Source organism: Scyliorhinus canicula, chromosome 19 (genome assembly GCF_902713615.1).
Source record: "Scyliorhinus canicula chromosome 19, sScyCan1.1, whole genome shotgun sequence".
NCBI lineage: Eukaryota > Metazoa > Chordata > Chondrichthyes > Carcharhiniformes > Scyliorhinidae > Scyliorhinus > Scyliorhinus canicula.
The window spans coordinates 15739665-16316380 of NC_052164.1; the positions used below are offsets into that span (position 1 = coordinate 15739665).

The 576716-nt window shown below is 46.6% G+C and overlaps 1 protein-coding gene across 7 annotated transcripts; it reads right to left on the minus strand.

Moving 5' to 3' along the window:
• Positions 1 to 15510: 15510 nt before the first annotated feature.
• znf385c (zinc finger protein 385C) lies at positions 15511 to 484002 on the minus strand. 7 transcript variants are annotated; one of them, XM_038778605.1, is made up of 9 exons: positions 483900 to 484002; positions 320407 to 320670; positions 134191 to 134333; positions 84838 to 84948; positions 50343 to 50502; positions 35351 to 35674; positions 25164 to 25351; positions 20159 to 20257; positions 15511 to 18028 (listed from the first exon to the last, which is right to left on the minus strand). In XM_038778605.1, the coding sequence occupies exons 1-9, from the start codon at positions 483943 to 483945 to the stop codon at positions 17816 to 17818; spliced, it is 1548 nt and encodes a 515-aa protein (XP_038634533.1). In that variant the 5' UTR covers positions 483946 to 484002; the 3' UTR covers positions 15511 to 17815. The 7 variants fall into 7 exon arrangements, with proteins under 7 accessions (XP_038634533.1, XP_038634534.1, XP_038634535.1 ...); XM_038778606.1 differs by lacking the exon at positions 20159 to 20257; XM_038778607.1 differs by lacking the exon at positions 320407 to 320670 and having other exon boundaries at positions 483900 to 483995.
• Positions 484003 to 576716: the final 92714 nt, after the last annotated feature.

Genomic DNA, 576716 nt, shown 5'->3' on the forward strand with positions numbered 1-576716 from the left:
ACTGCGGCAGCAATTTGGCCTGTACAAAATGTCGGACAAGGCTCCCATCTGCAACAATCATAGGTTCACACCAGCACTGACTGACGCCACCTTCAAAAGGTGGAGGCAGGACGGGGGGACACTGACAGTCAAGGACCTATACACGGACGACAGGATCGCAACACTGGACGAACTGACAGAGAAATTTCAGCTAGCTGGGGGGAACGAGCTACGGTACCTGCAGCTCAAAAACTTCCTACGAAAGGAGACAAGGACATACCCACAACCGCCACGACAGACACTACTGGAAGACCTACTGGACGCAAGTATCCTAAAGAAAGGGAACTGTAGTGACATGTATGACCGACTGGTAGATAGGGACGACACCGTACTGGACGCAACAAGAAGGAAATGGGAGGACGACCTGGGGATGGAGATAGGGTGGGGACTCTGGAGCGAAGCACTGCATAGGGTCAACTCCACCTCCACGTGCGCAAGGCTCAGCCTGACGCAACTAAAAGTGGTACATAGAGCCCACTTAACGAGAAACCGTATGAGTAGGTTCTTCCCGGAGGTGGAGGACAAATGTGAGCGGTGCCAGAGAGGCCCGGCCAACCACGCCCACATGTTCTGGTCTTGCCCCAGACTTGTGGAGTACTGGACAGCCTTCTTCGAGGCTATGTCCAAAGTGGTGGGGGTGAGGGTGGAGCCATGCCCGATAGTGGTGGTCTTCGGGGTTTCAGACCAGCCAGATCTATTCCTGGGGAGGAGGGCGGACGCCCTTGCCTTTGCCTCCCTGATTGCCCGCCGTAGAATCCTGTTTGGCTGGCGGTCAGCAGCACCACCCAGAGCTGCAGACTGGCTGTCCGACCTCTCGGAATCTCTCCAAATGGAGAAAATCAAATTCGCCATCCGAGGGTCGGACGACGTCTTCCACAGAACGTGGGAGCCATTCATGCAACTGTTCCGGGACCTGTTTGTGGCCAACGTACAGGAGGAAGAATAGTCGGGTGGCCAAGAACCAGGGGAAAATGGACGGGAATCGGGGGAAGGTAGCCGGGGGGAGGGAGGGGGGGGGGGGGGGGCTACGGGCTCGGTATGGGGGTTTGATGGCAAGCCAAGGCCCAAAACCAAACTATAAATAAATGCCTATAAACATGTGCCTCGGCCATATTGGGGAATGTAAAATATGTATGCTGGCTAAAGGGGGCGGCCACAATTATTGTTATAAAGATGCTTACCTGTAAATATTCATGTTAAATTTTTGTGTTTTCCTTTTTTTTTTCTCTCCCTCTAATAACTTGTAATTTGTCATATATAAAATATGAAAACTCAATAAAAAAAACATTTAAAAAAAAATAAAATAATGGAGGCTTTCGACATATCGCGCCATTGCTCGGGTTAGAGTCGAATGGTTCTGGTTTGCCAAAATGGGGCATTTGTCACTCACAGACTGCTGAACGCGTTTGCTGAGAAGGAAAAGCTTTCACACGAGGGCTGCTCCCCTGATTTCTGTACCAGTGGGAAGGCCGTCCTGTTGATCCTCATCGTCAATGTAGTGTCCTGACAGATGGGTGACCACCAGATAGATTATCGAATGAACGGTTTATTAAAGTAATAGCGATATACAGAGAGTAAGATAAAAGCTCCAAACTAACTGGGAGACGTGCTCCCCACCCCTAGGGTGCGTGCACTCCAGCCTCATTGGGCGACCAGGTCACATGACCCTCTGGGAACCGGCCCCCTCAAAGAGGCACACTACCACATGATGATTGAGGAATAAATTGGCAGCAAGGGGCATGAAGTAGGGACCCCTGACTGAACTGCATTCTCAGCATTCTTACGTCAATGGAAGATGCAAAGTATCTGAGATGAGGAAGAATTTCTTCACTCAGAGGGTGGAATTCCCTGTGGAATTCTCTATCCCAGAGGGCTGTGCAAGCTCAATCATTGAGCATGCTCAAAGCAGAAATTGATTGACTTCTGGAGACTAATGACATCCCAGGGATATGGAGATAGTTTGGGAAAGTGGTGCTGAGGTTAGCGATCAGCTAGGATCAAGCTAACTGTGGTATGGGCGGCACGGTGGCACAGTGGTTAGCACTGCTGCCTCACGGCGCCGAGGTCCCAGGTTCGATCCCGGCCCTGAGTCACTGTCTGTGTGGAGTTTGCACATTCTCCCCGTGTTTGCGTGGGTCTCACCCCCACAACCCAAAAGATGTGCAGGCTACGTGGATTGGACACACTAAATTGTCCTTTAATTGGAAAAAAGAATTGGATACTCTAAATGTTTTTTTACGTCGAACTGATTGGCGGAACAGGCTCAATGGGCTGAGTGGCCTACCTCTGTTCCTATGTTTCCAGTTAAAAATAGAATTTTGCACAACTGATTGTTACAAAGATACATTCTTCCACTGAAAAATAGGGGAGGCTTTATGGCACAATGGCAGCATCCCTACCGTTGGACCAGAAGCTTCAGGTTTGGGTCTGATGCCAGGACATGTTGGCCATGTAAAGAGTGTTCAACATGGTTCAACAGGCTGATAATCAGCTCGGAAATCCTTCCACCACATCCCCCCCGATATTCCCCAAAGGGGGATAAACAGTGCGGGTGTGAAGGCAGCCAAATAAAAAAGACAAATTAAGTAAAATAGGAGCAAAATAACAAAGTCTTGCTGCAATTGTACAGGATTTTTGTGAGACCACACCTATGGTACTGTGCACAGTTAGGGGGGGGGGGGGGGGGGCGATTCTCCAAAATGGAGCCCAAGTGTTCGCGCCGTTGTGAACTCCGTCGCATTTCACGACGGCGCGAAACGGGCATGGAGATGACCGATTCTGGCCCCCACAGGTTCACGCTGCTCTAACCTCCCTTCCCGGTGCCAAATGGGCGCCACGCGAACCCGCGCATGCGCAGTTGGGCCCCGCCAACCTGCACATGCGCGGGGGACGTCTTCAGCGCGCTGGGCCCGACTCAACATGGCGTGTTCAGGGGTCGGCCGCGTAAGAACGTAGGCCCGGGGGGGAAGAGGCAGGCCTGCCGATTGGTGGGTCCCGATCGCGGGCCAGACCCCATCGGAGGCCCCTCCTGGTGAAGGATCGCTTTTCCCCGCCCCTCAGGCCGCCCCCCGACCCTTCGCGCAGAGTCCCCGCCGGCAGCGATCAGAGGTGCATGGCGCCGACGGGACTGTCATATCTGCGCGGCCGCTTGGCCCATCCGGGCCTGAAATTCGGTGGCCCGCCTATTCCAGCGGCCTGCGACCGACGGCATGTCAAACGCGTCGGCGCAAATGGCACCGATTCTCCGCACCTCGGAGAATCGCACGCCGGCGTCAGGGCGTCGTGGCGCGGTTGCGGTGATTCTCTGGCCTGGCGCGGGGCTCGGAGTATCACACTCTTGGTCTCCATATTGAAGGAAGGATATATTTGCATGGAGGTGGTACAGTGAAGGTTCCTGGGTGATTGATTCCTGGGTGAGGGGGTTATCCTTTGATGTGAAGCTGAGCAAATTGGACCAATGCTCTTTTGAGTTTGGAAGAACTAGAGATGCTATCATTGAAACATGAAGGAAGGGGCTTGATACAGTAGGCAGTGAGAAGTTGTTTCCCCTCACTGTGAATCTCAGGAAAAGGGACCAATCATTTAGAACATAAAACATAGAACATAATGCAGAAGGAGGCCATTCGGCCCATCGAGTCTGCACCAACCCACTTAAGCCCTCACTTCCACCCTATCACCGTAACCCAATAACCCCATCTAACCTTTTTGGTCACTAAGGGCAATTTATCATGGCCAATCCTCCTAGCCTGCACGTCTTTGGACTATGGGAGGAAACCGGCGCACCCGGAGGAAACCCATGTACACACGGGGAGAATGGGTAGATCCGCACAGACAGTGACCCAGCGGGGAATCGCACCTGGGACCCTGGCGCTGTGAAGCCACAGTGCTATCACTTGTGCTGCCGTGCTGCCCTTTTAGGACCGAGCTGAGGCAAGATTTCTTCACTTAAAGTCTTGTGGAACCTTTGGAATTCTCTACCCTAGTAGGCTGTGAGCTCGCCTAAGGATTCAAGGAATCATGGGATATGGAGAGTGGGAGGGAAAGTGAAGTTCAGGCGGGGGAGCAGCCATGATTGTGCTGACTAACAAGGCAGGCTCGAGGGGCCCAACGGTCTACACCTGGTCCTATTTCTTCTGTTCATTCACTTTGTATTAAATAACATGTTAATTCCACAAATTATTCCTTGCCGGAGGTCTTACCTGGACCAGGATATTGCAGAATATCATCCTTCAAAAAAAGCAGAATAATTTTGTGAAGGGTCTGGGTTCGAGTGCTGTGCTTCACCAAGGTTAAAACTGGGCTGACAAGGAAGATCAAAATGCAATAGATTCGGTGTCACTGATCTGAAATTTTGAACTGTGTAAATCAGAGGTCTTATATTTTAATCAAAAAAAGTTTGATTAGGGTATGACTGTAAATTTTACAATCAGTTTACCTTTTCAGTTGGAACTGCAACTGAGATGAGAAGGCATTGGCAGGCTAAGGAATGTGCAAGGCACATGGCAAACTAAACCTAATGCACTGAGGTGTGAACTGGTACATTTTGTAATGAAAGAGGAGAGACGAAAGAAATAAAGGGTACAATTCAGAAGAGGCTGTAGGAGCAGAGAGACTTGGGATAAATGGGAAAAATCGGTGAAGGTTACCAGGCAAGATGAGAAAGTAGATAAAAGAATAATAATTATTAGGGTATGTGGGAAGACATCATGGTGGCGCAGTGGTTAGCACTGCTGCTTCACCACGGCACTGAGGTCCCAGGTTCGATCTCGGCTCCAAGTCACTGTCCGTGTGGAGTTTGCACGTTCTCCCCGTGTCTGCATGGGTTTCGCCCCCACAACCCAAAGATGTGCAGGGTAGGTGGATTGGCCACTCTAAATTGCCCCTTAATTGGTGCCTAACAGAGTGAGGAGAATGTTCCGGGGATGAGGGATTACTTCAGTTACGTAGATATGTTGGAGAAGCTGAGGTTGTTCTTCTTAGCGAAAAGATTGACAGGAAATTTAATAGAGGTGATCAATATCATGGATAGGGAAGGAGGAGGTAGATAGAGAGAAACTGTTCCCATTGGTGCAAAAGTTGAGAACCAGAGGACACCGATTTAAGGTGTTTGGCAAAAGAAACAACAGCAACACGAAGATGGGTTTTTACACAGCAAGTAGTTTGGATCAGGAATGCACTATCTGGTAGTATGCTGCAGGCAGGTTCAATTGGGGCTTTCAAAAGTGGGTTAGATAAGTACCTGAAAAGTAAAACCTGGGATTGGGACTAGCGGAATTGCATGAGCATGGCAGGTCGAATGGCCTTCTGCCCTGTAACCATTTGGTGACTCGGGGATTGTCACAATAACCTCATTGCATTGCTGATGTAAGCCTACCTGTGACACTAATAAAGATTATTCTTATTACCGTGATCCGACTGGGCCTTCTAATAGAAAAATGCCCTGCGGAATCTGCGTACACACTCTGCATAGCCTGGACTCAAACTTGTCTATGTGGGAGACGCCCTGAATATATTAAAATGCTGCAGCTTTAATGTGAAAAGAGAATGTCACCTATCTGAAGATAAACAATGCCACCATTACAGAAAGCCAATGAGTGGAGAAACGAACATAAATTTGACTATGGGCAGACAGAATAATGATGACCTTGATGATCCTCAGTTTGAAAACCTAGGAGCGAGGCTGAAAGATGCTGCTACTGATCTATGAACCCGTTGAACAACCCCTGCCTCTCAAAGTTGCAAAATCTCTTCTTCAAAGACTTGGCCTTTGACAGGCTGATCATGACAGGCATTTAAAAAGGGGAAACTAATTGGCAGTGTCCCCTGTGTCAACATTTTAAAAATGGTTCCTGCGCCATCATTTTTTCCTTTTCAATTTGGAATATTTACATTTTATGGCACTCATCATTCTCTCTCCTTGCGCCTTGGACAACGCAGTGATCAACGGCTGCCACATTTTGAATTCATGGAAATGACCCGATGTGAGATGGTTAGACAAGGCAGGCTGAAGCTTCAGTTTTGAGGAATTATTTTGTGCTGCGGAAATTTGTCAGCTCTTTATGAGACAAGAATATGATTGATTTTATTCAGCACTGTGTTACTCGATGCTAATGTATTTAGTTGGATGGTATATGCTACAGATGTATAACCCAGTTGGTGTTTGAATGTGGACAGACCCTTTTACTCATTTGGATGCCTTTCCGGGGTCTCCCTGATAATCTAAATTGAAGTGAAGAAATAAGTATTGGACATCTGACAGGCAACAAAATTTTATGAATAGTAAACCCATCGTTCCTAGGCGGTGTCTGTGGTCCCTCAAGGGCGTAGGTTAATCTCTCAAAAAAAAGTGCATCAAACTCAATCTTTTCATGAGCTATTATGCTGTCAGATTTTGTGAGAGCCATATAATTAAAAAAAAAAGAGCTTAAGGAAACTTGAAGGTCATTTTTCAGTTTGGCCCAAATCGGACGTGACATCGAGATGATAGTGCATATGTGGCATTTGTTTAAAGCCACTGTCATGAGGCCCAAAGGACCTTCAGGCTTATGCCTCAGTTGATTTTAACCAACAAGCCAGGGGCACTTAATATTGTGCTCTGCCAGGGCAGCACGGTGGCGCAGTGGGTTAGCGCTGCTGCCCCACGGCGCCGAGGTCCCAGGTTCGATCCCGGCTCTGGGTCACTGTCTGTGTGGAGTTTGCACATTCTCCCCGCGTCTGCGTGGGTTTCGCCCCCACAACCCAAAGATGCGCAGGGTAGGTGGATTGGCCACGCTAAATTGCCCCATAATTGGAAAAAATGAACTGGGTACTCTGAATTAAAAAAGAATATTGCGCTCTGCTCCAACTCAACAGGCTTTGCAATGTTGGCGTATGGCAGCCAGGTTGGCATTGTGGAGTTAATTGGGGAGGGGAGGTGGGGTGGGAGAGAGTCAAGAACAGGCTATAAGCGTGTTAGCACACTCTAGTTTTTATTCGGCCTGGTATTTCTCCTTCTAAAAATTGCTTTTGAAGTGAGCACCAGTTAGGCTGCTCGAAGTCTGGTGGAACCAGCCTGAGCTTTCTCTGCCTGTTATAACCCGCAGAGACCTATGGGGCTGGATCAATTAGTCTCCCCATGAGTTCCGTTGTGTTTGAGCTTCCCTGTTGAGGCCATTAGCAGAGCCACGGACACTCTGTGTAACAGGTCGTCCTGAGTGGGAGCCGAGGAGAGGAGTCCCGAATGGTACCTGTGTAAAATGTGTAAATAGTGACTTATACAATAAATAGCCAGTTTCTTTAAGCCTCCCGTGTGGGCCGTTCTGTGGACACAATACTGATCATTTAGAAACATAGAAACAAAGAGCAGGAGTAGGCCATTCAGCCCTTCGAACCTACTCCGCCATTTAATATAATCATGGCTGACCCTCTACCTCAATGCCATATTCCTGCTTTCTCGCCATACTCCTTGATGTCATTAAAATATAAAAAATATCTACCTCTTTCTTGAATACATTCAGTGACTTGGCCACCACAGCCTTCTGTGGTAGAGAATTCCACAGGTTCACTACCCTTTGAGTGAAGAAAGTTTCCCTCCTCTCAGTCCTAAATGGACTACCCTTATCCTGAGATGGTGTCCCCTAGTTCTAGACTCCCCAACCAGGGGAAACATCCTCCCTGCATCCAGTCCAACCAGCCCTGTTAGAATTTTATACATTTCAATCAGGTCTCCCCTCGTCCTTCTAAACTCTAGCAAATACAGGCCCAGTCAAACCTACCTCTCCTCACAGGACAGTCCAGCCAACCCAGGTATCAGCCTCGGACACCTATGGCAATTATGTCCGTTTTTAGGTAGGGAGACCAAACCTGCACGCAATACTCCAGGTGTTGTCTCATCGAGGCCCAGTAAAACTTCAGTAAAACTTCCCAACTTCTGAACTCAAATCCTCTTGCTATAATGGGCAGCGTAACATTTTCTTCCTAATTGCTTGCTGCACCTGCCTCTCCACTTTCACTGACTGGTGTACAAGGACACTCTGTACAACCACACTTCACAATATCACCATTTATGTAATTCTCTTCCTTTCTATTTTTCACACTGAAGTGTATAACTTCACATTTAGCCACAATGTGGCATCCGCCATGTGTTTGCCCATCCACTCAATAGGGGCAATTTTCAGCCCATGTTAGCCGTCAGCGGGAGTGGCGGCGCAGCCGCAAAATATGGCGAGGATCGGGAAACGCAATTCTTGTTGATTAGGTCGCATCTTTCAATCTTCCAAAGCCTCTTGCCGGTGATGTAACGAGGATCTTGCCACGGAAGGTCGGGAACCGTAGCATTTTATCAGCGAACTTTTCCGCTGCGACTCTCCCCCCCCCCCCACCCTCACCCCCACTCCCCCCCCCCCCCCCCCCCCCCCTCCCCCCGAATATTCATCAGGTGCAGCACGGCAGCACAAGTGGCTAGCACTGTGGCTTCACAGTGCCAGGGTCCCAGGTTCGATTCCCGGCTTGGGTCACTGTCTATGTGGAGTCTGCACGTTCTCCCCGTGTCTGCGTGGGTTTCCTCCGGGTGCTCCAGTTTCCTCCCACAGTTGAAAGATGTGCAGGTTAGGTGGATTGGCCGTGATAAATTGCCCTTAGTGTCCAAAAAGTTTGGGTGGGGTTATTGGGTTACGGGGACAGGGTGGAGTGGGTTGGTGCAGACTCAATGGACCGAATGGCTTCCTTTTGCACTGTATGTTCTATGACATCATGTTGGCGCGATTTACAACAGCTGCATTAAAAAATGAGAACCTGCCGACCTCACCTCAGAAGGGGATATCGGAAGTGAGCGCTCAGGTCACCATCACCCTCCAGGGAACAGGGCCCAGGTGACGGAGTCTCAGAGGAGACACTACCAGCCAAGGATATGGTGCTGCAGAACTTCCTAGCTCCAGATGTCCGAAGTCCAGTGCTGGAGAAGTGTGACTGTCCTGGGTGACAGGGGACCATCTATGCCAGGTGATGCTGGGGTTCACACTACATGAACCTGGAAGTGGCTACTGCTCTGAACCCCTATGCCAGCAGCTTGTTTCAGGGATGCATGGGTAACTTCTGTGGCATCGCCCAGTCCGTCATGCATTAGTGCCATAGGGAGGTCACATATGCACTATTTGCAAGGGCTACTTGTGTAACCACTTGGACCGAGATCAGGTGAACCTAAACGGCAAGTTCATGGGCTTCGCCCACATATCAAGCAAGCCCCAGGTGGAGGGCATCATCGACTGCACACATGTGGCTCTGTGCTCCCTATGGCAGCAGTGGTTCCACTGGTGAACCACAAGGGATTCACTCGCTCAACGTCCAGGTCATCGGTGACCATGCGATGCACGTTATGCAGGTCTGCGCGCTGTTTTTTGTTTCTGGCGATTTGTCAGCCTTTAACCCCATTAATTTCCCCAGCACCATTTTCTTACTAATTCTGGCTTGGATTCTTCGTTGTGGAGAAGTGCTCCCACCAGTGAAGAATCGGACTGACCTCCATTGGTGCTGGGAGCGGGGTCTAGGTGTGAGTCTCTCTCCTTAACCATGCAAATACATGCATGGTGGAGAGCTTGCTGGATTCCAGCGGAATCCCGGTATTGGGCTGCCATTTTGAGCTGGCGGTTCGATCCCGAGGCCCAGGGACGGGCCCCTCTCACTCACAGTGCAAATCCTGCCTCTCCACCACGGGAATACGGGTCACCCCCCCACAGAATGCATGCATGAGGGTGACCCGGCCCCTCCCCACTGATCACCCCGGGCCCCCCATCAGTTACCCCCATCTGATCCCCCATCAGACAGCCACATCAGAGACCCCATTAGATCCCTTATCAGACACCCCCTTCTCTTATTGATGTGGTGAGGATCTGAAATTCATGGCAGGAGTGTTTATAAACATTGTGGTGAGCATCAAAGCTGTGGGCGGCACGGTGGCACAGTGGTTAGCACTATTGCCTCACAGAGTCAGGAACTTGGGTTCGATTCTGGCCTTGGGTAACTGTCTGGAGTTGGAGCTGCCAGCCCATTAATTATATTATACTTTATGGGTGCGGGGCGGGTAGTGAGCATCGGCTACTGGCGGGAAATCGGAGCATTGCAATGGCTTTAGATCCTGTCGCTGAACCTGTTTGTCGAGCGACCAGCCGCTCTCTGTCCGATCGGGAATCCTGATTCCAATGTAGGGCTACGGAGAATCCACCACTCTGATTTCCTTCAATTCCACCCTCTCACTAGATCCCTGCTTCCCTGACATTCCTGGGAGATCATTTGTGCCCATTTTTGTGAAGGCAGAACCAAATATGTGCTCAATTCTTCTGCCACTTCTTTGTTCCCCATTATAATTTCTCCAGCTTCTGACTGTAAGGGACCTACATTTTTGACTTTTTTCTCTTCCCATATTTATTAATGTTTTTCTGGTCAGTTTCTATGTTCCCTGCAATTTTACTCTTAGACTCTATTTTCACACTCCTGATCCAATTTCTAGCACTCTTTTGCTGAATTATAAAATGCTCCCAATCTTCGGGGTTGCTGCTTTTTCTGGTAATTTTATATGTCTCCACTTTGGGTTTAATATCCCTCATTTCATTTGTAAGCCATGGTTATTTTTGCGCCAGAGAGGAATGTGTAATTGTTGTATTCAAGTTTTTGAAAACGTTTTCCAATGAAGGGGCAATTGAGCGCGGCCAATTCACCTACCCTGCACATCTTTGGGTTGCAGGGTTGAGACCCACGCTGGCATAGGGAAAACGTGGAAAATCCACATGGACAGTGACCCAGCGCCGGGATCGAATCCAGGTCCTCAGTGCCGTAGGCAGCAGTGCTAACCACTGCGCCACCGTGCTGCCGGAATAATTGTTGTACTTCATGTGCACAAGTTCAAATATTAATGATTGCCTATCCACAGTCAACCCCTTTAGTTAGGCTCCTTAATGTATTCCTGCCAATTTGCACCTCCTACCCTTGTAGTTCCTTTTATTTAGGTTCAGGACGCTAATTTCAGATTCGACTACTTTAATCTCAATCTTAATGAACAATTCTAACATATTATGGTTGCTCGGGGCAGCACGGTGGCGCAGTGGGTTAGCCCTGTAGTCTCATGGCGCCGAGGTCCCAGGTTCGATCCTGGCTCTGGGTCACTGTCCGTGTGGAGTTTGCACATTCTCCTCGTGTTTGCGTGGATTTCGCCCCCATAACCCAAAGATGTGCTGGTTAGGTGGATTGGCCACGCTAAATTGTCCCTTAATTGGAAAAAATGAATTGGGTAGACTAAATTTATTTAAAAAAAATATATATATATTATGGTTGCTCTTCCCCAAGGGACCAGCACAACAAGACAGTTAATCAATCCTGTCTCATTGCACAGTGCCCAGTCTACAATAGTCTGTTCTCTGTTTGGCTCCTCACTGTATTGCTTTAAAAAACCATCACGTACACATTCCAGGACGTCCTCTTCCACCACATCACTGCTAATTTTAGTTTGTCCAGTCTATGTGTAAATTAAAGTTACCCATGGTTCGTTTAATCTATGTGTAAATTGAAGCCACCCATGATTACAGTTGTACCCTTCTTGCATGCATCTCGAGTTTCTTGTTTAATACCTTCCATTATATTTCCACTACTGTTCGGGGGCCCAGAGACCACTCCCAACAATATTTTCTACCCTTTGGTGCTTCTTAACTCCACCCATACAGGTTCCACATCATGATTTCCTGAGGCAATATCCTTCCTTGCTATTGCATTGATTTCCTCCTTTAATAACAATGCCATCCCATTCCTTTCCCTTTTTGTCTGCCCTTCCTAAATAATGAATACTTCTGGATGTGCAGTCCCCAATCTTGATAAGCCTACAGCCATGACTCTGTAATTGCTACTATATCATAACTGTATATATCTGTTTGAGCTGTTTTTTTTCAACTACCCTATTGCAACTGCTCGCTCATCAAGGCACAAAGCCTTTAGACTGGTCTTTTTAATCTTGTTCTTTATCTTAGCTTTATTTTGAATTTCAGCCCCATATGTTTCTTGCCCTTGTTTTTTTCTGCTTTCCATTTTTGCTTCTTACATTTCCGTTTTTCGTTTCTATCCTTATTTCTCCCTCCTGTTTTCCTGATCAGGTTCCCATTCCCCCTGCCATTCTGGTTTAAACCCTCCCTGACACGACTAGCAAACATCACACTCCCCCCCCCCCCCCCCCCCCCCCCGCCCCCTTCCCCACCTTTCCCCGAGCCATGGAGGGATTTGAAAACAAAGATAAATGTGTTGGCGGACTGGAATATATGTCGCTCAGCAGGGGTGATGGTTGAACAGAAATTAGTGCAAGTTTTGACGCCAGCAGCAGAATCTTGGATGTAGTGTGAATGATGGGAGGCCAGCCAGAATATCTTCGGAACAGTTACATTCACAAGGAGCAAAAATATGGATAAGGGTTTCACCAATAGGTAGGTTGAGGCAGGATGGAGTGGAGTGATGTGCAGATGGAAGTCGGTGATCTAAAGACCATAACCATAAAACCATAAGTCATAGGAGCAGAAGTAGCCCATTTGATCTGCTCCACCATTCAATGGAATCATGACTGATCAGATCTGATAATCCTCAACTCCTCTTTCCCACCTTATCCCCATAACCCTCGATTCCCTTACTGATTAAAAATCTATCTATCTCAGCCTGGAACATACTTAAGAACCCAGCCTCTCCAACCCTCTGTGGTAAAGAATTCCACAGATTCACTACCCTGTGAGAGAAGAAATCCCTCCTCATCGCAGTCTTAAATGGGCAAACCCTAACTCTGCCCTCTGGTCAAAGACTCTTCTTCAAGGGGAAATAACCCATAGGAGACATGTGGTCAGAAGCTCCTTTTAGGTCAGGTAAGACACCAAGGCTACTAATGGTCTGGTTTAGGCACCGACAGAGTGGGATGGAGTTGCTGACAAATTTGTGGGTGGGCACTGAATACAATGGCTTCAGTCTATTTCAGTTATAGTTGCAGGAAATTTCTGCTCATCCAAGGACTGGATGTCAGAGAAGCACAATTCAGAGGTCATGGGGCTGTTGAAGGAAGTGGTGGAAAGGTGGCGCTGCGTGTTGTTTGTGTGCATGTGGAACCTGACGTTTTGGAGGGATTATGTCAACAAGGGGCAGCATGTAGATGAGAATTAGGAGGGGGTAAAGATTTGATCCTGCTGGGATACCAGAGGGAATGGTGCAAGAGTGGGAAAATAAACTGTTGCCGGTGATTCCCTGGCTAGGAATGGATTTAAGATTGGAAGCAGTGCAGTCCTTGCCAGCTGGATGATGGAAGAAATTGGAGGAGGGAGGGTATGGTTAATTGTGCCAGCGACTACAGATTACAAATGAGGAGGGATCATTTCCCTTATTCACAGTCACGCGGGATGTCACTGGAGACTTTGACGAGAGCCATTTCAATACTGCGGTGAGAGTGGAAATACGATTTGAGGGATTTACACATGGCGTTGTGGACTGGGTGGGAACATATTTGGGGGGGGTGACAAAATGTTCAAGGACTTTGGAGAGGAATGGGAGGTTGGCTGTGGGATGGTGGCTGACAAGGATAGAGGGTTAAGGGTGTGTTCTCTGAGGAAGGGGTGATGGCAGCAGATTTGAAAAGGAGGAGTGTCATACCTGAGGAGATAGGAGTCATTCTAGTAAACACAAGGGCTGAGAAAGGAGTTGGGTGGTCAACGCTTTGATAGTGCTGCGGGAACTGGAGTTGGACTCATGGACAAGCTGATCTTGGAGAAAGCATGAATGTAGTGAAAGATAAGAGCTTGGAAATAGGACAGGAGAATCTTTAGGAGATGTTTGGCCTGGTGGGCTACAGGAAGGCTGGGGGCTATTAGCAAAGGCAGTTGGATGGTCTTTATCTTAGTGACAAAAGCCATATGGGGTTCATTGCATTTATTCTTGGAGATTCTGGGCGGCCCGTTAGTACAGTGGGTACCATTGTTGCTTCACAGCGCCAGGGTCCTAAGTTTGATTTCCGTCTTGGGCCACTGTCCGTGCAGAGTCTGCATGTTTTCCCTGTGGCTGTGTGGGTTTCCTCCGGGTGCTCTGATTTCCTCCCACAAGTCCTGAAAGACTTGCTGTTAGGTAATTTGGGCATTCTGAATTCTCCCTTCGTGTACCCGAACGGGCGTCAGAAGGTGGCGACTAGGGGCTTTTCACAGTAACTTTATTGCAGTGTTAATGTAAGCCTACTTTATCATAGAATTTACAGTGCAGAAGGAGGCCACTCGGCCCATCGAGTCTGCACCGGCTCTTGGAAAGAGCACCCTACCCGAGGTCAACACCTCCACCCTATCCCCATAACCCAGTAACCTCACCCAACACTAAGGGCAATTTTGGACACTAAAGGCAATTTATCATGGCCAATCCACCTAACCTGCACATCTTTGGACTGTGGGAGGAAACCGGAGCACCCGGAGGAAACCCACGCAGACACGGGGAGGATGTGCAGACTCCGCACAGGCAGTGACCCAAGCCGGAATCGAACCTGGGACCCTGGAGCTGTGAAGCAATTATGCTATCCACAATGCTACCATACTTGTGACAATAAAAATTATTTTTTTTAAAATTAAAAATTATGAAATTAAATTAAATTAAATTAATTGAGGTGAGCATGGAAAAAGCAGGTGTAGGGTTTCAGTGAGATGGAGAAGAGAGCGCAGGGGTAGTTTGCATTCCAGGATGATCCTGGAATTGGTGCACATTTGAGAACTGAGCGTCTCTCATAAAAATATATTCATCACATTAGAAATAAAATCTAGGATCTAAAACCGGAATTAAAAATCAATATTTCCATTCATAGCGTTGACTCACCTCTATTTGTTCCAGCCGAGATGCTTCAACAGTTTGTTCTCTTTGCATGCCACAACTTGACAGCTCCTGTTACAGCTGACCAACCCAGGCACTGCCTTTCGACTGGGCAGGGAGATTAGCTAGAAGGTCATGTTTGTTACAATGTCAAAACCAAGGCTTTTTTTGTGAGATACTAAATACTGTTTAACCAAGGAAGGTAGTGTAGTCATCTAAGATGCCACCTGCAAAGGACCATGGGAATTACGGCCAATCCCAGGACTCAGACAGATACACAGCCTATGTGTACCTAAAACACAGGTAACCAGACCTGACCAAAACCCCCGCTCGTTTACATTTCAATGGCCCATTTTCCCAGAACATTAGAACTCCAATCAAGCAACCGGTACCGCCACAGGCTGATCGGCGCCACTCCCTTGCTCAGAAAGTGCCAACCCAATTGCAGCAGGAACAGCCAGCCAAGTTCCAGACCAACGGCTGTGCTCGTTCCTGAGGAAATTCGGGACATTTATGCCCCCCTGCCCCCATTTTTGCCACAGGCTCAGGGTTAAGGTGCAAAACTAGCAGGAACAGAAAGCATGAAAATTTCCAGGTTCCACCGCGATTTTATTCTGCAGATAAAAATGAAGGTGACTTGTGTGGAAGACCAGCCTTTGATTTATTAAACTTGAAATTTTACATTTTCATCCAGGTTCCGGGGGTTTGACGGACTGGTGGCAGCCGGCATTGACAGAAAAATAGCTATTATCAAAATACTTTTCAACAGTTACTTCTATATTTCAAATTTCACAGAAGTGACAGCCCAAAGAGAACATTTGTCTTCAATCCTCGCTTGTTCTCTAACCAAATGGAGGTACGCGCTCACATGACTCCAAGTAGTTAACAACAGACAGACACAAGAACTACGGCCCATTGACCGATGACGTTTGGACGTTTTTGGTACAATGATATTCACAGTGGGAAGTCTGAGATTATGAGGATGATATTCACAGTGTTTGTTTCAATCTCACATTAAGAAAGATGCAGGTGGATCTGGAGCTGTGGGAGGGTGTTTTCCTAACACAACTGAAGAAAAAGCATAAGAACTGAGGGGATAGCGCAAAGACCACTTATTAAACAAACAGTTCCTTTTAGTAAGTTTTGCCCCCAAAACCAACGCTATAACATTGAGTACTATGAATGCAATTAGCTTCGATATGAAACTAATAGTCAATTCAGTTTTTATAACATATTTGTATAGGGGCAACAAAATGATCATTGCAGAATATCAACAGTGGGGGCCACCAGAAACCGTAGAACAAACCGTAGCAAGGTCAATATCCCACCCATATAAACTACATAGCAAAACAGTACAATAATTCCTGTGGAAGCTAGTTCCTATGCTGAACTTCTATCCTAAGCCACGCAAAATGGAGGAGGCAAGTAGGATGGAGGGAGTTCCAGAACCTCCGAGGACTATGGAATTCTGCGACATTCTCCTCTCTGAAAGCAGACAGAATGGCAGCTGCTCCTCCTGAGTCAACCCCTCTCCTCAGAGAGGTACTCGTATGGTTGGAAGACCAAGTTAGACAAATAAACAGTTACTTCCTTTGGCAAAATGCCTATGCTGCATCCTCGGTAGCCTTACTGCTGACGTGGAATGTCCAAACCGAATTCTAAACCTCAAATAAATAAAACTATTTGAGGTAAAATAGCGAACACCAAATGACTTTTCGTCTAACTGAAAAGAATTTTGTCCCAGTTTTAATTTGGGTTTGCTGACACAGCAACTGCAACTGTGCTGTAAATACAATTCATTATCCAAAGCGTTTTGCTTAGTCTCAAAGCTCCTCAAAACGCTGGCACTTGTAATTAGAAAATGTGCCTCTATGAGGCAAGTTTGTGAAAACACTGAACATTAAAACATAAACTCTGAACTTTGCCAGAAAACAAAATGGCTTGTGTGACATAAACCATAAATTCAAGTCTTAAGCAAATAATTCGCTTTGAATGTTATCAAGATGTTTTAAATAGAATTTATTAAAAATGGCGGTAACCTATCAATCTGAATTGTTGGAACATATATAGTTATCTGATATTGCCTTATTTTCTTGTTAGATTTTCAAAAGCAGTTAGCAATAAACTCAATACACATAGACAGTGTGCTCATTATTCCAATTATCATCAAATTGGCTAGTGCCCTGAAACCTTTCAGATTAAATTTCTGATCCATCCATTCCCAGCCGTTAAACATGGGCTTGACATTTGTGGAGCTCCCTTCATGATGGGCGATGATAACTGATGGATGATGGTTGAGTACAGGAAAGTCAGTTGTAACACTGAGCCTCTTGGCATCATTGCCTTCAAGTTTTCTCCTGAACTTCTATATTGAAAAATGTACTCTTAGCTGAAAGGGGGGGGGGGGGGGGGGGGACGGACATTTCATTTCCTCCATGTTATCAACCCAACTGAGACAACTGAACTGGGGCCACACGTGTGCTTAAGTTCAGGCTTCTTTGCGTGAACAGCAGCATGTCCGGTGATGTGCTATTGATTTTTCATCAACCATTTTGGTTTCAAAACCATTTTTCTTCAAAGTGTTCTTTTTTTGGATTTTTGTCTCTTTTTCTATATAAAAAAAAACGCCCTCGCACAGAATATCTTTACTAATGACACACATGTTTAAAGAACTCACAAAAATATTGTGCAAAATAGACTGGTAACCCATGGTTCTACCAGAAATCTACGCACATCTACATCAGTTTTGAAACTGTCTTTGTAACTGAAACCATATTTTCTTAATATGAAGTTCATCTAAATATATTTGCAGTATAAAACTGCTGATTATAGATGTTAAAGCAAGGAGGCAGAGTCCTGCCATGCATATAACTTATAACGTTCACATTTATGACTGCATAGTTCCCTTTCATTTTTCAAAATGTCTGTAATGATTTGAACCCTGAAGTCAATATGGTGCAAAAAGAAATGGTGTATGTGTTGCCCTCAGAGGGCCTGGCATGGCTCTGAAGAAAGCTGGTCCAAGAAATGGTGTCTGGAAGAGTGTGGCGGGCCGGAGGGCGAGGTTCGGCAGAGCACAGACTGCAGCTGCTGTTAGAGGATTTGGTAAGAAACCAGTTGCCAATGGTTTTGTGAGATGCTTCTGAAAGGCCATCTTTGTCTGATGAAAGAAAATAAATAAAAATGATTAAGTTGTCCCAACCACTCCTGCTAATACTGGACCAAAATAACTTCACTTATGCTTCTTCTCAGCTGAGTCCTCATCAAGACTCTCAACATGCTACCGTCATTCATATATTCACTTAATCTTGCCTTAGGCATTTCACCGTTATCAATCCAACTTTTTCTGGACACCATGGGAGTCAAGAGATACAGGAAAGTGGAGTTAAGGCAGAAAATCAGCCCTGATCGGACTGAATTACTGGGCAAGCTCGAGTTTATGATCCCTGTTCCTGTTTTGCATATTCTTTACAGCACAGAAGGAGGCCATTTGGCCCATTGTATCCATACTGCCTGTTTACAATGACATCCGGAACACTGTCCAGCTCTCTTTCTGGCTACATCTTTTTCCATTTAAAATTATTTAACCACTTTGCCTTCAGAAGCTGCTATGGCCTCTGCCTCAACTACTCCCTGTGGAAAAGTACTTTATATCCCAGCATCCCTTAATAAAGCAGTTTTTCGCAATCTCTGTTCACTCTCCCAATGACAATTTTTAGTTGACAAACCTTTGTCACTAACATGCCAACCCGAGGCGATAGCTTCCACTGACAAAAATAAAGCAAAATCTTCATAATTTTTAAAACCTCCAATTTTACTATTTGCCTTCTCTGCTTCTATGGAAATAGTTGCAAGTTTCCGCTCAAAGGGTATTGCGTCATTTTACTGGTCTCACCCTGACTTCAGTTTGTTGCTGTTGCGATAATACTGCATATAAGTGATGCTGACTTTTTTACCCTTTACATGTATTTTTCCTCATACTTTATAACCATTACAGTGGAACTCTAAAAAAACAATATTTAAAAAATCTGCTACAGGGTCCTCCGCATAGCTGGCAGCGCACCCATGCCCCCGGATTTCCCAATGGCATGGGGGTGGCCATAATGGAAATGGAGAATCCCGCTGCCGGTGGGGGAATGCTGTGCTGGAAAACGGGGCTGGCAGGATGGAGAATCCCACCCCTGAGCTTATCTTTCTCGAGGGAAGTTGGTAAATATTGTGCTAAGGCACGGGATATTAGCCTTGGAAGTTCGATTTCCAGGCTGGGCACAATATATATTGTCCAATATTGTACTTTGTATTTAACTGTTCTAAGCATACTGTTCAAGGGATAGTTATCATTGTTCTATATCCAATGGCCTTACATTGAATTTTTGAAGGGTAACTTTAGCAAGTTTGTGTGTAAATATTAACATGAAAGACATTTTCTCGAGTAGACTTGCGCTGAAGTTTAGCTCATCCTCAAACCTAAAACTGTGCCAGGAGGGGAAACTTTGTAAAGTGAAGGTAGATATAAGTGCATCATGAGCACCTTGGTGAAAGAAAATGAAGGCAGGCAATAGTTGCCTATTCAGAGCTTAATTTTTAATTGACATTTTGCAAAAGTTACTTTCTAAATAAAGTAATTTAGCAACATGTGGCTCATTACACTTATGTTAGTTTGTTGCATTATTTTAATATTACCAAATTTATTTTGGTTTCTTTTCCCATGTATTCCTAATTTTAAATTGCAATAAAACAAATTGTTGTTAGTTTGGCCTGCAGGATCGCAAAGTGTGAGTTTATTAATACAACACATTGACATAAACAGATCGCCGCAACTGAGGTCATTGTTAACCTAAGTTCATAGACGTCTTCATGGGACAGATTATCATTCTGGATCATAGTCTTGACAGAATTACTTAAGTGTTGAGCGAAATGGTGCTTAAGAGTACAGGAATGTCAAGTGACAATTGAATCAAGTGTTGCTTAATTCTTTTTGCATAGCACAGTTCTATTTAAATCATTTTTGTTGACCTCTCAGGACGATCGTGTTTCCTTGAGAAACCAATATACATATGATCATGTTTTTGTTCAATGCATATTGTGGTATAGCAAACTTTCATAGACTGGCTTGCTCATTGTATGTGCCAGCATTCAGTCGTTGGAGAAGCCAGCCAAGTTGGAGTAATATGTTCAGAATGCGTTGGTGCCTCTATGAAAGAAGTAGTCAACAAGGTTAACAAAACTGTGCAGTCATTACCCAATCCTCCAAATATGTCAATAAACAAACTGGGACTAGAGTGCTCACCGCCAACACCGCAGTCTGTTGAAGCTTGGTAAATGGACTGTACTTGGGCTTAGATGGTTTTCCTGTAAGCCTCTCCTTATGTCTTCTACTAGTCATGTGCTGCATTGGAAATCAAGCAGACTTAAAAATAAACAGAGTGCTTGAAAGAAAGACTTTGTTCAGTCATTTTGGTGAAAGCACAATATTAACATTGTATAACAACAGTATATTAAGTTAATATTGCTTGCCCTTTGTCTTCATGCAACTTTTACATAACATTTGACGTTAACTTTTAAATCGGTTTAAGAGATCTGCTGTAAAAGGGCAAGCCTCAAAATGACTTGATCCATCAGACTCCACATTAAATGGAACAGCCTGGATTCTGCGAAAGTAATGGCGGCACAAGTGTCACTGTCATTACTCCTCTGAAACTGACAGCAATTTCTGGAGTCCGCACATGCACAGTTAAACAGGGATACCCACAAGTTGCTGTCATTGATTCCACGCTTCTCCAGAGGGTACACAGGTTGAGGTCCCCCAGACTGCAATCAATGGGAAATCTGGGGAACGATGAGAACTTGCACTCTAATGCCGTCAAACCTACTGCAAAAACCCTTGAAAAAGTTACACTTCGTTGAAGAGGATGTAACTGGGTTTTTAATGATGTAATGAATTACAAATTATTGCCAGACAATCTCCCTGGCCATAAAACAGTAGTTTTGTCGATGTTGAATGACGAATTTCTCCACTTTGATAAGAAATTACACACGTTTTTAATTTTAGAAAATATTTAGCTTCTACCTAAATCCCATGTGGGTGTCCCAAACATAGACATAGACATAGACATAGAACAGTACAGCACAGAACAGGCCCTTCGGCCCTCGATGTTGTGCCGAGCAATGATCACCCTACTCAAATCCACGTATCCACCCTTTACCCGTAACCCAACAACTGCCCCCCCTTAACCTTGCTATTAGGACACTACGGGCAATTTAGCATGGCCAATCCACCTAACCCGCACATCTTTGGACTGTGGGAGGAAACCGGAGCACCCGGAGGAAACCCACGCACACACGGGGAGGACGTGCAGACTCCACACAGACAGTGACCCAGCCGGGAATCGAACCTGGGACCCTGGAGCTGTGAAGCATTGATGCTAACCACCATGCTACCATGCTGCCCAATTCATTGTGTTCTCTGCAAAATTTTAAATGAAAGGTGAAAGAACCATAAGTGCTTTTGATTTCCTGATTTATTGTCTGTGAGAATACTTCAATGTGATTTGCTGCTTACCTTGCTTGCAGCAAATTTAAACTGCCGTGGGAGATGGGAAATTGAAAAAAAATGATTTAATGGTATTTGCGGATTGTTGGTTAGGTCAGCATTTATTGCCCATCCTTAATTGCCTTTCAGAAGGTGGTGGTGAGCTGCCTTCTTGAACCCCTGCTGTCCGTGCATAGTGACACCCACAGTGCTGTTTGGGAGAGAGTTCTGCCGCATAGAGATCGCTAGATCTTTGTGGATAGGTTTCTTCAAAGTTAGTGAAAAGCTAATGATCAGAACCAATTGTGGTGAATGTGATTCACACTATATATAGTTGCCAATATCACTCCATGTATATATGTTCGTTATCTACCCATTGTAAGTGCAGTTGCACTGTCCGACCACCAGGGGAAGTCACTCTGGGAGTACGCGAGAGTTGTACTGGGCTCCTCCCTTGGCTCCGCCCAGGACTCCTCCCCCTGGGACCGATGTATAAAGATCAGTGCCTTAGAGCCAGCCTGCCATTTCACCTGAAGTTCAACGGCAAATAGGCTGGCTCTATTGTAAGTGTATTAAAGCCTCTGTTCAGATCCAACTACACGTGTTCGCTAAATTGATGGTTCCATCACCAATATCATTGTTGACAGAAGTACATAGGAGAAGCTGCAATTTCATAAAATAAGATATTGCTTATTAGCCGCCATGTGCAGCCATGCTTTGTTCTGTAGTTTCATTCAGGAGTTGTAACCAATGAAAAGAACGTGGCACCATCTATGATTTGGTCGTGTCCAATTAGAATCTGCCAGTTTAGATTGTGACAGAGGATCCTCTGAATCCTTCAGCTTTTGCAGTTTGCTCCCACCTCTCCATCTCACTCCTCACAACAGCTCTCTCACAGAACTCACGACAAGTTTTAAGCTGGTTCATCAAGGAGGACGCTACAATACTCTCTCTGTCTGCCTTTGTGGGAATGAGAAGCGTGCCAGGATATTCAAGTGCTATTTTGCGATGGGATTTCCCATTGAAGCCTCCCCACGTCGCCGGGAAACCTGGGATCGGGAGGCCGCTGCCGTCGGGAACAGAGAATCCCAAAGGCCGGAGAATTCCGGCCTGTGTCTTGCTAAAAACTGGCATTCCGAATCGGCTTTCAGAATGATGATGAATTGCACTGGCTCTCAGCTAACTATGGAAACTGTAGGAAATACATCCCACCTTTCTCTACTATAGAGAGATACGTTTCATTGCCTGGGCGAGGCTGATATGGTTTCAACTATGAAAGTAGAATTAGGCTTAGGGTGAATGGAAGCACAGCCTAGAGATTGAGCCTTGTGCGTGGTATAGTTTACTCAGGTTGTCCGAGGTATTGTGGCAACATGCACTTTCCACATGCTGGAGCTATGGGTGGTGGTGGTAGTGGCCCCAATGTTCTTTCCATCACATTATCAGGAATCTCTCTTGCTCAATGGCGTGCGTTGGAAGGAGTTGTAGACCAATGTCAACCAGTCTGGCAACATTATGAACGCCACCAAGTCCTGGTGGGTTGGGCTTTAACCCAGAGTGTCTAGCTGAGAGGCAGGGATGCCACCCACTGTGTCCCTTTGAGCCTCATACACTGCACATATAAATCCTCAAGCTGCCATTTTAGCCCAATTTATTAAACACAGCTAATGTGTACAAATTACCTCAACTCAGAAATGAACATGCATATTTCTAACAATCCATAGCTTCATAGTGAATATTTCCTGTTGCCAGATGTGTTTATTCCTTACCATTGAATGGCCAAACTTCCCTGTGTTTGTCAAAGACAGAAACAAAACTGAGGGGTGTAGATGTCGAGTTAAAATAACATGTATATTTTTGTTGAAAGTTTCAGGTACGCACTGAAACCACCCACTATAAATAATCTTGTTTGAACAGTGGCCTGCACGTGCATACTGTTAGATACTGAGTTGAGCTATTGAAATTGTGTGCACTTAGGGATTTGTACATTCTGAAATGAAATGAAAAAAATTGCTTATTGTCACGAGTAGGCTTCAATTAAGTTACTGTGAAAAGCCCCTAGTCACCACATTCCGGCGCCTGTTCGAGAAGGCTGTTACCGTGCTGCTGGCCTGCTTGGTCTGCTTTTCAAAGCCAGCGATTTAGCCCAGTGTGCTAAACAGCCTCACCCCTTACAGGTTGCAACAAGTCAGTGTTAGAAGTTAGTAGTCAGGGGAATTAAGGAATAAGATCAAAGAGTTACAATTGGTTGTCATCTCTAAATAACTGATGACATGCAATGGCCCAATATTTTAAATGATTTGCACCAGAATGAAACTTGGTAGCCTCTTTCCTGTGATAAAACGTCCTGAGAAACATTGCAGAGCAGTTGGAGAATCTGAGCTGGAAGAGGAAGAGAAATGATGGGCCATTTCCATAGGCAAGGTCAGAAAGTTAGGCTTTGGAATAGGCTGTCATGGGGGTAACAAGAGTGAGAAGTTGAAGAGAATTCCAGATTTGAGGGATATGGCTGGATGTATTCCTGGAGGTTCCATCACCATACCTTCTGCCTCCAGCGACCCTATAGCGTCAAATAGCCTTTTCTCGTAGTTCCAATATTTTTTAGATAATTTCATAAAATTTGAACAGTCAGAAGGTTTTCCTCCTGAGTTGTTTGGGAGATTAACCTTGCCAGGATAGACACTGAGGGGTTCTTTCCCCTTGTGGGAGAGTCTAGGACCAGAGGGCATAATCGCAGAATAAGGGGTCGCCCATTTAAGACAGGGAATGAGGAGGATGGCACAGTGGTTAGCACTGCTGCTCACAGCGCCAGGAACTCAGGTTCTATTCTGACCTCGGACGACAGGTTTGTGTGGAGTTTGCACTTTCTCCCCATGTCAGCGAGTGCTCAGGTTTCCTCCCACAGTCCAAAGATGTGCCGGTTAGGTGGATCGGCAATGCTAAATTGCCCCTTAGTGTCCAAAAGGTTAGGTGGGGATACTGGGTTACGGGAATAGGGTGGGATATTGTGCCTAGTTAGGCTGCTCTTTCAAAGCGTCGGTGCAGACTCAATGGGCCGAATGATCTCCTTCTGCACTGTAGGGATTCTATGAATTTCTTCTCTCAGGGGGTATTGAATATGTAGAATTCTTTCCCGCAGAAAGCTGTAAGTATATTCAAGGCTGAGATAGACAGATGTTTAATCAGTAAGGTAATCAAGGGTTATGGGGATAAGGTGGAATAGTGTTGAGGATTATCACATCAGATTAGTCATGATTCCATTGAATGGCGGAACAGACTCGATGGGCTGAATGGTTTACTTCCGCTCCGATGTTTTATCGTCTCATGGCTTAAATCTTTTAGGGCTGGGAAGCCCACTCATATCAGTAGTGGAGTTGTTAGGGGAGGGGTGGCATAAGCAGACATTCAGAGGAATGTATGTTCCATGTGGTGAGTAAAATGGCTACTGCCCAAAAGTCTGTATTTACACAAACAGCGCATGCTGAGGTGTTGGATTAAAATAGATTGCAATTGGATAAAGGAACACTCACTCCACTAAAGCTGCTTGCTTGGAACTCAGTAAAGCAGGTTGCATCTGACTTCACAAAAGCGCCGAAAAGAGCTTTACTATCGGGGCTGCTTCAGAAACAACATTTACCCAATCAACTTCAGATCCATATCAATCAGTCTTTAAGTAATGCGATTCTTTTGATGAACGCACAAAGTAAGATTTGAGACCTCAACTTCCTGGGTTCCAGGAGAATTATTTCTAACTTTAACCCACCTGTTTGAGTTGTGTTTCAGAGTTGACATATATTTCGCAGATATTGCAGTGAAAAGCCTTGCTCTGTAGGCCAATGCTCCCTTTGTTCCCGATGCGTTTGGTTTTGTACAAAGTCCGCGGGAAGAGTCTCAGTCGGCTTCTTCTGTTGTGACTGTTCTGCCCCTGCAGCATTGACTTATGCTTGGACCCTTAACAGAAAGAACCAGAAAATTATTTTGCAACACATCAGACTTAACAATGCATTTTTTAATTACAGCACGACTGGCCAGCAAGGTTTTATAAATATACACGATCAGACAAAACCATTCGACAGTCAACCTCTTCAAATTCAGTTGACTGAAATAGAAGTTCAGATAACTAGAGATTGTTCATGATTAGAATGCAGATTTTTTAAAATCAGAACCTATGGAAGAAATTGATATCTTGCTCTGATGTGACGTGCATTGATGCCTTATAGTTCTCACATTTGTAGAACTAGTGAAGTCCCTCGTTTTATAGGTTAATGATTGTTTTAAGTTGGATATTTCCACAACACAAGTTTTTGTAATTCGTTCATGGGATGTGGGCATCGCAGACGAGACCGGTATTTATTGACCCTCCCTCATTGCCCTTGAGAAGGTGGTGGTGAGCTGCCTTCTTGAAGTACTGCAGTTCATGTGTTGTAGGTAGACTCATAATGCTGTTAGGATTTTTACACAGTGAGTGAAGGTACTGTGTTTCAAATCAGGATGGTGTGTGGCTTGGAGGGGATCGTCAAGGTGGTGATGTTCCCATGCACCTGCCTCCCTTGTCTTTCTAGGTGGTAGAGGTCACGGGTTTGGAAGCAATGTTGGTGAGTTGCTGCAGTGCATCCTGTAGCTGGTACACACTGCTGCCACTGTGCATCGGTGGAGGAGGGATTGAATGGTTAATGTGGTGGATGGGGTGCCAGTCAAGCGGGCTTCTTTGTCCTGCATGATGTCAAGCTTCGTGAGTGTTCTTGGAGCCGCACTCATTCAGCCAAGCGGATAGTCTTCTGTCACACTCCTGAATTGTGCTTTGCAGATAATGAACCTGGAGGTGAGTTACTCAACACACGATTCGCAGCCTCTGACCTGCTCTTGTAGCCACAGGGTTTATATGGCTCGTCCACTTCAGTTTCTGGTTAATGGCAATCCCCAGGATATTGATAGTGAGGGGTTCAGCAACAGTAATGCCATTGACTGTCAAAGGGAGATGGTTGATTCCAATTTTTTTTGGAAATGATCGTTGCTTGGCACCTGTGTGGTGCAAATGTTACTTGTCACTTGTCAGCCAAGTCTGGTTATTGTTCAGGACTTGCTACATATTGTGCAGGGACTGCTTCACTACATGAGGAGTAGCAAATGGTGCTGAACATTGTGCAATCATCAGCGAACATCCCCACTTCTGACCTTATGATGGCAGGAAGGTCATTGATAAAACAGCTGAAGATGGTTGGGTCTTGGTCACTACCATGAGTATCTCCAAAGATGATGCCCCGGTGTTGAAGTGAAAATCACAACCACCTTCCTTTGTGTTAGGTGCAACTTCAACAAGTGGAGGGTTTCCCCCCGATTCTCACAGACTTTAGCTTTGCTGGGGCCCCTTGATGCCATACTCGGTCAAATTCTGCTTTGATGTCTGGCACAGCGACTCTCACCTCACCTCTGAAGTTCTGCTCTTCTGCCCATGCATGTGAAAAGGCTACAATGAACAAAGAACAAAGAAACGCACAGCACAGGAACAGGCCCTTCGGCCCTCCAAGCCTGCGCCGACCATGCTGCCTGTCTAAACTAAAATCTGCCTGTCTAAACTAAAATCTTCTACACTTCCTGGGTCCATATTCCTCTATTCCCATCCTATTCATGTATTTGTCAAGGTGCCCCTTAAACGTCCCTGTCATCCCTGCTTCCACCACCTCCTCCAGCAGCGAGTTCCAGGCATCCACTACCCTCTGTGTAAAAAAAAATTGCCTCGTACATCTCATCTAAACCTTGCCACTCGCACCTTTAACCTATGCCCCCCAGTAATTCACCCCTCTACCCTGGGAAAAAGTCTCTGACTATCCACTCTGCCTATGCCCCTCATAATTTTGTAGACCACTATCAGGTCGTCCCTCAACCTCCGTCGTTCCAGTGAGAACAAACCAAGTTTATCCAACCTCTCCTCATATATAATGTCCTCCATACCAGGCAACATCCTGGTAAATCTCTTCTGCACCCTCTCTAAAGCCTCCACATCCTTCTGGTAGTGTGGCGACCAGAATTGAACACTATACTCCAAGTGTGGCCTAACTAAGGTTCTATACAGCTGAAACATGACTTGCCAATTCTTATACTCAGTGCCCCGGCCTATGAAGGCAAGCATGCCGTATGCCTTCTTGACTACCTTCTCCACCTGTGTTGCCCCTTTCAGTGACCTGTGGACCTGTACACCAAGGTCTCTCTGACTGTCAATACTCTTGAAGGTTCTACCATTCACTGTATATTCCCTACCTGTATTAGACCTTCCAAAATGCATTACCTCGCCTTTGTCCGGATTAAACTCCATCTGCCATCTTGCCGCCCAAGTCTCCAAACAATCTAACTCCTGCTGTATCCTCTGACATTTTCCTCCAAATCATTGATATATACTACGAACAGCAAAGGTCCCAGCACTGATCCCTGTGGAACACCACTAGTCATAGCCCTCCAATCAGAAAAGCTCCTGAAGTCAGGAGCTGAGTAGCCCTGATGGAACTCAATCCAAACATCAGTGAGGAGGTTATTGTTGAGTAAGTGCCGCTTGATAACACTGTTGACAATCCATTGCGTCACTTTTCTAATGATTGGGAGTAGGCTGATGGGGCGGTAATTGGTTGGGTTGGATTTGTTCTGTTTTTAGTGCACAGGATTTATCTGGGAAATTTCCCACATTTCTGGGCAGATGCCAGTATTGTAACTTTACTGAAACATGACCATGGCTAGTTTTGGAACACAAGTCTTCGGTACTATTGCCGATACGTTGTCAGGGCCTTGGTGGTAGGATGGCTGTTAATGCTATGTTTTTTTTTAATAAACAATTTTATTGAGGTAGTTTTTGGCTTTATAAACAGTTACAGACATCATCAGAAAGGAAGCAAAAAAGGCAAAAATGTGCAAACATCCACGTACTTTCAATACTTCCACCGTAACATATTGCATAAGCCCGCTCCCCTCCCACCGGTACTACCCGCCATATTTTCCCTCCTACTCTACTCTAACCCCCCCCCCCCCCCCCCCTGCTGACGCTCACTCTCCCGCAAAGAAGTCAATAAATGGTTGCCACCTCCGGGTGAACCCCTGCACAGAACCCCTCAAGGCGAACTTGATTTTTTCCATCCCCAGGAAACTCGACATGTCCGCAAGCCACCACTCAGTCTTCGGGGGCTTTGAGTCCCTCCACGCCAATAATATTCGTCGCCGGGCTATCAGGGAAGCAAAGGCCAGCACATCGGCCTCTTTCTCCCCCTGGACGCCCGGGTCTTCCGAAACCCCAAAAATTGCCACCCCTGGGCTCATCACCACCCTTGTTTTTAGCACCTGGGACATGACCCCCGCAAATCCCTCCCAGTACCCCCTCAGCTCAGGGCATGCCCAGAACATGTGAACATGGTTCGCTGGTCTTCCCGCGCACCTAGCGCATTTGTCCTCTATCCCGAAAAATTTGCTCATCCGAGCCACCGTCATATGGGCCCGGTGAACGACCTTAAATTGGATCAGCCCGAGCCTAGCACATGTCGCGGTCGAGTTTACCCTACTCAGGGCCTCTGCCCACAGCCCATCCTCCATTTCCCCGCCTAGCTCCTCCTCCCATTTAAGTTTCAGTTCCTCTGTCTGGGACCCTTCCTCCCTCATGAGCACCTTATAAATACCCGAGACTCTACCCTCCCCTTCATCCCTCCCAGAGACTATTCTGTCTAGGATCCCCATTGGCAGGAGGCGCGGGAAAGATGAGCTGTTAATGCTATGTTAATTGTATTGTTAAGATTAAGGAGAAACCGGTGGAGGGAATTGATTTATTAAGGAGCTTGAACACAAAAAGAGGGCCTGTTTGCAGCTGGGTGGCGCTGGCGAGAGAAACATGTGGTGCCCCCTTCAGGCCCCCTGCAACTGGTGGGCACTACAGGGGCTGGGTGCCAAAGTGTCAAGTTGACAGTGCCAAGGTGCCCACATGCATTTCATTTCATGCCATGATTGCCAGGGTACCTGACCAATGCCCGACCACCCGGGGGTCTCCAATGGCCTGGGAGACACTCCTCAGGTAATGTTAGGATTGGCCCAGATTTGTGTGGATCAGTCCCTCATTGCCCTCGAGACTGGCAGCACCTGCTTAAGGTCTCACAGACGCTGCAGGTGAATCCCAGACGCCGGGAGAATCTGGCGAGCGCATATTTAAATGAATCGAATGGATCATTGAAATATTCTGATCTGGATCTCGCCCAGCGACAGCAAGATCCAGATCGCAACGTTTCACAAGCTCCTGTTGAAACTCGCAAGACATTTGTAACATCGCGAATCTTGCGAGAGGCTTCTCGCGAGATTCAACAGCCTCATCCCAAAGTCGGAAGCGACAAGGGCGTTGAATCATACCCATGATGTTTTAAGTGCTCATCTAAATGCTTCTTAAATATTGTGAGGGTTCCCACCTCTACTTCCCTTTTGGGAGTGAGTTCCAGATTTCCACTACCCCCTGGGTGAAAAAGTGTTTCCTCAGATCCTTTCTAAATCTCCTGCCCCTTACCTTAAATTTATGCCCCCTGGTTATTTACCCTATACTAAGGGGAAAAATTTCTTCCTATCTATGTCCTTGATAATTTTGTGCATCTCAATCAGGTCCCCTCCCTCCACCTTCTCTGCTCTCAGGAAAACAACCCCAGCCTAACCAGCCTCGCCTCACAGCTGGAACGCCGCAGCCCAGGCAACATCCTGGTGAATCTCCTCTGCACCCTCTATATTACTTCCACATTCCTCCTATAGTGTAGTGACTAGAACTGCACACTCTAGCTGTGGCCTAAGGAGCATGTTATACAACTCCATCATATCCTCCCTGTTCTTATGCCTTGGCTAATAAAGGGAAGTATCCCATATGGCTCGCTGTTCGATTATTGTATTGGTTTTTATTTTATTTTTAAGAGGGGTTGGAATGCATTTGTCAGCGGTGGTGGGGTGTCGGGGGTTGGTGGGAGGATTGGGTCTGAGAGGGGGATCTTCACTGTGGAAACTGTAGCCATCTAAGATGGACACTGGGCTACAAAATGGAGAACTGCTAAGGCTGCAGGGAAAAACAGTCTTAGTGAGGACAAACAGCTTGCAGAAGACTGTTTTGCATTCTGCACGTACAGAAACCAGTTTCTGGCCAGGTGCAGAGTTTCAGCCAAAGGTGCAAATGGGAAACAGATCTGCATAGTAATGAGGTGATCCAGATCCAGACTCCGGACAATAGAAACATTTAAGTATCAATGGATACTTTTCCATAGACGCCCAGACAGAATGGCGCCAAAGCAACCAACACAAAGAGCCGTAGGGACCGCCCCACCCATCGAGGAACGACCCTCAGATTGGGGAGTTTGAAAGATATCGATTGGGAGAAACCCAAGCGATACCTGGCAGGTGAAAGAACTCGCCCCAAGGGGCACGGACTTCTAGGACCTAAAAGAGTAGGTCCCGCACATGGTTCGGTCTGTTTTAGCTCCGGCCCAGACCTGTCACATCGCATCCTGACTCCAGTTTCATCACCGGCCGTTGAGCATCAGCCATCGAACTGTAAGTGCCAACACAACGATCGCTACGTGATCCAGACCTTGCTAGATCTTGACAACTTTGCGAATCAGAAAGTTGCAGACCAAGAACGGGACGAAGGCCTTGTTCCCTGACCTTGCCTGTTCCTGTCTAGATAAGTATTTAGTTGTTTAGTATTAGAAGTAAGTTAGTCTCTTTAGCGTATGCATGTGTATTTATTATATTTGTTATAATAAACACCAATCGTTTGGACTTACTAATCGGTGTACGGATTTATTACTTTGAACCTGACCTTGATATACTTGTGACGGTGTCTCAATACGGCACCTGGCGACTCCGAGCATAATTACACATACAGAGCCATAGTAGTGTTAAGCACACGGCCTTTAAATGGAGGCGTGTTAATCACACTCCAGTAAAACGAGCAACAAAACCTTGGGTAAATGTATGAACAGGGTGTCAGCTGTTCATCCACCCAGATGCTACATCAGCCAATTGGACGCATTAGGAAAATCTTAGCGGATTGGTCAATAGTTGCAAAGGTGACTCCAAGGGTAAATGGTTTCATTTTTCCAGAATAGAGGTTACAGAGACCAGAATAAATCGGAGACTGCATTTCTCTACATAACAACAATGATTGATTGGCTGTAACGTACACTGGGACATCCGGAGATGTTCTATTTGTTTTCTTTTCCACACTAGACAAGTTGAAAGTAGTTTTTTTCCAAAAATAGTAGTCAAATGCATTTACTTGACATCTGCCCACATGCTACTTTAATGGAGGTGTTAAACTGGGTAATTAAAAGCCTCTGTTAAAACAGTTGATATGGGAATGACAATGAACATTAACTCTTTGGCTGCAGCTGTTAGCAGCAAACATTTTTGGACTTCTTTCTTTTGTAGTACTGTACAGTACTCAGTTTCTTAAAACACATCCAACAATATCCATCATAGAATCCCTACAGTGTAGAAGGAGGCCGTTCAGCCTGTTGAGGCTGCACTGTCCCCCCGAAAGAGCACCCTAGCGAGGGTCCCCCCCCAAATCCCTATAACCCTACCTAATCTTTGGACACTTTGGGGCAATTTAGCATGGCCAAACCCGCACTTCTTTGGAATGTGGGATGAAACCGGAGTACCTGGAGGAAACCTACCCAAACATGGGGAGGAAGTCTAAACTCCGCACAGTCACCCCAGGTCAGATTCAAACTGAACTGAGGCAGCAGTGCTAACCACTGTGCCACCGTGCTGCCCACTATCCAATCCAACAATTTTATATGATCAATGATACTTTTGAATGCAACATCTGGTGGCGCCAAAACTGTAGGCTAACATTCCAGTGCAGCACAGAGGGAGTGCTGCATTGTCACAGGTTCTATATTCCAGAGTGGTGTTAACTGGAGGCCCTACATGTCTGCTTTCTCAGGCGGACTGAAAATATCGAGCTATTTCGAAGAAGAGCTGGGGAATTGTTCCCAGTGTCCTGGCAAATATTTATGCTTCAACCGACATCACTAATGGAAACAGGTTATCTAGTCACCATTACATAGTTGTTTGCAAGGGCTTGTTGTGCATAAATTGTTTCCTTGTGACATGATTTCCACATTGCAATAGTGGATACATTTCAAAAATACTTAATTGCCTGTAAAATGCTTTGAGAGCTCGTCACTTTGTGAAGGTGATGTGTAGGCCAGGATTCACCATTGCAAGCCCCGCCTACCACGGCCAGCGAGAAGGGAGAATCTGGCACTCAGCCAGAACTCCATTCACTGCGGCGGGAATGGTGAATCCCACCCGGAACGGGCAAGTCATTCTTTCCTTTACTTCTGTGGAATTGCCCAGTCCCCAGCTTTGGCTCCACCGTGTGACCACCCATTTATGCTTCAGTTTCTAAATAGAAATACTTGCATAAGGGCAACATGTCTTTTTACTTAACTCAGCGGAACTAACAATCTGATTGATCTCTACATACTACACGCGATTGCTCCAGTCCGCCCTCGCACTCGTCACTAACCACAGCAAGGAAAAGGGACAGAGGGTAGAATTTTATGTTCCCCCATTGCCAGTGGGGGAAAGCTCATGATGCCAAACAAACCTGTTGGACTTTAACCTGGTGTTGTAAGGCCTCTTACTGTGCTCACCCCAGTCCAACGTCAGCATCTCCACATCAATGTAAAAATGACAGAATCAAGCGACTGCAGACCTGGTTCTGAATCAAAGGGGATTTTGGGAATCAAGGAACGTTCTTTCTTTGGTGGGTAAGATGTCAATTCAACATCAGCTTACTCTGCGGACCTGGTTTTTCTTGTTGCAGCCCTCTTACCCCTCTCCAAAAGTTGGATATTTCTGGTGGTATTTACATATGCCGCCTGGCATCCACTCAGGGAAATTGTGAATCCTACCCATTTCCCGCAGGTGATCTGGAAAGCTGGTCAAGGACAGAATTTAAATTCACAATCCTATAGCTGAGGCTTGTGATTCGACAAACTGCCTTTCATGTAATTTTACAGTTTTTGAACCATGCCCCTTTAAAGTGACGATTCGCTTTCCACCAGATAAATGTTAAATCTGTTTCTCTCTCAACAGATGTTGGCGGACCCGTTGAGTGTTACCAGCATTTTCTGTTTGAACTTATTCAGTCCCCTGTATGCTTCTCTGGGCAATGGCAGTATCTTGCCCGAGTAACTTACCCATGGTCTGATTCCAGAACCTAGAATTTTACAGTCTTCCGGGATGAGTAAAACAACGGTTGGCATGATTTTTAATGTACTTTGTAGATGATTGAAGGTATTTGAAAACTGTGGGCTGGATTCTCCGTCAGCGGGATCCTCCATTATGCCAGCGGTGCACTGATACCCGCGGATTTCTCCACAGCGTGGGGGGTGCCCCCAATGGAAAACTCCATAGTTTGTTGGGTCGGAGGCTGTTGGGTCGAAGAATCCCCTGGGGGGGGGGGGGGGGGGGGGGGGGGGGGGGGCACACCTGAAAACGGGTGCGGCGGGATGGAGAACCCTGCCCCCTGTTTTCTTGATTCAGTAATTTCTTGAAATTCATAATCTGCTCCCAAGCTCACTTTTGGTGTCTCCCTCCGCTGATAGAACATAGAACATAGAACAGTACAGCACAGAACAGGCCCTTCGGCCCTCAATGTTGTGCCGAGCCATGATCACCCTACTCAAACCCACGTATCCACCCTATACCCGTAACCCAACAACCCCCCCTTAACCTTACTTTATTTTAGGACACTACGGGCAATTTAGCATGGCCAATCCACCTGACCCGCACATCTTTAGACTGTGGGAGGAAACCAGAGCACCCGGAGGAAACCCACGCACACAGGGGGAGGACGTGCAGACTCCACACAGGCAGTGACCCAGCCGGGAATCGAACCTGGGACCCTGGAGCTGTGAAGCATTTATGCTAACCACCATGCTACCCTGCTACCCTGATGACTCCTAAAGACTAACAAGAGGATATACCGGCCGCGATTTACCAGCTGCGTCCTGCCGGAATCGGGAGGGGACGATTCCGTGGCAGGGCCTCTTCCAGGATAACTGATGGTTGTTATGTCTCCCGGGATTTAACAAGATCTCGCGAGATATCACGATCTGACTCGCATACTTAAGTGAGATTAACTGCTCACTTACCTATGCCAACACCTGCTCTAACCAGGGTGCCAGGCTTGCAGTGCCAAGGTGCTCAGGTGACATTTTGCCCTCGCCAGGGTTCGAGCTTGGGAGTGCCCTGCCATATGAGATGGGGTGGGTGGGGGCTTAAGGGCCCCCAACAGGTGAGTTGGGGTAGGGCTGAGGGTGTCACATCACGGGGAGGTTGAGAGATTGAGACACGATTCAAAAATGCTGCCCCGAGGAGCTCCTCAGTGCAGGAAATGGGTCGAAATGCGACCTTGGTGGGGCATGCCACCTAAGGCCCGAAAAGGTTCGATAGCTCGGCTAGATCCCGGCACTACTCTGTTTCCTTTTTCGTTAGATCACGCCCAGCCTCGCTTCAAATGTCTGTAATGTGTGGAAGACCTTGTGTAATTATTAGTTTGCTGAGAACTCTAACGAGATTAGTTGTCCAAGATCTTGGGTTGAAGATGCCCGACATAATTCTACCACTGATCTGACATTTTTCGACCCAGAACTAATTGTGACTGTGCAAGAAGCAGGACTAGAATCAGAACTTTGATGCTTTTTCGAGAAGTTGGATTGGTACACGAGGGAGAAGGTGCGACTGGCATGGCGAGTCAGAGACAGGTGTGAAATAAGAACATTAGCACAGGTCAGTTGGAGCTGAGTGGCCTGTTTCAAAGCTATCATCTCAATTTAACATACACCTGAATAAAACCCGCGCAGGTAAGTATTGCCTACTTTTATTGACGCCTACTGCGCCTTGTTTCCCGGACGTCATGCAGCAAGGGCCACTCACCATTGTTGTGCGCCTCGAGCTGTGATACCGAGTTCACGGTCACTTTGCAAACCGCACAGTAGAGCTGTTGTTTCGACTTCTCTCCCTCTTTCTCACTCTCGGGGGCTGAGCTAACACTGTCGGTGCCCTCACTTCGAATGATCTCCGTGGTGTGTACAACCGAGGTCGCAATGTCGTCTTCCGACCTGCCATTCGTAGCTTCTGAACAGGAAAACACGGCGGATGTCTTGGCGCCTGCCGATTCCATCATGAACACTTTCGATATGTGAACCAATGAGGGAGTATTACCTTTCTTCTCACCTGTTGCCGTGGTAGAAAAATCCTCTGCAAAGCAAAGAAAGGGCACAATAGGTTGAGAATGTACATCCCTTTAAATCTACCTACATTTTGATAGGGAAGAAGAAGCGTTCAAATTTAAATTGGATTATTTTCAGACATTCAATGGATTAATGCAAGATGGCTTGATGTAAATCGCCGCAGATTTATAACCTGCCTCCCCTCTTATCTATAGGTATCCCAAAACATGGTAATGCTATTCCCTTGTTCTTATATAGAATATTGTCTTCAACATTACGATTCTGAGCACTGTTAATGTAGAAAAGTAATTTAACTGGAATAGATTGGTTCTTCAGAAAGTAAATGTCATCCAGACTTCAAAATACTACGAATTCAATACTGCGCTTCAGAATCGCAAAGTCAGCACCTTCCATTGAAAGCAAATCTCCCAAGCTAAATTACAAGTAGCAACTTGAACACTGATAAACCATGGAACACACACTCAAATTCCCCAAGTTTAAAAGCTTAAATGTAATACCTCAGTTTTTTATTGGCTATGCTGTTCGAACAAGTTCTATGTAAACTGTGGACTGGCAGGGTGTCGAGGGATAGACGTTATCCATATTCTTCACATATCCCATTCAAGTCAGAACATCACTGAATAACAAATAATTCCCCAGGAAATCTGGTAAGGATAAATGTCCCTGGACCTGGGACGTGGTCACCAGGGTCCTGGAAAATAAGATGCCAACGAGCTGGCAGGCCTGATGTGTGGGTTTCTGATCTTCCTATGGGACAACTTTATAAAAACTGGTGCGCTGGAGCTGAAACCGGGGAGGCCAGCATTTTATTTGCTCTGTGCTGGGATGTGGGCGTTGCTGATAAGGCCGACATTTGTTGTCCGTCCCTGATGGCCCCACTCTTGAACAGAGTGGCTTGCGAGGCCATTTCAGAATTAACCACATTGCTATGGACTTGGAGTCACAGGTAGGCCAGGCCAGGAAGGGATGGCAGATTTCCTTCCCTAAAGGACATTAGTGAACCGGATGGTTTTTTTGGTTTCACAACAATCGGCGATAGTTTCATGGTTCCAATGACTGAGGTTGGCTTTCAATTCCAGGTTTTTAAAAATCAATTGAATTTAAATTCTACCAGCTGCAGTTGAAATTTGAACTTGTGAGTGCTCCAGAACATTTGTTGAGGTCTCGGAATTGCTAGTCCAGCGGCATTATCACTGGGCCACCTCTGCTGGCCAACTCTGTCGGCCTCCTTAAGGTAAGCATCAACAAATTTTTAAAAACAATTATTTGGATGTTTGCTACCATCGACCCAGCCTCCAACCACATTTACGTTGTTTTACTCGGAGTCAGGGGCAGAATTCTCTAACCTCCCGCTGGGCCGGAGAACCGGCGTGAATCGCGCCATGCCGGGACGCAATTCTCCGTAGAGCGGAATTGCCGCCATTGGCGCCAGTGGGGTCGACGTGGCACTGGCCGGGGTACACGGTGACTCGCCGGCAGGGCTGGAACGGGCCAGCGCGCCGATTCTCCAGCCCGGACGGGCTGAGCGGCTGTCACAAAAAATCCGAGTCCCGCCGACTCCGTTCTAACATCCTCTGAGCCGGCGGGACCTCGGCGTTGAAGGGTCTGGGGGCGGTCTGTGGGTGGAGAGGCGGGGTCCGACCCTGGGGGGGGGGGCCTCCATAGTGGCCTGGCCCGCAATTGGGGCTCACCGATTAACAGGCCGGCCTCTCTGCCCCCTGGCCTCCTTTCCTCCGCGCTGCCTCCTGTAGCCCCGCGCTATTTGGTGGCAGAGCCGGCGCGGGGAAGAAGGCCACTGCGCATGCGCTAATTGGCGCCGGCCCAACTGCACATGCGCGGACTCCGCGGCGCCGGGTTCACGCCGGGATCGGCAGCTGGAGCGGTGTGGGCTGCTCCAACACCAAGCTAGCCCCCTGTGGGCCGGAGAATGGAGTCCCGGAACGGGTGCTGACGCCGGAGTAAAACACTGGCGTCGGCACTTAGCCGCCCGATGGGAGAATCCCGCCCCAGATTTTCACATTTACGGCTTTTGCTCCCACCGATATTTTCGATACCTTCTGGTATCTACAGACTCCCCGGAGCTTCGGATCCTGATGTATAATTGAAATGTGGAAGAGGAGTTTGTGAGGAGCCAATATGTGCTGATGCAAACAAACCTGGAGATATTTTGACCACATCTATCAAAGCCCCATTTATGTGTAACTTAAAGTTATGAAACTTGTCACCTTCCCGGAAGGAGGTCTTGTGGTGCAGTGGGTACTGTCCCTCGCTCTGAGCTGGAAGCTCTGGGCTCAAGTCCCACCCCATGACTTGAAGGCCATGGAAGATATGATCGTAACATGACCAAACAGATTGATTATCAACCTGTAAATCCTCTCAATACACGGGCAGCAAGAGGAGGTCTTGTGGCGCAGTGGGTAGCGACCTTACCTCTGGACCAGAAGCTCCAGCTTCCAGGATGTGTTGGAGCGCTCATAACATGGTTGAACAGATTGATAATCAGCTCAGGAATCCTTTCACCACTTCCCCAAAAGAGAAAACAACAGTGTGTGTGTGTGTGTGTGTGTGTGAAGATATACTAAGAAAGAAAATGGGCAGCAAGAATTGGAGAGATTTCTGATCAACCATGCTTGAGATAATAAAGTCGTGCCTCTCAAGCCATATGGATCCAGAAAATGTGAGGCGTGGATACAGATATAAGCATGTTCTTCATGTGGAAAGCCTATGGTGTCTTCCTGGTAAAGTGGCTGATAGAACCAATCTGAACATTGCTTTTTTTGAGGAAGAATTGAAGAACCAGATTATTAAGCAAAGTCTACACAAATAGTTTGTATTGTACGGGCGTGATTAATGGCCATCATGCCGGATTGGTGATGCGGTGCGGCCGTAGAATCTTGCGAGAGGCCTCCTGCGAGATCTGCGACGCTCGAAACGCCTTGCGAGATTTAACGAGATCTTGTGAGACGTCGCGGTCCGGATCTCACCCTCACTGGGCTAGGTCTGTGGAAAGAGGCAGAGCATGCGTGCCCTGTCCTTTTATATGGGTTGTGAAGTGCCCCCTTGTGGTAGTGCCACCTCTGGGTGTCCTGATTACCCATTGGTTGTGTCCTGTTGCAATGACCCATTGGCTGTATGTTTGCATGTCATGACAGCTCTGGTGCTCCCTCTAATGGTTACTTAGTTGTAGTGTATTTACATTAACCCCCTGTATATACAGTGATGCATATCACCACAGTCAGTGCAGGAAATGAGGTAAGTGTGGCCTCTGCGGGACATTCCTTGCCGAGCCCAAAACATGGCCAAGTCCCGTTAAACAGCGCAACGTTTCTCACCGCTGCAGGTGCTAAGAAACACCTTGCTCAACACACACACAATGGAATTATGGGCTGGATTCTTCCGCCCCGCCCACCGCAAGATCGTGGAAAATGGAGACGTCCATTGACCTCAGGTGGGATTATCCAGTCGCCGGGCAGGCGCGGTTGGAGAATCCCGCCCTCTGTCTGTCCCGTTGAATTGCGCCCATGACTTCTAATATAGTCTTTAGGTGAACGAGGGAATCTCCACCCTGTCATTATAGCTGTTAATTTGAAGACCTGTTTCAAATCATTTCTGAAAATTCTCAGAAATAAACGTCAATATTCTGATTTTAAGCGGGTTTATTCCAGACCTGTTTCAGCTGGGTAACGACAGCTGCAGACAGGTGGAACAGTAAAATCTCAGCAGGGCCAGGGGAGGGTGGGGGCAAAAAAATAATCTATCATTGCGAAAACCTTAAAACAGTTTCATATTTTTTTTTATGGTGCCATTCTTTCCGGCAGCATGTGAGCAAAGGTTCAGGAAGTAGCAGAATGTTTATGTGGTGTAATAAGAGACAATTTACTATTTGTTACCTCTGGAGCAAAAATGTAAATTTCATTTTCAATTTAGTTGCACATTGCAAGTCCAATTTCATACCAGGTGCAATGTTGTATATCACTCCATGCAGATAAAGGCTCGCCGCAATTATGTGCAAATGATCTTGTGTATTTTGATGTGCAATAAAAATATTAAGTGTCTGAAATCCATGGGAGTGATTGTCATGTTTCCTCTCAAGGGGGGCCAGCTTACAGCTGGCTGCTGGGAGTACAGGAGCAATTAGAGCATTAAGCAATCGCATTCCACACCCCCACCCCCCACCTGCCATTCTGAGAACCACCATGAGGTTAAAACCGGCAATCCTTCAAGCTATTGAGAAGCCACGTATTTGTGCATTTGTATCTGTGCCGTTTGATGTCTTTTTAAATGACTAAACTCAACATTAACATTGATTACTTAGGACTTCAGGATTTTCAGTTAGACTTGGCACACTACGTGCAACAGAAGTTTCCAGGCAAATGAAAAGGGCTTTTAAATATTTACCCCATTATGGCCCTGGAATGAGCTCTGAGCAACATTGCAACCATTCTGTTATTTTTGGAACGAGCTGTGCCTCTTGTCCACCACAATTTTAGCCTTTCTGTATTACGTTGATGTAGAAAGTAACTGCAGACTGTGGTGAACTCAGCCCAATGCATCACACAAACATGCCACCCCCACATTGATTCTGTCTACATCTCTCGCTGCCTCAGGAAGGCAGACAGCATTATCAGGGACCCCTCCCACCCAGGCATTGCCTTCTTCCAGACCCTTCCATCAGGCAGAAGGTACAGAGGTCTGAAGACTCGCACATCCAGACATAGGAACAGCTTCTTCTCCACAGCTACAAGACTCCTCAATGACTCCCCCTTGGACTGATCTGTTCCCTGTAAGAACACTATTCATGACGCCCTTCGCTGTTCTTGCTCATGTATTTGCTTTGTTTGCTGTTTGGCTCCTTGTTCCGCACTGTAACCAATCACTGTTTTGTCGATATACCATTTGTCAATGCTCTCTGTTGATTATTCTTGTGTCTACTATGTACATATTGTGTACGTTCATTGGCCGCAGAAAAATACTTTTCACTGTACTTCGGTACATGTGACAACAAATCAAATCAAATATGCAGCATAACCAAGTTGTATTGATATCATGCACTATAGCATGTTACCTAGGATACTTCAATAGCTGCTCCCTCCCAATTGCAACATCTAGCATGGAAAGGGACAAGAGCAATTTTTTTTAAAAGTAATTTTTATTGGAATTTTTTGAAAAATATATATCAACAAAACAATAATAACAATAACAATAATAGTAATAAACACCTCCCGGCACCTGTAACAACGCATATAACAACCCCCCCACCACCCCAACCCCAATAAACAACAGAATAAATGAACAATAAGCAAATTAACTTAAACACTATCCCCCTAAATCCCCCCCCCCTCCCCCCCCCCCCCCGGGTTGCTGCTGCTGCTGACCTAGTACTCATCGTTGAGCCAGAAAGTCGAGGAAAGGCTGCCACCTCCTAAAGAACCCTTGTACCGACCCCCTCAGGGCGAATTTGACCCTCTCCAGCTGAATGAATCCCGCCATGTCGTTAATCCAGGTCTCCACGCTCGGAGGTCTTGCATCTTTCCACTGCAGCAAGATCCTCCGCCGGGCTACTAGGGACGCAAAGGCCAAGACATCGGCCTCTTTCGCCTCCTGCACTCCCGGCTCCACCCCAACCTCAAATATCGTGAGTCCCCAGCCTGGTTTGACCCTGGATCCCACCACCCTCGACACCGTCCTTGCCACCCCCTTCCAGAACCGGGCATGCCCAGAACATATGGGCATGGTTCGCTGGACTCCCCGAACACCTGACACACCTGTCCTCGCCCCCAAAGAACCTACTCATCCTAGATCCGGACATGTGGGCCCGGTGCAGCACCTTGAACTGGATGAGACTAAGCCTCGCACATGGAGAGGAGGAGTTCACCCTCTCCAGGGCATCCGCCCATGTCCCCTCCTCAATCTGCTCCCCCAGTTCCACCTCCCACTTAGCCTTCAGCTCCTCTACTGACGCCTCCCCCACCTCCTGCATTACCTGGTAGATGTCAGACACCTTCCCATTCCCGACCCACACCCCCGAAAGCACCGTATCCCTTACCCCCCGTGGGGGCAACAAAGGGAACCCCTCCACCTTCCGCCTAGCAAACGCCTTGACCTGAAGGTACCTGAACATATTCCCCAGGGGGAGCTCAAACTTCTCCAGTTCACCAAGGCTCGCGAATCTCCCGTCGATAAACAGGTCTCCCAACTTCCTAAAGCCCGCCCTGTGCCACCCCACGAACCCGCCATCCATGTTCCCTGGGACAAACCGGTGGTTCCCCCGCAGCGGGGCCTCCACCGAGCCCCCCACTTCCCCCCTGTGTCGCCTCCACTGCCTCCAAATTTTGAGGGTAGCCGCCACCACCGGGCTCGTAGTGTACCTCGTTGGAGGGAGCGGCAGCGGCGCCGTTACCAGTGCCTTCAGGCTTGTGCCTCCACAGGACGCCATCTCCATCCGTTTCCATGCTGCCCCCTCCCCATCCATTACCCACTTACGTACCATCGAGACGTTAGCCGCCCAATAGTACCCAGAGAGGTTGGGCAGCGCCAGCCCCCCTCTATCCCTGCCCCACTCCAAAAAGGCCCTCCTTACCCGCGGAGTCCCGTGCGCCCAAACAAATCCCAGAATGCTGCTGTTCACCCTCCTAAAAAAGGCACTCGGAACAAAAATGGGGAGGCATTGAAACAAAAACAAAAACCTCGGGAACACCGTCATTTTAACGGACTGTACTCTACCCACCAACGACAACGGCAGCATGTCCCACCTTTTAAACTCCTCCTCCATCTGCTCCACCAACCTAGTAAAATTGAGCTTGTGCAGAGTCCCCCAGCTCCTAGCCACCTGAACCCCCAGGTACCTAAAACTCCTCACTGCCCTCTTTAGCGGGTGCCGAGGGACAAGAGCAATTGTGGGAACATCATCGTTTCCAAATTCCCCTCAAGCAATACACTGCCTTGATATGGTCAGATGGCCCCACTTCTTGCTTGTCACTTGTTCAATACTCTCAGGTGGCCTGCCTCTAAGCCTGTACAATCCGCCATCAGCTGTATTATGTTGATTCAATATCAACAAAGCCAATCATGTTATAACTCGTACAATTTTCTTCTGTGTTTGATGTTCACCATCCCTTGGCCTGTTGCCTGGTAGAATTGAGAAGCATAATAACTAGCAAAAAGAAGCATAGCAGAGGCTTCTTTAAGAAATCTGTTGTAGTTGTAAGGCACGCTAGAACAATAACTGACGTTGCTCTATATACACACGTCTATTTAAATACATTATTGACATAGTGGCATGACTCTAGCTATTTCCTGGTACTCGGGATATCTTTATATTTTTCCAGCTCATTGTTTTGTCACACTCTGTTCCACACAATTATTCAGATACATTACACTATTCCTACCAACACTTTCCTGGTCTGTTCAGTACATATAGAGACAGGCATAGCTGCATTGCTATTCAACAGGCCAAAACTTCAAAAAGTATTGTTCTTTGATGAAAGTACTTTGTTCTTTTAGGAGACTTACACAATGTTGCCTCAGCTTCATTCCAAACATAGAGCAGGATTCTTCATCGGCCGGCGCTGAAATTGGAAAACGCAATTGGGCGGAGAATCGGTTTCGACACCGAAATCGCAGCGGGGGTCGACTTGATTCAAAATCGCAATTCGCCTTCGCCTCGACACCAGCGCCAATGCGTTCTGAAACGCATGGAGAGTAAACACCGATTGCATATCATTAGCGGGTCTGACCCAGTATTCTCCCAGGCCTCCACGATTCTCCACCTCCGAAGCGATGAATTCCCGATGGCGCGGTTCACTTGCGTTTTTAAAAATCTTGAAATTGGCGTCGTGGCTGCTGAGGGAGAGAGAGGCGGTATGGAAAGTGTCCAACATCGCCATAGTTTGCTGATAGTTGTGCCGCTAGCTGGGGGGGCTACTGCCAGGGCCAGGGGAAGTAGGGAGGGGAGGCCGGGAGGTGGGCTTTAGGGTCAGTGTTGACGGGCATGGAACACCATTGCCACAGCCTGCAAGGCTGCTATGCAGCTTGCATGCTGCTGACTGCCCACTGTGAACTTAGGGTCACAGGTCGTATGGATGTCCCCACATGGCACCCCGTCTACGTGTCCTCTGGCCCCAGCCAGAGCGCGCTCCAGCATAACCAGTGCCATCTTGTTGGCTGAGATGGTGTGTGTGTGGGGAGTGAAGTGTGTATATGCAACTGCAGCTTGTCCACCTCGTGTGTGTCAATCGTGAATCCTGCACTGTTTCCCATTGGAATCGATTGCGTTCCACTTGGCGCCGGTGCTAGCCCCTCAACGGTCGCTGAATCGGTCTAGGTGGGCGACAGTTTTGCTGCCGTGGAACTTTATGAATCCTGCTCCGGCATCAACACTTAGTCTCAGGAACGGAAATCCAGCCCCAAGTAATGAATCCAAGTTCTTGGTTAATAAGTGTTGCCATCTCCAGACTTATAGAGCTACCTTTCTTAAACTATTAAAGAGCACATTAAGTCTATCTTCTGTTTTGCATTCTAAGTGTAATTGAAATTCAATCTGGGCTCCAATGCTAAATGGGTGGCAGTATACGTTCGTCAATTCTATGTCTTGCCCAACATTCAATTCCAAAGATGTGCCTTTTTTCTGACTTCTCCCATGTCTAATTTCACCCCAATTCTCTTTTATTGTTCTGTCCAATTAATGAAATCAGCTCTCAGCAGTGTTCACACAGCACTCGCCTGAGGTCTGCGAGGCAAAGGTGTTAGATTCCAGGGCCTCGGTAAATCAGGGGAACACATATTCGAGTCAGACTAGCTGTCTCACTCTGATTTGAAGATTTGCCAAATACTGATCCGGCCCACAATGTCGCCCCATGTATCAGGACTTTACTGGATTCTGCTATTTTTAAAATGGACTTTCTGCTGAACCAAAAAGGTATCTGGTACAAGTCGCATGACCACAGGATTGGCCCTTTGTTCTGTGAGTTACCAATACGAGTTACAAAAACAAAATTATTCTCCTCTCATCATTGTGGAATCTCATATCCAAATGTAAGAACATTATAATCATAAAGCCAGGGGACTTGTAGATCGAAACCCATTATGCCTGCGGAGCCACTAACAGACTCATCTCATACCTGGGACTGTTACCATGGCCGGATCAGGATCCATTTCAAAAGGGGAACATTGAGGGGACAATGGACATCATTTTCAGCTTGATAAGCTTACCCTTCTAGCGGAGTCAGAGGGTCTGCCCAGACAAAAGCTTCCCGACACAAAAAAAACTCAATATGGATGGTAACTCTTTTAAAAGCTAATGGCTGGCACCTTATCAGTCCTGAAACCAAGAGCCAGTTGCAGACAATAAAACATTCCTTTTGACATCACTGTGGCGAAAGAATGTTACATGACTTGAGTGAACATTTTGAAATCTCTATATTCTTTTGAACACTGACAAACCTTCAGAATGATGTTTTAACACTAACTGGGAAGAATTCCAGCAACTCCTGGCTGGGTAAACAGTCGACAACCATCCCACAATTCCTTCAACCCTGTCTGATTTTTTTTTAAAAATCATTGATTATTGTCTACTAAGCAGTTTAAGGACAGAAGCTCCATAATGCCACATCGTCATTTGTTTCAATGACTCTTGTGTTGTTCTCACCAACCAGAAACTCATTTGGACAGAACTCTGCCATGAAGGAAACACCCTCTGAACTTTAACCCCCCGGACCTTGGAGATCACGTGAACTAATGTTCATTTCTGTGGTTCTTTTACTGTTGTTGCCCATAGAACATAGAACATAGAACAGTACAGCACAGAACAGGCCCTTCGGCCCTCGATGTTGTGCCGAGCAATGATCACCCTACTCAAACCCACGTATCCACCCTATACCCGTAACCCAACAACCCCCCCCCCCCCCCCCCCCCCCCCCCCCCCCCCCCCCCCCCAACCTTACTTTTAAGGACACTACGGGCAATTTAGCATGGCCAATCCACCTAACCCGCACATCTTTGGACTGTGGGAGGAAACCGGAGCACCCGGAGGAAACCCACGCACACACGGGGAGGACGTACAGACTCCGCACAGACAGTGACCCAGCCGGGAACCGAACCTAGGACCCCTAGTTGTAAATGTTCCTCTATCTACCTACATATTGTGGTTATGTATGTGTGTGTATGCATGTGTGGTTGCAAACATCGAACTGCACTCCACCCCACCCCCCCAGATTTGAATATGAATAACTTAATCTTCTGAATTAATCCTATCGTGGGTTTCCTAAGAGTGATTGTTTAATTGGATCACACAAACTGACGGATTTGGGGAAACATGCCACAATCTACTAAAAAAAGTACAAAATACCTCTGTTTATGGACAGACCAAAGATGTGCAGGTTAGGTGGATTGTCCGTGTTAAATTGTCGCTCAGAAGATGTGTAGGCTAGGTCACGGGATAGTGGGGATGGGGCGGGGGTGTACTCTTTCGGAGGGTCAGTGCAGACTCGATGAGCCAAATAGCCTCCTTCTGCACGGTAGGGATTCAATGATTGAGATGGAGGAGAGGGTAAAGAAGTTCAATTTCTCTCTCTGCTGTCCGTAACAGTCTCAAAGGTGTCACTCATCTCTCTGCCCTTGCTGCCACCTACCTGGAGGTGAGTACCTGGGTTAGTGGCGGGTAAATTAAGAAAAGCAAATAGAACTTAATGAAAGTGATAAAAATACTCACAACGTGTGTGACTGCTGATGCTAAATCATAACAGATTACCTGTTAAACTAGATTTTCCTTGGAGTTGCATCCACTCTACTACTTTAACCTCACCAGAGGCAAAGCATTTTAAATTGTGCAATGTAAAAATAGATAATTCGTTCTTAATGAAACTAATAGGGAGGTTGGTTCACACAGTTGGTTGGATGGGTGGTGTTATGGGCCAGGGTTAGAGAACCCCAAAGTGTATCATGGAGTTCACCTGACCCACAACTTTTAATAGATTGTGGCATGGGGAGCACACGGCCCACTCTACAGGTGTGGTACAGCAGAAATGGAACAGTATTTTTAAAGCAAAACAATGTTTATTCTATGAACTCAAGTTAACCTTTTTAAAACATACAGTGAACATCTTAGCAACCATCAATTCAAATACAACCCCCAAAGAATACAACACTAAGTAATCCTTAATAACTTCCCAAACAACATCCAGAAGACAGAAGAAACACCTTTTAACAGAAGCACATTAGGTTTACATTCACTACCGAGAACCTTTATAATTCTGAATTCACCAAATGATCAAGAGATAGTCTTTTGATGGCAGAGAGAACAGCAGTACACCTGCTCTGTCTGGCTTCACTCCAACACTGAAAACAAAACTAAAACACACCCTGCAGCAAACAGCCTACAACGAAATTAAAAAGCTGACAAACAGCCCAGCTCCACCCACTCTCTGACATCACTGAAACAGTAAACACCCATTTCTTAAAGGTACTCTCACATGGCAGGTGGTTAGCCTCCAGAGTGATAACAGCAGCACGGGCTTAATTCCTTTTTAAAATAAATTTAGAATACCCATTATTTCTTTTCCAATTAAGGGCCAATCCAACTAACCTGCACATCTTTGTTGTGGGGGTGAAACCCACACAGACACTCTGGTTGGCCTGACACCCCAACGCCAGCAACTAACCGACAGGGCTCTAAGCCAATATTCAGCATTGCCGATATAGTGCGGAAAAAGGACCCCCCAAAAACCCACCAGCTTGGGACAGGACTAGAACATGTGTGTTGGTGAGCAGGCCCTCTTAAGCTCAATCCCCTCAAAATAGCGACTCATCCTGGCCCTGGTGAGGTGTGTCCTAAACACCAGCTTTAGCTGCGTCAGGCTCAGCATCGCACAGGATGACGCAGCATTCACCCTACGAAGGGACTCACTCCACACCTCTTCCTCCAAAGTGGGTCCCAGCACCTCCTCCTGCCTGGCCTTCACCTCTTTCACCAAAACCTGCTCTTCCCCCATGATCCGCCCATATATCCCAGACGTGCCGCCCTCCTCCGACCCCGCACACGAGAGTATCCTCTCCAGCAAGGTAGACGGCGGTGCCTCTGGGAAAGTCGAAAATACCCACTGAACAAAATCGTACACCTGGAAATATCTGAACCTATCCGGTCCCCCCAAGCTCCATTTTTTCCTTCAACTCCTCCCAACTCGCCAACGGCCCCTCTAGAAACAAATCCGTCACCCTCTCCAGTGTTTGTCTTTCCACCTCCTGAATGTAACATCCAATTGGGGCCGATCACCGTCCTCGGATTAAAGTGCTGATGGAGTTGCCGCCATATTATCCATATTATTCAGCATGTCAGCTACGTCCCTCACCAACATTTACAGATGCACCATAGAAAGCATTCTTTCTGGTTGTATCACAGCTTGGTATGGATACTGCTCTGCCCAAGACCTCAAGAAACTACAAAAGATCGTGAATGTAGCCCAATCCATCACGCAAGCCAGTCTCCCGTCCATTGAACCTGTCTACAATTCCCGCTGCCTCGGAAAGGCAGCCAACATAATTAAGGACCCCACGCACCCCAGACATACTCTCCTCCACCTGCTTCCGTCAAGAAAAAGATACAACAGTTTGAGGTCACGTATCAACCGACTCAAGAACAGCTTCTTCCCTGCTGCCATCAGACTTTTGAATGGACCTACCTCGTATTAAGTTGACCTTTTCTCTACACCTTGTTATAACTGTAACATTATATTCTGCAGTCTCTCCTTCCTTCCCTATGTACGGTATACATTGTCTGTATAGCATGGAAGAAACAATACTTTTCACTGTATACTAATACATGTGACAATAATAAACAAATCAAATCAAATATTATCAACGTAGAGACTAACACTGAATTCCTAGAATATTTCACTGGTGAAAATGGCAATGGTGCCTCCAGACCCATCCCTCTACAAGACCCTAACTCCGTCCAACTAACCTCCTGATCCCCAAGCCAACCCCAACACCTTCTCTGTATTGGCCGCCCAGTAATAATTGCTGGGCGGCCAATGCCTACCAGCGCCTGCCCCCTATCTGCCTTTCCCTCTGTAGGACCCCTCTCCGAATTCGAGGCGTTTTCCCCACCCATATCAAGCCCGTCATGAGCTGCTCCGTATCCCGAAAAAATGACTTTGGAAGAAAAACAGGGTGGTATTGAACTAAGAACACAAATCGCAGCAAGATGTTCATCTTAATAGATTGAACTCTGCCTGCCTGCAACAGTGGAAGACTGTACAACTTCTGCAAGTTCGCTCTAACCTTGCTTGCCTAGCTTCTAAAATTCAATTTATGAAGTTCCGCCCAATCTCGGCCAGCTGAACCCCCAAATAATGAAAACCCGTCCCTGCCAGACGGAATGGCAACCCCCCCCACAACCCAGCATCTCCTCTCAGAGGGCTAACCACTAAATATTCACTCGTCCCAACATTTTGCTTATATCCAGAAAAGCAGCCTAACCTCGGCAATATCCCCATTATCTCCCCCATAACTGGCACTGGATTCCTTACATGCAGTGAAAAGTCGTCCATGTATAGAAGCACCCTGTGCTCTACTCCACCACCCTCAATACCCCTCACCTTTTCTGAGGCCCTCAAAGCAATTGTCAATGGTTCGATCGCCAACGCGAACAACAGCAGGGACATAGCGGGCGGTATTCTCCCCCCACGCCGGTTTGGAGAATCGGCGGGGCATTGCGCGAGTCGTGCCACGCCACCCTGACATCCGCAGGCGATTCTCCCACCCCGCCTAAGCCAGCGCCGCGATAATCGCGCCGGGCCGCTCAGAGAATCGGCACAAATGGTGAGCCGCGATTCTCCAGCCCGGATTGGCCATGTGGCTGCTCCGACACGACAGGGTCCCGCCGGCACCTTCCACACCTGGTCGCTGCCGGCGGGAACTCTGCTGGAACACTGGGGGGGGGGGGGGGGGGAGGGGCTCCTTCACCGGGGGGGGGGGGGGGGGCCCTCCGATGGAGTCTGGCCCGCGATCGGGGCCCACCGATCGGCGGGCCAGCCTCTCCCCACCCCCGGGCTTACCTCCTTCCCCGGCCGGCCCCAGAACCCAGGCGCCATGTTGGTGAGGGGTCGGCGCGCGTAAGAAGTTCCCCATGCATGTGCAGGATGGCGCGGCCCAACTGCGCATGCGCAGGAATGCGCTGTGCCAACTGCGCATGCGCGGGCGCCATGTAAGGAGGCTGGAGCAGCATGAACCGCTCCAGCGCCATGCTGGCCCCCTGTGGGGGCCAGAATAGGTCATGCCCGGGCCCCGTTTGCGCCGTCGTTTAGTCCTGGGAGCGGAGAATCCCGCCCAGGGCATCTCTGCCTCGTCTCTCTGTGCAGCCTGAACGACCCCGAATTCATGTTGTTCATTCAAACACTAGCAGCCAGTGCTTCATATGACAGCCGGACCCCTGGTGCAAACCAGGACCAATCCCAAACTTCCCCAGAACCGAAAACAAGTAGCTCCATTCGACCCTATTGAATGCCTTTTCGGCCTCCAGAGGCACAATAATCTCCGGTTCTGGTCCCACCAATGGTGTTACAACCATTTTGCTGGTTTTAACATGAAATGGTTGTTCTATTAAACAATTTGTTGAAATTCAATTTTGCGGTAAAAGATGCATGAAGTGTGACATTGCTAACAGAAATCTGGCAGTTAACCTGTTTTCTCTGGGTCACTCATGGTGTCATCAGGGTTGTGAATGGATTGTGCCATAACGTCGTCCTTGGATGCTGCAACTTTCTGCTTATTTTTCAGGGCTTCCAGTGCTTTGAGCTTTCGGGCGTGTTTGTGACCCTTGTAGTGTGCCTCAGCCTGGTTCTACAAAGTAAACAAAAAATGAACCCTTCAGTCAAGAGCAAAATAACTTGATCAGAATTCTATCATCTGGTCATTTAATCTTTGTTCAAAGATAAGTACAAATAGCGTCATTATTGAAAAGCATTCAAGATGTTATTTTAACATATTAGTATCAACACGCTATGGAAAAGGGAAAACAATTCACACCTTTTAATCTGATCATTTGCACCTGCAGTATAAGAATCTGGTACATCTTGGGTTAATGTGGAACTGAGTACAGTATGGCCCACACAGCGATGCGAGGGAACACATGACCCACACCTAGGGGTAAGTCGAGTGTTGGACAGAGCCCTGCATACAAGCAAGCATGGAGACAGCTCCTTGAACCCTTCACTGTATAGATGTACAGAGTTCTTGGCATCAATAAATACACACAGTTAACCCACTTAAGACTACAAAGACTTCATTAAGACAGTATCAAACACCATGCAACATGGTGGCAACTCTTGGAAAAACTCAGATCCTCAGAGAAACAGGAGCAGGAATTCAAAAATGTGGAAAAGTGGGGGAGCGGCATTCTGATCTAACTGAAAGCAACTGAAGCAAAGGCACAGAGGGAGGTACCTGGAGAGAAACTCCATTGCAGAATTGGAAGCAGAGGGCAGAAGAAAAAAATCCACTGTTCAGCAGAGATCGCATGGTGGTCCAGTTTGAATATCCACGGATCGCAGACCCAGCAGGGGCGAGCTAAAAGATTAAATTCTTGGCCGGAATTAGTCTTTTAAAAGTCAGGGCAGCCCGTTTGAGGCAGTAAGGTGGCACATAGGTCAGCAGTGCTCCCTCACAGCGCCAGTGTCCCAGGTTCAATTCCCCACTGGGACACAGTCTGTGCGGAGTCTGCACTTTCTCCACGTGTCTGCGTGGGTTTCCTCTGGGTGCTCCGGTTTCCTCCCACATTCCAAAGGTGTGGAGGTTAAGTGGATTGGCCATGTTAAATTGCTCCTTAGTGTCCAAAGATGTGCAGGTTACTGGGATAGAGCGGGGGAGTGGGCCGAGGTAGGGTGCTCTAACAGAGGGCCGGTGCAGGCTCAATGGACCGAATAGCTTCTTTCTACACTATAGGAATTCTATGGTTTTGAAAGCGCTGGGTCGGCACCTGAACATGTGGCATCCGAGCTTTCTCTGAGGGGGGGGGGGAGGAAATAATTAATTAATTCAAAGGAATTGCGACTAAAGAATCAGCTTTAAAGAGCAGCAAAGACCATTTTTGACACTTTCACAACCCTAAAGCATGGCGTTGAAAGGGAGAAGTCTGCAGCCAATTGAATCAAGCAGCCTTTGTTTAAAACTCTTTCAGGGCTGAGCATGTGCACCATTTTGCAGGAGCCCACCAGGGCCGGCAGGCACAGGTGAATCTGTAAAGTCTCAGGCATGCGACCACTCGCAAGCGATGACTGTAGAAAGGTTTAAATTTATTCTCCTTAAAATTCACAGCTCCTACTCCCCGAAGGGTCTCCGCGCCCAGCCCACACCTGGGCCGAGGTATTTATGTCCCAGCAGTCCTAGTGCCCTCCCCCTCCCCCTCATCTGGGTAAATCTTACTCAGGTGAGGCCACAGGGACTCTGAGGGTGCAGAACCCTGGTCCTCCTGTAGGGTTATAACAGAATCCTTTGTCTTCAAATGAATTGCGGCGCCATCTTGGATTTCAGTAACTTCTTAAAGCTGAAACTACATTTTAAAACGTTTTAACCATGGATCAGCAATTCACTACTACAGAACTATTTGGATTTATCCAAGGTCCAGGACAATCGCATAATTGGAGAAATAGATTCCTGAGATACACGATTGCTTCAGGTCTGGATAAAAGGGCAGAAGCTGAAGAGGTTCACTCACTGCTTTATTCGCTAGTTGTAGTAGTGAACAACTCTCAGACATGCTGCAAGCGAAGGAGGATCTAACGCTCGGGACAGCTATCCAGATTGTTCACTAGTCTGTACGCTGTGTGCGGCACAGCTGCACTTTAAGAGGAGAAAGTAAAGCCCGGTATAAAGGAAACCCCACAGTCCAGTTAGTGAAACAGCACAGTAACAAGGACACTCCATGCCACAGGAAGCAATACCCTAACCGACCAGTACAGCGGCCATGCCAACATATGGTGCAAAGCGCCCCGTCAGGTGAGATCAGTGAACTGCAATTTCAGCCCTGGTCCCCACAAACAGGGACATGACGCACACACTTGGGTGTCAGTCTAGTGTTGGACAGAGCTGTGTGTTCAAGCAAGCCTGGAGACAGCTCCCAGCTTGAACCCTTCACTGTGTCTATGTACAGAGGGTTGTAGTTAACCAATACACACAGGTAACCGACTAAAGAGAGCAAAAACTCTATCAAGACATACTAAACGGTATCCAAAATCTTGCAACACCACCCACTGATATTATTGTAAGTGATAGGACCCATGGCCATCAGTAATTCACTCTCCCATTCTGCTTAAAAGGCTCTCCTCAGACCAAGGGTTGGATTCTGCGTCACAATGGGATCTCCACCACCGGTGGTGAGGAATCCAGTGTGGGCAGAAAACGGGATCTGAGCCCGGGGTTCCCGATGCAGCAGAGAATCCCCTGCCCCAAATCTATTGTTTAAAAGGTTAAGCGACTCACCAAGGCTCCTTCAAGAGCTCCTTCCAAACCTGCAACCTCTACAGCCCAGGAGATGAAACACAGCACACACAAGGGAACACCACCACCTGTCGGTTCCCTTCCGGGTCACTCACCATCCTGGCTTGGAACAATATCCCTGTTCCCTCACTGTCACTGGGTCAGAATCTTGGAACTGCCTCCTTGACACGACTGTAGGTGTACCCACGTCACATGGACTGCAGTGGTTCAAAATGGTGGCTCACCACCACCTTTTCAAGGACGATTGGGGTTGTGGCAAAAAGAGCTGGCCATGTCAATGATGCTCCCATCCCAGGAATGAATATAAAATTAGGACGTACTCAGTGTTTTACAAAGTTTCAGTATCAAAAATCTCCCGCACCACCAATAGATTTTAATGGCGTTCGTGGAATAACAGTGAAAGGAAATATAACAATAAATATTTTTCTCCACATGGTAATGGATTCCTCTGGAACTCAACATTCTCTGAGTTAATTTTGGCTTTCTCTTATTTAATGGATAAGTAATTAAGTCGATTTAATTGAATTCAATTTCACTTCATTGTCCATTAGGAAATTCATTTTGGGTATATCGCTCGTTCATTCAAAAATTACATATAAATGAATAATAACAATAAAAAGAAAGAAAAAGTGCCATATCACAGTGGTATAACTTTAATTAAAATATATTAAACCTATTCCAATGCAGTAACTAATCAGACAGTGGATCTCATCCTGAGTACATATCCTCATCTGTACATTAAACACCTGTTAAAAGCTCTTACAGAGAAGGGTATAAATGAGTTCAAGAACCGATTTATTCTGCATGTGAGGGATTGCAATCTTTTCCACCATTAATACTGAGAACGCGGGGTGATTCTCATTGTTCATGACAATCTTTACTTTTGTCAATGTTCTTCAAACCCAGGTTTCGTCAAGAAAGATCTGCTCATCAAATACTCTTTCTGCCTGTTTCAATAATCTCTGTACCCTTAAAGAGTCTGCTTCTAAGGCCACTATTCTGCAAGAGACATGAAGAAAGGATTACATTCTCAATTGCAGCCGTTTAGAAGAGTTTCTCGTTCTGGGATCTACTCAAAAGAACTTTAATTTCCTGAAGTAGTACAATCCTGGACATCACTTGGTCACCACAACTGTACACCGTTCCTTCCAATTCAATTTATCATTTACTTTAACACTTAGATACTTGTGGCTAGTAACTACTTTAAAGTCCACATCATGAACCGTCACAGGAACAATAACATTAACTGGCTTTTTCCTAACCCTAACTAATTATTTCTTCTTGCTTTCATCCAGTTCAAGAGAATTTTACATCGCACCATTTTACAAACCTCGCCACTCATTTATGCAGTGCAATTTAAAGTCCTCGCAACCTGTGCCTTGGAAATCAGGAACAGTAAGGTGCCCATTGTATTTTAAGAAAAACCCCCAATTGACTTATAGTTTACTTCATTATAGTTTATGAGACATACAAGTACTGTATCGTCAGCATATCATCGTGTTCTGATTGTGTGGAGGATGAAAAGCAGAGGTCAAAGTACACAGCCCTGAGGGGATCCAATATTAATTCTCGTGGGCTCTGCAGTAAATCCCTGTTGTGAAGGAAATCACTGACCCGAAGTAGGAAAGTGGGATTGGCATCAAGATTTTTCATTTTCTCAATGAGCTTGAATGGTTGCATGGTATTAATATCTGAAGTGAAAAGCATAAAGGAAGCACAAGCATAGTTGTCTATTCTATCCATATGCTGTTGCATCAAATGGACCAAGGTGAGAACAAGTGCGATCTTGCTTAAAGGTAATTTTATCAGAGAACTTTTTTTAAAGAAGTACTTCATTGAATATTATTATTAACCCATTTCGACATAACAGGTTGAGGCAAAGGACAAATGTATTGTGATAGATCAGTACAGGAAGCTAAATGCAAGTTTAGAGTTCTCAAGTCCTGTTGAGGGATATCTATTTCACTGGTACCTCTGCAGAATACAATTTAACTCCTTGGTTCTTTGCGCTCCATAAATAAGCTATTCCTATTTGTTGACACACAATATCTTGCTCAATCCCTAAAGCTGGAAAATTAAATACGGTGCTATCAGCAAACTAGCTTTGATCCCGACTCAAATTAGATGGATACCCTCAGGATACACAGCACATCCTCAAAGAATCCTTTCAGAAACTCAAGCACCTTCTTGCTAAAAATGTACCCGATGTGGGACATTCCACAAGGACAATGCCCTCTTTCTCCATTACTGCCCTTTTTAAAATCTGTAACAAAGGATTCAGATTCAATTGAACATCTTGTTTGTTTTCTTCCATTGCCGTGCTTTGCAGAGCTCTGCAGAATAATTTCGAGTTTAGAAGGGGGCGAGTTCTTAAGATATAGAGTTGCCAATCCACTGCTGCTGACTGGAGACTCAATCCCCTTCGGGCAATGACTGACTTCAGTTCCGGCCTCACTTGTCCAAATAACCTCGATTACTTGCTTTGTTACGAGCTTTGGCATTTTTGGTTCTGTTTTAACTTATTACAGACGGCAGCGATAGATAAAATCAGCCAAATGTTTTAGGCAACTGATCGCGTTTTTCTTTGTGTCGAGTTTGTGTGTGTTCAAATGGGCAGCACGGTAGCATAATGGTTAGCACAATTGCTTCATAGCTCCAGGGTCCCAGGTTCAATTCCCGGCTTGGGCCACTGTCTGAGCGGAGTCTGCATGTTCTTCCTGTGTGTGCGTGGGTTTCCTCTGGGGGCTCCGGTTTCCTCCCACAGTCCAAAGATGTACAGGTTAGGTGGATTGGCCATGCTAAATTGCCCTTAGTGTCACATTGCCCTTAGTATTGAGTAGGATTATTGGGATAGGGTGGAGGTGTGGGCCTGGCTAGGGTGCTCTTTCCAAGAGCCGGTGCAGACTCGATGGGCCGAATGGCCTCCTTCTGCACCGTAAATTCTATGATATCAGTATCAAATGGGAAGGGGAAAACCACCCTTGTCTTCTTCTGACCTAAGAAGAAAAGGAACATTAGTGTTGGACACAGCTGTCATTTAATATTTATAACAAACTCTTCACATTGAAAACAAGTCTTTTTAAAAATGAGGTATTGAGGTTGGGTTGGGGGAGGGTGGTTGGTGGGTGGATAAAGGAGGTGAAACTGGTCCCATTATCGGGGTGAAACCGGTTTGTATTGAATTGGCAGCTGATTTTGCACCTCTCCTGGATTTATTATCCTTTGACTTGGAAATATTGCTAAGATTTTTAATTTCAAACCAGCAATAGAGAAAGAGGGCATTGTCCTTGTGGAATGTCCCACATCGGGTACATTTTTTGCAAAAAGGTGCTTGAGTTTCTGAAAGAATCCTTTGAGGATGTGCTGTGTCTGCTGACAGTATCCGTCTGGACGAATTTGAGTCTAGTGAGACCAGGAATTGAGTCTCCAATAACAAGTTTGAAGTAAAAACAGAAAATGTTGGACAAACTCAGCAGGTCTGGGAGCATCTGTGGAGAGAGGAACAGTTACCATTTCGAGCCCTTAAGACCCGTCCAGAGAATTTGCACCTGCAGTATTTTTCTTTTAAATATGTTTGAACTATCGTCCAATTTAGTGGGGACAGAGATTGAGCATGGTGAATCCTCAGCTGATGAGTCACGATCCAGTCCATTTTGCACTTCTGGTGGATTCCAGTGTCAGTCACAAAGACTTTGACCACAGATTTTTACTTCAGGAAGCATTTGAAAGCAGGGGCGTGGTGGCCAGGAGGAAAGAATTTCAGAAAGCAGAGATTTAGAGAATCAAAAATTGGCCACTGGGTGTGGATTAAAGGGTGAAGATTACAAATGAGTCGGAAGAGCGCAGCACCTGGGCTCATTCTATTACGAGGCTGAGAACAAACAAAACAATATGGAGAATAGGAATATTTGACCTAACCAGCATAAATACTCTCAGTACAGGCATATTACCACCAGTGACTGAATAAAGCTCCACCTTACTCTGTTCGAGCAGCCTCTGAAGAACAATCCCTATTGGAACTGGGTGATGATCTTGGAAACAATTATCCAGCTCGCGTGAGTCAGACATTGGGCTGAATTTTCCTGGCCATGGAGTGGCAGGTTTAGGGGTGAGCGGATCGGGGCGAATAACAGAACCCACGCAGGGTCAGCTCTCTGATGTATTCCTGCTGCCAGGGACCTTTCCCAGGGGCAAACTGGGAAGTGGATCAGCTTCTCAACCTATGGAGGGGGGCCAACCAACTTGCACCAAATTGGGGTCCATTTTGAAACCTCTCCACCATTTTGCTGATGTTGCAGTGGTGCCCAGTCATGCGTAGAGGCCGCCAGCTAAATGCAGACAGCCTCCTTGGGTCAGCCGAGAGGTGGGGCCATCAGAGCCAGAAACGCCATGCTGCAATGAGTCCTCTGGATTAAAGAAAGGCTATAATGGTGACTGAGACTGTTCAGGTGAAGGGTTTCCCCACCACCCTAATTCACCGACCAGTTTATATACCGGCTACTTAATCACTGATGTGCAAGCGTCCATGTGGAGATGCCCTCAAGGTCTTTTACCTCAGCCTGAACAGTGCCCACCTCTCCCAATGGGGCGGCCTGAGACTCCAGAGCTGCCAGCCCTCTGATTGAGCTGGTAGCATTGAGAATCCACCTGCCATTCTTAATAGGACAATGAGTATGGAGGAGGGCAATTAGGACACCTCCTCCCGAAAGATAGTGACACTGGTTTTGTGGCCGGCAATGCCACTCTCAGAGCCCTATCCATGAAATCTGCAGGATAAACTTACCCATTGATTGAGCTAGTATGGATGAAACTAAACCTATCTGAAGTGGGCAAGACAATTATGCAGCTAGTGTCAGTGGCACAATCATGTAGCTATAGTGAGTGAGAATTTATCTGGCAAGAATGAACAAGAATTTACCTGGATAGAGTGAGTGAGAATTTACCTGGATAGAGTGAGTGAGAATTTACCTGGATAGAGCGAGCGAGAATCGACCTGGATAGAGTGAGTGAGAATCTACCTAGATACAGTAGAATGAGTGAGAATTTACCTGGATAGAGTGAGAGAGAATTTACCTGGATAGAGTGAGTGAGAATCGACCTGGATAGAGTGAGTGAGAATTTACCTGGATAGAGTGAGTGAGAATCGACCTGGATAGAGTGAGTGAGAATCGACCTGGATAGAGTGAGTGAGAATTTACCTGGATAGAGCGAGCGAGAATCGACCTGGATAGAGTGAGTGAGAATCGACCTGGATAGAGTGAGTGAGAATTTACCTGGATAGAGTGAGTGAGAATCGACCTGGATAGAGTGAGTGAGAATCGACCTGGATAGAGTGAGTGAGAATCTACCTAGATACAGTAGAATGAGTGAGAATTTACCTGGATAGAGTGAGAGAGAATTTACCTGGATAGAGTGAGTGAGAATCGACCTGGATAGAGTGAGTGAGAATTTACCTGGATAGAGTGAGTGAGAATCGACCTGGATAGAGTGAGTGAGAATCGACCTGGATAGAGTGAGTGAGAATTTACCTGGATAGAGCGAGCGAGAATCGACCTGGATAGAGTGAGTGAGAATCTACCTAGATAGAATGAGTGAGAATTTACCTGGATAGAGCGAGCGAGAATCGACCTGGATAGAGTGAGTGAGAATCTACCTAGATAGAATGAGTGAGAATTTACCTGGATAGAGTGAGTGAGAATTTACCTGGATAGAGTGAGTGAGAATTTACCTGGATAGAGTGTGTGAGAATTTACCTGGATAGAGTGTGTGAGAATTTACCTGGATAGAGTGAGTGAGAATCGACCTGGATAGAGTGAGTGAGAATTTACCTGGATAGAGTGTGTGAGAATTTACCTGGATAGAGTGAGTGAGAATCGACCTGGATAGAGCGAGTGAGAATCGACCTGGATAGAGCGAGTGAGAATCGACCTGGACAGAGCGAGTGAGAATCGACCTGGATAGAGTGTGTGAGAATTTACCTGGATAGAGTGAGTGAGAATTTACCTGGATAGAGTGAGTGAGAATTTACCTGGATAGAGTGAGTGAGAATTTACCTGGATAGAGCGAGCGAGAATCGACCTGGATAGAGTGAGTCAGAATCTACCTGGATAGAATGAGTGAGAATTTACCTGGATAGAGTGAGTGAGAATTTACCTGGATAGAGTGTGTGAGAATTTACCTGGATAGAGTGTGTGAGAATTTACCTGGATAGAGTGAGTGAGAGTCGACCTGGAGAGAGTGAGTGAGAATCGACCTGGATAGAGCGAGTGAGAATCGACCTGGATAGAGCGAGTGAGAATCGACCTGGATAGAGCGAGTGAGGAATATCAGAGAATCTTTCACTCACTCCGACCCGTTACAATTCCTACAAATGGAAGCATGTCAGTTTCCTCCATAACTTGTGAAATTAATTGGGTTTCCCTGTCCTCTGGCCACCAGCCTCAAAGATGCTATGAATCATGAATAAGAACAAGTTGAATTAATATGTTATCTTATTTTGTTGACTGCACTGTTATTCACTATTTATATGAATTTTGTTTTGATTTCAGTTCTGCTTATTTCGTTTTGCCCAGGCCTGTTGCATCTCCAATCTGACTGCACCCAAGTTTCAAAGCATGTTTGGAATGAGATTTAATGGAAAATCAGCTAGCACGGAGAACTTGCCCATCTGGATAGAGTTGATAATAACTCATATAAATTCTACCCAACATCATATTTTACATATCGTGGATGTGCTGCAGTATTGATTTGTGTTCTGGTAATGCATATTAAAAATGGATGGTCATTCAGAGAATCTCAGTTTCATCTTCTCAATAAATCTTACTGAGGCAATGTGTTGTTTAAAAATTCAGCGTGCACAAAACATGACTGATACCGTCATTATAAACACACTGCACTGCAAATAGCGATAAGGACGTCTGGTACCAAACTGACCACCACTGCTCTTGAAAAATGTTTTCACAGTCAGCGCTGAATACTAACCAAAATGCAGACAATGGACTACTGGTGCATAAGTAATATCTGAAATGACATATTTTATCACATTGATGCTCACTCTTTATGCGATTTATATGCATAACTGTGCTTCACATGGGAGCAAGCATAAAATGTGAAGATACAAAATTGATTGTACAGTCCAAGGATAACATGCTAAACACAGAAGTATTACTTGAATTTGACAGAGTGTCTGCAAAAGTTTGAAAATACAGGTCAGACAATTTGGGTCATGCTGAAATACTGGCTGGACCTCTTTAGTCCAAATAAGCATTTTAAAAAAGTACTTATTCTCTTTCACTAATGTATTTTTGCAAAATGAAGTGAGGCTTATCACATACAATCAAATAAAAGACAAAAGGAAAAATTAACTTCATGCAAAAGGTGGTGTCTGGAGCGACAAGCGCAGTTATACTAGGTTAACAGGAGATTTATTACCATGCCCCATCTCTGCTAGACTTGCTACGGGTCAGTGGCATCATCATCACTAGTGATGCAGTCCGTCTAAGACATTATTGAGTACTTTTTGACTGCTGCGTTTCGTTTTTCTGCAAACGAGAGAGGCATTTGGGCAGAATGTGGCCTTGAGTCTAAACTAGATCAGCGAACACCTTCGGGAGCCAAATCATTCCCTTTAGGAACCATTGCATTGCAGACTCAGTGCCAGCACACAGAATAAGTGCAGCTACATCATGAAGGTTAACACTGTCAACTCATGTGACCATGAAATGTGGTATATACCGTCTCACTGCATCACTGGTGTCTTCCATCACAACAACAGGGAGTTGGATTTAAAACCGGGATGCAAATGAGATCAAAAGTGAAATTTCAACATATTACACAGAATGAATTACTGGCTTGTGATCCGTCCCATCACGACCCATTAGTCTGTACAATATATAAACAAGGTACATCTCCTTCTTGTTTTCATGATGATGAACTAGCAGAATGCAAGTCTGCGCAGGTAAGAAGCCCATTGATAACAAAGATATATAGGGAGGGAATGTCGCAGGCGCTCCCTTGGAAATACAGCAGGGTTGTAAATTCACAGAACAGTAATTTATCCTGTCTGAGATACGGATGTAAGTTTATAGGGCTGCTGTGATTGTTTCTTTTCTCTCCAAGACCCAGGTTAAGGCTTCCCAAACAGTGGGTCGCGACCCCAAGTAGGGCTGCGGGACAGGATTTTAGGACTACTGCTCCGTGGGGCTGGTCTGAGTTTTGACAGCTGCGAGACCCCTTTAAACATCGTGCTTTTCATTTTGCTGGTGGATGTGACTTAATCGTTTGTTCGCTGAGGCCTGATTGTTGACACAACCACAGCCTGGGAAAAGAAGGCGCTTCAATTTTCTTTGTCGCTTTAAAACCCCTACCACTGGCCCAGAAACATTCATCTCCCTCCCCACGCTGAACATCTCTCAATCGCCATCCCCCACTGAACAACTCTCTAACCTCCCCTGCTGCCAACCACTCCCCCAAACCAGCTCAGCAACTCTCTATCCCCAATCTTCACCTGGGGTCACACGAAGATTGAGGTATTAAAATTAGGGTCATATAGGGAGGAGGTTTGAGAAGAACTGTTCTGGATGTTACGTTGAGCATCAAGGTGGAGATCAAGAATGCTGGGCCTCCACCCTCCCCCCCCCCTCGCCCTACACACATTTTTTGCCCTTTTTCCTGGCCATTCCTTGCAGGGTTGAAAATCTCTTGTTTAAATTGGATACAACTGACCCAGGGGTGACACCATATTGGTCCTTGCACCACTGTATGAAAATTCTATTCAGCCATCCTTATAAAGTTAACAATTCTGGCCTCTTGCGCATTGCCAATGATTATCGCTCCACAACTGATGGTGTGCCTTCAGTTGCCAAGACTCCGAACCACTGGAATACCCTCCCTCCACCTCTTCTGCTTCCATTGTGTCGGCATCAGAGACTAACAGCATGTTTTGTTTTATTATGAATGTGGTGGAAAATGTGATGATGCGTTTCTGTGATGGCGGTAGAAACACTCTACACATCACTCCTTCACGTTCCTCATTTAAAAACATCTTTGATTTAAGCTTCTGGTCACCTGACCTAATATCTTCTGATGTGACTCGGTGGCTTGTTTTGCTTTATAATGCACCTTGGGATGTTTCATTATGTTAAAGGTTCTATTTCTATATAAGTTGTTGTTTTAGTGACAAGTCAGACGTTGCTGCATAAGGCAGACTGCAATATGTGGATAATGTCCCATAAGGAACGGATGTGAAATGGAGTAAAGTGCTGTTGATGTCGGCTGCATGGATTCAACAACCACCCCCCCTTCTGATCGAGAGTTCCCCAGCCACATCCAGCCAACTGACTCTTGGTCAATGGACCTTTGGGCCTGGTAAGGTCTCTCACAAGCCTAACCCGTGACCCCACCAAATCACCTATTGTTCGCTAAATAGATCCACGCGATGTTCATCCTGGATGTCCAGGTTTACAGCTGCGGCTTCTCTTCCTCCCACTGTCCCGCCATACAAAGCAATGGCACCCATGGTAAGCTGAGAGCGCTTCATTAGGACAGGGCTGAATAAGGTGGAAACAAGTACTCTCTGAGCTGATATCTCTCGGATATCGAGTAAGTGCATGCATATCCCTGCGGTCGGAGTGGTTCCAGCTCAGTGGGCACTTCCCTTTGGGCAGCACGGTAGCATGGTGGTTAGCATAAATGCTTCACAGCTCCAGAGTCCCAGGTTCAAGTCCCGGCTGGGTCACTGTCTGTGCGGAGTCTGCACGTCCTCCCCGTGTGTGCGTGGGTTTCCTCCGGGTGCTCCGGTTTCCTCCCACTGTCCAAAGATGTGCGGGTTAGGTGGATTGGCCATGCTAAATTGCCCTTAATGTCAAAGTAAGGTTAATGGGGGGGCGTTACTGGTATAGGGTGGATACGTTAGGCTTGAGTAGGGTGATCATTGCTCGGCACAACATCGAGGGCCGAAGGGCCTGTTCTGTGCTGTACTGTTCTATGTTCCGATGTAGTCAGTGGTGGCGGTGCTGAGTGAGGAAGAACAAAGAACAAAGAAAAGTACAGCACAGGAACAGGCCCTTCGGCCCTCCAAGCCTGAGCCGACCATGCTGCCCGACTAAACTAAAATCTTCTACACTTCCTGGGTCCGTATCCCTCTATTCCCATCCTATTCATGTATTTGTCAAGATGCCCCTTAAATGTCACTATCGTCCCTGGAATGGAGCGATAAGCTTTCAGATATCATTCACACTGCCCTTTCCCCCAAACACCACCTCAGTCCTGCTGTGGGTGAGAATCAACTGAATTCTTTCTTTTGAGGTAACTGAGCCGTGCGCCGAATAGATTAAAAATAATTGCCATTACCACTACGGTCATCATCGCCACTTGTTAGCCTGTTGGAACAATTAAATGGACTGGACTTGTTACAGCATTATTGTATTTTTTTGTACATATGGTATGTGTGTGCGCGGAATGAATGGTAAATGGATACAGCACCTTGAACAATTACACTTTCCAGGTGGTGGCCAGACAATCCAATAAAATAATGAGGATTTTTGTTAGTTTGAATGTATTGTACTGACCAATTAGGGATAGATTGAATCAGGGTAATGGACTTTAAATGGTTGACCTACTTAAGATCTTAGCCACAGCAAATTGCCATTTCCTACAGTGATTAACTATTCAGGTCAATACATGGGGCGGTCGGACTTTAATCCTCCCTGACTTGTTGCTGATGTGAGCAGCCAAAAAGAGCAATTTACTTAATTATTCAGATCCTGATCGTTTTTGACTGCTTACAATGCTAACCTGCAGGTGCTCGTGCTGACCACCGAGTACAGGGCGGAGCCTCGGGTATCAATCGGGATCCTATTCCGTCAATAAGACTACGATGCAATGTTAATCAGAGCTGGATCTGAGAGGTCACAGCAGCCTCCTCCCATGGCAGAAAATGGCCTGGAAGGGGCAGGGGCCCTTTCTCGTGGATCTAAGGGCAGCACGGTAGCATTGTGGATAGCACAATGGCTTCACAGCTCCAGGGTCCCAGGTTCGATTCCGGCTTGGGTCACTGTCTGTGCGGAGTCTGCACATCCTCCCCATGTGTGCATGGGTTTCCTCCAGGTGCTCCGGTTTCCTCCCACAGTCCAAAGATGTGCAGGTTTGGTGGATTGGCCATGATAAATTGCCCTTAGTGTCCAAAATTGCCCTTAGTGTTGGGTGGGGTTACTGGGTTATTGGGATGGGGGAGGTGTTGACCTTGGGTAGGGTGCTCTTTCCAAGAGCTGGTGCAGACTCGATGGGCCGAATGGCCTCCTTCTGCACTGTAAATTCTATGATAAACCTTCACTCTGGGCGGCACAGGGAAAGGTTGATTCATTAAAGTTCTATATTTCCTCAGCTCTGAAGAAGAGCCATGAGTACTCAGTACGTTAACACTATCTCTCACTCCACAGATGCCGCCAGACCTTCTGAGCTTATCCAGCATTTTCTGATTTTATTAAATGACGACCTCGCCTGCTCTGGGTTGGCCCACTTTCCTCCCACTTGACGTCTCCATCAGTTAACCTGGAAGCCGATAAGACTGTCAGGCTGCCATGTTAAAATTCAGCCTCATGGTATCACTGACACAGAAATGAAAAGCAAAGCTGTACATTTTCCAACAATAAGTTATTATAGGTTATTAATAATTTTACATGTACACATGCAGCAATAGCACTTTCTGTTGGTATTGGACGATGGACTGGCAGGATGGGCATTATTCCCCATTTTTCCTCTTTTCAGCAGCATAACGAAGGGATCCATGCCAAGCCGAATTGGAAGGAAGCAGACTACACACTTAGATGCCGGAGAAGTTCTCCAGAGTCTCTATGGTGGTGGCCTGAGCCACAATTTGAGGTGAAATGATGAACATCACTGGACTATTAATCCTAAAGCTCAGTCTAATGCTCTGGCGACATGGGTTCAAATCCCACCATAGCTACTGATGGAATTTTTTAAAATTCAATTAATAAATCTGGAATATAAAGCTACTCTATGCAATGGTGACCATGACAACAGTCATCAATTGTTAAAAAAAAAAAGATCTGGTTCACTCATGCCCTTTAGGGGAGGGAATCTGTCGTCCTCACTGGATCTGGTGTACATGTGACTCCAGACCCACAGCAATGTGCTTGACTCTTAACTGCCCTCTGAAATGGCCTTGCAGGCCTCTCAGTTCAAGGGTAATTAAGGCTGGGCAATAAATACTGGCCTTGTTAGAGATGCCCACATGCAAACATCGAAATCGGAGCAGAAGCTGGCCATTCGGCCCATCAACCTGCTCCACAGTTAAGATCATGGTTGATCTGTTTGTGGCACGGTGGCACAAGCGGCGGCATGGTGGCAGAGTGGTTAGCACTGCTGCCTCACCGCTCCAGGGTCCCGGGTTCAATTCCGGCCTCGGGTAACTGGCTATGTGGAGTTTGCACTTTCTCCCCATGTCTGTGTGGGTTTCCTCCGGGTGCTCCAGTTTCCTCCCACAGTCCAAAGATGTGCAGGATAGATGGATTGGCCATGATAAATTGCCCCTTAGTTTCCCAAAAGGTTAGATGGGGCTAGTGGGTTACGGGAATAGGGTGGAGGTGTGGGCTTAGCAGGGTGCTCTTTCCAAGGGCCGGTGCGGGCTCGATGGACCGAATGGCCTCCCTCTGCAATGTAAATTCTATGATTCTATATTGAGCTCCAGATTACCATCCATCCCTTATAACCTTTGATTCACTTGCCTATTAAAGATCTATCTACCTCTGCCTTAAAATTATTCAGTGACCCATGAAAGAATTTTAAAAATGCCTCTGAAGGGTTTTGGTTACTTTCCCCTTCTATGCAGCTTATCACATCGGTCTTCAGCACTGAGATGATAGTTTTGATTTCTGCTGGAATCCTTGGATTTCCCAGAGGTGCTGGGTAATTCCACAAAGTCAGGATAGGACACTGAGTAGTCATCACACAGACACACAAGGTTTGAAAGTGCATTAAATGTTATTAATCTGGTAATTTGCATCCTGTAATGTGTTCCTATGATATTATTGAAACTCGTCCTAAGTTGTCAAATCTTGCAGACTACAGAAGAATCCTTCCATGGGGAGTGATAAAGCTTAATAGATAACGAGCATCATTAATTAAAAAAGGTCCCAATGGTATTTGGATTCAAAAGTCTGATTATGATTTGCAATGATTAAACTGAAGTAAACTGCACTATTAGTCGGAGCATTTGAGAATAATCTTGATTTGATTTGAGGCTAAATTTGATTTCATTGCTGAAATCGACATTTTGCGGTCAGCTAGCATTTTCCCAAATGTTGTAAGATTGTAAAAACCAGGTTATGGAACAGAATAATCGTCATGACAAGATATATGAACGCAATGACCTACATTGACTCCCAGTTGGCGGCATGTGGCACAGTGGTTAGCACTGGGACTGCGGCACTGAAGACCCGGGTTCGAATCTCGGCTCTGGGTCACTGTCTGTGTGGAGTTTGCACATTCTCCCCATGTCTGTGTGGATTTCACCCCCACAACCCAAAGATGTGCTGGTTAGGTGGATTGGCCATACTAAATTGCCCCTTAATTGGAAAAAGAAAAATAATTGGCTACATTGACTCCCAGTTTGGCAATGCCTTGCTTTTAAAATTTTCATCTTTGTTTTCAACTTTCTCTACGGCCTCACATCACGCTATTTCCGAAACGTCCTCCAGCCTACAACCCTCAGAGATTTCAATTCTAGCCTCTTGTGCATTTCGGAGTTACATCACTCCACTATTTTTGGCCCGTACCTTCAGTTTTCAGGGCCCTAAACTTTGAAATTCACTCCCTAAATCTCTCTCACTCGCTCTCCTTCTTTAGGATGCTCCTTAAGACCTAAAGCAATAAGCCTTCAAGGATTGCAGCATGACATCATTTGAAGGGAAGTGTATCATGCAATCCAGTTTTAGTTTCACTTTTGAGCAGAGCACATCACACACAGTTCGGCTGCTGTTGTCTTCAAGCCTGATGCCGCTGTACTGTTATGGACCAGGGTTTAGAGAACCCCAAAGTGTATCATGACGTTCACCTGACCCACAACTTTTAATAGATTGTGGTTATGGGGAGTACACGGGCTTGCAGGTGTGATGCAACAGAGATCCACAGCACTTTTAAATTAAAACAATGTTTATTTATGAAACCAGTTAACACTTTATAAACCCACAGTAAACAGCTTAACAACTATCAACACCAATCCTCCCCACAGATACAATATTCTATAAGTAAACCTTAATCTTTCCTTATTAACATCCATAAGACAAAAGACCCTTTTAACACAGAAATCAGGTTTACATTCACTACTGAGAGCAGTCAGCACTTTGAGATCACCCAATTGAGCTGGAGACTGTATTTAGTTCGCAGAGAGAGAACCTTATACAGCTCCATGTTTTGCCTGCAGCTATCCAGCTCTCCAAAACGAAACTAAAACACACCCTGTAGCAAACAGCCTAAAACGAAAGTAAAGCAGACAGACAGCCCAGCTCCACCCACTCTCTGACATCACTGATAAACACCCATTTCTTAAAGGTACATCCACTACAGATATTTTTATAAACACCCATTTCTTAAACACCCATTTCTTAAAAGTACTCTCACATAACAGTATGAATGTTTCCACGTGCCTTATCTCAATAAATGAACCCGCAACGTGTTTATTCAATCCCTTCTGAGTATTGGTGCCTTTATATCATTATAGCAACACGACAACCACTTTGACCAAGCTTTTTGGTCACCTGTCCTAAAACACCTTTATGTGGCTTGAATCATTGAATTCACAATGCAGAAGGAAGCCAGTTGGCCCATCAAGTCTGCAGCGGCTCGTGGCAAGAGCACCTTACTTAAGCTCACGTCTCCACCCCATTCCCATAACCCAGTAGGTCTACAAAACTATGAGGGGCATAGACAGAGTGGATAGTCAGAGGCTTTTCCCCAGGGAGAGGGGTCAATTACGAGGGGGTTTAAGGTGCGAGGGGCAAGTTTAGAGAAGATGTATGAGGCAAGTTTTTTACACAGAGGGTAGTGGGTGCCTGGAACTCGCTGCCGGAGAAGGTGGTGGAAGCAGGGACGATAGTGAGATTTAAGGGGCATCTTGACAAATACATGAATAGGATGGGAATAGAGGGATATGGACCCAGGAAATGTGGAAGATTTTAGTTTAGATGGGCAGCATGGTTGGCACGGGCTTGGAGGGCCAAAGGCCTGTTCCTGTGCTGTACTTTTCTTTGTTCTTTCTTTGTTCTTTGTTCAGTAACCCCACCTAGCCTTTTTTGGAACTAAGAGCAATTTATTATGGACAATCCACCTAACCTGCACATCTTTGGACTGTGGGAGGAAACCGGAGCACCCGGAGGAAACCCACGCAGACACGGGGAGAACGTACAGAGTCCACACAGACTGTGACCCCCAAGCCGGGAATCGAACCTGGGACCCTGGAGCTGTGAAGAAACTGTGCTAACCATTGTGCTACCGTGCTGCCCAATTGGTGTCAAATTTTGTTCGATAATTCTCCTGTAAGATACTTTGCGATGGTTTACTATGTTAAAGGCGCGATATAGAACATACATACAGTGCAGTAGGAGGCCATTTCACCCATCGAGTCTGCACCGACCCACTTCAGCTCTCACTTCCATCCCATCCCCGTAACCCAATGACCCCTCCTAACCTTTTGGACACAAAGGGCAATTTATCACGGCCAATCCACCTAACCTGCACGTCTTTGGACTATGGGAGGAAACCGGAGCACCCGACGGAAACCCATGCAGATATGGGGAGAAGGTGCAGACTCCGCACAGACAGTGACCCAGCGGGGAATCGAATCTGGGACCTTAGCGCTGTGCAGCCACAGTGCTAGTCACTTGTGCTGCCGTGCTGTCCATATAAATCCAAGTTAAGTTTTTTAATATACGATTGATTCCTCCACTATTTTTCTGTGATATCTTTGAAACTTACCCTACAAATAAATCAGTAGACACCTCAATGTCCTAAGAATGCAGGTGTAGAATTTGCCTTTTTTTGCACTTGGTTTTAATGATCCATGAATTAAAATTTGCTCTTTAGGTTCCTTCTCTTGAAATGAAAAATGAAACAAAAATCGCTTATTGTCACAAGTAGACTTCAATGAAGTTACTGTGAAAAGCCCCTAGTCGCCACATTCCGGCGCCTGTTCGGGGAGGCTGTTACAGGGAATCGAACCGTGCTGCTGGCCTGCTTGGTTTGCTTTCAAAGCCAGCGATTTAGCCCAGTGTGCTAAACAGCCTCACCTGTCTACAAAAATCTCAAACCTTCGCAACCCTGAAATGTCTGCGTCCACTGTCCAGCCATAATACTCACCCCTGCTGAATGCAGTGTTGCCTATTGGAATTTCATTCATGTGAGATAGAGGGTGGGATTCTCCATTCATTCACGGTAGTGTGATTTGCCAGCCACATTCGCCAGCACACTGAAGTGATTGGGAGATCTGGCTGAGTGTCAAATTCTCCGTCCCTGCTAGGAGCGATAGCGGGGCGGTCTCGCAACGGAGGACCCCAACCAGGGTATTTACCATCCTGAAGATGACCCATTTCCTGTTGCAGTCCCTGCAAAACTGACTTACTGGGGTGATGGACTAAAACACTGCCAAAACCAAATGCATTCCAGATGATAGGATTTGAAAGGACAGGTTAAGAGGATTATTTGAAAGGTTAAAAAGTCAGGCATATGTCGTTAAGTGGTCACTGTTGGGGGGAAAGCTCCTCAAAAGCCAATAAAAAAGAAACAAGGCTTGCAGAACGGTAGAACCGTGGTTAGCACGGTTGTTTCACAGCTCTAGGGTCCCAGGTTCGATTCCCGGCTTGGGTCACTGTCTGTGTGGTGTCTGCACATTCTCCGGGTGCTCTGTTTCCTCCCACAGTCCAAAGATGTGCAGGTTAGGTGCATTGGCCATGATAAATTGCCTTTAGTGTCCAAAAAAAAAGGTTAGGTGGGGTTACTGGGTTATGGGGATAAGGTGGCGGTGTGGGCTTAAGTGGGGTGCTCTTTCCAAGGGCCGGTGCAGACTCGATGGGCCGAGTGGTCTCCTTCTGCACTGTAAATTCTATGAATTTATGCAGCGACATCGCAACTAACCAACGTTCCAAAATGTTTTACAGCCAATGTAGTGCACTGTTGCAATATGGGATTGGGTAATAGAAAATGAAGAAGTTGAAGCAAACGAGGCACAAAGCTGAATAAACCGAGGAACAGATTACCTGTAAAACGAAAGGAACTTTGTAAGCAGAAGAAATTAAATATCTACATCCTACGAAAAAATGTTAATCAAAAAATGAAATAAGAAGCGGCGAAAAGATGGACGTAGATGTTCAGGAACTGCTGCTATTCTGAGTGAGGTGATTGCAGGTCCTACTATAGCTGCCGGTCCTCACTTTGTTACCTACTGCTCCACTGCAATGAGAATCCTCGTCAATGTTACTTTGCCGGGGGTTGCCCTGCACTTGGTGTGAACTCAAACCCATGTGAGGTGGCCTCACACTTCGGTGCATCCTCTAGTCTCCTGCGGTACAGGGCTAATTGTTCTCTTGCACTGCTCCTCAGTGTGTTCCAGGAGAGTGTGCTGGCCTGCTGCCTATCACAGTCGGAAAACTGCAAGCAGGGAGACTGCATATTTTGCAGGATGTGCACGTCAGAAGTGATGCAAACTGTTTTCGCCCCGTACTGCCATTTTTCTGGTGTTGGCATCAGCTTGTAAAAGCACAAAAACTACTTTTTCAGGGAGGAATGCAACCCTTCCCTCCTCCAGGAGTGGCAGAGGAGTCAAATTAGGCCCCATTGAATATTTAAAGTTACCTAGCGGATCTTGATTTAAAACTAAGTGTGATTGTGCTTTGATTTTAATGATAAGTGTAGGCATGTTTCCCGGCCATTCCCACCAGTGGGATCTTTCCGTCTCCTAATGGTGACCCACCGCTGCCCTGCGGGTTACCCGCTGGCGGAGGGTGTGACTGACAGGAAAACATGTTGACAGAAGTGGGATTGGAAGGTTCCGCTGCCGGCCAATGGCAGGCCACCTCCATCGCTGCAAAACACGCAGCCAGGGAAGGAGGGAGGGAGGAAAAACCCTACCCCAGGTTTTTCATACTGCCCATCCACAGTTGGTATTTGGCTGCACCTTTGCTTTCCCTTTTAAGTTAGACTAAAACTAAAGGCTCCTTTTGTTCCTCAAAGTCCTTTTTCTTACTGCATTCAATGAAATTTGAACGACGAGCCTTGCATGTGGAGTGGTCAACTATGCTGTGAACCCAGGAGGTGGATGTTTGATTGATGAATATGCAACCAGATTGATAGCAGATGAGAGACACCAACAAAAGATGCGTAAACAAATTAAACATTGAGAAGTCAATGAAGTCTTGCAGTGTCTGTGAGGAGAATTGATATGAACTCATGTTTTCCAGACTTTTCATAGAATAGAATCCCTATAGTGAAGAAGAAGGCCATTTGGTCTATCGAGTCTGCACCAACCCTCCGAAAGAGCACCCTACCTACTCCCAAGCCCCTGCCTTATCCCCATAACCCCGTAACCCTACCTAAGCTTTGGACACTAAGGGGCAATTTAGCACGGCCAATCCACCTAACCTGCACATCTTGGGACCTTGGGAGGAAACTGGAGCACCCGAAGGAAACCCACACAGACACAGGGAGAATGTGCAAACTCCACTCAGATAGTCACCCAAGTAATTGGACCTGTGGCCCTATGCTGTGAAGCAACAGTACTAACTACATGACCGATGACAAAATTGAGAACTTTGATGAAAATGTTTTTTTAAGATACATGATAACTTCAGGGTTAGATAAAATGACAGAACCTGAACAAGTGTAATACTCTACTGTATTCAGTAGGTCTCATAGTCAATGATATTATTGTGAGGTGAGGAATAAACAGATATATTTGCTGAAGTTCCAAAATCATTCGCTACATATTTTGGTCTAAGAAGCAACAAACCTTAGAGAGTGTATATTCAACAAACGTGTCCAATAGCTGGCTGACTCTCTTACAAATTAATTGTGCAGTGTGGTTGAAGGCTGTGACTATGGTAAGCGTAAGTCAAAGCCCTTGGGACAAAATTGTTGTGGGGGCCACTGATGATGCCGTTTCAGGAACACTACAGACCAAGAAAGAGCTGAGTCTAGAAAAGGCCATCCACATAGTCAGACTGTCAGAAATTCATTCACAGCACTGATCGCTTTTATGTAATAAAAGCAAGCCATGGTGCAGAACAACCTCAACTGCCCAGGTATTAAAGCAACAAAGGGACAGAGAGACTTCAGGCCAAGGAAAGCAGTATCTAAGATGACCACATGAGGATGGGCAAACATGTCAATGCCAGGGAACCAAAGAACCTTGCAGGTGAGAGCAATATCCAGCAATTCCAGTGCAGTGTTTGAAATGCAACGTTATGGGTCAATTCGGAAATCTCCGCAAAGCTAAGATACCCTCATGGGCGGAGGATCCCAAGACCAGCGTTTTTCAAACATTTTTACCTGGGACCCATTTTTACCAACTCACACGCCATCCTTTAGGACCCACACCGGCTGAACTTCATGACCCACGGTGGCCAACCTTCATGACCCACGCCGGCCGACTTTTGTGACCCACCATTTTTGCTTACCTTTAATGCGATAGGTGAGCCTGCCTGGTCCTCACGATCTCACTTGCTTTGTTATTCAATTTTACATTTCAAATAAAGACTTCAGCTGATGATTTAATTTCGCACTGTCCTCGAACTCGCCATGCTTAATGTTCAAATGCCTTTGAAGTTTTGATAGTTTTAAACTTTCATTTGCCAGTACCTCCCTGCGTATAACACACATGGGGCTGGATTCTTCTGCTCCGCCTACCGCAAGATCACCATGGGCGAGACGCAGACATTGGGAAAGTCCATTACCCTCGGGAGGGATTCTCGGGTCGCCGTGTGGGCATGGCGGGAGAATCCCGCCCAATGGCTTCGCATCCTGGTTTGCCTTGGCACAATTAATAAAGCCATACCCTAAAAAACCATCTTTATACTGCTTTGTTCCTGATTTCTGCTTCTTCTTAATGGACAGTTCTCCCAAATCCAGCAGATTTTGTTGTGAGATCCTGGTCTGTTTGTGTCTCTGGCCCTTTCTTCCTTATTACGAAACAATCCATTTAAAATTGTCCAGTCCTGCTGCTTGCTTGCTGCTGACAAAATGGAGGAATCTCTCTTCTGCCTAGGCCACGTGAGGTCAGTGTACGCGGCGTGACCGGCTCTCTGCGGCCGCTGCAGGCAGGAAGACTGCATCGATTAAAAAGAAAATCTGCTTTGGGGTCAGCTTGCTGATGTCATTTATAAAAGCCGGTCACTTCCCGTGATTGGGAATGCCATGACGCATGGCACCACACCCCACCCAACACCCACCCATGACCCACTCCCGGGTCGTAACCCTGGGTTTGAAAATGACTGCCTTGGACAATTTATGAGATTGAGGTACCGCATCTGGTAGTCCTTCTTGGGGGAGGCCAAGAATCCTGGAATATCTTTTTCGGAATGTAGACTTCTCAGAAAACAGGGGTTCAAACTGGATATGTCACAGTCCTCATGGATAAGGAACTGTGGCTGCAAGACCACCGGCTACGAATAAGAGGTACACGAGTCTATGGGCTGGCGGAATCTGACTTCTAGTTACAGGCATGATCCTAGACCACTAAAGTATGCCAACAAGCAGATATATGAAATCAATTGCATCACCCGAGACCAGCTACTTGTCTCCTGAGCAGAGATGGAGGTCTTGTCCTTAACCAACTTAAAATGGAAGAAGACAAGACAATTTTCTCTGGTCAACTAATGGAACTGCAAATTCCTGAGGGGTCCACCTATAAATAGACTCTTGACTGTGACTTCAGCTCTGAATTATCTTCACTCTTTATGGAATCGCTTTGTCCAATTTTGTTGTTGGCGGCAGAAGTTCCTCTTTGGTCAGACCAGCCAAACTTTCAGATAATTGCCAATGCACCTTGATGGAAGGTGCACAGGAAAGTGACCAGAAACAACAGAATAAGCCCTGACCCCAGCTCCAATAGTTGGCGCCAGACTACCTGCGAACAGCATAGTACAGAAAATGCAACTTGCAGCCAACGAGCAAAGCTGAAAATAAATCCTGGAACAAGGAACTTCCGACCATCAACCTGTCAGAGCACACCTCAGTGAGGCACGGAGAGATGCAGAAAAACACAGCGCTGCGATAAAAGTCAAACTGCAAGGTGAGGCCACTGATGAGGAGCATCCAAGCGACAGGGCCGAGACACCTTCAACCCCCACAAAGATCATGTCGCCAACATGGAAAAAGAAAAACTGGCTTCGTACCACAAATGAATAGAGTGAACGGTCACTCCTGAAAGAATGGGACAAGCCGGTAGTCCCCGAGCTGAGCAGGTGGGTCACTGACAATGAGAAGTTCAACTCCTGATGCAGAAAGAATGTATAAGGAGAAGAAGATCAACACAGCCTGCAACTACAACTCTGAATCATCTTAGGTTGCTCAAATCAGAGCCGACCACTCCTCCAAATGTAATCAGAACAAAATCTGGAAGAATTGTCAAGTTTCTAAACTGTCTGAATTTTATAATGTCAGATATTTGAAGGGGGGGGGAGGTGTAATGTAATGATTGTAATGTAAATATGTTTGGTAAAGACTCGCGGTGGAGAATGTAGTATAAGGGTATCTCGCAAAGAACTATTTTTCTGGCCCCCTGAGTGTATATTTAATTTTCTCTAATTTCAAGAAATCGACCATGATTAACTCCAATAGATTTATGAGAAAAGACCAGGAGATTCAAGGCAGGGTGGCTTTGACGGTGCGTTCTCCTGGTGTATGTGAATGGCAGGTCTTTATTCAGCAGTTCATAATTCTCGCTAAGAACTTCCAGGAGAAACAGAACATCCTGAGGCATCGACTTTAAGAAACGTCTATGACCTTCCTGGCTACAAGGCCTACTCAGTGAGTTTTAGTGTTCTGCAATGCCTCACTTTTTAAAAATAAATTTAGATTACCCAATTATTTTTTCCAATTAAGGGGCAATTTAGTGTGGCCAATCCACCTACTCTGCACATCGTTGTGTTGTGGGGGCGAAACCCACGCAGACACGGGGAGAATGTGCAAACTCCACACGGACAGTGACCCAGAGCCGGGATTGAACCTGGGACCTCAGCGCCGCGAGGCAGCTGTGCTAACCACTAGGCCACCATGCTGCCCTATGCCTCACTTAAAAGCCTGCAAACTAATGTTTCATTATCTTTTTCCAAACGTGAAAACAGAGAGGTTCTTACTGGTTTGTTCTCTTCTTTCTTCAAAATGTCTTCCAATACTAAACCCACGACCGACATTAGGCTCCCTCACTTGTAACTTCCGGACCCCCTTTTTTTTTTTAGATTGCTATGCTGTCCCAAACCTCAGGCATGATTCCTCTTTCTAATAAGTCTCTAAAGCATGTGACCAATTTCACCAGCCACTCTTTAAAGAAGCCTTGAATGAAGTCCATCAGGACTTGCTGAATCAGCATCTGCAACATCCTCAATTTATCAGTGAGCACCTTATTTGAAATTGATATTTCTTTAGTACAGTACTTCCTCCATTCCCTCACCATAAAGGGATTACTCAGAGTTTCTTTGATGAACGTAGCGAAGAGGCCATTTAGAATATTTTCCACTGCTTAGTTGGTTGATATAATGTTAGCTTTGGGATCTTTCAATGTCCATACTATTACCTTTCTTACGAGTTTTCTCTGAATCTATTAATAGGAATCCTTGCCCAATATTTTCATATGCCTTGCTACTTCCTAATCTAATTTCCTATTTAAATTCACCGTCAGCTTGTCTCTGTTACCGTGAGCGGGATTCTCCGGTCCCCCAGCCGCGTATTTCTCGATGGCACCTAGTACGCTGGAGGCAAATTCTATCTTCCCGCCGCTTGTCAATGGGATTTCCCATTGTAGCCACCCAGCAACGCCACCGGGAACCCCATGGGTGTGGCTGAGCTACCAGTGGAAAAAGTGAATCGCAACAACCAGAGAATTCCATCCTTGTTTTTATATTTATCTCACTCCACTATGCTTACATGGAGTTTTATACATTGGGGACATGCTTTATTTTAGAAAAAACTGATGTCAAATAACTGACTGTGCAAATGGTAGGCCCAGAAATACAAAAAAAGAAATGATGTAATTCTACATCTTGCAAATGTCAAGAACGAGAACAATTTTCTTCCCAGTGAAAGATAGAAATAATTAACGATTTTCACTTTAGTTATTGTCACTAAATATACTTCAGTTCAGTGAAACAGATTCCTGACATTCTTTATCCCATCACCCGTTCATTCCTTTATCGCTCTACTTCATCAAATTTTATTAGAATTCCACAAAATTTAATTTGCACCATTAAAATGCAAATTATACAGCAAGTTTAACCATGGAACTTCAATAAGACAAAAATGGATTGAGTCATAAAAGTAATTTTCACTGCTTCACTGTTCCCGAAAGACATTGAGCGAAATAATGTCCAAAGACAAGGGTTCAGTACGCCTCTCTCTCTCTCTCTCTGCTTCATTCGCTCTCCCTGCTTCCTCTGAGCAGTTCAAGGACACATTAACAGAAAGCTTCAAGACTACCAGGCTACATTTGTATAGGCGAAGGCAGAAATACCGACAAATGGACTTAGCCACGTTGATAGGAAGCTGCAAACTTCATGTTAGGTTGCGTCTCTGCGTACTTCTCGTTATCGCTTCAACTGTAAGAATGGTATCAAAGAATGTAAGTATCCAATATCAGGGATGAATCTGGGAAGTGGTCAAAAACATTTCCCCTTGGAGCAAAATCATGAGCCTGAATATTTTGTTTGATGGGGCCTCATCTCCCACCACCTGAAGAGTGAGTGGGGACCCCACCGACTCCAACTGCCCCATGGCCAGTTCACGCTCCAATGAACCGCTCACTTGGGAGGAATTCCTGCTTTAAGATGGCTGCCGGCCAATCTGATTGGCTAGCAGCCCTCCAGTGCCGGCAGAATCAGCACTGCAGTGGAAAGAAGCAGAACCACACCATCATACCTGAGACTAAGTGCTGGAACCAGATGACAAGGTAAGTGTAAGGGATCCCAGGATGGGAAGGGTAGGGAAGGCCTGGGGGGGGGGGGGGGGGGGGGGGGGGGCTAGCATTTATTGCCCATCCCTAATTGCCCTTGAGAAAGTGGTGGCGAGCTGCCGTCTTGAACCTCTGCAGTCCCTATGGTGTTGGTACACCCATGGTGCTGTTAGGGAGGGAGTTTCAGGATTTTGACCCAGCGACAGTGAAGGAACGATGATACATTTCCAAATCAGGATGGTGAGTGACTTGGAGGGAAACCTCCAGATGATGGTGTTCCCAGGTATCTGCTGCCCTTGTCCTTCTAGGCGATAGTGGCCGTGGGTTTGGAAGCTCCACACACAATTCCCCTTTGTCCTTGGTGAATATAAGCTGAATTTTAATTACATTGGATGGTAGGATTTTCATCGTTGTCTCTGGGGTGGTCTTCACAACTTCATGCATTTTTACACGAGAACTGAAAAAGCAAGGAAGCGAGAGTCAGTATGACTTCTCTCTCCGCCCCCTCCCTAAAGTTAACTGCCTGGGAAACAAAGGCAAACTAACTGCCTCAACACCAAAACACACATCATTCCCAGCAGAGCCGTGCCCAGAAGTCAACATTTGTAAGCATCTTGTCGTCACAATGCACATGTTTCCTGAAATATATGATACATTCTTACAACCTTGTCAATAGATACAGTGTGCTTGGGGTTGGGGGGGTGGACTGAGGGGAAGGGGAGAAGAGGTTGGATGGCATAATTAAGGGGCAGCACGGTAGCACAATGGGTAGCAATGTTGCTTCACAGCAGGATCCCAGGTTCGATTCCCGGCTTGAGTCACTGTCTGTGTGGAGTCTGCGCGTTCTCCCCGTGTCTGTGTAGATATCCTCTGGGTGCTCCGGTTTCCTCCCACAAGCCCCGAAAGATGGGCTGTTAGGTAATTTGGATATTCTGAATTTTCCCTCAGTGTACCCAAATAGGTGCCAGAATGTGGCGACTAGGGGCTTTTCACAGTAACTTCATTGCAGTGTTAAAGTAAGCTTACTTGTGACAATAAAGATTGTAAAAAAAAAAATTAGCACAATTCCAAAGTATATCATTTTCAATTTTGGTCGGGGCTATTTCAGTGCAAGGAGCAGAGGAAGAAAGGTGTTTCGAGAATCCCTTGAAGTGTGGCCTTGGCAGAAAGAATCTCCCTGGGGCCAGTAACACGACAAAGTGCTGTTGAAAAGCGGGGTCTGTCTCGCTGCTGCAGCTGCCGAGAAACACCCCACTAAATGCACCGTTCAGCGGCTTTTGACTTGAGTCACGCCCTTCGCTTCCACAGTCTTATGTGGTACAGAATTCACCACCTCACCACCCTCAGAGTGAGGAAATTAGGAACTGGAGGTTTGCCCCACTGCCTTTCATGGAAAGTAATTGCCAATTATTTTATGTAGGCTTGGGAAAAGCAAAGAATGAAGCATTAATAACATCATTATGTGACCAGTGCTGCAGTTGTGCCTTTAAATTTATTACATTATTTTCCATGCTTTGAATACTGGTTACCTTGCCACGCAAAACAGCATAATGTTTATAAGCAATAAAATGTGAATTATCAGGAGGCAATTTATGAAGATGCCTCCCTTCATGTCACACATCATGGGCACGCTGGTGTTTCCCGCAGTAAAACGTTCGATTTTATTGCTGTAGAACAGTCTGTCTTTCTGCATGATATTCCAGCGAACGCACTTATCGGAGGGGCACCGAGAACAAATGGTGAAGTCAAGTTTTGAAACATAATTGGCCAATATTTCAATCTGGCGCGCTGACAAACCAGATTAGAGAGCAGGAACATGTCAGATTCTGCACTTGGTTCCTGAAGCACTAGCTCGTGATTTCGTTGAGGGAGTCAGGGAGGTTTTGCGTGGGAACTCCACAGCATGTAAGGGAATGGAGTCAGAGGGGCAGATTAACCTCAGTGGCGGTTCCTTGCATTCTGTCAGGCTAAAACTGTGTGGCACTGGTAAAATCATGGGTACCAACTCCATAGCGTCCCGCCCACAAATTATTTAAGGCAGCGGGACATTTCAGGGGGAATAGTACAGCATTCCTAAAAACAGAACAGGGCAGGAAAATACAAAAGGATCAAGGATAAAATGAATGAACAAAGGGAAGGAGGAAGTAGAAATTCAGCTGTCCCATTTGCGCATGAACTGGTTATCTGGGTTGGGTGAAATTCTCCGTTACCCTACTTTAAAGAATTCGATAATTCAGCTTTATTATGGCAGCATGGTGGCATAGTGGTTGATGTGTTAAATGAGTTGGTTTAACATTGACTGCAACTGGATGCAGTAAGACTAGAAACAGGCTTCCGACACAGGAGATGGTTCAACACGGTTTTATTGAACCTGCTGATTGCTGTACATAATCTGCTGTGGGTTGACACTCTATTAATCTCAACTGATAACCTCCTACTGGCTTGACCAGACTAGCTCTATGTCACATGGAGACGGTGCGTATTGCCTTGTGCTCTCTAACTATCTCCGTAGCTGTGTCCTGTGAGAAGAGGGAGAGTCTTGATGATTTGTGTGTTTTATAGTGGTAGTGTCCTGTCTGGTGATTGGTTGTTCTGTGTCTTGTGTGTTCATTGGTTACCCTGTGTGTCAGTCACTGCCTGTCTGCATCTCATTATATACATGACTGGATATTATGACAGTGGTTAGCACTGCTGCCTACAGCACTGAGGACCCAGCCTCGGGCCACCTTCTGTGTGGAGTTTGCACATTCTCCCCATGTCTGCGTGGGTTTCACCCCCACAACCCAAAGATGTGCAGGCTAGGTGGATTGGCCATGCTAAATTGCCCCTTAATTGGAAAACAACAATTGGGTACTCTAATTAATTTTTAAAAGCCCTCAGTTTTATTAACAATGTCCAAATGAATTTCTACTCGAAATGGTTAAATGGAGCCAACTGCTTTTCAGAAGCACCCTCACCTGGAATCTGAATCGTCTTGGTAGGATTCATCAAGACTTCAGTATTAACAGAGGAAAAAAGCTCCAATCGCATTTTGTACATAGTTGAAATAAACTACTGCCCTGCCTCTTCTTTAAGACTTGAGATTTCAGCAGCCATATTCATTGCATTCCACAGTTATGCGTTAACAGGGGCTGTTTAGCACAGGACTAAATCACTGGCTTTGAAAGCAGACCAAGCAGGATAGCAGCGCGGTTCGATTCCCGTAACAGCATCCCTGAACAGGCGGCGGAATGTGGCGACTAGGGGCTTTTCACAGTAACTTCATTGAAGCCTACTCGTGACAATAAGCGATTTTCATTTCATTTCATTTTCAACTGGCACAAGTAGGTATCAAAGCTCTTGGAATAAGGGCAGCACGGTGGCCAAGTGGTTAGCACAACCGCCTCACGGCGCTGAGGTCCCAGGTTCGATCCCGGCTCTGGGTCACTGTCTGTGTGGAGTTTGCACATTCTCCCCGTGTCTGCGTGGGTTTCGCCCCCACAACTCAAAAATGTGCAGAGTAGGTGGATCGGCCACGCTAAATTGCCCCTTAATTGGAAAAAATAATTGGGTAATCTAAATTTATAAAAAAAAAGCTCATGGAATATACTCCATGGATTGAATTTTTGGAGTGCCTGTTTGTGGTGGGCAAAAATCCTCCCAGTCTCATGGGGGGGTGGGGGAGGGAAGCTTGGGGGGTGGGGGTGGGGGTGGGGGGTTGGAGGGGTCAGCCTGCACCACTCTGCATAAGTAATTTTAAAACTTATTTCATGGGATCTCTGCTATATATTGCTCACCCCTAATTGCTCTGGAGAAGGTGCTAATGAGTTGCCTTTTTGAACCACTGCAGTCCATGTGGTGTAGATACACCCACAGTGCTGTTAGCGAGGAAGTTCCAGGATTTTGTCCTGTTTTTTTTTTCATGGATTGTCCCTGACTTTGATTGTTGGTCCCTTGTGGGGGCACCTCTTGGTCCTGTGTTTCTTGGAGAGCCTGTGGAAGAGTGGCCCTGGGCGTCTCCAAGGTGAGTTTGAGTGATTTGAGCAGGACTGCGAGTGAGTGAGGTAGCCAGCAGAGAGATGATGATGTCATGACTCGACAAGATAAGATGGAAGTTTTAGTCGATTCCAATACTCCCTCCCCCTCTGTCACCCGACGCCCTCACATGCAGTCCCTCTCACTCCCAGTTGAAGAGTCACCTACAGTTGCTCGCCTTGGCAGAGATCCAACCAGTACGTGTGGTGATATGCATCACTGTAAATACACAAGGGATTAATGTAAATACACTATGACTAAGTAAACACTAGAGGAAGCACCAGAGACGTCATGACATGCAGACATACAGCTAATGAACACAGAATAGGAGATGACCAATGGGCAGTCAAGACACCCAGAGGTGACACTACCACAAGTGGGCATGACATAACCCATATATAAGGACAGGGCACACATGCTCTGTCTCTTTCCACAGGCGACGCTTAAAGAGTAGGACAGGGGCAGATCAGAAGCATCACACCCACCACGCGGCTTAGAGCAGACTGGTTAGTTAGCCTGAGTTACTATAGCAAGATTAGCAGGAGAGTCAAATTCATAGAGAACTGTGCTAATGGTTCAATAAATCACATCAAACTTACTTCAAAGTCTGGAGTATCTTTTGGTCAAAGCTGCATCGAGTTGCAGCCTGTGTTATCCCAGCCTGTGTTATCCCAGAGTACATAACACAACAGTATGCTTACTTGGATGGAGGAGCCAGAGACGTGAGCCATCAAGAGAGGTGAGCAACGAGCATACGTCGGAAAAGTGTGGGTGTACCTCTTACATTCTAATAATGAACAGCTGAACACACTCAGGGGTTGACATTTGATTAACATCACAGAGAATAGGCAGAGTGGAAGAGATGGGAATTGACTCCTGTTGAATAGGTTATGTACTTTATTTAGAAAGGAATTAGCTACTAATGCTTCCGAAGTATATGAATGAGCATGCCCTTGGCATCAGCGTGTCTCCACATGCCTTCATCATGACCTCTGCTAATTTGCCGTATCCCCTAGACATGAACCCTGGTAAGAACCTGAGTCAACTGAACATTTCAGTTTAATGCGTTATTCATGACATTTTGTGCAAAGAGACTACGCAGGAGATAATTTATTCCACTTGGGAGGCAGCCAGGTTTCCTCACACGAGGAATGAATTCTGTTCTCGACAGAGTTATTATAAATAGCCTCAATTTTTAACTCACAGTGCTCAAACAGAAATTGTTAAATGTTTAAGACTGGCTGACATTATTTTGCACTACCATCGGAAAATACCCTCCATGTCCATGGGATTGCCTTATCTGACATTGTCTGACAAGAAGTCTATGAAGCGGCTTTGCTGACTAACGCTACCTCAGGGCATGCCTGGGGTCTATTTGGTAGCACAGTTAGAATTATAAAACTCACTGAGGTGGAGCTTCTGCCAGAACTCTGTAGGTCTGGCAGCATCTGTGGAATGAGAGATAGAGTTAACATGGAGTCCAACATGACGCTTTTTCAGAAGAAGTCATTTTGGACTTGAAACGATGGGCGCGATTGAACGGCCATGTTGCGACTGAAAAGCGGTGTGATGTGATGTGGCAGATAGAAGCCGGGAGATGCTGCTCCCGATATCTACCCAGCTCGCAACGCCTTGCAAGATCCAATGTAATCTCGAGAGATGTCGCGATGTGAATCCTGCGGGATCACCTTTTGGCAAATCTGCATGTTAGAGTAAGTCAGCTGGCCCGACTGTAAAATGCAGTTTTCCAAGGCAGGCACGGGATCTATCCCCTTTGCCTCAGAGACCTTGGGTGAGAGCTGTTCAGTACAGGTCTCCACAAAGAGGGACCAGATGGAACGGCACTCGTGGGGGTCACCCAGGGGATCAGAGGCCCCCAGGGGCATGCCCTTTGGGTAGGGTAGTAACCTTGGAACTGCTGGTGGCACCTGGGCACCCTGGCACAGCCAGCCTGGCTCCTTGGCAATGCGGGCACCGGGAAACACGCGGCTAAACATGCTCGCTATGGGACTTTGTTCCCATTTAGCTAAGTGCCGCTTGTTAACTCTGGGTCGAGCGGCGCAGCGAGAGGTAAAATCTGCAAGGAAGCTGCCAGCCCCAAAGATGGCTTTATCCGTTGTATTGCCAGGGATGTCGAAACTAAATTCCAAGGGCGGGTCTCACAACGTCACCTTGGTTCCGGGTGCCTCTGGATGAGACAGCCCCACCAGCAACTTATGTTCCAAAATATCAGGGTGCCCACAAAAATTAAGGCATTGAACCCCTCCCCCACCCCTGAATACCACTCCCCTGAATAGCCGAGATATCCCACCCCTCTCCCTGCACGGAACACCACCCATGCAACAACCCCTGCCCCTCCCCTACGGAACACACCGCAGCTCTGCCCCTTGGAACTGTTCATTACATCATTAGCGGAGGGGTGGTGGGGACAATCGGAATGGGAAATCCCACCAGTGTAAACTGCGTTTTTGGACTCCTGTGTGATTTCTTGCTCCTGCCGCCAATCCTACCCTTCCCGAACCCGTTGTTTCCATGGCATTTCCATTAATTGTCTCCATTTGCCTCCTTTCAAGGGGACTCTTAAGCATTTTGTTTAGGTGCACAGAGTACTAACTGGCACTTCTTAAAAGTTTCAAAATCTTAAATAAACTATTTAACTTATTAAGGAACTGACACCAATTAAACTAGAAAGTGGTTCTGCAAAGCTTTTTCAAAGACATTTTCAGTTACTTAAAGTAACGGTACTCATGGGGGTGAATGAGGCACTCCTAATAAAAATGCTTACTTTTTGTGATAAACCTATTTCCAGTTGGAACAATTAAACGGCATCAGGTCACAAATCTGGCAACAATTTTTTAAAACGTGAAATAAAGAATGTTCGATTTGAAAATGTTGCCCGGCTGTGCTGCTCCATGGACATGTTAACCTTGGTGCTTATGCAAATGAGTTTGAGGGGAAACTCGAACCATATGACCACTTCGGCAAACCAGAGTAATTTTATCCCTGTGGTCTAATGATAGTTTCACAGTGGTTAGCACTGTTGCTTCACAGCGTTAGGGTCCGAGGTTCGATTCCGGGCTTGGGTCACTGTCCGTGCGGAATTCTCCCCGTGTCTGCGTAGGTTTCCCCCAGGTGCTTCGGTTTTCTCCCACAAGTCCCGAAAGCTTGTTGGGTGAATTGGACATTCTGAATTCTCCCCCTGTGTACCCGAACAGGCTCCGGAGTGTGGCGACTAGGGGATTTTCACAGTAACTTCATTGCAGTATTAATGTAAGCCGACTTGTGCCACTAATAAAGATTATGCCTAAAGTAATCTCCACTTCACCGGGTAGAGGTGAGCTTGAAGATAGAATACTCCTGGAATAAAACTCATGGGCCCTAATTCCATGTTACATTTGGCTGGTGAATGTGTTCTTTTTATTTTTGGCTGCAATACAACACAAACATGGGTACTGTAATAACTCAGATGGTCCTGACAGAAAGAAACAGCTTACCTCAGAGTTGAACCTCAGGTGACAGACGTTGCAGGAGATTACTTGCTTCTTTTTTGGTGGTAATGTAACGCCAAATGTGTGATTTATTACTGCCTTTTGAACTGGATCCATCTGCAATTAAAAATATTGACAAGTGTGATTAACTTAAATGTTACAAAATAAACTGTTTTATCACTTTAAAAGTGAAACAGAAAGAAAAGGTACGACAAGAGAGGTTCCCCGGCAGCTACGTTGGCAGAGGCAACATGTAGCTGGGGCGTTTCGTCTTTGAGGTCCCAGTTTTAATTCCCCATGGGATAATCTTAACCTGGTCCTCCCAGTGGAATACAGAATGAATTGGATCAGCTGCTTATTTTACAGCCTGTCCGTACCACACAGATTGTCTGCATTTCTGCTTCCAATGGTGTGACTGCCCATCTATTGCTAGCGCCTTCTCAGAAGGCGACTGAAAGCTCAGGTGCCTCCAACTATGGTCCCAGTGAACACCCTCAGCAAAGGGGCTAATTGCTGGCTCCTTGACCACCTTCAGGAGTGGTAATTCTGAGTTTACAGAGTGCCTGGTCCTGCGTCCACCCTCGGTTATCACTCGCCATTTAAAGCTGCATTGGCTTAGCACTATTTGAAATCCAGTGCTGTATGCTTTGTTGATTTGGGCATCATTAACAATGACTCTTCTTTTCTCAAATGGTGTCGTCTCTAATTTTGTTGAACGTGAGCAGTGAATTGTTCAAATCCTGAAGTGTCGGATTGTCCAACGGGCTCAGTCATTCATTCTCAGGTGGGACATTGACTGTAGCCCACTGTAACTTAACATGCTGATTGTTTGGGAGAATATTGGTAGAAAGGGGTTGATTAACTGGGTGAAAGCAGTCTTGCCCAGGACACGTATGCTCTGATGCAGACCTTGCTAGGGTCAGTGGGGTCACTTGATTTAAATAATGCCGGCATGTGGACATGTGAGAGATGAAGGTATTATTGTTGTAGTCTGTTCTTGAGCATTATTTGGCTCTTGTGGCCTGACACCACTGTTTAACCTCATAATTTGTGTATCAAAGTTGGTACTCCAGAGCAGTACGAAAATATTGGGCACGGTATAGCTCGACACATGTCAGGTAGAGGCCATTGAATTCCGTGAGAATTTTGCGACGCTCAAAATGCCTTGCAAGATTTAACAGAATCTCATGAGATGTCGCAATCTGGATATTTGGCTCCTTTAAATCTGTGTCTCCGGGATTCTCTCGGCACCGGGGATTTAATGGCCGTGCCTGGGAGACCTCACCGGGGCTCCGTTTAATGCTGGTTTCCACAAACATGGAGCAGTTGTAGTGGCCCATGGGGGGTCTCCCAGGCGATTAGGAACCCAGGGTGGTTGGACCATGGCAGGGTGGCACCATAGCACCCCCTTTGGCACCCAGGCACCTTGGAACTGCACGCCTGGCACACTGGCAGTGCCACCCAGGTACTGCCAGGGATGGGAGTGTGGCACTTCCAGGATGAGATGGGAAATGCCAGGCTGCCAGCAGTGCCAAGGTGCCCAGGTGTCATGTTGGCCCTGCCGGTGTTCGAGCCCAGGGGGGCCTAACACGGTGGGGGGGGGGGGGGGGGGGGGGTTGTTCCTGGGGGCCTCCCCAATAATGGGTGTGGGGGGGGTGTTGAAAATGGGGGGGGGGGTTGAAGATTGAGGCAGCTGGAGAAAATGGCGCTGGGCTCGCCAGCAGGAAATGACACAAGTGCAATCTCGGCGGAGAGAAACTTGCCGATGCCAAAAACTAACGGCAAACTGCCGGTGAATACCGCAATTGCACAATTTTGAAGTAGAGCAGGGGAGTTATCCCTGGTGTTCTGGCCAATACCTATCCTTCAATAACATCGCACAAACGGACTATTGTGGGGTTTGCTCTCTGTAAATTGGCCGTGGAGTGTCCTACATTACAACAGCATTACGGGAGGGATTTTCTGGTCCTGCCCCACGTGGGACCGGAAATCTCCACCTGAAGTCAATGGACTTTTTGCTATGAGATGTGGCCAATGTGACAAACGTCATCATTGGTGCTTTGGAAAGATCCAACGACACAGGATGTCGATTTTTTTTGTGTGCAAAAGCTATCCCTTTGTGAGGACTTCATTAGTTAATAATACAATAGGCTGCCTAGTAAAGCAGTCATGGCAAAGACAGATCTCCACAGAACTGAATCCACAGATCAGATATCCTGGGAACTGAGACCATAGTTCCTTGGTTGAAGACCAAGTGGGCACCAGGTATTTCCTCCCACTGCCCAAATACCCTACCCTACTCAACATCCTCAAAAGCTATGGCAAGGCCTAATGTATTACCCGTCTGTACAGAAATGGCAGTTAACTGTTCAATTCTACCCTGCACATGATGGCTGCTCCCTTGTGATGATAGGTAGGCTATCATCTGTATGTAATATGAGTAAGTCATCATCATCTGCATGTGTATTTCAGTTATATGTTTTACTGTTGTAGTTCTAGCATCCGACCAGCAGGTGGGGCGAGTATGTAGGCACGGGACCTGGATGCACCATGTGTTTGTCAGGAGTTGATAGTCACATATTAGGTAGCTCTGTAGTATCTTAGTGCAAGTTAGTGTTAGACATTTATTTCCAACTGTATTCATCTTTGACATTTTCGTCATTCGTTAGTGTAGTGTTAGTAATAAATAATTTTGTTTTTGAAACAAAGTCTAATGTTCTTTGTTCACGTGGCAATATCGAGATTCCACATCAGCCCAATCAAAGAACATTACACTCTTTAAGTAATACAAATTACTGCGGATGCTGGAATCTGAAACCAAAGAGAAAATGCTGGAAAATCTGGCAGCATCTGGAGGGAGAGAAAAGAGTTTGCCTTTCGAGTCCAGATTACCCTTTTTCTCTTTGCTTACACTCAAGTAAATTGGCTCTGTTTGATATTCCTAGCACTCCTTAGGGAGCAAATCTTGACCAATGTCCTCCCCCGAACCAAGAAAATTTAGAGCTGCGCTTTTTGTTGCTTGATCAGTTTAACTAACTAAATTGAAACTCTTAACAATATATGCATATATATATATTTAAAAAAACACCTAGGGAAGAGGTAGAAGTCAAATAACGTCTTATAAATGAAATGGATACAAAGCTAAATAGGTTTGATGCTTTGCATGGGAAACAATGGGCGGGATTCTCCCCTACCCGGCGTGACGGAGGGTGCCGGCGTAGGGGAGTGGCGCCAACCACTCAGGGGTCGCGCCTCCTCCAAAGGTGGGGAATTCTCCCCACCTTTGGGGGCCAGCCCCGCGCCGGAGCAGTTTGCACCGGTAGACTGGCGCAAACACCCGGCGCAGTCGGAAGCGGGGCTGGCCGAAAGGCTTTCGGCGGTCGGCGCATGCGCCGGCAGTGACGTCAGCGGCAGCTGGCCGCTGACCTCACTGCCGGCGCATGCGCAATGCGGGGTTCTCCTCCGCGTCCGCCATGGCGGAGGCCGTGGCGGCGCGGAAGGAGAAAGAGTGCCCCCACGGCACTGCCCCGCGGAGTGAGCGGGGGGCCCTGATCGCGGGCCAGGCCTCCGTGGGGGCACCCCCCCGGGTCCGATCGCCCCCCGCCCCCCCCAGGACCCCGGGGGCCCGCTCGCGCCGCTGAGTCCGCCGTTTCCGAGGTGGTGTACACCTCGGCGGCGGGAGAAGGTCTCCCAGCGGCGGGACTTCGGCCCATCCGGGCCGGAGATTTAAGGTTAGTTGTTAAAAAAAGAAATCCCGCCGGCGCCAGCTGTTTTCACAGGCTGCCGGCGGGATTTGCACAACGCCGGTTTTTTACCGGCGGGAGAATTAGGAGACCTGCGGGAGCGGAAATCACGCCGCTTCCCGCCAATTCTCCGACCCTGCGTGGGGTCGGAGAATCCCGCCCAATGATAGCGACACGATGTCCAGTATCTAAAAAATAAGTTAAACTAATTTTAATAATGAGGCTTGTGTTGCCAATTGGTTAGACTTTGGCAATGCCAGGGTTTCTTTTTTTTTTAATTTAGAGTACCCACTTCATTTTTTCCAATTAAGGGGCAATTTAACGTGGCCAATTCACCTACCCTGCACACTTTTGGGCTGTGGGGGTGAAACGGGGAGAATGTGCAAAGTCCACACGGACAGTGACCCAGAACCGGGTTCGAACCTGGGACCTCAGCGCCGTGAGGCAGCTGTGCTAACCACTGCGCCACCGTGCTGCTCATGCCAGGATTTCTTTTTCCTTTGGAAATGTAGCACATTGCAAGTTAGGTGCTCCTTCATAATTTATCTTTGTTATAAATTGGAAACATGTCATATAAAAGTGACAAGTGTTCAGGGAAGCCTACATGTACTTTGCAATAAATGGTTGCCGACTACCAGGCATACCTTGCTCTTGAACCACAGCATTTATTCATTTAATGCCTCATAAATTCAGGTATGCCTAATTATACATTTATCACCTAATTACTCTTTCCATTGTTGCTAATGCAAAACGTGGCACAAGTGGTGAGCTGATCTTCAGCACTTCAGACAACCGACAAACGGAATAGAACTGATTGCTGCGAGTGCCATGGAGTGGGGCATCTTGTGCCCTGCCCTGTCAGACCTCTTCCCTTGCCCCCTTTAGCCTAAATATCCTTTTCCCTTTATCTGTTCTTGGGATGGGAGGGTCGCTGGCGAGACCAGCATTTATTACCCATTCCTAATTGCCCCTGAGAAGGTGATGTGGAGCTGCCATTCAGAACCTTTGCCGTCCACGGGGCGCAGGTATGCCCACAGTGCCTTTATGTGTAGCAGTTTGATCTAACTGGGTAGCCTGCTAGGCTACGTGGGAAGACAGGTAAGAGTCAACCACATTGCTGTGGATCGAGAGCCATGTGTATATTTGATGGTTGAGCGAGGTTGTGTATTCTGGGGCTATAGTCTGATTCAAGTAATTACTCAAAATTGGTGTATTTACACAATGTATAATATATTGAAGGTGGGTTACTGAGCAGACATATCAGCTGATTGCTGCACCTCTGCTGTACCAAGTCCTTGGCACATTACTGCTGATGACACATCATTGTCAACATCTCTCATAACACATCGATTATGTTGACCCATTTCACTACACCTCCCCTCAAATATACAATCTACTCTTTTCAATAACAGGTTAGCTATGTCCAAGATAGTTACATTGCACTTACTTCAAACTATTTACATTACCTACCCACCCCAGAGTCCCTTGCTTGGAGGTTGCGTCTGTGGAACCTTTGCCACCCTTCCCGATCGTGATGCTGTGTTTGCCACGAGGGGCCAGTGGTCTGGAAGTGGGTCCTGGGATGGGTCAGTCTCTCGCAAGCCATTCGGATTGTTCTTGGTTCTTCATCCCACATTGTGTGGTAATCGAAGACCTGTGGTCTTGTGGGTACCAGTGAAATGAGTGCTTTCCTGTTGTGTCAGAAAGTGCCAAATGGTGTCTGGACCGGGTAACTTGCTGAATGCCCCCTTCTGGCAAGGGTGACACTTTCTGCCACATGACTACTGATCCAAACTCGCATCTGAAGTTAAGGGTGGTCGGCTTCTGAGCCAGTGTCTAGAATTTTACCATTGTTGTTGCTGCTCATTGAGGCCTGTTCCCCTATTACTCAACCTCTTGCGGTCAGCAGGGGTAACATTGGGTTGGAGGTTCCTTGGTAGTAGAGGAACGTGCATTTTTAGATGTCATTACCAGACATTGCTGGGCGATTTACAAATTAAATAATGATGAGCACCATTAGACTTGGCAACAAGTTCTGGACCAATGCTTCTTTTAATTAAGGGAATGTTAGTAGGCGATTAAAATTATATTGGGTAAAAATTCACATGCGCCCTTAGAAACAGAACATTTACTTATCCTCACTTTACAGGAACAGGACATTATTTTGGCAATGGAATAAGACATTAATGTCTGATCAAGGGAGCTAACTCCAGGAAAGCAGCGGTTTGATTATTTGATTTAGCCAAAGCTAAATATTATATATTCTTGACTTTGTACTTTCACAATGTATTTATGGTTACAGTGGCTTGTGCCATTAAAATTCCAGTATAATTCTGCTTACTTTATAGCACCTCTGGGTTTAATATAACCTTTCTATGGTGCTTATATTGTTACGTACATATTCCCAAAATGACACCGGCCTAAGACCCTTCCAGAGGTGGATCTAATTCACTTTGCTTCAGACTTTGGACTATTGCCTCATATTAATTGGCTGTGCATTTAGTGAGCTCAATTTCCCTCATGTACGGACACGGTAGCACAGTGGTTAGCACTGTTGCGTCACAGCACCAGTGTCCCAGGTTCGATTCCCGCTTGGGTCACTGTCTGTGCCAAGTCTGCACGCTCTCCCCATGTCTGCGTGGATTTCCTCCGGGAGCTCTGGTTTCCTCCCACAGTCCTGAAAGACGTGCTTGTTCGGTGAATTGGATATCCTGAATAAAGGTGATGTACAGCGGCCAGGATTTGTAGCGGCTTTTTTTCCACTTCTGGCCAAGATGGACCAAAAGATGTGAAGTTACACTGACTGGCTAATCAAGGGCTGGCCAGCATCAAATGGACCTGGGCATAGGCGCTGTGAGGCCGACGGGGGCTGGAGGCATGGTGGGTGCCAGGTCCAATGGGGACCTGGGTGAATCAGAGGGCAGCGACATCGGCGGAGGTACCGTGAGCTCTCCAGAATGGCAACAGCACCCAGGAGACACACAGGCGGGACAGCAGGGCAGGTGGGCGGTCAGTTCCCATTGGTTTCCAATGCCTGCGCGCTCTCATGAGTGCCAGCTGGTACATCCGAATGCAAGAGGAAGCCACCCCCATCAAACCAAGAAGGCGTGTGCAGAGTGACAGTGCGAGGTCAGCGGGAATGATGTGGCGTGCTGCACACGGATACAGTGTTGTAAATGGTTCAATGATCTTCTGTGCTCGGAAAGAGTGAGCACAGACTTGGCATGGGAAGGGTGCCTGTCCTTAGCGGAGCTCAGTGGTATGAGAATCAGGGTAGCAGAACATACATCTGCCTAGTGCTAAGATTGGAGATGAGATCTGAAGGGCTGGACCCATCTAAAGGCCGGATGTGCAAAGATGTCAGGAATGCCAACATGGTTCACGGGGGGGTGCTGGGGGGAGGGCAGAGGTATGGTGTTGGAGGTGGAGAGTTGAGCAGCAAATGGGCCTTTGCACTTACACAAGAGGAGTCACAATAACGCGGAGCGATCTGCAACTGGTGGTGGGATGGCCAACCTGATAATCCTAACCAGCCATGAAATAGGTAACCTGGTGCTTGAGTGCGAGCACGGAGGAAGGACCTCAGGTAGCGGGGAGACAGGCTTTTCAGGGGAAGTAAGTGTCCAGTGGTCCCGGCACCGGGTCGCTCTCCGCGTGTGCGCGTGGGGTCGCACCTCCACAACCCGGAAAGATGTGCAGGGTAGGTGAATTGGCCACACTAAATTGGGGAAAAAAAAATTGGTTACTCTAATTTATTTTTAATTTTTAAAAGCGTCCAGTGGACAGAACGGGACAGGCAGAGAGTAAAAAGAATGTAGGGTCATCTCGTCCCTCATAGGAACTTCTGAAAAAGAATCCCCAGTGGCTCAGCAATCACAAAGCTACTATGATGCCGTTGATATCGGTTAAACCCGGCCGCCTAACATTGTCGTTAACTGTGCGATGAGTAATAATAGAGCGATTGTTTTCCACCAGACCCAGTCATAGGACTCCAATTGCAATTTTCATCTGGAAATAGACTTCATTATCCCTGGCCCTGCGCAACCTAACTGATAATCCTTTAAAGGGACCATTAAAGACACTCACGGCTGGCCTGTGCAACTTGCAAAGTCCTTTTTTTAATATGGCCAGGAGAACCAACAGAGCTGTGTCTAGATATGTCCTCCCATTGCCAGTCGATTTGTGGGTAGCACTGCCCCCTGGGATAAGGGGCATGAGCTGCAGACTGGCTTACTGCAGCTGCCAACTGATTTCCTACCCTTTCCCTAGCGATCTCAGGCAGGAGGCATCCACTCGCTGGCAGCTTAGGTTTGTCAAATAGGATTAAGCGTATCCCTGGGTGTTTCATTACCTGAGTTGCGCCCACATTCCTGTCATTAGTCGGCCAACACACCCATTCTTCAGATGCATTGCCTGCCTGGGCCAATTAGAAAGCAAAGAGACTCATTACCCAATTTTTTCCCTCTATTTTCATTATTCCTTCCTCGAGTGAAGAGAAACGCTCAAAGAAGACGAAAGCGATAATCAATCTTTTTTGATGCCCCAATGATGTTTTTCCAGGTTGCACACCGCCGTGTCCTGGAGATTGATCTTCGATTCCTGGAGACTCCGGGCCAATCCTGGCGAGTTGGCAACCCTATGGTAGCTTGTGAACGAGGTCATTGAAATGGCTCATGCCCCAAACTGGTGAGAAGGGGCCATGCATTCTGCTGACTTTGGTCGATTCTGGGTGTGACTTTAAGAACGTCCGCAATGAGTCTCTGGTGCTAATAACAGTCTCCAGGGTGTCAACCGCTTAGTACTTCAAATCCACTGAAAGTTAAACTATTGTATTTGTTAAAGGATTCCACTTCAACTGTATCCAGTTTACACCCTGGGCTATTGTATGTTAATCACAGGGGAAACATTATGATGTCACATGGTACAACTGTATTGTTACTTTGATATTTGAGTTAATTAAGGTTGATGGAATTCGCACCTTCAAAAGGAAAAATTATCCTTACAAACAACATTGGGTCCGCAGGACTAAAGTTCTCTTCCTCTTTCTAAGCATGTCAGAAGGGAGAAGCGGTAATATAAACCTATGCTAAGTACATTATCATTATGGGAAACATCCCACGATCAAAAGACATTTCTGTAAAGCTACGTGGAGCCTTTATATCTGCCTGGACCAAGTCTGAAACTTATAGCAGATAATTATTCCTTGATGAATTAATTCCAAATCTTTTTTACACGTGACTCATCGTCTCATTTTGAAAAGATTTTCATGGGTTTTCACTGGTTAGGCCAGCATTTGTTGCCCATCCCTAGTTGCCCATGAGAAGGTGGTGGTGAGCCACCTCCTTGAACCGCTGCAGTCCATGTGCTGCAGGCACACCCACTGGGCCGTTCGGGGGGAAATTCCAGGACTTTGACCCAGCGACAGTGAAGGAATGGCGATATATAGCACACTGGGCTAAATCGCTGGCTTTTAAAGCAGACCAAGGCAGGCCAGCAGCTCGGTTCAATTCCCGTACCAGCCTCCCCGAACAGGCGCCGGAATGTGGCGACTAGGGGCTTTTCACAGTAACTTCATTGAAGCCTACTCGTGACAATAAGCCATTTTCATTTCGTTTCATATATTTCCAAGTTAGGACGATGAGTGGTTTGGAGGGGAGGCTATGGTTTCGCGGCAATGTCACTCGATTAGCAATCCAGAGACCCAGGTTAATATTAACTGCACAATCCCCAATAACCATTCAATACACCCGGAGCAGCATTCAATCCAAATGCAGATTGGGTTTGGTTGGCTGCTACTTTTCTTAAATCCAAATCTAGACAAATTAATAGTAGTTTGAAGGGTGGGGATGAGGGAGGTGGGGAGGGGGGACTTTCTGTCCCCTTTCTCGTCAGGTGGGAGCAGAAAATTCCACGGGAATCCCAAATTGCATTTCATGCCGTGTAAAGGTGTGACACGATTGTCCCCCCCCCCCCCCCGCTAGTGGCATAACCGGAATACTGACATTCAACGCTGGCACCCCCCTTACTATAAATGTCAGGCCGCTACAGCTGATAATACTCCCGTTCCAAAATCTGTTCATGCCAGTGTGAGGACAACACATTGGTGTGAGACCGCATATCGATGCGAGGACACGTGAATGTAAATTATGACAGGTCTTGCAAGGCGTGCATCTAGTGAGCAGAACCCACCAGAGGGGTTCAGGCAAGTGTATCATCTGGTGGAGGGGGGGGGGGGGGGGGGGGGGGGGGGGGGAGGGGGGGGGCTTTGAGCCTGCTCCACTACTCACTGATCATCTAACTCAATAGTCTGATTCCCCCCTTCCCCAATGTCCTTTGATCCCCTTTGTGGCAGAGTGGGCTACAGGGAATTGGCTGTCTGTTTTATACTCCCGCTTCATTTTCCTTACCGCTTACTTCAAAGAATGGTCCTTCATTCTTTCCACATCATAGAATCATAGAATTTACAGTACCGAAGGAGGCCATTTGGCCCATCGAGTCTGCACCGGCCCTTAGGAAAGAGCACCCCACCTAAGCCCACGCCTCCACCCTATCCCCGTAACCCAGCAACCCCGCCTAACCTTTTTGGACACTAAGGGCAATTTATTATCGCCAATCCACCTAACCTGCACATCTTTGGACTGTGGGAGGAAACCGGAGCACCCGGAGGAAACCCACGCACACACGGGGAGAACGTGCAGACTCCACGCAGACAGTGCTACAAGCCAGGAATCGAACCAGTGACCCTGGAGCTGTGAAGCAACCGTGCTAACGACGATGCTACCGTGCTGCCCTATCTCTCACATGGATGTAAAAGACCCCTCTATTTTGAAGAAGGGAAACCACGATAAGGGATTATCTGATCATGATCACATTGTTGTTTGTGGGAGTTTGCTGACGTAGGTTGCCTGCTGCATTTCCAACATTACAACAGTGACTACACTTCCAAAGAGAACTTCAGTGACTATATCAAGCATTTTAGAGTGATCTGAGGGCATGAAAGGTGCTACTTAGATGCAAGTCCTTCTCTATATTGAGATGAGTATTCATGAAACTGTACGACGGTACGACTTAGCATTCATGGGGACGGGGGGTGACAGGGTGTATTGCTTGTACCCCCTCCCCCCCACACACACAGCACCTCCCATCCCACATCCCCCCCCCATTGCAAGAGTCAGCGGCAGCTGAAAGAAGCCCACCTCGCAGCCATACTCCGTTGCCGGTGGCCTAAACAAGCAGAGAGTGGGCTTTCTGCCCCTCAGTGGGAGGAAGTCCCATCATTGAGAGCTGTTAACCAGTCAACAGCAGCAGGGCTTAGCGGTGGGAGCGGTCGGGACTGAAGGGACACCCTTGGGCAATAAGAGCAATGGGTCCCAGAGTAATAATGGATGCGAGGGAGGGCAGGTGGAGGGAGGGGGGGGGGGGGGGGGGGGGGGGGGGGGGGGGGTTGGTGGGGTGACGGCGGAGGAAGAGGAGGGTCGGTTTTGGAGACCAGAGAAGGGCATCAACATGGGAGAGGGTGTCCCCGATGCACACAGGGCACTCCGCTCTCCCCTCCCCCAAGGGCATTTCCCCTCCTTCCTTCCCACCTTTTAAGTAGTTTCCTTAATATAATATGGCCTGCCCGCTCCCGCCCACTTGCCCATGCCGACTGTTCTGTGGCTTGGCAGCATATTATTCGAGCCAATCAGCTTGCTAACAAGCTCAATTGATCGTTAACCATTTATTTAAAAATGGCGGGTGGAATTTCACATGGGCTCACCTACACGTTGTGAGGGACAGCTTGCAGGTGGGAGGGAAGGTGGCGGACTTGCCACCCCGTGTACTTTACGTGTTTCCCCCGCCACCTGGACACACGCCCAGCGAGGGGCTGTAACATCCTGCCCACGGAGAAGGTAGATATGGGGAGATGGCCGATGGGACAAAATTCTCGAAACAAGACAAAATATCTGAGAAGAGCTTAAAGGTGGCACTATCGTTGTTTTTTGCACGTAATCACTCTCAATATGAGGTGCTGTGGGTAGCTTCTGTGCCTCTGAGGCAGAAGCTCCAGGTTTGAGGCCCACTCCAGGACTTGATGGCCAATGAAGGTACATCCATACTGCAGCCTGTAAATCCTTCCAATGCACAAGGTGGTATGAGTGGGAGAGATTCCTGGTCAGCCATGTCGTGGATAGAACGCTGGTGCCTGTACCATCACTATCCATAGCACCAGACTACAATGCGCCTGCTGCCACAGCAACCCCAGACTTCCTGTGTGGACGGTAACACACCACCACCCTTAATATAAGGTAACAATAGCCGGAATTCACTTGCTGCCTTTGCAGATGCCTTCGCCCTCTGGCAAACTGCAGCCTACAACACAGATACTGTTTTGTGCTCCCGTGGAACACAGAGCTATCTGTTTGGTTGCTCTGTCAGCCCCTTTCCTCCCTCCCAACATAAATAGGCAATATCGGATTGCCTTTCAGTGTCTTTAATTACAAAGGCAGGTGCATCAGCCTCTGAGGCACACGCCTGCACAGTAAGAGCATTATCCGAGCTCCAAATTCCATTCTCGGACCAAGCAGACAGGTGATTACAGAATTATCAGCCCACAGACTGCCTACATCCCCCTACTATTTGCTCGTGGTCTGCCTTTTCTTCCTCGGCTTTGTTCCAGATGTTAGTCAGCAGCCACGGTACAAAATAGTGTAAAAATAAAGATTTGCTGAAATAGATCCTGACAGTAAATTAGCCAAAAAACCATCTTTGTTCAAAGGCTGCGCTAATCAGATGGAAATGCTGCGTTGAACTGAATTCTTCCTGACAAAAGAAAACAATTACAGTCAGGAGCATGTAATCCATTTCTGAAATGTAACGTGCAACATAAATATTCATTCTGGCTTCCTCTCTCTACAAATTATGTAAATTAAACCAGTAGAATCTCAGTCAATGTGATCCAATCTGTACCAGGAAATGCACCGTTTGTCTTTTCACCGTCATCAGGCCCCCAAACATCTTTTCTATCAAGTTCCAGGTTTCATTAGCTGCCAAAGTGACATTATTCGGTGAGGCGTTACCAACAAGGCAGGCAACACTCACCAAGCCGAAAAAATAGACAGAATGAAATTAGAATATGGCAAAGGGGCTTGGGGGAAGGTTGTGGTGCTGTGGGATTGTCACTGGACAAGTAACCCAGAGACTCAGGGAAATGCTCTGAGGATCCAAGTTCGAACCCCGTTATGGCAGATGGTGAAATTTGAATGCAATAAAATCTGGAAATAAGAGCCTAATGCTGACCATGACACTGGTGTCGATTGTCATAACAACTCCATCCGGTTCACTAATGTCCTCCAGGGAAAGAATTTGCCATCCTTACCTGGTCTGGCCTACATGTGACTCCAGATCCACTAAAAAATGGTTGACTCTTAAGTGGCCTCTGAAGTGGCCTGGCAAGTCACTTTGTTCAAATTTAATGAGGGATGAGCAACAAATGTCATATCCATATCCCGTGAATGGATATAAAAACTGCTTTTTGCTGCTCATGTTATTCGATTGGACTCCTCAACAACGAATGTCTTCACTTCTCAGAGGATAGAACAGAAGGGAAAAGAAATTAGACTTAAAGTCAGAAAGGCCCTTATTGGCCATGTTGACTTTAATCCCCTGTTCAGGGGTGATGTAGTGTCATCCCATTTTTATGCATTCCTCCTGGACCCTTTTTATATTAATTAAGTAATTTTCCTCCGGCCACCATTTGTGCCGAAGAATTCAATTTTCTGGTAAATCTCTCATTTAATGCATCTTACGCTTTAGTGATCATGCACTCAACTCTTCAATTTACCTATTAATGGACGGATGGCTCCATAATATGATGATCCCAGCGGGGAATGGTGCTCAATGGGAGCACATCTCAGGAACCCACAGGTGTGTAGCTGGTATTTTTCATACAGCAAGAAATGAGTGGAAGAGCACGGATTTTGTAGACAGAATTCCCCACAGTACACTCACTGCAGGTGCAGCTCCTTCAACCTTCTTCGTTCTAGCCGATGCAGCCCTAATTTCTTCATCATTTAGAACTTTTGGGCCCGATGTGATTTCAGAGCCAGTGTGGAGAGGTGAGTCGGGAATCCCAGAAGGCCGGGGATGTTGTAGGAGTTTGTCAGATGTCCTGCCCTGAGGCCAGCCTGACTCACAGACTTTGCTGTCAGTCTGGAAAAGGCTGAAGACGAAGGTCAGGTAAGTTTTCACAGAAAATTACACAGCGACTGACTGCACAGAACAAAGCTGTTTTGTTCACTGTGCTGTGCTGGAGAGTTGGTGGTCGTTTGGGGGAGGGGATCGGGGTGCAGTTGTGGATGATCGTGGATGTGTGCTTGAAGTCTGTGATTGGTGTTGGGTGCAGTTAGCATTGTTGCCTCACAGCGCCAGGGGCCTGGGTTTGATTCTGGCCTTGGGTGACTGCCTGTGTGGACATTCTCCCCGTATCTGAGTGGGTTTCCTCCAGATGTTCCCATTTCCTCCCACAGTCCAAAGGCGTGCAGGTCAGGTTGATTGACCGTGATCAATTGCCCCTTAAGTAACCAAAGATTAGGTGGGGTTAAGGGATTAGGTGAGGGGTGTGGGCCTAGGTTGGGTGCTCGTTTGAAAGGATGGTGTAGACTCGATGGCCTCCTGCTGCACTGTACGACTTCTATGAAATCAGAAGCATCTGAGATTGGGGGAAGGGTTGGAGAAATCAGGAGAGAGTTGGAGATTGCAGGGAGATGGGAGACTTCGGTGATCATATGGACGGATTGGAGATGGGGAGGTGGTAAAGAGGGAGATTGGGTGGTGCTTATAGATAGATTTGTTGGAACTGTGCCCCTGGCCCACAAGCAGTGTCATAAAGAACTTACTTACCTGATTGATCCAACCCTTCTCATCACACTTTGTCTACCAGGTTTCTCAAAGTGTTGGAAATCTAGCTGAAATCTTTGTTGTACTTTTTCTGGGCCTGTTCTAACCCTCTTGGAGTGAAGAAGAACTCAAAACCAAGCATAGTCCTCCAGATGTAGCCTCATCAACATTTTATACAATCAGCATGACATGTTTCTGCTTGGATTCAGTCCTTTTCGATGGAAACCTCAAATCCAATTTTATATTAAATGTCTTATTTTCATAACCTGTAAACCCAGGATTAAAGATTTAAGTGCTTTTTTTAAAAGCAAGAGTTTAGATGTTTAGTTTTCATTTCAAAAAACTCTGAGAATCTCAAAATCATGCGCCCAATCAAAAGCTAAACTCACAGTAATCATTTTATATTTTTAACATTTAAAATTTAAAAAAAATAAATTTAGAGTACCCAATTAATTTTTTCCAATTAAGGGGCATTTTTTAGTGTGGCCAATCCACCTACCCTGCACATCTTTGGGTTGTGGGGGCAAATCCCACGCAAACACGGGGAGAACGTGCAAACTCCACACGGACAGTGACCCAGAGCCAGGATCGAACCTGGGACCTCAGCGCCGTGAGGCAGCAGTGCTAACCACTGAGCCACCTTGCTGCCCAACTCACAGTATCCTAAGGATAATATGTGGATACAAAACCTCCAGTCTTGATATCTGCTTCAAGTAGAAAATAGAAGTATAGAATTATAGAATCATAGAATTTACAGTGCAGAAGGAGGCCATTCAGCCCATCGAGTCTGCACCGGCCCTTGGACCACCTAACCTGCCCATCTTTGGACTGTGGGAGGAAACCGGAGCACCCGGAAGAAACCCACACAGACACGGGGAGAATGTGGAGACTCCTCACAGACAGTGACCCAAGCCAGGAATCGAACCTGGGACCCTGGGGCTGGTTTGGCACACTGGGCTAAATCGCTGGCTTTGAAAGCAGACCAAGGCAGGCCAGCAGCACGGTTCCATTCCCGTACCAGCCTCCCCGAACAGGTGGCGGAATGTGGCGACTAGGGGCTTTTCACAGTAACTTCATTTGAAGCCTACTTGTGGCAATAAGCGATTTTCATTTCATTTCATTTTTCATTTGAATCAGTTTTGTCTCCAGACCTAAGCAAAAACTCTGTGCATCATGTCAATCACTCACTGCAGTCACCTACCAACCTAAAGCCATTTTAAAAAGATTTTCATTGAAAAGGCCATATATTGTAGCCCGTCTCTTTAATTTAGTACTCCTTCAGAAAAGTATTTCAGCTTCTTACCTGCAGTTCCTTTTGATCATATCTAGCTCAGAAAAAATAAAGCAGTTTTGCTGCTGCCGTGAGTTAAATCTTGATAAGCACACCGTGTGGATCGATGTACTGCAGAGACTGAGTAAGATCAATTAACATGAGATACAAACGAAAAGATATGATGACTCTCCACCATGCAGCTTAAAAATAAACTGAAAATTGAAATGATATTATTAGGAAATGTTAGGAAACCAAACGCAGTCTTAAGGGATTTTTATTTGAATTGGTAAACATTAGATATAGGGTGTAGTTTTAAGTGGGTTTAATAGAGTTTAATTTAATTTTCCTGTGCTTGGAAGGGTAACACCTACAGTTAGATTCATGCTGGACAAAGGTGTTTGTATGTGTGGGGGTTGATTCCATTTTAACTGTGTTTCTATTGTGCTTAGAGAGGACTATGAATCATAGAATCCCTACAGTGCAGAAGGGGGCCATTTGGTCTATCGAGTCTGCACCAGCCTCCAGAAAGAGCACCCTACACAGGGGTGAAGAATACCTATGGCGTGAAGAATAAATAAAAGGCATAAACATGTAGGTGTTGCTTAGCAACTGTGGCCTTTTAAGGCAAAGAAGCTTTCAAGTTTTAGTTTTAGCTAAATTTGTGGGTAGTTAGAGACAGGACCTCGGGAAGTGAACATCTCTCAATCTTGCCAGAAGAAAGGTTGGACAGACAAAGAGACAGGCTTCCGAAAGTATAAGTTAAAGTCCAGGTAACCAGGGAATTGGGACAGAAGGAATGTTTAAGACACCTGAAGTTAAGAGAACAGAGTCAAAGGTATTGTTCAGAAGAATTGAAAGAAGAGTAAACAAAATGTGCTGAGTTAAACCAGATTTATAGTGGGACAGCAACCTTCAAAGGTAAAACAAATACCTGACGTCATTTTAATATAGTCTGGGAATCGAAAGTTAAAGCAATTTTCTGCAATTTGCACAGCAGTCAAGACAAGGAGATTGTAAAGGGATTGGTGTAAAATCCTGTACTGGATTTTCTGTTAGAAGTGGAGCAGAAGCTTTGTTTAAAAGTGTAATTTGGACAACCTGGTCTAGAGTTTGGAATGAAAACTGCCAAGGGAAAGCATTATTATTATGAGAGAAGATTTCAAAGCGTGTTTTTGGGAGTGGAGTTTGGAAACGCTCATGTGACAATCATCTGGGGAGATTCAGAGGAGTCATCCACAAACGTTAACTTGGTGTTCAGAGTGGAGAGTGTATTTTCCCACAGTCATCTTGTGTGTTTTAAAGGGACTTTGTGACAATGAGACCATTGTAGATTAAGGTGTACTTTGTAATCCATGTCAATCCTAAACCTGTTATACTAAGGCGGGGGAGCAAAGGAGTATTGTACCACAATCTATTTTTTTCATGTTTAATAAATATGTTTTCTTCTTGGTGCTAAAACTAATTGGGGGCCCAGTGACTCTGTTCCTTCACCTTTTAGTTTTAAAAAGTTATGGGGCGGGATTTTTCATCGTGCCAACCGGCCAATGGGGTTTCCCATTGTAGGCAGCCCCTCGCTGTCGGGAAATTCCAGGTCGTGGATGCACTGCCGGCAAAGCAGAGAATCCCGACAGCGGAGAATCCTCCCAATGATCTTTTGAGCCAGGGTTTCATTCTGGGAACTCCCTATCCAGTTATATCAACTGGGATCATAACAACGCTGAAAGCGAGGCAAGTTGATGGGGTGGATCCGGGACAAGTATTGCACATGCCTTGCAAAGTCGGTTCACTAGTATAAATGTAATTATTAGATGCTAAATCGGACAGGCTTGTTATGCTTTTACAATCCTTCCCACCTTTGTTTCCTCCTTGCACTGCATTCAGAAAGTACACCACATCCAATTACAGATCAGCAAGAGTATCCATGCTACTAGATTCACAAAGTGAGAATATACAAATCCACAAAGTGATACTGGCGATATGAACCAGTGACATCCCATTTCCTGTGAAACACTGGATGAAAACACCATCGCCTTTCAATACCTTAATCTTAATTAAGACCATTATTTCTGCACACTTATCTCTTTACTACTAGGATTACAGCGTCACATAAATAATTGAAAGGAAATGCAGTGGATTGGCAATACATTCTGTCATGGGTTGTGTTGCTGTCAATGGATATTGAAGATTCTTCAAATGCATGAAGAGTGCCTTCTGTTTCTCTTGGGCAGTCCATCAGGGTCGAGAATGACTTGCTCCAGGGAGATGGGTTCTGCAGTGGCTGTATAGTCCAATCCTTGATCTGTAGACTCTGCCACAGGCTTGGTAGGTGGTGTTTTAGGAGGTGGGACGCTCTGGATTCTCCTTCCGTTGTTTATGCTTGGCTCAACCCTACGACGCCCGAGGTGATTGGTACCTTTGTGGATACTTTATCTCCTGTTTGTGCGTTCTAAGGCAAGCGACTCCCACATGTCGATGGGGATGTTTATTTATTTAGGGAGGCTTTCAGAATATCCTTGTGGCGTTTCCTCTGCCCTCCTAACGATCGCTCGCCATTGAGGCAGAGTTGAGGCACTTGTTTTGGGAGTCTTGTGTCGGGCATACAGGAAATGTGGCCCTTCCATTGCAGCTGGTCGAACATGACCACTGCCTCGATACTGGGGATATTGGCCAGTGGCTTTGCAGGATTTTGCAAAGGCAATGTTGGTGATATCTCTCCAGGGGTTTGAGGTGTACATTGTTCATGTTTCGATGCATACAGGAGGGCAGGGAAATGGCTAAATATGTTTTCTCTGATTGCAAGGACTCCATAAGAAATCAGTTAGGAAATCTCTTATACTTTGCTCATCTACATACTGCACCTCACCAACATCATCCAAATACATAAGCCAGGCCATCTGCTATCTTCTGACTTGACTATTCTAATATGTTCCTGCCCAGTCGCCAATTTTCCATCCTCCAAAAACTTAAACTGATTCAAGACTCTGGAGCCTGTATCCTAACTCGCACCAAGTTCTGTTCATTCACCCCCCTCTCTCCCCCCCCCCCCCCCCCCTCTCTTAGGGCTCAAATTTTGTTTAATAATGCTCCTGTGAAGTACTTTGGGATGTTTCATGATGGCAAAATTTCCACAGAAGTGTAGGTTGTTGCTTATCTCAACCATGGCTTACTGCACAGGAGCCCACAGTGCAAAACATTACCTTAACTTGGCTCTAATTGGCGCTCATGCAGGACAGATGTTGTGGAAAATATGAAGTAGACAAGTTCACAGTGGCACATGGATGGCCAATGTGGTACTATCATTCAAGAAGGGAGGAGGGGATAAACCAGGAAACTACAGGCCAGTCAGTCTAACCTCAGTGGTGGGGATATTATTGGAATCAATTCTGAGACACAGAAGTTATCTGCACTTGGAGAGCAGTCAGTATGGTTTTGTTAAGTGGAGGTCATGTGTGACCAACTTGATTGAATTGTTTGAAGAGGTGACCAGGTGTGTAGATGAGGGCAATGCATTTCATGTACTCTACTTGGATTTCAGCAAGGCTTTTGAGAAGGTCCTCATGGGAGATTGATAACGAAAGATAGCCCATGGGATCCATTAAAATCTGACAAATTGGATCCAGAATTGGCTGAGTGGCAGGAAGCAGAGAATGATGGTCAAGGGGTATTATTCTTAGAGTAAGCCTGTGTCCAGTGGGGTCCCACAGGGATCAGTGTTGGGGCCCTTGCTGTTTGTGGTTTATATAAATGATTTTGGGATGAATGGAGGAGGGTTGATCAGTAAGTTCGTGGATGATACAAAAATGGGTGGGGTGATAAATGGTGAGGTGGATAGCGTTACGATTACAGGAGAATATAGCAGGCTGGACAGATGGACTGATCAGTTGCATATGTGAGGTGATGCCCTTGGACAAGACAAACTAGGCAAGGGAATAAATGAAGAACGGCAGGACCCTGGGAAGCACTGAGGATCAGAGAGACCTTAGTGTGCATGTACACCGGTCCCATAAGGTAGCAGGGCAGGTAGATACAGTGGTTAAGAAGGCATAGGGTATACTTGCCTTTATTAGCCGAGGCATAGATTTTAAGAGCAGGGAGGTTATGCTGAAACTGTAAAAACGTTGGTTCGGCCACAGCTGGTGTATTGTGCGCAGTTCTGGAATCCACATCATAGGAAGGATGTGATAGCACTGGAAAGGGTGCAGAGGAGATTGACCAGGATGTTGCCCGACTGGAGACGTTTAATTAAGGTGAGTGATTGAATAGAGGGGTTGTTTTCCTTGGAGCAGAGGCCGAAGGGGGACATGATTGTTTTTCACTGGCGCAGGTGAGGGTGAGAATCTGAGGGTTTAGATCTCCAAAACAGACGGGGCAGAATTTCAGGGCATCCAGAGTGGAGACTCCACAAAGTTAGCTGTTCCAGCTCCCCTACACCTCATGGTGCAGAACCATGGGACATTGAGACAATTCAATCCACTCAATACAATATCAATTTTCTTTGTATTTCACTCATTAAACAAAGGACAGGATTTTCCAGCCGGTTTCAGGATCTTTCCGTCACACTGAAGGCACCCCCCCTCCCTCCCCCCACACACGATGGGTTCTCCGGCGGCAGGATGAGGAAGCCACGCAAAATGCCGCTGACATCGGCTGGACTGGAAGATCCCGCCAGCGGCCAATGGTGAGCCCGCTTCGCCACTGGAAAACACGCCTGAGACAGGCAGGAAAATCCTGCCCAAAGTCTATTTGGCACAACCCAGGTCGAAATTCCTTTTCTTTGTTCTGGTTAATCAGCGGGATTAACTTGTTGTACTTTACGTTACATACCTCAAGCCTTGATCGATATTTGACTGAAACGTCGCAACACTTTAATCTTTGTGACTAGTCTTAGCACTCTAAAAAAATTTAGAATTTGTCAAAAGAAATTTAGAGTAACCAATTATTTTTTTCCCCAGTTGAGGGGCAAATTAGCGCGGCCAATCCACCTACCCTGCACATCTTTTGGGTTGTGTGGGTGAGACCCACACGGACACGGGGAGAATGTGCACTCTGCACACGGACAGTGACCCAGCGCTGGGGTCGAAGCAGGGTCCTCAACGCCATGAGGTAGCAGTGCTAACCACTGTGCCGCCCTAACAATTTAGAGTTAAAAGTATCGCTGCTCTGAAAAATAAGCATTGGGGCCAATGTTGATTTTTTTTTCTGCCCCCTCCACCCCCACCCATCCTACTTGCAGCAATTCCTCTTTTACTTCAGGTTTCTGGCATTCCTTGTTCCTCGGCTTACCCATAGTTTTCAAAGTTTTCTTCCTGTTATTCTTGATGCTCTCTGCTGCAAGCAAAACCCAAATGATTGAATAGGGTAATGACCTTTTCCCAAGCTTCTGCTACATTGCTCTTGAGCTGGCAGCTTAAAGGTGCACAGGAATGGCTTCAGGCAACGCACCTGCCAATCTTCCGTCTCTCCCCTTCGCTCAGCATGTCAGAACAGCAAACATGTTAGGCTGCTCTGGATTTTTAAAATGATCGCATTAAAGGACTCCCTCTTTGTTGAAAAACGTGTAGGGGAATATCCTCCATTTGTATATAAGCACGCAAACTATCCTTAACACCTTACCTGCCCTAATTCCTGGCGCCGTAGGGACAGGAATAGAGGCTGTGACCTATATTGCTGAGGCTCTCCAAACCTTTGTGCAAGGCACATATTTGCTGAGTCCATTTTGGCCATGGGCAGCAAACAGGCATGTGCATTGAAACACCTTTTAAATAACACTACAGTGACATTTCAAAGTTTTTTGCATTATTTTCTGGGGAAGTCACTGAACAATAGTAGCTGCGAGGCTGTTATTTCAAACCAAAGATTTGTAAAGAAGCAGTCTACAACTTCCACTCTCTTGCCAATTTCCAGCTCTATCTCACTGATTCTTTGGCAGGACTGCCCTGCATCAACATACTTACATGGGGACACCATTTTCAATTAAACATATCAACTTTCTTCTGATAAAGTGACTCAAGGCTTTTTCCCTCATACAGAAAGAAAAGACTCCAAAACACATTATCCATGGCAGGTGGGGGGGGGGGGGGGGGGGGGGGGGGGGGGGGGGGGGGGCTTGGGGGTGTCCCAACACTATTTTATGCCTTTTCTTTTGCCGAGCCCAGCAATGACTCAGTGACACACTCTTCCTTGCGTCTGAAGGTTGTGGGTTCAAGTTCCACTCTGGAGATTTAAGCACAAGCTGGTGCTCCAGTGCATTACTGTGTGGAGTGCTGCACTGTTAGAAGTGCCAATGTTTGGCTGCGATGTTAAACCGAGACCCCGTCTACTCTCTCAGGAACACTATTAAAGATACTATGGCATTATGTTGAAGAGGAGCAGGAGAGTTATCCCTGGCATCTTCGCCAATATTTATCCTTCCATCAGCATTGCGAAAAACAGGTTATCTGGCCGGAATCAAGTTTCTGTATGTGGGAGCTGGCTTGGTGCCAATTGACTGCTGTGTTTCCTACATTACAATAGTAACTACACTTTAAACAGCACCGCCTTGGCTGCAGTGTGTTAGGATGTACTGTGACTGTAAAAGGGGACAGGTGCATTAAGGGTCCAGATTTTCTGCTCTTTCCATTGGCAGCAACCCCCCCCCCCCCCCCCCCTCCTCCCCCACCTCACGGCAGGATGGGTGAGAAATGCAAAGTGGCATAGTCATCGTCGGGAACGGAAGATACCGCCGGCAGCCTACAGTGAGCCATCTCCACTGTCTGAAAACACTCCATGGGAGGAGGAGGGGCCTGCCAAACCCTTCCCCAAGTCCTTTTTTCCACCCCCAGTCCATTTTCTATCTTCTTTACCTGGGACCAAGTGATCACCACATATTATATATGTGCCTTTAAGGGCAGCACGGCGGTGCAGTGGGTTAGCACTGCAGCCTCACGGCGCTGAGGACCCAGGTTGGAATCCCGCCCCGGGTCACTGTCCGTGTGGAGTTTGCACATTCTCCCCGTGTCTGCGTGGATCTCACCCCCACAACCCAAAGATGTGCAGGATAGGTGAATTGCCCCTTAATTGGAAAATAAATAATTGAGTACTTTAAATTTATTTTAAAATATATATGTATCTTTAAAAAATGTATCATATGTACATGTATCTATATATTATATATGTATCTATATATTTAATACATATATATTATATGTGTTGTAAATATATAGATATCTAATATATATATGTAATTATATACATATTATATATATATAAATATTCACATGTCCACCTGAATGATGAAATTCTGTCTTCTGAACATGAGTTGTGCATGGAAAAAATAGTATTCAGTTATATAACAGCTTGGTGAAGTGATGGTTACAGTCTGTCGTTAGCGATGGTAGTAACAGTTGAAAGGTGACCTTCCTGTGTATTAGTTGTTGAAGCTGATCGGTACCAATGGAATAGATAAACCTAGAGACTGTGCGACAGTGCTTCTGATACTGTGTGCCATTTCTAAGAGGTTTGGCCTCGCTCCTCGTTACTTCCACCACAAGGAACTCCAAAGGCTGTTCACTGAAGCAGGCAATCTTTCCGCTTGAGGACACAATTGTTGCAGCCATTTCTATTTCACGCTGCTACACTCAGTAGATGCCAACCTTGAGGCTGCCTGTTTGTAACTGTCTGGTTAATTTGAAAACATCGTGACAGTGCACACGTTATTGCTGTGCCAGATCTACAAGAATCCTCTTTAAATACCATGTTTTCCCCATAAATACATTTTCAATGAAAATCATTCGGACAATTTTGCTACTGATTGACGTCGAATGTATAGAGCACATATGAAATGAAACAAAATGATGAAAATGAAATGAAAATCCATTCATATCCATTCAAACTGGACGCAAATGAGATAAATACAATCTCCCGAAATCTTTCTAAACCTTGATGGTTTGGGAAATCTAATTCAGTTCACAGCTCAGACCCTGTCGCTGAATTTTATTCTCGCATGAATGGGATTTGCAATAGTCACTTAAAAATTGACTCTTTGTTGGACGAAGTTCAGGGTGGCACGGTGGCACGGTGGTTAGCTCTGCTGCCTCAAGGCGCCGAGGACCCGGGTTCGAACCCGGCCCCCGGATCACTGTCCATGAGGAGTTTGCACATTCCCCTCGTGTCTGCGTGGGTCTCACCCCCACAACCCAAATATGTGCAGGGTAGGTGGATTGGCTGCGCTGAATTGCCCCTTAATTGGAAAAAAAGAATTGGATGCTCTAAATTTAAAATAAATATTGGACAAAGTTGAACTGTTTTAAATTAAAACTGGACGATGATTTTCAAAACCATCCAGGTAACTCTGAAAAAGAACCCACACGTGCAGGGATCTCAGACGATATTGTTGAATAACGTGATTATTATTTTCTGGCTCTCGTTAGGGTTGACACTCAAGATACCAATTAGCACAGTTTCTTTCAGCGCACATTAATTGATATGACCATTTAAAGCTTTCTGGGTTAAACCCATAGGAAACTTCATTCTGACTATCTGGGTCAAATAGAACTGTCCTTGATATGCGAATTGCAATTGTCAATTTGATCTGCTCTCTGCCAACAGGTCGACAGGTTTCTTTGATGCTCTCTTACTTTCAAGTAAGTGCGGCACAGGCCAAAAAATTGTTTAACTGGGAATGTTTGTCAATATGTGGAAATGAAAAAGTTAGGCAGTAGGGAAGTGAATGCGGTGAGTGAACAGCGGATGTGTTGTAAAGAGTTGCAGCCATTTGCCTATCCTATCATCATCGGGCAGGGTAAAGTTAAGCATTGGGTTCAATCATGGTTAGAATTCTGGTGTTTTAATTATTGCCAAAGGTGAAACTTCATCAGCACCACATAAAACATATTCTTTTAGTTCTTAACCGCAATAACAATCTGCATTTATCGACCTTAAACATAGTTCCTTTGTGCATCACAGCTGTGTAGTTGACAAAAATGGACTGTGAGCCGAAGAATGGTATTCGGGGCAGGATATTTTTGGACAGTGGGGTTCCTGCCCTGCCACCTGAAGAGTCGGCAGGGAATGCATCCTCACCCAAACTTGCTGCCCTGCAATGCTCCAAGGAGCTTTCATTGGCTGTAGGTGGGGCCTCCACCCTCACCTGCCCCAGAGAGCCACTGGCCAAACTGATTGAATGGCAGTTCTGTAGTCCTGCAGTGGCAGAAGCCATAGTGGCCACTTCTGGAACTCCCAGCAGTCTCCAGTGTCTAAGGCATGGGTTGAAATCTTCTATCCTCGCTCGCAGTTGGGATTTTCTGGTGTCACTTAAAGGGAATGGGGTTTTGGTCGGAATGTCAAATTTTCCATTCTTGCACACAACAGGTCCCCCTGTGGACCAGACCGGAGAATCCTGCACTTGGTGTCCAAGGCCAGGTAAGTGTGGGGGCAATCAGATTGGGGAGATGAGGCCGGTGGAGTGTTGAAGGAGACACCAGCGGAAGAGGGAGTACCCATGGGGAGTAGACCATGGGGAGTGGGAGAGGTGGCCAATGTTGAAAGGAGTCCGCTGATAGAGGAGCGGCCCCATCTCCCACCGAAGGCCTGAGCAGGGTGACCTTTTGGATTTCCCTCCGGTTGCTGAACTCTTCCCGTCAGCTTGGAAATCGAGGCTGGATGGAAATTGGCCCTGAAGTGATCATTAATTGACCACTTAAGGGCCTCAACTGGGGTAAGGATTGCTGGTCCCACCGTAAAATTATGGACAGCTAGAGGCAGGCGAGAGGGTGGTGAGAAGGCAATCCGGAGAATTTTGTTTGCTCTCTGCCTGCAAAGATGCTGATAGGGGACCAAATTCACCCCTAGGAGTAAAAACAGAAAATGCTGGAAATACTCCATAGGTAAGGCCGCAGCTACAAAGAGGGAATCCAAATTAACATTTCAGTGAAAGGTCTAGGAAACCCAATATTTACAAGATAAACGCAGTCACTTAGAAACTGTGGGCATGCATCATGTGATCATACATCATGTGATCAAACTTCCAGGAATATCTCCAGAGTTGGCAACTGTAGTCAAATCAGTACAAAGAGAGCCGCTTAATTGATTATTCATTTAATTACTGTTGGTGAGATGGGTGCACAATGCATGGTTGACGTGTTTGCCAACACAAATTGCTTCAAAGCAATTCAGTTCATGGACAGATTTCTCTCAGGTCTGGTTGGGTGGCGCGACTCACAAAATAAGGAAATATTCAAAGAGCACTAATTCCAATTAGTTCTAGTGAACAAATTTTCCAAGTGTTGGGTTTCCTTAAAGCCAAGACTGTTTCAAAACAAAAAAGAACACTCACAGAATTTAAGATGGTTTTATCCAGATTCCAGTTCTAATCCAGCCTCCAGTTGCTGGTTGAATTGGGACTGGTTTCATTGAGAAACCTGTCAAGGGGCCCCCCCACCATTCATTAGACACAGAAACCTGTTCTGTTTACTGTGAAACCAGTCTGCTTTCCCCTGGGGCAGAATCCTCAGCAGGGAGAGAACCTCTTCCTGTGTTTTTCATCCGGACATGAATTTATTGACTTGAGTTTCTTGTAGCGACCCAGTATTGTTTTGTTTCCCATCAGGAGTCCAGCCACCACTTTATGGATTTTACGTGTCCCTATAAATGTCTGATAACACTGCAAAACACTATTACAATAAACAGAAAACTGTACAGAAGGTTATCAAAGCACACTTTAAATAACCAAGTGCTTAGCAGTTTTTAGCACTGGGGGGGTGATTCTCCAAAATGGAGCCAAAGTTTTGGCGCCATCGTGAACGCCGTCGCATTTCACGAAACGGGCACGGGGACGACCGATTCTGTCCTCCACAGGGGGCCAGCACGGCACTGGAGTGGTTCACGCTGCTCCAGCCTCCTTTCCCAGCGCCAAATGGGTGCCGCGCCAACCCGTGCACGCGCAGGGAACGTCTTCAGCGGCCGGCCCCGACTCAACATGGCATCGGTGTTTAGGGGCCGGCGGCACAACAAAGTAGGCCCGGACAAGGGAGAGGCCGGCCCATCGATCGGTGGGCCCTGATCGTGGGCCAGACCCCGTCGGAGGCCCCCCCCGGGGACGAAGACCTCTCCATCCCCCCCACAGGCCACCCGCCGACCCTTCACGCAGAGGTCCCGCCGGCAGCGACCAGGGGTGAACGGCGTCGGCGGGACTCGGTCGTATCCACGCGGCCGTTTGGCCCATCCGGGCTGGAGAGTCGGCGGCCCCGCCGATTCCAGCGGCCCGCAGCCAGCGCCACGTCAAACGCGCCGGCACAAATGGCGCCGATTCTCCGCACCTTGGAGAATCGCGCGCCGGAGTCAGGGCGTCGTGGCGCGGTTGCGGCGATTCTTCGGCCCCGGCGCGGAGCTTGGTCAATCAGAAACTCCTGGCCTGCCCGATTTCTGTGTGTTTTCCAGATCTTGCTACCCAGTCCATGTCCTGTGTCTCGACATTTGTAAGTTGCTTCCTGATTGTCGTATTCTCCCTGCCTTTTGGATACAAGAAACTGCATTTCAAACTACCCAACACATTGTTCTAATTTTTCCTGATCTCACTCACTATCTGCTCAAATACAAAAGCAGAATAGGCGGATGCTGGTAATTGGAAATTAAAAAGATAAAATGTTGGAAATACTCGATGGGTCTGGCAGCATTCATTAGAAGAAAGAAACAGCTATCGGCTGGAATCTCACCCCACACCCCGGCTCCGCCCCAGTGGTCGTTTTCCGAGAACTGAAGGCAGCTTGCCATTGGCTGGATCTTCTGTTCCCGGAGAAGTCACTGGCCAATTGCACTCCTGCCGGGAACCCACCGCTGAAGGGTTGCGACCCACCTCCTGAAAGACCATCGACTTAGAATCATAGAATCTCTACAGTGCAAAAGGAGACCATTTGGCCCATCAAGTCTGCACTGACTCTCTGAAAGAAAGAGGCCCACTCCCCCACCCTATCCACACTTAATCTGTACATCCTTGGACACCAATGGACAATTTTATCATGGCCAATCCACCTAGCCCGGACCGTGGGAGGAACCCGGAGCAGCCGGAGGGAACCCACGCGGACACGGGGAGAAAGCGCAAACTCCACACATTGATTGAACCCGGGTCCCTGGTGCTGTCAGGCAGCAGTGCTAACCACTGCGCCGCCCCTGAAACGTTAACATGCCTCGCTCTCTTCACAAATGCCTGCTGAGTGTTGGCTAGCTGGTGTTCTGTAGGGTTGCACACTCCCTGCTTGACTGCCAGCGTCTATTAAAAATTGATGTGAGAAGAATCATTTAACATGGAAAAAGACACCATCAGCAGGGCTACAGAAGCAAGAGGGAAAGATGGCCCATTCTTCAAATAAGAGAGATCAAAACTATCTTGTTATAGTCAACCCTACACGTGTATTATAGAACAGAAAATAAAGGGCTTTGAAGCACTGTCTGAGTTTAACACTTCTAGTGGCTATGCCTTTCATCTTCGGATGTCAGAAGTATGAAATCAGAAGATCAAAGGAACAATTACGATGCAACAAGTTAAGGCATTCTGGTTGAGACAGTAAGGGACAGCGGATTTTGAAGACTTACTGGAGCTGTAAAAGAGTTTTTCAATATTGTGCTGAGTTTACTTAAAAGTAATTTTAAATGTTAATTCTGCAGCGATAGCACCATCATTTAAAAAAAATAAATTTAGAGCACCCAATTCATTTTTTCCAATTAAGGAACAATTTAGCGTGCCCAATCCACCTAGCCTGCACATCTTTGGGTTATGGGGGCGAAACCCATGCAAACACGGGGAAAATGTGCAAACTCCACGTGAACAGTGACCCAGAGCCGGGATCGAATCTGGGACCTCGGCGCCCTGAGGCAGCAGTGCTAACCACCATGCCACCGTGCTGCCCCAGAGCCATCATTCGTGATGTATTTATTACGTTGCGATTCTAGATTCCTTTGTGTAAAAATTCAGATGTGTTTATTCAGGCACAACACATTCAGGCAAAAGCACAGGTCTGAAAAATAATCTCACACGTAGCTTCTGTGGCATTGAAATGAAACATGGCCAAAGCAATGCCAATCCTGTCAGTGGTAAAAGGGAAGCGAACGGACGGTTTTAAAAATCTGGACAACATCTTTCAGTCCTCATGAAACCAAATCATCTGAGTCAGTGGTTAATGAACAAAACTGGAGAACATTTTCCACCAATGTCGTCCCTCTCTCAAAGAGGTCCGAGCTCAGAATTCTTAATCAGGGAAGAATTCAACTTGGCTCAAAGCTGATTCTTTTTCACAGGTCTACTTCAGCAATCTGTTCTCGCTCCCTGCTCTCTGATAAGTAGCAAGTACAGTTGTAACCCATTCATACCACTTGCTTCAACGCTCTTTCTTCAGAATGACCATTCACGCTCTCCTGTTGACAGGGCTGAGCAAACCGGCTCACACTGAACTGTGTTGCTCCGCATTTCTCAAGCACCCAAACAGTTACGGAGGGTTTCCCAACACTTGGGAGTGCGATTGTGAAAACATTCGTGTTCAGTCAAATAAAGCTGCCTTGACATGATGATTGCAATGTTGCTCTGATCAAAATCAGACGAAAAGAAAATAATAACTTGTATTGATATAGTGCCCTTAAACATGATAAAATGTCCCCAGGGCTTCACAAAACAAAATATGGCACTAAAAGAAATGAAATTAAAATCGCTTATTGTCACGAGTAGGCTTCAATGAAGTTACAGTGAAAAGCCCCTAGTCGCCACATTCCGGGGTGGGGAGGCTGTTACGGGAATCGAACCATGCTGCTGGCCTGCCTTGGTCTGCTTTTAGCCAGCGATTTAGCCCAGTGTTAACAGCCCCTGTTATTTTAGCCCCTGAGATATTAGGTCAGAGGACCAAAAGCTTGGTCAAAAGGAGCCATCTTGAAGGAGGGAAGTGAGGCGGAGAGATGTAGGGAGGGTATTCCAGAGCATAGGGCCCAGACAAATGAAGACGCGTGTCATGTTGTTCACCCTGGGGTAACACGGATTGCACACGATGCAATTAACTGATCAAGTATACACCAAACAAAGGCATTGGTTCAATATGAGATTTATTGAACTCTAGTAACAAAACACACAGCTGCCTGTGGGTTGACTCTCTACTACCCTAACTAACTAAAGCTAACTATCTAGACCTGGCTAGCTCCGATCCACATGTAGGAGGTGTTGAATGACTTGTACACCCTGACTATCACTATAGTTATCACCAGTGGAAAGAGGCAGAGTGCTGGTGCCTCGTGTGTTTTATAGGTGGAAGCCCCCCTCTGGTGTCCCGTCTTGTGATTGGTCGTGTTCTGTTCTGTATATTGATTGGCTCACCTGGGTGTCTGTCACTGCCTGCTTTTACCTCCTGATGTGCATGGGTGCATATTATGACAGCGCGGATACCAGTGATGGAGTGAATAACATCGGGGAATGTTCTTGAGGCCAAAGTTAGCGGAGCACAGATATTTTGGAGGGCTGTTGGGTTGGAGGAGATTACAAGGCTGTTGGACGACCATTAAATCCAACATTAATCTCTTTAGAAGGTGAATTGCAAACATGTTCACAATGCCAGTATTTACAATTAAGATATTATCGTAGTCAATTTTTGGGGGTTTGATTGTGTCTATCTGTTAACTCCTTGATCTGTGTGTTGTTAGTCAAGCCTCAGGACCTCTGAGAAAGAGAAACTAAAAGGAATCTGAAAGCTAATGGTTTCTGTAGACATCTTAGAAACGTCTTAATAAAACTCCTGTTCAGATAAAGAAACTAGTATAGATCTCTGCAATTCAGCAAGACATACACACAACAGTTCTAATCAGTAAAAAGTAGAAATGCATCCACATTGTTACTTACATCAAGACTTGTCCATGAAACCCACAGGACTAATATCTGGTAGTCTTTACTGGCAGGTAGGGTTAAGCGTGCAAATTTAACTTAACAATCAAATACTAACATTATGCAGTGTGCAGAGATAGTTTTATTGACAGTGGGATTTGCGCAGGATTTTTGACAGGCCACGCTACAGTGTGTAAAGACTGAAGCCCTAATATTGCCTCCTTGAGAAATCTGCATTAAGTGATTAGCTGGTGTATGGGTTCCACTCAAGGGCCTCCATGGTTCCATGCTATTAATCAGAGTATATATTTAAATGAAAACAATCTCTACAAACGTCTATTCAACAAGGCAGGTTTTTTTATGACTCGCCTGCACAAGTGTCAAATATTTTGAAAATCTCCAGCTCCATGATAGGACATTTCTTTCCCCACCCCGCAGAAGTGTGTGGAACCTTACAATATGCAGAAGCAGGTTGAAAACATGTTGAAACAAGAGTTTGAATACATTTTCAGTGGCACCAAGAACCTCAGTTTACTGAAGAATATAATGAACTTGAGGTTTACCACCACTGGGAATGTCAGAAACAAGCGCCATGCCTTCCGCAGCTCTTTACTATTGATTTGAGTTGGAGTCAATAATGCATTGTTTGGACCTCATACGCCGGTAACTGTATACCTGTGTGTGCAGGTGGCCCTTGAGACAAGCGCCACTGTGTTATCAGTGATGAAGCTAAATACCAGAGGAAGGGCAATTTTCAGAATGAGTTTGCAGCTCCAATGCTCAGAGTTAATGACTGGTAAAACTAATTACGATGAAACGATGATAGTCGATGCAGTTCAGAGTCAAGCCTCAGGGTTAATCTGCTTCTTTCACAAAGAGCAAGTCAGGCTCTTGGCAGATTTCTTTTGATGTTTCCTTCCAGCTCAAATGCTCTGCTAGAACTGGGTTTCTTTATAATAGCCACAGAGACATGCAGTTTTACAGCACATAAAGAGGCCCTTCGGCCCATCCTGTCTGCACCGGCCATCAACCACCTATCTTTACAGACTTTACCGAAGTCTATCTTACAGACTTCAGTTTTCTTATTTTTGTGCTCATGAGCAGGGCCACCAGCATCGACACACACACACACACACAAAGTTTGTTTCCTACGACATGCACCTTCTCAGTTCCAGAGCTCAGTTAGATCAGAAATAAAAATGACAAACTTGCCTTTATATTGTGCATTTCGCAAACACATGACAAAGTCTTTTACAGTCTTGTTAATGACTTGCCTTTGAATTGTAGCTGTTGTAATGCAGGAAATCTGGCAGACAATTTGCATACAGTAAACTCGCACAAACCAGCAATGTGAGAGATATCGCCTGGATAATCTGTGATGTTGATTGAAGGATTAATATTGGGCGGGGCACCATGGTTAACCACCCTGCTCTTCTTCCAGATTGTCCTAAGAATATTTTTTCAGCATCGAGCCAAACAAACAGATGAGGTTTAACATGCCATCCGAAAGATGCAGCCTCTGACAGTGCAGCAGCTCCTTAATACAGCGATGGAGTGCCAGCCTCTTAAATGGCCTCTTCAGCCACTCTGTTCAAGAGTAGACATAGACATAGAACAGTACAGCACAGAACAGGCCCTTTGGCCCTCAATGTTGTGCCGAGCCATGATCACCCTACTCAAACCCACGTATCCACCCTATACCGTAACCCAACAACCCCCCCCTTAACCTTACTTTTAATTAGGACACTACGGGCAATTTAGCATGGCCAATCCACCTAACCCGCACATCTTTGGACTGTGGGAGGAAACCGGAGCACCCGGAGGAAACCCACGCACACAGGGGGAGGACGTGCAGACTCCACACAGACAGTGACCCAGCCGGGAATCGAACCTGGGACCCTGGAGCTGTGAAGCATTTATGCTAACCACCATGCTACCCTGCTGCCCCAATTGGGGATGGGCAACAAATGTTGGCCTTGCCAGTGACGTGCACATCTCATGGCCAGATCCTGCAGTATGGCTCGATCCCAGAACATAAGAACATAAGAACTAGGAGCAGGAGTAGGCCATCTGGCCCCTCGAGCCTGCTCCGCCATTCAATGAGATCATGGCTGATCTTTTGTGGACTCAGCTCCACTTTCCAGCCCGAACACCATAACCCTTAATCCCTTAATTCTTCAAAAAACTATCTATCTTTATCTTAAAAACATTTAATGAAGGAGCCTCAACTGCTTCACTGAGTAAGGAATTCCATAGATTCACAACCCTTTGGGTGACGAAGTTCCGCCTAAACTCAGTCCTAAATCTACTTCCCCTTATTTTGAGGCTATGCCCCCTAGTTCTGCTTTCACCTGCCAGTGGAAACAACCTGCCCGCATCTATCCTATCTATTCCCTTCATAATTTTATATGTTTCTATAAGATCCCCTCTCATCCTTCTAAATTCCAACGAGTACAGTCCCAGTCTACTCAACCTCTCCTCATAATCCAACACCTTCAACTCTGGGATTAACCTAGTGAATCTCCTCTGCACACCCTCCAGCGCCAGTACGTCCTTTCTCAAGTAAGGAGACCAAAACTGAACACCAGGTGTGGCCTCACTAACACCTTATATAATTGCAGTATAACCTCCCTAGTCTTAAGCTCCATCCCTCTAGCAATGAAGGACAAAATTCCATTTGCCTTCTTAATCACCTGCTGCACCTGTAAACCAACTTTCTGTGACTCATGCACTAGCACACCCAGGTCTCTCTGGACAGCAGCATGCTTTAATATTTTATTGTTTAAATAATAATCCCGTTTGCTGTTATTCCTACCAAAATGGATAACCTCACATTTGTCAACATTGTATTCCATCTGCCAGACCCGAGCCCATTCATTTAACCTATCCAAATCCCTCTGCAGACTTCCAGTATCCTCTGCACTTTTTGTTTTACCACTCATCTTAGTGTCATCTGCAAACTTGGACACGTTGCCCTTGGTCCCCAACTCCAAATCATCTATGTAAATTGTGACTCAGAAAAGAGTACCATCAACTGAGCTGCAACAGACACCCTAAAGTCTAAACAAAGAAGATGGGAGGCACAGAGCTTCTCATTGAATCATGTTGCACACTGACCGTTCCTCAATAACTATCTGCTCTTAACACCCCATTGATCTAAGACTGATGCTATATGAAAAAAAGTTAATGAGTTTCGATTTTAGTCTTGGAGTGTGGTGTGTGGGGGCTGAGACAAGCAAAAAGCACCCTCAGTGCAGACAATTTAAACTTCTGAGCCCCATTTGAATCAAGCAAGGGTGATCCTCACATTAGGTTCAGTGAGAATGGCGCAGTGGTTAGCACTGCTGCCTCACAGCACTGAGGACCCCGGGTCCGATCCCGGACCCGGGTCACTGTCCGTGTTGAGTTTGCACATTCTCCCCGTGTCTGCTCGAGTCTCACCCCCACAACCCAAAAGTGTGCAGGGTAGGTGGATTGGTCATGCTAAATGGCCCCTTAATTGGGAAAAACAAATTGGGTACATTGAGAACATCAAGGTGGCTGAGCAGCAGGATTTTGGTCAGGAAGGGGTTGTTTATTTCCTATTCTTTCATCAGATCTGGGTGTTACTGGCAAGGCCAGCATTTTAGAGCGGCAGGGTAGCACACGTGTTTAGCAATGTGTCTTCACAGCTCCAGGGTCCTAGGTTTGATTCCCCGCTGGGTCACTGTCTGTGCGGAGTCTGCACGAACTCCCCGTGTCTGCGTGGGTTTCCTCCGGGGTGCTCCAGTTTCCTCCCACAGTCCAAGACGCACAGGTTAGGTGGATTGGCCATGATAAATTGCCCTGAGTGACCAAAAAGGTTAGGAGGGGTTATTGGGTTACGGGCATTGGGTGGAAGTGAGGGCTTGGGTGGGTCGGTGCAGACTTGATGGGCCGAATGGCCTCCTTCTGCACTGTATGTTCTATGTTCTATGTTTTTATGTTGTTGCCCATCCCTAATTGCCTCTAAATCGAGTGACTCACTTGGTCATTTAAGAGTCAAGCACATTGCTGTGGGTCTGGAGTCACATGTAGGCCAGACCAGATAAGGTTGGCAGATTTCCTTCCCTAAAGGACATTAATGAAGTAGATGGATTTTTAACAACAAAAAATTGATAGTTTCACGGTTACTATTACTGAGACTAGTCACCAACTGCAGATTTTATTAATTGAATGGATTGGCCATGCTAAATTGCCCTTAGTGCCCAAAAAGGTTAAGTGGGGTTACGAGGTTGAGGGGATAGGATGGAGGTGTGGGCTTGGGTGGGGTGCTCTTTCCACGGACCGGTGCAGACTCAATGGGCCAAATGGCCTCTTTCTGCATTGTAAATTCTATGATTCTATGAATTTAAATCCTACCAGCTGCCGTGGTGAAATTGCGATGTATTCCTCGGGCGTTAGCCTCTGTAAGATTACCATTACGTCCCATCTCCTTGCTGTGAGGGAAGAGAGGGAATGGTGCTTGAAGATTTATTTGCTAAAATGCGCTAAGCGTTTCTGCAAAGCTAGTTGGTTGAGGAGCTGAGATTAATGAGGTTAGTAAACCCCACTACTATGCACACTTTAGCAGCAATTAGAATGTGCAAGGTTTGAAATAGAGGGGATCAACTAGCTGCAAATCAATGGGGATTAGAAGATTTCTATCATCTGACAGTATTGGTAGTGGCATTGATCCTTGTACCAGGAAGGAATGGCCCTGTTCCATGTTGTTACAAGGGAAAGGAAAACAGTGGGAAAGGATTACTGGGGAAGAAATGTCAGGATGTGGACGAAATTTCAGCATGATTCCTGTAAACATAGAATCAGGTGGCTCATAAAATATTCTGGGTTTAACAGATATGATTATTTTCAGAGGGACTTTCACTAAAGTATCCTGTGGTGTAGTGGGGAATCCCCCTGCCACGGAGCCTGAAGATGCGCATTCGAGTCCCACTCCAGGACATGAGGGCCACAGAAAGTGTGTTCGTAATGCAGCCAAAAACACTGGGCCGGATTTGTTTTTTTAACTGGGTGTCAACTCAGGCGGGAAAAGCGGCACTAGTACCAGAGGACACAATCTCAGACCAAAGGGACGATCCTTTAAAACTGAGACGAGGAGGAATTTCTTCAGCCAGAGAGAGGGCGGTGAATCTGTGGAACTCTTTGCCACAGAAGGCTGTGGAGGCCAAATCACTGAGTGTCTTTAAGACAGAGATAAATAGGTTCTTGATTGATAAGGGGTTCAGGGGTTATGGGGAGAAGGTGGGAGAATGGGAATGAGAAAAATATCAGCCATGATTGAATGGCGGAGCAGACCCGATGGGCAAAGTGGCCTAATTCTGCTCCTATGTCTTATGGTCTTATGGTGTTGCCCACTGGGTCGACTGACAGCTTTTCCCAACATCTTTGTAAACTCAATTTTTAAAAAAATCCTAGAGATGGGTCCCAGGATGCCTCGCTGCTGGGGCGGGCTCATTTAGAGGAATATCAGCCTTCCAGAGATCGGGAAGGGCACACCGATCTTTAAAAAGTAAAAATTACAAAAAGATCACCCCCCCACCCTCCGCAAAACACATGGAAACCCTCTCCTGGGCCTCCTGACCTGATGCCCCCCACCCTGGCAGTACCAGGGGCGGTGCCTAGGCATTGCCAGAGGATAGTGCCAAGAGGAAGTGCCAGGGTACTGTACATAACACCAAACCAAAACAATACCCCAATCACAAACCTCCCCCACTGAAAAAAAAACAAAGAAAAGGAACATTTCTAATCCATTTTATAGGTCGCTTCACTCATTCTACGCAATTATATTTTCTAGTTAACAGCTTCTGCTAAATAAATTCTCACCCAAATAAATCAGTTCAGTTGAAAAAGTAGTCGCAACAAATCAGAAAAGGTTTTATGGCAGAAACATGAGAAATATTGTCGGTGCGTCAAAACCTATTGTTTAAGACATCTCAATGTCAATCAATAAGTAGGACCAGTGTGTTACCATTGGTATGGTAATTTCCAAATCCATGAAGACGAGAATCCTATAGGCCTACAATTCCCACACAAAGATTGTTACCTCCACAACAGAGAGAAGTCACATTGAAGTGAGCTGTTTCTTCATGGGGAGGAAGAGAGTAAATACTGAAAAGTTACTCAACTCATACTTCTGTCTTTCCTTTTCGCAGATATTTATGGAGTATTTTACCTGCTGTTTTGGAATAGGGGGAGTGGAAATGCATGTGTGGGAGGTGGGAAAAGCCATTGCAAAATCTGACAGGCAATCCGAGGGTTGCATGCTGAGACCCAGGTTGAAACAGAGAAAGAACAGAAGTTTCCTGGAAGTGGCAAATCGTCAGAGAAGTTCATGGAGAAGAGACTGAGAACACAAACTTTCCTGAAGCTGGGACCAGGGAAGGGAAAAGTATTCTTAAGGCTAAAATAGACCAGTAACATAGGCACTTCTGGGGTGAAGGCCATCTTTAGAGAAGATGTGAGGCTGTAATAAGTCCATGGAGGCAGAAGTCCCTTCATCAGAATCCCTTTTATTAACAAAACCAACAGCAGTACGACCATGTGCATTCAGCTTGCTGTCTACGCTGGGAGTGCAGAGGATCTGACACTCCCTGGTATATACAAAGAAGAGGTTCCCTGATTGGCCCACTAATCAGGAACTCGTATTCCAACTCACCAATCTCAAAGGCCTGGTCTAAGTCAGTACAGCGGCCCAGCTCAGAGCAGAAGCATTCCGCTCAGATTCCCTGCTCTAGAAAATATCTCTGCGGATACAGACAGAAGCAAACCCATTCTTAGAGCTGGAGGCAGATGAAAGCCAGCATGGTAGCGTGGCCCCTTTAAGGGGGTGGGCTCCATGGACCATGTGACTGGCTCAGGACCAATCATGCAGGAGCACACAAATCCCAGCGAATAGGGAGTTTGTGCGGGGCGCTGAGAGTAGGACCCGTGCAGTGTGAACCAGGAAGTCAAGTGTCAAGACCTGTTATATGGTATTCCTGTCTGCTAGATGGTCATTGCCTGCCATGTGTGGCATGAATGTTACTTGTCACCGATCAGCCGCTCCCGGGATCTACCCGGCTTGCAACGATCTAATGCGAACATGCGAGACGTTGCGATGTAAATCCCACCCATTGTGGGCGGGATCACTTTTTAGCAAATCTGCATATTTGAGCGAGAGAGCTTGTCTCACTTTAATCTGCGGTTTCCCGAGGCACTCGAGGTGTTGGGATCTGTCCCCTTCACCTCGGAGACCTCGGGCCTGCACAGCTCATTACTGGTCTCCACTAACGGGGACCAGATAGAATGGCACTCGGGGGGATCTCCCAGGGGATCAGAGGCCCCCAGGTGCATGCCCTTTGGGCAGGGTGGTACACTGGCACTCCTGGTGCCACCTAAACTACCTGGCACCATGACAATGCCAGCCTGGCACTGGCCAGCTGGCTGAGACGGTGCCAGGCTGGCATTTTGTGTGCTGGCGATCAGGCGGGGGGTGCTCTATGCAGGTGTTTGGGGGGGGGGGGGGACCCTCCCATAGGGCATTCAGGCTTGGGGCTGGGGGTGGTGTTGGGTGCCTTGGAGATTGAGACACCATTTAAAAATTCTCGTACCAGCCTCCCCGAACAGGCGCCGGAACGTGGCGACTAGGGGCTTTTCACAGTAACTTCATTGAAGCCTACTTGTGACAATAAGCAATTTTCATTTCAAACGGTGTCCTGATCCCTGGCTATATTGAGGAGCTCCAGCGAGCAGAGCTCCTCGGTGTAGAAAGTGGGGCTATGTGCAGCCTCGGCTGAGGCCCCTTATTTGACACAAGTGGCGTGTTATAGCTATGTGTTTCTCGGAGCAGCCAGTGCTGGGATACACAGGGCTAAATGCGCTCACTGTGGGAGTTTGTTCTCATTTAGTTCAATCGCGCCCTAGACTTTTCACAGTATATGAAACAATTCAAATTTAATGGGTTTCGAACCACAGTCCCTCCCGTTATTTTCAAGAACCTAATATTTACACAATGTCTAGTAGCTCAACGAATTGTGCTCTTGATTGGGTTGGATGGAGAGAGGTGCTTACTCACAGTGACCGTTATCACAATGGATTAAAAGGTATACTTTATCTGGGACATGGAAAATTGCAGCATCTGTGCAGTGTTTGCCACATTGCCATTCTGAGTGCCCTTCGACCCTTGTAGCTGTCGGCAAGAGAAATAGAAATTGGCAATGCCTTGAGCAACCTTGTGGGGGCAATAAGAGAAATCTCACTCTTCCTAATTTTTATTTCTAATCATTATTTATTCATAATAACAACAATATCCCTGGTGGTACAGCAGCAACATAGCGTGTGGCCGAAGCCCCAATATGATTTCTCAGATGCTTGAAATACATTTTTAATTAGCCTTTAGTTAGTTCGAATCAACCGTGCAAGCATGTTCAGCATAAATATTCAGCCTCGACACTGATAGAACCTGTCAAGGTGATATAGTGACAATAATGAACTCAAAGCTGTATTGGGACTATTACTATTCCAATCACTATCTTACTAATTCGTTTTTTTTTTGTCACTTGGCAAACCAATTATTTGCATGGTACAAATGCCTATGTTTTTCATTATAGGCTAGCTAGTCATTCAATTCCTCTATAAATCTTCAGAATAAATGGTAATTAGCTGTAGTCCACAAAGGACCATAGGCGTCGATTAGAGAGAGACAATTGGTTATATCGCTTGAAGGGCACGATTCCACATCACGTGTAGGACAAGGTAAGGAGGCAGGCCTCCACAGCTACCACAGCTCGCCTGGGATTTGAAGGTGTTGTTATCATACTGCGCTACACTCCAGCCCGCTGAGGTAACCGATCCCCACGCTGACCATAACTGGGTATTGGACAATGAGGCTGAAATGACACCATCACAACCACCTCATACTATCTTCCTCACCTTTTATTTCAATGCGGCTACCTTCCTTCTGGAACATTCTCGGCACTCTATCGTCCATCTCAGTTTCTCCTTCGGTCATCCCTTTAGCCAAGTTTTATCTCTCGCGAATCATCCAAATTTTTATACCATGCGTCTTTTTTCTTTGTAGTTTCCTGTTGCCATTTCTCAGCACCAGCTCACCCTGTCTTTGGCCATTTCAACGCAAAAAAGAAATTAGCTCCCACTCTGACGATCTCAGTCAGCTTTTAACCTATCTTGGGAATAATGTGCACGGTACCTTTCTATCTTTGGCCAATCCTAACTCTGGTTGGCCCACACCTCTTTACCGCTTGGCCGCCTGCGTTACTTAGGCCCATGCATCATTTAATCAACGGGGGCTTTGATAATCTGGACAAATTACAAAAGTTTCCCTCTTGTGCTTCATGAGAAAATGATTTATTGTTGTAATTGATTGGTCACCGTTCAGTAAGTGTGTGGGATGAACATCCTCCCCGACAAAATGGATGTATTGGGTCCACGAGATGCAAACATTTTAACTATCAAACTCGACCCCAAACTTTCTACTTTCGGGTTTAATGGAGACCACATTTTGCATGGGCAGCAAACCACACCCAGGATCTGGCTGTCCACTTAATTATTATAATGAGGATGGGAGCCTCACATTTAACTTCTTCACAGGTTTCACCTTGGCCAGCCCAGTTTCCCAGGTCTCAGGAGGCCCAGCAGCTCAAAAGAGACGAGGATTGGTCTCACACGTGTGCCTCACATTCCCCAGCCCCCACCAGTCCCAATACCAGCAGCAGGCCTGGGTTTGCAGCCTGCACCTGATTGGGTGTGAAGCCTGTCAATCAGGCAGACTTTGGGGCACAAATCCTGTCAAAAAATAAACACACGCCCTCCGGAATCAAAATTCACAGCAACCGGGGAAACCCGAATATCCAAACTTCCCATCCGACAATCTGCCTCCACCTCTGAAAATCTACCCCTGTCAATAATGGGACTGATGTGACCATCAATTCACTCGTAACACGATTGGAAGTAAACTGTGGTTTTAATAGTCTTACAACTGAGCCTGCCTGCGACCAGAAGAACTGCAGCACTTTATACTTCCAGTAGTGGGAGGGGCCATGGGCAGAGCCACGGGCGGAGCCGAGGGTGGAGCCCTGTACAAGCTCCTCATCTCCCCCTGTGGGCAGAGCCACGCAACGGCTCATAGACAGAGCCCACAAGGACACAATACCATACAATACAGTGTGAATTCCAATCACCACATTCACCCCCTGTAAAACAAATCAAGTCAGGCGGGGGTGACGGGTCCACAGGTTGAGCCGGTCCGGTGGCCGAGTCGTCCTTTGGGATCGGCGGAGCACCGGGGTTGCAGCCTCTTTGGGTGGCTGGGTGGTGACGGTCGGTGTGGGTATGGGATTGGACTCCGGGGGTGTTTCGGTCCGAGCTCCGTTCCTGACTGCTGCGACGGGTGAAGGGAGGCGCAGGAAACCTATAGGCGCGGGGGCGCAGAGTGTGGGCAGGGAACCTATAGGCGTGGGGGCGCAGGGCATGAGGGGTCGGTGGGGTGTAGTGTGAGGGGTACCTCGGCGGTGGTGGTGGTGTTGGATCCTGCAGGCGCCAGGTCCCGGAGGGAAACGGTGTCCTGACGGCCGTCGGGGTGTTCAATAAAGGTGTAGTGTGGGTTTGAATGAAGCAGTAATACCCTCTCTACTAGTGGGTCCATTTTGTGTGTCCGGACGTGCTTCCGGAGGAGAACCGGGCCTGGTGTCCTCAACCAAGATGGGAGCGAAGCCCCCGTGGTAGTGCTCCGAGGGAAAACAAATAATCGTTCGTGAGGGGTCTGGTTGGTAGCGGTGCACAGGAGGGACCTAATTGCATGGAGCGCGTCGGGGAGGACCTCCTGCCAGTGGGAGGTCGGGAGATTCCTGGACCGGAGGGTCAGTAGGACGGTCTTCCAGACCGTCGCGTTCTCCCTCTCCACCTGCCCGTTCCCCCTGGGGTTGTAGCTGGTAGTCCTGCTCGAGGCGATGCCCTTGTTGAGCAGGTACTGACGCAGCTCGTCGCTCATGAAGGACGAACCCCTGTCGCTGTGTACGTAGCTGGGGAAACCGAACAGGCTGATGACTGTATTTGAGGTCATATCGGGGCACGGGATGGCAAAGGGGAAGTGGGAGAATTCGTCTATGACGTTGAGGAGGTACATATTTTGATTGGTCGAGGGGAGTGGCCCTTTGAAATCGACGTTCAGGCGTTCAAAGGGCCGGGATGCCTTTACCAGGTGGGCCCTGTCTGGTCTATAGAAGTGCGGTTTGCACTCCGCGCAGATCGGGCAATCCCTGGTGATGGCTTTTACCTCCTCGGTGGAGAAAGGCAGATTTTGGGCTTTGATGTAGTGGGCGAGCCGGGTGACGCCCGGGTGGCAGAGGTCATTGTGGATAGCCTTCAGGTGGTCGTCATGCGCGCTGGCGCATGTGCCGCGGGAGAGGGCATCTGGGGGCTCATTGAGCTTCCCCGGTCGATATATGATGTCATAATTATAGGTGGAGAGTTCGATCCTCCAACGCAAGATTTTATCATTTTTTATTTTGCCCCTTTGCAAGTTGTCAAACATGAAGGCAACTGATCTTTAGTCGGTGATGAGGATAAACCTCTTACCTGCGAGGTAGTGCCTCCAGTGCCGTATGGCTTCCACAGTGGCTTGAGCTTCTTTTTCGACTGAGGAGTGTCGAAGTTCTGAAGCGGAGAGGGTTCGGTAGAAGAATGCGACTGGTCTCCCTGCCTGATTCAGAGTGGCTGCAAGAGCTACCTCAGAGGCATCGCTCTCCTCCTGAAAGGGGACGGATTCATCCACCGCCCGCATGGCGGCTTTGGCGATGTCCTCCTTGATGCAGTTGAAGGCCTGGCGGGCCTCAGCTGACAGTGGGAAGAGTGTGGTCTTAAATAGTGGGCGGGCTTTGTCCGCATACTGGGGGACCCACTGGGTGTAATAAGAGAAGAATCCCAGGCACCTCTTGAGGGCCCCGGGACAATGAGGGAGAGGGAGTTGTAAGAGGTCGGGGCCCAGGACTCCGTTTTCCACGACATAGCCGAGGACGGCTAGTCTGGTAGTGCGGAAAATGCATTTCTCCTTATTGTATGTGAGAAAGAGTTTCTGGGCGGTTTGGAGAAATCGATGGAGGTTGGAGTCATGGTCCTGCTGGTCATGGCCGCAGATGGTGACATTGTCCAAGTACGGAAACGTGGCCCGCAGCCCGTACTGGTCTACTATTCGGTCCATTGCACGTTGGAACACCGAGACCCCATTCGTGACGCCAAAGGGAACCCGGAGGAAATGGAAAACGATCTGGTTGACCATGTCTGCAATTCTGGGGAGGGGGTAGGCATCGAGTTGCGTGGACCGGTTAATGGTTTGGCTATAATCAACCACCATCCGGAACTTTTCCCTGGTCTTGACGACCACCACCTGAGCTCTCCAGGGGCTGTTACTGGCCTCTATGACTCCCTCACGTAAGAGCCGCTGGACTTCGGCTCTGATGAATACTCTATCCTGCAGGCTGTACCGCCTGCTGCGAGTGGCTACTGGTTTACAGTTAGCCGTTAGGTTAGCGAAGAGTTGAGGGGGGTCGATTTTTAGTGTCGCTAAACTGCATATAGTGAGTGGAGGTAGGGGTCCGCCGAAGCTGAGTGTGAGGCTCTTGAGGTTACATTGGAAATCGAGCCTGAGTAAGAGTGGGGCGCAGAGGTCGGGGAGTACGTACAGCTGGAAATTAGAGTAGCTGGCGCCCTGAATCGTTAGGGTCGCGACGGTGCGCCCTTGTATTTGGACCGAGTGCGAGCCCGAGGCGAGGGAGATAGTTTGCCGTGCAGGGAAGATAGGGAGCGAACAGCGTCTTACCAGGTCAGGATGTACGAAGCTCTCGGTGCTCCTGGAGTCGAAGAGGCACGGTGTCGTGTGTCCGTTGATTTGAACAGACATCATCGAGCTCTGGAGGTGCTTCGGACGCGACTGGCCCAACGTGACTGCGTTGAGTTGCGGGTAGTCGGCGGCTCGATCAGCAGTGCTGGAGTGGCCCCGTGATGACTGTCCGCGGAGGCCGTAGTCGTCGAGGTGAACTGCGGGTGATGGCCAAGATGGCGGCCCCCGTTGATCGCACATGGCGGGTGATGAAGAAGATGGCGGCCAAGATGACCGCCCCGTGGATCGCACGTGGCGGGTGGCGAGGAAGATGGCATCCAAAATGGCGGCCCCCATGACTCGCACATGGTCGGCCGCGTGGGGGAGGATTGCCAAGATGGCGGCCCCCATGAGTCGCACATGTCGGGTGGAGTCGGCAGACACGCTGCAACGTTGCGGGGTCTGCGGGCCTGCGAGTTGGGGGAGCAATTGTTCTGGACTGCGGAGGAGTTAGAGGGTTTTGATTTTGCCAGGCATACTCTGGCATAATGTCCTTTTCGACCGCAGCTGCTGCAGGTCGCGTTGCGGGCCGGGCAGTACTGCCGTGGGTGTTGGGGCTGGCCACAAAAATGGCACGCTGGCACTCCATAGTGAGTGGGTGGCCGCGTGGCGCAGGCCTGGGGCAGTCGCTGGTCGGGGGTCCACGATGGGGTAGCTTGGTCCGCGGGGAATGAGTTAAGCTTCGGAACGCGACCTCCATAGTAGTTGCTAGCTCTACCGTGTCCTCCAAGTTCTGGGCCCCTTTCTCGAGTAGTCGCTGGCGCACATAGTTAGACCGGAGCCCCGCAACGTACACATCACGGACAGCGAGTTCCATATGCTGGGAGGCCGTTACAGCCTTAAAATTGCAGTCCCGAGCAAGGGCTTTTAAGTTGCGCAGGAAGTCTTCTAGCGACTCTGCGGGGCGCTGGCGGCGGGTAGTGAAAATGTGCCGCGCGTAGACCTCGTTTACCGGCCACATGTACAATCGGTCAAGCATAGCAAGGGCCTCAGTATAGGAGTCGGTACAATTGAGTTGCGTAGAGATGCAATGGCTCTCCCGTGCGTGCAGTAGGCTGAGTTTCTGCTCCTCTGTACTCTCGGAGGTGCTCAATTCAGCCAGGTAGGCCTTGAAACACCGAAGTCAGTGTAGGAAGATTTTCTTCGCCTCTGCAGCCTGCTGGTCGAGTCCTAGTCGATCAGGTTTGAGGGCTGATTCCATGGTAGTTTTCTTCAAGTTTTCTAAGACTATTAAATTGATGTGACCATCAATTCACTTGGAACACGATTGGAAGTAAACTGTGGTTTTAATAGTCTTACAACTGAGCCTGCCTGCGACCAGAAGAACTGAGGGCAGGGTCACACGGCTGCAGCACATTAGACTTCCGGTAGTGGGAGGAGCCATGGGCGGAGCCATGCGCAGAGTCGAGGGTGGAGCCTTGTACAAGTTCCTCATCTCCCCCTATGGGCAGAGCCGCGCAACGGCTCATAGACAGAGCCCACAAGGACACAATACCATACAATACAATACAGTGTGAATTACATTCACCACAGGGGCCTGCCATTTTCAATGTCCCTGCATTACCCTATGGTACTTCAGCAGCAAATGGTGTTACACTTGTTAAACGACACCGAAGCATAGTAAAGTCCTTTGTCTTACTTGTGATTCTCTCAATTAAAATTAGAGTCACAATATTCGATCCCTATGGCACTCAAATGTATGCATTGTTATTACTCAAGCTACAACTGTCAGAAAATAAACACATTTAGCATAGCAATGAACAAGAGGTACAAATGGAATTCATAACTAGGTCACAGACTAAATGAGAATTGTTTGCAATGAAAAAATTAATGGCAGATGTTTTCATGAATCTAGCTCCTGGTTAAATGTTCATCCAGTGTCTTTCACAGGTTGTGCATCAATGTCATTCAGAACATTTAGCTTGTTTACATTGCATTGCGGCACGTATCTGTGTCTACCAAGGAATCATGTAAATGCCAACATCCAATTTTCTGAAGAGAACAATCATGGGCAGGTTTCTCTGCACCCCGACGCCAAAATCGCAGCTGGCGCGGGGGCGGAGAATCCATTTCCCCGCACGGAATTGGGACCGGCGCCAGTTCCCCGATTCCGCGGGCCCTGAAAAGCCAAGTACGCTCTGCCGGCCAGCATCTACCTGGGGCCATTGCTGGAGGCCCTTCCCGCCAATCTCTGCCCCCGACCGGCCAAAGTCCCGACGGCGTGGATCTAATGTGGTCCAGCCGGCCGACAAACTACTCTGGCGGCTGCAGACTCAGTCCGCGGCTGCCCTGGCCAGGGGCGGGCCGGTCGGAGGGCGAGGGGGGGGGCCCTGTACGCGGCCGAGAAATGTTTCTGCGGGCGGTCAGGGTTGGGCGCGCAGCCTATCGGGGGTTTATTTTCAGGGTCCAGGTCCGCGGTCCGAGTCCGCCATGGAGCACGGCACGGCCGCTGGAGGCCGCGGCGGCGTGCATGCGCGACCTCCTACCCGGAAGTGCGGGGGTCCGTATCTGCAGCAAAAGCTGCTAGATTTATGCCGTATCTCTGCTATCCCCCTGCCGGGCTAGGAATATGTGGCACTGGCGTGAAGATCTGACGCCGGCGTGGGGACATAGTCCCAATAATGGAGAATCCAGCCCCAGATCTCCATTAAGACTACTGGTAGTGGATGCATCTGCTCCTGATTCAGGATTGAGAACTCACACCCCCCTCTAAGGCACAAGGATACATCTCTGCATCTAGATCATCATGGTTCACAGGCTCACTGCCAAAAAGCAGGTGTAACTCCCTCCCAGAAGGACAAACCAGTAAAACCTGGAAAATGTCTTCTATATCTTGTGAAAATGGAATTTAAGTTTGGACCAGCACCAGGAATTTGTGAAGTTTTTTTTCCCCTATCAGTTGGGGGCATTTAGTAATCAGAAAATGAGATGGCTTGAAGCTTACATGTCAACTAGACTACGAGGAACATGGCTTACATCCACCATATTCCCATTAACCGTTTGAGTGTCTACCACTGAGGGTTCTGACCACATGCTCACAAAACCTCCCAAAATGCTGGAGGTGTCTGCACTGGGCATTCAGGGAGATGGCTACACCATCATTTATTAAGTGTGAATATGTGTAAATTGCGAACTGTACTTTCGAAAATCAATGGCACAGTTATTGGCTAATTAAAATCTTACTCCAGTTAGTCAAACTGTAAATCCTGGACTATAACAGGTTTGCCTTTGCAATGAAACCATTTTGGTGATTAATAAACCAAGGGAAAGAAAGCAATTTTCTTTTGCTAACCTTTATGCCCATCAAGGTCAAGGCAGTAGTTTTCAAACTTTGCAGTCTGTGTGACTTCTCGGAAGTTAGCTGCAGAGCCATAGACTGACAGGAAGACCCAGAGCACCCGATCAGAGGGAGTCAAAGGGAAGGTGAATTTTGCTGAGGGCAGACGGAATCGCTCAAGATGTCAAGGCTCTTGGCATTGCAGGACCAGAGGCCTTCCAGTGGAAAGCAGCAGCAGGATGTAATTGTCAGTAAGGGCGAGTATGCTTTGGAGGCTCTGCCCCTCTAACTTCTTAAAAGTTGAAGTAAAAACTGGGATTTTGCAGCTGGGCCATCACTTGAAGGAGCCCCTCCACATGACGGCCTGCGACAGCTGCTTGACTGTTCGCCAAATATATGACAAGGAGAAAGGTTCAAAGAAAAGGAAAAATAAAATAATTTTTACAATGTCCTGGTGATTCTTTTTCCAGAGTTGCCCACAGCAACGACCTGGAAATTGAGCTTCAATTCCTGGAGACTCCAGGACAATTCTGGAAGGTTGGCAACCTCAAACAAGCCTGATTGGCCGGTGACAGGTAACCCAGCTGCCGCACACCCCCTCATCCCGCGTCCCTGAAAATAGATCAGGAGCGGGATTGATCTGGAGCACATCGGCCAGAGGTGCTATTTTTAGTACCCGCCTGCTTCCATTCCATGCAACGTCAAGGCCCAAGTACTGCCAGAATAACCAAAGAGAAGGCTGGTTGTAGACTGCTGCTAGTCACCTGCATCAACTTTTACTAATGTCAATGTTTGGAGAACTTTCAACATCATCAAAGCAATGCTACCCATTTCACACATCAACCCATCGATCTAGAGACCCAGGATAATGTTCTGAGGGTGCAGGTTCAAATCCCACTGCAACAGATGGTGGAATTTGAAATCTAGAATTATAAATCGAGTGATGACTGTGAAACTATTGTCATAAAAACCCATCTGTTTCCCTAAAATCCTTTAGGGAAGGAAATCTGCCGTCCTTATCTGGTCTGACCTACATAGACATAGAATTTACAGTGCAGAAGGAGGCCATTTGGCCCATCGAGTCTGCACCGGCCCATGGAAAGAACACCCCACACCTCCATCCAATCCCCGTAACCCAGTAACCGCACCTAACCTTTTTGGACACTGAGGGCAATTTATCATGGCCAATCCACCTAACCTGCACATCTTTGGTCTTTGGGAGGAAACCGGAGCACCCGGAGGAAACCCACGCAGACACGGGGAGAACGTGCAGACTCCGCACAGACAGTGACCCAAGCCGGGAATCGAACCTGGGACCCTGGAGCGGTGAAGTAACTGTGCTAACCACTGTGCTACCATGCTACCCACATGTGACTCTCGACCCACAGAAATGTGGTTGACGCTTAACTGCCTTCTGAAATGGCCCGGCAAGTTACTCAGTTCAAGGGCTGACCCACATTCCGTGAAAGAATGAAGAAAAAAAAATCTCCCTTAAGGGACTGGAGTGATGTTGAAAAAAGATAGATCCCAAATTTATATTTTGTGGGACTGTTGCATATGACGAAGGGAATAGACATCCATACCACCAGGCCGGATCAAAATCTCCTCTCAAAGCTGAGATTAATTTTCCAACTTCAGCAGACTTGGATAGACTTCTTACTGGCCATATTCTAGTGCTTTGTACCCAAACAATATGATCCTCTAAAAACACTTCAATCAAGTTGTCAGCCACCAAATTCAGCTAACATCAGCTGTGGTTTTTGCAATCACGGGCGCGATTCAGCGACTCTTTGCTCCCGACACTGATCCGGGTGAATCGCGTGACAGCCTCGAATTGGGCTCCACGCCGGGCGCCAAACCTCGTGCTAGTCACCCGACTCGCTCCGCCTTACAGCTCATTTAAATATCCGGACACCGGATTCACCCGACACCCGGGACTCACCGGCCGTGTCTGGAAGACCTCGCCAGGGTGCTGCTTAGTACTGGTCCACACAAACATGGACCAGTCGACACTGCACCTTGGGGGGGGGGGGAGGGGGGCTCCCAGGCCAGTGGAGACCCCTGGGTGGTCAGAGACAGGGCACCTCCCTGAGGTGAAAAACAACGACAGCTGCCGATTAACATACTGCTAATTGCGCCTTTCAGTGGCCTTTAACCTGAGTCCGCTGAATTACGCCCATGTTGAAGGTAGAACTGAAGAAAACAACAGTCGGTGCCTGGCCGAAAACCTCGTTTCAGGTTCACCTTATCCAGAACCGGTTACACCCTCTGTCCCCTGGGTCAGAGCTCCCAGTGTCACCCCTCAAACCTGTGGGTCGGGGGTGCGGTCACCCCCCCTATACGAGCATATGGACCACTGTACAATTCAGATGCCGGATAAAAAAGCAGATAATCATTATTTTTCTCTCCCTGCAGTTTACGTGCCTTAAAGGTGAAAAAAGTATAGACTACAAGGGCACTTACTGTGTTGAAGTTGGGAAATAATCCCACGGGGGAGGGGGTGTTTAGTCGAAAAGGTAGTAAGTGTTTCATATCGAGGGCAGGTTGCATGGCTCTTCCTTGCAGCTGCAGAGATGCTAAAACATGACTGTTCTGTCCTGTGGAACCTGAAGAAAGACAGAAGGAAGGAAAAGCCATTAATTACAATTGCCATGCTAACTCTTCAAAGCTTATAAAACCCATATATCGCAAATGACACTCCTCCAGCAGCAGCTTTAAAACATTTGCTCTGTATTTAGCATGTTGACATAAAGGTTTGCTGCAGATGTCAAAGCTAGCTGAGCCTTCCCTTTTGTAAGTTGTTTATAGCACACATCTAGGACGAGGGGAATTTTCTGATGGGGTTTACCGTTCCTGACCTTCAAGTGGAAGCGGCCATCTGTTTCTCTGAGTGTGAAAAACATGGTGGCCAGATATTTGAAGTCAGGACATCTTCCACATTGTTCCTTCACGCTAACCCACCCCGAGAACCTCATCCTAATAGATATGGGCCATGCTGAACCTGGAGAGAGAAGGCCTGATTCTAACCTGAAGCAGGAACTGCACATGTGGTGGGGTTTTATTCGCCATGAGCTAGGACCAACACAACAGCCACTAGTGCTCAGGTAAATGGCAGGGTGGTCCTTCTGAGAGGGTCTTCTGATCAAGAGGCTGGTGTGATGATCCTTGTATAGTTCTCCAAGATAGGTAAAAGTCGTAGTGTTGACAAAGAACATCAAGCTATGTATTTAAAACAAAGCTAGTTTATTTACACTACTTTAAATGGTTTGCACACTCTACAAAGTAATAGCTAATAAAGCAACAGTATTAAATCTATGCTACAGTAATCTATAATGTATTTTTAATACAACTAACACTCTATCTCATCCTCTCACTATCCTTCTCCTTAACCTTCTCCCAGAATGCTTGGAGACGCATCCTCAGTGATGCCATCTAGTGTTCAGATACATGAACATCATCTTGTTAACCCTTTACACTCCTTAGATTATACATATCATTACAGCTGGCACCGAGGCAGGGGGAAGAACTAAATCTTCCTCGTGGGACCACGAGGAACAAGCCTTGTGAGCGAAGTAAAGAGAATGAACTGCTCGGTTTTCCTCCGACTTTGGCTACTCTCCCTACAAGCTTCAATGGTGGAAAAGATACAACTACATCCCCTCAGGCCAGCAGTTAAAGTAGCATTTGGGTCCCAACGGCCTGGTCAGCAGGTAAACCTTCCAGTTGGTTTTACCACCTGGTTCACTGGGCAGATTAGGTTACAGTCGACAACAGCTTCATTATATAGCGCTTTCAACCAAGAAAAACTTCCCAAGCTGCTCACAGGAATGTAAAATTTGACACGGAACCACCTAATGAGATGATCAAAAGCTTAATTAAAGTATGTTTCAAGGCGGAACTTAAGGGAGGAGAGTAATTTGGCACCTGAAGTCATGGTGGTGCGTGGTGCAATTAAAATTGTGGATGCTGAAGAGGCTAAAGTTGGAGGAGTGCAGATGTCTCACTGACTTGTAGGTCGAAGGAGGGTCTAAGGAGGGTCTAAGCCATGGAGGTATTTGAAAAAAAGGATGTAACTTTAAAATCAAATTGTTGCTTAATGGGGAAACATTGCAGGTCAGCGAGTCTATTCTTCCATTTTACAGGTGCTAGATAAATGCAAGCTGTTGTTGTTTTTGGGAGATGTGGTAACATTGGATACAAACAAATCTTCTTCCCCCATATTGGCAGTGTGTTTCCTCCAGTACCTCGCTTACTAAACCAATTTCCATGTGGAACCCAAACAAAGAATTAGCTAATTACTGTCTCAAAGCTAAGTTCAAACAAGTTCCTAAGTGAACCTCCACATATGATAACAATCAGAATCGCTGATCCTGGCTGTTTGCCTCCCTACAGCGCCCTTTAATTAAAGCCCAGTGACATTAAGGTCAGTGTAGCGTCATTGTTGTCTGGAAGGTTCAGATCGATTCAATCAGCATCTCCCAAGTTTTAGACCTAAGGGCCGCGATTCTCCCATTCCGCGCCGTATGGGAGAATCGCCGTTCGTGCCTTATTTCCCACGGCGCCGGTCCGACGTCGGCAGGCGATTCTCCGAGGAGCGGAGAATCAGCGCTGTTTGCGCCTGCGCGTTTGGCGTGGCGCCGGTCGCTGGCCGGTGTCCCTAAGGGGGCCAGAATCGGAAGTCCCTGCGCCGATGGCGTTCATGATGGCGTGAGCGCTCTGTCTCCATTTCGGAGAATCGCGCCCAGTATCTTCCCTTGACCCAATACTGGGGAACAATTTTAACAAAAGAGGCACTGACAATGAGCTTATCTCAATTTTATTCAGCAACACCAGGACATGCGATCACACACGTTCACAACTGGCATTCGATACTCTACACTTCAGTTGGTATGCTGGGCGTCGAGTACATTTCCGCATTATTTGGAGCCATTAAATGCAACACTTACTGCTTCGCCTGATCCCGATATGAAATAATTTTAACAAGAAGTTACGCAATCTTTTTCCAAAAACCCCACACTGATCAAAATGAGAGCACTTCAGAAAGGGAGCCGCCATGCATTTTCCTGCAGTTTAGACAGGTCAGATAATATATGATGTCTCGGTTGTTCCGGGCCCACACTGGGAACACATAATGGGAAATTCCCCACTTCCAGCCCATAAGATTTCAGTCATTAAGTTAATGCTCTGAAAGTCACAGACTGGGGTGTACAACACCCCCCCCCCCCCCCCCCCCCCCCATATCTGCTCACCAAGAATACTCGCAGCGCCGAGAAATACAAGGCTGTAAAACGCGACTCTGCTTTGGTATGGGGCCTCAGTGGGGAACGCACGATTGAGGCCGCACATAGCTCGCCGGAACTCCTCAGTGTAGCGAGAGATCGGATGCCATTTTTAAATAGTATCCAATCTCCAAGGCCCCTGAAACGACCCCTGATGAATGAAATTGGAAATCGCTTATTGTCATAAGTAGGCTTCAAATGAAGTTACTGTGAAAAGCCCCTAGTCGCCCCATTCCGGCGCTTGTTCGGGGAGGCTGGTATGGGAATTGAACCGTGCTGCTGGCCTGCCTTGGTCTGCTTTAAAAGCCAGCAATTTAGCCCTGTGCTAAACCAGCCCCTGAGTCCCCCCCCAACCCGCTATGGGATGGTCCCCGGCCCCCCCATCACCCACACAGGGTACCCCAGCCTGATCTCACCCACACAACAAATGTCAGCCTGGCACCTTGGCAGTGCCAACCTTGCAGTTCCCCAGCCAGCTGGCAGTGCCACATAGGCACCATGGCAGTTCATGGCTGCACCCAGGTGCAGTTTAGACAGGTCAGATAATATATGATGTCTCGGTTGTTCCGGGCCCACACTGGGAACACATAATGGGAAATTCCCCACTTCCAGCCCATAAGATTTCAGTCATTAAGTTAATGCTCTGAAAGTCACAGACTGGGGTGTACAACACCCCCCCCCATATCTGCTCACCAAGAATACTCGCAGCGCCGAGAAATACAAGGCTGTAAAACGCGACTCTGCTTTGGTATGGGGCTGGCTGGAAGTGCCAGGGTGCATGGGTGGCACCAGCAGTATAAATCCTGCGCAATGGACATGCATTTGGGGGCCTCCAGTCCCCTGGGAGACCCCCACGAGTTCCGTTCCATCTGATTTCCATTAATGGAGACCAGTACTGAATGGCACTCGCCCGAGGACTCTGATGGAGTATGGTCTCACGCCTCTGGTACCTCAGGAACTGCACATTACAGTGAGACCAGCTGTCTCGCTTTGATATGATAAGACAGCAGGGTAGCATGGTGGTTAGCATAAATGCTTCACAGCTCCAGGGTCCCAGGTTCGATTCCCGGCTGGGTCACTGTCTGTGTGGAGTCTGCACGTCCTCCCCCTGTGTGCGTGGGTTTCCTCCGGGTGCTCCGGTTTCCTCCCACAGTCCAAAGATGTGCGGGTTAGGTGGATTGGCCATGCTAAATTGCCCGTAGTGTCCTAACAAAAGTAAGGTTAAGGGGGGGGTTGTTGGGTTACGGGTATAGGGTGGATACGTGGGTTTGAGTAGGGTGATCATGGCTCGGCACAACATTGAGGGCCAAAGGGCCTGTTCTGTGCTGTACTGTTCTATGTTCTATATGCACATTTGCTAAATAGTGGTCCCGCCCACAATGGGCAGGATTCACATCGTAATGTCTCGCGAGATCAGTTTAGATCTCGCGATGTGTTGCAAGCCAGGTAAATCCCGGGAGCGGAGTCTCCCGATTTTTATCAGCCTTGCTGCGCCGCGGCGAGCTGCTTTTCAGGCGCAGTGTGGTCATTAAATCACGCCCTAAATATTCCAGTCACTGTATCAAGGTTTATGGAACATATGAAATAGCCAAGCACAAAACAGATTTTAAAAAAACAGCTTCATGTCATACAAATGACGAAACCTGCTATTTCCACCCACCGGCATTGTCAAAATATTCAGATCTTTCACAAAAAATGGATCTTTTATTACCTTGATTGCTCTGATGATGGAGCAATTAAAGGTGGACGTCTGATTCTTACCTTATTCCTCTTAAACAGACAAAAAAGGGTTTTCCTGTGCTGGAAGTGTGTGATCCAGATGGTTTAGCGTTCCACATGTTTTAAAATTTCTACCCTCTTGATTTAGTCTTGTCTACTGAATGAAGAAATGAATACAGTACAGTGCTCAGTGATTTGGCAGATCGGCTAGAGCTCATGTGCACAAAAGGCACTTGTGCAAATAGCTGTGCGTAACTGCCAAAAACCCAATGGGAATGGGCTTTATTCATAACCCATGACCTCCACCAAACATTACTGGCACCAGAGGAGAGTCTGATCAACAGTGATTACCTGCACACAGCTGTATCTATGTGCTACATATTCCTTGTTTATTGTTGGCCTGTAGAAAATGAAATTTACTATTAAATGCAGAAGTTTGACCTTTATGAAATGAATATGACCACTTTGTACAAAGAGGTTTGTTTTTTTTTACTCTATCCAATATTAAAGGGGAACTACTCCAGGAGGAAAGTAACTATACGGAGGAGCTAGACATAGCTTTCAATGCAATGGTACAGTTGATGATTTTTTCTTACAAAAAATATATTTTATTCATAAAATCTATAATAAACATTACAGAACATTCCGAATTGTCTTGCCTGTACATTTCCAACAAAGTTACACATTCCCTTGACTTTCTTCCATTCAATTGGGATGACATTACACATATATCCCTCTTTACGTTACAATTCTTTCTTATATATTTACATTGTCATGTTTCTTTTATACATTGGAGTGTTGATGACCCGGACCGAGGGGCTTTACACTGTTACCCACCCCTCGGGGTACATTTGCTGATAAGACCTTACACAGTGGCCTTTCCCCATTGCGCCTTGGCGGCAGCTGCCCCAAGCTTGAGTGCGTGCCTCAGCACGTAGTCCTGGGCCTTGGAATGTGCCAGTCTGCAACACTCGCTCGAGGACAATTCTTTGCACTGGAAGATCAGCAAGTTACGGGCAGATCAAAGAGCGTCTTTCACCGAGTTGATGACCTTCCAGCAGCAGTTGATGCTTGTTTCGGTGTGTGTCCCCGGAAACAGTCCATAGAGCAGAGTCCTGTGTCACAGAGCTGCTCGGGATGAACCTTGACAAATACCACTGCATCTCTCTCCAGACCTTCTTTGCAAAGGCACATTCCACAAGGAGGTGTGTGACTGTCTCATTTCCCCCACAGCCACTCCGAGGGCAGCGTGCAACAGTGCTGAGCCTTCGGGTGTACATAAAGAATCTGACTGGGAGGGCCCTTCTCACCACCAGCCAAGCTAGGTCTTGGTGCTTGTTTGTAAGTTCTGGTGATGAGGCATTCTGCCAGATAACTCTGACAGTCTGCTCAGGGAACCATCCAACGTCCTCCACAGTCTCCTTTTCCCTGAGGGCCTCGAGGACATTACGTGCTGACCACTGCTTCATTGCCTTGTGGTCAAAGGTGCTTTTCTTCAAAAGTTTTTCCACGAGGGACAGGTGGTATGGCACGGTCCAACTACTTGGAGTGTTCTACTCCTTGGTAGAGTTGATGATACTTTAGCAATTGTTATTATTACATCATGTTGATGAAGACAGAAAGCAATGCTAGCAAGTTTCACAGCGGACGTGCTCCTCTTAAGGTCAGTCTATGATTATAGGCTGAATGGATAGAAATTAAAATTAGAAAGTGGTTCAGTGACGACACTCTTCTTTGTAAGTATCGTGTTTTAACTTGTTTAAATGCATGATCGGATGCAGCCACAGCCAGGACAACATTCATGTTCGGATTGAAAAGGGGCAAGTAAAATTCACGCCACACAGGTGCCAGGCAATGATCATCAACCCTTCTAACCCTTGCATTCAATGACATTACCATCCCCCATTATCAACATTCTGGGGCTTGCCCCCACTCTTGTTCGCACTCGCGATCGAACCCCTGGCGATAGCCCTGCGGGACGCAAAAAGCTGGAAGGGAATCCGGAGAGGAGACAGAGAGCACAGAGTCTCACTCTATGCAGATGACTTGCTCCTCTATGTTTCAAAGCCACAAGAGGGACTGAAGGCAATACTGCAAATACTGAAAGAGTTTGGAACCTTCTCGGGCTACAAACGTAACCTGGTCAAAAGCGAGGCATTCCCAGTGAACCCAAAAGGGGGAGGGACAGAGCTGAAGGGGCTCCCGTTTAAAACAGCCCAGAACAGATTCCGTTACCTGGGGATCTAAATAGCCAGAGACTGGACACAGATCCACAAGTGGAACCTGACCAGCCTGGTGGAGGAAGGAAGAAAAGACCTTCAGCTCACTCCCACTCTCCCTGGCAGGGAGAGTGCAGACGATCAAGATGAACGTACTGCCAAGTTTCCTCTTCCTGTTTAGATTCATCCTGACCTTCATCCCAAAGGCCTTTTTCCAAAACGTAGACAGTCTAATCATGACATTTACGTGTGTGGTTGGTGGTGGTGGTGGTGGGGGGGGGGGGGGGGGGGGGGGGGGGGGGGGGGGTGGTAGGGTGGTAGGGACCCGAGAATTCCCAAACCAACACTGCAAAGAGGAAATGTCAGAGGGGGCCTGGCTATACCGAACCTACAATACTACCACTGGGCAGCAGAGGCAGAAAAAGTGAGGGGATGGGTACAAGAACCCGACACAGATTGGGTACAAATGGAGGAGGAATCCTGTAAAGGAACAACCCTCCGGGCCCTGGCTACAGCAGCACTCCCATCCTCCTGTGGTAGCCTGTGTAGAGGTATTACGGTACCTTGTAATGCTGGAACACCATTGGTAGATAATGTATGCTTTCCATTGGTCGAGCCTGTATGGTAGCTCCGCCCTGCAAGGCGGGGTATAAGAGCCCGTGCCGACCCAGCAGCTTCCTTTCTGTACCTGAGCTGCTGGCGGAAACATCTAGCTTATTAAAGCCTTCAGTTGGACTACAACCTCGCTTTAGTAGTCATTGATCGTGCATCACTTTCTCAACAAGGTACACAACGAGCCCAGTGGTAGCAGCCACATTGAGAACATGGACCCAGTTGAGACAGCACTTCGGGATAACCAAAATGTCCACCATGGCTCCCATCTGCGGCAATCACAGATTCCCCCCAGCCATGCTAGATACCACCTTCAAAAGATGGAGGTGGGATGGGTCACACTGACGGTCAGAGACTTCTACGTAGGGCGCAGACTGGCAACACTGGATGAACTGACGAGGAAGTGGAAACTAGCAAAAGGACAGGAATTGAGGCACCTCCAAATAAAGCACTTCCTCCGCAAAGAGACAGTAGGGTACTGCGGGGCCCCAGAAAGCACACTGCTAGAGGACCTGATAGACACAGGCAGCGAGAAGGGGAAGATATACGGACAGCTACTGGACAGAATTTGAACACCACTGGTCGTGACCAAAAATGGGAGGCCGAACTGTGAGGTAGGACGAAGACTCTGGAACGAAGCACTGAACAGGGGGAGCTCCACCCTCTCCTGCGCAAGGCTAAGCCTAATGCAGCTCAAAGAAGTGCACAGAGCGCACCTGACCAGAACCCGAATGAGCAGGTTTTTCCCGGAGGTGGAGGACAAATGTGAGCGGAGCCAGAGGGGCCCGGCCAACCACACCCACATGTTTTGAGCTTGCCCTAAGCTTGGTGGGTTCTGGGCAGCTTTCTCCGAGGCAATGTCCAAGGTTGTGGGGGTGAGGGTGAAGCCATGACCAATAGTGGCAATCTTCGGGGTATCGGAGCAGCCAGAGCTACACATGGGGAATGGGGCCAACGCCCTTGCTTTCGCTTCCCTAATCTCACGCTGGAGAATCCTGCTCAGCTGGCGATCGGCAACACCACCCAAAGCTGCAGACTGGCTCGCTGACCTCTCGGAATTTCTCCACCTGGAGAAAATTAAGTACGCCATCCGAGGGTCAGAGGAAGGCTTCCTGGATACTTGGGGGCAGTTCGTCGGCCTGTTCCAAAGCAACAACTGGTAATAAATTTGAGAAAAGCCAATAAAAAGATTTAAAAAAAAAAAAACATTCCGGGGCTTCCCATTAACAAGAAACTTAACTGGACTAGCCATTTAAATACTGTGGCTGCGGAGGCGGCAGAGTGGTGCAGTGGTCAACACTGCTGCCTCACGGTGTCATAGACTGGGTTCGATCCTGGTACCGGGTCACTGTCCGTGTGGAGTTTGCACATTCTCCCCGTGTCTGCGTGGGCCTCACCCCCACAACCCAAAGATGTGCAGGATAGGTGAACTGACCACGCTCAATTTCCCCCTTAATTGAAAAATTTTAAGAAATATACCGTGGCTGCGAGAGCAGGTCAGAGTAACTCACCACCTAGCTCCTCAAAGCTTGTCCACAATGTACAACACCCAAGTCAGGAGTTTGATGGAATACTCTCTACTTGCCTGGTTGAGCTCCAACAACACCTAAGAAGCTGCTCGCTATCCTGTCCCCAACATAGCCCGCTTGATTGACATTCCATCCACCACTTTAAACATTCACTTCCTCCACCACTGATGCACAGTGGCAGCACTGTGTGACATCTCCAAAGTGCACTGCAGCATCTCACCAAGGCTCTTTCAACAGCACGTTCCAAACCCGCGATCTTGACCATCGAGAAAAATAAGGGCAGTAGATCCAAGGAACATTATCACCTGGAGGTTCCTCTCCAAGTCACACACCATCCTTTAAAAAAAATTAATTTAGTGTACCCAATTCTTTTTTTTCAATTAAAGGGGCAATTTAGCGTGGCCAATCCATCTACCCTGCACATCTTTGGGTTGTGGGGGCGAAACCCACGCAAACACGATGAGAATGTGCAAACTCCACACGGACAGTGACCCAGAGCCGGGATCAAACCTGGGACATCGGCGCCTTGAGGTATCAGGGCTAACCCACTGAGCCACTGTGCTGCCCAGTCACACACCATCCTGACTTGGAAATATATTGCCGTTCCTAACGGCACTGTGGGTGCACGTCCACCGCATGAACTGCTGCAGTTGAAGAAGGTAGCTCATTACCACCTTCTCAAGGGCAATTAGGGATGTGCAATAAATAGTGGCCTACACAAATAAATGTGAATGAATAAACAAAAATAGGTGCAATGTTGATAGAACATCACATTGATGGAGGTGCTATCTTTTGGATGTGACTTTCTCTGCTTATTTAGGTGGTTGTAAAAGGGTTTAAGGCTATGAATTGTCTAATTGCCTTACCAGCATTCATCCCTCTACCATACCGCGGAACTGATTATTTATCTCGTTGTTATTTGTGGAATCCCACTGTGTAGAACTGTAGTTTCGACAAATACCTCAGCAGATCTCTTTCAATTTAACATTTTGCCTGATTATTCCCCCATTTCTTCTTCTAATTTTGCACTGACTTCTAATTGACTGTTATTCAAATTTTCATCTACCGCTATTTTGCCCACTTGCCGGTTTTATTCAAATCCTTCTGCGGTCTCTCGGTTGCCTCGTCAGATTTGACAATGGCGCTTAACTCTGAGCAAAACGGGCAGCACGGTGGCCTAGTGGTTAGCACAACCGCCTCACGGTGCTGAGGTCCCAGGTTCGATCCCGGCTCTGGGTCACTGTCCGTGTGGAGTTTGCACATTCTCCCCATGTCTGCGTGGGTTTTGCCCCCACAACCCAAAAATGTGTAGAGTAGGTGGATTGGCCACGCTAAATTGCCCCTTAATTAGAAAAAATTATTGGCTAATCTAAATTGATAAAAAAAAACTCTGAGCAAAACGGCCACCTGAGAGGGAGAATCAATTGTTTTATTCAATCAAGAAACAAAGGTGGAGGGCAGTTAACGGCTCATTACTGAAAAGTGTACAAAAGTTGAGGTTGATCGCGGTGTAATAATTAGGTGCAGCCGAATCTAGGTATTCTAAATATGTAGATGGCAGAGCAAGGAAAACACTGAAGGAGGCAGGAGACTGTCATTTTGAGGTGTGGGGAAGAATATAAGAATAAAAAGCACAATAAAGCCGTGGTGAGGAAAAGGAACAGTGAGGAAAGGGCTTGGTACAGGCAAGTGATAAAAGTTCACTGATCCTATTAGAATTGACAAAATACATAGATGAAAAGTTTAAAAATTTTTTTTAGAGTACCCAATTTTTTTTTCCAATTAAGGGGCAATTTAGTGTGACCAATCCACCTATTCTGCACATCTTTGAGTTGTGGGGGTGAAACCCACAAACTCCACACAGGCAGTGACCCAGGGCCAGGATCGAACCCAGGTCCGCAGCGCCGTAGGCAGCAGTGCTAACCACTGGGCCACCCTGCTGCTCTGAGAGATTAAAAGTTACCTAAGTCCGAGGGAAATTGGGGGCACGAGGTGGGAGGAGAATCCCTTTCAGATGACAATCGTTTGCTTATAGCATTTGCCTGTGAAGAAGTTGTAGTTTCCTCAGATCTGAGCAAAGATTCATTTCTTGGGGGCAGATTTGTTGAGGTGATTAGGAAGGGCGGAGCTGAACTGTGGATACGTGTCTCTCGGAGGCAGCTCTTGGGACTGAAGCTGGACCTTCAAGGGCTGGTTTAGCACAGTGAGCTAAACAGCTGGTTCGTAATGCAGAACAAGGCCAGCAGCGCGGGTTCAATTCCCGTACCGGCCTCCCCGAACAGACACTGGAATGTGGCGACTAGGGGCTTTTCAGAGTAACTTCATTGAAGCCTGCTTGTGACAATAAGCGATTATTATTATTATTATTATTAAGAGGGAGAAGGGGATGTTTGGTATGAATGCCACTTCTCCCTCAGGATCAGCAGGGAGGGAGAAGGTCTCTGGAGGTTGGCACTTTCTGAACTATTATTAGGAGGCATCCGACTTTGAGCTTAGGAGAGTCATGTTTACTTTCTACTGATGCCTGAACTGTTGGCGTAACCTGTGCAACCAAAAGGGCAATAGAAAGTGGAGATAAGCTGCCTTCTGACATCCAGGGAAGCAGAATGACCGGGTGAGCTGCTCCCGCACCATCTCCTAATGCTGAACACTGAGAGTTAATGCTGACGCTTGGGAGCCCATTAATTTTCTCGAATGTGGACGATGCTTTCTGCCAGGAGACCAAAGAGGAACAGCGCAGTCAGGAGACAGGGAATTTAAAAAAAGAGCAATTTCATTCCTGTGGCCTTTCTAAGTATAATATTTTGAACTCCTCAATTGGTGTGCCACAGACTAGCTAGTGTCTGTGGCATCCAGGCAGCAGGGTAGCATGGTGGTTAGCATAAATGCTTCACAGCTCCAGGGTCCCAGGTTCGATTCCCGGCTGGGTCACTGTCTGTGTGGAGTCTGCACGTCCTCCCCCTGTGTGCGTGGGTTTCCTCCGGGTGCTCCGGTTTCCTCCCACAGTCCAAAGATGTGCGGGTTAGGTGGATTGGCCATGCTAAATTGCCCGTAGTGTCCTAATAAAAAAAAAAGTAAGGTTAAGGGGGGGGAGTTGTTGGGTTACGGGTATAGGGTGGATACGTGGGTTTGAGTAGGGTGATCATGGCTCGGCACAACATTGAGGGCCGAAGGGCCTGTTCTGTGCTGTACTGTTCTATGTTCTATGAAAGGGATAAAGAGCAGAGGCAAGTCTAAAAAAGAACACAAACACTATTTAGCATCTGTGCCTCACAAATTTTTTTTAGACCGTTTTTCTGCCCCATTTCAGTCAGTTCTCATTTATTCCCACAGCAGCAGATGCTGCTTCATCAGCGCAGAAGGTTTTATATTTTCCCAGCACCTGCAGCTGCTGAAACATAAACTCTCCATGACAGCTGCTGGCCTGAATCAATAGGATTTTGCTGAAATCACCTCCTTTAACCACTTGACAGCGACTATCATCCTGCATATCAAAAATGCACGCGCTATGGCTGCGTGGGCCCATTTTCCACCTCATTGGCTGCCACAACCACCAGCCTCTTGCCATCGTAGCGATGGGTTGATGTCAGTGTGGTCCAGGATGGAATGTATACAAACAGCCTTGATTCATGTGTTTACATTTGTCGCCACAAGTGCTGATTGGATCTATCAACCATTTTTCTACATTTTGGCCCAAAACCCGCCACCTCCAGAGGGCTGTACCCAGGAGGTATCCCGGAAGACGTGTTGCGGGACCCTTCCGGATATCCCATGCGAGGGTGTTGCCCGGGAATTTCCTTGCACTGTCAAACATCCTATACTGCACTCCGATTGGTGATTCCGGCTGTCAGAGTTGTAACCCAGGAAAGGTTAGATGAATTAAAATAAATTCTAACTCCTGGATAACTATAGTATTGACCCTCCCCGCACTCACCCCTCCCCCACCTCTCAAACACTCACCCCACCCTGTCCCGCCTGATTATCCTCCCTATCCCTGACTATCCTCCCGATTACCCATCCCACCCAGCAACTGATCATCACAGCCCCCTTTGACCACCCAGCTACATCCACAAACCCCCGACCCACTCTCCCACCCCTGTCTACCAACCCCGACTACCCCCACAAACCAACTCCCTCCTCTCCCCAGACTAGCCTCCTGATTCCCTCAACTACCTCCAAGCCACCTCAACCCGGACCATCAGACTCCGCTGGCACATCCTACCCGTCCGCTGGCCACCTAACCCCCACGGCAACCCAACCACAACCCCCTCGACTGATACATGACCCCCCCACTATTGGCACACAACTCCCCCCGACCCCCCACTGCCCATCTTGTAAAATCGTAGAATCCCACAGTGCAGGAGGAGCCATTTGGCCCATTGAATCCGCATCGACCCTCCAAAAGAGCACCTTACCAAGGCTCACTCCCCCGCTCCATCCTTGCAATCCCACCTAACCAGACCCCTTGCCCTATCCTACCCATTTACCTTGCACAGTTATCTTCTACCTAGCTTCTCAAAGTGACTGGACCATTGAATCTACCTGTTTTATGGCAGCATCGTAAAAAAGGAGGCGGTGGGGGTTGGGGATGGGGGGAGGTTGGCTTAACGTTCTCTCAACTCTGGTACCCTTGATTGAAAGCCACGGGAACCTGCTACACTGCAATATTCTCACCCGGCCCAAGGAGGGAGGCAGGGCAGGAAATGTGCAGCTGCATTCCGGTGTAAGTGAAGAGGAGCGGGGTTGTAATCTGACTGTGATTGCCATTCCTCAGAGGCTCTGACCCAAGTTAATTTAGTTACGTGGCTGTACGCCATTAGAAACAGGAATCGGCCATTCAGACCCTTGAGCTTGTTCTGCCATTTAGTAACATCATGGCTGATCTGTATCTCTATCTACCCATCCTGGATTCCATAATCTTTGCCCATCAAAAACTTATCAATCCCATATTTTCAGTTTATCCTGCTTTATGGGGGAAGAGAGTTCCAGATTCCCATTAACCTTTGTGTGAAGAAATGCATCTGGAGAGGCAGTGGTGCAGTAGCATTGTCATAGAATCATAGAATCATAGAATCATAGAATTTACAGTGCAGAAGGAGGCTATTCAGCCCATTGAGTCTGCACCGGCTCTTGGAAAGAGCACCCTACCCAAGGTCAACAACTCCACCCTATCCCCATAACCCAGTAACCCCACCCAACACTAAGGGCAATTTTGGACACAGGGCAATTTATCATGGCCAATCCACCTAACCTGCACATCTTTGGACTGTGGGAGGAAACCGGAGCACCCGGAGGAAACCCACGCACACACGGGGAGGATGTGCAGACTCCGCACAGACAGTGACCCAAGCCGGGAATCGAACATGGGACCCTGGAGCTGTGAAGCGATTGTGCTATCCACAATGCTACTGTGCTGCCCCGCTGAACAAGTAATCCAGAGACCCCAGAGCCATTCCCTGGGGACCCGGCTTTGAGTCCCACCATGGCAAGTGCCGAAATTTGAGTTCAATTAAAAAAAAATCTGGAATTAAAGTCTAAAGGTGACCATGAAACCATTGTCGATTGTCATAAAAATCCATCTGGTTCACCAATGTCCTTTAGAGGAGGAAATCTGCCACCTTTACCTGGTCTGGCCTATATGTGACTCCAGCCCCACAGCGATGTGGTTGACTCTGAAATCCCTCAGGGATGGGCAATAAATAGTTACCCAGCCAGCGATGCCCACATCCCATGAACGAACAAAAAATAACCTGGCCATTGTTTCTGAATGACTCAGCTCTATGTTCGTTCTAGATCTCCCCACAATGGTGTAGATGTTCCTGAATTGATGCAGGGTGGGATGGAAAATTTAATGGATTATTGATAGGCCCGTTGACCTCGGGTGGGAATTTCCATTCTCGGGACAGGCAGGACCCGAAAATCCCACCCTATTTATTCCTTCACATGCCTGTCTTCAGATGCATTATTGGTGGGACAGTGGTATTGTGATCTTGCCACTTGTCCAGTGGCCCCAGGCCAATTGGTCAGGGGACAAGGAATTGAATCTCAGCACAGCAGCTGATGGATTTGAATTCAATTAATAAATCTGGAATAAAAAGCTAGTTTCAGTAATGGGGACTAAGAAACTATCACCAATTGTTTTGGAAACCCATTTCACTAACGCCCTTCAGGAAAGGAAATGCGCCATCATTCTCTGGTCTATATGTCACTCCAGACCTACAATGGTCAACTCTTAACTTAACTGCCTCCTGTTCAAGGGTAACATCCGCATCCCATGAGAGAATGAAAATATAAAAATAGAATATACAAGTGCTCTGATTCAAGTTTCCTCTTTCAAAAATAAAATAGGTAGACGCATGCAGACACACCGCACGCACACACACCACAAACACCACGGGCGGGATTCTCCGACCCCCCGCCGGGTTGGAGAATCACCCGGGGCCGGCGTCAAACCCGCCCCCGCCGTGTCCCAAATTCTCCGCCCCCCGAGATTTGGCGATGGCGGGAATCGCGCTGCGCCGGTCGGCGGGCCCCCCCCCGGCGCAGCGCGGGCCGAAGTCCCGCCGCTGACTAGCCTCTCCCGGTGGTGTGGATTAAACCACCTACCTGACCGGCGGGATTGACGGCGCGGGCGGGCGCCGGGGTCCTGGGGAGGGGTGTGGGGCGATCTGGCCCTGGGGGGGGGGGGGGGGGGGGGGGTGCCCCCCCACAGTGGCCTGGCCCGCGATCAGGGCCCACCGATTGGCGGGCGGGCCTTCGCCATCACCATGGCGGAGGCGGAAGAGACCCCCTCCCCTGCGCATGCGCCGGTATGACGTCAGCAGCCGCAGACGCTCCGGCGCATGCGCGGACTTACGCCGGCCGGCTTGGCCACTCTGACACGCCGGGACCCCCCGCCCCGCAGGGTAGGGGAGAATTCCGGCCAACATGTATACACACACATGCACACCACTCACACGCACAGCAAACATGCACCCCGCACACATGTGCACACCACAAGCTTGCACAGCTCACACATGCACCCTGCGCACATACGCATACATGCGTACACCACACACACGCATGCACACCACAGACACGCACACCACACACACACATGTACACCATACACGCACATGCATGCAGACCTCAAAACATGCTCCATATCTGCTTTACTCTTTGATAACCCTTTGACATTACTTTATTCACAATAGTGAACTGGCATAGGAACTTACAGATGTTCCCACATTCAATTCCAGATTCATAGTGAAGGCGCTTCCTGTCAGTCACCAATTGAACTTTTTAATTAAATTATCTGTCTTCTGCTTGTTCTATATTTTAATTTACAATTGAAATCCACTGGAGATTCACATGAAGCGTCTGTCTTAATTTGATAAATCTGCTTCGCATCTCAAGCACAGCAGAGGAAGAACTTTAGTTGTCCAAGATTCAAGCACTGCAAGTTTCTCCCTTAACCTTGTCCACCTTGCTTTCCTCCTTAAAACCTCATTCTTTATCGCCTGCCCAAATATTTTGTTGCCTTTTCTTTTATTCATTTATGGGTTTTGGGCATAGCTGGTTAGACCAGCATTCATTGCCCATCTCTAGTTGCCCTTCAGAAGTGGTTCTTGAACCACTGCAATCCCTGATGTGTAGGTATGCCCACAGTGCTATTAGGGAGAAAATTCCAGGATTTTGACCCAGCGACAGTGAAGGAACAGCAATATATTTCCAAGTCAGGATGGTGAGTGACTTGGGGGGGAGGGGCCTCCAGGTGGTGGGGTTCCCAGGTATCTGCTGCCCGTGTCCTTCTAGATGGTGGTGGTCATGGGATTGGAACGTGGCACAGTGTAAAATCCAATAACGCACCAGTGAATGTTTTACTATTTTAAAGGCGCCAGGTAAATGAAAAAATGAAATGAAATGAAAATCACTTATTGTCACGAGTAGGCTTCAATTAAGTTACTGTGAAAAGCCCCTAGTCGCCACATTCTGGCGCCTGTTCGGGGAGGCTGGTACGGGAATCGAACCGTGCTGCTGGCCTGTTTAGTCTGCTTTAAAAGCCAGCGATTTAGCTGAGTGAGCTAAACCAATTCCCATTGATTATGAATATCTATCCCATGTACGTGGATGTCCTTCAGTTGAATTACAGGGCATATTCTGACCAGTGTGGGGTTCAGGTCATCTTGCAAATCCTCCCCAAAAAGAACAATGCCAAGGTTTCTTTTTAACAAAATCCAATTCCTGGAGCACCATAATTTACCGAGAAAGCCATAAATCACTTTAGCAGCTTCACAGAAAAAGGCAGTAAATTGTATGTGCAGTATTTAAACTATTCTCATTCTACGTCTTCAGTGTTTATTTTTGTGGAATTGATGTTCCTTTAGGCTGCAAAACGGAATTCTGAAGTCGTAGAGCTCTCTGTTAGTGCTGCCATTGAAATGATAAATGAGCAGAATGGATGAAAATATAAAGTTAAATGCAATTGTAATTTCTTTTCAAAAATATATATTTTATCCCGAACAATACGAAAAATTCCACCATCATATAAAACACAAACAGCCATATTACAAAGAGTTTGACATTTTATATCTTTGTAAACCAACTGATATCACCCCAAAGCAAACATCCAGTCCCCACCACAACCCTTTTCCCCCTTTAGTTGCTGGCGATAAAACAGATCATTAAAGACAGAGATAAAGGGCCTACACCTTGAATGGAACCCTGCTCAGGCCATACTTTATTTTTTGTCAGTTGAAGGAACACTGCCACGTCCCCCAACTATGCCGAAGCAACTCGGTGGCACCGTCGACCTCCATCCAAGTACGATTCGTCGCCGGGCAATCAGAGAGGCAAAGGCCAGGATATCGGCCCCCTTCCCCTCTGGCAACTCCGATACGCCAAATCGTGCCACCAAAGGGCACGGCTCCAGTCTCACCCCCACGACACCGACATCGATTCCCAGAACTCGACCAGTCTCGGGCAGGACCAAAACACATGCACGTGATTCGCTGCCCCCCCCCTTGAGCCGCTCTCGTACCTATTCTCCGCATCAGGAAAGAACGCACTCATACGCGCTCTAGTCATTTGAGCCCTGTGAACAACTTTAATTGAATCATGCTCATCGAGGTACAGGCGGAAGTCGAGTTCACCCGGTACAATGTTTGCAATTTTAATTTCTGCACTAGAAAGCATTCTTTCTGATTGTATCACAGCCTAGTATGGATCCTGCTCTGCCCAAGACCGCAGGAAATTACAAAAGGTTGTGAATGTAGCCCAATCCATCACGCAAACCAGCCTCCCATCCATTGACTCTGTCTACAATTCCTGTTGCATCGGAAAGGCAGCCAGCATAATTAAGGACCCCACGCACCCTGGACATACTCTCTTCCACCTTCTTCCGCCAGGAGAAAGATACAAATGTTTGAGGTCACGTACCAACCGACTCAAGAACAGCTTCTTCCCTACTGCCATCAGACTTTTGAATGGACCTACCTCATATTAAGTTGATCTTTTCTCCACACCTTACTGTAACTGTAACATTATATTCTGCAGTCTCTCCTTCCTTCCCTATGTACGATATGCATTGTTTGTATAGCATGCAAGAAACAATACTTTTCACTGTATACTAATACATGTGACAATAATAAATCAAATTTTAAAAAACACAATCCTCATCTTCTGTGCACTTCAGTCAACAGCGATTTTGTCTCAGTGGAGCAGACAAAAGTAAGTTACCCCACCACCTGGAGGTTCCTCCCCAGGCCACCTTACTTTTTCTCTGTTCTTCGCTGTGGTTAAAGATTGTGAATGAAACTTATTGAAATCACGCACATTATTGATAATCTCAGAAAAGAAGTTGCGAGCTATCCAGAGCTGGTAAGAAGCCATGTAAAACTGAATTTATCAGGAGTCCAGTAACACACAGTAATACTTCTTGTTGTTGATTACTCTGGTGCAGGTTTGGCCATGAAATCAATGTGGAGGTTGAGATCATTATTTCCATCAGTTCTCTGTGAGGATCAAAACTCTGGAAATCCACTTGTTATGCTTTGGGTGGTTTCCATCATTGCTTGCCTCATGAAATGCCATGTAAGCTCTGCTGCCAGAACCCCAGGAAGAAGTAGTGAGATTGAATTTCATGTGTGGCACACATCAGGCATCAGGATAGGCCACCATGCTCTGCCTGCCTGAATAAACTGGTTCCACTCGGCCAATACACCGGCTCCATCTGCCAATTTCATCTTCCCGCCTGAAAACATGCCTGCCTTCTAACTGCATCCTCTCTACTTGGAATCCATAGACTTCCTAGAGTGCAGAAGAAGGCCATTTGGCCCATCGAGTCTGTCCCACCCCGCTGTAAGCGCACCCCACCAAAGTCCATTCCCCCCCAGCCCCTCCCCCCAATTCCCATAACCCCACCTAACCTGCACACCTCTGGTCACTAAGGGGCAGTTGTAGCATAGCCAATCCACCTAACCTGCACATCTTTGGACTGTGGGAGGAAACCGGATCTCCCGGAGGAAACCCACGCAGACTCGGGAAGAAAGTACAAACTCCACACAGCTACCCAAGGCCGGAATTGAACCTGGGTCTCTTGCGCTGTGAGGCAGCAGTGCTAAACACTGTGCTACCGTGCCGCCCATTTGGAGAAATGCCTTTGCACGCTGTGCATGTTGCGTACTGTGGTTTGCCATAGTCACATGATCTCTGATGTTATTCCCTTGTGAGGGAAGGATTCAGGAAGAAGTTATTTTACCCACCACCTGAAAAATGTCGCCCTGACCTAGTTAGATCAACTGGAGGCCCAAACCATTCACATGACATGGTTTCAGTTCACTCTGACTGATGGGCTGCAAGTACTGCTCAAAACAACCTTCCCATTTGGAAATGTGGTACATTTTATTTCATAAATTTAGAGTACCCAATAATTTTTTTTCCAATTAGCAATTTAGCATGGTCAATCCACCTAACCTATGTCATGATATGCAAACATGCAGCTAATGAACACATTGATAATCTCACAAAAGAAGGTGCGAGCTATCCAGACCTGGTAAGAAGCCATGTAAAACTGAATTTATCAGAAGCCCAGTAACACACAGTAATACTTCTTGTTGATTACTCTGGTGCAGGTTTGGCCATGAAATCAATGTGGAGGTCAGGGGTGAAAGTGAAAGTGAAAATCGCTTATTGTCACGAGTAGGCTTCAAATGAAGTTACTGTGAAAATCCCCTATATCTCAGTATAAAAGGGATGAGGCACCCACAACCTGGGCGCGATTCTCTGCTCCCGCGCGGCATCGGGAAGGCCGCCGTGAACTCGGCCGAGTTTCACGACGGCATTGGAGGCCGCTCCTTGCACCCTATTCACCCCCCCGCCCCCCCAGGGGGCTAAGAGCGGCATTGTGAGAAACTCGGCCGCCGGGCCTTGACGCTTACATCAAAGCGGCGCGCCGAGGTTGACGCGACGGCGTCGTCTAAGTGACGTCAGCCGCGCATGCGCAGGTTGGCGGGCTCCAACCCGCGCATGAGCAGTTGTTGTCTTCCCCTCCGCTGCCCCGCAAGACGTGGCGGCTTGATCTTGCGGGGCGGCGGAGGGGAAAGTGTGCGTCGCTTGGAGACGCCGGCCCGACAATCGGTGGGCACCGATCGCGGGCCAGTCCCCTCTCGAGCATGGCCGTGGTGCTCACTCCCCTCTCCGCCCCCCACAAGCCACAAACGAACCTTTGCCGCCATGTTCACGATGGCAGCGACTGGGTGTGGTTGCCGCCGGCGTGAACAGGTCGGGAACATCAGGCCGCTCGGCCCATCCGGGCCGGAGAATCGCCGGTCGGCGAGTGGGGGGGGTGGGAGAATCGCGGGGGGTGCCAGGGCGGCATGTCATGATTTGCCCGGCCCTCCCGCGATTCTCCCACCCGCTGTGGGGAGCGGAGAATCGCGCCCCCTGGCTTTTTCCACAGACCAACAGCTGCAGAGTGAGGCAGGGTGTATCCTCAGCATCACACCCCAGCACGTGGCTTAGAGCAAGGCTGGTTCAGTTAGACTGAGTTATTACATTTAGATTAGCAGAGAGTCGAACTCACTGAGATCTGTGCTAATAGTTCAATAAAACAATTGAACTCACTTCAAAGTCTGGAGCATCTTTTACTCAAAACTGCATCAAATGGCAGCTTGTGTTATTCCAAATTACATAACACAACAACCTGCACATCTTTGGGTTGTGGGGGGTGAGACCCATGCAGACACGGGGAGAATGTGCAAACTCCACACATACAGTGACCCAGGGCCGGGATTCGAACCCGGGTCCTCAGCACCGGGTGCTAACCACTGCACCACATGCCGCCCCTGAAATGTGGTACATTTTAAAGGCAACCTGTTGCTCAGGTGTTTAGAACTAGAGATCGCCATTCAAGACGAAGGAGAGGAGAAATTTCAAAACTTTGTGGAATCTTTGGAATTTCCTACCTCAGATGACATTGGCTGTTCATCCATTGAATATATTGGAGACAGAGGCTGATAGTCTTTTGAACACTAAGGGAAATAAAGGATGTGGGGATGGAGTGGGGAGGTCGAGTTGAGGAACAAGATCAGCCATGATTTTATTGAACCTTGGAGTAGGCTCGATGGCCTGCTCCTGTCCTTATTTCTTATCCACAGAATCCCTACAGTGCAGAAGGAGGCCATTCGTCCCAGTGTGTCTGCACCAACCCTCCGAAAGGACACTCTACCTCGGCCCACTTCCCCTCCGATACCCATGCAATGATGATGGCCAATCCACCTAACTTGCACATCTGTGGACTGTGGGAGGAATCCGGAAGAAACCCACACAGACACGGAGAGAAAGTGCAAACTACACACAGACAGTCACCCAAGGCCTGAATCGAGTTGCTGCCAACCACTGTGCCCCCATGCGCCCAGTATGTTTCTTAAGTTTATTTGCCTTAAAGACAGGGGGCGGGATTCTCGGGAGTGTCCGCGCCATCGTGAACGCCATCGCGCTTAACGACGGTGCAAAACGGGCGTGGGCACTACTGATTCTGGCCCGCACAGGTGGCCCGCACAGCGCTGGAGCGGTTCGGTTCACGCCGCTCCAGCCTCCCTTCCCAGCGTCAACTGGGTGCCGCGCGAACCAGTGCATTGGCAGTGGGGCTGCACAAACCAGCGCATACGCGGGGGGGGACTTCCTCAACGCGCCGGCCCCGCACAACATGGCGTGGGGGTTCAGGGGCCGGCCGCATAACAAAATAGAGCCGGGGCTGGAGAGATTGGCCCGCCGATCGGTGGGCCCGATCGCGGCCAGACCCCATCGGAGGCCCCCCCCCACAGTGAAGGAGCGCCCCCTCTCCCCCCCCCCACCCCACAGAGGCTGCCCCCTGACCCTTCGCGCAGAGTTCTCGCCGGCAGCTACCAGGTGTGAACGGCGCTGGCGGAACTCTGCCTTTTCCGTGCGGCTGCTCTGCCCATCAAGGCCGGAGATTCGACGGCCCGGCCGTGATCAGCGGCCTGCGACTGGCGCTGCTCCAAATGCGCCGGTGCAAATGTTGCTGATTCTCTGCTCCTTGGAGAATCGCTTGGCGGTGTTGGGGTGGTGTGGCACGGTTGCGCCGATTCTCCGGCCCTGCGCGGGGCTCGGAGAATCCCGCCCAGGATGTAGTAACTATGGACAGGAATCTCTGATACCGCGCCGGGTCGGAGTATCGCCGGGAGGCCGCGCCAATCGTGCCACGCCACCCCGATGCCGGAACGCAATTCTCCGCAGAGCGAAGAATCAGCGCCATTGGGGCCGGCGTGATTGCGTGCCGCCGGTTGGGGGCCCCAGATGGGCCGAGTGGCTGTGATAAAAAACCCGAGTCCCACCGGCACCATTCTAACATGCTCTGAGCCAGCGGGACCTCAGCGTTAAAGGGTCCGGGAGCGGCCTGTGGAGGGGGAGGGGGGGGGGGGGGGGGGGGAGAACTCCGTTGTTGCCTGGCCCACGATCGGAGCTCACCAATCGGTGGGCCGGCCTCTCGCGCTGGGGGCCTCCTTTCATCTGCGCCAGCCCCTGTAGCCCTACGCCATTTAGCGCCGGGCGTGAACTCCTCCAGCGCTGTGCTGGCCCCCCTGTGGCCCAGAGAATCGGGCGCCAAAATGCCTGTTGACGCCCGAGTAAAACACTCCCCTTTTTACGCTGGCGTTAACACTTAGCCGCGCGATGGAAGAATCCCACCCTAAGTTTCTGGAGCAGCAGCTCAAGGAGAATGAAGGCTGCGCTGCTTCTGCCTGCATTCCTTGGATGAATAAAAAAAAAGCAGCAAAACCGTTGGCAGACAAATGGTTTAATGGTTTGTTACTGCGCAGAGGTGTTTACTGAGCTGGGAAAGTCAGGGAAGGACGAGGTGGGTGCCAGGCCCAATACATTAGCTGGCAAACAGAGAGGTGGCTGAACATTTATATAATGTAAGTGAATGTATTTTCATGCAGTCAGGACCTGCAATTTTGTCTCGAAGGGGGACAGCATGGGTTTGTCAGTAAACGGATTTCACCAGGCATTCCATGTCCATGTGTGAAATTCCATCGATATTGAATGAGCTCAGGCTGAGCTCGCAACAACAAATAGGTCGGAGTACAAATGCCACGTTGCTTAAAACTTGTTCACAACTTTCAAAAAGAAATGGATTGGAAAAATATCTTTGCAGAAATTGACAGGAAAACAACTTGGTTGACTTATCTGAGGTCACTTGTATTCTCCGGAAACACACATTTATGAAATGCCAACTTTTATCTCGGGGACGAATGAACGATGAATCAATTTTCTGTTCCTTTTTCGAGGTCCTCCCCATTCATTGCTAATAAAAGAACCCCATCCAACCATAATACCCCCCCCCCCACCCCCAACCACAACCACCACCCCCATTCCCCTCCCCCGAATTGTGATTTCTCACCCCTCTTGAAGGTTCAGACACTTTCTTGCTATGGGTGTCAGTCGCCTCTAGCATCGGACCCAAGAGGCCATTATTTATCAATGGACCTGGATGGAATTGCTGGGTAATTCAATCTTGGGGGCATCAGAGAACAATTCAATCCTGTCGCCTCAGGCCTTGATCGCTATCCAGTCGGTCCTATGATTGCAGAGCAGGAATCCCCTCCTACCCAGAGTGATTTTCTTTTTGTCCATCCTAAAATCAATCGCAGCATTCTTACTGCCGCCCTGATGTAACCCTGGGGCTGGGTATGCAGCATGGTGGTGGGCAACAGGACCTGTGCCTAATTCAGGTCAGAAATCTGCCTCTAGAGTGAATTCGATTAAAGTTAAGATTTTTTACCTGTGTGAACCCTCAACTGGCATGGACATCCTGCCGAGTTAAGTGAGGCAGGAGTGGAGAGGGGGGGGGGGGGGGGGGGGTCACTCTGGCTTGGGTGTTATTGTTTAGGGTAGAAATTCTTTTGGTTGTTTTGAAATAGACAGCTCTGTTGGTCCACTCAGTTAAACCAGTTTATACCCCAGTGAATTCTTATTTCACAGTTTGTTCGGCCTTATCTGCCCTTCTCTGCATATTAACCTTGAACCCACTCATTGAAGTTGCTTGGCCCTTTCACGTGTGCTGACTTTCAAACCTCCCACATTTCATGGCATCTCTATGGTGGAGAAGGAGGCCATTCAGCCCATCGAGTCTGCATCGACCCTCTGAAACCCCTGCCGAGGTTTTTCCCAGCGGGTTTTCCCATGGTGGATGTGGTGAACTGGCGAGGTCCTCTGGTCCCGATGAAGTCTATGGGCTTTTGCGTGGCTCGCCCACTCCGCTGACAGGGAAACCCGCGTCGAGGGGTCGACTTCGGTGGGATTGGAACATCCTGCTGGTGGGAGGGGCCAGAAAGCTCCACCCCCATGCTGCCGATCGATGGTCTTTTCACATGTGTTAATTATTTGTGTTGGGAGAATTTATGAAAAAACAATATTCCTAATTGAAACAAAACTCGGATTACAGCATATATTTTTTTTAAATTTAGAGTACTCAATTCATTTTTTCTAATTAAGTGTAATTTAACGTGGCCAATCCACCTACCCTGCACATCTTTGGAGTGTATTGGTGAAACCCTCGCAAACACGGGGAGAATGGGCAAACTCCACACGGACAGTGACCCAGAGCCGGGATTGAACTTGGAACCTCAGCGCCGTGAGGCAGCTGTGCTAACTGCTGTGCCACTGTGCTGCCCCTGGATTACAGCCATTATAATGGGTGGCACGGTAGCACAGTGGGTAGCACTGCTGCTTCATAGATTCAAGGTCCCCGGCTTGGGTCACTGTCTGTGCAGAGTCTCCACGTTCTCCCCGTGTCTGCGTGGGTTTCCTCCGGGTGCTCCAGTTTCCTCCCACAAGTCTCGAAAGACGTGCTGATAGATAATTTGGGCATTCTGAATTCTCCATCTGTGTACCCGAACAGGCGCCGGAGTGTGGCGACTCAGGGCTTTACGCAGTAACTTCATTGCAGTGTTCATGTAAGCCTACTTGTGACAATAAAGATTATTTTAAAAAAAATTTATTAAAAAAAACACTTGTCCTTTGTTCTCTTTATAGCATTCCAACAGATAAAGCCTCTTCCCATTTATCTGGTTTCATTTGAAAACCATTTGTTCACCACTCCCACTATACAAATATCTTGATTTAAGCGCAATATTAAAATATAAAATCCCTTTCCAAGCAAACAAATTCCATGTCGTGGCGCATTTTGGAAGTCCTAGATGTTTAGTTAATAGTACGTCTCTGTGTTCAACTTAATACCTTTATAATGTTTACACCCATTTGCAGAATCAATGGACTGAAATGCAAACATTTTCAAAGCTGTCTTTAATCTGAGTTGTTGGAAATCCTGCTCAAATATAATTCTGACTAATGTATAATTTTTTCACAAACCAAGCTTTGTTTTAATCAACAGCCCTCCCGGAAAGCACACGGTGCAATCAAGCATTTATTTAAAATAGGTATCCGTTTGAAAATCCAGAGAAGACAATGGATGTGAATTTGCCTCACAGGTGAAAGTGACCTCTTTCTGGGAGAATGCACAAATTCTTGCAGGAACTGTCCTAAAGCAAGAAACAACTACAGGGTAAAAGATTAATGCTCGGTTCATCTAAAGCCTGACAATCAAATTAGTTTTGAATATGCCAGAAGGTACATTCAGGAAATGTGAAAGTAGTGAAAACTACATATATTGCAAATAATATATTAACCTTCTGAAGGCTGGAGTACAGTTTTGTTTTGCACTAGATCATTAAATATGACAAGGTTACTATTGAAAAGATAATTCAGCCCTCCAGGGAACACCATCCAAGACTCACTTTGCAATTACAATCTTATCACAAGCCCATGTCTGCTGAAACAAGATAGAGGCTATTTATTTGCTCAACTTTCCAAACATTTAAAATCTCATTGTGGCTGGAAAGACTTTGACCAGAGCAGATTACCAACACATCAGTCTCAGGTTAGAGTTGCTTTAGAAACGCAGCACTTTTTTTGAACTGAACGTTAAGAATAATCAGATCTGCCGTCAGTGCCACTAGACTGCGTGCACAATAAAACCTGATGCATTTTATAATGGTAGTTTGATAAAACCGAGTGGCTCACTAGGCCATTCAAGAGTCAACCACATTGCTGTGAGCCAGGAGTCACATGTAGACCAGAACAGGTAAGGAAGGCCGATTTCCTTCCCTGACGGTACGAGTGAACCAGATGAGTTTTTATGATAATCATTTCATGGTCACTATTAACAAGGCTAGCTTCAAAATGACAAATTTATTAATTGAACTTAAATTGCACCAGCTGCCATGGTGCGATGTGAAACCGGATCCCCAGACCATTACCCTGAACCTTTAGATTGCTAGTCCAGTGACATTACCACTTCACAACTGCCTCCTGCTTCCTAATAGCACTGTGGGTGTGCCTACGCCACATGGATTGCAGCGGCTCAAGAAGGCAGCTCAGCACCACCTTCTCTAGGACAATTAGAGACGGGCAATAAATGCTGGCCTAACCAGTGATGGCCACATCCCATGAAAGAATAAAGAAAAGAAGAATGATATTGTTCGATTTCCAGTGCATCACGATAAAGACTGGTAGAGTACAAATTGTTCTTATTTATCCATTCCTGAGACAAGAGCGTTACTGGCAAAACCAATATTTACTGCCCATCCTGAGTTACCCATGGGAAAGTGTTGGTCATCCACCTTCTTGAACCGGTGCAGTCCATGTAGTGTATGCACATTACCATGCTTCTACATCAGTTTGATACAATTGAGCAGTTTGCTACATCATTTCAGAAGAGAGTTAAGAGTCAACTACATTGCTGCAGATCTGGATTGTAAGTATGTCAGATCAGATAAGGACAGTTTCATCTCCTGGTTCACTAAAGCCCTTCAGCGGAGAAAATCTGGCGCCCTGACCTGGTGACCTCAGACCCATACCAATGTGGTTGATTCTTAACTGCCCTCTGAAATGGTTTAGCAAGCCATTCAGTTTTAGGTGGCTCATCAATCCTGGTCAAGAACAATATGAGTTGTGCAATAAATACTAGGCTGGCCAGCAACACACGTCCCAAGAATGAATTTTTAAAAAGTGACATTCATTCTGCCTCAGCAATGATGCGCAACTAAAATTAATTTGGTTTAGTTGTTAAGCAGTTTCCTTGGTTGGTATTGGTTATATTGGTTAAGGGAAGAATATTCAGCAGGACACGAGGAGAATTTCCTCGTCTTTTTTTAATATATGCCATGGGATCTTTAACATTCCCCTGGATATTTCAGCTACAGAGAGACATCTCCAACAATGCAGGTCTCCATCGGCACATTTTTTGATGACTATTCTGCATGGCTACTGGAAATGTTTTCCAGAGATTAATCTTCAACTCCTGAAGACTCTCGACAATTGAGTTCAATTGGAATGGGGTTGGGGGAGGGTAAAGAGGGAGCTCTCCACTGGTTTGACCTCTTGCAATGCTGGTAAAGGAGCCCAGCTTGTCGGCAGCAGGAGGCGACTTAATGCATCGGCGTTAGCTATCGAGGTTCCAGGTCGGTTACTATTATGAAATGCCCACCACGAATGTATTGATGGAACTTTTTTTTTACCACCAAATACGATCGGCAAGTCCTCTTTTTCAATTTGAAAATACCTCCTCTCGGCATCCGAAAATGTCCTGAATGCATATTCGATAGGTCTTTCTGTTCTGTCTTTCCAGGGGTGTGAAAGTACCACTCCAAACCTGTAAAGGGAAGCATCACATGTCAAAACGAGTTCCTTCTTAGGGTCAAAATGGGCCAATAAGTTGGATTGACAACAATTGTTGTTTAACTTTATTGAAGCGGTACCTCCCAAGACCATCTTTGGTTCTTCTGTAGTATGTTATGCAAGGGGTTCAGTAAGGAGGTCAAATTCGGGATAAATTTCCCGTAATCATTTATCAATCCCAGAAAGGATTTTAACTCCGTGGTGTTTCTTAGAATTGGTGCTTCCTTGATAGCCTTTACCATCTCCTCTACTGGATGTAAACCTTTTTTTATCCACATGATCGCCCAACTAGGTTACTTCATTTGCTTGAAAAATGCATTTTCCCCTCTTCAGGTGTACCCCAGCTCTTGAGAATCTCCACAGGACCTCTTCCAGATTCGCCAGGTGCTCTCGTTCTGAAGATCCCTGACCAGAATGTCATCCACTTCGGGTAATCCTTGGATTATGCTCTCCATGATCCGCTGGAATATGGTGCACACTGTTGAGACCCCGAAGGGCAAGTGTGTGTACTCATATAGGCCCTTGTGCATGTTGATTGTAACATACTTCTGGGAAAGCTTGACCAATTCAAGCTGTTTAAAAACATTTTTATTCTCCTTTTTCACATTTCCTTCCAAATTTACACCCAACAATAAACAATAATCAGTAACGAATGTAATGTCAATCCTCATATCAATAACAACGATCCCTTCCTCCCACCAAACTCCAAACATTGGCCCGCATGTTAACATAAACAAATGACAAAAAGAAATCAGGAATCACCAATAATCACTATTAACATATACAGTCCCCCTCCTCCCAACCCTCCCAGCCACCCCCCCAATGTTCCATGTAATCCATTTCTCGAAAGTGCACAATGAAAAGCCCCATGAATTGTAGAACGCCTCCATCCTACCCCTCAGTTCAAATTTGACCTGTTGAAGTGCTAAGAATTCCAACAGGTTCCCCCGCCACGCCAGGGCACAGGGTGGAGAGGTTGATCTCCACCCTAACAGGATCCGCCTTCAGGCGGTCAACGAGGTCAAGGCTACAACATTTGCCTCCGTGCCCGTTTCCAACCCCGGCTGGTCCGACACCCCGAATATGGCCTCCCAAGGGCGCAGGCCCAGTTTCACATGCACCACTTTAGAGATTCCCTAAAAACCTCCTTCCAGTAGTCCTCCAACTTTGGACAGGACCAAAACATATGAACGTGGTTTGCGGACCCCCCCCCCCCGCAACTTTCACACACATCTTTTACCCCTCAAAGAGCCGCTCATCCTTGCCCTTGTAAGGTGCTCTCTATACACCACCTTCAGCTGTATCAGCCCCAACCTCGCACATGAGGTGGAGGCGTTCACCCTACGGAGCACCTCACACCAGAACCCCTCCTCCATATCCTATCACAACTCTTCTTCACACTTTGCTTTGATCTCTTCTAGCGGAGCTTTCTCCTCCTCCAAAATAGCCCCGTAAACCGCCGATACTACCGCCTTCTCCAGTCCTCCTGTCGTCAGCACCTCCTCCAGCAATGTGGAATCCAATTCACGTTGAAGATAGGTGTGTCTCATATCCAACTCAGTAAACATCTGGCAACCTGCTAACTTAGCGTAGGGGTCTTTGATTTGAGGCATGGGGTATCCATCCAGCTTGGAAACCCAATTGATGGTTAGTTTATAATCTCCACAGAAGCAGACCGATTTGTCCAGCTTAAGGACAAGGACGATCTGCATGGCTCACTCTGTAGACTGTATGGGCATTATTATGCACAGATTTTTCCAGGTATCCAAATTTGGTCTCTGCCTTTTCTAATAGGGATTACTGAACTGGGCTTGCTCTAAAATATTTAAGCGTAGCATCAGGGTCAACATAAATCTTTGCTTTGGCTCCTCTTATTTTCCCAAGTCCTTACTGGAAATCTTCAGGATATTTGCTGATGACTTCTTGCAATCCTCTCACACCCAGCTGAAGATCTCCAACCAGTTCAGGCTGATCCACTGGAGCTAATCTCTCCCCATTAGGCTTGCTCCTTGTGCCCTGACAATGATGAGTGGGAGTTGGGCTGATTGCTTGCTGTAAGTTACTGGAATCATTGTGGTACCCTTTATTCAGAATGGTTCCCCCGAAAAGCGGCTAGTCTGGCTTTCCTGTCTTCTAAGCTCAAGAGTCGAATAGCAGTTTGGAGGTGATCATGGGTGGGATTCTCCCAGCCCCGCGAACGGGCCACACCACCCCGACAGCGGCATGCGATTCTCCGCAATCGGCGCCAGCGTGGTTGGCGCAGTGTCGGTCGCGGGCTGCTCTACGCGGCCGGCCCGCCGATTCTCCGGCCTGGATGGGTCGAACGGCCGTTGGAAAGGAGCCGAGTCTCGTCGGCGCCATTCTAACCTGCTCTGGGTTGGCGGGACCTCGGCGTGCAAGGGTCAGGTGGCGGCCTGTGGGGGGGGGGGGGGGGGGGGGGGGGGGGTCCGACCACGGGGGGGCCTCCGATGTGACCTGGCCCACGATCAGGACTGAGTGATTGGTGGGCCGGCCACTGTGGCTGGGGGCCTCCTTTCTTACGCACCGGCCCCTGTAGCCCTGCGCCATGTTGCGTCAGGGCCAGCGCGTTGAAGGAGGCCACTGCGCATGCGCGCGTTGACGCTGGCGCCACTGCGTATGTCCTCATTGGCGCCAGTGCAACTCCGCATGCGTGGATCCCGCGGCGCACAGTTCGCACTGGCATCTGCAGCTGGAGCGGCGCAAACAGCACCAGCGCCATGCTGGCCCCCTGTGGGGGTCAGAATTAGACGTCGGAGTGGCCTGTTCACGCCGTTGTAAAACGCGACGCCGTTTACGACGCCGTGGACACTCTGCTGTGGGATTGAAGAATCCCGCCCCATATGTCTGCCCCATGATAATGGAGACCGCAGTTCCCGTGTCCACCTCCATTTTCAATCGATGACCATTTGCCAGCAGTTCCACCATTATTGGTGTTACCTTGGACTGAATGATATGGTTTAGTTGCGTTGTCCCTGTTTCTGGGAGTGGGTATACCTACATGGTACGAGCCAGTATCGGCTTTGGTTTCTTCCTGGAACAGCACGTCTTGGCTGCTCCCTTTGGCAATGCTTGCAATAGCCCATCATTTAGCATCTGCAACATGTTCCCTAGCGTTCTTGGGCTGTCCTTTCCTTGACTGCCGGGGATGCAAGTTGAACTCTGATATTGTATCAACTGTGCGGAGAGGCTGAATAGACTCGGATTGTTTGCATTGGAACAATGGAGATTGAGGGGCGACCTGATAGAGGTCTACAAGATTATGCGAGGCATGGATAGGGTGGGGAGGGGGGGAATCAGTCACTAGGGGGCATAGGTTTAAAGTCAATGGGACAATGTTTAGAGGAGATACACGAGGCCCATCCCACTAACTGGAAGACAGTGCTGTCTGATGCCCCTTGTAGCTCCGAAGCCCCTTTTTCTGCATTTTCCAGTAATGGAACTATTTCAATGGCAGTTTTAAAATCCAGGTTACATTCTGCCAATGATTGTTTTTGGGATTGTTAGTTGATCTCCATTTGCATACCAATCTGTCTCTCAGCATTTCGTTCAAGGATGGTCCGAATTCACAGTGTTCTGCCAATTTTCATAATCTGGCCAAGATTTGATGATAGGTTCCCCTAGGGTTCTCCCTGCTGTGTTAAAGGGATATCTCTAGAATGTAACAGTTCATAGTGGTTTTTTACCAAGTCTAGTAACTCATTAAAATGCTTCGAGTCAGGGGCATCTGGATAGGTCAGACTTTTTCTCACGCTGAATGTTGGGGCTCTGCATGCTGTCAGTAAGATCGCTTTGTATTTTTCATCTCCCTCAATAGCCCGGAAGAAGTAACTCATGCACTCTGTATATTGGGTCCAAACTTCTCCATCTACATCATACAATCTCTGCAGTGCTGAAGGAGGCCATTTGGCCCAACAATTCTGAACTGACCCTTGCAAGGAGTACCCCACCTAGGCCCACGGCACAACCCTATCCCCGTAACCCAGGAAACCCACCGAACCTTTTGGCCACTAAGGGGCAATTTAGCATGGCCAATCCACCTAAACCGGCACATCTTTGGAGGAAACTGGAGCACCCAAAGGAAACCCATGCAGACATGGGAAGAATGTGCAAACTCCACACAGCCAGTCACCCGAGGCTGGAATTGAACCCGGGACTCTGGCGTTATTGGGCAGTAGTGCTAACCACTGTGTCCCCATGCTGCCCCATCATAGGGTTCAAGTTTACTGAAGAGAGGCATTTTGTTTTTTTACCCGAAAAGCTACTTGTTCTCGACAATGACGTTTGCCGAGAGGAAAAAACTTGTTTACTTCTCGTCGGCAATGTAATAATCTCACTGAACCAGTCTGCTGCCGCGGAAAAGTACAACACACAAGTCCAAGCCCAGGGATTTATAGAATGCTAGCCGGATTGAAGCAGCAGGTTTTAAACCCCCATAGCCCATTTCCCATTGGGCGAGCTCCCGCCCGCTCAATAGGGAAGTTCGTACTCCATGAAGTCCATGGGAAGACCTATTGATCTATTATCGTGGCCGCTATAACAGATCTGATAGAAAGCTTGCCATTTGCTTGGATGAGTGAAGCTCTAATAACTCCTGAAGCACACCGCCATCCAGGACAAAGGAACCTTTGGTTGGCACCCCATTTCGCACCCCCCCACCCCCCCCCCCCCCACTCTCACGACTGCAATGTGTACCATCCGCGAGATGCATTCGAGCAACTCCCCAAGGCTTCTGCAACAGCACCTTCCAAATCTTCAACCTGAGCAAGGGCAGTAGGCCCAAGGGAACATCGCCACTTGTAAGTTCCCCTCCAGTGTTGGAACCATATATCGTTGTTCCTTCATCCTCATTCAGCCTAACCGCAATGTGAACGTATCCGCACTGCGCAGTTCAGGACGGTGACTCACCAGCACCTTCTCAAGGGCAATTAAGGATGGGCAATAAATATTGATTGGCCTTACCAGTAATGTCCACGGGCTGGGCATAAATTAAAACAATTCAAAAGATTAATTCTGCAGTGACTTTGAGCAGGCAGAACGGGCAACCCTTCTGTCACTGCCCTGCCTACAGTTAAAATCGACTTCCACATCTAACATTAGCATGAGATATCTGAAGCTTGTAATAAAGAGATTACGTGATGATCAAGATGATCCATCTGGGGTACTGTAAGCAATTATACCATCATTTTTTTTCATTGGAAAATTAGCTTTTGTATTGGACTCAAAACGCCGTAAATAAACAGGCAACAATATTACAAGTACTATATCACTTTGAAGCTCAAGGGGGTCTATAAAAACAATTTATAACATTTAAACTAAATGTTGCCTTGGGAAGCCGGAGCACTGGTAGGGCTAGATGGAGAGCTTGTTAAAACTCTACTCATGGAGTTCTGTAGAACATTAGTACTGTCTTAATCAACAGTGACTGTGACCCAATTTAAGAAAAATGGGTTTCGTGGCCAAATTGCTTGGCAGCATTCTCATCCACATGGTTCGTGTGGCAGTATATGTTGCGAAAGTTGGGAGTTTGCGAGAAATAAACATGTCGGGGTAAGCAAGGCAAGTGTACTAACATGTTGGACAATGCTGCTTCTTAATTGTGCAATCAACACAGCAGAAGCAAGTTTTGAATTTTGTCAGCTGCTCAACTTTCGAAATGCAACAGCCCGCATGGATTGGGCAGATTATTGCTGGCCCTTTAAAGGTGGCTTTCAGAATGGGGGTGGTAAAGAAAGCACAGAAAAACCCGGGTCAGGATGGGACGGTTCCCTAACGCTCTCCCTCCTCTCCAGGCCCGTGGGCTGCGACAGAAATCGGCAGGTTGTTCCACAAACACGGGAACTGATTGCTTCAATTCAGGCCCCAATTACAGAATCCCTACAGTGCAGAAGGAGGCCCTTTGGCCTTTCGAGTCTGCACCGACCCTTGGAAAGGGCACCCTACCTAAGCCCAGGCCCCCACCCCATCCCCATAACCAACAGCCATTATCTCACATTGACTGAACCGTTACAGCACCCCGGGGAGCGGAAGGGGGAGGTTGGGGTGGGGTTGGGGGGGGAATGCCCTTTGCCGCTTCCAGATCCTGTAGCTACTTGGAGGCAGCCTTTTCACAACAGCTTGGAAAGCCATTGAAGCTTCCTTCTAAACCTCCAATGATGGAGCCGCAAGGTTGAAACGGATGCAGCCATGGCCACGGCCACAAAGATTCCTGATGAGATCCCCTGACCCCCACACAGTGACCACCCTACCAGCTCTGGGCCTTCTTTTTTTCACTAAAGTTTCACAACCAACCAAGAACATCTCCATTTTGAGGCACCCTCGTGCTCACCTCCGATGCAGCATCGTGACCTAGAAATAGTGCCGACCCTCGATTAATCTCCCTGTATTGGGAAGATTTCCCCCCACTGTCCTTGGTCACTGTATGATGCTGTTATGTGCCAACTAAGCACCAATTATACAACCGCAGACCTGACTTGATTATTGTACAATCACACACCTCAGAAGGCAACTGATTGCTGAAGCATTGAGGGGCATCCACATTTTCGTGATAGGATGGTTTTGTTGTAATTCACCAACTGGCCACTAGTAATCTCACTAGTATATAAGTGAATGTAAAGTCAGCTGACCTCGGACTAGCTGGAGGACGTTGAAGAAGGGGGTTGCTTGGCTTTTTTTTTAACAGTTTTTCATCTGTTGTCTTGTGTATGGTTTACCCACAGTTAAAATTAATAAATCGTTTGTAACTTTAGCTACAAGTAATAAATCAGGCCACCCAACAAGAACACTACATATGTTTGTTACATTCCGTGTTCTGTATAAGTACTGCGCACTAACCGATTGCGCCAACATTCTCATGTAGGTTCTTTTTATTTTTGTTTGTGGGTGGGGTCCATAAGTGGTGACATGTGTCAGAGTTCTTGTTGATTGTGCAGAGGTGGAATATCCTAGCTACTAGTTCTGGGAGTAGCCCAGAGAGCAATCAGGACTATTCCTACCTACTAGCCATCAGACATAGGAGGAGCAGGGGCAGTGAGAGAAGGATCTGGCTGCGTTGATTTCTGTCAGTGATCTCCGATTGAGTTCCCTGAATGAACAACAGTAAAATGTGCAGCTCAAGCATATCATTATGGGTGAGGTGCTACAGATTGACAGCTTCAATAAACAGCAATCTGCCTTGTCTGGATTCTCAGGGGCACAATTTACCTAAATAGGAACAAAGTCCCATAGCGAGGGCGTTTAGCCGCAGGATTCCCAGTACTTGCAGCGTCAAGAAACACAACACTATAAAACGACCTTCATGTTAGAAATGGGGCCTCAGCGAGGAACACGCAGCCGAGGTCGCACGTAGCCATGTTTTGTGCACTGAGGAGCTTTGCCCACCGGAACTCCTCAGTGTAATAAGAGATCAAATGGTGTCCAGATCTCTGGAGCCACTGAAGCGATCCCTGAACCTCCCCCGTAACACGCGCACAGGACAACCCGGTCCGACTGCCACCGCGCAAAAAAATGCCAGCTTGGCACTTTGGCAGTGCCAACCTGGTGCCCTGGCATTGCCCGTTAGGTGGCACTGCCAGTTGGCAGGGTGGCAGACTGGTGGTGCCAAGCTGGCACTTTCCCCCTGTTGTGAATCGGGCCCAGGGGTGTCCTGCGTGGGTGCAGGGGGATGCCGGGCGGGGCCCGAGGACCCCCTTATCGGTGAGTTGGAGCTTTATGGGGTTTCACGGGTCGCGTCAGGGAGGGGGGACACGGGAGATCGGGACGTCATTTCTTCTCCTTCTGTGCTGAGGAGCTCCGGAGTGCAGCCTGGTCGGGCCATTTCCCATTGAGGCTCCATATCTATCCGAATGGACGTTCAGTAGCGTGGTGTTTCTCGGCCCTCCGAACGCCTGGAAACACCCGGCTAAACACGATCACTACTGTTCCCATTCGGGTAGATCGTGCACAGAGTTTCACCTGAAAGGCGTGAAATATAACATGTGAAAATGCCGGAGAATTAGGCTACAAACCCAAGACAAGACAACAAAAAGGAAATAGAACTGCCTAAATTACAGCTGGAACGGAGATGAAGGGAGTTCGAACTCCAAGAATTAAAGCAAGAAGAAGTTTTCCAAAGAAGGTACCAGGAGAGGGAGAGAGAAAAGGAAGTAGAGACTGGCTGGAGGTTCCAGCGAGTACAGCAAGGCGAAAAGGGCTGGAGAAAACCAGCAGGAATCTGTAGAAGAGTAAGGAACTGACAATGATTCTGGGCCAAACTACAGGTTACACTACTCGCCAAGAAGTTAGTCAACTTGTTCTCCAGCAATCCTGTGTTGAGATTTCTTAAATTCTCCTTCAATGACAAATTGGATTAATACAGCACCTTTAATGCCGTAAACACTCCCAAAGTGCTGTACAGGAACTTCATCAGATAAACAAGTCAAGGTGTTGATGACATGCTTGATTCAGAACAAAGTGGGGTGGACCTTTTCTCAGATATGGGCGAAATTCTCCGACCCCCAGCAGGGTCGGAGAATCGCCTGGGGCCGCCTAAAATCCCACCTCCGCCGTGGTAGAGATTCTCCGCCACCCGGAAAGTGGCGGCGGCAGGAATCTCGCCACTCCGACTGGCGAGGCCCCTGCGGTGATTCTCCGGCCCGGATGGGCCGAAGTCCCGCCGCTGGGAGGCCTCTCCCGCCACCGAGGTTTGAACCACCTCTGGAACGGCGGGATCAGCGGCGCGAGCGGGCCCCCGGAGTCCTGGGAGGGGGCGGGGGGCGATCGAACCCTGGGGGGTGCCCCCACGGTGGCCTGGCCCGCGATCGGGGACTCTGCTCAGACTCCGGGCCAGTGCCCTGGTGGCACTCTTTCTCCTTCCGCGGCCGCCATGGCGGAAGCGGAAGAGAACCCCACATCGCGCATGCGTCGGCAGTGACGTCAGCGGCCAGCTGCCACTGACGTCACTGCCGGCGCATGCGCCGACCGGCGAAAGCCTTTCGGCCAGCCCCGCTGCCGGGGGCGCCGGTTTTTTGCGTCAGTCTTCTGGTGCCAACCGCTCCGGCGCGGGGCTGGCCCCCAAAGGTGGGGAGAATTCCCCACCTTTGGGGAGGCCCAACCCCTGAGTGGTTGGCGCCACTCCCCTACTCCAGGACCCCCCGTCACGCCGGGTAGGGGAGAATGCCGCCCCTTGTTCTGCCATAATGCAGTAGTATCACCAGCCACGGCTACAGTCTTGGTTGATCAACAGCCATTCATGGAGTGAGTTCAATCTCTGTACTGGCCGTGGTAGTTCATAGAAGCATGTCCCTTGCCTTGCCCCTCGCTTATGGAGTGGTGCCCCCTCAAGTTACACGTAACAAGTTTTATTCTCGAATGGACTATGGCTAATTACCTGAGCAAACAAGCACAAATTACTGCAAAGTGCTCCAAGAACCTTTGTTGCTTTCTTTTGTCCAGCAATACATCAAAAAAGGAACTTGCAAATGGACGCAATAAAAATTATGAATTAGCAATGGAGGAGAAATGTTTCTTCCTTTACTGCTTATTTGTACAGACTCCATAATGAGAGTCTCCCCTCGTTTGTTTCAGAATCAAGACGTTAAGGAATCCAGAGCAAAATTTGTACACAGAAGCCAAATTCCTGACACAGTTCAAAGCTGATACTCCAGTGCCGTACTGACCGTACTGAAGCAGTGCCGCACTGTTCGCAGTGTGGTCTTTTGGTTAAGACCTGATGGTCCAACTGCCTGCTTGGGTAGATGCAAAAGATTCCATGGCATTATTTTGAACATCGAGTCTGCACTTGAACAAGAGCATGGGGACTTAGCATTGCTGGTCTGGCCAACATTTATCGCTCAATCACCATCATCAAAGCAGATTATCTGGTCATTACCCACATTATTGATTGTGGGACTTTCCTGTGCACACATTGGCTGCTGTGTGCATTTCCCACATTGCAACACTTCAAAATGTAATGAATTGGCTGTAAAGCACTTTGAGGCATCTGGTGGTCACGAAGAGCCCCAAATAAGCACAATTTTTGCTCTTTTCTCGATTAAGTGCCGTGTGTACTGGGTACTTCGTTGAACTCTGCACTCTATAATGCGAGGAACTGATGTGTTTCTGAGGAGTCATTAGCATTTTGATGTGAGCTTCCTTTAACAATATATTTCTTCATCTAACCCCAAGTGAAGGCAAAATTACAGTGACTCCTTAACAGCAAATTACATAATTACAAGACCATCAAATTTCCTGGGAAGCCTTGAAAGAAATACTATTTCAGTGATAATGGCAAGCTATTGAAACGAGGTAGATGAGAAAGTATTGGTGGTGTGTTACAGTTCACTCGGAGTCCGGGTTGCTGTGGCAACATGCACTTATTACATGCATGTTGTACTCTGAAGCGATGAATAATGGGGGCAGTTTTCAACTTTCTATCCATCACATGGCTGACCAGAAATCTCTCTTGCTCTTACCACCTGCTCTCAGCTTGTGTTGGACGGATCTTGTAGATTGATATTCAATGTGCTTGGCCACTTCAGGAACGCACCTTCCTTGATCACTCGGGACCTGGAGTGGGGCGCGAACCCAGAGCTTCAGGCTCAGAGGCAGGGAAACTACCCACCGTGCCAAAAGACTGCCTTGAGAAAGGATTATAAGGCAACAGAAAAAAAGAGACTGCCGATCAAAGCTTTTTGTCTTGTGCTCATCAGGACACCTTGCAAAAAAAATGATCAATTGTAAAAGGGAACAACAATTTATATTGCATGGGAAGAGAGTGCTGATTGGTTCAAAGTGGACTCTGATTGGTGGAACAATGCCATGGAAAATACAGCATTGAACAGGAAATTGCCAAATAATGTTTGACTGCAAAAAGGCAGGTTGACTCTGATTGGTCAAGACAGGTTGACTCTGATTGGTCAAGGCATTGCCTTTGAGAATGAACCACAGAATGGCTAAGATTTTGTATAGTTGAAAAAGGCACAATGTGTGGGCATGTTCCTTCTGAATGCATAGGAAAGGCCCAGTGTATTAATATATGCTTCTAGCATCTATAAGTGAGCCACACTGTGAGCCTGACTGACAATCTTAAATTGGTTTTCAGTGTAATTCCTAGAACAAACAGGACTGTTCAGCAAATATTGTCCAAGTATGTAACCACATCTAATGTTGGACATTATGGGCGGGATTCTGCTGGAATTGGTGGGGCGGGCAACTTCGGCGCCGAGGAGTGGCGTGAATCACTCTGATGTCAGGGCGCCCCAAAGGTGCGGAATCCTCCTCACCTTCAGGGGCTAGGCCAGCGCCGGGGTGGTTTGCGGCGTGCGGCCGGCAGGGAAGGGGCTTGGCGCCACGCCAACCGCCGCTGAAGGGCCTCTGCCGGCCGGCGTGAGTTGGCACATGTGCGGGAGCGCCAACGTGTGCTGGCGTCATCCCAGTGCATGCGCAGGGGGTTTCATTTCCACGTCGGCCATGTCGGAGGACCACAGCGGCCGACACGGAAGAATAGTGCCCCCAGGGCACAGGCCAGCCCGCAGATCGGTGGACCCCAATCACGGGCCAGGCCACCATGGGGGCACCTCCCAGCGCCAGATCCCCCCCCCCCCCCGAGGACCCCAGAGGCCATCTGCACAGCCAGGTCCTGCCGGTAAGTACCTACTCTAATTTACGCAGGCGGGACCAGCCGAAAACGGGCAGCCACTCTGCCCATCGCGGGCCGGAGAATTGCCCCGGGGAGGGGGGGGGGGGGGGGGGGGGGGGCGCTGCTAGGGGTCAGAGAATCCCGCCCAAAGTAGCTGTTATGTAGGAACTTCCTTCCACACCTTAATGGGTTTCACCCTGTACTCAAAATTTACCTTTGAAATGGAGCAGTCAAACAAGTTCCCTTTCCTTGATGGGCTAGTTGAGAAATCTGCCAAGGGGATTCTCAACTATGGTCTACCGCAAGCCTTCCTTCACTGCTCAAACAGGCGTTGGGAGTTTGTATACTTCCACACACTATCTGAGTGGCCTTATCGGTGACGTCGTAATTAGGGCCCGAGCCATTTGCTCACTGTGCCAGCTTGATGCTGAAATATCATGAATCAAAGTGGTATCGTGAATCAAAGGGGCGGCACAGTGGTTAGCCCTGCTGCCTCACAGCTCCAGGGTCCCGGGTTCAATTCCAGCCTTGGGTGACTGTGTGGAGTTTGCACTTTCTCCCCGTGTCTGCGTGGGTTTACTCCGGGTGCTCCGGTTTCCTCCCACAGTCATGATTGGCCATGATAAATTGCCCCTTAACGTCCAAAAAGGTTTGATGGGGTTACTGGGTTGCAGAGACAGGGTGGAAGTGTGAGCTTAAGTGGGGTGATCTTTCCAAGGGACGGGGCAGACTTGATGGGCCGAATGGCCTCCTTCTGCATTGTAGATTCTATGAAAGCCATCCTGCAGGATAATGACAACCCTGATCAGATCAGCACTCGCTGCATATCGTGCAAACTTATGAACAGTCTTAAGGCCACCATTTGTATACTGAAAAGTGCTCGGACTACCTGAGATCACCCTGGAACCTAGCCAATATAACATGTCTAGTATTCTCCACTAACAGAATGCTGCCTTCGAGACAAAATGATGTGCTGCCTATCACATAAATAAGTAATGAGGTACATACATTTCAGTGCCAATGTGATACCAGGAGTGCATGCCAATGACTCATATCATGTCAGTTTGCATAATTCAAAACATAGTGTCCAACATAGAACCACTGAATCCCTACAGTACAGAAGGAGGTCATTCGGCCCTTTGAGTCTGTACCAACCCTCTGAAGGAGCACCCTCCCTAATCCCACTCCTCCACCTTATCCCCTTAACCACACCACACTTCACATCTTTGTACATTAAGGGGCAATTTAGAGTGGCCGATCCACCTAACCTACACATGCTTGAACTGGGGAAGAAACTGGAGCACCCGAAGGAAACCCATGGAGACACGGGGAGAAAGTGCAAACTCCATACAGTTACCCAAGGCCGAAATTGAACCTGGGTCCCTGGTGCTTTGAGGCAGCAGTGCTAACCACTGTGCCACCCATTTGTTAAACAATTCAGAGTGTGCTAAGAATTACGCTGAATTTAAGAACCTCAGTCATATTTACAGTATGGCTCACTTATGCTTGCTAGAAACAACATATATTCATACAAAAGGCCCTGCAGACAGGAGGAAAATGTACACACATTGCACTTTTTTCAACTAAAAAAAACCTTGGGGAACAGCCATTCCCTGGTTCATTCCCCAGGGCAATGCCTGGCCAACCAGCAATGCGGTTGACTTGAATGGCCTCTGAAAAGGCTGAGCAAACTACCTAGCTGTATCAAAACTGCTACAAAGTCTACAAAACCAGATGGATCACACAACATCGACCTCTGTACCACAATGCCAAATCCACCCCCTGTCAACCCTGCAAAGTCCTCCTTAATAACACCTGGAGTCTTGTGTCAAATTTGGGAGAGATGGACTTCAATGTCCATCACCTAGGCTTGGCTCAGTAGCACCACTACTAACTGAGCTGGCCAAGTCCTATTCAAAAGGATATTGCTGCTATCTGCGATAGAGGTGAGGAAACCAACAACAGTGAAAAACCTACATGACCTCATCAGCATCAATCTACCTGGCACAACTGCATTTGTCCATGACAGTATTGGTAGGAAGTACCACTGCACAGCCCTTGTGGAAATGAAGTCCCCCCCGTTCACATTAAGGATACCATCCATAGTGTTCTATTATCATGCTAAATGAGATGTATTTTGAACATAGCTAGCAAATCAAGGCTGGGCAACCACGAGGACCTGTCACTGTCCATCAGCAGTAGTAGAATTGTGTACAACCACAATTCGAAAACTCAAGGTCCAGCATATCCCCACTTTACCATTACCGTCAAGCTGGGAGATCAGCCCTGGTTCAATGAAGAGTGCAGGAGGGCATGCCAGGAGCAGCACCAAGCGTACCTAAAAATGAGGTTTCAAGCTGGTGAAATTACAACATGGGACTATTTCATGCCAAACAGCAGAGGCACCATGTGATAGGCAGAGATAAGTAATCCCACAACAAAAGGATTAGATCTAAACTATGCAGTCCTGACACATCCAGTTATGAATTAAACAAGAGAATGAGGCTCCACATTCTCAATGATGGATGAGCCGATCACATCATTACAAAGGGCAAGGCTGAAGCAGTTGCAACTTCAGCCAGAATTGCGAGTGGATGATCCATTTTGGTCTTCTCCAGAGGTCCTCAACATCACAGATGTCAGTTTTCATCCAATTCGATTTATTCTGTGTGATATTAATGAACAGCTGAAGGCGCTGGATACTGTAACGGCTGTGGGCCAGAATAATATTCCAGTAATAGTACGGAAGGCTTGTGCTCCAGAACGAACTGCACCCTTCACCAAGATCTTCCAGTACAGCTACTGACATCTAACCAGCAATGAGAAAAACTGCCCAGGTATGTCCTGTCCACAAAAAGCAGGACAAATCCAACACGGCCAATTTCTGCTCCATCAGTCTATTTTCGATCATTGGTAAAGTGAGGGAAAGTGTCACTGGCAGCGCTATTAAGTGGCACTTACTCAGCAATAACCTGTTCACTGACGCGCAGTTTAGGTTTCATCATGTCACTCAACTCCTGACCTCATTACAGCCTTAGTCCATACATGGTTAAAAGAGCAGAATTCAAGAATTGAGGCGAGAGTGACTGCCCTTGACATCAAGGCAGCATTGGACTGCGTATGGCATCAAGGAGCAATAGCAAAATTGGGATCAATGGAAATTTGGGGGAAGACCCTCCATTAGGCGGAGTCATCCCCAGCACAAAGGAAGATGGTTGTAATTATTGGAGGGCAACCATCTGAGCCTGAGGACATGACCGCAGAGGTTCCTCAGGGTAGTGTCCTAAGCCCAACCATCTTCAGTTGCTTCATCTATCACCTTCCCTCCATTATAAGTTCAGAAGTGGGGATGTTCCCTGATGATTGCAACAATGTTCAGCACCATTCACAACTCCTCAGATGCTGAAGCAGTCCATGTCCAAATGCAACAAGACCTGGGCAACATTCAGTCTTGGGCTTATAAGTGGCAAATAACGTTAATGCCACATAAGTGCAGGGCAATGATATCTCCAACAAAAAAGAATCTAACCATCTCCCCTTGACATTCAATGGCATTACCACCACTGAATTCCTCACTATCAACATCCTGGGGGATTACCATTGACTAAAAACTGAAGTGAACCAGCTATAGAGATATTGTGGCTACATCAGCAGATCAGAGGCTGCGAATTCAGTACAGAGTAACTCACTTTGTGACTTTTCAAAACCTGTCCACTATCTACAAGGCACAAGGTTAGGAGTGTGATGGAATAATCTCCACGTGCCTGGATGAGTACAGCTCCAACAACACTCAAGAAGCTCAATAACATGATTGGAACCCTATCTTCAACACCCTTCAACACCTTCAGCATCAATTCCCTGCACCACCGATGCACAGTGGCAACAGAGTACCATCTCCCAGATGCACTACAGCAACTCACCAAGGCTCCTTCGACAGCACCTTCCAAACCCATGACCTGATACCAGTAACTTGCCTGGAGATGGTGAAGGAAGGAAGGATTTAGGATAGGGATTATTGCTTTGAAGTCATCAAGAACTGGAAGTGATGAGTTTCACAAGATCAAACTATATTAATGGACATGATCGGAGACAGCGTTGATGAAGTCACCGCAGGGGAGGCAGTGGCATAGTGGTATTGTCGCTGGACTAGTAATCCAAAAACCCAGGATAATCATATCTGGGGACCCGGGTTCGAATCCCACCATGGCAGGTGATGGAATTTAAACTCAATAAATGTCTGGATTTAAAAGTCTAATGATGACCGTAAAACCATTGTCGATTGTTGTAAAAACCCATCTGGTTCACTAATGTCCTTTAGCGAAGGAAATCTGCTGTCCTTACCTGGTCTGGCCTACATGTGACTCCAGACCCACAGCAATGTGGTTGACTCGTAACTGCCTCGTCAAGGGAGAATAGGGATGGGCAATAAATACTGGAACAGCCTGCAACGCCCACGTCCTATGAAGAGTAAAATAAAATCTAGTTGGCAAATGCAGAGATATTTGGGTTTTGCTGTCAGGAAGATATCTGGGTTTGGTTGGACAGTCATCACACACCTCCAGATCTTAGTGTTGTGGGGTTACTGGGTTATGGGGATAGGGTGGAGGTGTTGACCTTGGGTAGGGTGCTCTTTTCGGGAGCCAGTGCAGACTCAATGGCCCGAATGGCCTCCTTCTGCACTGTAACTTCTATGGTAATCTATGAGATCTATGTGGCTGACAGGAAATATGCCTCCAAAATTCACACCCCAATGTGGTCATTTTGATCAAGGAAAGAGGGACAAAAACATTTCCTTGATGTGTTGCAATGGATTTTACCAGCAATATTCTTTTTGTGCTAACCAGAGATGACTCTTGAAAGAATTCTAGAAACAAGTGTACTTGATCGACTCTGTAATTACAAAGACTGTTGAGAACCAGGGCACCCTGAAATGGTCAGTTCGGTTCAATCCTAGTTGGTGGCCACTTCACGGGAATGGAGTAAAAATGCTTCAAAATCTGAGTTTCCAAACTTGTTTCATCTTGGAAATAAAATTCTTATTGGTCTGTTGTTTTTTTGGACACTGAATTTTCTGAAAAAATTAACGAGAAGGGGGAATCCTTTGACCGGAACGAAGTGCAGGAGTACAGGAGAAATTGAAGGAAGTTATTTTTCTTTCCCAGGCTGTGGTTTGAAATGCTGCTCCCAGTTCCTGAGCGGACAACTCGGGAACCCAGCAATTAAAAACTGATTCACGTAAAATATACAGTTCAGGGTTGGAAAGTCAATATTTTTAGTCTAGGCCAGCCGTGCACATTACTGATAACATAAAAACAAGTCTGAGGTACTCAAAATGACCAACTCAAGAAGATGAACCAAACTATAAGCAGCCAATGAAAAACACCTGATTATCTGTCTGGGGGCATACAATGAAGCTCAGTATAGAGTGGACTGTGGGGTGCGGGGGGGGGGGGGGGGGGGGCAGGGTAGTGTAAAACCTTCAAATTGTCGTCAGCAACAGAAGCTTAATGTGCTTGTAGAACATTACCTTCGTCTCGATTTGAGGGGCTGCACGGTCACCTTTAAAATACACGAACACCCATTTCAAAACCATGGACACAAGAATGTCACACTTGCACATGGAATCAGCGCTCGTTCAAGCTGCCACAGACATTTCTGGATTTCACTCAAATCATTTATGCAGTGCAAGTGCTGGAGATAAATATTATTGTGCACCAATAAATACAAGGGGCGGGATTCTCCAATCTTCGCATTTTACGACGGCGTGAACGGGCTGCTCCAACGGCTAATTCTGGCCCCTCCAGGGGGCCAGCACAGCGCTGAAGCGGTTCGCGCCACTCTAGCTGCAGATCCCGGCGCGAACTGTGCGCCGCGGGATCCGCGCATGCGCAGTTGTACCGGCTCCAACAAGGACATGCGCAGTGGCACTGGTGCCAACGTGCACATGCGCAGTGGCCTCCTTCAACGGGCCGGCCCTGACGCATCATGGCGCAGGATTACAGACGCTGGCGTGTAGGAAATGAGGCCGGCCCGCCGATTGGTGGGCCCCGATCGTGGGCCAGGCCACATCGGAGGCCCCCCCAGGGTCGGAACCCCCCCCCCCCCCCCCCCCCCCCCCCCCAAAGGCCGTCACCCGACCCTTAGACGATGAGGTCGCGCTGGACCAGAGCACGTTAGAACGGCCCCGGCGGGACTCGGCTCCTTTCTTATGGCCGTTCGGCCCATCTGGGCCGGGGAATCGGTGGCCAGCCGCGTAGAGCACCCCGCGACCGACGGCGCGCCAATCACGCCGGCGCCGATTCTCTGCTCTGCGGAGAATCGCGTGCCGGCGTTGGGACGGCGTGCCGCTATTTGTGCGGCCCAACAACGATTCTCCAACCTGATGCAGGGTCGGAGAATCCCGTCCAAGGATTCTTCTCTGGCAGAATTCATCCGAGAGACTGCAGTCTACAGGTTCGAGAGTAAAGATATATTTCAATTCAGCGACACCGGGGGAAAATAGTGCTACATTCTTAAGCTTCTACATTGTCTTGACAACAAGAGCAATGCTTGAAGCTGTATCGCATTGTCGGTTTCCAATGTGCCACACGAGATAAAAACGCAGCAACATATATCCTAGAAAGCTGCTTTCCCAACACAGCAGCAGATTGTGCTTTTTTGGACTGTTTTTGTGTGTGTATGTTTTGGATTTTTTTCCTCCAAGTCAACTTCAATCTACCACAAAGCTGTCACCTTGTCCATTCAAAATGGATGCAGTGAGATTGGGCAGAGAAAAAGCCATCAACACAAGTGGCACATCAATAAACCCCTCTGTACAATAAAGTAAATTAACGTGGGTAAGAAAAATGTGATGTATATATACAATTGTTTTTAAATATGAGAAATGCCAATAAAAAGATTTCAAAAAAAAAATGTGGAGGGGGGAATTTAGTGCCAATTAATGTGAGCAAGGAGACAGGACAATTTTGTCCTGATTTCTTCAAGGAGCTGAATTTCTTCCATCAGTTCTTCCAAGCACGGTGACGGATGGGCGCACACATTGCACACACTGCTGCTTGCAGCACGCTTAAAAACATATTTATTTTGCCTTAAACTGAGATCAATCTCTCCCGAGTGGGATGGGAAATGTGGGCGTTCCGCTCCAAAACTGTGTAATTCAGCAGCCAGTAGAAAATGTAAATGGGATAAAAATGTTATTTATGCTCAGCGTTTATCATTATTGAACAGCGGGGGAGTATTCAGGGTTTCAACTCCATCCCCGGCCAGTTGCCAATAATAGATAAGACGGCACTCAGAACAAACCTCACAGAACATACAAGCGCAGAACAGAACAGGAAGGTGGGGAAAGTGCGTGGATCAGTGGTTAGTGTGCACCAAACTGCGCTGTTCAATAGACAACTTTTCCAAACGGCTAGGCGAGCAAAAAAATAAAACAAAGTTCAAGCTTCTCCCAATCAGAGCATCAGCGAAACAAAAAGAGAAACACAGTTAACTGTGGATAAGGTTCTTCAGGAGCAACTTTGTAAAACTTCACCATTAACTTATTCTGTGATCCAAGTGACCATCCTATAATTCTGATTTGTTTCTTTGCTGCCTCTCAAAAATTAACCTTCCCATGTCAACAATCGAATATTTCGGTGTAATCGTGATTGGTTTAGACATTCAGTGGTTTAAAACTGAAATTATATTTACTTTGCTTGTCTTTTTCTGTAGATCTCATTGGGCGGCACGGTGGCACAGTGGTTAGCGAAGCTGTCTCACAGCGCCAGGGACTGGGATTCGATTCCGACCTTGGGTGACTGTGGAGTTTGCACATTCTTACAGTGGCTGTATGGGTTTCCTCCAGATGTGCAGGTTAGGTGGATTGCCCATGCTAAATTGCCCCTTAGTGTCCAAAAGGTTAGATAGGGTTACGGGCATGGGTGGGTGCGTGGGCCTAGGTAGGGTGCTCTTTCAGAGGGTCGGCGGAGACTTGATGGGCCAAATGGCCTCCCTCTACACTGTAGTGATTCTATGATACACCCTAAGCTGATGACTTGGGTCCTTTACCTTTTTCTTAAAAAAAGCACGGATCTTGTCATATTCTGTGAAGTTAAATGCAACACCTCCACACTTGCATATATGCCAAAGTCACACATATCTTAAAAATTCAGATCTAGCTTAGATAAGAACAGAAAGATATGAGTAAAATGAATAGACTATCTAGGTCACCAGATGTCCTTGTCATGGAGATCTGTACCATTTTACATGTGTACCTGATTTTTCTTTCTTATTCCTACTTCTGCATGGAGACCGTACTCCTCCAATAAATTATTTTTAAAATTAAATTCAGAGGATCCAATTTTTCTTTTCCAATTAAGGGGCAATTCAGCAGGGCCAATTCACCTACCCTGCACATCCTTTTGGGCTGTGGGGGTGAGACCCACCCGGACACGGGGAGAATGTGCAAACTCTAGATGGACAGTGATCTAGGGCTGGGATCGAACCTGGGACCCCAGCGCCGTGAGGCAGCAGTGCTAACCATTGAGCAACTGTGCCTCTTTTCCTCCAATGAATTCTAATCTCTCTCGAATAGTTGAGTGCCATATTCTCCCCAAAGGTTCCACCCACCAGTGAAGATATAAAAGTTTTGAAATTAATGATTTCAAGTGGGTGCAAAGTAGTGCATAAAAACCAAATAATGTCCAATTAGGAGGATAATGAATAGCCAGTACTCAGACATTCATTTAGGACAAGCTTTGGAAATTAGTGTGTAGCCTTAAAGGAATGATCTGGATGGCAGGAGGAGAGCACTAAAGCTAACTGCACAGGAGGAGGTGACTTGGCGTATCCTGGCCGGATTCTCCAATCCTGTGGCCAATTTCTGACGCCTGGGTGAAAAGTGGTGCGAGCCACACCGGTGTCAACGGGCCTCAACTGGCAGCTATCCACCCCTTCCTAGGGGGCTAGTATGGTGCCTGAGTGGTGTCCCAGCTCTGGCACCCGAGAGCCAGTGCGCCACGGTCGGCGCGAGTCCGCGCATGCGTGCCATGGCCGGCTCGGGTTCATGGCCGGCGCGAGTTCACACCTGCGCGCCATGGACGTAGCAAGTTCGCGCATGCGCGTGGGTTCCCCTCTCCGCATCGGCTCCCAGGCAATATGGCGGAGCCCTACAGGGGCCTGCCGCGGAGGAACATAGGCCCTTACGGAACCAGACTGCGCCGATCAGTAGGCCCTGACCGCGGGCCAGGCCACCGTGCCCCCCCCCCCCCCCCCCCCCCCCGGGGTCCTATCCCCCGTCCTCCCACCAGGACGGTCCCCGCAGACAGAACTCCGAGGTCCCGCCGGGTGGGACCATACGTAACCTACGCCGGTGGGACTCGGTCAAACTCGACGGGCACTCGGCCCGTCGAGGCCTGGAGAATTGCTGGGGCGGGGGGGGGGGGGGGGGGAGGGGGGTGGGGTGGCCGATTTCAACAGCCACCGACCGGCGCGGAGGCGATCCGGAGAATCGGCGAGCAGGTGTCGGGGCTCGATTCTCGCACCCACCCCCGGCGATTCTCCGACCCGGCAGGGGGTGTCTGTGCTGGTCCTTGGTGACAGCAATCCAAACTAACTTACCACCCTGCTCTCTCCCTGAAGCCTCTGATTCGAATGTTATCCAATTTTCCCTTAAAAGGTACAATGGTCTCTGTCTCAAATACTCCCTGTGGCTAACCATCACACGGTTCGATGAGTTGCTGCATAAAGAAATTTCTCTTAACCTCTCTCAATCTCTTTTGTGACAGTTTTAAATTGATGACCCGTTGACAGTGACTCCCCAACCAAAGAAAATAGCTTTTTTCTTGATTCACTCCCATCAAAACTTTATAACTTCAGAAAATGCCCTATTAAGTATTTTAGCCCTTGCTGTTTCAAAGTAAATTATCCCAGTTATGAGAAGGCTCGAGGTTCACTGTTTCTCAGTCTTGCTGTCACCCTGGTAAATATTCATTGTATGCACACACTACTTTGAACTATGGCCCAAGACATAGGCCGGAAAGCTTAGAATTCACTGGTGCTGCCAGCAGCCTGTCCTAGCACCTTCTTAGAAACAACAACAACTTAAGATTTATATGGAACCTTTGGTGTAACGAAACATCTTAAGGCGCTTCACAGAAGCGTAATAAAACAAATTGTGGCACTCATCTACATACTAGATATTCGGTCAGATGACCAAAAGCTTGGCCAGAGGAGTGGCTCAATGAGGGAAAGAGAGGTGGAGAGGTGTAGGAAGGCCATTCTAGAGGTTGGAGCCAGGGCAACTATAAGATCAGCTAACAGTGGTGGAGTGATTATGATTGGGAAGGCACAAGAGGCCAAAATTGAAGGAGCATAGGTATCTACCAACTTTTACAGATGCACCATAGAAAGTATCATATCGGACTGCATCACAGACTGGTATGGCAACTGCTCGGCCCAGGACCGCAAGGAACTTCAGAGAGTCGTGAATACCGCCCAGTCCATCACACGAACCTGCCTCCCATCCACGGACTCCATCTACACCTCCCGCTGCCTGGGGAAAGCGGGCAGCATAATCAAGGATCCCTCCCACCTGCCTTACTCACTTTTCCAACTTCTTCCATCGGGCAGGAGATACAGAAGTCTGAGAACACGCACAAACAGACTCAAAAACAGATTCTTCCCCACTGTCACCAGACTCCTAAATGACCCTCTTATTGACTGACCTCATTAACACTACACCCCTCTATGCTTCATCTGATGCCAATGCTTATGTAGTTACATTGTATATCTTGTGTTGCCTATTATGTATTTTCCTGAATTTTGTTTAATTCCTTTTTCTTCCCATGTACTGAATGATCTGTTGAGCTGCTTGCAGAAAAATACTTTTCACTGTATCTCGGTACACGTGACAATAAACAAATCCAATCCAATCCAATCCAATCTTGGAATTGGAGGAGAGTTACAGAGCAAGGGAGGGGCAAAGTCATGGAGGGATTTGTAAACAACCACTGCCTGTTCAGTGTTGCCCCAGGGCTGGTTGGTTGCTGTACGCTTCCACTGCTCTTCCTGCCACTGGGAAATGGGCAACTTATGTTTGAAGTGTGAACCTCTGCCGCTGCATGGGTGCCAGCCATGGTGGAGGTGACAAGCGAGCTCCCATCCTGAGAGACAGCCACATTTCCAGCCATGTCACTGGACTCGCCATTACTTCAGCATGACCATTGATCTGCGGGATGCCTGGAACTACCGTGAATTATTTTAATTACACTGCCATTCAAAACTATGATGTGGAGATGCCGGCGTTGGACTGGGGTGAGCACAGTAAGAAGTCTTACAACATCAGGTTAAAGTCCAACAGGTTTGTTTCCAACACGAGCTTTCGGAAGCCAATCCAAAACTATTGCAGGGTCAGCACATTTCATACTGAATGGGCGGGATATACACTTCTGCTTTGAAATCCTCGGCTGTTGACTGACTGGAAATGTTCTTTTTTAAAAAAGTATTTTTATTCCAGTTTTCAACATTTTACAAAAAAAACTCCACACCCAACATATAAAACCCACCGCCCAATAAGAACACCCTCCCCATCTCCCCCCTTAATACAGACGGAATAAAACCAACTCTTGTAGAACCCATCACTCGCCGCCTTAGGGCAAATTTCCCCTTCACCAGGGCGAAGAACTCCAACAGGTCCCCCCGCCACGCGGGGGCACAGGGTGGAGAAGCCGACCTCCATCCCAATGGGACCCACCTGTGAACAATCAGCAAGGCAAAGACTAAAACATCAGCCCCGCAGCCGTCTGCCAAGCCGGCCGGTCCGACACCCCAAATGTGGGGCGGGCTTCTCTCATCCCAGGAGAATCTGACATCGCACCGGCGCCGGTCCGCCGATTTTCCGGAGAGAGTGGAGAAGCGCCGCCATTGGCACCGGCGCAATCGGTGCCGTGCCAGTTGGGGGCCGCTCTACAGGGTCCCCCCACCGATTCTCGGCCTGGGACAGGCCGAGCGGCCATGCAAAGAAACCCGAGTCCCGCCGGCGACGTTCACACCTGCTCTTACCCGGCAGGACCTCTGTGTGAATGAATCCGGGGGCGGCCTGGTGGGGGGGTGAGGGGGGTCCGACCCTGGAGGGCGGGGGGCCTCCGCTGTGGTCTGGCCCACGATCGGGCCCTACCAATCGGCGGGCCGGCCTCTCAGGCTGGGGGCCTCTTTTGCTCCGCCCCTGCCCCTGCAGCCCAATGCCATGTTGCGTTGGGGCAGGTGCGTAGAAGGGAGCCACTGCGCATGCATGCATTGGCGCCGGTCCCACTGTGCATGCGCAGACCCGCAGCGCCCATCTGACCTCGGGATCGGCAGCTAGAGTGGCGGTGGCGGTGTTTACAACAGCGTCAACACTTAGCCTCAGGATAAGAGAATGCCACCCATGGTCTCCAGGGCACAAAACTGCTTAGATGGTGCAGAAAACTGACCTCCAGAACCCTTCCACCTTCGGGCAGGACCAGAATATATGCACATATATACATGCAAGACCCCTCCCACACCACTCACAGATGGCCTCTGCCCCCTCAAACAGACGGCTTTGTCGTGTGGACTGCGAACTGTTTGAAGGGGGAAGGGTACCCTGTTATTTTGCCCCAAAATCCATCTCTAGTTTGGACTTGGCACCTGGCAGCGAGTGTTGTGCAATCAATGTGCTGGAATTAGGCTGTGAAAAGTATGCTTGTTGACCAGCAGTGAGCACAGGCCCAAATTTCCAATTCTGTCACACGTGTGAGTGAGTGAAGGTGAGTGAGTGAGGGTTAGTGAGGGAGGGTGAGGATTTGAGGGTTAGTGAATGAGGATGAGTGGGTGAGAGTGAAGGTGAGTGAGTGAGAGTGTGTCAATGAGTGAAGATTAGTGAGTGACTCAGAGCGAGTGAGTGGGCACTGGGGCAGAATGCTCATCTAGGTGAGATTTCTCGGCATGCTGAGGTCTCCTCAATTGGGCTGATTCATGCATGTATTGTATTTTCATTTTGGAAATGGGTATTGTTACCAGATTGCAGATTGAACACCAGTTGCATTCTCATTGGCTAAAGGCTGATAACTGTACATTGCCCAAAAGCAACATTTAAATCAGATCAAGGGAGAGAGGCACATCTGAGTCCTGAAAGCGTGACAGTAATATGGTCAAGAGGTGCACTCGATTTTTAACCTGCCCCCAGGTCAGGATAACTGCTCCAAATAAACCATAACCAGGGTAAAATGTGTTCTTGTTGGTCTCAGGTCGGTTCCTGGTTGTTCCTGTTGATCCCAGGTACATGCATATACCAATTAGGATCTAGGGAAACCTCGATAGTGTTGGTAAGCAGTTTGACCTGTCGGGACATCATAACCACACCTCACTTTGTCTTCATTTGATGTCCATTTATTTGTATTTTTAAGAGAGGGGGCTGGTTGACTATCAGAGACAAAGACAGAAATCCTGTCTGATTTCCCCCTCCCTCTCCTTGGGCCTCACGGCCAACTGTCACCTCTGCTCACATCAATGAGCACACGCTGGGAAGTAAACTGGAGACCTTCCGGTTCTTATTTGCCTCAGCTGCCCTCTAGTAATGTTTGAACTGTCACATGAACTCTCCACTGCAAAGTCTCAAGCCCTGCAAGTGTTGAAAGTGTTAAGACTTTACGAAGACTTGGGAAATACGGTTCAGGAGTTGCAAACCAGGCAAGTGGAGGCAGGAGTCATTTTGTGCCGACAACAAACCTGGGCAAACGGAGTCAGGGAGAATGGCATTTACTGAACTCTTTTGCTTTAAATTCATTAAATTCAGCTAAAGGGCGGAAACATGGTTCAGTAACTCACTTCAATGAATAAATAAAAATGCACAATTCTGTGTGACTTGCATTTGCTATCCAGTTTAAGAAACATATATTGACTGCCACAGGTCAGTCAGCCGGAAAGAAAAATGATCATTTTCAGGCAGACTACATGCTTCTAATAAAAATGTAAATAAAGTTCACGCTTTAACTCAGGGGGGGGGGGGGGGGGGGGAGCAATGCCTCAACATTCATGGCTTAATGTTGTCCTATAAAATGCTACTGTAGAGGAAATGGAGGTTGGTCAGCAGCTGATTGAGAATGACGAGTTAATGTGATGGGTGACACTGGAGAGGCATTCCATCTGGACTGCCCATTTCATCATATCGAGCAGGGGCCAAGGACATTTTTGTCACTGATCCCTGATCTAACTCGGCTGTCAGCTGAGAGTGTGAGCTCTTGACCTCATAATGGTTTTGCACCATCTGGACTTCCCACTGACAAGTGTGCAGCAGATATACATCCTGCACAGAAAATGCTAATAGCCATATGCAATATTCAGGGTCCATCATTGGGAAGATGAGTGCCTTCTGTGTATTGGGTTGGGTGGGGTGGTGGTGTTGGCATGGATACAGCAGTTCACAATGAAGGCTTGCCTTCGCCACCTCCAAAAAGGGCATTAAAGATGGGCAGTAATTGCTGTCCTCACCAGCACTGGCCACACCAAAAGTATGATTTTGACGATTGGGAATTCTGACCCCCAGGGTCACCACAGTCCACCAATTGTGAGCCCTAGATTACTCCCCTGCCCTTTTCGGGGCGATTGATCATTTGCATAATTTTCCATTATCAATTTGCATTTCTAGCATTTCCTTTTTTGTTTAAATCTTTGCTCTTTAGAAATGATTATTCTGGTTCTATGGTCCTTTCAGGAAGTGTGGCGGTTCAGGAACTAAAGCTTAGAATTGTCTTAACATAAAAGAATCATTCCGCTTCTTCTTTAAGATATAGATATGAGATGACCTTTAAATAAAAGATCTGCTTTTAAGGTGCAACTCAAATGCTTTGATCTTATTTGAAAGACTCCTATATTGGTTTCCCATAGTAAAAGCAATACTCAGTACAGTGCTTTTCTTTCAGAATGCTTTCTTATTGCAGCAACTTACTTCTCTGGCTTGAAGGGAAACACAGTTAATGTTAGAAAAGGAACTCAAACATCAACGAGATTAGTTATTCTGTATTCCCCTGTGGGTGCATCATGATGGCTCTGACTGCACATCTCTATAGACTTTAGATTATGCATTTCAGATACTAAAATGCAATATGCCTGGGTAGAAAGATGGTTTTTACTCTCGATGTATTGAAGAGATGTAAATTTAAGCAAATGACGATTCTCTATTTCTTGCATTTTAGATGTATTAATGGGTTTAAGACCAAGTCCACACAGGCTATTAAACAATATTGACCCTATTTAATTCCACATAGGCAAATGTACCAAGCTGAACATGTTTGTTTATTATTATTCCATAACTGACTTTGACATAAAAACAGCCTGAATATCACTGCGGTAATCTTGTCAGTGTGTAGTCTCCTGCAGGGAATCTCCCTTACAATCAGGGCAAATTGGAAACTACTTCCCACTGTTAGTCCTCTGTTTTGTCTGTCAACTGTTCCATCTAATTAAGCCAATCCCATCTCAGCTAAGTCTACGTTCCTGTTTCTAAAGTTTGCTCCAAGCCAGTTTTCAGGCACATATACAGCACGGTGGCACAATGGTTAGCACTGCTGCCTCACAGTGCCAGGGGCCCGGGTTCAATTCCAGCCTCGGGTGACCGTCTGTGTGGAGTTTGAACTTTGAACAGTTTCCTCCAGGTGCTCTGGTTTCCTCCCACAGTCCAAATATGTGCAAGTCTGTGTGGAGTTTGCACTTTCTCCCTGTGTCTGCGTGGGTTTCCTCCCAGTTTCCTCCAGATGCTCTGGTTTCTTCCCACAGTCCAAAGATGTGCAGGTTAAGTGGATTGGCCAAGATCAATCTGTGGGGTTATGGGGATAGGGCCTAGGTAGAGTGTTCTCTCGGAGGATTGGTGCAGACTCAGTGGTCAAATGGCCTCTTTCTGCACTGTAGGGATTCTACGGATCTATGGATTTTTTTAAAAATTAAGATTTTTATTTCTTGCCAATTAAAGGACAATTTAGCGTGGCCAATCCACCTAGCCTGCACATCTTTGGGTTGTGAGGGCGAAACCCACGCAAACACGGGGAGAATGTGCAAACTCCGCACGGACCATGACCTTGGACCGGGTTCAAACCTGGGACCTCAGCGTCGTGAGGCAGCAGTGCTAACCACTGTGCCACCGTGCTGCCCTCTACAGATCTATGGATAAGCACTAGATAACAAAGGTCTTCTATTTCTCCCAGACAATGTTCCAAACAAAGCTTTGCATGTCCAACAAGGTGTACTTAATGGGTAGAATTTTAAGGATGGCGAACGATTGGCACTCGCCATCCCAAGAGTTGATGCCTAACATGCAGCTGCTGATTTTTGAATTCCAATGCCATTTACTACTCGCTTGTGTGTTCATTGGCAGAGGCTGGAACTTCCATCCACCCTTGGAAGGAAGTGCTGCTCACGAGAGCAGTCGGCCAATTTGACTGGCTGACAGCTCTTCAACCCAGCCAGGCACAGCACTGCAGTGGCCAGAAATGATACTGCAGCACTCTGTCTGAGACTAAGTTCAGGGATTGTTGACAAGGTAAGTTTTGAGCATCCTGGAGGCAGGAATGTAGAGGAGATGCTGCTCCTCCAGCTTGTACCCAACTTCATTGGAGCATTGCAGTAAGTCAAGGACAGACATTTCATAGAATTTACAGTGCAGAAGGAGGCCATTCGGCCCATCGTGTCTGCACCAGCTCTTGGAAAGAGCACCCTACCCAACCCCACACCTCCACCCTATCCCCATAACCCAGTACCCCACCCAACACTAAGGGCAATTTTGGACACTAAGGGCAATTTAGCATGGCCAATCCACCTAACTTGCTTATCATTGGATTGTGGGAGGAAACCAGAGCACCCGGAGGAAACCCATGCACACATGGGGAGAACGTGCAGACTCCGCACAGACAGTGACCCAAGCCGGGAATCGAACCTGGGACCCTGGAGCTGTGAAGCAATTGTGCTAACCACAATGCTACCGTACTGCCTTTTTAGATATGAGGATTATCAGCAAGCCATGGGGGTATTTGATCCCATGTGCCTCGAAAGTTAAACTGGGCCTCTGTGTTACTCGTTGAGTAACAATGACAATCCCACTACACTACACCACCACCTCCCCCATTTTTATGTGGGCATGAGAGTAAGGTGCTGGGTTAAAATGGCACGCAGCAGGTAGGTTGGTGTCATACCTGCGAACTGGCGAAGGTGTTCTGCAAAGCGGTCGCCCAGTCTGCATTTAGTCTCCCCTATGCAGTGGAATCCTCAACTGGATGATATTTGACTGTTGGCCCTACAGCCTTTTATTTCCCATTTTCAATATTTTTTACCTGGCAAAGAGAAAAGTTCAAAGAAACCAATAACAAAAAATATTTTTTAATGTTCCAATGATTCCTTTCCAGGATTGCAAGCATCCTGGTGGTTAGTCTTCACTCCCTGGTAATCCCAGGCCGATCCTGGAAGGCTGGCAACTCGAAATTCCAGCCCAGGGCCCTAAATCCCAAAGGAAGGCCCTTGGCTGTCCAGTTCAAGTGCCTGACGGGGCACTTCATTTTCGTAGGCCTACCTTCCCCATTGGAGGCAAAGTGGGGCGCCCAGCATGTGGGTGAGACCCCCGTCACCAACATGGAATTTTGCTCCCGGGATTTGAACACACAACCTTATGAGTCCAAATGGTGAGATTACTGCTAGGTTGGCCATGGTTGGAAAGAAAGCATGCAAGTTAAAGACATTTAATAACAGGGCTGGCTTGCTTACAATACGTCTCACAACTACATTGACTGGTGATTAATCATAGACTTGGCCCACATGTGAATCATGGGCAATTAGGCAAAACGCCAAAAATCAGCCAGTGCCAGCACTCAGCCAAGAGGAGAAAACTACCGGCTGGAAGGAGTGAGAGGTGGGGATGGGGTGTGAAGGGAGGATTCCTTCATTGCACTAGTTTTCATTACAAATCTGCTACCGATGATAAATTGAGCACAACTTAAGCTTAATATTTTCAAACTCAATGGTGAATGTTTTCTCTGAGAAATTCATTTTGGTTGATTTTTAATTTAGAAAACTTCTGATGTGAACCAATTTGTAATAGAAAACCAATTCACACAGAACATTGTGGGCTGAAAATTCATCAGCTCTTCAATGAAGAGATTCATATTGTACCTTACAAGCCAGCTTCCTAACTGCTGCCAGTGCCCAGGCTTCAAGATAATATACAGCTAACATGCTATTTTTAAACTTAATTCATCTGTGACTTCAAAGCATAGTAGATAAAACCGCAGTTAGATAAAACCACAGAATCATGAAGATGTTTTATCTGTGATTTAAAATTACAGTTGAGCTGTAGAAAGGTAACTATGAATAAGATAATTATGATCTACAAGATGAATTACAAAAAAAAAACTATGTTGCAATGATTTTGATATTGAAAAGAAACAGATTCTGGGTGATCTGAAAAGGTCACTTTTTCCTCTCTGTTCACCCTCTGACTGAATCCAGAATGTTTTCAGACGGACTTAAATATTTTCAGAAGTCCCCAGTAGGACTTGGGATCATTGTGGACAGGCCTCTGGTGCAATCGACGGCTCCATCACCCACAAGACGTTTTGGGCGTTTGATCATTTAATTTCTGTTACATTAACCCTGGATCCCAAAAACAGGATTCCGAGGATCCAGCATTGCTCTCGTGCAAATGAAGGGAAGGTATGACATCTGCCACTCATTTCAATGCCGTTTCTTTCAAGTTTAGGAACTTCACACTTCATCTGTTGTTCCTAATTGGAAATAATTATTCACTCAGCTCGCACAATTATTTTTTAAAATATTTTTATTCAGAAAAAATGTTCAATTATCACAGACAGAATGGTCTGGCAAATTTATACAAGTGTTGTAAAAATACCCCAGCACCATCGCTCCATCTAAACGGGATTAACTAGAACTCTCCCCACATCAGCCCCTTCCCCCTCCCTGCCTACCCATGCCCTCTATTTGCTGATGACAACCAGCTCCTTAAAAAAGGTAATGAGCGGCATCCACCTCGAGCCGAACACCTCCTCCAATCCCCTAATGGCATACTCAATTTTTTCCAAATGCAGGAATTCCGGCAAATTGCCCAGCCATGCTGACGCCTTAGGTGGCGCCAGCACCCTCTATCTGAGCAAAACTTGCCTCCGGACTATCATGTTCTGTCGACTGGCTGATATGAATGATGCACTACACAACATTTAGTTTCAATAATTTATTACGAAACAACTGCGTGGTAAAGATAACTGGAATAAATAAATGACAAACTACTAATACTAACTAACTATCATAACTATTATAGAGCTACTGAAAAATACGTCTATCCACCAACACAACTTACTCCCAACTGCCTCCAGGCAGTGTGACGCATGGTGGACTTACACTGCACCTGCTGGTCGGAGGTCATGTATAATATTATATACAGAATTGCTTTATGCACGTCATCACACAGACTATTAGAGAGATGAAGACCAGGCATCAGCCTTCCTTCCCTCCCACTGCAGCCTCCGAACACCCTAAAGATCGCCACTGTTGGGGACCATGTTTTTATATATATATTGTTAAACATTCGGTTTAATTGTGGGATAAATGTACAAACGGACAAAAGCAAGTCAGACCTCACTAGAAAATAGGGAAGGGTTAATTCAGACATCCAAGCAGGCAGCAATCAACATAGGCCATCCACATCCACAATGGCAAAAGTCTGAAAAACCCGTTTGAATTAGCAAAACTATCAGGGAAACTGCACTGTGACAGACAGACTACTCAAAAATCCAAGAAAGATCAGTATCTCCGGACGAACATAGAGGGGAGGCTGTTAACACCACATCATAGCTAGAACAACCCTTTGACATGCTAAGAATCATCTGGAGATGCAAGTATCAGGGCTGTTTCAAACAATGTCTAATGAGATTATCCGAACCATCTGGTATTCAGTAAAACAAATCAATATGTTAATATTAAGTTTTGTGACATTTATCCAACTCTCTGTACTCAGTAAAAACAATTAACATATCAATACAGAACTTCTTGACATTGGATAGTAGAACTGATCATTGCAATGTACAATCGGAGAGATACACGGATTCGAAGGAACCTGCAGTGTTCAGGCCTGAGCCGCTGTACCTCCCGCGTGCATGTGAAATAAAGACTTTGCCTGAAAGCTGAACACAGTCTCCAGGACTCAACTTTAATTCCCTCCAACACCACCATCGTGCACGGCTCCACTTTAGCTCCCAAAATCTCCGACATTGTTTCAAAGAAGGAAACCCAGAACTTTACCAGTTTAGGAGAAGAACAAAATATGTGCGAGTGGTTCACTGGTCCCCTTTAACAACGCTCACATTTATGAGAAGAACCCACTCATACCCATTATGGGTATGGAACATACCCATTATGATATTTCATAATTCCCTAGATTCTGGAAGAGTCCCGATGGATTGAAAACACGCTAATGTGATTGATGCCCCTATTCAAAAAGGGAGAGAGGCAAAAAGTAGGGAACTATAGACCAGTTAGCTTGACCTCTGTGGTGGGGTGCTACCGCCACCTCAATTGCCTTCATCAGGTCATCAGAGACCACTGTTTCTTAAACTCCTCCATTAGGATTTCCACTAGCCTCTCGGTTGTCCACTGAGAGCAACGATGACACAGGGGCCTCCGTCATTTTCTCTCCTCCTGTGACATGAGTCAGACGAGGACCACTTATTCGACCTGTTGCTCATATTATAGCCTCGAGACATCAAACGCTGGAGGAGGAACCCAAACTCTCAAACTACACCAGTTTTCTTCTTAAACAGCCCCTGTTAAAAAGGGGGGGGAGGCCAAAATCGGAATCCCCAAGCAGGAGCCACCTTATGTGAGACTGTTGACCCCATGGCCACCATCTGAAGTCCTACACAGTTGCCACAATGGCACAATTGTTGAAGCCAGAGAGCAATTCAGTTGTAATATGATAGTCCAAATTTCAATCCTTGGCCTGTGCTGAGATAGCTGATCTCAATTTGCTTCTTAGTCCTCAGTTCCCTGGAGCTCAGGAGGAGACCACCAACCAGAGTTTCTGCCCCTGACTGCAATCCATTCATCCCAAGTGCGTATTGGACGATGACAGGGTTGGATTAAACACCAACCCCCTCGGATCAATTGGTTGGCAAACACTTAGAGCCTAATTTTAACTCCAGCAAGTAAATGAGTTTAGAGTGAGTTAAAATTGGACCTTCCAGGTCTATATTCACCAAAGAGGAATGGTCACTGGACCAATGTCCTGTAGGTTGTCTGGCCTTTGTGGAACTGCACCCCAGCAGGAGAGTTGGAAGAAAGATGTAGAAGAAAATTAAGGATACACCATTATAATAGAAGACCACAAAGGGCCATTACCATATTTAGTATCAGGAAAGCCCACATTCTTTTTTTTTTTTTAAATTTAGAGTACCCAATTAATTTTTTCCCAATTAAGGGACAATTTAGCATGGCCAATCCACCTACCCTGCACATCTTTGGGTTGTGGGGGCGAAACCCACGCAAACACGGGGAGAATGTGCAAACTCCACACGGACAGTGACCCAGGGCCGGGATTGAACCTGGGACCTCGGCGCCGTGAGGCTGCGGGGCTAACCCACTGCGCCACCGTGCTGCCCAAGCCCACATTCTTAAATATTGTACTCGACACCTCTCAAAGATACCAATGTTCCTCAAAGAGCAGCATTCAAGAACGTTCAGCGTGAAACAATGGATCCTTGAGAGGGTACTCTGTAATACTAGTTGACAGGCGCATGATAACTGACTGACAGATGTGTGTAGAAGCACAAAATATTTGCGCTGAGTTCTGCATGTTAATACCAGTGGTCAAATGGCAACAAGACTCCTGGATGGTCTGGAAGCATCAAGACAATTAAGTACCTAAGATATCTTATTCCAAAAGGAAATAAATTCAGAAAAAAATAAAAATGTTAGTTTGAGAGAAGCTTGGTCTCATACAAAAAAAAAATCAATAAATGTAAGTCTTTTCTGACTTTCTATCCAAATATATTCACCTTAGTTGCGCTGGTATAATGCATTAACTGCTCTCTGTACAGAAATTAAACCATTAACACGGGTTCAATTTTAAAAAATATAAGCTGCTGGCAGATTTCTACTTATACGTTAAAGTTTTGACATTCATCTCAAATCACAGGCTTAAATATTCCCACAAGCTCCATAACTCAGATGAATTGTGCTCTATTTGAATGTAAGATGAATTTAATGTTTAATCCTACTTTGGGGATTTTCAAGATAATATGGCAAAGTCTTTTTTTAAACCTTTTTTGCGTATTAGCCTGGAAATTATTCTCAGGTGATGTCAGTGTACAAAAGCTTCACCTACTTGTATCCAATTGTCTTTCTTCTATTTTAACATAAGCATCAACTGGTTATTTTAATCATTTAAAACAGTGTGGAGAAAATGTAAGATGTGTTAAGCATATGTACAAATTATACACTGCACCGTAATTTCCAGGCTATTATTTTTAACTACCTGTCATGCTTTATTCTTGTTTTTAATACATTCTGATCATTCATCAGTGCATCATTATCAGCTAGCTCGCCTGAAAAGATTGCAGTGTTGCTAATGTTTAAGACGCTTGTCATATGTGCCCGACAGCAGAGAGCAGCGGAAATCCATCAGTTTGGTACCATTGCTAATGTTGCAGCGAGTTCACCTGAATGCATTCTTCAGTCATTAGTGAATACCTCCCAAGATCAAAGATAATTGCGAATGAGAAAGGCCAGTCATCCATTTTAGTTCATATCCACCCAGAATGATCTCACCTCACCTCAGTATGCAGCAATCCAATTTGTTCTTAAATAATGGAAGGGTTTTCTTCTCCATGACACCACCTGGGGTTCCATTCCACCTGGTCATCCCATTTCCTGTGATGAAGAGTTCTTGAAGCCCTCTTACCAAATTTTTTTTAAATTTCAAGTGCCCAATTCTTTTTTTTTTCAAATTAAGGGGCAATTTTAGTGTGGCCAATCCACCTACCCTGCACATCTTTGGGTTGTGGGGGTGAGACCCACGCAGACAAGGGGACAATGTGCAAACTCCACACAGATAGTGACCCGGGGCTGGGATTGAACCGGGGTCCTCGGCGCCATGAGGCAACAGTGCCAGCCACTGCACCACTGACCCCCTTACTAGGTTAACCCACAAACCCTGGCCCAAATGCACAATTTAATTAGAAGTAATTTTCTGGATTTTCATTTTCTATATTGCTTCTGTTATCTGGTGTAAAAGTTATTGGCGAGAAATATAGTTACAAAGTAGGGCAGGCTCACCTTGGTCTGTCAGGCTGTGATCGGATGGTCAGGGGTGTGGTTCAAGTAGGTGCAGCTGGGGGCTGGGGCTCCATTGGGCACAGGGTGCCTGACCAGGAGCACCTACCATGCTCCCAATCAAACCTGCATTTCAGCACTACTTACTGGGGTTGTATCTGCGAAGAATCAAGGCCATAGTTAGAGAACCTGCACAGGGAGAGAGTTTTGAGAGGGTTGTGTGGACCAGAAGGAAGGGCAACAACCCAAACCTTCTTTGCTGGGGCCCAGAACTCCAACGTTTGCTGGTCCCATGATACTTGGTTGACAGCACTTCCATTGAGCATCTGCTGGATATTACAGGTGTGAGCGCCTGAGCAGCATGGTGAGTAGGTGGTTAAAATTGCCTTGCAATCCTAAGTCATCATGGGACCCCAATTTATATTTGGGCATTAGGCTCTGGCCTGAGTCAGGTGGGCACCTCAGTCTGCTAATAGCAACCAGGAGAGTGACAAACGAGTGGTAAGTCCACTGCTTGGCATTTAACTCCCCTTCCACCTGAGGAATAATTGGAGAGTGACAATGACTGGGGAGTGTAGTATAGGGAGGGCAGTAGAGCATTAGACAGACAGGAAAGCATAGGGCTAGGACATGGAACAAGAATTGAATGGGATGCAAGTTGAAGCAAGGTGCCATGCTCCGATCTAACAGTGACAAAATCCCGGACCTGAGGGGGAGAGAGGTCTTTCTGGGGCTGCAAGGAGGGGAATCATTCTTGGAATTAAGATTGAAGGATGAGATATTCCCTGGAGTCGTTTGGTGAGAAGAGGCATTCCTGCAACTAAAATATGGAGCGGAACAATGTTCCTGGACTGAAGCTGAGTGAAGATACTCTTGGGATTGAGGGTCACTTGAACAGAAAGTTTAGCTGTAAATAACAAATTCTGCATTGTTGTAATATAATTTACAAGCCATAATCATTTGAAATATGAAGATACAACAATTTCCCATTTTGTGTATCCAAATGCCAACATCATACTATCCCAGCTCAGTTTTCCCATAACATTAGTGGAAAGGTTTCGATGACCACTACACATGGGTTGAGATTTTCCAAACACATTTTGCAGAGCATCCTTGGAGAACACCTTTGTTCCATTAGTTGTGGCTGGGTGTAAAACTAGAACGGGGCGGCACAGTGGTTAGGACTGCTGCCTCACAGGGCCAGAGACCCGGGTTTGAATCCCACCTTGGGTGACTGCGTGGAGTTTGCACATTCTCCCCATGTCTGCGTGGGAGACTCCCACAGTCCAAAGATGTGCAGGTTCGGTGGATTAACCATGTTAAATTGCCCTTAGGGTCCAAAAATGGGGTTACTGGATTACGATAGGGTGAGGGCGTAGGGTGCCCTGTCGGATGGTTGGTGCAGACTTGATGGGCCAAATGGCCTCCTTTTGCACTGTAGGGAATCTATTCTATTCGAGAACTCAGTGGTGAAAGGACAGAGTGTTAATCCCACTTCATCACCAAGTAAAATATAACACCATTTGATAAGCATGGTATCTGAAACAATTTAAAGTTTGAGTGAAATGTCAATAGTATTAGAAAAGTAATATAGCTGGAGGCATCTGTGTCTGTGTCAATATAGTGGATGGGTGAGCTGTGTTTACACAGGTTTGGTTGGTTGTAATTAATAAATCAATGCAATTAGACCAAAATCCAGGTTGTAAAATGCAAGTTAAAGTGTGTGCAATATCCATGGCACAAGGCAAGCTTCAAAAGATCGCAGCTACTTTCACAAGGAAATATTGATCTTCAACCATTTGTCTGCTTAGTGCAAATAAACACTACCCGGTCACTTTCAACAAAACCAGTTCTAGTTAAGGTAAATAGAAGCAGCATACAGAGTAAGTGAGGAAACAACTCTGCTCCAAAAACAGGAGCTAGTCCAAATAAAACATGCCAGATTAATAACCCCAATTCATTACGGTTAAAGCTACATGGTCACATCTATCTTAATGTTGAATTATGACTCTGTTAGTTCAACCACGCTGATAACACAAACCTTGACATACTTTATAAATATTGTGTACAATGACAGATTTATAGTGCATGGTAACAATAGGCTTACACAGGACGTCTGCTCTAAGGTGCCCTCTGAGGCCACTTTCTGGGAAAATGCTATGTCACATTAGATTGCCAAGTGTGTGATTTCTTACACTACAGTCTCAGTATTACTACTGGATTGGACTGGATTTGTTTATTGTCACGTGTACCAAGGTACAGTGAAAAGTATTTTTCTGCTAGCAGCTCAAACAGATCATTAAGTACATGAACAGAAAATACATAATAGGACAATGTAAATACATAGACACCGGCATCGGGTGAAGTATACAGGAGTGTAGTATTAATCAGGTCAGTTCATAAGAGGGTTGTTTAGGAGTCTGCTAACAGCGGAGAAGAAGCTGTTTTTGACTCTGTTCGTGCGTGTTCTCAGACTTTTGTATCTCCTGCCCGATGGAAGAAGTTGGAAGAGTGAGTAAACCGGGTGGGAGGGGTCTTTGATTATGCTGCCCGCTTTCCCCAGGCAGCGGGAGATGTAGTTGGAGTCAATGGATGGGAGGCAGGTTCGGGTGATGGACTGGGCTGTGTTCATGACTCTCTGAAGTTTCTTGTGGTCTTGGACAGATCAGTTGCCATACCAGGCTGTGATGCAGCCCGATAGGATGCTTTCTATGGTGCATCTATAAAAGTTGGTAAGAGTTAATGTGGACATGCCAAATTTCCTTAGTTTCCTGGAGGAAGTATTGGCAATAACATAATGTGTGAACCTTGTAGGCAGCTTATTTATTGTGCATCTCCAAGTGCTCCAAGGGAGCACTTTAACAGTGGCATCAGGGTGAAATTGGATATATTAGCTAGCCACTGTCCTTGTTGGGGAGGAGGCCAAAAAGATAGCACATTATTTAAAATGGGCAAGGACAAAATTCACAGTTTGCTTATCCTATCAGAATAAATGATTGTCAAAATAGAGCCTTTGGCAATAGTTTCTGCTTCTCGCCAACTCACAAATATTCCGCTCAATCAGAATTCACAGGTCATGATTTTTAGCAGTGGAAAATGTTGGCATCTATTTGTAATCTAGGTGTTACCATTGGCCAGAAACTGAATTGGACTAGCCATAGCTCACTGGGCTAAATTGCTGGCTTTTAAAGCAGACCAAACAGCACGGTTCGATTCCCGTACCAGCCTCCCCGGGCAGGCGCCGGAATGTGGCGACTAGGGGCTTTTCACAGTAACTTAATTGAAGCCTACTCGTGACAATAAGCAATTTTCATTTCATTTTCATATAAATACTGTGGCTGCAAGAATGGGTCAGAGGCTGGGAAGCCTGTGGTGAGTAACTCACCTCCTGACTTTTCGAAGCCTGTCCACCATCTGCAAGGTACAACTCACTTGCCTGGAAGAATGCAGCTCCAACAACATTCAAGAAGCTCGACACCATCCAGGACAAAGCAGCACGCTTGATTGGAACCCCATCCACAAATATTCACTTCCTCCAACATCGATGCACAGTAGCCGCAGTGTGTACCATCTACAAGATACACTGCAGGAATTCACCAAGGCTCCTTAGGTAGAACCTTCCAAACCCTCGAATGCTACAAGAAGGGCAGCGGATACAAGGGAATGCCACCACCTGTCAATTCCTTCCAAGCCATACACCAACCTAACTTGGAAATATATCACGGTCCCTTCACGTCACTGGGTCAAAATCTTGCAATGCCCTCCCTAACTGCACTGTGGGTGAACCTAATGGGCTGCATTCATTCAAAAAGGCGGCTCACCACCATCTTCTCAAGGGCAGTTAGGGATGGACAATGAATGTTGACCTAGCCAGTGATGCCCACATCTCACAAATGAATTTTTTTTTAAAGTCAGGATTTATAAATCCCTGCATTCATGATGCATTTACCTCTCTTACAATCTGAACGTTGTGTATTGCTGAAGAAAGAGATATGCTGTCAATGCAATTTTTCAGTAACATTCCAGTTCTGCTCTGCCAAGTGATTAATCTAGAAATTGTGGGAACACTGCGAGACATTTTGATAAGCGAAACATTTTGAATATACAAGGATAATCTAACCCCTGGGAAAAGGCGTGTGATGCTGCCTGTGAAATAAATTTAATGCTTGGAGAAATTTCACAGCACAAATCTTAACATTTTTGAATTTTTAATGACAAGGATGAAAAATATTAAATACAACTCAGGCTCGTAATGTCAGTTCGGTAGCCGAGTACTGGACGAGCAAACCAGAGGTCAATCATTATAATCCCGCCGTGGCAAGTTATAAAATTGAATTCATTAAAACTGGTTATTCATGGGTTAGCACTGGGAAAACAGCAACTATCATGATAGTGATCTTGTAAGTGGCCCCAGTGCATACTGCAATGTGGTACAGTGCCTCCAAACTAGTGGCCTTACTCAGTAAGGTCGCACACTCTGGTTAAAGAAAGACCCAACTGATTAGTTAGAGGGGGGGAATGAGATTTTTGAATGAGTGATACACTTGGGGCATGGGTTCACGGAGGTGTTCTGATCAGGTTCCGTTCATGGTCCTTCATTTCAAACGTGCGAATGGTCAAAATTGTATTCAACAAATAAGCAGCAATTGTTGGAATAGCTTCACCAGAGTGGAAGCTGAGAAGAAAGTCAAACAATTGCGACCAACACAAAAAGGTTAGAACATAGAACATAGAACAGTACAGCACAGAACAGGCCCTTCGGCCCTCAATGTTGTGCCGAGCCATGATCACCCTACTCAAACCCACGTATCCACCCTATACCCATAACCCAACAACCCCCCCCCCCTTAACCTTACTTTTATTAGGACACTACGGGCAATTTAGCATGGCCAATCCACCTAACCCGCACATCTTTGGACTGTGGGAGGAAACCGGAGCACCCGGAGGAAACCCACGCACACAGGGGGAGGACGTGCAGACTCCACACAGACAGTGACCCAGCTGGGACCCTGGAGCTGTGAAGCATTTATGCTAACCACCATGCTACCCTGCTGCCTTTTCATGAGGCAAATTCAGGGGGGCACTGCCACAACAATACTTCTATTCTGAGAAGCAACAACATTTGTCGCCGTGTGTGGTGTGATGTCAATGATCACAATGCATTTTGTTCCCATTTTACAGATATAATAATTTCCAGAAGAAATATTAATGGCGGCTACAATCGTTGTTGAGGTGACTGACATCACTGCGTGCCCCAGTTTACTAATTCTGTAAAATAATTCACCAGTTGATGGTGTCGTTCGGTTTGTAATGTGGAAAACAAAATCAGCAAATGAAGTTAGAAAAATGTAATCTGATTGAAGAGATTGAGTTATCAGAAATGGAGTCAAAGTCTGCAAGGTGTAAATTTAAAAAATGCTCTAATACAGCATCTCTCGAGATCCCAAAAGATTTCACATAATAAGTCAGATAAAGGTATGAACAAGTGCTTCCTTACCTTGGGTCAATAAAAGGGGGGGGGGGGGGGGGGGGGGGGGGGGGACAAAAAAGTCAAATAATTGGTAGGTGAATTAGCAGGGAGTGGAGGATAAATATTTTCACCACAGCCTGGGAACTCACTGTCTGATAGGCTGGTGGAGGCAGAAACCCTTACCACATTTTTAAAAAATGCTTAGATGTGCAGATGGGCTACGGACCAAGACCTGAAAATGGCATTAAGCTAGAGCGATGCTTTGTGGCTAGCGCAGTCAAAACGGACCGAATGGCCACATCCAGTACCATTAATTTTCTACATTTCCATGGTGCGGTCCCGGCCTCAGAATCACTGCCCCATCATTGTTTCTGGACATTTTTTAAAATTAATTTTTTTTCTCCCCCCCCCCCCCATCTCTCCCACTCTTCTCCCATCACTCCCTCTCTCCCCTATGTCTCTCTCTCTCCCTCTCCCCTATCTCTCTCTCTCCCTCTCTCCCCATCTCTCTCTCTCCCTCTCCCCATCTCTCTCTCCCCTATCTCTCTCCCTCCCTCTCCCCTATCTTTCTCTCTCTCCCCCCTATCTCTCTCTCTCTCTCACTCCCTCCCTCTCTCACTTTCACGCACTTTGTCCTCCTCTCTCTGTTCCCCTTTCTCTGTCCCTCCTTTTCTCACTTTCTCTCCCCCCTCCCTCTCCCCTATCTCCCCTAACGGCAGCACGGTAGCATGGTGGTTAGCATCAATGCTTCACAGCTCCAGGGTCCCAGGTTCGATTCCCGGCTGGGTCACTGTCTGTGCGGAGTCTGCACGTCCTCCCCGTGTGTGCGTGGGTTTCCTCCGGGTGCTCCGGTTTCCTCCCACAGTCCAAAGATGTGCGGGTTAGGTGGATTGGCCATGCTAAATTGCCCGTAGTGTCCTAAAAAGTAAGGTTAAGTGGGCGGTTGTTGGGTTACGGGTATAGGGTGGATACGTGGGTTTGAGTAGGGTGATCATGGTTCGGCACAACATCGAGGGACAAAGGGCCTGTTCTGTGTTGTACTGTTCTAAATCTTCTAAATCTCTCTCCCTCCCTGACACTCCCTCCTCTCCCTCTCCCTCCCTCCCCCACCCTCTCCTCCTCTCCCTCCCTCTCTTACTCCTCCCTTCCCCCTCTCCCCTATATCTCTCTCTCCCTCTCCCCATCTGTCTCTCTCTCTCTCTCTCCCCCTCCCCCTCTCTCACTTTCGCACTCTTTGACCTCTCTCTGTTCCCCTCTCTCTCTGTCCCTCTTTTTCTCTCTCTCCCCCATCTCTCTCTGCCCCTCCCTCTCTCTCCCTCCCCCTCTCCCTCAGCCTCTCCCCCCTCCCTCAGCCGCTCCCTCCTCCCTCAGCCTACCCCCCTCCCTCAGCCTCTCCCCCCTCCCTCAGCCTCTCCCCCCTCCCTCAGCCTACCCCCTCCCTCAGCCTACCCCCCTCCCTCAGCCTACCCCCCTCCCTCAGCCTCTCCCCCCTCCCTCAGCCTACCCCCTCCCTCAGCCTCTCGCCCCCTCCCTCAGCCTACCCCCCTCCCTCAGCCTCTCGCCCCCTCCCTCAGCCTACCCCCCTCCCTCAGCCTCTCTCCCCCCTTCCCTCAGCCTACCTCCCGTCCCTCAGCCTCTCCCCCTCCCTCAGCCTACCCCCTCCCTCAGCCTCTCCTCCCTCCCTCAGCCTACCCCTCCTCCCCCAGCCTCTCGCCTCCCCTCCCTCAGCCTACCTCCCCTCCCTCAGCCTACCCCTCCTCCCTCAGCCTCTCGCCTCCCCTCCCTCAGCCTATCTCCCCTCCCTCAGCCTCTTCCCCCCTCCCTCAGGTTTCTGGACATTTTGCTTGCATTGTTTTGTTTGTCTGACTTTCAGCTGCAGCCAGGATCCTGTAAATCAGGTGAAACTGGGAAAATAGGAATTGTTTCAGCACCATCATTTTTTTCTTGTTTGCCCCTCACAGTTGCGTTTGCTCATAAAAGCATTGCCCTCCCATTGACAACAGTGACAAATAGAATTCTCAGGAGCAGAAATTCACTTCTTGCTTCGGTCCCTTTGTTGATACCATTCTTGATGAACTTTTTGTTTAGGTTCCTGTGCTAAACTGACAATCAGCAATATCACAAATGGGTACTATTTTGTGAAATCATTATTTCAAGGTTACAAAGCCACTGTTGATTGCAGCAAAGTTCCAGTGTCGCACACATTACAAAGCAATCAAATGTCTTTTTTTTTATGATGGCGTAATTAGCACACGGCTAAATTGCTGGCTTTTAAAGCAGACCAAGCAGGCCAGCAGCGCGGGTTCAATTCCCGTAACAGCCTACCCGAACAGGTGCCGGAATGTGGCGACTAGGGGCTTTTCACAGTAACTTCATTTGAAGCCTACTCGTGACAATAAGCGATTTTCATTTCATTTCATTTCATTTCAATTGTCGAACCGTTAGCTACGAGGATCCCCACTTTCAGTGGATGTGCACAGAATGACCATCGCTTTGTGTGAACCTCTTCTGGAGGAGATGTACCAGGATACTATCTGGGCTGGAGGGTCTGTGCTCTCAAGAAAGATTGGATAGGTTGGGGCTGTTTTCCTTGCAGCACCGAAGGTTGAGAGGGGACCTGGTAGAGATGTATAAGATTATGAGGGGCATAGACGGGGTGGATAGGAAGGCACTTCTTCCATTAGTAGGGGATCAATAATCAGGGGGCGTATATTTAAGGTAAGAGGTAGTATGCTAAGAGGGGAGTTGAGGAGAAACCTTCTCACTCAGAGGTCGGTGAGAGTCTGGAACTCACTGCCTGAAGGAGTGGTTGAGTCAGCAAATCTCGTAACATTCAAGAAATATTTAGATATTCACTTGCACTGCAACAACCTCCGGGACCATGGGCCAAGCGCTGAAAAATGGCAATAGTGTAGTCAGGTCTTTGTTGGCAACCGGTATGGATATGATGGGCCGAATGGTCTCATTCTGTGCTGCAAACGCCTATGGGTCTATTTCTCCGGGAAAATCCAGCAAATACACATTTGAATTCATGCACACTTTCCTCGTCAGAACGTCCCTTACGGCTTGGGTTTGATAAAAGCAGTTGATTTGGTGCCTGAAGTGTTTACAGTAACAAAGCGAAAGAAAGATGGCAGTTGAATAATGAAGCAGTTTGGATGCCGGTGACATCGCCATCATTTAAAATCTCAAAAAGCCCTGCATGGATCATTAAAAAGATTCAGAGCCTGTGTTCAGGGAAGGCAGTGTACAGCATGCATTTCAAAACTGGGCTGCTGGCCAAGAAAATAAAGCATTAGAGATTTATAAAATTATCCTAAATGTTCTGGTGGCACAGAGGGTAATGGGCTTGCTTCATAATGAAATGGCCAAAGGTACATTCTTGGCAGAGTTACACTTGCTGGCTGATGTGTGATGGATGGTTTATGCTGAGATACCAGATGGAGGAGACCAGACTGTGAAAATGCCAGTTTTGTATTTAATCCATCGCGGCCGCACATACACCACTCGCTGCTTCAATCTGGCCTGTTTCCTTCAATTTCATTCCTACCGCTGCAGTCATTGCTCCTCAGGAATATCCACTCACATTCCTAATAAGCTGCCAACATGAAATTCTACAGGTCTCCTACCGTGCCCCCCACCCCCCACTCCCAAGGTGTCCCAAGAGTTTAATTGAAGATTAATCGCAATCTTCTACTCTTACTATTTTGCGGGATCTCAAGTCTCCTCACCTTCTTTAATCTTCCCTTCCTGCTACAATTTTCACCCGGGGAGGGTTTGGGGGCAGGCATGGTGAGGTTGAGGGAGTGGCGGGGGGGGGGGGGGGGGGGAGGCGGGGGGGTGAGTCAGTGGTCAGGAAACCCTGAAACGGAGGCTGCTTGCAGGGCCTGATGTAACGCTGCGGTACAGAGGGATCTGCAGGTACAGGAGACACAAGGAGTTACCATGCAGGTGCAGCAAATAATAGGAAGGCAAATGGAAAATTGGTCTGTATTGCAGAAGGGATGGAATATAAAAGGTAGGGGAGTCTTGCTGCAGTTGTACAGGTGTGACCACACCTAATGTACCGTGTACAGTTTTATTCTCCTTATTTAAGGGGAGATATAGCTGCATGGAAGTAATTCAGAGACGGTTCACGAGGATAACCCCTGGGATAATAGGATTGCTCTATGTGGATTGTTACCAATTCGGTAAACCAACTTTTGCTTCACAGTGCCATGGTCCCAGGTTCAATTCTTGGCTTGGGCGACTGTCTGTGCGGAGTCTGCACGTTCTCCCCGTGTCTGCGTGGGTTTCCTCCGGGTGCTCCGGTTTCCTCCCACAAGTCCCGAAAGACCTGCTTGTAAGGTGATTTGGACATTCTGTACAGTGTACTTGGCATGCTTGCGGTGTGGAATATGCTGAGCATCATTTTGGTGAGCATGTTAATATGAGCATTAGGAATGTGCTCCTGCAGAGTAGGCAGTCTATGATTTTAGTCGGGGTGGCGATTCTCACTATTACTGGGGGGGGGTCGTCCTGCAACAAAATGTTACCCGTGTGGTATCTGCCAATTAGGCAGCTAATTCCCTCAGCTCTCCTGAGATTGGGTTGTCGGGGTGCTGCTATTTAAATGGCGAATGTTGGACCCTCTGCCACCTTCATTAATTTCCACTCAGTCTGTGCGAGTAGCGAGATAAATATAAGGCTTGCAGCAGTGCTAAGTGCGTGAGGCTGAGGCGAGGAAACAAATGTTGCAGATGAGTCGAGCTTGATTGAGGCTGTTGGTGGGTGAGGGATGGAAAGGGGGTGAATTGTGGTGAATGGAGCTATGTGTGAGGTTAATGGGCACGTTTATAAAGATACTGATTGTGAAGATGCACCCATTAAACCGGACAAACTTGGGCCCTCTGTGAAAGCATGCACCCACTCAACTGTACAATTCGCTACATGCGACAATCATTCGAATTAGCAGGCAGCATGCCGTTTGCATGTTGCATTTTCTACAAACCGGCATGGGTTAATGATACACTGCAATTCCTGGGCCAGATTACTGGATAGAATCCAATTTTTCCTCACAAAGTTTTATGATTCACCATCTTTACAACTGAAATCGAGTCTTTCATTTGGGGGAAAGTCAATGAAGGATGAATCCAGAAGACGATGTCCCACACTGTAGTGCTTGGCCTACTTTTCAATTACTTGCTTGACAATGGCAATTGATCTGCTGCATGGCACATTGCACCCTCCACACATCTGGGCTGCTGAAAAGCCAAATAATGCTCCCTTACACAGGAAAATCTCGACAACCACAGGGATAGATAAGTCAGTGAAAATAGTCACAAAATTGTTTTGGAGCTGTAACAAAGCTGTTGTTTAGTCAAAAAATAAGCTATCACTTAGTAAAGAAATACAGCAGCCATTAGTGTCACATCAACTAGATAGCTTCTGTCAGCTTTTAGCAGAATTGAATTTATTTCACTGAAACCAAAACTAGTACAGAGGCACTCAGAGTCTATCTACATTAATGCATTATTAACAGACATTTCTGCTATCTCATATTGTTTCCTGTTTACGTGAGTAAGCACCTATTTGCTTCTGACATACTTGTACAAAGTGAGCTATTTTGTAATAATGTGACAAAGTTCCCCCAAATACGCACATGTAGATAACATCACCTGGCCAAAGGAACTATGAAAGAAGTCAATACTCAGTGGATATTTGTGTCGATCATGTCGAAATGTTCATTAGCACGCGAGGTGGTTGCAAAACATGACCGATCATCATTTGCCCCTGCCTCTTGATGTGCAATTCAGGACAACATTGTCAGCTCAAGGGAAGGGGTGCAGGTCGCCTTTGATTCCCTTACCCATCAAAAGAACTGCATCTAGCTGGGTGGAGGCAAGGCAATGTTCAACAGCCAAGGCTGTGCAAGTAGCCCGTCGTTCATCAGTTTGGCATTTCTTCATATTCTCATCTCAGTGAGCTTTTTCTTCATTTTACCCAGTATACATTTGAACACAGAATTCCTGATAGCTTGGACTGGACTTTGGTAAATATAATCATATTGCTTTGAGACTGGTTGATTGATTTATCCACCATTCTCACATCTGATATCTGGCAGAAATTATACCTTGGCCATCTATCTTCACAGATTTGGAACTACTGCACATGCTTCCCACGAGCATTAAGACATGAGGAAATACAAAAATATTATTCTTAGTTATATTTCTAGTATCTATACTGGATTTGTCGATAATGTCAAGTTTTGCACTTCCGCCTTTTAAAAAAATTCAATTGTTCTTGAGATATGGGGCTCTCTGGCTTGGCCAGCATTTATTGCCCATCACTAATTGTCTTCGAGAAGGTGGTGATAAACTTCCTTCTTGAACCACTGCAGTCCGTCTGCTGTAGGAACACACAAAGTGCTGTTGGGAAGAGAGTTCCAGGGTTTTGATTCAGCAACGGCGAACGAACGACAACGAAATTCAAGATGGGGCGTGGTTTGGAGAGGAACATTCAGGTGGTGGTGCTTCCAGGTGTCTGCTGCCCTTGTCCGTCTAGATGTCAGCAGTTGTGGGTTTGGAAGGTGCTGCCTTAGGAGCATTGGCAAGGTCCTGCAGTACATCTTGTACATGGGACACACACGTCGGTGATAGAGGGAGGGAATGTTTGTGGAAGGGGTACCATTCAAACGGGGTGTTTAGTCCTGAATGTTGTTGATCCTCTTGAGTGTCGTTGCAGCTAATCTAACCCAGGCAAGTGGAGAGTATTCCATTACATTCCTGACTTATGCCTTACAAATGGTGGACAGGCTTTGCGGAGTCAGGAGGGGAGTTACTTGCCACAGAATGTCCAGCTTCTGACCTACTCTTGTAGCCACAGTTGTGGCTAGTCTAATTAAACTTCTGGTCAATGGTAATCCCCAGGGGGGGGGGGGGGGGGATTCAGTAATGTAAATGCCATGGAATTTCAAGAGGGGATGGTCAGATTCTCTCCTGTTGGAGATGGTCATTGCCTGGCACTTGTATGGTGTGAATGTTACTTGCCACTTCTCAGCCCAAGTATGAATATTGTCCAGCTCTTGCTACATATGGAAACAGATTGCTTCAGTATCTAAGGATTTGCAAATGGATGCTGAACAACAGTCATCAGCGAACATTCTGACTTTATCTTGGAGGGAAGGTCATTGATGAACCAGCTGAAGATCTTTGGGTCAAGGACATTTCCCTGAGGAACTTCTGCAGTGATATTCCAGGAATGAGATCACTTACATCCAACAACCACCACCGTCCTTGATGTCACATTTGGTCAAATGCTGCCTTGATGTCAAGAACAGTCACCCTCACCTTACCTTTAGGAGTTCAGCTCTTTTGTCCATCATTGGATTAAGGCTGTAATGCAGTCAGGAGCTGAGTGACCCTGACGGAGCCCAATGTGAGCGTCAGTGAGCAGTTTATTGCTGAGCATGTGCCGTTGATGGCACTGTCGGTGACACCTTCCACCACTTTGCTGATGATCAAGAGTAAGTCGATGGTGCGGTAATTGGCTGGGTTGGATTTGTTCTGTTTTACATGGGCAGGACATAACCGGGCAATTTTCCACTTTGCCGGGTAGGTTCCAGTGTTGTAATTGTATTGCAACAGCTTGGCTAGGGTAGTTCTGAAAGGCATTCTGGATTACTGTTTGCTTATTCAATAATTGAAGCCAAATTTTATTTTGGACTTGATCTCACAAAATATGTCACTTTCTCTTGTTTTTTGGTCTGACTCGGCATTTCTTCTGAACTTCCACCCAACCATCATCTCCAGCCGCCACGTCAGCATGATGTGATACGCTTTTTTACCGAATTGAGAAGCTCCTTTAGTAAGACGCCCTTTGATATGGATGATAGCATGCTGCATGGGTTCCAGGCCCAGCAGCAGAGCCAGCATGTAGCAGTTGTGTGGGCACGAAAACGGCTTCTGGCTTTTGCTGAGGGATGAAGCATGCCATGGATTTTCACATCTCATTTCTGACATGCTGTGGGACAAGCTAAGTCAGCAATCTCATCAAATAGCCAAAATGCCCCAGAATTCTGTTTTTAAAATTTCAATTAAAAAAGTGTACAAAGTGTAACTTTCTGACTTTGCACTTCCCATTAGGAAGTAACCTGTAACATGTATCTGAATTTCCAACAAGTGCTCCAATGGCAATACAATGTCAGAATGACTGCTGTCATCATTCTCAAGGAGTACAGATAACATACACGCCAAAAACATAATTTTGAGGGCGCACTAGGAATTTAAACTTCTGTGCTCTGTATAAACCCCTGAAACATTATGGGAGGAAAATCACCCGAGTTTCCATTTTCAGTCTCCTTGTTGGGAGCACAGAGTAACCTGTAACATGTATCTGAATTTCCAACAAGTGCTCCAATGGCAATACAATGTCAGAATGACTGCTGTCATCATTCTCAAGGAGTACAGATAACATACACGCCAAAAACATAATTTTGAGAGTTTCGGGCAGACTGGATTGCAGAAAAACTGATCACAAGAAACTGAAACTTGCAAAAGATTGGTCTGCTTGCAGATCTCCACCAGGGACACAGGGAGACTCATTAACTGTGCCCTGTTCCACGTATGCTGAGCTGCAGCAGCCACCATCAATACGGGATAAGGGCATTAACAACATCTCCATTTTCTACCTAAAATTCACCCACGTATCTAAAAACCTTTATTTTCAAAAGAAAAAGCTACTTAATTAATTCAATTTGAAGCTGCCATTCGCGACACTGCACACACAGCAGTCCGAGATGATTATCCCTCTTTCACCTCAACTCCCAGTGAATTTTCCAGCACGGTGGCGCAGTGGGTTAGCCCTGTTGCCTCACGGCGCCGAGGTCCCAGGTTCGATCCCGGCTCTGGGTCACTGTCCGTGTGGAGTTTGCACATTCTCCCCGTGTTTGCGTGGGTTTCGCCCCCACAACCCGAAAGATGTGCAGAGTAGGTGAATTGGCCACGCTAAATTGCCCCTCAAATTTAAAAAAAAAAATGAATTGGGTACTCTAAATTTATAAAAAAAAAAAAACTCCCAGTGAATTATAGCTCCGTGCATATAGTAAAGGGGCCCAGACTGGCTTGTCTTTATCAATATGAGGGAAAGGTGATAAAGCGGTCAAAGGAATGATTTTCCAATCTCACACTCTCGGTTGGGAGAGTCACCTATCAGGAAGGCGCACTAGGAATTTAAACTTCTGTGCTCTGTATAAACCCCTGAAACATTATGGGAGGAAAATCACCCGAGTTTCCATTTTCAGTCTCCTTGTTGGGAGCACAGAGTCCAATTATTCGACTCGAGGGACGCGCGCATACTTAATGCTCAGATTCAAAAACGAGGCGACAAAATTCAAGCAGAGCAGAAAACATTGGCCAATTGAATCATTCTCAGAGCATTACACACATTCAATGAATATAAAACCTTTCGGAGTGAAGCACAGACAACAGGCTGACAGGTGCTAAACTTTGCAGATAGCCGGACAAAGTAAATAAATACACTGACCTGATCTGAAACATCTGCACAAACAACACAATTATGGGGGAAACCGCAACAAGTAATATCACCGCAGCATGCAAGCTCATATTACAGTAATAGAGAATGTTGCACTGCAGAGGGGGCAGGGGCTGTAAAATGCGGCGAGCCAATGACTGCGGCGGATTGGAAAATCTCACCAGTGGGAGGCGCCGTAAAATTCTACCCATGATGTTGGACAAATGAGCCACCTATGTAAGAGGTAACATAATTAAGCAAAATTAATCAACTTTAGCAGTAGTTTATGTAAATTAATCTGCAGACTGTTGCGTGATGCAACACTGAATTTGCAAATTAATTAAAACTGTTGCACCCGAAAGCATCGATATGTTTATGAATATAATAATAATAGCTTATTGTCACGAGTAGGCTTCAATGAAGTTACTGTGAAAAGCCCTCTTTCACTCTATTGCACAATGCTTCATTGCATGAGCCCCAATCTCCCCAGTTGTATTTTCAGTTGTGAGGTCGGGTAGGTTCCAATCCCAATCCACTCCTGATCACATGGGAGTGTTATACATAAAGGTGAAGACCCTTGTTGTGGAATAGATTGTCTTGATTGGTAGTGGTTACCAGGCCACCGTTTCTGTTTGATCTGGAATAGTTTCCATTCCACTTGCACCTCAAGCAGAGTGAATGGGACAGAGGTATCAATTTCACATCCATTATGGATGCAACATACTAAATTGGAAGCAATTAGTTGCATAAGCTGCAATTTGCTCCTTACTTAAAACTAAACATGCATGTTTAAGTAATTTGTTTCTGATATCTTTTGAAAACATTGTTGATGTGGTCTTAACGGACACACGTATTTGATGACTTCAGATACAGGGGGAAATTAATTGTAAGTCACATTCATTTAATAATAATAGCTTATTGTCACAAGTAAGCTTCAATGAAGTTACTGTGAAAAGCCCCTAGTCGCCACATTCCGGCACCTGTTCGGGGAGGCTGGTACGGGAATTGAACCCGCGCTGCTGGCATTGCTCTGCCTTACAAGCCAGCTATTTAGCCCACTGTGCTAAACCAGCCCCTGTTGATGTAATGATTAATGGTCTTGGTATTACACAATTAGGCAAATCATGTAAGAAATAATAATGGAATGCAAAGACACAATCAAAATATAAATAAAACCTGAGGGCAGAGTTTTCTGGGGTTTTTGCAAACTGCCAAGGGGTAGTGCTTATCTGTGCATCCCCAGCGGGTTCTCTTCACCAAGTTCACGTTATTCCAGAGCTGTTGAAAATCTCATCGGGTTGGGGGCGGGGGGGGGGGGGGGGGGGGGGGGGGGGGGGGAACGACGCAGCTGGAAAGCCCATTAATTCCGTTAAAATCACGTCACTGGCGGAGGGCAGGGTCAGCGAGGGCAGGCTAGCGAGGGTTTTGTTTTCGGACTCCCGTGAGGTTTTGCGCCCCCATTACCTTTTACGCCTCTGGCAAATTCCTCTCTCCCCCCACCCCCCCACGAAGAATCTGGCCAGATTTTGGGTTATAAGTGAAGTGTTCTTTTGCAAGAAAAAAATCGGAGCACTCACATTCCCAACATTTCTACCTGCAGCAGAATATTGGTGATCATGAGGGTTACAGTTAGGGACACGGATGTTTCGTGAACAGAAGTACTGGAATCACATGGGATATAACATATGATTGCATAGGGATCAGATAAATGTCATTCATAAATAATTCTATATTTAATTATATATTTTGGTTTATTCACTGGTATTTCCCATGTGGAGTGATAGCTCAGTGCATATATATATGTGATAGAAAGAGGGAAGGATACATTGGCTGCAATCATTAGGTACCCTAATAGCTGAATGGGAAAGGGCCGTATGAAATGTGACAATGAGCTTAATTTTCACCCTGTGTTTTGCCCGACTCCGACCCCGTTGCGCCGGTAGCATCGTGGGAGACCCCCAAAGCAGGCTTTGAACTGGGTGCAAAACCACAGGTGAGTCACCCGACCTGCGGACCCGGCCTCGCAAGAGGTGATCCAGGTAATGATATTTAAATGAGCCATTTGGCTCATCTAAATATGCATGGGCGGGTTGGGGTCACCTTCCCCTGGTTCTCGGGAGTCACCGGCCGCACTGGCAACTAGGCGCCGATTAGTCCTGGTCTCCACAAGCAGAGACCAGACATGGGAGGGGGGGGGGGGGGGGTGTGCTCACATTTTCCATGGGTGTGGGGGGGTGAGACACCCTCAAGCCTACTCCCTTTTCAAAATGGCACCCGGATCTCGGAGGAGCTGGTCTGGCGGGCGAGTTTAGTTCCCCACGACAGAAAAAAGCTTAAGTGTGGGTTTGACCGGTGAGAAACTCCCCAAGACCCACAAGAATGATGAAGTGTGGGCAAATACAGGTCTGGATCTCACCCAAAATGCCAACGGTAAACACCCCGTCAAACGCACCCAAAATGACACTTAGGGCAAGGGCAGTATTCAGATTCAGCAATTCAATGGCTCTTGGCTGTTTCGTTTTGGCCTCGGGGCATTTCTCCCCACCGAGGTCACACTTAAGAGAGATTTCCTGCTGGTGAGATGATCATTTTGAGTGGCAGCCCAGATCTTCCTCCTCTCCTCTCCTTTCATGCTCCCCTCGCTTTCTGCACCCACTCATCTCCAACCTTGGAACCCCCTCCAATTGGCAAGCCCCCCCCCCCTCGCTACCCAGTCCTGGCCCCTGGAAGTGCCAACTTGGCACCCAGGCACCCTGGCACAGCCAGCTTGCCAGCCCGGTAGTGCCATCTGGGCCCTCGAATCTGGTAGGAGGCCTAAAAATTGTTTTAAGCTGGCATGAATTTCCCTCAGGACCTTCTGCCCACCATGGCAGATCAGGAAACCCGCTGGAGGCCGGCATGGAACTGATTTGCATCCCCTGATGAGATACAGACCAAGGCCTGACCACCCATGCCTGGTTCTCTCCAATGCCAGTGGCAAAGAATGGTGGTTCAAAACACGTTTGGGTGGATGTGACATGCTGTTGTCGGGACTCACCTGAACAATGCCTGGCGCTGCCTTCAGAGTTCCCTGGACCCCGGGACACCACAGCAGTGAGTGCGGGGGGGGGGGGGGGGGGGGGGGGGGGGGGTTGGCAACTACAGGTGGATCCTACAGATTCAGTGTCCTGGGGGAGGGGTCCATCTTCCAGTCTCAGAATGTTCCTCAAGATTTATTTTCTCTCTCAGGAGGTCCACCTTCCAGTCTCAGAGTGCACCCGGCATTCTGTCTCCATTTTCAGGAGGTTCAACTTCTATCTTCAATAGTGGGTCAGTGGGGTTGGGTGTCTTTTAAATGTGGTGATGGTTGGACAGCGGACCATACGCCATCAGGCCTGCCCCACCACGGAATATGGCGATAAACCCCAGGTGCATAATTAATGAGGTCGGAGCTGGATGTGTTGCTTTGTTTTGCCATCGGTCCCTTTAGCGGAAAACACTCCACGTTCCTGCCCCCGCCATAGGACTTAGTCCCCAGATGGGCGAATTCAGCCCTCTGTTTCTCTCTCCACAGATGTTTCCTCACCTGTTGAGTATTTGGATTGGATTTGTTTATTGTCACGTGTACCAAGGTACAGTGAAAAGTATATTTCTGTGAGCAGCTCAACATACCATTAAGGACATGAAAGGAAAAGGAAATAAAAGAAAATACATAATAGGGCAACACAAGGTGCACAATGTAACACCGGCATCGGGTGAAGCATACAGGGGTGTAGTATCAATGAGGTCAGTCCATAAGAGGGTTGTTAAGAGTCTGGTAACAGTGGGGAAGAAGCTGTATATTCTGTATCTGAGTATTTCCTACATCTTCTGTTTTTAGTTCAGGTTTCCAGCATCTGCAGAATTTTATTTGTTCCTTGTCATCATCCTTGTCAGAGACTGCAGCTTTGACACGTGTCATCCAGATTCAAAACATTAGCTCCGTTCTCTCTCCACAGATGCTGTCAGACTAGCTCACAGACAACTCACAGCTGAGATTGTCCAGTATTTTCTGTCTTTGTCGGAGACTGATGCAGTTCCAGCTGCTCTATAACAGGTCTAGTTCTTGCTAATAGCAATAATAGAGCCCAGCTAAATGGAAAGATAATTCAGTACATGGTTCAACAGTTTATCTAGTCTGGATGGCTCCTGCTGTCAAAACAACACCAGAGATATCAAGACACGGAGATCACTTCTGTAGTAATTAAATGTTTGCTATTTCCCAAATTACATCAGTCCACCTACTGAGATACTTCTATTTGGTATGGTGTAGTGAGGAGAATTATTTTCTGAGAATCGCATGCCAATTGCTTACTAAGATTGGAAACCCTTAGATACCATCTAATTGACTGATGATACCTAGATGGTCAATTTGTTATATCCAGGACTCTCAGGGAAACCAGTTTCTTTTGTTCAGTTATGTGTCCAACTGCTTTTCAGCACTTGGAGAAATGAATGAAATGTTGACTTTCCATCAGAGTCTCCAGTTCCTGCTGCAATGCAGCTGTACCTGATACTCTGGCTAATACCATCGTGGCATCCACCCGCTAACTAAAAATACTTTGCAATCAACAAGATGATGACTGCTGTGACAAGCAGCCATAGTCTGAGCAGCTGGCGTCAGTGACGAGTTTTCCCAACCCAACCAACGTTCCTTTGGCTCACGAATTACCTCTCTAGTGAACGCATTCTTCCAAAGGGCGGCAGGGTAGCACAGTGGTTAGCACAGTTGCTTCACAGCTGCAGGGCCCCAGGTTCGAATCCCGGCTTGGGTCACTGTGCAGAGTCTGCACATTGTCCCCATGTCTGCGTGGGTTTCCTCCGGGTGCTCCGGTTTCCTCCCACAAGTGCCAAAAGATGTGCTGTTAGGTGAATTGGGCATTCTAACCTCTCCCACTGTGTACCGGAACAGGCGCCAGAATGTGGCAACTCGGGGCTTTTCAAAGTAAATTCATTGCAGTGTTAATGTTAGCCTACTTGTGGCAACAAAGACTATTTTTAAAAAGGCTTAAACGGTCCAGTTGTTCACTCATGGAGGGTACAACTATCTCTGAGCTGTCCTCTGCTCGCATTCCTTGTTCATTCTGAGATAGCACAGTGGCCAGAGTGAATGAACAGCATTTTGTTTGTCAGTGACATTAATCTGAATGTGACTATAACCGATGGTATCATTTGTGCATTTCATCAGCTTGAAATATTGCTACTGCATTTAAGATAATAGATGTGCCCTCAAATAATTGGATTAATTGATATTTTTAAATTTGAAAGCAGTAATTATCCTGTTGCATTAAATATATATCAGAATATGGCAAACACTTTGCTGGGTGGTAAAATTACTGACACTCCGAATTAATATCTCTCCCATTATTTTTGACATTCCAGAAAATAAGATGAAAAACATCCACAGCCTTGAATTTTGGTTACACTGTTGCAAAAAAATAAATAAATTGGCATATTTAATTTAAAAGAGCACTTTATAAAGTAATTGTTGCACTGTTTATTTGATGTTGGTTCAAAAAAAGGTTGGCCAATAAAAATGACCCTGTTTGTCAGCAAAGCAGCTTTAGAGAAGTGGTTAACAAGCTGGCCCTTCCAATTGTAAACGGCATTACGTTTTCCTAATTTTCCCCAGAATACACTTACACAGAGCTGATGTGTACTAACATGGAATCCCTAATCAGATTACGTTCTTCGACAGGCTTTCAGTCTCAACAGCGAACCCGTTTGCTCAGAATTGATGAATGCTGTTGAGGAGACTGTCAGCTGACATGAGGTGCCTCACACGACTATGTTATCCACTTAGGTACTGGAAAAGAATCTATCCAGACTTCCTGCACCTGCAAATATTTTAATTCTGAAACCTGTTTAAGACAACTTTCCTGGACGCCTGAAAGGAATGAGGTCAATAGCGCGTTGGATGTCGTTTCAGGCACCCTTGTGGCATACGGAACAGCCCTGAAAAATTTTAACCCCAACTTGGGCCCAGAAAATGGGTGCAACAGGGACCTATTTCAACCCCTTTTGCTTTTTGAAAACCAAAGTGCACCTCTTTTGATTTGATTTGATTTATTATTGTCACATGTATTGGTATACAGTGAAAAGTATTGTTTCTTGCATGCTATGCAAACAATGCATATCGTACATAGGGAAAGAAGGAGAGACTGCAGAATATAATGTTACAGTTACAGTAAGGTGTAGAGAAAAGGTCAACTTAATACGAGGTAGGTCCATTCAAAAGTCTGATGGCAGTAGGGAGGAAGCTGTTCTTGAGTCGGTTGGTACGTGACCTCAAACTTTGGTATCTTTCTCCTGGCGGAAGAAGGTGGAGGAGAGTATGTCCGGGGTGTGTGGGGTCCTTAATTATGCTGGCTGCCTTTCCGAGGCAGCGGGAATTATAGACAGAGTCGATGGATGGGAGGCTGGTTTGCGCGATGGATTGGGCTACATTCACAACCTTTTGTAATTTCCTGCGGTCTTGGGCAGAGCAGGATCCATACCAGGCTGTGATACAACCAGAAAGAATGCTTTCTATGGTGCATCTGTAGAAGTTGGTGACATGCCAAATTTCCTTAGTCTTCTGAGAAAGTAAAGTTGTTGGTGGGCTTTCTTAACTATAGTGTCAGCATGTGGGAAGTACAGGTTGTTGGTGATCTGAACACCTAAAAACGTGAAGCTCTCGACCCTTTCTACTTCGTTTCCATTGAAGCGTCGTTTCCACGACGCTTCCTTAAGTCGATGACAATCTCCTTCGTTTGTTCTTCTTGTTGACTTTGTATAACATCATTAAAACGAGACAGTATATATCAGTGATTTGGGGCCTCACGGTAGCATGGTGGTTAGCATCAATGCTTCACAGCTCCAGGGTCCCAGGTTCGATTCCCGGCTGGGTCACTGTCTGTGTGGAGTCTGCACGTCCTCCCCGTGTGTGCGTGGGTTTCCTCCGGGTGCTCCGGTTTCCTCCCACAGTCCAAAGATGTGCGGGTTAGGTGGATTGGCCATGCTAAAGTGCCCGTAGTGTAAGGTTAATGGGGGGATTGTTGGGTTACGGGTATACGGGTTACGTGGGTTTAAGTAGGGTGATCATTGCTCGGCACAACATCGAGGGCCGAAGGGCCTGTTCTGTGCTGTACTGTTCTATGTTCTATGGATGTGGGGAACAAATGTAATATTTCTAAGTTCGCGGATGATACATAGCTAGGTGGGAATGTGTGTGAAGAGGAAGATGTAAAGAAGCTACAGGAGGATTTGGACAGACTTAGAGAGTAGCAGGAATATTAATTGATTGATTTATTGTCACATGTACCGAAGTACAGTGAAAAGTATTTTTCTGCGCCAGGGGAATGTACGCAGTACGTACACGGTAGACAAAAAAATTAATCGACAAGGTACATCGACAAACAGTGATTGGTTACAGTACGGAACAAGGGCCAAAAAGCAAATATATGAGCAAGAGCAGCATAGGACATGTAAATAGTGTTCTTACAGGGAACAGAGAAGAAGTCATTGAGGAGTTTAGTAGCTGTAGGAAGAAGCTCTTCCTATGTCTGGATGTGCAGGTCTTCAGACTTCTGTATCTTCTGCCTGATGGAAGGGTCTGGAGGAGGGCAAAGCCTGGGTGTGAGGGGTCTCTAATAATGCTGTCTGCCTTCCTGAGGCAGCGGGAGGTGTAAACAGAATCAATGAGTGGATGGCAAGCTTGTGTGATGCATTGGGCCGAGTTCAACGCACTCTGCAGTTTCTTGCGACCTTGGACCGAACAGTTGCCATACCAGGCTGTGATGCAGCCGGATTGGATGCTCTCTATGGCACATCTGTAGAAGTTTGTGACAGTCGATGCAGACATGCTGAATTTCTTTAGCTTCTGTAGAAAGTGGAGATGGCAGGTGGAATATAGAATGTGGAAAAATGTGAGATAATCCACTTGGTAGAAGTAACAGATGTGCAGAATATTTCCCAAATGGTGAGAAATTAGAAAGTGTAGATATAAAAAGGGACTTGGGTGTCTTTGAGAAGGACATGGGAAGTCCACACTGAGTAAAATAATGAAATGCAGTTTTATTTATACACAATATTTACACTGCCCAGTAGACCCTTACTGTTCTGGTTGGTGCATTACAGGCTGACCATTTATACAGAGGTTGATAGAGATCCCCTGCCCCTTGGAGCTCATACTCCATAAGGAAGATAATTATTCCCACCCTATAGGCTTTAAACCGCAGATCACACGATCGCAGAGCATATTGGATAAAGCAGTTCCATACTCACAGAACTTGGCTATCTTCCATAGCCGTGATACAAACTTGTTTATGGACTCACCATGGGACCTCTCTGCCTTGGTAAAGTGATATCTTTTAACAATTTCTGACAGGGCTGGGTTAAAATCATGTGGCACAAGTGCCATGTGTTAGTTGAACAATTGTGTATCGGGCGCCATGATACTCCAGATCACCCCGAATGTGTGCGTTCTGCAGTCCATCAACAATATGACTGTCTGGCGCTCGTTCTCCATGATGTTGTTGGTCCAGAAAAGGTAACGCCGCTGAATTCATCTAACCGCCCAAACTGAGGAATGGTGAATCAAGTAAATTCAAACCAAGGTCTAGAAAATGGGGGAGGTGGCTCAGCCAAGTAGATTTCAGCATCAACAGTGAGCCAGTTTACCCTTTGTCGCCAGTTTAATAAGGGCATGGGGAGTCCACACCGATTAACATGAAGAAACGTATTTGTATTTACACACGATATTTACAATGCCCGGTAGATATTTACTGGGTCCCAATTCTGGTCGTTGCAATACTGACCAACCTTTTATACAGATGTTAATAGAGGTCTCCCGCGGAGAAGCTCGTACTCCGCAAGGATCACGGGGAAGATAATATTTCCCACCTTGGAGGCCCCATGCAGACTAATACAGTGTCCTTGTCCACAAGTGACTAGTGGGGTACCGTAGGGATCAGCGCTAGGATCCCAGCTATTCACAGTATCTATTAATGATTCAGATGAGGGAACAATATATAATATCTCCAAATTTACAGATGGCACCAAGTTGGGTGGGAGGGTAAGCTGTGAGGAGGATGCAGAGATCCTTCAGTGTGGTTTGGACAAGTTGAGTGAGTGGGCAAATGAATGGCAGATGCAGAATAATTTGGAGAAATGTGAGATTAATCACTTTGGTCGCAAAAAAAAGGTGGCAGACTTGGAGATTAGGAGAGGGGAATGTGCAATGAGACCTGGGTGTCTTCGTACACCAGTCACTGAAGGTAAGCATGCAGGTACAGCCGATGGTAAAGACAGCAAATGGCATGTTGGCCTTCATAGCAAGAGGATTCGAGTACAGGAGAAAGGATGTCTTGCTGTAATTATTCAGGTCCTTGGTGTGGCAACACCTGGAGTATTGTGTGCACTTTTGGTCTCATCTGAGAAAGTATGTTCTTGCTCTAGAGGGAGTGCAGTGAAGGTTTACCAGACTCAATAATGGGATGGCAGGACTGACGTATGTGGAGAGATTGAATTGGTTAGGATTGTATTCGCTGGAGTTCAGAGGAATGAGGGAGGGAATCACATGGAAACCTATAAAATTCTAACAGGACTAAACCGGGTAAATGAAGGAAGGATGTTGCCGATGCTGGGTGTTCAGAACCAGGGGTCACTCTGAGTAAGAGGTAGACCATTTAGGAAAGAGATTGGGAGAATTCACCCAGAGAGAGGTCGACTTTAGGAGCTTCCTTCGATGGACAACGGTGGAGGCAGGGACATTTTGAGGCAGAGGTAGACAGATTCTTGGCTACCAAGGCAGTGAAACGCTCTTGGGAATGTGCAGTTGAGGCCACAATCAGATCCGCCATAATCTTATTGAATGGTGGAGCAGGCTCGAGGGGCCGAATGGTCCACTCCTGCTCTTAATTCATATGTGCACATAGGTCTTCAGCTTTAAGAGCTTGTCCACTGTCTTTCATTGGACAGCAAACACGTCTCCAGGCCAATCAAGAGGGTGCGACCGTGAATATCACAAATGGTGACAGCCACGCCCAGAGGTTGGAAACAAAGTCAAAGAGTCCTGACTCCTCTTACCCGCCCCCAAAGGCGAAAAAAATCCGGTACCTCATAAGCCTTTACATTTAAGTTACTCTTTTCTATGATGTCATGGAAACTAAGGGGCGGGGATTGAACATTTTAAATCAATTTTAATTTCTCAGTAAAATCCATCTGTCCTGGAGAAAATTTGTGCTCCATCCAAGCAGCTGCCAAAATTGAATGCAACAACGCTCACTATATCGAACTGACACCAGAATACATTATTCTAATCACACTCTCTATATCATACTTCACTCTATAGTCCTATTAACATTGAGTGAATTTGGATTGATTCCGTGCCTAATGAACTCAGTTCACAGTACAGAAAAAGTAGATGTAAAATTTAGCAATCAGTTGTGACAAATAGTCAATATATGGTAAATTTATTGAAATGTTGATATAGTTTTGTTTTTAATCACACTCTTCATAGAATGTACAGTGCAGGAGGTCATTCGGCCCAACTAGTCTATACCGGCCCATCGAAAGAGCACCCCACTTAAGCCCACACCTCCACCCTATCCCACAATCCAGTAACCCCACCTAACCTTTTGGACACCAAGGTACAATCTAGCATTGTCAATCCACATAACTTGCAGTTCTTTGGACTGTGGGAGGAAATCAGAGCACCCGGAGGAAACCTACGCAGCCATAGGGTGAACGTGCAAACTCCACACAGTCACCCAAGGCTGGAATTGATCCCGGGACCCCGGAGCTGTGAGGCAGCAGTGCTAACCACTGTGCCACCATGCTGTCTCTTATGTTTGATTTTTTTTTGTGCATGTGCATTTTAGCCTCTTTTACTCATTTTGCATCATTGCTTTCATAAAGATTTATCTAGAAGGATAATATTGTAGGTGCAATGGTTTCTGCTATGATACTATATGTTTTGAAATTTATAAAGCATCAACTAGGTTAGGGGAATGTATATGGTTTGAGACATTGAATCCTGCAACCACCATGGCAAAATGATTCTAATGATAATACCACTTAGTCCTAACTAACACAATCCCCTGGTGAAAAAAAAAACACAAAACAATAATCAAGTGTCATGAGTCTAGCTTGGCATAATCTTTGACTATTGAACACAGCCAGGCCAGTATGAAGTATATCGTGCATGCGGCCGTTATATATATTCGCTAGGCTGCTGGACATTGAGAGGAGAACACTATGATGCAGATACACAACTCTCAGGATCTTGATGTCTCGGTGTCACATAATATCACAGAATTGTAATTGTAAACACCTAACACTGCTGATATATTTCACAAAAGAGATATTAGCGGCACGGCAGACAACAATCTCAAAAAGATTACTTTAATAATCTTTATTAGTATCACAAGTAGGCTTAGATTAACACTGCAATGAAGTTACTGTGAAAATTGCCCAGTCGCCACATTATGGTGCCTGTTCGGGTACACTGAGGGAGAATTCAGAAAGTCCAAATCACCTAACAAACAGGTCTTTCGGGACTATTGGGAGGAAACCAGAGCACCCGGAGGAAACCCACACAGACACGGGGAGAACGTGCAGACTCCGCACAGACATTGACCCAAACTGGGAATCGAACCCGGGTCCCTGGCGCTGTGAAGCAAAAGTGCTAAACATTGTGCTACTGTGCAACCCTTTGTGCGTTCACCTGCACAAGCCAAGAGGAGGAAATTGATCTTGGATTTTGTGCAGGGGGAAGAAAACTATAAACGTCCAGCAATGGATTTCTATCAACCATGTGCCACTCCGCTGTTTGCTCCTGTAAAATTGCATCATGCCATTGCACAGGCTTGTGAAGAATGACACACACTTACACTAAACATAGCGAGCGCATGTTGAAGGTCTCGCCTATTTGTACAGACTGAAGTGCACACATTATTTTCTCAGGGAGGAAAGAAGCTATTTCTCTCCATCAGTTATTGCACAAAACATTCTTGACTCCGTGATATGAAACCAAAATTGAGAAATTCAACCTTATTCTGCACCAGACTCCATAATACAGGGAGATGGAAAGAAAAGTCGCAATTGCTGAAAACCCTGAATTTAATGGGATACTCATTTTTCTCGACTCACATTGTGCAAGATTAATTGTATTTCAGAGCCTAACAATTTTGAGTACGTAGTGTGATAATCTGCTTGCTCAGCAGATTTTAAATATTCGAACTGCCTCACAGGAAGAGCCAATTAATCTTCATGAATCAATTGAGAGAAAAAAAGAGTTTAAATCTGTTTTTTCAACTTTCCTGTAAATACTAAAGCCACATACACGGTAGCACTGTGGTTAGCACTGGTGCCTCACAGCGCCAGGGTCCCAGGTTCGATTCCCAGCTTGGGTCACTGTCTGTGCGGAGTCTACACGTTCTCCCCGTGTCTGCGTGGGTTTCCTCCAGGAACTGCTGATTCCGCCCACAAGTCCCGAAAGACGTGCAGGTAATTCTGACATTCTGAATTCTCCCTCTGTGTACCTGAGCAGGTGCCGGAGTGTGGTGACTGGGGGATGTTCACAGTAACTTCACTGCAGTGTTAATGCAAACTTACATGTGACATAATAAAGTTCATTATTATTATTATTTTATCCCTACCATGCTGCAGTGAATTTTAAAAACATTTCTGTCACAGCCACAAAATACTTAAAGAGTCTTCCTCCCTACACATCTATCCCTCCCCTGAATGGCTGCAGAAGAACTACATTAGATATAGAAATACAGCACAGAACAGGCCCTTCGGCCCACGATGTTGCGCCGAACTTTTGTCCTAGGTTAATCATAGAATTTTGGACAATTTTTCATGGCCAATCCACCCTACCTGCACATCTTTGGACTGTGGGAGGAAACCGGAGTACCGGGAGGAAACCCACGCACACACGTGGAGGATGTGCAGACTCCACACAGACAGTGACCCAAGTCGAATCGAACTTGGGACCCTGGAGCTGTGAAGCAATTGTGCTATCCACAATGCTACCGTGCTGCCCTTAAGAAGTTAACCTACACTCCATTATTCTACCCTAATCCATGTACCTATCCAATAGCCGCTTGAAGGTCCCTAACGTTTCCGACTCAACTACTTCCACAGGCAGTGCATTCCATGCCCCCACTACTCTCTGGGTAAAGACCTACCTCTGACATCCCCTCTATATCTTCCACCATTTATCTTAAATTTATGTCCCCTTGTAATGGTGGTTTCCACCCGGGGAAAAAGTCTCTGACTGTCTACTCTATCTATTCCCCTAATCATCTTATAAACCTCTATCAAGTCGCCCCTTATCCTTCTCCGTTCTAATGAGAAAAGGCCTAGCACCCTCAACCTTTCCTCGTATGACCTACTCTCCATTCCAGGCAACATCCTGGTAAATCTCCTTTGCACCTTTTCCAAAGCTTCCACATCCTTCCTAAAATGAGGTGACCAGAACTGCACACAGTACTCCAAATGTGGCCTGACCAAGGTTTTGTACAGCTGCATCATCACCTCACGGCTCTTAAATTCAATCCCTCTGCTAATGAATGCTAGCACACCATAGGCCTTCTTCACAGCTCTATCCACTTGAGTGGCAACTTTCAAAGATCTATGAACATAGACCCCAAGATCTCTCTGCTCCTCCACATTGCCAAGAACCCTACCGTTAACCCTGTATTCCGCATTCATATTTGTCCTTCCAAAATGGACAACCTCACACTTGTCAGGGTTAAACGCCATCTGCCACTTCTCAGCCCAGCTCTGCATTCTATCTATGTCTCTTTGAAGCCAACAACAGCCCTCCTCACTATCCACAACTCCACCAATCTTCGTATCATCTGCAAATTTACTGACCCACCCTTCAACTCCCTCATCCAAGTCGTTAATGAAAATCACAAACAGCAGAGGACCCAGAACTGATCCCTGTGGTACGTCACTGATAACTGGGCTCCAGGCTGAATATTTGCCATCCACCACCACTCTCTGTCTTCTATCGGTTAGCCAGTACGTTATCCAACTGGCCAAATTTCCCACTATCCCATGCCTCCTTACTTTCTGTACAAGCCTACAATGGGGAACCTTATCAAATGCCTTACTAAAATCCATGTACACTACATCCACAGCTTTACCTTCATCCACATGCTTGGCCACCTCCTCAAAGAAGTCAATAAGACTTGTAAGGCAAGTCTTGTACATTGTAAATTAATTACAGAAATGCAAATGTAAGGTAAACATTCATTAATTGCCAGGCATCTTTCCATGTTTCTCTTCTGCCACTACATTCTCTGCTGCAAGTTCTTCTGTTTGTTTTTCTTGATGTGGGTTTTCTAAAGAACAAAATCCGGAGAACTTAGCGAGCAATTCTGCCCCGGTAGCGAGAACAGGTATTAACACGTCTTCCTTAAATGAAGCTCCCAGAATTTTAGTATAAAAGGCTAAGGGTTCCATCTCTCCAATCTCTAAGTTAGACATTTCTGTCTTTTTCCAAAAGGAGCGGTGGGATTTTCCACTTCCGTCCACTCCTCTGTGGTGTGTTTTCCAACAGCGGAGGCGGCTTGTCATTGGCCACAGGTGGGATCATCCAGTCCTGCCGACGTCTACGGTATTTTGCATGACTCATCCAGACCGGAAGATCATGCCGGTGGGATGTGCCGGAAAATCCTGCTCGAGGAAATTTGAATGTGAACATCTGGACTCAATCTCTTCCTTTAGGCTTCTCCCACAGCTTTACTTTCTGTTCCCAAGATTTTGCAGCAAACAAAGGAGGAAAAAGAACATGGAACGAGAGAGGTTATTTGGCCCATCAAGCTCTCTCCTTGGGCACATTATTTGGCCGTTTACAATCAGCCCCATTGTGGGTTCTGTCTATTTAATTCCCTGAACAAAAGGGCCATATAAATACTGGCTGTAGTCCTGAGGCTAACCTTGAAAACACCAATGCATTCATTCATACTTACATGTCCAATATTCTCTTCTGGGCTTCCACTCATAGACAGAGGTGACATGTGGGTCCATGTGCAGTTCTGATGAGAGATGGGCTTGGAGCCATTACCACACAAACTGATTGGACATTTTGAACTCGGGTGGAATTTCTGAGGTCAATCATTGCAAAACTTTGAAAGCACTGTCAATACGGGCCTCCAATTAGGGATTTGTTTATTGTTTGTTGAGACTGATGTACTTGGGGGGGGGGGGGGGGGGGGATATTTGGAAATCCATCCTTGTTTTAGATTTTTAAAGACCAATATTATCACCTTGAAGAGTTATCTTTTGGTGGTTGAACTGCACAAAGCTTTGCTGTTTCATTTATAGTGGCAAATAAATGCTAACTTCCAGAGAAACAATAGCAAGAACCCTCGGAACTACAAATGCTTCAGGAGTTGCACTAATTGAGCAAGCTCACCAGAGAACAGTGGCATTCTTTGTTGCCCCAGGCTGCAGGCTCAAACACAAGCAGCACAGAGTGTGTACGAAGGGAAAATAATACAGGCAGTGCTGAACTTGCGTTGACTATGTGTGACAATTGTGCACTGATAATTTATACTATAAACATTCTTTCAACCACAATTACCAGGTTTGGGGGATGGGCTCCTGTTTTCAGCGGGCAGCAATGGCAGTGAGGCAGAAAATCCCACAGGAGTCCCTGAACAGTCTTTACGTTGGAATTTCATGGATCTATTGCCCATGCACCTTTGGCAATGACATAACAGGAATACCGACTTTGTGGGGGGGAGGGGGGGGGGGGGGGGGGCTGGATTCCCTGGATGCCGACGCCGAAAGCGCTTTGGGCGACCGGCCGAAGAATCTGGATTCCCTATCAAATTGGGGGCGGCGCCGCTTTCACGATGCACCGCCCCATCCATACGCCGTGCCACGCATCGATGGCCTCCGGACATTGCCTGAGGCTTGCCTCTCGTTGCTCCGCCCCCAACCTACCGGGTTCCCGATGTTGTAGGACACGTATGGCCTCACCCGTCGGGACCTCGGCCTGCGGCCACATACTGTGGGGGTGGTCTGGGGCGCACGGGCTGGCTGAAGGGGGGGGGGGGCTATTTAGCGGGCCGGGCCGTGAGCAGTTGGTGCCATGTAGCACGGTGCGGTCATTGCAGGCCGCCACTGTGCGCATGCGCGGCCACGGACCCGGCAATTTTCCGGGCATATCGGCAGCTAGAGCCGGGTATGCCACGCTGCCGTCCTGCTAGCCCCCAACAAAACGGGGAATCGGTGACTGTTTTGCGCCATTTTCTCTGGCGTAAAATGCCACTGTTCCCATGCCGGCAAGGGGACATTGCCCCCAGAATCGGAGAATCCAGTACAAGATCTCCATTTGAATATATTTAAATATCATTATCAGGTCTTTACGACTAATAGTTCCCCCATGCGACCCACGCCAGCCCCCCGCATTGGTTTGTCCATTCAGGTCAGCATCAGGGAACGCCAATGTGAATCATGACAGGCCCCCACAATATGCACCTTGCGATCAGAACCCGCCGGAGTCTTACAGGTGAGTACAGTCGCCAGGGGGTAGAGGATCATGCCCAGGCAATACCCTGGCACTGCCCCAGCACTTCCCCCTGGGTCTGTCCTAGGTACTCTCCTTTTGCATTGCCCTGGGCACTGCACCGTGGCATGGCTGCTTGGGGTCGATGGCTACCACCTGGTTTTTCCCACCTGCTGTGCCACTCTGCAAACAAATAAGTCAATTTCGCCAACGTTTCAGTTCTGTGATATTTCTGAAATGTTTTACTGGATTTTATGTGAGCGCTGGTGTGTCTGACAGTGGGGATGGTTGTAAAATGCAGTGCATGGCCAGCCCGTCACCTTCAGCCCACCCCTGATCGGTCTCCGATTTTACATGTGGCAGTGGAGGACAATGGCAGTCTCCCTGCCCTTGGACCTACCGAAGTCCTAGAGTGGCCACTTAATTGCCCCTTCAGTGCCCGTGGCAGGTGAGTGCCCATGTCAAGCGAACAGTGCCACCTGGAAATCCTGGCAGAGAGGCCAACCACCCGGGGCCTCTGATCGTCTGGAAGACCCCCGCCCCCAAGTGCCATTCTGCCTGGTCCATGTTTGTGGAGATTAGCACCAATCAGCATTGGCTCGAGGTCTCCGAGGTGAGGGGGATTCAATCCCAGGCGCTGGGTAGATCCGGCATAGTCGTATTCAGGTGCGGCTAACTACTGACTTGAATATGCAAATTTAGGTCCTGACCACTGTGGACGGGATCCGGATTGTGATGTCTCACGAGATCCCATTAGAGTCAGGCGCTGGGCGGCTGGTCGGTCGCGTCCATAGTTTTGCAATTAGCACAGGTAAAGTTGCCATCTCTTGCCACAGCAACAGATCCACATATAGAGTTCCATTGACTACAATATTGGCAGGACATGTGAAGTATCTGCTAGCCTACACAAGTCAAAAGATAGAAACTTCGATAATGCAGCATGAAGGCTTCCCAACTCTCTGGGATTGCCCTGCAGGAATTTAAAATATATGCCCTAGGCAATGCTACAACAAAGCCAGGGGATAGAGCACACGTATTTAAAAAAGTGTGTGCATTTATAGTTACAAAGATCTTGGAGATGAGATCAAAACGTTGTTTAACTGACAATATTGAGCACCAAACTGGGCTGGTTTTGAGAGGCCAGGAGGAAGGTCAAAGGGCCCTCTCATGGGCACAAGGGGCCCCAAAGGTTTCCCCTAATCTTATCACACCCCTGACCCCTTCCGCCCCCCCCCCCCCCCCCCCCAACCACATTTGCGTAACACTAGCTCATCCAGTAAAAGATTCCGGGTCTGCTTGTGGGCCAGAAAAAAGCCAGTTTGTTTTACAATTGGTGTGGGAGGTGGTCCACGGTGAGGAAGGTCTCGACAAGTGACAAATGGCATGAGGGGGTGGGAAAGCTTATGCCCAATCACTGTTGGCAGCTCGGCAGGCCGGTACAGTGATGGCAGGAAACAGGGGGCTCATTCCAGTACTGGGGCTACTCCCCTCCTCCGAGCCCCCAAATTACCCCCCAACCTTGGGGAAGCCTTCCTGACATGACAAAGAAAGACCCAAGCAACATTTTCAATCAGTCGCCAATGGTGATTACATTTTAAAAAGCATGTAGGCACACTCAGGTAATTCTACCTTTTTGAATAAAAGGCATTATATAGCTTGCAGCTACATGACTTGAGATTATTATCTCATGCTTGACATCATGGTTGGATGTTAATCAAAGGCTGTTTAATGGTGAAAATCAGCCCTGAGCGCTCCACATCAGAGAGATCTCACTTTAAAAAAATGAAAATACCAATTTTTTTCCTTCTGTTCATACATATATCTGAAGAAAAGTATTTTCCCTCCAACATGTGGTTTAATGACAACTAATATAGTGTTGCAGTGCTTCATTCGCTAAAGTTGAAAGGCTGCGTGGTCAAAACAGCAATAGACATGAGTCCGAAAAGCAAAAAGAAATAACGCGCGGTTCGCCTTGAATTACATGTGGCTGAAATTGTAGCAGAGTTGCTGAGATATCGCTGCCTGGCTGTCGCTCACCTTCACACCAGCACACTACACAACACCTAAGGTCAGACTGTCCACTCGCAGGCAACAGCCCCCTTTTAAATCAGACCTCTGTGCTCTTGGAACAGACAATTGAGGAAAACCTTGGGCGTTAATGTGTCAAAACAGCAGCACTTTGGGAGGCAGGCGACTCTCTGCTTTAAGCGATTACCAAACATTTTATGCCTTGTGAGCCAGGTCGACAAGGAGACATCCTACCACTCAGCTCGTCGGAGGGTTGCAGTACACATGGAGATTCCTCGCAAGTGAGGTTGCCTGTTTCAGCTCCAACCAAATATTTTTTTGTGTGTGTGTGTGGGTGACAACAAGCACTTGAGATAGCCAGCGCAGCATAATGAGCTCTGCGGAAATTCATTCAAAAGGTATGATGGTCACACTTGATCGTTGTGAGCTTATATCGGGGGGGCGGGGGGGGGGGGGGGGGGGGGAGGGGGGATATAAAAGACTTTTCAGTCCTGTCGCCTGTCTGTATAATCACAAGCCGGGCAATGCCAGAAAGCAAGCAAAAACATTCCACTATCCACTCTGCTTAAAGTTCCCATTGCTTTTCCCACTTACCCAGCAGCATTTTTGCATCCACTGAAGTTGTTGGAATCCCGCTGTGCCTTCAAATCTTGGGAAATCAGCCAAAAGCAAAGACCTCCTTGAAAAGAATACCTCTCCCCCGGCCAACTTAAATTCCAAATGCTGTGACAGTTACACCTTGAAACTCAGCCGCCCCCGGTGAATCTTTGTGCCTGCAGGGTGAGCAGAATGTCCCTCTGCACAGCTACTGGCCTCGTCTAGCCCAATCGCAAGGTGGGTGGGGGATGAGGATTAACAGCCAGGGCCTTTCTCCCCAGCAAAGGGTCCCGCAGACACTACAGGAGAATGAGAATGAGAGAGGAGGGACTGAAGTTCACATCTCTCTCTCCCTCCGCAGCTCTCAGACACACACTCTCTCTCTCCCTCCGCAGCTCTCAGACACACACACACTCTCTCTCTCTCTCTCTCTGGGAGCTTGCTCAGTGTATCGAAACCGTAGAGCTGCCAAAAGCACAGAAGAAGCACCACTGCATCAATCACATCCCGAGAAAGCCTCTCCTTTCCCCTGCCGGCATTAACATGCAAGGCAGCACCTTCAGAACACAGGGGGAACTTAAATAGAGTTATTCATCTTCCCCTGCCTCGGACAGTGCCCTCCCCGTTTCCCTCCAGCTCTCCATCCAGCAGGGCGGAGGCTGAAAAATGAGAGCTGGTCAATTTATTTTCTCTCCTCCCAACATTCCTCCGAAATGAAAGAGCCCCTCTGTGGGATGAACACCGTGCATACTTGTCAGCTTCCCAATATATGTCAGGTCTGCCTGACTCGAGCTGTTTTCAGTGCTGTGGTGTTAACAGACATTCAGAGTCTCTTTGAAACGCCCTGGGTGCAGCAATGCATCCTGACTTGCGAGCTCACCTTCAAGCACTCCCTTTTGGAATTATTATTTTTAACCCCAAACTTCAGCGGATTCTTTGTTTCCACTGCCCCCCCCCCCCCCCCCCATGTTCGTTTTTCCTACGCCAGTGACAATTTTTAACGATCGGGGAAACAACAGCAACAAAAAAAGAAACAACAGCAAGAGATGTAAGACACAGGGCTGCACTGTCTTGGAGGTATTAAAATGAGACAATCGCCCTCTTCATGCCTCTGCCGATGAACGTACTGTTTGGCATTTCACTGAACCACCGGTGCAAGGGAGGGTCCAGCATCTCGAAGGATCCAGTAGCTATCTGATATTCCTTAATTAAAGAAAGACTTGCATTTACATGGCGCCTTTCGCAACCACAAGAGGTCTCATAGTGCTTTACAGCGGATGAAGTATTTTTGAAGTGTAGTCACTGTAGGGGCTTTTCACAGTAACTTCATACATGGGACAATAAAAAGATTATATTATTAGTATTAAGAACAATAGAGCACAGGAACAGGCCCTTCGGCCCACCAAGCCTGTCATCTTTAATGTTTATCTTTATTGTCACAAGTAAGCTTACATTAACACTGCAATGAAGTTACTGTGAAAAGCCCCTAGTCACCACATTCCGGTGCCTGTTCGGGTACACAGGAAGAATTCAGAATGACCAACTCACCGAACAGCATGTCTTTCGGGATTTGTGGGAGGAAACCGGAGCACCCGGAGGAAACCCACGCAGACACGGGGAGAACATGCAGACTCCAGATTGACAGTGACCCAAGCCGGGAATCGAACCTAGGACCCTGACGCTGTGCAGCAACAGTGCTAACCACTATGCTAGCGTGACGCCCGCATGATACCATCCTTGGCCAAAGCCCTCAGTAATTCCTAGTGCCTAATGTAGGAAACATGTCAACCAATTTGCGCACAGCAAACTCCCACACACAGCAATAAGGCAATTACCAGGTAATGTGGGATACACCCCTCCTCAGCCTTTCCTCTCTACCTTCTGCATCTTTTGCCAGACTCTTCTCTCCTCCACTGATTTTCTGCCTTGGTTAATTGTCTTCCCACTATCTCACCTTGTTTTACCTGAAAAGTGCCTTGGTTTCTGTGTCTGTAGATTTGGCTGCTCCTCTATACTGTGGATTCACGTTGGGAAAGGAGCTCAGTTATGATGTCCGACGCCAAGCTAGAAAATGGGGCACAGTGGGCAGGACAGACCACAGGTACAGAATCAATAGAAACTTAAAACCACAAAGAAAACAGATACTGTAGTAGGAATGGTGTTTCCCTGCTTAACGGTCAACACATAAAACATGCAAAATACAAATATCTCTGCGAGACTTCCTTTTTCAGAATCACTAAGTATCATGCCATTGGATTTGCTGTTCATCGCACTGGCATTGGTATGTTGTCCATTTTGGATTGCACCATTATGACCACAACTTTACATTGCTTGGGTGGGTGGGTGCCTGCCCCGGAAGTGTGTGAAATAACAGAAGAAGACGTCAGGAGTGCTTGCTGGCTTAATCGTGCACATGACGTTGAAAGCGGGCCCGTCGACAATTAAGTGGGCAATCAGGCCCATTAAGGAGTCAACTAAAAGCAATTTAATGTGGCAGGCAACTTTTTACATTCGGGTCTGAGTGTCCCTAGAAAGGGAGCATGTGGTGTCCACAGGCACCATCAAGGCCTTCTGTGCCCAGTGGGCACCACAGGGTTGGGGTACTTTATTGACCCCTTTAACTGCACTCTTATTTGATGTTTTTTAAGTTTACGTTGATCTTTGTTATGTTCGAGCAGTGCCCCTAATAGGAGCAGCCCTTGTTTGCTTTGTCCCTAAGTTTGTTTCCTTTCTTCTATTTTGTTAGTGGATCTCAAAAGAGTGGTCGGCAACATTTACGGTTGGCGGAAGGCCAGGCAACCTTCATGCTTTAGCTACAGCCTCGATCCAGGGCAGGCTGAAATGTCAGGGCCAAACTAAAATTTTAAAAGGTGTTTGGGGATTGAGCTTTTCTGATTTCTGCTGTCAGGTGTTTGAACGTGCTGCCTCCACACAGTTTGCTGCATCTTTTCACCATATTTAATCTGTAGAGGTCTGCAATTCCCTGAGACAGCTCTGCAGCAGCTGTCCGCCTTGAGGGAGCCCATTAGAAGTGCCATCCTACACCTTCCATTTTGTTGGCGCCTGCCAGCTTCCCACCCCCTTGGCAGCACCGAGTCTCTCTGAGCCCGCGTTTCATGCTGGTTGCCTGTTAATTGGTCAGCCAATGTGGAATCGCATTCCGAGGCCAATTGCGGCCTGCTGGTTGCACACGTCCGCTGAACACAAAATTCAGACCGCGGAGTAACTTGTCGGAGTTTCAGGAGTTGTTACGGTAACCAGCTGGAAACCTCCTTCACTCTGACGCAGGAAGAGAGAGGCAGAACACCTGCACCTTAAAATATACAGTTGGTTACATTAGAACAATACAGCACAGTACAGGTCCTTCGGCCCTCGATGTTGCGCGACCTGTGAAACCAATCTAAAGCCCATCTACACTATTCCCTTATCATCCATTTGTTTATCCAATGACCATATAAATGCCCTTAATGTTGGCGAGTCTACTACTGTTGCAGGCAGGGCATTCCACGCCCTTACTACTCTGAGTAAAGAACCTACCTCTGACATCTGTCCTATATCGATCTCCCCTCAATTTAAAGCTATGTCCCCCCGTGCTAGCCATCACCATCCCAATGGAAGTTTTGTCATGTAAAACTCTCCTGTCATTATTCACCTTCTATTCTCTATCTCACCCAGGTTGTGCAAGATCACCAGGTATGTAAAAACATTTGAAATGCTTCTGGTACACCTCAGGATTTGCATTTTGGCCCAAATGCAAATTTCTAACACACTTGAAAGGTATGGAAAAGAACGACAATTATTTCTTGCTGCTTCTGACTTTGAACAAGCAGCTGTTAACAACAATATTGTCCCTAATTGACCTACATTTACTCCTGAGGACTTAACCTTTAATAACCTCAGGGTGGGCCATTTTGTAGCAATTAAGACAGCATGGTCTTAAAGATGTCGGCTACATTACACTTAGTTCCATCTTCAGGTTCAGGGTAATACAGATGCGTTATATGGTGCTATTGGCCTGTAACTTCCTCGGAGTGGCAGTCGCCGGCGGATTGCCACTCCACAGTGAGTCCCCTTTGCGGACATTCCAAAGCTCCTGTCTTACCCGAGCTTCCTCACTCAGATTTGGCGAGACAGGGATTGCGAAGCAGCTCCAGCAGCGAGCTGTAAAAGCAGCGTAGCGAAGGAGGATACCCACCCTTTCTATGGCATTAACGACCGTAAAGTAGGTGAATTTAACGGGACCATCATTGAAAGGGAAAAGGTGAGTTTCAAAGGCAAGTGAATAATGGAGATGTTTTCTTCCCCCCTTTCTAACTCTTTCACAGTTACTACAAGGGTATAGAACATGCAGTACCATCTGAAGCTAGCGATTCAAACGCTTTGTTCGATGGTTCCCCGCCCACCCCAATTGTCCAGGGAAGGTCAGCCCATCTGGAAATATGCGGGATAAACCCTGATGTGGGAACTTCCCAGAGGGATTCGCCAACGCATCATTGGGGTACCCTCCAAATCCAATGTTGTGGAGTCAGGAAGTTATGACCCAATAACTTCTTTAAAATAGCGTCTCAGCCAACTTTCTGTGAACAGCACCTAGACCCAAGTGCCATTCCTAATGTTGACTACAGTCCTGTTGATGCATAAACCAAACTTCAGTTCAGAAAATGCACTGAAGCAACCTATCACATGATTGACATGAAGCAAAAACATTCAACATTGTATTGATACTAAATGCAAGCCTCTCAGATATGGTGCTAATTAACCACCAATTTATGATGCAAAGGGGCTGGTTTAGCTCACTGGGCTAAATCGCTGGCTTTAAAGCAGACCAAGGCAGGCCAGCAGCACGGTTCGATTCCCGTACCAGCCTCCCCGAACAGGCACCGGAATGTGGCGACTAGGGGCTTTTCACAGTAACTTCATTGAAGCCTACTCGTGACAATAAGCGATTTTCATTTTCATTTCATTTTCATATCTTATGTATGCAGAGTCTTAAAAGTACAGTTCGGCTATTCAGGAGCGAAAAAGGGTCATGCAATCTGGAACAGTCTCCCCAAAATGCTGCTGACACTGAGTCAATTAACATATTTTTAAGACTAAGATTGATTATTTTGTTGTCAGGCCTGGGTATCGAGGGATAAGGATCAAAGGCAGGTGACTGGAGCTGAGGAACAGATCAACCATCGTCTAACTGAGTGGCAAGGCAGCCTCAAGGGGAAACTCCTGTTTCTATGAGCTGAGTTTTACAGCTCCACTGTGCCAAGGTGGGGCCGGGAAACGTAGCGAACTGTTCAAAAGTTGGCGGGACTGGAAATTCCCCACCCCCTGGTGGGAGGGACTATAAAATTCAGGTCTTTGTTCAGCATCCAAAGATCTAGACCGAAAGGTGATTTATATGTGGGGAAACTGCAGGTATTTCTACCCTTAACCAGTTTCATGAGTTCTGTTTCACTAAATAACAACAAGCAGGTCTTTGTTTGGTCACACAGGATTGGCAACCTTTGTAGTAGAAAGCATCATCCACAGCCAACTTTGGACATCCATGACTCCTGAAGGGGCTTCTGATACTGCTGACCAACTCTGCACGTGTGGCTAGTTGCTGCTCGGGCATTTTTAAAATTAAAAAAGAGTATTCAAAATTTGATTGGTGAGATTGCTGAAGGTACATACATGGCAAATCTAGAGGGAAATCTGTAGTTTAGAAGTAGGTGATACACGCATCCACTTGTTGCTTGTTCTGAGTAAGTGTGCTTAACACTCACTTGGCTCTGTTTCTCTCTCTATGCTCTGGAGTCGCCAGGTGCCGTAACAGACACTGTCACAAGTATCAAGGTCAAGTTCAAAGCAATAAAGCTATACACCAATTAGTAAGTCCAAAACAATTAGAGTTTATTATAAAACAAATTATAATAACACTCATGCACACGCTAAAGACTAACTTACTTCTACCATTAAACGACTAATACTTATCTAAGAAGGAACCGGCAAGGTCAGGGAACAAGGCCTTCGTTCCGTTCTGGTCTGCAACTTCGAGTCACTATTGGTCGGCAAGGGTATAAGTAATGCCTGGGTCAAGTAGCGATCGTCGTTTGGCACTTACTTATCGATGGCTGCTGCTCGACGGCTGGTGTAAAAGACAGGATTCTGGAGGCTGGAGTCGGAGGCCGGGGACAGGAGACTGAACCATGTGCGGAACCTCTCTTTTATAGGTCCCAGAGGGTCCGTGCCCCTTGGGGCGGGCTTCCTCACCTGCTGGGGATCGATTGGGCCTTTTCCCAATCGATATGATTTGAACCCCCCTATCCTAGGGCCGTTCCTTGATGGCTGGGGCGGTTCTTAGGACTCATTGTCCTGGCTTCCCTGGCTCCATCATGTCTGGTTCGCTATTGAAAGTATCAATTGATACTTGATTGTATCTATTTGTGTCCGGGACTGTCCCGGTATCACCTCATTACTATGCTAACTGTTTTCCCATTTACAGCGTTGTTTGAACTCTGCAGCTGTCGGGAAACTGGTTTTTGCAAGTGTCTCAATGCTGAAAGCTTCTGCAAGCTGTTTGCTCTTTACTATGTCCGTTTTCCCTGCATTCTTTGCAGTCTTCCATTTTGTATTCACTGGTGTCCATCTTGGATGGCTACACACTGTGTTCTGGGACCCTTTGACCATAAATGATGGTTACCACAGATGAAACACTTACATATTTTTACACCTCTGCATTTCACAGCAGAAATATTCATGAATCGTATAATGTAACTGGTTGGAGATCACTTACTTCTGTTGGGAAGTTGGAGTGAAATTAAATCTAAAGAATTAGATAAGAAAAAAGAAACTGATATGGATTTAGCTGCACCAAAGAGTTGTGAGATGCAGATTAGCCAAGTAGCAGGGTGAAACAAAGTGCTAAGCAAAGTGGAAACTAGCAGTCTAGGGACCTAGGTCATAGCCACACCCAGTTGCAAAGCAGAGCTCTCAGAGAATCAAGCTACTGTGCGGAAAAGAAGGTAGCAGATGTCTGTCTGTGGGAGACTCTGTACATTCCACTCGAAAAGATTCCGGAACTGTAGCTACAGGTCCTGTGGTAATTATTTGCTGGGTTTAGCTCATAGTGTTAAAACCTATGGGATGTTGTTTTGGGGAAGATGCATTCTGAGAGTTTAGGAAAGTAGTTAGGTTTGGATTGGGGGGTAATTTAGGCATCCTGTCTGGGTAACCATTATTGCAGTTAATTGCCTTTCTTGTGTGCTTTAAAGTTTAATAAACCTTTTGTTATTTGAATAATTTACAACAAGACTGGCCCCTTTCCTCACCGGGTTTCATCTCTTTTCTCACATTTTTTTTCCAAATCACGAAAATAAATAGTTAAGAACTGGTGTTCCAAGTTTCCCTTCCCGGATTTGGGACGCCAACCTCAGTGGGGTTCAATACACTTATACTTTACTTACAAATTAGCTTGCCAGTGTTTCTGTGGAAGGTTTGCCAGGATGAAAAAAAATTGAATTAATAAATAGACTGCACTTTGGGAAATGCTTGTTAAGGAGAAGGCATGGAGTCATTGTGGCCCCAAGACCAATGCCCCAAGATTGCAAGGTCATCCTGCTGTTGAATAGGAAATAACTGGGTCGACTGTAGTACAGGTTCACCGATTGGGGGAATGTCTCCCCAAAGACAAAACTTCCTTTAACAATTGAAAGAGTGGAAGATCAACCTTAAGCCTGACAAACATTAAACCTACAGATGTAAAGGTGCCTTAACTATACTGAATAGTGTTTACTGAGATGGCTTGCAGTGTATATCTTGGCACTGAGTCCCACTGATGCAGCAGAATCTGCTCAGTCATTATTTTTAAAAGCATAAGGTATTAGTGGCGGGTCTAAACACTGAAATGTTTCTGTGTAACTTCAATCCTTGCGCAATCATGTATAATTATGATAGTTTGTCCAATTTCACAAACCTCCAAGTGACGCAAGGAATTCATTCAGTAATTAAAAGCTTTCAGTAAATGCAGCTTTCTGTCACACCATGTATGTAGTACTTTGTTTAATTAATGAGCCTGGATTTTTGGAATAATATTACTGGCACTTAGTGCAGGAATATGCACTGATAGAATCATACAAGGTCAGATGGTGCACAGGAACAAAAAACACTGTCACTTGGGGACCTTTCATTCCTGCCAGGCTTGCTAAAGAGCAGATGTCAGAATGGGCCACAGGATGTTTTATGGGGAAACATAAACATTGCCACCCCCAAGACCATAAATCAGGCCCACTGTCAAGGATCATCCATCGAGCTGTTCACTGTGTCAGACATGGCTGAGTGGCAAAATTCCTGCCTCTTGGTTAGAAGGTCTGGGTCCAAGTCCCACTCCAGGGACTTCAGCATGAAACTTTAAGCTGACACTTGAACTTTGCACTGTCAGAGGTGCTGTTTTTTGAATGAGATTCCAAACTGAGGCCCTAGCCTGCCCTGTCAGGGGGAGGTAAAAGATCCTATGGCACTGTTTGACGGAGAATTCTCACCGGTACATTGACCAGTATTTATTCTTGAATGAACATTGTTGAGAACAAGTGACCTCATTGTTGTTGATAGGACTTGGCTGCATGTGATTTACTTGATTTATTTCCTGCATTAAAACAGTGACTACACTTCAAAAGTGCTTCTTTGACTGTAAGGTGATTTGGGACTCCCTGCAGTTGTGAAAGGTGCTAGGAACATAGAATTTAGAAGTAGGAGTAGACCATTCGGCCCTTCGAGCCTGCTCCACCACTCAGTAAGACGCTGTTTGATTGAGTTGGAAGGTCTCAGCTCCACTTCCTCATCTGCCTCCCATAACCATTGATTTCTTTGGCTGAAAAACCTGCCTAAGACAGCCTTGAATAAATTCAATGACCAATCACCCATTGCTCTGGGGAAGTGAATTCCACATAAAACAACCCGATGAGAGAAAAAAATTCTCCTAATCCCGGCCTTATTCTTATGTGTCTCTCCCACAATTGGAAATATCATCCTGACATCTACTCTGTCAAGACCCCTTAGGATCTGATAAGTTTCAATCAGATCACCTCTCATTCTCCTAAACTCCAGGCCCAACCTGTTCAACATTTTTTCATAAGATAAGCCCCTCATCCCAGGAAAGAGTTGAATGATTCACTGTCCTGCTTCTAACATAATTATAATTTGTTTTCAAATAAAGAGACCAAGACTACACACAGGATTCCAGATGTAGTCTCAACAATGCCCTATGCAGCTGGAGTCAAACTTCCCGACTTTTATATTTTATTCCCTTTGCAATAAACACCAACATTCCATTTGCCTTCCTAATCACTTGCTGTACTTACATACTAACATTTTTGCGACTCATGTACCAGGACACCCTCTGTATCACTGAGTTCTGCACTCTTTCCCCATTTACGTAATATACTGCTGTTATAGTGCGGTTTAGAAAACACCAAAGGATATCATGGTGTTCACCTAACCTACAACTGTTTATTGATTTTGATTGTGATGAGCACAAGAGCCTGCCTTTCAGGTGTTATTCAGCAGAGGTCATAGGCACTTTTAAGTACATACAGTAAGCATTTTTATCAACTAAAAACATAAATACCCCACACAGCTAGAGTAATCTATGTATATCCCTTAATGAATTCCCCCTTTAACTGTTCCAATTTTATAACACGATTCCATAAACCAGAAACCCCTTTTCAAAGGTGTGGCCCAGCACATGGCATTCTTTCTGTCTTAAAACTTGGTATTGATACTCCTGTTTCCTTTCCAAAACAGCAGGTTTTGAATTCCTTCCAGAAAGCAATTATCTCTTTTTGAAACTAGAAACAGCTTTTAAAATAAAGATAGAGAAACCTTTCTTTCAACCTGTGCAGTACAAACTCAAAGCGAAAGTAAAAACTCAGAGCCACCGCCAAGCTCCATCCACACAATGACATCACTGAAGCTATGTGATAAGACAAAAACATTTCTTAAGGGGACTCTCCCATGACACTGCTTTTCCATTCTTTCTGCCAAAGTGGACAAGGTCACATTTTCCCACATTATAGTCCGTCTACCAGTTCTTTTTGCCCACTCTCATAACCAGTCGCTATCCCTTTGCAGACTCTCTATCTCTTCTTGACAACTCACTTTCCTACCTACCTTGGTGCTGGTGGCAAATTTAGCTGCCGTACATTTGGTCTCCATCCAGCTCGTTGATATAGATTGTAAGTAGTTGAGGCTCCAGCGTTAATCCCTTTGGCACTCCATTAGTTACCCGAAAAAGACCCATTTTTCCGTATGCCCTGCTTCCTGTTAGCTGACCAATCCTTTATCCATGACAATATGTTATCCCCATAACAACATGTTCTCCTGTGTAGTAACCTTTGACGTAGCACCTTATCAAATGCCTTTTTGAAATCCAAGAACATCACACCTACAGGTTTCCCTTTCCTTGTTACTTCCTCAAAAAACTCTAATAAATTAGTTAAAAATAAATTCCCTGTCACAAATCCATGTTGACTCTGCCTGATCAAGTTATGATTATTTAAGTATCCTGCTAATAACCTCCTTAATAATAGATTCTAGCATATGTTACGATGGAAGTATTGAAAGTACGTGGATGTTTGCACATTTTTGCCTTTTTTGCTTCCTTTCTGATGATGTCTGTAACTGTTTATAAAGCCAAAAACTACCTCAATAAAATTGTTTATTAAAAAAAAAATAATAGATTCTAGCAATTTCCCTACGATGGATGTTAGGTGAATTGGCCTGTGGTTCCCTGCTTTCTGCCTCTCTCCTTTCCTGCTCAAAGATGCTACATTAGCTAATTTTCAATCCATTGGGAGCCTTCCAGAATCTAAGGAATATTGGACGATTCAAACCAGTACATTCACTATCTTTGCAGGGACTTCTTTTAAGATCCTAGGATACAGGCTATCAGCATTGGGGACTTGTCAGCTTTTATTTTGAATCGTTTCCCCAGCAGCTTTTCACTAATGGTTGTGATTGTTTTAAGTTCGTCCCGTTCGGTCACCCCTTGATTTTCAAATGTCTTTGGGCAGTTTTCTAAGTCTTCCATAGTGAAGACAGACACAAAATATATGTTCAATGGCTCTGCTATTTCCTGTTTTCCATTCGCCACCCTCCAGTCTCACTTTCTAGATGACCAACATTAGCTTCAGTTATTCTTTTCCTATTGAAATATTTGTAGAAACTCTTACTATCTATTTTATGTTATTAGCTAGCTTTCTCTTATACTCCACTTTCTCCTTCCTTATTTTAAAAAATTCATCCTTTCCTATATCTTAAAATCTGACCTCTCTCTAAATTTTGCAGACTTGGACAGCGTTTCTTTCAATTTGGTACAATCCTTAACTTCTTTATTCAGCCACGGATGATGCACTTTCTTACTGGGTTAAATCTTTGCTGAGAATGATTAAACATCTCCTTCAAAGACTGCCACTGCATCTCTACTGTCCTACCTTTAAAACTCATTTCCCAGTTCACTTTAGTTAGCTCTGCTTTCACACCCTTATAATTACCTTTATTCAGATTTAAAACACTATTCTTTGACCCACACTTCACCCCTTCAAACTGAACATGCAATGCCTCACATGCATTCTATGAACTCATTTTCCAGGCTACCTTCGCCAACTTGATTCTTCCAATCTGCATCTATATTAAAGTCACCCATGATTACTTTGGTATCTTTCTGACACATCCCATTTATTTCTTCCTGTATACTCTGCCCTACAGTGTAACTACTGTTAATGGGCCTAAAACCTACTCCTGACCTCTTAGCTTTCATATAGCTTATCGCTATCCAAACTAATAACTCTGGCAATGGGAAGGCAACACAGTCATCTGGACTCTCGCCCTCGACTACAGATTCCCTTGTCAACTCTCCTGACTATATTATCCCCTACTGCCTCTTCATTCCTATTAACTCCCCACTCGAGTGGCTTCCTGTACCACAGTGCCATGGTCAGTCCGCTCATCTATCCTGCAGTCTCTGGTTTTGACCCCACAAGCTGCAGGAGCCTCAAATGTATTGGACAATTGCAAGGACTGAGGCTCTTCCAAGGCCACCTTCTTGATCCCCTTACCTGCCTCACCTGCAGTCACATCCTCCTGTCCTTGACCACTGACCAAACCAGATGAACCTAACTTAAGGGGTGTGAGCTGCCTCTTGGAATAAAGTGTCCGTGTAACGAACCCCTCCCTGATGCATCACAGTGTCTACAGCGCAGCCTTCATCTCAATAGCTTTGAGCCAAAGTTCCTCATCCTTACTTTTCCCTGGGCCACCCATGTATCCAAGAACTCCCACTTTCTGCAGTCGCAACACATCATCCGCCTGCCATCTTTATAATATTTTAATTACTATTTTCCTCAATAAGTGAGAATTAATAAACCTGATTACTTCCAGTAAACGTTACTATTGCTGACAAACCTTACAAATATTAATACAACCTTTCAAATACTAATAAATTACCTAGGTTTTGAAAGAAAGATCAGCAAAATACCCATCACACAATCACTAACTTCCTTCCTCACTAACTGCACCAAATTCTTTTACTCACCAAATTCTTGTGACGAGCTGTACTCAGTGAGTATCAACAAAACATATGCTATATATCAATGCGCTATGTCAATCCAAGTATTGCTTTTACTATGTAGCTATCTTTAAAGAACATTTGAACCTGAAAGTAGCCTAGTAGTTTTGGTATTGGACTAATAGGCAAATATTACTGAGAAAGAGACTTTCTGTCAAAGCCTTTCATCTAGCAGTCATCAGGACAGATGCAAGAATACCAAATTTCAAAGGGAACAACAATTTATGCTGCACGAGAAATGGGATGCCGATTGGTTTAAGTCGCTTCTGGTCGGCTGAGACATTGCCATGGCAAATGCCTCAGCGAGCTACTAGGGATGATTTTCAGCCCGTGTTAGTGAGAATGGCGATGAGGGCGGAAAGCTGGGCGAGAATCGGAAAATGCGATTCTTGCCAGAGTGATCATGTTTTCCGATTTTCCACGCCCCTCGCTGGTGACGTTATGAGGTTCACGCCCCAAAATAGTGGGAACCTCATTTAAATATATTTTGATATACTTACCGAGCCACCCCGCCACAAGATTCCCCTTCACTGAATATCCATACCATGCGGACGTGATGTCATGTTGGCAAGGTTTACACTAGGTTCTGAAAAATGGGAATCAGTCAAGGGGATCCCACAGGGGCACAAAGGTAAGTTTAGCCCCCGGGGGAGAGGGACTTGCCCTGGAACTGCTCCCTGGCACTGTTCCTTGGCCCTGCCCCAGCAGAGGGGGTAACCTGGCAGAATCAACCTGTGCCAGGGAGCAGTGGCAGGGGCGGATCCTCTGTGGAGCCCCATTCAGGGTAGGATCAGCATTATATTTGTTGGGGGGGTAGGAGAAGAGCCCCTGATTCTGATGCTTGTGGTCATTGGGGGTGGGGTGGATGTGTTGGGAGCCCTGATGCTGCTAGGAGGGAGGGGGGGTGGAGGGGGGAGTGGGGGAGCCCACTGCCATGGGGTACCCTGTGTCCATGAGGGGGGGGGGGGGGATATGGTTTATGTGCAGATCGGGGAACCCCAATCTCTATGGAACTGGCCTCACCGGCTCTACCAGGCACTGCCTGCCACAGTGATGGCGTAAACCTGGAGAGCTTTCAGTCAGAGCCTGACACCCTGAAAAGATATGGGAACAATCTACTCCCTGTCTTCCATTTGTTTTTATCCAAAAAAAGGTACAATGTCCAGACAGATTATTTTTGCCTCCAGTGGACCAGTCCCTGCCCATGAATATATGTAGCTTCTAGAAAGCATACGTGAGCTATATTGCGAGCTCAACTGATGATTTTTAATTGGTTTAATTGGTTTAAATTAGTATAATTCTCAGAATACTCTAGCAGACAAGTGATTGTGAATTCATAAACCCACCATGGCAATTAGAATTTAATAAAATTTGTTAACGACCCAGCACCAGATGAATAACTACAAATACGTCTGGAGAGAATTGCGCAGTAATGTCCTTCAGCTGGCCACCTTTCAATGGTCTGACCTACATAAGACTCAGGTTCTTGAATGGTAATTCCCTCTGAAATTACCATTCGGCAGAAACTGAATTTGACCCAACATTGCAATGGCGTGGCTACAAGAGGAGGCCAGAGTGTGGGTATTCTGGGATAAGTGGCTCATCCCCGATCCCTCAGTTACGTCACTCTCTGCAAGGCTCCAGACAGAGGGGAGACGGAATATCCACCTCTCACCAGGATGAGTGGAGCCGTAGAACTTGCAGTGCAGAAGGAGGCCATTCGGTCCATCGGGTCTGCACTGGCCCATGGAAAGAGCACCCCACTTAAGCCCACACCTCCACCCCATCCGCATAACCCGGTAACCCCATCCAACCCCTTTGGAAGCTCAGCGCAATTTAGCATGGTAAATCCACCCGCACATCTTTGGACTGTGGGAGGAAACCGGAGCACCCGGAGGAAACCCACGCAGAAACGGGGAGAACGTGCAGACTCCACACAGATAGTGACCCAAGCCGGGAATTGAACCTGGGATTTTGGAGCTGTGAAGTGACAGTGCTAACCGCTATGCTACCGTGCCACCCACAATTCCTTAATGTCTCATGTCCTATTGGTGAACTGAACAGCCTGGTCAAACAGCATTCACAGCCTGGGGTACAGTTCAGGTATCACGTTACTGTGGCTGTCACAAGTAACTGACTAAGTTCCAATATCCCATCATAAAGCACATCATCTTGGACCCAGCTCAATCCCAAAAAGGCACTAAAACAAAAAGACTAAATTTGCAACTAATGTTATGGTTTTTCAAATTAATATAAAGCTTACAACACATAAGATGTCAATGAAATGTTCAAAAGCCACTGTTGCAGCTGCTCTGTCACCTTTGTCTTCTTCCGTGAATTGGGGACAGAGGATGTCTGCCCTTGTTCACCTGCAGCCTGATCCTCTTTATCAGAGGGTACATACTACAAATATGGAATGCCAGAGGCTTGCTGTTGGGTCTGCCACTGCTTTTGACCTATACAGATGTCAAGGGGGTTGTACTGGCTGGATGGGAGTCACTCTCTTAATCATTGAAATCCATTTTACAAAGTTTTTTTTTAGAAAAGAGCAACGTTCTGTTATCGTTTCACTTTTTAATTTGACAGCCTACTCCTTTAATAGTCCAACAAATGACTATCAGGAAATGTTGTGAAAATCCCTCCAAACCTACTGAAAGCAACGTAGCTAGCTAAGATTGGAACTTCACTGAGTTTGATGCCACTGTGTGCGTTACAACATGGGCTGCTACATGCAGCAGCTGAAGTTACATTTTTGCTAAAAACTGTTCCTAGAAGTACTCCGTTTCTAATTCAGTTTCATAATGAGACTCGTGAAGCTTGACATAATCCAAGGCAGAGCAGTGTTCCTGATTGGTTCCCTTGCTGTTGTTTTCAGTATCCACTCCCCTCTGTCACTGCCATACTGAGGCTGCTGTATGTATGATTGACAAGATGGAGGCCAGCAATTCACCAAGATTATTTTGATCGCACCTCCACCCATTGTGATCTCTGTCACCGAGAAGAAGTGCAGTAATGTTGGGAAGACACCATTACTTCCAGATTCCTCCCCAACATGCGCACCATTCTGATTTGAATATACTTCACCATCTCTTCATTAGTGCTGGGCTAATGTCCTGGAATTCCTTGCCTCTCTCTATTGTGGAAGCACCACAGTACTCTAACAATTTAACTAAAATCAACAGAGATCAAGCATTACTTAACAGACAACTAATACACCAAACGATTGCATTAACTAACTTGCCTTTGAGATACGGGTTACAGCTCCCTTTCACTGTGCACTACACTTCTACCAGATGTGCAGCATTACAGGAACAGGTTTAAAGTTACTCCTGGCTCTCCAATGGGCTCATTGTCCCCTGCTGCACAAGTTCGAAACACCCACTTTGTTCCCCTTACCCTGAGTCTTCCAGATTCAATGTTCACCATCCAAGGTCCACTTCAGCAATTCCTTGTTCCTTGAACCTCAAAGTCCCATTGATCTGTCCCCTTCTTTCAAACAGAACATGACCCCTCAGAAATATTCTGCTTGATTGTTAACACAGAAACAATCCCCTGCTCTTCACAGTAGTTTTTTTTTTCTTCCTCACACATCAATGTCTGCTTTGTCTCAAAAGGCAGTTGTCCCAGGTATGAAAACTATCACTTGATATTTCAATAGGTATCTTTTGAATTTATTTCCCCATGGCAATCAGTTTACATGGGCCTGACTCTGAGAGGAGTTGTTTACTATGACCACTATACCCCTTTCCAGAACATCCTGTTTCAACTTAAAACATTTAAAAAGATGATCTTATGAAGGCCAACAATTATAACACTAGCAAAGAAATTCAGCTTGGTGATACCATTCAGGACCTTCCTCCTGCAGTTTGAATAAGTGTAGTATGGAAATGAAAATGAATGAAAATCGCTTATTGCCACAAGTAGCCGTCAAATGAAGTTACTGTGAAAAGCCCCTAGTCGCCACATTCCGGCGCCTGTTTGGGGAGGCTGGTACGGGAATTGAACTGTGCTGCCTGCCTTGGTCTGCTTTAAAAGCCAGCGATTTAGCCCAGTGTGCTAAACCAGCTCCTGGTTTCTGTTGGTATTAGTGTCCAGCCAATACAAAGCCAGAAAATTAACATGTAAGCTTACACAATTTTATTGCTCAGCTATGTTTTTTTTCAATTTTCATATGAAATGAGATCCTAAATCTGTCTTGGTAATTTAAAACAATTTCTTCGCTGGGCCAACAAAACTTTGAGGAGTCCAATGTAGGACGGGTCTTAGTTGCTTGTGATAATGATATGCTATGATTGTGATAATATTCCATTATTGGGCTCATTAATTGCTATGATCCCAGCTGATGTTACCACTGGTCAGTTAGGACCCAGAATAGAATCCTGGCTTGATAGACTGTAACTTTTACTTTATGTTTAGAGACACAGATGAACAGAGTAAAAAGGCTGCCAGTCAATTTAAAAAAAATATAATAAAACATTTATTGAATATGAGAAGGTTGACCATAATACAATGCTCCTTCACCTCAGCTATATCTTCACAGATTGACACAGATTTTTAAAGGTAACACAAATTACAAAATACATCTTGGACTCTAATGTTCTCAGTAAGTACAAAGTCCATGTAAATTGCTAATTATGGTCAAACATGCCATGGTAGACACCACCCAATACTGCTTTGGTGGATTTCTCATCAAATCCCCCAGATACCTACCACACTGTCAGCCAACTGGTCTCACTGGAGCTGTGACTTCCACCAGAGTCTTACCAAACTCCAATCTTGCAAAAAACACACCTTAGAGTCTTCCAATCAACGCTTTCACTCCGATGCCTTCAACAGGGATCCACTTGCAGGATTTCAATCTCTCCTGTCACTGTTCCTCTGCTCTGAGTTGCCACATGCATTGAATTCAAACTTCCACACAATCTCTCGGGTATCCAGTCATGCCAATAGAACACCATTACTTCACAGCCTGTATTAAGGTGCCACCAACCTTAGAGTTACTTCAGATATCTGGCTTCTCACTAGCCAACTTCACCAGGTCTGCACCTTGCAACTCTAACTTTCACTGGGAACCTCTTTCTGCCCCTTTCTTTAATTTCAGTGAACAGTACCTTATTTGGCTTCCAGTTGTTTGTCCCTTTGACTTCAGTCTTCCCGTGTCTTCTCTTTTCATCCCCTGGTTTCGAGGACCACCTGTTCTTCAGCCTCTGGGACTTACTATCTGTTCCTTACTCCTGCCCCTCTGCTGACAGTTTCTGTGAGAGCTATTTTGATCTCCGGCGCCTGGTTCCAACTAAACCACAAGTGCTCATGCTTTTCAGTATAGGCTCCCGGTTACTAAACAACAGTCCAGTCTTTCTTTAAATCCTTGTTTGTCTTCAAGTCGTAAACCCTTTAATTCCAATGCCAGCACAGTCTGAAATGAAACCAAAACCTATAGACTTGCAGGCACTTTTGTTTAACATGAATCTAACTGAAGTTTTAACCCTTTCTTACACTGAAACACAAAATTAAACTCACTTAAAGCTATACTTCCTTTCTGTATAGATTACTTAAAACTACCTCTGTTTCCTGATGGAGTATTGATTTTTTTAAAAGCATACTCTTTTGTGGTTTCATTAATTGGATAATACACGGTTTTGTAATGACAGGATCATTACACCATGGAACACACAATGCATTATTCTGTTGCTGACTTGGTGCTGTGTACATCTTACTCAACCCTTTAACGCCAGCAAGCTTTATTGCTATAAATGAAGACAGCCTGAGGTCAGAATTTAATTGTTAGTTGGTGAGGCACATTTGCAGATTGGAAGGTGTCTATAAATTCTGGTTCCAGATCAGAAAGAAAGCCTTCTGACGCTTGCTGGTTCTCTGAACTTGAATAGTTCGTACATCAAAGATGGATTGGTTTTACTGTAACATGAGCAGATTATCTGTAGTTTATTTGTGCTGTTAATTTGCTTGGTTAGAGTGTCTGGCACTAATCAGACTGCAACAGGTCTCAACCAGTATTGTTTTTTTTTGTTCCTTCCCTGGAAGATCCGTGCTGAATGGTCGCAGTTCATGTATTGTGGATGTTTTTTGCAGGCTCTCCTAGGGTTATACTGAAGCACGTTGTCTATGTTCCCAACACATTACGCGTATGCTTTCAAGAACTGCATACCCTTGCTTGCCAACGTAATGTGGGCTGACTAGGGAAGACATCAATGACATCCTGAAATCTTTCATCTGTTACAAAACCATAAAGGGGTCAGGTGTAAAAACAAGGTAATCCGCAGGTGTTTGTGTGGTGGCATTTTCAACATCAAATGCATTATGTTAAAATCCCCTTCCTATTTAAGTGATTGTAGTTTGGTGCAGTTTGACACTCCATCATTTCCGGTACTTTAGGGATCTAGTACTGAAGTAAAATTATCACCCGAGTTTCAATTTGTTGCCGTTTTGATTGTGTGATTCTTTGGGCAATGTGACGCGGTCAGTTTCATGAACTTAGAAAGTGGAGAAAATAATTTTAAAAAATCTACATTTTTATTGAAAGTCTTTCATTTTATAACGAGCAAACTTGTCACACACATAATCTGACTATAGAGTTGTACCTGACAAGACGACAAAACAAAAACAAATTAAAAAACAAAAGTAACAAAGGGAGATGTTATACATCTTTTGAATTTGATCTTGACACTGTGCGATTAGACTATACACTTGTAATATGCAATTTGCTAGAGTGGTCCATCTTTGCAGATTGTGGCAGGCACGGTAACTTTATGGCAGGGAAAAAAAGGGGGGGAAATCCCTGATGTCACCTGCAAAGTACCTCAGGATGAAGCCCGTTGAGGGTGGCAAGGCCTCACCTGAGGATTTTGCCCTTCTTTTGGGGGTATTTCTGTAGTGCTGCTTGTGGGCCCCCGCGTTCCTGTTGTAGTGTTTTTCGATCTGTTTCCCTGTGGTGCGGGTGCTACCTCCTCTCCTCTCTCTTTCCCCTCCCCTCTAGTTCACCCTCCCCTCCCCCTAGTATTTGGTCACAAACAGATCCTCAAAGAGGCTGGTGAATTGCCTCCATGTGCAGTGGAAGCCTTCCTCCAAACCCCTGATGGGGAGTATTATTTTCTCCAGTTTCAGGAATTCTGCTAGGTCGGACAGCCAATCTGCGGCCTTGGGTGGCGCTGCCAACCTCCAACTGAGCAGGAGTCTCTGCCAGGAAATCAGAGAGGAGAAGGTCAGGACACCGGCCACTCTTCCCATAAAGAGCTCTGGCTGCTCCGCACCCCGAAGACCACCGGTAAAGTGCATGGCTCCACCCTCATCAACATGACCTTGGATATGACCTCAGAAAAGTGGCTCGGAACCCGATCAGCTTGGGGCAGGACCTTAACATGTGGGTATGGTTAAACGGACCCCCCTGACAACACTTGCACTTGTCCTCCACCTCCAGGAAGAACCCACCCATGTGTGTCCTGGTCAGGTATACCGCCTTTAGCTGCATTAGCTTCAGCCTCAATCCAGAGTCTTTCCCCCATCTCCATGCCCAAATCCTCCCTTCTTCCTTGTGTCTCGTCCAGTGAGGCCCTTACATTTTATAAAAGTTGTCCATATATGTCGATACATTTACCTTTTCTATCTCATCTCGTGCTAGGTTGCTAGACTTGGATTTTTGTCGGAACGACCTGTGGGCCGGGTCCACCTCTGGGGGTTTGGAGAAGCCCTCCTCCCTGACCAGTTTTCCAAGCATCTTCGAAATAAATTACTTCGGGTTTCTACCCTCTGCACACTCCAGTAGCCCGCGATCCGAACGTTCTGCAGCCGGGACCTGTTTTCTTGGTCGACCACCTTCCTCTTCAACACCTTCTGGGTTGTCACCAACCTTGCAACCTTGGTTTTGGGCGAGGTAATCAGCTCGTCTTGGTTGGTGGCTGCTTTCCCCAGGTCTGGCAGCATCGCCTCTTGGGCCTCCAGTCTCCGCTCTGTCTACTGCTCCCTTTATGAGGGCCAGCGTGGCCTCAATTGCCAACTTCATTGCCGACATGAGGTCCTCGTTTATCGTCTCTCTCTCTCTCTGTGCTTTTGGAGCTCCCTGGAGATAAACTCCATCAGCTTCTCCATCGACGATTGGGCCCTCATTGGCGATCCTGTTGGGTCTGCCATTTTCAGGTCTGGGTTGCTATGGGGTCAACTATTCTGGGGTTGGGGTCTTCCTCTCTTTGATCTTGCTGGCTTTACGGCCTGCCTGCTGGTTTGCCGGTATCTCGGTCGGTTGGGTAATGAGTGGGTCTACATTGGGGAACTTATTCGTACTTTTGGTGCACGTTTGACGGGCTAAAATGTCTAATGAGAAGTTTCTAGGAGAGGGCCATCTTTTGTGTGACTGCTCAACTCATGGCCACCACCGGAGATCAGTGAAGAAAACCATGCGGTATCACCAAAGTTAATTGCTGCTATCACCTTCACATATGCTGGAAATGCATATTAAACTTAAAATACATATTGAGATTGTAAATTGCTCTGCAATTTTCATAGACATCAGGCAAAGTTTAATCTCAAACACTGCATTGTGGTAAAAAGCCAAGTAATTTGACCCTGGTGTAATATATACTGCTGATACGGCAGTGTTCACAGCGCCTCAGTTGTTCTTGTTTCTCAGTAGCTTTTTCTGCCACATCAAATAAGATGTAGGGTTCTCCCAAAGTGGCTGCTGTAAAATGCAGCAAAGGCTGTGTTTTTGTGAGAAAACTTTAACAACACTCTGGTGAGATTGGACCCAATTTCCACTTGGATTAAAGCGCACTGGTGGCTAATGTTGGAAACTGTCACTGAAAATAGTGAAGAATTTTAAGTCACTTCTGTCTCTCCATTGTACCTTGCCTCTTGTGCCTTGATTTTAATTGGCATCTGAAAACAGTTTCAATTTCTTGCAAATCGAATTTTCTACAAGCAGTGTAACCAATATAGGGTGCCCATGAACTGATTACCTACAAACCTGTAACCATTGGCGGAAACAAGGGCCATCCGATAACGATCATCCAAAAATAAATCCCCTGAGAAATCGAAGTAAAAGGTGCATCATTAACTCGGCTGGAAACCGAGTTTCCAGTTAATAAAAATATTAACCCCCCCAACTACTGCACGTGAGAAAATATAACCTATATGTGGCACAATTAGAAAGTTGCTCAAGAAGGAGCATCTTAAAGTTGATTTTTAAAAGTTTTATTCATGTGTCATCTTGCAGGAAAGACTGGATTGAATCATACTTTGCAATGTGAATAATAAATTTTAAATGTTTGAGGCCAGGTTACTTTAATTTACCAAAGTGACAGCTTGTTTAAAAATGATTAATGTGCGTTTCTAACATTGCAAAACACAATTTGAACGCAATGCTATATTTCCTTAAGTATTGCCTTTTGATCATTCACTCAGACCGTGTATTTGACTTTCTAGGATTGTTAAGGACAGATTTCTTTTTGTGCAGTGCCCAGTTTAACTTGGTCCATAAATACATAGCTGCATGATTGACCTGTTTTATTGGTAACATGTAATGGGCTAATCTGTTATATTTGGTTCGTCACCGCTAATTACTTGATGCATTGGAAACTATTTAAAATTGCTTGTCGTAACGATGCGTCCAGCTGCTATTACTGTCGGCTATATTTTCATGGAATTTACAGTACAGAAGGAGGCCAATCTACCCATCGAGTCTGCACCGGCCCTTGGAAAGAGCACCCTATTTAAACCCACACCTCCACCCTATCCCCGTAATCCAGTAACCCCACCCAGCCTTTAAGGACACTAAGGGACAATTTAGTATGGCCAACCCACCTAACCTGCACACCATTGGACTGTGGGAGGAAACTGGAGCACCCGGAGTAAACCCACGCAGACACGGGGAGAACGTGCGGACTCCGCACAGACAGTGACCCAAGCTGGGAATCCAACCTGGGACTCTGGAGCTGTGAAGCAACTGTGCTAACCATTGTGCTACCGTGCTGCCCATTTTGTAATGCATTTTATTTATAAAGTGCTACGGAATGTTTTTAAAGCTTTGGACCCCCCCCCCCCCCCCCCCCCCCCCCCAGCAATAAACGCAACATGATAATGTTCAGAAAACACCCCAAAATTGTAAGAAACCATAGCTTCAGAACTTGTAAGGAAATATGACCGATTCAAAAAGCACTAAAATTCTGCACACATCTGAGGAATGTAAATGCAGCGATGTCTTATTGGAGACATACTTTTAAAAAATCTTTGCACTTGCTTCATGAATTCCCAAGTGTTTCACGCCAGAGTCAACAGCTTCAAGGGTCGGATTTTCCATTTGCTTTAGATACTGTTTCCTTTTATCATTGGTAGTAACGTTGGTTTACACGGTTGTGCACTGTGCTCTTTCTTGTTCCCTGAGGCAGTGCAGCAGAAACTTAGACAAATACATATCGATCTAAGTAGCTGAAGCTTCTGTAGCATGGCGAGTGCATCATCGGAAAAAGTAATTGGAGCTATTTAAAATATATTTCAGCAGAATCACCAATAGATCAACGGTAATAAAATAATATCTTTGTTTTTTTTAAAGTCTCCCCCCACCCTCAAACCCCCTCACTCTTGTGCATATTTTTGCAATCTCTGGGTTTCCTGAACAAGCTCTTTAATCGTGTTATGTTAAGAGGGAATATTCCAAGCACCTGGAGGCAAAGCATTTTGGAACAAATATTCAAAGGGAAGGGCGGCATTTGAGATCGTTAAAAACTACCAAGGAATTAAACTCCTCCCACAAACCTCAAGATATGGGAGCGCCGTGGACCAGGGACTGACAAAAGTAGTAAAGATCCATGAAGCTCAGTTCATATACTTGTCCAGAAGAGGTACCAGCAATACCATATATGTTTTGCGACAAGTGATGGAGAAATGTCGGGAATGCCAGTGCAACAGTGTGGCACGGTAACACAGTGGTTGGCACTGTTGATTCACAGCACCAGGGTTCCAAGTTTGATTCCTGCTTGGGTCACTGTGTTTGCAGAGTCTGCACTTTCTCCCCGTATTTGTGTGGGTTTCCTCTGGGTGCTCCGGTTTCCTCCCACAGTCCAAACATGTGCCGGTTAGGTGGATTGGCTGTGCTAAATTGCCCTTAGAGTCCCAAAAAGGTTAGGTAGGGTTACTGGGTTATGGGGATAGGGTGGAGGTGTTGGCTTAGGTAGTGTGCCCTTTCCAAAGGCCAGTGCAGACACGATGGGCCGAATGGCCTCCTTCTGCATTGTAAATTCTATGAAACATGAAGATTATTTTCAAAGAGAAGCCTTATGACCGGGTGCCTGGGAAGGAAGCCTGGAGGTGCCCCTGAGTATGTATGACTATTACAGGACATGTGCAACGAATGGCAGACAAGAGTCAAAAGACTGAGAGGTTTGAAGCCAAAGTTGGATTGCGCGGGAATCGGCACTGAACTCTTCTTCTTCCCGACTGTCACAATTATTCTAACTGAGCAACTCAGAAGTGCGATGATGTTTGCAGATGACATTGAACTATGTGGTGGCAATGATGAGATCATGACTGAGTACCTGGAGAACGGAGGAAAGCACTGAAATACATGGGTATGGCGATCAGTAGACCAAAGATCCAATATTTTGTCTGTTTGTTTGGGCCTAGGGAAAAGCATCAAAATGAAGATGTAAATATTATGGGTGAAGTCGTCAAGAAAAAGTGAATAGTTTCAAGTATCTGGAGGCAGAAGATGGAAGCATGGGTGGTGGAGGGGGTCTCTTCCGCCTCCGCCATGGTGGAGGCCGTGGCAGCGGTGGACGAAAAAGAGTGCCCCCCACGGCACAGGCCCGCCCGCCGATCGGTGGGCCCTGATCGCGGGCCAGGCCACCGTGGGGGCACCCCCCGGGATCCGATCGCCCCGCGCCCCCTCAGGGCCCCGGGGGCCCGCTCACGCCGCCAATCCCGCCGGCACAGAGGTGGTTTAAACAACGTCGGCGGGAGAGGCCTGACAGCAGCGGGACTTCGGCCCATCGCAGGCCGGAGAATCGCCGCGGGGGGGGGCATGCCGATCGGCGGGGCGTGATTCCCGCCCCCGCCGATTCCCGGGTGGAGGATTTATGCGGGCCCCGGGCGATTTCCCCAAACCCTTCGGGGGGTCGGAGAATTCCGCCCCTGGTGAGCTTCACTTCATCCACAACCTCAAGGTCTGTAGATTCTGCTTTTGCCGATCTTTCTTTAAGAAGGTCGCAATTCAGTGACGTCTGTCTGCCAAAGGCAACTCCGAGGCTAGACTGGGGAGGCAGGCTTATGGGGGAGGTGCAGGAGGAGGGGAGGGGAAGTTTATAAAAAATTTATTTTATGGGATGTGGGCGTTGCTGAGCAGAGCCAGTATTTATTACCCATCCATAATTGCCCTTCATCTGAGTAACGTGCTGCACCATTTCAGAGGGCAAGAGTCAACCACATTGCTGTGGGTCTGGAGTCACATTGAGGTCAGACCGGGTAAGGATGGCAGATTTCCTTGTCTAAAGGACATTAGTGAACCAGATGTGTTTTAACAACAATCGACAATGGTTTCATGATCATCATTAAACTTCTAATTTTAGATTTAAAAAAATAAATTTAGAGTACCCAATTCCTTTTTTTCCAATTAAGGGGCAATTTAGCGTGACCAATTCACCCACCCTGCACATCTTTTTGGGTTGTGGGGGTGAGACCCATGCAGACACGGGGAGAATGTGCAAACTCCACATGGAGAGTGACCCGGGCCTGGGATCGAATCCGGGTCCTTGGAGCAGTGAAGCAGCAGTGCAAACCACTGCGCCACGCACCAAACAGTTTTTTGTTGAATTCAAATTTCACCATCTGCTGTGGTGGGATTTGAACCTGAACATCACCCTGGGATTCTGGATTACTAGTCCAGTGACCAGACCACAAGTCATCTCCTCTCCTAAAGTGTATGGGGAAGGTTGGGAGGAGGATGGTGGGTGTGGATGGGGAATGTTGACAGTATGTTAGTGTGTGGGTTTGTGGATTTGACAGTGGGGTCCTTGGGGCGAACACAGAGGACAGTTAGTAGGAGGAAAACAGTCACAGTCATGGGAGAAAGCATGTGTGGTAGGATGGCTTGGGTAATGGGAGGGGACAGGGTCAGGTAGGCACGGGGGTGAAAGACATGTAGAGGTGGATAGTTATATGGTCCAGGGCAACGGAGGGGAGGTTCAAGGATAACAGAAGGGAGAGTAAAGGTGATATTGGGTGGGTCAATAGTGATGGGGATGGATGTTGGTGGGTGGCAGGGGAAGGTAAAGGTGGTGAAGCGAGTCTGCAAATAATGAAATGAAAATCGCTTATTGTCACAAGTGGGCTTCAAATGAAATTGCTGTGAAAAGCCCCTAGTCGCCACATTCCGGCGCCTGTTCGGGGAGGCTGGTATGGGAATTGAACCGTGCTGCTGGCCTGCCTTGGTCTGCTTTCAAAGCCAGTTATTTGGCCCTGTGCTAAACCAATGCACACCATCTTTTGAGTTACAATAACGCAACACACTCGGTATAAAACTGCGATACATCAAAATGGGAAGAGTGCCTTTTTTGGTGTGTGCAGTTCAAGGTCAGTATAATAGGCCAACTGTAGGGACATCCCCTAATAATCATGAGATACTGTATGAGAACAATGCAAATTTGTGATCTTCACTCAATGATAAAGCCCACTTGCCGCAGGTTTATTCCCGAAACATGGATTTCATACCCTTGCGATCCCAGCAAGGCATTAGTTCTGTGCTATTTGCCATTGTCTGTAGTGAGTGCATGGACGAAGGGGGAGAGAAGTGGCTCCCTCCACGGGTGGGTGCGAGAGCTGGGGGCAGCCCACTGGCGACTCCAAACCTCCATACTGCCAGGTGAATGGTCATGGCTGACAAGGTGCCATGTGGTTGAGTTTCTATGTTACCAAGGTAGTGGTCTCTCTATAGCATTCCAAACATGGTAGAGAAAAGTAGAAATGGACGCCACGGTAGCACAGAGGTGAGCACTGATGTTTCACAGCGCCAGAGTCCCAGGTTCGATTCCCGGCTTGGGTCACTGTCTGTGTGGAGTCTGCACGTTCTCCCCGTATCTGTGTGGGTTTGCTCCGGTTTCCTTCCACAAGTCCCGAAAAACGTGTTTGTTAGGTGAATTGGACATTCTGAATTCTCCCTCAGTGTACCCAAACAGGCATCGGAGTGTGGTGACTAGGGGAGGATTTTCACAGTAACTTCATTGAAGTGTTAATATAAGCCTACCTGTGACAATAATAAATATTATTATTATTTTAAGGGTCTGTTTGAGGTTTCCTGCACATGGCTCTCATCACCCTGATTAATGAGTGTTGCCCCACACGCATTAATGTTGGAACAAGGGGAATATTCATCTCTGGTCCTCTAGGATGTCCTTAATCTGGAAGGGATAGGGTGGGGGTGCCATGTCTAGCGAGATGACAGGAAAAAGGCTCAGCACTTGCCTGCTAGTTTCTAAAGTTAACACTTTGACTCATTCATAAATCCACCGAGGTATCAATGATGTAGACTATCATGCCTTGGTACTGTCTCTCATCCAGATGAGATGAAGGCCCATGGCCAGTTGGTACAGGGCCATGAAAAGCAAGGTCCTGAGCAGTAAGAGGCAGCAGGACCTCCAGAAGGTCAACATAGGCCATTGCAATAGTGAGAATTAGCTCGACCATGAGATGAGCATATAATTGACTGTAGAGATGAGCGTAAAATAATGTCAGAATTTCCCTTGTATGTCCCAGAATACGATTGCTCACATCTGCTAGCTTCTCCATTATGGGCTATGGCCGCCGGGACTCTGGAGGAGTAATGCCTGCAAGGAGCGAATGTGTGCCTGGGTGCCCTTTAAAAATGGCGGCAGCACCGTTGATGCTCTGAGGTAACGGCTGCCCGCCCTGCCACTAAATTTGGCAAGCTCCTCACGTCGGCACAGTTTATGAGGTGGAAAATCGTGCATGATCACCCACCCCGTGTGTCGGAATCACACCGACGTTCCCATCCCGTCACCGCTTTTAATCTCCAGAACTAAACATTCCACCCCTGGAATTTCAGGAAAAGCGATATAAGGATAGAAGAACTCCAGACGGACGGAAGAGGAAAAGCCAGAGGAACTCTCTGTGTGAACACCACTTAAAAATGACACAATGATGCATTTCAACAAGATTTACACAATCATGTTGTGACTTGTCAAAATGGTGAAAGAGGCCTGACAGATACTTCTTCAGAAAGACGGTGCCCTTTTTAAAAAAAAAAAAAAAATTTTTTTATTGGCATTTCCCATATTTATAAACCCCCCCCCCCCACCCCCTATTGAGAGATGAAACAAGCCTAGGAACGAGTCAGCACAGGCCCGCACAGTACACCAAACACGTGTGTACAGTTCATGATCGTATTTTCTCTTTTTGCGGTCAGCCCTCTCCTCTTTGTTCCGATTCTTCCTTTCTTTTCCATCCCCGTCACTTTCATGATGGCCATTGCGGCTGTCCCTCCCCCGGTTTGTTCGCTCTAACGAACTCCTCCGCTGCCACTGGGGTGTTAAAAAAACAGCTCCTTCCCCTCAAATGTTACCCAGAGTATGGCCGGGAATAAAATCCCTAATATCACATTATTTTTGTGGAGTGCTGATTTGTTGAATTCAGCCCTTCTTTTGGCCAGGTCCGCCCCAATGTCCTGGTACACCCTTATGGTCTTCCCTTCCCACGTGCTCAATTTCGCCTACCGGGCCCACTTTTTAGGATTTTTTTCCCTGTCTTGGAACTGGAGCAGCTTCACGATAATCGCTCTGGGCTGCTCCCCGGCTTTGGGCCTAGGTCGGAGGGACCTGTGCGCCCTGTTGGTTTCTTGGGGGTTTGGAAATTTCTCCCTTCCCACTAGCTTGCCCAGCATTTGGGTGACGTAGCCTGTTGGGTCTCTACCCTCCATCTGCTCTGGCAGACCCACATTTTAACATTCTGGCGTCTGGACCTATTTTCCTGGTCCTCTACTTTCCCTCAGGGGGGCTCCCCTGGGTCGTTACCAGCCTTTTCATCTCGGTTTCCTGCGTTACCATCCTGTCGCTCTGGTCCGAGGCTGCCCTCTCCAACTCCTGAATCGTTTTGTCCTCCGCCTCCACCTTCCTTTCCAGGCCATCAATGGTTCGCTGCATTTTGTCCCTCGTCTCCGCCAGCATCTCCTTCATCGTTGTGTGGAGCTCCGTGCTGAGTGCCTTCCTCATGGCGGTTATCTCCGTTTTTATCTTCTCCTTTTTGGCGTTTATGGCTCGCTTCTCCATTCCTCCCCCTGTGCGCGGGGTGGGGTGCGGATGGTCCTGCTCCGCTGTTCGGCTCACCAGCTTTTCCGCTTCCTGGTTTGCCTGAACCTCCGTCTCGCCCCGTAGGGCTGTCTGCCTGTGCGGCCGTGGCTCCTGCCTTTTTACTTCGCCTTCGCTGCTGCTCCTTCTTACATCTCGCCGTCCCCCCGATTTATTATTATTTGCAGGCATATTTCTGTGATGTGCCTTTCTCTTTTTACTGGGTTGTGGTGTGAAAAATAAATTCTTTCTTCCCCCCCAAAGAAAAAAACCCCAAGGTTTTTTCCTTTTAAAAACAATTTTTTTTTTATAAAAAGGATTTTTTTTTTCATTTAAAAAAATTAAAAAAAAAAAGTTTTGTTTTAAATTTTCAGGAGACTGATAAAAAAAGAGTTGAATAACTTTTGTCGCGATTTTGTGGACCTGCGGGAGCCTCTTTGCTGCGGCCGCTCCGTTCGTGAACGCCACTGTAAGTCCGACAGTGCCCTTTTAATATTGTTGCAGTATCTTCAAGAAGGTAGGAATGATGACAATAGGAGGTACTGTGAAGGACTATTACACTTCAGAAATATATGCCAGCAGGCACATGCATCATATATTGACACCGCTTACACTATGTAATGGGATACATAAATCACAGCAACTTCAATTTGCGATGACAAAATTGGAGAAACCAATAATTCCCTTTTTAGAAAACAAGCATTTTGGGTTATTGATTTCTTTTAGGAAAAGAGAAGGAGAAGTCCTTCTATTCTGAAATTCTTGGTCTTAAACTAAACTGAGGCTATCTTGCAGAAATCCAAATTAATATGCCAGTTTCTGCACTTCCAGCATTGAGAGAGCGAGAGGGGTGAATTACACTATATAATTTGTTCACATCTTCGGGATAAGGTTCATCAATATTTTCATTGCATTCATCATATTATGTTATATGAATTATGTTTTTTCATCAGAGACTGTAGAAATCTGCTGTCCCTACCTTGCCACTGTTGTGACTTACAAAGGTTAAAACACACTGGAGTATTGTGTTCAGTTTTGGTCTCCTTACTTGAGAAAGGACGTATTGGCGCTGGAGGGTGTGCAGAGGAGATTCACTAGGTTAATCCCAGAGCTGAAGGGGTTGGATTATGAGGAGAGGTTGAGTAGACTGGGACTGTACTCGTTGGAATTTAGAAGGATGAGGGGGGATCTTATAGAAACATTTAAAATTATGAAGGGAATAGATCGGATAGATGCGGGCAGGTTGTTTCCACTGGCGGGTGACAGCAGAACTAGGGGACATAGCCTCAAAATAAAGGGAAGTAGATTTAGGACTGAGTTTAGGAGGAACTTCTTCACCCAAAGGGTTGTGAATCTATGGAATTCCTTGCCCAGTGAAGCAGTTGAGGCTCCTTCATTACATGTTTTTAAGGTAAAGATAGATAGTTTTTTGAAGAATAAAGGGATTAAGGGTTATGGTGTTCGGGCCGGAAAGTGGAGCTGAGTCCACAAAAGATCAGCCATGATCTAATTGAATGGCGGAGCAGGCTCGAGGGGCCAGATGGCCTACTCCTGCTTCTAGTTCTTATGTTCTTACCTGCTCCTTGCGGGAGGGTTGCCCTGTTGCAGTCCCCCCTCCACCCTGACCCCCCTCCACAATACGCCTCTAGAAAAATGACCTGAAGCAGCATGAAGGTGACATGGCAGCATGCCAGCCGGCAGTGTGAATTTCCTCACCCACTCACCGGCACATCAACCCCATTGAGGTCTAAAAACTCCCGTCATTTTAATTCCAAGGGCAGGTAGGATTCTAGCAGAAGATTCTATCTCGCCTCAGAGAGCCAGTGAAATCAATGGAGTGAAAATCAAGTGGGCTTCATAATGGGTGTGTATTCCACCCTGCCAGAGTATCCTCCTGCCACGAAAGATAAAAATCTATCTCCGTAGGTCAAATTTCATTTTTAGGTGTATGGGATTTTGAAGGTAGCTTTCCATGATCTCACCTGAAAAGCAGAGCCTTGTGGTATAGCTCATGACATGCAAAAACAAATAATCACACAGAAAATGCAGTTGAACACACACTTATTGTAATTTAAGCTGCAGTTTCTACGTGCAAGAAGATCAATTGAGGTGTCCAGCATGCGGCCAATTCCATATCATCCATTTCACACATTGCGCAAAGGTAAAATTCTCAACATATCTTAAATGTCGATTGTCCACACAAAATTCCGGTGGTAAGCACCAATATAAGAAGTTGATGGAGTGTGACTTTAAACCCACCGCTCTCCTGACATAACTGCTCTTTTGCCTCTTTGTTTCCTCCAATTTAAGAAGAGTAACTTTCCCTGTCAGTGGGGTAGACGCCACTCTCGGATCAGCCGTGATCTTTTTGAATGGTAGAGCAGGCCCGAGGGGCTGAATGGCCTCCTCCTGCTCCTATTTTCTCATGTTCGTATGTGCAAACTCCCAGCCTAGTGTCTTCCAGTAATCTGAGACAGGGAACACTTTCTCAAATCTCTCTTTTGACAGAGGATTTTCTGAACATTGAGGGTGACTGCTGAGTTTGTTTCTAAAGCTGACAGATGCATTAAATACGCTTTAAAATGTTAAAATATTCTATTTAAATATATCAAATGAATGGAACATGTACTGCCAATCCACCATGTTTTATTCAATCTGTCCCAGTCAGTACTACAACATGCACTGAAGAACAGAAAGGACAGATCCATGCTACACAGTCTTGCCCAACCTCAGGTGTTTACAGCCAATGAAATGCTTTTGATCTAGGTTGGTTTAGCACAGTGGGCTAAACAACTGGCTTGTAATGCAGAACAAGGCGAGCAGCAGGGTTCAATTCCCGTACCGGCCTCCCTGAACAGGCACCAGAATGTGGCGACTAGGGGCTTTTCACGGTAACTTCATTGAAGCCTACTCGTGACAATAAGCGATTTCATTCTTCATTCATTCATGTATAGTCACTGGTGGAATGCAGGGAAACAGCGCAACCAATTTGTACACAGCAAACTCCCATCTTCCTCTTCAAATAGGGGGATGTGACTTTTCTACATCCATCCGAAAAGGCAGAAACAGACTCGATTTAACATCTCACCCTGAAATTGGCACCTATGACTGTGTGGCACTCTGCTGGGACTGCACTGAAGTGTCAGCCTGGGTTTGCATGCAACGCTTGACCTCATAACTTTCTGACTCAGTGGCCAAAAGTGTTTGAACTGAGCCACAGCTGTGGCTACTAGTAGAACTGAGCTAAGTTGATTTTGGAGAAATGTAACCGGATAATCAGGCTCAATGCAGACAACCGAGCGCTGGTACAAGATGCTGACTAACCATGCAAAAACAAAGACGACTGACGTGTGTGCAGTTTGGAAATGGCAGTGATTGCAAAGACTTCAAGTCATGCAAAGAAAAGGCACCCACACTATAACAAATAACTTGTCCCTTCTACCTATTCCTGGACAACTTCCCCACATCCACAACGCTATCCCACTTGGAGCAACTGTTTCTGTGAAACATACTTGGTGGGAAACTTTGTGTAGCCTTTTTGAAATTTAATCTTTCATGGGATGTTTGGTGTTGCTGGGCAACTTTTATTGCCCATCCCTAATTGCCCTTGAACAAAGTGGCTTGCCGTGTCACTAGGACAGTTGAGTCAACCACATTGATGTGACTCTGCCATCGCATGTAGGCCAGATAAGTTGAGCGTGGCAGATTTCCCTCCCTCAAGGACAGTCGTGAACCAGATGGGTTTTTACAACAACTCGATGATGGTTTCATGGTCACCATTACCGCAACTAGCTTTCAATTCCGGATTTTATGAATGAAATTTAAATGCCATCATTTGCTACGGTGAGATGGGAACCCGTGTCCCAAGAGGCATAGCTTTATAATAATAACAATAATCTTTATTATTGTCACAAGTAGGCTTACGTTAACTGCAATGAAGTTACTGTGAAAAGCCCCTAGTCGCCACACTCCAACGCCTGTTCGGGTACACCGAGGGAGAATTCAGAATGTCCAATTCACCTAACAACATGTCTTTCGGCACTTGTGGGAGGAAGCTGGAGCACCCGGAGGAAACCCGCGCAGACACAGGGAGAACGTGCAGACTCTGCACAGACAGTGACCCAAGCTGGGAATCGAACCTGTGAAGCAACTTTTACCATTCCAGTGTAATTATCATTACACCAGGATCTCGCCATAGCGATTCAATAAACAATAAGATTGCGAAATTTGAGAGGGTGACTTCCCCGGCCTATGTGGATGTCAACTGTAAAAGTGCCTTTACTTATTTTTATGACTTTCTCCCTTAATTTAAGCAGCAACAAACATGGTTTGGCTTAGAATAACCTCCTTCTCTGGAATGTCTTTTATTAGACTTCATTATGTGTCTGGGCTTTCAAAGTGCCTATTCATGACACAGTTATTACTGTAATAAAAGTTATCATTTTGGGATATTATTTTAAGCTGAATAATTCAACCATTTTCCAGAAATTACACATTGGGGAAGTCGTGAGTCAGGCAATCCTATGGAAAACGCAGCCATCATGAGCAATGAGTGACAAAGTCACCCGCGCATGAAAGTTTGACTTGGAAGTCTAATACGTTTTGTGTTTTTATTGCACTGCAATGCGCATTATACATTTATTCAATATTTTGCCCAGTGGGACTTTCTAAGCTTAGGGCAGTTGAACAATTCCTGTGATGCATCTGTGAATTATCACAGATGGTCAAATTTATTCACTGACGCGCAGAGTCTAATGATGCCTGGTCTATAGGAAAGATGGTCTGCCAGTCACCATCCCATGGCTTCAACAGGGTACAGAAGCCTTTCAGAGTGTCAGATTATGAAAAAATATAAGATAACACGAAAAGTAATGCGAGCAGAAATGGAAGTGGAGAAACGCACCATGAAAGCCAAGGATTACATATTGTATCTGACAGAAGCGACTTTGTTCTACAGAAAGACAACAGGCTCCTGCTGGGAAGGAGAACAGAAGCGATTTCAAACGGCAAGAACTGGATCAGACTGGAACTGAACATGGGTGGCAAGGGTCTGCTGAGTTGGCACAATATCCCTCTGTCTCTGGTTTTTAATTGTGAATAACAATTCAGTTCATAGGATCATAGAATTTACAGTGCAGAAGGAGACCATTCGGCCCATTGAGTCTGCACCGGCCCTTGGAAAGAGCACACTACTTAAATCCACAGCTCCACCCTATCTCCGTAATCCCACCTAATCTTTTTTTTGGACACTTAAGGGCAATTAATCATGGGCAATCCACCTAACCTGCACATGTTTGGAATATGGGAGGAAACCGGAGCTCCCGGAGGAAACCGACACAGACACGGGGAGAATGTGCAGACACCGCACAGACCGCGATCCAAGCCGGGAATCGAACCTGGGACCCTGGAAGCAACTGTGCTCACCACAGTGCTACCGTGCTGCCCCATAAGTTGCATCACTTATTTTCCCATATATAAAGAATAATAAATCAAATTTGCAATTTGGTGGGTAATTAGTTGTTTCCCTCGTTGAGCACCAAGGTAAAGGAGTAAGATCATGATACAGAATGGTGCCACAGTTGAAAAGGAGCAAAAAAGTGAGGTGAATCAGGAAGCCGTGATTAGGTGATGGTAAACTTTGTATTTGCGGTCTCAAAATCATGGGAGAGAGGAATGATTAATGAAGACAAGATACAAGTCCCATAGCAAGCACATTTAACCGCCTGATTCCCAGCGCTCTTGGCACCGAGCAACACAAGGCTATAAAACATGACTCGCGTGTACAAGGGGCCTCAACAGGGAACACGCAGCCAAGGCCACACATAGCCCCAGTTTGTACACTGAGGATCTCTGCTCGCCAGAACCCCTCTGTGTAGTGAGAGATTGGGACACCAAAAAAATGCCAGCTTGACACATTGGCAGTGCCACCCATGCACCTTGACAGTGAAAGGCTGCACCCAGGTGGCACTGCCAGGGTGCCAGCCTAGCAGTGCTATGGTGCCAGGGTGCCCAGGTGGCATCAGCACCTGAGGGCCTCCAAACTCCTGGAGACCCCCAAGAGTGCTGTGCCAACTGGTCCCTGTTTGTGGAGACCAGTACTAAACAGCATTCACCCAAGTTCTCCAAGGCAAAGGAGATAGATCCCAGCACTTCGGGTACCTCCGGGATATGACATATTAAAGTGAGGCTAACTCTCTGGATTTAATGAGCAGATTTACTAAAAATTGATCCTGCCCACAATCGCGTTGGATCTCGCGAGGTGTTGCAAGCCAGATAGATCCCGGGAGCGGGGTCTCCCGGCTTCTATTGGCCACGCTGCGCCACAGCGAGCTGCTTTTCTGGTGCAGCATGGCCATTAAATGGCACCCATAGGGAGCAGTCACATCATGTAGAATTGCATGTTTGGAGATTAGAAAGAAGTCAGAAAATGTAAAAAAAAAAGGTTGGGAGAGAGAAAGAGAGGGACACACACACACACTAGTGGTTCCAGGTGGGAGAGGATTTGCGGATCTGATGTCTAGCCTTTTCTGACATTGTGAATGCAAATAGGAGGAGACGCGACGGATTTTGGAGTAATAATAAGGTTTTGAATTGATTTGTGATGATGAAGAATTATGACTCGTTGAAAGGAAAATAAATACTTGGTGCAAAAGAGAGAACTAAACTTGTTGCCAGATGTCTCAGCAATGGAGCCCATCATTCAGTTCCAAGCTGATGACAGAGTCAAGGGCATCAACGGATAAACACACAAGGGCTAAAATTAACCCAGTGCACTTGATGAGAAAGTTCAAGCGATATGTTAAAGTACACTCTGATGTGTTATGTACTCTGGGAAAACACAGGCTGCAACAGGATGCAGCTTTGACCAAGCGATACTCCAGACCTTGAAGTTAGTTCAATCTGATTTATTGAACCAGTAGCGCAGTTAGCACAGTTCTCTATGAGTTCGACTCTCTGCTAACCTAAGTGTGGTTACTCTGTCTGACTGGACCAGACTAGCTCTTAGCCACGTGCTGGAGGTGTGATACTGTACATACACCCTGACTCACTCTATAGATGTTCATCAGTGGAAAGGGGTGGAGTGTGAGTGCCCCATGCCTTTTATAGTGAGATACCACCCCTGAGTGTCCTGCCTGCTCATTGGGCATGTCCTATTCTCTGTGTTCATTAGCTGCCTGGCTGTATATCATTAAATGCATGTTTGCATATCATGACACACTCTGCTTACAATGCCGCCTCTCTTTGTGTCATCAACAAATTTGAATTTGTAATTTTCTATTCCATTATCTAAGTCATTAACAGGGTGAATAGCTGAAGTCTCAACAGATTTTTGCCACTTAGTCAATTTTCTAGCCAGGTCAATAATTGCATTCAATTCCATGAATATCAACTACAGCTAACGGTCTCCTATGAGGGACTTTGTCAAATGCCTTCTGGAAGTTGACATAAGTAACATCCAGATCAGATCATTCTCTTGCCCACCGCTGTAGTCACCCCTACAAAACAATTCTGATTTCTCAGTCGTGACCACTAACGTACAAATCCATGCTGGCTCTTTCTGACTAGCTGGAAATTTTCAAGGTGTTCCATCACCCTTTCCTTAATTATATATTGTAGCAATTTGTCAACAACAGATGCTTGGTCTATAGTTCCTCTTTCACTTTCAATCGCAGAGTGACACACAGGAATTCAATTGAACGGTTCCTGAATCAACAGAGCTTTGGAAGAACCCAAGGAAACATACGTTGAAAATAAAAGATTTGTATTCATATAGCACCTTTCACAACCTCAGGATGTCCCAAATGCTTTACAGCCAATAAGCACTTTTCAAGAGCAGGTATTGTTGTAATTTGGCAACGGATTTGCATGTAGCAAGTTTCCACAAACATATTATAGTGTCCAAATAATCTGTGATGTTAATCAAAGAACAAATATTAGACAGGGCAGGGGGGATAACTACCCTGCTCTGTGAAATATTGCCGTGGATCTTCTATGCCCACCTGGGAAGAAAGATTGGACCTCGGTTTCTCATCCAAAAGACGGCACCTCTGGTACATCAGGCTTCATCTTTGTCCTCAAGTCACCAGAGTAGAACTTGAACTCACAACCTTCTGAATCAAAGGTGAACATGCTGACGACTGAACGACATCTGACCACTTTGGGGATAACAAGCAATGAATCTTCAAAGAGAATGTCTAATATTGGCCACCATCTCATTAAAAAGCCATCTCTTATTGCCAGGTGGACCCCACTGAGTTTTGTTGTATTGGGGAAGACAGAGTTCAACAAAAGTAGCTCCTCATCAGTCTGAAAACACATTCTGTTCCCAATGAGAGCAGAAATGATCCCTTCCCGATGCCCTGTGGCAGATATCACCAGAACAGATGCTCAGATGAGAACTGCACAGTTTGATTAATACAGCTAAAAATGGGTTTATTACAGGAAAGTAGCCATTTTTAATTGGAAGGGGGAAAATTTGTCAATGTAATAATAATAATCTTTATTATTGTCACAAGTAGGTTTACATTAACACTGCAATAAAGTTACTGTGAAAAGTCCCTCGTCGCCTCATTCCAGCGCCTGTTCGGGTACACAGAGGGAGAATTCAGAATGTCCAAATTGCCTAACAGCACGTCTTTCGGGACTTGTGGGAGGAAACCGGAGCACCCGGAGGAAACACGCAGACCCGGGAAGAACTCCACACAGACAGTGACGCAAGCCGGGAATCAAACCTGGGACCCTGGCACTTTGAAGCAATAGTGAACCAATGGTAGCACCACTTGAATGCAACGCAGGTCCACTGATTCCTCGTGGGCCCTTACCCGTTTGTCTCGCGCAAGTCATCGCTGATCTCATTGAGGAATGTTGTGCAGGTAAAAACCCATGGCGTTGTCAACCTCTGTGAAACCTACACAGACTGTGCCTAGTCCACCGCCCAGAACGAAAACGATTTTAGATCATTGAAAATAACTTTAAAAAAACTAGTCTGAACAATTTCCCACTTATATTGACGTATGGTAGTCAGTTACTTGAATAAAAAGTAGCCTTGAAAATGTGATCATTCGTTGCCTTGTTATTTAAAAAACTTTAAATCTTTTTTAATCTTCATCTTTTTCAAAGACCCGCAAACTAGTATGATCAGCAAAAATTCCCAATGGGGGATGGTGTGGACCATCTAGTGAGTGAGGTTAGATTCTAGTGCAACTCAAGCCAAAGATTGCGGAAATGCATATTGTGCTGCATGCAATCTGTGCTTAAAATATACTGCGATCTTCTGCATTGGTTTGACCAATTCCGGGTGCATTTCAACAAAAAGACACCAGTGCAACCTCCTGCAAACTCCAGGCCAGAAACATCAACCACTGGAATTCTTTCATGGGCCTTGGACCACCTTCAGGTTTGGAGCACCCATAGAATCTGGTGTACACGTTTGACCTTCCTATAAGTTCATGGCGCCCTCCAAATATGTTCTGGCACATTTCAATTTCCTTCCCATAGGCTGTATGTATACTATGACCACAAGAGTATACTGCTCCCAGGGTACTGTTGTCATCGCAAGTGGCTGGGTGAAGCTTCACCATCCATTCTCATCACTAATACTGCTGAAATGGTTCGATCTTAAGACTTTCTTCCAACCTTTCCTAACGAGCCACTGGTGTGAGTTTCCCAAGTGGATATTCTTCACTATTGTGTTTCTACGCTATGTTTGGGTAATTAGAGCCAAGCGCCACACTGTCCTTACTTGATGTCAACATATTCATGTCTTGTGGGGCAATTCACTGGAATAGCAGGCATGAGCAGGAACCTTGAATAATCTTTCTTTTTCCTAGCCCAAGGACACTGAGGCCAATGGTAAAGCCCAATTATTTGAGATCAGCCAATTCATCGTGAGGAGTCCTCCGTGTACGTTAACCAAAGGAGCCATTAGAGACACAAAGCAATTATTTTTTAAATTGAAAGAACAACCATAGCAACTGAAATTTGTACACAGAGAATTTTACATAGGGGTTTTTTCTCAACCATTTTTGCTTATGAAGAAAGTGAAAAAAGCAAATCACACTTTCAATAAGGTTAATGTGCAATCTTGGTTGAAAGTACATATAGTGAGTTTCTAAGGCAACTGCTATTAATATTTAATTAAAATTAGTCAAAATGCTCTTATTAAAATCCCAAGTTGCTGAAGCGTCATCAACCAGTGCATCACCTGAAAGGTATTCCCTCTGGATAAGTTCATATATTTGTTGTTTCCAATGAGGCTCTAACTATGAATGGACATTTGTGATCCTTAACAACAATCTCCCTGAATAAGCCATTTGTGCATTAGTGAATGTTGTGGCTGACTTCTCCAGATAATTGCTTTGGAATGCTGAGAGACTGCTGCTGCTACTGTGCTTTTGTGAAATGTTTATCTTTCATTCTCCTTTCTTTCCTCTGTACCTTATCTGAACTCACCGACTTCCTCACTGGGGTATGATTCACAAGAGGCGATTATCTTCCTGTATCTCCCTCAAGTGGCTATTATTCATGCATGAGTGCCTGTCAGTTATCTAATGCTGAAGAACATACAACTAAGCCTGATCTTGTCCTCAGCTGGGAGGTGAAATTCGAATCACAGCCATCTATTTCATTCCTGAAAAACAGATGGCCAGGAGTTGCATTTCAGCTGGAGGCAGTGGGTGGAGTGTGGTTGTTCTGATCTTGCTTGCCCCTATCAAACCTTGGAATTCTTTCATGGGCCTTCAACTCCAATGGCTTCCCTCCACTCTCATTGTTCTCTTGATCCTGTTCCACCTCTAACTGTTCTCATGACTATATTCTGACTCTTCCCTTTTGTCTTGTTCCCTTGATCTCGAGTCAACACCTAATCTTCTTAAAACCTGAGCACAGCTTCCAATGATCCCCTTACCTTGTCCTAACGAGCACTGTTTTCTAGTCTTTACTGTTGCTTGGGCGAGCTGCTTGTTTTAGGGGATTTGAGCCTTGCAGGCATTTATTGCCCAACCCAAATTGCCTGGGAGAAGGTGGTGGTGGTGAGTTGCCTCTTGAACCGCTGCAATCCATGTGGTATGGGTTCACCCACAGTGCTGTTCAGGAGGGAATTCCAGAATTTTGAATCCAGCGCCTGTGACGGGACAATGATAAGTTCCCAAATCAGGATGGTGTGTGGCTTCGGGGGGGGGGGGGTGATCTTGCAGATGACGGTCTTCCTATGGGTCTGCCCCTCAACCTTGCCCCTCATCTGACGTGTGACGATCGTCAGGTTAAATCACCAGCAGTCAGCTCTTCCCCCTCAAACAGCCTATGGTCATCAGGGACTATGGCAACTTTACCTTACCCTCTAGATAGCTGATTTAGGGTCCTAATTAGTAACAAGTAAGCACGACTCAATGTTTACTTGGACCAGAGTCTTGCGCAGCCTACCCATCAGGCCTTAAAGGGATGCTCAAGGTAATATTTTTTGCGGATTCAGATAGAGCAGAATTGCTCCACGTGATCCATATAAATACCGTGAGCCCAGGCTTGCCCCTCCTTGGCTTTACTTAATCCCCCCCCCAATCCCTCCGCCATCTGTGGTAGTATGACTAGAGGTACTACGGTACCTGGGAGTGCTGAGCCACCATTGGTGGAGAACATAGAACATTACAGCACAATACAGGCCCTTCGGCCCACAATGTTGCACCGTCCTGTGAAACCCTTCTAAAGTCCCTCTACACTATTCCCTTATCGTCCATATGCCTATCCAATGACCATTTGAATGCGTTTAGTGTTGGCGAGTCCACTACTGTTGCAGGCAGAGCATTCCATGCCCTTACTACTCTCTGAGTAAAGAACCTACCTTTGACATCTGCCCTATATCTATCTCCCCTCAATTTAAAGCTATGTCCCCTCGTGCTGGACATCACCATCCGAGGAAAAAGGCTTCACTATCCACCCTATCTAATCCTCTGATCATCTTGTATGCCTCAATTAAGTCCCCTCTTAACCTTCTTCTCTCTAACGAAAACAGCCTCAAGTCCTTCAGCCTTTCCTCATATGATCTTCCCTCCATAGCAGGCAACATTCTTGTAAATCTCCTCTGTACCCTTTCCAATGCTTCCACATCCTTCCTATAATGTGGCGACCAGAACTGCACACAATACTCCAAATGCGGCCGCACCAGAGTTTTGTACAACTGCAACATGACCTCATGGCTCCGAAACTCCATTCCTCTACCAATAAAAGCTAACACACCGTACGCCTTCTTAACAACCCTCTCAACCTGGGTGGCAACTTTCAGGGATCTATGGACATGGACACCGAGATCTCTCTGCTCGTCCACACTACCAAGAATCTTACCATTAGCCCAGTACTCTGCCTTCCTGTTATTCTTTCCAAAATGAATCACCTCACACTTTTCTGCATTAAACTCCATTTGCCACCTGTCAGCCCAGCTCTGCAGCTTATCTATGTCCCTCTGTATCTTGTAACATCCTTCTGCACTGTCCATAACTCCACTGACTTTAGTGTCATCTGCAAATTTACGCACCCATCCTTCTACGCCCTCCTCCAGGTTATTTATAAAAATGACAAACAGCAACGGCCCCAAAACAGATCCTTGTGGCACACCACTATTAACTGGACACCAGTCAGAGCATTTCCCATCAACCACCACTCTTTGTCTTCTATCAGCTAGCCAATTTCTGATCCAAACTGCTAAATCACCCTGAATCCCATGCCTCTGTATTTTCTGCAATAGCCTACCGTGGGGAACCTTATCAAACGCTTTACTGAAATCCATATACACCACATCAACTGCTTTACCCTCATCCACCTGTTTGGTCACCCTCTCGAAGAACTCAATGAGGTTTGTGAGGCACAACCTACCCTTCACAAAACCATGTTGACTATCTCTAATCAAATTATTCCTTTCCAGATGATTATACATCCTATCTCTTATAAACCTTTCCAAGACTTTTCCCACAACAGAAGTAAGGCTCACTGGTCTATAGTTACCGGGGTTATCTCTACTCCCCTTCTTGTACAAGGGGACAACATTTGCTATCCTCCAGTCCTCTGGCACTATTCCTGTCGACAAAGATGACTTAAAATTCAAAGCCAAAGGCTCAGCAATCTCCTCCCTAGCTTCCCAGATAATCCTAGGATAAATCCCATCCAGCCCAGGGGACTTATCTATTTTCACACTTTCCAGAATCGCTAACACCTCCTCCTTATGAACCTCAAGCCCTTCTAGTCTAGTAGCCTGTATCTCAGTATTCTCCTCGACAACTTTATCTTTTTCCTGTATGAATACTGACGAAAAATACTCATTTAGCACCTCTCCTATCTCCTCGGACTCTACTCGCTGCTCAGAAGGCTCGCTGCTCATTGGCCCAATGGTTTGTAACCCATTGGTCAGAATGTAAGGTAGCTCCGCCCATTGAGGCAGGGTATAAGAACCCGTGTTTCCCCTGCAGCTTCCTTTTCTGTACTTGAGCTGCTGGGGAAACATCTTGTCGATTAAAGCCTTCAATTCTGACTCCATCCTCGTTTCTGTGATCATTGATAGTGCATCAATTTAATCAACAAGATTTTAAAGAATGGAGCTCCGCATCAAGCTGAAGTGTCTACAGATCAGCCCCCACGCAGCTCACGCAGCAACAACCTTTAAGCACTGGTTAGCATGTTTTAACGGCTACCTCAGCATGGCAGAAAGCACACCTATGAGGGAGCAGAAACTACAGTTCTTGCACTCGAGAGTGGCCCGGATGTCTACACGCTCATCGAGGATGCTGCTGACTACGATTCTGCAATGGAACTACTCAAAGGACAGTATATCCGCCCAGTAAACCAAGTCTAAGCTCGGCATCTACTGGCAACGAGGTGGCAGACCCCTGGTGAGTCATTAGACAAATTATATCGTGCGATCCTCGTACTGGGGAGGAACTGCGGCTGCCCGCACGTTTCGGCCAACGAACACACAGAACTGTTGATCCGAGACGCTTATGTTGCGGGTATGCCGTCCCCACAAATCCGCCAGAGACTTCTAGAAAAAGAAACTTTGAGCTTCACGGAAGCACGGGCCCTTGCGAACTCACTGGATATTGGCTCCCGAAATGCCCGCGCCTATGCCCCCGACTGCGCGGCAGCCCCCTGGGCAGCGTGGAATTCTTCCCCCACAGACTCTGAACCACCTCAGGCCTGCGCTGCGAGATGCCCTGGAAACCCCGCTGTGCCCCATTGCTATTTTTGCGGACAGGCAAAACACTCCCGACAGCGTTGCCCAGCCCGAACGGCAACATGCAAGAAGGGCCATTTCACGGCGGTCTGCCAAGCCAGGGCGGTTGCTGCGGTCCCGGGCAGCGAATGCGGGTCGTCGCTCCGACTCTCTCCACGGGCCCCGTGTGGTCCACGAAATTCGCCGTCTTCCTCCCCCAGCGCCACATGTGGCCTCCGGGTGCCGCCACCTTGCTCTGCCGACGCCACGTGCGGGGGATGGGCGCCACCATTTTGTCCACCCTCAGCCATGTGCAACCAGTGGGCGCCGCCATCTTGGACCAGCTCCAAGGACCCCAGCACGGGTGACCACGCACTGCCCGATGATGACCCTGAACTTCTGCCATGGTTGGCATCGGTAACTTTGGACCAGTCTCGACCCCGCACTCTCTCCACAGCGACGACGAAAGTACTGATCAACAGGCACGCGACAGCCTGTCTGCTCGACTCTGGGAACACGGAGAGTTTTATACACCCCGACACGGTAAGACGCTGTTCTCTTCCTGTCCATCCCATCAATCAAAAGATCTCCCTAGCCTCTGACTCCCATTCGGTTGAGATAAAGGGGTATTGTGTAGCGAACCTCACTGTCCTGGGGAGGGAGTTCAAAAATTACAGGCTCTACGTCCTCCCCCACCTCTGCGCGGCCACACTCCCAGGGTTAGACTTTCACTGTAACCTTCAGAGTCTGAAATTTAAATTCGGCGGCCCTATACCCCTTCTCACTGTCTGCAGCCTCGTGACCCACAAGGTCGATCCCCCCCTCCCTGTTTGCAAACCTCACCCCGGATTGCAAACCCGTCGCCACCAGGAGCAGACGATACAGTGCCCAGGACCGGACCTTCATCAGGTCCGAGGTCCAGCGGCTTCTGAGGGAAGGGGTCATCGTGGCTAGTAACAGCCCCTGGCGAGCACAAGTTTTGGTGGTGAAGACCGGGGACAAGAATAGGATGGTCATAGACTACAGTCAGACCACCAACAGGTTTACGCAACTAGATGTGTACCCTCTTCCCCGTATATCCAACCTGGTCAACAGGATCGAGCAGTACAAGGTCTTCTCCACGGTAGACCTAAAGTCTGCCTGCCACCAGCTCCCCATCCGCGCAAGCGATTGCAAGTACACTGCGTTCGAGGCGGATGGGCGACTCTACCACTTCTTAAGGGTTCCCTTCGGTGTCACAAACGGGGTCTTGGTCTTCCAGTGAGAGATGGACCGAATGGTCGACCGATACGGTTTACGGGCAACATTCCCGTATCTCAATAATGTCACCATCTGCGGCCATGACCAGCAGGACCACGACACCAACCTCCGCAAATTCCTCCAGACCGCAGAACTCCTGAACCTGACCTACAATAAGGATAAATGTGTGTTTAGCACCGACTGCCTCGGCTACGTAGTGCAAAATGGAGTGATGGGCCCCGACCCGACATGCGCCCCCTGATGGAGCTCCCCCTCCCTCACTGCTCCAAGGCCCTGAAGCGCTGCCTCGGGTTCTTATCCCATTACGCTCAGTGGGTCCCCAATTACGCCGACAAAGCCCGTCCTCTCATGCAAACTACCACTTTCCCCCTGTCGACGGAGGCCTGCCAGGCCTTCAGCCACATCAAAGCAGATATCGCAAAGGCCACGATGCGCGCCTTCGACGAGTTCCTCCCCTTCCAAGTTGAGAGCGACGCGTCCGACGTAGCTCTGGCAGCCGCCCTCAACCAAGCGGGCAGACCCGTGGCCTTCTTCTCGCGCACCCTCCATGCTTCTGAAATCCGCCACTCCTCGGTCGAGAAGGAAGCACAGGCCATAGTAGAAGCTGTGCGACATTGGAGGCATTACCTGGCCGGCAGGAGGTTTACCCTCCTCAGGGACCAATGGTTGGTAGCTTTCATGTTTGACAATGCACAGCGGGGCAAGATAAAGAATGATAAAATCTTGCGGTGGAGGATCGAATTATCCACCTACAACTACGAGATCCTGTATCGTCCCGGGAAGCTAAACGAGCCCCCTGAAGCCCTATCCCGCGGCACATGTGCCAACGCACAAGTGGACCGCCTCCGAGCCCTGCACGAGGACCTCTGCCACCCAGGGGTCACTCGCCTCTTCCATTTCGTGAAGACCCGCAACTTGCCCTACTCCATCGAGGAGGTCAGGACGGTCACTAGAAACTGCCACATCTGCGCGGAGTGAAAGCTGCACCTCTCCGCCCAGAGAAAGCGCATCTGATAAAGGCTTCCCGTCCCTTTGAACGCCTCAGCGTGGACTTCAAATGTCCCCTCCCCTCCACTCAACGTGATTGACGAGTACGCCCGCTTCCCGTTCGCCATCCCTTGCCCTGACATGACCACAACCACCATCATCAAAGCCCTCCACAGCATTTTTTCCCTGTTCGGACTCCACGCCTACATACACAGTGATAGGGGGTTCTCCTTCATGAGCGACGAACTGCGTCAATTCCTGCTTAGCAAGGGCATTGCCTCAAGCAGGATGACCAGTTATAACCCCCGGGGTAACGGACATGTTGAGAGGGAGAACAGTACAGTCTGGAAGACCATCCTACTGGCCCTGCGGTCCAGAAATCTCCCAGTCTCCCGCTGGCAGGAGGTCCTCCCAGCTGCCCTCCACTCCATCCGGTTGCTGCTCTGCACTGCAACTAACCAAACACCTCACGAACGTCTCCTTGTCTTCCCCAGGAAGTCTTCCTCAGGGACCCCGCTCTCGACCTGGCTGGCAGCCCCTGGGCCCATCCTGCTCCGGAAACACATGCGGGCGCACCAATCAGACCTGTTTGTCGAGAGGGTCCAACTGCTCCACGCTAACCCGCAATACGCATACGTGGAGTACCCCAACGGCCAACAAGACATCGTCTCTCTACGGGACCTGGCACCCGCCAGATCCCCTCCATTGCCCTTGTCACGAGCCCCCCCTCCTCTCCCCCCCCCCCCCCACCACACCGGCACCTCTCACTGTAGCCCCCTGCACTCAACCCTCCCTGGTCCGCCAACCCCCTCACCTGCGCCACCTCGAGGATTAGACGCCCCCTTTCCGGTCCGACCATCCTCACCAGCGCCATCTAGGGGTGTTGAAACCGCCACGGGGACCGGATCCACGCTCCCGGAGTCACAGACGCCTGCACCTCCATCGACGTCTCCGCCGAAGCTCCGTCGATCGCAAAGGACAACAAGTGCTCCCGACCGTCTGATCGAGCCACTCTGAACTATTGATGGACTCTTTTGAATGTGACATGTGCACAACCTATTGCCAGAATTATAGAACTGTATATGTCTCTGCAAATAGTTATGGGCCAGTGGGCAGCCGCCGTACGAGAGGAGTGCAGTACCCTATCACTAGTCATACTACCAGTATTGCTATTCCACCTGCACGGACCGCCAGTTATGGCTGGACGATCAAGCAGCCCCCCCCCCCAGTTCTTTTTTCAACAGGGGGTGAATGTGGTAGTATGACTAGAGGTACTATGGTACCTGGGAGTGCTGAGCCACCATTGGTGAAGAAGGCTCGCTGCTCATTGGCCCAATGGTTTGTAACCCATTGGTCAGAATGTAAGGTAGCTCTGCCCATTGAGGTGGGGTACAAGAACCCGTATTTCCCCTGTAGCTTCCTTTTCTGTACTTGAACTGCTGGGGTAACATCTTGTCGATTAAAGCCTTCAATTCGGACTACATCCTCATTTCTGTGGTCATTGATAGTGCATCACCATCCAACTTCCCCATTTCTATTCAAAAGTGACCCAATGCCAAATTTGGCTTGAGCTGTAGGCAGCCACGGACTAACACACAGAGCAATCGCTCGATTGCTTTGGGCACAAGTCGTACTTCTCATCCCCGCCCACTACATGTGTGCTTGCTTTGCGGTCACACCCTTCAGGGAATGTGGCCATTGGGCAAATTACGTTTTACTCACCCAAGGGATGCAGAGGCCAATTGAAGCTTCTTTACTGGCGCCTCAGTTGAGGTCAGATAACACAGAGCAGGGTTTCAGTCTGGCATTGTGCTGACTGCACATTTGGCCTGTGTTACTGCTTTTTTTGAAACAACGTCCTCCAGAAGACATTTTATGCAGGAATCCTAGTATCAGCTGTTTAGCTCATCGTTATTATTACAATATGTTCCAGATATGAACAGGCAGTAGGATATGAAACTTCTTGCACTGTAATTTTGTAGATCAATTATTTGATACGTTTTCTTGAAATATCAGCCAAAGGAAATGATACAAATATTTATAAATCAGGTTTAAAATCTTGCCAAGTAACAACTTAGCTCATGTGATTTCCTCAATTTCCTCTTTTCTGCGTTTCTGAGTCGGATGGATCAAGTGGTATCTTCTATGAACTTTAGAGACAGATCTGTCAGTAAAACAGTGATCCAAGTAGTGACGGTACAATTATTGTGGTCCAATGCATGATAAAATGTAACTATAATAGACTTATTCGCATCTCGAAAAGGTGAAGCAGTATTCATGCTTCGGCAGGTTTTCGCGCAGATTGTTTTCTATTCTGACAACAGCAGCAAGTGTTTTTGTGCTTGCAGCCCCCAGGAAGACTAAAATGCCTCAGGTCACCTACAAGCAGAGGCATCAGTAAGAATAACTTGATTTTACTTGGAGATTTGTACAGTGAACCTGGTCGGGGCATGTACAAAGAATCCTTTCGAGCCCTTACCACAGTATTAGTCACTGCTGCCTACAGGGACTTGTTCAGACAACTATGCACATGTTCCATTTCAAGCTGGAGTGTGCGAGCAATGGAAGTGTTCCCACTATTCATGACAAGGGGCTGGTTTAGCTCACTGGGCTAAGTCGCTGGCTTTTAAAGCAGACCAAGCAGGCCAGCAGCACGGTTCGATTCCCGTACCAGCCTCCCCGGACAGGCGCCGGAATGTGGTGACTAGGGGCTTTTCACAGTAACTTCATTGAAGCCTACTTGTGACAATAAGCGATTTTCATTTTCATGACCATTGCAAACCTCCTGTGCAGCGAGAGCAAATGGAAAGCTAGAATAAAGCATAACGTGGGCCCAAATTTTACACTCCCCCCCCCCCCCCCCACTGTGGGCTTTTAGGTTGGTGCGGGCAAGGCCTCGGGCAGGAAGTCTGTTCATGCCCCAATTGAGGCCCTTAAATGGCCAATTACAAGCCGTCTCCCACCAAACCCCAATTTGTAGGCTGGCGGGACGACTGAAGTCACAAGAGGGAAGGACGAAATTAAATCGAGTTAGATCCCAAGTGGGAAAAGGAGTAGTTCCTCCATCAGAAGCACACTTTTGAAATCCCCCTCCTAGTTAATGTCCGGTGGTCTCCCCCCCCCCCCCCCCCCCACTCCACTGCCCTCTCCCACATGACCCTGGTCGTAATCCCCCCCCTCCCCCCAAGTCCTTCTCTATGCTCCCCGCTCTGGGAGCCCTACAACTTACATGGGTCTCCTGTCTCAGATTTAGTCTCACGCATCCTCCCTTCATTTCCTCTTCAGGCCCCTGCAATGCTGACTGCTAATCAGATTGGCTGGTAGTTCTCTAAGACAGGGCACCCTTCTGAGTGGTGGTGGGGGGGGGGGGGGGGGGGGGGGCATCAATCCTGTTTGCAGCTACTTAACACTCATTTGCCGCATACCCTCCAGCTTTGCGGATGGTGAGAAGCGAGACCCTGCTATCAGAAAAGCTGAGACCATTAAGTCCTGGCTCTTGCTGCTGTCCTGATCTTGCTTCAACTCTCATTGTTCTATTGAGCTTTTGTTAACTCCTTTGACTCTCTATCCTCCGCCACTTCATGTGGCTTTTCTGACATTGCTAACCCTTTCACATTTCCCCATCAAACTTTGCCTTCCTTTTTTAACCTACTGGCTTCTCCTCACTCTCATTGTTCTCTTGATCCTGTTATAATTTCCACTGTTCTCTTGGAAATGTTCTGAATCATGTTGTTCTTTTGGTCCAAGGTCAACTCTCACTCTTCTTAAGCCCCCTCGATGTTTGACTTCTTACCTTGTGCTAATACTCCTGAATTTAAAAAATATATTCTTTCATACCTAATTGCTTTTGATGAGCCACCATATGGTGTAGGTACACCCACAGTGCTATAAGGGAGAGAGTTCCAGGATTTTGACCTAGTGACAGTGAAGGACGGTGAGTGGTTTGGAGGGGAGGCTATGGTTTAGTGGCACTGGATTAGCAATCCAGAGACCCAGGTTAATATTGGCAGTACCGCCCCCAACAACCATTCAATTGGGGCAGCACGGTAGCATTGTGGTTAGCACAATCGCTTCACAGCTCCAAGGTCCCAGGTTTGATTCCGGCTTGGGTCACTGTCTGTGCGGAGTCTGCACATCCTCCCCGTGTGTGCGTGGGTTTCCTCCGGGTGCTCCGGTTTCCTCCCACAGTCCAAAGATGTGCCGGTTAGGTGGATTGGCCATGATAAATTGCCCTTAGTGTTCCAAATTACCCTTAGTGTTGGGTGGGGTTACTGGGTTATGGGGATAGGGTGGAGTTGTTAACCTTGGGTAGGGTGCTCTTTCCAGGGGCCGGTGCAGACTCGATGGGCCGAATGGCCTCCTTCTGCACTGTAAATTCTATGTTTACAGAGCAACATAGAGCAACATTACATCCAAATCCAGATTAGGATTAGTTGGCTGCTACTTTTGTTAAATCCAAACCTGTTTTAAAAATAAATTTAGAGTGCCCAATTCTTTTTTTTCCAATTAAGGGGCAATTTAGTGTGGCGAATCCACCTAACCTACACATCCTTTTGCGTTGTGGGGGTGAGACCCACAGGTCCTCAGCACAGTGAGGCAGCAGTGCTAACGACCGTGCCGCCCTAGTTTAATACAAACCTAGACAAATTAATGGACCGTGTCAGTTCGAGGGTGGGTTGAGGGTGATGGGGGAACACCAAGTTCACTGTGTCTCTTTTGCTTCCAATGGCAATTCACTGATTTTCTTTGAGCCTTTCTCTTTACATGGAATCCATAGAATCTGTACAGTGCAGAGGGAGGCCATTCAGCCCATCGGGGCTGCACCAACCCTTCAAAAGAGCACCTCGCCAAGACCCAGTTTCTCATTCTATTTCTGCAACCCCACATAACATGCACCTCTTTGGACACTAAGGGGTTAATTTAGCATGGCCAATCCACCTAACCTGCACATCTTTGGACTATGGGAGGAAATGGGAGAACCTGGAGGAAACCTCAGGCAACTAACTGAACAGTGGCTAGCCGTCCTCCAGATTGAAGACACTGGAAGGTGACTTCCCGCCTGTGAAACTGGGGCTGGTTTAGCACAGGGCTAAATCGCTGGCTTTTAAAGCAGACAAAGGCAGGCCAGCAGCTCGGTTCAATTCCCGTACCAGTCTCCCCGAACAGGCGCCAGAATGTGGCGACTAGGGGCTTTTCACAGTAACTTCATTTGAAGCCAACTTGTGACAATAAGCGATTTTCATTTTCATTTCATTTCATTTTTCAAATGCTGTCAGCCAAACAGAGGCCGGCAGCCTCCGCACTCAGCAGAGCCATTAAAGGAGGCCCTGGCTGCTGCTAGAACAACACCTGCCAAAGTCCATGGATCATGGAGTGACCCAGGAAAAAGGTATGTGCTATTGAAGGGAGGGTGGGGACACTGGGAGTTCATGAGGAAGATGGGGTGGACCATGAGGGTCAGCAGCAAGAGCATGGCATTAGCTGTGAGCGGCCACCCCCCTTGCCATGTCCATGCCCTCAATTATGCACAGATTGACAAATATTGAGACCCCCCCCCCCCACCAGCAGCTGACATGCAGACTGTACAGATTTCCCTGGCATGCATGTTAGCAGGTCCGCCTGGAGCTGGCCCGATTGCAGCAATGGCAAGAAGAGGCCCTGAAGTAGTTATTAATTGGCCACTTATGGGAATCAAGTGGAGGCAAGGCCAGAAGGTCGACCCGCTCAAAACCTGCTTCCCGTGGAGGCAGGAAGCTGGGTGGGGTCTGTCCCGACGCCAACTTGCCAATTGCTCAGGGCCACCTACCTCTTTCCTCACCTCCTGAGGGGGCAGAAGACCCAGGCCAATGCCTCATGCAGCCAGCTAGACTGTTATTTATAGTCAAGCCATTACACATGCATGATACCAGGTGAGTCAAACATCAAGGGTTATCAGAGCTCTGCAACTATACCCCAGCAATTAGTTAATGTGGAAGAAAATTAGCCTAAAGTCCTGAAATAAATATTTGCCTGATAAGAAGGTGCAACTGGAGAAAATCAAGAAATGAAGATGACGCCTATAGATGGGAGTCAGAAGATGGGAAGCACTCCAGATTGTTAATATGTTAATCTACACTAGTAACATTTTTGCAAATTAGACCCTTGGGATATTTGACAAATGAACTATCAAACTGTTGGTGTTTTTCTGCAGCAGCCAACACAGTTGAACTGAATTTCAACATCTGCTCTATTTCCAAATAAAAAAATCTTTATGTTATTTCTTTTTTAAAAAGCTTCAGAAATTCCTAAAGTATTCCTGATCCATGAAAGCTGTATTGTTGGAACCAGAATAACATTCCAAATTAACAGCAGTTGCACTGACTTCCAATTTTTTTCAGTGATAAATCGTTAAATAATAGATACAGGTCAGTGCGATTGTAAATGAGTGATCGGCTGGAAGGCTTACTTTAATATGATGGGCCATCAATGTAACTCCAGCATGATTTTTAACTAGATTTAAAGGCCAAATTGAGATTACAGCTACAGACCCAGCCCGTGCTTATCTGTTGCTGTGTATGTAATTAACACATTTTGAATTTTATATGCATATCTTATTCTATTCTGGGTCAGTATCGGTCACTGTGACTGCCAACAACTTTGTACACTCCCAGTCATTGATGAGGGTTGACATTTGCAGACAAACGTTAACAATTTAAACATCGTTGCTATCAAGGAATAACTTGCAGTTAACTGCCAAAATTTTTTTTTACGCCAACATATATTTTCCTGAAATGGAAGTCTTTAACTGAATACATAATGAGTTAATAATGGCCAAGAAAATCATGAAGAATTTTCAACTCGATGCAAGACAATGTTTCATTTTGAAATATTCGCTATATTGTACTATTTGCATTTTGTCTTGCCTCATTACGTTCTCTTCTCCATTCATGCAACACATCATTCCCCAGAAGAAAGAGCCTTTGGCTGTCTGCCATGGTTTGCGATGACGTGGCCAACAAGAAGTGTGCAAACGTAACGCGGATTTACTTGGCCGTTGAATTTTGTTTCCTATCTCTGGGGAAGTGTCTGATGTCCGCTTGACAACTCCCCTGGATAGCTCAGCTGAAACCAAGAACTGTGTGTGTGTGTGTCTGTGCGTGTGTGTGTTTGTTTGCATGGAATCACATTTGTGTTTCTTTAAGATGTTGTGTCATCCGTCTTTTTCCTTTCAGCCAGGATGCAGACAACACACATTAATATTATACGGTCCTTGTTGCTGACAAGGTAGCAAGTTCAGCAACTTTAAGCGTGGCTGTAACATATCAAATCTGCCCAATGTTATTTCTTTCCTTCCAGCCAGAAGCAGAAGTGATGAGGTCACAGCTCAAAAGTCAGCATGCATTGGACAACCGTTAATATTTCTTTGAAGTTGTGCGGTTTGGTTCTGTTGATGAATCACAGAACAGTACTTTGGTGTGTGAGTGAGGACAAAGGATTGCAGGTTTGCTGTTACTGTACTTATCTTTCATATATTTACTAAGACTGATGTTCAGCACTTTCTACTTCCATTTACACGATACTTAACACTTAGCCAGGAACTGCCCTGCTCTGCTAAACGTCTCTAACATATTTCTCGAACCGTTTTGGAGATAATAATTTATTTTTAGTGTATCTTCACACACTTTTTTCCCTGATTACCACATTGATTATCGGCATGTTGAACTGTGTCATGAACACTCTTTCTAATGGCCAACATGTACTGGGGTGGGACTTGAACCTGGAGCTTCATGGCCCGGAGATAGGGATGTTACCATTGCACTGAGACCTCCTCAATATACGAACCATTGATTTGTTCCAGAAATAGTTTGCAATTAGATACAAGGAACCTAGGTGAGGTGCACTAATTTTGTTGGTATTTTCCATTCATAAAGCTGGTGCTTGTACTTATTCCTGGGACATAGTTCAACTAGGGAAAACCTCCTTTGGAACATTTTATAGCAGAACCTCTTCAGCATCAAAGCAGACAATGTTAGCCATGATGAACCAACATTCAAACTTTCTATGGAGTTTTTCTATGGGATATGGAGCTAAAGCAGGTAAATTAAGTTGAGATACAGATCCGCCACAATCTGAATTAGTGGCGTTACAGGCATGGAAGACTGAATAGTCTACTCTCATTCTGATGATCCGCCACCACCACCATTAGCCCTATAATACCAATCTGCAGCACTTTAAGAGCTGCTTTGCAAACGGACTTTGCCATTCTCTCAAGCACCCCAGTTAGATTATTCTCTGTCAGTAACGATTCAAATTAAGGGAAAGTTCAGAACTGCATTCTGCCCCCTTGGATTGTGGGCACAGGGTTGCCAACTCCAAGAGTCAATCTTGCCATTCACTCAGGATTGGGACAATGACCGATGGCAGATCATTCAGAGTTGTTTGTTTTTGTGTTACATTTTGAGTCATTTCGAACAATGCTCAATGCAGTATTGCCCATTGCCCTGGAATTTAATAAATACAGGCAATTGAGATGCATCTGACTTAATATTCAGATGTGACTGTGACTAGCTGTCTGCAGAAATAAGTCAGTTTTCCTACTGAATGCTGAGTTGCAGTGACAGCTTTACACTTCACTACATATCCCTTCACATTAGCTAAATCACTTGCCCTTTCTTATGACGTTATGGGGCTATTGAAGCTCATGGTATAGGAGGTAAGGACTGACAATATAATACAGGCTTTTGAATACGGAATTTGGAACAATTGCTGGGCACAATTGTGATTTCTGCTTTTCTGCACCCTTCAAATTCACCTGAACCAGCTAAAGCTCCAAGGACGTCTGGATAGTTTGGAGAACTCAAATGGCAGCTTTTAATTTGCCAGTGTTCTCCATGTAAGAATATTAAAATATTGATATGCAAACCATTGAATTCCTACATATTTTGTGATGCACTTGATATTCCTTGTGGGACTATCATTTTGTCTCATTATTACATGCTGCCATTGAGCATTAGATATTGTATCTATCAGCTGAATTAATTTTAGTTTCAGCTAATGGGAGTTAAATTCTTATTAGTTTATTTGTAACCCGTAAGTAAAAAGCATGTATTTGTTCTTTCCGCTTACGATCTCTCGGCAACTGATACTGAAAGCTTTATTTCAGACACTTAATTTCAAAGTGAACAGGGATACAATACTGTATAAAAATGAAGCGCTACCGATTTTGGTCATGTACATTGTGCCATGTATTGAACCTTTAGATGTTCAACCTAACATTTATATGCAGGATTTATCTACATCACTGAAAACCTCTGGTCTCCAGGGGGAAAAAAAATCATTGTATGTTCAAGGTTGAATTATTTCAATTCATGTAATATAAAACTGGACAAAATCAATTGACAGTTGCAGTGAATGCTTAGGTATGGCTTGTATTCAAGCTGTCCAATTTCTAGTTCCTAGTCCTGTCCAGTCTGCTATCTTACCTTTTGCCACTATTAGCGCTCTTCAGTTCCTAATGGCACCATTAACAATGTCTTTTGTCCTATGTCCAGGACACCTTTGTCAATTTCTCCTTTGCTCTGACCTATCTTTATCCTTCTATTCTGCCTCACCTCACCCGCCCGCCTCTCCAACTTTATAATTCACCACATTTCTATCTCTCTTCAGTTCTGTAGAAGGGTCACATGGACTTGAAACGTTAACCTTGTCTCTCTTCCCCCAGACGCTGCCAAATCTGCTGAGTTTATCCAAAATTTTCTGTTTTTAGTGCAGTCCCTTGTTTGTGCGCACATCTGTGCTGCACTTTTTTTTTGTTACATTGTCTGCCTGGCAAACCTGAACTTCAGTGAGAAATGGGAGGCCGAACTCAATGCGAACGCAAGTTCCCTGATTATGTTCTCCAGGATCCTGAGCTGCCTCTGCACTAATCCATGAAGCAGTACAAAAAATATAAACCAAACAAAATATTCAGTGTCTGGAATGGAGAATAAAAAGATAGAAAAATCAGAGATATATTAAAAACAATATTGCAAAAAGCATTGAGATGAGAAGAATGCATATGACACCAGAGATGAAGACTGCTACCATCATCATAATAACAGTTAGTAGGAAATTGCATCTGCACTTTCTGATTGTGCCCGCATTTTGAGAGTTGAAACCTCAAACGTACAATGGCTCAGTTACGAATTAGCGAAATTACACATCCATGTGGAGTTAAAATTGCACAACTGCATTCTGATAAACATTTTACAGCTCACCAAATTTTCATTGCAAAGACACAGATTATTGCATACTCAGTTAGGGTTTCTTTCTGCCATTTAGTAAAGATTGCTTACACTTGAGCAGATGTGTAGTTTAGGAAGGGGAAAGTGGAGGGTACTAAGACTTGCATAACAACTATAAAGATGATGGCTCATCAGTTTCGACTTATCTTCTAGTTCAGCAAAATTGAATTAATTTGGCTGGGGAAAAAAGGAAAATCAGAACCAAGGCTAGCTCATTTACTCCGACGAGGGTGTATTTAGGAAATTCAAGCTGTTGTGGGAAGTTGGTTTGTTCTTATTTAGCTTTATTGGGCTATGACAGATAAAGATTTAGTTACTCAAGCAACTATTTTAGCTACCTTGAATGACAGATGTCAAATATACAGCCCGTATCTATTTGTGGCGCATTCTGAACAGCTTGGTTGAAACATGATGACGAAGAAATAACACATCTATTTACTGGTGATAAACTACTGACACTGAAGCAAAAGATGAAAATTTAAATACATCAGCACTGCAACTCCTTTCATGAATTTCAACGTGAATATTTTTTTTAAAAAAGAAAAAGCACTCTTTGAAAACAAAATACAATGGATGATTGACTCTGAGTACCTAATCCAAGCTCAGAGTTTGAATCATTTCCATTTCGCACAAGATTGTTGATCAAGATGCAACATTTGAAAGTATGATCCCAATCGGAGCATAAAATGTTCCTCAATTATTCATGTTTTCATCACTCAGTGCTCTGAATATGTCAGTCTAGCACCTTAATGTCTTTGACACATTAACAACTTCCTGATAAAGTTCATACACAGCACAACAAACTGTTTTTGTTTAATCTCATTTGCAGAATGGGAAATTAAATGGTCTAAATTACAAATACATTTTTAGAGAATCATTCAGCAGCATCCTACTGAGTTTATGATTTGAGCATAACACTTAGCAATAATCTAGTTCTAAGATTCGACTGCAACACATGAACTAAAAACAATAAACTTTACTTGTAACAAAAGGAAGTAAATCAACAACATGCAAAAACATTCTAGGTCTATGGATTCCAATTTACTGACACCTAAATATGTAAATATGATGTGCAGAAAATGGGGGACATCTACAGATGCTCCTCCTGAACCCTCATCATACTTTGCTCAGTGCAGTTTAAAGCAGTCAAAATTTACAAAATTATTGTGCTGAAGAATAAATTACACTGATCTAATATGCACCAGAAATGACTGTGCGTCAAAAATGAAATGCTTACCGCGAACGAGTAAAAAAAAAAGGTCAGCCCCCATTTTATTAGCATCTGTACCTTAATATTGAAAATTCAATTTGACATTACATTTTCAAGTGCTGCATTTTATTGGCATCCTTCAACTAAAAAATTTGACACTCCAATTTACTATTCAAATACTTGTCACACTTAACTTTATTCTGAAAGCTAATTCAATATTATGAAACAGAACATCAATATTTTTTGGGTATCTTCAAATATCAAATCTAAAATTAAATTAAATTGGATGAATATTATTCCAGCTTAACTGTATCCTGATATGCCAATTGATTGTTAAGGTGCAATGGTTTCTCATTTACAAAAATACATTTAAAACATAATATATAGTAAATTCTATTTGATCAATACCATTAGGTACACCGTCAACGTGAAGCTCCACTATTCGTAAGGCAATGATCAGTCCACTAGAGCCTTTTCTGTTCTGAAGAATGGCATATTGATTCTCAGAAATCTCACTGCAATTTTTCCTTTCACATAACAATGGCTGGCAATACACACAACAAACAAATATAAAACTAGAAACTCTGTAAATGTACCTCTCTTCAGAAGTCCTGCCCACATTGTTTGACGTTCTTGCTTGTGTTTGGAAAGTGTTTTGAAGTCTGAATGTAAAAGCGCAGGAACACTTGTTCCTGATGCACTAGAGGTTTAGAGATTGAGAATGCACTGTCTTGGATATCCATAGTACATTGTGCCAGAGTGCGTTATGTTCACAGAGTCACTCAGCTGCTCTGGGCAATGCGATCTGGCAGCAAAAACCAGCTGCGGTCTCTTGCACAATGGCAAACGAAACCAAGAAATCCTAAACCACGGCCGCATGTTTCTTTGATTTAAAAAATGGCATAATCAATTAATTCATACCAATTGTGGTAGTGGGGTGGGCTTTGTACTGTTATTGATTTACTAGTGTTACTTAGTGTTGGTTCTGCTTTGGCTAATAAAAACTCGCAATTGGACGGCAAAGCAAAATTTTGAATGTCACCATCTGCAATCAAATCTCATTGTAGTCAGTTGAAGGAGATATCCCGTTGGATAGTTTGAAGAAATATTTTCCCCCATTTTGCACCTTGTGCAGAAAGCCAAAATAGACATGATTCAACTAAATGGGAACAATGGGAACGGTGCTCGCAGTGCCGAGAAACACGTGGCTATACAATGCCACTCACGTTAAATAAGGAGATTCAGCGGGGAACATATTACCAAGACCGCGCATAGCCCCGTTTTCTATATAGAGGAGCTCCATTCGCCGGAACTCCTCAGTGTAGCAAGAGATCGGAATGCCATTTTTAAATGCTGTCCCGACCTCCGAGGCCCCCGAGGTGACACGACTCAAGTCCCACATACTATGAAAAGGTCCTCAGCTCCTGCCTCCCCGCACCCCACAGCACCTGCGCAGGGCACCCCAGTCCAACCAACATTGTGCAAAAATTGCAAGCTTGGCAGTGCGAACCTGGCAGTGCCCCTGCCAGGCTGGCAGTGTGCCTGGGTGGCACCAGCAGCTCCAGGGTGCCACCCTGCCCAACGGACATGTACCTTGAGATCGCTGATCCCCTGGGAGACCACCCTGAATGCCGTTCTGTCCAGTCCCAGTTTGTGCAGATCAGGGATGAATGGTCAGCCGGGGCGATGGGGATAAATCTCAATGCCTCAGGTACCTCAGGAACCTGCACAATAAAATGAGACTAGCTGTCGCGCTCTAATATGCAGATTTGCTAAAATGTGTGGGCGGGATTTAATTTGCAACGTCTCGCGAGATCACGTTCGATCTCACGAGGCGATACGCGCTGAGTAGATCTCGGAAGCGGGGTCTCCCGGTTTTTATTGGCCACATTGCACTGTGGCGAATTGCTTTTAACGCAGCGTGATCATTGGATTACAGCCAGAGTCTCCCTGCCTTAAATGTTGGCTGGTTGAGGTTTGAAACCAGAAATAAAAAGTTGTATCTATCTGAATGAAACAGAGACTTGCTGGCTGACACTGGCAAGGCAGGAACAATAGGGAATGTATTCATGGTTATAAGATGGGCAAAAGGTGAGCGCAGAAACCAAAGAAAATGAACATAACCCAAGAACTAGAACACAACACAAACAGAAGGTGCAATGACTCTCTTTGATGGAATTATATACAGCACAAAGGGGGCCATTTGGCCCATTCAGTCTATGCTGGCGCTCCATCGAGCAATCCAGCCAGTCCATTTTCCAATCTATCCCCCTCGCCCTGCATGTTTATTCCCTTCAATTTCCCATCCAATTTCTTTTTTGAAATCATTGACCCTCTCCACAGCCACAACCCACATAGGCTGCAGTCTCCAAGTCATTACACTCACTGAGTAGAAAATTTCTTCCTCATATCCCCTCTGCATTTTTGCTGTAAGACGTGAAGGAATATTCAAAGATTTTTTGGAATGATTACAAAATGCTAATTTTGCAACTCTATCACCAGGGAGTCAAAGATTTGTGAAATTCTTCAAAACTATCCTCATTAATTAAGAGATTGGATAAACATTGGATGTGAATTGAAAAACTGCAAATGCTGGCAATCTGAAATAAAACACAAAACGATTGTTAGTCAGCGCCTGACATAAAAATGGGCTGCTGTTTTTGACTGGACCCTTGATCAGAACTAATTGGAGCTCCAATGCTGAGGACCATCCAAAACATTAACCTCTCTTTTCCTTCCAGATATTAACTGAACTGCTGCCTATTCCGAACACATTCAGTTTGTATTTCTTGGAACACTGATATTGCGAAGCAGCGAGGCTAGAAATATTTCTACATTACATCTCTTCGCATTATTCATTAGCTAGCCAGATTATAGATCTTTTGAAGGACAACTAATATTTTGCTTGTAGGTTTCAATCAGCGAAGCGTCAAAGAATGCAAGCTCGCAGACACAGCTGTTATGTTCAACGGTTGGATAAGAGAAGTCATATTTATTCTGCCGGACAGAGGTCTGGTGTTCTGATTTACTAATCAGTCAGAGTGGAGAAAGATAATTACGCCTGTGTCAAAACCATCATTGAATGAGAAAAACCTCATCAGGCCGTCAAACTGTGGCTCTTCAAATCATGCCAGGTTCAAGACGCTGCTCTCTGACTTTGGTCTGGTTTGAACGAGAGACGAGGGGTGAGATTGTAGGCTGTGTGTTATGTTCATTTCTTTCAACTATCTGTAGCCACATCAGTGAATGAGAAATAGAGATTCATGGGACCAAGGTAGGCTCCACAGAAAGAGATGGGTTTTGTCGGACGTTGAGGAGTCCCACCTTTGGAACTGAAAGTGGGAGCAGCCACTGTGCTGATGGCCAACAGGTCCTGGGTCCAGGGTGGCATTTTGACAATGGCAGCCAATGAAGCAACACTGCCACCGTGCCCTTTAAGATGAGGAATGCTTCTACCTAGCAAGTTGTGGCCAGGCAGGCAGACCCTGGTGGTCAGGGTCCGAATCCCTTCCGCTGCCACATTAGCAGCTCTCCCACCTTCCAACATGTCTCCTTTGAGCAGAGACAATTCAGCACCAAATAACTTATGCAATATGCCTCTGTAAAATAAGTTAAGTTAAAATAAATAAAGTTTACTCTATTATATTTTAGCTTCTGCTGTATTTTACTTATGTGTGTGTTTGATTCTTGTAATAAATTTCACCTGTAACGGTAGCCTGATCTATTTACTCTGGCAAGATGATGGGGGCGATTCTCCGAGCCCCACGCCGGGCCGGAGAATCGCCGCAACCGCGCCACGATATCGGCGCGCGATTCTCCGAGGTGCGGAGAATCGGCACCATTTACGCCGGCGCGTTTGGCGTGGCGCCAGCCGCAGGCCGCTGGAATCGGCAGAGCCGCCGATTCTCCAGTCCGGATGGGCCGAGCGGTCGCTCCGATACGACAGAGTCCTGCCAGTGCTGTTCACCCCTGGTCGCTGCTGGCGGGAACGGTTGGGGGGTGGCCTCTGGGGAGGGGGGGGCCACCGATGGGGTCTGGCCCACGATCGGGGTATACCAATCAGCTGGCCGGCCTCTTCCCCCCCCCCCCCGGACCTTCTTTCTGGCGCGCCAGCCCCACCGATTCCATGTTGAGTCGGGGCCGGGGCGCTGAAGAAGTCCCCCGTGCATGCGCAGGTTGGCGCGGCCCAACTGCCCATTTGGCGCGCGAAAGGAGGCTGGAGCGGCGTGAACTGCTCCAGCACCGTGCTGGCCAACTGTGGGGGCCAGAATCAGTCGTACCTGGGCCCGGTTTGCGCCGTCGTTCACGATGGCGTGAACACTTGAGCTCCATATTGGAGTATCGCCCCCTGAGTGATGTAACTAGTGGAGTAAGGAATTGAATGTAAGGTTTCCAAATTTGCTGATGCTACGAAAGTAGGTGGAAGGGCACGTTGTGACAAGGATATTGTGGGTGCGATCCAACGGCCACGCTGCACCCAAAAAGCAGCTTGCTGCAGCCCAGCGTGACCTTTGAAAGCTGTGAGACCCCGTTTTTAAATTTAAAAGTTTTTATTGAGATTTTTGTAGTATACAGGACAAGGATAAGCATGGACAAACATCAGGACACAAAGGACAAAGAAAAATATTTACACATCGGTGTGTTTCTATAATTTACATCAGTTGTCTTACATTATTTACAGGAGTGTTTATGGGAGATCGCACTCCTGGGATCTTCCCAGCTCACAATGCCTCACGGGATTCAACGCAATCTCACGAGATGTTATGAGTCAGCCCTCCCTTACCCCCCAGCTGCCTTTTTTTCAAGAGAAAAGAGGCCCAAGAAATGACATGAAAATGAACACTTTACCCACAGTACATTTTTCAAACATGGGGCTGGATTCTCCCACCCTGCCCACTACAAGAATGCCACGGGTGAGCTGCGTACAATGGAGAACTTCATTGACCTGGGGCCGGGATTCTCCGGTTGCCATGCGGACTTGGCCGGAGAATCCTGCCCTTGGAGTACAACCAGATGGGCTGTTAGCTTTCTCGTGAAACAAGGCTGGAATGTTTGGCTCTTATTAACATGGACAAAAATCCCACATGACTTGGACTCAGAAACCCAGAATGAAGAGTGGCAGCTGTTAAGTAACGATACAGAATGATTTTGCCCTCAGGCAGTCATTGTCCACATTAAATGTTAATAAATTGGAGGAGAAAAGCAACTCGCCCCGAAGCCCTTTGGTCCCAGCGTCACAATTTTAATAAAAGATATTCATGTTTTGCTTTCAATCATTTTGTTCCAGGTTTAAAGATGATTTATTAATGGTGTTGGGGATTTTATTTTTTTCCCCCAGACATAAGACCTTTTTGTTTGTCAACCTAAGATTACATAGTAATTTGTACGTGACTTACCTAACCCTAGCCTGAAGGAAGGTCCTTCACAGAGAACTTGTTCATTTGTTAAGGTTAAATTATGGCTCATTGCTCATTTTCACTGGGTTAAATCTTTTCTCTGCAGATTTAATAGGCATTTGTCTGTATGTGACTACAGAAAGAAACTCTACTTAAATATAATAATTTAACTGCAGGCTTTGAATGATAACTGCAGTGGAAGAGTGCTGGAAATATGTGGTGGTGACATAGAACTGTAGCCAAAAATTCAACTGATATTTGTGATGCACGATCAATTATACAAAGACGACAGTTGGATACAATCGAGGCTTTATTACACTAAGATGTGTGGCCTCCTACAGCAGCTGGCAAAATGGCTGCTGTATGGGGAGCACACATATTTATACTCCACCTACTGGGCAGAGCCAACAGGCAGGGAACTACCCCCGTACCTGTAGTACAGGGCCTTACCATAAGGCACCTACATCAACATCCTCTGTATACAATATATACATCAGTGGTGACCACCACAATTTGAATATTGACAGCCCTAGTGGATAAGTTTTCTTGTGTTACAGATAAGTCACGCCACAAAGGACCTGGTCATATCATCAAAAGAGAGGAGAAATTTGCAACAAAATCCATTAACAACACAAACTGCTATCTCAACATACAATGGCACTGGTAAGAGTGGTGGGTGTGCTTATTAAAAGGTGGAATTGTGGCCATGGGAAGCGAAGGTGGCAGAGTGCGGACAAAGGGATCAGAAATTATTGCAAAACTTCACAAAGAGGTACAGCAGGGCAATTCATAGATCAAGCATAGAATCAGGCCCGGGATCAGATGTAATACCTGGCCTTGTCAACGTGAATCTTGTATGTCAGTTTTGTCGGGACCATGATTGGATTCCATATGAATTAGAATGTTTTTGGGAGCAAGCACGGAGATGGATTAGGAGCTTGCCCTGTCCACTCTTCACACTGGATTTGCAACTCTGAGAAAGGAATAAAATTTAAGCAAAAAAGCAGGCAGATTCTACATGTTATCTTTAAATGGTATTGGGCTGAATGGGCATTGTTAGTTAGACTATTCCCTACCCCTTTCCATTTGAAAATTTTTTGTGTTATAATTGGCTGGGAGTGAGAGATAGTAATGGCATGGTGAGGGTAAAGGGGCACCTGGAAACTTTGTGAATAATGGAGCCAACTGTGTATCTCCTTAACTAATGAGAACTAAGGGTTTGAGAAAAACTAGAGGGATGACTGAACAGGTGGATGAAACAGAATATGTGCATTAGAGTCAAGTTAGGTGCAGAGAAAATAGAAAGGGAAAGAAAGATTGGATTAAGAAAAATAAAGGAAACAAAGGAAAAGAAAGGAAAAATGTAAAGACATTTTTCAAATCTCCAAGCCAAACCTATCATCTTGCCAATTGTCCTTGATGACAAGCTGGGAAAAGGTTTTAAGTAAATGCTGGTTAACGGGGGTCCACACCTTACTTTTGTTATACTGTTGTAACTGTGGATCCTGTGTACAGCATCCATAAAGATAGTCAAAGGATTCAAGGGGTGATAGGAAGGTGAGGGTTAGTGAAGAGGTGAATGGATTGGGAACATTGAACAAGGGGCTGGAGGAAGCAGGAGTCACTGACAGGTAAGGAACTACTGAGGTACATTCTTCCAAAACTCCATCATGCTACTCTCTACCTCGCACCTGAATCAAAAAAGTTAAAAAAAAAGGAGAGAGAAGTAAAAGTGTCAGGGAGAAATAGACGCAGGAAATAAAACTGTCAGATGGAAGATGAAGAGGAGAGACTAAAAGAGAAACTGGAATATCAATGCTGCAGAGACAGACCAGCGAGACCATGGGCGGAATTGTCCATTGGCCGACGCCAGAATCGTGAAACTCGATTAGGTGGAGAATCGGTTTTGACGCTGAAATCATGGCCGGTGCCAGGTCCACACCAAATTGCAATTCTCCAGTGCCGCGATATGCATTCCACTCCACACGTACAGTAAACGCTGTTAGCATGTCATTAGTAGGCCTGACCTGGTATTTTCCAGGGCCTCTGTGATCCTCCCCCTCCACAAGGAGGAATTCCTGAAAACAAGGTTCACTTCTGGTTTTAAAAATCGGGAACCATGCGCCGTGGCTGTTAAGCGGAAGAGGGGTGGGACGGAAAGTGTCCAACATCACCATAGTGTGCTGACAATTGTGCCTCTGGCTGGGGGGCTACTGCCAGGGCGGGGGGGGTAGGACCCGCACAGAGCACAATTGCTGCAGCCTGCCAGGCAGCCATGCGGCTGCACACGCTGCTGATTGCCCACTGTGAACCTAGCACCATGGGCCATATGGGTGCCCGCCCTAGGCCATCCCCCCTGGGTACCCTCTGGCCCCAGCCAACCCATCAACGGGCTGAGTGTGCTCCAGCGCAACCAGTGCCATCCCGTTGGCTGAGATAGTGTGTGTGGGGAGTGGAGTGCTAATATGTGGCTGCAGTTTGTCAGCCTCTCAAATATCAATCCCGAACCCGATGAATCCAACACCGTTTTCCATTGGAATTGATCATATTCCACGTGGCGCTGGTTCTAGACCCTCAACGGCTGCTGAATCGGTTCAGGTGCGGCGTCAGTTTTGCTGTCGTAGAACTCCACGGATCCTGTCCCAGTGTCAACACCTAGTCTCAGGAACGCAGAACCCAATCGCACACTCTCCACCTCACTGTGCATTGCACCATGGAGGATAAGACTAACAATTTGAAAATTTGAAAATCGCTTATTGTCACGAGTAGGCTTCAATGAAGTTACTGTGAAAAGCCCCTAGTCGCCACATTCCGGCGCCTGTCCGGGGAGGCTGGTACGGGAATCGAACCGTGCTGCTGGCCTGCTTGGTCTGCTTTATAAGCCAGCGATTTAGCCTTGTGAGCTAAACCAGCCCCTAACAGGAGCCATTTTCAACATTGCTTTAACAGCTTTGTATTATTAAAAATGGTTCGGGTTCCTATTTGTTTATCCAAATTCAGCTTTAAACTGGGATATCACCTCTGCCCTGCCAACAAAGACCGACCCTTTAATGTTTATTTGCCTGCGTGCTGGACAAAATTTCAATAGCCTGCCCCTCGGAAACGTCTGTGGCGGTGGAATGCTCTTTGTTGAAAGAGCACATCACCTTTACTTGACTGTAATGTCATTGTAATGTCTGACACCAGCACTCTGAGGATGATTAAAATGAGAAAACCAGGTGTCACGTTGGGTTAGCCAAACGTCCTTTCAATTTTTCAACCCAGATTTTCAATTCAACTTGCACTGGTGGTCAAAAGCTGTCTCCCTTTGTGTCCCCCAAGGGATTTAAGTGAAGTGAAACAAAAATAGAAAAACATAGCGGAAGTACGGCTGCTCATTTGTCAGCTTTGAAGAGAAAAGTACAGATTGACTGTTTAAATAAAACCCTCATCAACTTAAATACTAACAAGCATTCTGGTAAAGTTAAACAAAAAAAAGAAGGAAGAAATAAAGAACGGATACTATAGCTACAGAGAGAAATATCAGGGGCTAAAACTACTGTTAGCAGAAAAGAATTAACAATATAATAGATAACCTCAAGTAGCACAATGGAAAGGACAAAGCAAAGGCCGATAGATGGAAAGAGACAGGAAATTGGGGGAAATTAGATCAAGTCAGGCACCAAGAGCCCTTCACTAGTAAGGCGGAAATTAAAACAGAAAATACTGCAAAGGTACAGTAGCTTAAATCTGAACTTTATGTCATAGTGAAATCTATAGAAATAAAAATCTTCAGAGGCATAAAACAGGCAGCCGATTCACTATGACTGTAGTATTAAGGTGTTTGGTACTGTAAGGGTTAATGTAGGACTGCGGAGTGATGTAGAGAGTCACATGGGAGTTGTGGAGTGTAGCCGTGAGCCTGGTAGCAGTCGGCATGAAGATAGCACCCAGTCTGATCGATTGATTGATTGATATTTATTGTCACCGAAGTACAGTGAAAAATATTTTTCTGCGGCCAAGGGAACATACATAGTAGACAAAAGAATAATCAATAGAGTACATTGACAGTGGTGCATCAACAAATGGTGATCAGTTACAGTGCGGAACAAGGGCCAACAAGAACAACATAGGGCATCGTGAATAGTGTTCGTATAGGGAACAGATCAGTCCAAGGGAGATTTGTTGAGGAGTCTAGTAGCTGTGGTGAGGAAGCTGTTCCTATGTCTAGATGTGCGGGTCTTCAGACTTCTGTATCTTCTGCCTGATGGAAGAGGGCAAAGCCTGGGTGTGAGGGGTCTCTGGCAATGCTGTCTGCCTTTCTGAGGCAGTGGGAGGTGTTTACAGAATCAATGGGAGGATGGCAAGCTTGTGTGATGCGTTGGGCTGAGTTCACCATACACTGCAGTTTCTTGCGATCTTGGGCCGAGCTGTTGCCATACCAAGCTGTAACGCAGCTGGATAGGATGCTCTCTATGGCACATCTGTAAAGGTTTGTGAGAGTTGATACAGACATGCCAATTTTTTTTAGCTTCCGTAGGAAGTAGAGACGCTGATGGGCTTTCTTGACTGTTGCACCAATGTGAGTGGACCAGGACAGACTGTTGGTGATGGTGACCCCCAGGAACTTAAAGCTATCGACCACCTCTACTTCGGAGCCATTGATGTAGATGGGGGTGTGTGTCGTGCTACACTTCCTGAAGGATGATCAGTTCCTTGGTCTTTCCAACATTTAGAGAGAGGTTGTTTTCAGTACACCATGCAACCAAGTAATCTATCTCCCTTCTGTAGTCTGATACATCATTGTTTGAGATACGACCCACCACAGTCATATCATTTGCAAACTTATAAATTGAATTGGAGTTGAATCTTGCCACACAGTCGTGTGTGTATTGTTATGGGCCAGGGTTTAGAACACACAAAGTATACCACGGAGTTCACCTGACCTACAACTGTTTATAAATTTTGGTTACGGGGAGCACAAGGGCCTGCCTTTCAGGTCTTATTCAACAGAGGCCTTAAGCATTTTTAATCAAAAACAAAGTTTATTCTACGAATTTAGTTTACATTTTTATAAACACACTAAGCATTTATGTCACCTACCACCATAAATATCCCATACAGCTACAGTACTCTATGTATAACCCTTCATAAATTTCCCCCTTTAAGCTGTTCCAATTTAGTAACAAGATCCCATAAACCAGAAACCCCTTTTCAAAGGTGTGGCCCAGCACACAGAACTCAAGACCTGGTATACACTCTTGTTTCCTTTTCAAAACATCAATTCCTTCCAAAAAGCAGTTATTTCTTTTGAAGTTATCAAGTCATCTGGAAACAGCTTTTAAAATACAGAGATAGAGAGAGAGGATAAGACTGCTCTGTCTGAACCCAGCAGCTAAAATGTGAAAATCAAAGCAAAAAAACTCAGACCAACACAACAGCCCCAAACCAAAGCAAAAGTAAAACTCAGAGCCACAGCCCAGCCCCACCCAATGACGTCACTGAAGCCATGTGATAAGACAAAACGTTTCTTAAAGGGACATGATAGTATAGGGAGTACAGTAGAGGACTGAGCAAACATCCTTGTGGATGTCAGGGCTGTATCCTGCATATATGTATATAGGTATGTGTTATTACTAAACAGTTATTGTTCAACCATGCAAGCTGTTAGACCACTTCATGAGACAATACACAACCTAACCTTCGTCTGTTTAACCCTCTTTCATAAAATCGAGGTTTAACCCAATTATGCCTGCCTTTAATTCTTAAAAGTGATGAGAATAAAAAAGCCAGCACCCTGTAGGCAGGTCCCACTGTCGAGAACTGTTTTCTGCCAAATATCAATTAGCTTCCAGCCCCACACACGGACAGACACACTCCATATTACTAGTATTCCCAACATGTGAAAAATGGGGATGAAGCTAACATATGAAGTTGCTCAATAACCAGACAGAGGGATGCAGAGTGTCCTGGAGAAAGGCATAAACAAGAAAGCAAGCAAGGCATTTGTATAGCATAAAAGCACATTACAGCCAACAAAGTGCTTTTGAGGTGTAGCCCCCACTGCAGCGTAGGAAATACGGTAGCCTATTTGTGCACAGCAAGATCCCATGAACAGAAATGCGACCGTGACCAGATTATCTGCTTTTCTGTTGTCGTTTGAGTGACAATAACCGATCAGGACATTGAGGTGGAGCGTCTGCTGAGAAAGGCTCAGCCCTGCCGGGGGGTTGCGAGGAGAGGAGGCGGGAAGACGGGCGTTTACAGAGAGGAGTGAAAGTGCGGGTGGGCTCTTCTAGCAAGTTCCCTAAAGGGGGACAGCTGCTGTGGAGCTGCTTCAGAGAGCTGCAAGCCTGTACAAGTTAAAGGCAATCAAAAAGATGCAGAAAATTGTGTCCATGAAGCACATTCACGCACTCGACAGCAGAAATCTCAGTCCGCACACATCTTTTTTCCAATGGCCACAAAGCAGCAGGGTGTCAGGTGCATTTCACAGGGTTTTGGCGGCAGCTGAAACACCGAGAAACACCCCGCTATCAAACGGCACGTTGTTTTTTTGGCCTCGGCGAGTTTCTCTCCGCTGAGTTCGGACTTAAGAGTGATTTCCTGCTGGCGAGCTGCAATTTTGATCAGTAGCCTCAATTTCCCCCCCCCCCCCCCCCCCCCCCGCAATCACAACCTTGGGGAGGCCCCTGGCAAACCCCTGGGAAACCACGCTCACCCCCAATCTAATTGGCAAGACCCCCACGGGCCCGGCCCCTGGCAATGTCAACCTGGAAATCTGACACCGTGACACTGTCAGGCTGCCCAGGTGGGCAGTGCCAAGGTGAAGTGCCATGGGGGTGCCAGGGTAACACCCTACCCTGTCCTCGACCACCTGGGTGTCTCCAATGGCCTGTGAGACCTCGCTAGATGCTGTTAAGCCTGGCCCACCTTTGTGTTGTAAAGTACTAAATGGCACCACGGTGAGGTCTCCCAGGCACGGCCGTTGAGTCCTGGGTCCCGGATGAATCCAGCACCAAGGTATTTGACTCATTTGAGTATGCAGATCTGGGGCGGAATTCTCCGACCCCCCGCAGGGTCGGGGAATCGCCCGGGGCCGGCGTAAATCCCGCCCATGCCGTGGCCGGAATTCTCCGCCACCTGGGAATCGGTAGGGGCGGGAATCACGCCGCGCCGATTGGCGTGCCCCCCGCGGCGATTCTCCGGCCCGCGATGGGCCGAAGTCCTGCCGCTGACAGGCCTCTCCCGCCGGCAGGAATTGGAGCACCTCTGGTGCTGGCGTGATTGGCGGTGCGAGCGGGCCCCCGGGGTCCTGGGGGGGGGGGGCCGCGGGGCAATCGGACCCCGGGGGGTGCCCCCACGGTGGCCTTGTCCGCGATCGGGGCCCACCGATTGGAGGGCGGACCAGTGCCGTGGGGGCACTCTTTTTCTTCCGCCGCCGCCACGGCCTCCACCATGGGGGAGGCGGAAGAGACCCCCTACCGCGCATGCGCCAGGGTGACGTCAGTGGCCGCTGACGCACCGGTGCATGCGCGAAGCGGTGAAGGCCTTTTAGCCAGCCCGGCGGGCGTCAAAGGCTGTTGGCGGTGGTTTTGGCGCCAGCCGGCGTGGCGCCAACCACTCCGGCTTGGGCCTAGCCCCTAAAGGTGCGGAGAATTCTGGTTGGTGCCACTCCGCTACGCTGGGACCCCCCGCCTCGCCAGGTAGGGGAGAATCCCGGCCCTGGATCTTGCTCAATGAGGCCAAGATCCAGGTCGCTTGGGTGGAGTGAATCGGGCAGCTCGCAATCAGTCTGGTGCCTGGCACGGACCCCGATTTGGGGTTCTTGTGCGATTCACTGGTTGCAGCCGGCTTCATGCCGCAAACAACAGGGTCGCAGAATCTTGCCCAATGTTTCATCCCGGGCATTTCATCCTTGGATCGAGGTCATAGTGAAAACGCGAAAGCTGCCTGGTCAATTAGCCCACCCACCGTTCATAAAGGAGCCATGAGAAACCGCTTTCAACTGACTCCTTCATGGGCTTAACTGGTCGCTTAATTGTTAGCATGCAACATGATGACATCGGGACTCAAGCCCGCCGTGTGCGGTTTCACATTTAGTCGGGTCAGGCATGCCCCGCTCAGTGTAAAACTCTTGCCCCAGAACACTCTCTCTTCCCCTCTCTTCCTAACCAAATTGTGTGCATACCTGCGCCACATGGGCTGTAGCAGTTCAAGAAGGCAGCTCACCACCACCTTCCCTATAGGGCAAATAGGGATGGGCATTAAATGCTGGCCTCGCTAGCAATGCCCACATCCAATGACTCAATAAAAAAAATGAATGGATCTGTGAGACAACATTTGACCAAATGTAGCAGTAAATCCTGAATTTTATCACTTACGATGAGACAGTTGACACAATTTATGTGCAACAGTTCCAGCAGGCTCTGAGTTTGTGAATAACAAGGTGATAATTAAACCCATTTGCTCTGAACATAAAACAGAATGTGCAGTTGATTGTAAGCTGAGTGTATGCACTGCAGGAGGCAGTCACCATCTTCGTGTTGATAATTGAATGGGCTTTCATTGAAATGAACAAGGAAATGTGAATTTCAAAAGAAACAATGGGCCGGACATTCGTGAAGTTGGGAAGACTCCATGGAGCTATAAATGGTGGACGGGACCCAGATGCAGAGGCCCATCCCCATTTTCAAGAGATTCAATTTTTCCCAGCAGAGGGAAGTGGGTGGGGCATGAATCATACAGGGGGAAATTGAAACACAGCAAGACCATTTGAACTTAGTGCCGAGTTCAAACAGATCCATTTTGGCTGGGAATTCTAAGTTCAGAGTTTGATTGACCATTTAAAGCAGATATTAAAGGCTGTCTTTGAGAAATGATCTGAAAGAAGTTGGTTTTGTTTTTATAAGAGATTAACCACTTGAGGAGATTTTAAAACTTTGAATGTTTATTTGAATTTTCTTCCCTGTCAAGAGTGAGAGCTGCAGTAGATTGGTTAGAAGTTGATTTATTTCGTCCCATATGGTTCCTGATGTCTGCACATGGTGGATACTAGGTGAGTGGCTATGGAAGCGGCAACGGGAATATGAGGGGGCTGTCAGAGGGCATGTGCTTTGGGTTAGAGGGACATGAGTTGTCATGGAGATGGAATGGGGTGCATGAGAAGTCAGGGTTGGAGGGGAAAACAGCTTCTAAAACAACTGGGACAAAGTTCCAGAGAACTGTGGCGGGCTTTTCTAACCAGCCAGCCTCAGCACATCCCCCCCCCCCCCCTCCCCCCCCCCCCCCCCCCCCCCGTGGAAGGAGAGAAAATAATCATCTTCCAGCGACTCCTGTACCAAATAATTTGCATTCTTATTATAATATTGTTCCCGAATAGTTTGATTCTTGTTGATTTGCAAAAATGATACTATTGTTTTGCATGTTTCGAATGATCCCCCATTGTCTCTCTCTGGTCTAGAACATAGAACATAGAACATAGAACAGTACAGCACAGAACAGGCCCTTCGGCCCTCAATGTTGTGCCGAGCCATGATCACCCTACTCTGTATAAAAGATCCCAGGGAATTGAGTTGAAGAGCAAGGGCATTCTTCCCAATGACCTAGCCAACATTTATCCCTCACTCAACACCACTTAACAGATTAACTGGCCATTCATTTAATTGTGGTTTGTGGGACTCCATCGTGTGTAAATTGGCTGCTGCATTTCCTATATCACAACACCGACTACACTTGAAAAGTACTTCATTTGCTGTGAAGTGAATTATCAGGTCCTGATGTTGAAAGGCACTAAAAGCAAGCCTTTCATTCTATGTTGTTTACCTCTTGTTGTTGATTCTATCCATCCAGGCAATATCACCTTTAATTTACTCGGTGGTAATACTGGTAAAAGTGAGCATGTAATTAAAAAGGTATAAATATATCTCAACCAGTAAAATGATATTCACTTAGCTAGATACATTTTGCTGCAACTTCAGCTAACAGCTGTCTTATAAATAACATATATATATTTTAAAACATTTTCAGTGTTTATTTACTTGGTTGGATTCTCAGCATTACTTTCCCCAAAGCTCTTATCTGGGTGATTCAGTGCAGCTTAAAGTTCACCATCCGGATTTAATCGTCTAAGATTATCATTAATGGGCAGGGTTTTCTTATTTCCTTAATCCCTGTATCAGAAACTCCAGACTGGTTAACAGTTTCACCATCACAGGTCGAGGGGATCTTTTCTTTCTGTTACATCAGCACCCAGGTTAGTCCAAGGAAATGGATCCTTGTTGGAAACATTCCACTGGACGTATTCCTGGAACCTTGTATGGTGGAGTGAGATTAAATTGAATACCTGAGCTACACTGGTACTAGATGTACTAATGTAGTAGATGTATTATGTATTAATGTAGTAGTAGTAATGTAGTGGATGGTACTAATGAGCCTCATCATTGCTAGCTTGTTCAGAACAGGCCTCACTCCAAGTTAGTTGCACAATTTTCCTCTTGACGGTCGGCTGAAACTAATGTCTGTAGCTGCTGTCGATATTTTAAGCCTCTAAGCCGTTCAAATCATACCCAATGTTTGAAGACGTTTAGCTTTTCCATTATTGAAACTACAAATCACTGTAAAAAGAGACTCCAACTCCCTTTAATCCTGAGCACACAGTACATCAGTCATGGCCATATGGAAAGATGGAATCAATTGAGTTAATCTGGTCTATTCCAACAGCTGATGATACCTCAGCTTCAAGTTAACCCCATAGGTACCTGTGGGTACCTGGAGTCAAATCACAAGTCTCATTGAATATGGAACAGGCTTGAGGGCCGAAATGGTCAACTCTGTGCCTATGTTCCTAAGATCTGTTCCATGGTGGTTACATTGTGTAACACGGCAATGAAATAGGTTCAACAGCATTGCCATCATTGAATCCCCCGCTATCAGGGTTCTGGGAGTTACCACGGACCAGAAACTGAACTGTACTGGACATATGGGGCGAGCTTCTCTTAGCCCGGGGCCGGGCCGGAGAATCCCTGCGAGTGGCGCGAATCGCGGGCACACGATTCTCCGCAGAGCAGAGAATCGGCGCCAAGGCGCGGCACCGGTTGGGGGCCGCTCTACACGGCCGGCCCATCGATTCTTGGCCTCGGATGGGCCGAGTGCCCGTTGTAAAAACGGCGCGTCCCGCCGGTGAGGTCTACACCTGCTCTCAGCTGGCGGGAACTCGGCGTGGAAGGGTCGGGGGGGGCGGCCTGTGGGAGGGGGAGGAGAGGTCTGATCTGGCTGACGGCCTTCTTTCTTCTGCGCCGGCCACTGTAGTCCTGCGCCATGTTGCGTTGGGGCTGGCGCATTGAAGGAAGCCACTGTGCATGTGCGCATTGGCGCCGGTGCCACTGCTCATGTGTGGCGCCAGTTCACGCTGGGATCAGCAGCTGGAGAGCCGTGAACCGCTCCAATGCCCTGCTGGCCCCCTGTAGGGGCCCGAATTGCTGATCCATATGCTGTGTTGATGCCGTCGAGAAACGCGACAGCGTTTCCGACGGTGTCAATACTTAGCCTCAGGATCACAGAATCCCGCCCATAAATACTGTGACTACAAGTGTGAGTCAGAGACTAGGAACTCTGTGGCAAACAACTCACCTTCTGACTCCCCAAATCTTGTCCGCCACCAACAAGTCACAGGTCAGGACAATGATGGAAAATTTCCACTTGCCTGGATAAGTGCAGCTCCAACAACAGTCAAAAAACGTGACACCATTCAGGACAAAGCAGCCTGCTTAATCGACTGAATCCACTAGCGTTCACTCTCTCCACCACTGATGCACAGTGACAAGATACACTACAGGAACTCACCAAGGCTCCTCAGACAGCACCATTCCATCCCTCGCCACTACCATCTAGAAGGACGAGCAGTTGATGCATGGGAACTCCACCACCTTTTTAAAAATTAATTTACGGGTAGTGGGGTTGCTGGTTAGGCCAGCATTTATTTTCCATCCCTCATGGACGCAACATGGCGCAGGACTACAGTGGCAGGCGCAGAAGAAAGAAGGCCGTCAGCCAGATCAGACCTCTCCTCCCCCTCCCACAGGCCGCCCCCCCCGACCCTTCCACGCCGAGTTCCCGCCAGCTGAGAGCAGGTGTAGACCTGGATTTCCTGGAACTCCCTCCCAACATCAGTATGGGTGCAACTACACCACATAAACTGCAACGGTACAAGAAGGCAGCTCACCCACTGTCTCAAGGGCAATTAGAGATGGGCATTAAATGCTGTTCTAGCAAGCAGCACCCTCATCTCATGAATGAATACAAAAAAAATATAGAGTTCAAAAATATTACAAGTGTCAATTGATAGGAAAATGTTTACAGTTATAAATGATATTCAGCATTCAATTAGTGATTTACATGTCTCTCCAGACCTTGGAAAATCCAGTTAAAAACTGCCTGAAAATCTGTGAAGCACATTACAAGAAATTGAAGTGGTGGACAACTGATTAATTTGTCAATGCACTGCGCTTTAAGTAATTACATCAGTGGCAAAATAAAATTTAACTAGGTTCAGTTGAAACTAGCATCCTGACATCTCACACAAAACTTTATGACATGGCATTTTAGCAAGTATTTAATGCACTGGATTATCCTTAACGTTTTTTCAATATGTTGATTCTAATCAATCTTTTTGACAACTGAATGAATTTTACTGGTGCTACTTTTTGCAGTTTAAGCAAATGGTAAGAGCCAGGGGTTCTACGAAAGTAAACTATCAGCATCATTGAGAAGTTTAGATGCCAATGATTTACTTAATGGAACGTCCAATTAAAGAAGAATGTGCATTTGTGTGGCGCCTTTCAAGACATCTCAAGGCACTTTCCATAGTCAAGGCTATACTTTTGAACAGTAGTTAGTGTTGTAAAGCAGGAATTGGAGCAGAATGCTCCCATAAACGCAATACGTTAACAGCCAGACAGTCTGTTTTTTGTAATAATGACTGAGGGATAAATACTAGGCAAGATATCAGGGGTAACTCCTCCACTCTTCTTTGAATTAACACCATAGGATCTTTTACGCCCACTTGAGAGAGCAGACGAGGATTAAATTTGTCTTAGCTGGAAGATGGCACCTCCATCAATGCAGCTCTCCCTTAGTCCTGAACTGGAGTGTCAGCCATGCTTATGTGTTGAGATCATGGGGTGGATCTTGAATCCACAACTTTCTAACTCAGAAGCAAGGGTGCTATCAACTAAGTATGGCTGACATGTGAAAATGCAACCCTACAACACATATATGTAAACAAGAGAAAGAAAAAACTCCAAAACTACAGACAGATCTGGCTCCTCTCATTAATTACATCATCTTAACCGACTATGATTTTCGATCACCTGCTTACCTAGGACTACATTGAATGCCTCACAAATTATCTAATCTCCAGAGAACCTCAAGCAATCATAGCAAAGTTCCATTCGGCATCTCTCTGTAAACCAGCAAATGGATAAAATGAATAATTTCCTCACCTTTTATGACCTCTTAATTGCAGCTTTAGCAGTCACAGTCTGGACCTTAACCTAGGTTCTTTAATAATATTACAGAAACAAATAAATATCTTAACCCAGGCTTTTAGAAAGTCTTCTGCAAAAGATATGAAGTACAATATATACACACCAATGTCTTACATTCACCACATATAGAAATGATCTTTCCATCTTTTTCAGTGGAAATATTGAGCTCCTGGTTTGAAAATCACAGGATATTTCCTGCAACCTCATTCCCTTTGACATTTAGCAACCATAGCTTTGGAGTGGGCTCCATAGAATCCAATAGAATCCCTACAGTGCAGAAGGTAACCAGTCAGCCCATCGAGTCTGCACTGACCCTCCGAAAGAATGCCCGCCAAGGCCCACACCCTCACCCAATGACCCCACTTAACCTGCACATCATGGACACCAAGGGGCAATTTAGCATGGCAAATCCACTAGGGTGCCAGCCTGTATTGCCAAGGTGCCAATGGGCACTGCCACGTGTCAGGCCTGGGGTCGCCTTGCCATTTGGAGAGGGGTGTGGGGGGTTCCAGAAGTCTGGAAAAGGTTGGAAGGGTGTGAGGGTGGTTTGATAAAATGGTAGGGACCTGAAAGATGGGAGGTGGGCAGGAAGATGGGGGCTGCCGATCAAAATGGCGCACCGATCTGCGGACTGCCATTCCTCTAGCAAAATCAGCTCGCCAGCTGGAAATCATTCTAAGTGAGGGTTTGGTGGAGAGAAACTCCCTGAGGCCAAAAAATGGCAAAGTGCTGATGAATAGAGGGATGTTTCTCAGTGCTGTAACCTCAGAGAAACACCCCGCTAAACACGTCCAACAGCGGACATCGCCCGTTATCTGACTTAAATATGCAAAGTGGCATCCCTTGTCATTTGTGGGACCATAAACAAATTCTGGTAGACTTCCAGGATGAGCATGCGCTTTGGCCAGTCGCATTGAAGTGGTCCTCTAGAAGGGACTGCCACAAGATGCTCTGAAGTGGTATGAATGCTTCTCCGGCAGGTGGTAAGTGCCGTATCCTAAAAGCGGAAATTTGACAAGTGATCACAACAGTTTTCTATTTCTATATTACCACGAGAAAAGATATATACTGAAGTCAGGAATCACAAATCCCAAGAACACTTTTGGAGATTTTAAATCTTAAATTAAAATATTTATTAAGAAAAGAAAACTTAAACACACAAGATTGTATTTACAAAGTTAAAATTAATCCCCTTCTTACTTGGATAGACTCGCACACAAATACCCCTTCCACAACAGTTCATATATAATTTAATCCACAAAATTCCACTAATATTACCACATGGCACAACCCACTGTTGCAGTAATAGAGGTATTTCACAGGGCTTCACTCTCTCTCTCTATCTCTCTCTCAATTGGATATGGAAATTCAAGACTTTAGAATATAACCCTCACACTTCTCTGGAGTGTTTGAAGGCTGCTCACTTCACTTCTTCACAGTTCATTCCAGCATAGAGCACTCTTTTCAGCAGACATTATGTGGTCTCACCTGGCACAGTTTCTAGCCTCGCTTAATATGTTTTTTTCTCTTTCATCTTCTCCCATTGTCCTTATCCTTCTTTGCAATTGATCTTTCTCAGGATATAAAAATCTTTATGTTCTCCTCATGGGCTCCACTTTTTGGTAAAATAAAGTTTAATGGCTTTGCCATATTTATTTATGTCCCTTTCTAAGTTGTAAGCTCCTTCTTATCTCCCTTTGAAATTGGACAGCGAAAGATCCAAATCCTCGCTTATCACCTAATGCAAATTGGCTAGCCATGCTGTGTTTACTTGTAGAATATTTAACCTGCCCCTATTCACTTCAAATTCCTACCTTTCTGATCTAGCTCCTTTGATCTTTCCAAATTTGTAGGCACTCAGTCCCCAGCTTTATTAAATTATTCATATAATTATCTTTATTATTGACTCCATTAGGGTTGCATTGAAACTGCAATGAAGTTACACACACTCACATACAGCCCCACAATCCTGCTTTACAGAATACCACAACAGGCCCCATCAATATAAAAAATGATGTTTTCTTCCCATCAAGCGTCAAAAATATTTTCATACATAGAACACTACAGCACAGAACAGGCCCTTCGGCCCTCGATGTTGTGCCGAGCAATGATCACCCTACTCAAACCTAAGTAGCCACCCTATACCCGTAACCCAACACCCCCCCCCCCCCAACCTTACTTCCTAGGACACTACGGGCAATTTAGCATGGCCAATCCACCTAACCCGCACATCTTTGGACTGTGGGAGGAAACCGGAGCACCCGGAGGAAACCCACGCACACACAGGGAGGACGTGCAGACTCCGCACAGACAGTGACCCAGCCGGGAACCGAACCTGGGACCCTGGAGCTGTGAAGCATTTATGCTAACCACCATGCTACGTTGCTGGCTCCTCCATGACCTCTCACCCATCCCCTTTAAGGGTCTACATTTGGCTTAGGTCTGAAGAGGCACGGAATGTCCGATCTTTCTGATTGGTCAGCTGTCTGTCACTGCTTTGATCATAAGACCATGAGACACAGGAGCAGAATTTGGCCATTCGGCCCATCAAGTCTGCTCCGCCATTCAATCATTTCTCACCCCCATTCTCCTGCCTTCTCCCCGTAACCCTTGGTCCCCTTATTAATCAAGAACCTATCTACCTCTGTCTTAAAGGCACTCAGTGATTTGGCCTCCACAGCCTTCTGCAAAGAGTTCCACAGATACACCACCCTCTGGCTGAAGAAATGCCTTTCGATCTCGGTTTTAAAGGATGGTCCCTTCAGTCTGAGGCTGTGCCTCTGGTCCTAGTTTTTCCTACTAGTGGAAAGACCCTCTCCATGTCCACTCTATCCAAGCCTCGCAGTATTCTGCAAGTTCCACCATGCCACACATTCACTGGAAATATCCTAATAAGGTCCGAACTTGAAAGTGCTTTGGAACTCTCACTGTTGCACATCGAGCAAAATTCATTTGAATGTGAATATTTAGTTGATTTAGTGGCTGGGACCTCCTGCTCCTGCCCTTGGGGGAACCCACCTCAGGCAGGACAGAAAATCTGGCGACCCAAAAAAACATTCACTGACTTTCTGTTGGAACTGCTCATCCCACAATACTATGTATAAAATTTATGTTTTTCAAAAGGTCTGTGTAATATTCTTTGATTATGTTGATGCTGAATTTTGATGTGGTCGTCTTAACAAAGAACATTAGACTTTGTTTTACAACAAAACTATTTATTACTGACTACTCTAAAGGATTACTATAATGTTTAAGATTAGAACTAATGGTCTAACACTAACTTACACTAGGATACTACAGTGCTACTCTAATGTGCGACTCTAATCAACTGCTGACTAACTCTTTGTCCGGGAACACATGGTGTGTCCAGGTCACGTGCCTGCATACTCACACCATCTGCTGGTCGGATGCTAGAACTACAACAGGAAAACATATAACTTATAATACACATACAGATGATAATGATCTACTAATTTTATATAGAGATGATAGTCTACCTGTAGTCTGTTAACCAAACTGTATAAAATCTGTCTACACTTTTCTGCAAGGTGTGCTTGGCACAATGATTTATCACATTGTATCATTAATAAGGATATATGGAGTACACACCGAATAAAATATAGAACTTTGATTCATTTTCAATAACGGTATATAACACTTCCCGGGAGATCACTACCGGGTCTCTTTATGGTCGGTGCCTTACTGCCCAACCTTTTATATATTATTAAATAGAGCTCGTACTCCGTGAGAACAACGGAGAACACAATCATTCCTACCCTGTAAGTCCCGTGCAGGATATTACAGTACCTTTCATGCAATCACATGAGTCGGAGAATCTCCGGGGGGAGCCGTGAATCCCGTCCCGACGCCCTATTTTCCAACGCTGTTTTTCAGGTGGCGGCTGGATTCCCGAAACGCTGGTCGGGGGCCTTTGACAGCGGCCCCCCGGCAATTCTCCGGGCCCCGATGGGCCGAGCGGCCATCCAGTTTTGGCCAGTCCCGCCTGCGTGAAGTACTCAGTTCACGCATGGCGGGACCTGGCAGATAAGTGTGCGGGTGCAGTCCTCGGGGGGGGGGGCATGGGGCGATCCGACCCCGAGGGGGGCCCCCCACGGTGGCCTGGCCCGTGATCGGGGCCTACCGATCTGTGGGTGGGCTTGTTCCATGGGGGCACTTCTTTCCTCCCCTCCGCGCCTCTGTAGGGCTCCGCCATATTTCCCGGGGGCCGGTGGGGAGAATTGAACCCCCCACGCAGGCGCGTAAATACGCCGGCCGGTCTGCGCATGCGTGAGATCACATCGGCCATTCCGTGCGGCACCAACCCCTCCGGTGTACACCTAGCCCCCGAAAGTTCGGAGAATTCCTCACTTTCGGGGGCTGTTGACGTCGGAGTGGTTGATGCCGGAGTGGTTGGCGCCGATTTTGCTGCCGGCGTGGGGACCTAGTCCCCTAGAAGGGAGAATCCCGGCCCTAATCTTTGGAAAATCAGCTAATTCTGTAAATGAAAATGGATTCTTTCTGAAAATACATATATGTGTGTGTGTGTATTTTGCAGTCTGCATCTTAAGACTGAGTGAAAAACATGTACCACAAAATCTGGTTCATGTGCCTGCCTGACAATCCTAATTAAAGTTATCATTTTGTGGGAGGAAAAAAAAAATCAATTACGGTGGCTCATTATAATCATCATGGTGAATAAATGAGACACAACTCAAATGTACATGATTTATGAAACATTAATTGCACGACGCTACTTCAGCAATGTATAATCTTGTGCTGTTTGAATGTGATTGCTAATTAATAAAATTGAAAGGAAAATTACAACCTCCTGAGCAGATGATAAAGTGGCCGAATGCAGAGTGAGAATCAAGCCGCAATTTTTAAAACATTTTCATGGACTGAAGTATGTTTTGGGCAGGTGCAAGTTAATCATGCCCTTCAAGTATGCTCAATGCATGAATGTGCAAGGTTTTTCTTGGTGTAAATTATAAGACACAAGAGTACGTGCGTCCCCAAATTGCATGCCTGATTCAAGATTTAACTTAAAACAGGCTTGCGAGACAAACCAAGGCCATGGGACTTCTCAAAGCCACCCTGCAGACCAGGAAAGTTGATGGCCATATTCGTCAGCTTTTATGATAATGTAACATTCAGCTTACAATATTCCTCTGTCCCCATCGCTTCTTGGCCTTTTGGCTAAGATGAGCGTGAGGTCAGGTGTAGTGCCTGGATCTGGCATGGGGACCATGAATTGGATTCAATTTGAATTGGTTTTTGGAGCAGGCAAGAAGCTGGATTCGGGGTTTGCCCCTGTCCCCTGAGCTCTGGCTTTGTAACTCTGATAAAGTATGAAAAAAAAGAAAAAAATATTCTTCTGCCCTCTAGGTCACAGACATAGGCACTGGGTCAACATCATGGTAGAACCAAAACTGGTTTAGGAATCTGGAATTCCTCACGCACACATATGATAGATTTGGAAACTGAAGTTGATGTCATCGAGCAGGAAGATGAAGAGGTGTTCACAGTCAGAGAGCAAGAGAAACAACATGTGGAGTAACAAGGCTGGGGGTAAAATTCCAGTGCCCACATTAAAAATGAAGGTTGAAGATTCACAACTTACTTTCATTGTTCGTGCAGGTGTGGCAATACCTCTGAAGGAGGGCACAAGAATTTCCTGAATTGCGAAACTGGTGTGAAACCGGTAAATTAGTCCAATACCTAAATTCTAGTTCGGTGAAGTTAATGTTTGAGAGAAATGTGATGACCATTTTATTTCTAGGCATTGGTTGACATTAGAGAGAACAAAGTTTCCAGGATGGGAAGTAAATGGCTTCAGAAAATACTGTTAAATAAGACTGAGTTCATTACAACAGGGATCAGTAAAGTGGACTCTCAGGAAGCGCTGAGGGAGCACAAAGTGGTCTTTGAGCAAGGAGGACACAATGATAAAATTAGGCCAAAGTCAAGATAGGGACAATGTACAGCTGCCATTTTGTAAGGTTAGGGACCTTAGTTACCTTAGGGACCTAAGGTTAGTGCATAAGGCACTAAATTGTGCCTTATGCACAATTAGAAACAGTAAGTAAAGAGCTCAATAGATTAGAAAGAACGGGGGAAAATAAGATAGTGGGTGGGGTTTTCCAGCCAATGCCGCCGGTGATAACCTCCGGTCCCGCCGATGGTGACCACCCCCTCCCCCACTGCTTGCCCCGCGGGTCCAACCAGTGGAAGGTGCAACCAGCGGGAAACTTCTTTAACGGTCAACCAGTGGTGGGCCGCTTCCACTGTTGCAAAACATGTGGCGGGGGGAATAAACCCCCCCCAGTGTGGGATTATTCAGTCAAAAAATGTGCAGCATCCTTTAAGGTAGTTCAGATTTGTGGAGATGGCAAATAAGGTGATCAAGAATGACATTTATCCACTGATAACCAAAGAAGATTCATTTCCTAGTTTGGCCAATGGAAAGGTTTTCAATAAGACCGATTTGTCAAGTGCATATTTGCAATTAGAATTAACTGACAAGAGCAAGGAATTGCTCACCATTCATATAGAGACAAAGAGCAGAGTTTTCTGTCCCTGCCTGCCAGCGGGATCTTCTGGCGTCACCGAAGCTGACTCCCCGCCCCCGTGGCGGGTTCCTCAACAGCGGGGTGGCCAAGCCATGCAAAGCGTTGTAGACATTGGTGGGTCTGGAGGATCCTGGTGTTGGAGATGACTTCCCATTGGCCACACCATTTGGGTGGGAGGCAGAAAGTCCCACTCTAAAGGGTTTTATCAGTAGCGTGTCTACTATTCATGCAGTGTTCTAGAACATCTTGAATCGGGTAGGAAGTGGGATAAAAGAAGTGTGCTGCCTGTGTGATGACATTCTAGTTAGCAGTAAGTCAGAGAATGGTTACGTGAAGTTCTAGGTTGACTTCAAGTGTACGGCATCAAGGGCAGCACGGTGGTGCAGTGGTTAGCACTGCTGCCTCACGGTGCCAAGGTCCTAGGTTTGATCCCAGCTCTGGGTCACTGTGTGTGTGGAATCTGTATATTCTCCCTGTGTTTGTGTGGGTTTCTCCCCCACAACACAAAGATGTGCAGGGTAGGTGGTTGGCCAAGCTAAAATTGCCCCTTAATTGGAAAAAATGAATTGGGAACACTAAATTTATAAAGAAGAAAAAAAGTGTACAGCATCAAAACTAAAAGCACATGTGTTGCTAACATGATGTTCATGGAATCATAGAATTATTACAACACAGAAGAAGACCATTTGGTGCATTGTGTCTGCACAAGCTGTGTGAAGGAGCATTTCATCCTATTTCCTGCCTTCTCCCAGTAATCCTGTAGATGGTTTCTTTTCAAAACATCAACTAATTCCCTCTCGAATGTCTCGATTAAACCTGCCTCCACCACGCTCTCAGGCAGTTCAATCCAGACTTCAACCACTCACTGTGCGAAAAACTTTTCTCACGTTACTTTTGCTGGCCAACTATTTTAAATTTGTGCCCTCTCACCCTTGATCCTTTCATGAGTGGCAATGTTTTCTCTTTATCTATTCTGCCCAGACCCCCTCATGATTTTGAATACCTCTATTTAATCTCTGTTCAGTCTTCTTTTCTCCAATAGAATAGAATGCCAACTTTCCCCACAACTGAAATTCCTCATCCTTGGAACCATTCTCGCAAACCTCTTCTGCGCGCTCTCCAATGCTTTCACATCTTTCCTAAAATGTGGCGCCCAGAACTGTACGCAATGCTCCAGCTGGGTGTAACATACCTGGGTCACCAAGCCGATGGTGAAGGCATCCAACCCAATGCAGGAGAAGATTGAGGGGATTTTGAAAGCAAAAGGAAGAGAACCAAGAAGGATTTAGAACATTCATAGAGATTGTGGTGTATTATTTTAAGCTCATTCCTGACTTAGCCAAGACATTCACTCCACCATATCAACTGCTCAAAGATGGAGCAGATTGGCAATGATCTGTTGAGTGTCAGAGAGCATTTGAAGAAGGGTTGACTAAATGATGCTGTTTTAATCTATTATGATCCCAAGAAACATCATTGTTTCCAAGCATGTAAAAAGGGATGATGTAAACCGTTGTTCTTTCCATTTTCCCACCCGCCGCCGGTGCTGGGCTTCGTCACAAGCAGGATGGGAAAATTTGAAACCTCCATTTGCGCCTCTTCAAACCTTTCACCCCGCTGGTGTTCGGGCCAGAAAATACCACCCATTATTTCTTGGCAAATTATTATATTTTTGTTAGACACATACTTGCAATAAAGAATAACTTTTTTTCCCCAAGTATATTATGGCAGTATTGATCATATGGGATTCGATTCAGCAGACAAATGTTAAAGCCATTTTTGGGCGCATTTAGAACATAGAACATAGAACAGTACAGCACAGAACAGGCCCTTCGGCCCTCGATGTTGTGCCGAGCCATGATCACCCTACTCAAACCCACGTATCCACCCTGTACCCGTAACCCAACAATCCCCCCCTTAACCTTACTTTTTAGGACACTACGGGCAATTTAGCATGGCCAATCCACCTAACCCGCACATCTTTGGACTGTGGGAGGAAACCGGAGCACCCGGAGGAAACCCACGCACACACGGGGAGGACGTGCAGACTCCGCACAGACAGTGACCCAGCCGGGAATCGAACCTGGGACCCTGGAGCTCTGAAGCATTTATGCTAACCACTATGCTACCGTGCTGCCCCAAATTTAGTGGGGTGTTTCCAGTCGGCTGCAGCATGAAGTACCACCCCACTCTTCAACTGCACTCGCCATTTATTTTGGCCTTGGGAAGTTTCTCCCCACTGATGCCGCACTTAGAGGCTGTTCGCAGTTCGGACCACCATTTTGATCGGCATCTTCTCTCCCGAATTCAGGTCCCCACCCCATTTTATTGACCCCCCTTTCACCCCTTTAACCTTGTTGAGGCCTCTGAGAACCCCCTCTAACCCCTCCTTTAATTGGCAAGGCCCCCCACCCTCCCCCAGGGCTGGGCCCAGCCCCTGGCACTGCCAGCCTGGCACCCTGGAAGTGCCTCTGGCAACCTGGCAATGTCAGGGTGCCAGCCTGGCAGTGCCAGGTTGTCTGGGCACCAAGGGGAGTGCCAGAGTACCACCCAGCCCTGTCCTCAACCACCCAGGAGTCTCCAATGTCCTGCCAGACCTCTCCCACCCCCCCCCCCCCCCCGCCCCGATGTGCCATTATGCCTGGTTCACGTCTGTGTGGACCAATACTAAACGGCACCCTGGCGAGGCCTCGCAAGAATGGCCGTTGAGTCCCGGGCATCGGGTGAATCCGGTGTCCAAATATTTAAATGAGCTCATTTAAATATGCAGATCTGGATCTCGCCCAACTCGGGTAACTTGTGATGGGCCTGGCTCGGACCCGATTCAGGGCTCTCATGGGGTCACCAGTTGCGGCCGAATCTGCTCTGGGCAGAACGGGGTCACTGAATCGCGCATAAAAGCTTCGTTTGTGATTACAGTAAAAACATAAAAACTGCTAAATTTCGGGTATGGATGATAGTTTAACCATATTTGCACCTGCAAAATTATGGATATGCGCATCAATGCAATACACAACACAGGTAGAGACCTATGGCACTGCTTGCCCCGGTGAACTGCGGTAAGTCTGCATCTCACCATTTGAAGTGGCGCTATGCGAACATATTCCTCCCACTAGATCTTTACAAACCTATGAAAATTCCTCCTTGCTTGAATCGGCAAGCAATTCAAGCTGACATTTTGTGTTTGCCTTTCATATTGTCGAAGTTCGAGTGCATTTTAAATGGCACAGTGCGTTGGCAGGCTGGTAATTGTTGCCACTCAATGGCCAAAGACTCCAGAGCAAATATAATTAAACTTTTACAAGCAGTGCAATTCAGCAAACAAAGGGCCCAAATAACATGAGTTGGTTTTGCTAAGGGCTGCGAGAGCAGGGTAGGCGACTCAAGTATGTTGTTTTGACACAAGCTGATCCTGGACATAGAGTTCACATGGAGGGCTATTACATAATCTGAAAAAAAACCCTTAAATTCAAAGCAATTCCAGGAATTAATGAATCATACAAAGCAGTTTCTAGTGCTGTTCATGATTAATTTTTGTTTTAAATAGCCACACTTGACACTAACTGCAGAGTACTTGCTCGCCATGTTATTCATTTGTGCTGGTTCGGTGGGGCAGGAGACAAAAGAATGCATATGCAACTTTGAGTTCGCAAATCTGCGGCTTGGTGAGCTAAAATAAAAGACTTGATTGTGGTAATTGGATGAGAACAAAACCCCGCAGCTGTGTGCCGTGATCAGGCTGCCAACTCTGGTTAGACCATGGAAGATCGATCACATGATCGTCATGTGATATTGGATCACGTGATGGCTGTCCACCGTTTGCAAATGTTATTACAGTTTCCTTTTTGAACGTCTCAAATGCCACCAAACGCTGCACAAATATATCCCTCCTCTTGTTTTTTGCAAATTGCAAAGATTTCATTGACATAATTAAATTGCAACCTCATTCATAAATCAAAGCAAAAAGAATGCAAAGGAAAAGCAACAACTTATTTTTGTACAGAATCTGAAACATAATGAGACGCCCCAGGGCAATTCACTGGACATCGTGAAACAATGTACAACACCAAGCCAGAGGACCGATATTAGATAGGATGACCAAAGCCCGGTTCGAGAGGAATGCTTTGAAGGAGTGCGTTAATGAAGGAAAGAGAGGCAGATGTGGTATTATCATAACTGTAAGAACTGCAAGGGTTAATGAAGTGTCTGGAGTTGCCACTAGAGGGAGCTGCAATTACAACTATCTACGGCAGTGATGCTCAGCCTTGTGGGAGAATGTGTGCAGGAGTTAGCTGGAGTCAGAAGTACAGGCAATGTAAATGGGAGCAGATCATAGTTTATGTCAGTATTAAGATTAGTTGTAGATGAGTGTAGTTTAAATGTTATTAATCAACTGTGTATTCTTTAGGAGTACGTGTCAAATCCACATTAGTAGTGTTAATAAACTTATAGCTTGTTTAAGTTCAAGCTATTTTATGGTCTCTGTGAACACTATGCCAGCCATCCTGAAATAAGCAACACAAACACCACAGCGGAGAGGTGGAAAAGTGTAGGGTAAGTATTCCAAAGCCCTGGGCCAGCACAACTGAAAGCACAGGCACCAGTGGTGAAGCATTTAAAATTGAGACTGTTCAAGAGGCCAGAATTAGAGGAGTACAGGTATCTCGGAGGGTTGAGGGGTTGGAGAGGCCATGGCGGATGAGAACTTTAAAATCAGGACATAGCTTCACGGGAAGCCAATATAGACCACCAAGCACAGAGCTCAATGGTAAGAGGGGGTCAGAATTTTGGATCGCCTCAAGTTTAAGAAGTCTAGAATGTAGGAGACCAGCCAGGCGTGAACTGGAATAGTCAAGTCCAGAGGTAGCAAAGGCATGAGTGAGAATTTCAACAGCAGAAGAACCGAGACGGGGTGAAGTCAGGTGATGTTATGGAAGCGGAAATAGATGCTCTTAGTGATGGGATGAATATGAGTTCAGAAGCTCATCTTGGAATCAAATGTGAATATATTGGGTTAATCTCAGATGGTTGCTCGAGACATGGATGGAGTCAGTAGCTAGGGAATGGTGTTCGGAGTGGGGACTGAAAACAATGGATTCAGTCTTCCCAATATTTTTTTAAATATAAATTTAGAGTAGCCAATTAATTTTTCCAATTATGGGGCAATTTAGCTTGGCCAATCCACCTACGCTGCACATCTTTGGGTTGTGGGGGCGAAACCCATGCAGGCACGGGGAGAATGTGCAAACTCCACACAGACAGACCCAGAGCCAGGATCGAAACTGGGACCTCGGTGCCGTGAGGCAGCAGGGCGAGCCCACTGCGCCACCGTGCTGCCCTAATCTTCCGCATATTTAATTGAGAGAAATTTGTGCTCATCCAGTGTTGGGTGCTGGATCAAACAGTCTGCCAATTTAGCAGGTGTGGAAGAGTCGTGAGAGGTGGTGCTAAGGTAGAGATGGGTGTCATCAACGTACATGTGAAAGCTAACAGCGATGTGGCCAAGGGACAGCATGCGGATTAGAATCAGGAGGATTTATGGATAATTGAGGTTTAATTAAAAACTACAGCTTGGGCGGTTTTACATTGTTGACCATAACGAGAGCCACCAAATAAATCCCATTGATTTTGCCAACTCATCGCTGTAAAAATCTTCAAGCACAGCACGTTTGAAAAATAATAATAAATAAAACTAAAACCGAATTCAATTGAATAACTCCCACATCCCATGATACAAGCCCTGTTCTGGGTGAGCTTTGCCACCCAAAGTTGCCTGGCTCCCATAATAAAAGGTACTGAACGACAGTACGACACACAGGCCGACATGCACTGCACCCTCTCCCAGCGGCTGAACTGGTTCACTCAGGGCTGCCTAGCCTGAGGCTCATCTCCCGCCTCCTCTCCTTCACTCATTGATCCCAGTATTCAGGTCACAGTTAGTGGGCACATCATCAACTTCCCTTCACCACGCTCTGAATGATTCAGATGCAGATCCAGAATCTCGCTGGATGATTCGTGGACGGTTCAACAGAATTGCAACTCTCAGAACTAAATAGTGAGAAGGGAATGTCCTCATGGCTGGTCTCGCGCCGCCAAGGCACCTTCCTGGCAACATTGCGGTGTCGGGGGTCATGGGGCGGAACCAGTTACGACATCATTCCTGGCCATGTTTTGGAACGAGATGCAGGGAAAGGCTGAGACAAAAGGTAGAAAGAGTAACAGCTTTTATCTGCGGAAGAAATGGATCGAGGAAGGAAATACATGTTTCCCACCGATGGTCACAAACTAGCATACAAGAACACTCAAAATTCCTTTCATTCCAAAGAACAAATTAACTCAGAAATTGTCCACGGTGAATACTTTTAAGTGGCATCTTTTGCAGGCAGTGACACAAGGAACAAATTGCAATCAGGCACACCTAGCCTTTCTTTATCTAATGAATAAAGAACAATACAGCACAGGAACAGGCCCTTCGGCCCTCCAAGCCTGCGCCGACCATGCTACCTGCCTAAACCATATGCAATTAAATGAGGTTTTAGATTTAACAGTGGGGATAAAATAAACCTCTTCTCTCTCCTTAGAGTCTCCCGTTTCTGTTTCTGACTATGACACCCAACAAGGTTGTTTTTGTGGAAAGGATCAGCCAGATGTTCTACTTTCTGGGAGGTCTTTTCTTTGCTCAACCTTACCTTGGCTGGTGGACATTTTTCCATTCTGAAGCTTTTTTAGTCGTTTTTGGTGGGATTTGCCATTGTAGTGGATCTGGGCCTGAGCAGCAGAGTTGAGCTGAATGTTACACACCCCACAAAGGGTGAAAGTCTGGAGTTTTCTTTCCCGCTTCTGCGCGCTGTCTGCGGCGACAGATTGCAATCCTGTGGCATCGTCATTCACCAAGGAACCATCTGGGTCTCCACTTTCAGGAGGTAGAGGAGGACTTAAGGGTCGTTTCATACCTTGAAGAAGAAAGGTCATTAACTGTTTTTTTGAATATTGTTTTTTTTTCAGCTTTCAAACTGAGCATCTCTTTCCTGTCACATAGGATCCCTAAAACTGATTTCATTTTCAATCTTCATATGGGAAATCCAAATCAGAGAACCCTAGAACGTTAAAAAAACATAGTACACTGTATCTGTCAAACTAGTTTTAGGTCACTTGCATGGCATGTGATATTTTGCTCTGGGGGGGGGGGGGAGAGGGCAAACAACTTGCCCACAAGTCTCTCTAAACATGGCAATTCACTCATACAGGTTGGAGGAATGATTTGTCCTTTGCTTTCCTTGAACACAGTGATTTTTTTAAATTTAGAGTACCCAATTCTTCTTTTTCCAATTAAGGGGCAATTTAGCGTGGCCAATCCACCTAGCCTGCACATCATTTGGGTTGTGGGGGCGAAACCCACGCAGATATGGGGCGAATGTGCAAACTCCACACCGACAGTGACCCTGGGCCGGAATCGAACCCGGGTCCTCGGTGCTGCGAGCCAGTAGTGCTAACCACTGCATCACCGTGCCACCCCTCTTGAACACAATGATAGTGAGAAGGATTACATTCCAGGCGGGCATAGACAGATTTTTAATCAGGAAGGGAATCAAGGGTTATGGGGATAAGGCGGAAAAATGGAGCCGAGGACTATCATACCAAATCTGTCATGATCTCATTGAATGGTGGAGCAGACTTTAAGGGCCGAATGGCCTATTTATAATTCTACACTTTATGGTCTTAAGGCTTTGTTCTAGTGCGCTGAATTTCAGATTTATCATTAATTCACTGGTAACTAAATTTACTCTGCATTTTTTTTTTAATTGGTGCTGAAAGATCAATAAAAATGCTAATTTTTGCTAAAGGCATTTTCTGTATTAATTTGTAATACTGAATTTATTTCATAATTTGTAGTGGGAAACAGCCAGTTTATAGCTGTACCAATAAATGATATTGCGAAGATTAGTATTGCCAATTAAATGCTAATTCCTTCATTTAATTTTATTCTTTGTGTGTTTTAAATTGGCAATGCTGATTAAATCAAACCCCGAGGAGAAATGGACTAACAGCACCAGAAACTAAATGGTCCATTCTACCTGGCCCCTGCCCCTGGCTGTAGCAGCTGAGAAAGTAGGTTATGGCGCATTTCCGGTTTGGTGGATGGTTAGTGTAGGGGACCTCACTGTCTCTAAACATTTACATAAGACATGACGCTGTTAAAGATACCAAAATACGGTTTCTGTAACATTAAGCATTAGATGCATTCAGATTTCCGTCTATTTCATTTAATTGTGATATGGTATGTATTAATATGGCTCATGAGTTATTTAGTAGCGATGCAAATGGAATATAATCTACAGACACGCAGCAAGTTGATTACAATGCTTTTCTTTAATCCTTAGATTAGATCATCAGAATGACAGCGGTAATATAAATTCACACTCTTACAAGGTGTGAGTCACCTCTTATTTATTGGGATGTGAGCATTGTTGGCTAGAGCAGCATTTATTGCCCATCCCTAATTGCCCTTGAGAAGGTGGTGGCGAGCTGCCCTCTTGTACCGCTGCAGTCCATGTGGTGTAGGTACACCCACAGTGCTGTTGGGAAGGGAGTTCTAGGACTTTGACCCAGTGACAGTGAAGGAACGACGGTATATTTCCAAGTCAGGATGGCGTGTTACTTAGAGGGGAACTTCAGATGGCAGTGTATCTGCTGCCCTTGTCCTAGGTGACAGGTTGCAGGTTTGAAGGGTGCTGGCGAAGGAAGCTTTGTGAGTTGCTGCAGTGCATCTTGTAGATGGTGCACACTGCTATCACTGTGCATCGATTTTGGTGGGAGTAAATGTTTAAGGTCGATCAAGCAGCTGCTTTGTGCTGGATGGTGTCTAGCGTCTTGATTGTTGCTGAAGCTGCACTCATCCAGGCAAGTGAAGAGTATTCCATTACCCTCCTGACTTGTGCCTTGTATCTCGTGTGCAGGCTGTGAGAAATAATGCGCTGAGTTATTTGCCGCAGAATTCTCAGCCTCTGACCTGCTCTTGTGGCCAAAGTATTTATAAGGCTGTTCCAGTTAAGTTATTATCAATGTTTGATCAATGCTAAACCCCAGGATATTGATAGTGGGGTTTCGGCAATAGTAATGCCATTGAATGTTAAGGAATGAAGATTAGATTCTCTCTAGGTGAAGGTGGGCAATGCCTGCACTTGTGTGGTGCAAATGTTACTTGCCACTAATCAGCCCAAGTCTGGATATTGGTCTTGCTGTACGTGGGCACAGACTGCTTCAGCACCTGAAGCGTTGAAAGCGGTAATCAACATTGTGCAAATCATCAGCAAACATCTCCAATTCTAACTTTCGGATGGAGTGAAGGTTATTGTTGAATCAGTGGAAGATTGCGGGGCCTCGAACACTGCCTTGAGGAACTCCTGCTGTGATCTCCAGGGGCTAAGTTAATTGGTCTCCAACAACCACGTCCAACTTCTTTTGTGCTAATAATGATTTCAACCAATGGCGAGTTTCCCCCTGATTCCCACTAATTCAGGATTTTGCTAGTCCTCCATTATTCCACAATTGACCAAATACTACCATGATGTCAAGGGTAGTCACTCTCACCTTGTCTCCAAATTCAGCTCTCTTGCCCGTATTTGGATCAAGGCAGGAATGAGGTCTGGAGCTGGGTGACCCTAGCGGAAACTGAGCACTGTGAACAGGTTACTGCTGGCCCCATCACCTTTGACACCTTGCATCACTTTGATGTTGGCTGAGAGTAGACTGATGGGGTGGTAAGTGGTTGGATTGGATTTATTATGGGCAGGACATACTTGGGGGATATTTTCAACATATGCCAGTGCTACAACTATATTGGAATGGCCTGGCTGGGCCACACAGTCCTACAGCTGGAACATTTCAGGGCCCATAATCATTGCAGTATCCAGCGCCATCAGCCATTTCCCAATGTCACTCAGAGTGAATTGGCTTGGCTCAAGATGATGAGGGTCTCCGGAAGAGGCTGATGTAGATCATTCACTCACTTCTGGCTGTGAATGTTTGAAAATGTTCCGGCCTCGAATTTTGTGACAAGGTGCTGGGCTGTTTGTGGAGCCTCCTCCTCCAATTAATTGTTTAATTATCCACCACCATTCACAATTGGATCTGGCAGGGCTGCAGAGCTTTGATCTGATCTGCTCGTTGTGGGCTCGCTTAGTTCTGATGATAGCATGCTGTTTCTCTGTTTAACATATGCTGGAGACTGTGTTGTAGTTTCACCAGGTTGACACCTGAGTTTTAGGTATGCCTGGTGCTGGTCTTGGCGTGCTGTCCGACATTCCTCATTGGGCTAGAGTTGGCCCCTTGGCTTGACGGTAATGTAGAGTGAGGGGCATGCTGGGCCATGAGGTTACAGATTGTGGTAGAGTACAATTCTGCTCCTCTTGATGGCCCACAACACTTCCTGGATGCCCAGTTTTGAGTGGCTAGATCAGTTCGGAATCTAGCCCATAGATTCTGTCCCATGTTGTGCCACACAACATAATGGAGGATGCCTTCAGTTAGAAGTTGGGACTTCATCTCCACAAGGACTTCGGCGTGGTCAGACTCCTACCAATACTGATATGGACAGATGCACCTTCAACAGGTCAAATAGTTTTCCCCTCTTTTTGTTTTTCTCACCATCTGCTGCAGGCTCACTCCAGCAGTTAAGTCCAGGATTTGGTCAGCTTGGTCAGGATTGGTGTTACCAAGCCACTCTGGGTAATGGATATTGAAGACCCCCACCCCAGAGTAGATTCTGTGCCCTTTATACCTTCAGTGCTTCTTCTAACTGGTGTTCAATGTGGAAGAAGTGATTCACCAGCTGAGGGAAGTCAGTCGGTGATAATCAAACAGCGAGCTTCCTTGCAGACATTTGAGAGTTAATGTTGAACAGTCCCATGTCCACTCCTTCCTGACTGTATACCATTGTGCTGGCAAGAATGGTGATGGAGGAGTCTAGAACATTGGATGTGTGGTATCATTCAGTGAGTATAACTATATCAGGCTGTTGCTTGACCAGCTTGTGACACGGCTCTCCAAATTTTCGCACAAGTCCCCAGATGTTCATAAGGAGGGACAGAATTTTATGGCCCCTCCCGCCAGTGGGATATTCTGGTCACGTCAAAGTGATTGGAGTTATGAACGGTGGCTCCATTTTCTGGCCTTGCCCCAGGACTTTGCAGGGTCGACTGCGGAGAGTTTACACGGTCATTTCCGCTACCTGGGTCAAAGCTGAGTGATCTGTCCCATTTTATTCTTATCTACTTTTGTGGAGCAGTTTGACACAACTTGAGTATTCCATGTTTGCACAGGCATGTTTTCAGAAGGCGGCTAAGATTAACCACGCTGCTGTTGTCACAGGTCAGGCCAGGTACGGAAAAGTGATTCCCTCCCCGGATGAACATTAGTGAATCATTTTTTTGATAATCTGTTAGTTTCAAGATCATTATTCGTGAGATTAACATTTTATTCCAGATTTATTGCTTAATTGGATTTAAATTCTCCCAACTGTTCTGGTATAATTTGAACCCATGCCCCTAGATCGTTTGTTCGGGTCTCTGGATTGCTAGTGCAGTAACATTATTGCTATGTTACTGTTTCCCTTCCCCAATTTGTTGTTCTAACTACATATTGCTATTTAACAGGGTATGAACCTTTTGGGCACTTGTGAAGCATTCTGTTAATTTAGTGCTAATGGAAAAGGCGGTGTAATTAATATATGTACATGCTGAGCATTTTTGTTAAATAGTAATTGATAAAATAATTAGCCAGAAATTACATTCAAAAACACGATTGCAACATCAATTCCTTGAGGGACAGTAGATTCTAGATCACCACAATTGGTTCATGAAAGGTCAACAGAGGAAAAAAAATCAATCAATCTTCAGTGTCTGTGATTGATTTGAAGGCTATAGTTTATGCATATTTGTTCATTGCGCATGAGAGCGGAGGATAGTGAGGAATGGGGAGGAGTGGAGCAGAAGACACTGAGAGGGCGCGGTAGGCGAGTGGACGGGAGGGTAACATGAGGAGATGAAAGGGAGAGAAAGAGAGGACTTAGGAAAGGAAATTCGGATCAATAGAGTTGGAAGACCGAGATGCAGAGCAGCCAGGCAGCGGGAGAGCAGTAAAATAAGAAGTGGTGAAGGAATTGCTCTGGATGGTAAACAGAATTGGGAGATGTTGGGAAGGGGAAACGGAATGGCAATCAATGGATGGGTTGAAATGGAAATGCAGACAGCACAGCTTTGTTTGGATTATTTGTTTTGGATGGATGGGTATTTATCCTCTGCTGTTTTACCAGCAGTTGCATTTCTAATTGAAACCACATCATGGGTGTGATTTTTCGGGTCCGTTAGCCACAGGTGCAAATCTTTGCCCAGAAAGGGGTGAACCTGATTTCCAGAAATTTACATGCATTTGAATATAATTAAACGGCTTTACACCATACCGTCTGGCCCCGTGAAATGCTCCTCCCCTAGCGGCATGATGTCACACAGGTGTGAACCACTTTTGGTTTTCATGATGACTACGCCACGGGTAAGGAGGTGAATGGAGGCTCTGGGGTTGAAGGCAGTGGCTGGGTATTGCCTTTGGCAACCTGGTAGTGCCCCTGGCACTGCCATGCGGTAATGTCACGGGGCACTGAAGTGGGCAATGATGTGGGCACTGCCAAGGGGAGTAAAGCTCCGCATTAGGGAAGGGGCATTTCCCCTGTTGGGAGGGGGTAAAGACGTGCACACCAACATGTGGGGAGAGCGGCCCCTAATATTTTTTGTGATTGGGGGGGGGGTTTACCCTGAAGCTCGTGATGGGGGGGGGGGGGGGGGTGTCCTCCATGGCTGTGGGGGTGTGGGAGGGAGATAATTTTTCTTGCCGATTGGGGTGCCCTTCAAAGATGGCGCGCCGATCTCTCTGGATCCGAGCTTGCGGCTCTTTCAGGGCCCGGCTGCCAGAGTGAGAGTGCAAACCACCCCCCCCCCATCCCGATTTTATCTTGACGATGTTAGAAGATGCGATCTGAAAACGTGGCTGTGTTTCTGCAGAGAAACACGCCGGTTTTCAGTCAGAACTTGACACTTTGCCAGTTTATTTGCAAAATTCCGCTCGATACTTTTATGTGCTTTTAAAAGGTTGTCTAATTGACACATCCCCGGGAAGAAGTTGCAATTGCCTGGTCCAAAAATAGAGTACAATATGGAAAAATTTAAAGGGGTTCACAATGATGGAGGAAGTGAATTAATTACAAAAAAAATGCAATTAATATTTGCACTGTATCTGATGTTATACAGGATTTAAAAAAAAAATATATTGCTCTGTACTATGTCCAGCAAAATAGATAATTTATTACAAATAGTCAGTGACCAAAGAGGGAAATTATGGGCAGGGGTGGACGGGTAGGCGGCAGACAGGCCAAATGCTGCATTTTAAAAGCCTCCATCCCCCCCCCTCTTCTCCCACCCACCCACCTTCAAACCTGCTGGTGGTGGACTGTATAATTCCACCCTTTGTTTTTCCATTTTTAAAACAAGTTTCCAATTATCTCATTTTTTATTCACAGTTCTCCTTTAAGCATTATTCTTTATCTGCAATCTGTACCATATATATCTGCAGAAATTCAGTGTTACTTGACAGAACGTATTGAGCCGCCGTGAGCATTCAAAGGGCCAGCTGCACTTTACAAGTGTTTTTCAACATTTCAAAGGTGGAAGTCTTTTTTGAAAGGCTTTCACCTGATCAAATAAGATGACAATCTATTTGTGAGAGGACAAATTTCAGATTCAGCAAACCGGGATCTCTGCGGATCGTTGGAAATATTTCGCAGCAGTCTTTCAGACAGACAATTCACAGCACTTATCAGATAATCACAGAGCTCAATCAACCAAGGGTATCACGTCGAATTTTGCAGCACAGAAACGGGCCATGTAGTCCAGCAGGTCTCTGCCGCCCACATGTCCAACATAGTCCATATTTGCCTCCTCCCACCTCACTTCATCCCATTTTACCATATCCTTCAACTCCCTTTCCCCTCATGTCCTTACCTATCTTGTCCTTCTATCTCATTCACCTCAACCACTCCATGTGGTGGAGAGTTCCTCATCCACTTTTGTGTCGCAGTTTGACACAATGGAATATACCATGCTCGGAATTTGCCCGCCGTTTCCTGGCAGGGGTGAGGATTCTGTGGTCCTGCCGGCAGTGCCTGCGGTTTCCCTGGCAGCGTGGGCTGGCTTCAATGGAAATTCCCATTGACAAAGACGGGGGGCGCGATTCTCCGCAAATGCGGTGAGTCGTAAAGGCTGCCGTGAAACTGGCCGTGTTTCATGGCAGCCTCCGCGCCCCCTCCCAAGACCCGATTCTCCCCCCCGGGCGGGGCTAGCAGCGCGGCCCCGTGAAGCACGGCATCGCGGGCTTAGCGACCGTCGCTAAGTCTGTGCGCCAAGCGTCACGGCGGCTGACGCGCACGATGACGTCAGCCGCGCATGTGCGGGTTGGACAGCCCCAACCGGCGCATGCGTGGATGACATCATCACGCAGACGCGTCAAACCCACACATGCGCGGGCCGTCATGCCCCTCAGCTGCCCCGCGGACTGATCCTGCGGGGTGGCGGAAGAACACATAGTGCGCGGGTATCGGACCCGCTGCCCGCGATCGGTGCCCACCGATCTCAGGCCCATGTCACCCTTGGCACGGCCGTGGTGCGGCCGTGCCAATCGGTGCCATGGTTGTCCGGGACGGCACTTTGCAGCCGTTTTCACGAACGGTGAGAGCAGGTGTGATTGCGTTCGTGAAAACGGCTGTAAAGGCCTGGGAACTCGGCCCATCGGCCTGGGGAGAATCGCTGTTCGCCGGAAAAAACGGCGAGCAGCGATTCGTGTCATGGGGCGGCCGTTGGGGGGGGAGGGGGGGGAGAATAGCGGGAGAGTGTGAAAATTGTCGGGAAGGCCCTCCCGCTATTCTCCGACCCGTCGTGGGCAGCGGAGAATCGCGCCCGGGAGCAGAGAAACCCACCACCACCGAATGGTGCGCCGCCGTGATACACGCGGTTGAGAGGCTAGAGAATCGTACCCCATATATCAGTTTGCTTGGCCATTTCAGAAGGCAGCTAAGATTAACCACATTGCTGGACTCAGGTCATTGCTATACAGATATGGGTAAGAGATTCTCCCCTGATGTACATTAGTGAAACAGTTTTTATGATAATCCGTTAGCTTTAAGATCATTATTAATGAGATGAGCATTTTATTTCAGATTTATTGCGTAATTGGATTTAAATTCTCCCAGCTGCTCAGATGGGACTTGAATTTATGTCCCGAGAACATTAGTCCGGGCCTCTGGATTGCCAGTCCAGTAATTCCCAAGACCTTATTCCGTATTCAGTTTCTTTATGACTATCGTCTGTTTATGGCCCACAGTTGTGCACTGCACGAGCTGGATCAAGCTCAGCACAAAGGCTGTGATTACAGTGTACAATCTGATCCTTAAACCAAACCACATGACTATCAACCATTCACAGTGCATTACCAATGTCAGTAAAGCCATCACTGCTTCTCAATTTCAGTTCTATGCACTACACCGTTAAGTAGATATCTAACGCCCTGTTTCTCTAAGCCTCGAGTCACATACATTTCAGTAGCAACTGCTGGCAGCTATTTTTCTCTTTCCAAACCTGATGAGGCAAAAGACTTCCCTTGGTGATTTTGCTCCAGGAACAATTCACTCGTCTGTCGCCAGAGGCTTATAGCTTGAGGGACGCCACTCTACATCAAGCATGGCTGAGCAGGCTTTTTTCCCGCTCTTACCGCCTGCCATTGGTATGTGTTGGAAGGATTTTTCAGGTTGATACTCAACCTGTTTGGCTGTGTTATGAACGCACCTTCCTTGACCATCAAGCAATTGCTGCCAGTAGCTAACCTTTTACTGTCCCCAGTTCGTCCGACTTTGTCCTGTCGTGGCAAATTCATTTGGGCGTTAAATCTCCAACCCAAAGATCATAGAATCATATCATAGAATTCACAGCAAAGAAGGAGGCCATTCAGCCCATCGAGTCTGCCGCCGGCTCTAGGAAATAGCACCCTACTTAAGACAACGCCCGTAACCCAGTAACCCCACCTACCGTTTTTTGCACACTAAGGGCAATTTATCATGGCCAATCCACCTAACCTGCACATCTTTGGACTGTGGGAGGAAACCGGAGCACCCAGAGAAAACCCACGCAGACACGGGGAGAATGTGCAGACTCCACATAGACAGTGACCCAAGCCGGGAATCGAACCTGGGACCCTGGAGCTGTGAAGCAACTGTGCTCACGACTGTGCTTCCCTAAGATCTGAGCACAGGATCTAGGCTAACACCACAGTGCAGCGCAGAAGGAGAGCTGCACTGTTGTGGTCCAGTCTTCCAGAGCCTCACCTGGCCTCTCGGAGAACATTCCTTGGAACTAAGAGCAGAAGTAGCTATCCTTCTCCTTAGCCAACATCTCAACCAAAACTACAAATATGGGTTGCCCACTTATTTCGTTCACGTTGAAGAGAGCTTGATATGTATAAATTCACTACCACCCTTTTCATAAAATACACCAGCGATATTGTATCAAAAGGCACTTAACTGGTTGTGGAACACTGCGATGACCTGAAGTTATGAAAGGAACCAATAAAGTTATTTCCTCCTTATAGGATATCCATGTCTCTACACATGCAACCACTATGCACCCACCATCAGGCTTTGGTTTCATGTGCAAATGGCAAGTAACTTCCATCAGAAATTAATTCCCCCAATGCTCAAAGCACAGTTGCTTGTGATATCGACGATAGATGAAATGTGTGGTCACTGGGGCTCTTATGATGCTTTCAAGGCAGAGGGAGAAGTGCCTAAATCCCTGGGTCACACAATACAATAGTAATCGCGAACATGTCTGCGGAAACCCGCTAACGCCAAACAGATACAATGGAGAATGTGAAAAAAACAAAGCTGTTATCAGGCAGATATTCGGGTTAGGTGTTTGAAACAATCAGAGGCCTTGCGAATGGGCAATGAGGGCAAATGTGCAGATGAATACTAGTATGGGTAAAAGTCTCACCATGGATTAGGGCACGAAGAGTGGAATTCCCCCCTCCCCTTCCCCCGGAATGGGTTTAATGTCAGAGGGTGGGGGGCAGCGAGGAAAGACAATGCAGCGGGAGCTCAAAAATCGGGTAAATGGCCTGGGTAAAATGATGACGGGATCGTCCACTGCCGTTGCCACAGGACAGCATGGTTTATGTTCCGCTAATGGAATGCAGATGAGGGACCGGTCGGAATTTCTCCCCAGGCCCCATCACCCACAACGCCAGCGGAAATCACGCCGGTCCAGAATACATCTGGCCCAATATGGAGTGTCCATATCAGCACTTACCTGAAGAAGGCCTTGGGTGTTCGGGATGAGGGTCTCCAGCGACTGTGGGCCCTGGAACTCAGCAAAAGGCGGGGGCAGCATATGCCAGGAGAACCTTCAAGCTTTAGTTCCTTTGAAGAAATCCATCTTCTATCTTCAACGGTGTATCAGTTATGTCTGGAGGCCTTTTAAAAATGATGGCGGGGCACAAGCCATCCAGCCTGCACAGGCGAAAACCCCCATTGCATGTTTAATGATGCCGGGGTTGCGCATTGAGGCATGAATTCCCACTGGCCTCTGTGACAGGAAACATTCCCCCTCTCCGCCCCGCTACAAGACCTAGTACTGGAACGGAAGGTTCCGCCCTAAGACGTTGTAAGCTATGAAAGAGCAGATTGATCATGTGTGGGAACCACCCGAAGCAAACTGGTCAAATTTAGGTAAATAAATATTGAACGTTTAATAGACTGTTGTCTGTTCTCCTTGTTTACTACCGTACTTGTAAAGGCTTTGTTATGCTCATTTAAGTCCATTGACACTTTGTATTTTTGCACAATAATGAAATAGCAGATCAAAAGATGTAGTGAAAGTAAATTTATTTTATTTCGTGCTTTATGTTTAATGCGTTTTGCCACTATTTTTTCATTACAAATTGTTGGTTTTTGCTGTTCTCTGCTACCATCTATTTGGATCATTGAAGGATCATTGGCTACATGGCACAATTGGCAGAGATCAGTGTCTGTGACAATCTCCAATTCACCTCAATCTCTGCCATGGAGTCCACCCATCTTTGCTGGAGTCACGAATGGCTTATTCTGTTCTGAGGCAGGTGCCAATTTCCAGTTTTTGGCATCAGTTTTCAGTTGATGAAAAATTCTGACCTGTCACTGCTCTGCTATTCTGCGCACGCAACTGGTAGAAGGAATCTTTTTCTGAGGACCACTCAATAGTATGAGAATGCAAAATACATATACAAAACCTTGGGCTCTCTCAGTCCTAAATGGTGAGAACCATTCTCCAAGCGAGCTGAAACACATCCTGGCTGTATTTTAAGGTTTGGACACAAGTTCTTCATATGCAGCAGAGGTTTCCACAACAGGTCTTCTTGCTTCTGAAGGTCTGCATAATTGAGTCTTCTGCGACAGTTGCCATTGATGTTACCCCATGGTAAATCCAAGCTTCATAGAACTGTTCCACCACACCAGCGCAAATGTGGGCATTTGAATCATTCAGAGATTGAAGATTATCTACCACTGTCTATGCTAGGAGGCCAAGGCTCAATCTGGGTGCCATGCTGTATTAAGCTTGGTGCAAAAACAGTCCCGTTAATGCCAGAGCACTGTTGCAAGTCAGTAGCAGAATGCTGCATTCCCACCTTGCGTCACTGGATTCTAATCAAATGCCAGCACCAATACTCCATCCTCATCAATGTTGGTGCATCACAGAAGATTTCTTCCTTAACTTAGCATCAAATTCTGTCTTGATTCTGTTTTGAGTGATATAGTCAAACTTGGTGTTCCACCCACTATTGCTCCTTTTCCTTTTGGCTCAACAATATTAAGGGTTTCCTCGCTCTGTGAGGAAAGCAGATAATATACCGTGAATAAATAAGCCCATTTGTACTTTCAGGTACTGAATCATCAATACTGTTATAAACTTGTACACAGTGGGCTAGACTTTCATGGAGCTGGACCAACATCTGGAGACACTTAAAAATGGCTGGCAGGATCAGCTCCTGGGGCTTCCATTCCCATTCCTGCGGGTATCAGGCCTGTATCCTGCACTCTTGACCTGGTTGACTCCATCGCAGAGATAGCATCTCCTAGGCCCCAACAATTTGTGTGGAGTAGGGCCAGCTTCTCCATAGAACATACAGTGCCATTCGTCCCATCGGGTCTGCACCGACCCACTTAAGCCCTCACTTCCACCCTATCGCCGTAACCCAATAACCCCTTCCAACCGTTTTGGACACTAAGGGAAATTTAGCATGGCCAATCCACCTAACCTGCACGTCTTTGGACTGTGGGAGGAGACCGGAGCATCCGGAGGAAACCCACGCAGACACGGGGAGAACGTGCAGACTCCGCACAGACAGTGACCCAGCAGGGAATCGAACCTGGGACCCTGGCGCTGTGAAGCCACAGTGCTATCCACTTTTGCTACCGTGCTGCCCAAATCCATGATTCATGGTTCACAGGCCCTCAGTGGAGTCATGAATCACAGTCTGGATTCGGGAACCTTTTGAAAGGCAGGTTTATAAGATGTTACCCATGACTTCCACCAATCCCCCATGTAATTTCTATGCCCATTCATCCAGTAGGCACTCTGTACAGGACCAATGAACCATATATTAACAATGGCAATTGTTGAAATGCTGAGAAGAAAATAAATCACAAATCTGCTTTGCTCATAAACTTGCTGTCCCTATAACCCTATATAGTTGTGAATTAGACAGGGCTAGTAGATTATCAGTAAGGGAAGCTTAACCCACTTCATACCTCTTAACTTTGTCCAAATAAATATGCAGACATTGATAAAAGAGATCACAGAAAGAATAATTTACTATAGCTGCATAAAGATTTCAATGAAGCAAAGTAAATACTTCTCTTCAGATTGTCCAAACAGAGCTTCTGCTGAACTAATGCATTTGAGAGTCCTGGAGTTCAGCCAAACGTACATAATGAATCCATTTGGAAGAAACAATTGGTCAGACATCTAGCTCTCCACCTGGGTTCGTTATGAATGCTTGACTGAGCTTGATATTCAGCTTGCCTGATGATAGGTAGGTAAGAGTTGAGGAAGTTCCCAGTGTGGGAATTCTCTCCCCGAAGCCCCAACCCCTTTGATTTAAAATAAAATAAATTTTGAGTACCCAATTCATTTTTTTCAAATAAGGGGCAATTTAGCATGGCCAATCCACCTAGCCTGCAAATCTTTGGGCTGTGGGGCAAAACCCTCGCAAACACAGGGAGAATGTGCAAACTCCACACAGACAGTGACCCAGAGCCGGGATAGAACCTGGGACTTCGGCGCTGTGAGGCAGCACTGTGCCACCCTGCTGTCCTCCAACCCCTTTGATGTCAGCGGCCATGCTCGGGGCAGGGTGCGGTTCACCTCACCCCAGGCCCCTGTGCCAACTGTGAACCCAAGGGTTTTTAGTGGCTAAATTAATATTTTCTACTTTCCCTCTTCCCAGTTATATTCTATCCTTACATCTGGAAAAAATATATTCATGTCTTACCTGAGTACTGCTTTTACTTCTGAATCTCCCATCGGGTTCACTGGATTGTTGAGACCTCATTGACTCTATCTGCCATTTCTTGTCATGTTTGTTCCCTCCTTTGTAATACTGCGCTTTACACTACAGTGACATAGATATCATAATATATCAACACCCTGTGAGTGAGTAAACTGGAAAGGATTAACAGTTGTATCGTATGAGGCCCAACAGGTGAGATCAAAATACTTCAACGCCTTTGACCAATCACAGAGCTTAAAATCAAGATGATTGCCACAAATAATATTATTGCAACCAATTCTCAAAAGGAAAATTGAGAACAAGGTCAGACACACCAATACCATTCAGAATTGAATTTTGGTCTGATTACCGTATGTGGGATATTGCCATAAGCCAAATGACTGCTATGCCTGTCTTCATAATAACAATTATGCGTCAAAAGAAACCGTTGTCTCTTTGATATGGCTCTATGTAAATGAAAATCTTACTTTAAAGATGATTACAGCAATTGAAACATGAATGTTTACCTTCATCTTGCTGAAAAGACCAGGCGACACGGTGGCGCAGTGGTTAGCACTGCTGCCTCATGGCGCCAAGGACCCAGGTTCGATCCTGGCCCGCGTCACTGTCTGTGTGGAGTTTGCACATTCTCCCCGTTTCTGCGTGGGTCTCACCCCCACAACCCAAAATGTGCAGGGTAGGTGGATTGGCCACACGAAATTGCCCCTTCATTGGGGAAAAAAAAGAATTGGGTACTCTAAATTTATATTTTTAAAAATCCTGCTGAAAAGTTTGGTTCAAGTTGTGGTCCAGTATTAAAGGAATTCTGTAGCTTTATACCAAAATGGGAAACAACTCTGATCCTTCATGCCTCTACCGTTGAACGCATACGTGATGCTAAAATCTTAATTTGCTTCCCACGTTTGACAGCAACCTTCAATAATCCCCAGTGTATGTTACAACTGAGACTGAAATTGCCGTTGAAATGAAACGTGAGTCACCTGAGCCAATTATACCTCAAGATGGCACCACTGATCTACATTCAAGCTCTCCGTGACTGAGAGAAGATAATAAGGAACGCAATCTAAGGAAGACATCATCTAGAAATAACTCTCATTATTTTAATAACAGCCATTAAAGAGAAGATTATGAAACAATTCAGAATCTTTATTTTCCAGAGGCATTCTAAAAACACACAACCCTCTAGGGAACAGCAAAAAGGATACATGATGTTCTATAAATGTAATAGCAAACATTTTCTTTTTTTAAAAAAACAATGTTTGGCTTTGCGTTTGACTTTATAACAATGTTATATGAAAGCAAATGCTGCAGATGCTGAAATAAAACCAGGAATTGCTGGAAATATTCAGCAGGTCAGGTAACATTTATAAAGATAGAAACAAGAGTTAACAGATGGTATTTAATGTGGGCAATGGGAGTTTGCTGAGCCCCACGTCACCTCCTTTGAGGAAAGCCTACCTATTTTTCAGGTCAATGACCTTTCATCGGAACTGGGAAAAATTAGAAACGTGATTGGTTTTAACAAGTGTAAGGTGTAAGGAGGAAGGGTGGATAAAAATTGCCCTTAGTGTTGGGTGGGGTTACTGGGTTATTGGGATAGGGTGGAGGTGTTGACCTCAGGTAGGGTGCTCTTTCCAAGAGCCGGTGCAGACTCGATGGGCCGAATGACCTCCTTCTGCACTGTAAATTCTATGATAATCTATGATAAAGAACGAAAAGGTGAAAGGATGGAAGACAGGAGAGATTAAATGATTAAGTACAAAGATACAGTAATGTCACCTATAACAGATTCAGCCCAGCCGGTAGCCACAGCCTCAGTAATGACCCTCCCATTATGGCAAACACTGTCTACTCCATGGGTATTGGAGTACGCTAACACATGTCTCCTTCATTTCTGTTTCGTCTGGTTGTGTGACACCTTCTATTGCAAGAAAGAGGGAAGAGTGTCAGTGAGTGTTGTGCAATACATTCGGCTGAAGTCAGTGTCATCATGGTTGAAGCGCTGGCCATGTGTGTAAGCTGTGAGGCGTGAAACAGTGCAACTGTGTGAGCGTGAGCTGAAGTATATGAACACTGAGTGATGACTGATTGAGATTGCTGGTTCCTGGGTGAGTGGCAAATTGAGCAGTGGCTGAGTCTAGTGGTGCAGCTATGTGGCATTTACAGATACTGACCATTGGTGAGAGGGTATTCAATTTCTTGCAAAACTGCATCCAGGTCCTTGGAGCTAAGCCGCAGGCCTTAATTTACGTTCCTTTCTGTTCCCACTGGCCTCCTCATCGTGTGCCTGGAGAGCCTCCTGCTACTTGAGGATACAGGAATCTCTCCTCCTTTCCATCTCCTCCAACAAACCTCCAGTGTAGCATCGCAAAACCCATATGCCTCATTCTCACCATGGTTATCCATTCTTTACTCTTTGCCAGGTCAGATTTGGTCGCTGAACACTTCCTAGCGACTGCTCAAACCAAATGGATCATTCCGTAGTGTATGCTAGTTTCAAGTGGTGCAGGTTACTAGCGATATTGGGTCTCCATTGGCATGGACATCCACTAAACACCGTGGACAGCTGCACTGGCTGCACCCAGCAATCATTATAATGAGAAAGCAGTACAAAGTTGGCTTGCTGCCTGCATTACACTGAAAATGCGCGGGTTAAATAGCGCATCGTGATCCCTGGCCAGATTTCATAAGTTATCCAATTTAACCCCCTTTCTGTTAATTGGCATAATTTTATGAAAAGGTTCAATGCTGCCTGTTAACATAAGAAAACCTTTGCATTGCATCATGGGAAATACACGAGCATCTTTATCTGGATTTCTATTGAAAATAATGTTTGGTTGGTTAATGTGAGTGTGCATCTCGAATAATGCTCTGTGCCAAATAATTGGAAAATGCCAATTAAATTTTACTTACACTGGATACCAAGGGTAATATAGTTTTCCTATGAATGTAATCCTTGAGGTTCTAAACTTTATGGCAACATAGAAACATAGAAAATGGGAGCAGGAGTAGGCCATTCGGCCCTTCAAGCCTGCCCTGCCTTTCATGATGATCATGGTTGATCCTCCTTCTCAATACCCTACTCCCACTCTCTCCCCATACCCCTTGATATCTTTAGAGTCTAGAAATCTGTTTCCTTGATTGACATCCACAGCCTCACGTCAGTCCGAAATGCCCTACCCCATATCCTGAGTCTGTGACCCCTAGGTCTGGAACCCCCCTTCCCAACCCAGGAAACAACATCCCTGCATCCAGTCTATACAGCCAAATTTGTTGAAGGAAAACATTATGAAGGCCAGAAGGTCTTTGCTCATTGTAAGGGATATCCCAGTTGAGGAGGGATTATATTCCCATTGTAGGCAGTTCAGAGACACTTCACTGGGTTAATTCCTGGGATAAAGGGGTGTCCAATGAGGAAAAGTTGAACGGTTGGATCTATACTCATTGCAATTGAGAAGAATGAGAGATAATCTTGTTGAAACATACAAGATTCTCAGGGGACGTGACAGGGTGGATAATAAGAGGTTGTTTCCCCTCATGAAGAATCTATGGGGACAGAGTGTCAGAATAAAGGTTGTCCACATAAGATGGAGATAAGGAGGAATTCCTTCTGCCAGAGGGTCATTATGTTTGGGAATCACTACTTGAGAGAACTATGGATGCTATATCATTGGGCGTAATTTTCCCCCCAAAATGTCAGGTTCTGATTGAAAACTTTCATGTTTCTCCCCAGAGGCACAGCCAGGTTTTGACCAGATCTTCTGGCACTTTATTAAAAAAAAATCAGGGGGACATGTTTTGCATCGTCACTCTGGCAGGGCAGGGCCTGATAAAGCTAGCAAGCCCGGCTCCACCAAGCTCAGGACGACATTTTTAAAAGGCGCACAAATCGCAAAGCGCAGTACTAACGTGCAAGTGGCAGGGAATCAGGGGCACTGTCCAGCCATATCCTTCGTCACCCAGGGGTTATACTAACCTCCATGCCCCTGGCATGGTTTCTATTTTTGGAAACCAGTAGTGAGTGATTCACGCTGGTGTGAGTTCGCACCGGTGGTGGAGGGGGGGGGGGGGGGGGGGGGGGGGGAGGAGCAGCATCTGGCATGAACCTGGAAGCAAATCTGACTCTGCCATCAAGGAGGGCACAGGGACATCGTGCTCAGATATTTCTCTGGTGCATATCCTGTCATGGCCTCTTGTGAGAATTAGCAGCCATAATGGGATCTACGCCCTCGGCAATCAGGCCCTGAGAATTGCATCCATTGAATATATTCAAGGCTGAGATGGACCAGAGTGTTTTGAGCTATTTGGGGGGGGGGGGGGGGGTCATGGGTTATAGGGAGCGAGAAAGAAAGAGGAGTTGAGACCAAGATCAGTTCAGCCATGATCTTATTGATTGGCGGATCAGGCTTGAGGGGTCATATGGGTTCCTCCAAGTGCGTTTGGCTGGGGGGTGGGGGCGCGGGGATCGTTTCGGGGGTCCTAGAGATTGGGATGCCATTTTTAAATGCCGCAGGTTACTTGTTGAGGCCCCTTATAAAACATGAGTCTCATTAAATAGCCATATATTTCTTGGCACCGTGAGTACCAGGAAACATGCGGCTAAACGCTCTCACAAGGGGACTTTGTTCCCTTTTGGGTGAATTGAGCCCACTGCATGGCATTCTGATCTGGTTTGGAAGTTAATTGTAGCAGGTAGAGCATGATTTGCTGCTGGTTCGTTGTCTCTATTAAAAAAATTGTAACATCTAACATGTCAAAACTCTATGCTCTCATGATATCCTCAAAGGGACAGATTATTTAAGATCTAAAAAACAGAGCAGGACAGAGTGGTAGTGGTATCATCACTGGACTAGTAATCCAAAAACCCACCAGGGCAGGTAATGAAATAAAAATCTGGAATTAAAAGTCTAACGGTAACCATGAAACTATTGTCAATTATTGTAAAAGCCTATCTGGTTCACTAATATCCCTCAGGGAAAGGAATCTGCCATCCTTACCTGATCTGACTTACATGTAACTCCAGATTACAGCAAGGTGGTTGACTCTTAAACCCTCTAGCAAGCCATCAAGTTCATGGTCAATTCGACAATAAATATTGGCCGAGCCAGCTATGCCCATATCCAATGAATATTTATTTTTGCTACAACAAGGAATATTTAATTTGGGAAGAATTTGCATATGAGAATGAAATGCTGCCTTTCATAATATTTGCTTGAAACAGTTCCTGCATGTTTTAGGGTAAGTCTCATTTCAGTTAAGGGGTATTACGGAAATTTTGGAAGCTTTTTCTTTGCCATACAGAAGGAGAAGAGTTTACCACCAAGAACTGTGACCAACAAAAATGCACCATTAAATCGCTGGCAATACAGCAAACACTTCACTGTTTACAGCCTGCTAAAATATGTTGGATAACCTTCTGTTGTTCTTTTAACATCTTGTTTACCCTGTTCCACGGTGCAATTGCCACAATAAATTAAAAGAAATACAGATTTAATAGCCCTGAATTAATAGTGTACATAAAACAAAGCATCATTGAGAAATGCTCATTAATTTAATGACAGCAATTAAGGCGAATAAGACTAGTCACTTCTTAGAAGCTGTCTTTTCTGTGGGTGGTAAAAAATGATCTTTCCAGACTAGTGGGAAGAATTGACTAATAGATGCTGCAAGTAGCAACACAGTAGAAGCCTTTTAATGGCAATGCTCCTGTGGTGATCTAAACATTCCTTCCCACCAAACCAAACAGGAAATACTGTGATTGCTTAGGAGGTCAGGCAGCATCTGTAAAGAGGAGAAAGTTGTGTTGATGTTTTAGGTTCCCGTACCGTTCTTGTACCAGCCTCCCCAAACAGGCGCCGGAATGTGGCGACTAGGGGCTTTTCACAGTAACTTCATTTGAAGCCTACTTGTGACAATAAGCGATTTTCATTTCATTTCATTTCATTTCATTCAGGTTGATGAGCCTTCCTTCATCTGACAGGTTGGGCCCAAGTCTTTCTGGAAAGATTGTTGTGCACGCTGTTATTAATGTACAAATTCACCATCAAATTCAGGGGGGGGGTTAAGAGATACGCCGTGAATTGATAATCTTCAGGCTTGCTGGTTCATTTATGTCACTTGCCTTGAGCCTTCCTCTTATTTTTCAAAATTGTCTGCATTTGCACATTAATTGCCCATTAACATGCCACAGCAAGTTAGGCTGAATTTTGACAGCATAGATATTTTTTTGACGAGACAATAATTGTTAATGCAATGGAAATCAACCCCTCTGGCCCAGAATGGGAACAATGCAAACTGTTCAATCTCACTCCTCCAGGTTGTAAATGATTCTAGAGATTCAAAAAATGTGAAATTTAATTTATTTTTTTTAAACAGTGCTTTCCCCTCGCCATCTGAACTTGTTCGTTCTTTCCTTCTCTTTATTTCTCTTTCTGGAGCTGATTTGCCTCGAATATGCCCTCCTTCTCTGTCTATCCTGGTTCTTTCTCAATCCTTAAGACGCATTGGTGGGAAGGATACAGACTGCTGGTCTCAGGTTCCAGATGCCTCAATGAGGTTCTAGATGCCTCACTGCCCTTGCTGCACTGATATAAGCTCAGATCTCCAGAAAATCACAGCTCACAAAATATTATGCCGAAGGAGCAGGTAAAGGTACCTTGGATGGAAAGAAACATCAACAGGTGTGTCATACAAATATGCTGCTAGCCTGCCTTGGTCTGCTTTAAAAGCTAGCTATTTAGCCTGTGCAAAACCAGCCCCTAGATCACAATATAGATCACAATTGAGAAGAAAAGTTAAAGTTTTGTCATCGCTTGTCAACAATTTAAAGTATATTTTGAATAATCAAGAAATGACCTCAGTTCACACTAATCCTAATCCATTGGTGTTTTTGGAGAAGTTCTGCGCAAATAATGTCTGCTTGTTCCATAGGCGTTTGATGCTGCAGTCCTCTAATCTATGCATTAAGCATGTTGCCAGGCAAAACAATGTGATTGCTGATGCTCTGTCCAGCGTTTAAAGAAGGGATGGAGGAGAGAAGGCAGGCTCTGAGTTACCATAATTCTGTGATACTTGAATCCTGCTAATCATACGTGATTTTGCTTTGGTTAAACCCTTATAATTTTGTACCTATGCCATGCGTAATTGTGAAAGATGAAAATGTTACCTGTACAGTTTTTAATGAGCCATTTGTTAAAATGTTTAGGACAATAAGAACCTAGCCTAGGGTGAAACAAAACCATACTATCCAATCTCTCTTCATAAACAGAACTTTTCAGCCCAGGCAACATTCTGGTAAATCTCCTCTGCACCCTTTCCAGTGCTATCGCATCCGTCCTACAATGTAGATTCCAGAACTGCACACAATACTCTAGCTGTGGCCTAACCAACATTTTATACAGTTTCAGCATAGCCTCCCTGCTCAAACTCTGTGCCTCAGTTAAAAAAGGAAAGTAAACCATATTCCTTCTTCAATACTGTATTCATCTGCCCTGCTACCTTAAGGGACTGATGTACGTGCACACACACAAGAACGTTTGCAAAATCCAGCACATGGACCCGCTCGAGCTCTGGAACAAGCTATATTTTTAAACTACTGTGAGGAAACCTTTACTATGGCAAATTTTATATTTTCCCAAAGGGGAAAAGTGTAATGGAATCTATGGTTGAGGCTTGTATTTTTTGAAACAGATGCTATTTGAAAAGAGAAGCTGAAAAAGGAAACTGAGTAATAAAACTGACCCTCCTAGTGGTGACTGAACCAATTCATAAGATTTGCTTTAGTTGTATCTGCCACTTAATGTGCAATTTACAGTTTTTAATTGTCTACAATTTGCCTGTTCATTCATGCTCAACCTTTGTTGATTCTGGGTTTTAGAGCATTGAAAGTTATCTAAGATCTTGGGTGGGATTCTCTGGCGCCATGGATTTGGTGGGGGCGGGAATCGCGCCGGTCCTCGGCCGTTGGCAGCGGCACTCCCCCGGTGATTCTCCGGCCCGCGATGGGCCAAGTGGCCGCTCGTTTTCGGCCAGTTCCGCCGGCGTACGGCGGGACCTGGCTGCTCAAGCGGCCTGTGGGGTCCTGGGGGGGGGGGGGCACAGGAGGATTTGGCCCTGGGGGGTGCCCCCATAGTGACCTGGCCCGCAATCGGGGCCCACCGATCCGCGGGTGGGCCTGTGCCGTGGGGGGCACTCTAGTGTTCCGCGTTGGCCGTCATGGAGATGAACCCCCCTGCACATGCACTGGGGTGACGCCAGCACAGGCTGGCGCTCCCACGCATGCGCCAACTCGTGCCGGCCGACGGAGGCCCTTCGGCGCCAAGCCGGCGCAGCGCAAACCACTCCAGGACCGGCCTAGCCCCTGATGGTGCAGAGGATTCCGCACCTTTGGGGCGGCCCGACGCCGGAGTGGTTCATGCCACTCTTCGGCACCAGGACCCCCTGCCCCGCTGGGTAGGGGGGAATCCCGCCCAGTATCTAGGTCTGAATTTGTCGCCCGTCGGATGCGCGCGCTTGGCCGGCCCGCGAGCAGGGGTGAAGTGTGTTCCTGGCTGCGATCGATCCCGGAGCGCAATTTCATGTTGGCTGGTCAATTAATGGTCACCCAGCCTGAAACGCGCTCTGTGAAGGCTGAGCACTGCTGAAGAGGGGGGATGCCGAGAGAGGGAGTGTGTAGGTTGACACTTCCAATGTGCTGCCCTCAGGGGGACAAATATCGATGTTCAAACTATGCCACAATTGTTTAGGCAGCACAATAATACACAGACGCCTGACACATTTGTCAATTTTATTTGAATTCTGCCTTTTCACCCTGCCCTGGGATTGAGATTGCAGCTTAAAGGTAAAGGCCGCCTGGCCAATCACCGCCCACCAACCGTAAAGGCAGTCGGACAACGTAACACCCCAGTCAATTTCTAGGTTTTAAAAAATAAATTTAGAGTACCAAATTCATTTTTTTCCAATTAAGGGGCAATTTAGCGTGGCCAATACCTGCACATCTTTGGGTTGTGGGGGCGAAACCCACGCAAACACGGGGAGAATGTGCAAACTCCACATGGACAGTGACCCAGAGCCGGGATTGAACCTGGGACCTCGGCGCCGTGAGACAGCAGTGTAGTCAATTGCTAGTTACTTAATTTAAATGGACTTATTGATTTTTGGCAGGTGCGCTTCCGGCTCGCACACACGCCGACCGACCAAAATATCATATTGGGACACTTGCCCGAACATTATACGCCAAATTCTATATATAGTACTTTCTTTGTTTGACTCTTGTACAGGAAAATAAATTATTTTACACTGTTGAATCCTTTGGTTTCATTTTCTGAGTAAATTACTGGGATTTGCTGTGCCTTCTTATTCTAAAAGAAAGTTACTGGTCTCGTCCCGGTCCTAACACTAACAGGCCAATGTAGCCAATTAAAAACTATAAATAGCATATTAAATCGCAGATATAAGTTAGTCAAATCTTATGAATTTGCTCAGAAGTCCACTAGGAGGGTCAGTTTCCTTTCTCAGTTTCTTCCACAGCCACTGGAAGTCCCAAAACACTTGAATATATGAATTGGGGCAGACGGTTAGTACTCAGCAAGATCCCACAAACAGCACTGTCGTAATGACCTGCTCATCTGATTCTGTGATGCTGATTGGAGGATAAATATCAGAGAAGAATGCTGCCCTTCTTCCAGATATTGGCAAGACATCTTTTGCATCCACCGGAGAAGATTGGTTGAATTTATCACCCAAAAGATGGCAATCACAGCCAATGAGATTGAGTTAACCATGTCACACAGATTGTGCCATTGGCCATCTGGCTGTATTGCTTACAGCTACCAGTATTTCTTCAGCTTCAGCAACACAAAGATTGCCTCTGAGGGTTTATTGCAACAGAATTGTGGATGGGTTGCAATCTGTGGTTGAACCCGGACCTGCCACGTTTCTGTCCCAATTCTGCCATGCTGGAAGTCCCAGAATGGGGGCAGGGATTTCTAATGACTGGTGCTCCTATCTTTTGTGGAGATGCCGGCGTTGGACTGGGGTGAGCACATAAGAAGTCTTACAACACCAGGTTAAAGTCCAACATGTTTGTTTCAAACACTAGCTTTCGGAGCACTGCTCCTTCCTCCTTCCTGAGGAAGGAGCAGAGCTCCGAAAGCTAGTGTTTGAAACAAACCTGTTGGACTTTAACCTGGTGTTGTAAGACTTCTTACTGTGCTCCTACCTTTTGGCAGCAGTTTGGGTTGTTCCTAAACTCTTTGAGAATTTTCACAGAAGTAGCCTGAATTGACTGACATTCTGGGCCCTGTGAATGCTTCCATAGTACACAAAATACAATAATCAGTCCAGTCATTGGGTGGGTAGACCTGCCACTCAGGTAAAATCCTTTATGATAATTATGAGTGGGTTTTAGTTTTTGTATGATTTCTGACTCCACTTCAGGGATTGGCAGGATGCTGTACCAAATTCAGATTACAGGGATCCGGCAAGGTTGTACCACTGTAGTGGGGTATGTTTGCCGCAGTTACTTTCATGATCTTGCTCCTGGGATCTGAGACAAACTTACGATCAGAGCACGGAGCTTCCAATAATATAAATAAACGTGCCAAGAGATTTCTTGCCTCTGTTGCTTAGCAATGCAACTAACCTACACAATGTTTCATAAGTGGTAAAGGTAATTGGAAAAGCTGGTGAATAATGATAATCTTCAAAAAGGTTGGACTCCACTTGTCACCCAAAGTTAAGGAAAGCCACTGATGGAATATTGGACCTCTGACGACAGGCTGTTGAGAAGAGTGACCCCAATTCTGGCTCCCAGGTATGGTGGTTCTTACCCAATCAGTCCAAGTCCTTTGATGTGGGTAACCCACAAAGAAAAAGTTACTTTTCGAGGCCATCAGAGAATTGGAGGCAGGGGACAAGTTCCACAAAGGGCTTATGTCTGAAGCAACACCACACAACTATCAAACTCTTATTATTTTTTGCTACAAATATGACCCATGGCCTTTTTCTTGGATGGGAATGTTGCCTCCAACTATGTTCCAAGCATACACGCGTCCAAATGCAGACTTAACCATCCCATGCCTAGTTATTGCTACTGAGATTGGTTTTTGGAAAGCTATGACTTGCTCATTGATATCCTAGTACAATTTCTCCAAGGCTTTCTGTGCGCCAGTCAGGGAGCTCAAATTTCAGAGACATTAATCATTGTTACACTTGTCACCAGCAGCATTCTGCTGTTATGCCATTTAGCAGCCAATTTAATAAAGAAAAATGCTCACATCCACATTAGCCATGACTTTCAACATTTTGCAAGTCTAATTTTACGAGCTTATTCCAGTCTCCGTCCTTTCCTGACCCTTTTGCAAATTGAAGGTAGGGTAGAAAGTCATTAACCTCAACATCTTAAAATTCTCAGCTAAAACACAAAGACCAGAGAAAACAGGGTAACACAGCATTGCCAACATAGGAATGCAAATATTAGAATAATGATGGATTAGTCTCCGTGGTAAACCCCGAGAAAATAAACCCTTCATTCTCTAATACAACTTTACTGACACTGGTATCGTCCATAACCCACTGTTGTCGTGTTTTTATGTTTATGCCTCAACAATCACGCCAGGCAACACCTATCTCCAACAAAAGTTTTTAACCAGTTTATCCCCTTGACATTCAATAGGATTATCATTAACAACCGGAGGACGTTGATTTTTGCGAGGCTGTCGGCGAATCTCAGGCGCCTGCTGTATCGTGTTGACTGCAACCTCTGGTGTTTTTGGTTCAGTTTGGACAACGTGCATAGTTGTCTCAACCGGAGTCAATGTCGTGTTCGTAGGTTGACTCAGTGTCGAAGTGTCCTCAGCTGGGTTGTTCCACAGTTCTTCCACAGTTCTTCCACAGTTGTTGCTGGTATTGTCAGGTTCTGAGGGATGTTTAAGTCTTCACTTGGCACGGCTTGGTGTAGACTCTCGGTTGTCTCTGTCTCTGGCACACTAGTTCTGGTTGCTAAAAGTTGATCAGTGTTCCTCCTCCATGCTGCATCGTCCCGAATTTGAATAGTGTAGGAGACCAGCCCTGTCTGTGCTAAGACAATGGCAGGTATCCACTTCTCACTGGTGGTATAGTTCCATACACCAATACCTCCTGACCTTTCTGAAAAACACGGCTTTTAGTCCTCTTCCCACATCACAAATCCTGACTTTGCTGTTTCCTCTCAACAGTTTATCGTGTCTTAGGCGGCTCCAGCAAATCAAACGCTGTGTGTAGCTGACATTTTACCATGAGAACTTTGGGTTATCGAATGTGTTGTATTCCTGTATGTCATCAGGATTTGGCTTAAGTCGTTTAGACAATGATCATTGCTCATGAATTACCTTCAATGAACGGTTCATTGTCTGAACAAACCTTTTAGCCAGCCCATTTGTGGCAGGATGATAAGGAGTGGGTTTGGATGTATTGCATTCCGTTCTCCTTTAGACAATTTGGGAATTCTTGTGAAATGAACTGTGGCCCATTGTTTCTAACAAGCTGTTCAGGGTAACCAAATCTTGCAAAAATCTCCCCCCGTCTTTCTATTGCTCTCTCCAAGAACATATCTTCATAATGGCAACTTTAGGCCATTTCGAGAGCCCGTCGACCACAATGCGAAACATTCATCCTTCAAATGGTCCGGTATAATCCATAAGAACTCTTTGCCATGGCCCTTCTGGCCATTCCCATGGGTGGAATGGCACTAGTGGCGTCAAGTTTCGAACCTTTGCACAAGCCGAACTTAGGTCCTCCTTCTCCTAGATTTCGCTATCGAGCCCTGGCCACTAAAAGAGCTTTTGAGTATCTCTTTCATCCTTGCTATCCCAAATGGCCTGAATGAAGTTGGTTTAGGGCACATCTCCTTAACAATGGTGGAATAATGACCCTCATTCCTGTGAGGAGGCAACCAGTCTGTACGGATAGGTTGAGTCTTCGGGTAATATATGGCTGCAACTCCAGGTTTTCTTCTGCGGATTTGTCATGAAGTACAATGTCCATAATTTCTGACAGCAGTGGATTATTTCTGGTATACTTCGTAACTTCTCCTGCGGCTACAGGAGTGTTATCGACTTCTTTGAAATAGAAAATATTATGATTAGAACTATTCACTGACGATCGTTAGGTAACGGTAACTAGAGGGTCCATGAGCGTTCCCATGGAGATTTGATTGATATTTTATTGTGTATACAGGCGCTGACAACAGCAATGCCCATCTCTTCATCCAGCTCATTCCTGGAATACTGGTGTGTGACCCAAGTATCGCTGTCTGTGGTCAGTGATCCATTAGTAAAGTAAATTTTCTTCCATATGGATATTGGTAAAAATGTTTGATTCTGAAAATGATGCCTGGAACATCCTTCTCCATCTGTGCACAGTTCATTCTTGCCTTGTTCAAGGAGCTTGATGCAAACGTGAATGTCTTCTCTTCACCATTGGGCATCATGTGAGAAACTACTGCTCCCACCAGGTGATGGGTCGCAAGTCAGTTGCAAGGGTAACTTCCGGTTAAAGGGTGTCAGGACTTCTGACTTTAGTAGTGCCTCTTGCAGGAAGGCCTTCTAGCACGGATTCACCCATTTCCTTTTCCTGTTTTGGCACAATAACCTGCATAAAGGCTTGAGAATAGTTGCGACGATTCGTTGTAATTGTCCTGCAAAGGGACCGCAGTCAGGGGAATTGGCATTGCCGAGATTGAACTACTCCTATTGGGCAGCGATCACAGAGAAGGTGTTGGGTTGGTGTGGGGATCAGGAGGCAGTGTGGGTGACGATGGAGTCAGCCTCATGTAAGGGGACAGGGGTGCGGGCGTTGGTGACGGCCTCGCTGCCATTCTCTCCAGCGAAGTATTCAGGTAAGCTGGTAGTGATGGCGATGTTGAAAATCTGGCATCAATTTCGGCAGCATTTAACATTAGGTAGCATGTCAAAGTAGGTGCCGATTTGTGATAATCATCTGGAAGACTGGATGCCAGTGGTTAAGGGGGAGGACAACATCAGGGATTTGTTTCTGGAAGCTCATTCGTGAGCCTGGAGGAGCTGTCAGGGAGTTTTGGGTTTTCGCATGCAGAAAGTTTTAGATATCTGCAGGTGTGGGACTTTTTGAGGAAAGTTTTCCCATTGCTTCCAGTAGTGTCGCCATCCTCACTGCTGGAAAGGGTTTGAAGCTCGCGGGGTTGGAAGACGCGAGTACTTCGGGAATTTACCCGAGGATAATGGCGGAGGATACTGTGTAACTGGTGGGGATCAAGGCCAAGTGGGAGGAGTTGGCGGTGGCATGAGAGGAGGGGGGTATGGTGTGAGGTCTTGCGTGAATGCCACTTCGTTGTGCCCGGGACTGGGGTTGATCCAGCTGAAGGTGGTACACCGGGCACACTTAACGAAGGTGAGGTTGCATTACATCCCCAGGAGAGATCCCCGAAGCCACTGAATCCTCAAATGCCTCCACTAACAGCACTATCAGCCAGTCGACAAACCTTTCATAAAATTCCACTGGTAACCCATCCAGCCCCGGCCTTCCCGATTCTCCTCCTCCAATGTGGGACACTCCAACCCTGACAAAAACTCCCTCATGTCTAACTCATCCGCCAGTGGTTCCGACATATACAACCTCAAATGCCACATTCACCTTCCATATCTCGCACTTGGGGAAATCTCTTGGGAAGCTGCCTGCCATCCCAACTAGCCGGCCAACAAGCGGCTGCCCTTATCCCACATTCATACATCACCACTTTGTGGGCCATAGCTGGCGCACTGCCTTATCTGGAGTCATCAGGTTAGAGTGCATCTGCAATACCTTCCGTACCTCCGGAGTGGGACACTGGTCTTGACCAGTCTCTCTAATTTTGCTCGACCTTAGACCTGGTGGCATACGGCACTGGCCTAGCCTTTCAGCACCTTGCATAATCTTTAATCTATAGATTGACTGAGAGCTTTTCCTTGCTTTCCAGCTCTCCATTAAAGACTATGGCATGTTTCTTTAAATCTTTGCTTTGGACTCCAACATGAGATTCATGTCAGTCCAGTTTATCTTGATTCTCCCCAGCCGGTTTCTCCCCATTAAAGGCTGGATCACTGTTTAATGATGTGCAGGGACAAGTCTGTCCATTTAGCTGCACATTTACATTGATATGTCCCCTCAACGGAACCACTTCTCCAGTATAGGTATTTAGTATCATCATTGAGGGTTTTAAAGTGATATGTCGTAGTTTCTCTTAGCAACAGTTTCTGGTACCAACGGAACTGCTGCTCCAGTGCTCACCTCCAATTTCACCGGTTGTCCATCCAGTTTTTTTTAAAATTTAGAGTACCCAATTATTTTTTTCCAATTTAAGGGGCAATTTAGTGTGGCCAATCCACCTAGCCTGCACATCTTTGGGTTGTGGGGGTGAAACCCACGCAGACACGGGAGAATGTGCAAACTCCACACGGACAGTGACCCAGGGCCGGGATTCGAACCCGGGTCCTCAGTGCCGGAGGCAGCGATGCTAACCACTGTGCCACCGTGCTGCCCTTTGTCCATCCAGTTAAGGAGTGACCCAGTAATATTTTTTGTGCCCGCAATGGCCAGTATGACACAGACAATCCGTAATCTGACTGTGACTGATCCTTTTTCACCCATATTGTATCATGTGGGTCCTTTTGCCTATATTCAGTTTTCCATTTGATATACTGGTTCTTGCTTTTTATAGTTATTGTTTAGAACTTGTTGCTTCTTCCCCAACACGCACGTTCGATGTGCCCCTTTTTATCATAATTCCTGCATTTTGTGTCATTGCACCAGCAGTCTGCTGCTGCATGCCCTGTTTTTGCACATCGGTGGCAATTTCAAACCTGCGCCCGTGTTTAGGTCTCAATCAACAGTGTATGGATTCTAGTGCTGGAACGTAATTGTTGGGTATCCTTAGCTGTTAATCCCATAGATATTGTGACCTCTAAATCTTTCTTTAGGTTTAGGTTGCTTTCTGTTAACAGCCTTTTTAGAATAGCTTCAATTCTTAACCCTCACACTAGTCTGTCCCTATTGGTGTCATTCAAGACATCTCCAAATTCACAAAATTCGGTAGATCTCTTCAAAGTGGCTACCAACTGTGTGATTGATTCACTTTTTTGTTGGTTGCATTTATGGAACCTGAGCATTTCGGCAATGACCAAAGGTTTTGGTGAGAAGTGGCTCTATAATATCTCCATAACCTCATCATAGGTTTTGAGCCTGATTTTTCTGGGTGCACTCGACTTCGCAGGAGGTTGAACGTTTTACTCCCAATTATACTCAGGAAAGTCGGGACTCCAATATCTGTCTCAATTTAATTTGCTTGGACAAAATAATTGAATCTTTCAGTATATGAGCACCACCGCTCAGTGTTCTCATCATACGGTCCAAACATCTCTGCCATTTTTACTATGGAAAAAGGAATTGCGTAAGCACGATGTGCCACAAAGTCTTTGCACTACCTCGCTTCCTTTTTCAAACAAGGTACCCCTGAGCTCAACCTGTTTCCTTCTGAATTTTGGATCGCCCCTAGCTCTATTGTTACAGAGTATTTGTTACTCATAGTGCTCCCTGTACAATTCCAGGTATTTCTGGGCAGAACACGTGGCAAGCTTCTTTTCCATGTTGTTTGCTCCAAAATCTCCATTACCAGCTTTTGTGTAGCAAAGCTTTTAGCTCTTAATCTTTTTCGCATGTCTGTGCACAGATTGACGATTTTTCTATTTCCTTTACTTCTCCGGGAGTCTTCCCGCGTGGTTCCACCCTCCTCGTCGTCAGTTTTCTTTGTGATATTTTTAAAGGATAGGCTTGCTGACCACGAAGGTACAAATAAACAAGAGCTTTATTGGAAAGGTGTTTACCCTACAGGCCGTTAGAATACCCTGTCCATTTGCCCGTGCAACCGGCCGATGGCGTCATCAATATGTCACATGATCAGACTTTTAAAGTGACCTTGTTCCAATTACAAACAAACATGAATACATAATAACAACCACCTCCAGGTTCTCCTCTTAAGCTGACTTGGGACTATATAATAATAATAATCTTTATTGTCACAAGTAGGCTTGCATTAACACTGCAATGAAGTTACTTTGAAAAGCCCCTAGTCGCCATATTCCGACGCCTGTTCGGGTACACAGAGGGAGAATTCAGAATATCCAAATTACCCAACAGCATGTTTTTCAGGACTTGTGGGAGGAAACCGGAACACCCGGAGTAAACCTACGCAGACACAGGAGAACGTACAGACTCCACACAGGCAGTGACCCAAGCCGAGAATCAAACCTTGGACCCTGGCACTGTGAAGCAACAGTGCTACCCACTGTGCTACCGTGCCGCCTGATATATTGCTGCTCCTTCACCGTCTCTGGGTCAAACCCTAAAACTCCCTTCCAAACATGGGTGTACCTACACCACATGGAGTACAGTGATTCACACTGTGGCTCACCACCACCTTCTCAAGGGCAATTAGGGACAGACAATAAATGCAATCCTTTTCTGTGATGCCTGTATCCGTGTGTGGGTAAAAAAAAAATAACTTCCACAATTAATCGTCAACAATCTAGAAAATTTTAATCACAAGCACTGAGGCTGTATAATCTTCTGCAACCGCATTATTTTCTTTGTCTTGATCCATTTTTTGGCTGCCCTCGAGCACCAAGCAAGTAATTTTCTTTTCTGTCCAATGTAGCCTTGTGATATTGATTTAGATTTAATCTCTGGCAAAACGTGAGTAACTGGATTAATGTAGAGAAACTATTATTTCTATTTTTCAAGCCGTTTGATGCTGCGACCCAGAAACCGTTAAGGCCAAGTGCATTTATTTTCTATTTTCAGAAAGTGTGTTTGATTCTCAGCATAAAACAAAGACACCAGTTCATTTAAAATCCCCCGCTGTAACACCACTTTTGGCAGGATTTACCTTTTAACACTGATTCCAGTTTTGTGAATTCAATTTTACTTCGGTAAATAATATTTATTTCTTCTTCAGGCTTGAAACAACTACATAATACCCTAACTAAACCCGCTGCTTTCTCTGTAGAACACCTGACAAAAAAGCAATAAGGCATAACACTGATGCCTGAGTTCAGAGATCCATATAACGGTTAGCCATGGAATATATATTCCCAAAAACAAAACAGAGACGGCAACAGGCTAGTCAAGGAGATGATTGACTGAGCGGCGATTTGATAGCCTGGCTTCAGCTCAAGTTAAATTGATTCAAATCTACTGAACCCATTGCTGGGAATAACCCTGAAGGTACCGCTACTGACCTGATCAATTGGTCAAATAGCTGCTCTCCCCATTGCCAGGCCAGGCAGCTCATTCCACACTGTCAACCTACACTCACACCAACCCTACATTTACTGTTACAGCGGTACAAGACGTGCAGTGTTTATAAAGTGGTAATGTAAAACCAATGCAAAAAATTGAATTCTGAAGACATTACCATTGCAAACCCATTGCATTGTCCATGGTTCCTCTCGTTCCATTTTCTTCTCGGAGCAACAGAAAGGTGCTGAACCTTTTTGCTTCTTTACCCGTAGATACATAAAAGCATTTGTGCAATCTTTGTTGGTACAATAAGCCTCTGGTGGTTGCACAAAGCAGTGATGGCGAATCTGCTACTCGTAATACCCACCAGTCCCATATCCCTTCTGATGAGGTCAGAAGGAAAGAGTTTGCAGTGGAACATAGGAACATAGGGCTAAGGGATAGGTAGGGTATTTGGCCCTTCAAATCTACTCCACTATTTAATAAGATCATGGCATGCCTTTTGTGGTCTGAATCCCGCACCCGCCGACTACTGAATTCTCTGGCGCCGGGGATTTGGCGGGGGCGGGAATTGCGCCACGCCAGTTGGGGGCCGTTGGCAGCAGCCCCCCAGCAATTCTCCGGCCCACGATGGGCCGAGTGGCTGCCCGTTTTCTTTCGGCCGGTCTCGCCGGCGTAAATTACAACAGGTACTTACTGGCGGGACCTGGCTCTGAGGGTGGCCTCCAGGGTCCTTGGGGGATCTGGCTCCGGGGGGGGGGGGGGGGGGGGGGGGGGGGGGGGGGGGAGGGGGGCATGATGGCCTGGCCCGCGATCGGGGCCCACCGATCCGTGGGCGGGCCTTTGCCATGAGCCAGCCGCTGTAACAGTCCATGACGGCTGGTGCGGAGATGAACCCCAATGTGCATGCGCTGGGATGACGCCAGCACACGCTGGCGCTCCCTCGCATGCGCCAACTCGGGCCGGCCGGCGGAGGCCCTTTGGCACCGGTTAGTGCGGCACTACACCCCTTCCGTGCCGGCCAGTGCGGTGCAAACCACTCCGGGTTCTGCAGCTTCGAGGTGGCCCGATGACAGAGTGGTTCCCACCACTCCTCGGCCCCGGAGTGGCCCGCCCCGCCAGTTTGCAGAGAATCCAGCCCCTTATCTACTTCAGCTCCAGTCTAAACTCCTCCCGTTAGCTTAAGAGCCAGTGCAATTTATAGTACTGTTCCTTAGCTCCCTCTGGTGGCTAGGCGTAACATAACATTAACTCTTCAAGTTCTGTACATTTATATAATGTCACACACCCCTTTACTCCTGATCCCCTTGGCGATCAAAAATCTGTCTAATATTGAATATATTCAATGACCCAGTCTCTACTTCGCTCTGGGGATGGGAATTCCACAGACTAATGACCCAATGAAAAAAAATAATTCTCTGCATCTCAGTCACAAAGGGCAAACTTCTTCTTCTCAAACTATGTGATGGGATTTTACGACCCTTCCCGCAGGCCAGCTAGTGAAATCGAACGCCCGTGGCAGGATCCCAGAGTTCATAAGATATAGGAGCAGAACTAGGCCATTTAGCCCATTGAGTCTGCTCCGACATTTGATCGTGGCTGATCTCATCCTGGCCTTAACTCCACCATCATGCTAGGTGACACTGCCACCTGGCATGGGCACTGCCATGGTGCCAGATTGGCACTGCCAAGGTGTCAAGCTGGCATTTTTCTTGCATGCGTGATCGGGCCTGGGGTACCCTGAATAGGTGTTGGGGGTGGGGGGGGGGGGGGGGGGGGCGGGGGGGGAGAGAGAGACTCTCCCATAGTGCGTTTGAGCTGTGTGGGTGGGGGGGAGGTCGTGGATCGGTTCAGGGGCCTCCCGAGATCAGGACACCATTTAAAATTGCTTGCCATGGGATTTAGTTCCCATTTGGGTGAATCGTGCCCTTTGTCTGTACTGTTTCTAATGCAATTATATCTTTTTTGAAATGAGGACACCAAACCTGTACCCAACGGGTGCGATACAGCGACCCCGTTGTAACCGGCATGGATCTGGGCACAACGGATGAATCGAGTGTGAGCCCCAAATCAGGCTCGGCGCCAGGCGTACAACCTTACCCGGGTCATCCAACTCGCTCTGCCCAGCGTGAACTGCATTTCACCTGACTGGGCATGATCCAGCTCTGAATGTTTAAATGAGCTGCATGCCAGATTCTCCTGGCGCCCGGGACTCATTGACCGCACCTGCGAGACCTGCCCAGGTCGCCATTTAATATTGGTCCACACAAACGTGAATTAGTCATATCAGCACTTGGGAGGGAGTCTCCCAGGCCATTGGAGACCCCTGGGTGGTCGGAGACAAGGTAGGGTGGCACGCTGACACCTCCCTGGCACCCAGACCCCTTTACACTGCCAGCCTGGCACCTTGGCAGTGCCACCCAGACATCCCGGCCCTGGCAGTGTGTCAGGTTGGCACTGCCAGGGGATGGGCCCGGGGATGCCTCGCCAGGTAGGGGGGGGTGAGTGAGGTTCCCGGGGGCCTCCTGAAGATTGGGTGGGGGGTTGAGAGGGGGGTCAAAAGAACATGGGTGAAGGTCGGGACAGCTTTCCAAAATGGCACCGATCTGCGAGGCGCCTTTCAGCTCGCCAGCAGGAAATCCCTCATGCAGCCTAGGCGGAGAGAAACTCCCCAAGTCCAAAAGGAAACACGCAAAGAAATGCCGTTGGATAGCGGAGCCTTTCTCGGCTCTGCAGTCACCGACAAACACCCCGCTAAACGTGTGTTCAGCGGACTTTAACTTGAGTCCGCTGAGTGGTGCTCAATATTCCAGATGTGGTTGCGCCAATGTCTTGTACAGCTGCAGTAAACCTTTCCTCTTATATATCCCTCCCCCTTGCAATAAATGTCAACATTGAATTTGCCTCCTTAACCTCTTGCTACATACACATTAACTTTTTGTGATCAGGATAACCCAGGTCTCTCTGCACCACCTCCATTTAAATTCCACACTGCTTTTCTATTCTTTTTACCAGAGTGGACAAGTTCACATTTTCCATATTAAACCCCCTTCTTCCAATTGTTTTACCCACTCATTTAATCTGTCTGCTGTTGCAGGATTCTATTCCTCTTCTTGACAACTTGCTTTCCGACCTACCTTGGTGTCTGATGCGACCATCAATTCACTCGAAGACTTGTGTCGAAGTAAACTGTGGTTTTAATCAGCTTACAACTTTGCCTGCCTGCGACCGGTACAATACTGAAGGCAGTCCCGCAGGTCAGCTGCTCTATACTTCCTAAAAGGTGCGGAGCCAAGGGTGGAGCCCGTACGTGCTCCACATCTCCCCCTGTGGGTGAAGCCACACAGTGGCCCATAGATGGAGCCCACAGGGTTAATAACATGGTATAATGTAACACAGTATACTGGTGAATTAACAGTATTTATACATTCACCACAGTGTCATCATCAAATTTGGCTGCCATACATTTGGTCCCTTCATCCAAATTTTTGATGTAGATTGTAAATAGTTGAGACTCAGCGCTGATCCCTGTGGCACTCTGCTAGTTGTAGCTTGTCAATCCAAAAAAGCCCCATTTATCTCTGCTCCCTGCTTGCACAGCCATCGTTTATCTATGCTAATTTGCAGCTCTAACCTTGTGTAGTAACCTTTGATGTAGCAGGGTATCAAATGGACTGTAGCATGAGTTGCCCATTTGATAAATGTCACAATCTGCACACACGCACACACTCATACAATTTATGCATTTTGTTTAACTAATGCAAATGGCTACATTGGAATGAATTGGATGCCGCTGTATATATACAGTGAAAAGTAGGGCACAGTAAATGCAAGCCTTATACGAGTACAACAACAACATGAAATTGAATTCATAAGATGGCTTTAATATAGTAAAATGTCCAACGACGCTCATAGAGGTCAAGTCACAAAAAAACTGATTGCAAAGACTGTCGTTCCACATGACAAATTTGTTTTTGCTGCGTTTTCACTGGACTGGCATGACTGTATTAGTCAAGGTCAAAGTTAGAGTATCAAACTGGGTCGCAAATTCCCAGTTCTGGACTGTGCCAGAAATGGTGGAATAAAATGCACTGGTGATTTTTATTTTAAAGATGTAATTAAATTCTATTCCCCAGCTTAGGTATCATCAGCAAACAGTTGAGGGAGGGTGGAAGGTTGCGGATGGCATGCTCCCCCTGGAAACTATGAAACTATCGAACCAACCCGCTCACAGCCATAAAGTGCTGGGGGCTGATTAACCAGGGCCGAGTGGGACTTGCGCCCAAATTGGCAGCTCCACCAGCCACAGTAGAGGTCGCTACCAGGATTGGTGGTGAAGAAATGACCCCAATGTCTTCCATCCCTGGAGAAGGTGAATCCAGGGTGTTGAGCGGGAGGTGGGGGGGGGGGGGGGGGGGGGGGTGCTGTGTTTATGGGAGGGAGCGGCTAGGAAGAAAGGAGGGACCACATGTGTTCAGAAAAAGAAAGTCCCTGAAGATCAAACCCAACACCCCCATTTCCTTTCCGCCTTTTTAGCACTCAAGGTTTAAATAAACATGCTACCTGCTCCGGCCCAGCTGGCCGTGCCAAATGTTCAGTGGCAGAGGCAGCATATTAATGGGGTCAATCGGCTTGTTACTAAGCCTAACTGATCGTTAATTATTCTTATAAATATGCCGGGAGGGCTGCTGATTTTGGCAGTTGTCATCCTCTGTATGATGAGGTGATCCCGGGGTTGGGTGGAAAGGTGGTTGAATGGGAAGCCCACTCAATATCCCCCCACATTCTATTTCACGTGCCTCCCCTGCGGGAAACTTTCAGCCCAATATTTGGGTAAATGGTACTTGGATACCAGAAGGGAAACCACATAATTCCCCACATGTAAATGCATGTTCTAGCAAGGGGTGGGTTAACAGTGGCAAAAAGCAATCATAGCATCTTTGTCAGCCTCCATCAATTAATAATGGCAACACTTGAATGGCGCAAGAGCTTGTAACAAAAGCATTCATTTGCAGGAGATTGCAGTCATTATTGACCCCTGGCATGTTCAGAGTCATTTCTTTTAAAATAAACATCTTAGGATTATGAGGGTGAAAATAATCAAAATGTTATTACTGTTCTTTATTACTAATATGCACCCTATTACAACTTCTTTGTCATGACGGCATTATTTCACCAATTTTGCAGTTTGTCACACTCCACCAACAATAGCAACCTGCATTTATGTAGCACTATTAATGTTGCAGAACATCCCAAGGCACTTTACTTGAGAATTACAGGGCAAGATCCAATACTGAGCTACATCAAGTGACATTTAGATGGGTGAACAGGTTCCTGGTTAAAGTGGTAGATTTTAAAGTCTTAAAGGAGGAGAGAAAAAGGAAGAGGTGCAGAGGGGCTTAGGAAGAAAGTTACAAAGTTTAGGTCCAAGGCCGTTGAAGGCTAGGCCAGCAGTGGTGAAGCGTTGTAAATTGGGGGGGGTGCCCAATAGGCCAGAATTAGAGGAGTGCGTGCAGAGGAAGTAATTTGAACATGAGAATGAGAATTTTAAATTCAAGAGGTTGCCTAACCAGGAGACAATGTAGATCAGTGAGCACAGAATGATGGATGAACTGCAATTGGTACAAGTTAAGATATGGGCGGCTGTATTTTGAACTTGAACATGGCAAAACCTTCCAAATTACTGGCCGGCATAATAATGAGTGTGGTAGTATGACTAGGGAGACTACGGTACCTTAGAACCATGCTGCCATCGGTGCAGAAGACTCGCTGCCCATTGGCTCAGGCAATTCATGTGCCTCTCTGCCAATTGGCTGAGGCTAGTCATGTGACTACCCGCTGATTGGCTGAGAGGTTGGTAGCTCCGCCTATGAGGCGGGGTATAAGAACCCGTACCGGCTGGCAGTCGACCTTTCTCTGTACGCCTACTGCCGGGCACACATCTAATGTATTAAAGCCTGTTGTTTGGAACCACTTTATGACTCGAGTCCAATTGATGGTGCATCAATGAGTTACACAGTTGGGGTACCATGTAGATTTCTGAGTTACTGCTTAAAGAAATAGCATTTGTTTGATGAGTTTCACTGAATCAATTAAATCGCTAACACTTTAATTGCATACAGCACATGGCAACCAGCGATGAATCGTACACAAAGTATTAGATGAGCAAGGAGTTATTTTTCCTATTGTATATCCGAGGGTTCAAGCCAGCTTTTAACAAGAGTGAAATTCAGAGAATCAAAGCTGACATGTTCTGATTCCATCATCGGCATGTATCTACGAGTCTGCAGTGAGAGAACAGGATCACTGAGTTCACCCAACAGCAGCCGGTTTGTACTACCAGCTCCTTCTATGTTGGGTGTCGGCAGTTTTTGTCCAGACAGGGACATCCTGTTGGTTTAATGCAACATGTGATCTGTCAAGCTGAAGAAGAGCAACTGTGCGCCTTCGTGGGCGAGTGTATGCATGTATGTAAACATGTATCAGCTGAGAAAATATTGTACAAGTTACCCAACTGGGCATGTTTCAGGAAAAGGAAAGCTAACAACTTGTCCGAGTTTAAGGTCAAGGCTCTAATGTATACAGTTTAATATAGTGCATTACTCTCTTCCAACGTATGTGCAGGATACTTGTGTATATATTGTGTGGTTGTGCAGGAACGATGACTAACCCTCATAACTGGTACAGTGCAGTATAAATGCTTCTGCATGCATGAATACAGAAAAAGACAGGAGAACGCCAACACAGTTGGTTCTTAAACTTAGTGCTTTCAACCATACAATTAAAAAAATGGATAAGCTGGAGAATAGCGCAGAAGAGGATAAGGCCATGTAAACATGGTAATATGATGCACACTTTCACATACAGTGAATTCAAAACCAAGCTACAAAACCTTCTGAAAACCTTGCAGGAGCAATTCAGACACAGCGGAAGCGATAAATTTGATGTAGGAATCCCATACTTTTTGGAACGCATCCGATTTAGAACTGAGTATGCAGGTTAAGAATTCCATACGGATGAATTCCATAATAATTTTCTGCCAATTTTGAATTGGAGGATACTTATCAGTAATCCAGGAGCAAAGGGTGTTTTTCTGTGTCACAAAGTTTGGGGTGTTAGACAGCCATTCTTCATTAAGTCAATGATCCTCATATCTGGGAGCCTCAGAATTAGGAATAAGGGATCAAACTTTGAAGCTGTGCCATAAAGCTAGTGCCGTTAATAGGCGGTGTCTCTCACCTCTCTGCACCCTAGTTACTCCACGCTGGGGGCTTCACGGCTCCTGTCTCACCCACCCTGAGTGAGGAAGGGTGGGCGAGACAGAGGCTTTTGAATTCCAATGTGGGTAAGTCCATCGAGAGTGACAATCTGCCAGATGTTTCCACTCTGAGAAAGTTATGGACCAAAGTTTCAAAGTTGCGGGTATTTTAAAAAGGGGCATAGACTTTAAATAGCTGTTGGCATAGCTTTTTTAAAAATTCCTTTTAATGGGATGAGAGCTTCTCTGGCTAGGCCAGCATTCGTTGCCCATCCCTAAATGCTCCGGAGAAGGTGGTGAGCAGCCTTCTTGAACTGTTACAGTCAGCGCCGGCCCTAGGGTTGCTGGCGCCCCGGGCAAGCTGAACTTCGGTGCCCTTTGGGGGGGCGGGGCCGAGGGGGGGGGGCGGGGCTGGGGGGGCCGAGCCGGGGGGGGCGGGGCCGAGGGGGGCGGGGGGCGGACCCGAGGGCGGGGGGGGCGGACCCGAGGGCGGGGCGGGGGGGCGGACCCGAGGGCGGGACGGGGGGGCGGACCCGAGGGCGGGGCAGGGGGGGCGGACCCGAGGGCGGGGCGGGGGGGCGGACCCGAGGGGGGGGGGGCGGGGGGAGCGGGGGGGGCGGGGGGAGCGGGGGGGGGGGGGGGGGCGGGGGGAGCGGACCGAGCCGGGGGGGCGGACCGTGGGGGAGGGCGGCCACCGCGCATGCGCTGGTTGGCACCGGCCCAACTGCGCATGCGCGGGACCCGAGTCTCTGGCGCCCCCTAGCACATGGCGTTGCCGGTGCCTTGAGCCGGCCCTGGCTACAGTCCATGTGATGTAGCCATACCCACAGTGCTGTTAGAGAGGGAGTTCCGGGATTTTGACCCAGTGACTGAAGGAACGGTGATATATTTCCATGTTAGGATGATGAGTGACTTGGAGGGAAACCTCCAGATGGTGGGGTCCTAGGTATCTGCTGCTTTTGTCCTTCTAGATGATAGAGGTCATGGGTTTGGAAGGAGCGTTGGTAAGGTCCTGCAGTGCATCTTGTAGATGGTGCACACTGCTGCAACAGTGCATCAATGTGGAGGGAGTGAATGTTTGTGGAAGGGGTGTCAATAAAGCGGGTTGCTTTGTCCTGGATGATGTAGAGCTTTAGTTGCAATCATCAAGGCGGGTGGCACAATAGCATAGTGGTTATCACTGTTGCTTCACAGCTCCAGGGTCTCGGGTTCGATTCCCGGCTTGGGACACTGCCTGTGCGGAGTCTGCATGTTCTCCCCGTGTCTGTGTGCGTTTCCTCCGGGTGCACCAGTTTCTTCCCACAGTTCAAAGATGTGCAGGTTAGGTGGATTGGCCATGCTAAATTGCTCTTAGCGTCCAAAATGATTAGGGGGGTTACTGGGTTCCAGGGGTAGGGTGGAGGTGTGGCCTTAAGTAGGGTGTTCTTTCCAAGGGTCGGTGCAGACTCGACGGGCCGAATGGCCTCCTTCTGCACTGTAAATTCTATGATTCTATGTCTATGAAGTGGGGAGTATTCCATCACACTCCTGAATTTCCCCTTTTTAGGTGGTGGACAGGCTTTGGGGAGTCGGAAAGTAAGCTATCCGTCATGGGATTCCTAGCCTCTGACCTGCTTTTGTAGCCACAGCATTTATATGGCTATTTCAGTTCAATTTCTGGTTAATGGTAACCCCGAGGATGTTGATAGTGGGGAATTCAGTGATAGAAATTCCAATGAATGTTAAAGGACGATGGTTTGATTCTCTTTTATTGGAGATGGTCATTGCTGACACTTGTGTGGCACAAATGTTATTTGTCATTTGTCAGCCCAAGCCTGGATATTGTTCAGGTCTTGCTGCAACTGCACGTGGACTGCCTCAGTGTCTGAGAGTCGCGAAACATGCTGAACATTGTGCAATCATCAACAAACATCCCCATTTCTAACCGTAAGATGGAAGGAAGGTCATTGATGAAGCAGCTGGAGATGGTTGGACCTAGGACACGACCCTGAGGAACTCCTGCAGTGATGTTCTGGAGTTCAGATGATTGACCTGCAACCACTACAAGCATCTTCCTTTGTTCCAGGTATGGCTCAAACCAGCAGAGAGTTTTCCCCCGATTCCCACTGACTCCAGTTTTGCTAGGGCTCCTTGATGCCGTACTCGGTCAAATGCTACTTTGATTTACAGGGCAGTCACTCTCACTTCACCTCTGGAGTGCAGCTCTTTTGTCCAAGTTTGTCAGGAGCTGAGTGACCCTGGCAGAACACAAACTGAGCGTTAGTGGGCAGGTTATTGCCGAGTAAGTGCTGCTTGAGAGCACTGTTGATGACCCCTTCTATCATTTTACTGATGATTGAGAATACACAGATAGGGTGGTAATTGGCCGGGCTGGATTTGTTTTGCTTTGTGTATACAGAACATACTTGGAAAATTTTCCACATTGCTAGATAGATGCCAGAGTTGTAGCTGAACTGGATCAGCTTGGCTAGGGGCTTGGCAAATTCTGGAGCACAAGTGTTTAGTACTATTGCCAGAATATTGTCAGGGCCCATAGCTTTTGCAGTATCCATGTTTTCAGCTGTTTCGTGATATCACATGGGGTGAATCGAATTGGTGGAAGACTGGCATCTGGGGACCTCTGGAGGAGACCAAGGTGGTACATCCATATGGCACTTAATGTATATTATTACAGACATGTATCAAAACAGGTTACAACCCATAAACACCCCAGGAGACATACTTCCCATCAATCAACTTTACAGTCTGTACATATTTTTTCCCCTTTTCGTTTGGAGAGAGGGGGCACAGTACCTCTGTGACGGGGGAGGGGAAGGCATTTAATGTTCACTTTTAATCGGGGCGTCCTTTAAAGATCTCCGTGGAGCCAGAAGTTCCTCTCTCAGGCCCCGCCCCGCATAAACTAAACCCACTCTTTTTTTTCTTCAAAGAGGCTTACGATCAGGAGCGAAAACTGGTCTGTGCGACTGGAGAGTTACATGTGAGCTTTCAGTCGGAGGCTGACGCTTTGAAAAAATATATTGAGATTCTGCCTTACAATATTTTTGAAGCCAGGTTTTCTCTAACACCATATGAAGGTTACTTCATATGGTAGCTTATAGTTCTCGGGTACACACATAGTTAAAACCAATTCTCTAGTTCGTTAATTCTGTTCACAACGTATTCAGTGGTAAGGCCAGCTTTTGCTGGCACTAAACTAACATCCAGAGTATTTTCTTACATTGCACTGACAACATCAGTGTTTGTAAAGGGCAGCCTTGCACTGGGGGCTGATTAACAGACATGAATGTAATAATCTACTTCCCTGGACTCAAAGTTAGTTGCTGAAATGGATCACGTCTCAATGTAATGCTTTTTTAAAAACAAAAATTGTTTCTTCATGGCATCTTTAGATATAATAGGAATACAAACATATGAAAAAACTTGAGTAATTTCACAGCCAGAGTTTGGTGAGAAACAAATTGTGCTCTGACCACAGCAAGGTCCGAGCACATCCGACTTGATTTTACAAAGCTGAACTGATGGGATTGTGACTTGCGAACGTTTTTGGAGCTTGCCTTGGCCACATGGACAGCGGAGTCTGGAATTTCTACCCTTGTTTAGACATTGGCGGGACTGGAGGGTCCCGCCGTTGGGCTACCTGCCCGGCCGGAAAACACACCGCTGCAGCCTACCTGTTCACGGACACGTTTAAGGTCCTATGACATCATTTGAAAAACCCAATGCTTTGACTAACATTATTCCGTCAGTCAATCCCGAAAAAAAAAGAATAGACAGGATTTTCCGGCCCTGCCCAGTGATTCATTGGCCATTATATTTGTCGATGCTGCGACTGACAATGGTAGTTGTATTCTTGACATAATCACAGTCATTCTTTAAGTGACACATTATAAAACATTGCAATATTGTGTTATATAATAATTTATATTTACGTAGCACCTTTAATCTAATAACATATCCCCAAGGCAATTCACAGGAGCACTGGAAAACAAAATATGACACTGAGCCGTGTAAGGAGATATTGACCCAGAATTCCATGCAGTTGGAACGACTCGAACCATTTAAAAATAGCCGGCAGGATTCCCACCTCCATTCCTCCATTCCCAGTGCCCCCAATTTTCGTAGGCGTGGGATAAAGCCGCAGGTAGCAAACCCACACTCTGCACTCCTAACTTGGCCAGCTTCCTTTGCGAAGGGTATTCATTTCCTAGCAGCCCATACTTTTTGCAAAGCTTCTCAAGGACCTATGATTAACGGACCCTCAGAGAGGCCCAAACCATTGTTTGAATTTGTGAACCTTTGGAAAGGTAAATTCAAAACATCTTGCCCATTCTCCCCCATGCCCCTTCCATGCCCATTCACACAATATGTACATGACCATTAAGCCATATAATGACAATGGCAAGTGTGGAACTGCCATTCATTAATTTTTTTTGTGAAAAAGAAATGTTGTTGCGAAACCTATAAAATTGTCAATAAAGCAAAGGCTTCAACTACCTTGGGTGCAGTTTAATGGCCATGCTGCCGCCGCTGAAAGCAACTCACCGCGGCACAGCATGTCCAATAGAAGCTGGGGGACCCCAACTCCCAGGATCTACCCGGCTCGCAACGCCTCACAAGATCTAACGCACTCACGAGACATTGTGATGTAAATCCCACCCATTGTGGGCAGGATCACGTTTTAGCAAGGCAGCTAGTCTCAAAAAATGTGCAGATCCCCGAGTTAACTGGAATCAATCTCTATTGCCTCGGAGGCCTTGGGTGAGTATCATTCAGTACTGGTCTCCACATACAGAACGGCACTTGTGAGCGTCTTCCAGCGGATCAGAGATCCCCAGGTAAGCTCTGACACTGTTGGCGCCACCTGGGTACCCTGGCACTGCCATCTGGGTGCCAGCCTGGCAGTGTCAAGGTGCCAAGGTGACACTGCCAATTGGCAGGGGGTGTCAGGATGGCACTGCCAAGGTGCCAAGCTGGCATTTTTTACGTTGGTGTGATCGGGCCAGGAGGGTTGTAGGGAGTGCGGGGCCGGGGAACCTCCCTTAGTGCACTGGGGGAATCAAGGGACACTTCGCTACACTGAGGATTTCTGGCGAGCATGGTACAAAACCCAGTGTACAAAACAGGGCTATTTCAGGCCCTTTATTAAACTCAACTCGGCTAAATGTACTCACTATGGGACTTTGTTCCCATTTGTTAAATCGCGCCCCTCATGTCTTTTAATCTTGTCCAAATAAACATTGAGATATTGGCAAAAGCGATCACAGAAAGTACTTACTATAACCATTTCAAGATGCCAATTAAGCAAAGTCAACAATTCGCTCCAGTTGTCTAAACATAACTCACTGCTGAGTTAATGCTTTTATTGGTCATTGCTGGGCATAATTTATGACAAGGACAGCAGAGCTTTGGATAATCTCAAGTTAACACAGGGTGTAATGGGGGTGACCAGCCAGGAGGTAATTGAAATAATCAACTCTGAATAAATTATATTCCTTGGTGAATTCAGTGCATTCATGACTATCAAAGGCGTGAATGAAGGTTTCAGCAGCAGATAAACTGAGGCAAGGGTGAAGACAAGGGTAAGGTGCTCTTTCCGGGATCCGGTGCAGACTCGATGGGCCAAATGGCCTCCTTCTGCATTGTAAATTCTATGATAAGTTGAGCGATGTTATAGAAGTGGAGGACAGTTTTGGCGATGGTGTGAATATGTGATCGGAAGCTGAACTCGGGGTCAAGTGTGACATCAAGGTTATGAGCAGACTGCCTTAGCGTCAGATTATTGCCAGGAAATGGGATGGAGTTAGAAACATAGAAAGTAGGAGCAACAATAAGTCATTTGACCCTTCCAATCTGCACCGTCATTCTATTTGATCTTGACTGACCCTCTATCTCAATAGCATACTCCTGCTCTCTCCCTAAACCCCTTTACATATTTAGCGTCTTGAAATCTATTTATTTCCTTAAATATACTCAGTGATTTGGCCTCCACAGCCTCTTGGGGTGGTTTGCCACCCTCTGTGTGAAGAAATCTCTCATCAGCTCAGTCCTAAATGACCTACCCTGTGTCCTGAGACTATGACCCCTTGATCTAGCTGCCCCCAGCCAGGGGAACATCATATCTGTGTCCAGTAAGTTCAGCCCTGTCAGAAGTTTACATGTTTCAACAAGAACCCCTCTCATTTTTCTGAACTCCAGCGAATTCAGGCCCAGACAACTCAGTCTCGCCTCATACGACAGTCCTGCCTTGTCTGTGACAAGTATATCCTTTCTTAGTTAAGAAGACCAAAACTGCATCTAATAATTCCTATGGTGTGGTCTCACCAAGGCCCTGTGACAGTAAGACATTCTTTCTCCTTTACTCGAATCATCTTGCAATGAAGGCAACATATCATTTGCCTTCCTAACTGCTTGCTGCACCTACAGCTTGCTTTCAGTGACTGGTGTACAAGAATACCCAGGTCCGTTTGTACACCAACACATCCCAATTTCTCACTATTTAAATAATAATCTGTCATTCTCTTTTTCCTACACAAGTGGATAACTTCACACTTACCCAAGTTGTACTGCATCTGCCATCTTTTTGTCCACTCCCTCAACTGGACTAAATTGCATCGATGCCTCTTTCCCAGAGGGGCTGGTTTAGCTCACTGGGCTAAACCGCTGGCTTTTGAAGCAGACCAAGCAGGCCAGCAGCACGGTACCAGCCTCCTCGGACAGGCGCCGGAATGTGGTGACTAGGGGCTTTTCACAGTAACTTCATTGAAGCCTACTCGTGACAATAAGCAATCTTCATTTCATTTAATTTACATTCTTCTCACCATTCACATTCCCACCTAGTTTGGTGTCATCAGAAAACTTTGAAATATTATGGGCTAGATTCTCCGGTTCCCCCAGCTGTGCGCTTCTCGGGTTTGTCAATGGGATTTCCCATTGAAACCACCCCGTGCCGTCGGGAGACCCGTAGGTGGGGTATGCTGCCATCAAAAAAAGAGAATCTCCAGCCTATATTCAGTTCTCTCATCCAAATCTTAATCTATATTGTGAAAAGCCCTGGGCCTCAGCACTGACCCCAGTGGTATGTACCCCACTGGCATGGCCTGCTATGCCAAAAAAGATCCAAATAGTCCTGCTCTGTCCTTGTCTACTTACCAATTCTCAATCCATGCCAATATACTACCCCTAATCTCACGTGTGTTAATTTTGCTCACTGACTTTTATGTGGGACTTTATCAAAAGCTTTCTGAAAAGCCAAATACATTACATCCACTGGTTATTCCATATCTATTCTACCAGTTATGTCCTCAAAAGAAACCTCAGTAGGTTTATCAAACATGATTTCCCTTTCATAAATCCATGACTTTGTCTAATACCACTGATATTTTCTAAGTCTCCTGTTATCACACTCTTTATAAATAGTTTCCAGCAATTTCCTTACTACAGATGTTAGATTACTCGCTCTGTAATTACCTGCTTTCTTCCCCCCCTCCCTTGTTAAATAACGGGGACTGTTCCAGAATCTACAGAATTTTGGAAGATGACAACTATCGCATCCACTATTCCATGGCCACTTCCTTTAGCGCCTTGGGAATCATTGCCTTTCAGTCCCATCAATTCCCTGTGCACTATTTTTTCTACGAATACTAATTTATTTCAATTATTCCTCATTAGACCCTTGGTTCCCAAGCATTTCTGGGGAGTTATTGATGTCTTCTTCTGTGAACCATGATGTGGAGATGCCGGCGTTGGACTGGGGTGAGCACAGTAAGAAGCCTTTCTGGAACAAGCCTTTCCATTCACCTGAAGAAGGAGCCGTGCTCCGAAAGCTCGTGTTTGAAACAAACCTGTTGGACTTTAACCTGGTGTTGTAAGACTTCTTACTGTTCTTCTGTGAAGACACACTAAAGTTTAGTTGCATTGCCATTTCCTTGTTCTCCATTATAAATTGTCCTGTTTCGGACTGCAAGGACATTTGTCTTCAGTAATTTTTTTTTACAAAGTTCTAGAAGCTTTTACATTCTGCTTTTATGTTCCTTGCACATTGCTCTATTTTCCCCTCTAATCAATCGCTCGGTTCTCCTTTGCTGAGTTCTGAACTACCCACAATCCTCAGGCTTGTTAAAAACTTTATATGATTCATCTTTGCATTTGACGCTACCCTTAATTTCTTTTATTAGCCATTGTGGGGTGGGGCCACTTTTCCTGATGTGTTTTAGCATCAGAAAGAAATCACTTGCAATGCAGGTACTTAGGGAACAGAATTTACAGCAGGGAACAAAAATCATTGCAGTATTTTGGCTTTTTTTCAGACAACGTGTATCTATTGACATAGACATAACCAGAGCAGCAAGGGTGTACTTAGAATATTGCAAGATTTTTTAGAAGATAGACCACCAGTATAAAAAGCATAAAATTGTTCCAAAATAAGGTTCCGTCTTCGTTCTTGAAAGCATGAAGTTATTATTGTCTGCTGCCCACTTTTAACCTCATGAAGTCCATATTCTGTTTACAGGGTGGATCTGAATAAAGATTATGATCACTTGTCCTTAGCCTCTCCAACCTTTGCTGTTCACGAGTTTTCTCCAGTAATATTTCTAATTTCTTCCGGCATTGTAGTGCTGCTTCATGTTAAGATTTCATCATCTACAGTCATAATTTATAAAGCGCATAATAAACTTTGTTATTTGACCACTTTGACCTTTTCTGAACATATTGGCATACCATTCTCCCTTGGTGACAGGTGAAATAACATACTGTCAATTTATCACTTGGCCTTACGCCTCTGAATGATGTGCACTCATTAACACAACACTCCGAACATGTGCTGCCGACAGTACACGACACTGACCCTACAAGTATGACATTTACTTGACATGCACAAGCATCATGTCGTCAGGCCAAATTTGTGGCAATGTAATTACTCAACAATTAGCATATCCTTCTGTGAGAACAGCTATAGATGTAACCTGACTTCAGTTTCATGAGGCTGCCAGTGAACGAGCCTCCAAGCCCCGCAGTGTCACAGAGTTCTGTTCGGTGTGTCCCTGGAACTTGTGTGCTCACTCACTGTGTCACAGCCACGTCACCTTTGCTTGTTTCACAAAATCAAAACTTGTGCCTATAGATTCACGCTTTTAATCCTGGATGGCTCTTCTGAATGCTAATATGGCTAATTTATTCATGGTTCAAGACTTTCAGACAAAACTTTTGTGAAGCAAAATACGACACCGACTTCAAATGAAAAAGCACAATGTCACCTGCTCAAACCTTTTGTTGTCAGCAGTGAAAGCAACAATATTCGTTGCTGGCCTTGAAGAAAGGTGCACCAATGATCTTGCAACTTCGGTAAGCACAGACCTCTTCCCCATCAACATTAGCTAAACAGGTGGTCAGGCAACAGTGATGTCACCCAACAGGGTAAGAAGCCAATCACATTGAAGCATTCTCCTAGACAGCAAACCAGAAGGTTGGCTGAAATAACTTAATCCTTTCACGCATAAATCTTACATTTTACAGATGATAAAATAAATGATTGTGATATGCGAATGACACCAGTGCAGAAGCTAAAATATCATAAACAAAATTTATTTGTTCAAAAGAGGCAACTTTAAAAATATGTGGAATTTCAAATCATAATTGTGAAATTTGGACGTTCAACAAATATAAAATTACTCTTTCAGGGAACGTGAGGCTATTTTGAGGTAATAAGCACACTATTAACAACTCAGTTATACCTGGTTCAACCACCTGTAACTTTTCCAAATGTTTTGAAAGTGAGACTAAGAGAATGAGAGCGGACCCTCCCATGGCTGTGACACCCACGGTCCAGTTGGCAGCACGCTTGCCTCTATGTCGGAAGGTTTCAGTTTCATGTTCCACTCCAGGCCTTGAAAGCCACTGAAGGTGTGTTCATAATGTGGCTAAACAGTTTGTTATCAACCTGTAACTCCTTCCAATATGAAATGAAATGAAAATCGCTTATTGTCACGAGTAGGCTTCAATGAAGTTACTGTGAAAAGCCCCTAGTCGCCACATTCCGGCGCCTGTCCGGGGAGGCTGGTATCGAACCGTGCTGCTGGCCTGCTTGGTCTGCTTTAAAAGCCAGCGATTTAGCTCAGTGAGCTAAACCAGCCCCTTGGGGCTGATGGCAGAGAGTAAGTGAGAGCAGAATGTAATGGCAAGCCAAGCCTAAGCATGGACAAACATGGAACTTCGTAACTGCTAATGCTCTCTGATGTAAGTGAGATTCCTAATTGATTGCATTTTGGGATTTTGGGGGAGGCAGGGGATGTTTAACTCATTGAGAAGTGTAGAATTACTAACCACAACCTCTGGATTTCCACGTTTAAATGCTAATGTGCAGGCTTCAGCAATTTTGAAACTGGCAGTTTCAGAGCAATAATAATCTTTGATTGTCACAAGTATGAAGTTAATGTGAAAAGCCCCTAGTCGCCACATTCCGGCGCCTGTTTGGGTAAACTGGTACGGGATTTGAACCTGCGTTGCTGGCCTTGTTCTGCATCACAAACCGATGGTGAAAACTGACAGTTTTGCCATCGTTACAAATATAAAATCCATCCCATCAGAGCAATTAGCTGATTTTATCTTCAAAAGTGTGTTAGGAACTGGATTTATGACATGGCCCACAGGAACGACTGAGAACATCTGTTGGAATAATTCCTGGAGACAAAATAGCATTTCTTGTTGACTGTTTTTGAAGTTCAATGTCATACAAATGGCGTATTATGCAGCTTACTGTCTCAAAGTAAAAGAAATGATAACAGTGTTGTATTCAATAGACTGTTACAATTTAACCTGGCAGTGACTTTATGATTTTATACTTTATTTACATTCTTTAATAGATAAAACAAAAAAAAACTAGCTTTCTGACTGGACTCTTTGGAATCCAAGTTCCTCAGGGTGCTTTTTTTGCATGGAGATTAACATACTTGTGAAAAAAAGTTACCTGTGTTTATTTAACAAATTTGTTAGCACCACTGATTCGCAAGCTCAGTAAAACTGCCGAACTGCAGTCATAGCAGGGAATGTGGGATTGAGGTGGCAGGTATGGGACCAGGGTGGGGGGTTGTGCGAGGAGAGAAGGGAATTAATGGAACATAATCGCCTCTCATGAACCTGCCTGGAGACAGCAGTAGACAATATTCAAAGGGGCTTTCCTTGGGATGAGTCTCGCCTGGTGATGAGTTTAGAACAAAAGTTCAGATAATAATCAAATGTGAATAGTTTATGGAGGAGAAACAGATTATAGACTATTTAGAAGGTCCCTGAGATATACATATGTTGATGTATGGGGATGGACAGTAAAATACACAGAAGGCATAATCAAAGAGCAACAAAGGTATAATTGCCTAGAGCCTGAAAAGTCAGGGAAGGCAGTTACCATCTAGCAGTCTCAGAAAGTGGACAGGCCAGTTTCCAGTGACCAATCCTTAAGTCCAAGTTTACAACAAACACACTTCTAAGTCTTAGAGCCAAGGCAGTGCAGAAAACCTTTGTAAAACCTTACATTCTTTTATCAACTTCTTAATCAACTTCCTATGTACCCACTTCTTAAAATCTTGTAACGGATTGAAATATCCTTTAAACATCCTTAGGGGCCTCACGGTAGCATGGTGGTTAGCATCAATGCTTCACAGCTCCAGGGTCCCAGGTTCGATTCCCGGCTGGGTCACTGTCTGTGCGGAGTCTGCACGTCCTCCCCGTGTGCGCGTGGGTTTCCTCCGGGTGCTCCGGTTTCCTCCCACAGTCCAAAGATGTGCGGGTTAGGTGGATTGGCCATGCTAAATTGCCCGTAGTGTAAGGTTAATGGGGGGATTGTTGGGTTACGGGTATACCGGTTACGTGGGTTAAGTAGGATGATCATTGCTCGGCACAACATCGAGGGCCGAAGGGCCTGTTCTGTGCTGTACTGTTCTATGTTCTATGTTCTATGTATTTATCCATTTCCCTATTAAAAACTATTATGAATCCTTTGTTCATTTCAATTTCTAGTAGGGAATGTCAAATTCTACCAACCGACTGTGTGAGAAAAAAGGACCACAAGTTATAAAACTATGGTTCATGCCCTTGTCCATTAATTTTGTCAGGTTTGCAACAATCTACTGGATAAGAAATGTTGCAACAAAGATCTGGATGCTGCAGAACCTTCTGGAAGTCCCTTCCACCAGCAACTGGGGACATCACTAACAACTCATCCATTGTGATTCAAAGTGGGAAAATACAGTATTCAGAAACAAATACTGAGTTAAACAAGAAGTCAGCAGGTGAAGAGATCAGTGATAGAACAAGTACAGAAACCTTTCTGTCCTGAAGACTTTCTAGAGAATATCTCAACATGTTGGGATGGAACACTTAGGATCCATGATGCAGAGAATGATACCAGACCTATGAGATCCAATCTATTCCGATTTTTCCAAAGGATAATTCACAAGAACACTCAGCTTTGATTAACGAGATTGACTTACTGGCTAGCATACATATTCAGCTAACTCCAACTGTACAGTTCCCGCTGTGAACACCCGGCCAACCATATAATTGGAACAGAAGACACTTGAGCCACAGGAATGTTGTAGCCCAGAAGCCTGCCACCCCTGTTTCAGAAACTGCACAGTTCCAGCTCCTATTTCTATATCAGCACGCCAACTACAACTTGACACCATCTCTCATAGGTGCTCTTGATCCTTCAGAGGAACAGAATGGTGTCACATGAGGACAGGACATTAAAGGGCTTGTAAAGTGGACATTTGATATTGTTCCAGATAAACTTTAATTGGTTTAGTCAATGTTGCCCCTTCCTTGAAACTTGCGTTCAGGCTGCACATTTCACTCACCGTCTGGGCTGTCATTGTCCTCTGATTTGAAGATTTACAGCAGTGCAGTTGTACTTATAACGAACGGGAGAGTTCAACATGTTATTCCATCTGGATGGTGCCTCATATTTCTGTGCTTCTAAACCCCTGTATTCGATGAATGAATTTGCCACCATACGACACAAGCTTAGTGCGACGTTTGTTGGAAAAAACGCAGTTAGTTAAGTGAAATCACAGGCATGACAAAGGTTTCAAATGTCAACAGACTGACAAAGTCCGCTGCCTGCATATTTCATGCACGCAGTTTCCCTCGGGTGGTCAGCCCTGCTTCAGAGACTGCTATTATGTCACATGGGAAGGCTGATCAAGACATCTGAAGCAGGTTTTCAGCATTTCAAATTAGCTCTCAATAGCAGTGCAAATTACCCAGTGTGTTTAATTATAATTTTCCTCTGCGGGATTGAGTGCTTTTCGGAAAAGGAGTTTCACAGTCATAGCTATTGCTGACCAAATGAATGCGTTCACACAATTCCTGGAAAGGGATGAAACAACAGGATGAAGGAATTATAAGTGGATTCTAAATAATTAGAAGTATTTTCAGAATAGAACTCAGTTTTTTGGACACTTATTTTTAACTGCAGGAGGAAAGGGAGTTATACATATTCAATATCTGTCTATTTTAACCCTTTCTGCTCAATGAGATGGGGGAGTGTGAAGGATCAAATCAGACTCCTTGTTTGCACTCTACTCTTGAAATGTCTACCCTATTCCTCTCTCCACAAATGCTGCCTGACCTGATGTGCTGTTTGAGCATATTCTGTTTCTATTTACTAACAATACATCATTTGCTCTTTCTTTTTGAAGGGATTGAGGAAACATTTTTGTCTCTACAGTATGCCTTTTTAGACTACATAGCTGTTTCCTGGATATTTATAAACGCGCTACACTGACTGTCTGGTTTTAATCACATGAAGTGGAGAGACCGTTACGCGGAAGAGCTTAGCACTAACATTGCCATCATGACTGACATGTATAAACAGCAGCTATCAGTTCCAAATCCGTACAGAATGTTTTCTGCACATCAGCAATTGTTTGCCGAACTCAAGGTGTCCGGGGCATTATCTATCTTCTGATGTCAGATAATTTGTATGGATAGCTGTAGATTCTAATGGATGGCGCTGCCTTGGCGTCTTGGGGCCTTGTTATGGTTTTGCTTGTCCGCTGGATGATTTTAACCATTATTTGACTGAGAGATGAGCCTGTGTCATTAGATTTATGAAGCTCTGCCATTGGGAATAGGTGAGGCTAGAAAATGCTGCTCTAAATCCTCCGAGCAATTACAGCTGTAAGTGACTATGGACGTTTGTAAGGGTGCTTTATTGAGGGGACAGTGTGTATAATAATGATCCTCAATGTATCGTTTGATGGATTTACAGCTTGTATTTTGCCAGAGTCTATCATTAGTGGAAATAACATCCACTTTCAGACACAAAAATATTTTAGTGCTGACAGCAAACCTCCATAAGGCTGAAGCCTAGTGTCAAACCCAACCCACTTTAAATTAATGCGGATAATACAACCCTTTAAAATGTGTTTCTTTAATCTCTTTTGCATTGGAATATATTTGAAGTGATTGAAGGCTTTTTCTCTGCACATTCATAAATTGGGGATAGCATGGAGTGGATAATCAGAAAAAGAAAGATGAAGGGGTGCAGGATAACAGGATTGCAGGACAGTACGCTCAATAGATTCTCAGCACTGATAAGGGATTGGAAACACTTTTTCTGACCAAGTTAGAGATTGGAAACACTTTCTGGCTAAACTTCAGGCTTAAGCTGCTTTACCTTGTAGCATTTAGAAGCCATGATGTAGAAAACCTGCAGGGTCAGCAGATGGGGCTATGAACCAGAAGTGCATATTAAGCTGCTGACCCAGAATGGAAGGGAGGTATATTGGTTGAGTTTTCTCTGCAAAGATGATGAGAAGGGAGCTCGATAACTTGACCCCTTAGAGATTACCAGAAACAACACAATGGACGGATTCTTGATCCCACACTCACCGCCCAAAGGATCGGCGGTTAGGGCAGAAATTCTCAGAAGAATTAGGAAACACGATTCTCGCCGGACAGATTAAGGGTGGAATTCTCTCATAATGGGGCTATGTCACCACGCCTGCGAGAAAATGGGCGCGAAACACTCTGGACTTTCCTGGAGAAAGTGCAGAGCGATTCTCCGTTTTGCAGGGAACTAGCAGGGCCCCGGAGTAGTCCTCGCAGTTCCAGCTGCCGATACGGGACCCTGCATTTCCGGCCATGGGTCCGCGCATGCCTGGGGCGGTGGCCCCGCACAACATGGCGGACCCACACAGCGGGCCGGCCCCAACAATATAGACCCCCCCCCCCAGATCGCGCACGCCCACCGATTGGTAGCCCCCGATCGCGGGACTGGTCGTCCTGGAGCCCTCCCTGCGGTGACGGATCCCCCCGCCCGACACCAGGGCGGCTGCGGACCATGTCCGCCGACGCCACTCCGACTACCCACCGGGGGGAACCATGAGTGAACCACGCCAGTGGGAACTCGGCCAGTTGCCGGTGGAGGATCGCTGCGGGGGCCTTTGTCAATGGCTCCTGACCGGCACTGCGTCAACCGGCACGTGCGATTGGTGGTGATTCTCCGCTCCCCGGAGAATCGCGCGAAGGCGTTGGACTCAATCGCAGGTCTGACGCCCCATTCTCCGCCCCCGCGCCGACGCAATTGCGGCACGGAGGCTCGGAGAATCCTGGCCTAAATATTCATACCTCGCCAATGTGATGTCACGCTGCCGAGGTTTACAACAGGTCTGGCAAGGCTTGAGGCAGTCAAGGGAATCCCTCTGCGGGCACAGAGGGCAGTATATCCCCTAGGGAGTAAGAGAGTCATGCTGCAGTTTGGCTGTGACAACCTGGGCTGGCCACAGTGCCGGGCAGACCCTAGTGCATAACCGTCTCACAGTATTGACTCTTCCGTGATCAATGATTTTGTCATAACTTCTCAACAGGAAAGAGAAGATATTTTTGTCATCTTTGTCTAAAGAGAAGTTGTTAATATTTATCTCAGACAAACCAATCTTATCCTTCGTACATCTTCCTTTGTTTAATAAAGTATATGTTAAAGATGATACAATAGCAACAACCATGTCACATTGAGAACAGTGACCGGGTAATCTAACACAAAGGCTTATAAGTAAATGGCAGGGATTTTACATCAATACCCTTAACAATAGTTTAAAGCATACATAACCTAATCTAGGAAACTGTCAGTAGAAGGCAACAGTATTGCAAACGTGTGATGAGCTTTTGAATTACAATACTGGCTGTGTGACTTGTGTTAAAAGGTCAATCATTGGTAGACATTCTATTAAAAGCTCCTCCTCTTTTCCTTTTCTAATTGTAAACTCTGGCTTGCTTTCGCATCTCTGCCATGTCCCATCTCAAAATAGAATTTACAGACACAGTTCAATGAAGGCACTGCGGGGCTCTTAATAATCTCCATGCTATGTTCCGTCAGTCACTTGGAACAGTCTAAATCCCCATGAAATTCAATACTGATGCCACCAAAATAATGACAACAGATATCTCAGTAGAAGATGTTCCTTAGTGGTCACCAAAATAAAGCAATGACTTTCACAATGACTTTCAAATTAAAATCAATAAAGGCAAACTCTTCTGGATTAATAAGAGGCACAAATTAAGAAATTAATGGCCTATTGTATTGCTGAGGAAAATCATATGCGCCTATTAGAAGATTATTTGTTATTCAAGGAGGCTCTGAATTACCAACATTAATTAACCCTTTTTGGAAGAACAAATTTATTGGGCGGGATTTACCAAGCAACCCGCCACGTGTTTTTCAGCGGCGGAAGCAGCCCGCCAGCGGGATTTTCTGGTCCTGCGTTTGTCAACGGGGTTTCCTGTTGAATGCACCCCTTGCCGCCAGAGGCGGGGGTGCGCCGTTGGTGGGCCCGGAGTACCGGTGCGTGAACAGCCGGTAAATTGCGCTCATTGTCTTCAGCACTGTGAAAGTCTGTGGGCGCGATTCTCCCAAAGGGAGACAAAGTGCCGACGCCAGAGTGAAAACTGGAGGGTTTCACTCCGGCGTCGGAGGCTGCTCCTCGCCCCCTATTCTCCCACCCCCAGGGGGCTAGGAGCGGCGGCGCGTCAATCTTGCGTGCCGGGCCTTGACGCCCGCGTCAAAGTGGCGCCGCCTGAATGACGTGGCCGGCGGCGCCTAAATGACGTCACCTGTGCATGCGCAGGTTGGCCGGCGCCAACCCGCGCATGCGCGGTCGCCGTCCTCCCCTCCGCTGCCCCGCAAGACATGGAGGATTGATCATGCGGGGCGGCGGAGGGAAAAGAGTGCGTCTTTCAGAGACGCCGGACCGACGATCGGTGGGCACCGATCGCGGGCCAGATCCCTCCTGAGCACCCCCCTGGTGCTCGATCCTCTCTCCGCCCCCCACAGGCCCCACATGCAGTGGTCGCCGCTGTTCACGCCGGCAGCGACCAGGTGTGGTTGGCGCTGGCGTGAACCCGTCGTATTAGGCAGGCCATCGGCCCATCGGGGCCGGAGAATCGCCACTCGATGCGAGCGGCCTGTCGCAAAATGCGACACGCCGTTTTGGGGGTTGGAGGGGGGTGGCAGAATTGCGTGTGTGTGCCAGGGCGGCGTGGCGTGAATCGCCTGGCACTCCTGCGATTCTCCCACCCGACGTGGGGGTCGGAGAATCGCGCCCTGCATCTCACTACAGCTAATAATTGTGTACATCTGAAATTTTGTTTAAAGACAGTTAGTTCACTGATTAATCTCAGACAAGACTATCGTTTGCGTCTGCTGCCATACTGGTCTCAAAAAAGCACCCCATTGCTTAATGATTTCTTGGGATTTTTGTAGCCTCAAGTCAAGTCAACCTTGTCAATTGTGTTCAATGGTGTAAACTAATCAATGTTAGCTGCTAAGGGTTCTAACAGTGTTCATCAATTTTTAGGAGGTGGCTTAAGTGTTCCACAACAATGGACTGTATCATTTCAACAGCCTGTCTAAAGTAGTTAGCATAACAGCAGGGGCGGGATTCTCCATTGGCTGTCGGCGAAGTCGGAAAATGCGATTGGGCAGAGAATAGGTTCCGACGCCAAAATTGTAGCGGGTGCCGATTTGACGCCAAATCACAATTCTCCATCACCTCGACAGCGGCACCAATGCAGTCCAGAACGCGCTTACAGTAAATAACGTTTGCATGTCATTAGCGGGCCAGACCCGGTATTCTCCGGGACCTCTGCGATTCTCCTCCTCCGATGGGCTGAGTTCCCCACGTCGCGGTTCACTTGTGCTTTTAAAAATCGTGAAACCGCCGTCATGGCTGATGAGGGAGAGAAAGAGGAGGTAGGACACAGAGATGAGCAACTGCGGGCTACCGGGACTAACGGGTGACCCTTCTTTCCTCCACCGCGACCAGGAGGGTCTCAACCCGGCATCCGTGAATCTTGGGGCCGCTCTCCTCGCTGCCATCTTGTTGGCTGGGATGGTGTGTGTGGGGAGTGAAGTGTGTATGTGCGGCTGCAGCTTGTCAGCTTCCTGAGTGTCAATCGTGAAACCGGCAAATCTGTTTCTCATTAGAATCAATTGTGTTCCACATGGCTCTGGTAGTAGACACTTAACAGTAGCGGAATCTGTCCAGATGCGGTGACAGTTTTGCTGCCGTGGAACTCAACACATACTGTGTCAACGTCAACACGTAGTCTCAGAAAAGGAAAATCCTGCCCCAGGTTCTTTTAGGCAGAGAAGGGGGGCTGCCATTTCATAAATTCATAAGATATAGGAGCAGAATTAGGCTATTTGGCCCATTGAGTCTGCTCCGTCATTCTAACATGGCTAATATGTTCCTCATCTGCTACCTACAATGTTACAGACCAAGAGCTGGATTGTGAAAACAGCCAGAGTATCTCCTCCCTAGAACACATGACCCAGGAGCAGGAGTAGGCAATTTAGCTTCCCGAGCCTAACACCCTCAATGTGAACATGGCTGATCCCATCCTAGCCTCAACTCCACTGTCCTGTTCATTCTCCATAACCCTTCAACCCATTACCAATTAAAGATCTGTCTAACTCCTCCTTAAATTTACTGTCCCTGCATCCGCCACACTCTGGCGTAACAAATTCCACAGATTCACAACCCTTTGGGAGAAGTAGCTTTTCCTCAAATCTGTTTTAAATTTGCTACCTCTTATTTTAAGATCACCCAAAACATGACACCCCTAACGATTCAGCACTGGCTCGGGCCACTAATGTACAAACCTACATTTGATGTCCTGCTACTTCAGACTTCTGAACTACAGCAAGGGCATCCAGCCTATAAACAAACCCGTATTTAAAAATCACCACTGTTTAAAGGGTTTGGTTTTTCATGCGTGATTTATCATCAACTTCTCCTTTTATGGAAAAGCAATTGACCTTTTGGCTCTGCCAGTTCCTCAGAGTATATTACTTTGTTACAAAAACATAAAATTGCAAATTTCTGAATCTCTTCCAGTTTGCAGAAATAAACTAGTCACCTGGAAGGCGGAACTTCAAATGGGTTTCTCCTCCAGTGATGAGAAACTGATAAGTATTTTCAGCAGACCAACACAACTGTACTGGGTTTATTCGGATCAGTGTCTACGAAGCTTCAAACTTATCTGGAGAAACGGCCTCTTCCAGTGCATGTACCCATAAAATTCACACTGGTTGGAGTGACATTGCATAATCTTAAATTAAATCAAGTTACTTTAAAACAAATTGGCGACTGTTTATAAAATTACGAGAAGTTTGTTTTTAACAGCAGAATTGAGAATAATACCCACGGGAAACCAAAAGTTGTGTGTGTGCTTGGAAGGAACCATCGTTTCGTTATTAGAATTATGACTGCTGTGAATTATAGCTTAGGATATGCTCGTCACTGGTGTGATACCCTGACTTGATAGATCCTGCTCACTTTTGTCAGCAGAGCAGCTGATTTCCATGACCCCAAGAACATATTTTCTCAAAAAATTGAAGTGATGTTTTTAGAACCAATTTTATTTCTTCTTTAAATTCTAATAAAAGTCACTTACCTGCTACTTAATGCCCATTGAGCTGTCACGCTCATTATATCTGCATGTCGTTAACCAAGAACAACATCGTGATTGACAGCTAAAGGCGCTCTTGCATTCTTGGACAAGATATCAGATACCTTTGTCATTGGACAGATGAACCTTCTCCAAGCTCACTGGGGGTTGTTTCAATCAAAGAGGATAAATGGATGCACTGATAATAAACTAGTTTCTTTGGAAGTCCGAATTAAGCACACAATTTTGGCCCTAATTTCTGATTATTATAATTTGAACTTGCCGAGAGGTGCTAATTAGAATCTTGCAGTTTATATGCTGATGAGAAGCAATTTTCCAAAGGCAGTACAGGTGGGTTTTTCATGCTCACTTCCACCAAAAATATAGAGGGCTGGATTCACCAATTGCCAGCGCCGAAATCGTTCCCGACCAAATCGGTACAATCCGCCCCCTCCAAAGCAGAGTGCTCTCGGAGTTCCCGATGCTCTGCCCCTGACCGGCCGGGTTCCCGACGGCGTGGGACACATGTGGTCCCGTCCGTCGGGAACTTCGCTTGGCGGCTGCGGACTCAGTCCAGCGTCGCCACAGTCGGGAGAGGTCCGATCCGCGGGCAGGGGGTGACATTATTCGGGTCTGGGGGGCACTGTAGGAGGGATGGTGGTCCGGGGTGTGCGAGCCGGCCGAAGGGGGGGGCCTATTTCGCAGGCCGGATCCGTGAGCGGCTAGCGCCGTGTAGCACGGCGCGGTCGCTGCAGGTCGCTGCCGTGCGCATATGTGGCCACAAGCCCGGCAATTCTACAGGGCGTATCGGCAGTTCGAGCCAAGTGCTCTATGCTACCGCCTGCTAGCCCCCAGCAAAATGGGGAATCAGTGGCCGTTTTGCACCATTTTTTCACCGGCGTGGGGGACATTGCCCCAGAATCGGAGAATCCAGCTCAGAGTGTTTGGCTGGCAGACTGCAGAGTGTTGCAGATTTGCTCAGGGACCAAGTAGATGGCCATACAGATTCTCAGATACATAGAAATGCATCCATCAGTCCACCGAGTCTGGACCGACCCACTTAAACCCTCACTTCCACCCTATCCTTGTAATCCAATTACCCCTCCCAACCTTTTGGGACACCAAGGGCAATTTATCATGGCCAATCCACCTAACCTGCACGTCTTTGGACTGTGGGAGGAAACCGGAGCACCCGGAGGAAACCCATGCAGACAGGGGGAAAACGTGCAGAATCCTCACAGACAGTGACCCAGCAGGGAATCGAACTTGGGACCCTGGCGCTGTGAAGCCACAGTGCTATCCACTTGTGCTACCGTGCTGCCCAACAGATCAGAGTTTAGGATCACACCCTCTCATCCCCCTCGGCAAACACCCCTCTCACTTCACTTGTCATCTCGTTGACTTGTTCCAGGCCGCAGTCCCTCAGTGGGCTCTATATTTACCTTTTCTGCCTTTGGGCAGAGCAGAAGATTTTGCCGATGCGCTCCCCCCCCCCCCCCCCCCCCCCCCCCGGCAACACCCCACCAGCCCCCTCAGCAAGCACGCCTCGCCTGCAGATACAGCACTAGAGGTCCTGTTGGAGGAGGTCCAGAGAAGTGCTGGTGTCCAGTATCTGAAAGTGGAAGAGCACACTAACATGCCCCCCTCTCCCTTTCTCCTGGGGTTAGAAAGAAAGAAAGAAAGAAAATTACAGCACAGGAACAGGCCCTTCGGCCCTCCCAGCCTGCGCCGATCCAGATCCTTTATCTAAACCTGTTGCCTATTTTCCAAGGATCTACTTCCCTCTGTTCACCGCCCGTTCATATAACTGTCTAGATGCATCTTAAATGATGCTATCGTGCCTGCCTCTACCACCTCCGCTGGCAAAGTGTTCCAGGCACCCACCACCCTCTGCGTAAGAAACTTTCCACGCACATCTCCCTTAAACTTTCCCCCTCTCACCTTGAAATCGTGACCCCTTGTAATTGACACCCCACTCTTGGAAAAAGCTTGTTGCTATCCACCCTGTCCATACCTCTCATAATTTTGTAGACGTCAATCAGGTCCCCCCTCAACCTCCGTCTTTCCAACGAAAACAATCCTAATCTACTCAATCTTTCTTCATAGCTAGCACCCTCTATACCAGGCAATACCTGGTGAACCTCCTCTGCACCCTCTCTAAAGCATCCACAGCCTTCTGGTAATTTGGCGACCAGAACTGCGCGCAGTATTCCAAATGTGGTCGAACCAAAGGGATAGATAGAACTCACTGGCTTAACATTAAAGTCACAGCAATGAAACAGTATAAAGTAAGAATGCAAACTTGGTCAATGCAAGTAAAAACAAAGAGGGCACAGCTGCACCATTATTGGCATTCCATCAATGAAGGTCAGTCATATGGTCAGTATAAATGCCATTAATAACTGGCCAAACAGCTTCCAATCATTGATAGTTACTGGTTACTGGTGGTTTGACCTTTTTAAAAACAAATCCCAATTAAGGGGCAATTTAGCATGGCAAATCCACCCACCCTGCACATCTTTGAGTTGTGGGGGTGAGACCCACGCTGATGGTCTGACCTCATCTCCAACTTCCATTCATTTAGACCAAGACCATGACCAAGCACTCCCTTTTCTGTGGGTGAGGGAGGGGGGGTCCACCCCGAGGGGGCCTCCATTGTGGCCTGGCCCGCAAGCAGGGCCCACCGATCGGCAGGCCGGCCTCTCATGTTGGGGGCCTCCTTTCCTCCGCACTGGCCCGTGTAGCCCTACACCATGTTGCGTCGAGGCCGGCGCGGTGAAGGGAGCCACTGCACATATGCGCGTTGGCGCTGGTGTCACTGTGCATGCGCTGCCACTGTGCATTCGCGGACCCCGCGGCGCCCAGTTGACGCCGGGACCGGCAGCTGGAGCGGCGTGGGTCACTCCAGTGCCGTGCTGGCCCCCTGTAGGGGCCAGAATTGCTGATCCTGAGGCCATGTTGAGAAACATGACAGCATTTCCGACGGCGTCAACACTTAGCCTCACGATCACAGATTCCCGCGCCCCTTCACCACTCCAGTAGCAATCATCATAAATTGGGAGTATCCCTTTAAGTAGTTAGTTTAAGTAGCAGTTGAAAATGGTATCAATGCCTTGTTCACATCCAGATAGTTGGTCACTGTCAGGGTAAGGCACTTCTTGAAGTGTTGATCATTTTAATATGCAGGAGCAAGCATTTGAAATGACAATCAGTTCCTAACCCCAGCTTCAACTTCATTGCCAAGATGACCTTGCATTAAACATAGGGTTTGAACCAGGGGCTGGATTCTCCGCAGCCCCGCGTCGAAATCGCATTGGGCACGGGGGGCAGATAATCGACTTTTATGCCCGAATCGGGCCCGACACCACTCCGGCGATTCTCCGGAGAATCGCTTGCCCGCGAATCACGATGCGCGGCTGGGAGGTCATTGCCAGAGGTCCTCCCAGCGATACTCCGATCCCAACCTGCCGAGTTGTCGATGGAGTGGGTCTAACCACGACTGGCCAGTCGGGACTCAGTCTGCGGCCGCCCTGGTGGGGGGGGGTTGGAATCCAGCACGGTGGGCGGGGAGAGTGGGGGGGCGTCCGGGGCAGCGATCGGGCAGGTCAGATGAAGAGGCGTGGGACAGGTCGGTGGGACATTGTTTCGTGGTCCTGGTCCGCGGTTCAAGTGCGCCATCGGGTTCGGCGCGGCCACTGGAGGCTGCCGCAATGCGCATGCACGGACTCAGAACCGGAAGTGCGGGGGCCCGTATCCGCAGCTAAAGCTGCTTGAACTACTCCGAGCCCCTGCCAGCCCCCTGCAGGTAAGTGAATTGACCTTTATTTTTTTCAGGAAAGTCTGGAGTGAAACGCCAGCGTTTTTACGCCGACATGGGGACATAACACCATTTTTGGAGAATCCAGCCCATTTTAGCAATTTCTTTACCACTTGCCTGAAGAATCTGACAAAACCCCTCCTCCAATCTCTCATTCTCTCTCCCTGCACTGCAAACATTATGTTTCAATCCTCAATACCCTGTCGTTGGTATTCCTTTGAAAATTTCTCATCTTTAACTGATGGAAATGTTCAAACTCATGTGCACAAAAAAACCAATACACTATTGTCTGAATCATTCCAGATACTAACAGCCGATAGAATGACAGATCCGGCAGCCTGTTACTGAAATTAGGATTAAAAAGTTGAAATTGCAGAAAGAAAGCTATTATATTCACGAGAACTCAGTGTTACTCCTTCTTCGGTCATAGTAAATATTAACCTTTAGTATGATTGCACGAGTAAGAACCATCAGACACTAAAATCTCACTGCACCGCCCTAAGCCTTGGTTTTGTTCAATCATTCACAGGATGTGGGCGACATTGGTAACACATATGCACATCGATTGCCCATCCCAAAATACCCTAAGGAGGTGGGTGATGAGCCATCACCTTGAACACAATGGAGTGGTTTCCTTGGCATTTCAGATGTTGGTTGTTGAGGTTGCTGTGGATCTGGAGTCACGTATAGACCAGACCAGGTAAGGACATCAGGGGTTGGATTCTCCGACCCCCCGCCGGGTCGGACAATCGCCGGGGGCCGGCGTGAATCCCACCCCCGCCGGCCGCCGAATTCTCCGGCACCGGATATTCGGCGGGGGCGAGAATCGCGCTGCGCCAGTCGGCGGGCCACACCCGGCGATTTTCCGGCCCGCGATGCGTTTCCCGCCGGCGTGAATCAAACCACCTCCCTTACCGGCGGGACTGGCAGTCTGGGCGGACTCCCGGGTCCTGGAGGGGGGCACGGGGTGATCTGGCCCCGGGGGGTGCCCTCACGGTGGCCTGGCCCGCGATCGGGGCCCACCAATCCACGGGCGGGCCTGTACTGTGAGGGCACTCTTTTCCGTCCGCGTTGGCCATAGCCTTCGCAATGGCCAACGCAGAAGGGACCCCCTCCCCTGCACATACGCGGGGATGACGTCAGCAGCCGTGGACACTCCGGTGCATGCGCGGACTTCCGCTGGCCGGCGAAGTCCCTTCGGCCCCGGCTGGCATGGCGCCAAAGGCCTTACACGCCGACCGGCGGGGCGCCAACCACTCCGGCGCGGGCCTAGCCCCTCAAGGTGAGGACTTGGCCCCTAAAGGTGCGGAGCAATCCGCATCTTTGGGGCAGCCAGACGCCGGAGTGGTTCACGCCATTCCATCCCGCCGGGACCCCCTGCCCCGCCGGGTAGGGGAGAATCCAGCCCCAGATTTCTTTCCCTAAAGGACATTAGGAAGCCAGATAGATTTTTACAATAACCTGATAGTTTCATGGTCACCATTACTGAGACTGGCTTTTTTAGTTTGGATTTATGCAGCTGAATGAATTTAAATTCCCCAGCTGCCTTGGTGGGATTTGAACTCATGTCTCCGGATCAATTGTCCAGGCTGCACTCTAAAACAGATTTCAGATGGCTTTCACGGGAAATAAAATTAAATTCCAAACTGTGTTGGGGGGGGGGGGGGGGAATGAAAGATGACGGTCTTCATTGCATCATTTCATGTGAATAATGAAATGAAATGAAAATCGCTTATTGTCACGAGTAGGCTTCAATTAAGTTACTGTGAAAAGCCCCTAGTCGCCACATTCCGGCGCCTGTCCGGGGAGGCTGGTACAGGAATCGAACCGTGCTGCTGGCCTGCTTGGTCTGCTTTAAAAGCCAGCGATTTAGCCCAGTGAGCTAAACCATCCCCTGTGCTGTGCATGTCTATCTCGAGCATTTAAAAAAAAAAGATGACATATTCTCTGGTGTAGAACACCAATATTTTCCAGTAACTGTGCCACACCACTAAGCTAATGCTGGTAAGGCCAACCTTCTACTATTTGTGGCTATCACTTACCAGCCTTCTCTCTCTCTCTCTCCAAAAACAGATGATAGACTATATTTTATTGCGACTGCACTGATGACTAAATTGCATTAGTTCACTGATCTGCAATGTTGCGTATAACCTACATGATTAGAAATGCTAGAAGTTTTTTTACGGCATGCTGCTGAGTAGTGAGGGGGTGGAGCAATCTTCCCCGCAACATGGTTGGTAGTGCACTTGTTCGCTTTTCTTGAGTATTCCACATCAATGAGCAGTGCCCGTCACTGTTAAGCTGGCAAGTGTAGAACTAACTTAATTGCAGCTGGTTTGTCATATGGTGGAATTTGCATTTGCGCGCAGCCAATTGGGAGCGCGATGGAATTTAATTCCCATTGCATTACCACAGCGGTTCGTGTAACGCACTACGTTGCACCAGAAAGGCTCAAGGGTAGCCTGCTTTCTATTCCACGCAGCCGGTGCCACCTTCTTATTGGAGTCGGGCCATTTTGGTTTCCTCAGCAAGCGATAATCTAAAATCAAACATTTTGCTGGGGTAAAGTAGTCAGCAACACCGGCGCTCCCTCTTTATCTCAATATGGACAACAGCCGCTTCCTGACAGTCAATGCATCATCCTGAGGTTTTTGCCAGGGAAAAGCTGGACCATGTAATTGATTATGATAAACCAACAAAAAATTCACTCACTGATTAATGGACTTGAGGCTGAGCCACCTGGTATGTGGCTGTCAGAACTGTGCACATATTTGATATGGTTATTTCTTATAGAAAGATGCTGACAGGTCCAATAAGGACACAAAGTTTGGGATATATTTATCACCCTGAGTGATATCCCGAGATGATTAACATATGTATCGACTTAAGCTAATTCACAGTCTGCTTGGAAGTCAACGACCCTAATTTGTACCAGAGAATTACACACCGTTGTGCTGGTTTGGTATATCTGCAAATTTGGGTTTCACCCCCACAACCCAAAGATGTGTAGGGTAGGTGGATTGCCCACGCTAAATTTCCCCTTCATTGGGAAAAAAAAATTAATTTATAAAAAAAAATCTGCAAATTTGATTCATGCTTTCAAATGGATAAACTATCAGATGTCTGTAGAAAATTGGTTGCTACAGTTTAAAATTGTTGTCAGTTGTTGCTGATGCAACTGATCACTTTCGAGGGATCTCTCATGATATTTTACAATAGTCTGTGTTTGCGATGTGTTTTTCACACTATCACCTTCTGCAGTGTGTGGCATTCTAATTAGAACATTTAAAAAATAGGAAACAAGAAAAGGCCATCTGCTTTCTCAAGCAGACTGCTCTGTCAATGATGCATGTTTCAGAAGTGTGATTTTTCTTTAGCTACGATTGTGTATCCAAGGGGCGGGATTCTCCCCTACCCGGCGGGGCGGGCGGTCCCGGCGCTGAGGAGTGGCGTGAACCACTCTGGCGTCGGGCACTCCGCCCCTTTAGGGGCTAGGCTGGCGCCGGCGGGCTTGGCGCCACGCCAACCGGTGCCGAAGGGCCTCCACTGGTCGGCGCGAGTTGGCGCATGCGCGGGCGCGGCAGCTTCTGCTGTCATCATCCCAGCGCATGCGCAGGGGGGTTCGTCTCTGCACCGGCCATGGCGGAGGTCTACAGCAGCCGGTGCGCAAGGAAAGAGTGCCCGTACAGCACAGGCCCGCCCGCGGATCGTTTAAATACGCATTTGCAGGATTCACCCAGGGCCTGGGACTCAACAGCCTCACCAGTGAGGCCTCAATCGGATGCCATTTAGTACTGATTCTCAAATAGTCGTGAACCAGTTGTGGTGGCACCTGGGAGGCTTCGGTTGGGAGTTGAGGCCCCCTAGTGGCCGGGGTCAGAGCAAAGTGACACCCTGACACTCCCCCTGACACCTGGACACCTTGGGACTGCCAGCCTGGCATCTTGGCACTGCCACCAGGGCACCACAGCAGTGACCAGAAGGCACTGCCAGTTTGGAATGGGGCATTGTTTGGGTGCCAGGCTGGGGGCCTCCCACAGTGCGTTGGGGCTGGGGGGGTGAGAGTCGGGGAGTGCTTCAAAGATTGGGAAGCCATTTAAAAATTGTGCTCAGATCTCTTGCTACACTGAGGAGTTCCGGTGAGCGGAACCCCTTGGTGTAGAAAATGGGACTATGTGCGGCCTTGGCTCTACGTTCCCTGCTGAGGCCTCTTATTTAATGCCAGTGGCGTTGTATGGCCCTGCGTTTCTCAGCACTGTGAGCGCCGGGAAAAACACGGCTCAAATCGCTTGCCACGGGACTTTGTTTCCATTTAGTTGAATAGCACCCTCAATACCTGAAACAAACTGTAGGAATAACAACTTTTCATAACAGCATTAAGTTCAGCTCACATTGTGCTTAGTGAGACAGCTATTCACCGGGGAGGACGGCAGCCGCGCATGCACGGGTTGGCGCCGGCCAACCTGCGCATGTGCGGGTGACGTCATTTAAATGCTGCCGGCCGCGTAATCTATGCGGCGCCAAGGCCCGGCGCGCGTAATTGATGCGGCGCCGCTCCTAGCCCCCTAGCTCCTAGCCCCCTGGGGGTGGGAGAATAGGGGCGAGGAGCGGCCTCTAACGCTGGAGTGAAACACTCCGGTTTTCACTCCGGCTTCGGCACTTAATCTCCCGTTGGGAGAGTTGCGCCCATTGAATTTGAATAGTGGAAAGTTGTGCTAACGAGAGGGATAGTGAAAGGGGTCAGGGGTGGGGGTGGAGAGTAGTTTTTTAAAAGTGGGAGAAGGCAAGGTTCTCCAATGCCCATGCATACTTGGAAAACGATCTTCCCAAGTCCAAATGCTATTGAAACACAAATCCTTTAATAATAAGATTTGTAAGTTCTCTGTTGGATGTTTTGATGAAGCAGCTCATCAAAGTGCCATGCTTGATTTTAGGATGGAGAGGTTACAATAAAAATAAGCCCACTTTATGCACATTGGAGATGGAGGCCGGGATGTTCCACCAGCCCTCCGACCACAGCATGATTTCTGGTGGCGGAGGTGTTTGCCAGTGGCTGCTGGTAGGATCTTCCGGCCCCACCAAAGTCTGCAGCATTTTGTATGTCTCATCTGCCCCGTCACCAGAGAACCCACAAGGGTGAAGGGGGAGGTCACCTTCTGTGGGACCAGAAGATGCGTCGGCAGGAAGGACTGGAAAATCCCGCCCTAAGGAACAAAGCAGCATTTACAAAATTTGCTTGGACACGGGAAAGAGCTGGGACGTTAAACTAATTGGATAATTCTTTCAAAGAGCCAGTAGAGATAGGATGGGCTGAATGCGCTGTGTCTCTATGACTAATGGCTGCAGAGTTAGACTTCCATCAGTACTGATGATCGTCTGGTGTCGCTGACTATCCTCGTTTGCTCTTTGGTAAAATGCGAGGGAGCTGCTGGCAACTATGTGATTATACCACAGAATAATTTACTGTTTTCAGGGTTACACTTGAGTATTAAAAGAACGCTGGTTGTGAAGAGAGGGGAGCAAGACTGTAGATTTAGGTTACACCCTGTAATCAAATACAGTCAATCCTGACTCAGTTGAAATAGTCAAAGGAAATTACATTGCCGCACACATTTACGTCACAGAAGTGGCACGTAATGATCATCTCCAACAAGAGAGAATCTAGTATCTCTCCTGACATTCAAGGGCATTATCATTGCTGAACCCTAATCATCAACATGCTGGGGGTTACCATTGACCAGAAACTAAACTGGCCCAGCCATATAAATACCGTGGTCAACATAGCAGGCCAAAGGCTAGGAATTCTGTTCTGTGTAACTCACCTCCTGACTCTCCAATTCATGTCCAGCCTCTACAAGGCACAAGTCAGGAATGAGATGGATTATTCTCCACTTGCCTGGATTAGTGCAGCTCCAACAGCATCAAGACGTTTGACACCATCGAGGGCAAGGGCAGCCAGCTAGATTGGAATTCCATCCATCACCGTCAACATTTACTTCCTCCACCACTGGCACACAGTGGCAGCAGTTTGTACCAGCTACAAGGAGCTCTATCTGTCAAGACTCCTTTGACAGCACTTTCTGAAACTGCGACCACCACCAATTTACAAGACAAGGGCAACAGATTATTGGAACCACCAATACCTGCAAGTTCCCTTCCAAGTGACACACTACTCTGATTTAGAACTATGTCGCCATTCCTTCGATGTTGCTGGGTTAAAATCATGGAACTTCCTCCCTAAAAGCACTGTAGGCATGTCTACCCTACATGGATTACAGCAGTTCAAGAAGACAGCTCACAGCCACCTTCTTAGGGGCAATTCGTAATAAATGTTGGTCTAGCCATGGAGATTCATATCCCAAGAATGAATTGACAAAGAGCTAAGCCAGGAGTAGAGACCCATCGGCCTAAGAAGGGAAAAGCAACAACAAAATAAAAGAATTCACTCGACCCATCAATTCCACTTGCCTCATTGACCATATGCAATCCATCCATTAATGGGTTACACTGATGGAAGATCAAGGCAGATCAGAGCATGAATGACGTGGCAAGTTCAATACTCTAATGACTTACTCTTGTTTTTACGTTCTTATTAGCTTGACTTTCAAAGTGCACTTGGTAAGGCAAAACACAAGAGACTTCAAGCTAAAATAAAAACTTAATGGATCCAAAATAAAGATCTAAATTGGATTATTAATTAGATAGATAATAGTGAAAAGAGGATAGTAGCCAATGGTAATCGTTCCAATAGGACAGCTGCAAGCAGGCTAATTTCCATAAGACTTAATGACCTTGACAAAGATATTGTAAATAGAACATCTTCAATTGAGGATGACACCAAAATGTGCAGAAAAACAGGAAAATCCCTTGTGACGAATTATTGTTAAAAGTGATCTTCAAGGTACTAACCAACCTGACAGCTGGATGGGAAGTTACATTAAAGAGAAGAGAATTAGGTGCTAATATACACTGATATTTAAGACAGACAATATCAGCATGATTTTAACGTGGGGTTTGAGGAGAGTGTGGGACTGATTCTAACTTGATAATAATTATCTTTATTATTGTCAGCAGTAGGCTTACATTAACACTGCAATGAAGTTACTGTGAAAGCCCCTAGTCGCCACATTCCGGCACCTGTTTGGGTACACAGAGGGAGAATTCAGAATGTCCAATTCACCTAACAAGCGTATCTTTCGGGACTTGTGGGAGGAAACCAGAGCACCCGGAGGAAACCCACGCAGACACGGGGAGAACATGCAGACTCCGCACATAGAGTGACCCAAGCGGCAATCGAACCTGGGACCCTGGCGCTGTGAAGCAACAGTGCTAGCCACTGTGCTACCATGCCGTCTATATTGAGATGATGATGATAGGCTGCCGGTTTTTTTAGACCACTGGGCCCCATTAATACAATACAGGCTTGGTCCCAGTCCGAACCTGTCAGTCTGAGGCCTGCAGCCTCTATATTTTGAACTGTTGTTATTGTGCATTTTATTGCTGCTTTGCTCTTGATTTTAAGCCTGTGTTGAATATTTAAAATTACTCTGTAGAGCTTGATTTAAAACTAGGTACGATTGTCCTTTGATTAAGTCAAACAATTAATGAATAGTAATCAGCTGTGTCATTACAACTGTGGACATGCTTTCCCAAGAGCTGGTATTTGGTCTACATTCTTGTTTTCACTTTTCTAGCTAAATTGCTAAAATAAAAGTTACCTGTTGCTTATCAGAGGTCCTTTTTCCCGCTGCATTCGATGACCCTTGAACTAAAAGCCATGACAACTATGGTTGGGCTTAAGTCGGGTGCTCTTTCCAAGGGCCGGTGCAGACTCCATGGGCCGAATAGCCTCCGTCTGCACTGTAAATTCCATGGTGTGGAATCAGGAGATGGAGTTTTGATCGATGGACATTCAACTTGATTTGTGGCAGATGGGAGTTACCATAAAAAGATGCATAAACAACCTTAATATGGAAAAGTCTACAAAGCCTTGCAGTGCCTGTGAGAAGATTTGATAAGGACATAACGTTTTCCAGACTTTTGTTTTGAGAATGTCTGAGTAAAGTCTCAGAAGGCTGGAACGGAGCCAGAAATTTGGCTTAAGGGGACACCCTATCCAGAATTCGCTGGTACAGCAGGAGTGGAATAGTCACGCACTTGAGACTATGGGGGGGAAGGGCCATGAACAGAGTTGCAGGTCAAAAAGTCACCTGTGTAAGATAATTCAGAGACTTGGTGATACATGAACCAGGTTCACGTGAATGAACCTGCACATCTTTGGACTGTGGGAGGAAACCAGTGCACCCAAAGGAAACTTACGCAGCAATGGGGAGAGGGTGCAAACTCCACACAGAAAGTCACACAAGGCTGGAATTGAACCCGGAGTCCCTGGTGTTGTGAGGAAGTAGAGCTAAGCACTGTACCACCGTGCCTCCCCAAAGCAATGGCACCCCAAGTTTAGAGTTATCTTTCTTACTTATACATATAAATGTTTGTGTCTTTTTCTTCCTTTCTTTTAACAACATTATCTTTCTTTCATTTTCTTGCAATCATTGACAATTGCTTAATAGTTGTCAAATAAAGATTGTTGTTTTCATATATCGCTCGGTATTGAGTTACTCATTCCTGTTTGTCCAGAGAATGGCTCCAAACCTAGGTGAGATTCCACAAAAGACTTTTACCCACTTGGGATGGGAATAACGTGGGCCACTTGTGCAAGAGTAGAGGGAGGAACGCTCAGTCACCTGAATGAATCAGGCAGCAGGGGTTGTCAGAGGAGGTAACAGGGTGGAGGAAGCTCAGTGCACTAGAGGCCAAGCATCCCTTATGGACCCACCAAGGACCGCTCTTGCTCACCCTAACCCACAACAAAATCATTCACAACCATCTAAATTCTTTTAACTTAACTGAACCTCTGTTAGCCTTTTTCACGCAGTTAACAATCATCAATGCCACTGTGACTGAGATCTGCTGTCTGGCATTAGAATAATGTTTGGGTCTGGAAGATACCATGAACCCAGGACTTTTCCTGTTTTCGGGGCCATTCCAATTTAGCCCAATTGTGCTTTGGTAATTGTACAAACAAATGATGTTGGATCTTTGGTGTACGACTTAGAGGAAATGATGCCGATACTGTATGAATTATTAGTAACCATATTTGGTTTCCATATTAACAAAGTGATATGGGGCCACAGCAAAAGGATCAAGATGAGTATGATAGTAGTGATAGATTTTAAATGAATGAGTTATGAAGAAAGACTTAGGCAGCTTCTGCTACAGTAAATACACCACCTGGACTAGAAATCCTCACATTTAATTTCCATCTGTACTAATTAACTGATGACAATAGGCACAACTTTGGGAAGCCACAGTTGACTTCACTGGCCTGGGCTATGTTGTGAGTTATTACCCGGGGTCTCTGTTCTTAATTATTACCTAGTAAGGGTCGGTGCAGACTCGATGGGCCGAACAGCTGCCATCTGCACTGTAGAGATTCTATGATTCAATGAAATCAACAACATTTGCTGCACTCCAGAGGTCCAGCGATACCAGATTTACATCGGTATCACACTTCAGGAACGAACAATACTCACATGAATGAGATGACTGGTACCTGTGAAACTGTATCCTGACATAAACCAGTACCAGAACAGAAGAAATGAGAGAGAAATGAAAAAGTAATTCTGTTCCTGTTGGAAAATAGATGAAGAAAGTAATTTCATTAAATTTACTTTTCCAAAATCAGAGAGGAAATTAAACAGTTTTTGGCATGCAATGAGAAAGTAATGACTGGAGATGTGACATGAGTGCAGCTCGAACCAAACTCAAGAAACTTGACACCATCCAGAACAATGCAACTTGCTTGACTGGCACCCCATCCATCACCTTCAACATTCACTCCCTCCACTATCGACAGCAGCAGCAGTGTGCACCACCTACAAGATGCACTGCACGAACTCACCAAGGCTCCGTCGACAGCACCTTTTGAACCTATGACCTCTACCGCCTGGAAGGATAAAGGCAGAAGATGCATGGGAGTATTACCACCTGTAAACTCCCCTCCAAGTCACTTATCAGCATGACTTGCAAATATATTGCTCTTCCTTCACTGTCGCTGGGTCAAAATCCTGGAACTCCTATCCTAACAGTACTGTGGGTGTACCTACACCATGTGGACCGCAGTGGTTCAAGAAAATGGCTTACCACTACCTCCTCATGGGCAATTAGGGATGAGCAATAAATGCTGGCCTAGCCAACGATGCCCACATGCCATGAAATAATTAAAACATATACTTGAAGCTATGTTGCTGGATTGGGGAATGGATGAATTTTGTAAAGCCAAAGCCAATGAGCAATGGTCTCTTCTGATTGCTGAAGTTTTTATACCACTACACTCAGCATGATTATTCGACTTAAAGGGTGGAAAGGAAATTCATGAACATGAGTGGATAAAACGATGGACTTAATGGTACATTATGCTTTCTTGTGCTTTTGATTGCAGCACAGTTGAAGATAGTGTTAATTGGTCCACTGTTGTGAGATGCAAATGAAAATGCTTATACATTAAATATTTGCTTCAAAGAAAAACAGTTTAAAGAATTAGAATGCAATGTGACAAGGCCTGAAAAATAGATAACAAATGAAATCACATGAGATATAAAAGAGGGATTCATAACCTCACAAAAATTGAAAACCAAATCTTTATAGAATTACAATAGCACAGGGTGCAATTGCAGCTCATCTTCCTGAATGTCTGAGAAAAATTGCATCTCATTGGAGTGAAATCCTGTTATTTTCACCTCCTGCTGATTGTCAGTTTTTTCTTTCTGATTGCCAAATTGATTGCAACAGTAAAAGGGCTTCAGTGTAGAAAGTAAACGTGCATTCAATTACAATCAAGTCACAGATAAAAGAGAAACTGAAGTACAATATGTGCTACTGGTTGTGTATAGAACACAAAGAGCAAAGTTCTTTAGTGAAGAATAATACCGTGGAATTGAAGATCCTACACAGCTAGAAGATAACTACATTTTAACTCATTCAGCACCATTGACAAGTTGTTCTGCCTGGGGTTGACCAGGCTATTTGGTGCAGTGGATGGGTAATGAATTCGGCACCCAGCTCCTTCTGGCTGTAGACGTGAAATTATGTCAAAAGCTAACAACGGCTAATGTCTACAATGTGAACACGACAAATTTTTAGATTTCCAGTAATTGACTAGTTAAAAGAAAATGATCAGAGATCTATGATCAGAGATCGCAACTCGAAAGTAGTCAGCAGAGCCTGCAAGGCCAAGTAAAACAAAATAGCGTTTTAAGACTAATAAGGTACAGAATAGTTGTAATAGGGCACAGAATTTTGAAACAGATCTAACTAAGATATGAATAATAGCCGAAAGAGAAATAGTGCATTTTTTAATGAAATTGATCCTAAATTTTCAAGTACCAGAACAGAAAATGCTGGTAAAACTCAGCAGGACTGGCTGCAACTGTGGAGAGAGAAAGAGACGACATTTTGAGTCTGATATGATTCATTTGGTCCCAAAGGCGTTATGTTGGATACAAAACATTTTCAACCTCCTTCCCTGCGGCACGTTTTCCAGCAGGGGAGGCTGCTTGCCAATGGCCGCCGGCGGAATCTTTCCCGTCCCGCCAAAGTCTATGGCATTTTGCATGGCTGGCCTGTTCAGCCGCCGGGTAAGTCAGACTGGAAAATCCTGCCGGCAGGAAGGGTCGGAAAATCCTGCCCATTAACCCTGTTCTGCTGCCAGGCCCGCTGAGATTTCCAGCACGTTTAGTTTTTATTTCAGCTCTCCAGAATCCACAGTATTTTGTTTCTAATCATTTAGAAAATTCTCTTGCAGGTCGTGGACGTCGTCAGTGAGGCATTTATTGTGAATGCTTAATTGCCTTGAGAGGGTGAATTGGGATATTTGGTTTTGAATGGTTATTTTCAAAGGACATTGAAATGATAAAGCAAACCCTGATATCTGAAAGTGTTGTTACTCTAAAAATCTGTCCTGTGGAGACTACAATCTGGAAATTGAATGGCTAGTCTGGGAAGCCGGAACTTCTGAGGCCCAGCCAGAAATTAGCAGGCTCAATTTGCAAATCCACTTTTGTGATATCCAAATTTTGCAGCTTTTCTTCAAACTTCATATGCCAAAAAAATATGCTTGCCCCAATTCCGAAAGGAGGTTGGCTTAGTTTCCAGAGTTTAAAATTGTACTACTTCTATCGGCTTTATGGGTGTGGATTGATGAGGTGTTACTTTCCAATAACAGGGAAATGAATGAGGGAAACACCAATTTGATTTATCGGGTCTCATCATAACTAAGTTTAATAGTTGTGAGAGCCTCAAGCCGTTTACACATTCAGCAGAGTATTTTATGCAAGGTAGGCTGAGGACCACATGATGTCTTATCATGAATAGGTCTATTATTGAAGGCCCATGCTATTGTAGACTTGCCCAATATGGGCTGGATTCTCCCAGCCCTGGGCCGGAGAATCCCCACGACCGGGCCACGCCGCCCCGACTCTGGCACGAGACTCTCCAGGGAGCGGAGAATTGGCGCCATTGGCGGCAGCGTGGTTGGTGCGGTGCCGGATGCACCAACCACGCCAGCGCCAATGGCTCTATGCAGCCGGCCCACCAATTCTCCGGCCCGGATGGGCCGAGCGGCCTTAAGAAAAATACAGAGTCCCGCTGGCACCGTTCTAACCTGCTCCTAACTGGCGGGACCTTGGCATTCAAAGGTCAGGCGGCGGCCTGTTTGGGCGGGGGGGGGGGGCTTCGACCCCGGGGGGACCTCTGATGTGGCCTGGCCCACAATCGGTGCCCACCGATCGGCGGGCTGGCCTCTCTGGCTGGGGCCTCCTTTCCTACGCGCCGTCCCCTGTAGCCCTGCGTCATGTTTGGTTGGGACCGGCGCGTTGAAGGAGGCCACTGCACATGCGCACGTTGGCCCCGGCGCCACTGCGCATATGCGCGTTGCGCCGGTGCCACCGCGCATGCGCGGATCCCACGGCACACAGTTTCCGCCGGGGTAGGCAGTTGGAGCAGCATAAACCGCTCCAGCGCCATGCTGGTCTCCTGTAGGGGCCATAATTAGTCCTGGCAGCGGCCCGTTCACGCCGTCGTGACAATGTGGACACTCTGCCGCGGGATGGGAGAATCCATGTTTCTCCCTCATGCACTTTATCGAATCAAAGAATTCACAGTACTGGCTGGGGTGGTGAATTTGTAGAGGGGTGGGGGGGGGGGGGGGTCATTGTAATAATTTTGCCAATTATTACTGCCACAGTAGATGTTATTTTCTGAGCAAGGCAAGTCCCAGAGGGAAACTTGTCTGACTGATCCTTTTATTGTGTGTTTTGAAAATGAGAAAATAAACCACCCACCTCAGGAGCATAGAATGCCAGTGATACTTTTGGTATTCAAAAACAATTAAAAGATTTATTAACATGAAGAAAAGAAAACTTAAGCATACAGGATTGAAGCTATATAGTTAAAAAAGTCTTGCAAACATCCTCCCCAAAATGCCCCACTTGGTCAGAAGGCACAAATAAACAGCTCCTCGGCAACACTTGTGGTTTTAAGTACAAAAAAATCCTGCAATATTACTCAAGGCAAAAAACGGCGTCACTTTAATAAAAGTATACCAGATAACTTCTTACTCGCTTCCACTCTGTTGTGGAAATCCATGAAAATTCATAAACAAGACTGCTTTCTGAAACTAAGCTGTTCTCGTTTCTGGATGGCTGCTTCAGATTTCACACCTTCTCTCAGCACGGAGCTGTTTCCAGGACATCTCCCCCACACAACCAACACAACTCAACAACTCTCCTTGAATATCTCTTTTCCCTTTCATCTTCAATCTAACTGTCCTGAGAAGCTCTTCTGAACTCAGCTTTTTCAACAATATAAACATAGAACATAGAACAGTACAGCACAGAACAAGCCTCAATGTTGTGCCGAGCCATGATCACCCTACTCAAACCCACGTATCCACCCTATACCCATAACCCAACAACCCCCCTTAACCTTACTTTTATTAGGACACTACGGGCAATTTAGCATGGCCAATCCACCTAACCTGCACATCTTTGGACTGTGGGAGGAAACCGGAGCACCCGGAGGAAACCCACGCAAACAGGGGGAGGACGTGCAGACTCCACACAGACAGTGACCCAGCCGGGAATCGAACCTGGGACCCTGGAGCTGTGAAGCATTTATGCTAACCACCATGCTACCCTGCTGCCCCTTTGATCTTTGATGATCTTTGATGCCTTCTTATTGCCTCCCATTTTGGGTCAAATAAAATGTAAAAACCTTCCCTTGTTTTCTTAAACAACCTTTGTAAATGGTAAAAGTTCCTTACTCTCTCTGAAATTTAACAGCTCAAAAACCAAGTCCCTATGTATCTCCTGATGCAAATGTTAAACTTAATCTATTTTATTTCAAATCCATGTCACCATGGCCTTATTACAAATGTATACCTTTAGCATCTTTACCCCTTTTATCTCTCAACTCTCCAAAACAATTTCTCTCTATTAACGTTTCCTCAGCTTAATTAAATCAGACACACTACACACACACACTCCTTTCTTTACAGAGTAGCACAATAATCCCCAGAAATATTTTTTAAAATTACATCCATCCTCGTACCAACCCATTGCTAGCTGTTCAATTCAAATTGCCAACCCAGTTGTTTGACATTCCCTGTATCATTTTAATTCTTCTCTTTCAAATGCTTATCCAATGCCTTTTCAGTTATACTGTAGACTTTGTCTCAATAGCCTGTGGTAACATGTCACACATTTTTTGGGGGAAAAAAATACTTTATCATTCTTGTGATAACCCCGAGTATCATTTTGAGTTCACAAATCTATAATTATGAAAGCTGATGAGAATGTAAACAATGTTAAACATCTTTATTCGGTGAAAAATCTCTCATTTTCCTCTCTTGTGGAGGTGATGTTGGTGTAGGATTTAGAGGGTCTCATTTGATATACAGACTGTTCCACGCAGGGAGACTCAGTCACTTAAACATATTTGGTCTAATCACCAGGTTTCATGGTCACACTGGATCGGGGACAGCTAAACCTGACCTGACTGAGATATTCTCAGGAGATGCTGACACACAATAGGATATCAATAGCAATGACAAATTCTGTGCTGCAGTTTGAGACCAGGCAATGATTTTAGAAAGCTGCAAAGACAACAGAAAAATGAGAACATGACTCAAACTATAATTGGAAAGCAACAGAAATGAAAGATACAAGGCAGAATGAAGGACTTGAAAATATCATTCCCCAAATCAAATCTGCCAACGTTCGATATTCCTGTTCAAAATGAATTCCAGTCACCTATCCCAGAATATTGGATACTTCGCATTGTATGTACAATAACTAATTAGCCACAGCCCACAAAAGACCATAGCCTTCTCACTCCATTGGAAGGAGACAATTGTTTATCCATGGTTTGAGGAGCAAAACTCCACAAGCATGGGGTAAAGTCTGTAGGCAGGCTGCTATGAAATACCAGCGGTACATCAATTGAACCCGTGCCACTGGCATTATTTTACATCACATTCTACCCATTTAGCCAACTGAGCTGAGCAACCCCCATTTGTATGATTACCAGTTTATCTGTCCTCATAGTCCTCAAACACTTACAGCTCATTTCTTCCTCACCTGCAAACTTCAACAGCTGTGTTATTTCTTAGTTCCAGCCTGCCTGAATGTCGGATGTTACTCATGCAAACATTAAGCCATGTTACTTTACTTCCAAGTGGGGCAGCACGGTAGCATGGTGGTTAGCATAAATGCTTCACAGCTCCAGGGTCCCAGGTTTGATTCCCGGCTGGGTCACTGTCTGTGCGGAGTCTGCACATCCTCCCCGTGTGTGCGTGGGTTTCCTCCGGGTGCTCCGGTTTCCTCCCACAGTCCAAAGATGTGCGGGTTAGGTGGATTGGCCAGGCTAAATTGCCCTTAGTGTCCTAAAAAAATAAGGTTAATGGGGGTTGTTGGGTTACTGGGATAGGTATACGTGGGCTTGAGTAGGGTGATCATTGCTCGGCACAACATTGAGGGCCGAAGGGCCTGTTCTGTACTGTTCTAATTCTAATTCCCCTCCCTGTTTCCATACAGTCAATAAAATCAAAGGGACCCTTAAAATGCAGCTATCCTAACATCCATGTGACCAATAAAATAGCTTGACGCTGGCACTTGACCACCAAAGATGGAAAAAAGGTTTCAACGGCAGGCACCCTTTCTTCGGCAATACTCAAGTTCTGTACTACCAAACATCTTAAAGGATAAAGGAAGAAGAGAAGGAAAAAGGTACCCAAAGAAAAAAAAATGGAGAGAGTAAACACATATTAAAAATGAGATAGCAGGTGGCACGGCGGTGCAGTGGTTAGCACTGCTGCATCCCGTCAGCGAGGAACTGGGCTCGATCCCGGCCCCGGATCACTGTCCTTGTCGAGTTTGCACATTCTCCCCGGGCCTGCGTGGGTCTCAGCACCATAACCCAAAGATGTGCAGGGTATGTGGATTGACGATGCTAAATCACCCTTTTAATTGGAAAAATAAATTGAGTACTTTAAAAAAAAAAGTAATTGAGATAGAATTATCTAAAATAGATGAAGATAGGGAAAAATAACCTTTCTTATTTTTTCCTGGTCATTTAAAAAAAATCTATTTTATTTCTTTCCCAAAGCAAAATTTCTACACCCAACTAGCACATATGGAATATTATTTGATAGCCGGTCAGGAGGAACTAAGCTTTGGATGACTGACCAACTAAGTTCTCTCTTCAGTGGGGACCTCCATTTGGTAACTTCTTATTGCAATTGTTAAATTCACTCATTCGCCATGTGGGGAGGCATAGGTACAGATCGTCGTCTCTTTTCTCCATGGCACAGGGTGTTGAAGGCTTGTGCAAGTTTAGGAACGGGGCCTACAATAAGGAGGTTCATGTGTAATGCTGTCAAGGCTGATACAGGTTCAAAACCTGACTGATCTTTTTTTAAATGTAAGATTCCTGGAGACTTTCACCTTTCAAGAAAGTCTATAAAACATTCAAGAAGCATACAATTTTAATTCGCCCTGGAGAATAAAACAGCAGCTGAAAAACGAGCTACAACAGTAAATATTTCAAGAGTGTGCTAAACTAAGCTTTTATCTGCCATAAGCAAGCAAGCTGAGGCTATACAGTGCCTTCCATTTCCTGCTGCCTGACTTCTGTGGACATCTCTTTTGATATTTTATGTTGATTCCTTATTTAAGCAGATTTGTACTGCAAATTGCCAATATCGCAGGAGTTGCCCTTAAGTAACTCCAGCAGGGCTGGACTGCAAGATCAGGTGGAGAAGAAATAATGCTCCCATAGTTTTTAGTGGAAGCGAGGGAGTACATCTCCTGTAGCTGGGCCAACGATACAGTGCTTCTATTGAGAATGGCTGTGTGTTTATCTTTATCATATTTTTGTGGTTTGGCACATATGGAAGAAAAAAAATCTTTCCACAGTTGCCACATCATCAAGCAGCATACTGGTAGGGTTTACCAATGACTGATCTTCCCGCTGAAATAGAAATCCAGAGCAACTCAATGATTTACTTCTAAGTAAGAAGAGGGTAATGAATAAAGCATTTAAAGAATGAAGACCGGAAAATGTTTGCTCTTCTGACATAGTTCTAACCTAGATGTTATAGGTCCTGGTCTGCATTGGGAGTCATGACAGATAGCCTTCTGAAGGGTGGAGTTTCTATCAGTCCTTTATAGGGATTATAGGGATTAAGGGTTATGGTGTTCGGGCCGGAAAGTGGACCTGAGTCCACAAAAGAATCAGCCATGATCTCTTTGAATGGCGGAGCAGGCTCGAGGGGCCAGATGGCCTACTCCTGCTCCTAGTTATGTTCTTATATGGGCAGAGGGAAACCAATTCACACTGGGCATGGTAAAAGCTGGATGAGTAATGGCAGCTGTGCGATCGATCAGCTAGAATGAGAGGATTTCAATAAATGGACTATTTTTGGTAACTTCAGCTCCCTTTGTAAGGGGGCTGTTGACACCTGATTCCAACTTTTAGTGGGGATATTTAGAGTCAAACATAGAGCAGTAACCTCAATGTCATGTAAGTGTCAAATCAGCTAACAGAGAGCTTATTAGCAGTCTATTGGCCTCCTTTATGCCATCAGCCTGGAGTATACAGTACATTACTGTGTACTACAGTGTACCTTCGGATAGTTTCAAGCCTTAGATCGCCTGCCTGAATATCCAGAGGTATCCACTATCTGGTTATTGGTCCGAGGTGCTAAGGTAGTAGGTAGAACCTTGCCATTCAGCTTATGGTCAATCAGAATACCAAGCTTGCATGAGTCTAGCCTTAACAAGCAGCCCAGGAAATAGATGGAATTGGGACAGGGCTCAGGAATTTATAGCTGGAACCTAAAGAGTGTTTATCAACCTTAACCGACTGCCAAAAATCGGGCTCGGCTCGGTGATCTTGTAGAGTCCTGTAGCAAACACGATTAGCTGGGTGTTTCCAGGCATTCGGAATGCTGAGAAACATCCCACTATTTAACATCCATCTGGGTAAATCGGGGGCCTTCAGCGGGGAATGTGCAGCCGAGGCCACACTTAGCCCCATTCACCGCACTGAGGAGCTCTGAAAATGAACTCGTCAGTGGAGGGGGAGATCTGCCTTATTTCTTGACCCCCTAATGTGACCCCCGAACACTTCCAAGCCCCAGGTCACATATAAGGGGGGGCTCGGCTTGGCACCGAGCTTGGCACCTTGGCAGTGCAAGCCTGGCAGTGCCGCTGTCAGCTGGCAGTACCACCTAGGCACCTTAGCAGTTCTAGGCTGGTGCCCAGGCAGTATTGACAAGGCACCAGACTGGCAATGCCAGGGTGGCACCCTACCCAGAGAGCAAGCTGGGATTCCCTGGGTGATGGGGGATGAGTGCCATTCCATCTAGTCCCCTTTTGTGGAGACCAGCACTGAACAGCACTCCCATGCCTTGGTTAGATTTCAGGAACGCATATTAGAGTGAAACTAGCTGTCTCACTCTATATACATATTTGCCAAAAAGTGATCCCACCCACATTGGGCAGGACTCATATCGCGTCATCTTGCGATATCGCGTTATATCTCACGAGGCATGGTGACCCGGACTGATCCCAGAAGTGGGATCTCCCTATGCTGCACCGCGCTGCTTTTCGGGTGCAACGCAACCAGTAGATCTCACCCTTGGTATTAGGTGGGAAAGAAGAAATGAAAGAGAACTTGATCACAAAATTTCACATTCAAACTCTGTGTTAGTGTCAATCTGATAACACGAGGACAACAGCACAGAGCTGAAGGAGTTGGATTACGAGGAGAGGTTGAGTAGACTGGGACTGTACTCGTTGGAATTTAGAAGGATATGGGGGGATCTTATCGAAACATTTAAAATTATGAAGGGAATAGATCGGATAGATGCGGGCAGGTTGTTTCCACTGGCGGGTGAAAGCAGAACTCGGGGGCATAGCCTCAAAATAAGGGGAAGTAGATTTAGGACTGAGTTTAGGAGGAACTTCTTCACCCAAAGGGTTGTGAATCTATGGAATTTCTTGCCCAGTGAAGCAGTTGAGGCTCCTTCATTAAATGTTTTTAAGGTAAAGATAGATAGTTTTTTGAAGAAAAAAGGGATTAAGGGTTATGGTGCTCAGGCCGGAAAGTGGAGCTGAGTCCACAAAAGATCAGCCATGATCTCACTGAATGGCGGAGCAGGCTCGAAGGGCCATATGGCGTACTCCTAATTCTTATGTTCTTATGTAATGTTTTATGTACCATCGTTCATTTCAGAAAATACCAATCATAATATCAATGTCAGATTGTAATCTTGCCATTCAAACAACGTAATTTCACACCAGCCTATATTTTCTAACCATAAGGCAGAGTTGTTTTGTAAAACTGCCACTATATTAGAGACAGTGGATGATCAAACAGTAAAAGTTGCTCAACAGATATCCCCAACACACAGGGCTCACGAATGCCAACCTTACCGATTTAGAAGAATTAAATGAATTTTGGGATCTTCTCTGAATTAAAGTGGAAATAAACTAATGCGTTGAATAATAAGGTCGGGGGATACCATGCAACCTAAAATCATATAACAAGAACTTAAGAAATAGGAGGAGGAAGATATTCACCCTCTCAACACTTCTCCCCCATTCAGCGCGATCATAGTTGATCTTCCACCTGAATTCCGACTTGCTGCACTATCCTCATTACCCTTTGATTCCCTTACTGGCTCAAAATCTATGAATCTCAGCCTTGGATATATTTAATTACTGAGCAATTCACTGGGATAGAGAATTCCAAAGGTTCACAACCTTTTGAATAAAGAAATTTCTCCTCGTCTCAATCCTAAATGGCTGACCCCTTATTCCGAGATGGTAACCCTTATTTTTTTCTCAATAGCCAGAGAAAGATTCTTCCAGCATCGACCCTTATATGCTTTGATTAGATCACCTCCCATTCTTCTCATCGCGGGGGAACAAAGGTCAAGACTACTCAATTTTGCCTCGCAGAACAATCCCCCTGTCACTGGAATTGGGCTAATCTCTTTGAGGCAAGGAGACTAAAACTGCACACGTTGCTCCAAGTGTAGTCTCACCAAGGTCAGAGATAATTGTGGTGAGATATCTTTACTCTTATACTCCATTCCTTTTATAATAAAGGTTGACATATCATTATGCCTTCCTAATTGCTTGCTGTACCAGAATGTTATCCTTCTGTGATTCAAAGGATGATTATATTGCAATCGTTTAATCAATATTAGTTGTGAAGGATAACTAGTTGTGGAACATCAGCAGACAGCAGATCATGTACCAAAAAAGAGTAACATTTCTGAGGTGATTTTGATGATCTCCTTCTTGCTTATCTGAAGAGTCAAGTCCAATGGAATTTTCAGTGCTATAATTTAACTCATGTTTCCAATTTCTTTCTCTTTTCTGAAGGCACTGAATCAGGTTGCAGTGTAATCTCATGGACCCCTAGTTCCTTGTATTTGTGGTGATCATTATAAATGTAGACAGTAAATACTGTCAAATTATTTAATCCCAGGGGATATCACAGTTCAGCCGAGTCCTATCTCTATGTGTCAAAGGGATCTTTACATCCACCCATTCAACAAGGGGAGGGGTGTGGGGGGAGAGGTATGTGTGGTGGTCACTGGGTAGTAACCTGAAGCAGGAACTTTGCCTAGTCTTACTCCTCTGCATTCTGAGGCCGAGCATAGCTTCCGGACTGCTTTTAGTCCACCTGAACAGGTGACACAGATGAGGAAGTAAGCCTGCAACCCAGCTGTGCAAAGTTTAGGCTAATTCTGTCACCACACTGCAGCACCCCCCCCCCCCCCCCTCCCCCCAGCCCGCCCCCACCGCCGGCTCCTTTCCTGTACAGAGGCAGCTGTATTCTGCTCCGCTTCCTGATGGCATAACCGATTCAAATAGCGGCATATATGAGTGGCACAACAGCACGGTGGTTAGCTCTGTTGCTCCACAGCTCCAGAGTCCCAGGTTCGATCCTAGGCTTGGGCCACTGTCTGTGTGGAGTCTGCACGTTCTCCCCGTGTCTGCGTGGGTTTCCTCAGGACATTCCGGTTTCCTCCCACAAGTCCCGAAAGATGTGCTGTTAGGTAATTTGGACATTCTGAATTCTCCCTCAGTGTACGTGAACAGGCGTCGGATTGTGGCGACTAGGGGCTTTTCACAGTAACGCCATTGCAGTGTTAATGTAAGCCTACTTGTGACAATAAAAAAAGATTATTATTATATATTTTGAACCAAACACATTTTTCCAGCTTCAAAAATGATGGGCGGGTTTCTCCGGTTGCCACCACCAACGTTCGCTGATTGGCCGAAGAATCACAGTTCCTGACCGAATCGGGGGCGCCGCCGCTTTCACAATGCACCGCCCCCTCCAAGGTGGCATACTCGGCAGCCTCAGCACGTTGCATGTGGTCTCGTCCGTCAAGAATTTGGTGTGGCGGCTGCGGACTCAGTCCAGCGCCGCCACAGTTGGGGGGGGGGGGGAGACTTTATTCAGAGCTGGGGGCACCGTGGGAAGGGGGGTTGTCCGGGGCATGCGAGCCGGCCAAAGGGGGGGGGCACTATTTCTCGGTCCGGGTTCGCGAGCGGCCTCCGCCTTGTGGCATGGCGTGGCCACTGCCGTGCGCCTGTGAGGCCATGTACCCGGCAATTATCCAGGCTGTATTGGTAGCTAGAGCCGGCCACTCTACGCTGCCGGCATACTAGCCCCTGGCAAAAAGCGGAATCGGTGGCCGTTTTACCCCATATTTTCTGGTACCGTTCCCACCTTGGCGTGGGGACATAGCCTTAGAATCGGAGAATCCAATCCCATATCTTTGCCCATAGTCGGTGTATAAGTTGATGTGTCCTTTTCTGCTTAACTGCATCTTATTGGTTGGAGCTTTTTGGGTCCAACTAGAGGCCACTAAAATTGGCACAAGATCCAATCTAAGTAATTGGACCCCCCCCCCCCCCCCCATTGCCAGGCTATCTCAGCGATGAATGCTGGAGGAGCATTCAAGAGGCAAAGAGTTCTGCCCAGTTTTAACGCCTCTTCTGCTCAGTTTCTGTCAGATGCAGGGATGGAAATGCCCAAGTGGTGTTATGGTTCGTTAAAATTCCTTACACGACCCTTCACACTTTGTCTATGAATACACATCGGCACCTATATGTTGTTTTAAAAAAAATTTTGCCACGTGAGTGCCACTGGCACAGGCAGGCGAACCAACTTCTTAAACCTATAGTAATGTTAGGAAGGGAGTTCCAGGATTTAGATTTATAGATTTATTGTCATGTGTACCGAGGTACAGTGAAAAGTATTGTTCTGCGTACAGTCCAGGCAGATCGCTTCATTCATGTAAACATGAAAACGTACATGAAAACCTAGAATGATGGACTCTCTGTAAATACATAAACGATAAATACACACTACTTTTTATCATGTAATTATTTTATAAGAGTATTCATCTCGTCCATATACATTATTTGTCTTAATGGAGCCCAGTTCCTTTTTAGAGCAGATTCTGGGCATCTCGCCGGGCGCGAATCTGAGCGAGCCAGTTAGATTGCAGCGGAGGCCGAAATCAGGTACCGATCGGTTTCTGATCTAACCAGCCTGCTCCCATTGGCAAGATCCAGATCCCGCCGCGACATGGCAAGAAACCAATAATCATCAATGAAGGCCAATCTCCATCCCATTAACAGGTAGCACTCCCTATCTAATGTCCTCGTGTAACTTAACCGGTTTCCTAGCAAGCGGACACACGGGCACCCTTTAGCACACCCGTTTAAAAACGTGAAGGAAGCGCAATGGCTGCTGTGGGGATCGGAGGAGACAAGTAGCCATCTTGGAATTCAGGCAATCAGCCCGGGGGCACCGGGGATGCTGCCCCGGTGCTGGGGGTGGGTGGGGGAGCCCCCAAGGGGAGATGGGCCCAGTCGGGGAGGTTGACCGCCATCGGTGGGGGGGGGGTGGGGTGAGGGGCTCAGCACCCGCAGGTCCAACATGCCACCTCCCCCCGGATCGTGTCTACCATAACAGTGGCAACTTCAGCTGTTGCCTGTCCATCCCACTGAACATCCCAGTAGCATGGTGGTTAGCATAAATGCTTCACAGCTCCAGGGTCCCAGGTTCGATTCCGGGCTGGGTCACTGTCTGTGTGGAGTCTGCACGTCCTCCCCCTGTGTGCATGGGTTTCCTCCGGGTGCTCCGGTTTCCTCCCACAGTCCAAAGATGTGCAGGTTAGGTGGATTGGCCATGCTAAATTGCCCGTAGTGTCCTAATAAAAGTAAGGTTAAGGGGGAGGTTGTTGGGTTACGGGTATAGGGTGGATACGTGGGTTTGCGTAGGGTGATCATGGCTCGGCACAACATTGAGGGCCGAAGGGCCTGTTCTGTGCTGTACTGTTCTATGTTCTATGAGGAGAACAGCTGCTTCCTATTTACCCTGACCATGCCCCTCATAATCTTTTTTTTTAAATTTAGTGTAGCCAATTCATTTTTTTCCAATTAAGGGACAATTTAGCCTGACCAATCCACCTACCCTGCACATCTTTGGGTTGTGGGGGCGAAACCCACGCAGACACGGGGTGAATGTGCAAACTCCACACGGTCAGTGACCCAGAGCCGGGATGGAACCAGGGACCTCGGCGCCGTGAGGAAGTAACACTAACCACTGTGTTGCCCTGCCCCTCAAAATTTTGTACGCGTCAATCAGGTCACTCCTCAATCTTCTCTGCTCCAGTGAAAACAACCCAAGCCTATCCAACCTCTTTTCATGACTTTTATGTTTCATCCCAGGTAACATCCTGGTGAATCACCTCTGTACCCGCTCCAGTGCAAGCACATCCTTCCTAAAATGTGATGACCAGAATTGCGCACAGTACTCCAGCTGTGGCCTCACCAAAGTTCTATACAAATCCATCATGACCTCCCTGCTTTTATAATCTATGTAAGAAGTCTTACAACACCAGAGGAGCCCCCCCCCCACCCCCTGGGGTCGGATCCCCCCTCCCCCCACCAAGCCACCACCCGCAGGATGGGCCCCCCCCAGCGGGACTCGGCCTATCTCGCCGGCCTTTCGGCCCATCGCATGTTGAGAATTGCCGGGGGGATCACATAGAGCGGCCCCTGACCGGCACTGCGCCGGGCGCCGATTCTCCCCTCACCGGAGAATCGGCAGATCGGCGCTGGAGCGGCATCGCGTGAATCGTGCCCCCCCGCCACCCCCAGCCCGGGGTCAGAGAATCCCGCCCCCTGTTTGGCAAGATGCAGCTCCAACTCTGAAGACAAAACTCAGCCCTAACATTTGATTTTGAGCTGTAGCTGCCAGCTCAAAAACGAAAGTAAAAGCAGACAGATAGCCCAGCTTCACCCACACTCTGACGTCACTGCAGCTATTTGATAAACACCCCTTTCTTAAAGGTACATCCACTACAGCTATTTGATAAACATCTATTTCTTAAAGGTGCTCTCACATGACAATGACTTCATCGTTAATGTCTTAGTGTCTCTGCACTGGTGTTGTCATGGTAGCACAGTGGTTAGCACTGTTGCTTCACTGCATCAGGGTCCCAGGATCGATCCCCGACTTGGGTCATTGTCTGCAGTCTGCACATTCTCCCCGTGCCTGCTTGGGTTTCCTCCGGGTGCCCGTTTTCCTCCCACATGTCCCGAAAGACGTGCTTGTTCGGTAATTTGGACATTCTGAACTCTCCCTTTGTGTACCCGAACAGGCGTTGGAATGTGGCAGCTAGGGGCTTTTAACAGTAACTTCACTGCAGTGTTAATGTAAGCCTACTTGTGACAACAAAGATTATTATCACTATCACTTGCTATTTGATGCATATTAAAGTTGCTTCTTGTGCTGTGCCCCAGTACCATTGAATATTCCTTGCAGTAAGCCTGCTTACACTCCGATGGCAAATTGGGCGTGTACTTTGCTAGTTTGTTTACAAATCCAACAAATCATTTCACCGCCTTCACATCTGTTTATTGCTGCATCTCTGCCATAGCACTCAGCTTACTTGGATCAGGGTGTATGCGTTTCACTGTCAGTACATGACCTATGTACTTAACTTCAGTCACCTCCAGCTGCAGTTTCTTCTTCAGCTTTTTCTGAAGAGGACTATCCAGCACCCTCAACAGACTCCGAACATGATCTGTGGTGGCTTCTTCCATCGTATCTTCACATCCACAGACTGGCGATCATCCACAATTGCTTCTGCTCTGAGAAGATCATTTACTGTCTCATGTTATCTGCGTTGATATGCTTCCCGAGCAGTAGAAATGCTAAACAGCATGCATAATCTTCTGTATCTCCCAAATTGCACCAGAACGATGTCAGAAAACTGCTCCCTTCATCCAACCGTAAAGACGTTTTGCTTGCCAAATTGCAGCAAAAGATTTCTCCAATGGTTGACATGGGGTGGGCAAGATCTTTTCAAAGCTCTACTGAAGTTTCGGTTCCATGCACACTCTCAATTTCCAGGAGTTTTTCACTGCTACCATGCTGCTATTCCAGTCTGTAGGAGTGGTCAATTTCTTGATTCCTCCCTTCTTTACAAGCTCCTATATCTTGTCTTTCAGGCTGGAGGTGAGAGCAGCTGGGACTCTCCTTGGAAGATGTTCACTTGGTTTCAAACTCTCATTTACATCCAAAACCTAAATTGCAGGTGGAGAGTGGGACCCACATCTTCATTTTGTCTGACTATGAGCTGAACGACACGGTGGAGAAAGCTGGCGATATTCACCAGGAAGACATCCACCACCCGTGAAAACACCTTTGTAATTTCTTTTAGGGGTGGGGGGGGGGGGGGGGGAGGGGGGATTTGCTCGACAGTCAATGGCTTGGTGCCATGTTAACACTGCAAATCACATCAGGTCCATGGAGGGTTCCCAGTCCAAGCTTTTTACTTGCCTCAGCGGAGGTGAGCGGATTTCGAGTCTATTTGGAATTGCAACTTTTCCTGCTTCCCGTTGAATGAGGTTCTCAGCTTGGTTTGCCCTCTTGGGGTGGGCAGCGTAGCGGCAGAATGCTGCCGTTTTTCGGCAGAGTAGCGCAGTGGGCAGTAAAAATGGAGTTAAAACACTGGCCTCAATGGCATCATTCTCCACCGTGTCGTTCAGCTCATAGTCAGACAAAATGAAGATGTGGGTCCCACTCTCCACCTGCAATTTAGGTTTTGAAAGATCCGGGGACTATTGTTATGGGCTCTCCAAGGCAAAAAAAAGAGAGAAGCCCCCCTCCCCCCTCCCCCCACTCCCTTGCAGGGGACAGTGCCCAAGCATGACCCTCTCCTCTTTGAGGTATGCACCCCTGGAACTCCTCTGGCAGGTTCTGCTCGCCAGGTGCATGCCCTGGGAGATGTGTTGTGATTCAGACACGCCAATGAGAATGGATCACATTATTGGGAGGTGGGGGGGGGGGGAGGGGGGGGGGGGGTACAGAGGTCTAATAAATGAAACGAAATAATAAGCAGATGTTAATGTATTCCATTGGGGATTCTGATGTTGAATGTCAGGGTTCACATTCTTATTGGTGGGGGGTGCGAGGACCATCGCAACGGGAAATCCTGCTGGTGTAAATCTTGTTTTGGGCTTCGAGCGGGATTTTCCGCTGCTGTTGCTGATCCCGCCCACGGAAAACAGGATCAGAAAGTTCCCCCATATTCTCAACTTTACCGTTGACTACTCTATTTTCAGGTCACCACCTTGACCAAACGAACACAGGTCTGCGAAGCTCATGATATTGCACGTTGCCTCGGTGTCCACCTGACTCTTCATATTTACTTGATGCTTGCCATCTTGCAGACATCATTCCATTGGTGACATACCATTTTCTTGAGACTTGACTGAAGTTTAAATTATCCTCGGCTGTTTTTACAGCAGACGGCTCCCTTTCCGATGTCAAAATTCACTTTATTTCAGCTGCACAAACTTGCCACCATGTTGCAAGTGGTGGGTGAACTGGCTTCTGCTCTGAAGCCTTCGTACAGAAAGGATGACCAGAGGACATATGACTATGATCATCACTGTTACATCCCTCCAGTAGCTATCTTTACAGGCTTGCATTTCTTCTTTCCAGCAAAACACTTGTGTGCAAAGTAATTCAGTTTCTTGCAGTTAGAGCACTGCTTTCCCTATGCTGGATGTGCTGCTTTTTCTTTTATATGCTGACCTCAGCAATATTTACATCTGGTACTGTGGCCCTGAACTTTCTGCTGGAACCTTTGTAACTAATTCTTCCTTTCCTCCATTGCCCTGTGCTTGGAAGGCCTGACCATCCCTCAGCACAGGGCGGGATTTTCTGGCACTACCCTATTCCAGGACTGTCCAGTCCCGCTGAAGGTCAAAGGACTTTTGGCTTGGCTACCAAACCTCCCGTGCAGGTCCTACCATAACATTAAGAAAATCCCGGCCATTGTGTTAAGTTTCGTCATCTATCCCTTCAGCTGTTGATTGGCCACTTCAGAGCTTCTGCTCATGTCAATGACTTTCTTGAGATTAAGGCTAGGATTTTCCAGCCCTGACGTGGTGGGGCCCGCAGTAGGGGATGCAACAGGACAGTTAAAAATCCATTGACTTTCGACGGGACCTGATGACCCAGCAGCAGGCGGGGCCGGAAATTCCCACCCATGTTTGGCTTCTCTCAGCAGACGTGCTCTCACAGAAGGATCTCTTGTTCCCAAGACGATCCAATCTCTGATCAGATCATCCTTCAATTGCTCAAACTCACAAGAGTCAGCAAGATGTCTCAGTGCAGTCAGAAACTGATCGATAATCTCCCCTTTGACCAGAGCTCTGAAGTTGAACATGCAGTGTTCATGAATATTATTAGTAGAGGGCAAAAGGTGGGTCTTCGAAGTCTCCAAAATTTCATAAGACATGAGTTTTCTGCTCCTCATTGAAGTCTAGGGTGCAATGCACTTGGAGCATTCTTCCCCCACTGCTGACAACACAGCTGCTACTCTTTCTTTTTCATGTTTCTTGTTTAACTCTGGAAATGTAAGAGTTCTCCTTTGAAACTAGAAGAATTTCTAATTTGATTCCACATCTCCATCACCTCCAGAAGCAAGCACTGGAATATTCAAAGCCACACTAACTCACCCAACAGTCAATATCCTGCAAAGTTGCAGACTGAAGTTTAAATTATCCTCTGCTGTTTCTTACAGCAGACGGCTCCCTTTCCACTGTCAAAATTCACTTTATTTCAGCTGCACAAACCTGCCACCATGTTGCAAGTGGTGGGTGAACTGGCTTCTGCTCTGAAGCCTTCATACAGAAAGGATGACCAGAGGACATATGACTATGACAAGCCGCAGTGCACAAAAGTATTTCTTCAAACATCCGTATTATCCTGCTCGACCAGAAAGGAAGCAAATTGGTTATGATTAGCTGCGTGGAATGACACGAGAGATTGCCTAGTAATTTTGTAAAAATAAGGAGTGTTACAGCCTTGAACAATGCATCGCTGAGTATGTTTAGCATCATCGCGAAACACATTCCAGTACCAGTTATGCAAAATAGCAACATCTGTTGTGTAAAGTGACAATTTCTATTTGCTGCCGTATTCCATTCTTCCCCAATTTTAAACATAGAAAATGAAAAGCTCGCGAGATCGGCTGAGCATGAATCTGAATTAAAATCACTTCTCTCACTGCCAAATGATATTGTTTATAATCTCTTAAAACTACTGGCAGGTTTAGGGGGAAATCCCATGGCTCGCTAGACTGATTGGTTTTCTATTTGCAGCACAATCACTGGGATAAAGTGAGTAATCAAGCTGTTTAAATATAGACACTATAAATTACAAAGAACACCCAAATTACAAATTATTTATAAAGTTAAATGTAATATTTGACCTGTGTACAACTTTAACCGATTTTTCAATGTTCCCCTCTGGAGCTAAAGTTTTCAATATGATTTTTAACTTTGAAGTAACAATTCTGTCTCTCTGGCCCCTTTGATTATTTGAGGGTGGCTTTACTTTGCTATGGATAGATGAGGAGGAAGGCCCCGAATCTACCTTATGCTGAATGAGGAAACTGAACTCTGCACGGTTTGTGTTATTCTGAACCACATTCTGTCTGTCCAGTCAACTGAGTTAACTGTCCCCTTCAACCTTCTACTGATTCTTTTAAAATCTATCGCTTTTTTTTGCCAATAATTTTGGAATTCTGAGTAATGCCATTAATTTGTTATTTGACTGAATAAGGTTAAAGCTGCAGCTAATGAACTAAAAGAAAAAGAGAGGAAAAACATTAATTTATATTATAACTTTGGTTCCATTACAAAGTGCTTTACTATTGTAATGTGGCAAACACCACAGACAATGTGGACACTGCGAGCGTCTGCAAAGCACAATGTATAGAGATTGGATCATATGTTATTTTCAGTTACAATAAAAATAGAAAATTCTGAAAAAACGCAGCAGCATCCGTGGAGCGAGAAACAAACGTTTAAATTTCAAGTCCGTATGACTAAAAAAGGGGAGAAATGTGATGGAGGGGGTGGAGTGGGTGGTGCAAAATAGAAGGCCAGAGATAGTTGGGAGCTCAGGAGATCCATAGTGAAGAGGAAGCGGTTAGGGCCAGGAAATTATTGATTGGACATTGAGTGACAGAGGAATCACGAATGCAGGTGAAAGAAGACTGGAAAGGTGAGAGAGAATGGAGTCAAGATGGGAAGAAGTGGGTTCTGTGGGACAAGAACATAATAATAATCTTTATTGGTGTCACAAGTTACTGTGCATTAACACTGCAATGAAGTTGCTATGATAATGCCCTAGTGGCCACACTCCGGCACCTGTTTGGGTACACTGAGGGAAAATTCAGAATGTCTAATTCACCTGACAGCATGGGGCCGATTGTCCAAAATGGAGACGGAGTGTTCGTGCCACCGTGAACGCCGTCGCGTTTCACGATGGCGCAAAACGGGTATGCGGACGACCGATTCAGTCCTCCACAGGGGGCCAGCACGGCGCTGGAGCGGTTCACGCTGCTCCAGCCTCCCTTCCCGGTGCCAAATGGGCGCCGCGCCAACCCGCGCATGCGTGGGGGACTTCTTCAGCGCGCCGGCCCCAACTCAACATGGCGTCGGTGTTCAGGGGCTGGCCGCACAGGAAAGTAGGCCCGATGGGGAAAGGCCGGCCCGCCGATCGGTGGGCCCCAATCGCGGGCCAGACCCCATCGGAGGCCCCCCCGGTGAAGGATCGCTTTTCTCCACCGCATAGGCCGCCCCTCGATCCTTTGCGCAGAGTTCCCGCTGGCAGCAACCAGGGGTGAACAGCGCCAGCGGGACTCTGTCATATCCGCGCGGCCGTGCGGCTCATCCGGGCCGGATGATCGGCGGCCCCGCCAATTCCAGCGGCCCTCGGCCGGCGGCGTGTCAAATGCGCCGGCGCAAATGGGGCTGATTCTCCGCACCTCAGAGAATCGCGCGCCGGCGTCGTGGCACAGTTGCAGCAATTATCCGGCCCGGCATGGGGCTCGGAAAATCGCCCCCCCCCCCCCAATGTCTTTCGGGACTGTTGGGATGAAACCAAAGCACCTGGAGGAAACCCATGTAGACACAGGGAGAACGTGCAGACTCCGTACAGACAGTGATCCAAGCCGGGAATCGAACCTGGGACCCTGGCGCAGTGAAGCACCAGTGCTAACCACTGTGGAACTGTGCCACCCTTACAGCCTGTTGAGATACATTGAGCAAAGCATAAGCATTAGGCAGAACATGAAGCGCAAATCTGCCCTTCTGCAAGACTGTGAAATCTTTTTTTTTCTGCAGTCAATATTTAAATTATTTGGGAGAAGGATTAGAGGGGAGCTGATGAAGAGTAATGATATCGTTCAGGAAGTAATGGAGGCTCTGGAATTCACTGCCTAAAACATTGGTAGAGGCAGAAACCTTCAGTGCATTTAAAAATATTTGCATATACACTTTAAGTGCTGTAACGTACAAGGGGAATGTCCAGGAAGTTGGTGGTGGTGGTGGTGGTGGGGGGGGGGGGGGGGGGGGGAGAGAATTTCACACCTTTGGGGATAGCCCCCAGATACACTGTTCTGGAGTTCACAAGTTATAGTCCAATGATTGGCAAAATAAATGTGGCGCAAGAAACAAAGTCTGTGGCCATCTGATGAAGCAACACAACATGTTGTTGTGGGTGGTCAGAATTAGATGGTTCTGAGGGTGGCTACATCTCCTATTGTAGCATTGCAGATGTGTAGATTAGGTGAACTAGATACCTTTTATTTTAGATACTTGCAAAGTTTCCAAACAAAATGAATCACAAGGATTGAAATATCAAAAGGACTTGTTCGACTAAGAGAGCTTTATTTTTCATATATTTAACTCCCTTAATAAAAAGCACAAAGAAACCTTTAAAAAAGATTTCTCCTATTTTGTCTGAAAACGTTGGCATTTACATTTGTCACAGGATGTAATTTGGACTTATTCATACTGGAGGTATGACTGGAATGCACGCAGACAATGTTTCTAGGTGTAGAGTTTCTTTTACCACAATTTTCCTTAATGCATTCTTGGGACCTTCTGTGTCCTGCGCCATATCCAAGTAGGAAATCAGGTGAGTGTTTGCTCCTTCGTCTTGCCCACTATTAAAACAGCTTCTAGAATGAAACGTGGGTGAATTTCTGAATCTCCTGCTAACTTTATTTCACTTTCTTTGCTTGCTCTGTTTTAATATCTCCACAGAGACTCTAAAGTGGGGTGAAGAAGCAGCACATGGAGGAGTGTGTGAATTCTAGGACCGTCTACCACTGCAACCCTCATTAGAAAGTACAGGTCGGAGGCTTCCCTATGCCTTGCTACCCCTTGCATGGCACAAGTCAGTAATGTACATGATAGAATATTCCCCACTTGTCTGAATGAATGCAGCTCCAACAACACTCAAGGTTTGACACCATCCAAGGCAAAGCAACCAGCTTCATTGGTACCCAATCCACCATTTTAAACATTCAGTCCATGCATATAATGTCAGCATGTGTACAATCTACAAGATGTACTGAAGCAACTCGTCAATGCTTCTCGAAAAAGACAGCGGCCGGATTCTCCATTTGGGAAACTATGTCCTCCCGACGCAGCTAAATTGCACCAGTTTTACGATCCCCTTCTGGGTGTAAAGCAGGATGCAATTCCGTGTTCCTTGCCATGCAAATTTATGCATGCTGTGGAATATGCAGAGTCCCATGGCTGGCACTCCCCATACTGCACCCCACCCCCCCATCCCCACCCCCACCCCACTCACCACAGCAGCATTATAGCTGTAATACTTACCTTACATCGCCACGTATCCATCCCACAAAGGCGAGCAATTTTGCCGGAGTCTGCTTCCCACAGACCACTGCTTCCCACAGCTCACTGGGCTAAATTGCTGGCTTTTAAAGCAGACCAAGCAGGCCAGCAGCACGGTTCGATTCCCGTACCAGCCTCCCCGGACAGGCGCCGGAACGTGGCGACTAGGGGCTTTTCACAGTAACTTCATTGAAGCCTACTCGTGACAAGAAGCGATTTTCATTTCATTTTATTTCAGATTGACTGTGTACAATCCATTCATGGCTTTCGAGCAGTGGTTTGTGAGAGAGGTAAGTGCAGTGAAATTACATGCTTGACTCATTGGAATGCACTTAGTGCAACTTTCATCTCTTTGCAGCATGGTAGCATTGTGGATAGCACAATTGCTTCATAGTTCCAGAGTCCCAGGTTCGATTCCGGCTTGGGTCACTGTCTGTGCGGAGTCTGCACATCCTCCCCGTGTGTGCATGGGTTTCCTCCGGCTGCTCCGGTTTCCTCCCACAGTCCAAAGATGTGCAGGTTAGGTGGATTGGACATGATAAATTGCCCTTAGTGTTGGGTGGGGTTACTGGGTTATGGGGATAGGGTGGAGGTGTTGACCTTGGGTAGGGTGCTCTTTCCAAGAGCCGGTGCAGACTTGATGGGCTGAATGGCCTCCTTCTGCACTGTACATTCTATGGTAAAATGTGGCAATATTTGCAAACATTGGGGTTTCACCACTTAGGCCACCGAAGCTTGAAGGGTGAAGCTTGAAGGGCGATGAATGGATCAAAGCAGCAAATGTTTCTCGAAAGCCATGAACAGATTGCAGGCAGTGGATCTGTGGGAACCACACACAGGCACAGCTGCTCACCTTCGAGGAATGGACAGGTGGAGCTACAAGAAAGTATGACAGCTATAATGCTTCCCACAGCCCCTGTCTGGATTGTTCTCTAGCTTCCAGGGGGGAGGGGGGAGGGGGGATCTGTGGAGGGGTTTCTTTAGGCAGGGGTCTCTACTGGAACATACCATGTTTATGTCTTTGTGGCCTTCAGATTTGACTGTCCCATTGCACTCCTGGTTGGTGTTCTGCATTCTACCTCCCGTAAACATGAGGTCATCTTAACTTGCCATCAAGTCCCATTCCCCTATCACATACATCGGCTCCCGATCAGGCAATGTCTTGATTTTAAAATTTCATAGAATCCCTACAGTGCAGAAGGAGGCCATTCGGCCCATCGAGTCTTCACCCACCCTCCAAAAGAGCACCCTATCCATGTTGACTCACCCATCCACCCCCACCCAACCCTATCCCCATAACGGAACCCACACATCCCTGGACATTAATGGATAATTTAATATGGCCAATCCACCTAAGCCATATACTTTTGGACTGTGGAAGGAAACCACAGCACCTGGAGGAAAGCCACGCAGACACCGGGAGAGTGTCCACAAAGTAGTGACCAAAGGCTGGAATTGAACCTTGGTCCCTGGCACTGTGAGGCAGCAATGCTAACCACTGTACGACCATACCGTCCCATTCTCGCCTCCATAACCTTGCCCTCCCAATCTCCAAAATATCCTCAGGTCCATCACCCTCTGAGATATCAGTGCTCCTCTAAATCTGGCCTTTTGAGAATCCCAATTTTATTTTAATAAATTTAGAGTGCCCAATTATTTTTTTTTCCAATTAAGGGACAATTTAGCATGGCCAATCCACCTACCCTGCACATCTTTGGGTTGTGGGGGTGAAACCCACACAAACACGGGGAGAATGTGCAAACTCCACACGGACAGTGACCCTGGGCCGGGATTCAAACCCGGGTCCTCAGTGCCATAGTCCCGGTGCTAACCACTGCGCCACCCAGCGCCGGCCCTGGGATTGCTGGTGCCCCGGGCAAGCTGAACTTCGGCGCCCTTGGGGGAGGGGGGGGGGGGGGGGGGGGGGAGGGGGGGGGGGGAGGGGGGGGGCCAAGGGGGGGGCCGAGGGGGGGGCGGGCCGAGGGGGGGGGCGGACCGAGCGGGGGAGCGAACCAAGGGGGGGGGGGCCGCCCTGGGGGAGGGGGGCCGCCCTGGGGGAGGGCGGCCACCGCGCATGCGCTGGTTGGCACCGGCCCAACTGCGCATGCGCGGGACCCGAGTCTCTGGCGCCCCCTAGCACATGGCGCCCCAGGCGACTGCCCGAGTTGCCTTGAGCCGGCCCTGGCGCCACCGTGCTGCCCTCGAGAATCCAAGTTTTAATGCTCCACCATTAACTCACCAAGTTTCCTTAGGCAGCACTTTCCAAACTCTCAGACACATTTTTGAATGAATTCATAAAGCCAATCACAGCAGTTCCTCAACCGACTGGCTGAAACCCTTTGATAAGCAGTGAGGTCACATATTATTCAGGCTCTGCTGCATTGCACATGATTCAAGTCAAACTTTCATGTCAAAAATGTGGAGAAGATTAATGACAGCAATGCATATTCTGACACTAGCATGCGCGACATAATTCATAGAGTGGCTCTAACATGTCAATGACACACAGGAGATAATGCACTGACTGGCCCTCCGACATGTTTCTGATGGGTGAGAGAAAATCTGCACAAATTGGCTGCAACTTAGCATGGAGGTGCAAGAAGAGAGAATGCACAAACTGGCTCAGACAGAGAGGTCGAGAAAGAATTTGCTGACAACGAAAACAAAACACCTACATATTTATTAAAAAGGCATCCAGCATGTATCCAGGTGCTGGCTTAGCTCACTGAGCTAAAACGCTGGCTTTTAAAGCAGACCAAGGCAGGCCAGCAGCACGGTTCGATTCCTGTACCAGCCTCCCCGGACAGGCGCCGGAATGTGGTGACTAGGGGCTTTTCACAGTAACTTCATTGAAGCCTACTTGTGACAATAAGCCATTTTCATTTTCATTTTTTTTCATTTAATTTGACTAAACTTTAATGATGCCCATTCCTTCATAATTTATTTTTGGAATTCGGCTGTGAACCAATATCGTGGCTGCATTCTGGGTTTAGCTTTCAGTAATTATGCACGTTCACCGTCAGGAAACAAATAGACGTAAATTAAACATCTGTGGAACTCTCGGAGAAGTGTGGCTGGACCAGCCGTGGGGGGATTCAGCGGCCTAGCCACTGACCTTCGCTGGGATCGGACCAAACCAGCAGTTGAGAGGCCTTGAAAAATCCCGCCGGGCGTTTAAACTGATTCAATGTAATTCATGATCAGTCAATCAGACTTGACACCTCCCTTCCAGATTAATTTATTCACTTTTCTTGAGGGAACTGTTGAAATTGGAATGTAACAAAAGCCACATAACCTCTAATTATATTTGAAAGATTCCTTTGCCAACGTTCTTTGTTCAAATGCCTTTGCACAAGAGCTGAAGAAAGTAAATGATACACTGTTCTTTAACTGAAGTAATACTTATGTAACTATTCACTGTAAACTTAAGAACTGCGGAAATACAAGCAGGGTATTATAAATATCCATGAATGCATTTCTATAGATGTGGAGGGACAGCTTAGCTATATATTATGGGCTAAGTATTTGATTGCACACAAGAGTACTGAGGACTGAAAAGCAAACTGAGGAGATTGCTCTTGGAGGGGAAATAGCCCTGGATTACAAGAACACTTCTGTTTCAAATGGCTTTTTAAAATGAAAGGATATACTTACACATTATACGTAAAAGTTTTTAAAAATGTATTTCAATGAACAGCTTTTAGCAATTGCTGTATGTTGAATGAACAGTCCTTGGAGGTGCGGAGACAGATACAGGGTTGCACCTATCGAGTAGGTTGAGTATTCTGTGTTTTGATGTTTCAGCTTCACAGTTCCGTGCAGGACGGCCTTGCCGGAGCACAGGTTTACTCCGAATACTCGGTCGTTGTGCTGTTCCAGCACAACTGGCAACTACCACCAACTAACTGCTGAAACGCAGACCGGTATCAAATCTGGAATAGGTATTAGCTAAATTTGTGAATTTGGCAAAATAATCTGCTCACAAATACCAATTTGGAACACCTTGTAGCCCCATTTAATTCTCAGTTTTACCATCAGAAATATCTTGAATCACACTTGAAACCGATACTCAACTTTGACAGTAGCTTTCTCTTCTTCCATGCTTTACAGGGGCAATTTTAATCGGTTTGGATGCTGATGGGATCAGGTGAGAATGCTGGTCTAATAACCCGCCTGATTTTTCTCTTCACTGAGGGAAAGGGTTAACATCGGAAGCACATGATGCTACTGTAACATCACGTGGTTGAGTAACAGAGGCCTGGAGGGAGCAGAAATTCCAGCCTTGTGCAGAGTCCTAATATGGGTGCAGTAATTGTAAATGGAGAGCAAGTACAATCTCAAGCACTTTACCTTGGGAGAATACCTTGTGGAGGCACATACTCTCACAACATTAAAGAAGCATCTGGATGAGCACTTAAATCACCAAAGCATAGCATGCTATGGACCAAGTGCTGGTCAATTAGGACAGATTGATATTTGATGATCAGCGTTGACACGGTGGGCCGTAAGGCCTGTTACTATGCTGTATGACTCTGTGACTCTCGCAGACAAGCCCCAAAGAACCCCACCTAGATACCAAACACATGATGAAACAACCAATGTCACCCCAATGTGTGCATTTCCACAGGTTAGATTGAAATGCATCCCCTGTGCTTTTATGGTCAAGGGAGGAATTGTAATGTGTACAGCTATAGCAGGTCAAATCTAGTATTTATCTAAGAATCAAACAATGCTTCTATTTCTTCTACTTATGTTCTCTCCATCTGTGTCGAGTGCTTTGGCACCTTTATGTGAAAGGTGGTTTCCACATGCATCTTTTTGTGGAAGATAGCTTGATGTCAAGGTGTCAATGGAAAATCTAAGCTAAAGGATCATCTCTGTTGAATTACAAAAGTTTATCTTCAATTTGTAGATCCTGCTTTGTCAGATCAGTAATTCTCATCGTACTCTCTCCAGTATGACAGGACCAAACTGAATATCTGATATCGAAATCCAGTTTAGTAGTGTAAATAAAATCATGGGCGGGATTCTCCAATAATGGGGCTATGGCCCCACGCCAGCATCAAAACACGGGCGTTTCACTCTGGACTTTCCTTAAGAAAGTCTAGAGTGATTCTCCTACTTGCATGGGGCTAGCAGGGCCCCGGAGTGCTCCTCGCAGCTCTGGCTACGGATACGGGGACCTGCACCTCCTGTCAGGAGTCCGCGCATGCGCACGGCAGCGGCCTGTGACAGGCGCCCCGTGCGACATGATGAACGAAGTAGGTTCCTCTGAGATCACGAGCGCCCGCGGAGCGGTGCCGCCCGATCGTTTGCCTGGCCGTCTGTGAGGGCCCCCCACCCACCCGGTGAAGGATCCCCCTGCCCCCTCACCAGGGCGGCCGCAGACTGAGTCCGCAGCCTCCACCGGCCGTTCCCGACAGGCAAAACGTGGTTAGAACCTCGCCGTTGGAAACTCGGCCAGTTTTCCTAGGAGAATCGCGGCAGGGACCTCTGTCGATTGACCCCTACATGCGTAGACTGCAAGAGTGTTGTCGCTCCTGGTGGGACAGGAGATGTGCTGGTGGAATTTTGGCAGTACACTCTTGACAATCCTAATTGCCAGTTCTAATTTTGGCAGTACACTCTTGACTATCCTAATTGGCAATTAGGATAGCCGTCAAGCATTCAACTCAGGCAGCCGAATTTCCCCTCGACAGACATCAGACGGGAAAAAGGGAGACCATCATATCACTGTGTCGTTTGTCTGGAGTCCACATCATGGAGCAGCCTACATTCCTCCCATATTTCCCCTGAGCATGACTCCAGCAGCACACGAGAGAATGTTCAAATGAGATAGATGAACTGATGTCCCAGCATCTTACAAACTCTGCTCATCAATCTGCCAGGTCTGGTTCAGATTGTGTGGAGCAGCCCCAGTGGAGTATTAGCCAAGTTGGCTGAATCATTCCTTAAATAACAATAATTTAAATAGTAAAAATAAGATTAAAAAAAAAACAAAAATGAAATTGTAGGATAATTATGAACACACAACGTGTTTGCCTAAAATTTATTTCACTGCTGTTTATTTAAATGCCCGTCAAAATAGATGACAGAGGAATATGTGATGAGTGCGTTCAGATGCAATTATCCTACCGTATAATTTCACGGCCAAAGTTTTTAATAAAATCAGCTTTGCGTGGCGCTTATATTTAAACTTAAATTTAACGTTGGTGTTTTGAACCAAAAGGGAATTCTAATCACCCAAATGTTATTTCTGAATCCTGCCTAATTATATTTCTCATTGTTCTTTGTAACAGCAATCTAATGAAACATTTATTTCATATTCAAGAGTGTGACAGCAGTAAAAAAAGGGCTTTATCATTCGCAAATCATACATTGCGTAAAACATTTTACCATTTACTGGTTACGTAGTATTTACAGAACAGAAGCAGACCATTTGACCCAACTAAGCCATACTGGCGTTTATGCTCGGCATGTGCATCCTCCCAGCCCACTTCATCCAACCCATGTCAGCATAACACTCTATTCCCTTTACCCTCATACACCTAGAAAACTTCCCTTTAATTTCATCCCTGTATTGTGGTCCCACTTATGAGAATACTGATCAAGCAGGATGCTTGTTAGAAACAAGAACAGAAAATGCTGGAAAATCTCAGCAGGTCGGACAACATCTGTGGAGAGAGAACAAGGGCTGGATTCTCCAGTCCCCCAGCCACGTGCATCTCGGCGCCTGCCGTTCACTGGCGGCGGGATTCTCTATTCCCGCAGTTTGTCAATAGGATTATCCATTGAAGCCACCCCACACGGGAAGGGGTGCACTGCAAGTGGGAAAAGAGAATCCCAACGACCAGAGAATTCTGGCCCAGAGCTCATGTTTCCAGTCTGGATAATTCTTTGTCGTTGCAACCCCAAAAGCTGACAGCTCTGTTCTCTCTCCACAGATGCTGCCCGAGCTGCTGAGATTTTCCAGCAATTTGTGTTTTTGTTTCAGATACCAGCATCCGCAGTAATTCGCTTTTAGGATAATTGTTACGATCTGGCTTGATAGACCATACACATTTAAAGAATATAGTGCATGGGAGAACCTAGGGTATGGAAGTAAGTGGCAGGAGTCCAAGGTTAAAGAGAAACCTTTGATGTTTATTCCATAACAGGGCTTCTCCTCTCTTCACAGAGCTGCTTGGGCCTTTGCAATTCTCCAGAAGTTCCTTTGTATCTTCTCAAATCGTATGGAACTGAGTTCTGTGGTTAAACATGACAGACTGGTTTCCCCTGCAGCCTCCAGGTTAGCTTCCCTTACACTTACCTTTTCCTGCAATAAAACCGAGTCACATAGATATGGAAGATGTTTCTGGGAACTGGAGAATTGATTAGCTTAACCAGCTAATGCCTCAGGTTGTAAGGAAAGTGACAAACCAGGTAACCATCGTAGAGTCAGTTCAGCTCATAAGCTTTTAGAGGTCATAGTGTAAAATCAATGTTCACCTAGAAAGACATGACTTTTTGAAAGAATTCCAGGATTAATTTCTGATGGAAGGTAGAGTAGCTACTTAGGAATTTATCTCTCCTTTTCTCTTTTTTTGTCCTTACCTAAACAGTACCTGCCAGAGGCAACTCACCATGCACAGTAAAAGAGGTTCTGCAAAAGCGAGAGTTCCTTGGACAGTAGAAAAAAGTAAAATTAAATTAAATTTAAACAAAAAAGGCAATAGGTTTAAAAGCACAAAAGACGAAAGAGATAAAGTACTGGGAGGAAACAATAAAGTAGAGAGGGCCTGAGGGAGGTAATGAAGGAAGAGTGATTAGTAAAAGGGAAGAGAAGCTATTACTGAAGCTGTGCTGGCTATATTCAGGTATTTATTTAGCAAGTGAGCCATCAGGGGAGGAATAAAATGCTGTTAAACAGTAACATGCTTTGAGTGCCGTTGGTGGTAGCAACATTACTACCAATATGCTTCAACCTTCAGAAAACAATCTGCAAAAATAGGCAATTGAAAACAATATTTTACATTAGTTTTAAGTACATTGTACTTAATGTTGTTCTCTGTTCAAGAAAGAGAATAGGAATGACACTGCTAATTATAGGCCAGTTAGTCTTACTTTGGTGGTCGGTAAGTTAATGGAAAAAGTCCTGAAGGACAGGATTTATGACCATTTGGAAAGATGCAGCTTAATCCGGGATAGTCAACACGGATTTGTGAAGGGTAAGTCTTGCCTTACAAATTTGATTGAATTCTTTGAGGAGGTAACTAAGTGTGCAGATGAAGGTAGAGCAGTTGATGTCATATACATGGATTTTAGTAAGGCGTTTGATAAGGTTCCCCATGGTCGGCTCATGAAGAAAGTAAGGAGGTGTGGGATAGAGGGAAATTTGGCCAATTGGATAAGTAACTGGGTACCACATAGAAGACAGAGGGTGGTGGTGGATGGAAAATTTTCGGACTGGAGACCAGTTACCAGCGGTGTACCACAGGAATCAGTACTGGGTCCTCTGCTATTTGTGATTTTTATCAATGACTTGGAGGAGGGGGCTGAAGGGTGGGTCAGTAAATTTGCTGATGACACCAAGATTGGTGGAGTAGTGGATGAGGTGGAGGGCTGTTGTAGGCTGCAAAGAGACATTGATAGGATGCAGAGCTAGGCTGAAAAATGTCAGATGGAGTTTAACCCTGATAACTGCGAGGTGATTCATTTTGGTAGAAAAAATTTGAATGCGGATTACAGGGTCAACGGCTGGGTTCTGAGAAATGTGGAGGAACAGAGAGATCTTGGGGTTCATGTCCACAGATCTCTGAAGGTTGCCACTCAAGTGGATAGAGCCACTCAAGTGGTAGATGGGCTACAAAGCGAAGCCCTACACTCACCCCTAGAGCATCTCGAAAACAAGGACTCCTACATCAGACTCCTATTTATTGACTACAGCTCCGCCTTCAACACCATAATCCCAGCCAAGCTCATATCAAAGCTCCAAAACCTAGGACTTGGCTCTCCACTCTGCAACTGGATCCTCGATTTTCTGACTAACAGACCAGAATCAGTAAGAATGAACACCAACACCTCCTCCACAATAGTCGTCAATACCGGTGCCCCGCACGGCTGCGTACTTAGCCCCCTAATCTACTCCCTGTACACACACGTCTACGTGGCAAAACTTGGTTCCAACTACAAGTTTGCTGACGATACGACCATAGTGGGCCGGATCTCAAATAATGACGAGTCAGAATACAGGAGGGAGATAGAGAACCTAGTGGAGTGGTGTAACGACAACAATCTCTCCCTCAATGCCAGCAAAACTAAAGAGCTGGTCATTGACTTCAGGAAGCAAAGTACTGTACACACCCCTGTTAGCATCAACGGGGCCGAGGTGGAGATGATTAGCAGTTTCAAATTCCTAGGGGTGCACATCACCAAAAATCTATCCTGGTTCACTCACGTCGACGCTATCACCAAGAAAGCACAACAGCGCCTATACTTCCTCAGGAAACTAAGGAAATTCGGCATGTCCACATTAACCCTTACCAACTTTTACAGATGCACTATAGAGAGCATCCTATCGGGCTGCATCACAGCCTGGTATGGCAACTGCTCGGCCCAGGACCGCAAGGAACTTCAGAGAGTCGTGACTAACGCCCAGTCCATCACACAAACCTGCCTCCCATCCATTGATTCCATCTACACCTCCCGCTGCCGGGGGAAAGCGGGCAGCATAATCAAGGATCCCTCCCACCCGGCTTACTCACTTTTCCAACTTCTTCCATCGGGCAGGAGATACAGAAGTCTAAGAACACGCACGAACAGACTCAAAAACAGCTTCTTCCCCACTGTCACCAGACTCCTAAATGACCCTCTTATTGACTGACCTAATTAACACTCCACCCTGTATGCTTCATCCGATACCAATGCTTATGTAGTTGCATTGTATATCTTGTGTTGCCCTATTATGTATTTTCTTGAATTTTGTTTAATTCCCTTTTCTTCCCATGTACTGAATGATCTGTTGAGCTGCTTGCAGAAAAATATTTTTCACTGTACCTCGGTACACGTGACAATAAACAAATCCAATCCAATAGAGCCATGAAGAAAGCTTATAGTGTGTTAGAGTTTATTAACAGGGGGCTTGAGTTTAAGAGCCACGGGATTATGCTGCAACTACACATGACCCTGGTGAGACCATATTTGGGGTATTGTGTGCAGTTCTGGTCACCTCATTATAGGAAGGATGTGGAAGCATTGGAAAGGGTGCAAAGGAGATTTACCAGGATGCTGCCTGGTTTGCAGGATAGGTCTTATGAGGAAAGGTTGAGGGAGCTAGGGCTTTTCTCTTTGGAGTGGATGAGGATGAGAGGCGACTTAATAGAGGTTTATAAGATGATGAGGGGGATAGATAGAGTGGACATTCAGAGACTATTTCCTCGGGTGGATGTAGCTGTTACAAGGGGAGCATAACTGTAAGGTTCGGGGTGGGAGATATAGGAGGGATGTCCGAGGTAGGTTCTTTACTCACAGAGTCGTTAGGGTGTGGAATGGACTGCCTGCTGTGATGCGGACACTTTAGGAACTTTCAAGCGGTTACTGGATAGGCATATGGAGCACACCAGAATGACAGAGAGTGGGATAGCTTGATCTTGGTTTCGGACAATGCTCGGCACAACATCGAGGGCCGAAGGGCCTGTTCTGTGCTGTACTGTTCTATGTTCTACATTATTACTGTACCCATCATTTTCAATGAAGGTAGAGAGATAGAAGGATGCTGCTATGTTTCCCCAGCTCGTCGAATAGCGAAAGCTATTCCACAAGATGGTCACTGGTGGTTGTTTCTTCAGAGTACTCAGTGAAGAGAACTCTAGGCAACAAAATATACAAATTCAAAAGCTTCTTCAACGCGTGAACGAAAATACTGATGCAATAGCCATCGCTGAGGCTGGGAACGGAGGTAGGAATTTGGCACTGCCAGCCTCCTGGTTCTATCCCAGCCAGGAACTGTGGGGAATAGTTTAACATTCTAGAGGTTGCCTCAGTGGTAGACTGGGGAATGGGGGGGGGGGGGGGGGGGGGGGGGGAAGAGCAGAGGCAGCATTCCCGGCAGGCTTAGAGGCCCTCCCTGTATGCCTCCAACAACACCCCCCCCCCCCCCACACCCCCCACCTCCACCGCCCACCTCCACAAGCCTATCCTTGTGCCTTCTCCTTGCAGATGTCCAAGAATTGCAACCTGGCAAGGTACTGGTGAAGAACCTGATGTGCAGGAGGAACAAGAGACTGATGTTGACAAAACACTCATGCGCTCAACGTCATCCGGTACCTCTCGTGGAGAATGTACTGTGGGTATTTTAGCGGGTAGCATAGAGGCAGGATCTGCAAGTGGTGAGTCAGGACTGGTCCACAGCCAAAGCATGGAAAAAAGGGTAGCGCAGGTACCAATTGCCTGGACAGCAAGGTTGCAGATGAGTTCTACTGCAGAGGACTCAATAGATTTTTGATTGGGTAGCATGGAGAAAAGGGATGATGAATATGCACTGGCAGGCCTGCTGCCAGCAACCTTGATGGCCCTGCCAAAGAGCATGAAAGAACCCTGTCCAACGTTGTACATGCTCCTTCTGAGCCCTGGCCAAAATGGCATCTGGCGCAAACCCTGTTGATGTGTACACAAGGCAAGTTACCATTGTACAACCAAAACAGTACCTGTGGTGTGTCACATTCGGTGTTGTGGCCGTGGTACTGATGTACACAGAACATCTAGTTCTTTGGCTAGTAGAATGATTTATTAACAAACACATGGCAGATAACTAACAAGCTATAACACAGACAATAACGAATAAATGAATTCAGTGAATTCTCCTGGAGCTCCTTCTAGTGTGACTATCCTCTTGTACGACTTACTACCAACTGGCGGGTGTCTTGAGTCACACGGTAGATCTCTATCACCACTAGCTGGTTGGAGGTCGCATCGCTAACTATATACAAAACTGGGCACAGGCATATCACCGCATGGTGTGGAAAATACAGACACTATCAGGCCAAATTTTGTGGCATGATCTGCAAAGTTATCACACCATAAAAGACATGTTTGCACCTGACAAATTGAGTGCCATGCACTGCCGACAATCTTGCTGAATCTACCTGCAAGTTTGTGACTGTCACCGCACTGATCACATATTGCAGCTCACAGCACCCGAGTCCTAATTTGCCTTGATGGAAATCAGCGAGAGATTATTTTATTAATTGCTAATGCTCATTTTGGATTCATGTAATATTTGCTGCATTAAATGTTTTGGAATTTTGGTCCCAGAAGAAGCCAACAACTGCTCCCATTAATGAGATTTAACTCCCATTAAAGAAGCTTTGAAATTAAGTGCTAGTGACAAGGGGGGTGCTCCAGATAATGCAGTCACTGCTTTTCTTGTTGTGATGAATAACATTGTTAATTTTCTCTTGTGACAAACTATAATAATGATTTTGAAAGTTGAGGGGATCAGCAACATCTCAAGCTGTAGATGAATTTTTTATTTAGAGGAAATATTTTCTATAATAATCATCTAATTTTTAAATTAGTGTCACAAGTAGTCTTACGTTAACACTGCAATGAAGTTAATGTGAAAAGCTCCTAGTCGCCACATTCTGGCACCTGTTCGGGTACACAGAGGCAGAATTCAGAATGTCCAACTCACCTAACAACACGTCTTTTGGGACTTGTGGGAGGAAACCGGAGCACCCGGAGGAAACCCACACAGGCACAGGGAGAACGTGCAGATTCCCCTCAGACAGTGACCCAAGGTGGGAATCGAACCCGGGACCCTGGTGCTATGAAGCAACAGTGCTAGCCACTGTGCTACCATGCCGCACACTGTTTTCATATCAGTTGAAAGATATTTTGTTGCTTAATTCTATCTATTTTAGAAGGACAGTTAGTTTCCAACAAGATTTTGCTTCATGTTTTTTTTCTTCACAGAGTAAATGATGATGTACAAAGTATTAACCGATGCAAAATATAAAGATAAGTATGAAATTAACAGGGTATTGATGCAAGTTGTTTTATTAAAGGTACTAGTTAACTAGTTAAAAAGAACATTTATTATAATAAATTAAGTTGACATTTTGTTAAGTATTGTGGAAAAAAGGGACTTGCTGTGGAAGCTTTTCATCTTGCACTCATCAGGACAGAGACTAGGGACCGGCGCCGAGGAGTGGCATGAACCACTCCGGCGTTGGGCCACCCGGAAGGTGCGGAGGAGGGCTCAACAGGCGCTGGCAGGGTTGGCGCCTTGCCAGCCGGCGCCGAATGGCTTCCAACCACTGGCACAAGTTGGCGCATGCGCGGGAGCGCCAGCCTGTACTGGGGTCATGCCAGCGCATGCGCGGGGGGGGTTTCTTCTCCACGATGGCCATGGCGGACCATTACAGCAGCCAGCGCAGAGGGAAAGAGTGCCCCCACGGCACAGGCCTGCACGCGGATTAGTGGGCCTTGATCGCGGGCCAGGCCACAGTGGCCCCCCCCCGGGGCGAGATCCCCCCGTGCCCCCCCCCCCTCCCCACCTCCCCAAGGGCTCTGCAGGCCTCCTGCAGAGCCAGGTCCCGCCGGTACGGAACTGCTTTGATTTACGCCGGCGGGACTGGCCGAAAACAGGCAGCCACTTGGCCCATCGTGGGGCGGGAATCGCTGGGGGGGGGGGGGGGGGTGGTAGCTGGCAATGGTCCCCGACCAGCGCAACGCGATTCCCGCCCACGCCGAAAAACCGACAGTGGAGAATCTGGCAACCGGCGTCGGGCCGGCGGGGCAGGATTCACGCTGCCCCCGGCGATTCTCCAGCCCGGCGGGTAGTCGGTGAATCCCGCCCATGAACTCCAAATTTCAAAGGGAGCAACACTTTGTACTGCATGAGGAAAAGTGTGCTGATTGGTTAGCAAATCGACTCTGATTGGTTGAGATGTTGCCATTGAAAATGCACCAGGGAACTAGTGTCCATGATGCTTCTGTCTAATTTGAAAGTGTTGGGAGGGGTGGGCAATAGTTCCCTGGTGCACTTCCCGTGGCAATGCCCCAACCGATCAGAGTCGAATTGGCAACCAATTGCCACCCTTTTCTCCTGCAGCATATATCATTGCTCCTTTTGAAATTTTGTATTCCTGCGTCTGTCCAAAAAACTTTGACAGCAATACTCAAGTTCTGTGCTACCAACCAACTATCCCTAAATGCACAAATTATCTTCTTAAAATGTGTATTTGATGTACCATCAATTGGACGCGAGGCACGATGAAGGTCCAAACTTAGGCTTTAATCAGCTAGTTGTTAGCCCGGTGGTCGACTACAGAGAAAGGCCGACCTCCGGGAACTCTGGGTACTTATACCCCGCCTCAGAGGCGGGGTCTGCTTGCCTCTCGACCAATTGGTGAGCAGTCACATGACTAGTCCCAGCCAATCAGACGAGAGGCACATGACCAGCCAGAGCCAATTGGAAACCAATGCTCTGCACCAATGGCAGTGCTCCCATTCATACCACCACATTCACCCCTTGTGGAGAAAGAAGGCGGGGGGGGGTGTTGGAAGGGGAAGAGAGAGAGGGGGGGGCGAGGATTGGTGGTATGAGTAGAGACAGTTGAGAAGATGGGGGCTGGCCACTGGCTCGTGGCAAAATGAACAAAACTAAATACAGTAGGATGCAAAAAAAATACAATAGAGTCCAATAAAGTCCCATGGTTGCATCAGATGGAGACGGTCAGCCTGTCAGGTGCCCGTGGTGTTCTGGTCGATTGCCGCAGTGGAGCCGGTGACGTTGGGCCGATGGTCGTCCTTGCCTCCGGGATCGTCGGTCGTAGATGTGTCTCCGTACCACGGGCCGGTGGTGGAGATGCTGTAATCGGGGAAGAGGGGGTCTGTGCGCTGGGTCGTGGGGGCGCAGGGCTGGGGGTAATTGGGGTTGGGGAGGAGGTGTTGATGTAAGGGGAGAAGGCCGCACGCCGGCAGGTGCCAGGTCCCGGAGCGAGACCGTATCCTGCCGACCGTCGGGATACTCCACATATGCATACTGCGGGTTGGCATCAACCAACGGGTCGGACTTGTGCACCCGCACATGCCTCCGGAGCAAGATGGGCCCGGGGGTGGCCAGCCAGGTCGGGAGAGGGGATCCTGAGGACGACTTCCTAGGGAAAACAAGAAGACGTTCATGAGGTGTTTGATTAGTGGTAGTACAGAGGAGAGACCGGATTGAATGGAGGGCGTTGGGGATGACCTCTTGCCAACGGGGGATAGGGAGATCTCTGGACTGTAGTGCCAGCAGGATGGTCTTCCAGATGGTGCCATTCTCCCGCTTGACCTGACCGTTACCCGGGGGTTATAACTGGTTGTCCTGCTAGAGGCTGTGCCCCTGCTGAGCAGGAATTGACGCAGTTCGTCACTCATAAAGGAGGACCCACGGTCGCTGTGGATGTACGCGGGGTAAACAAACAGGGAGAAGATGGATAGGAGGGCCTTTATGACGGTTGTTGTGGTCATGTCGGGGCAGGGGATGGTGAAAGGGAAGCAGGAGTACTCATCAATAACACTCAAGAAATATGCGTTGCGGTTGTTGGAGGGGAGGGGACCCTTGAAGTCTATACTGAGACGTTCGAAGGGGCGGGACGCCTTGATCAGATGCGCTCGTTTGGGGCGGTAGAAGTGCGGTTTGCACTCGGCGCAGACGTGGCAGTCCCTGGTGACCATCCTGACTTCCTCAACGGAGTAGGGCAGGTTGCGGGTCTTGATAAAGTGGTAAAAACGGGTGACCCCTGGATGGCAGAGGTCCGTGTGGAGGGAGCGGAGGCGGTCAATCTGCGCGCTGGCGCAGGTACCGCGGGACATGGCATCAAGAGGCTCGTTGAACTTCCCAGGACGATACAAGATATCGTAGTTGTACGTGGACAACTCGATCCGCCACTGCAAGATCTTGTCGTTCTTGATCTTGCCCCTCTGTGCATTATCGAACATGAAAGCTACTGACCGTTGGTCTGTGAGGAAGGTAAACTTCCTGCCGGCCAGATAGTGCCTCCAATATCGCACAGCTTCGACTATGGCCTGTGCCTCCTTTTCCACCGAGGAGTGGCGGATTTCGGAAGCGTGGAGGGTCCGGGAGAAGAAGGCCACGAGTCTGCCCGCTTGGTTCAGGGTGGCCGCCAGAGCTACATCAGACGCGTCGCTCTCGACCTGGAATGGGAGGGATTCGTCAATAACATGCATCGTGGCCTTTGCGATATCCGCTTTGATGCGGCTAAAGGCCTGGCGGGCCTCCAACGACAGGGGAAAGGAGGTGGACTGGATGAGGGGGCGGGCTTTGTCGGCGTAGTTGGGGTCCCACTGGGCGTAATAGAAGAAGCCCAGGCAGCGTTTGAGGGATTTGAGGGTGTTGGGGAGAGGGATTTCCATCAGGGGGCGCATGCGTTCGGGATCGGGGCCTATCACTCCGTTACGTACTACGTAGCCGAGGATGGCGAGGCGGTCGGTGCTAAACACGCACTTATCCTTATGTAAGTTAAATTAAGGAATTTCGCGGTTCAGAGGAATTTTTGAAGGTTGATGTCATGGTCCTGCTGGTCGGTGACGTTATCGGGATACGGGAAGGTAGCCCATAAACCGTACTTGTCGGCCATTCGGTCCATCTCCCGTTGGAAGACCGAGACCCCATTTGTGACACCGAATGGAACCCTGAGGAAGTGGTAGATGCGCCCATCTGCCTCAAACGCGGTGTACTTGTGGTCACTCACGCGGATGGGGAGCTGGTGGTAGGCAGACTTAAGATCCACCATGGAAAAAACTTTGTACTTCACGATCCTGTTAACCAGGTCGGAAATACGGGGGAGAGGATACGCGTCCAGTTGCATAAACCTGTTGATGGTCTGACTGTAATCAATGACCATCCGGTTTTTCTCCCCAGTCCGAACTACCAGCACTTGGGCTCGCCAGGGACTGTTGCTGGCCTCGATGACTCCTTTCTTAATGAGCCTCCGGACCTCGGACCCGATGAAGGTCCGGTCCTGGGCACTGTATCGTCTGCTCCTAGTGGTGACAGGTTTACAATCTTGGGTGAGATTAGCAAACAAGGAAGGGGGTTCCACTTTGAGGGACGCGAGGCTGCAGACAGTAAGTGGGGGAATAGGGCCGCCGAATTGGAAGGTCAAGCTCTGCAGGTTGCACTGGAAATCCAGGCCCAAGAGTGCCGGAGCGCATAGACGGGGGAGAATGAGGAGTTTGTAGCTTTTGAAAACCCTCCCCTGGACCGTGAGGCCCGCTATGCAGCACCCGGTGATCTGGACGGAGTGCGAACCCGAGGCCAAATCGATCTTATGCTTGACTGGGAGGATGGGGAGTGCGCAGCGTCTTACCGTGTCTGGGTGGACGAAACTTTCCGTGCTCCCGGAGTCCAGTAGGCATTTCGTCTCATGCCCGTTGAGCTGGATCGTTGTCGTAGTCTTGACGAGCGTGCGTGGTCGCGACTGGTCGAGTGTGATGGAAGCCAGTCATGGCGAGAGTTCCAGATCATCCTCGGTGGCAGAGTAATCACTGGCAGGGCCTTCCGTGTTGGCCCAAGATGGCGGCGCCCAGGGCCCGCACGTGGAATCGGGGCCCCAAGGTGGCGGTGCCCAGGACCCGCACGTTGAGCCGGGGCCCCAAGATGGCGGCGCCCATGACCCGCACGTGGCGTCCGGGACCCAAAATGGCGGCGCCCGTGGGAACCTCGTGGCGGCTGGGGGCAGTGTCAGCGGCGTCTGCGGGCTGGTCAGGGCAGCCAGGAGCTGGGGTAGGGAGGACCGTGGGCCTGTTGCTGGGGGCCGGGAGGCGGGCCGGAGAGGTTCGTGCACGGCGCTTAGCCCTGGGAGGGCCCTGGGGGGGGGGGGGGGCGGGGCGATCCGCGGTCGCTGCGCGGAACAGCAGCGACCGACTTGGTCTGGCAGACCACCATGTAGTGGCCCTTCTTCCCGCAGCTCTTACACAGAGCGGAGCGGGCTGGGCAGCGCGGGCGGGGGTGTTTGGAGAGGCCGCAGAAATAGCAGCGGGGCCCCGTTAGCTTGTCGGAGCGTCCCGCAGCGCAGGCCTGGGGGGATCGGGGTCAGCGGAGGACGGAGGTGGCGCGTGCCATGAAGTCCAAAGGGTTGCCACGCGGCCGGGGGCGTATGCGCGGGCGTTCAGGTCGGCGACCTCCAGAGAGGTTGCGAGGGTCCGTGCCTCAGCTAGGCTGAGGGCGTTCTTCTCCAGCAATCGTTGCCGGATAGAGGAGGATTGCATGCCGGCAACGTAAGCGTCTCTAATTAAAAGTTCCATGTGCTCTGTCGCAGAAACTTTGGGACAGGCGCAAATTCTCCCTAGAGCCGTGAGGGCCTGGTAAAACTCGTCGAGTGACTCACCAGGGAACGGTTGTCTAGTAGTCAGGAGATGCCGTGCGTATACTTCGTTGACCGGCCGGAGAAAGTGTCCTCTCAGGATATCCATGGCCGCGTCATAATCATTTTCGTCCTCAATCATTGAGTATACCGCTGTGCCCACGCACGAGTGGAGGATGTGGAGTTTCTGCTCCTTGGTGGGCTTGCTGGCTGCAGTTGTCAGGTAACTGTTGAAATACGTCTGCCAATGTTTAAAGATTGCAGGAGCATTTGAAGCATGCGGGCTGATGCGGAGGCAGTCAGGCTTGATGCGTAGCTCCATTTCACAATTCTAGCTGATTAAATTGATGTACCATCAATTGGACGCGAGGCACGATGAAGGTCCAAACTTAGGCTTTAATCAGCTAGTTGTTAGCCCGGTAGTCGACTACAGAGAAAGGCCGACCGCCGGGAACTCTGGGTACTTATACCCCGCCTCGGAGGCGAGGTCTACTTGCCTCTCGACCAACTGGTGAGCAGTCACATGACTAGTCCCAGCCAATCAGACGAGAGGCACATGACCAGCCAGAGCCAATGGGAAACCAATGCTCTGTACCAATGGCAGTGCTCCCATTCATACCACCACAGTATTACTAAGGAATAAATAATGGCCTGAGCAAAACCAAGTTATTTTGCTTATAAACAATAAGAAATTGCCCTACGTAGTTGGAGCATTTAAGGTATTATTTTCCATAATCCTTCAGAAAATTGTGAGTTTAAAGCTTGCCATTCGCCAAGTGCTTAGAATGGGCTTTATGCAATATCCAAAACTGCAAAGCTCTCTCAAAGGTGCCAACCTTCATTATTTCCTTTGACAACTATATGCCGTCCTTGACTTTTTTCGTGTTCCCAATCTCTTTCTAAACGGACACTAGTTTCTAATTCTTTTTGTTAACACGCACCAGTAAGCGTGTGGAGTTTTGTCATGTGAGATTGTATTGTGAGACAGGAAAAATGTCGGACAATTTGGCAATAGTGAGTGCATCTAGAATGAGAATAAAGCAATCTTTTTATGAGGCATATCATATTACCACTATTCATTATACATGTGAATCAATAAATTAATTGCTATATATTCTTCCACAGGGAGCTATATGGTTATTTTTGAGTGTAAAGCATTACTACTGAAATATGTTTCAGCTTTATTTGAGGGACCTTTGAGATCATTTGCACTAAATCAAAATTAAATCACACAGGCAGGATTATGTTCAGCTTTTCTTCAACAGTTTTGGCACATAAATCAGAGATGGAATATACTGTTTCTTTTGAATTCCGACCTCCTTTGGGATTGCAAAATTGATCAATTTATCCAGATAAAAGTTACTTTAAACCTTTTCAGTACCAAGCAAGGGCAATGTAAAATTGATTTGATATGTGAACATCGATAATTATTACTAGTTTAATAAGAGCAATGGCAGCTAAAGGGATAGAAAACTGTCTCAAGAAGTGGTGTAAAAGAGATGATATTGGAACAGCTGCCCATTATAATCAGCAACTGATGTTTAATTCCATTGCGTGCAATAGGAATGAATACCAGGTGCTGCATACAGTGTGGGTGGCGATTCCAATATTACCATCAAAGATTAACTTTGACCCCTGGGGCGGCACGGTAGCACAGTGGGTAGCACTGTTGCTTCACAGCTCCAGGGTCCCAGATTTGATTCCCGGCTTGGGTCACTGTCTGTGCGGAGTCTGGACGTTCTCCCTGTGTCTGCGTGGGCTTCCTCCGGATGATGCTGTTCCCTTCAACAAGTCCCGAAAGATGCACTGTTAGGTAATTTGGACATTCTGAATTCTCCCTCTGTGTACCCGAACAGGCGCTGGAATGTGGCGATTCGGAGCTTTTCACAGTAACTTCATTGCAGGGGTTATAGGGAGAAGGCAGGAGAATGGGGATGAGAAAATATCAGCCATGATTGAATGACAGAGCAGACTCGATGGGCCGAGTGGCCTAATTCTGCTCCTATGTCTTATGGTCTTATGGTCTTAATGTAAGCCTACTTGGGACAATAAAGATTATTATTATAAGACTCTTGACGAGAAACCACTTCCAATCAGTCTGATCCTCAACTTTCTCAAAAATATTTTCTTGCCCAAGGTTCGTGTTATTTAGACCTCTTCTGGTTTCTCATTGTAGTTAAAATATAAATTTTGGTCTGTTTCCAGAAACCTGACATTGCTTTGCTGACTGAAGAAGTGCATGGGCTCCAGGAAGTGGCCATCAGTTTTGAGGGTAGTGGTGCCAAGACCGGTGTGTGTGTCAGCTGTGAGAAAACCACGATAATGACAACTGAATGGCAGTAAGGCCCTGCCGCCCACCATCGGGCACCAGAACATCGCAGACGTCGACCACTTCCCCCATCTAGGATGCAACATCTGCAGGGAAGGTGATGTAGGTATTAATGTCCACACAAGAATTGGCAAAGCGGCAAGCGGGCGCCACACGTTCCAAGCAGTCATCCCCATCAATACGGCCATGAGGCTGAGACTGTGCATGTGCATGATAGTTCAACCACAATCCATGCCAGCGAGACATCCTTTAATCAGCGTAGTATCACATGGGGAGGCAACATCACCAATCAAGAAGTACTACAGAGGACTTGTCAGAGGCACTTTGGGACATTGCGGTGGAGAGACAATGGAGGCTGGCAGGACATGTATTTCAGAGTGCCAACAGAAAGGACAACACTGGACAGAAGATGATGGAGCCGGCCAATGAAATCTTGGCAGAGTACATCTGGGGAAAAAGAGCAGGACACCACCTGGGGTTGTGTGAATGAGATTGTGATGGAGTGGGTAATGTTGCTACCCATTGACACACAGGAGACCAAAGGAACTAAGTCTAAATAAGTAAGCCAAGAGATTACTTAAACTCCATACACACTCACTATTGACAGTGAGCCCAGAGGTGTCCTATCTCAATACGTAATGCTGAGGCAGAGATTGAGGACATGAATGGAATGTCTCCACTCATTTCTCAGCCTTAAAATGTGACTATTAAATGGAGATATAACTAGCTCAAAATATCTTATGCAATATTTGTGACGAACAGATCTGTGGTCAAATTAATACCTTTACTGCAGCTGCACTTTTTTTAAAAATACAGGATTTCTAGTTATTCTTTCACCAAAGACTTTTAGCTGAAGCCTAGGAATATAAATACAAACTTTGTCAAGCGTCTAGTCTTTTGACTTGTTTATTGTCATATAATGTGAGAGTCTAATTGGGGACAGTTTTCTCCTGAGCTGAAAAGGCAGGTTTACATCTGATGGGGTCAGTATTATTACAGGAATAAACACACTATTTCTTTGAAAACTGCCTGTTATAATTCCAACATCTATCATTGAAGAAAGCAGCTTCCTAACTACCAGCTTGTTACATGACAACATCCTTATTTAAGATTCAGGCTTCGTAGCAACATTAAAAACTTCTCCTTCCTTTGTGTGATGCCCAGATTGTATAGAAACTCTGGAGAGTATTGATTAGAATCTATTCTGATGTATTGTTTTAATCTACCTTCCAATTTTTCTGAAACATGTTCATTCAACTCTGTCGAATCATCATTTTAGCAGAAAGAATATCTTCCAGATAATAATTTGAATCAAATTCTTGTCCCTGTCATTTTGTCACATTCACCAATTCCATTATTTCAAGAACCTCGCCCATTCCATCCCTATCCCATGTTGTTCTATCTTTCATTCCATAATCCCACTTTGTTTCTTCCACCCCTCCCATGCCATCCCTAACCCACACTTGCCATCCCCTTCCTGCCCATCTATCTCATCCCGTCCCTCATGCAAACAATGGATGGAATTTTAGGGTCAAATCGTGGTGGGGGTGGGGCTGTAAACTGTGCCGAGCCGTTCCAAGGCCCATTGACGTCTGTGGGACTGAACAAATCCACCCAGCAAGCGGGGTGGTAAAGTTCCACCCAAACTTTTCAGTCTGGTAACGTAGTTGTTGAGTTTCCCTTACCTTCTATTGACTTTGTTTCCCACCAATCCTCTCAAACCGCTGCTGTTGCCACCAACCATTGGCAGCTGCATGTGTGGCACACGCTCTAGCCCTTTGTGCATTCCTCATGTCCCCAAGCACTGCCCACCAAATAAACCCACAACAGATGCGCCCCATAAACTAACAATCAAATCAGTCCAGACACACAGAAAAAAAGGATACATAGGACAGAATGACTAGATTTATTTTGCCATCGGCTTGTGCCAAGCTTAAAGATCAATCAATATCTGCAGCAAACAAAGGCGAGTTGGTGTTGGCTGAGCAATGTTACCTTTGCTCGGCAAATCAGGGGAAGTAGCCATGATTTTAAAATTTTAGTGTGTCCATGCAAAGGCTTTGCTTTCGAAGGCAACTTGCCATTCTGCGAGGATCAAAGCAGCTGTTGTAAACTCTGAAGACTGGAGTGTGAAATAGCAGGACAGAGATTTCTTTATCTGCATCCAGCATACGTCTGTAATCACTCCAACCTGTACACAAACGTCTTCCTGTTCCTAGGAGTGGCTAGCAGGTTGAAAACAACATGCATGCTGTACCACAGACTCCACAGCGTCTGTTCCCTGCCCAGCCCTGGAACAGCCAACATCAGCATTGAGCACAATCCACCCCTTCACAACATATAAAAGAGGACTCTGATAGTTGAACCCAGTGCACAATGAGTACACTAAATCCGAACCATTTACACAAGCTAAAGGCAAATTCAGTTTGAGCAGCCATTCAAGAACATTCCTTAACCACTTATGCATGGAAAACTTCATTCAGATTCTCCAATTATGACGAGCAAAATCATTGGATCCAACAACTTCTCCTATCAGGATCATCTCCACCCAGTCTTGAATCTTCTTTCTCTTCCATCAATCATAAAATATAGAGAAAATAACTGATTAATTATAAACATTTAAGGGGTAAAATCTAACCCAATTGCACCCATTTTATAGGCACAAAATAGGGCAGCAAACACCAATTTCCTACCTGTGCTGCCCCTCTTGCCTCAAAGAAACCTGAAATACATCCAACATCTACTGGCTGCCATGTTGGCTGCCCAACACAGGCACGAGTCTCTTGCATCTGTTAACGGGGGGCTTAATAACTGTTTCAAGGCATCTCCTCGAAATTCATTAGGACTGAGTGGAGCACGTGCCAAGCACTGCTGTGGCCCTCCTGTTTTCCTCAACTCCAGTTGAGAAATTGCCTGAGATGTGACCTCTCCAAACCGACAAGCTACCTCTGGGCGTTCAACGACATCCGCTTCACCACATGAGTGATGAGGCTCAATCTTGGACAACCCACCGGTTTCCGGGTCCCAGTTCCAGTCATTCTACTGGCAAAACCCAGCCATAACAAACTTCTAGGTCTGAATGTTGCAGTCAATTTCATAATACACAAGCCATAGTGTGTAGAATATTGTCCAATAATGCTACCTTTGGAAATTCAACTGTCCGGTCATTCTAACAAATAGTAGAGATGGCTGAATCTGAAGTCCAAATCCAAACGGAGCACCAGATAGAAAATTTAGAATCTTTACATTCTGTTTGTAACAAAACTGCCATAAACCCAGGTAGGAAAGCCTCTCGATCAGCAGATAACTGCAGCGGACACGAGATTGGGATATTATTGCTAAAGTTGAATGGTGCGCTGCTCAGGCCAAACTTTGAGTATTGGGTCTAGTTATGGTCACTGAAACACAAAGGGAGGCTTTGCAGTTCTGGGACTGGCACAGAAAATAGCCATAGGCCTGTTCCTCATCATAAGATGGAGCTCTGAAGTAAGACGGTCAAAATATGTTGCTAAACCAGCCCCTGAAATGGCAGAAAACAGCGGGAAAAGCTCCGTGAAGGCCAGCAACAATGAGTGAAGGACTTTGAGGCCAGCTCAGCAACCATGCCGGAGATGACAAAATAATGAGAGCAGCTTGCAAAACAAGCAGGGTGGGAAAGAACAACCTTGAAATAGAGTGAGAAGTGGCTACACTTTTCCCCCTACCAGAATTATTTTGAAATTTAGGGAGCTCCAGACAGGCTGATCAATGGTAAAATTGGCAAAGAGGTTTTTTTCTGGTATCATAACTCCTTCGGAGGTCTTACACCTACAGAGAACAAAGAACGAGTTAACACTTTGTTATATGCTGTTGGGAACATAGCAGATGATGTGCTGGTCAGATAGGGGGTGACTGAAGATACAGCTTCCTCTGAGAATGTCATTGGAGCGTAAAAATATTGCCATTGAGAGAGTAAAATTTAATCAGCACAGTCAAAACCAGGGTGAAGGAGTTGACTCATTAATCAATTACTACCTTAAGAATATTAGGGAAGTCCTCCTTTCCTCACCTCGAGAAGTGTAGCTCGAGTAGTGTCTCCAGGATTTTCCTCTTTCTCCATTTCGTCCATCAGATTAATTCGTCACTCGGTGAATTGTTGACACAGCAGTGGTGAATGATATAGCTGCAAAGTTCTGCATAGGAGCTGAAAGTACTTCATTTTGACAAGCTGAGGCTTTCAACCTCCCCCAGTGTGCAACGCAGAAGGAGATGAGAAGGAGAATTAAAAATAATTTTCCTCCTTTCAAGGGGTTTTGATCATTCGGGTCCTGGAGAATTCTCTCTTGAATTAGGTTTTCCTTGATTAGTCTTCACGGCCATTACATTCAGGTCACCGTAAGTGTCACTGACCAGGACCCACCTGCTGTGAGCAGCTGCTATCCTACTCCATATCCTCCAAGAGAGCCGAGAACACTGTCGGGGATTGATAACTTTGGCGAAGGTGACTTGGGGGTGGGGTGGGAGGTAGTGGGGGAAGTTACTGTTGGATGGGCACTGCCCGTGGTACATGGGTTAGCTGTTTGTCAGAAGAATGAACTTGGGAAGATGTAAAGTATGAATTAATAATAGCTATTGAGCAATATAAGGAGATATGTCACAGTGATGTCGCTCACTGACAGAAGATGAGTGTGCAGCATCTTAGAGAGAAGCTCCAACCGTGTCTTGGTGTTGCTTAACCTTTGTAAATAGTTAGTATGTAAACAAATACATTTTCAACAAAAGAACATTGGGCGCGATTCTCCGCCCCCCACGCCGGGTGGGAGAATAGCGGGAGGGCCTCCCGACATTTTTCACGTCCTCCCGCTATTCTCCCCCCCCCCCACGCCCGACCCACGCCACGAATCGCCGCTCGCCGTTTTTTACGGCGAGCGCCGATTCTCCGAGGCCGATGGGCCGAGCGGCCGGGCCTTCCCGCCCGTTTCAACACGGCAGCAAACACACCTGCTCACTGAAGTCGTGAAACGGGCGCCAGATGCCCGTTTGGGGCATCTGGGGGCCCGACTGGCACGGCAGTACCACGGCCGTGCCAAGGGGGGCATAGGCCCGTGACTGGTGCCCACCGATCGCGGCCCGTGCGTCCGTAACGGACGCATTCTTTTCCCTCTGCCGCCCCGCAAGACCAAGCAGCCTCGTCTTGCGGGGTGGCTGAGGGAAAAGACGCCAACTGCGCATGCGCGGGTTGGCGTTGTCAAACCTGCGCGGCCGCGTCAGCTGGCGTGACGCTTGACGTGCGGCCTTGATGACCGTTGTGATGCATGGGGCCATGCTCCTTGCCCCGCCCGGGGGGGAGAATCGGCCCCGGAAGTGGGCGTGAAGTCTGCTGTGGGTCACGGCCTGTCCCACGGCAGCCTTTACGATTCTCCGCATTTGCGGAGAATCTCGCCCATTGTCTCACAGAATACTACAGTGCAAATGAGGCCCTTTGGCCCTTCGAATCTGCACCAACGCATGAAAGACCTTGACCTGTCTACCTAATCCCATTTGCCAGCACTTGGCCCATAGCCTTGAATGTTATCACGTGCCAAGGAACCTTTTTAAAAGGATGTGAGGCAACCTGCCTCTATTACCCTCCCAGATGTGCTAACACCAGACAGTGCATTCCAGACCGTCACCACCCTTTGGGTAAAAAGGTTTTCCCTCAAATCCCTGCCTAAACCTCCCACCCCTCACTTTGAACTTGTGTCCCCTTGACCCTGATCTTCCAAGAAGGTTAAAGTCCAACAGGTTTGTTTAGAACCACTAGCTTTCGGACCGCAGCTCCTTCCTCAGGTGAATGGAATTCACCTGAAGACAGGTCCCTCATTCACCTGAGGAAGGAGCTACGCTCTGAAAGCTAGTGATACAAAACAAACCTATTGGACTTTTAGCTGGTGTTGTAGGACTTCTTACTGTGCCCACCCCAGTCCAATACCGGCATCTCCACATCCTGATCTTTCAACTAAGGGGAACAGCTGCTCCCTATCCACCTTTCATAATCGTGTACACCTCAATCAGGTCACCCCTCAGCCTTCTCTGCTCCAGAGAAAGCAAGCCAAGTCTATCCAACCTCTCTTTATAACTTAAATGTTCCATCCCAGGCAACATTAGAACATAGAACATAGAACAGTACAGCACAGAACAGGCCCTTCGGCCCTCAATGTTGTGCCGAGCCATGATCACCCCACTCAAACCCACGCATCCACCCTATACCCGTAACCCAACAAACCCCCCCAACCTTACTTTTATTAGGACACTACGGGCAATTTAGCATGGCCAATCCACCTAACCCGCACATCTTTGGACTGTGGGAGGAAACCGGAGCACCCGGAGGAAACCCACGCACACAGGGGGAGGACGTGCAGACTCCACACAGACAGTGACCCAGCCGGGAATCGAACTTGGGACCCTGGAGCTGTGAAGCATTGATGCTAACCACCATGCTACCCTGCTGCCCCAAATTTAGAGTACCCAATTATTTTTTCCAATTAAGGGGCAATTTAGAGTGGCCAATCTACCTATCCTGCACATCTTTGGGTTGTGGGGTGAAACCCACGCAGACACGGGGAGAATGTGCAAACTCCACATGGACAGTGACCCAAGGCCGGGATTCGAACCCGGGTCCTCAGCGCCGTAGGCAGCAATGCTAACCACTGTGCCATCGTGCTGCCCGTTTGGGGCATCTGGGGGCCCGACTGGCACAGCAGTACCACGGCCGTGCCAAGGGGGGCATAGGCCCGTGACTGGTGCCCACCGATCGCGGGCCGTGCGTCCGTAACGGACGCATTCTTTTCCCTCCGCCGCCCCGCAAGACCAAGCAGCCTCGTCTTGCGGGGTGGCTGAGGGAAAAGACGCCAACTGCGCATGCGCGGGTTGGCGTTGTCAAACCTGCGCGGCCGCGTCAGCTGGTGAATTTTCTCTGCACCCCCTCCAGTGCAATTACATCCTTCCTATAATGCGGCCACCAGAATTGCATACAGTACTCCAGCTGTGGCCTCACCAAAGTTCTAAACAGCTTCATCATGACCTCCCTGCTTTTGTAATCTGTGCCCCGATTGATAAAAGCGAGTGTCTAATATGCCTTTTTCACCATCCTATTAACCTGCCCCGTCTGCCTATGGACAAACACGTCAAAGTCCCTTTGTTGCCTCCTGCAAGACCTTTTCTAGAGTAAGAAGCTAACACGTCCTGAGATAAAAACACCATTACAGAATGTTGATTGAAGGATAAATATTGGGCAGGATATCAGGGATAGCTTCTCTGTGTCTCTAAATGTAGAGCGGGGGGATTGTTTATATCCACCCATGAGGGCAGATGGGGGTTTTCAGTTTAACATCCCAACTGAAAGACGGCACCTCTGACAGTGCAGCACTCCCACAGTACTGCACTGAAGTGTCAGGCTAGATTGTTGGCAAAGGGACCGCTAGAGTAGTTGAATCTGGAGTCAACATGGATGAGGATTACAGAAACCAATGATCGACAGATGGGAGGAGATATAATATGCAAGTGATCAATGCACAGAATGGGCTTCCAGGTGTGGTAGTGAATGTGAAAATCCTGGCATCATCCTATAATCATTGAAGATTGTGAAACAGTGATGATAGGATCTTTCTGAGTGAATGCGATTATCTTCTGAATGGCGTTCATCTGTACCTATCCTTTGATCTTGTGATTCAGAATATTACTCTAATTGGATGCATTCACCCATGTGAAACATTAATATACTGCTGGGAGATGGAGTGTAGAAGAACATAATCATGACTGGCCCAGATCTCTGAAGCATTCTGCTGCTGGAACCCTAGATAACCTGAAACAATTCAATCCTTTCAACCTAGACCACCAAGATGCACAATCAATCGGATTACATCACATGCCTAAATTGAGGACAATATGAGTGATACTCATTTAAACATCAACCGCTTTCGATCCCCAACATCAGATCCGGAATATAAAGGAATCCTTTCATGAGATGTTGACTGTGAACATACTGAGGTTAATCTACATAGGTGTGGACCACTGAATGCCATCACTGTGTGTGAGCAAAGTGACCATTTTGTTCCGTCTTTGAAGTCATCAAGATTTGAATTTCGCCCAAATTGAGATAAGGCCGCATTGAGACTAAAGTCCATGGACTTATTCCTGTTAGAACGACTGTTTGCTCTGGTTTCTATATTTAAAAAGAGGTCCATAAAGGATGTCTGTTCTGTCAGAGGTAGATCATAGTGTTACATTCACTGCATTTACAATTTGAAAAAGCATGTTTTCAGCTTTCATGATGAACTTGCAACAGTGCTCATTACTCAGACTCCGAAACCCATTTCATAATTCCTCCACGGAAAAATACGTCTCAAGTTTTGCCTAATAATGAAGATTTACTCATAATCAGAAGGTTCCGAGCAAGTTTCAAAGGTTTGGGCACAGCTTCATTTGTAACTCTATTTACAGAAATACTACTACTTACATGCAGTACTAATGAAGGATAATATAATCTGGTACTTAGTTAATCAAAACAGGACACAGTGATGGCAAACAGTTACCAGAATAAACAAATTTGAAGTCTGATAGAATCACAGATTCTCACACGGCAGAAATAATCCATTTGTCTCATCACTAATACACAAGCGATTTTCTCCAAGAGCTGCTTAATCTAATTTCACTCTCTTTGATTTTGTATTCTCTACATCTTTAAACATAAATCAGAAGTTTCCATCTGCCATTTTTATGCTAAAATAAAAGCAAAATACTGCAGATGCTGGAAATCTGAGATAAAAACAGACAATGCTGAATAAGCTCAGCTGGTCTGGCAGCAGCTGTGGAGAGAGAAACAGAGTTCACGCTTCCAATCCGTATGACTCCTCTTCATTTTTGTGCCCTTTCCACTCTTACGCTGCTGTCTTTAATGACTTGGGTTTCTGCACACCAGAGCTCTTTTATCGTTAAATATCTTACCACAAGTTGGTGTATTTCCCCTTTGCCACATTGGCATCTGTTCCTTTTGTTGTGTCTTCCTACAGCCTGTTCGAAAGTTAAATTTGCCATACATTCTCCTTAATTTGGGCTAGGCAATTCCGGTGGTGTTCCCTCCATTCCCAAGTCTAGATTTGTTGCCTACGGTAAACAGGAGATGGCCCAAAGACTTCCATGGATTACCAATCACCACAAATTGCCACTGAGACATTTCCTTTCAATCCTGTCTTACACCTTCTGTCCTTCAAACATTCCCCTTATTTCCATGTGCTACTAAATTGACCATAAATCATATGTGATACTTTTCCAAATTATTTTTGAAAACCCACATGAAACATTTATACCCTATTATTTTTGCAAAAGATTCTATTATGTTGATCAGCATAAGTTACCTATTAGAAATTTGCGCCGACTGGTACTGTTTCGCCAAGCACTTAGTAATTTCCACCCATATTACAGAGGAATAGCTTACCAACAGATGTGGGCATAGAATCATTACAGTGCAGACTGGTGACCTGATCTCTGAAGCCCCCAAAACAATCCCCAACATTCCCCCAGCCTGAACGCACTATGGGGTTGAATCCCAAAGTCTCAGGTACCGCAGGAAATGCACATGAGTGAGAGACTTATTGCCTCACTCTAATATACAGATTTGCCAAAACGTGATCCCACCCCATTGTGGGTGGGAATTACATCACAACGTCTTGCGACATTGCGTTGGATCTCACGGGGCGTGGCGCGCCGGGTAGATGCCAGGAGCGGGGTCTCCCGGCTTTCACCAGCCACGCTGCACCACGGTGAGCTGCTTTTCCAGCACAGCATGACCGTTGGATCATGCCTCTGATTTTCTCTATCTGAGATGGGCTACCAAATCACTCAGTTTTCGCATGGGGAATTTTGGAAGAGATGTCACATTTGACCTCCTGTCACATTTAACTGAAGCAATTTGGAAACTTAACTCACTTTTGAAAGCCACGATCAAATCTGCCTCCACCACACTTTCAGGCAGCGCACTCCAGATCCTATTTGCTGTGGAAAAAAATATTTTCCTCATGTTGCTGTTGGTCTTTTGCCATTTATCTTATATGGTGTTCATTGCTGTTGACCATTCCTCCAGTGGGAAACCCACTTGGTGAATGCAAGGCAGGTGCCTTGATGATTGATTATTATTTGCTGTTTAAGATCGATTAATTAAGAATTAATAAGAATTAAGAATTAATTGATTAAGAACTTGCTATGTGCATATTTATTGTTGACCTTGGACTCTACAAAACCCTGATGTGGATTAAATTGTATGAGAACCCGTATTGGTAATCTGACTGTCACTGTTATGTACTGTGTTGAGTTTTCTCTGGGAAACGGATTAACCGTCCAGGTTTAAATAAGAATATACTGTGTGTAAAGTTAGGCTCAACAAAGAGCTTGGTGTTTATTTAATTTCTTTTCTGTTTTGCTGAGTATCTGAAGACCTTTAAATAAATGTTCAGTTCTTGGTATTTGAACAACTGTGTGAGCTATTGAACTGAGTAAACTCCACCTCACCTATCACGATCCCCAGTCCCTTGAGACATCACCTCCTCTCAGGCTTCACTAAGGAGAACAGCCCCAGCTTCTCCAATCTATCCACATAATTGAAGTCCTTCATCCATAGAACCATTCTCATAAATCTTTTCTGCACCTTCCAAAGTCTTTGTATACTTTCTGAACTGTGGTGGCCAGAATTGGACACAATACCACAATTAATATAAGTTGAGGCCAATTAGTGATGTTAAATGGTTCATCATAATCTCCTTGTTTTTATACTCTGTGCCTCTATTTATAAAGCCCAGGATCCCATTGGATTTTAAAAATCACTTTCTCGACCTGTCCTGCCACCTTCAACAATATGTACGTTATATTCCTTGTCTTTTCCTCCAAGATAGCCAGATATGTAATGTTGACAAAGGATATACAAACAAGAAGATTGAATCAAAACTAATTTATTTTACACTACTGAACTAAAATGAAGTTTGCACACTCTACTGAGTTACAGATAATGAACTAATGATACTGAATCTGTAGTACAGTATTCAATATTCTATCCAACTATCAAACTACTCTATGACTTGACCTTGTGCTATATTTATCTATTCAACTTTCACTCGGCTCTCTTCATGGTCTCTTCAGCTTCTCCCAGAATTCCGAGAGATGCTGTCTTTATATACAGTGAGTTAGTGACGCCCCCTAGTGCTTGATTTACACATAGATTCAGATATTAACCCTTTACTATACTGGCATTATACATATCATTACAATGTACATGCACCCCAAGGTCCCTTTGTTTCTGCACACCCTTTAGGATTGCTGCCTTTATTTTATATTGCCTCCCCTCGTTCTTCCTACCAAACTGCATCAGCTCACAATTCTCTGCATAAAATTTCATCCTACAGATGTCTGCCATTCAGCCAGCTTCCTTAACTTCAATCAAGATCCTTGGATGCAAGATCCGAATGATCTGCAAGCCTCAGGTTTGATTAACTCCAGTACAGTTTCTCTTTGAATAACAACCATCAATGGTTTAAAATTAACCACTAGGTAGTTCCGAAATCACAATAACCATTTGTTCTGTAAAGCCGAGGTTTGGTATTTATACTGACACCTTGCCATCCATCACAAGTTTACCTATTTTAATCCTGAGCCCGACCTTGACAATCCTCTTACTACTGGCATGCCGAAATAAAAATAATATTTATCTTCTTATGGGTTTGTTTTGGATAATCTTCTCTATTAGTGTGCCTTAGCCTTTCTAATCTCCTTTTCTGTAGCTTTCATAAGATTCGATTATGTTTTTCCTGGCTTTTTTTTTTGCAGTTTTCGATTTGATCTAAACGACCTGCTACCTTTTGCCTTACTGGGATATACTTGATTTGTACCCTGTCGTTTCCTGTTTAAAGTATTTCCCCTTGCTACGACACAGATCAGTTTGCCATTTTATCTTGCTAAGCATTGATTTTTTCAATCAGAATAACCTTGTGCTGACCTTTCTCCTTTTAATTTTCTACTTTTACATTCAATCTAATTAGATCATGCTCACTGCATCTCAAATGATTCCTTAAATTTAACTTCATGCTCTGCTTCATTTCCCTGAAGAAGGTCAAATAGTATTTCCTTCTTTGCTGGAGTAACAACTTATTGGTTGAGATTTTTCACCCCCTCCCGTGACATTTCGTGCCATTGGCCGGCAGTGTGATGTTCCAGTCCCGCCGCTGTCACCAGGGTTTGCCGTTGTTTGCACCCTCTGCCGCCGGGGAACCCGCAGCGGGAGTCACCATTGGCGGGACCAGAATGTGCTGCCAGCCAGAACAACCAGAAAATCCCGGCCACTGATTGGGGGTGGTTGGAGGGGGAAACTGTTCTCAGCACACTAGGGGAAAGAACTTTTCTTTTTCTGAATACAAACATTTTCCTTATCTCAGTTTATTTCTGGATGCTTAAAATACCCAACAAATCTAGTCTCTGTTAATGTGCAAATATGTTGCCTGCAAATTTCACCGTGGATTTTCTTTTCATGATTCTTAGGGCACAATATAACCAAAAGAGAACAAAGTCCCATAGCGACACGATTAGTTGCATGTTTCCCAGGGCTTGCAGCACCGAGAAACACATTGTTATGAAACGCCACCCATATTAGACTAGCGGTCTCACTTTCATATGCAGATTTGCAAAAAAGTGGGCTTTTATCGTCCATACTGCACTGTGGCAAGCTGCTTTTCGCGTGCACTGTGGTCGTTTGATCGCACCCATTGTATGGAATATTTTCCCAGAAAGGTAACCAATCCCTTGCTATTTCTTAGCCCAATAAAGAAGAATTCTGATTGGACCACTTCACTATTTAATTCCTTATGCTCTGGTAAGATAACATATAATTAAAGGATTCGATTTAACAGCCTTGTCACACCTGACTCGGTGATGCGACGAGGCCCCTGAATCTCAGGAGCGGCCTCTGGTGAGATTTGCGACGTTCAAAACACCCGAGATTTAATGAGATCTCGCGAGATGTCGCTGGGCACGATCCAGATCATTAGGCTCATTTAAATATGTCTGCGCCATCTTCTCCCAGGGCCTGGGTACTAAAGGACACTTTAGTACCCTGGGGCAGCAGGGTAGCATGGTGGTTAGCATAAATGCTTCACAGCTCCAGGGTCCCAGGTTCGATTCCCGGCTGGGTCACTGTCTGTGTGGAGTCTGCACGTCCTCCCCCTGTGTGCGTGGGTTTCCTCCGGGTGCTCCGGTTTCCTCCCACAGTCCAAAGATGTGCGGGTTAGGTGGATTGGCCATGCTAAATTGCCCGTAGTGTCCTAATAAAAGTAAGGTTAAGGGGGGGTTGTTGGGTTACGGGTATAGGGTGGATACGTGGGTTTGAGTAGGGTGATCATGGCTCGGCACAACATTGAGGGCTGAAGGGCCTGTTCTGTGCTGTACTGTTCTATGTTCTATCTATGTTCTATGACACGCCTGGGAAACCTTACCAAGGCGCCGTTAGCATTGGTTTCCACAAACGTTGTCCATGCGTAACAGCACCTGGGAGGTGGGGTCTCCTGGGCCATTAGAGACTCCCAGGTGAAATGAAATGAAATGAAAATCGCTTATTGTCACGAGTAGGCTTCAATGAAGTTACTGTGAAAAGCCCCTAGTCGCCACATTCCGGCGCCTGTCCGGGGAGGCTGGTACGGGAATCGAACCGTGCTGCTGGCCTGCTTGGTCTGCTTTAAAAGCCAGCGATTAGCCTTGTGAGCTAAACCAGTGGTCGGACTCTGGGCAGTGTGATATCCTTTCACTTCCACTGGCACCTGGGCACCTTGGCACTGCCAGACTGGCATTACCAGACTGGCCTGGTAACCCAAGCAGTGCCAGAGCCAGAGATAGGCCAGGGGATGCCTCATCCTTAAGACGTGGGGTGGGGGGGGGAACTTGCGGACCCCATAAGAGGTAGGTTGGGTGCAATGGGAGAGGTTTCCGGAAGTGGTGGTGTGGTAGCTGAGGGGGGGTCGTAAGACTGGGGCGGCATTCATAATTGGCACCCTAGCGCATATTGTCTTCCTACACTGGCAAGGTGAGCTCATCAGTGCAAGAAATGAGGTAAGTGCGGCTTCAGTGGGGCATTCCTCACCCAGGCCCAAAAAAACAGCAAAGTCTCATTAAACAGTGGTGTTGTTCTTGGAGCCTGCTAAACGTGCCCAAACATGACTCTGTTTTAGTCCTGTTAAATCGCGCCCAATATTTCTGCCCCTTTTACTATGTCAGATCACTTAAATGCTGTCCCCCTCTGTGACATATTGCAAAGTGATGGAAAGAAAGGACCGAGGAAGTCTCTTCTTACAGTGTAATTCTTAATGAACAGCGCGATAATTGTATCACGTCAAAGCCAATCTTAAACAAATGCTGCTAATGGGGCGATATTTTATATATTGCATCTTTTTTATGGCTGACCATTATAATTTAAGATTTCCACCACCAAAAGAAAACCTTTCAATGACCTGTGTGCAACCTCATTCTCCAGAGGCTTTTTAAAAAGCTCATTCATGGGATGTAGAGTATGAGTATGAGTATGTAAGATAGAGTATGAGAGTAAACTTGCTCAGAATATAAAAACAGACAGTAAAAGTTTTTACAAATATATAAGACAAAAAAGAGTGGCTAAGGTAAATATTGGTCCTTTAGAGGATGAGAAGGGAGTTTTAATAATGGGAAATGAGGAAATGGCTGAGGAACTGAACAGGTTTCTTGGGTCGGTCTTCACAGTGGAAGACACAAATAAAATGCCAGCGACTGATAGAAATGAGGCTATGACAGGTGAGGACCTTGAGAGGATTGTTATCACTAAGGAGGGAGTGATGGGCAAGCTAATGGGGCTAAAGGTAGACAAGTCTCCTGGCCCTGATGGAATGCATCCCAGAGTGCTAAAAGAGATGGCTAGGGAAATTGCAGATGCACTAGTGATAATTTACCGAAATTCACTAGACTCTGGGGTGGTCCCGGTGGATTGGAAATTAGCAAACGTGACGCCACTGTTTAAAAAAGGAGGTAGGCAGAAAGCAGGAAATTATAGGCCAGTGAGTTTAACTTCGGTAATAGGGAAGATGCTGGAATCTATCATCAAGGAAGAAATTGCGAGGCATCTGGATAGAAATTGTCCCATTGGGCAGACGCAGCATGGGTTCGTAAAAGGCAGGTCATGCCTAACTAATTTAGTGGAATTTTTTGAGGACATTACCAGTGCAGTAGATAACGGGGAGCCGATGGATGTGGTATATCTGGATTTCCAGAAAGCCTTTGACAAGGTGCCACACAAAAGGTTGCTGCATAAGATAAAGATGCATGGCATTAAGGGTAAAGTAGTAGCATGGATAGAGGATTGGTTAATTAATAGAAAGCAAAGAGTTGGGATAAATGGGTGTTTCTCTGGTTGGCAATCAGTAGCTAGTGGTGTCCCTCAGGGATCCGTGTTGGGCCCACAATTGTTCACAATTTACATTGATGATTTGGAGTTGGGGACCAAGGGCAATGTGTCCAAGTTTGCAGATGACACTAAGATGAGTGGTAAAGCGAAAAGTGCAGAGGATACTGGAAGTCTGCAGAGGGATTTGGATAGGTTAAGTGAATGGGCTCGGGTCTGGCAGATGGAATACAATGTTGACAAATGTGAGGTTATCCATTTTGGTAGGAATAACAGCAAACGGGATTATTATTTAAACGATAAAATATTAAAGCATGCCGCTGTTCAGAGAGACTTGGGTGTGCTAGTGCATGAGTCACAGAAGGTTGGTTTACAAGTGCAACAGGTGATTAAGAAGGCAAATGGAATTTTGTCCTTCATTGCTAGAGGGATGGAGTTTAAGACTAGGGAGGTTATGTTGCAATTGTATAAGGTGTTAGTGCGGCCACACCTGGAGTATTGTGTTCAGTTTTGGTCTCCTTACTTGAGAAAGGACGTACTGGCGCTGGAGGGTGTGCAGAGGAGGTTGTTTCCACTGGCGGGTGACAGCAGAACTAGGGGGCATAGCCTCAAAATAAGGGGAAGTAGATTTAGGACTGAGTTTAGGAGGAACTTCTTCACCCAAAGGGTTGTGAATCTATGGAATTCCTTGCCCAGTGAAGCAGTTGAGGCTCCTTAATTACATGTTTTTAAGGTAAAGATAGATAGTTTTTTGAAGAATAAAGGGATTAAGGGTTATGGTGTTCGGGCCGGAAAGTGGAGCTGAGTCCACAAAAGATCAGCCATGATCTAATTGAATGGCGGAGCAGGCTCGAGGGGCCAGATGGCCTACTCCTGCTCCTAGTTCTTATGTTCTTATGTTCTTATGTAAGCTTGACTGACTAGGCCAATATTTGCTGCCCATTCCTAATTGCCCTTGATAGAATAGTGGTTGTTTTGTTATGCTCTTGACGTAGCATAAGGTGCTTCCTTGATGTGCACTCTGACAAAGGAAGGTGCAGACTTGGAGATAGCTTTAACACATTTATTAAACTGTTAACAATTCTCCGACTTGGATTCGACTCTCCTGTTAATCCTGCTATAGCTACTCAGACTGACGAACCAGTCTGCTACAATCCAGGTGGTGGGTGTGATGTGTTTCAAATCACCCCTATGTACTCACTGAGTGTCTCCACTGGAAAGAGACTGAGCATGTGTGCTGTCCTTTTATATGGGTTGGTGTAATGTCTCCCTGTAGTAGTGTCACGTTTGTCATGAATGCCCATTGGTCCGTGTCCTATCTTACTGGCCTATTGGTTGAATGTCCGTGTGTCATGTCTCTGGTGCTCCCTCTAGTCTATGTGTATTTACATTAACCCCTGTGTATTTACAGTGATGCATATCACCACAGGGGTGAGATGCCCCCTTGGACTGCCGCAGTCCATGTAGTGTTAGGAACTCCTTCAGTGCTGTTAGGGAAGGAGTTCCAGGATTTTGACCCAGCGGCAGTGAAGGAACAGTGATACATTTCCAAATCAAGGCGGTGGGTGGCTTGGAGGGAACTTGCAGGTGGTGGTCCTTCTAGAAAGCGTTGTCAAAGAAGGTTTAGTGTGTTGCTGCAGTGTATCTAGTGTAGGGCACACAGCTGCCACTGTGCATCAGTGGCAGAGTGAGTGAATGTTTAAGGTGGTGGATGGAGAGCCGATCGAGCGGGCTACTTTGTCCTGGATGGTATTGAACTTCTTGAGTGTTGTTACAGCTGTACTAATCCAGGCAAGTAGAGAATATCCCATTACACTTTGACGTGTACCTTGTAGACGGTAGACAGGCTTTGGGAAGTCAGGACGTGAGTTAGCCACCACAACATTCCCAGCCTCTGATCTGCTCTTGTAGCCACAGCATTTACATGGCTGGTCCAGTTCAGTTTCTGGTCAACGGTGACCTCCAGGATATTGATGATGTGGGATTTGGGGATGGTAGTGGTTACATAAGGACCATCTGTTTCATGCCACCATAAGAATTCTTGTGGTCCTGGACACTAAGTCCATTTCTATTCTTGCACAGCACTTCCAACCCTAAGTTTTAAAGGGGGACTGTTGCTCAGCTCTGAAGCCAAACTATATTTTGTTGGTTTGCTACTCTCAGTTATCCCTGTTATACAGATTAATCCAAATATCTACATTCTCAATTTAATCTATTACAGCAAGCACACTAACATCAACATCATTTATTTAAGATGACACAACACAAAATTGATATCCCACATAACACCATCAAGTAAGTTATATTCACTTTACTTCACAAGAGATATTACCTACTTGCAGAGCAGCAGGAAGGGTGGATTATTAAGAGGAAAGAAAATAATAATTACAAGTCATTGCAGGCTGTACCGCAGCAGTGTTCAGAAGCCTGTGGCGGGAATATTTGATATCAGGAGCTGTCATTTCTTGGGGAAGCATCCCATGATCCAATGCAAGCAAAACACTCAACACATTTGTATAATTTAGATTTTTGATTAGCCTCAAAGCAATGCAGAGATGACACTAGTTTCTAAGTACACTGGAACTTTATTTACAGGGTAAAATGTCTACTCCATGCTTCCAGCTTAGCTTCTGGTAGCTTCTGCGTGCCTGTTTGCTTTTTTCTGAATCAACACCCAGGCTCACACAATCGTGCACACTGAGCAGAGATCAGTTACTGTACTCACTTAATCAAACACAAAGAACTGAACCATTGAACACTACAGACCTATAAACAGCAAACTCTCTCTCTAGATTTTCTTGCACACTAGAACCTTACAGATGTTGGCTCTCCAGCAGCGGTGAAGAATCAACAACTAAAACCTCCCTTGTCTGATCCAGTTCCCAGACAATTCTCAGGTTGCTTGCCGCTGCCTGGGAGATCAAAAGGTCCCATATTTGGCTACGCCTCTACGAACTGTTCATGTCGCCCTGTGTACTAATCCAACCTGCAAATGCAAATTTGCCTCATAACAAAAGCAGCTTGCCCATCTAAATCCCATCCACCGAAAAGCATTCCCTGCATCTCATCCAGGGATCAGCCCTGCCCTTGATTTTGTCACAAGGTAAGTTCTCTGTTTGTCCTTGGTGTCGTTATTTGCAAGTTCAATGCGGCGAGAAATAAATCACTTTTTAGAATTATGGGCTTTCACTGCTGAAGGAAGCTAACAACTCGTTATTGTTGTTCAATCACAGCCGTTCTGGCATTTAATTAATGTTTACATGTGACCAGAATGAGAAATTAATTAATGGCAATTGTGCATTTTGGGTGTACGGTTCAATTACCGACACATGTACTTTAGTAGGCAGCCTTTGATTTAATTAAGGTGCCTTTCAGAGGTTCAGTGAACTATTCAATAAAATGCATATTAAAAGACTCATGCATCCCAGTTTGCCATGGGTTGCGAAGGCTTATGTTGTGAGTAACCACTCAGTCATTGGTATATTGGGCTATGAACTGCTTTCTTCCTGTTGCTTAAACTCCTATCTCATTTGCCTAAGAGGTGAACACATATGTTGATGTTAAAAATGAGGTGAACTGATAAACTGTCCCGAGAGAGAACTGAAGCTGATCGTCCCACGAGTCCTTATGTCAGTCTATTTTACTGGTAGAGAGCAGCAGTCAGGATGCGAGTGTCGGGGAACATCTTAAACTGCTTTTCATGCCCACTTTGCAAGGCCAGAGGGACTGACACTGTTCCACAAGGCAAAACTGAACGAAACACAAAAAAATAGTCTGCCTCAGCCGCACTTCGTCCAAACCATAAACAGTAGATGCACAGGGCCCTCCCAATTCTGATACAAAAGCTGAGAATGCTGGAAAAACTCAGCATGTCTGGCAGCATCTGTAGAGTGAGAAAAATGAGTTAATGTTTCGCGTCCGTGTGGCTCTTCTACCGTGGGGCAACACAGTAGCACACGTGGTTAGCATAGTCACTTCACAGCTCCAAGGTCCCAGGTTCGATTCCCAGCTTAGGTCACTGTCTGTGCGGAGTCTGCACGTTCTCCCCGTGTCTGCGCGGGTTTCCTCCGGGTGCTCCGGTTTCCTCCCACAGTCCAAAGATGTGCAGGTTAGGTGGATTGACAATGCTAAATTACCCTTAGTGTCCAAAAAGGTTAGGTGGGGTTACTGGGTTGCAGGGGTGGGTTGAGGTGTGGGCTTAAGTGGGGTGCTCTTTCCAAGGGCCGGTGCAGACTCGATGGGCCGAGTGGCCTCCTTCTGCACTGTAAATTCTATGAGCTATGAGCTCAGAGCTGAAGAGAGGGAGAAATATGTTGGATTATATACTGTATAAGAGGGGGTGGAACAGCTGGAACAGAGGAGAAGGCATCAGTGATCAGTGGGATCTAGGAGAGATTGCAATAAAAGTGTAGCATAACTTAAGAACAAGTGACAGATATTGGGTGGGGGGCAGAGGAGTGTTTTTGCATTGGGACAAAAAATGTTTCGGTATAGAAAGGTTAAGATTGAAGGGAAAATCCAGTGTCTAAAGTTGTTGATTCAATGTTGAGTCCTGAGGGCTGTAACGTGCCCAAGCGGAAGACGAGGTGGCACAGTGGTTGGCACTGCTGCCTCACAGCGCCAGGGACCCGGATTCGATACCAGCCTTGGATGACTGTCTGTGCAGTCTGCATGTTCTCCCCGTGTCTGTGTGGCGATCCTCCGGGTGCTCCAGTTTCCTTCCACAATCCAAAAATGTGCAGGTTAGGTGGATTGGCCACGCTAAATTGCCCCTTAGTGTCCAAAAGGTTAGGTGGGGTTCTTGAGTTACGGGGATAGGATGGCCGTGAGCCAAGGTTGGGTGCTCTTTCAGAGAGTCGGAGCAGACTCGATTAGCCAATCGGCCTCCTTCTGAACTGTAGTGATTCTAGTCTATAAGGTGCTGCTCCTCCAGCTGGCATTGTGCTTCACCGGAGCACTGCAGCAGGCCAAGGATGGACATTTCTAATTGCTCAGTTCAATTTGTTCAGCTTTTTAGGTGTTCATATTGTGAAATATTTGCCAGAAATGACACTTTGTCTACCCTAATTGTTAGCCCTGAAACCCACTAGGTTGCACTGCTAAGTGTACTCATGCTAAATCCTTCTGTTCACAATATAAAGAAGTGTATCAATCAGTTTAAAATAAATGGACTGATGCTTCTGTGAAAATAGCAAGTGCAAAAAGTTGCAACCATATGATGAGAACCAGCAACTTTTCGCACTGGCCAGGTAAAGTTGCCTTTCAGTAACAGATTCTGTCCGATGCTCTTTTCATTGAAATTGATGACAGGCTCTGTAACATGCAAGTTGTAGTGGTTTGTGGTGATTGTCCCTTTAAAGGCAACACAGCAGAAGAGGGTCACCTGGCTTGGGGGACCAATTGGTACCGAGAGTGGGTAATCACCCCAGGAGGTGGCATCCTCTCCTAGGCAGAAGACACGTAGAAGAGATGTAGGGACTAGGGCAGCTGGGTAGGCTGCTCTAGGCCAAGCTAGATGGGCTGCTGGCCTCTCTGCATTTTTTCTTCAGTCTTCGATTAAAATAGGATACTCACAGGTATCGGGTGGGAGGTGGTGTCATAATAATTTTATCCTCGTTGCCAGATGTAATGATGCACATTCACAGACTTCATAAGAACTTGAAAGGTATTTATGAATATGAAACACTGTACAAAAGCCAGAAGCTCGTATGGATGCCATAGTCACTACATGTCAGCACAGTAGCACAATGGTTAGCACTGCTGCCGCACAGTGCCAGGGACCTGGATTCAATTCTGGCCTTGGGTGACTGTGTGGAGTTTATACATTCTCCCCCCATCTATGTGGGTTTCTTCCGGGTGCTCCAGTTTCCTCCCACAGTCCAAAGATTTACAGGGTAAGTGGATTGGCTAAATTGTCCCTTGGTGTCAAGAGATGTCCAGGTTAGGTAGGATTACGGGGATAGGGTGGGGGAGTGGGTCTAGGTAGGGTGCAGACACAATGGGCTAAATAGTCTCCTTCTGCACTGTGAGGATTCTATGGATTCTGTCGGTTCAATGGGGTAGGTTAAGTGCGGAGGTCATTCAGAGGATTGGTGCAGACTCGATGGGCCGAATGGCCTCTTTCTGCACTGTATGGATTTTATGTCTTCTGCCTAAGAGACATGGCTTCAGTAGAACTGAGACTCTTTTATTTTATGCTGGCAATAGTGAAAGGGTGATTCCAATCTTTTGTTCTTCAATCAGAATAAAGCCGATTTCTGCCACCATATTAGGATTCTACTAGGGTGCCGGAGAATTCGGGACACGGTGGAGGCGGGATTGACGCCGGCCCCGGGCGATTCTCCAACCCGGCGGGGGGTCGGAGAATCCCGCCCCTGGGGCGACCCGACGCCGGAGTGGTTCACGCCATTCCAACATGCCGGGACCCCCGCCCCGCAGGGTAGGGGAGAATCCCGGCCCAGATCAGATAACAGGTCCAAGGTGCCAAGATTTGAGACACTTACAATGTGACTAAAATGTTTCCTTTTTCTAAACGTTCATCTTCAGTGAGTTGTCTTTTGGATTTTAAAAGATTTCCACTAAAATTAATGACACGCTTCATCGATGTTTAGTAATTTTTGCACTATGCTAATGCATTCTAAACTGGGTTAATCAAGAGTTATACTGCTACTTTTGACTAACTCAGGGAGGTCAACTCACAAACTGTTTGGTGTTCATCCTGTAAGGAATATAACTTCAGCGCAGTGTCAAGCTACATTTATACGGTACCGCTTCATTAAATGGTAGTTGTGTGTGTACATGCAGAAAAATGCAAGTTGACCTATTTTATGAAGATAGCAGTTATGTAAGGTTGTTCTCATCTCTGAGTCAGGAGATTGTGGATTGATGTTATGCTCCAGTACTTGAGTATCTCGATGTTTCAGTGCTAAAGGAGTGCTGTACTGCATCCCCAAAGTGGCTACCCTTTTCGATGAAGCTTCTGCTTGGGCAGATGTGAAGAATGCAATAGTATTTCTATTAAACAGGAGCAGTCGGTTGTCTTAGTGCCCTGGCTAACATTCATCCTTCAACCAAAACCACCAAAATCAGATGAACAAATCATTCATGTCATTGCTGCTTGTGGGTCCATGTTGTGTGCAGACTGCCAATAAAACTACACTTCAAAATTATTTAATCAATCAGGAAACACTTTTGAGACTTACTGAGAATGTGAAAGTGTGATTTAAATGCAAGTTCCTGCAATTGTGCCCTTTAACTCCGGGTCCATTTAATAGGGTCCCCAATAATCCTGGTAACCCGTTTTGCATGGGCGAGTAGGTGAATCTATGGGACACCAGCACATCAACTGGGAAAAAAACCACCATGGATATGATTCAATTTCACCTTAAAAGAAAATCCTACTGGACGTCTTGACTGGACTCTATATGGGTAGGGTTCCAGTATAATTTGTCCCTTTTTCTACTCCCATTTTACCCTACTGTTTTGATTTGAATGTTTCTATATAAATCAACTCCACATTTTTCTTAAAGCATTCATCCCTCCCAGAAAATAAACACAAAGGACCATTATTGTTAATTTTAGTGCACCACTGGTATATTTCTACCTGTGGTTTGTTTTTACAGGTGGCTTGGTTTTCATACTAAAAATGGCCATATTCACCACTGCTGCATTACCTTAATTAAGCTAATATAGACAAGCAATATTTCCTTTGTGATATATGAATCAGTGAGAATTTTTTAAAACTTGCTGTAAAGGGGTTTTGAAATATAGGACCAATTCTGTTGGACACTGGGCCGGGATTCCCCCCTACCCGGCGGGGCAGGGGGTCCCGGCGTGTCAGAGTGGCGTGAACCACTCTGGCGTCGGGCCGCACCTTTAGGGGCTAGGCCCGTGCTGGATTGGTTTCCACTCTGCCGGCTGGCGTGAACGGCCTTTGGTGCCACGCTAGCCGGGGCCGAAAGGACTTCGCCGGCCGGTGTAAGTCCACGCATGCGCCGGTGTGTCAGCGGCTGCTGACGTCATACCGGCGCATGCGCAGGGGAGGGGGTCTCTTCCGCCTCCGCCATGGTGAAGACCATGGCGGGGGCGGAAGAAAAAGAGTGCCCCCACGGCACAGGCCCGCCCGCCGATCAGTGGGCCCCGATTGCGGGCCAGGCTACCGTGGGGGCACCCCCTGGGGTCAGATCGCGCTGCGCCCCCCCCAAGACCCCGGAGCCCGCCCGCGCTGCCAATCCCGCCGGTCAGGTAGGTGGTTTAAACCACGCCAGCGGGAAAGGCCTGTCAGCGGCGGGACTTCGGCCCATCGCGGGCCGGAGAATAGCCACGGGGGGCCCGCCGACCGGCGCGGCGCAATTCCCGCCCCCGCCGAATCTCAGGGGGGCAGAGAATTTGGGACACGGTGGGGGCGTGATTGACGCCGGCCTGTGCGATTCCACCCCAGTACTCTTTACATAGGGGCAGCAGGGTAGCATGGTGGTTAGCATAAATGCTTCACAGCTCCAGGGTCCCAGGTTCGATTCCCGGCTGGGTCACTGTCTGTGTGGAGTCTGCACGTCCTCCCCCTGTGTGCGTGGGTTTCCTCCGGGTGCTCCGGTTTCCTCCCACAGTCCAAAGATGTGCGGGTTAGGTGGATTGGCCATGATAAATTGCCCGTAGTGTCCTAAAATGTAAGGTGAAGGGGGGGTTGTTGGGTTACGGGTATAGGGTGGATACGTGGGTTTGATCATGGCTCGGCACAACATTGAGGGCCGGAGGGCCTGTTCTGTGCTGTACTGTTCTATGTTCTATATGACATGGTGAAGTCATTAGCACCACACTAAGAAATTCTTTGATACTTGGGAAAATTTTAAAGCTCCCACAGATCAGACCTGGAATGTACACCCTGTCACCTGTCTCTTATGTTTGCTTATGCTGATTGGATGAATTCAGGGTCACAGTGAGTGGGGCCAGCAAAGGATTATTGCGAAGAGAGTGCATCACAATGGCTTCTACAATCTGCCACTCCTGAACTGCCCCTCTTTCGGGCCATGTGCAATTCCAGATTGATCCCTGTTCCCAACTGGCGAAAGATGCAGATTGCAAATAGCCAGAAAATAGAAAGAAGCAATCCAAAGAGGAAAGAAAAATAAAGAGCTGGGGAGGAAGGGGCTCATTCCTGGGTATTGTTAGCATTAAGCTTCATGTTGCAAATCAAAATATTGGGAATTTCAGTAGATACCTCAAGATTTTTTCCAGCCAGTTATTCCTTCTGCAAGCAATCTGAATGTAAACAAGTACACACGCCTTCTAAACCACACGTACTGAAAATATTCTTGAGTTTGAAATTGCAGACCTAATTTAGGGTAACGATGACTCCTCAAACAGGGGACATCTTTTGTGTTCACTGTGCCTAATGAAGGTGGATAGAGGGCACATTATTAACTGTGAGGCACAGCGGCACAGTGGTTAGCACTGCTGCCTCACAGCACCAGATACTTGAGTTTGATTCCGGCCTTGGGTGACTGACTGTGTGGAGTTTGCACATCCTTTCCTTGTCTGCGAGGGTTTCCTCCGGGTGTTCCGGTTTCCTCCCACAATCCAAAGTTGTGCAAGTTAGGTGGATTGGCCATGCGTAATTGCCTCGAGGTGCGGTTATGTGATAGGGTGAGGGATTTGGCCTAGGTAGGGTGCTCTTTCAGAGGGTCGGTGTAGACTCAATGGGCTGAATGGCCTCCTGCACTGGAGGGATTCTGTGATCCTTAGATAATCCTTGAAGCATAAAACTATGCTTTTCAAGAGATTTACATTTAAAAAAGCTCCTGCAAAATTGAGTCATAAAGTATTCATTGTGTTTCAACATCATTGTGCCATTAGTTCAGGTTCTCACATACACCATGCAATTGACAGTTCCTGTACTGTACTGCGGCCAAAGTTTCCCAGCCCTACCCGCCAGCAGGGCTGGGCGACCACCCAGAGCAGGTTCGCCTGTGGTGGAGGGTGTGAGCCACGGAAAAGGCCGCTGACATCGACAGGACCGGAAGATCCCGTCACCACCAATGGTGGCTGCCTCCGCCATCGCAAAACACGCTGTGTCGGACAACGGGAAGATTCCGCCCATTGCCTTTCGACCTCAAGGAAATTATAATCAGAAGCCTAATAAGCAAACATTCAACATGCAGCTGAGATTTTCAGAACTTCTGAGAAACAGTCATTGGTTATATTGAAGAAAGATACTTTTGCATTTTCTGAATTGCAGTAGATTGGTGCCGTCGGTAAAACGCCTCACATTAAATGGACGAAGGAACAAGCTGTTCCCCATTGAATCTTCTCAGACTGCACGTGTTTAAACCGTTGGGCCTCCCGCCATTTCAAAGGCAGCATTTGCTAATAAAGAACATCACAGAGATTGAACCGAGCAGCATTAACATTTGGCTCAGATCTCTCAAGTTCAGTTATACCTGGATTTTTTTGCCATCTCTGTACATCAAAGTCACATAATTTAGATTTACTCCACATTAATAGCTCAAATCTGTTAGTGCTGGTTTGGCCTTGGTGCGAATACAAGGCGAGTAATATGTAACCAGTAGAACTGAAGCAGGATAGAGTCCAATTTGAAAAGGTCTACACATCCAAGCAAAGAAATATTTCATAATCCTCTACACTTACCAGGTATCACAGCCATTTAAACAATTCGAAAAGAAAATACTGGGCGCAATCTACAATCTGCATTGTGCCCGAACAGCGGTGCAGGGCGGCCGATAGATGCCGTGAGAATTCTCTTCTGAATTGATTTGATTTGATTTATTGTCACGTACTGAAGTACAGTGAAAAGTATTTTTCTGCAGCCATGGGAATGTACACAGTATGTACATAGTAGACAAAGGGAATAATGAACAGAGATCATTGACAAATTGTACATTGGCAAACAGTGATTGGTTACAGTGCGGAACAATGGGCCAAACAAAGCAAATACATGAGCAAGAGCAGCATAGGGCGTCGTGAATAGTGTTCTTACAGGGAACAGAGCAGTCCGAGGGGGAGTCGTTGAGGAGTCTTGTAACTGTAGGGGAAAAGCTGTTCCTAAGTCTGGATGTGTGGGTCTTCAGATTTCTGTACCTTCTATCTTCTGGGATCTACCGTGCTCACCATGCCTCACGAGAGCTAATACGATCGCGTGAGACGTCACGATCTGAATCCCACCTGTCATGGGTGAGATCAGTATTTGGCAAATCAGCAATTAGAGCGAGGCCACTAGTCTCTGATATGCACTCGCCTGATCTACCGAGGCCCTGGGATCTAACCCCACGCCAGGGATTAGGCCCAGGAGTGCACTACCTATGTGGGGTGGGGTGCGAGTGGGCCCTGAGGACCCCCTTAAAGGTGAGTTGGGGTTTTGAGGGTGGGGGGTTCAAGTTGGGAGGGGGTCGAGAGATCGGGATGCCATTTGATCTCTTCCTGCACTGAGGAGTTCCGGCGAGCGGAGCCCCTCAGTGCAGAAAACAGGACTCAGTGCAGCCTCGTGGGGGCGTTCCACACTTGAGACCCTGGATTGTAACAAAGACCCGATAGATAGCATGGTGTTTCTCAATGTGGTGAGCACTGGCAAACAACTGGCTAAATGCGCTCGTCATGGGACTCTATTGCAATTTGGTTAGATCGCACCCATTTTACTTTCTGGATTGGAGTTATGAATGGTAATTATATAGTCTATGGGAAGTTTAAGTTTAACTTGTCGTTGGAGTTATACAAGACGTAATATCCTTTGTCCCAATTATTTCATTTTCTACCTCTTACAATGACCCCATTTCATCCACTCACCATACGGTTATTGCTTCCCTGCACCCATCATACACACTGAAATAAACAACTGTCCATTCCAAGAACGCAATGGGAAAAATTTTCCACTGTAAAGATTATTGTGACAACAAAGTAATAACATCAGGCCCCTCTCAGTAGTAGCATTTTCACCTCTTGGTCGGAAGGCCATGAATTCAATAAAGTTCAGGAATCCTGTCACTATGCACAACATTCTCAAACTGCTTCTGACTATCCACAAGGAGAGATGTTTCCTTGAGATAAACAGTATTCAGTATCTTGTTTTATACATTCCAGTACTGAGGATTGACTAATGTGGATGACATTACCAGTGTTAATTTGGAATGACGCACAGGCACATAAGTAAGGACTGTTGTAACTTTCACAGGTCACTGCAGTGCTTTGCCCATGGAAGTGTGTGGGCTACAGTTAAAAACCCCGCTGAACCTCATTCAACAAGATGTAACTTTTTCGAGGGTTTTTGGAGGGGGGCTAAAAACATGAGTACAGCTCTCATCCATTCAATAATTTCATCATTGCATTGATGCAATCAATCATTGCTTCCAGGAAGTATGTCAACAGCACACCCTCTGGAGAAATGTAGAAGCACTTATGGCAACTTCTGGATTTCCATTTTTAACTGTGTATATGTGGACTTCAGTGCTGTAAGCATTGACAGTTTTGCCATCATTTCCGCTGACAGTTTCACTGTCAATACTACCCCAAAATCCAGCCCAATGCAATTGTGACAAAAATGGCACTATCTCAACAGTTGGCTCAAGGACACCTGAATAATTAAAAAATCTAAGAACAAAACACAATTAAAAAGTTAATAAATGAGTTGTACAATCTCCTTACAACCTTCAGGCAGGACTTTTTAAAAGCTTTTCTGTCTATACTCAGATCGTGGTAACTCTCGGTACTCATTTGATATGAGCATATTAATGCAAACCACCCTGCGAGAATGACATTAATACATCATGGAGGCACCACTTCCAAATAAAATGATCAAACTGGCAGCTACTAACAACGAGAGAAGGAAATACTGGCAGAAATATGCATTGAACTGTAAGTGGGTTCAGAAGTGACATTACCAAATATAATGCAGTAATTATTGTTAATGTCTTTTTTTTGCTTTTGTTTGCAGGGGATCATTGAACATTAAATTCAAAAATCTAAATATAATTATATTGTACACATAATCTAAAAAAAACACTAGAATATAAACATAATAGCCTGAATTTTGCAAAAGCAGTGTGGAATCTGAAAACCGCTGTCTGATTTTCACGACTCCTCCACAAGCTTCACTACACCAGTACTCTCTGATAATCTGGACTTAAATACATGAATTTAAACATTAATTACCCACTGCGCATGCCAGAAAAGGTTATGGCTGATGAGTTCATGTGCAAGAGAGGTTTCAGTGCATTCCTAAATCTAGTTACTGCTGAAGTATCTCTGACCCTGAAGTTTTAATTTCCAAAGTGTGGAGTCACATTCCTTCAGAACTTGAGTATTGTCAGAAATCTTTTTAAAATAAATAAATACTTTCAATTATTTTTGGTCCTTGTTCTTTCTTTTCTTCTTCTTATTTCACTTGATGTACATGATTTTACACTGAATTAAATATGATAATTTATACTTCTTGTTTTCGACTGCGCGTCTTAGTGAGAAGCCTTCAGTCTGGTTTAAGAGACATGCTTGCTTCACACAACTTCACATTCCCTACAGGACGCGCTGGACTGAAAAGGATTGCTGACTACCTAAAGGTGCTGCTCAAAAACCATTGAAAAATCAGTGGGTTGCTTTAAATCTGATGAATAACGAATGGCAATCTTTCACCACTGACCCAGATTCCAAGCCATTTATACGAGACAAGCAAAAAAAATGACTTGTTTCTCTACATACCTAATCCTAACTGTTCACATTATATATTGATGATGTACTAATAATTGAGGGAGCTAAATGTATTATCTCCAAATTTGCTTATGATACAAAGTTGGGTGGGAGGGTGAGCCGTGAAGAGGATGCAGAGGTGCTTCAGCAGGATTTGGACAGGCTGAGTGAGTGGGCACATGCAAGGCAGATACAGTATAATATGGATAAATGAGAGGTTATCTGCTTTGGTAGCAAAAATAGGACGGCAGATTATTATTTGAATGGGTGTATACTCAGTGAGATCTTGGTGTCCTTGTGCATCAGTCCCTGAAAGTAAACGCGCAGGTAGAGCAGGAAGGCAAATAGTATGTTGGCATTCATTGTGAGAGGATTCGAGTATAGGAATAGAGATGTTTTACGTATTGGTGAGGCCACACCTGAAGTATTGTGTGCAGTTTTGGTGTTTTTATCTGAGGAATGATGTTCTTGCTATGGAGAGAGTGCAGCGAAGGTTTACCAGGCTGATTTTGGGATGGCGGAGCTGTCATATGAGGAGAGACTAAGTCGGTTAAGATTATATTCATTGGAGTTTAGAAGAGAGGGGATCTCATAGGAATTTACAAAACTCTAAAAAGATTAGACAGGGTAGATTCAGAAAGAATGTTCCCAATGGTGAGGGAGTCCAGAACTAGGGGTCATAGTTTGAGGATAAGGGGCAAACCTTTTAGGACTGAGGTGAGGAGAAATGTCTTCACCCAAAGAGTGGTGAATTTGTGGAATTCACTACCACAGAGGTAGCTGAGGCCAAAATGTTGTGTAATTTTTAAGAAGGGATTGGATATAGCTCTTGGGGCTAAAGGGATCAAGGGATGTGGGGGGAATGCGGGATCAGGGTATTGAACGTGATGATTAGCCATGATCATAATGAATAGTGGAGAAGGCTCGAAGGGCCGTTTGGCCTCTTCCTGCTTCTATTTTCTATATTTCGACTGTCCCAGACAAGTGTTCAGTGTAATAAAAAGAAAATGATTTCTGATCATATAGGAAAAATGTAATACCTTACTTGTCAGAATAATTAAGCCATTCTGTTAAAACTCTCTGAAGTTACAGTATAGATTGACAAATGAAAATAAAATCAAACAAGGTGATGTCCTGCAGATCCCAGACGCAAGGTTGCTAGCTTTACAAAATAGTCAGGCACCAAGAATTGAAATGGGCAAAAAAAGCACAAAGGAATCAGGATTACCATTAGAGTTCTTTGCCAAACGTGGCTCACATTTCAAAACAACGGTTGCCAATGATAAGCGACGACAACCCTACCAGCCAAAAAACTCCCTGAAAGAACTACCACATTGGTCAAAATGGCTGTTTGCGCAAATCACAAATTAAAGTAAAATTCTGATCATTTTTGCCCAAAATGCCCACTGCTCCAAAACCTCCGCCACCGAAATAGCTTAGACTGAGACAGGACTGTTATTCAAACTCACCGTTCAATCATTCAATCTGGGTGTTTTTTTACACTGCCACACACAACCAAGTCAAATTGCTTAAAACGTCGATATTGTACAAAAGTCCGCAAGTGCCTTCCCACAATTTTTTTCTTTATCGTTGTTAGAAAATTGGGACATACATCCAATGAGAAGTCAGTAACAGGGTTCAAGATAGGACGACAACATTACAGTCCAAATTATAACTTGAAATCAAGGAGACGGACGTAGGAAAAAAAGCTGGAGCAAGGCACACATGTGGGAGTGCTAGTGTTATATTTTAGGCCATTAATTGGTGAGGTTTAGTACTGGACCTAATATTTACGCACCTTAAACTTATTTAAAGAGTTAAACATTACTTGCATACACCTCCTATCTCAATTGCACCATGGTTTCCATCAGGGCCTCTTTACAGGTGTTCAAGTGAAAGCCCAGTTAACGCCCATCGCCAACAGTGGGCATTAGCTCTTTGCTGGCAGCATCAGACAGGCCAAAATTCTCTTTCCATCTTTGCTCTAATGTGCCCGAACTCCAAGTGGAAAATGGGATCCTGAAAACATCAGTGCAATGTTCTTATTTCTCATCTGAGCATCTTTGTGGATTCCCCGAGTAAGAATGGCAATTTGGTGCTGAGCTGTAAATAATTTACATTCAGGGCTGACTGGTCTTCTGAGACGCATTTCATTTAGGATTATTACATCTGGCAGAGAGATGAGACTTTGAGCTGAATTTCAACCATAAATCCCAGGATTGGGACAACAACATGCCAAACCACTGCAGTACCAGTCTTTAGCCATTCTTAATAATAACAATTTGAGCTTTATATAACAGAAATATCAAACATTAGCTATAGAGCATCAAAATATTATACCAATATCTATAAAGTCTACAGATTAACAGTTTGCAGTTCTGTTCCATAATGACAATACTGTATTTTGCATGCTTACTTGCATAACCACAGAAGATAACAGCAGGGTGAACCCATGCCTTGAAATGAAAATCGCTTATTGTCACGAGTAGACTTCAACGAAGTTACTGTGAAAAGCCCCTAGTCGCCACATTCCGGCGCCTGTCCGGGGAGGCTGGTACGGGAAAGAGAACTTGAGGGAAAGGGTACTTGAAAGAGAATGTAAAGGTTTGTGCAAAATACTATTCTTCATAGACAAGCGAAAAGCCCCTGGTTGACATTTGGTATAGTTCCATTAAAACTGATCTAATTTAATCCAATCTGAATTACATTAGAAATTTCTTAAAATACAATAAATTCTTCAGTACAAATTAATATGCAGTGCTGCATATTATGGTTTGGGGAGGGGGGGGGTGGAGAGGGGAGGTGTGGGGGTGAGAGTGCAAGGTTCACTTCCATTGCTCTGCCAGAAGGAATGCCAGCCAGAAGCTGGCTTGCTCCACACCAGCTGCCCTATTGCTATAAAGAGCTGTGGATGGGGTAAATTGTTGGATAGCGTGACCTCTGCCATTCACTGAGGTGGAGGGTCAACGCCCAGGAGCTGTTGACCAATCAGATTGGTCAGCCACTCCGGCAGTCCCAGAAGTGCCAAATTCTCATTATTTGGCACTGTTGCGACTGCAATCAGTTCAAATAAGAAACCCAATCAATCCCGAGGTAAGCTGAGTCCAGGTTATTGGGAAGGGATGGTCAGGAAAGCTCGGGGTGGAGATCGGTGGGTTTCGGAGAGTATGTGGTTCGGTAGAAATAGGGAGGTGGCACAATGCTTAGCACTGCTGCCTCACGGCACCAAGGACTCAGGTTCAATCCTGGCCCGGGTCACTGGCCATGTGGAGTTTGCACATTCTCCCTGTGTCTGCTTGGATCTTACCCCCGCAATCCAAAAGATTTTAGGGTGGGTGGATTGGCCACGCTAAATTGCCCCTTAATTGGTTAAAAAAAAATGGGGTATTCTAAAAAACAAAATTTCATTTTTAAAAAGGAAGAAATAGGGGTTGCCACTGAATATGCAAAGGGAAATCCCCCTTCCCCTGCCGAAGATAGTGGGGTGAATTCTCTGCTGGCTGGATTCTCCGATCTGCTGGCAGGTAACCCTGCCCACAGGTTTCCCCATGGCATGGGGTGGCCACAATGGGAAATCATATTGGACGGCAGGGGGAATGAAGAATTCCACTTCTGGCGATGGCACGCTGTCAAGGAATGCATGGCTGGGGAGACGGAGAATTCACCCTTGTATCCCCAACGCTTTTATTGAACAAAAACGGCTTTCCCACTCCCACCCGGCTTGCCTATGCCAATCATATAATAGAGTTTTCATAGAATTTTCGTAGAATTTACAGTGCAGAAGGAGGCCATTCGGCCCATCGAGTCCGCACCGGCTCTTGGAAAGGGCACCCATCCCAAGGTCAACACCTCCACCCTATCCCCGTAACTCAGTAACCCCACCCAACACTGAGGGCAATTTTGGACACTAAGGGCAATTTATCATGGCCAATCCACCTAACCTGCACATCCTTGGACTGTGGGAGGAAACCGGAGCACCCGGAGGAAACCCACGCACCCACGGGGAGGATGAGCAGACTCCGCACAGACAGTGACCCAAGCCAGAATCGAACTTGGGACCCTGGAGCTGTGAAGCAATTGTGCTATCCACTGGGTCATGTATTATCAGGGTCAATTGGTTTGTTATCAAGCTCAATTGACCCCTAGTTATTTATTTAAATATGGTGGGTGGCGTTGGGCTTGCAGGTGTGTCCTTTCTGCTGCAAACACGCCTGACGGGAACATGTAAAACGCAGCCTTTGATCTTGTGTGATACAGCGAGGAGGCGAATGCCACCGATTGAGAGAATGTGTGTGTATATTATCAACATTTAATAATTGTTTTAAATATTGAGAATTAATCGGCAAAATATGTTTTGAGCAATGCTGACTTTTGGCTGACCTCCACTCAAACCACAATATTCAGATTATCTTGAAATTCTGGCTTGGATTTACATTAATTCCTTCTTTACATCACAAAGGGTGATTTTTTTTTTCCTTGCAACCTTAAACTGAACTTCTTTTTCAGGATGTGTTAACTATCCACTGAAGATATTGTTGTCCAATACACCAGCCGCATGTGGCTAATTGAGAATCCAGATGGGGTTAATTTCATTTCTGATTAATTAATACAAAATAAGGAATAAACACCATGTCTGGACATGTCTGATGAGTACTAATACTTGCATGGCATCACATATGTATTGTAACCATTGTGGACATTTGTTCGTAAGATGCTATTCTTGCAAATATCTGATTAAAAAAAATAAATTTAGAGTACCTAATTAATTTTTTCCAATTAAGAGGCAATTTAGCATGGCCTATCCACCTGGGCTGCACATCTTTGGGTTGTGGTGTGAAACCCACGCAGACATGGGGAGAATGTGCAAACTCCACACGGACAGTGACCCAGGGCCGGGAACGAACCTGGGACCTCGGCGCCATGAGGCTGCAATGCTAACCCACTGTGCCACCATGCTGTCCTTTAAATATCTGATTTAATAAGTCATATGTTTTAGAAAATTACTTTTACTTTGGGGATTGGAGCTTTTTTTAAAGGTGGATAAATGGAAACACTTGATTGAGCGACTGGCAAACAGAACCCTGATGTGAATGCAAATCAAACAAGCCAGAGTTACTTACTGAATAAATGCAGGTTACCTTTTAACTGTAAGGTCAGAGTTGTAGTGAGAAACATGAACAATGGATGAGCTGTATTTGAGTTTTGATAGAGCCACAACATCTACAGTTACTCCAGTGCAGGATTTAAATTATTAATTTAGACCCTAGATAAAAAGAAACTAGCAGCAGTTTGTAAACTCGGGAATTTCTTGGTGGACCGTGAAAAAGGCCAAAAATATCCATTATAGATATAAATGATTCATGTAGGTCTCAGATCAAAGAGTTGTGTTGAAGGTAAAATAATTCAATTATATTTCTGTTTGGTCAATCTCAATAATGCCACATTGCCATGGCGATGGGCTGTAACATTAAAAGTTTCCTCTGTTCAATTTATCTGTGTATTTTGTCCACAGAGACCACATGAATTGCTACAGTCAGTTATCTTGGAACAGGCAAATAGAAAGCATCTGCCAGGAGCTGTAAACCATCTGTGGGACTAGGAACGTAGAGGCCATTGGGAACCTGGGGTGTTAATAATTTTTAAATCATGAAGCAAGAATGTGGTGAATGGAGCAGTCCACAGTTTTGAGGTCTTAATGGAAAGTTAGAGGTTCATGAGGCCAAACATTAATGGAAGCTGTGGCATAACTTTGGGTTGGTCCCAGAAGAAGTGAATGAAACTTGAGATTCCTTTAAGCTGTGAAGAATCTTTGGTGGCGGGAGGGGGTGGGAGGAGACAAAAAGAAGACACCGATTTCTACTTAAGTAATTACAAACTATAGTGTTAAACTGGTGTTGTTTTTTATATCTAGTACAGTTTGTTATTGTTTAAATATGTGAACTCTTGTGGTGTAGTTCTTTCAGTTGTACAATATCTCTTTAACTGTTAATGATCCCAGTTGTGATGAAAAGCAGAGTGTCAGTGTTTGTTGATCATTGTGAATGCTTTAAATCCATGGTTACTGAACAGTGATCATGTTCGGTAATACACACATTTGAAGTATATTTATTTGTGCCGTGTTATTTTTAGTATGTTTTCCAGTAGAGGTGCATGTCACTAACATGGTGGCAATTTCTGATAAGCAGTATTTATTGCAATTTGTTTTTAAACCATAATCACGATTCTATTAAATGTGTGACAGGACACTCCCTCAACCTCTTTCTGATTTTACGCTGCTGACATATCAAAGCTGTTGCTCATTCTGAAGAGAAAAAACACATTAAACTTTAATGAACTTTCATAATACATCCGTACAGGCAGTTGTCTTGTAATAACTGGGCTTGTTTCTTAATGTTTGCTCATTTCGGCTTTAAAAACGTAACTTTAAAACATGTAGGTTTTTTATCGAGTGACAAGTAGGAATCTCTCTAAGAACCATGGCTTAGACCATTTACTGCCAAAACACATTAGTGGACCATTTGCGACACATGTTCCATCCATATATAGTTTAAGATTGCAAATCGAGGTCCCAGCTCCTGGGGGAGGTGGTAGCACAGTAGTATTTTCACTGGACTAACATGCTAGAGACCCAGGGCAAACCCGAGTTTGAATTCCACCATGCCAGGTGGTGGAATTAAAATTCAATACAAATCTGGAATTAAAAGCCCGACAATGATCACAAAACCATTGCCGTTTGGTGTAAAAGGGGCTGGTTTAGCTCACTTGGCTAAATCGCTGGCTTTTAAAGCAGACCAAGCAGGCCAGCAGCGCGTTCGATTCCCGTACCAGCCTCCCGAACAGGCGCCGGAATGTGGCGACTAGGGGCTTTTCATAATAACTTCATTGAAGCCTATTCGTGACAATAAGCGATTTTCATTTCATTTCATTCAAAATCTCATCTGATTCACTAATGACCTTTAGGGAAAGAAACCTACCATCCTTACCAGGGATGGCCTACATGTGACTCCAGAGCCACAGAAATGTGGGTGCAATCGAACTGACCATGGGAAAAACTATTTAGCGTCAGTGGAAGGATTGTCTGTTTTAACAGAACAATAAGTCTACAAATTAAAACTGAAAATGCTGGAAATACTGAGCAGGTTGCATCTGTGGAGAGGGAAGTTTGATGGCTATCAGTAAGTTTAATAAGTTTACAAACCCTATTTTAAGGCTATTGTGCCTGGTTAGTTAACTATGATTCTGCTGAATTAAAATTGGCCTCATTCTTTGGTCTTCCAAATTGAGGGGTGGGGAAATAGTGACTTGAATGGAGCACCAGTGTGTCACTGCCTGGAAGAGAAGAAAGGGAGATGGGGGAAAAATAGTTTTATTTCTTCCCCACTCTAGATGCTGTATGTACCAATCAAAAAGGCAAACAGGTAACATGCTCCCATGTGTTTGTTAATAATGCACTTTAAGGATTTGCACAAAAGTATTCCAGCTACTTGCTCTCAAATGTTATTTATCCTTCTGTGCAAACATCCTTTACTCTTCTGTTTGCCTTCCCCTGAGAACCTCATTGAGTTGAAGGGATTTAATTGCATTACATAATCATGTTACATAGAAATTACAACACAGTAACAAGGCATTTGATTTAGCCAGTGCATGTTGGTGTTAATCCCCCACAAAAAGTGTAGTCGTAATCCCACATCCTAATCCCATATCTCTGACCTGTTTCTCTATCTGATCACTTTCTGCTCCTTCGGTCACCACCTATCTAACCTGTCGATTAATGCTGCTTCAATCATTTATTCCGCGAGTGTAATCCACGGTTTAAAAAGAATATTCTTTCCCTATCAGCTAAGCGTTTTACATATATTGTAACATTAACTTTTCCCAACCTCAGGTGGAGTAGGATCAAAAATCAAACCATTCACATATTCTTCACTATTTAACAAAACTAGAACATTAGCAGTAACTGGCTCAAAATCCCGGCACTCCCTACCTAAGGACACTATAGGTATGCCTACATGGGTGTGCGTTTCAAGAAAGTGGCCCACTACCATTTTCTCATGGACAATTAGGGATGGGCAATAGATGTTGCACTAGCCACCACCTTCATCCCCTGAACAATAGCTTTTTTTAAAGTTTGGTCTCACTTTCGCAGCATTCCACCCCCCAAACCAAACTAATTACTGTGCTGTCACCATCCAACCAAAATTACCCAGCAACCCATCACCCACTGACACGTGATTCAAAAAGCCAGTTTTACCGTGTAGTAGTCTGCAGATAGAAAAAAACTAACACAGGGCTGAATTTAACACTCTCCTCTACAGCGAGTTTGGAGGTGGGGGGCATTTAAATGGGTTGAAGGGTGATTGGATGGGATTTTTGCCACCTTCCTGCCTCTGTCACAGTTAAGCCAGGGGTGGGAAGGGTCTTGAATGGCCTTCCTGCTTTGCTGCAAATTGAGACACTTCATTGAACAATTAATGCCCACTTAAGGGCCTCATCCTGCTGCTTTTGGTTTTCATCCCCAGTGCTGGGAAAGGGATTTGCCATGCGGGAAGCTGAAGAAGCAAAATTTGCCAGGGTTGCTTGCGCAATTCCAGGAGGGGTCGCTCGTCCAATGAAACTCAGTGCCTGATCAAGAAATGCGGCATTGGAAAGGAGGCGGCCTGCCAAGAGCTACCCTGACCTTGCTGCTGATTCCCCCTCCCATCACAACCCCACCTGGCAAGCTCCCTCTTGCACTTGGGTCCTTTGGCGATCCTGAGTTGTGGGTGCATTACCGGCAGCCACCACTGCCCTTTCAGTGGCGTCGCTGAGCAATGAAGAACTGCCGGCCTCTGATTAGCTGGCAACTCCTGGCTGGTAAGGCCCCTGCCCCATGGGGTTCTTGATCCCGGGAGAGGCCTGCTGCTGTCCGGTTGCGGACCATCCAAAACGAGACAAGACCGGGCTCCAGACAAGACCCACGTTACCTACATTAATTCCACCCAGAGACCCCACTTTAGCCTGATTCATACGGAGTCTCTCTCTCTCTCCCCCTCAAACTCAGATTAGTTAGAATGATACAGTGCTTAACTCCACTAGTTCAATTGATATTTGAGGTTTTCCTTTAAAGTATTTTAATGCAATGTGACAAAAGGGGAATAATGACATTGGTGTCTTGAAGGCACATGAAATATATGTAAGTCATGTGTCATGGTATTTGCAACACAATTTAAACTAATCCAAGAAAATGGCAAGCCATCATTCACATAACATGTTCACGTTGTTACTTTTTAATGAATATAAATGCAGGAAAATTTAAACTCCCATTAAAACAATGATCAGCTATAAAAGCATTATAAACCACTTCATTTGACTAAGGGCTGAAATTAGATTTATTGCAAGATGTTTGACAACATTATATCTGTTATCTACTAGGTGTTAATTAAATCCCTATTTAAAATCATAACAACAGCTGTTTGTGGGTCCCATATGAATAGAAATCTAAAGTCTGATGTAAATGACTATTTTTATGGTCAGAGGTAAGAGCTAAACAATGCTGCAAAATTAAATAGCTTTTTGCAGCCAGTTATGTACAAACATGAACCATCTCAACTGTTCACCTGTAGGATTCTGAAGTGTCTTTATCGCTCAGTATTTACCCCCACTGTATATGGATTTCCGGATCCTAGTAGAAGAACTCAATTCACACACATGATTTGAGGATCAAATATTTCATAGTTCTCTAAGCCGTCATTGCAAAGCACAGCCATCACTGCATGTCTAGTACAGTTAATCTTCCGCTAACAGCCTGCAAGAAGAAAAATGTTTGTAAAATTAATAGATTTAGCTGTGACAATGAATAAGTTGCAATGTGTATAGTACCAAAAAAGGATAATTTATAAGTAGCCTCTCCAAATTTGGGTCAAACCATAACAGTTTTTAACTCATCCGAAACTCGTCCACTTTCAAAGAGTTAAAACTGGGTCCGACATTCATACTTGATGAGTTCCGCCTTCTCCTTTTCACCCTGTGTCTCCATCCGTCTTCAAATATTATTTCACTGTCCCCTTAAGAAACACAATGGTTTTGCCTCAGCCATTCCTTGTGGCAAATACAAAGCTATATTTTCACCAATGTCTGTAATTTATATATGGGTTGACCGGCAGTATTTTGTACTTTTCAGATGTCACTTGCTGAATGATAATTTTTAACCATTTCAGTACAAGTGCTAACCACTGCCTCATATTCATTCAACTGGCTTCTGACCACTCAAAATGCTTCCTTGTGGTATGTCCCTCGCCACAGTGTTTCTTGACCCTGGCTGGGTTTCTGGCACACTGCTTTTTCATGGCAGTGTTTCTCTCACAGGCACCCTGATGTTAAACTGTTTGTACATGTTAAACACATGGTAACCTCAGCGACGCTGGCCAAAGTTCATGGAGGTTTATTACACGGAGGAGGGAAATTGGTCCATCTGGTCAAGGTTCCCGCTTGAGCATCGCAAAATCAATCAACACTGCTTCTCCTCACAGCCCTGTATCTGCATCTGGCTTCAAATAATAATCCACTGTTCTCTTGAAAGGTGCAGTGGCTTTTGCCTCAGCCGCTCCTTGTAGGAAAGCATTCCATTCTCCGACCCTTTAAGGAACAACAACATTCCCAGCATCAAAATGCTAATCACTGACCCATTTGTGCTGCACTGAGGAATCTAAACAAAATAAGCATTAAACTTAATATATTTCACAAAACATAAACATCAGGGCAGTGACAGCATCTTTTTCATGTTATGCTAAATCACCCTGCAGCTCATGCTGATTCTAAAAAGTCCTTGAATGCCCTTGCGATTTAGGTTGTTCATGCATTCTAATTCACACAGTAATGGTTGGTCCAAGAGGTGTTGCAAATACCATTGGTATTCTTACAGGAATTGATTTAAAAAAGAATATAGTTAAAGACCCAGCAATTATAGTAGTTTTAGAGTGTTGAGTACATTTGGGGATGTCAACAAACAATGCATTGATAGCTGAATCACATGTGTTGTATGATGCTGGATCCAGATCTTCGATTGGAGCCAATGAGCCTCTGGTGCATTTTCTCTTCCTACAACGAGTACAGACAGAAATCTTCTAGATCCGCAGGATGACCCGAAGTAGCTCAGAGTCAATGAATTAACCTCAAAATTTAGTCACAGTTGCAGGTAGGTAAGGCAAAAGCACAGGGCACGGTTTAACCAAATTGCAGTGAAATCCCATGTTTGAACGCGTTTAGCCAGATGTTTCCCGGACTTTGTTGCAATCTGGGGTCTCGGCAGGGAACGCCCCACCAAGACCGCACTTAGCTCCGCTTGTCGAAACTCCTCAGTCGAGGAGGAGATCGGACGCTATTTTAAAATGGTACCCAATCTCTTAACTACCCCCCCCTCCCCCAATGTGACAGCCCCCCCCCCCCCCCAAAAACCCCAACTCACCTATAAGAGGGTCCTTGTGCTCCCCGAACCCCAACTCACACAGGCAGGGCACCCCTGGTCCTGTTCCCCGGCATGGAAAAAATGCCAGTCTGGCACCTTGGCATCACCATCCTGGTACCTTGGCAGTGCCCCTGCCAGGTGGCATTGCGACTTGGGCACCTTGGCAATTAGTGCCAGTCAGGCATTCAGTTGGCATTGCCAGGGTACCAGGCTGGCAATGCCAAGGTACCCACAGGCACCAGCAGTGCCAGTGTACCACCCTGCGCAGAGGGCAACCACCTGGGCCCTTCGATCTCCTGAGGACTAGCACAGAGGTCTCCAAGGCGAAGGGGTTAGATCCCAGGGCCTTGGTAAATCAGGTGAGTGCATATTAGAATGAGACCAGCAGGTTTGTCAAATACCGATTCCCCCCTCAAAGGGCGGGATTCAGATTGTGACATTTCGAGAGATCCCGTTAGATCTAGCAAGGCATGTCGAGCCAAGTAGATCACGGAAGAAGGATCTCCCCAGCATCTACTCACTGCACCGCGACCCCCTTCGGGCGCAACGTGGCCAGTAGATCATGCCCACAGCAAATTCTCAAAACTGAGAAATGAAATAAAGAACCACATTTTGTATGTTGGTTGAGGAATAAGCATTGGTCAGCGCACTATGCTCTTATTCAAATACTGCTATGGACTCTTTCATACACGTTTGAACAAACAGGCCACTTCTTACTTATTTTCTGAAAGACAGGATGGTCATGCTGTGGCAAAATTTCCACCTATAGCACCACCTCCTCCTCCTCCCCCATCCCCTCCTCAAAATCTGCCCCGACTCTGGCCAAAGAAAAACCTTTAACTGAGATTGACACCTTCAGCAGGTGTGTTACGGAGAAGGTCCAATTATTGCCACCTAACATCACTTCCATTGCGCAGCCCCAGGAATGATTAATACAGGTGGATGGGAGGGAAATTTGCCAGACCTTGTTCTCTTAACCATAATTTGCATATGACAGGCAGTGAAGGCGAGATTAAGTTCATGAAATATATAGGAGCAGAATTAGGCCATTTGACCCCTCGAGTCTGCTCCACCATTCGATCATGGCTCATCTCATCCTGGCCTTAACTCCACCAGCCTTCCCATTCTCCAAAACCCTTCAACCCATGACCAATTAAAAATCCATCCAACTCCTCCTTAAATTTACTCACTGTCCCGGCATCCTCCACACTCTGAGGTAGCGAAATTTTCTACCTCTCATCCTCTCGTTCCAGAACGCCCCACAAAAGGAAGCTGTTGTCTCCCTGGGGCAGACGGAGGATAGTGTGGTAGTGGAAATCCACACCACCCACATTCAACCACATTCATGACCCCACCCAATTTCAGGTGCGATCCCTCGGGGAAACCTTGGCTGGTGCCTCTGGCAGAACACACTGCCAGCTGACAGGTTGCACCAAAGTCCCGCAGAAGAATAGTCGAATGATAACTTCATGGTTCAAAGACAAGGGGTAGCATCACTGAAGCAAATGATGAATGTCACAGCTTACACAAGGTCAGAACACAGGAATATGATGAGAATCACCACAGATTAAAGCAGCGCAGCAGATGGTGATGTAATGATGTATTAGAAAATGTGGTGTATCTGAAAGCAGTGGTAAATTATTGGTTCTGCAGTTGTTGTCATGGTTTTGAGCATGCAGGTCATTCGCTTTTCCTACTTTAGGTCTGTTTATCGGTGCAATTTGTTCACCAAGGGAACATTTTCTGAGGCACATGGTTGAACGGAGGAATTAATATTCCATTTTAAATATTCAACAACTATTATTGTGTCCACATATATGGAGCAAAAAATAGCTCTGCAAAAGCCAGTGTTCATTTTTATTTTATAGACAGAACAATGCAACCTATGGTGCAAGTTATATTGCCGTGTGCTTAAATTAATATTAACAAATCAAAAAAATCCATTTGTTGCTTTCTATTCTCACATGCACCAGATGATACCTTTCCGTGTGCCAAGAGATAAGTGAATAAAGCTAATACCCAAACTGCCTTTACTTCGGACAGGTGGTATGGACAGATTGTATACCCCCATATTGTTAGTGTCCAGTGCTTCATGCACTTTACTTTTACCCACTTATGTAGGCAAAACCTGGATTGCACCAGCTCTGCTAGACAAATCTTGATTGCTTGTTTTGATACTTGTATTTATAGAGTGTCTTACATAGTGAAACATCTCAAAGTGCAACATATAGTCAATTACTTTTATGACCGTTCGTATGTAGGCAAATAACGCAACCATTCTGTGGCACCAAGTCCTGAGAACGACCATAAGATGAATGACCACCCTGTTTTGGAATGGTTTTGTTCAATCCGGAAATGCTGGCCGGAAGGCCTGGAGAAGAACTCTTCACTCTTTCCCAGATACTGTACAAAATTAAGTGCTCTGGAATTTTAAACAACCACCCGCACAGATGACACAGGCAGTCAAACATGTTACCCCAAAAAATAAATTTATATGTTGATTATGTTTTCAAAGTAATTTACCGCGGATCAGTAAGAGATTCAATATTCAAAATAGAACGTCTCACCTCAGATGAATCTGCATCATGATGTTTGAATGATTGCAGTTAAGTGGTAAGTAAAAGATAGTAACATTGGTTTGCATCATGCAAGACATCTGCTGAAGAAGGAATGCCAGACAATCTAGATAAAAAGACTAGAGAAGTGCTAATGATAAAAGCTACCAAATGAAAAAGGTGACATAGAATGATTATACATTAAGTTATACAATTCTTATTTTGACCAAAGGATAGAAATGCAATCAAAGGCACTCTGAAGCTCTCCTTGGAAGTGTCGCAGTATTGACATCAATGACTGTGAGGAGCTCACTGGTGACATCTTGTCCATCAAGATGCATCACACTTTGAGTCTCAGCGTCTTAATGATGAGACGGAGTGGCTGCACAGAAAGGAAGAAAAGGAAACAAACCCTACACTCTGGGTCACACTATTGCTTGCAACATCCTGCCCCATGTGCACAAAGATCTGCAGGTGGAGAATCGGTCTATTCATAGTCACATGAAGACCTATGGCAGAAACTCGCAAACTTGAGTAGATGCCATCCTTGAATCAAGGGACAACTGCCCACCACCACCAAACGTAACCTACAGAATCTTTCATATATTTGAATTATATAGAACTGCAAACATGTGGTTGAATTATGTTACCTTGTGGCATTTTAAGCATGGCATCATTTTGTTTATGTTCTCAAACCGAAAACCTACTGCTGGCAAAAATAGTGAACACTTAACATGTTGATTTAACATTGCTCTGTCTGTTACTGACTATTACTGAAAATAAATGGGTTAACACTTGCAAGACGATAGCAGGCAAAATCCTATATTTTCAAGAAGTCAACCATTTGTTTGTTAATGTTATCAACAGTAATATTTGGAGCTGGACCTTTTTAGCATGAAGGAGCAGGAAGTGGGTTGAAGAGTCTTATGAGAGCAGTTATATTCACTGCTATAAATTATTAAAAGTTAAGTTTTGAATTTAGCTTAGTTGACTCACTCATACCTGGAAAGTATTGACATGCTACAAATAGATCTTTCAGTCATCATCATCTTACTGTTGGGAAAGTGGGGACTGTCTTTACCTTAGGTGTGCTCACAGTGTCATTATATACCAAATGGTTGTTATAATTAAAATTCCAGCATACTTTAAATCAGCTCTCTGACCTAATATCCTGATATGAATGACACTCAAATGTTTATTATCATTAAAATTGCCTGATTGATGGGTTCAGATTGTGACAGTAATCCTCAAGGGGAGTGATTTTTATTCCTTCTTGACAACGGGACATACTGGGTTTTCTTAATAACTAAAAAATCCATTACCAATTTGCATTCTCAAAAATCACTTGTTTGAAAGCTATAAAACCTCCTGACTTTTGAGTAGGTTGTTAGGTACTATGAAGCATTAGAACTGAGCGAGTAAAAGAACAAACAGTCGATGGTAGAACACTGTGATTTCTTGAGAATCACTGTACTTTGAAGGGTGAGTGTGTTTCTGCTCTGTGCTTAAGTGAAAGGAATCCTGCTCTACTTCACAGCTAAATCTTAGGAATCCCACTGCGACAAGGAGAGATCACCACTGACATGGATCTTAACTTTGGTTAACCCACATTGGTTGTGGGCAGCACGGTAGCATAGGTGTGCAGCATGGTAGCACAGTGGTGAGCACAGTTGCTTCATAGCTCCAGGGTCCCAGGTTTGATTCCCGGCTGGGTCACTGTCTGTGCGGAGTCTGCACGTTCTCCCCGTGTCTGCATGTGTTTTCTCCGGGTGCTCCGGTTTCCTCCCACAGTCCAAAGATGTGCGGGTTAGGTGGATTGGCCATGCCAAATTGTCCTTAGTGTCCAAAAAATGTTAAGTGGGGGTTACTGGGTTACGGGGATAGGGTAGCTAGGTGGGCGTAAGTAGGGTGCTCTTTGTAAGGGCTGGTGCAGACTCCATGGGCCGAATGGCCTCCTTCTGCATTGTAAATTCTATGATTCTATGATGATCTTCTGAAACAGGAGCTGGTGAAAACTCAAAGTTTTCAAGCTGAAAAAAAAACTACAGGACTGGAAATACTTTGCATCAAAAGACCTCAAACAATTCATCACTGTTGCCCAGATGTTGTAAATACCACCTTCCCACAGAAGTCTTTGGGTCTATGAGCACCATTCCCCATTTCAAGAGAAGTAGTAATCTTTGACAACGGCACTATCAACATTGGTTTGGACTGGTCAGAAGGGAAATATGTATGTGATCCCACCCTCATCCCCCTCCCAAATTCTCACCCTGCTTTTGCCTGTTTGAGTTGGAATGCGCAGAGTAAAGAACCTTGGACAAACTTTCAACATTTTGTGAATATAAAGCCTTCAGAAATGTCAATGATTAAAAATTAAAATTGAAAAGTAGTTAGATCTAGTACTTTCTTTAAAAGTTTCTGTTCCACAAATACAATTGATATACTGTGATAAACTGACCTATCCAATGAAAACATCAAAAGTACCAATAGATTTCAAGTCAGCACGACTTCCAACTCCAGGTGTTAAATGTCAATAATCTAAGTTGTATGTCATTGAAGATGTACACCAATTATTCTCATTACAACAAAAATGGAATTTAAAATTATCTCCGGAATATATATCTATACCCACCTCAGGGGCACCTCTTCCTAATGATCACAACTCATCTCAAAGCAACACACAGAGGGAGACAAATAGGCGAAAAGAAAGTACCAAAGCACCGACTTCCTTTTCAATTCACAGCGAGGATGCTTTCACCGGGGAGATGGGGAGGGAGAGGTGCTCCCCTGTGCAGTCACTGTGAGTCTAAAGGAATGCCACCAAAATCAAAAGATGCACTTCACGAAAACTGGCTCATCAACGGCAACAGAAAAAGTGTGTGTTGGTTGCCTCGCGGTTTGAAATGCCGACGACATCTCTGACTGTAGCCCCCGAAGGCTTTCATGATTTGAGGCAATTTTTTTTTCTTTTAAAAAAAAACTATTTAATGAAATGCCTGCAGTGGAACTTTTGAGCGCAGGAAAACCAGGAGACACAAACAGCACATTTCCATCGCCTCCGCCAGAATGGAAAATCACCCCCCCCCCAAAGTGCGGTCCAACATGGGCTATTTTCTCTTGGGAGAAAATAGCGCCTGGGACCCGGTGCATCAGGCGAAGTACTCAAATATATATATATTATTTTAAACGTAACGAGGTCGGCGGCACAAGTTTATCTCTGAGATGCTGAGGCATTGCTGGTTTTTGCTGGCAGGGCATTTACAAGATAAAAACTTCCCCTCAAACAGGGGGAGAAAGCATCATTTCTGCACTGTGTCCCATACCTGAATCCTCCTGCACCTCACAAGATCCACTCTCTTCAGAGGATCCACACACCCAATATTGTCTGACAGGTTTCTCAGGTGACACATGCAAACATATTTTTTTTTGGGGGGGGGGGGACCCAGTAGTTTCAGGAATACCTGAGCCCCCCACCCCCCCACCCCCCACTCTGATATCCTTTATTTTTCCTTTCCAATGTGTGCGTGTAAGGCAGAAAGAAGAAGTCACCCTACCTCCTGTGCTGATCCCGAGCTCTACCTCCTTCGCTGCCTCTAACATTTCTCTCAATCCCGAGACCTGTGGGCAGCGGCGGCAGCGCAGCCCGGAGCGCGTGCACGGCCGCGCGCGCGCACGGGGAGAGGGGGTGGGAGGCGCGCCCCGGCAGAGGGTGTGCGCGCGCGCTCTTCCCCAGCCAGGGGTGGGTGGGGGCGGGCGTGGGGGCGGGCGTGGGTGCCCCCCGTGCCCCCCACCCCCGCCCCTCCGGCCACCTGTCGGGACATGAGTGACAGGAGGCGGCCCCTGTCTAAGAGGAGCATCATCCGCACTATCATTACCAGCACTGTCTCTCTCTGTCTGTGTGTCTCTCTCTCGCTGGCAGATAGCTTCCATAAGTCACAGAGAGATGATGCTGATGATGGTGACAATAAAAAAAATAACACTCCAGTGCCATCAAATGTGCAGCTGACCGCGACGAAGGCATCACTACCAATTAAAGCGGCCTGCTTATCAGCCTGGTGCCAGGGGGCGCACCCCGACACCCCAATGGGCAAACGCGAAACAGACCCTGGGCACCCTCAAAGCCAGCCTGTGCCAAAGACAACGGGCACGCATGCTTCATCCATCTATCACACTTCTCTTTTGCATGCCAGATTTAACATGGCACCCTCATGGCATGTACAATATTATGAGGGACTTAGATGGGAAGAAACTTTTCCCCTTGGTAGAGGGGTCAATAGCCAGGAAGGGGGTGTGTGTGTTGGGGGGGGGGGGGTGTAGATTAAAGGTCAGGGGCAGGAGATTTGGAGGGGATTTGAGGAAAAACATTTTCTCTCAGAGGCTGGTGGGAATCTGGAACTCTGCCTGCAATAAGCTGATTCAGGATGAAAGTTAGGCAGAACGCCGTGGAATCTGAATACCAAAGAAAAATACTGCGGGTGCTGCGAACCTGCGTTAAAAACAGAAAATGCTGGAAATAATCAGCAACATCTGTGGTGGGGGAAAAATAGAGGTGGTGGAATTCTCCAGCCCTTCTTGCCGTTTGGACCCGCCGAAGTCAACCCTCGCCCTCGGTTCCCTGACGGCGGCACGGGCAAGGAGTGCAAATTATCATCGACTTCGGTGAGATCGAGAGATCCCACCGGCAGCTGATGGCGAATCACCAATGCATAAGCTCATTTCAACGTAGACATCAAATAGCTTGCTAACTAGGCATCTGTAGTCCTTTGCCCTTTCCACACTAATTATGAGATACCCGGTGTAACAGGAGAACAGAAAGTGCTGGAAATAGTCAGCAGGTCAAGCAGCACCTGTGGATAGAAACAGAATTAATGGGCGGGGTTTTAATGGCCCTGTTGTGCTGGGGGGGCCGAACCGGATAATGCGACCAGCCGTTCAGAAGACCGTTGACTTTGGCGTGACCTGAAAATCCCGTCCCGCCAAAGTCAATGGACGTCTGAACAGCTGGTTGCATTTTCCGGCTTGCAACCCCCCCCCCCCCCCCCATCCCCCACCAACCTTGTCGCGATTGGGAGGAGCGCAGAAAATTCCACCATAACAGGTCAAGAAGACCTTCACCTCGCCCTGAAGTGTTAACACTGTTTCTCCCCACAGCCGCTGGCATAGTATTTTCAGCATTTGTTTTTAAATTTCAAACTTTCAGCTTCCCACAGTGTATCGCTTCCGTGTAGTTGCTGCAGGAGATCTGGGATAGAACTTGTGCTCCATTAACATCCTGGGTACTTTCCTCTCTGTTTGCTTTTGGGACAGGCAACAACAGAAATATAAATAATGCAAGGAGATGCTTTCCACACTGGAGAGTTAGAGAGGGATCTAAAATAGCAGGCAGCAATGTTGTCACATCCTGTCATATCATGAGTCACTTGAATATTCTAACATATCACATAGAGGGAGCTTTCTTTTGCCTATTTAACAAAGCTAATGGCTTTCCCCATTCTATCTACTTCAATTGCACCTGAAACTAAACAGAAGTTTACAATAAAAATAAAACAAATAATGCTGGATAAACTCAGCAGGTCTGGCAGCATCTATGGAAAGGGAAACAGAGTTAACATTTTGGGTTCAAATGACCCTTCCACAGACGTTTATAATTTGCTTATCAAAATAATGGTTGAATTTTTAAAAATCCTCTGCCACATGCAAAAAATTAACTTGGATTTCCAAAGCACCATTAATATTCTCAATAGGTTCCTATATGCTTTACATAACATTTGAAGTGCAGCCAGCATTGTTTTGTTGCTAAAGGTGATAATCGGTTTTCATACAGCAAGATAATAAGGTGAATGACTTGCTAATCTGCTTGCAGTGGTGCTGATTCAGGATGAAAGTTAGGCAGAACGTCGTGGAATCTGAATACCAAAGAAAAATACTACTGGTGCTGCGAACCTGTGTTAAAAACAGAAAATGCTGGAAATAATCAGCAACATCAGTGGTGGGGGAAAATAGAGGTGGTGGAGTTCTCCAGCCCTTCTTGCCGTTTGGACCCGCCGAAGTCAACCCTCGCCCTGGGTTCCCTGATGGCGGCACGGGCGGGGGCGGGGGGGGCAAATTATCATCGACTTCGGCGAGACCGTGAGATCCCACCGGCAGCTGATGGCGAACCACCCCTGCAGTGGGCAAACCCACCGTTTGCGGGGGGTTGGGGCAGGAGAATTCCGCTCAGAGTTAATGTGACCCTTCGCCGTAAGCAGTTCACTCTGTTTCTCTCTCCAACGATTCTGCCAGACCCCCTGAGTATTTCCAGCATTTCTGTTTTTATACAATGGAATCCTATACAGCCACCAGAACAAGCAGATTGTGCATCACAATTGTAAATCAGCATCTCCTACAACGCAATTTTCCATCAGTGCTGCACTGGTGCCTGATCCAGTACTGGTGTCATCTCTCTACTCTGACAGATGCAGGAATGCTACATGTGAGCCAAATTGACTCTCTGCTACAAAAATATGAACATACAAATTCAGAATAAGAGTAGGCCACTCGGCCCTTTGAGCCAGGCTAATCTGATTGTGGCCTCAATGCCACATTTCATCCTAGCCCCCCCCCCCCCCCCCCCCCCTCCCCCGCCCCCCCCTCCCCCTGAATACTGCTCTGTAGGGAAGAGTTCCATGGACTGATGGCCTTCTGAAAACTCCTCACCTCTGTCAGAAACGGGAAACGCCTTATTTTTACACCGTGCCCCCCTCGTTTTGATCTCTCCCAGAAGGGGGCACATCTGCTCAGCATCCACTCTGCCAAATTATTCAGGATGTTACATGTTTCAATAAAGTCATCTCATTCTTCTAAACTTCAATGGTCACAGACCCAGCCTGTCCAACCTTTCCTCATAAGATAACCGCCCCATCTCAGGGATCAGTTGCGTGGACCTTGTCTGAATTGCTTCCAATGTAATGTTGTGCTTTCTGAAGTCAGGTGACCACAATTGCACACACTGTTCCAGATGTGGTTTTACCAATGCCCTGTGGAACTGTAGCAGAACATTCCTACTTCTATATTCCATTCCCCTTGTAGTAAATTGCATTGTATAGCTTTCTGACTGATGTCTAAAATCCCACGACAACTGTACAGTGCATTAAACATACACCCTGATTAGAGTTATTCTTTTTTTTTAAATAAAATTTACATAACATAAACCACAGATAGAATAAATTGTTAGGAAAAGTACCCAGAGGGAATTTGTTTCATTACTTTGTTGTGACCTAGGGAAAGATCCAATTTTACTGCTCTCTTTCACTCTCATTTAAAGTCAATGGGAGTGTTCACTGAAACGTTAGAATACTAATTTAAAGAAAATCATTTACTAAACATATTATAATATAGACAATGCAAGGCCATGAAATGCAGGCATCATGCAAAAAAAGGATCGAATCACAGACTTGGTTTCTAAAATGCTGCAATAAAACTTGAAATTGCGTCTTACACGGTACCATAACCAGATGTATCTAATTATAAACTGCAGGATACAATCTCAAAATACTGGTAAAAGTCCTGGAATGCCATGTCATGAAAATTGATTGTGATTTATCCAATCATCATTGGGCTGTGACCATGACTATATCAACTGGGTAGCAGAGCTGCCAGAGACCCCAGGATTCTCAGATATGCAGGCAAACCCCAGGTCCAAATCTGCTCTGGGCAGTAACAACTACCCAACCACCCCACCCCCCCCATTCCACCTTCAGGCACCCCCCCCCCCTCCCCTTCCGCCCTCACTCTCCCAATCGATTACCATTACTGTTCCAGCTCAGCCCACTTCCAGCAGAAATAAAGGTCAGAAGAAATAAGTTGTATTTGGACTAGAAACTTTACGTTTCCAGTATAAATTAGCTGAATAATTATCTATGAAGCAGTCAATATTCATCATTTATCTAAAGAACATCATAATTAGACTTCAGATTGCACCTCGTTTTCGGGAGTGTGTGAGTAAAGGAGACAAAGGTGCAAAGAAACAGTGGAAAGTTTTTTAAGAAAATCGGCAATGTATGAAGCCCTGCGTATGTTGTAAAGTGGTAGCATGTTAGATCAACTCATAAGCTGCTAACTAAAAGGTTGAGCAGGTTACTGATGTTATCTGAAATCCAACCTGTGCAATTCTAAATAACATAGGCAGGCAGAGAAGTGACATTGTTCCAGTTTACAAAGATTCTCTTGTTGACAGCAGGCTTCTGCACTAAACCACTTGATTTGCTGCAGTAATGTTACAGAATTACATGATCTAAATGATGAGATCATCTGTAATTTGGACAGATAACTGTAATATCTCACCAACGTAAATAAAACTTAGGGAAAGACCTAAAAGCCACATTTGTTTGTATCGAATCACAGGATGGAGCCTCGTTGGTAAGGCCAGCATTAATTGCCAATCCCTAATTTTCCTTGAGAATGTGGGGGTGAGTCTCCTTTTTGAATAGAACTGAGTAACTTGCCAGGTGATTTCATGGGGTATAGGTGTAGCTCAGAGTCAAACATATTACTGTGGGTCTGAAGTCACATATAGGCCAGACCAAGTAAAGACAGCAGATTTCCTTCCTGGAGACATTAATGAACCAAGTGAGTTGTTATGACAATTCAGGAGTTATTATCATAACTGTTTCCAAATCCAATTCTCTTGCCGCACCTAACGGTGCACAAAGGCAGACTATCTTCTGTTTCCATTGCTAGTAATTCACTGAAGAGGTCACCAGTCTGTCATGATATGCAGACATGCAGATAATGATATGCGATCAGGCACAGACAGGCACCTAATGAACACAGAGAGCAGGACATAACCAATGAGCAGGCAGGGCACTCAGGGGTGGTATCTCACTAGAAAAGGCACAGGGCACTCACACTCCGCCTCTTTCCACTGATGAACATCTACAGAGTGAGGCAGGGTATATTTACAGTATCAAACGTCCAGCACGTGGCTAAGAGCTAGTCTGGTTCAGTCAGACAGAGTAACCACACTTAGGTTAGCAGAGAGTTGAACTCATAGAGGACTGTGCTAACTGCGCTACTGGTTCAATAAATCAGATTGAACTAACTTCAAGGTCTGGAGTATCTTTTGGTTAAAGCTGCATCCAGTTGCAGCCTGTGTTATCCCAGAGTACATAACACATCAGTCTGTCGCTAGGAGCCTATAATGTGAGGGGTGCCACTCAGGGGTCTCTCCCGCTCTTACTACCAGCCATTGGTGTGTTGGATGGATTTGCAGTTTGATACACTGTTTGGCCACATTATCAATGCACCTTCCTTGGCCATCACGTCGTGGGGTGGGATTCAAACTCAGAAATAGGGATGCTACCCATTCCGCCACAAGACCTCTTTCCCCATAACTGGCTTCTATCAGATTTATCAGGAATATGGGATGAGGATGACAATAAAAGTCTATCCTTGTGAACATAAGATGTTAACATTTTACATTATGTATGGAAAAGAGCACACATTTGAAATATTTGGAGCCACATGCCTGCACGACTGTTTCAACTGTATAGCTAAAAGCAGCATAAGAGAGTCCGGACTTATTTTGATCCAACATCATTCTAATTTTGATAATAGAAGCCATTTTCATCTACTGTATTCTTTCTGGTGGAGATAAAAACTTCACCAATGAAGGATAAAAGGCTGGGAAAAGGGTCCCCTAATCGAGGATATCTTTCCTTATTCTACCTTGCATTCAGATGAGATGGAGTAGACACCATAGGAAGCAGTGACCACAACCTTCTGTTCCTTACATCAAGTATGCCTGATACACTTAGAGACATTTTGTTACTTTGGTAGCATGGCTACTGGGCATATAGGACTGATTAATATATTTATCGGTAATGAGAACAGTCGACAATTTGTTTAAAGGGATTAAGAGAAATAATCTGGCATGTATTTTTTCTTTCATTGGAATGCTCTTTAAAATTGTATTTAATTAATTATAGTAACAAAATTTTAATATGTAAATTTGATTTTTTTCTCCTATTAGGTCATTAGTAAATGTAGAACTAAGATCAGAACCACAAATATGTTATAAGTAAGCCCAATGTAAGCTGGAGGAGCAGGGTCTCATCTTCCGATTAGGCACGTTACAGCCCTCAGGAGACAACTCTGTTCAGCAACTTTAGACTGTAACCTTTCTCCTCCATCTTAAAGCCCCTTTTTTAAAATATCCCATACGTGCATTGACTCAATGCAAAAAACGTCCTTTCTCCTCCCCTCTCCCGCACCAGGCCATCTGTCTTTTGTTTTTAAAGACCGCCATATTTGTTGCAATCTCTTACAGCTACAGTTTGATATCTAACACAACTCTCTCAGCTACAGTTTGATATCTAACACAACTCTCTACTGAAGAATCAAGCCAACTGTTATCTCTCCCTTCAGATGCTGCCAGACCTGTTGAGTTTTCCAACCCTCTGTTCTAGTTTCAGATTCCAGCATCCGCTGTATTTTGTTTCTTTATAGGCTATCAGTATGTTTTGCTGTAAACAAATAATGCATTGAGGATTAATCTCCAACCAAGCTAATCATGATACTATTGAAGCAGCAATAAATGAATAAATAGAAAAAATGTTGCATCCAGCGTGAGGCCAGAATACAATGTATGGCCTCAGAAGTAAAACAGCTCATGATGCTATATTCCCTGTGGAACACCTGTAAGCTTCACATAACTGTTCAGACATAACTGGAGGGCAACAAAACACAAAATTGACTTAGATGATCACTCATCTGTTAAGTTGCAATCTAATAACGGAATGGTGGATGACCAAATAGAATTTATTTTTATAGAATTTACAGTGCAGAAGGAGGCCATTCGGCCCATTGAGTCTGCACCGGCTCTTGGAAAGAGCACCCTACCCAAGCCCACACCCCCGCCCTATCCCCATAACCCAGTAACCCCACCCAATACTAAGGGCAATTTTGGACACAAGGGCAATCTAGCAAAAAAAATAGTAGCGAGGAACAATAATAGCGAGTCAGGAGTGTAATGGAATACTCTCCACTTGCCTGGATGAGTGCAGCTCCAACAACACTCAAGACGCTCAACATCATCCAGGGCAAAGCAGCCCACTTGATTACCTTCCACAAACATTCAATCCCTCCACCACCGAAGAACAGTGGCAGCCCTGTGTACCATCTACAGGATGCACTGCAGGAACGCATGAAGGTTCCTTCGGCAGCACCTTCCAAACGCATGAACAGTCTAGCAGGACAAAGTCAGCAGATACTTGGGAATACCACTTTCTGGAGGTCCCCCTCCAAGTTACTCACCATCTTGACTTGAAAATATATCGCCATTCCTTCACTGTCGCTGTGTCAAAATCCTGAAATTCCCTCCGTACCAGCACTATTGGTGTGTGGCACTGTCAGGAACTGCACCAGTTGCAGAAGGAATCTTACCAACAATTTCTCATGGGAAACTAGGGATGGGCACTAAATACTGGCCGAACCAGCACCGGCCACATCCCGTAAATAAATACAATAAAGAACAAATATTCAGCAGAAAACTGAACAAGTAAATTACTTAATGTTTTTCAAAGCTACTATTCAAGAACAAGCAGGTAACATAAAACAATTAACCAAACTACCCAAACAATTGTGTGCATCCTGTATTTACCAGCCATTTTCCGTCATAACTAAGCTGAGCACATGCATTTCAAAATAATAGCATGACATATTTAAAAAGTCTTTCAGATGTCCAACAAACTTAACATTTGTAATCTACGAAGTTAATTACTTTGTCAAAACCCTTATTCTCATGTTAAATAAATAATGTAAATCCATTCAGGAAAATAGAACACAATATATTTTCTAAATAGTGATGATTTAAAAAAATAGTGAGAGAGGAACAAAGTTAGTCACAACTTAAGCAAGTTTTGTAACGAGGAGATAAGTAATATTAGATCTATGAAGCATGTGTCTTTGGTAACAGTAACATGTGTAATATTTGTTCTACCAATAGATCACGTCATATGCTGCTTCAGAAAGTTTTCTGTGGACTTCCGGTTGCGGCTATGACTAGCTAAGCCGCACATTTGGAAGCTCCTGCGACAAAGGTGTTTTTGGGCCAATTGGAGGGCCCCAACGGCGCTGAAAAAACGAATCCCGGTGGGGGAAGGTCCCCTGAGGAGAACTAGACCGATTTTATGGTCGGTACCCGGAGTGGAGCGGCAAGAAAAACGGCAGCAGCTCCCCAAAAAAAGCGGGGGAAGAAAATCAAAATGGCGGCCGGCGGTGCATCGGAGGAGTGGAAGAAATGGGCGGAGGAGCAGCAGGCCGCTCTCCTCCGTTTTTTCACGGAGATGAAAGTGGAGCTCTTAGAGTCCATGAACGCGACGGCCACCAGGTTGGTGGGAGCCCAGGCGATCCAAGAGGCGTCGATTAAAGATCTGCAGCAGGAGATGACCGCGAGGGAGGAGGAGGCCACAGTCATCGGGGCAAAGGTGGAGGTGCACGAGGCACTCCACATGAAGTGGCAGAGCCGCTTCGAGGAGCTGGACACTCGGATGAGGAGGAAAAATTTGAGGATCCTGGGCCTGGAAGAAGGCCTGGAGGGGTCGGATCTCCCGGGATATGTGGCGGAGATGTTGAGCTCCCTGATGGGGGAAGGGGCCGGTCCGGCGCCCCTGGAATTGGAAGAGGCATACCGGGTCATGGCCAGGAGGCCTAGGGCAAACGAGCCCCCGAGGGCGGTGCTGGTGCGGTTCCAGCGGCTAAGTGATCGAGAGAAAGTCCTGAGGTGGGCAAAAAGGGAGAAAAGCAGCAAGTGGCAGAACTCGACGGTAAGGGTGTACCAGGACTGGAGTGCGGAGGTGGCAAAGCGGCGGGCCCGGTACAACCGGACAAAGGCGGTGCTACACGCGAAAAAGATCAAATTTGGAATGCTGCAACCGGCGCGCTTGTGGGTCACCTACAAGGACCAACATCATTATTTCGAGTCCCCAGAGGAGGCCTGGACCTTTGTACAAGAGGAAAAGTTGGACACGAACTAAAACCTGGGAGCACCGGCGGTCGTAGCTGCCTGGGGACTCTTGATTGAGCAAGTGGCCCTTTTCTTTTTCAGGCCAGGTCGGAACTGGGTAACAGTTTCGTGGATTGTTTGGGGTGTTTTTTCTCGAACGGTTGACTTTTCTGAATATCTTGAAGGTTTCGAGTTGTTGGGTGTTTCTGTATATTTGTACTGTTGAAATCTCTATTGTGGGTCGTTGGCTTCTTATGGGGTGTTTCTTCCCGTTTCCAATTTCCCCTAGTTATTTACCCCTCTTACCCTTTTTCTTTGGGGGCTTGGGGGGGTTTTTTGTTCCCTTTTTTTTTTTCTTTTCGGGTTATGGTTATCTGCGGTTATTTATACTGTTTGATGGAGGGTGATGGCTGGGCACACTGTCAGTTGATAGCTAGTTAATTATTTTGTTATTTAAGTATGTAGTTAAGTATTTATGTATTTAGTTGCCATTGGGTATTTATATTGTTAAGTTGGGGAGACGGGACGGGGGGGAGCGGGTTGATTATGCGGGTCTTTCTCTGGGGTTTTAAGGGGATCTTTCACGGGCGCAGATGGGGTGAACCGGGAGGAGTCGGAATGTGGCAGGAGCAGCCGGGTCAGCGGAGACCAGCTGACTCTCGGGAGTATGATGTTGGGTACATCGCGGCTAGGAGGGGTCCTAGCCAGGGGGGGGGGGGGGGGGGGGGAAGGGGGGGGGGGGGGGGCTGGGGGGGGACACCGGGTTGCTGCTGGAAAGACCAGGGACGAGAAGGGGAGAGCCGGGGGGGGTGGGGGGGGGGCCATCGCTATGGGAAGCGGGTCAGAAAAGGAGGGATGACCCGGGGCGAGCAAGGGACAAGACATGGCTAATCGACAGGGAGTAGGGACGGGTCGCTCTGCGATCCGATTGATCACGTGGAACGTAAGGGGGCTGAATGGGCCGGTCAAAAGATCAAGGGTCTTCTCACACCTGAAGGGACTGAAGGCTGATGTAGCAATGCTGCAGGAGACTCATTTAAGGGTAGCAGATCAGGTCCGCCTGAGAAGGGGGTGGGTGGGACAGGTGTTCCACTCAGGCTTGGATATCAAGAACCGGGGGGTGGCGATTTTGGTGGGAAAGAGGGTGTCGTTTGTGGCGGCAGAGGTGGTGGCAGACAAGGAGGGCAGGTACGTGATGGTGAGGGGTAGGTTGCAGGGAGAGAATGTGGTACTGGTAAATGTGTATGCCCCGAACTGGGACGACGCGGGTTTTATGAGGCGCCTGCTGGGCCTCATCCCGGGACTGGAGGCAGGGGGCCTGATCATGGGAGGGGACTTTAATACGGTGTTAGACCCTGGGCTGGATAGATCGAGTTCCAGGACAAATAGGAGGCCGGCAGCGGCAGAGGTGTTAAGGGGGTTCATGGAGCAGATGGGAGGGGTAGACCCATGGAGATTTGGTAGGCCTAGGGCGAGGGAGTATTCTTTTTTCTCCCACGTCCACAGAGTGTACTCTAGGATCGATTTTTTCGTATTGAACAGGGGGCTGATACCGAGAGTGCAGGACACGGAGTACTCGGCCATCGCGATATCGGACCATGCACCACATTGGGTGGACGTGGACATGGGGGAGGCACGGGATCAACGCCCGTTGTGGCGCCTGGATGTAGGGCTGTTGGCGGACGAAGAGGTGTGCAGAAGGGTGAGAACGGGCATTGAGAACTATCTGGGTACGAATGACACAGGTGAGGTGCAGGTGGGGACGGTCTGGGAGGCCTTGAAAGCAGTGATTAGAGGAGAGTTGATCTCCATAAGGGCACACAGAGAGAGGAAGGAGAGGCAGGAAAGGGAGAGGCTGGTGGGGGAGCTCCTAGAAGTAGATAGGAAATATGCGGCGGCACCAGAGGAGGGGCTATTAAGGGAGCGGCGTAGCTTGCAGGCCAGGTTCGACCTACTGACCACTAGGAAGGCGGAAATGCAGTGGAGAAGGGCGCAGGGTGCGGCGTATGAGTACGGGGAAAAGGCGAGCAGGATGCTGGCACACCAGCTTCGTAAGCGAGATGCAGCCAGAGAGATTGGGGGAGTGAGAGAGAGGGGTGGGGACGTAGTGCAGAAGGGGCAAGAGGTGAATAGGGTCTTTAGGGACTTCTATAGGGAATTGTATAGGTCTGAACCGCCGAAGAGGAGAGGGGGAATGAAGAACTTTCTCGACAAATTGGGGTTCCCAAAGGTACAGGAGGAGCTGGTAGAAGGGTTGGGGGCGCCGATAGAGCTGCAGGAGCTAATTAAAGGGATAGGCCAGATGCAGGCGGGGAAGGCGCCGGGGCCGGATGGGTTCCCGGTGGAGTTTTACAGGAAATTTGTGGACTTGGTGGGTCCAGTGCTGGTGCGAGCCTTTAATGAGGCGCGCGAGGGGGGGGTTCTGCCCCCAACAATGTCACAGGCCCTGATCTCCTTGATTTTGAAGCAGGACAAGGACCCGGTCCAGTGCGGGTCCTACAGGCCCATCTCCCTCCTGAATGTTGACGCCAAGCTGTTAGCAAAGGTCCTGGCAACCAGGATAGAGGACTGTGTGCCAGGGGTAGTCCATGAAGACCAGACGGGGTTCGTGAAGGGACGCCAACTTAACACAAATGTCCGGAGATTGTTAAATGTGATTATGATGCCAGCAGTGGAAGGGGAGGCGGAGATAGTGGTAGCGCTGGACGCGGAGAAGGCATTTGACAGGGTGGAGTGGGAATACTTGTGGGAGACGTTGGAAAGGTTTGGGTTTGGGGAGGGATTTATCAAGTGGGTAAAACTGCTCTATTCAGCTCCGATGGCAAGTGTGGTAACAAACGGGAGGAGGTCAGAATATTTTGGGCTCCATCGAGGTACTAGGCAGGGATGTCCCCTATCTCCCTTACTCTTTGCATTAGCGATTGAGCCGTTGGCGATGGCACTGAGGGGTTCAGGGGGGTGGAGAGGACTGACAAGGGGAGGGGAGGAACATCGGGTCTCGCTCTATGCGGATGATTTGTTGTTGTATGTGGCAGACCCGGAGGGGGGAATGCCGGAGGTAATGGGGATACTAGCGGAGTTCGGGGACTTTTCGGGGTATAAATTAAATCTGGGGAAAAGTGAGGTCTTTGTAATACACCCGGGAGACCAAGGGGAGGGAATTGGGAGGCTCCCCTTCAAAAGAGCAGTTAAAAGTTTTAGGTATTTGGGGGTGCAGGTGGCAAAGAACTGGGGGACCCTCCACAAGTTGAACTTTTCCAGACTGGTGGAACAGATGGAGGAGGAGTTTAAGAGGTGGGATATGGTGCCGCTGTCGCTGGCAGGGAGGGTGCAGTCAGTTAAAATGACGGTCCTCCCGAGGTTCTTGTTTTTGTTCCAGTGTCTGCCCATCTTCCTCCCCAGGGCCTTTTTCAAGAAGGTAACGAGTAGTATCATGGGGTATGTGTGGGCACATGGCACCCCGAGAGTTAGAAGGGTCTTTTTGGAGCGGAGTAGGGATAGTGGAGGGCTGGCGTTACCCAACCTTTCAGGATATTACTGGGCGGCAAATACATCGATGGTACGAAAGTGGATGATGGAAGGGGAGGGGGCAGCCTGGAAGCGTATGGAGAGGGCGTCCTGCGGCAACATAAGCTTAGGGGCACTGGTAACGGCACCATGGCCGCTCCCTCCCACGAGGTATACCACGAGCCCGGTGGTGGCGGCCACCCTCAAGATCTGGGGGCAGTGGAGGCGACACAGGGGGGAAGTGGGAGGTCTGATAGGGGCACCACTAAGAGGGAACCACAGATTTGCGCCGGGAAATACAGGAGGGGGATTCCAGAGCTGGCAGAGGGCGGGTATTAGACAACTGAGGGACTTGTTTATAGAGGGGAGGTTTGCGAGCTTGGGAGAGCTGGAGGAGAAATTTGGGCTCCCCCCGGGGAACACGTTCAGGTACCTCCAAGTGAAGGCATTTGCCAGACGACAGGTAGAGGGGTTCCCCGCGCTTCCCGACAGGGGGGCGAGTGATAGGGTGCTATCAGGGGTCTGGGTCGGGGAGGGGAAGATCTCGGACATCTATAAGATTATGCAGGAGGTGGAGGAGGTACCAGTAGTGGAGCTGAAAGATAAGTGGGAGTTAGAGCTGGGGGAACAGATAGAGGACGGGACATGGGCAGACGCCCTGGAGAGGGTCAACTCGTCGTCGTCATGTGCGAGACTAAGTCTCATTCAATTTAAGGTACTGCATAGAGCCCACATGACGGGGACAAGGATGAGTCGGTTTTTCGGGGGTGAAGACAGGTGTATTAGATGTTCGGGAAGCCCTGCGAATCATGCACATATGTTTTGGGCATGTCCGGCACTGGAGGAGTTCTGGAAGGGGGTGGCAGGGACGGTGTCGAGAGTGGTGGGGTCCAGGGTCAAGCCAGGATGGGGACTTGCGATCTTCGGGGTTGGGGTGGAGCCGGGGGTACAGGAGGCGAGGGAGGCTGGAATATTAGCCTTTGCGTCCTTGGTGGCTCGGAGGAGGATCTTGATTCAGTGGAGGGACGAAAGGCCTCCAAGTGTTAACACCTGGTTAAACGACATGGCAAACTTCATCCAATTGGAAAGGATCAAATTCGCCCTGAGAGGGTCGGTGCAGGGGTTTTTCAGGCGATGGCAACCCTTCCTGGACCTCTTAGATCAGAGATAGAAACTGAGGCCGTGACAGCAGCAACCCGGGAGGGGAGGGGAGGGCGGGAGGGAGGGGGGGGAGGGGGGGGGGGGAGGGGAGACAACAACGAAGGAAGTACGGTAGCGGTGGTGGCACGGGCAAGGCCTGCCCGAGGACACTGCCAGAAATGATAAGTTGGTCTGACTGTCGGTTCGCCGGCGGGGGGGGGGGGGGGGGGGGGGGGGGGGGGGGGGGTGGGGGGGACGCGCAATTAGGGGGTGGGGGGGACTTTTTTGTTAAGTAGGGGGGTCTGACTTTGTTTTGCTATAATTTAAATGTAAATGTAGGGGGGGTTAAAATGTTTGTATTTTGAAAAATTTCTTCAATAAAAATTATTTTTAAAAAAAAGAAAGTTTTCTGTGTTCCCGTGATGGGGCAAACTATTCTCAAGTTTATTGTAATGAACTCCAATTGGCTTTATTGGTTGGCCAATTGGAGTATGAGCTCCCTCAATGATAGCTCATTGAGGGGGCCCATATAAGCACCTGTGTAGGCTTTGTGAGCCAGTCTTAAGTTGACTGGACTGCTAGCAGCACTGTTTGTAGCTGCTCCTGTAACATCGTTATTGTAAATAAATATTGGCGTGGTGACGGAACTCCTGCCTCCCGTGGATTACTACATTTATGTTGCAATAGACAATGCTATATTCTGCACCAGACTACCCATGATGAAAACAATGGGCAATCCACTAGTAAAAATGAAATTTCAGACGAAAGTTTTAATTAAATTACTTATGTCTGAACTATGAGGGTTGCATAATGAGATTGAATAGAAATGCATAGTAATGAAATGTATGCCAACGTACACTAGTCGTTAGCTTTTGAAATCACAATATTTTATTATTCTGCCATTTTAACATACCATCCACATTTGGTCTGGGGACATAGATATTGTCATTTCACTTCATCCATTTTTGCCTCCCTTCCTGATTGTTTTCACAGATGAAAAACTGCTGTTAGTGCAGTGATTTTCACTGACTGAGCGTTACAAGCCATACTTTCATGAAGGTTACATTTGCCTACAGGGCTAAGAAAATGTCAGGGAGGCCGATTCCATTTCACTCGCATAAATAGCCATTTCCCACTAGATCAAACCCATTTTTCATGTAATGTAATGCAGAAGTTCTAACATTTCACTGTCGAGACAATGTCCCCGTTGTTAGTCTACATAAACTATTATTTAATAACTGTTAAAAACCAAACCTACACAGGCGACAGGCAGTACAGTGGGCAAAGGCAGTGGCTTGAGACGTGCCCTTTATAGATCCCAGCTTGGCTGATACCTAAGTCCACCAATGCCATATGTGATGAATTCCTTCGGCCTACAGTTGAATTGCTACTTAGGTCTGGCCAACATGGGGGAAAAATAACAATTCTACCGCAGTTTGCCGAGAAAATGGACCTACATCATAACATTTGATTTATATAGATTCCTTATGGCAAAACAATCAATAAAACAAGTGGACATCCACTCAGCTTAAATCATTCAGGCTACAACAGAACCTAAGTACGGCACGGTAGCAGAGTGGTTAGCACTGTTGCTTCACAGCGGCAGGATCTCAGATTTGATTCCCGGCTTGGGTCACTGTCTGTGCAGAATCTGCACGTTCTCCCCGTGTCTGCGTGGGTTTCCTCCAGGTGCTCCGGTTTCCTACCACAAGTCCCGAAAAACTTGCTGTTGGGTGAATTGGACATTCTGGATTCTCCCTCAGTGCACCTGAACAGGCTCCGGAGTGTGGTGATTGGGGTTTTTTCACAGTAACTTCCTTGCAGTGTTAATGTAAGCCTACTTGTGACAATAATAAAGATAATTACTATTATTATCATAAGTTAATACTCCAACAATGGTCGTTATGCAAAATTGCGTGTACGCTCTTAGATGTGTGTGTGTGAGTGGGTGGGGGGGGGGGGGGGGGGACTTGTATTGCAAAGCAAGAATTAAGGTAATGTAATATTATGGGTTTTGTTTTAAGCGGTTCACCCAAGATGACCTAAGGGGCAGCACGGTAGCATTGGGACAGCATAGTAGCATTGGGGCAGCATGATAGCATTGTGGATAGCACAATTGCTTCACAGCTCTAGAATCCCAGGTTCGATTCCGGCTTGGGTCACTGTCTGTGCGGAGTCTGCATATCCTCCCCGTGTGTGCGTGGGTTTCCTCCGGGTGCTCCGGTTTCCTCCCACAGTCCAAAGATGTGCAGGTTAGGTGGATTGGCCATGATAAATTGCCCTTAGTGTCCAAAATTGCCCTCAGTGTTGGGTGGGGTTACTGAGTTATGGGGATAGGGTGGAGGTGTTGACCTTGGGAAGGGTGCTCTTTCCAAGAGCCGGTGCAGACTCGATGGGCCGAATGGCCTCCTTCTGCACTGTAAATTCTATGATAATCTATGATGACCACGTTGCAAGGCTTGAGTAAAATCTGTGTGCCATCAGTAACTTTGTTGTTTTAGTGTTCTGCATGTACACCAGATAGCACATAATTTAGGAGAAAGTGTTTGCCAGTATTTAATTGCATATCCAGTACCAGCAAAAGTATCACACTTGATAAGTTATTTTTGATTCTGCCTGTCAGCTCTCGGGATTAAGTTGGACACTAAAGATCGAGTGGTAGTATTCGGAGAAATGTAGGGCGTTTGGGTTGTGCAGCAGGTTAACACACAACCCTCTATCTTTTGGGGCCCATCTTTTAATATGGAATTGTGAGCTAAAAGTCCTTACTCTCTCACAAGCTGTAAAGACCTTCTGTGCAACCTGCTTGGGGCAATTTCAGTCTTAAGCTCATATTGAATTGCACATGCACTCCACAAATACAGTTCAATATTGATTGGCACTAAAATGACCTTTTCACTGAATGTGGAATTAGGTAGGTAATTATCAAATTATTAGCCGCATACTGCATCCCCCGTCAATGCCCACTGCCTGAGGCTGAGACAGACGGTTCGCAACCTTGATGTCCTGTTCGATCCTAAAATGAGTTTCTGGCCCATATTCTCCTCATCACCAAGAACCCTTTAACATTGTCCACGTTCGCCCCGCCTCCACTACTGCTGAAACCCTCTGTTTCATCCATGTTTCATCCTCTGTTATCTCTAAACTGAACTATTACAACGTTCTCTGTTCTAACCATTTGCCCTGCAGCCCACATATACCTAAAGGCAGGATTCACCGACCCTTTAGTCACGTATTTCTCGGTGGCGTGCAGGCCGGTGACGTGCTGGCCACTGGCAGCGTGATTCCATCTTTCCGCCTCTTAGCAATAGGATTTCCCATTGTAACCACCCCACTTTGCCAGGAAACCTGTGGGCGGGGATGCACTGCCGGCGGGAAAAGTGAATTGCAACGGTCAGAGAATTCTGGCCAAACTCTGCCACACTTGTTGGCCTACACTGGCTTCCGCTCTGGAAGCACCGGAGTTGAAGTTATAACAACTTGGCCGAGAATCTCCCCCCCCCCCCCCCCCCCCCCCCATCCCGCTGGGCCGGAGAATCCCCAGGGGGAGGCGCGAATCCCGCCCCGCCGCCCCGATGCCAGCTGCCCTGTTCTCCGGCGCCGTTTTTCAGGCGGCACCGGAATTCCCACCACGCCGGTTGAGGGCCAATGACAGCGGCCCCCTCGGCGATTTGCCGGGCCCCGATGGGTTGAATGGGCGTCCATTTTTGGCCAGTCCCGCCGGCGTGAATTACTCACCTCACGCATGGCGGGACCTGGCAGGTGAGCATGTGGGGGTGGTCCTCGGGGGGGGGCAGGGAGATCCGACCCCGGGGTGGCCCCCACGGTGGCCTGGCCCGCGATCGGGGCCCACCGATCTGCGGGCGGGCTTGTTCCATGGGGGCACTTGTTTCCTCTGTGCCGGGCCCCTGTAGGGCTCCGCCAAATTGCCTGGGGGCCGGCGCGGAGAAGAGAACCCCCACGCATGTGCGGAAATAGGCCGACTGGTCTGCGTATGCGTGGAAATACGCCAGCCGGTCCGTGCATGCGCAAGATCATGCCAACTGTTCCGCGCATGCGCGAACTCGCGCTGTCCCTTCGGTGCCGGCTGGAGCAGCGCCAACCCCTCTGGCATCCACCTAGTTCCCGAAAGTTCAGAGAATTCTTTACTTTCGGGGGCTGTTGACGCCGGAGTGGTTGACACCGGTTTTTCCTCCGGCGTGGGGACTTAGTCCCCAGAAGGGAGAATCCCGGCCCTTGTTTTCCAATCCCCCTTGACTGACCTCATCCCTCCCTATCTCTGTAACTTCCTCCAATCCTGCAACCCTCCAGCACCTCTGCGCTCCTCCAATTCAGACCTCTTGCAAATCTTGGATTTTCATTGCTCCACAATGTGCTGCGACATATTTCAAGAGGAACCCATTGGACGAGTGGGTTAAAATAGTAGATTGTGGAGTCGGTTTGGGGTATCGGTGCGCGAGCATCACTGGCGATTTTAACTGCTTGCCTTCCTAGTCCTTGTTGTGTGGACAGGGTTAAAATGCCCCACTTTCGTTCTCTTTGTGTTTCTAAATCAGGTCAGGTTCTTTTATCTAATTATGTATGTCGTGAAATTATTAAGAACACTTGTAGGTTCATATCTGAGAAATTCTGGCTGGTATCTGCCTTGCCTAAATGTGCAGCACTAAAAATTATGAATGAGCTGAGACCACAATCGGATTACCCATGATCTAATTGAATAGTGGAACAGACTCGAAGGGCTGAATGGCTGCCTCCTGCTACTAAGTCCTGTTACCTGAGCTAGTGAACAGCCAATTCTAACCCCACTTGACCTGGTGACACAACACAATTAAAATTAATAAATAATTCTCAGAAAATACCCACGGTTCTTGTTGCCCAATAACTACAGTCACCAGGTTTATAAATTTAAACATAATTAATTTTTATTAATCACAATAACTAAGAATAAATAGGCAGAAAATACAACTATAATCTAGTTCCTGCCCCCCCCCCCCTCCATTTAACTCATCCTATCCCCTATACATACATAAGGCAGACAAACACAGAGGAAAAAGAGGGGTGGGAAGAAACATAAAAAGGATAAAAGTCTTTGTTTCAGACGGACGTTTTCCAGTATACCTTTATTCAGTCTAGGCCTTCAGTTGGAAGCTTTTGCTTTCAGTCTGTAATGGTTTTCACTGTGAATTCATCAGAGTCTCAGAGTTTCTTGGCAGGTTAGGCATCATTTTTGGAGAGAGACAGACAGACAGACACTCACAGCTTCTTCTCTCTGCGCCCAGGAGCCAACTGTCCCTTCCTGGGTTCTCTGCAAGCCATCCCACACGGGTAGGACCCAATCACGGCCTGTCGCCGGGCAGAATACGGCTTTTGGCCAATTCATTGGCCATCAGCCAACCAGTCGAACCAAATCTATTCAATCTCTTGGATGCCAGAAAGTCTGAGTTCTTCTGTTCAAAAGTTAAATCTCCAATGGCAACGTGTACTATTCTGCAACTTTTGAATTACTCACTGCCTCTGCTCGATTTAAAGGTATATATCAATTAAATATCCATGGATCAAAATGATGCCTACAAAGTAAAAGAAATGGGAAATAAGAGAATCAACAGATAGTGCTCTCACAGTCCTATGATCCTATGTTGCTATAATGTTCTGCTTTCTCATCCATTGAAAAGAAAGAAACCTTTGACTGAAAGGTAACAGTTGCCTTTTAAGAGTGCAAATGGGATGGGTTTTCTGAATGTCTCCAGTACATAAGAACATAAGAATTGGGGTAGGCCATTTATCCCCTGTTCTGTGGCCAGGGCTGATTGCACCCGAACGCCATTCACCTGTCTTGACTCCATATCCAGAAAAAAAACTTTTGTAGATTATAGGTGTAGAGCTATTGGATGCACGAGCATCTAATTGCTTTTTGTGAAAGACCTCGCTATGCTTCCGCTACTCTTTAAATGAAGAAACATTTCCCAACATCTTTTCTGAATAGCCTATTTCTGATTTTAAGGTTATGAGCCCTTCTCTGCCAGTGGAAAGAATTTCTCCCTATCCATCCTATTAACTCCTTTCAAAATATTCAAAACCATAATCCAACCACTCGTTGACATTGCAGGGAATAAAATCTTAGTTAATGTAATCTCTCCTCATGATCAAATTCTTGGGACCCTGAAAACATCTGAAGATCTTCCAATCCTGTCTAAGATACAGCATTCAGAACAGTATACCGTGCTCCAGATGTGGTCTTATCAAGACTGTGTAGTCAATCTTCTTTCCTTTCATATTCTACCCTCTTGTCATATAGGCTAATATTTCATTAGCTTTTTTTTATTGGGGGGGTGGTTGGGTTGGGGGGGGGGCTATTTATATCATGTTTCGCCGGGCGGCGTTGATGATGTCGCCCGACGTCAACCGACGCGCCACTTCCGCAGCAGGTGAAACTGACGCGTTCAGTGTCACTCCGCTGCTGGCCCTTTCGGGACGGGAGATTTCGGGCTGATAAGCGGGCCCCGACGCCTGAGTCACCAGCGTCGTTTTTGCCCGCCGGTCAAGGGCGTCACGATGGACTTCGGTGAATTTCGCCCCTGGTTTCCTCCCACAGTCCAAAGATGAGCATGCATTGACCATGCTAAATTGCCCCCTTAGTGTCCATGGAGGTGCAGGTTAGGTTATGGGGTTACGGGGATAGGAGGGAGTGGGCCTGGGTAGAATGCTCATTTGAAGGACCGGTGCAGACTCGATGGGCCAAATGACCTCCTTCTGCACTGTATGGATTTGATGATGGCAGGCGTGGTGGGAGAATATGGTCAGAGCGTCAGAAATCAGTTTCATGCCTGAATTTACAGCAGGATTCTCCACTGGTTCCCGTCATGGCAGTTCGGAAAACCCACCAAAAGATGGCATGAATCGCATTTGCATCCCGCTAATTGTTTGACGATGAAGCCCCAAACCCCCCCCCCCCCCCCGCCCCCCCGCAATCATTGCCATATTTTCCGTGATGCTGGTGTGAAACACGTTCAATCTACATGCCGTGCAAATGTTGGGATTCATTTGAACAATGCCTGGGGCTGCCTTTAGAGATCAAGATGGAGGTTTCCCGCAACTCTGGGTGGGGAGAGCATCTGCAGAAGAATCTTCCCGATTTGGTGTCCTGGAGGGGTCCTATCTTCATAGTGTTCCTAGAGATCCATTTTCATTTTCAGATGGCCCACCTTCTTTCGTCAATATTGGGTCAGTGGTGTTGGGCACCTTTTCAATGTGGCACCTGGACACATCAGCGGACTGCACGCCACCCAGGCCTGTCCTCGCACTGAATATGGCAATACAAGTGGATAATGTAGTCAAGAAAGCATGCAGAATGCTTGCCTTCATTGGACGGGGCATCGAGTATAAAAACTGACAATTCATGCTGCAGTTGTATAGAACCGTAGTAAGACTGCACTTGGAATATTGCTCACAATTCTGGTCACCACGCTACCAGAAGGATGTGGAGGCTTTGGAGAGGGTGCAGAGGAGGTTTACCAGGATGTTGCCTGGTCTGGAGGGTGTTAGCTATGTGGAGAGTCTGAATAGATTCGGACTGTTTTCATTAGAAAGATGGAGGTTGAGGGGTGACCTGATAGAGGTCTACAAGATTATGAGGGGCATGGATAGAGTGGATGGGCAGGTACTCTTTCCCAGGGTGGAGGAGTCTGTCACCGGGGACATAAGATTAAGGTCCGTGGGGCAAAGTTTAGAGGAGATGTGCGAGGCAGGTTTTTTACACAGGGTGGTGAGTGCCTGGAACGCATTGCCAGGGGAGGTTGTAGAAGCAGATATATTAACGGCACTCAAAAAGCCTCTTGATAGGATGGGTATGTAGGGATATGGCACAAGGAAGTGCTGAGGGTTTTAGCAAAGGGTGGTATCATGACAGGTACAGGCTTGGAGGGTCGGGCAGATTTCTCAGTTCCTCCAGAAACAGGTTTCTGGTGTGGCACGCCGGCTGGATTCTCCATTTTGCCGGCTGGTCAATGGGGTTTCCCTTTGTGGGGCAGCTGTTGGGAAACTTCCGGGTTGCCGGCAAAACAGAAAGATCGGGGGTCGAAGAGGGTGTTTTCCTGCCGGCCACCAGGGTGAGAAACACTCCACATTCCCACACCTGCTACAGTATCTAGTCTCAAAATGGGAAAAGATTTTGGAAAGAATACAAAAATTTGGGGTTTGCTTATTTTCCGAATAAGATTGTGTCAGTCAAACATTGCTCTGCTGGCTATGTGCTGTATGATTTTGCTTCCATGCAACAATCTTACTTTATATCAACACAACTACTAGTTTTAGATTGCGCAGCGATCATGGTCTCTCCTACCCTCTGAATCACAGAATTGTTACAACGCAGGAGGTAATTCAGCCCAGTGTCTGCACCGGCTCTCTGAATGAGCAATTCACTGACTGCCATCCTCCAACCATCTCCCTGTAACCCTGTACATTCTTCCTTTTCAGGTAAGTGGACAGGACATTGTGTATCGTGCAAAATACTGTGGTTCAAAAGGGAATCTTTAATCCTGAAACACTCTATCCAGTCCCTGCCAAGCGTAAGATTGCAAGCTTCACATTATAGAATCTACAGAACCATTTCTGTGAGGTCTGAGTCTGAACTATAGGATGTAATGGAACCCCAGTTGTAATATTTGCTACCGCAGATCATGTAGCAAACCGGCAGGCCAGCAGAATTACTGGCAGCACAAGGATTCTGGCAGGAAAATAATACAGGCACTTTGCTTCTATTTAGGATCTGGACTTCCTGAATCAAACATATGTTACAATTTTTAAAGAAGCCAATTAATCTCGCGATACAGGTGACACCGTACAAAGCCAATATTTATTGCCCATCTCTTGCGGTTATTACTGAATTGCGTGAACATTATGCAAGAAGAAAATGTTTCCAATTATTCAGGGTTGCATAATTACCTAGAACGTTCTGTACATGAAGGAACAGATCACTGAAATGAATAAGCCCTCCGTAAGATTGTTGGAATGTACGAGGAATGAATTAGAAAGAATATCAACAATTAATTTATTTATAGAAAATTGATGGAGAAATCAGAGTGCAACAGAGTCTATGTCTTGTGCATGAAAGCCTTATGTTACAGGGAATAGAGTAAAATAAAGTTGCCATAGTCCCAGATGACCATAGTCTTCTTTCCCCTTTGAGGGGCAGAGTTGACCAGTGGTGGTTTAACCTGAGGATTACCACACCTCAGGCAAGGGGCAAGGTTCATGAATAACCTCAGCCAGTATGGAAATGGGACCCGTGCAGTTGGCCTCGCTCTGCAACATGTCAGCAATTAAACAGAGGATAGAAAGACAGAACATAAACTGGAGGAGCGAAGGGAAACTTGTAACTTCAAAGAATAAAAATGTGATGAATGCTATTTTTCCAGGGTCTTACAGAAGTTACATGTAAAATTACAGCACAGCTTTAATTTATACAGTCATACAGTCTTCTTACTGATCAAGAAAGGGTGCCTCCCACTGGGCTAACTATATTTTCACTGGTTTTGGAAGAAAAATCACCAACTTATTTAATTTGAAGAGAATTTGTGGAGGTTAGTGCCCATGAGGGACTCAGTGAACTAAATGAAAATGGCATGCGCTCTTTTCCCTGGTAACTTTGCCAGGGTCAAGAGTGATTGGCACTGCTGCCTCACAATGCCAGGGACCCGGGTTTGATTCCAACCTTGTGTGACTGTCTGTGTGGAGTCTGCACGTTCTCCCCGTGTCTGCATGGGTTTCCTCTGGGTGCCCCGGTTTCATCCCGCAGTCGAAAGATGTACTAGGTGGATTGGCCATGCTATATTACCCCTTAGCGTCCAAAGAGGAAGGATGCTCTTTCAGAAGATCAGTCCAAGCCTGATGGGCTGAATGGCATCCTTCTGAACTGTTGGGATTCTCTAAACTTTTTATTCTGCGGATAGCCCACATCAAGAATCATAAATCCTGGGCGGGATTCTCTGATCCTGAGGTGAAGTGTTGACGCCGTTGTAAACGCCATTGTGTTTTACGACGCTGTCAACAGGTCCCCAGGAGCAGCGATTCTGAGCCCTACAGGAGGCCAGCAGGGAACTGGAGCGATCCATGCCGCTCCAGCTGCCGATACCAGCCTCAAACGGGCGCCACGGGTCTGCGCATTGCGCACTGCACCCGGCGCGATTGCGCACATGCGCGGCGGCTTCCTTCTCCGCGCTGGCCCCAACGCAACATGGCATAGGGCTACAGCAGCCGGCGCGGAGCAAAAGAGGCCCCCAGCCTGAGAGGCCCGCCCGCCGATTGGTAGGCCCCGATTGTGGGCCAGGCCACAGCAGAGCCCTCCCCCCGGGGTCGTACTCCCCCTCCTCCCCTCCAGGCTGCCCCCGAAAGGATGCACACCGAAAGATACTCCCCGGTGGAAAATCTCTATTCCTCAAATGGAATCTTTCGAGATTTGTTTTGCCCCAAATTCCAATCTTTTTGCTCTTCTTCTCAGGTTTCTGGGCTCCGGCAGATCAGAAGCAGAATCTTTAGAGCTGTGCAGGATGACTCAGCTGATTTATTTCCTTCCCTTGCTGGTCAGAAATGGTTACCTTTGGCCCACTCTCCCCTCTGACAGGAAGAGTTCACTTCAGCACCAATTTGATGAAGCTACCTAACTCCCTCCCATACAAACATACAAATTAGGAACATTCCCACATATGTTGAATTGTTCAGATTGAATGGGGAGATAGCTGAAGAGTACTGTTCTGAATTTGGAGTTGATATTTTGCCAGGCCTACACGGAATACCTTGCCGTTGATTTCCTACTTCCCCCTATTATTATGCTGAATATACACAGAGGGAAAATACTCTCAAATTATACCAGGCATAGTTTATACATCCCGTGAAGTTTCGCATTGCTCTTGTTAAGTGCTATAATCTGTAACTTTCCCCCCTCAATGAGTGTTAGGCAACCTGCAGCCCAGGAGCCACCTGAGGCCCGCCAGACATTTTGTTGACCGTTGCTCATGTGCAGGGTTATCACATTCCGCTGATTTCCGTCCACGTAGTTTTTTTTCCTGCCGGTATGACTGAAGTGATTCGCACGTAAAGCGAGGGCAAGTGAAGTGAGGTGTGTGCTGATTGCTCGCAACATTGACTGTGAGAGCCGTGCGCTCCCTCTGCGTCCAAAGTGTAAATATTTATTTTGTTTTTTACCATTTGACGTTGATGGAGGTTCTATTAATATATAAATGATTAAGCGTTTTCTATAACTTGTTTGAAATATTCGCCGTGTACTAAATGTATTTGATCTTTGGTTAGTGAACAAACCTGATTTCAATCTTGCAGTCCCCTAAGATGACGGAGGACCACTCATGCAGCCCACTCACTAGACTCGGTTGCCCATCACTACATTAAATCCTTTCACTTTATTACATTATTTTCCACCTTCAAAATCCTCGTTAAAACCCATCTCTTTGTACTTTTGGACTACTTTCTTTGATTTCTCCCCTCCGCCTGCTTAAATCTGCTTCGGATATTTTGCAGTGCCAAAGGCAGCATTGTGCATGTTGAGTAGCTGAATATGTTTATCATCCCAGTTGTACTCTGAATTTGGCTTTAGTGCAGCATTGACCTTTCCATCACCCTCAACACCACACATGCAGTGTGATAAGAACGATTACATTAGCAACTTGGCACTGTCAGCAAAAACACCTGACGAAGGCATCGAATTTGCCCTTGCCATCTCTAAACAAAATCGTGTGCCTACAGCGATTAGTCAGAACAGATTGTACAAAGTTTTACAGTACATTTATCAAGCTCTACCTAGCTCTGTTTTCTAATAATGTGAAAGGGCAGTGTTATTGCCCCATCATTAAAGATGCACCCAGAATCTCGTGCAGTATAATGGGATGAGGGCCTTCACTTATGGATAAAGACTAGAGAACCTGAGATTGACCTCCTGTGAGACTAGAAGGCCAAGTGGAGATTTAATAAGGTAAGGCCATTAGCCATCATCCACACAGGGCCAGAGACATCCCTCTCCATTAGAGACAGATAATTGGGTATGTAAAGCTTGAAGGACACCACTCTGCAAGTGTGGGACAAGGCGAGGGGGCAAACCTCCAGAACTACTGCAGACATGGGGATTGAATTCACACAGTCGGCACCATTCCGTATCACGATCTAGCCACCTAGCTAACTGAGTTACCCAACCCCGACATGGAAATTTAATAAAGGTGTTGAAAATCATGACGGGTTGTGATGGCATAAATAAGGGAAAACAGTTTCCACTGGCAGGATGATCAGTCAAGCTGAGGGCGTAGATTTAAAACAATTGCCAAAAGAACCAGAGGGGAGAAGAGGAGGAACGACAAGAGCAGAAACAGTTCTGTTCTCAGTTATTCACTGCCTTGAATATGGGAAATGTTTCCCTGAAAGCTGTTCTTGAACATTGTTGTTAGTTCAATAATTCCTATCAATTTGTTTCTAACCCTTCACATGGAAGCTAGTTCCAACCAGAAGAGATTTGCACCAAACAAAGGAGATTTGACAATTCCCCAATTAAGTTTCATTGTCCCTTTTCATGGGATGTGGGTGGCGTTGGCAAGGGCAGCATTTGTTGGGCATCCCTAATTGCCCTCGGAGGGCAGGTAAGAGTCAGCCACTTTGCTATGGTCCTGACTTCCCTCCCCAAACGGGGTCATTAATGAACCAGGCGGGTTTTTAGTTACTATGGTCACAGTAACTTTTAATTCCAATTTTAATATCAATGGAATTTAAATTGAATTTAAATTCCTCCAGCTGACGTAGCGGGATTTGAAACCATGTCGCCAGGGATTACTAGGTCAGTAACATTACCGCAACACCCCCTTTGCCTCTACTTGCTGTGTCTGCAGGTAAAAAATGAAAATACCAACTCTCCCAGCTAATAGTAGCGGCTAACAGATGACACACTGAAAAACATTAATCACTGCTGCTACTACTAACTCCAAGGTAATGACACTGAGGAATGTAAGCCACTTTTGTATAGGCATTGCTTAATTCAAATTCCAGGAAACTGACATATGTGAGCTGGTCCTCAGGTAGCTCTGCTGCCAAATCTAACACTCCTATCCTGCTTATACATTGTGGCCTTCTGCAATCTGAATTAAAGCTGAAGTTCTTGATTCCAAAACTGATTTGTTACACTTGTGCTTGTTACTCAGAAAGTAGAATCACCAGAGGTTCATGGATAAACTTGCTGGTTTGGAATTACAGTACTACTCGTCATGATTTGAAGTCTGATTATTTTTAATATTTGGCTTTAGAATCACGAATATCCCTGTTTGTCTGGTTTATTAATCAGACGGTTTTCTCCTTTGAAATCTTGTGCTGTTTGCTGGGAGTGATTTTTTTTGAATATACCCTACTACCTGTGTAAAAGTCGAGTTTCTAATTTTTAGCGAAAAAATAGAGGGTCGACTTTTACACAGGAAATAATTTTGAGGGGTAGAAATCCACCCTTCCCATTGCCTCACTCATGAAATTGCCAGGTTGGAGATTGTTCCCACCAACCCCAACCTCCCACAAAGTAGCACAAAAGGAGTCAAAAAGTATACACCTCCATGGAGACAGACAATCTCTGAACACTAAATTTGAATTGATCAAACTCAGCAAAAACAATAGTCTTGTGTACAAATGTATACAATTTCATTAGCTTTTTCTGCCCCACGGCACAACAAGTTACTGGGCAGCATGGTGGTACAGTGGTTAGCACTGCTGCCTCACAGAGCCAGGGTCCTGGGTTCGATTCCAGCCTTGGGCGATTATCTATGGGGAGTTTGCATGTTCTCCCCATGTTTGCGTGGGTTTACTCCAGGTGTTCCAGTTTCCTCCCACAGTTCAAAGATGTGCAGGTTAGGTGTGATTTTGGGGATAGGACGTGGAAATGGGCCTCGGTGGGGTGATCTTTCCGAGGGTCGGTGCTGACATGATGGACCAAATGGCCTCCTGCTCCACTGTAGGAATTCAATGGATGCTATGAATACTTAGCAGCAGAGTATGTACTGAACATGTACTAAAATCCATTGAAGTCACCCTCCATCCTATCTTTTGAACCAAATAACCACTCCCAATTTGCTTCTTGAATGGCATCATCATATGGATCATCAACATCGGCTTCATCAGTAATCGTGTTGTCACGGCAAATTAATTCCACAAATAATCATCTTCTCACCTTCTGCGCCATCAAGTGCGTTGGATATCCCACATTTTGTGAATGGTTTGATGACAATCTCTGTTCTGATTTCATCACGGGCCTTTTCCACAGTGTTGCTAATGTTGGAGCCCTACGCTGCCTCCCCTGGTGAATGTCTTCTCTCATCTGATCATCCAGTCATTGTCATTTATTCTCGTGCTGTCCTTGAAGGGCTTGTGCAAAAAGACACCCAATGGTTGAACAAGGCTGGTCCGAAGGCATGATCGAATGGCGGAGCAGACTCAATGGGCCGAATAGCCTAATTCTACTCCTATATTTTATGGTCTTATGGTTAGACCACTTGGAATCACTGCAGTGTCACTGTTTGGCAATCTAACTCCAGCAGCAATACCATCGGTAAAGTGTATCCCAAAGATGTCCCAGACGAGAAGACATTTCCCTGCATGTAATACTCCCAGTCAGAAACTCCAACCTTTCCTCAGCTATGTTTTCAAGCCAACTTCATCCATCCATCTCTTGCTGTAAATTTGGATGACTACTCCTTTTCTGGAATTACTCTTTTGGGAGAGTCTTTCTCTTGAACATCACCACTGGCGTGAGACTTGTTCCATCCAACATGCACAACAGCACAACAGTGAATCTTTTTCATGGCCAGTTGTTTTCAACCTTGCTCACTGTTTGTCTGGCTGGGCATGTCAGAATTCACAGGAGTTTCATCCATGTTTCTAATACAGGCCAATCCATACCCATTCTTTTGTTGGTGCTTGATTGTAAACCATTGTAAATTTTATAAGCCTCTCATCAAGCCTTGCTGGGAGACGCTGTGAACTTCTGCTCTTTTGTCGCTGTACAAAATAGTTTCGCTTCATGAAACTGGTGCACCATCCAGGGCTGGCTTTGAAATCTGTAATGCCTAATTTTCTCACTTGTTTCATGGCGAAGATTTCATGGCGAAGATTCAGATAGATCCTCGAGAGACTGAGAGTTTGTTCCGCCGTTTTCATTGACGTATTTCCCAACTTTGTTTTCCAACTATGGTCGCATGCTAAGCTTTCCTCTGTTTGCAATTGTTCCTGGCAACTGCCTACCCTCTGAAGAGAGCTTCTTCCAGCCTCTAACGTTCTTCTCTGATGACCTTGAATTCTCCAGCTGCTACACAATTATTTGCCAGCTCCGCAATCTCAACAGCTTTAAGGTTGAACTGGGCTGTGCATCTGCTGCTCCCAATGATGCCATTGCTGAAATTTTCCAGCTGCTGGGATTCTCTTTTCCCGCTGGCAGTGCCCCCCCCCCCCCCCCCCCCCCCCGCCCACGGGTTTGGTGTGGGGAGGCTTCAGTCGGAAATCTCAGTGACAAGAGGCTGGGAGAATGGGAGAATCCCGCCCCATGCTGCCATATCAGGGAATGGGATTGGCGGGATTGTGGTACGCTCCAGTGAGGTGGTAGCCTTGACATCACGTGGTGAAGTGCGCAGACATGAGGAGATGAAGAGCTGCCTCCACTGCTGTGCCATTCAGTGATTCTGCCAACATATCGGTTTGTTGACTTCAGAGGTGAGCGGGTGGGAAGTCCAAAGTGTTTGGATGTTTAAGCTAAAAGTTGACGGTCAACCTACACACGAGATATATGAAAAATGTTTTTTGGGGGGGGAAAGGTCGAGGGTTGATCTCTACATAGATTAACCATTACTCAGGTATACACAGCATTATTAAGGCATTGATGTTAATGCCGAAAATCTAACCTATATCAGTTTAACTCTGAAAATTCCCATTTCATTCTTTTCAAGTGATTTAATAGCCACATAACTAGTTTAGAAGCCATGGCAATGAACATAAACCAAAGGTTCCAGAGGCCTTTGGAATCAATGGAGAGGGAAATCTGCGGCGGTTTTCCGGACGGGTTGTGTCTGGTGCTCATCCAGCAATGTCGGGAGAATAGCGGGCGAGCTCCTAAAAGGGGTTCATGCCGGGCACCGATCATTGTGCGATGTTCCTGGCCCATTGCAGCAGGGGTAATCTGGTTCACGCGCTCGTTAAGATATTAAAATCATCATTTAAATATGCTGGGTCAGTTTAAAGTTGGATTCTCCTGGCTCCCTCCCATTGGTGCAGCATGAGGCCGGCGGGAATCACTACTGGTCTCCACCACCGGAGACCAGACTCGATGACCATGCTGGGAGGCTGTGTGGGCATTGCAGTACCTGATTGGTTGGGAACATGGCAGGGCAGTGCTATGGTGCTGACCCCTGGCACCTTGGCACCCTGGTACTGCCAACCTGCCATTCGGGGCCTGAAAGGGGGCAGGGAATGAAGCGGCGGGCATGAAGAGGGCATGAAGGTGGGGGGAGTTTGGTGAACCATTACAGAGGTGCCACTGACCTGGGGGCGGGGCTGGGCGCTTTAGGGGGATGGGCTGATGCCGGCGAGAAGGGGCGGGTCTGAATGGGGTTTCATTAGGGTGGCGCCAATGTCACAATGCCAGCGATCCTGGGGAGGGGGTGGGGTTGATGCCAGCAAGGATGGTTGGGGGGGGGGGAGAACTGAAGCCCCGATGATGGCGGTGTTGGAGGAGGGCGGGGGGCGGGGGGGGAGGAGAACTGAAGCCCCAATGATGGCGGTGTTGGAGGAGGGCCTGAACTGTCATTTTTAGATCGGGGTGGCCTTTAAAAAAAGTGCCCCAATCTTTTGGTGGATTATTGATCTATATTTCCAATCACGTTTGAATGCCTTGAATTACCCTGTTTTGATGCTAACCACGATGTTTCTAATCACTCTTGCTATGATTGACAGCTGCTCACCACATCAAAAGCAGCTAAGTGCTTTGACTTCCTCTTTTGCACAGCAGAAAGCACTTAGCTCTCTATTGGGGGGCTCTGTTGAATGTCTCTGTGAGGACAGTCTGATGGGGGAGCTGAGGGTTTTCTGATAGAGGAGTCTCTATTGGGGGAGCCTGATGGGATGGTGGGGATGCTGGTGGGACTAAGATCCCACTGGTGGGAAGGACCGGAAAATCCCCCCAATAATTTTGTTTCTCTCGCTCTAGGCTCAGCCTGACCTCTTGAATATTTCCACCATTTTCTGTTTTATTTCAGGTTTTCAGTGGCCTCAGTATTTCTATTTTTGCAGAAGGTCTTAACGCTGTTCAGTTGGTGTCATGAAACACCAGAAAAGTGATAAAAGACTGCCTTTTGTGCTATAAACATTATATTATTCTAAGCTGTTGTCCTCTGTGAAACAGTGTCACTCACTTTCTGTAAAAAAAAAGAGTGAGCTACAGATTGGCTTACCTAATGTCTCCTATGGTGGCCAAGCTGGAAGGGTCCTTTTACATAGAAGCTAATGGCATTGTGACCTTCACAACTATTGTTAGAACAATGGCTGATTCTTGAAGTTATCTACAACACGTAGGGCTCTGAAGAAGAGTCATAAGGACTTGAAACGTTAATTCTGCTTCTCTCTCCACAGATGCTGCCAGACCTGCTGAGTGTTTTCAGCATTTCTGGTTTAATTACAGCACATGGCATGGTTCAGATGCTGTCTTTGGAGAGAAGCAGTGAATCAAAATGAAGTCCCACCTGGCCTTCCCAGGTAGGAGTGTTGTTGCCTGTAAATGCGTCCTTCAACATTGATGGACATGAACTTAATTAAAGGGCGGCACGGTAGCACAGGGGTTAGCACTGCTGCTTCACAGTGCCAGGATCCCAGGTTCGATTCCTGCTTGGGTCACTGTCTGTGCAGAGTCTGCATGTTCTCCCCGTGTCTGCATGGGTTTCCTGCGGGAGCTCCGGTTTCCTCCCACAAGTACCGAAAGACTTGCTGTTCGGTGAACTGAACATTCCGGATTCTCCCTCAGTGTACCCGAACAGGCACCGGAATGTGGCGACCAGGGTATTTTCACAATAACTTCATGGCGATGTTAATGTAAGCCTACTTGTGACAATAATAATAAAAGATTGATCCAAATTTACAAAACAGGATTACTTGGCTATTTTACCTCACTGCTCTTTGTGGGAACTTGCTGTGCCCACATCGGCTGCTCTGTTTCCACACAGGTCAGACTTCAAGTTAATGAAATTAATTCATGGTAAAATGTTTGGGTCAGCTGAAGGCCACGATGAACATTACATAAATGCTTATCCTTTCTTTGGACATGATTTGGGTCCACTTCAGCCAACTCAAGCAGCACTATGGAAATAATCAGAAGAATTTCCATTCTCCCAACAGTGTTTGTTGCAACTTCATAGAATCTACAGTGCAGAAGGAGGCCATTCGGCCCATCGAGTCTGCACCGGCTCCTGGAAAGAGCACCCTACCCAAGGTTAACATCTCCACCCTATCCCCATTACCCAGTAACCCAGTAACTCCACCCAACACTAAGGGCATTTTGGACACTAAGGGCAATTTATCATGGCCAATCCATCTGACCTGCACATCTTTGGACTGGGAGGAAACCGGAGCACCTGGAAGAAACCCACGCACACACGGGGAGGATGTGCAGACTCCACACAGACAGTGACCCAAGCCGGAATCGAACCTGGGACCCTGGAGCTGTGAAGCGATTGTGCTATCCACAATGCTACTGTGCTGCCAAATTCGTGGTTCCAAATTCCAAGGCTTTACAAGGGTGTTGCATCGCAAATGTAGGCTCCAGAAAAACACATAAGTGCAGTGAGAGGAGAAACACAATACAAGATGTTCAATGAAGAGGGTGATAAACGCTCCGTGCCAAAACAAAATGATACTTCAACACAAATGAGTGAGCTTGTTTTAAGAATGAAGTAAATCAGGCTAGGCCCGATGAGTTGTCAGGCAGCCAATTTAGTTGGATAAGCTGTGCACTGGGAACAGAGTCAAAGAAAGTCACAAAATTCAACATGGAACCTGATGTAAACAACCCAGCAATGTTCATGCGGAAATGAAAATGCAGAGTTATTTCTCCCTTCCAAATCGCACCTCACAAATAGGCTGTGCCACGAAGCAGAATCCCAATTTTCCAATCCATATGTGCAATCTGCGAAACAATTGGCCTTTAGGCCTCAAATGAGCTTTTAGGTAACACATGAGAAATGCATGACTGTGTGTAATATTAGCATAATAACGCTTAGTAATCTTAACTGAACTGACAACACGATTACTGGTGAAGACGATGTTGACGTTCCATATGATGATGCCATTCAAGAAGCAAATTGGGAACGGTTATTTGGTTCGGAAGATGAGAAGGGGTAATATCGTAAATGTTTTTAATATCAGAAACAGTTATTTTATTAGTCTGCCTTTCTTTAATGAAGTAAGATGATTACAGCTTGATCTATTCACTTTATACTGCAGGTTATTTTCTGTGGCCATGAAGAAAATTACGGGACCTGGCACTTTGATGGAAGTAATTGGATTCCATTCAGTCTGAGGGAGAGAACTGTGCCCTCTGTGCTCCTCAACATCTGACTGCATCTTTATTAAATTACACCTTAATACACGCCAGACCAAGAGAGTAAGATTACCTCAGCTTCACCAAGAAATCCATTTTCTGCAATTTGAAATTCACAACAGGAAAGAAGGTTGCCGCCGTCCTGCGGTTTTCAGAAGAACAAAATAGTTTCTTGAGCTAGCCTCACTAAACCTGTCCTCCCTCCATTGTAAACCTTTTACTCACTGTACACTCTCAGTTGGAAGATGCGGTACACTAGTGAAAACACTGTGACCTGGTGTGAGAGTTTGATGGATAAGCAACAAGTAGAAAAAATAAAAAATACGTCACAACGCGTACTTAAAAATAAGCGTCTTACCATGAACATTTGAATCAAAGGGTCAAAGCTAAATCAAAATTAAGGGATCTTTAATACTTCAATTGCAATTAAGTAGTCACCTCATTTAATTACTCACAGTTACTTCCAAATTCTTTATTAGGCACTGTACACTGACACACCAAATAGGACTTGAACCGAATCATTAATAGATTGAAAGTAAAGGAAAGTTTGGTCTGTTGTAAAAAGTTGCCACACAATTATTGGGTTTTATCTTTTGCCCTGCGGCAACTATGCTTTGAAAACAATTCAACACTTTATTTCTAAATAAAGGGGCTGGTTTAGCACACTGGGCTAAATCGCTGGCTTTGAAAGCAAACCAAGGCAGGCCAGCAGCACGGTTCAATTCCCGTACCAGCCTCCCCGAACAGGCGCCGGAATGTGGCGACTAGGGGCTTTTCACAGTAACTTCATTGAAGCCTACTCATGACAATAAGCGATTTTCATTTCATTTTTCATAAAGACGTACGGGATTAACTTAGTTGAACTCAACTCCACCGACCTTGCTAACAGCTCTTTTAGTTTAGTCTATTAATTCACAAAAATTATCCCCTCTGTTGAGAATGCCTTGTATTGAAATAAAAATGTAGGGCTGGCAAGATTGCCTTCAGGAGCAGTACAAAGATCAACAATGCCAAAGTACTGTTGAGGGACTTTCCTCTAGCTCCTCTACTGTGCCAGCGTGAAGTAAGTTATTTTCTAATTACAGCTTCAGGATGAGTTGGCACCCGTGTCTTCCTTATTACGGAAAACTGCGCTTCAGCTCAGCGAAGCTTTGCGATGCTTAAAAGAGCCATCTCACTCTCCAAGGAGCAAATGATGAAGGAAGTGTATTTCTCAGGGAGGCCCAATTATTCCAGTTATTGTATTTGATGCAGCTTAGAATATGTTCCGAGCTTGCAACTTTGAAGACTGATTCTCTCCTTTAGTAGAGTACATCATGGCTCCGCATCATGGCTGCTTTAGTAGCTCAAACAGTTGCACAATTTGGGAGTAGTTTGAATTTTTAATGGTATTTGGTGAAACAAAGTGGTCCTGTTCCATTTTTACTTTTTTCCCTAAATGACTTCCAGTTAAAATGACTTGCAATTAGCTGTAAAATCATTATCTGTTCACTGTGTTGTCTGCGTACTTTGCTCAAAAGCAGACTAGGCTGTTGTAAAGTTGCAAAGCAAAGATTCTGCTTTAATTAAAAAGGATTTTACCTTCTGCGCGTCACTATCAATCAACAGTACTAAGGAGCCTGGTACATAAGGAGTGAAATGTTGAAAAGAGCAACTTAACTGATGTCAGTGGCAATCCACTCTCTAAGTGATTTCATAGAGTTAGTGCGGATTAGGTTCCTGCTCACTGCTAGAGGCATCAACAATTGAAAATTTAATGACTGCTCGATACTGCTGTGAGACCAATAAGATAAAAGATAAAAAAATAAATGGGCTAGAAATAAAATTGGAAGGGAGCATACACCAGAATACAAAACCGTCTCGCCTCAGTGACATTCCACCTTTTAAAAATAAAATTGCTTGTTTTTAAAAAAATGAAGAACCAAAGACATATGTTGGGCAGCTTTTTGATTATGGTCCATTTGCCAGTGAATGTAAAAGCAAAGGAAAGGACTTGCCCTTAGATGCCATCTTTCATGGTCTCAAGGTTTGCAAAGACCTGTGTCAGCCAATGAAATACTCTTTGTAGCGTGGTTACTGTTATAATGGAGGGAAACTTGTCAACTGATTTGCAAATAGAAACTCTCCGGCGAGGGCAGCACAGTGGCGCAGTGGTTAGCACTGCTGCCTCATGGCGCTGAGGGCCCAGGTTCGATCCCAGCTCTGGGTCACTGTCCGTGTGGAGTTTGCACATTCTCCCCGTGTTTGCCTGGGTTTCACCTCCACAAACCCAAAAATGGGTAGGGTAGGTGGACTGGCCACACGGAATTGCCCCTTAATTGGGAAAAAATGAATTGGGTACTCTAAATCTACACTCCTCCCTCTCCAGAAGCAGGCCGGGAGGTTGGGGAGGGGCATAAAATTAAGTGGGATGTTGCGGGAGCACCTTGTCCATCATCTACCTGGCGCAACCAGAATTTTATCAATAATGGGGAGGTATACTCAGCAATATGGCCCTTAAGTGGCTAATTAATCGCCATATCTTGTACATAAACAACAAGTTCACAATCTACACCTACTTCTTGATATTTTGATGGGACTATCCATTCTTTGCCCTCCGTAAGTGACATCAATACATATACAATGTATAAAGGACAAGGGTTCAGCCAATCTAATCTGACTCAACTGGACCCAGGGATGAAATGGGTACTTCGCCAATACGGAAGTAGAGGTTCCTGATTATGTAAATTTTCCACAACACTTCAACACGTGCATTTCACAATTAGGACCATCCAAGAGTTATTTTTGTTGAAAGGACTGAGACCTCTCTACAGTAGAGGAATAGAGGGAATAGGGGAATGAGTTCTCCCAGTTAGCCAGAGAAGACATAGCCAGAGTGAGACACAGCTAAGAGTGAGTTTGGGAATTTGAAGCTAGGTGGGAATTCGAAGCTTGGGGGGCGGAAGAGGTGCTTTTTATCCCTGGTAAGTAGTTTCTTTTTCTTTTCATCGGTATATTTATCTTTTTCTTTGTTTTGTTTTGGAATTGTAGTTATATAAGTTAACCGAAGGTTTAAGACATGGCAGGAGAACCCAGACCCATGTCATGCTCCTCATGTGCGATGTGGGAGCTCAGGGACACGCCCACTGTCCCTGGCTCCTTCACATGCAAGAAGTGTGTCCAGTTGCAGCTCTTGTTAGACCGCTTGACGGCTCTGGAGCTGCGGATGGACTCACTTTGGAGCATCCGCGATGCTGAGGGCGTCGTGGATAGCACGTTTAGCGAGTTGGTCACACTGCAGGTGAAAGTTACTGAGGGAGGTAGAAAATGGGTGACTAAAAGACAGAGCAAGAGTAGGAAGGCAGTGCAGGTGCCCCTGCAGTCATCTCCCTGCAAAACAGATATACCGCTTTGGATACTGTTGAGGGAGATGACTCACCAGGGGAAGGCAGCAGCAGCCAGGTTCATGGCACCGTGGCTGGCTCTGCTGTGCAGCAGGGCAGGAAGAAGAATGGCAGGGCTATGGTGATAGGGGACTCAATCGTAAGGGGTATAGATAGGCGGTTCTGTGGACGCAATCGAGACTCCAGGATGGTGTGTTGCCTCCCTGGTGCAAGGGTGAAGGATGTCTCGGAGCAGCTGCAGGACATTCTGGGGGGGGGGGGGGGGGGGGGGGGGGTGAACAGCCAGCTGTCGTGGTGCACATAGACACCAACGATATAGGTATAAAACGGTGCTCCCGAGGTTTTTGTTTCTTTTCCAGTGCCTCCCCATATTGATCCTGAAGGCTTTTTTCAGAAGGGTGAATAAGTCGATTCTGGGGTTTGTGTGGGCGCGGAAGGCCCCGAGAGTAAGGAGGGTATTTTTGGAGCGAAGAAGGGAGGTAGGGGGCCTGGTGCTGCCCAACCTGTGTGGATATTATTGGGCGGCGAACGTGGCGATGATTCACAGGTGGGTGACGGAAGGGGAGGGTGACGCATGGAAGAGACTGGAGGTAGCGTCCTGTGCAGGTACGAGGCTGGAGGCTTTGGTGATGGCCCCACTTCCACTCCCCCCCGGCAAAGTACCCCACGAGTCCAGTGGTGGTTGCGTCACTCAAAATCTGGGAACAGTGGAGGCGGCATAGGGGGGAAGTGAAGGCCTCAGTTTGGGCCCCGATACGGGGCAATCATCGTTTTGCGCCAGGGAGAACGGGTGGGGGATTTGGGAGTTGGCACAGGGCAGGCAGCACGGTAGCATTGTGGATAGCACAATCGCTTCACAGCTCCAGGGTCCCAGGTTCAATTCCGGCTTGGGTCACTGTCTGTGCGGAGTCTGCATATCCTCCCCGTGTGTGCGTGGGTTTCCTCCGGGTGCTCCGGTTTCCTCCCACAGTCACAAAGATGTGCAGGTTAGGTGGATTGGCCATGATAAATTGCCCTTAGTGTCCAAAATTGCCCTTAGTGTTGGGTGGGGTTACTGGGTTATGGGGATAGGGTGGAGGTGTTGACCTTGGGTAGGGTGCTCTTTCCACGAGCCGGTGCAGATTCGATGGGCCGAATGGCCTCCTTCTGCACTGTAAATTCTATGATATAAGGCATTAGACATTTTGGGGACCTCTTTTTGGATGGGAAGTTTGCGACTCTGGAGGAGATGGTGGGGAAGTGGAACCTTCCCCCTGGGAACGCTTTTAGGTATATGCAGGTCAGGGACTTTGTTAAGAGGCAGGTGGAGGAGTTTCCACAGCTGCCGCCAAGTGGGGTGCAGGACAGGGTGCTTTCGGGGACCTGGGTCGGGAAAGGGAAGATCTCGGTTATCTACCAACTGATGCAGGAGGAGGAGGCCTCAGTAGATGAGCTCAAAGCGAAATGGGAGGAAGAGCTAGGGGAAGAGATTGAGGATGGGACGTGGTCGGATGCCCTGGAGAGGGTGAATTCTTCCTCCTCTTGCACACGGCTCAGCCTAATTCAGCTGAAGGTGCTGCACAGGGCTCACATGACGGGGGCAAGGATGAGCTCGTTTTTCGGAGGGGAAGACAGGTGTGGAAGGTGCTTGGGCGGCCCGGCAAACCACACCCATATGTTTTGGGCATGTCCGGCTCTGGAGGGGTTTTGGAAGGGGGTGGCGGGGATTTTGTCGGAAGTGGTTGGGTCTCGGGTCAGGCCGGGCTGGGGGCTCGCGATCTTTGGGGTAGCTTCGGAGCCGGGAGTGCAGGAGGCGAGAGAGGCCGGCATTCTGGCCTTTGCATCTCTCGTAGCCCGGCGCAGGATTCTGTTACAGTGGAGGGATACGCGGCCCCTGAGTTCGGAGATCTGGGCCAACGACATGGCTGGGTTCATCAAGTTGGAGAGGATGAAATTTGCCCTGAGGGGGTCGGTACAGGGGTTCTTTCGGCAGTGGGAGCCCTTTCTCGATTTCCTGGCGAAGGGGTAGAGAGTGGTCGGTCTCGGCAGCAACCGGGGGGGGGGGGGGGGCGCGCAAGGGGGGGGGGGGTGGTTTGGGGATGGTTGGGGGGTTTGTTTTTGCGGCGGTGGGTTTGTTATGTTATTTTCTTCTTTCTTGTATTGTTATTTATTATTATTTATTTTTGGGGGGAGAGTTCTTTTCTTGTTTTGGTGTGGAAACACGCCTCGTTTGTTTTAAATTGCAGGGAGAATATTTGTTATTGTTATTAAAAAACTTGAATAAAAATTATTTTTAAAAAAAGAAATGAGGCTATGACAGGTGAGGACCTTGAGATGATTGCTATCACTAAGTGGGTAGTGATGGGCAAGCTAATGGGGCTAAAGGTAGACAAGTCTCCTGGCCCTGATGGAATGCATCCCAGAGGCTAAAAGAGATGGCTAGGGAAATTGCAAATGCACTAATGATAATTTACCAAAATTCACTAGATTCTGGGGTGGTCCCGGCGGATTGGAAATTGGCAAACATGACACCTCTGTTTAAAAAAGGAGGTAGACAGGAAGCAGGTAATTATAGGCCAGTGAGGTTAACTTCAGGAGGAGGAAAGATGCTGGAATCTATCATCAAGGAAGAAATAGCGAGGCATCTGGATGGAAATTGTCCCACTGGGCAGATGAAGCATGGGTTCATAAAGGGCAGGTCATGCCTAACTAATTTAGTGGAATTTTGTGAGGACATTACCAGTGTGGTAGATAATGGGGAGCCAATGGATGTGGTATATCTGGATTTCCAGAAAGCCTTTGACAAGGTGCCACACAAAAGGTTGCTGCATAAGATAAAGATGCATGGCATTAAGGGTTAAGTACTAGCATGGATAGAGGATTGGTTAATTAATAGAAAGCAGAGTGGGGATTAATAGGTGTTTCTCTGGTTGGCAATCAGTAGCTAGTGGTGTCGCTCAGGGATCAGTGTTGGGCCCACAATTGTTCACAATTTACATAGATGATTTGTAGTTGGGGACCAAGTGCAATGTGTCCAAGTTTGCAGACGGCACTAAGATGAGTGGTAAAGCAAAAAGTGCAGAGGATACCGGAAGTCTGCAGAGGTATTTGGATAGGTTAAGTGAATGGGCTAGGGTCTGGCAGATGGAATACAACGTTCACAAATGTGAGGTTATCCATTTTGGTAGGAATAACAGCAAAAGGGATTATTATTTAAATGATAAAATATTAAAACATGCTGCTGTGCAGAGAGACCTGGGTGTGCTAGTGCATGAGTCGCAAAATGTTGGTTTACAGGAGCAACAGGTGATTAAGAAGGCAAATGGAATTTTGTCCTTCATTGCTAGAGGGATGAAATTTAAGACCAGGGAGGTTATGCTGCAATTGTATGAGTTGTTCGTGAGGCCACACCTGGAGTATTGTATTCAGTTTTGGTCTCCTTACCTGAGAAAGGACGTACTGGCGCTGGAGGGTGTGCAGAGGAGATTCGCTAGGTTAATCCCAGAGTTGAAGGGGTTGGATTACGAGGAGAGATTGAGTAGACTGGGACTGTACTCGTTGGAATTTAGAAGGATGAGGGGGGAATCTTATAGAAACATATAAAATTATGAAGGGAATAGATAGGATAGATGCTGGCAGGTCGTTTCCACTGGTGGGCGAAAGCAGAACTAGGGGGCATTGCCTCAAAATAAGGGGACGTAGATTTAAGACTGAGTTTAGGAGGAACTTCTTCACCCAAAGGGTTGTGAATCTATGGAATTCCTTGTCCAGTGAAGCAGTTGAGACTCCTTCATTAAATGTTTTTAAGATAAAGATAGATAGTTTTTTGAAGAATAAAGGGATTAAGGGTTATGGTGTTTGGGCCGGAAAGTGGAGCTGAGTCCACAAAATATCAGCCATGATCTCATTGAATGGCGGAGCAGGCCCGAGGGGCCAGATGGCCGACTCCTCCTCCTAGTTCTTATGTTCTTATAGAAGGGCTGTGGCAAGGTGATTTTCTCATAAGCTGTGGCACTCCGAAATATATATGATGCACCGTCTGGAATTTCCAATGTTCATGGGGTCCATAGGCTGCCATAAGATTCTGGCATTGTGCCATTAGCTGGCTGGGGAATTTAATCAGGTAGAGGGGAGAAAGTTGGAGCCCCTGCTGCCTCTTGCCTCAGTCCCAGGGTGGATATCCTTCCTGCCCCACTGCCCAGTTAGTGGCCACATCCTATCACCGTTGGTATTCACCCAGTGACCTTGCTATGTGGAAAGCCTGAAAAGAAAACCCTCCTGGGGTTGCTTGTGGGCTTCCGAGGGGTGGGAGGAGGTGGTGAACCATTGTTTAAAGGCTTGTGAAGCCTTATCAAGGAATCCGGCATCAATAAGTAGGGTTCAGGTGAGGGACCCCTCACTCTGCACTTTACGCGCAAATTGCAGCTGATTACAAACTATAACATACACATTAAATGGCAGATACAACTAAAATGGATCTGATGAATTGGCTATGTGATTTGATTTGATTTGATTTATTGTCACATGCACCAAAGTACAGTGAAAAGTATTTTTCTGCGGCCAAGGGACGTACACAGTATGTGCATAGTAGATAAAAAGAATAATCAACATAATTGACAAATGGTACATCGACAAACTGTGATTGGTTACAGTGCGGAACAAGGGGTCAAACAATGCAAATACATGAGCAAGAGCAGCACAGGGCCTAGTGAATAGTGTTCTTACAGGGAACAGATCAGTCCGAGGGGGAGTCGTTGAGGAATCTAGTAGCTGTGGGGAAGAAGCTGTTCCTATATCTGGATGTTTCGGTCTTCAGACTTCTGTACCTTCTGCCTGATGGAGGGGTCTGGAAGAAAGCAATGCCTGGGTGGGAGGGGTCTCTGATAATGCTGTCTGCCTTCCTGAGGAGCGGGAGGTGTATACAGAATCAATGTGGGGGTGGCAAGCTTGTGTGATGCGTTGGGCTGCGTTCACCACACTCTGCAGTTTGTTGCAATCTTAGACCGAGCAGTTGCCATACCAAACTGTGATGCAGCCAGATAGGATGCTCTCAATGACACATTTGTAGATGTTTGTGAGAGTCGATGCAGACATGCCAAATTTCTTTAGCTTCCATAGGAAGTAGAGACGTTGTTGGGCTTTCTTGACTGTTGCATTAACGTGAGTGGACCAGGACAGACTGTTGGTGATGGTGACCCCCAGGAACTGAAAGCTATCGACCATCTCCACTTTGGAGCCATTGATGCAGACAGGGATGTGTGTGGTGCTACGCTTCCTGAAGTCGATGATCAGTTCCTCGGTCTTTCCGACGTTTAGAGAGGCTTGACGTATAGGTCATCAAACTTAGTGACTAGTTCCTTCAAAACACTGAGTGTGAACCACCAAATGGGGACAGAGTCCCGTAGCGCGAGATTAGCCAGGTGTTACCCGGCACATGGAGCGCTGAGAAACTTCCCGCTATATAACGTCAATCCGAGTAGATGGAGGGAGGGCTTCAGCAGGGAACTTAGGCCCGTTTTCTGCACTGAGAAACTGCCCACCGAAAGCCCCTCGTGTAGTCTCTGGCTCTGTGTCTGCATCTCCAACATCGATGTTATCACCATTTCCAGACGCTCGAGATCCGTGTGGACTGCAGTTAGTCCCTGGGTTCGGGCCCCCTCCGAACATCCTCGGGGGTCTTACCTCCACCGGCCACGGGGGACATCAGAAGGGCCTGCCTGGTCGTGAGTTGATCCTGCAAGATACAAGACATGACGCAAGGTTGGATTGTGGATTGGTGTGGTGTGGGGGAGGTCAGTCTGGGTGGTCAGGTTGGGGTGATGTTTGGTGTGGGGGTGGTAGGGCGCTGGGATTGAGGTAGGTGGGATGGTGTGAGGGTTGTGCCAGGCGTGCCAGAGGGACACCGCAACTCAGTGGGGGCTCGCTTAGTTCCCTGATGCCGACCTCCGCCTCGATGACTGCCCTTCCTCCGGGCGCGCTGACCAGATCCAGTGCCCGCCACTATGCGACGGTGAGGGGCCATAAGTCCGGCTGGCCCCCTCCAGCCTTCTCTTTCTCCCTGCGTGGTGCACCGCCTGCTCCTCGGGGTGATGAAAATGCAGACGGACGTGGGCAGCACAGAGGATGGGCAGCTGGTGGCCTTTGAATACAGGGCACCCGGCCATGGCGGGTGGTATGGGAGAAGGGTGGGGTGCGAGCAGACTGCCAGCGGGTGGAGTTCAGTCGGCATCCGGTTGGGGGGGGGGGGGGTGTTATGAGTGGGTGGGATGGGGGTTGGTGCCAGGGGCATGGTGCTGACTCTTCACCCTGGCCACCCTGAGGAGGTTGCGCAACTTCTTATGTCCTGGCGGTGGGGCCCATAGCGCTCATGGCGTCTGCCAATTGCACCAAGGCCTGGTGTACGGTGGTGGGTGGCAGCCTCCTTCCCACCCTGGGGTACAGGGTGCCGCGTCTCTCGTCCACGGCGTCCAGCAGGGTTTCGAGCTCCTCTCTGCAAACACCGGAGCCTCCCTTCGGGTTACCATCTTGGTGGCTGGAATGAGTGTGTGTGTGGGGAATGGAGTTCTTATATGTGGCTGCAGCTCATAGAACATAGAACAGTACAGCACAGAACAGGCCCTTCGGCCCTCAATGTTGTGCCGAGCCATGATCACCCTACTCAAACCCACGTATCCACCCTATACCCGTAACTCAACAACCCCCCCTTAACCTTACTTTTATTAGGACACTACGGGCAATTTAGCATAGTCAATCCACCTAACCCACACATCTTTGGACTGTGGGAGGAAACCGGAGCACCCGGAGGAAACCCACGCACACAGTGGGAGGACATGCAGACTCCACACAGACAGTGACCCAGCCGGGAATCGAACCTGGGACCCTGGAGCTGTGAAGCATTTATGCTAACCACCATGCTACCCTGCTGCCCCTTGTCAGCCTCTCGAGTGCCAAATTCTGACCCCGGTGAATCGGAGCCCAATTTTCATTGGAGTTGCTCTAGTGCCACGTGGCGCTGGTGCTAGCCCATGAACGGATCCTAAATTGCTCCGGGACTAGCGCCACTTCTGTGATTGTCGAACACCTCTGATTCTATCCTGGCGTCAGCACTTAGTCTCTGAAATGGAGAATCCAGTCCAATATGCTTCAATCTTATAAAATAATGCCCTTTTAATAGCATTAGTTTGGGTATCAGAAGACTTCAAGGAACACAAACTGTGAAGTATTTCTCACTTGCTCAGAGTTAGTTCTACCATGAAATCTGTACCATATGTTGCATTTCTTTAAACCGCCATTTGACATTCATAGCGTAGCGCTGATTCCATTTGGATTTCAGCAGATGTTCGGTTATTTCTGCTATCAAAAGGGCAAAATAAATAGGGTGTAATTAAGACAATTGGAAGAGGGCCAAGAGACAAGAAGCAAAACCAGGAACCTAATAAAATGCAGTGGGTGGAACCAGCTGTCTGTCTGCCGGCCTACATGGACCCGCAAATTGGACTAACTTGAAGGGTTAACTGACGTCCAGGCCACTTGCATACTTTTTTTAACAAGGATGTTTTGCTATTGTGCAGCTGGCGCAAGGCAACCTACATGACACTTATTAGGATTTCTAAGCACCGAGGATTCAAGTGGGATCATTTCCAACTCCCGTCCAGTTCTGTATTTACAGTAGAATGGTGCACTGACAACTATGTTCTATTTCTTGCTCGATGTATTTGGGTGACCTTCACATTTGGGAAAGAGAATGTCTTTCCTGTATTTATTTCTTGACTGTTTTTTTTCCCGAATTATTTCAGGGACTATGGGCCAGCATTTATTGCCCCATCTTTAACTACCCTTGAGAAGGTGGTAGCGTGCCAACCTTTTTAACCACTGCAGTCCTTGGTGGTCCAGGTACCCTCACAGTGCTGTTAGGAAGGGAGATCTAGGATCGTGACTCAGAAACAGTGACGGATCACCAATTTGGTTCCCATTAAGGATATTGTGTGGCTTGGAGGTGTACATACAGTCCCCATGTGTCTGCCGGCCTTGCTCTTCCAGGGGGAGTTGAGAGGGGAAGGGGGATTGGGGTTAGAAATCGTTGGTCTGGGATCTGATGTCAAAAGCGCCTTGGTGAGTTTCTGTAGTGCATCTGGTATATGGTGCACACTGCTGCCACTCTGCATTGGAGGGAGTGAATGTTTAGGCTGGTGGATAGGGTTGATAGAGTGGGTGACCTTGGTTGTTGGTTCTCTGATGTTCACAGATTCTATCCCTTCTTTTCCCTTGAATGCTATGATTAATGTTCCTTTTCCCCTCTTCAAATGAGAGATGGAATTGTCAGGAAAAGAAAAGGGTCCAGGGTTCAATTCCGGCCTTGGACGATTACCTGTGTGGAGTTTACGCATTCTCCCCATTTCTGTGCAGGTTTTCTCCGGATGCTCCGGTTTCCTCCCACAGTCCAAACATGTGCAGGTTAGGTGGACTGGCCACGCTAAATTGCCCCTTAGTGTCCAAAGATGTGTAGGTTAGGTTAAGGGGTTATTGGGATAGGGTGGGGAGTGGGCTTGGGGGGGGGGGAGTGCTCTTTCAGAGGGTTGGTGTGGACTCAATGGGCCAAATGGTCTCCTTCTGCACTGTAAGGATTTTATGAGTTCTATGAATAAAACTGTAAGGCAAAGAGAATGTCTTTTTTTAAAAAGTGAGCAAGTCGAACTTTGGAATTAAGTTTCCTTCAAATGGGCTGGTCAATTACATATATTTACAAATGCAGATTCAGAGAAACTTACATTTGCCTTCAATGGGATTACACTACAAAACTTAAATGGAAACTCAAACTCTAGTTTTATTCTATAATAACATAACAGGAAAATATAGCAAGTTGTTTTTGCTGTTCTACTGTTAAATTTTAAGGAAAACAATCTATTCTGTGAAAGTGACTTTTGTTATCCCATTACTACACGTTATCGACATACGGCTTTGTAATCCCAGAAAAGCCCAGAATTGATATCTAATTTCTCCTTTAGTAAGCTCATTTTTATACCCGGACCTATTTATAGCCTTTCTCTAATGTGTCATCAATAATTCAACATATTCTAACAACACTTAGACTGAAAGGTTACGACTGTGTACTTATTAACAATTTTTCACCAAATTGTTTGGCTTTTGATGAATTGATATAAACACACACATCAACGGCCTTGGCATGCATTATGGTTTGGTCTTAAAATTACAACTAAATATACAAGAGCAGGCCAACTCATGAAACATTAGGATGGTCGTAGAGATCATCGGAGAGTATAAGTTTGCAAAGTCCACAAAAGGCCCACCAGTTTCACCTTTTAAAGGTTAAAAGGGATTGTCTGTCCAAATTTCTCAGCATTTGTTTTCTCAAAAGGAAATTGTCCAAGCATAAACTGACCATTAAGATATGAAGCGTGAGTCCGATAGGGTGGATGATATTCAGAATGTGACTTTAAAGCCGACTGATTTCTTATTGTTGCTGTTTAGCACACTGGGCTAACTCGCTGGCTTTGAAAGCAGACCAAGGCAGGCCAGCAGCACGGTTCGATTCCCGTAACAGCCTCCCTGAACAGGCGCCGGAATGTGGCGACTAGGGGCTTTTCACAGTATCTTCATTGAAGTCTACTCGTGACGGTAATTGATTTTCATTTCATTTCATTTAACAGATTTCTATTGAAAGGTGGATCATAATTGGAATTCTCCATTGGCAGGATGCTCCGGTCCACCGGCAGCGTACCCATGCCCGCAGGTTTCCCGACGGCATGAGGTGGCCACAATGGGAAACGGCATTGACTGGCTGCGGGAATGGAGAATCCCACTGCTAGCGGGGGCGTGCCGCGCCGGAAAACGCGGCTGGCAGACCGGAGAAACCCGCTCCATGTTTTTAAATCTCGGAATAAATCCAATGGCAATCTTCCTCATAATTCTTCAAAACACTTTGCCCGTCCTTCACCAGACACCTTCCTGGTTTACAAAGTGAGCGACACTGTGATTGCTCTGGCCTAGCTCATTGGCCCAACCAGCATCACATTGATAAGATGTTGTATTAATAGTTCAAAGCCAAAGTACAAACCCACACATAATTGAAGGGAATCATGTCGGCTACATGTCTGTGGCATGTTTGTCACACATGCAAAACATGCAAAGTATCTCTCACATTTTATTGGTCTAACTAACCACTATCAGATGAGCAAAGCCGCATGGTTAGCATTAGCTGTCTTGTAGGTGAATACTTCACTTACGGAAACTAGTTCGCAAATTGCAAGTGGCCATTTTACTCTAAGCTGCAGGGAAAATGCATTGATTGCTGGCGATGCTGGTTAAGGATAACATTTTGGCCAGGACATCTGTAAAAGTCCCTGTTTTACAATGGTGCAATAGCACAATTGGGTCTTCAATGTCGACCCAAGTGCCAGATAGAAACTCTTCAACATCTCATCGAAGAATGGTACCCACACATAACTACCGCAGTAGAGTGTCTGCCGAGATCCTGCACTGGAACGGGACTTGAACATTTTAAACTTCCTGGGCAAGATTCTCTGATTCTGAGGCTAAGTGTGGAGGATCTGTGGCGTTTTACGTGGAAACAAATTGGAGCTGCCCCCTCACCAATGCTGCGACCGGTGAGGGGTAACACCTGCGTCACGTAAAACACCCGGCCTCCACGAAATAAACGGCTGGAGAATGGCCGGGTCCGCGGCCACACATGCTCACGGCGACGACCTGCAGCAATCGTGCTGGCCGTGCGCGGACCCGACCTGCCAGATAGTGCCCCCCTGACCACCCCCCACCAATCCTCCCATCCCTCGTGGAAAGTCGTCCCCCCGCCCGACTGTGGCGAATGCGGCACTGGAGACAGTCCGCAGCCGCCTCGCCGGGTTCCCACATGGCTGAGATCAGAAGTGAACTGCGCCGTCGTGAACTCGGCTCATCATAGAACATAGAACATAGAACATAGAATGATACAGCGCAGTACAGGCCCTTCGGCCCACGATGTTGCACCGACATGGGAAGTCAAAAACTAAAGGCCATCTAACCTACACTATGCCATTATCATCCATATGCTTATCCAATAAACTTTTAAATGCCCTCAATGTTGGCGAGTTCACTACTGTTGCAGGTAGGGCATTCCACGGCCTCACCACTCTTTGCGTAAAAAACCTACCTCTGACGTCTGTCCTATATCTATTTCCCCTCAATTTAAGGCTATGTCTCCTCGTGCTAGCCACCTCCATCCACGGGAGAAGGCTCTCACTGTCCACCCTATCTAACCCTCTGATCATTTTGTATGCCTCTATTAAGTCACCTCTTAACCTTCTTCACTCTAACGAGAACAACCTCAAGTCCATCAGCCTTTCCTCATAAGATTTTCCCTCCATACCAGGCAACATCCTGGTAAATCTCCTCTGCACCCGTTCCAAAGCTTCCACGTCCTTCCTATAATGAGGCGACCAGAACTGTACGCGATACTCCAAATGCGGTCGTACCAGAGTTTTGTACAACTGCAACATGACCTCATGGCTCCGGAACTCATCGGGGGCGGAGCATCGGGGAAGGGCCTTCAATGACGCGCTGGGGACATCCCATCGCCGTGCGGCGCGTGCCGCGATGACGCCATTCCCCAACCTGCGTCAAACAGGCGCCGTCCCTGATTTCAGCATCAAAAGGGATTCTCTGCCCGATCGCTGATTACGAAATCGGAGTCGGGGAAAGGTCAAGTCCCGTTCCAGTGCTGTACCTAGGCGGATACTCCACGGAGTATCTCCCCCCCCGGCTCCGAACTGAGAATGTTGCTACTCAGCAAAGTAGCTGAAAATAAGAGGGAGGTCAAAGCTATTTCCATAATAGTTTTGTGAAATGACAGGTAAACACAGATATCAATGAGGCCAGTATCCTTCAGCACTAAGAAGGATGTGTTTTATTTTACCATATTTTTGTTGCTTGATATGGACAGCACGGTAGCATAGTGGTTAGCACAAATGCTTCACAGCTCCAGGGTCCCAGGTTCGATTCCCGGCTTGGGCCACTGACTGTGCTGAGTCTGCACATTCTCCCTGTGTGTGCGTGGGTTTCCTCCGGGTGCTCGGGTTTCCACCCACAGTCCAAAGATGTACAGGTTAGGTGGATTAGCCATGTTAAATTGCTCTTTGTGTCCAAAATTGCCCTTAGTGTTGGGTTGGGTTCTGAGGATAGAGTGGAGCTGTGGGCTTGGGTAGGGTGCTTTTCCAAGAGCTGGTGCAGACTTGATGGGCCGAATGGCCTCCTTCTGCACTGTAAATTCTATGATATATATTCGATAAATTTGCTGAGTAACAGCAGTGAAAGAGTCACTGTTGTATTTCCTGCTAAAGATCGGAAATAGCACTCAAGTTTCATGTGCAACTTAATTTAAACAAAAACAGAGTCAGGTTTCATTTACTTCCAGCACACTAATATTTCATTTAGACTCCTTCATGATGCTCTGGCAATTATTGTAACTTTATTCAATGTGTTATGAGGCCAATGCCTCACCATGCTTGATTGACTGAGGCACCAATCAGAATTCAACTAAGGTATTGTTGCCTAGTAATTAAGCTGCTAATCATGCAATGAATGAGTTCAAACCTGTAAAAGCCAGCTAATTCTCTAGTGTTAAGTGCATGCCTCCGGGGTGTTTTGCTCAGATTGACTTGTGAGAAGCCTAATGCGCCCGATGTTAGCTGAGTCCCATCAATGGCAACACCTCTGCCTTATATTTACCATGAAGAAAATTGAACATGCTGAAATAATCATGCACTGGAGCATTCCTTCTCGTCGCTTTCACACAGCTGATCTCCAGCTCGGTAATACACATACGCTGACTCATCGAACAGGTCAGTCATTTTTTTCAAGCTGTGATGATGAGATCACTGAACGTGTCTCAATGGGATGTATGTGCGAGGAATAATGAAATGCATCTGGTCAGGAATTGGAAATGCAGTGAAGCGTTTAAAGGGAAATAAAATTGAAATCTGAAATGAGAAGCAGAAAATGCAAGAAATAGGCAACAGGTTCATCAACGTCTGAGAAGCGAGAAAAGAAAGTACATTTCAGGCACCAACTTCTCACTGATTCTAATGAAGGATCCCTACCTGAAGATGTGCTTGTTAGGTGCATTGGCCACGCTAAATTGGCAATTAGTGTCCTGAGGTTAGGTGGGGTTGCGGGGTTATGGGGATATGTGCGGGAGTGGGCCTGGGTAGGGTGCTCTTTCGAGGGTCGGTGCAGACTCAATGGGCTGAACGGCCTCCTTCTGCACTGTAGGGATTCTATGATTCTAAGAAAAACAAATCTTCTGGAAGTTGTGTGGTTTTGCAAACTTGTCACAATTTTGCACTGTGCATAATGAAAATCTGTGCAAATTTTCTTGAAGTGGCAGCGATAGTAGCCAAATGCTGTGATCATTTCAGAAATAATTCCTTTTTACACATCACAGCCTGATGCAGAAATGTATTTCAGGTTGCCTGTATTGTACCAAAAAAGTCAAATACAATCATTTTAGCCTCACAGCAACTTCAGTGTTAACAGGCGTAGCAAATGTCAACAATCCTGATAATACGCTCACACAACCGAGTGTACTTAACCATTCACCACGCAAAGTTCTTATTTCAACAAGATATTTGCTATTTCTTTGAGTTCTTCCTTCGCAGTAGCAGATATGCTGTTGGATACCAGCAATGACTGATTACGCTGACGTCAATGCTCTCATCATGAAGGTGTTGTGTTGCTGCATGTAGAATTCATTTCCATCAGTACAGTCTCAATTTCTTGCACTTTCTTTGCCACATTTGTCTCAGATTTTCTACATGTTGGTCATGCCTCTTTTACTACCAACTGTGAGCCTTGAACACACTTGGTAATATCTTCCCAAGTTAGAGTCCAGCCTGTTGAAATTAAGAAGATTCTCCTGTCCTGCCCACAGTGGGTTTGGTGCTGGGCGGGAGTGGAGAATTTAGTGGGAGCTCAAGTCCGAAACCCACCGATGTGAAATCACGTTGCAATTCTCCCAATGGCAGGTTAATGGCAGGTCAGTCTTACCTTTGGCTGGTGAGACAAACGGCATTTGCATCTCATGAATGCCTGTTTAAACAGCTGTCCTCCGGAATCCCGTCAGACCTTCCAATCTTGCATCACGCCAGCGGGGTCTGTCTAAAACCCGATTGATAAGGAGTGGTATATGCAAGATGGTCCTCAGTTCGCAACAGACTTCAAGGTGAGTGTAACGAAGCCTACCTGCCACAGTGCTGTGTTGCACCTGATGCACTGAACACCACTCTGCCAGGGCAGACCAGTTTCTGCTCTCCAGCACTGTGTTGTGCATGGGACCCATGGACTCTCCCCTGTCATCAGCTCGGATCAGTAGAGTGCCTGGGGTTGTGGGGTATGTGGTGAATGTGATTCACACCGGATTATAATCTGTAAATACATGTGTCTATATTGTAAGTGCAGTTGCACTACCTGACCACCAGGGGGAGTAGCTCTGGGAACGCTCGAGTTGTACGGGGCTTCTCCCTTGGCTCTGCCCAGGACTCCTCCCCCGGGAGCTGCTGTATAAAGATCAGTGCCACATGGTCAGCCGGCCAGTTCACCGAAAGTTCAATGGTTAATAGGCTGGCTCTGTTGTGAGTATATTAAAACCGCTATTCTAATCCTACAAGCACGTGTCCGTAGAATTGTTGGTTCCAACAGGGTACAGGGGTCTAACTCGCCCTGGGAAGCACTGTGCTCTGCGGGACTCATGACTGGGAGTGGGGTGTGAGGTGAACCCAGGGGGAGTGCCCTGACAAAGGGAGAAATGTGGATGGATGGCTGTTCAAGGGTGAGAGGGGAAGGGGTGGTGGAAGGGTGCGAGGCTACAACAGCAGGTAGGGGCGCAAGGAGGAGGATGAAGATGAAGAACAATGGAAGGGAAAGGGAGGGAAGATGGATCTTGACAAGACGACATGAAATGCTCACAAACAAGGGGGGATCAAAGGGATATCTGATCGTTTACTGGAAGTGGATGCGCAAAGACTCCAGATGGGGTGGGTAAGGTCCACGTGTAGTGTGCGTGCCTCGCAGGTGAAGGGCATGAGGGAGGCTGGTTGAATCGCGGAACACACTTCCTCTTGAGGCTGATCGCCTTTTGCTCCTGGGTTCCGGAAATCCTGCATGGCCTCATGAGGACAGGGGGGTGAGAGGGAGTGATATGAGTGTGCTAGACTGGCGTTTACATACGGCACCTGGATCTTCAAACACGCCAGCCGACAGCGGGTGGACAAATCAGCTGACGGCCGCCAGGAGATTCAGAGGGGAACTCACCTGTGCATAATTAATGAACTTCCAAGAGCTGAGTCTGGGGCGGGATCCTGCAATTCCGGACACTGGGAAAAGCCACCCACCACTACACTTAATCTCAAAAACGGAGAACACTTCCCTCTGTGCCAATGACATTTGCATCCCTTAATCAGTCTTAGAAGCATGAAAACAAGCTTGCAATGCACCAGAATTCCAAACTTTTTACACCACATTATTGCACGAACAAGCACAAATGAGAAAAAGGAAGTAAATTCTCTTCTGTAGACTAGCTGCTGGGTCCATAGAGCTGTCATTTCAGAATTAAACTATTATTATGAGTTCCTTTTTTCGGAGTGGACCCTTCTGCAGTGTCACAGCACATTCAATAGTAAATATGCACAGTGCCACCATTTTGTAAGATCCTATATCATGATTGACCAAGGGAATCCTAAAATCACCTGAAGCGGAATATATTTGGAATAATTATTTCAACCAGGTTAATAAATTGCCAATAATATATAATTGTAAAAGCCACATAACAGTAAAACAAATTGAAAATAATTTTGGTGTTCTCAAATTGCGGAAGACACAACTGATGAATGAAATTAGGACTATTAGATCTTAATCCTAATAGAATTAGGATTCTATTAGGAATCATCCTAATAGAATCATTAGGATGATTGAGAGAAAATCAGCCCTGTTCAAGAGTGTCAATCCTCTTCCAATCTGACTTCAGCTCGGAGATGAACACCTTGATAACCTGTAACGTTCCTTACATCTTCAAACTCTTTTTGACTGGAGCAGGAAAGTTTATTCAGTGTGGTGCCAAAAGATGGTCGCACCTTCTTCAAGACTCGCATAGACTGGAGCCGCAGCAGAAATCATTTTGCTCTCCAGAGACTTGCCAGAAGGATCTTAGCTGAGACAGAAGAATAGGATACTGCCCCACTCAGTATGGTTTTAGTTGCCTACTTTTACTTATCAACACAGGTCAATCACAAGGTCACATGTCCACACCAAATCAAAAATAATCTCACATTGAGAAGAATCTCACAGTGATGACACAGTAAAATGTAAAGAACATGACAAAATCTGTATGATATGTGTACTGATTGCTCACAACATTGACTGTGAGAGCTCTGCACTCCCTCTGCGTCCAAATTGTAAATATTTATTTTGTTTATACAATTTGAAGCTGATGACAGTTCTATTAATATGTAAAGGATGAAGAATTTTCCAAAACTCGTTAAGAAATATTTGGCGTTATTTAATGTATTTAATCTTATTCATGGGTCCTGGTTAGTGAACAAGCCTCATTTCAATCTTGTGGCCCTCTGAGATGAAGGAGTGACTCTCATGCAGCCCACTAACTAGCCTAGGTCACCCATCACTGATTTACAGACTGATAATCAACCTATTTTTGTCCATGTTATAGAAACACCATCCGTGGCCATCAAGTCCTGAAGTGGGCCGGCACAGTGGCACAGTGGTTAGCACTGCTGCCTCACAGCTCCAGGGACCTGGGTTCAATGGAGCCTTGGGTGACTGTGTGCAGTTCGCACTTTCTCCCCGTGTCTGCATCTGTTTCCTCCGAGTGCTCCGGTTTCCATCCCGCAGTCCAAAGATGTGCAGGTTGGGTGGATTGACCATGATAAATCGCCCCTCAGTATCCAAAAGGGTTGGGTGGGGTTACCAGGTTGTGGGGATGGGGTGGAGGCGTGGGCTCGGGTAGGGTGCTATTTCCGGGGCCATTGCAGATTCGATGGGCCGAGTAGCCTCCTTCTGCACTGTAGATTCTATGAAAAGGGACCTGAACCCAGAGCTCTGGCCCAGAGGGAGGGAGAACCCACCAGACCACACGACCTCCCTTATTTATTGTAGCAAAATTGGAAAGTTTTAAGACGGTTTATACAGTCGACTTGGTTCCATTGCCTTTTTTTTGTGCGGGAATTTGACGAGTAGTAGTTTTGTTTGTTTTATTATCAAATTGTGGAATTCCTATTGATTTTCAGCCCCTCAAAAACTGAGGAGATTCTTTTCTTCAGGGTTTGATGCAATTTTCAATGTCAGGGACGGGACTTTCTGACCACCTCCCCACCTCCCCATATCTAAGGAAGGATGTGTTGGCCTTGGAAATGGTCCAGAGGAGGTTCACAAGAATGATCCCTGGAATGAAGAACTTGTATGAGGAACGTTTGCGGACTCTGGGTCTGTACTCGTTGCAGTTTAGAAGGATGAGTGGGCTCTTATTGAAACGTACAAGATACTGCGAGGCCTGGATAGAGTGGATGTGGAGAGGATGCTTCCACTTGTAGGAAAAACTAGAACCAGAGGACACCATCTCAGATTAAAGGGACAATCCTTTAAAATAGAGATGAGGAGGAATTTCTTCAGCCAGAGTGAGGGTGGTGAATCTGTGGCAGAAGGCTGTGGACGCCAATTCACTGATTAATAAGGGGATCGGGGTTATGGGGAGAAGGCAGGAGAATGGGGATGAGAAAAATATCAGCCATGATTGAATGGTGGAGTAGGCTTGATGGGCCAAGTGGCCTAATTCTGCTCCTATGTCTTATGGTCTTATGCCTGCTGACTCTGCATTCTGTTGTATCCTTCTGCAGAGTCACTTAATGGAACAGGGGCCACACAATGAAATCATCACACATTTTGTGTAGTATAGATTAGAAAGCAACTTGTTATCTTTGTGAGAGCTTGTTCTGCATAGACTTGCTGTGGTCCTCCTGACATAACAACAGTGAACACACTTCAAAATCTCTGCACTGGTTGGAAACTCTGGAGGATGAAGCTATGAAAAGCGTTATAAAAAAGTTAGTCTTTTGTTTTTTTTTCCAAAGTGATAGTTTAGTCACTTGACAGGTTGAATACACTCCATCTGCTCAGGGGTTTGGGAATGCTGAAACAGAGGGTGTAATCTTACCAAAAAATGGCAAAGTGTCCGTTCTGGTGAGAAAACCGCTGCGAATCCCGCCAACTGCATTGGCGGGATTTCTCACAGAATTTTGAGGCTCTTAAAGAAACGTTTTGTTCCCCATGTGATTAGGCCACACTCGTGGCAGCCTCCCGCTATTTCACTCTCCCCAGGGAGACTTAGTCTCTGAAATCACAGGCGAGCTTGATTTAAATGCCTCCCCAGCACATTTCCTCCGACCATTCCCCAACTTCCCGCCCCTCCCCCAACTCCTTGCGTTATGTGACAAGGTTATTAAGTGGATGGATGGCCCCAGATCTGCATCCTCACAGACCACCTCAAAGAAGTCTCCCGTCATGACTTATTACAGGGCGAGTGATGATAGACTTCACCATGAAGCCTTGCGTTGGGGTTCACATCAGTGTGTCCTGTGAGATGTAAACTCTTGTATGAACTTTGAGGTTTAATGATTGGGACTGAAATCAGTGGCAGTGAACTTCTGCTCTGCACAATTGATTTTCTCAATGAAGACAAAAAGATTGCATAAGAAGCTGATGAATGCCTCTTGTGACAGACAAGGCATAGCTAATTAGAGTGAAGCCTGCAATTAGCATGACATGCACACATCTAGAGGGCACCCTCATTCTCCCATTTCATGGCCCTACACACTTATTTCTGACAGAGGCCAATTTCATAGTGTGGTGATCCACTGTGTAATTGTGTGTGTGCCTGTATTAGGGGATGTATAGTAGTACCTGTACAACAGGTTCGCCGGTAGCCCCTGCCGGCTAGCTTTGCCCACTAGGAGCCGTATAAATATGCATGAGTTCTCCTGATCAGCCATTCTACCAGCTACAGTCGGAGGACAAACATCTAACTGTAATAAAGCCTCTTTTGTACCCATTCGAGTCTTTAGTACAATTGATAGCGCATCACATAGACAAGTGGAATTGATGTTAAATATCCTTGGTACTCCGAGTTCTGCCTGAGTATAGGATTCTACTCACAGATCAGTTGTGCTTCCCCAAGTGAGAGAGTCTTCATTGCTCATGAGGCAACCCATTCCTGAGAGTCACACTCTGTCCTTGCAACCTGGCCTCCTATAGAACCCCACCAGGAACCTCACAGTTGCCCCCCCCCCCATCGCCCCCATGCTCTCACTAAGGACAGGCGTCCCTTCAGTGGTTATTTGCCCTCGAGCCCAGCAAGGAGGAGACAGGAAGTGATGCGTGTGTGCTAGCATCCAGGCCTCCTCAATGCAAGGAGCTCCCTGAAGTGAATGGAAAGTAAGCCCTGCTAGCGACCCTTCCCCCTGAGATTGAGTGACTGAAGCCCAGCTTCCCCCATATCCTCCCCGGTGCACCAAGAACCCAGAGAACCATGTCTGCCTGAGTGCTCACCTCCAATGTCCCCCTCGAAGGTGAGGCCATTAGGTTTATGCTTTTGTAGACCTGTTGTAAATGATGGCTGCATGGCAAATATTCAGTGAGGGGCGGGGCGGGGGGGGGGGGGGGGGCAGTGGGAAGGCTGGAGAGAGTGCTTGCTAATGACATGCTAATGCATTAAAATGAGGTTGCCAGGCTGCCGAGGCACGATTCACACTACTCTACCGGGGAAAGGGGTGAAAATTCCAAAACCCAATCACGCCGGCGAGGATTGCGTTTTTCGATTCTCTCTGGATTTAGAGCCCACGCTGGGTTTCTCATGGACGGGAAGTGCGGGCTCAAAATCGCCCTCGTCGACATTCAGCTTCAGGAGATTTGACCGCTTCATTTAATGCAAAACCATCATGAGTTTCAAAAAAAAAAATTAACACCCTTGCAGAAGATAATTTCTTTTTCATTGCACAATTAAAACCTACAAGATTGTCGAGTGATGTTGCTTCCCAAGGAAGTTGGACTTAATACTCTCGTTTCTATTTGCATTTAGTACACCGCCAAAACCTACGTTGCTAGGTGCAAGTGGTTGTCTATAAGATTTTGATAAGTGTGTGAATCACATCTCTCACCCTGTGATAGTTTCGACATTACTGGTGTCATCTTCTCATCGTGTCTTTCCTCCCTTTTGCATAGAAATGAATAATTATGTGGTGCAATTGTCATCATATGGGACAATTCCACTTATTCAGCACGTAATGCATGTAGGTGAGAGCACCTCTGATAATTTAAAACCAAAACACACTCCGCTGCTCAATCAGAGCACAATAGATAATAATACTTGCATTCAGTACATTTCACTTTGGAACAGCTCAAAGTGCTTTACACCATGAATTTTATTTTTGAAGTGCACAGACTTAGGTAGTTATTCGCTGCAAGATACAAAGAACAGTTAGTTGAAGGAAGAATGTTGACCAGGATACTGGAAGCACTATTTGTTTAATTTGGTCCTGGCGTATAAACTGGATCAGAGGGTCACCCTTTTTCCAATCTCCCCTGAGCCACTCCTGCCACACAATAGCAGTAACCAAAGTAAGCACTTCACTGTTTGCAAATACTTGCAAACTTAGATGTAAAGCTGAACTTTCAAAATGTAGAAACACGACTGGGATCAGTGGTAACACCTAATATTTAATTCTACTTGTTGAGATGGAGCTGGATTCTAGGCTCGCGGTATAACCGACGGCTGATCTGTTATCACCCATTTTGTGACAAGTTTCTTTCTCGAATGGCTTGATAGGCCAATTTAACACAATTTGAATTCAGGTTAAATACAACACAAATGATGAAACACGTGGAAATTGAACCCATCATTCTGACTTAGTGAATCCAAATCCAGGCCCATAGTAATTGCCCAAATTGCTGTTTAAGTCATTGTGTGGTGTTTTATAACAGTTTGAAGTTATCTTTTAAGAATTAAGAGAACTGGTAATTAAGTGCTGGGTTACCAACAGTGTTAACTTACTGCGATCAATGTTAAATGCGACCACATGCACCACCATTCAGGCACAATTATCTATAAGAATTATGGTCAACTTTCGGGTGGGGGAGGGAAATACTTTTTGATTTGATTTATTACTGTCACATGTATTAGTATACAGTGAAAAGTATTGTTTCTTGCATGCTGTACAAACAATGCATACCGTACATAGGGAAGGAAGGAGTGGTTGCAGAATATACTGTTACAGTTATAGCAAGGTGTTGAGAAAAGATCAACTTAATACAAGATCGGTCCATTCAAAGGTCTGATGGCAGTAGGGAAGAAGCTGTTCTTCAGTGCTTCTACCGATAGCATTATTAAGGTGACTTTCTGGGAAGAGTCTGACTGGGTGTTGGCCCATTACCCTACAGGGATTTTAATATTTGTGTTATTTGAATTACACACATTAATGAATCTCTCCCACGCTACTGGTTTCATTGTCTTCTTTTTTAATAGGTAAATTTAACTGTCACCCAATTTAGACAGGAGTATCTATTGTTGGCCCAGGGCTCAACTAGAAAATCTACCAGACAATAAAATATGCCGAAATCAATTGAATTTTTCTGTTTTACATTGTTCCACATGCCACTCTTCTCTGCTTCAGGGCTCTTTATGGATCTTGCCATTATTTAGCTACTGCAATGCCAGATTTCAATGGACTAAATATTGATGAGACTCGAGCAGACGCTGAGGGATTTTGAAGGGCTCCTTCTCCATTTGATGCTAAATGTTCACTAATCTTGTCGACTATCTTCCTTATTGAAGTTAATCCAGTCAACGACCTTGGATCAAAGGATCAGATAAGAAAGTCATCACTCCAATATCTTAGCACTTACCTTAATATAACTAATTATTGTTGGTTTCATAATTGCCTGAACTGAATCACATGCAGTGATAAAATTAAAAGTCCATTAAATAGACAGTATCCCAACCAAAGGGAAGATGCTTACAATCAACTGCACAAGGGTCAGGGTAATGACTGCGTCAGTGTGACACCTCTCTCTGCACAATGTCAATACTGAATCAGTGATCAATTCTGGACTCTGGAGCAGCCCTGATTTTAATCGCTTCATCATTGATGGCTGTGTCTTCAGCTGTCTAAACACTAAGAGTGGGATTTTCCATCCCCTCCTGCCAGAAAGTCCCGCCAAAGTCGACCCCTCATGCTGGGTTCCCCAGCGATGGAGTGGACAAGCCAATGGTGCGCGACATCTGCTGCCACAGACTTTTCTCCTTAAACATTCTCACCTGTTATCGATATCCTAGAATCCCTACAGTGCAGAAGGAGACCATTCAGCCCATCCAGTCTGCACAGACCCAATGAAAGAGCAACCTCTGCCGCCACCCCACCTAGCCTCTTGACACTAAGGAGAAATTGATCATGGCCGTCCTAACTAACCTACACATCTTTGGACTGTGGGAAGAAATCTGAGCGCTAGTAGGAAATCCATGCAGGGAGAACGTGCAAACTCCAGACAGACAGTTACCCAAGGCTGGAACTGAACCCATGTCCCTGGCACTGCGAGGCAGCAGTGCTAACTGTGCCACCCTTTACGTTATTCCTTACTACCCATCTCTTTTTCCAAACTTTCTGTCACCTGCCCCAACGTGGCTTGGTCTCAGATTTATATCCGACATCTCTCTTGGGAAGCAATTGGAGATATTTTTACTCCACTGAAGGTTCTATATAAATGCAAGTGGTTTTGCTGAAGTTTACAGATGAGGAGGAAGCCCTTGAACCCATGTTGAAAGACCTATCCACTTCGCCCCTTTCCCACCTTTCACTCATTCCTTTACATTTTTTAAAATTCAAACTTTCTTTTTGTAAACAACTGTAGATTCTGTGTTTAAATGTTTCTGGTAAGGCATTCCTCAAGACATGCCAATAACCCTCCAATAAAAAAAAATCTCCCACTCTCTCTTTACAAATACATTTCTTTTAAATATCTCGATTCTAAAAGACTTGCAATTCCAGTTTTGTTCCAGCTTTTTGAGGCTTTCCTGGAAGCATTCTTTCACCACAATGATAACTTGATCATTTCTCATCTTAATTTTAACCCATCCAATAAATGGGAAATCGTTAAGTCCTAAGTATTGATAAACCCTTTAGTGAACTGTATGAGTTTGCATGGAAAATAATTCAATGCTTGTGATTATTTAGCATTATGGATGATGTCCAATAAGGTACTAGACGTCACGGAAAGCTTTTATAGGGTGAGGTCAAATGAAAATTGACAGAAATGACAACCATCTTTCCCTGAACATTCCCTAAAATGTATCTTAAAAATAAATGAAAAAATTTCAGTCTATTCCTGTGACGCCAACCAGCCAAATGGATCAGGGCACATGTACTCATCCATTTGGAAATTGTTAAGTGGGTTTTAATTGTGGTTGGAGAGTAACTGTTCAGGTTACGGTAAAGTGCATTAATGGACTAAAAGAGCAAGACAGAGGTAACTGCGTTGTATATTGTACCACATGGCTTTGTGGATTTCCTCGACAATCTATTAACATATTTACTAAGGTCAAAATAAACATTTCTATTTGCTTCAGGGTCACTGTTGAGATATTTATGGTGGAACATGTGATGCAGGCAATGTGTGTTTGCAATACCTTTTCTCAGTTCCCTTGCATATCCATCAATCATTTTAGCAATTGAGGAGCTAGATCGGCTGGCAACAGCCTGTAGTTAAATTCCAAAACTCATTCCTTTCTGCCTGAAATCCTGTTTTCTTTCCCGCCACATTTGTGGACCATGGCAATTCTTCCACTTTGCCAGGTTTTCCACGCTCTTCCCACTCTGAAATTCATTGGCACATAGGAGCAGGAGTCGGCCATTCAGCCCATTGAGCCTACTCCACCATTCATTGCTATCACAGCTACAATACCCATCTTTTTCCCATATCCCTTTATGTCATTGGTGTTTAGAAATCTACCAATCTCTGCTTTAAACATACTCAAGGACTGAGCTGCCACAGCCTCTGGGGTCGAGAATTCCAAAGAATCACAACCATCTGAGTAAAATGATTCTCCTCATCGCAGTTCAAAGTGGCTTCCCTCTTATTTTGAAATTGTGTTCCTTGGTTCCAGACTCCCCAAGCAAGGGAAACACCATGGGTACCATGTTTTGTTATGCTCATGACGTAGCATAAGCTGCTTCCTTGATGTGCACTCTGACAAAGGAAGGTGCAGACTTGGAGATAGCTTTAACACATTTATTGAACTGTTAACAATTCTCCTACTTGGATTCGACTCTCCTGTTAATCCTGCTATAGCTACTCAGACTGACGAACCAGTCTGCTACAATCCACGTGGTGGGTGTGATGTGTTTCATATCAACTTGTGTACTCACTTAGAGTCTCCACTGCAAAGAGGAAGATCATGTGTGCTGTGTCCTTTTGTATGGGTTGGTGTAATGCCCTACTGTGGTAGTGTCACCTCTGTATGTGTCATGAATGCCCATTGGTCGTGTCCTATCTTACTGACCTATTGGTTGACTGTCTGTGTGTCATGTCTCTGATGCTCCCTCTAGTCTCTATCTAGTCTACGTGTATTTACATTACCACTTGTGTATTTACAGTGATGCATATCACCACAGGGGAGATTCTCCAATATCGGACCCAAGAGTGTGCGCCGCTGTGAACGCCGTTGCGTTTCACGATGGCACGAACCAGGCCAGGTTACGTATGATTCTGGCCCCCTCTTGCGGCGCCAAATGCGCACCGCGCCAATCCGCACATGCGCAGTTGGGCCGTGCCATCCTACGCATGCGAGGGAGACTTCTTTAGCGCGCCAGTCCCAACTCAAGATGGAGTCGGTGTTCAGGGGACGGCCACACCAGAAAGTAGGCCTGGGGGGTGGGGGGAGAGGCCGGCCCGCTGATCGGTGGGCCCCGATCATGGGCCAGACCCCATCGGAGGGCCCCCCCCCCCACACCCCACACAGACCCCCCCCCGACCATTCCCGCAGAGTTCCCGCCGGCAGCGACCAGGGGTGAATGGTGCCGGCGGGATTATGTCGTATTGCCACGGCCGCTCGGCCCATTCGGGCAGGAGAATCGGCGGCCCCGCCAATTCCAGCGGCCTGTGGCCGGCGCCGCGCCAAACATGCCGGCGCAAATGGCGCCAACGTTCCGCACCACGGAGAATCGCGCGCCGCCGTCGGGGCAATTCTCCGGCCCCTCGCGGTGCTTGGAGAAACACCCCCACCCCCATACCTGCATCTACTCTGTCTATTCCTTAAGTATTTTGTAGGTTTCAAAGAGGTCACCTCTCATTCTTCCAAACTCGAGAGAATGTAAGCAGTTTACCAAATCTCTCTTCAGAGGACTGTCCCACCATCCCAGCAACCAAGTCTGGTGAACCTTCAATGCAGTCCCTCAATGGCAATAATATTCTTTCTAAGGTAAGAGGAGCGAAACTGCACGCAGTACTCCAGGTGTCATCTTAAACAAGGTTCTATACAACTGAAGTAAGACTTCACTACTCCTATGGTCAAATCCTCTTGCGATGGAGGCGAACATCCATTTAGCCTTATAAATTGCTTGATGCACCTGCATGCTAGCCGTCAATGACTTATTGATGAGGACACCCAGGTCCCTTTGGACATCCACACTTTCTAATCTCTTACCATTTAAGAAATACTCTGTTCTTCCTACCGAATTGCGTAACCTCAGGTCTTTCCACATTACATTCCATCTGCCATGTTCTTGTCCACTCACTGGGTGGGATTTTCTGCCCCCCCCCCCCACCCCCCCAAAATCCTGCCCACTAAGTTTTTCCAAACACCCTAGAAGCCACTTTGCATCTTCCTTTCTTGTCCCATTGCCCTTTTCCCTTGAAGCATCATTCCTTTTTGCCATTTTGTCAGTCATTATTGTATTCCATCAGATGTGGAGTGGGAGTGGGTGAAAACTGAAGCTGGGCCTATCACCCTTAGAAAGTGTTCAGAGCCAGCCACATGGGCTGCTGGGATGGATGTGGGCCCTCTCAGTGTTCTGTGATTTTTCAGCTTTAAAAATACAGCAGAACAATACACCAGCCTCTATCCCTCACACTCCACACTGCCCACACATTGCCTGTGCCCCATCAATGTCAACCAATGACTCCTCATATCTTCCATGTCACGTTTGCCCCTCCCCCAACCCCTAGGGCCCTTCATACCATCCATGCCAATTGTGCCCCTTTACCCACCCATATGGCCCTTTATAGCCCTTATGTCAGCTTATTGCCAACTCATGCCAACACATGTTCCCAGTCATCACCTTTGCCCTTACATTCTCCATGTCATTCACCCAGTATATACTATGGTCAGGCATCAGGACCCATGCTAAGATAAAAGGAAATAAAGTTCTTAAGTGACTATTGATGAATTCACTCTTTTAAAAACCTTGTATCAATTAAAATTGCATTTAACTTCCTTCAATTGTCAATCAAACTGTGAACCGGCAAGGAACCTCACTGTGATGATGAGAAGTTGTGAAATCAGTTGTGCAGTACAAATCCTATAATGATGATTCTCAGGTTTATGTCGTTAGACAGAGAAAGAGCAAGCACTGATTTGTTTTAAAACAGCAGGTAGTTTTTCTAAAAACTTCAAAGCCCTGGGGATTTAAATGCTTGACAGTTTGACAGTTCCTTTGATGACCCGATAGTTCTAGCAAGTTTATCCACTCTTTGTGCACATTCATGTCTACTTTTAAAAATCCCAAAGGGCACGTGATCTTTTCCCAAAGGACATCTGATCACTCTAAAAGGTGTCCGTGACCCTTTCCAAAAGGGTATCCTATCTCTCCAAAGAACTCTGGCAGCTTTACATCATCTCCTGAAAGGTCTAAAGGCCACAAGTAATGTTTTGGGCATTCCACTAGCACTTCAACATGATTGTTAATGGATCTGCAAACTACAACCCAGTCCCACTACAAAGAAGGTAGTTCATGCGTTCCCCAGCCGGAAACCATGGTTTAACTAAAGGCCAGGCCTGAGATGTTCAAGACAGACGGCCCAGACCTATACAGGAAATCTAGGTACAACCTCCGCAAAGCTGTCAGGGACGCCAAGAGACAATACCAGGCTAAGCTAGAGTCACAGACTAACGGCACGGGCTCTCGTCGGTTGTAGCAAAGCTTAAACAATATAATGGGCTACAAAGCAAAGCTGAGTGGAATGTCTGGCAATGATGAACTCAATGCATTCTATGCTTATTTTGAGCAGGAAGCCAACAAACAGTTGTCAACTGCCCCAACACACATACCTACTGTCACAGCCTCCAAACTCAGATCAGCCTTCTTGAAAGTGAACCCATGGAAAGCAATAGGTCCTGACAGAGTCCCTGGCTGTGTAGTCAGATCCTAAGCAGACCAACTGGCAGGTGCATTCACGGACATCTTCAACCTTTACACTACTCCATTCCGAGGTTCCCATCTGCTTCAATAAGGCCACCATCATACCAATACCAAAGAAGAACCAGGCAATGTGCTCCAATGACTCCCATCCGGTGGTCTTGAGATGTATCATTATGAAATGCTTTGAGAGGTTGGTCATGTGACACACCAGCTCCATACTTTCAGAATGCCTTGATCTACTGCAATTTGCATACCACCACAACCGGTCCACAGCAGACGCTATCTCCCTGGCTTTACTTTCACCCCTGGAGTAGCTTGACAACATGGACTCCTACGTCGGACTCCTATTCATTGACTATAGCTCCGCCTACAACAGCATAATGCCGGCCAAGATTATATCCAAACTCCAAAACATAGGATTGGCTCCTCCCTCTGACGCTGGATCCTCGAATTCCTGATCCACAGAGCACAATTAGTAATGATAAACAACGCTACCTCCTCCATGATAGTCCTCAATACTGCCGCCCCGCAAGGCAGTGTAATTAGCCCCCTACTATACTCCCCATACACACACGACTGTGTGGCAAAATTCGGATCCAACTCCACCTACAAGTTTGCTGATGACACGACCGTGGTGGGTTGGATCTCAAATCACGTTGAGTCACGGAACAGGAGGTAATCCTAGTGGCGTGGTGCAGTAACAACAATCTCTCTCTCAATGTCAGCAAAACTAAGGAGCTGGTCAATGACCTCAGGAAGTGAAGTGTCGTACATACCCCTCTCTGCATCAATGGTGCTGAGGTGGAGATAGTTGACAGCTTTAAATTCCTGGTGCACACATCACCAACAATATGGGGCTGGTTTAGCTCATTGGGCTAGACAGCTGGTTTGTAATGTAGAACAAGACCAGCAGTGCAGGTTCAATTCCCATACCAGTTTATCCGAACAGGCGCTGGAATGTGGCGACCAGGGGCTTTTCACAATAACTTCATACTTGTGACAATAAAAGATTATTATTATTAATGATTAAAATCTGTCTTGGTCCACTCATGTCGATACTATGACCAAGAAAGCACAACAGCGCCTATACTTCCTTCGGAAACTAAGGAAATTCAGCATGTTCACATTGAACCTGACAAATTTTTACAGGTGCACCGTAGAAAGCATCCCATCTGGCTGCATCACAGCTTGGTATGACAACTGCTCGGCCCAAAACCGTAAGAAACTACAGAGAGTTGTGAACACAGCCCAGTCCATCACGCAAACCCACCTCCCATCCATTGACTCTGTCTTGTCTACACCTCCCGCTGCCTTGGAAAAAACGGGCAGCATAATCAAAGGCCCCTCCCATTCGGGATATTCTCTCTTCCAACCTCTTCCATCAGGCAGAAGATGCAAAAATCTGAGAGCGCGCACTAACAGATTCAAAAGCAGCTTCTTCCCCACGTTACCAGACTCCTGAATGACCCACTTATGGACTGAACTGATCTCTTTGCGTATCTTCTCTACTGTGTAGCACTACACCCCGTATGCTTCAGCCGATGCAAGGTTGGGGGGGGGGGGGGGGAGTGAACAGCTCTCAATTCTTGGAAGCCAAATCCGTGTGTAGCCAACATGACCAGAAGCCATACTGCGGGCAGGTTTAACACGTGCCAAGTGAGACTTCTGCACCTCACTGGGGAGGAAATCCCACCCTCTGGCCCTCTGAGTGGCTGGCAGCTCCATAAATTCCAGCAGTGCCAAGAGCACGCTAGTGGCCACTGCCAGGACTTCAGAAGGAGGAGGAAGAAGGCCCAATGGATTTCCAGAACCAGGTGAGTCTGGGGCCTTGGGCAGGAAGATTTGGGGTAGGTCAGGGAGACGGGGTATGTGAGGGCTGGGAGGGAGATAAGGGAAGTTCCATCATAGGGTGGCTGCCTCCTGATCCATGAAGTACAGACTCTGAGGGTAGAAACCTGCCTTCCTTCCCACCCTTTGAATCATTTTTAAAATCACGCTGCTAACTCCCAACCGACTGCCCATACCAAATCTTTAATGGCATGGGCACCATATAATCAGGGTCAATTGGCTTGATAACAAGTCTAATTGACCATTTTAAAATGTTAGCAGGTGTTTGACATTTCCAATGAGTTTATCCAAATTGTACGCACATTCTTGTCTACTTTTAATTGCCCCAAAGGGCAGTTGACCGCTCCTTGTATTAAGGGGCTGGGCCTGGGGGTGGGTGGGAAGGTGTTGGGGTGGACACCTGCCCAGTGGGGTCATATAAAAATGCAGCCCACTCACTGTCTGTTGGAGTGCTACTCACAGGAACTGATCGCAGTCAGTTCGTACCTCATCCAATTGGATGTTATACATGCACAAGCTTCCATTGTGAATGTCTGCAGACTATCTTCACTGTGGGTAGGGACATCCCAAACAAAGTTTGATCTCCATTCCATGATCAGAAACATGCACTTCCAGCGACTGGAGAGCAGAAACCCTGGCTGACTTATCCCCTCACAATATCATCGAGGTCACTTGGTCACATCTTTACTGTGGGTAACCGATGGAAGGTTTCCTGGTCCATCCAGTTCAGCTTTCCACTGAATAAATTCATACAGCTAGCAGGCATAACTCCTCTAACTGTATACACAAAGGCACCAATGCCTGGCAAAACATGCAAGCAAAATGGTTATATTACCTCAAAATGACTTGAAAAATGTCAAAAAGAAAATCACCAAAAATAAACTCTTGCCTCGCCTTAATTACTGTGCTTGTCTGGCTCGATGGGCCGAATGGCCTCCTTCTGCACTGTAGATTCTATGATTCTATAAAAAAAATTAATACCACAGGAAGGATAATTGGTCGCCATGTTCGAGCGGCTCACAGTGAACTAACAGTTATGGTCTACAACTGCTAGAATGTTGTATGATATTTTATTTTCAACTACTAGTAAGATATACGGACAAAATACAAACTGATTTGCAGCAGAATAGTCAGTAACCAGAGGACACAGATTTAGGCTAATGGGTATGTAATCAGAGGCCACATGAGGGAACATTTTTCTAAAATGAAGGCAGTAGTAATGATCTGGAATGCGCTGACTGAAAGGATGGTGGAAGCACATTCAATTGCAACCTTCAAACGAGAATTGGATGAATGCTCAAAAAGGGGACAAGCTGCCAGGCTAAGATGGAAGAACGTAAGAGTGGGACTATCTGAAAGAACCAGGACTAGCAAGGACTAGAATGAGGGGCCACATAGCCTCCCGGTATGCTGTATAATTCTATGATCATATCATACTGCAAAATATGAATTTTAGTACTTAAATTGTTCTGACAGCAGAAAATGTACTGGAATTTCTTTCTAGATTCCAATATTACTGATCTGTTGGTTAGCTGCACCGTCAAATTGCGCAACTGTCTATTGTGCGGCACGGCAATACAGTGGTTAGCACTGTTGCAACACAGCGCCAGGGTCCCAGGTTCGACTCCCGGCTTGGGTCACTGTCTGTGCGGAGTTTGCACATTCTCCCCGTGTCTGCGTGGGTTTTCTCCGGGTGCTACGGATTCCTCCCACAAGTCCCGAAAGACGTGCTGTTAGGTGAATTGAACATTCTGAATTCTCCCTCTGTGTACCCGAAAGCCTACTTGTGGCAATAAAGATTATTATTATTTGCAGTATAATTTTAAAAACATATTCAGCGGTAAGAGTGTAGTGATGTGTGCAGGCGGGCTGTTGTTGGATTTAGGTTCGTACTGCTAGCTGAGTGTGAACAGTTCCACAATTAACCTGGGATATATACAGCTTCCACAATGTTCAGCTCCATTCATGACTCCTTGGATAATGAAGCAGTCCAAACACACATGCAGCATGACCTGAATAATATTGGGCTGTTACGTGGCATGTAACAATCATGCCGTGCAAGTGACAAACTATGATCATCTCTAACAAGAGAAAGTTCAGGCGTCTATCTTGACGTTCAGTTGACGTTCATTGTTGAATCTCCACAATCAACATGCAGAGCATCACAATTGACTGGAAATCCTTGGGGCACTTCACACTATATAGAAGGTGTTACATAAATGAAAGATATGTGATGCAGGTTAAACAGGCACTTACATGTGCAAAATGTAATCTGCACTGAATGCCCACTGTGGATTCAGCAATGATTTTAATCCAATTTTACACCATTAATGAATGAGAGTAACATGCAGCTCTCTCTAATTTTAGCAAGAGCGAAGTAGGTTATTTTTGCCTTTTTTTGCCTTCAAAGCTGTGTCCAGGAAGTCCCTTTACATCAATTGTGCTTGAATGAAGTAACAAAATAAAAAGCACATTATTTCCTTCCGTGCTTTCTAATTTTTAATCCTTCTTTCTTGAGCATACCGAGTGGTATTAGAATATAAGTTTCATGGACACTCTACCTTGCCATGTGGCCATTCTTCTTTTCTTTACATGTTATTATGGACTATAAACTGTGATGAAAATGTTATTATTTTCATATTTTTGCAGACATTGTGTTGGCCCTTCGAAATACTCTGTGGGGTGTGAGCTCCACTGGCTGCTCGCAGCGTGAAATTGTGCGGCGGGGCTGGAACGAGGCTTGCATCTGCTTCCGGGCCCACTGAGGGCACACGCCCGATAGGGCGAAAAATTCAGGCCATCGAAAACTTGCGCCAACGGTAACGTGAAAGTGACCAGATCATCTGTTTTTGTGATGTTGTTTCTCATAGAATTTACAGTGCAGAAGGAGGCCACTTGGCCCATCGAGTCTGCACCGGCTCTTGGAAAGAGCACCCTACCCAAGGTCAACACCTCCACCCTATCCCCATAACCCAGTAACCCCACCCAACACTAAGGGCAATTTTGGACACTAAGGGCAATTTAGCATGGCCAATCCACCTAACCTGCACATCTTTGGACTGTGGGAGGAAACCGGAACACCCAGAGGAAACCCTCGCACACACGGGAGACGATGTGCAGACTCCGCACAGGCAGTGACCCAAGCTGGTTTCGAACCTGGGACCCTGGAGCTGTGAAGCAGTTGTGCTATCCACAATGCTACCGTGCTGCCCCTTTTTTTTGACAGAACGTCAGTTTGAAGGTTAATTATTCGCCAGAACATTGGGGATAACTCTCTTGTTCTGAGAGGGAAGATGGGCTCTCGGTTTAATGTCCCATCTGAAAAACAGATCTTTAAAACCCTTGCTGGATTATTTGAAAATTATGTGGTGTAAATCCACACTGGCCTTACTGCAATCTGAGCTGATCACATCAGGAACACGACAGGCCAGAGACCTGCACCTTTTCCTGCATATGGAATTAAACCACTACCATTCAATGCGATAAACTATTGACAGCTCTTGAACGTAATCTCAGTTAAGTGAGATAACTGCTAAGTGACATTCTGAGGGTGATTTCTGAGGCAAGGTTTTCCAAACCATGAGCGACTTATTAAGGTTGTGGCTTTAACTTCCCGCAATTCTATGGAGTCTTGAAACAAGGAAGGATCAAAATGCTTTCTTTATAAAATGGCTATGTCGTTCAGGCTGTAGGCATGGCAATGCATGTAATCTAACCTAAAATGATTCACTTAAACGAGTCAATAAAATGTCTGTAGACAGAAAATGAAATTGGAAATTTCAGTTTTCAGAGAGAGTAATAACTTTTCAGCCATTCAGTTAAATAGACTCAACAACAAATTAGTTTGAATTCTGTTGTCCTTTAGTGCAGGCCATTGGCATCTATAAAAGTTAAATGGTATCATTCTCCGTGACAGAGGTCTTGGAAACAGTTTATCTTTTCTTAATACTGGTGAGACTGCAAGGCATTTCAGCGAACAGAAATTCAAGGGCAAACTGGATTTTCATTAAAATCCAAAATAGTCGTCAGTACCCAATGTAAATGTTTCTCGTGTGACTTGCAGCATGGGCCATTTGAAGTAACAGAAAATGAACATTGACTACGCTTCCTTCAATCACCTCCCCCACGTTCATGTCACTTTAAATTAGATCACAAATGCCGACCTCAGTCTTCCATCGATTACAAAAGGAAAGTAGCCTCTTTCTCAACCTGCAGCCTTGTTAAATAAGGATATAGTTTTAGCCATAAAAAGGGAAGTTTTTCAATTCATGTTGCTGTTCAGATGCAGTCTGTTTTTGTGGAGCTTTGTATTAAAAAGGAAAATGTTAATATTTCTGGTTCCCATTCTAGTTTGCACGCTAAACAGACACCTCCGTTCAGGCACTGTTCCTTTCACAACTGCCGATATCACCCCGCGCCATAAAAAAAAACAGGCTTGAGCTTTCTACCTTGCCTCCTGTGATCATACACATAAGGAACATGTATATAATGGTGTAAACAACCTCCGACCAGCAGATGGCAGTGTAAATCTACCATGCGATGCTGTACCTCAAGGAGTTGGGAGATAGTGGTGTTAGTGGATAGTCATACCTGCAGTAGCTCTAGGATAATTTCTTAGAATCAGTAGCTTGTAATATATCTCTTATAGTTATCTTTACCATGCACTTGTTTTATAATAAAATACTTTAACTAGTCAAAAACTAAAGGTTCTAATGTGCATCATTCCTACCGGCCAAGCACCAGAACGTAACACCCTGAACATCCCTTTCCTCTTCAATTCCTCCACTTATATCCATTCCTATCCTTTGGCAACTCCATGCTTGAATCTCTCCAAGCAGACTACCATCTCTGCCACACAACTGAAATGGTCCATGTTGAAGTCACCAATGGCATTCTTTGTGACTGTGCCAATGAAGCTCTATCCCTCTTCTTCCTCTACACGTTGACTGCAGCCTTTGAAACAGGTGGCCATGCCATCCATTTTGAAGGCCTGCTCTCTACTGCCTAGCTGCCTGGAACTGCCCTTGCCTGCTTCCCGGGATTCTCCTGCTGGGGCTTCTCTTTACAATCCTGCATCGTTCCTTCCAGAGACCCTCAAGCATCCTTGTACCACCATCCCCTCTGATCTACCGAGGCCCTGAGATTTATCCCTTCGCCTCGGAGATCTCAGGTGAGCACTGTTCAGTGCTCGTCTTCACAAATGGAATGGCACTTGGGGTGTGGTCTCCCAGGAATTTGGAGGCCTCTAGGTGGTTTCCCTCTGGGAAGTGTGGCACCCTGGCACTGCTGTTGCCGGCTGGGCACCTTGGCAGTGCCATCCTGGCATTCTGGCAGTGCTGCCTGGGTGCTAGCCTGCCACTGCCAAGATGTCCAGAAGGACTGGAGTAATTGGCCAATGTAACAGAGCAGAATTGTTTCCTCTTTTTCCATTAAAACATATTCCTTGACATGTTTTATGAACAGAAAATGGTTTATCACCAGAAACAAAATTTTGAATAAGTAATATTCCCTCTAAATCTGATCTGATCTATTCACGGCCTGTTTATTTGAATGCTTGGTGTTGTGTTCTGTGAGATGACCATTGCAATGAGGTACACAGAATATCCAGTTGTTTAACTAGAAGGATGATTTATTAACAAACACGTGGAAAGGTAACTAACAAACTATAATATAGACGATGGCTACTAAATGAATTCAGTGAATTCCCCTGGAGCTATTCTAAGTGCGACTATCCTCTCGTACGTCTTACTACCAACTGGCAGGAGTCTTAAGTAATGTGATAGATCTCTATCGTCACCAGCTGGTTGGAGGTCGCACTGCTAACTATATACAGAACTGTGCACAGGCATATCACCAGACATGGTACCTTTAACTCTTTATGCTTGGCTGCACAGGGGCTGTATCTTAAAGGGGACAACTTGTGAACAGCTCTGTGGTGCCTTTTGGGTTTGCTTATGCACACTGTTCTCCATGTGAGAGTAACTGGATTTAAAGTCACTGCAAATGTTAAAAAGCGTACACTGGTCCGTTACGTTGCTCTACCCTAGTCAGTATCTCGGAAGGTAAAAATATGCTTACTTATCCCTGAGCACCTCAGAAAATGAGTGAAATTTGAGAGCCTCCACGAACCAGCTCCGTTGGTGAAATCTCACAGTTGTGGCCCGGGGGCAGGGCTCGTTCCGCAGATGGAGTCTGATTCAGGCAGAAGTTGGGCCAGGCACAGAGGGGGGTTTGCAGAGGAGGATGGGCTAGTTATCAGTACACATCAGGGACTACAGGGGAGGGAGGACTAACTCGCAAAGCATTTAGGTGAGGAAGAGGACCATGGTAGGGGTGGGAAATCCAATCCCTCTCAGTAATCCTGTTGAATTGAACACTTACGGAAATGACAAGACCAAGCAGGAGAACTTCAGGGTCAATTTTAAAACAAAAGTTCCATTGGCAACCTCATTCTATGAACAACAATATAATTTCCATTCCGCTTTCTATTCAAGAAAGATATCCAAGATTCGATGAGTAATCCATGTCCTGTCCCTGAGCAGGATTATGAATATATACTTGTACTGCTTGGCAGGAGGGTGGGGATCTTATTCGCACTTTTCTGAGACATGACAGCAGCCTGATAGGAAGCAATTTTTTGCAACTTATTTCATAACCTACTTGTGATTTATTCTCGTGTATTATTTGGTTGGATTCATGAGTTCCATTACAATCCCACACAGAAGCCTTCAATCTTTATGTTGAGCAGCATCTCTCAAAGAACAAAGAACGATACAGCACAGGAACAGGCCCTTCAGCCCTACAAGCCTGTACCAGTCATGATACCACCCTTGGCTAAAACCCTCAGCATTTCCTAATGCCGTGTCCCTCTATACCCATCCTATTCATATATTTGTTGAGATGCCTTTTGAATGCCGTTAATATATCTGCTCTCCACTGCTTAGAATGACAAAACGTGGCTGTTGCAACTTTCAATGAGAAATAGCCCACTTCACACTGTTAAAAATTGTCATTTGCAAAATCTACATATTTTAGTTCGTAAAATTGTCTGGTGATTTCCACAGTTATACTGTCGCTTCCCTTAAGGAATTGGTTTACTTCAGTGAATTAAATTCTCATTTATTTAAACTTTATTTGCGTATTCAGGTAAGTGGTTAGAGTGTGTGCTGTTTATTATAATAAATTGATAACTTGGTGGCCGGATGCCTTAGAACAGCCCATTTAAAAAAAAAACAAATAGGACTGAGTTCAGCTCAGACAAATGGAATAAAAGCGTTTTGGCCCTGACAGCTATTAAGGATTCTGAGTGAAATGTGTTGGGCCATCTTAAGCTTATTTCCAGGCTTGAATGAGTCCACAGCACCAAACCCATGAAATTCAGCATTTACTGATATTTACTCAATAGTCCATGAGGATGAAATGGAAGTGAGTGAGTAAAATATTCTAGTTATGCTGGATATTGAGTGTGGATGTGCTAATATTCAAAGAAACTTAATTGCATCTGGACATTTCAGAGAACCTATCTAACCTGAATCTGCTTTGTTGCTGTGGAAACAACAAAATATTTGCATTTATATTACAGAGAAAATTGCCCCAAGGTGTTTTAAAGTGCAGTCAAAAGTAAAATGGATACGGCTTCCGGTGACGGTGGGCGGGAGGCAGCCGCACATTGGAGGGCTCCCTCTCAGGAATAGAAATTTTGGGGTTTTAGTACCTGGTCCCAGGGGCAACGGAGACTGAAAAAGCTGTAAGAAGGCACAGGGAGGAGAAATGTCCAAGCTTGGGGGAAAAAAACGGCCGTGAAAAAAGGGGGTTCATGAAAGTCCGCCGGTGAGTGGAAAAGTCAGCGCAGGAACTGTAAGGGAAGCGGAGGCTGGAGCACCAGGGGAGGCCGCATCGCTCACAGCAGAAGAAATGACCAAAGTGATGGTTGTAGAACTTGAAAAACAGTTCACAAAGCATGTTGAAGCGATGAAGAAGGAGACGGGGGCGGTATTGAAAGTGCTGGTGGAGGAGGCGATTGCCTCGGCGAGGACGGCGGTATCAAGCGCAGCGGCGGAGGTGTGGGATGATGCAACCATCAATTCACCAGACACGTGTTTCCGATATGAATCTAGGCTTTAATCGACTTACTTCAGAGCCAGCCTGTTACCCGTTGATGAACTCAGGCTGACTCTGGACAAGGGTATTTATACAGCTGCACTAGGGGGAGGAGTCATGGGCGGAGCCAAGGGTGGAGCCCAGTACAAGTTCCTGAGTGCTTCCAGCGCTACTCCCCCTAGTGGTAGGATGGCGCTACTGCGCTTACAAAGACAGTGTGAATTAACATATATATACATCTATATATTACATTCATCACATTCACCCACTGCAAAAAAATCAAGTCCGGCGGGGGTGGTGGTCTATAAAGTCAGTCTGTCCAGTGGTCGAATTGTCCGCTGTGATCTGCGGAGCACCGGGGTTGCAGCCTCTTGCGGTGGCTGGATGGGTGTTGTGTGCTGGGGTACGATGGCGGACTCCAGGGAGGGTTGTATCCGAGCTTCATACTCTCCTGGTTCGACTGGGGGCACTGGGGGCTGGCCGGCAGGGGGCACGGAACTGGTGGAGCAAGCTCATGGGCTCGGGAGCGCAAGGGGGCGGCAGCATGGGGTGTAGGGTGAGGGGTCCTTCTGTGGGGGTAGAGGGGGTGCTGGATCCGGCGGGTGCCAGATCCCGGAGGGATACTGTGTCCTGACGCCCGTCAGGGAACTCGACGAATGCGTACTGGGGGTTGGAGTGGAGCAGGCGCACCTTTTCAACAAGGGGGTCGGTTTTGTGCGCCCTGACGTGTTTCCTCAGAAGTACGGGGCCCGGCGTCCTCAGCCATGCCGGAAGTGAGACCCCCGTGGTAGTGCCCCTAGAAAAAATGAAGAGCCTCTCGTGAGGGGTCTGGTTGGTCGCCGTACACAAAAGGGACTTAATAGCGTGGAGCGCGTCTGGGAGGACTTCCTGCCACTGGGAGACTTGGAGCTTTCTGGACCGGAGGGTCAGTAGGACGGTCTTCCAGACCGTCGCGTTCTCCCTTTCCACCTGCCCATTCCCCCTGGGGTTGTAGGTGGTAGTCCTGCTCAAGGCAATGCCCTTGTCGAGCAGGTACTGACGCAGCTCGTCGCTCATGAAGGATGAACCCCGGTCACTGTGTACGTAGCTGGGGAAACCAAACAGGGTGAAGATGCTATGCAGGGCCCTAATGACTGTGTGGGAGGTCATGTCGGGGCACGGGATAGCGAATGGGAAACGGGAGAACTCGTCTATGACGTTTAAGAAGTAAACGTTCTTGTTGGTTGAGGGGAATGGCCCTTTGAAATCAATCGCGAGGCGTTCGAAGGGCCTAGAAGCCTTGACCAGGTGGGCCCTGTCTGGTCTATAGAAGTGCGGTTTGCACTCCGCACAGATCGGGCAGTCCCTGGTGACCGCTTTTACCTCCTCGTTGGAGAAAGGCAGGTTTCGGGCTCTGATGTAGTGGGCGAGCCGGGTGACCCCCGGGTGGCAGAGGTCATTGTGGATGACTTTTAATCGGTCGATCTGTGCGCTGGCGCATGTCCCGCGGAATAGGGCATCCGGAGGCTCGTTGAGCTTCCCGGGTTGATATTTGATATTGTAATTGTAGGTGGAGAGTTCAATCCTCCAACTCAGAATTTTGTCGTTTTTTATTTTTCTGAAGCGGAGAGGGTACGGGAGAAAAATGCAACTGGTCTCCCTGCCTGATTTAACGTGGCTGCAAGAGCTACCTCTGAGGCGTCGCTCTCTACCTGAAATGGGGTGGATTTATCCACCGCCCGCATGGCCGCTTTAGTGATGTCCTCCTTGATGCCGCCGAAGGCCTGGCGTGCCTTGGCTGACAGGGGAAATCGTGTGGTCCTAAAGAGTGGGCGGGCTTTGTCCGCATATAGAGGGACCCACTGGGCATAGTAGGAAAAAAATCCCAAGCACCGTTTGAGGGCCTTGGGACAATGAGGGGGAGGGAGTTCTAAGAGGGGGCGCATACGGTCCGGGTCAGGGCCCAGGACTCAGTTTTCCACTACATAGCCGAGGATGGCTAGTCTGGTTGTGCGGAAAACACATTTCTCCTTGTTGTACGTGAGATTCAGTTTCTGTGCCGTCTGGAGAAAACGGTGGAGGTTGGCGTTGTGGTCCTGCTGGTCAGAGCCGCAGATGGTGACATTGTCCAAGTACGGAAACGTTGCCCGCAGCCCGTACTGGCCCACCATTCGGTCCATTGCTCGTTGGAACACCGAAGCCCCATTACTGACGCCAAAAGGGACCCGGAGGAAATGGAAGAGGCGGCCATCGGCCTCGAATGCCGTGTAGTGGCGGTCCTCCGGGCGGATTGGGAGCTGGTGGTATGCAGACTTCAGATCCATCGTGGAAAAGAGCCGGTACTGGGCGATCTGGTATACCATGTCTGCAATCCTGGGGAAGGGATACGCGTCGAGGAGCGTAAATCTATTTATGGTCTGACTGTAGTTGACCACCATACGGAATTTTTCCCCGGTCTTAACGACCACCACCTGAGCTCTCCAGGGACTATTGTTGGCCTCTATAACCCCCTCACTGAGTAGCCTTCGAACCTCTGCTCTGACAAATACCCTATCCTGCAGGCAATACCGCCTGCTAGGAGTGGCTACAGGTTTACAGTCCTTAGTGAGATTGGCAAAGAGAGGAGGGGGGGAGATTCACAGCGTAGCGAGGCTGCAGATCGTGAGTGGGGGCAGGGGCCCTCCGAAGCTGAGGGTGAGGCTCTTGAGGTTACATTGGAAGTCTAGTCCTAATAATAGTGGCGCGCAGAGTTCGGGCAAAACGTAGAGTTTGAATTTCGAGTAGCTAGCGCCTCGGATTGTGAGTGTCGCGGCGGTGCGCCCCTGGATCTGGACCGAATGGGAGCCTGAAGCGAGCGAGATAGTTTGCTGCACGGGGAAAATGGAGAGCGAACAGTGTCTTACCAGGTCTGGATGTATGAAGCTCTCCGGGCTCCCGGAGTCAAAGAGGCATGGCGTTTTGTACCCGTTGATATGGACCTCTGCGATCGAGTTTCGTAGATTCTTTGGTCGTGGTTGGTCCAGGGTGACCGCGCTGAGTTGCTGGTAGTCAGCTGTGCTGGAGTGGCCCCGTGATGACTGCCCTCTGAGTTCATAGTCGAATTCGAATTCTTCCGCAGAGTTGTCTGAGCGCGGAGATGCCGATCGGGCCCGTGGGTCGCACGTGGCGGGCGGCGAGGAAGATGGCGTCCAAGATGGCGGCCCCCATGAGTCGCACGTGGCCGGCCGCGTGGTGGAGGTTTTCCAAGATGGTGGCCCCCATGGCTAGCACGTGGCTGGAGGGGGCGGAGTCGGGGCATAGGCCGTAGCGTTTCAGGCCCCGCGAGTGAGGGGAGCGATTACTGCGAGTCGCTGGGGAGTTGGAAGCTGGGGCCCTTTTTGCGAGGCACACTCTTGTGTAATGGCCTTTTTGCCCGCAGCTACTGCAGGTCGCGTTGCGGGCCGGGCAGTGCTGCCGCGGGTGCTGGTTCTGGCCACAGAAATGGCAGGCTGGAACAGCATAGTGACTGGCTGGGGCAGCATGGTGGCTGGGCGGCCGCGTAGCACAGGCCTGGGGGATTCGCTGGTCGAGGGCCCATGATTGGGTCACTGGGTCAGCGGGGAACGAGGCTGCGGAAGGAGACCTCCATCGTGGTAGCAGCTTCCACAGTCGTTTCTAAGTCCTGGGCCCCCTTTTCCAGCAGTCATTGGCGCACATAGTTAGACCTGAGGCCCGCTACAAAAACATCACGTACCGCCAATTCCCTCTGTTCAGCCACGGTAACCGCTTGGTAATTACAGTCATTGGACAAATTATTGAGTTCCCTTAGGAATTCGGTGAGTGATTCTGTAGGCCGCGAGTCATGAACACATGGCGAGCGTAAACTTCATTAATAGGCCTTACATAAATTTTATCGAGAACTGCTAGCGCCGCAGTATATGAACTGGCCGAGTTTAGTTGCGTAGAGATTCTGTGGCTCACCCTCGTGTGCAGTAGACTTAGCTTCTGATCCTCTGTCGTTTCGGTGGTGCTCACTTCAGCCAGGTAGGCCTTGAAGCACCGGATCCAGTGTGAGAAGATTTCTTTAGTCCCTGCATCCTGCGGGTCGAGTTCCAGGCTTGAGGGTCGATTCCATAATCGATCTTTACTGTTCCTAAGTCGATTAAATTGATGGAACCATCAATTCACCAGACACGTGTTTCCGATATGAATCTAGGCTTTAATCAACTTACTTCAGAGCCAGACTGTTACCCGTTGATGAACTCTTAGTGAACTCAGGCTGACTCTGGACAAGGGTATTTATACAGCTGCACTAGGGGGAGGAGTCGTGGGCGGAGCCAAGGGTGGAGTCCAGTACAAGTTCCTGAGTGCTCCCAGCGCTACTCCCCTTAGTGGTAGGATGGCACTACTGCGCTTACGAAGACAGTGTGAATTAACATATATACATCTATATATTACATTGACCACACAGGAGCAAGGTGAGGCGCTGAAGGAAGTGGAAGAGGTTTTATCGCTGCACAGTGATCAACTAACCTCGATGGAGAAGGAGCTGCGGAGGATCATAGAGACCAACAAGGGTCTGCAAGCCAAAATGGAAGACCTGGAAAACAGATCCAGGTGGCAGAAGCTGAGGATCGTGGGTCTGCCCGAAGGGGTGAAAGGCCCGAGCCCAACTGAGTATTTTGCCACAATGTTGGCGGAGCTATTGGGGGAGGGGGACAATCCCTCTCGATACGAACTGGATCGGGCTCATCAGTCATGGAGGCCTATACCAAAGGCGAGTGAGTCACCAAGAGTAGTAACTGTGTGGTTCCGTAGGTACAGCGTGAAGGAGAAGGTCCTGTGCTGGGCGAAGCAGAAGCGGGTGGTGCAGTGGGCTGGAGCTGGTATACGCATATACCAGGGGCGAGATTCTCCGCAAATGCGGAGAATCGTAAAGGCTGCCGTGGGTTACGGCCTGTCCCACGGCAGCCTTCACGGCCACTTCCGGGGCCGATTCTCCCCCCCCGGGCGGGGCTAGGAGCGTGGGACCGTGCGTCACGGCGTCAAGGCCGCATATCAAGCGTCACGGCGGCTGCATGCACTGCGCAGTTGGCGTCTTTCTCCTCAGCCGCCCGGCAAGACATGGTGGCTTGATCTTGCCGGGCAGTGGAGGGGAAAGAGTGCTTCTGTTTTGGACGCTGGCCCGACGATCGGTGGGCACCGATCGCGGGCCCGATCGCGGGCCTGTCCCCTCCTGAGCACAATCGTGGTGCTCCCGTGCCAATCAGGCCTCTAGATGCCCCAAACGGGCATCTGGCGCCCGTTTCACGACGGCAGCGAGCAGGTGTGCTAAAAAACGGCGAGCGGTGATTCGTGCCGTGGGTTGGGCGTGGGGGGGGGGGGGGCGGAGAATAGCGGGAGGGCGTGAAAAATGTCGGGAGGCCCTCCCGCTATTCTACCACCCGGCATGGGGGGCGGAGAATCGCGCCCCAGGTCTTTATGGTGGAGCTGGCGAGGAGGTGGGCTACCTTCAGCCGGGTAAAGAAGGCACTGTACATCAGCAAGGTGCAGTGCGGCATAATATAGCCAGCTAAGTTGAGGTTAACCTTTTATTTTGGGACGGCGGAAGCGGTGGAGGAGTTTGCGAAGGACTGTGGCAGAATTGAGAAATGTAGCCTCATGTAACTTTATTTTTTCACTGCGTGTTGGTGTATGTACTAAATGAGTCAACACTGTATATTTGGACAAGGGAAGAGTTGGGACTTTCATTTGCAATGCTGGTTCTTTGGGGCTTGGGTGTGTATGCTGGGGATCTGTGCTAAAGGGGATTTCTTGGTTTTCCTGGGACCGGGCAAAGGGGGAAGGAGACCCGGGTGGTGGCCTCCATGCTGGCGGTTTAACCCGGCCAGTGAACGGGAGTGAGGTGGGGGGAGGGGCTGCGGCCATCGGAGCCTGGTAGAACAGGTTTCGGTGAATCTAGCTGGGGTGGAAAGTTGGGGGAAGGAACCGAGGTTGGGGGGAGGAGTTTACAAGAGGAAGTGGAGGGGACGAGTCTGGGAGGGGGGTGGCGGGGCTGTCTACAATTCATAGGTGCCATTCACGGTACTCTTTCGGGATTGGATGGCATTGTATATTAGGGGGTGGTGGGGGGGGCGGGGGGGTTGGACTATATATGTCAACGGTGACCAGGGGCGATACCTGATTCATTTTTCGTTTTTCCTTTTATCCTCCTTGGGAGGTTTAGTTTGATTTCATGCTTATATTGTCAGGTGGGCCGTTGTTTGGGACGGTGGGAGGATGGGTCTTTGTTGTTGGTAGAGGGATTGACATTGTATTCGTTACCGTTTACTGTTTGTTGGGGGGGCGGGTGTAAATTCTGAAGAAAATGTGAAAATGAAGAATAAAAATATTTTTTTTAAAAAGTAAAATGGATACTAAGCCATTTGAGGAAGGGGTGACAAAAAGCAAGGTTAAAGATGCAGCCTTTGAGGAGGAGACACAAATCATGGTGCCTGGCAGATGGCAGCCTTGTTTTGAGTGACAAATAAAAAAGACAATGACAAGAGGAGGATTGGAACAGGAAAGGCAGAAATTCCAGAACATGGGTAGTTGAAGGCACACACAGGACGGGAAGATCAAGGGAGTGCACAAAGGGACCAGTCACAGACGAAGGGAGCTTGGGAACACTTAAGAAATAAAATAAGGACACTTCGACCATGAGAGTGGGGGTGGTGCTGGTGACCATAAGGTCAGGGGGTGGTGGGGTGGGGTGTGAGGTTTTGGCCACCTGAACTCTCCTGGTGGTCAGCAGTCACATCGTGCATACTCACAAAAGAAACAGGGGCGAAGGCAAGAGGAGATTCCTGGATTCAATCTCCTACCGGCTGTGGCGATTGTCCCTTTAAGGGCAACACAGCAGAGTAAGGGTCACCTGGTTTGGGAAACCAGTCGAGACTCCGAGTGGGGAGTTCTCCGAGTCAGAGGTATTTTAGAATTAGCTGCAAACATGCTGCCGCTCTTGAAGATCACCAAATCTTCTCTTTTTGTTCACTAATTATGTGCATTACACTGTCCTAGAAATGAAGGACAAAACCATAGAATTCCTATAGTGTAGAAGGAGGCCATTCGGCCCATTGAGTCTGCACCAAACCTCTGAAAGAAGACCCTACCTAGACCCACTACCCCACCCCATCCCCTTAATCCTACCTAACCTGCATATCTTTGGACACTAAGGGGCGATTTAGCTTGGCCAATCCAACTAACCTGCACACTTGTGAACTTTGGGAGGAAACCTGAGGAATCGCAGGTGGACACGCGAGAAAGTGCAAACTCCACACAGATAGTCACCCACGGCCGGAATTGAACCCGGGTCTCTGGCATGGTGAGGCAGCAGTGCAAACCACTGTGCCACCATGCCAACTTTAAGGGACTCTGGACAAACAGACAAAGTAAGGGACAGCAATCCTTTTAAAATACAGCACAGTTGATCACTCTGGTTGGAAGAGATTGCAGAGGTAAGGAAGGGTAAGGCTGCAGAGTGATTTGAATCTGAAGATAAGAAGTTTAAATCTAAAGCATTGGGGAGCCCGAAGCCAATGTGCAGGGAGAAGAGGAACGATGGATGAGTGGGACTTGGTGTGGGATTGGAAACGGACTGCAAAATATTGCATTAGCTGAAGTTTACATAGGGTGGAAGATGGGATGGCTAGTCAGGGGAGTATTACAACAGTTGAGCCTGGAGGCTACAAAAACATGGATGAGAGTTTCAGCAACAGATGGTCTGACATAGGGGTGGAGATGAGTTTGGACATGGAGGTGAAAGTCTTTGTGATGGAGAGGCGATGTGGTCGAATGCTCAGCTCAAGGTTAAACCTATGCAGAAAAACAACTTCACATGAACAGTAGTGGACAGTAAAAGCAGTTTGGAGAACCTTAAGGCGTTGTGGAATGTCTTGGTTTTGGCTAAATTGTATTAAAGAAACATTAATATTTGTCATATTGCTTCATGCACTTTCCTCAAATTATCACTGCATTATTCTGCTCACAGCCTGAAAAATATCAGGTAGCCATAAATATGCTCCATCAATAAGACATAAGAGGGTTGTGGGGGTTGTGAGGGATGGTAGCAGTGAGAAGCAATGAGCAGAATCTGGCATTGGCCAGGATTAGTGGCAATGGATGGGTTGGGGCTGTGAGGGTGCTTTGGATGGCAACGAGTGATCGGGGAGGGGGGGGGGGGGTGGGGGAGTGGTGGCAGGAAGCGTCTTGCATGGTTTGGGTGGAGCTAAGAGGGTAGTCCTCCTCAGTCGTAATATGCATTTAAAAGATATCAGCTTGGCATCATCAGAAGGGAAATGTGTCATGTGATCCAGGCTTTGTTTCACTTTTGCTTTGAGCAGGGCACACACACACACAGCTCTGATGCCTTCAAGTTTTCCCATGTGCCTAGTCATAATAAAATGACCCACAAAGAGTTTGCCCAATCCCAAATGAGCGATTGGTGCTTTGTGTCATGTACAATAAATAAGCCAATATTTTAAAACTGTAACATGTTGACAGGAGCCATGTAGGCCCATGGCTGCCTCAGGACAAATTAGTATTACTTCAGGGGCTCCACTTAACATAGGTCAAAGGCCTAGTGCCTATCTTGAACATGCGCCTAGGTGTTGATTTATTTTGCTTGTACGAATATGGCAGACTCACCATGCTTTCTAACAATGGCAAGAACATAGTCCTAGAGTGTCATAGAATTTACAGTGTAGAAGGAGGCCATTCGGCCCATCGAGTCTGCCGGCTCTTGGAAAGAGCACCCGACCCAAGCTCATACCTCCACCCTATCCCCATAACCCAGAAACCCTACCTAACACTAAGAGGCAATTTGGACCCTGAGGGCAATTTATCATGGCCAATCCACCTAACCTGCACATCTTTGGACTGTGGGAGGAAACCGGAGCACCCGGAGGAAACCCACGCACACAAGGGGAGAACGTGCAGACTCCACACAGACAGTGACCGACAGTGACCCAGCGAGGAATCGAACATGGGTCCCTGGTGCTGTGAAGCATTTGTGCTATCCACAATGGTACCTAATAAGCAGGTGCACTTTTCCTGCCATATTGGAGGTTTTGTAGGCTGTTCAACGCTTGGAAAACAGGTGCTGTGCAGCTGAATTTCTAGTGAACTCTACTCTTTGACTGCTAGATAACAGAATATTTAATTCCTTCACCTTTTGCGATGTTTGAATTAAAATCGCTATTAAGTGAAGCCAGTGATGATAATTAATACTCAACCACCTTGTAATTTTTCAGTTTAATTTTATACCCTAATCGAAACAAAATGCATTTTTAAAGATAAACACCATTTGGGATGATGTAATTTCCAGTTTAATGACTTTTCTTGCAACAGAGAAAGCACACTCTACATAAATTCCACTACTGAGAGCCAAGAAGGGCTAATGTTACAATGTTCATTAAGTTCCAAGGTGATTCATTGAGCTTTTTTAAATTCTTGGCTGCACACAGGACCATAGTTATAGAGCAGCAGATGTGAAACTAAGGTAGATTTTCACTGACACATCTGAGTTCACGATCCATAGAACACAAGAGGTTTCTACTGCTGGGTGGCTGAAGCACCTGTCTTAGTCGGGTTCGAGTCTTATAACCTCTGCAGTACTCCAATTCTTACGCGAGGATCGTTTTGGGCAGAGCTAGCACTGTGAACACTCTGCCCAATATCATCCGGCAGCCAACAAGAATTTATTGCATTTGTATAGTGACTTGGATTCTCCGGCCATTGGGATTCTCTATTCCTGCTGGCAGTGCATCCCTGCCCGTGGGTTTCCAGAGGCGTGGGGTGGCCTCAATGGGAAATGCCATTGACAATTGGCGGGAAGAGAGAATCCCGCCGCCAACAAACTGCCAAAAAACGCACGGCTGGGGAACCGGAGAATCCAACCCCAGTGACTTTAGCACACTGAAATGTCCCAAGATCCTTTGCAGGAGCATTGCAAACCTTAAGTACCACGCCAAACCACATAAGGAGGTATTTGATCAGGTCAAAAGCTTGGTCAAAGGTAGGTATTAATTTACTTTTGTGGGTCTTTGGCGTGGGCTTCACAGAAAAAATGTGGCCACACTCTGATCTCCTGCCCCACTCACCGATGACATCCTTCCGAATCTATCTACCTGCGGACATGAGGCAGCTGGGTCACCTGATACACCAGAGGTGACAGACGGCCCAATGAGCACAATATTGCTGTAATCTGACAATGCCTGGCTGCCAAAGTGGACCAGGCATACCTGCTGGACCACAGGGCAGCTGGCAAACTCCACCAGTTGGCCACCTAAGAGTTAAAATCTCCCTTCTGTCCCCAGTGCTCTTGGGGATGGGACACCCAGATCATAGTGCAGAATTAATTGCAACGACATACGTTGTATGTGACAGACAACACATTAGTTTACTGTGTTGCATCATTTTACAATATCAAGGGCAAAACCTGCATAAAGTCCACAGATTCTCATTCCCTCAATCCGTGCTGCCTCCCGACCATCCAAAAGATCCGATCAAAATTCCACTGCATTTTTGGGACTAAACGGGGACGATTCTCTGAGCCCCGCGACGGGCCGGAGAATCGCTGCAACTGAGCCACGACGTCCCGTCACCAGCGCACGATTCTTTGAGGTGCGGAGAATCGGCGGCATTTGCACTGGCGCGTTTGACGTGGTGCCGGCCGCTGGCCGCTGGCCGCTGGAATCGGCGGGGCCGCTGATTCTCGGCCCGGGTGGGCCGAGCAGCCGCGTGGATCCGATAGAGTCCTGCCGGCACCGTTCACTCCTGGTCACTGCCGGCAGGAGCTCTGGGCGAATGGTCGGTGGCCAGCCTGTGGGGGGCTCCTTCACCGGGGAGGGCTCCAACAGGGTCTAGCCGACGATCGGGGCCCACCAATCGGCGGGCCGGCCTCTTCCTTCCCCCCCCGAGGCCTACTATCTGGCGCCCCGGCCCCTGAACACCGACGCCATGTTGAGTCGGAGCCGGCGCGCTAAGGAGGTCCCCCGCACATGCGCAGGTTGGTGCGGCCCAACTGCGCATGCGCGGGTTGGTGCGGTGCCCATTTGGTGCCGCGAAAAGAGGCTGGAGCGGCGTGAACCGCCCCAGCGCTCTGCTGGCCCCCTGTGGGTGCCAGAATCGGTCATACCCGAGCCCGGTTTGCGCCATCGTGAAACGCGACGGCGTTCACGACAGCGCGAACACTTGGGCTCCATATTGGAGAATCGCCCCCAACATGTCTGTGGTTAAGGGCATCCTTTCTCTAAGACTTGGATAGAATTACAGAAATATTTTACTTTTTCACCAGTCCCCTTTTTAACAAACACTTTGTAATTCCTCCTTTGGCTTCACAGAATACTCTCAAAATAAACTCAGCCATCTTTTCATATGGGGTTAAATTATCTTCTGTTTGATGAGTATCAGATTTTCATTTGTGAGCAATGTCACCTGTCCTCCGACCTATTTTTCGATTATCCCTATAAACCCTCCTGCTTATCATTCATGTCGATCCTCTGGCTTTCACCACATCTCCATTAAGCAATTACGTACAAAAGTGGAAGGCAGATGTGACCTTGAAGCTTCTCACAGGAGTAGCAAATGGTTTACCACCGCCAGTAATTACCACTGCTGCTCCCATACTCTTTGTGGTTTTATCAATAATAGGACCACAAGCAAAAGTTCAACAGTGACTCTTATTTTCAATCAAACTGATCTGTTCCCAAACATATCACTGTGCGTAGGATTGGCTGTTACAATTGGCACACCTCAAACAATGTATCATGCTTTCAGTCCAAGTAAATGAGGGAGCAGTTAAATGATTACTTTTGCATTGACTTACTTACAGTGGCCCTGCGCTTGAAATTGCTCCACAAGTCGCTCACATCAAATAACTCAATTAAGAATCTCGCACTTTGTGCTAATTAAGGAGGATTCTTTCTATGCATGTTGACTCAAGGTTCACACGGTTCACCTATAAATAGTTTGACTTAGAATCATAGAATCCCTACAGTGTGGAAGGAGGCCATTCGGCCCATCAGGTTTGCACCAATCTTCCTAGGCCCACTCCCCCGCCGGAACCCCAGAACCCCACCTAACCTTTAGACACCGAGGGGCAATTTAGCCTGCCCAATCCACCTAATCCGCACATCTTTGGACTGTGGGAGGATACTGGGGTATCTGGGGCAGACACAGGGAGAATGTACAAACTCCACACAGACAGTGTCCCAGGGTCGGAATCGAACCCGAGTCCCTGGCGCTGCAGGACAGCAGTGCTAACCACTCTGTCACCGTGCTGCCATGTTACTTGACATGTTGTAATTGTCATGTACCACCATTGAATTTAAGGCTTTTGATAAATACAAATGCCGTACTTTTTGGACAATCTTAACAGCTGATCATATTCTTCTAGGCTACAGGAGGATCTGACTGCACTCTGTGGCCTCTGCACAGACATCACCAGCCACCTCCTCAGTGGATAGCTCTTGTCTCCGAGAAGCCAACGCTGCAACCTCTGTGGACCTTGAAACCCCTGCAAATCCCATCGCAAATCCATGTGTCTGCATGGGTTTCCTCCATCAGTCCAAAGATGTTCAGGTGTCAGGTGGATTTGCCATGATAAATTGCCCCTTAGATGTCCAAAGATGTTCAGGTTAGGTGGAGTTATGGGGAGAGGGCTCGGGTATGGACACTTTCAAAGGTTTGGTGCAGACTCAATGGGCCAAAAGGCCTCCTTATGCATTGTCGGAATTCTATGATTCTATGAGACCAACCAGAATCCTGATCATGTGTAGTCTTCAGTGACATTGGTTCCTGGATATCTGCAGGTAAGTTAGGTGCCGTTTGTAGACCCTGGGTCTATCGAGGTGCCTCCGAGCGACGGCTCTCTGGGGTTTATCTTCTGCATGTGCAGCAGTCCCTGCCACAGCCATCCTCTTCACAGTCCTGCTCCTGCCTTTGGAGAGCCAGGCACCACTGTTGATGTCTTCTTCTTCTTCTCTCCTGCCCATGAACGAAAAGAATAGCAGCGAGATCACCAGACCCCATGTTCCATACATTCTCTTCACTGCAGTATCAAACAGAGAGACTTGATGGTTAGTATCTGTCTCCTAAGGACCACTCTTTGTCCATTCATCATCTGAAACTGCCTCACAAAAACCCTGGTCACAACTTTGATTCCCAGTCCTTATTTTGCATTCTGCTTTGGCAGGACACCACGCTATCCTTGCCCCACACCACATGACCGAATGGCCACAGCTTTGGCAACTCTACTGCATCCTGAGCTCCCATCTCGAGAGCAAGCATTTTCAAAAGCTTCACTCCAAGGCCTTGCACTCAACCTGGTCCATGGGAAGTGTAAGTAAAAATGAGAAAGAAGAATTAAGTTTGGAACACAATAAACAGAGTAAAGTAAACATTAAAAATATGGGAAAAGGAACATGAGGGAATATCAGAGTGCTTTTAAAAGCTTGAAAAATAGCATGCACACACAAGGTCAAAAGTTTGATAAAATTTGAGAAATAAATAGCGGGCATAGGAAAAGATAGAAAAAATCATTAAGAAAGTTACAGTTTTTCAAATAGACAGGAAATAGCTATCAATTATTTTAAGATGCATAACGGTTTTTTTGAAACCTTTAAGCAAAAGGGGAACAAGTAACTTTGGAGACATGGCAAGCTTGAACAATGAGGGCCTTGAGCAAGGTGTTAAACGGCTTAAAGATAGCACGCATGGCAGAGGAAGTTTTTTAAAAATGCAAATGGTTGAAATAGACAATGATAGAAACAGCTTAACGATTTTTTAGACTTTTAACAGAATGCAACACGTGTTTTTTGAAATGTGCGACAGTCTTGGGCATGATGTGAAATCGCAGTTTTAAATGTAACACATCTATTTTGTTAATGAGACAATGCTTTGTAATTGACATGCACTTGAGAGATAAATTAAAGCGTATAAAATCTCGGAAAATAAGTTGCAAAAATACACGGAGAAGCAGAGGAGAGAGAGAAAAGGGGAAGAGACAGGCTGAACCATTCGGCTCAAATTTATTCTTAGATTCGATTCGAATCAGCTCATCGGTCCATGGGAATCGGAAGACCGAAGAATAAGAACAATCACAAGCTAGCAAGACAGAAGAAAAATCGTTAAAGAGAGCTCCTGAAGTCTGATCAACTAAAAGAGGCTTTTAAATACAAAGTAATTTGTTAAGATTTTGTAAAAGCAAATAAAAATAAGTGTGATTTTTAAATTTAAACCTGAAATAGTGGTTTATTTTAAATCTAAATCTGAAATAGTAGTTTATTAAAAATCTAAACCTGAAATAGTGGTTTACCCATAAGACTCGCTGATACATCCTCAACAGATCCAGACCCTTAAAGGACATTGAGTGGTCAGTGAGTTAGAATTCTTCCTTGTAGATTTGGGATCCTATAATAACTTGAAATATAGTTTGAAATAGATTAGTTCCCATCTGGTATCAGCAAGGGAGTCTAAGAGATAGAAGACCTTAGAGTGGCCAACTAGTTAAGAAGTTATAGGATATAGTAATTCAGAAAGGATTGATATCATTCGTCTCAACGAAACTGGAGCATAAAAACACAGAAGGCACATGTCAATATGTAGCTCAACACACAGCCAAGGGTTCGGAGCACTTCTGGCAGTGCGCCATTGTGAACTCTATAAGGGGATATAGTTGCTTGACCAGTCGGGCAATGGTCCAGCCACACCATGGCAGTCATCGACTTTGGAAGACAGTGCGCTAAGGGTTAAATGCTGAGAGGCAACCAGTGGCACTCACACAAATTAGTGGTGCTTGAATGGGCATTATTGCATGACTAGTTTGACTCTAAGCATGTTAATTGAGTTGCAGCTGAACGATCTCAGCTGCAACAGAGTACTGGTGGCTGACAAGCTTTTCAATTGACCATGCTGCCTCCCCCCTCGGTTAGCACGGTGGTGCAGTGGTTAACACTGCTGCCTCACAGCACCGAGGACCCGGGTTCGATCCCAGCCCCGGGTCACTGTCCGTGTGGAATTCTCCCCGTGTCTGCGTGGGCCTCACCCCCACAACCCAAAGATGTGCAGAGTAGGTGGATTGGCCATGCTAAATTGCCCCTTCATTGAAAAAACAGAATTGGGTACTCTAAATTTATTTAATAAAAATAATTCCCCTCCCCCTAGATTGAGTGGAACCGTCAGTCCGTGTTGACTCCTCCCGCCCCCACTCCCCCCTACACTGACCCAGGCTTTTCTTCCTTCTGTGAGACCCATCTAAGAAGACCGCGGCCTGGCAGCAGAAAGCATCCTCAAGCTTGGTGCTTTTCGTTCTTGACAGTCATCCCCCAGGTCTCCCCCCGACCGATTAGAACCCCAATACCCTGGAGTCAGCCCCATGTCTCCCCGAGTCACACACCCCAGTCTCCCGTGACTAGGCCCCCAGTACCCTGCAGTCAAACCCTTGGTACCCTGAAGTCAAGCCCCAGTACTCCTCCATGCTCTTCCGTGTCCACCAGATAGGTACTGTTGGAAATCCTCAGAGACGAGGCACAGAGCTGGTGAGGAGATAAAAATGTTTTCAAACTGAAGTAAAACACCCTTCAAAGAGCTGTACAACAGCTGGAGTCAACACCTTCAGGAGAAGTGGGAGGAAAATATAAAAACAAAGGAAAAGACAGACAGTGTGAGAGACGGACAGGTAGTTCGACAAGATCAACAGGCTGATGAAGAAATAGAGAGAAAGGATTGACGCACATGTGGACAGACTGATGGATGTATGGGTGCAATGATGAATGGATTGACAGACCAATAAAAAGAAAGACTGAATGGCAGATGTTAATTCGTTGACCACCCACCTGATTAATATTTATTCCCAGTGCCAAATACTTGAGACACGGAGATAATTTCTGATTTTGGCACATGGATGTTGGGTATAAACTTGACATTCTGCTGATTTCATATTTCCTCAGCTGAATGCTGAAGACGCAGACCAATCTGAAACACAGTCATAAAATTTCAAAGTCAGCCTTGAAGCTGTGGGAGTGGAAAGCAGGGCCTGTGGATTGCTGCACATTAACCATGAAGGATTTGGACACATTCAATTACAATGCAAAGACTTACAGAACCTTAGCGGCTGATGTTGAATTCGTGGAATTTTGTATTTCATTTTTTAAAAGACTTTCCAGCTCTCTTATCGCGAGTCCATAGTAGAACTTGTCCAATTTTCCATTCACTTAAATTAATTGTTTCAATTAATTGGACCGCAAGTTCCACAGTCCTCACATATGCTGTTGGATGCATAAATCTGTAAGTTGCCTTCTGGGTGGCAAGGTGGCACAGTGGTTAGCACTGCTACCTCAGAGCGCCAGGGACCCAGGTTTGATTCCAGCCTTGGGAGACTGTCTTGTGGAGTTTGTGCGTTCGCCCCGTGACTGCGTGGATTTCCTCCCAGGTGCTCCGGTTTTCTTCCACAATCCAAAGATGTGCAGGTTAGGTGGATTGGTCCTCGAAGTAGGGGGCCCTTTGATGGCCTGAACTTTCTCCTCCACTGGATGCAGACCATCTCTGTCCACCCTGTACTCCAAGTACGTTACCGCCTTTGCTCTGTACACGCATTTGCTCCTCTTCAGCCGAGCGCCAACTTGGGAGAACTGTCCACGATTTCCCTGTGCTCCTTGTCAATGGCACCCATGATGAGGACATCATCCAAGTATACAGCTACTTTTGGCAGCCCTTGAAGAATACCTTCCATTAATCTTTAGAAGATTGGTGAAGTTGACAAGATCCTGACTGGGAGGCGGGTTTACTCCAATAACCCTCTGTGGGTATTTATTGTTGTGTATTTCCTGGATGCAGAATTCAGTTCCACCTGCAAATAGGCATGGCTCATATCGCGCTTTGTAAAGGAACACCAGGTTTGCATATAAGTGTTCCACCCTCGGCATCTGGTAATGGTCCAGGCTTGAAGGCCTGTTCACAGTGAGTTTGTAATATCTGCAGAGTCGGATAGACTTGTCTGGCTTCATAACCGGTACTACGGGTGCAGCCCACTCCACAAACTGTACTGGGCGTATGATTCCCAGATCCTTTTGGTCTTAGATTTAGATTTATTGTCACGTGCACCGAGGTACAGTGAAAAGTATTGTTTCTAGTACAGTCCAGGCAGATCGCTCCAAACATGGGACATATGATAAATACACAATATAAATACATAGATACAGACATCGGGAGTGTTGTACTACTCATTAGAAAAGATGCATGGAGAGGTCAGTTCAGTCCATAAGTGGGTCGTTCAGGAGTCTGGTCACAGTGGGGAAGAAGCTGATTTTGAATTTGTTAGTGTGTGTTCTCAGACTTTTGTATTTCCTGCCCAATGGAAGAGGCCAGAAGAGAGAATAACCCGGGTGGGAGGGGCCTTTGATTATGTTATCCACTTTCCCAAGACAGCGGGAGGTGTAGACAGAGTCAATGGAAGGGAGGCGGGTTCATGGGTACTACAGCTCTGCATCAACTTTGGCGAGTAAGGCATAGGGAACAGGCCTTGCCCTAAAATATCTGGGTTGAGCCTCTGGTCCAAATAGATATGAGCCTTGGCCCCCTTTATTCTGCCCAGACTCTCCGGGAATACTTTAGGATATTTGCCCAGGACTTCACACAGGTTTCCGTGCCTATCTGGAAAATTTGGTGCCAGTCAAAACAGAGGGCTTGTAACCAATCCAATCGTAGCAGATTGCATCCCAGTTCCTGAACCATGACTTAGGGTAGCCTGACTGTTTGCTGTCTGTGTGTTCCCGGAGTCATGGTGGTCCCCACATGCTCAGCAGTTCGCCTATATAGTCCTCCAACCTGACCTTGGTGTCCCTCAGTGTTAGTGGTAAGATCCCTGCATGAAGCCGACGAAAGGTTGGTTGGCCCACAGGTGATTCCCGTTAACTTGCAATGTGACCCGGATCGGTGCCACCTTCATGGCCATGATGGAGTTCAGCTGTATCTGGTAGGACCACATGCAAAGCCCTGGTTCGTGGTGACCTCATTGGCTGTCCTGGGGCTGCATTCTCTCTGCCGGTTCTAGTGGCTCATGGTGACCACCATGTGTTCTCTGTCCACACGTCTGGCAATGTGGTCCGCCTTCCCCTTTAACTTCGGGGGAGGTGTCCCACAGGTCTGCAGTCGTTCCTGAGTACTGGGCCCGACTGCAGAATTGTGCCTTTGTTGCTTCTTGGGAGAAAAATCTGGCCACTCTAGCACTGCCCTGTGACGTTGAGGGACTCCAATATGGAGGGACGGTCAAGCCATGGACCCCATAGTCCATGGGCCCTTGAGGTTCCTGCATTCTCCTCATTTTTGTGGGACATTGACAACTCAAT

What these genes read in the sequence shown, in the direction of transcription:
- znf385c (XM_038778605.1), bottom strand. Translation starts at nt 483,945, where the DNA reads ATGTTAGAGGCAGCGAAGGAGGTAGAGCTCGGGATCAGCACAGGAG. An exon ending in CTGAAACACAACTCAAACAG is followed by an intron (nt 20,258 to 25,163) that starts GTGGGTTAAAGT and finishes TTTCCAATGCAG; the next exon opens with CACATGACTAGTAGAAGACA. An exon ending in AACAGACTGCGGTGTTGGCG is followed by an intron (nt 18,029 to 20,158) that starts GTGAGCACTCTA and finishes TTCTTTCATCAG; the next exon opens with ACAAAGATGGCCTTTCAGAA.